This window comes from Apostichopus japonicus, chromosome 3 (genome assembly GCF_037975245.1).
Source record: "Apostichopus japonicus isolate 1M-3 chromosome 3, ASM3797524v1, whole genome shotgun sequence".
Taxonomy (NCBI): Eukaryota; Metazoa; Echinodermata; class Holothuroidea; order Aspidochirotida; family Stichopodidae; genus Apostichopus; species Apostichopus japonicus.
In genome coordinates, this window is record NC_092563.1 from 25,925,171 (window position 1) to 26,409,959 (window position 484,789).

Below are 484,789 nucleotides of genomic sequence, written 5' to 3' on the forward strand. Positions count from 1 at the left end.
ATTAACAAAGCAGTCAAAATAGATATCAGACGATTGATCAATAGTTTGCGAGAAACGAAAATACATGCAGTTTGCAGTTAATATTGTAACGGCATTAACTTTAGCATTAGACCAAATTAATGTCAGTACTTAATGTTGTGTTGAGCAGGGCAATGCTATCATATGATACACCTCAACATCGAATATTTCTTAGATGAGCTACACCTATATTATTTTGCAAATAGGCTATTTACCTACACATGTTTGATCTTAAAAGTACTTCTACCCATTCTCATCAGAATATGGTGAGGACGAACCACGTCAGTTGAGGGCAAACCTCGTCAGTTGAGGGCAAACCTCGTCAGTTGAGGGCAAACCTCGTCAGTTGAGAGCAAACCTCGTCAGTTGAGAGCAAACCTCGTCGGTTGAGTGCAATTGTGCAAACCTCGTCAGTTGAAGGAAAACCTCGTCGGTTGAGGGCAAACCTCGTCGGTTGAGGGCAAACCTCGGCGGTTGAGGGCAAACCTCGGCGGTTGAGGGCTAACCTCGTCTGTTGAGGGCAAACCTCGTCAGTTGAGGGCAAACCTCGTCAGTTGAGAGCAAACCTCGTCGGTTGAGTGCAATTGTGCAAACCTCGTCAGTTGAAGGAAAACCTCGTCGGTTGAGGGCAAACCTCGTCGGTTGAGGGCAAACCTCGGCGGTTGAGGGCAAACCTCGGCGGTTGAGGGCTAACCTCGCCGGTCTGGTAAACTTCGTTAGGCAAGGGTAAATCTTGTACGCGGACTCAGGCTGTAATATTTGCGGTTTATATAACAATTAAAGAATATTAATGTTTCTCAAAAAATAGCAAATGTTGGGACTTATTCCAGATTGAGAAATCCCAGTTTTAATAAAGAAGTACCTTTATAATCATTATTAAACTATGACACACTAATATATTAAAGCATATGCGTTTGTAGCTTAATGTCATCAAATTCCAAAGTTTAACTTGATCCAACCAAGGCACTCTGGTTAGTTGCATCAATATATTAATACGTGGCCAATTAAGGATTTCAATAATTTACAATAAATTGTGCTCCGTGCAGTGAATCAAACGAGGTAGATTTAGGCGTAACGGATTAATAGACAAAGTGACTTACAAAATAGATCGACATTTCAAAATGAAACGAGCTTTCCTGTCACAATCATTTGAATTTCAACTATTTTCTTACATTCTAATAAATGTTTTATTAAATGCTGCTGGTTTAAAAGTCAATCGCAAACGTTATGTTAAGGTTGACATTGTCAGAAATCCATTGAGCTGTTCATATGAGGTCTTCGAATTTGGTTCATTTACCGAAAACAATTCCTTTTTGTGTACTTTTATTATTATTACAAAAGCATTGCAAAATAAAGCCGTCTTTAGCCTGTCGGGGAGAGAGCCTACTCACACCCATTCCCATGTGCAAACTACTTTGCCCACACCATTGGCGCCACTGTGTGCACAAGAACAAGTGTAAAAAGTTACAAGACGAAAACATTGTGTTCCCCATTACGTTATTTTTGAGACCCAACCCCCCCCCCCCACCCCACCCCCGTTCCGCTGCACTATTCGAGACATTAACTTTGATTCACGAGGAGCAATAATCTACGGAAGATCCTAAGTAGATCTCACAACTTTACCATTCTTAAAGTTGCAATATGCTTTTAAGAGTGCTTTTGTCGACAACGAGTAGTGTTAAACATGAAATTTAGATACTTCAGTGAGGAAAAATAGTTTGAGGGAGGTTGTTAAACCATAATTTGTCTGTTTAGCATATTTGGATCCAATTTACTGGTGACCTTTGAGTCCAGTGTATGACATCACTGTGCTCACCACAGAAAGAAGTACGTAGAAGCCACTTTCGGTTTGTCGCATGCAGCAAATTGAATATCAACAGCTCACCCAAAGAGTCAACCTACATCGTTATTTATACGTGGAGTATCAACGTTAGGCAATGAGGTTTACAATTAATTTTTCAGATTGTAAACAATTCTTAAAACAAAGGAAGAAAATAAATACTTCGAAGGGTATATGTATTCGGAATGAAAAGCAAGAAAGGAATCTTTAACATGTGTTTATTAAATGAATGCATCCTTTTTGAGGTTATGAAGTGATCAATAGTAATTCATGACAACTTAAAGTATCCCCTCTCTCACCATTCTTCTCTCGGTGTCGACACTGACACCAATTTTCACCCCGCTCCTTTCTCGTGGTAGGAAAGTGGCTACACGTGGGAAGCGGTACTCACGTCCTTCGGAGGGGACGTTAAATTGCGGTCCCGGGAGCAGGACTACACACCCCTGCCTCGTTACTTCAGGGCACTATTCGAAAAGAGAAGGCGAGATTCGCCGGTGTCTTTCCACGCACAAAAACTTGGAACCTCAATAATTTCCGACTAAGGATTTCCTTAGTCTGCTGAAGCACCTTCGGGTGGAAGCTTAATACGAGGTATATGATATGATATGACCATTCTTCTCCTAGCTCTCGTCCACCTCTTTCTCCACACTTACCTGTGTTTGTCCTTCTAAAGTTTATCTCCTACCTCTCCCCCTTCCCCCGTTGTTTTCTTTTCTTTTCATTCTTCACTCCACCCATTGTCAACCAATCCTCTTACATCTATCTCTTTTGTGTTTTCCTGCTCATTAACCTTTCTGTACTGAGCTTGTATGTTGTCTCTTGTAGTTTCTGTTACTTGTCATTCAACCTCTGAGGAAGAAACGTCAGGCCCACTTACTTTTACACATTCTCTCACACAGGATCGTTAGTGGATAAGCAGTGTGCTAACAGCTTTTGTTTTATTTTCAGCTGCTCGGTTACTGTATCCCTTCGGATGATCCTTTCATCTACTTTATATTTGTACTTGTATTTTTGTGTTCCAAATTTCCAGTTCCTTTTTGTCATTTACTCATTCCGCTGTTTTCACCATGTCTCACCATTTCCTTTTGTTTCAGAAGCTCAAAAAAACTGATGCAGAAACCCCAGCGCTATTCTTTCCATCTTTGCAACTACAGGTTCTACTCTTTTTCTCCCGCATTAGTCCCACAGGTCTACAGGTTACACACCAACCAGTATTAGGAACACTCACTTCAGGACTCCTTGGAGAGTGGAACCAAGTCCTACATAGCACCTCCATACGCCTAATCAACATCCTCACTAAACACTGCCAATCGTCCTTTGATAGTCTCAACGATGAGGCTGACTCGAAGCATGAATTAACAGTCATGCTGCACCAATGACGAATGGACTCAGTACACTAACAAAATTAACTTTTGTTTGTCTCAACAGAACTTTGACCCCAGAGAAAGAAGAAAATGAGTCATTTTCTGAAAAGACGCAAACGTAACACCCGCAACATTTGTAAACTTATCTTTTCTGCTCTTAAAAATGCAGAACTTAGGCTTCTCTCCAAAGGACTCAACGTCTGTCCCACTCCTCCCTCATTAGACCATGGAGCTATAAATCTGTTTATAGCTCCATGATTTGACCAAGTGGAACTGGGCCAAGATCTCACTCATTTTCTTTTCGCAGAATTCGCCTTCGTGAGTATTTCCTAGATGATCCTCCAACTGAACGTGAACTTTTCTGCACGAAAAGTGCTTGGATGCCTCCTAAAAACACTTACTTTAATTTTACACAACTTAAAAGTATGCACATGTGAGTCATCATGCATAACTGAATGCACCTGAGGGTTACAAGATAAATGTACAACATTAAAACAATATCAAATATTATAACTATTATACATAATCTATATTATTGTTCTTATTATTATTATTGTCAACTTGTAAGTAGACTATAATGTACTGTGGGAGACTAGTGAAAATGCTGCAATACACCTTTGTAGCCTACATCTATGATGGTGTCTCATGACGTAAATATTCTTCAATAGAGGTATGCAGATTTTCAAAACTTAGATACAGCATGTCAAATGGAATAAATAGAATATTAGAGAAATACCTATGACTAGTTTCAAGGGGGGGGGGGGGTGAGTTTGATATTGTTAAAGACGTTATCTATTTGTTCCACTTTGAATTTATTTTGCAAATATGTGTTTACCTGTTGCCACTTGGACAATCTGGTACGTCCATTAACAATAGTCAGAAATTACAGAGAAATATATCTCGGGAAGTTTTATCCAAAATCAGATATGATGTGAGTGGGTTTTAATATATTTCCAAGCAACTGCAACATCAACTTACACACAGCAATAACATCTTCTCGGTTGTTTCCCTACTGTAATGTACCTTCAACTTTTTGTAGACTACGTTGCCATAAAAATGTTCCAAGAAAATGCCGTTTTTACCTCAACACAGTGGCGTAGGAAGGTACTTTTGAGTGGGGGGGGGGGGGGGGGCTGAAGACTGATGGCCGGCCTGGGGGAGGGGTCTAAAGGGGGAGGGGTGTCCCCCTCCCCTTTGGAATTTTTTGCATTTCCAGGTAGCCTCAGATGCAATTTGGTGCAATATAGCACACTTCAACACCCACTCCAATTTGTAGACTTAATTTTGTATTTTCACCTGGCCTTAGATGCAATTTGGTGCTCCAAATGAGATTTTTTTTCTCATTTGAAAATGAAAAAGGGGTTTTCTGACTTGCGAACCGGGGGGGGCGGAATGATACTTCCGCCTCTCCACATTTTTCACTGGGGGGGCTGGCGCCCCCCCCAGCCCCCCGGTTCCTACGCCCTTGCCTCAACATAACTTAATCATAACTTATCAGTCTTTGTCATTCACGAAGCATTTGTCTAAGGTGGCTCCATATGAATATAAACCCACTCACAGCAGTCCGGTAGCCAGGCTGGGCCAGGGGTATGCCCCCTCCACTTTCAAACAAATGTTCTCCCACCCCCACCATCATATGACCAAAACGTAACAGCACATGAGTATTGTGCCCTCTTTTAACTATAAGTGCCCCTCAATAACTTGTTGCTGCCCCTACAACTCGGATTACCTGCTCCGCATGATCTTCAACGATTCTGTGAAGCCGTCTCCCCGACCTTTTTGATCTATCAAACTTAGCATGGTGAACGATGCAGACAGCTGGTCTTTTATGCCCTTTGTATCTAACGTTAGATTGCAAAACATTGGAAATATGCTACATTTTCTTCTTCTCAAAAGGTAAGAACAACCGTGAAAGCAGCGGCTAAATAACCGAGATAGTATATCCCCCCCCCCCCCAACAAAACAAGAGCTCATCTGGTGAATCAAGTGTTTCTATATGTATATATGAAACAGGATTTCATCGAAACCTCGGTGCTATAGATAACGAAGGCACCCTTTACGCGGGTCATAGTTTTATGTGTATCAAGATGGCGCGCGTGACCTTCAAATAGCTGCAAAGCGTGTTGTTATCAATAGGTGCGATATGGCTATTGTGTATTAATTTCTGTGCTGCTCACCCAACCTGTTATATATGATGGGTGGGAAAGGAGTGACTAGTTATACGAGCACTTGATTGAGTTCAATGAAAAGTTAGCATTCTGCTCTAGCAGGTACTAACTGTGGCTGTGTTGAACAATTTACAAATGTGTACGGAAGCATTGGAGTGACATGTAAATTGACGTTTTCATGAGATGCAAACAACTCGACAATACGTTGAAAAATGACATCTTGACGATATATTCTAAATCGTCAAAATGTCGAAAATCTTAAATTTGACGTGTCGTGGCGATACATCAACTGGTCGTCATAGTGACAAAATATGAACATTGACGTTTTGACGACATCATACCAATGTCAAAACTTTCAGTGAAAATTGATGTTTTGCCGAGATGAATCAACTCGTCATGATCCCCCCCCCACTCCAAAAAAAAAAAAAAAAAAAATTGCAGTCGATTTTAGTCACTTTGATGACTTGGATATGATGTAGATCAAAATGTCAATTTTCAGTTGTTTGGGGGGCAATTTTGACTAGTTAGTGCATTAGGCCAAAATGTCAATTTTCCGATATTTGTAGTTTTCATGAGTTGGTATTGATTGACAAAATGTCAATTTTCAGATTCTGCTCATCTTGACGATTTTTTGCATCTCACCAAACCGTCAATTTACGTGTCCTTTCTAAGCTTCCGTGGAATATCTGATCTTTATGAGCAGATATATTAGTACACAATATGAATCGCACATCAACCTTCATGCAGGATCATGTGGGCGGATATCCAAGCCATTTCGAACGGACTCTTGATGCTTAATTCGTGATCACAGGATTACTTACTTAATACATCGGGAAACTGGTGGTGAGGGAGATTATGATCTTGGTGAGATAGCAGTGCTCTTAACGATCTACAAAATCATAAATTTAATTTGTTCCCTGAAATCACAATGTTTAATTCGTGACAGTATAAATCAGAAGGCTCAAGTACTAAATTGTATAATACCCGTCCCCTCCTCCGCACCCCCCCCCCTCCCGCCCTAGCAAAATTCCGTCAGATACCGTATGGGATATCCATTTGCTGTGACCTCTACGTCAGCTAGAATAACTGGTAGCCTAAGGCCCCCCAAAAAACTCCAAAAAAACCGACCCCAGCAGCTTGAATAACAGGCATTATTTTGATATTTGTACAATAACATAAACAAGTCAATATAATAATTAAAATGCGTAACTAACACGCCATAATAGTTTAAATAATGGAGCCTCTATATGTCTTCTATAGGTGTGTAACTTCGTACATAGAAACAAGGCCTGTATAGTTCTTTGTGGTATTTGAAAGAAAGCTAATGACGCAGATGAATATCGCTGTAGTAAACTGTAAACTGTATTGCATAAACACAGTTGTCGCTCACTCGATCACGTACAGCTCTCACACGTATAGACCGACGATACACTCAAATTCGTTGAACCTTGCAAGCTAACAAACAACTTTGGCTTCGATAGACCTTCCAATGAAACATGAACCAAAGTTTGAAGGTCGCCTTGTAATCGATGTTGTCAAAGTGAACCAGGAGCCGGTTGCCGTTATAATATTGCTAAAGCACACGACCAGAACTTCGAAGTAATGCCAATGCCTGTATCGTGAATTATTTCATAATATATACTTAATATGTGATCACCTGAATGTTGTGATAAAACGAGTAAATAAATTAAATTAAATGAATAGATTTCGATTCAGGTCCGTACACAGGGAGAGGTGGGTTCGACGGCTACGCCAACAGCCCGCCCCCCCCCCCCACCGAAAAAAAGCCAACCAATTTTCAAAGGGTCTCCAAATATAGCAACATTTGCATCCAAGCAACATTAATTATATAACAACAAAAAAAGACTTCTCTTCCAAATCGGTGATCAGCAAACGCACCATCCCACAGAAAACCATGCGTTGACGGGGAGTGGATACAACCGTTCCTTTATGATCTTGTTCCAAATGTTGTTGTTCTTTTATGGGAGGTGGAACAGAGATGGGGGGAGGGTGTAGAGGCGGAGAAGATACGCACATGCTACTGAAATATCATCAGTATAGCCTACCATTTTTTTGTGCCATAAATTGCTAAAAAAGGTATTTAGATTAGATAGAAAGTTTTGCATAATATAGAGGAATGTTGCCGTCTACGACAAGTCAATATGCCTATATTGTTTTGAGGATGACTGCAAACTGTTGGTCAAGTTTAAACATGGGTGGCAATACTAGTGACCGATAATGGTAGTCTTTATTTACACCAGGTGCCATAGAAACGGTCAGCATTTAGCCTGGAGATAGGGTGGTTCAGATGGGGCTACATCCCAGAGACTCGGGGTCAGTAAGGGGACCCAGGGTCACGTGTGTCAGTATATGCATCATGTCAAAGCGTCCGATCACCACAAAAAAAAAGTATTTTTGATACGCTTATATATAGTTGTCCCCGAGACCCAGCTGATAGCTCTCAACGCCCTTGGTCGGGCCATCTTATCTCACTGAGACGCTCATTAGTAGCGCCTGGGAATAATCAGGAGAAAATGTTTCAGAACATTCAGCGAGGTTTATTACTATATAACGATCATTAAGGACTGATGAGATGCTGTAAAGAAACATTGTCCTTTTGTAATTGCATCGGTATGCATCGGTCTCCTCAGAGTACGTGACCATTAGCAGTGTTTTGGCCCATCTGATATTCAATCCGTCACGGTGTTAGGAATTGTGTACTTTGCCAAATAGATATATATAGATATATATATATATATATATATACATATATATATATATAACCTATGGGTAGTTTTTGTAATACTTGTAAAATAATTTATGGTACAGTCCACGCTTTTCATGTCCGTATTATTTCAAAGAAAGGCCACTGTCTTGTGAAAAGTACAACGCCTTTTAATCCATATAATAAACTGGTGTCGCCTTTAAATAAGATGATCTGACAGTTTAGTTATTTCGTGCTTTTGTAATTTGACTCAATAAATTGCATTGCGGTTTACCACAGAATTAAATTGCTCTGAACTATAACTTTTTCCCAAAAGACGTACGTCTTTCCGTTTATGATTTGTTTTGTCAAAAATGATACGAATTTAATGATGATTTTCCAGATGTGAATGAAGTATTTTATAAAAGGAGGGGATGGTGTCATGGGAAGCCAACTCCCATGAATGGGGAGGGGAATATCGGGGCCTCTCCCCCAAAACAACAAAAGTTTAGAGGTCAATTGGTGCTTCCTGAGGGATATTTAGACTATAAGTGTGCTCAGCCTGATAAAAAATAATTAGAATACGTTCAAAATTTCTCCGACTGATTAAGGTAAGTGCCTGAACCTTTTTTTGGGATGGCCAATGGCGAATGATTTTATAATAGCGTGGGTAACGCCCTGGGGTCATGGCAGCTGTCTCCTATGTAAGTTTTTGGGGGTCCGGAAAATATTTTTAAACTTTAGACGTCAAATGGTGCATTATGAGGCATATTTATATTATAAGTTAGGTTTACAGACCTTGAGTAGCCTTCAAACGCAATTGGGTTTTGCTAATATATACTTTGCATTAGGTTGAAAGCGGGAGTAAGGTTGGGAGGTTGGAAGGGCACACCCGTAGTAGTGGTCCTATGCTTCCCCGACAGAATACACAAAGTCATCTGACAATTTCCCCCGACTGACGATCGGAGGTGCCCATCCCCTCCCCCTTTGCGCACACCCCTGTTTCAAGAACACTTTATTGGATCCTCCATTTCAATTTGTCGGTGAATTACGTACGTGCAGTTCCACCAATGCCGACCGAACCAAGGATACGGGGTTTTGTGAACCAGTATACCACCACTAAATTCCCAACCTCCCCCGCCATTCAGTCCCCAAAATAACAATTATGATTATAGACCTATCTTTATAAACCGTATAGTAGCTGCACAAAAGTAACCATCATAGCGTCTTGAAGCACAGGTAAGTAGGGAAAATGGAAGGCGACCAAAAAAGTAGCCACTTAATGAAATAGTGAAGTCAACTGTGTTGAATATCTGCTCAAATTAACTGCGTTGTAACTGCTCAAGTGTGCGAATAATGAGCGTTTGTTAATGTAATTGGAGCGTGAGAACTTTATCTTTACAAATGTGCGAATACGTTCATACCGAACGTGTGTTAAATGACACTGGAGCTTGAGAACTTAACTGTTATATTCATACGCGAGCTACATAAGAAGGCGCAAAACCATGTGACAAAATCTTCAATTCCTACAATAAGAGCGGAAGGCCTCGATTAAATAGTTAGTTGCGTTGTATCTGTTGATGTGCGAGTACTTTCATTCTGAGCGCATGCGGGCTTTATTGCTTTACTGTTTTATTCATACGCGAGCAACATAAGAGGGCGCAAAACCATGTGACAAAATCTACAATCGAAGCTGATGGCTTCGATTAATCAGGTTATGTTTGCGTTCCTTTGATAACTTTTGAATCATTACCAGTGGCGGCGCCAGGAATTTTTAGTTGGGGAGGCTAAGGGGGGGCTGAGCCAATTTTTTGGGTGGCTTACAAGATTGAGTGATCGCCGTCCTGGGGGAGGCTAAGGGGAGAGGGTACCCCCTCCCCTTTTGAAATTTTTCCCAATCCTGGAAAGGCCTACATGCAAAATGGTGGCATTTAGCGAGGCTTTTGTCACCTGAAAATTTCTCCAAAAATATGCATTTTTTTGTGAGTAACTTTAGTCAAATTAGAATGGAAGATACCAATTCACAGTTTTCGTATCACTAAAATATTACCTGCTGTGAGAGATCCAATTCCTTTGCTCAATTATTATATCGCGCTCTCTGACACAACTCCTGTTTTAGTCTGTATACACGCTGTTTGTGAAACGCACACGACATTGCCGTATGAGAACAAAATTCATCAAAATTTCCATTGACCATATAGCACTGCGTTATGGCTGACAAAATTTGGGTAGGCTATATTGTTTCAATGAGGTTTTTTTTTTTTTTGCCTATTTCAGTTGGGGGGGGGGGGGCTAATGGGGGGCTGACTACTTCAGTGGGGGGCTAAAGCGCCCCCAAGCCCCCCCTTGGCGCCGCCACTGATCATTACACCTACTTTTACAATTAGTCAGGATGGTGTGTGTGTGAAATATCAATATAATCTAATTTTACGAATGAATCTCGTCTATTCCACAAACTCAATAATAATAGCAGTCTAAACAAACGCCTACTGAAACCCCTTGCATGACTTATATAAAAGGTTCTTGTTGACAAACCAAACAAGAATCACCACTGACGTGTGTGTCTGTTACCCTATAACGAAGCGGGCAATTACTGTAGTTGTATAAACTAGGACAGTACTATTGTTAGTACATAAAAGATAGACGTTATAAGCAGCTTGGGGTTCCCCAGATATTTCATAAATAACAGTCATTAAGCACATCTGATGTCCATTCGGCAGAATGTTTTGGGGGTTTTAAGTTTGACAGCCACTACACACCAGCGCCTCTATAAACACTAGTTGAAGTTCTATATACATTAATATTTATTAGGGGTACGTAGGGGTCAGGGTCATCATTTGTACTTTCCTAATGACCCTCCCCTTCACCGTCAATGCTTACTTCTCAATGTCCCCGGGGTACTAAGGTGACCAGACGTCTCCGATTCTCGGGGACCGTGCCCGATTCTCGGGGACCGTGCCCGATTCCAATGTTCGTCCACGATAACAATTCCCTGAACTTTTAAAATACGGCATTCTGTTCACAACAGATTTAGAAATGCTGCAAAATTACCTTCCTGCTCATGCCAATGATACATTCATTACACGTCATTAAAAACTGTAGATTGTACACAGGTGGCTCGCACAGAGATTTAACAAGAACCTTTGTAGGGTAGGCCAAACCTACTATCTACGCGTAGTAATGTACAAGCGTGACTAGGGTTACCTACGACATAGAAGTCGTGTTACGCCTGTGCTGACCTATACAAAATACTTTTCGGTTTCGAGGAAATCGTTACCTTTGTAGTCATGTAGGCGGATGAGTGTGTGTGTATGTATGTATGTGTTTGTGACTCCTTGCTTGTAAACACGACATCTCAAGAAGGAGAGCTTGGTCTAAGCTCGTATTTGATGTGTAGGAGTACCACATTGAGTAGAAGAAGCCTATTGTTTTCTGGGGACGTAAAAGATCATTTGGGGTCACCAGGAGTCAAATTGTGAAAACTTTGTAAACACGATATCTCAATTAGAAGAGCTTGGAACAATCTTACATTTCGTGTGTAGGAGTACCACATTGAGTAGAAAAAGCTTATTGTTTTTTGTGGAGGTCAAAGTTCATTTGGGGTCACTAGTGGTCAAATTGTGAAAACCTTGTATACGCTATATCTCAAGAAAGGAAGCTTGTCGGGACCAATCTCATATTTAGTATGCAGGCTAGTACGTGATACGTTTAGTTCAAGAAGCCTATTCTTTTTGTGGAGGTCAAAGGTCATTTGTAGTGACCAGAGGTCAAATTGTGGAAACCTTGTTTATAATCTACCGTATCTCCGATCGACCAGCCTATTAGATAACATGTACCTTAGGCCTCATAAGAATAGGAGGCTGTTGGCAATTGTTAATTCGCTTATGGGCATCCGTAGCATCGAATGAAAACTCACGCACAACCTTCCATAGGCTTTAGTGTGTTGCTCCGCTGCATGCTTTGTACATACGGCGTTTTTATTGGAACGATATCACTGAGTCATCGGTATTTTATATTTTCTTCCGTTGTTGAAGTTTTCAGTTCTTTTTTTCGCAACTGTTGAGATTCAGTGCCAAAGAAAAACTTCAGGTTTGGATGTAGTTACGTTGGGGAATGGCTAAGCGCCTTTTAGGCACTTAACTGTCGTCTAGTTCGATTTTTACCAATGACCGATTTGGTTCGCTACCTGCACGTGCGTTATGTATGGAAAGTTCTCATGTGTGCATGGGCGGGATTACGGGGGGGGGGCAAGAGGGGGCATTTGCCCCCCCCCACTTTTTCCCAAACCTTAATTTACTTTTTTTGTCGTTTTTGTAGACAAATGTGCACAACCCTAATCGAAATTATTCCCTATCAAATAGGCCTATTTGTTTCGAATCTTAGTCGAATTTGTGTTTAACATCGTAACATGTAGCATGAATAACTGGAGCTGGAGCTAGCACATGGTTCGCAGCACAGGTTCCTGCACGAATCCTGGAGCTAACACACTAGCGATTCAATTCTGCATGTGATGAATCCGCGGCATGTGCTACAGTGCTAGCTTCAGGAATTGATTTTCAACGTTGCTGCTCTACTGAATGCGTTGAATAACTAAATCCAGAGAAACGATTTACAAAAGCCAGAATTGCATATTGGGTATATCAATAATTAAGTTCAATACACTGACACATGACACACCCCACCCCCAGTGGTCTAGCCCTTCATGAACAGTAAGTAACATTCAAGTATTTATTATGAATTTCTATGTTGCCTGATAATATGGCAATAGTTCAAACATAATGCTGGTACTGCCAGGTAATAATTTCATTTTCAAATCTCTGCCAGTACTATGAAATGACCCGTAAATATATTGCTCCATGATACACCTAGTCACATTGTAAAATCCAAACAGTCACCCCGCCTCGACTTCAGTGGCGACGGAACCGGTAGACTTGAGGGGCTTATCCCCCATAAAAAAAGTGTGGGGGGTAAAGGTATGTTCAGCCCCTAATATTTGCCAAGTTCTCCAAGAAGTGGGGACCGCGGGGAGAATTTCGAAGTGGGTGCTGAACATATTCTTGATCGGTCCAATGCACAATATACTAATAATTTTAGGGGGAAAGAACTGTCGAGATGCGATTTATTGTTACCAGAGGTGTCATATTTGCTGATCTAGGATTTCCTTTTTGCTTAAATTTCAACACGCCGCGCCAACTGATGGTGGTGCACCGTCTAAATAGTGACGTATAAGCCTCAGTTGTGCATCACCATATAAGTTCTTCTATCTGTCCTCCCTAACTTTACACACGTTCATTAATTGTTTAGATGCAATTTAAAGCCTATATGGGTGTTAATTTTACCGATCTAAGGGTTCCTTTCATCAAAAATTTCGACGATCCTTGCCAACTGATGATGGCGCTCCGCTTAGATAGTGACGTATAACAAAAGTTGTACATCACCATCTGACCATATGTTCTACTATCAATCCTCTTCAAATTTTTAAACGATAATTAACTATCTAGATACAATTGCAGACATGAGATCCATATTTCAAGGATGGGTACATGCAGCTTAGAGCACTCGGGAAGTGCCATTTCCGGCCATCTGGAGGGTTTGTAAAGCCCAAAAATTTCTTGTACGCTCCGCGCCAACCAATGGTGGCGCTCCGCTTAGATAGTCTTGCTGGCAGGTTTGCCCCCCCACTTTCACAACTCAAATCCCGCCCCTGCATGTGTGGATCGAGATTGTTCACAAACTTCACTGAGCATTTATAAACATACAGCTAAAACATCATTTAAAATCTACCATAATAATTTATTACAGAGAACGGTTTAGGCTTACAAAGTACGTCGTGTATATTAAAGGCATTCATAAACATGTTGGTAATAATGTATCAACCAATTAAAAAAGTTTTGGGTTATGCGCAGTCAACCCCTACACATTAGAGTATAGTACTAGCGGCCCATGTATAGAATAATAACAATAAACATTAAACATATCCATCTGAAGTTTAGATATAAGAGCATTAAATGACTATAGCCTAATAAACAAACTTTAACAAGTAGTTAACATTTTATTCCGAGTTTCGCGATACTAAAATTCCATAACTTAATGACTTAAGACCCCTTTCGAGTTGATCTGCAGAAAACAAATCCACAATACACGAACGGTTGGAGTTTACGAAGTACGTAGTGTGTTTTAAATGCATTCATAAATATGTTGTGTTCATATATTAATTTCTAGACCAATTAAAAAAAATTATCCGTCGATATGACGATAGCTTGGTTATGCGCAGGCAACCCCTGCACAGTAAAGTATATGCAGGTAGACTACTAACAATAAGCATTGTTCAAAATGTTTCGTGTCAGAATACCAATAAATACACTTAGGGTAGCCAAACGTCTCCTAAATGATTTCTTAAGGCATTTCCTACATGCTATCAGTCATAATTCGCAAAATATACAATTTAAGGAGTTTTCAGACAAGTTTGTTGTTATTGCTGCTAGGATTTTTTGCAAAGATGTCACTCCACACTAGTTGCGAGTTGAAGATAGATGCTCTCTCACCCATAGGAAACATTGCGTAAAAGATCGCTTTGATTTAGGCAGTGTAATGGCGATATTTTTCGCGCACCAATGTGCAGCTTAATGACAAGGTAAATAATTGGGGAAATGTACGAAGTCATGCTAATCGACTGAGTAGCGGTTCAAAGTAGCAGTGAGGTACTGTATAGGCAGGCTTAGGACTCGCGCATACCTAGCTACTGTATTGTATATGCCTACTAGTTATTGAGGAGCCCTAATGTAACAGAAGCTAAGCTACCTTCGTAGGTAGTTTATACCACCAAACACAAAACGTTATCATAACATTTTTAAAAGAGCCTCTAAAATATGTGTTTATAACGTTAAATGTGGTGTTATAAAATCGTCGGCATAACGTTTTTATGAGATATTAATGTAATATGAATGTTTTTACGGAAAAATGTTTTGAAATAATATCCTGAAAACGTTTTCGTGACATATTTATTACACCACAAATAACGTTATCAAAACAAAAGACGAAACGTTTTAATGACGTTTAAAAAACGTTTTTGTGTTTGCTTGCAGATGTATTATTTTTAATTGTTTGAGACAATTCAATAGGACTATCTGCTTTTTATATGATTCTGCGACATGGTTTACGTTGTTCAACACTTACTTTTGGTGGAAAAAGTTTAGAGTATATTTCATACTGCACAGAAACATAATTTTCCAATGTGCAATTACGTAGCACCATGTGTCTTCCCAAGTGACTAACCTTTGTTCACAGAAAGTATTGGTGTTGTAGATCCCTACTATGGAGACTTGAACAGCAATCATACTGCCGAGTAAATTTGCGTTTTTGCGAGAATATTTTTGTCACGGTCGCCAAATAACGAGTACTTTTAATAATATTTTTCGAGGCATGAGAAAAAGCCAGTTGTCTTTGGTAGAGATCAATCTGTATGCCGAATACAAGAAAAATGTCCATCTCGCGGGTTATCAGCTGCCGATGTGGATATTGTTTGTTATATCTCAATGCTTTTGCTGGACTTCTTTGAAGTATGTTGTTCATCCTGGCTATACGCTACATCCTAGTGTGTCACATCCATTCAAGAGTATTCATATAGCATCATCGAAACCACACTGCAGTTTTGCTGTTTGGCTATTATGTTACGTCTGTGCTCTATCGATACACAGACTGGCACTTTTGATTGTCTGAATAGCAAACACGGCTCCGGTTCGGCAATTAACAAATAAATAATAATACATAGTCTTGGGTAAAATAATCCAAAATCTAAGAAATGTGAAAAAAACACAAACCCATAAAGTACATGTTTTAAATATTTTGCTTAATTTTATTGCCATAAAATACATATTCTTGAAAAAAAAATCCTGTAAAACTGGCATAAACTATTTACCATATTTTCAGAAGTATAACAATTTCTCCCCGTAGACCTCACCCCACGCCGCACATTCCATCTTCAAAATTTTGTCCCGGAATTTGTATTAAACCATGGAGGTCACCTTACCCCATAAACTAATTACCTTTGCATGATGAAAGAAGTCAAGCAGTGTGGATTAAAGGAGGGGATTTATCCATACCAGTTTGTCCGTTTACGCTCGATGATCACCATTCCGAGATGTTTAAAATATTGCCATAGTAAATACAGTAAACATCCGATGCAATGGACTCGTTGAAGCCACATATGAATGGATTTACTTTTTTTAAAACAAATAACCAATCGGAAACTATGACGGAATACAAACGGCATGAAAAGAAGAAAGGAATTCCCAGACAATAGAAAAACGAAAATTCCATTGCCTATTATACTTCATAATTCACCACGAATGCATTTTATGTACTGTATAACTATATATCCATAGCAACCGGAAACAAGGTGGTACGTGAGACGCTTGGGTGATTCAAATCTACTACACGGCTAGAAATAAGTTCCAAGTCGAATTGAAGAATACGTGCTTGGTAGAACCAGGGAGTTGTTATGTATGGAACGCGAAAACGGACGTTATTCTTTTACTGCAGCAGAATTACTAAAGCAGTTGAAGTGTTGAATTGGAAGTCACCCGACGTTTAAGTTGTAATCCATAAGCCCAAGCGGGTTTCTCCTATATTTGTGGTCGCTTAAGCGTCGTAAAAATAATTGCTGATTATTATTATATTTCCTCTCCACAAGGGCTTCAGATCATTGGATAATGTTAGGCTAACAGAATGATAGTTTCTGTAGGCTTCGCGCCCGGATTCTCATCGGGGTTTTGTGACTGCAAATCGCTGATGTATATTGAATTCCTCTTAGAATTTATATTATTGAGCTTTAAATGCACTTTAAGAGAACGAGAAATATCTGCAAACGCTGCAAATGAATTCCCCGTGATCCCCTCCAGATCTTGGAATGCCTTCTATAATTCCTCTACCTAACATATATTTTAGTAATATAAGTTCGCTACGAGAGATCTAGGATACCTATACGCTGCAGCTTCCGGTGGATTTGCCACCTGGACATCCACTAGGGCTGCGAAATATATTCCTTGAAATTGAATTCATTTCTCTCATACGTGCTTTGGTGTTTTAAACTCGCTACGAGGGAACAATAAATATCTGACAGCTTCGGGGCTTTGCCTACTAGACACCCTTTACGGCTCTCCATAGAATTTTAGAGTAATACTCTTTCTGGCACGTACGGTATACTGTATTTTTGGTTTCGATACTTAATCGTAACCGATGTAGGGCAGTTCCGTAAACTAGTAAACCTTTTCCGACCAAAAATTAAAAAACGTTGAATCATTGCATGTAGGGTATCAGATGAAAGCTAAAACTATGGGGTTTCATAATATGTAGCTAATTTTCATCGAAAACATTGTTTTCAGGCAGATTAAGGTGTGTATTAGTCAACCGAAAAAATCTCAAATTTGCTTCACAAAAATCACCCCAAAACAAATGCCTATTTTGGCCTGTGTATATCCAGAGGAATAAATATTCTTGGATTTGCTAAAGTGATATAATATATAGATTCAATTTACAAACAGATAAAGTTGCAGGGATTTTCAGTTTTCTGAGAATTCAGAAAATCACATTTTTAAAAATTCATACAGAAGGAAGTACCCAGATTTCAAGATATCTACAATTCAATGCACATTTTGAACACTCAATAACTACAAAATGTGCCTTTAATCCCTTGGATTTTATTTTTTTCAGAAAATGCTGTGACAGACGTACATATTTTCGTACGTCCGTCACGTACGTCCGTCACGCGTACGTCCGTCACATTATTTTTGTTCAGATAAACAATGCATTTTAGCATGTTTATCATTACATTACCTCTGAATTTAATAATCAATCCCATTTATTCATTTACACAGAATTTAGGTAGTTTTGTGGTTGTTTCAAACGCTGCATACTACAGTGTCAACTAGCATATATTCGTGTTATTGGTTAGCACTTGGCAAGATATCAAAGAAATGGCATGGTATTGAACCACATGTTCAGTATGCTATTGTCTACATTGATATAACACTTTCATTTAAAAGCCTTGTTCACATTAGAAAACACAGAGGGGATCCGACCGAATCATATCCCCTGCTCGAGATCAACATCCTAGTTTAAATACTATCCTACTCAGGGTCAGACGCGACATGTTGGTCCCCTGTTCTGGGGGATATCAGTTCCAGAGAGTGAACACTCGGGGGACCAAGGTGACCGGAGATCAAGGCAAACGAACTACATAACACCATGCCTGTTCCACGCACAATTAGGCAAATTAACCATGGACATATGGAACAATTAGCTACAAACTATTTGATTGTGTACAACATTGTTTCTTTGTAGTTCTGCCATTTATTCTTCCCTCTGACCATGACGTTCCTTTCGATATCCAACATATTTATTACAAGTGTTCAACCAGTTCTGAGTAAAATAATAAATTGATCAGTTTTGGAAGGAAGATTGTCAGAGAGTCATCGAGAACTGTTATTGCAATTGTTAGTATTTTGTTACTGCTGTAGTATGCATGTTATTGTTTGATGTAATTTGTTCTACATTTGCTTTAGGTTCATTACCTTTGGTGGTGGGTTTCAGGTATCATATATGTGGAAGAATAGTTAATTTTGAAACCACATGTGTTCATAGTTTTATGTGTTGGTGGACAGTTATCAGATGGTTCTTCCTTAACTTCACAGTGTTTGTGTGTATTACATTTATACATGTTTCATAGTTGCTATACTAACCAAGGGTGTGCATCTGTATCTCTGTATCTTGACATTAGATATTTAAGAACTATTGCCAGTAAATGCTCTCACAGCTATTCAGCAGTACTGCTGAATAGCTATTTGTAACATGGACACCCTGGTTAACACTGACTTCTTTCTCCCACTTTGACCTCAATCTTGAATCTATATACATTGCATGCAGAAGTTAGTGACACTCATCTATATTAGAAATTTGTCATACACTTTGTGCATTTGCACTTTTGTGAGAGTCACCCAGTGGCGGAGCGTCCATACAGTCAGAGGGGACGGATGCCCCCCCCCCCCCGACAGACTCAAATGGACTGCTGGCGCCCTTTTCAGCTTCTTACCACTTTTTACTTATTGGCGATTATTAACTTTTTTTTATTGCGCTCTCAAATACCTATTGACATTTGTCACATTTTGTTGGTGTAATTTCCTGACAAAATGGCGATGACACCTATTTATTCTTCGTTTATAGATCTGCAAATTAGCATGGCCCGGAAAGGGTCATTTCCGGCGAACTAGGGAGTATCTTTACTCAAAAAATGTCTGTACGCTCCGCGCCAACCTGTGGTGGCGCTCCGCTTAGATAGTGTTGAAAGCCCCCCTACAGACCATTCTCGTCCCCCTGACCAATACCCCTAGCTCCACCTCTGGAGTCACCCTACGAATATTGCAACTTCCTGTTCATTGACTCAGAGTGGGCAATCAGAGCTGGAGCAAGAGTTCAAGTGTGAACACTATCTATAGGAGATTTTGGTATGACATATTTGCTTTTAAATTGTCAACACAGGACCAAGAACAGGGGATCCAATGTGAAAACAGCCTAAGAGCTCCTGAAGCAATGCAACATACTGTATCACACATCTGACATTCTTGTTTGCTGAAAAGTGCTGTTATATCATCCATACAGAAGCTTGCAGTACGTTTTTTAACTAAACAAAAATTGTCAAGTAATGAAACAGGGTGTCAAGAAAGGTGAAAGAAAAGTGGCTTGGTGCTCATACCATCTTAATGTTAATAAAGACCCATCATTCTGACCAACTAGAGAACTTCAACACCCTAGGGGGCTAACATTTATATTGTTTGAAATGATGCACACAAAATTAAATGAGCTTACCATTATCATTTCAAGTAATGATTTGCATACAACTTAAAGTGAAATATAGATTTCCAATGGAATAGAAATTTGTGAGAGGGTAAACCTTCTTTTCACTATTACTGTTACCTAAGTTGTTCCATTAGCCACAAGTAAATGCTGCATTATTGTGTACATCTGTCAACAATGGAAACTCTGGGTGAAGCTCTGTCAAAACTTGAAATTTTAGGGATACCAAGTAGCGCTTTTGTTTGTGACGGACGTACATTTACTATATAATTTCACACGTGTACGTCCGTCAAATAAAATTGTACGTCCGTCACAGATGAATTTTTGAAAATATTGCAGGGAAGTGATAAAGATTTCAACTGCTGGTTTACTGATATGTGTAGTTAAGAGTCTTCTTCATACCATGTATAGTAGTTTTTAATTGCATCTCATTCCAATTCACAGAAATTTTCAAAAGAAAAATATGTTCTGAAAAAGTCACTTTCTCTGGGTACGTCAGTCACAGGGAGATTTTTTGAGTACTTTTGTAGTTTATATGGATGGACAAGGAATGAAACTCCATACAAGAATAGTACAGGGTAGATGTTCCATAAAACCCAAATGAAAAGTTATCTCCTATATATAGCCATTGAGATATGGATCAACAAACTGTCCGACTTTACGAAATTGCCCTGTAGTCATACAGGCGGATGTGCGTGTAGGTGTAAGTGTGTGACGTCTTGCTTGTAAACACGATATCTTAAGAAGGCAAGTTGGGACCAATCTCACATTTCGTGTGTAGCAGTGGAATTGATGGTATTATATATTTTTTTCCGTTGTTGAAGTTTTCAGTCGTATTTTGCAATTGTCGAGATTCAGTTCCAAAGAAAACTTCAGACCGTTTACGAAACTTAACTGTCGTCTAGGTTAATTTTTTTTTAAATCAAGGAACAATCTCAATGCGAATTAACTGTGTGAAATGGTTCGCTATCTGCACGTGCATTATGTAAGGGAAATTTTCATGTGCGGAGATTGTTCACAAACTTCATGGAGCATTCATAAACATACAGCGATAACAACAATTTATTGCAGGGTTACTGCGCACTAGGGCTAGAGCGCTGAGGGTCCTGTGCTTTTGATATATTAGCTTGGACGACTGTAGCGGCTTTATCAGTCAACCCATGGTGCTGTCCGAAGTGTCACTAAGGACCAATCACATCATGCTTGACACTTTCAAGTATGGAAAACTTCTGTTCAACTTTTGTTGAACAATTCCACCAAATTTGAAAACGGGAGTGGGGAAAGTCTGTCGAAACTTCATCAATCAACTCTTATTGTATATGTTATCCGAAGTGTAATCATGGACCAATCATATTCTGTGCAACTTTTTCGGACCGAAAATATGATCGCATGTATGGAAACTTAACTCACACAAATCTCTCGCGAAATTTCAGGCAAATCGAAGAGAAAATGACGGAACGTCAGTCATTCAAACACGTTGGCATAAAAAGTGTCAGAATTTCTAAAATATCGTACAACAGTTATGCGATAGCTGAAAGCTTTCAGCTGAGCTAAAAATGGTGAATGTACTTCACCGCTGCTTCCAGCCACTGTTCACACGGTTTCCCCGTGAAACCTACAGAAGATACTCTTAACCTGCTCGGGGAATTTGTTTGCATACCGCCTCAAATTGATGAAGTTTTACTTGAATGGTTGGTATATTGCTGCGTGATTGGTCGCAATGCTGTAGCGTAGGGTGTATTTAGCCATACTTGCTTGTGTGTTGGATATATAGCTTGTCTCAATACCTAGGCCTATGTTTAGTGGCCGTTTCCAGGCGCGTAGCCAAGGGGGGGGGGGGCGAAGGGGCAGCCGCCCCCCTTGAGCATATTTTTTTATATATTTTTTAATGTTTTTATGATATCGCTAGTATTTTCAAAAGAGAAAATGCTAAGATGCAACTTACAAGACATGGGAAGTGCCATTTTCAGCGATCTGGGAGGCATTTTCTGCCAAACTTTTCTTGTAATGCTTCGCGCCAATCATAGTGGCGCTACGCTTAGATAGTTTGCAATGCCGAATCTACAGTTTCGCCCCTCCCTTGGCAAATTCCTGGACACGCGCATGGCCCTTTCTGTTGTCTGTTCTTGATGTCCGCTAATTTCAATTTCGCATGTACACATCAAGGGGCATCTACTAAGTATGACATCAATTCAACATGTTGGTCGTGAGATACCGTGTTTACAAGCTTTTTAGTGTGATATAACTCTAACCCTGCCCATTCATGAATATTTTTATGAAAGCGAGTTTATTGATTACATGAACATGCACCTATTATCTACTGACATCACCATACCACGTTATGAAGTCAATCGGAATTTGGTTGCAAATTGTTATTGACATTTTAAGTATTTTAAAATTTTGACCCGCCCACTCAGTAATATTAATGAGATTGAAACCACAAACAACATGGCACATGTACACATCATGGGGGATCTACCTACAAAGTATGACATTGATTCCAATAATGGTTGTTGAGATATTGTGTTTGCACGACTGCAATGGTTACTGAGCCTTTGGCATTATAACCCAAAATACAAACAGCAACAATACAAACAATGCAAGTTCAAACTGGTATATTGAATAGCAAAATGTCAAATAGTAACAATACGAACAGCTACCAAAAAATATAAAAAGCAACAAAACAGACAACAATATAAACATTAACAGTACAAATAGCAACATTATGAACAGTAACAGTACTAACATTAACAATACAAACAGCAACAATGCAAACAATGATAAATTCAAACAATGATAAATTCAAACAGAAACAATATGTAAATATGTAAATAAACATATAACAACTAATAACAATACCTGTTTTAATATTCCTCAAGTACACCCAGAGTTCAAAATAACTGCCATTACCTTTGCTACTAAAACTGGAATCGCAGCAACTATAGTTAGAAATATGAAAAAATACATTATAACATAGATTGTAGTCAAGTTACCTTTCACATTATCACTGAATTTATTTTTAATATGGCAAAAGGCCTACTACACATGAGGTGGGAAATAAATTTTTTATTTACAACTCTCAGGAGATATCTTTAAACATACCAATATGTCAATATTGCAGCCACCAAATATGCTAGAAATATGCTAGAAAATGCTAGAAAGTCAAGGGTCACTGAATGTCTATGCAATTTACAGCTAACACAAGCTACATCACATATCTCCTTGGCTGATACATTTAACAGTATAGTTAGTCCCCAGTCAATTCCATAGAGTATGCCATTTACAGCTAACACAAGCTACAACACATATCTCCTTGGCTAGTGAGATATTTAACAGTATAGTTAGTCCCCAGTCAATTCCATAGAGTATGCCATTTACAGCTAACACAAGCTACAACACATATCTCCTTGGCTAGTGAGATATTTAACAGTATAGTTAGTCCCCAGTCAATTCCATAGAGTATGCCATTTACAGCTAACACAAGCTACATCACATATCTCCTTGGCTAGTGAGATATGTAAACAGTATAGTTAGTCCCCGGTCAATTCCATAGAGTATGCCATTTACAGCTAACACAAGCTACAACACATATCTCCTTGGCTAGTGAGATATTTAACAGTATAGTTAGTCCCCAGTCAATTCCATAGAGTATGCCATTTATAGCTAACACAAGCTACAACACATATCTCTATGGCTAGTGAGATATTTAACAGTATAGTTAGTCCCCAGTCAATTCCATAGAGTATGCCATTTACAGCTAACACAAGCTACAACACATATCTCCTTGGCTAGTGAGATATTTAACAGTATAGTTAGTCCCCAGTCAATTCCATAGAGTATGCCATTTATAGCTAACACAAGCTACATCACATATCTCCTTGGCTAGTGAGGTATTTAAACAGTATAGTTAGTCCCCAGTCAATTCCATAGAGTATGCCATTTATAGCTAACACAAGCTACATCACATATCTCCTTGGATAGTGAGGTATTTAAACAGTATAGTTAGTCCCAAGTCAATTCCATAGAGTATGCCATTTACAGCTAACACAAGCTGCATCACATATTTCTACGGCTAGTGAGATATTTAAACAGTATATTTAGTCCCTAGTCAATTCCACAGAGTGTGCCATTTACAGCTAACACAAGCCACAACACATATCTCCTTGGTTAAGACTATGTAAACAGTATAGTTAGTCCCCGGTCAATTCCATAGAGTAAACTGTCAGAGTGGTATCGTCCAGGAAAGTTCTATTGAAACTCTTAGCGCTAAGATTTGAGAACAAAGGTGGCATGACGTGTTTCTGTGTACAGTATCTTGTAATAATCAATCATGTGTACACAACACAGCATTGACTTTATAGCTAACGGTAAACCTTAACACGTTTATAACACAACAGATTTTTTTCCCCATTGATCTTTTCAAGATTTATGGGAATACCAATTCATTTGGGAGTGTTTTGGAGAAAAGACAATTAGTTTGTAAAACTTGTTAGGGTTGAATAAGCTCTTTGTTTTGAGTTTGATAAAATTACTGACAGGTTTTGATCCAACAATCACATACATTACAGGGGCGGATCCAGGGGGGGGGGGCCGACCCGGCCCCGGCCCCCCTTTTTGGAAATCAGTTGCGTTTTTTTTTTTATGTGGGAGTACTTCAAATTCCTAATAGGCATAACTTGGTGAAAGAAAAGCCTAATATATATCCAGCTGCTCTTCCCTGAAACGCGATCGTTTTTATTCCAAATTTGAAACTAAGGCAATTATCAGGCCTACGCGACATCACGTATTAATTAGATACGGCTCAGTACTATAGTGCTGACTATTACTGTCAGGGAAAATCAATGCACAGTTAGCAAGTTTATCATAATTATCTGAATGAAAGGGGGTGTAGGCGGTTTTTCACTATCTAACGCAGGGTTGTCCAACCTACGGCCCGCGGGCCACAGTCCGGCCCGCCGCAGGGTTGCGTCCGGCCGGCCAGAGATACTCTACAGTGCGAAATTTTAGTGAGCAGATTTATTGATAACAATTTGAAGCTATACAATCAATCATTCGAACCTTCTGGATCCACAAAACTGCATACAGGTCAGTTTGTGTGATACTCTCTAAGCGGAGGGGGGGGGGGGGGCGGCTGGACTTCATTCATCTGTTTTATCAGGAAGAAAAATAAATCAGTGCGCTCCGCGCGCAGTGTTCACATTTTGTTGCCTTGGGCTTCGGGCAAAAAATCGAAAAATCGAGCGTAGGGTTAATGCGGCCCCCTCCTTCATCATAATCATTCCATGTGGACCTCCTCTGCAAAAGGTTGGACAACCCTGATCTAACGCAACGTAGTCGCCAAGAACCTGAAGTATTTTTAAGGGAGGGCCCGAGGAACATGAACTTATAGCATGCTCCTCGTGGTGAAACATAATTGCACCTATTAGGTGAATTGAGTGTATACTGTTAATAGTAGGAGAGACTAGTGTATAGGTTCTTATGACCAACTAGACCGGTTTCTGCTCTCAAACTTTATAGGAGGAGCTTCATCAGTAGTAGCCTTTGAATATTTTATATTCGGCCTGGGCGTCTCGTTCTCAAAATGCATCTATTTTCTGTGCACGAGTTTTTATGGACTCATAGTGCAGCTATAAGAGCATCTAAAAGAGCTTCGTGTGAACCTTGAGAGTCAGCTGATTCTTCGTTAGTATGAAACCTTGAGTTAACAAGTAAATCTTTGAGATTTTGGGCCTTTTGTAGGCTAGAATCGGTTCTTTTGGAAACAGTTTGGATAATTCCGCGTGCAGGGGCGTAGCGAGCGGGGGGGGGGGGTGTGGGGGTGTCACATCCCCCAATAATTTGGTCGCTGTCGGCAAATTTTGGGTCTGTCGGCAAAAGGAGAAAAGGTGAAGAGAGCGTAAGGGGAAGAAAGAAGGAAAGCTGAATAGAGAAAAGGAGAACGGGAGCTTCTTTATCGGTTATTTCGATTTTCCAGTTCTTCATCTGATAAACTCATTCACCAATCCAATCACCCGACGCCTGCAAGTTAAAAACCTCTCGGCAAATAACTGATAATGTCACGGCCGTCAGTATAGCTACTGTAGCCAGGCTCAGCTAAACGAGTGCCAGAATCGCCGGCAACTCAGTGAAAGAAATGGAATTAAAGGCTTCCGTATAGGCCGCACCCCATGAGTCGTGCTATCGTGTGACAACGTGTTGTTATTATCCTCTGTTCAGAATGACGTCATCGCAGATGTCATTCGTTCTCCGTGGAAAACTTAAGGACACGGCTCACGAATTGTACACAATTTTTAACGTTTCTCGCTTGTATATCAATGAATGTTGTTATTTCTCATTACCGGAAAGTTTTCTGAACATTTTCATCACGAAGTTTCACTATTTCAACGATCGGTGAAAGAGAAAACACAGTTCGATAATTGGTCCCAATTAATCCTTCTTCTGCCGACTGCCATAAAAATAATATCGAAATGGAAATTCTACAGTGCCAAATTTGACTTAAAATATGCACCAGATTGCATCTAAGGACGTTTCAAAACTAAAAATTTTCCAAAGGGGAGGGGGACACCCCCTCCCCTTAGACCCCTCCCCCATTTCAGTCACCACTTCCAGATCCGTCGGCAAATCAAATCCTCCACACCCCCAACAACAACAAAAAACCCTTCGCTACGCCCCTGTCCGCGTGTTGCGAGATTAAGTGCCAATGTTTCAAAAGTACATTTTTCAAATGCATGGTTTTGATATTTGTATTTGTATTTGTATTTGTATATTTATTTGTTTCATCACAATTTACAGTGTGACGGGAAGTCTCCTATAAAGCCTGTAGGGCTTAACAAAGTAGGAGACTCCCCAAAAAGAAAAAAGAAAGAAAAACTTAAGAATAGAAAAAGAAAAGTTAATAGTAGCATCTACAATGATGAAATAATCGAATTGACTCTACTTGAAATTAATAATGTTAATAAGCAATCCAAACACACACAAGAATAAATCCATCAATAGTGAGAAATAATTACAGTTTTTAGATTCCTTTTGGATACAGAGTAAGAAGGCTTATTCTTAACATTATCCTGGAGATTATTCCACGTTTTAATATTGGGTGTATAGGTAAGCTTGAACACCAGTGGTGGTTCCTTTTGTTTAGGTTTGGTAGTGAGGTATTGCCCACGGTTTTCAAATTTTATGCCTTTCGTGGCTGAGGCAATTTCCTCTTTCTTATAGTTACGGAGTAACAGTTTCTCTGTGAACGCATTCTTTTTCTGAAGAAATCAGTCTCATTGTTACAGAGACGTGCGTATCGTAAGACTTCCCCTTTAATGAAGCCTTTAAAAGTGGCAAGTGGGTGTGCAGAGTTTCTGTCGAGGTATTGGAAGGTTTCCGTGGGTTTGGTGTAGACTTTGGTGTCTAATAACCCATTGGTTTCAAACCTTGGACCTTTGAAGATTTTCAAATCTAGGTATGTTACCTCGGTGTGTAATATTTCTACCGTAAACTTTAAGAAGCGGTGAATTTCATTCAACTTGTTTACTAGTTGTTCAAGTTCCTGAGGTGAACCGTCGTAAAGCAATAGAATTTCATCTCTATAGCGGAGCCATTTTAAGATTTTATTATCTGTCGGTAAAATTTGGTTTTCCAGTCTATGCATGACGATATCACAGATTTCCGGAGAGGCTTGGCTACCCATGGCGCAACCGATCTTTTGTAGATAGAATTGGTTATTGAACTCGAAACAGTTTCTTGTTAAAAATAAGTTCAATTAGTTTGCGCATGGATATGGAAGATATTTTATTTATTCCATATTCGCTTTTTCCCGCCTTTTCATAGACTTCTTGACATATATCTAATGCCTCCTCTTGGGGAGTATTGGTATACATGGCGACGACATCGAGTGTAGCAAGTACTACTGCTTTTGGTAACGGGGTGGCTTCCACAATTTTCAGAATGTGATTTGTGTCTTTCACATAGGTGCTTTGTTTTAATACAATAGGAAGCAAGAAATAGTCCACAAATTCCGATATTTTTTCGGTCGGTGATCCGTTTCCGCTTATTATCGGGCCCTCCCTTAAAAATACTTCAGGTTCTTGGCGACTACGTTACGTTAGATAGTGTAAAACCGCCTACACCCCCTTTCATTAATAAGTATATCATAATTATCTCATTGAATATATCTTGTTTTATGTTTTTTCTTGGGGTGAATCTGGTGTCATAATTTTCGCGCAAAAGAAAAAAACGAATCGACGCAATAATAGTGTATCCATTGTAGTGCTCTACATGCACTGTTGAGCGTTGTTAAATATGTGTCTATCGAAAAAAATATGTGCACAAAAAAAGCGTGTCTGGTTTCGTTTCTGGTTTTTCTAGTTTTTGGCGAAATGTTTCACCATTTTGCATCTAAGCACTCACAATTAACCAAAAATTTCCAAGGGGGAGGGGGACAACCCCTCCCCCTAGACCCCTCCCCCAGGACGCAGATCACTAACGTGCTACCATCGGGATGTCGGCCCCCCCTTTCTCAAAATCCTGGATCCGCCCCTGCATTATGCAGTTCATTAGCTTGACAGGAAAGATTTGGTTTCAAATAATGAAGAAATGTCACAATTGTTTTTAAATTGTCAATCGGCTTCTGTATGAGTTTAATTTACACCATAAAGTCTCTTATAGTGACAACAGTCCAAGGTTTGTTATCAAGTACTCACTATTACCATGATGTGAAAACCTTAGAAAAAGCTTGTATTAAACAATTACGATCTGAGATGGCAAAATTTTTAGCTTGTTAGGAAAAAAACTTACTGGAGAGTAGAACCGAATGGTTCTTTAAAGAAGCGACTTTATATCTAAAATGTTTTTCTTTATTCTTACACACCATTTGTTGGTAGTAACCTCTTATATAGAAAGTCATACACTGTTTTCAATATTTTTTTTTCATTAGATTAGTTGGTAAAATGTTTGTCTATAGGAATAGTTCAGAACTACTGTTATTTTTAATCTGTAAAAGGTAGACTTAGATAAAGCACCTTGGTGAATCTTGCATTCGATTCCTTCATGCTCTTCTCCATATGTCAGCAGGTATGATTACAACGATAACAATAAGACAATAAAATCTTCCTGTTATTATGTTTTGAAGAAAAATAAATTTGATGTAAACAAACTTTTTTTTATTTTTGCTGCCAGTCCTCAGACATAACACCTTTTTTGATTTCAAGTTCAGTATTATTAGTATCAAGCATTTTTAACTTCAAATTTAATATATCTCACAAAGGGCATCTATGAATTGACTGCAAACTTCACCAGGAAACTTAGAAAATATGTTTGTTTTTATGGATGAAACTTAAATTGACCTATGAACTTTTCCTTTTCATGTTGCTGTCTTGGCGCATGACTTTATTTCCAGTAATTTACGAAGCAAAATAAAACAATGAGCCTTTCAAAGGCTTCAAAGTGATTAATTGACTAAAGCAATGACCAACAATGCCATCAATCTCTTTAATTATGGTTGATTAGGTGCCAATTAGCCAAAAGAAGTAATTTGAGAAGAAGTGAAAATAACAGCATTCACTATCAACTTCAATATGCTTTCTAATTCTTTGCAGGATGATACCCTCTTAAAATCAAACATCACTTTTACACTTGATCCATAACAGTTCCCCAGAAGATCATCTCTCCATGGGGTAAACTTATGCATTGATCCGGATGCATTTACACATGAGTCGTACTCTAATCCTCCCTCGCTTTTTACCAGATATTGATTAAAAAATCAGATTGGAAATGTGTCATACGCAGCCACACAGATCGCGTAGTACGTATACTCCAAAACTTTCATTGTCGTGGTTGCACAGCCTTAGGGTGGCAATACTACGTATGCACAGCCCACACACATTCAATCTTTGTAGAAATTAGCACATACATGATACAGGACTGGAATTTCAGGCGAGAATACATGTGACTTAATGGGGTCACCTGATATCTCGGGTCACTGTTGATGCGGGAGTGTTTACATTGCCAAATTGATCTGGACGTCCGGACCAGATAATTGGTCTCTGCCAGCATCAATATAGGAGGATCAGATCCCGATCTGAACTCTGTTTATACACTACAGCGGTGATCTCGATATGAGGATCACATCCTGACGTCGAGATTTCATCCGGATCTATTGTAAAAGCACCCTTCGATGAACTTATAAATTATCCATTTTACCATAGCAACCGTTTTTGATTAATAACCTTTTGATACATCAACAAATAAATCTGGGTAAAACTATTGACAAAATGAACTTCAAGAAGAGTCAAACGCAGAGAACCGCTAGTAACAGTAATGCATACAATTAGTAAATAAAGTCAAGATTTTGAGAGATTACTGGATAATAGGTTTCTCATCGAGTGATTGTTTCCTCCAGTGCTGACGAGTCTGGTACATCACCATCACCATGACGACTACAAGCAACAACAGGACTGTAAACATGGTCACTTGGTCGTAGATTAGACTGTCCGTTACTACAAAATAAGACATAATAATGTTATGGAATATATGATCATTTTTACCTAAAAAGTGAACCTTGCTTAAGTCTCTGATATTTAATCTAGTTAAGCGACATTTTGAGCAAATTTCAGTTCAATGTTTCATAGTATCATAGTGAATGGTCATTGCAAAACCTTGTGACAACCAAACCTGACATTTTTACCTAAACATATGAATCTAATGACCTCAGTTGCTCAAAGGATCTCCTTTCTTTCACATGTCACTTAAAACAGGTCAACCTCAGTGTGCCAGGCACCTAACTACTATTGTTCCTTTGACACCATCGAGCACCAGTCACCTTCTATCACCTTGAAGTCGTCCTCCAGGAGACCTCGAGATAGTTAGTCTGTAGACATAACCCCATTAAATAACCCCATTAAAACACCAAAGTTCTTCTATATTCTTTGTCGTTAAAGTAGATTTCATCATGTAGTCTTGTCAGATGTTTTAAAGTGATGTCAGTGATTGGGCAAACAAAACTCCACTGGGAGCCAGCTAATTCCTCTTGCTTTATATTTGTGTCTGTTCAATAATGCACACTCCAACAGGATAGCCAATTACACCACAATATCTAGTACTGAGCAATTATTAGCTTAATTTCTTGGATTTTGATGGGGGAAAAAAGGTAGTAGCATGGGAAGGAGAAGAAAAAACAATGGAGTGAAAGAATTCTTAGATAGTGGAGATTAAGAGCAACAAGAGATAATAGATTATCCTTTGATAATATGCGTAATCATTTCTTTAAACTCCAGTGAATCTAGCGATATATTCTGGATTAGCCTATAATAATATGCTTAATCCTTCCTTTAAATTCCAGTGAATCTAGTGATATATTCTGGATTAGCCTATGATAAAATATGCTTAATCCTTCTTTCAAACTCCAGTGAATCTAGTGATAAATTCTGGATTAGCCTATGACAATATGCTTAATCCTTTCTATCAAACTCAAGTGAATCTAGTGATATATTCTGGATAAGCCTTTGATAATATGCATAATCCTTCTATCAAACTCAGCAAATCTAGTGATATATTCTGGATTAGCCTATGTGTAATCCTTCTATCAAACTCAAGTGAATCTAGTGATATATTCTGGATTAGCCTACTTTTAGCTGTACTTGAGGGAGGGGGATGGAGATACAAACTTAGTAAAAGAGGGATTATTAAATCTTCTGAGGGGGTATAGTATCTACAGATTACTCACCAGGTGTTGTACAAACGTCACCTGACCATCCATCAGGGCACTCACATTCTGTGATCAAACTATGTAACTCATAAACCGGACGGCATTGTCCTCCATTCATGCAGGGGTTTGGATCACAAATAGTCAAGTCATCGATAGTTGCTTCTATAATGAAATGACAAGCAGGAATTAGGGATTTAAGGTAGTTATGGCAAGGGGTACAGTAGAAGCAGGAATTAGGGGGTTTAAATAGTTATGGCAAGGGGTAGGAAGCAGAATTGAGGGGCTTTGGGTAGCTATGGAAGGGGTAGAAAGCAGGATTTATGGGCTTAGGAAGTTATGGCAAGGGGCAAGAATTAAGGGTTAATGTACAGTAGTTATGACCAGGGGTAAGAAGCAGGTAGCTATGGCAAGGGTAGAAAGCAGGTATTAGGGGTTTAGGTACTTATGACAAAGGTTTACAAAGCAGGAATTAGGGGTTTAGGTATTTCTGACCAGGGATATGATGCAGAAATTAGGTACTTATGGCAAATTATGGTAGTTAAGGCAAGGGGTAGGAAGCTGGAATCAGGGGCGTAGGTACTTATGACAGGCGGTACAAAGCAGGTATTAGGGGTTGTTGTTTTTACAAACAGGGGTATGTAGCAGGAATAAAGAGCTAAGGTAGTACAGTAAGGGATAGCAAGCAGGAATTGGGGAACAAGCAATACATGGAAGATGTAATAGATATTTAAGTCACCAAACTTGTTACATATATGTAGACAATGTAACCATATAAGTTAATTGAGTTTACATCTGTTGTTAATTCAATACAATCATTTGCACAAGATTGTTACACATGTTCATTATGTTAGCACTGTGTTGATATATTATTATACATGGGTTCTGTATTAACCAATCTGTCATAGCATTATACTGATGCATTTGCTGATTAATGGACACCAATTTCTGATCATTGCAAATTAGTCGTAATATTACAATATTTAGATAATATAGTAACTTAATAGAACCATATCAAATGAATAAATTAACAAATGGCACTCATATGTATTTACTAATAACTGCAAGCATTTGCATGAATAAATAGATTTTCTTGACTTATTTCAAACTCCAATTACTTGTCATACATACCTCCAACTGAACGCTCCCCTCGTGCTAATGGAAGGTCTGTAAAGAAAAATAAAGTGCTTTGTGAAGTAACCAATCTTTGGAAGTCATTATGTCATAACTATTTTTGACTAATAAACTTGTGTTTGACTTGAAACAGTCTCATGATGACAAGCCCAGACAGGTTGCTATGGTGGGTGGAGGGTGGAATGGAGTAGGAAGGGAATGCTCATGTATTCGACTCCAGTTGTATGTGTTTATATTGAACTAAATATGAATAGTCATGAATAGTCATGAATAATCATCTTCACACAGTTTTTTCCCCTGTAAAGAATGAGGTTACAGGCAAAGGGAGTAGTAAAAAATTCAAAACAAGCCTGTTCTAGGCATAATTTACATTTCCTGTTCACAATTAGCTTTTCCATATTTTCTTTTGATTAGAGTAGTTCCTTCATGAAAAAGCAACTACTTAACATGTGAATCCATAAACCATTTATTTGGACGTAAACAGTGATATAACCAGACTTTTTCATCTGGGTGTGGGGGACAAAGAGTTTGAGTGGGGGGGGGGCTAGTTTAGCGTGCGACCAGTTCTGTCATTTTAGGTACTTTTGCATTATGCCCCATTCCCAAACACTTGAAAGTATTGTGACTGTACTGTTCTCAATGTTTCTTCACCCAACTTGAACAGTTTATTCCTGAGTTTCATCTGCTTAACTGTTGAAAGGATAGTCCAACTAAAAAATATGAACTTAATATATTGTAGGGAAAGTGAAGCGTGTAGCAAGGATTTCATCTTTGGGGACTTTAGGCGGATTCAATTTATTGACCTGCCAACGAGAGCGTTTTGCGTTATCTGCGTGGGGTCCAGGGGACCCGCCACAGAGAAAATGGTGGGGCTTTGCCCCAGGAAGCTATATGATATGGTGGACTTTTGAGGCTCCAAGAGCTTTCAAAGTTAATCCAATTGGCCAAGATTTTAGCCAGGTAAAATTATTTACAAACATTCAAAATACTGCATTTATTCCAACTTCCACACTTCTGATAAGCTTAATTGGGATCTCTCTACGTTGTTCTCCAAATTCTCCCCACTCATCTCTCTCTGTTTTTCTGTCTCCCCCCTCTCTCCTACCACCCCCCCCACACCCTTGCTACACACTTGGATACTCTTAGCTGATAACCCTGTGTGTGCTCTCTTCTCATACTGTTTACAGTACATAAATGAATCGTTCACACTTGAATTGTTCACACTTGAATCGAAATGAATCGTTCACACTTGATCACAAATGAATCGTTCACACATGCCTATGTATTTCTTTATAAATGGATGATTAATTTTTTTCAGTAAAATGTGTTATTTGGCAAATCAAAATTTAAAAATTTGGATAAACTTAAAAATGGTATAGGGATGGAATTTCGACAATTGGGTTCAGTTTTTCGTCCATTCCATTGGTTTGTCTGAAGTTCACATTTTGCTCTGGACTATCCTTTCAACAGTTTAAGCTATCTCATTGTCTATGATAACAATTTAAATAAATTTGCATATGAGCCTCAGTTTCATCGACTGAGGCTTCATTCACTCAGCCACTACAAAACTGTCTATCCAGCCCGTGTGAATTCACACCTGCAATGTTAAAATTGTTTGTAATATATCATTCTGAAGCTTCCAAGTAACAATATTGGATTAACTTCCCATGGTCGATATAACGATGGTATATAGTTATAAACATACACATGACATAAAAGCATAGTAGCAGGTTTATCTTGTTGGGTAAAGTGTGTTGCGAAGAATGAAGCCTTCGAGATGTGGCTGTATAGAAAGATGCTGAAAGTGTCCTACAAAGACAGGATGAGCAATGAGGAGGTACTTAACAGGATGAGCGAAGAGAGGAAGCTACTATCAGAGCTGAAAAACAGAAAGATGCAGTATATGGGCCACATCTTGCGATGGAATGGGCTTCAGAAACAACTCCTTGAAGGGAAGGTGGGGAGCAAAAGGAAAAGAGAAAGACCAAGGAACACGTGGTTGGCAGACATCCGGAATTGGACAGGAAAAAGCCTACATGATCTGGCACGAACAGCGGAGGATAGAACGAAGTGGCGAACCATGGCATCCAGAGCCTCGAAGGGACAAGGAACCATATAATAAATAAAAGTGTGTTGCGAGGGGAGAAAGCAACATGATAGGATAAGATTTAACTCGAGATGCAGTTGGCCGGTATTAATTTGAAAACTCCCATCCTTTACAGATTAGTGTCAACCTCGAATTGGTTTAACTGAGCCTTGAAATGCATTTAATAATAGTAGTCCAATATTTTTCTTTGCCCATAAATGTCATTTGGGAAGGGGGGGGGCAAGACATTTGACTGGTGGGTGGCTCCTGCCCCTGCTGGTTACTCCACTGGAAGTAAATGAAAGTCGGTCTTATTACAAAGGAAAACCACCCACCAACAAAGTAAAGTCTGAGTAAAGGCCAATTCTGGACAATATTGTAATAATGATGAGGATGCTTACCAGGACCAATGCTGATTGTATCATCCTCTATTAATTAACCCTGTACAGTAAACTTGGTACAAACCTCCAACTGTAATGGTAAAGTCACAAGTAGCAGTGTTTCCAGCAAGTTCATATCTGAAGATGAATTGGTGTTGACCCTCATCCAAGAAGTACATGGTTCTACTAAGGCTAGTTGCTATACCACCAAAGTCATTAGGTGGAACAACAATACCATTAAATGTGGCAGTTGGAATCACAATTATGACCTCCTGAAATCTTACTGGTGAATCCAGGAAAACAAATCTGTCCTGACAATTGGCACCATCGATGACCAAGCCTTGACCTATGGAGAGAACAGAAAATTCACACTCAATCACTATCCAAATTGCAACTGTGCAGGTGGAAAAAGAAAAGAAAAAAAAACACTTTCAAATTGATTAAGTATTTAAACACAGACATGCAGGGTGGCCCTACCGGTATCCCAGCACACTGTCCCCCAATCTGTAAATGAGAGACTGGCCATGACAACTGGGTGGGGGGAAGAGAATTGTCAACAGAACATCCAATTTAAAGGCATTGAAGACTTGCCCCAAACGACGTGCGGCCATTTGAAAAAGTTAACATTCCGTTGCTTGCAAGGGACGCTTTGTTTGTGTCGCTACAAAATACAGACTGTGCACTAGTGTCTAATTACCGACGGTAGCAAGCTGTGTGCATATTTTCTGGGATCGATGGTGGTGTCTAACACTTCTGTAACACCTCATTCGAAACTAGGTCAGATTATGTAATATGTAACTGGGTTGATTAAACTGGATATGTTAAACTGCGATTGTTAGAAACCTTTGGGTTCAAAGAAATAAAAAGAATTAAAAGGAATGCTTGCTCACCATTTTCACAGCGGCTACCTGTTCTACCCTGAGTGCACAAACAGAGGAAATCACCATTATTACGGACACAGGTACCGCCAGCCTGACAAGGATTCGGTGAACAGGGATCTTGTTGACATGCTCCTGACACATAGGTGAGGATTGGATTCCGACATTGGGCTTCTTGGAAGGTGCAAAGATTAGAGTAAGTCATTCTGTCCGATCCGCAGACTGGCTCAAACTGCAGAGTGCATGCCCTGTCACAGTTATCTGAATGGAAAAGAAACAAAAGTTGACTCTCAACTCATTTCTAAACTTTGAAGAGAAAAGAAACTTTCAAATGTCTGGCAATACTTTCGAGTAGGAAATAAAACTAACTTTAAGCTTTTGATGTCATGCAAAGCTTTTGCTTATTATAGGCCGTCTTTCAGGTCTTGTTTTTCGCTTCTTTCACTCACATTTTCGGGTGACTGGTGTGAATGAAGCTTAAAATGCAGAGAATAATCGTAAGAATCATATTTTACTATGCCAACAAAACAGTTCTTGCACATTAATGCAAAAAATGCAGTAAAACGGTGGTTTTTTAATTGAGTGTGGGACATGCCTGATTTTGGTCAACTGACCAATCACAGGGCTGCTTCTCATGACCTTTTGACCCGGCACAAACTTTGTTTATATCGTATCTGCTGTAAATAGCCTAGATTACGCACTGCCTGCATAGAAAGGTGCCTGGTGATAAACAGCCCATCCATTGCTCTGAATATAAAGTAGATAACAGTCCAAATGACCAGAATAAGGTTTGACAAAGGTAAGAATAGAATAACTTAGCCAAAAAGTGGTTACTTGTGTACACTTGTATGATCTTGTAGGCAACTGCAGTCGAAATTGCTGTTGATTATGTGCGTACGCTGCAAAGCCTAACGCCTGTTGTATTGCGATATTGCGTTACTATATATAGGCCTAGCTGCCTAACCAAAGTCTTCATTGACGTTATACTTATCAACTAATATAGGCTATGCCTAAGCTTGACCTAGTTTACGATGGCCTTATAATAAGGACGATCAAACGTTGATACAGCCGATGAGCCGATGTTGTTAATTCCAAGACTACTAATCCAGGAATTGTTGCATAGGCAGGGTTTTAAAAGAAAAAAAAACTAGGTGAACTATCGTTGACTTTCGTATATTTTTGTATGGGCCTAGACGTACGCCTAACGAGTAACGTACGTTAGTTGTTGCTCCTTTTAATTTTAACGAAACGAAACATAATAAATAATTAAAACCGTGCAAGGCCTAGGATAACTTAACTGATGGGACTTAAGAACTTAGAAGGCATACATGCTCAGACTAACCTAGTCATTACTGGCATAGATGCTAGACTTATCCTTTTGCCAACTTATTTCTTGATTGATGGCCTAACTGTAATTAACTGTACATTAGATGCAATAGGGCTGAACAAATCAATGAGAGATAAAGAAGTTTTGATTAAATAACCAGGCCAGCTCTGCAAGGTTTGTGCAAAGTACCTGCATAACACTAGGATCTGTTCAAGTGGATTTCACTTGGCCTAGCCTCTATCCCAAGGTCCAGGACACTGGGAAAGCAGCCGCTGTGCCTCACTGCACCAATGTCTCTATATCGACTAGCTATGATTATGGATGCGTGAACCAATAAAGTTCCATGCCAAGATCAGCTTTATGTTTTATTTTGCTATTATCTCTGACAGTTTGATGATGACTTCACACAAATGACTTCATAACTGTGTTGGGACTGAAGGATGGGCCATTAAAGAGGTTCACCCTAATCAGTTTATTAAAAGTTATTGCCTGTGCTGAGGAATGGTGCGAATTATCTGGCCCACGGTATGATGTTGCTCACAAAGAACAGCCTGACAGCTTTGAAGGACTAATCTACCACAGTGATTGCTATGTGGCTTTCACCAACAAAACAGATGTTATCAGAGCAAAGAATTGAGAGACAAAATTACCTCAACATAAAGCAGTTGTAGGTATTAGTTAATTGTCAAAATGCATTTTATTGTGGTCGTATTTGTATCTGTTTCATATATTATACGTTATTGTATATATCATTATAGGACTCCACTTCGGTATTGAGACCTCGTTTGGGACCATTTTTGTTTAAGTACATGTTTTTCTATCAATTTTTGAGGGCTTTGTGCCGATGTATTGTCTGTACCATGGCTGATTATAGTAATAGATTGTAAAATCTCAGCGCTCGTTCTTTACTCATTTATCTATGTGCAAGTCTTGTCGTTATTAATACACTGCCATCGAAGCCGCATTTGTTTCCATACCACCACCAGTCCTCAGTAGGGAATATTTAGGCGCCCCCTCAATCTTAGACTGAGCTAACGTTACAATATGCTCTATAATTTATACAGAAACAGCTGACGCCAGTGTATCATCAATTTCTGACCACCAGAAATCTATTTATGCCAAAATTAAACCAAAGAAAAGTTGTAATTACACTGGTCTCAATCAAGAATTACACGTACCTACCAAGTTTCAAGGTCTTAGCTCAAGTAGAAATAGAGACATCACAGCATTGCTTTTGGTCAATTCTCAAAAACAACAACATTTTTGGTAACCATGGCAACAAAAGTCCTGGCTGAAGTCATCATGACAGCAATGAATATTCTATAATACCGTATGTCACGTGAGTATGTATCTTTCAGCTATAAATTATTTCATACAACCTCTGTAATGTTTCTTAAATAGCTCTGTACATATACCTTAAAAAGTCTAAGCAACAAATAAAGGTGGCCCTCTATTTTAGTTTTCTGTTAATTGTTCCCCAGTCAGTATCGGATAAATTTCAAATTTGGTGGGCTTATTGTTCTTGTGAAGACCCTTCATAAGGATTGTTTTATATTACCCTAATCTCCTACCCTGGCTATTAAAAAAAATATTATAAAATAATACAAACTCATCATAGCCATATATGGACATCTAGTCGCCATTTTGGTTCTTGGCACAGCCATATGCACATTTTGACAGTGCCAACAAACAGAAAACCAAACCTAATATCAAATTGTACTCATTTTCACTAAAATTCAGTAATCACCAAAAAGTGAGCAAAATCCAAAAACTTGGCACTTTTTTGGCATATTAGTAGATAAAAAATATTGATGGGCTTGGAGTGTTTCTTTATATATTTTTTTAATTTCTGAAATGATTTAACAAGAAGAGACAGGGTAGCTCATATTGATCCACTGATAGGGAATATATAGTCGAATTAGTCTAAATTTAAAATAATTTTTTTTTTTTTCACCATGAAAGGTTGGTTGCTTTAATACAGACTTTCCACAATTTACACTTTCCAATTTTAATCAAAGTGTTACAGTTGAAAGAATGAAAGCCTTTAGCTGGATACACCTGTAGAGCTGATATGTTAACTGCAGGGTAAGGCTTTTATCATGTTTATATTTGATGAATGGACTAAAAAGCAGTGACATGTTTTATACATAGAATAATGTCACCATGTACTGATGTGAAGTTTTAATACTCATCTGCTAATATAGTTCCAATCAGAGGAAAACAAACTGAACAACGGGGATAGCTAGCAATTGAAGAGAGGGCGCTACCATATAGATCTTAATATGTGTGATATCTACTCTTCACAGATGAGATCTCTGTAAAAACGATTGTGCGAAAGGGTTCAGAAGCATGAGAACACGGTGATGGAAGTACTTGTATGCAGACGCTCTAGGTGATTGACTCAACATTCCACCAAACAAAGAAAAAAATGTTTAATTAAAAACAATTTAAAGGTGACCAAAAACAAATAAGCTTGACTTGACAACTTCAGATATAAGTTTCGAATGGTGTTTTCTTCAATAATAACTATCAACAAACCTATATGTACTTCTAGTACTCGTCAACTCATGGTACCACCACGCTACCGCTGGTAATTCCCGTGTACTTAAACACATAGCAACGACTATAGTCGTATACCTATAGGTATCACCAATGTGACGGTGCCCTCTGTTAAGTTTCTATGTGGTTGGGGAGCCCATTTAATAATAATAAAGGTGTCATTCTCTTGTAACACTAACTCCCATCTCATAAATAGATCAGTTACACATTCTCAATCGAGTACCAGAGAGAACGACAGAAGAAACCAGGCGGTAAAAGATTGTGTGGTTAAAATATGTATCTACATGGTTCCAAGGAAGAGTAAAAGATTGGAGCTATTACTAAATATTACCTTCCTCTTATATTTTCCACAGTATTTATATTTTGTCAAATTTGTTATAATTCTTTAGTATCTCCTGTTGTCTTAACAAAACAAGAAAACATTGCACAGAAAAAAAAAATATTTTCAATCAATAAGATATGAATGGAATAAGGCCATAACTTACCAATTTCACATATATTGCCAGATGTGTCAGCAGGACATCGGCAAAAGAATTCCTGGACTAAATCAATACACGTTCCACCATTCAAGCATGGGTTAGGTGAACATAAGGGTATCACTGTTCAATCCAAAAGAAAGCAAATCACAGTTAAGAAATAAATATAATTAGACAAAAGCAGATACAGAATTGGCAAACACTTAAGATAAAAAAACATTTTTCAGCTTCCGATGTCAATGTTGGTGCAAAGTACCTGTTCCACTACGGTATTCAGTGATTAGGCTTAAGAATGGGAATGCCACTTTGGTACGCCTTTCTTGGTATAAGTGCAAAGCTTAAATACTAAGATTAAACTTGTGAGAAAAGTTAGGCAATGACACAAGCAAGTGGTCCAAATGTCAGTATCTTATTAGTTTGTTGTGTCCTACAATCTTTGCATTGTTATGATATGGACATTAATCAGATCTATAGAAGGCTAACAAAGCTACTTGCAACAGCTGACCCTAGATAATAATAATACTGTATAGGGAATCAGGGACCTAATCATTCCATTACATTTAGAAAAGAATGGCCGTGGGTCTTCATTATCTCAACAACACTTCACCACTTAATATGTAACTGGGTTTGATTAAAATAGATAAAAACTGTGATTGTAACAAAATCTTTGGATTCAAAGAAATAACAAGAGCATCAATGACGCAGTATCTCAATACTGGAAGTTCTAATTTCGATTCCTAGTTTCATATCTTTGCTCTGTCTCTACAATTATCAATATCAATATATTATATATAATATTTTTGGTCATGTTTGACGTCAATGACAACAGTCAAATAAGAAGAGGCGAACAACTCGACCATATTCTTGATGCCCGCCTTGAGAAAGCTTGGCCTATCGACCTACTGTACGTTACTGTAGACTGTAGTGGTGACTACCATCAAAACTGTGTACACTTCCAATTATCAAAACAACCCACGTTTTTCCATCTCAATAATTTTGACATGAAGATTTCGTGGATTTATGACTTGGTAAAAATAATGTACAAGTAGATTACAAGTTTTTAATTGAAAGTGATGGGTGGCCTCCTCCTCCCCTAATAGCCACCCCAGTTCCTCTCCATTTTAGTATTTTCTTTTAATTCTTTGTATATTTGATGTCAAACATCACAGGTTCAAAAGAAAGCTAAACATACTTCTTATAACCTTATAGTTATACATCTTATATCCTTATAAATAAAACATAACCTTATCCAATTTTTATAGTCTTATAAAAGTTGTGATGCTATGGCCGGCTCCTCTTATATACATTCTCCAGTGAAAATAAAATGTGATAGATTATAATTTTTGTTTTTAATCCTTTTTTTTGGGGGGGGGGGGGTTAAAGAAATATACCAAACAAGCTGTTAATTCATAATGATGCTTCATTCTAGAAATGCACAATATACACTCTATTCCAAATTATTATCCCATTAACATTATGTTAAATTTATGGAGTCACAGTTAATATATAAGTTGGAAACTTAACTTAAAATTAAAACACACTGTAAGGCAACCAAACAAACTTACTGTACCCTGGCCCAAAATTGCCTGAACACCACCAGTACAATGCTTATGTGGCTATGACTAAATGAAGGCCTTATATAGGATGCACTAGGCCTAGCCTAAACTTGTAGCCTTCAGCAAACAAACTTATCATGACTCTTGCTCTGAAAAAACTACCTGAACACCAGTACAATCCTTAAATTGATATTACTAAAACCATGGAGCTATAAACAGACGAAGTCCTAATATAAATTAAATGCAGTACAACAATGTGTATATGGAATTAGTGTGCAATACACTACCAGTACCAGCAGCGTATCTCACAACAGTACAGAAAATTGGTCGCGAAAATTGGCCATTTTCGTATGTCTAACATGTAGCTGCCATGAGTTATAGCCAATCTGCTACAAACCAGACTTGGAGGCGGGGCTTGAGTCATAGCCAATCTGCTAAAACCAGACTTGGAGGCGGGGCTTAATCATCAAAAACAAGGAAACAAACAAGTTTTGGACCGTGTGCAAAAAAGGCTTGTTTCAACTGTTTTTCAGAGTGATTTGGCCAAATTTGGACATAAATCGGTGAAAGAGTCATAGAATGAGATACAATTCTGGAATAAAAAATAGTAACTTTTGTTGGCCTATATGATATATGCTTGCTCTGGAAATTCCAGAGAAAAAGAACTTCGTATGAAGATGCTGAAAATTTTTTAAGAGAAGAGAGAGTCCCACTTACTGTTACAATATCTCTATACATGTAATGTATTGAGATAAAAAATTATAAATGCTTTGCTCACCACTTTCACAGCGGCTACCTGTTCTACCTTGAGTGCACAAACAGAGGACAGTTCCAAATGGGTTTAGGACACAGGCACCACCAGCCTGACAAGGATTCGGTGAACAGGGATCTTGTTCACATACTCCTGACACATAGGTGAGGATTGGATTCCGACAGCGTGCTTCTTCGAAGGTGCAAAGATTATAGTATGTGATTCGGTCTGATCCGCAGACTGGCACAAACTGCTGACTGCATACCCTTTCACAGTTATCTGAACAGAAAAAGAAACTAAAGTTGACTCTCAACTCATTTCTCAACTTTGAAGTTAAAAAGAAACTTTCAAATGTCTAGGAATACTTTCACTTTGGAAAAGAAACTAACTATAACTTCTGCTGTCGTGCAAAGCTTTTGCTTATTAGCAGATAAACATCTAGAGATGGTCCTACCTCTTGCATGGAAGCGACTGATTTCTTACGCTCCAAAGAAAAACACTTTGTCAGGTCTAGACAGGTTGTTACTGTACCTAATTGTTTGCGGCATATAAATGGATTATTAAGGTTTCTATTACCAATAATTGTCTGCAATATTAATAGAAGTAATAATAAAGGCATTCATTACCAATTATGAGACTCCAGGCTTAATGAGAATGCCAGCACTATCAATGGAAGATTCAGGCTTTCAAAGCAAATATATTATATATAGGCACCCTTAATTCTGAAGGTTTTCAAATAAACAACTGTAGTGTCTCTCATCTCACCGAAAAATTCTTATTTTCTGAAAAATTTTGAAGTATAAAATAAACTGTTGTTTTTGGCTATAGTTGTGAACAATACAGTAAAAGTACTGATATATTGGATTGTTTGTTGAATGTTACACTTACTAATGAATGAAAAAGTTAAAGAGGTAATGTTAGAAAAGTATAAAACAAATGAACTACAACTCATTTCTCTTCATCACATCTTCATTCTTGGCTGAGGTTGTCCAATACCAATTATGTTAACATAATATTCAGAATTGATATTTCATGCATTTGGAAAGTAATTTTGAGTGGAATTGCATTTGCATTTGAGTGGAATTGCAATTAATGGAATTGCATTTTCCTAAAGAAAACTGAAAACAAGGAATTAAAGCAAAATTTACTGAAGCTTTAGGTTAACTTTTACTGAAAATACTAAATTGCTGTATAACTGACATTTTATTGATGAATTAGTTGTCATAACCCTAAATTGGGAATGATAAAGGACAAGGTGAAGGCCATTATTCATTGACCTGAGTTTACTATGAGAAGCATTTTACAAGTAGTAGTTATTGAAGTCTTTGTTGCAGCATTTGTCAAGGATTGGAGCATAATCGAAGGAGCGGGGGGGGGGGGGGTAAAGGAACACTGGGTTGCCAACATGCCTAGTAGCTATGCATCTATACGTCTGCTGTGAAGCTTTATAATGACATATACCTGAATTAATGACTGTGACCTCAAAGGAACAGGTAGCTCGATTCCCAGAGGTATCAACGAAATTATATACCACTGCTGTTGAGCCTAATGAGAAGCTATTTCCACTTCGATGACTTTGACTGGCTAGGAACACATCGCCCTCTGATGAGCTGCCAGTTGGTGTGCCAAACATGACATTGGCACTAGCAGTATTGGTCCTAACAACGATATCTCCTGGACAATTTGAGATACGTATGAAAGGTGGCAAGCCATCTGAGAAACAAGCAAGAACGACAACAATATCTTTCTGTTTGGTAGAGCAGTACTAGACAGTAACAGTATATCTATATATGTATATAGATATATGTATATGTACATGTATATGTATATGTATATGTATATATATATATATATATATATATATATATAGTAGAGCAGTACTAGACAGTACGGTAGAGCAGTACTAGACAGTAACAGTATATCTATATATGTATATAGATATATGTATATGTATATATACGTTTGGGTTTACAGTGTAATACAGTGTAGGTAACTTCATATACTCACCTTTACCTTCAGACACAGTGAAAGTATTTATGTTTTTGGTGTAATACTGATATAGTGAAGGTCTTACTATATGTTTACAGTGTAATACTTATATAGTGTAGGTAACTTCATGTACTGACCTTTACCTTCAGACACCGTGAAAGTATTTATGTTTTTGGTGTAATACTGATATAGTGAAGGTCTTACTATATGTTTACAGTGTAATACTTATATAGTGTAGGTAACTTCATGTACTGACCTTTACCTTCAGACACAGTGAAAGTATTTATGTTTGTGGTGTAATACTGATACAGTAAAGGTATTACTATATGTTTACAGTGTAATACTTATATAGTGTAGGTAACTATATGCTTTCACAGTCATACAGTGCAAGTAATTAAATGTTCTTACTGTTCTCTATTGATACGACAAAACTGCATTGGTTCTGATTGTTAGCAGCATCAGCAAAGACATAGGAAACAATAGTGGTCCCAGCAGTGAACAGGTCGCCGGGTCTGTGTGACATGAAGACCAGTCTTACATAACCACTGTTATCAGTCGCTTGTGGCGGTGTGAAGAAGATTGGTGAAGGACCGTCTCTGCTGGTGTCATCTGGACAATTTATGATCACAGGTGGCTGGTTGTCGACTGTAAGTAACCCAAGTAAAAATCAATGGAATAAACTAACAAATACAGCCTGAAATGGAGGGCCCACGTTATCTGATGCATGCAACTTGCACACAGGGTTAACAATCTCACCAGACCAACTATTCAGAATTATTATTCATTTTGTCCAAAAAGTTCACTAATGCAAGAGGAGACATTACCAGGACAGTGTTGGGATTCCATGTACTGTCCCGGGGCTTGAATTGTCCCCAGATTTCATCTACTACCTCTCCCAGTAATTGCAATTCTCTCCAGGACTGTCCTGAGTTTGTAAATATTTCTGTACAAACAGCATGCATGAACCAACGCTTATACAACCATATATGGTCATTCACACGCACAGATACTGAAGCCATCCCAGATCATTTAATAACTTCACTGTATGCAAATGTGGGGTTTGAAATCCCTATTAACACTTCACAATCTTAATGCTCAATTACCCTCAGATTTAAACCAGGCTATCCCTCTATTGAATATGTTGAGTGTAGGTACTACTGCCTGATGTCAAGATTGATGTATTCAATCCATATGATATCCCTAAATTTCCTGATCCTTAACAGGTCATGACCATAAAAAAATTCTGTCCTGATATTACATAAATGCAAAATTTTGACTAGGCTAGGTACCTCCACTTCAAACATGTGGTAGGTCTGAGGCTCAGATGGTTCATGGTGGTTACGGAAAATAACAAACTTTCTGGATGTTAAACATCTCTTGGGACAATGTGGCAATAAAGCCACAAGAGGGTTTCTGCTTCAACATATTAGAAAATTAAACTGCAGAAAAAATACAACTGCAGGAGATATCCTTAGCAAAACATTACAAAATGGAACCCTAAATTTATAAATATATTTTATTGTTCTCACATCCGATAATTTGGCAGAAAGTTCCTTGGAATGCAGGGTTGCAGATGCATCTGAATCCCCCATTTTGAGAGACACAAGTACCACTGTTCAAACACGGAGAACTCAAACAGGCATCTGTGACTGTACGGCAGGGGGGGAAAAATGAAAGAGATAAGTGAAAGGGAGGGAGGGGGAGGGGGAGGGGGAGGGATGGATGGATGGATGGATGGAGGAGAAAGGGGAATTGAATATTAATGAACTCATTAGTGTCACTAAAATAAAGGTTATCAATTAATTCCCATATCAATATACTTGTTGTTCCTTAACACTGATGTGCAAATTAACGATCTATGAATTATTCATGTAACTTTTGAATTGATCATACATGTACCACTGATGACAATTATGAGATGATTATCAATGGTCACTATCAAAATATTATTATTGCAAACCATTGACAAGCACCAACCCAATGAACTACATTTTATTCAAACAAACTTAAATAATGCAAACCAGTTGGGTACGTGTAAACCTCCAAGTGGCAAGGCATATGCTGGTACCTGAGATATCCATGCATGCATATACCTCCAAAATATTAATATTGAGATAATTAAAGTGTGGTATGCATGTAAAGTTTATTATATGGAGCTGACAATTGGATCAGTTTATAGAAACCTATATAAATCACACAACTGTGCATTACTAATATTGTATAACACAAGGACATATTTTGTCCTACATCAATATTATTAAACGTCCAAATTATTGGAAATAAATCATTGATGCTGAGTAAAAATCAATGAAAACAGTCTCTGGATAATAATTGTCGGCCACACTCTTACCGCAAACCTCATCAAAAATACAAAATACTTATTACAATCTGACTACTTGAATGCAAACTAGTTTTCAGTTCTACACAACTTGCTACTTTAGAGATTGACACAGAATTATTTCCCAGAATTATTTCACAGAATTATGAAAGTCCAAGAGTGTCTTCCAATAAAAAATGAGTACAAAACTTACCGAAAATCTGACAGTTTTGCCCGTTAGCCAAACCAAGACATTCGCATATGTAGCTCTCTTCTCTGGAGAAACTGTTATATGTATTCACACAGCTGCCGCCATTTTGACAGCTGCCAATTGCAGTGGTAGCGCAAATATTTTGAGATGGGAAAGAAGATACTATGGAACAAAAATAATTATACCGAAATGAAGCCATCTTAAGACATGATACAACTAGTGAAATTTTCATTTTTTTTTTCCAATTTTTTTCCTGATTTTTCACGTAAGAGCCAACTTCCATTGAAGTTACAGCTCCCATCACCACTCGTTACAGTCTGCAGAAGGAGACACTGTCAGTTAACGTATTTAGAAACTAATAAGGAACAGCAGGCAGAGTAGGCCAGTTAGCAGATTGCTCTCCACACTTAAATTTACAATTGTCAAATGTTTGTGATTCCATACACCATGCATTGCTTGCAGATTATATGCAATTATGAACACAAAAGTAGTTATTATTTTTTTTACATTTGAAATACTGTAACAACCACTTACTTGAATGTTTGAGCAAAACAGTACACACAAGTTCAAACAGCCTGGAGCCTATGAATTAACATATACATGACTTTTGCAAAACATTTTGTTCAGCTTATGATATGGCAAAAACCAATGTGTTTTCACTATAAAGAGAAAGCCATTCTAACCATGAGCATCTGCATTAAGCACCTACAGAATCCATAGGAATGATAACCTAGCTTTATAGCTAAACACACGTTTCTCACCAAGATCTTGACAAGTTGGAACCAGGACGTTCCCACTTTTGGCTAATTTAAATCCATAAATTAGTAATACTTGAGAGCTTCTACATGCTTATTTTCTTAGAAATAGAATCTACATTTCACAATTATTTTGTAATTATAGAGGGAAAAAAACACTTTCAGCCTCAAAGCATGTAAACTGCAGAGGAGGTGTCCTTGTGACATATTGGCAATAATAGCATGATGTCATATTATACAAAACCAACATGACAACCGCCTCAACAGCCAGACCTTGACAACGAGAAGACATGTACAGGTGGAATCAAGAAGGTGTCACATATGCTGCCATGGCAACAAGTGATTGAGATCAACAGACATCTTCTCAATGAGCTGCTAATAGCTATCAGAGCAAAATGATCAGAATACTTCACATTAAGTCAGGGCCTAGTATTGAATCCTGTAGTTTAAATTCCTATGGCTTGCTTCAGGATATGAAACCAAATTTCTTGTCTTTTTTTATTCAAAAAGTTCAAACAATGACAATTGCTTACAATCTTGGTTGACTATTTTAGGCATAATATTTAATAATAACTGTTTTGGCTGAAATACATCATTTCAAGAATGTGTTTTATCACGTTCTGGCTACAAGATTTCCTAGGTTTTGGTTAGATACATTGACTCAATGATGGAAGTGCAATGATAATCTGGAAACATTTAGCTGGAATAGATCTGAGGGATATCTGAATAACAAGATATATAAAAAGAAAAGTAAAAGACTATTAAGAACATGATGACATCAAAAACTATTCCATGTGATTTCCTGGCATAATGGCTGAGGTAAAACGTAATCTCTAGAGGTTCGTTGTTTTCCATACAGGAGGCATATTGCCTACCACCGGCATTATTATTTTTCTAACAGGGATGTAAATGAGTGTAACGGTTTGCCTGAGAAAGTTGTACTTGCCAGTAGTGTGAATGGGTTTCAGAATGCTTCGGACAAGCATTTTAAGCATTGTAACTGGGTCTGAGTGTTTGCGTCCTCAGTTTTTTTCTTCTCTCCTATAGGGTCCTTGATTGGGACTTGAGTGTTCCTCCTGATCCTTTTTTTTCTACTAAACTAAATTTAACTACACTTTATCCTTTCAATGTGTATTATAGCACATCTTAAAGTCATAAAAGGCCTGATCTTAATTTTTTTTGTTTTTTTTTAACCTTAATAGAAATTTTAAATTGAAATTTTCTAGACAAGTTTGCTTTCTTAAAAGTTTGGAATAGATATTACAATGTAATAGAAACCTATTAGTATACAACTGTACATCTACTTAAAGAAACAGACAGAATGCTTGATACCTACCCAGAAGTTGGCAATCAGTTCCGGTGAAACCATTAGCACACAGGCAAATGTACTGTGGCGTGTAAAAAACTGATGTACTGCCACTGTGGTAGCTTACAAAGCAAGTTCCTCTATTTCTGCAAGGATTTCCCAAACAGAGATCAGCTCCTGGTACTGTTATATGACAACAACAAAAAAGTAACATATTAAAAGCCAACTCTCAGCAGTGGCCACCAGTTCAGCAGTGGCCACATGTTAGGGTTTTCTTTTTAGACACTCCAGATGATGTCATGGGAACAGATTGTCATTGGAACACATGTTTTCCAGAACCATTGGATACATGATTTGCTTTTTTTTTTGCTACTGTACAGAAAATAAATTTGTTGTTCAAAATATTGTGAGCAGTTTTGAATGCAGTGAACTTTGGCTCTCATAAATACTAAGCTTTCCTGTATTGTAATTTGCTACATTTGCAATTAGCATTCCACTATGTGATACTGCATAAACTATGCCCTGCTATGTAGTCCTACTACAGTTAGGCTGTGAACAAACTACTACCAACACAACAAGAACACTAACAACATCATCAGGTAAACAATGTTAATTTCTGTGATGTTTTCACTCTCCAGCCAAGGTACATAACCATCATTTCATTTAACAGTAACAAGGTTCCCTGCTCAGCAATAGATGCCCCATTAGATCTCTGTAGAGTAAAATGTGGTAATTGACAGACTATACTGACCCACAGTCTTGTTGCAGTGACTGTCTGAGTATCCGCTTGGACAGATACAGGCATAGCTATAATCATCTGAATCCTACACACTAAACTGACCCACAGTCTTGTTGCAGTGAATGTCTGAGTAGCCGCTAGGACAAACACAGGCATAGCTATAATCATCTGAATCCTACACACTATACTGACCCACAGTCTTGTTGCAGTGAATGTCTGAGTAGCCGCTAGGATAAACACAGGCATAGCTATAATCATCTGAATCCTAACCACTATACTGACCCACAGTCTTGTTGCAGTGAATGTCTGAGTAGCCACTAGGACAAACACAGGCATAGCTATAATCATCTGAATCCTACAGACTATACTGATCCACAGTCTTGTTGCAGTGAATGTCTGAGTAGCCGCTAGGATAAACACAGGCATAGCTATAATCATCTGAATCCTACAGACTATACTGACCCACAGTCTTGTTGCAGTGAATGTCTGAGTAGCCGCTAGGACAAACACAGACATAGCTATAATCATCTGAATCCTACAGACTATACTGACCCACAGTCTTGCTGGAGTGAATGTCTGAGTAGCCGCTAGGACAGACACAGGAATATCTATAATCATCTGAATCCTGGCCACTATACTGACCCACATTCTATTTGCAGTGAATGTCTGAGTAGCCGCTTAGACAGATACAGACATAGCTATAATCATCTGAACTCTACAGACTATACTCACCCCCAGTCTATTTGCAGTGAATGTCTGAGTAGCCGCTAGGACAAACACATTCATAGCTATGATCACCTGAATCCTACACACTATACTGACCCACATTCTTGTTGCAGTGAATGTCTGAGTAGCCGATAGGACAGACACAGGAATATCTATAATCATCTGAATCCTACAGACTATACTCACCCACAATCATGTTGCAGTTAATGCCAGAGAAGCCGCTGGGACAAACACAGGTATAGTCAAGGTCAGAGGAATCCTCTGACACACATGTTGCACCATTCCTACAAGGGAAGCTGTTGCAAGGGTTAACCAGTACTACAGACCCTGCAAGCAAGAAAGAGAACAAATAATGAAAGTCCTCTTCAGAAGATTGACATTTTAATTTTCTTCATATTTCATCTTAAAATGATTATAATTACCAAACAATAACAAAAAAAGCTAAGAGCATAGGTCTCTACTCGATAACGATTTGTTGGTAGTTTCTGGTAATATGTGAAATTATTGAAAACAATTTTTTCACAGTGTTTTTATCATTAGTGAAGTAGATGAGTATGAATATGTGACATAAAAGCTTTGATAGCTTTTACAATTCTTTATATGAAGGGAACTTTAAAAATTGGAAATTGCATGAAACGTAATTGCCTACCAGATTGGCAATCATCACCAGAGAATCCAGGGAGACATCTGCAAGTGTACGAGGCACAAAACTGAATATTCCGAGTACAAGTGCCACCATTCCGACAGGGTTGCTGGTTACACGGATTGGGTATTGCTGAGTAAATTAGGAAAACCAAAGCAATAGAACAGACTTTGTAATTTAAAGCTTGTTTCAAATTCAGGTCCATCATACTGTAGTTATAATTGTATCACTTACAAATCCTGACCTTGTCAAAGTTTGTCAAAAGCTGAAGTAAATTAAGGCAGACACATGCCGTAATTGTTAGGACAAGTACATAAACCATATAATAGAGGGATGCCCTGAATGCAGACAGAAATATGCATCATTAACGTGCCAGCTAATATCTTACCTGTTCCACATGCGAATCCACTAAAACATCCCACACAGTCACACCGAAAGGCACCACACTCTATATTCGAGAGATCGGTACAAACGCCACCATTAGCGCATGGGTTGATGGGTGAACAGCCATTGGCTCCTGATGAGACAGAAACAAGGAAAGAAAACTAGTCTGTATTTGATTGATTCTCTTGCAGAAACGTACATCACAGATTCAAGTCTTGATACCACCTCTTCAGAACTCATTTTTCTCTCCGATTTCCTTTTCTCATCTATGAATATTGATGAAGGACAGGTGCAGGTACAACACATTTAGAGGAAGCTGCCAATCTCTACCATCTGCATATTTTCATATCTTTATCAAACACACACAAGTTATGACAATTAAGCTATAAATGCAAAATGGTTACGTCAACAAGATGCAACTTTGTGGTATCTTAACATATCAATTCCTTTCCCCATTAAATGTACACTCAAAATCCTCATATGACTCATAGAGCCTAAATCTGAATTATCTGTGGATCTGTACGGATGGGATGACTGTTTCGATTGTGAAGCGTTAATATCATGAATGAGTCATTATCGTTCGTTCTCGAGTAAAACTGAATTTAAAAAGAAGCACACAAGATTAATATATCTATTACCAATGGGTATTACATATCTGTTTTTGGAACACCATTAATCAATGTTATTACTTAATTTGATGTATATTTTATATACACCACACTAATTAGTGAAAATGGAACCTTCCTTGGACAATTACGCTAAACCCGGAAAGGCCCATGAAACCTTCTTTCTTTGTCTAAAGAAAGATACATATTTATGATCCAGAAAACTAACTACTAATTGAACTACATTTAATGATGCCCTTGGCAAAAGAAACTTAAAGAAACTTTAAGAATTTAAGAGAAAACAATTTTTTTCTGTCAAGTGCCTCTCATTGGACCACACAATGTAAGGAAGAAAAGTGAGCTAATTACATTGTTATGGGACCTTAGTACTAGATAACAAAAAACAATCCAAAATGCTGGTTTATATCAATAAAAAAACAACTGAAAGTACAGTCAAGCAATTAATGGATGGACATCCCAGCATCAATCGAGCTGTGCCAAAATTATTGTTAATGAATCTAAAAAAAACCAGCAATGTTTAAACATCAAACAAGAGAAGGATCAACTCACGGATTTGACAAAACTCTCCTGAGAAGCAAGTTGGACACTGACAAGTGTACCTGGTGCAATCAAAGAGGTCTGGTTGGCATATACCACCATTCTGGCAATCACTCCATGCACAAACATCACCAGCTACAAAAATGAAAGGAAAACACCTGTTTGAATGTATACATCGATACTGCATTATATTGTAGACATTACCCCCAATTGATTAGTGAGGCTACTTAGGAGGGAACGACTTACCTTCTGGACAAATTACTTATGCATTTTCCCGCGCCATCGGTGCTCAACTCACAAAAAAACTACCACCAACTATACCGTAGCCTGCCAAGGGCAGCCGGTCTAGCCAGCTCTGTCTGGCCAGATTCGGTGCCTCGGCCTGGTCATTCTTTTCCTGTGACTTGCTCTGTTCAGTTGCCGATGTAAGTATTCTGGCTTTCACTCTGAATAAGAGTTTTTCTCTGGATTATGTTAAACATCAAATTACAACAGACAACACTGTTGGCAGCTTTTTATGTGTCTGTAAAGATCCTGAGAAAATGAACCCTCTTTGAAGTTCTAGATGGACCAGCAAGAATTAAGATTACAAGTTATCATGCTGGACTTTCTTGATTGAAATCTCTTCAATTTTGTACAGATATTCTACAAAATGTTTTACCTATAGAATATGTTCTACTTTACAATTGTCATTAATGGCTTATATTTAGCTGGATACTTTTAAGGCTATCTCAAAATCTGCTGATCACTAAATTTATGAAACCTAGCCTTTTATAAATGGGTATCCATAGACAGGAGCCCATTATAATGTGCTACTGTCTCATACTTTCCTTCTGATCATGGCAGGGTTGGTTATGCAAGTGAAACAGTTGGAGCAGAAACTTCCAAGACCAAAAAATTTAATATCGACACATCACCTTTCAAAAAAAAAATAGAAAACTCTCCTTCACGTCTAGCTGCGTGTATTTTGGTCCCCTTCACTTGCACACTCTTGTACTGTCTCTTGGTTTTGTGCTACTGACATTCAATTACGTTACCCAATTTCTATTGCTTTTCAATCTTCATAATTTGGCCTCCACCAGAAACTCAGCATCTTTTGTAGTACAAGTAAAGGCAACCAATCCCAAACTGTCCAATAATAAACATTCTTTTTTAAACTCCCATACAGAGACAAGGTCAGATCATTAATAAGGGAGTTACAGTTTCATCATCATGCATCATCATTGCCAATGCCATCCATACATTTATATTAACGCAACAGCAACTTTAATAGTCAGAGAAAATGAATAGAAATTCCCTATTGGCATTTTCCATACTAACCAGTCTAACATGTCTTACATATCAAGAAGTGTTAGCTCAGTGGTTAACGCCGGTGCCTAACAATCATAAGGTCCCGAGTTCAAGTCACTCCAAGATTATTGTATGTCGTCCAGTTACAGAGTTGTTGATGATTGAAAATTCTAAATCATGGACGTTAAATATGAATATAAGAGACTGACTTCGGTCAGCTTGCGGCTTTAATAAGCCAATGATGGCTTCTTCGCGAGTTCCTGCTTGCAGGAGGATCTAAATTACATGTACACACTTCATACATACATACGCACAAGTAATAGAAGCCAAACCCATCCAACCATCGACAAAAATCACAAAACAACGCAGCAAGAAGCAAGAAGCACTTGCTAAACTTATCTAAAGGTTTAGAGAATTTGATAAAGGTTTAGAGATGTTGATACTTACCGATATTACAGAAAGGTCCAGTGAAGCATTCTGAACACTGGCAAGTATACTGCTGACAGGAACCAGGTACAGCCAAACATGTGGATCCAAAGGAACACATATTACCGGTGCAGGCATCAACGGCTGATAGTAAAGAAGGTTAAAAGTGATAATCACAGAGAAGAAGATGGAAGTTTAAACATGTGAGGGCAGAGAGGTTGAGAGACAGAGGTGGAGGGGGGGGGGAGAGGAGGGTGTAAAACATCTCTGAGTTCATTAAGAGTAGTAAACTAACAAACATTTCTGAGTTCAGTTAGAGTAGTTAGGTAACAAACATCTCTGAGTTCATTTAGAGTCGTAAACTACCAAACAACCTTGTGTTCTTTAGAGTAGTTAACTATCAAACATCTCTGTGTTCAGTTAGAGTAGTAAACTAAAAAATATCTCTGAGTTCAGCTTGATTAGTAAGTAAACTACCAAACATCTCTGTGTTCAGTTAGAGTAGTAAACTAACAAACATCTCTGAGTTCAGTTTGATTAGTAAGTAAACTACCAAACATATCTGTGTTCAGTTAGAGTAGTAAACTACCAAACATTTCTGAGTTCATTTAGAGTAGTAAATTAACAAACATCTCTGAGTTCCGTTAGAGTAGTAAACTAACAAACATTTCTGAGTTCATTTAGAGTAGTAAACTACCAAACATCTCTGAGTTCAGTTAGAGTAGTAACTAGCAAACATCTCTGAGTTCAGTTAGAGTAGTAAACTAACAAACATCTCTGAGTTCAGTTAGAGTAGTAAACTAACAAACATCTCTGAGTTCAGTTTGATTAGTAAGTAAACTAACAAACATCTCTGAGTTCAGTTAGAGTAGTAACTAGCAAACATCTCTGAGTTCAGTTAGAGTAGTAAACTAACAAACATTTCTGAGTTCATTTAGAGTAGTAAACTACCAACCATCTCTGAGTTCAGTTAGAGTAGTAAACTAACAAACATTTCTGAGTTCAGTTAGAGTGGTAAACAAATTGACAAACAAGCATACCCCTATGCAAAGGAAAGTTTGAGACAAATTATTCATCCTGCATTCATTCATACATATTTAATTTATAACTTAATGATAGTACTGAACTTGTATGTTTTTTTTTAGCTGCAAATGCAGGAATATAAAACTACTCACGAATCTGACAGAATTCCCCTGTAAAACACCGGGGGCAGATACAGCCTGTAACATCAATTTCAATTGTGACGCATGTACCTCCATTACGACACAGATCAAGTGAACACGGATTCTCTGTAGTGTGAAGGTAAAAACAAATATTATTCACATTGGTCTCTCGATTGAAAATTCTAGTAAATACAGACAAACATGGAATGTTTCGATACACCAATGCATCCAGGATAGACTCGTTGATGGAAAGATGAAAGAATGGAATGAAAGTGTTTCAACAACTAATAATAAAACTGTACACTTCTAGTGCTAGTGTTATTGAAATCAACTTGTAGGGGAAAGGGGGGGGGGGGGAGTGGAGGGTCCTGTGCTAACCATATAGTACACTTTGACAAGTTACCAACATAAAAGCTTGAAAAGGCAAAATGCAGTCACTCTGCATTTGTCTGAGAATAATTATAAATGATAAGATAACAATTAGTCGGTATTACCCTCTATGATTGTAACATCAAAGGAGCAGGTGCCAGTATTAGACCTAGCATCTGAGTAGGCATACTCCACTGTAGTAGTACCAACCAAAAACTCTTCACCAGGGTTATGAGATGCCCTTACTAATGTGACAGGTTGTGAGGGGTCACTGACTATTGGAAACGGCCAATCTACTCTCTCACTCCTTACTCCAATCAGAACAGCGATGACGATATCTCCTGGACAGAGCAGCATGGGTGGATCTGTGTCCACTGCAACAAAAAGATAAACCATATTAAAATCATTATCAAGTAAACTTATCATGATGGAAGTCAAACATTTGCAAGTAACCATGGCAACTATATAGTCTGCATGATATTATCCAACAGAAAAAGAATATGATGTAACAAACACAATTTTATAAAGACTCTTGCATTTCTTATCTTGAAGCTTCCTCGTTTTTCTTCTTGTCTTTCTCTTTGTTTCACAGATAATAAGCTGTGAATGTATAGAGCTGAGTTTGAATCAACTTTTTGCCATTTGGATGTATCCATTTACACAAAGCAAACAGGTCTGTTAACTAGAAAATAAATGTCACTTCTAACCTTTTCATCAGATCAATGAAAAGACAGAAACATTTAAAATTGTTATTAATCGTTAATAGGAAGAATTATCAACCAAGTGAGAGATCTAATACTCACCGACTATTACAGACACGATGAATCTACACGTAGCCGGATTTCTGCTTGGGTCTTGAAAGATGTAAGTCACTAGAGTGTCTCCAACAGTGAAAACTGACCCAGGCACAGGAACTCTGCTTACCAGAGAAACACTGCCTGAGTTATCTGTCGCAGTGGGTTCTGGAAAATTCACAACCGTTCCGGTAGTAACCGTGGTCTCTTGTACGAATAATCCCGGGCAATTGATGACAGGTGGGATTCTATCCACTGAAAGGTAAATGGTATCTTGTAAAAAAAAAATCCTATGGTATGAACAGCAGGCTAACCCATAAATTCGTTTGAAGATTAGCCACATTTACAATACTGATATACTTCTGTCAGCAAATTTTTATCTCCACTCAGTTTAATAAGCAGCGCACATGTTCCAGTGATGAACACAGATGTGCTTTTCATGGTGATAGGATTTCACATGTTTTAACACATCTCCTCCATCAATTCTATCTAATGCTTAAAGTAGCGGGTGCAGTCCTCAACCATCAATACTATCTAATGCTTAAAGTAGCTGGTGCAGTCCTCGACCATCAATACTATCTAATGCTTACATTAGCTGGTGCAGTCCTCAACCATTAATACTATCTAATGCTTACATTAGCTGGTGCAGTCCTCAACCACCAATACTATCTAATGTATAAAGTAGCTGGTGCAGTCCTCAACCATCAATACTGTCTAATGTTTAAGGTAGCTGGTGCAATCCTCGACCATCAATTCTATCTAATGATTAAAGTAGCTGGTGTAGTCCTCAACCATCAACACTATCTCATGCTTAAAGTAGCTGGTGCTTTCGTCAACATTCAATACTATCTAATTCTTAAAGTAGGTTTGTGCAGTCCTTTACCATCAATACTATCTAATGCTTACATTAGCTGGTGCTGTCCTCATGAGGACAGCACCAGCTAATGTAAGCATTGGACAGTATTGATGGCTGCAGCCATCAATGGCTGCAGTCATCAATACTATCTAATGCTTACATTGGCTGGTGCAGTCCTCAACTATCTAATGATTAAAGTAGTTGGTGCAGTCCGTAACCGTCAATACTATCTCATACTGAAAGTAGCTGGTGCAGCCCTAAACCATCACTATCTAATGATTCAAGTAGCTGGTGCAGTCCTCAACCATCAATACTATCTAATGCTGAAGTCTAGCAGCTACTTTCTTTATGAGATCATATTGATGGTTATGGACTGCACCAGCTACTTTCATTACCATCACAACCATCTGGTGTATTCTAGTCCCTATGGCAACTTTCAGCAGATTAAAAGGTTATCAGAATCTGCATAAATGATGGTTTGTATGAAACATTTGATCTCTTTCTAGTCTATTTTTCCAAAAGTCACAATAGGTCAATAGTTAGCCTCAACAGTTCATGAATATAACAACTATAGCCCTGATTCTTATATGAAAAGATAGTTAGGTACCTCTGTTACAAAACATTTAAGGCTTTGGCTAACATTATCCCAATTAAGTGTTCCTTGCTTGAAGGAAATTAATTGTGTTATATATTTCATCACCAAATATTCTAGCATACCAACTTAAGTTAATACAATATGACACTGTCTCTTATGAATATGCATAGTGTCAACTTCACACACAGTCAGGTACCATATCAGTTACTCAATAGTAAAGTACATGCTAACACAACCACTTATCCACGTATCCAAAATTAGGACCGGAAAATGTTGGCAGATTTGGGCCCACAAAAGCCTGGACAAAAATTTTGTTTCCAAACTAGCCCTGACAAACTGGGCCTAAAATATTTAGGTCTATATGTTCCAGCTATTAACCAACAACTGTATTCCAAATTTGGCTACAATCCAACTCAAGGTTGCAGAGTTATTGCAATGTAAATATTTTTACGTTTGACACAATAACCTCATTAATAGTCATAAGGTCCATGCCACGAACAACAGGGTGCATCCTCCCACTTTAACATATCTACATATATAAGTATGACAAATATCCATCACTCTTTTGTGGAGTTATCACGGATCCAAGGTAAGTGTCACAGACCCAGACAAACACCAAACACGCCAACTGGACTGCATAGCTTCCTATGCTTCCAGGAAGGAACCAAAATCTAATGTCTGCCCAGTAGCTAACCCTCAACATTTTAATCACCTGTTAAAACAAACAAAGAGGGAAGAGAGCAGTTCTATTCAAGGTTATGCGACAGCAAGAGAAAATACCAGCTGCTCTAAAATAAGGAGGAAACAGAGAAACCATGCCATATTTTACCTGGGACAATATCGATGGTAAAAGAGCAAGACGCCTGGAAGTTATCTGTGTCCTGCAATGTAATAGTAACTACTGTTTCTCCAACAGGGAACCTCTCTCCAGACTGGCGGCTTCTTGATATTATCTGAACGTCTGGATTTTGGTCGAGGTTACACTGCAGCGGGTACTGGACATTTGCCCCAGTTTGGCCAAATGGTATTTCTTGTGTAATATCATTGGGACAACATTGGACTATAGGTCCTGTAAGAAGGCAAAAGTGACATATTCAATGGTGTATCAAAGTATATATTTTGACTGTTGAAAACAAACTGGAGTCATCCAATCTGTGGGCATATAGCCCTATATGCTATTCCCAATCTACAGTGTCATCAACCTCCAGCAGTCAGTGAGATTGGAACTGTGCCTAACAGAGATGTGGACATATCACATGACATTCTCCCCTAGCATATAATCCTAATATGCCTATCCTGACCTAAGACATTTGATGCAAAGTATCTTTGGTTTAAAATTAGTTCCATGGTGTGCGTGTGCCTGTGAGAGTTCCTGAGATATGAGGGTGCCCACACAGCTCCTTTAATAATGAAGGACATGTTTTTTTTCACCTGTTACAATCACCTTATTTTCTTTAGCTATTCCTTGCATTTGGGAAGTATCATTACAGACAATGAAGTTTTAGGATGCAAACATAATGGCCAGTTTTTGTGGAATGATGCTGTAAGAGGTGTCAGAAAGAGGATTGTTCATCAAGTTGTGCACAGGTGATTCTTGTTTCCATTTCTATAACACTTGTAGGGTATATTTATGAACTATAACAAATTTGGTACATTGCCAAGACTATAGCTTGTCTGAGTATATGTTATAGTTTTCAACTCAGTTGCTCTTTACAAGGTTTTACATCTTCCTATAAACTTAAACATAGTTACTTTGTGATAATAGTTGATACATTGGACTTAAAGAGGTCTTGGAATGGTTTATCTACATTACTACAACACCACCCATGCACAACTTTCCGTAAATACGGCTTCAAACGCCAGAAATTCGCTGTCAAAGTATTCCCTAGAGACCTCTCGAACTGCCACTCGTAAAAAAAATCAAAGCTGCATGCCCACCGCAGTTCATCTGACGTCATCAAAGGAACCATTTCAGCCAAAGCCGACTCCCCGCCGTTTACCGATACGGCGTTGCACAGTTTACTACATGTAACCACAACACTCTTCTCATCAATTGAAAATGTCTTCTCCCGCATCTACCGATTCCGAGGAAATATGACTTCACCTCTCAGGACATTCGTAAGCTTTGACAAAAATTATTTTCTTGAGGAAGAAGAGGAGGCAATAGTTTTTGAGGGTGATGAAGGTATCGGTGTTTTCCTTATCAATTGAGCCCCTTGCAGAAGAATTGTAAAACGATTCCGATGGCCGAGACGCGCAGCTGCCGATCTGGTCGGTTGAGCATAAACAAAACCACCGTTATTAAGACCATCATATGATTTAAATTATCTCGAATGTCGATGATCCTGCTACTTAACTTCGTAGCGAAGCTTCTAGAATTTTGTTACTTACAGTGCAAGGAAAATGTGACATTCTGTACAGTTTTAGTGCAACCCTATAGTACTAGTAGTGGTAACATGGGGTCTAGACCTAACTAATAGACGTTGTATAACAGGCTAGCCCGTGTAATTGTATCATCCAACTGTTACGTAAAATCACAACACAACGCCAGTTTTACCACAAAAGAAAATTGCAGATCTAGTACTGATTGTTCTAAAACCAACTGGCTTTCAGTTTGTGCAAAATATTAGGTAACCAGAAATTTGCTGCATCAAGGAGGCCTAGGCTATGGTCATAACAAGTAATTTGGCAACAGTATAGACCTACAGGCACTCGTAACGTCGTGTATGTGTAGTGTTTTGAACGAGTCGTGTTCAAATTCTTTGATTTCTGTCATCTTTTGGAAAAGCTTGCAGTAGGAATCCGTCTTTACTTGTGGTGGAGCAACCTGATACCACATATCGGCTCGGCATATTTAAGAGTTACGAGATAAATTTACGCAAAAACAAAACTCCAAACACCAAATCTCAATTACTACGGAGCACTGCAACAGTGTAATGTTGTGCGTTCTCAGATGTAAACATAGCGTCTCGGAAGTGAGCTGAGTTCCTCGACTGACGTCACGCCGTATTACCTTAAATACAACAATTTTTAGAAAGTTTTCATTACCCTTGAATTTTTGATCGTTTATTCCTCAAGGATGCAAGCTTCGTTTGACACAAATTGGGTATCATTGGAAAGCTACAAGTGTACAGAATACGATGATAAATAATTTTTTTCCATTTCATCATCTCTTTAATGCAGACATGTTTGAAACTTTACTCACCAACAGTAACCAAGATGGAGAAGATGCAAGGTGGGCTACGGTTACCAGTTGGGTCTCTGTATGTGCATGTTACCACAGTCTGTCCGAACTGGAACAGTTGGCCCGATTGATGTGAACAATCCTCTGTAACTGGATCTCCAGAGTTATCGAATGCTAGAATAGTTGGCCAAGTCACTGACACGGATGCACCAAGGTTCAGACTAGCTTGAATTGGATCGGGACAATTCACAATGAAAGGTGGGTCATTGTCAACTGTTGATATAGAAAAATACAGAACAGGTGGCAGATTGTCGACTGTTAAAATAGTAAAATACACAACATGTGGCAGTGTTGACTGTTGATATAGTAAAAGACAGAAGAGGTGGCAGATTGTCGACTGTTAAAATAGTAAAATACACAACATGTGGCAGTGTTGACTGTTGATATAATAAAATAAAGAACAGGTGGCAGATTGTCGACTGTTACTATAGTAAAATACACAACATGTGGCATAGTATCGTCTGTTGATATAGTAAAAGACAGAAGAGGTGGCAGATTGTCGACTGTTAAAATAGTAAAATACACAACATGTGGCAGTGTTGACTGTTGATATAATAAAATAAAGAACAGGTGGCAGATTGTCGACTGTTACTATAGTAAAATACACAACATGTGGCATAGTGTCGTCTGTTGATATAGTAAAAGACAGAAGAGGTGGCAGATTGTCGACTGTTGATATAATAAGATACAGAACAGGTGGCATAGTGTCGACTGTTGATAACGGGTGGCATAGTGTCGACATTTGATATAGTAAGAAACAGAGCATGTGGCATAGTGTCGAATGTTGATATAATAAGATACAGAACAGGTGGCATAGTGTCGACTGTTGATATAATAAGATACAGAACATGTGGCATAGTGTCGACTGTTGATATAGTAAGAAACAGAACATGTGGAATAGTGTCGACTGTTGATATAGTAAGAAACAGAATGGGTGGCATAGTGTCAACTGTTGATATACAGTAGTTAAATACAACGTTAGCAAAGACTTAAATCATGGTTGCCATCCTCCGCCTCTCACACCAAACTTATTTAGAATGTTCTTGCTTTAATATACAGTGGATAAGAGTGTAATTCATACCTTTCACCCAGAAGCAAAAACTAGTGGATTCCTTCCTCCTCACCCCCACCCCTCCCCCATATCTTCACCCTCCCTATTATTAAAATCCTACAACATCCCTGTTACACACATGGTCAAATGAGGAATGCCTATATATTACAGTTTTGACACTTACTTACATTTAATATGTCATAATATTTGGAATTTAACAATTTGGCTAAACACACCACCAAATACACCACCAGATGATAACGATCAGAAAATATCTGTCTACATACAAACAGTTGCTTACAGTTGTTAAATACAATTTGTTTGGCTACTTCATATATTCAAATCAGAAGTGACAAGATTTTTGCCATATTAAACTGTAGTAAATGTGCAAATGCTAAATTTCATATTTTGGACATATTACACAATTTGTTGTATCATTAAATCAGATTCTGTCCAGATATATGGCATTCTGTCATGATATATGGCATTCTGTCCAGATATATGGCATTCTGTCCAGATATAAGGCCTTCTGTCCAGATATATGGCATTCTGTCATGATATATGGCATTCTGTCAAGATATATGGCATTCTGTCCAGATATATGGCATTCTGTCCAGATATATGGCATTCTGTCAAGATATATGGCATTCTGTCAAGACATATGGCATTCTGTCAAGATATATGGCATTCTGTCAAGATATATGGCATTCTGTCAAGATATATGGCATTCTGTCAAGATATATGGCATTCTGTCAAGATATATGGCATTCTGTCAAGATATATGGCATTCTGTCAAGACATATGGCATTCTGTCAAGATATATGGCATTCTGTCAAGATATATGGCATTCTGTCAAGATATATGGCATTCTGTCAAGATATATGGCATTCTGTCAAGATATATGGCATTCTGTCAAGACATATGGCATTCTTTCATATCAATTACAGGAGGCTCATTGTCAACTGAAAAAAAATAAGAGTGTCTTCTTTTTTAAGAAGATGTTATGACCAACATTGCCAGTTTTCATGTGTCATAACTGGGCCAAAGTTTTGGTGTCCATGTCAGGTGTGAAGACACCAAACATGAATTTGCTTGTTATATGAATAACTCAGAAATGCAGTTCATTGTTAAATCATCTGCAAGGAATTCTTAATCCAAAGAATATATTACAGACACTAAATGATACAAAGTCGGTTATTACATCACTAAATGAATCTTAAATCTCCTTGCATGCTCACCTTCAGTAACGATGATGTTAAATGAACATTGGGCTGTATTTCCTGATGGATCTACAAACACATATGTTACTTTTGACATTTTGACATTTGCAGTCCCAGAGTTATCAGTAGGTTCACATTATTAAACCATGGTGCCAAATCTATTTTTCAGGGGTATGGTCTCTGTTACATCTGGACCTGCATAAGCTATTACTGGTGGTACTTGATCAAGTGCAGTTTGAAAGGTTGAAGTTTTTCATTTCATTGGAAATTCACAAAAAATCTAACATAATTTTTTTCCCTCAATTTCTGCCATCTGTTATTTCTAGTACATAGAGATTAATCAGTTAAATTTCACTCTCAACTAAAAGTAATAGGATTCTTGTACCCTATAAAGTGGATCCACATTTCAAAAATGGTAATGTCATTTACAATTCAGAAGAATGGGTTCATGGATAAAATATGTAGCAAAGGATTAATGTCAACCGTGAGAAGGAATTTCTGATCTAGAAATCTTACAAACAGGTTTGCCAATGTGGTATGAACTGGCATTAAACTTTAGAGGAATGACTTCATTTTCTCTTTCACAGGAGCAAAAGTAGTGGCCAAAAATGACAGATCATATTTATGGTTGTACTTTTTGCTCAACATGATATAGAAAATGTGTTCTCTTAATTTTGAGTCTTTTCTGTCAATTTACAATCAATGACAAGAAAACAACTTCAAACCTGAATGGTATTAGTATGCTTCAAGAAATTTATCTCTGCTGCCTAGCTGCAAATGATCATCAACATAAACATATTAAACACAGCAGGATGATTGAAGTCATCATGGTGAAACTATACACTGACAAAGGGGTTTAACAAAGTTTCCCTTGGACAGCTACAGTAGTAACAGCACTTTCAGATATTGACATCAGTGGCTCCACCTACCTCTAATAACCTCGATATTAAAGGTACAAGACTGCTGGTTATTACTGGGATCCCGATATGTGTACGTTACAGGTCTGGTTCCTACGGTAAAGAAATCTCCCGGTTCGGCAGTTCGGCTGACAAGAAATACTGTTCCAGAGTTGTCCGTAGCAGTTGGTTCAGTAAAGAACACCACTACTCCTGAATTGCTTATGTCAGTGTTAGCAGTTTGATCTCCTGGACAGTTAATGACTGGAGGAGTATTGTCCACTGAAATGATAGTAAAGGTCAGAGTGTTAATGAGGATTCTCATAAGAACATTGGTTACAGACATCACCAACCAGAAATTAGCCAACAGGATTGATTCCTTGCCAAACTAACAGTACCATGAGAATATATAAGGTGGAACCAAATGTACCACATATAAAGACTTTTACCAAGTGTAAATTCATCCAATCCATACTTTTGTTAGAATTATCGTGTTTCCAGGATTTTCAGACTTTAACGTCTGTTGACCAGGAAAGACCTTTGACCTCCGCAGAAAACATCAGGGTTCTTGTAATCAATGTGATTAATACACAAATTACTTATGTATTTGATCCAGGCCTTTACATTTGGAGTTATCAGACTAATGAAGTTATCAGACTGACTTCAAATGACTTTCCACATCTGCAGAAAACATTTAGGTTATGTACTCAATATAATGGTGTATCTGCACACCAAGTACATAGTTCACACTCCATAAAGTTTCTGAGTTATACAACTTATACGAAGCAAAGACCTCACAAGCACAAATATGACGTCACCATTGCAACGATAATTTATAATTACTGTACTGTTTTGTCGAGCAAGGCATCAGTAAGACCAAAGCAAGCAAATACAAATCCCTTTACATCACTCCATAATTTCATAGACTGATACACTTAAAAAGAACACCAAATATTCTTAGAAATGAATATGATTAAAATAAAATGGTAATGTTCTTTACAATTCAGAAGAATGGCTACAGTAAAAACAAAATACTGAAAGGATTAATGTCATACAAGGTATTTCTCACCTAGAAATCTTACACAGAGGTTTGCCAAAGTGGTACTAACTGGCATTAAACTTTCGAGGAATGGGGTCATTTTCTCTTTCACAGGAGCAAAAGTAGTGGCCAAAATGACATCATATTTATGGTTGTACTTTTTGCTCAACAGGATATAGAAAATGTGTTCTCTTAACTTTGAGTCTTTTCTGTAAATTTACAATTAATGACAAGAAAACAACTTCAAACCTGAATGGTATTAGTATGCTTCAAGAAATTTATCTCTGCTGCCTAGCTGCAAATGATCATCAACATACACATATTAAACACAGCAGGATGATTGAAGTCATCATGGTGAAACTATACACTGACAAAGGGGTTTAACAAAGTTTCCCTTGGACAGCTACAGTAGTAACAGCACTTTCAGATATTGATATCAGTGGCTCCACCTACCTCTAATAACCTCGATATTAAAGGTACAAGACTGCTGGTTATTACTGGGATCCCGAAATGTGTACGTTACAGGTCTGGTTCCTACTGTAAAGAAATCTCCCGGTTCGGCAGTTCGGCTGACAAGAAATGCTGTTCCAGAGTTGTCCGTAGCAGTTGGTTCAGTAAAGAACACCACTACTCCTGAATTGCTTATGTCAGTGTTAGCAGTTTGATCTCCTGGACAGTTAATGACTGGAGGAGTATTGTCCACTGAAATGATAGTAAAGGTCAGAGTGTTAATGAGGATTCTCATAAGAACATTGGTTACAGACATCACCAACCAGAAATTAGCCAACAGGATTGATTCCTTGCCAAACTAACAGTACCATGAGAATATATAAGGTGGAACCAAATGTACCACATATAAAGACTTTTACCAAGTGTAAATTCATCCAATCCATACTTTTGTTAGAATTATCGTGTTTCCAGGATTTTCAGACTTTAACGTCTGTTGACCAGGAAAGACCTTTGACCTCCGCAGAAAACATCAGGGTTCTTGTAATCAATGTGATTAATACACAAATTACTTATGTATTTGATCCAGGCCTTTACATTTGGAGTTATCAGACTAATGAAGTTATCAGACTGACTTCAAATGACCTTCCACATCTGCAGAAAACATTTAGGTTATGTACTCAATATAATGGTGTATCTGCACACCAAGTACATAGTTCACACTCCATAAAGTTTCTGAGTTATACAACTTATACGAAGCAAAGACCTCACAAGCACAAATATGACGTCACCATTGCTACGATAATTTATAATTACTGTACTGTTTCGTCGAGCAAGGCATCAGTAAGACCAAAGCAAGCAAATACAAATCCCTTTACATCACTCCATAATTTCATAGACTGATACACTTAAAAAGAACACCAAATATTCTTAGAAATGAATATGATTAAAATAAAATGGTAATGTTCTTTACAATTCAGAAGAATGGCTACAGTAAAAACAAAATACTGAAAGGATTAATGTCATACAAGGTATTTCTCACCTAGAAATCTTACAAAGAGGTTTGCCAAAGTGGTACTAACTGGCATTAAACTTTCGAGGAATGGGGTCATTTTCTCTTTCACAGGAGCAAAAGTAGTGGCCAAAATGACAGATCATATTTATGGTTGTACTTTTTGCTCAACATGATATAGAAAATGTGTTCTCTTAACTTTGAGTCTTTTCTGTAAATTTACAATTAATGACAAGAAAACAACTTCAAACCTGAATGGTATTAGTATGCTTCAAGAAATTTATCTCTGCTGCCTAGCTGCAAATGATCATCAACATAAACATATTAAACACAGCAGGATGATTGAAGTCATCATGGTGAAACTATACACTGACAAAGGGGTTTAACAAAGTTTCCCTTGGACAGCTACAGTAGTAACAGCACTTTCAGATATTGACATCAGTGGCTCCACCTACCTCTAATAACCTCGATATTAAAGGTACAAGACTGCTGGTTATTACTGGGATCCCGATATGTGTACGTTACAGGTGTGGTTCCTACGGTAAAGAAATCTCCCGGTTCGCCAGTTCGGCTGACAAGAAATACTGTTCCAGAGTTGTCCGTAGCAGTTGGTTCAGTAAAGAACACCACTACTCCTGAATTGCTTATGTCAGTGTTAGCAGTTTGATCTCCTGGACAGTTAATGACTGGAGGAGTATTGTCCACTGAAATGATAGTAAAGGTCAGAGTGTTAATGAGGATTCTCATAAGAACATTGGTTACAGACATCACCAACCAGAAATTAGCCAACAGGATTGATTCCTTGCCAAACTAACAGTACCATGAGAATATATAAGGTGGAACCAAATGTACCACATATAAAGAGTTTTAACAAGTGTTAGTTCATCCAATCCATACTTTTGTTGGAGTTATCATATTTCCAGGATTTTCAGACTTTAACGTCTGTTGACCAGGAAAGACCTTTGACCTCTGCAGAAAACATCAGGGATTTTGTAATCCATGTGGTTAACACACAAATTACTTATGTACAGTACCGCTCACGTATAACTGCGCGTAGACGTATACTCTACGGGATTATACAAGATTATACTTTGTTATACGTTTCTGTACGCAACTTTCTATGCGGTGTCTATGTGGCGTCTACGCGGCTTAGGGCTTCGCTTCAGTGCACCTGAATAGGGATTATATGCACGTAAAGACGTACAATCTCGTATAATCTGTAAACGTAGGGTATTCTCAGCCGCTTTATATAGCAGAGCTTCTATAGGTTAGAATAAACTGTGATGCAGAAAAGAGTCGGTAAACTCAACATCAAGTAATGTCTCCTAAGCCTTTCCAAAATATTCAACCACAGAGTAAGCATATACTTAAGCCGTTAAGAATAAGAGTAACAAAGAAAACAGCGCTACTAGAAGCACAAACGATCGATACAATCAGTGCAGGAAAACTTCAGCAAGGAAACTTTATTAATTACAATGTGCACCAGTCTGTTACTATTTATACGAGTTCCTACCGTTGGGCATTAAATTGAATGTTGGTAACAATTAATGAGAACTAGGTAGGCCTTGGCCTATCCTACCTCTTAGCCTTCATCAAAAGTTACGCCGTATACACCTCGCAAGAAAACCACGATAACCGTTTTACGAAAAAAAAAAACATTATTTGAACTTGAAGATCTGACTTCCCCCAAAATGCAATGATATGGTTTCGGTTAGGCCTACTAGTCAAAAGTATTTTCTGAAGAAAACCCTTACGATTTTTTTCCACAAATATTGAGGCTTAGGTATTAGTGCTTCCTCACAATCAACGAGCCTCCCCGAATTTCGCTCCGCTTACGTAAAACTTCTATATATATATATAACACGTGGAAAGACCCGATTTTTTACACACATAATTCCCATTGACATTAGTCACGGAACATAAATTGGTCATCGACATTCGAACTTGCCCAGGTTCACTTCACCATGGGAACGACACAACAAATTGCACATGATTGTAAATTTTCCCGCCATCTGGACGCCGAGGTGTTCAAGCTAAATCAACAGTGTAAATTTCCAGGAAATGTGGGCGGAGTAATGACAGTGTTGACGAAAGAAGTTTTACCAGTCGAAATTTATGATTGGTTGCCTTTTTAATAAAATGTTATCGTAAACACAAACATAAGCGACTGTGGATACTTTTCCTACTGTATATGTAGCGTTTCTATTCTGCACTCCTGGCAAGATGCCAAACAAAATATTTCGAAATGCAGTGTATTGCTTTTTCCACAAGGGCCATTGCTGGTATGTTATATTGAAAGTACATAGGCCTGGCCATTCAGAAAGTGTTGAATAATCGTGTAAGCTGGTGAATTAATGATTTGAACAAAATCAAAGGTGATACAACTTTGAACACAAAATTGCTGCGAAGAAATATATTGAAGTAACGTCATGTTTTGACAAAAGCATTCAATGTACAACAACTATTTACTAACCTTTTGAAACAAAAATTCAAGCAGAAGGAGTGGGGAGCAGTAACACGAAATAAGAGAAATATCGACATATTGATGATAATGGCCATCGGTGTCGGGCGACAACCAACCATTCCCACTATATCTTATCCTGATTCTGAGTGGCTTCCGTTCAACAAAAATATCGTTTTACCTAGGCTCAAAACGTCGCACAAAATATTTTCAAAACAACGGAACACATGAAGTTATCCAATAAATCCCAGACTGAACAACGAATATAAATACACTACAGCATCATTACTTTATTGTTTACCTCCTGCCGACACAACCGAACATTTAACACGGAGATACGTATTGAACTTTTTTTTTAATAATTTCAATGTTTTAACATGTCACTCCCGTAGCTCCTTAAAAGTTGCTAAGCTTTTTATTGATAATGCCGAACGTACTGCGATTACCAGACACACAAGGCGCCACGAAATGTAACACTGTTTAAAAAGTCGGAAACATCTGAAAGTACTAGTAATATGCAAATGTTACGAACGTTTTACCCCTACGTGTGTATTTTTTCTCACCGTTCAATCGTCCGGTTATTTTCCTTTTTTTTATCTTCAATGGTTATCGAAGTTTGTGTTTTGACAATGAGGAAATGTTATTCGCAAATTGGAACATATTGAGAAACAAATCCCAGGGCGTAAAATCTCGCGAACATACTTGTACTTCCAGGAATCCAGGGTAAAGCTAGTTGCTGCAAAGGTTGAGCTCACACACGCTAAGCAAGGTACCTGGGAGACTGCTTGGGCCACCCCTCCTCTCTTACGAGACGGGTTAACATAGTGTTGCACGTTTTTTGGCAGTTTGCCAGGGTTGTAACAACTATTTGTTAGGTCAGAATGGAATGCAAATTAACAGGTGTCAGGCTTGTGAGCAGAAACCAGGACATGACCTAGATTTCCAGGGTAGTCAATATTCCGCGCGCACCTGCAGTTGGGATATTTGGTGATCACGTTTTTGTACGCATGCCATGGGAAAACGAAAACCTCAAATGAAACTTACTGTTGGAATATGTGGATTTTACTCTTCTGATGTTCGATAACAACTGGTTCTTATAATGTCAAGTTGCATGGAGCTGGTAAGCATCTTAGCGCCATTTTAAATTGTGCTCCAACACTTTTGTCATGGCCAATCAGTCTGTGGATCCTAAATGTTTTTTATTGGTGTATCTCCACACCAAGTACATAGTTCACACTCCATAAAGTTTCTGAGTTATACAACTAATACGAAGCAAAGACCTCACAAGCACAAATATGACGTCACCATTGCATCGATAATTTACAATTACTGTACTGTTCCGTCCAGCAAGGCATCAATAAGACCAAAGCAACCAAATACAAATCCCTTTACATCACTCCATAATTTCATAGACTGATACACTTAAAAAGAACACCAAATATTCTTAGAAAATGAATATGATTAAAGTAAAATGGTAATGTTCTTTACAATTCAGAAGAATGGGCTACAGTAAAAACAATAAAACTGAAAGGATTAATGTCATACAAGGAATTTCTCACCTAGAAATCTCACAAAGAGGTTTGCCAAAGTGGTACTAACTGGCATTAAACTTTCGAGGAATGGGGTCATTTTCTCTTTCACAGGAGCAAAAGTAGTGGCCAAATATGACAGATCATATTTATGGTTGTACTTTTTGCTCAACATGATATAGAAAATAGGTTCTCTTAATTTTGAGTCTTTTCTGTAAATTTACAATTAATGACAAGAAAACAACTTCAAACCTGAATGGTATTAGTATGCTTCGAGAAATTTATCTCTGCTGCCTAGCTGCAAATGATCATCAACATAAACATATTAAACACAGCAGGATGATTGAAGTCATCATGGTTAAACTATACACTGACAAAGGGGTTTAACAAAGATTCCCTTGGACAGCTACAGTAGTAACAGCACTTTCAGATATTGACATCAGTGGCTCCACCTACCTCTAATAACCTCGATATTAAAGGTACAAGACTGTTGGTTATTACTGGGATCCCGATATATGTACGTTACAGGTGTGGTTCCTACGGTAAAGAAATCTCCCGGTTCGGCAGTTTGGCTGACAAGAAATGCTGTTCCAGAGTTGTCCAAAGCAGTTGGTTCAGTAAAGAACACTACTACTCCTGAATTGCTTATGTCAGTGTTAGCAGTTTGATCTCCTGGACAGTTAATGACTGGAGGAGTATTGTCCACTGAAATGATAGTAAAGGTCAGAGTGTTAATGAGGATTCTCATAAGAACATTGGTTACAGACATCACCAACCAGAAATTAGCCAACAGGATTGATTCCTTGCCAAAACTAACAGTAACATGAGAATATATAAGGTGGAACCAAATGTACCACATATAAAGGGTTTTAACAAGTGTTAGTTCATCCAATCCATACTTTTGTTGGAGTGATCATGTTTCCAGGATTTTCCGACTTTAACGTCTGTTGACCAGGAAAGACCTTTGACCTCCGCAGAAAACAACAAGGATTTTGTAATCAATGTGGTTAACACACAAATTACTTATGTAGTTGATCCAGGCTTTTACTTTTGGAGTTATCATATTAATGAAGTTATCAGACTGACTTCAAATGACCTTCATCATCTGCAGAAAACATTTAGGTTATGTACTCAATATAATGGTGGATCTGCACACCAACTACATAGTTCACACTCCATAAAGTTTCTGAGTTATACAACTAATACGAAGCAAAGACCTCACAAGCACAAATATGACGTCACCATTGCATCGATAATTTACAATTACTGTACTGTTCCGTCCAGCAAGGCATCAATAAGACCAAAGCAACCAAATACAAATCCCTTTACATCACTCCATAATTTCATAGACTGATACACTTAAAAAGAACACCAAATATTCTTAGAAAATGAATATGATTAAAGTAAAATGGTAATGTTCTTTACAATTCAGAAGAATGGGCTACAGTAAAAACAATAAAACTGAAAGGATTAATGTCATACAAGGAATTTCTCACCTAGAAATCTCACAAAGAGGTTTGCCAAAGTGGTACTAACTGGCATTAAACTTTCGAGGAATGGGGTCATTTTCTCTTTCACAGGAGCAAAAGTAGTGGCCAAATATGACAGATCATATTTATGGTTGTACTTTTTGCTCAACATGATATAGAAAATAGGTTCTCTTAATTTTGAGTCTTTTCTGTAAATTTACAATTAATGACAAGAAAACAACTTCAAACCTGAATGGTATTAGTATGCTTCGAGAAATTTATCTCTGCTGCCTAGCTGCAAATGATCATCAACATAAACATATTAAACACAGCAGGATGATTGAAGTCATCATGGTTAAACTATACACTGACAAAGGGGTTTAACAAAGATTCCCTTGGACAGCTACAGTAGTAACAGCACTTTCAGATATTGACATCAGTGGCTCCACCTACCTCTAATAACCTCGATATTAAAGGTACAAGACTGTTGGTTATTACTGGGATCCCGATATATGTACGTTACAGGTGTGGTTCCTACGGTAAAGAAATCTCCCGGTTCGGCAGTTTGGCTGACAAGAAATGCTGTTCCAGAGTTGTCCAAAGCAGTTGGTTCAGTAAAGAACACTACTACTCCTGAATTGCTTATGTCAGTGTTAGCAGTTTGATCTCCTGGACAGTTAATGACTGGAGGAGTATTGTCCACTGAAATGATAGTAAAGGTCAGAGTGTTAATGAGGATTCTCATAAGAACATTGGTTACAGACATCACCAACCAGAAATTAGCCAACAGGATTGATTCCTTGCCAAAACTAACAGTAACATGAGAATATATAAGGTGGAACCAAATGTACCACATATAAAGGGTTTTAACAAGTGTTAGTTCATCCAATCCATACTTTTGTTGGAGTGATCATGTTTCCAGGATTTTCCGACTTTAACGTCTGTTGACCAGGAAAGACCTTTGACCTCCGCAGAAAACAACAAGGATTTTGTAATCAATGTGGTTAACACACAAATTACTTATGTAGTTGATCCAGGCTTTTACTTTTGGAGTTATCATATTAATGAAGTTATCAGACTGACTTCAAATGACCTTCATCATCTGCAGAAAACATTTAGGTTATGTACTCAATATAATGGTGGATCTGCACACCAACTACATAGTTCACACTCCATAAAGTTTCTGAGTTATACAACTAATACGAAGCAAAGACCTCACAAGCACAAATATGACGTCACCATTGCATCGATAATTTACAATTACTGTACTGTTCCGTCCAGCAAGGCATCAATAAGACCAAAGCAACCAAATACAAATCCCTTTACATCACTCCATAATTTCATAGACTGATACACTTAAAAAGAACACCAAATATTCTTAGAAAATGAATATGATTAAAGTAAAATGGTAATGTTCTTTACAATTCAGAAGAATGGGCTACAGTAAAAACAATAAAACTGAAAGGATTAATGTCATACAAGGAATTTCTCACCTAGAAATCTCACAAAGAGGTTTGCCAAAGTGGTACTAACTGGCATTAAACTTTCGAGGAATGGGGTCATTTTCTCTTTCACAGGAGCAAAAGTAGTGGCCAAAAATGACAGATCATATTTATGGTTGTACTTTTTGCTCAACATGATATAGAAAATAGGTTCTCTTAATTTTGAGTCTTTTCTGTAAATTTACAATTAATGACAAGAAAACAACTTCAAACCTGAATGGTATTAGTATGCTTCGAGAAATTTATCTCTGCTGCCTAGCTGCAAATGATCATCAACATAAACATATTAAACACAGCAGGATGATTGAAGTCATCATGGTTAAACTATACACTGACAAAGGGGTTTAACAAAGATTCCCTTGGACAGCTACAGTAGTAACAGCACTTTCAGATATTGACATCAGTGGCTCCACCTACCTCTAATAACCTCGATATTAAAGGTACAAGACTGTTGGTTATTACTGGGATCCCGATATATGTACGTTACAGGTGTGGTTCCTACGGTAAAGAAATCTCCCGGTTCGGCAGTTTGGCTGACAAGAAATGCTGTTCCAGAGTTGTCCAAAGCAGTTGGTTCAGTAAAGAACACTACTACTCCTGAATTGCTTATGTCAGTGTTAGCAGTTTGATCTCCTGGACAGTTAATGACTGGAGGAGTATTGTCCACTGAAATGATAGTAAAGGTCAGAGTGTTAATGAGGATTCTCATAAGAACATTGGTTACAGACATCACCAACCAGAAATTAGCCAACAGGATTGATTCCTTGCCAAAACTAACAGTAACATGAGAATATATAAGGTGGAACCAAATGTACCACATATAAAGGGTTTTAACAAGTGTTAGTTCATCCAATCCATACTTTTGTTGGAGTGATCATGTTTCCAGGATTTTCCGACTTTAACGTCTGTTGACCAGGAAAGACCTTTGACCTCCGCAGAAAACAACAAGGATTTTGTAATCAATGTGGTTAACACACAAATTACTTATGTAGTTGATCCAGGCTTTTACTTTTGGAGTTATCATATTAATGAAGTTATCAGACTGACTTCAAATGACCTTCATCATCTGCAGAAAACATTTAGGTTATGTACTCAATATAATGGTGGATCTGCACACCAACTACATAGTTCACACTCCATAAAGTTTCTGAGTTATACAACTAATACGAAGCAAAGACCTCACAAGCACAAATATGACGTCACCATTGCATCGATAATTTACAATTACTGTACTGTTCCGTCCAGCAAGGCATCAATAAGACCAAAGCAACCAAATACAAATCCCTTTACATCACTCCATAATTTCATAGACTGATACACTTAAAAAGAACACCAAATATTCTTAGAAAATGAATATGATTAAAGTAAAATGGTAATGTTCTTTACAATTCAGAAGAATGGGCTACAGTAAAAACAATAAAACTGAAAGGATTAATGTCATACAAGGAATTTCTCACCTAGAAATCTCACAAAGAGGTTTGCCAAAGTGGTACTAACTGGCATTAAACTTTCGAGGAATGGGGTCATTTTCTCTTTCACAGGAGCAAAAGTAGTGGCCAAAAATGACAGATCATATTTATGGTTGTACTTTTTGCTCAACATGATATAGAAAATAGGTTCTCTTAATTTTGAGTCTTTTCTGTAAATTTACAATTAATGACAAGAAAACAACTTCAAACCTGAATGGTATTAGTATGCTTCGAGAAATTTATCTCTGCTGCCTAGCTGCAAATGATCATCAACATAAACATATTAAACACAGCAGGATGATTGAAGTCATCATGGTTAAACTATACACTGACAAAGGGGTTTAACAAAGATTCCCTTGGACAGCTACAGTAGTAACAGCACTTTCAGATATTGACATCAGTGGCTCCACCTACCTCTAATAACCTCGATATTAAAGGTACAAGACTGTTGGTTATTACTGGGATCCCGATATATGTACGTTACAGGTGTGGTTCCTACGGTAAAGAAATCTCCCGGTTCGGCAGTTTGGCTGACAAGAAATGCTGTTCCAGAGTTGTCCAAAGCAGTTGGTTCAGTAAAGAACACTACTACTCCTGAATTGCTTATGTCAGTGTTAGCAGTTTGATCTCCTGGACAGTTAATGACTGGAGGAGTATTGTCCACTGAAATGATAGTAAAGGTCAGAGTGTTAATGAGGATTCTCATAAGAACATTGGTTACAGACATCACCAACCAGAAATTAGCCAACAGGATTGATTCCTTGCCAAAACTAACAGTAACATGAGAATATATAAGGTGGAACCAAATGTACCACATATAAAGGGTTTTAACAAGTGTTAGTTCATCCAATCCATACTTTTGTTGGAGTGATCATGTTTCCAGGATTTTCCGACTTTAACGTCTGTTGACCAGGAAAGACCTTTGACCTCCGCAGAAAACAACAAGGATTTTGTAATCAATGTGGTTAACACACAAATTACTTATGTAGTTGATCCAGGCTTTTACTTTTGGAGTTATCATATTAATGAAGTTATCAGACTGACTTCAAATGACCTTCATCATCTGCAGAAAACATTTAGGTTATGTACTCAATATAATGGTGGATCTGCACACCAACTACATAGTTCACACTCCATAAAGTTTCTGAGTTATACAACTAATACGAAGCAAAGACCTCACAAGCACAAATATGACGTCACCATTGCATCGATAATTTACAATTACTGTACTGTTCCGTCCAGCAAGGCATCAATAAGACCAAAGCAACCAAATACAAATCCCTTTACATCACTCCATAATTTCATAGACTGATACACTTAAAAAGAACACCAAATATTCTTAGAAAATGAATATGATTAAAGTAAAATGGTAATGTTCTTTACAATTCAGAAGAATGGGCTACAGTAAAAACAATAAAACTGAAAGGATTAATGTCATACAAGGAATTTCTCACCTAGAAATCTCACAAAGAGGTTTGCCAAAGTGGTACTAACTGGCATTAAACTTTCGAGGAATGGGGTCATTTTCTCTTTCACAGGAGCAAAAGTAGTGGCCAAATATGACAGATCATATTTATGGTTGTACTTTTTGCTCAACATGATATAGAAAATAGGTTCTCTTAATTTTGAGTCTTTTCTGTAAATTTACAATTAATGACAAGAAAACAACTTCAAACCTGAATGGTATTAGTATGCTTCGAGAAATTTATCTCTGCTGCCTAGCTGCAAATGATCATCAACATAAACATATTAAACACAGCAGGATGATTGAAGTCATCATGGTTAAACTATACACTGACAAAGGGGTTTAACAAAGATTCCCTTGGACAGCTACAGTAGTAACAGCACTTTCAGATATTGACATCAGTGGCTCCACCTACCTCTAATAACCTCGATATTAAAGGTACAAGACTGTTGGTTATTACTGGGATCCCGATATATGTACGTTACAGGTGTGGTTCCTACGGTAAAGAAATCTCCCGGTTCGGCAGTTTGGCTGACAAGAAATGCTGTTCCAGAGTTGTCCAAAGCAGTTGGTTCAGTAAAGAACACCACTACTCCTGAATTGCTTATGTCAGTGTTAGCAGTTTGATCTCCTGGACAGTTAATGACTGGAGGAGTATTGTCCACTGAAATGATAGTAAAGGTCAGAGTGTTAATGAGGATTCTCATAAGAACATTGGTTACAGACATCACCAACCAGAAATTAGCCAACAGGATTGATTCCTTGCCAAAACTAACAGTAACATGAGAATATATAAGGTGGAACCAAATGTACCACATATAAAGGGTTTTAACAAGTGTTAGTTCATCCAATCCATACTTTTGTTGGAGTGATCATGTTTCCAGGATTTTCCGACTTTAACGTCTGTTGACCAGGAAAGACCTTTGACCTCCGCAGAAAACAACAAGGATTTTGTAATCAATGTGGTTAACACACAAATTACTTATGTAGTTGATCCAGGCTTTTACTTTTGGAGTTATCATATTAATGAAGTTATCAGACTGACTTCAAATGACTTTCATCATCTGCAGAAAACATTTAGGTTATGTACTCAATATAATGGTGTATCTGCACACCAACTACATAGTTCACACTCCATAAAGTTTCTGAGTTATACAACTAATACGAAGCAAAGACCTCACAAGCACAAATATGACGTCACCATTGCATCGATAATTTATAATTACTGTACTGTTCCGTCCAGCAAGGCATCAATAAGACCAAAGCAACCAAATACAAATCCCTTTACATCACTCCATAATTTCATAGACTGATACACTTAAAAAGAACACCAAATATTCTTAGAAAATGAATATGATTAAAGTAAAATGGTAATGTTCTTTACAATTCAGAAGAATGGGCTACAGTAAAAACAATAAAACTGAAAGGATTAATGTCATACAAGGAATTTCTCACCTAGAAATCTCACAAAGAGGTTTGCCAAAGTGGTACTAACTGGCATTAAACTTTCGAGGAATGGGGTCATTTTCTCTTTCACAGGAGCAAAAGTAGTGGCCAAAAATGACAGATCATATTTATGGTTGTACTTTTTGCTCAACATGATATAGAAAATAGGTTCTCTTAATTTTGAGTCTTTTCTGTAAATTTACAATTAATGACAAGAAAAAAACTTCAAACCTGAATGGTATTAGTATGCTTCGAGAAATTTATCTCTGCTGCCTAGCTGCAAATGATCATCAACATAAACATATTAAACACAGCAGGATGATTGAAGTCATCATGGTTAAACTATACACTGACAAAGGGGTTTAACAAAGTTTCCCTTGGACAGCTACAGTAGTAACAGCACTTTCAGATATTGATATCAGTGGCTCCACCTACCTCTAATAACCTCGATATTAAAGGTACAAGACTGCTGGTTATTACTGGGATCCCGAAATGTGTACGTTACAGGTCTGGGTCCTACTGTAAAGAAATCTCCCGGTTCGGCAGTTCGGCTGACAAGAAATGCTGTTCCAGAGTTGTCCAAAGCAGTTGGTTCAGTAAAGAACACTACTACTCCTGAATTGCTTATGTCAGTGTTAGCAGTTTGATCTCCTGGACAGTTAATGACTGGAGGAGTATTGTCCACTGAAATGATAGTAAAGGTCAGAGTGTTAATGAGGATTCTCATAAGAACATTGGTTACAGACATCACCAACCAGAAATTAGCCAACAGGATTGATTCCTTGCCAAAACTAACAGTAACATGAGAATATATAAGGTGGAACCAAATGTACCACATATAAAGGGTTTTAACAAGTGTTAGTTCATCCAATCCATACTTTTGTTGGAGTGATCATGTTTCCAGGATTTTCCGACTTTAACGTCTGTTGACCAGGAAAGACCTTTGACCTCCGCAGAAAACAACAAGGATTTTGTAATCAATGTGGTTAACACACAAATTACTTATGTAGTTGATCCAGGCTTTTACTTTTGGAGTTATGATATTAATGAAGTTATCAGACTGACTTCAAATGACTTTCATCATCTGCAGAAAACATTTAGGTTATGTACTCAATATAATGGTGTATCTGCACACCAACTACATAGTTCACACTCCATAAAGTTTCTGAGTTATACAACTAATACGAAGCAAAGACCTCACAAGCACAAATATGACGTCACCATTGCATCGATAATTTATAATTACTGTACTGTTCCGTCCAGCAAGGCATCAATAAGACCAAAGCAACCAAATACAAATCCCTTTACATCACTCCATAATTTCATAGACTGATACACTTAAAAAGAACACCAAATATTCTTAGAAAATGAATATGATTAAAGTAAAATGGTAATGTTCTTTACAATTCAGAAGAATGGGCTACAGTAAAAACAATAAAACTGAAAGGATTAATGTCATACAAGGAATTTCTCACCTAGAAATCTCACAAAGAGGTTTGCCAAAGTGGTACTAACTGGCATTAAACTTTCGAGGAATGGGGTCATTTTCTCTTTCACAGGAGCAAAAGTAGTGGCCAAAAATGACAGATCATATTTATGGTTGTACTTTTTGCTCAACATGATATAGAAAATAGGTTCTCTTAATTTTGAGTCTTTTCTGTAAATTTACAATTAATGACAAGAAAAAAACTTCAAACCTGAATGGTATTAGTATGCTTCGAGAAATTTATCTCTGCTGCCTAGCTGCAAATGATCATCAACATAAACATATTAAACACAGCAGGATGATTGAAGTCATCATGGTTAAACTATACACTGACAAAGGGGTTTAACAAAGTTTCCCTTGGACAGCTACAGTAGTAACAGCACTTTCAGATATTGATATCAGTGGCTCCACCTACCTCTAATAACCTCGATATTAAAGGTACAAGACTGCTGGTTATTACTGGGATCCCGAAATGTGTACGTTACAGGTCTGGGTCCTACTGTAAAGAAATCTCCCGGTTCGGCAGTTCGGCTGACAAGAAATGCTGTTCCAGAGTTGTCCAAAGCAGTTGGTTCAGTAAAGAACACCACTACTCCTGAATTGCTTATGTCAGTGTTAGCAGTTTGATCTCCTGGACAGTTAATGACTGGAGGAGTATTGTCCACTGAAATGATAGTAAAGGTCAGAGTGTTAATGAGGATTCTCATAAGAACATTGGTTACAGACATCACCAACCAGAAATTAGCCAACAGGATTGATTCCTTGCCAAAACTAACAGTAACATGAGAATATATAAGGTGGAACCAAATGTACCACATATAAAGGGTTTTAACAAGTGTTAGTTCATCCAATCCATACTTTTGTTGGAGTGATCATGTTTCCAGGATTTTCCGACTTTAACGTCTGTTGACCAGGAAAGACCTTTGACCTCCGCAGAAAACAACAAGGATTTTGTAATCAATGTGGTTAACACACAAATTACTTATGTAGTTGATCCAGGCTTTTACTTTTGGAGTTATCATATTAATGAAGTTATCAGACTGACTTCAAATGACCTTCATCATCTGCAGAAAACATTTAGGTTATGTACTCAATATAATGGTGTATCTGCACACCAACTACATAGTTCACACTCCATAAAGTTTCTGAGTTATACAACTAATACGAAGCAAAGACCTCACAAGCACAAATATGACGTCACCATTGCATCGATAATTTATAATTACTGTACTGTTCCGTCCAGCAAGGCATCAATAAGACCAAAGCAACCAAATACAAATCCCTTTACATCACTCCATAATTTCATAGACTGATACACTTAAAAAGAACACCAAATATTCTTAGAAAATGAATATGATTAAAGTAAAATGGTAATGTTCTTCACAATTCAGAAGAATGGGCTATAGTAAAAACAATAAAACTGAAAGGATTAATGTCATACAAGGAATTTCTCACCTAGAAATCTCACAAAGAGGTTTGCCAAAGTGGTACTAACTGGCATTAAACTTTCGAGGAATGGGGTCATTTTCTCTTTCACAGGAGCAAAAGTAGTGGCCAAATATGACAGATCATATTTATGGTTGTACTTTTTGCTCAACATGATATAGAAAATAGGTTCTCTTAATTTTGAGTCTTTTCTGTAAATTTACAATTAATGACAAGAAAACAACTTCAAACCTGAATGGTATTAGTATGCTTCGAGAAATTTATCTCTGCTGCCTAGCTGCAAATGATCATCAACATAAACATATTAAACACAGCAGGATGATTGAAGTCATCATGGTTAAACTATACACTGACAAAGGGGTTTAACAAAGATTCCCTTGGACAGCTACAGTAGTAACAGCACTTTCAGATATTGACATCAGTGGCTCCACCTACCTCTAATAACCTCGATATTAAAGGTACAAGACTGCTGGTTATTACTGGGATCCCGATATATGTACGTTACAGGTCTGGTTCCTACGGTAAAGAAATCTCCCGGTTCGGCAGTTTGGCTGACAAGAAATGCTGTTCCAGAGTTGTCCAAAGCAGTTGGTTCAGTAAAGAACACTACTACTCCTGAATTGCTTATGTCAGTGTTAGCAGTTTGATCTCCTGGACAGTTAATGACTGGAGGAGTATTGTCCACTGAAATGATAGTAAAGGTCAGAGTGTTAATGAGGATTCTCATAAGAACATTGGTTACAGACATCACCAACCAGAAATTAGCCAACAGGATTGATTCCTTGCCAAAACTAACAGTAACATGAGAATATATAAGGTGGAACCAAATGTACCACATATAAAGGGTTTTAACAAGTGTTAGTTCATCCAATCCATACTTTTGTTGGAGTGATCATGTTTCCAGGATTTTCCGACTTTAACGTCTGTTGACCAGGAAAGACCTTTGACCTCCGCAGAAAACAACAAGGATTTTGTAATCAATGTGGTTAACACACAAATTACTTATGTAGTTGATCCAGGCTTTTACTTTTGGAGTTATCATATTAATGAAGTTATCAGACTGACTTCAAATGACTTTCATCATCTGCAGAAAACATTTAGGTTATGTACTCAATATAATGGTGTATCTGCACACCAACTACATAGTTCACACTCCATAAAGTTTCTGAGTTATACAACTAATACGAAGCAAAGACCTCACAAGCACAAATATGACGTCACCATTGCATCGATAATTTACAATTACTGTACTGTTCCGTCCAGCAAGGCATCAATAAGACCAAAGCAACCAAATACAAATCCCTTTACATCACTCCATAATTTCATAGACTGATACACTTAAAAAGAACACCAAATATTCTTAGAAAATGAATATGATTAAAGTAAAATGGTAATGTTCTTTACAATTCAGAAGAATGGGCTACAGTAAAAACAATAAAACTGAAAGGATTAATGTCATACAAGGAATTTCTCACCTAGAAATCTCACAAAGAGGTTTGCCAAAGTGGTACTAACTGGCATTAAACTTTCGAGGAATGGGGTCATTTTCTCTTTCACAGGAGCAAAAGTAGTGGCCAAAAATGACAGATCATATTTATGGTTGTACTTTTTGCTCAACATGATATAGAAAATAGGTTCTCTTAATTTTGAGTCTTTTCTGTAAATTTACAATTAATGACAAGAAAACAACTTCAAACCTGAATGGTATTAGTATGCTTCGAGAAATTTATCTCTGCTGCCTAGCTGCAAATGATCATCAACATAAACATATTTAACACAGCAGGATGATTGAAGTCATCATGGTTAAACTATACACTGACAAAGGGGTTTAACAAAGATTCCCTTGGACAGCTTCAGTAGTAACAGCACTTTCAGATATTGACATCAGTGGCTCCACCTACCTCTAATAACCTCGATATTAAAGGTACAAGACTGCTGGTTATTACTGGGATCCCGATATATGTACGTTACAGGTCTGGTTCCTACGGTAAAGAAATCTCCCGGTTCGGCAGTTTGGCTGACAAGAAATGCTGTTCCAGAGTTGTCCAAAGCAGTTGGTTCAGTAAAGAACACTACTACTCCTGAATTGCTTATGTCAGTGTTAGCAGTTTGATCTCCTGGACAGTTAATGACTGGAGGAGTATTGTCCACTGAAATGATAGTAAAGGTCAGAGTGTTAATGAGGATTCTCATAAGAACATTGGTTACAGACATCACCAACCAGAAATTAGCCAACAGGATTGATTCCTTGCCAAAACTAACAGTAACATGAGAATATATAAGGTGGAACCAAATGTACCACATATAAAGGGTTTTAACAAGTGTTAGTTCATCCAATCCATACTTTTGTTGGAGTGATCATGTTTCCAGGATTTTCCGACTTTAACGTCTGTTGACCAGGAAAGACCTTTGACCTCCGCAGAAAACAACAAGGATTTTGTAATCAATGTGGTTAACACACAAATTACTTATGTAGTTGATCCAGGCTTTTACTTTTGGAGTTATCATATTAATGAAGTTATCAGACTGACTTCAAATGACCTTCATCATCTGCAGAAAACATTTAGGTTATGTACTCAATATAATGGTGTATCTGCACACCAACTACATAGTTCACACTCCATAAAGTTTCTGAGTTATACAACTAATACGAAGCAAAGACCTCACAAGCACAAATATGACGTCACCATTGCATCGATAATTTATAATTACTGTACTGTTCCGTCCAGCAAGGCATCAATAAGACCAAAGCAACCAAATACAAATCCCTTTACATCACTCCATAATTTCATAGACTGATACACTTAAAAAGAACACCAAATATTCTTAGAAAATGAATATGATTAAAGTAAAATGGTAATGTTCTTTACAATTCAGAAGAATGGGCTACAGTAAAAACAATAAAACTGAAAGGATTAATGTCATACAAGGAATTTCTCACCTAGAAATCTCACAAAGAGGTTTGCCAAAGTGGTACTAACTGGCATTAAACTTTCGAGGAATGGGGTCATTTTCTCTTTCACAGGAGCAAAAGTAGTGGCCAAAAATGACAGATCATATTTATGGTTGTACTTTTTGCTCAACATGATATAGAAAATAGGTTCTCTTAATTTTGAGTCTTTTCTGTAAATTTACAATTAATGACAAGAAAACAACTTCAAACCTGAATGGTATTAGTATGCTTCGAGAAATTTATCTCTGCTGCCTAGCTGCAAATGATCATCAACATAAACATATTAAACACAGCAGGATGATTGAAGTCATCATGGTTAAACTATACACTGACAAAGGGGTTTAACAAAGATTCCCTTGGACAGCTACAGTAGTAACAGCACTTTCAGATATTGACATCAGTGGCTCCACCTACCTCTAATAACCTCGATATTAAAGGTACAAGACTGCTGGTTATTACTGGGATCCCGATATATGTACGTTACAGGTGTGGTTCCTACGGTAAAGAAATCTCCCGGTTCGGCAGTTTGGCTGACAAGAAATGCTGTTCCAGAGTTGTCCAAAGCAGTTGGTTCAGTAAAGAACACTACTACTCCTGAATTGCTTATGTCAGTGTTAGCAGTTTGATCTCCTGGACAGTTAATGACTGGAGGAGTATTGTCCACTGAAATGATAGTAAAGGTCAGAGTGTTAATGAGGATTCTCATAAGAACATTGGTTACAGACATCACAAACCAGAAATTAGCCAACAGGATAGATTCCTTGCCAAAACTAACAGTAACATGAGAATATATAAGGTGGAACCAAATGTACCACATATAAAGGGTTTTAACAAGTGTTAGTTCATCCAATCCATACTTTTGTTGGAGTGATCATGTTTCCAGGATTTTCCGACTTTAACGTCTGTTGACCAGGAAAGACCTTTGACCTCCGCAGAAAACAACAAGGATTTTGTAATCAATGTGGTTAACACACAAATTACTTACGTAGTTGATCCAGGCTTTTACTTTTGGAGTTATCATATTAATGAAGTTATCAGACTGACTTCAAATGACCTTCATCATCTGCAGAAAACATTTAGGTTATGTACTCAATATAATGGTGTATCTGCACACCAACTACATAGTTCACACTCCATAAAGTTTCTGAGTTATACAACTAATACGAAGCAAAGACCTCACAAGCACAAATATGACGTCACCATTGCATCGATAATTTACAATTACTGTACTGTTCCGTCCAGCAAGGCATCAATAAGACCAAAGCAAGCAAATACAAATCCCTTTACATCACTCCATAATTTCATAGACTGATACACTTAAAAAGAACACCAAATATTCTTAGAAAATGAATATGATTAAAGTAAAATGGTAATGTTCTTTACAATTCAGAAGAATGGGCTACAGTAAAAACAATAAAACTGAAAGGATTAATGTCATACAAGGAATTTCTCACCTAGAAATCTCACAAAGAGGTTTGCCAAAGTGGTACTAACTGGCATTAAACTTTCGAGGAATGGGGTCATTTTCTCTTTCACAGGAGCAAAAGTAGTGGCCAAAAATGACAGATCATATTTATGGTTGTACTTTTTGCTCAACATGATATAGAAAATAGGTTCTCTTAATTTTGAGTCTTTTCTGTAAATTTACAATTAATGACAAGAAAACAACTTCAAACCTGAATGGTATTAGTATGCTTCGAGAAATTTATCTCTGCTGCCTAGCTGCAAATGATCATCAACATAAACATATTAAACACAGCAGGATGATTGAAGTCATCATGGTTAAACTATACACTGACAAAGGGGTTTAACAAAGATTCCCTTGGACAGCTACAGTAGTAACAGCACTTTCAGATATTGACATCAGTGGCTCCACCTACCTCTAATAACCTCGATATTAAAGGTACAAGACTGCTGGTTATTACTGGGATCCCGATATATGTACGTTACAGGTGTGGTTCCTACGGTAAAGAAATCTCCCGGTTCGGCAGTTTGGCTGACAAGAAATGCTGTTCCAGAGTTGTCCAAAGCAGTTGGTTCAGTAAAGAACACTACTACTCCTGAATTGCTTATGTCAGTGTTAGCAGTTTGATCTCCTGGACAGTTAATGACTGGAGGAGTATTGTCCACTGAAATGATAGTAAAGGTCAGAGTGTTAATGAGGATTCTCATAAGAACATTGGTTACAGACATCACCAACCAGAAATTAGCCAACAGGATTGATTCCTTGCCAAAACTAACAGTAACATGAGAATATATAAGGTGGAACCAAATGTACCACATATAAAGGGTTTTAACAAGTGTTAGTTCATCCAATCCATACTTTTGTTGGAGTGATCATGTTTCCAGGATTTTCCGACTTTAACGTCTGTTGACCAGGAAAGACCTTTGACCTCCGCAGAAAACAACAAGGATTTTGTAATCAATGTGGTTAACACACAAATTACTTATGTAGTTGATCCAGGCTTTTACTTTTGGAGTTATCATATTAATGAAGTTATCAGACTGACTTCAAATGACCTTCATCATCTGCAGAAAACATTTAGGTTATGTACTCAATATAATGGTGTATCTGCACACCAACTACATAGTTCACACTCCATAAAGTTTCTGAGTTATACAACTAATACGAAGCAAAGACCTCACAAGCACAAATATGACGTCACCATTGCATCGATAATTTATAATTACTGTACTGTTCCGTCCAGCAAGGCATCAATAAGACCAAAGCAACCAAATCCCTTTACATCACTCCATAATTTCATAGACTGATACACTTAAAAAGAACACCAAATATTCTTAGAAAATGAATATGATTAAAGTAAAATGGTAATGTTCTTTACAATTCAGAAGAATGGGCTACAGTAAAAACAATAAAACTGAAAGGATTAATGTCATACAAGGAATTTCTCACCTAGAAATCTCACAAAGAGGTTTGCCAAAGTGGTACTAACTGGCATTAAACTTTCGAGGAATGGGGTCATTTTCTCTTTCACAGGAGCAAAAGTAGTGGCCAAAAATGACAGATCATATTTATGGTTGTACTTTTTGCTCAACATGATATAGAAAATAGGTTCTCTTAATTTTGAGTCTTTTCTGTAAATTTACAATTAATGACAAGAAAACAACTTCAAACCTGAATGGTATTAGTATGCTTCGAGAAATTTATCTCTGCTGCCTAGCTGCAAATGATCATCAACATAAACATATTAAACACAGCAGGATGATTGAAGTCATCATGGTTAAACTATACACTGACAAAGGGGTTTAACAAAGATTCCCTTGGACAGCTACAGTAGTAACAGCACTTTCAGATATTGACATCAGTGGCTCCACCTACCTCTAATAACCTCGATATTAAAGGTACAAGACTGCTGGTTATTACTGGGATCCCGATATATGTACGTTACAGGTGTGGTTCCTACGGTAAAGAAATCTCCCGGTTCGGCAGTTTGGCTGACAAGAAATGCTGTTCCAGAGTTGTCCAAAGCAGTTGGTTCAGTAAAGAACACTACTACTCCTGAATTGCTTATGTCAGTGTTAGCAGTTTGATCTCCTGGACAGTTAATGACTGGAGGAGTATTGTCCACTGAAATGATAGTAAAGGTCAGAGTGTTAATGAGGATTCTCATAAGAACATTGGTTACAGACATCACCAACCAGAAATTAGCCAACAGGATTGATTCCTTGCCAAACCTAACAGTAACATGAGAATATATAAGGTGGAACCAAATGTACCACATATAAAGGGTTTTAACAAGTGTTAGTTCATCCAATCCATACTTTTGGCGTTATCATATTTCCAGGATTTTCAGACTTTAACCTCTGTTGACCGGGAATGACCTTTGACCTCCACAGAAACAAGAGCCCAAGGGCACTGTGGTTCCTTGTGTAGGGGTATATGACAATACACATAATATTATCAAGGAAGATTGGGTTCAAATAGTCAAGTAATTGTGGTCCTACATGTACCCATAAAGTAACCAACACTATAGCCAACACTTTTGTGATCACAAATTGTGATCGGATTATGATCAAAATGCACTTTTGAGATCTGAACATGGCGTCGAAAATGTAAGAGATATAAGGTCACCTACAAGCAGGTCAACAGATATGATAACATTGGTGACCACAGATGACATGACCGTGAAATTTGAAAATGTTCCACCACCCCATTCACAACTTGTCCCAAAATATCAACCGTGGCATTGGGATTTAATTGCATTAAATGTCTAAAAATTAACTTTGAACTTGTTTACATAACTACACACACAAAGGTCACCCGGAGGTCAACCAATTGACCTTTTTGATCGGTGAGACCTAAATAGAGCATCAAAACTGTAAAAATTCAAACATTTTTGCTTTGCCCATATTTCCCCCCAAAATACTAGTTTTTTAACATTAATTAATTTTTAACATTAATAACTTTGCACACGAAGGTCCCACAGGGGTCATCCCATTGACATTAATGATCAGAAGGTACCTTTGACATCTGAAAATAGCATCGAAACTGTAAAAATCCCCAAAACAAGTAAAGGTCACCAGAGGTCAAATTGAGGTCAAAGGTCACCCAGATGCGGGTTGACAATTGGATACCATTGAAGCAATTTCAAACCCTAACGGGCAATTCATTCTCAAGTTATCGCAAAAAACTAGTTTTTTTCATTAATTGACCTTTTGTGACCTCGGATCACATGACCGTTAAGTTTGAAAATATTCCCCTATACCAATTGCAACTTGTCCCAAAATATCAACCGTGACACACCTTGGCACTGGGAGTTATTGCACTAAATGTCTGAAGATTAACTTTGACCTCATATAACTGAACCCACAAAGGTCACCTTGGGTCAACTCATTGACATTTTTGATCGGTGTGACGTGAATATAGCATCAAAGTATAAAAATTCAAACATTTTTGTCTTTGCCCATTTTCTCCCCCCAAAATACTAGTTTAACATTAATTGACCTTTGGTGACCTCGGATCACATGACCGTTAAGTTTGAAAATATTCCCCTACACCATTTGCAACTTGTCCAAAAATATCAACCATGTCACACCTTGGCAATGGGGGTTATTGCATTAAATGTCTGAAATTTAACTTTGACCTTGTATAACTTCGCACTCGAAGGTCACACAGGGGTCAACTCATTGACATTTATGATCAGAAGGTACCTCTGACATCTGAAAATAGCATCGAAACTGTAAAAATCCCCAAAACAAGTAAAGGTCACCAAAGGTCAAATTGAGGTCAAAGGTCACCCAGATGCGGGTTGACAATTGGATTACATTGAAGCAATTTCAAACCCTAACGGACAATTTGTTCTCAAGTTATCGCCAAAAAACTAGTTTTTATCATTAATTGACCTTTGGTGACCTCGGATCACATGACTGTTAAGTTTGAAAATATTCCCCTATACCATTTGCAACTTGTCCCAAAATATCAATCGTGACACACCTTGGCAATGGGGGTTATTGCACTAAATGTCTGAAATTTAACTTTGACCTTGTATAACTTCGCACTCGAAGGTCACACGGGGGTCAACCTATTGACATTTATGATCAGAAGGTACCTTTGACATCTGAAAATAGCATCGAAACTGTAAAAATCCCCAAAACAAGTAAAGGTCACCAGAGGTCAAATTGAGGTCAAAGGTCACCCAGATGCGGGTTGACAATTGGATTACATTGAAGCAATTTCAAACCCTAACGGACAATTTGTTCTCAAGTTATCGCCAAAAAACTAGTTTTTATCATTAATTGACCTTTGGTGACCTCGGATCACATGACCGTTAAGTTTGAAAATATTCCCCTACACCATTTGCAACTTGTCCCAAAATATCAACCGTGACACAACTTGGCACTGGGAGTTATTGCACTAAATGTCTGAAGATTAACTTTGACCTCGTATAACTGAACCCACAAAGGTCACCTTGGGTCAACTTATTGACATTTTTGATTGGTGTGACGTGAATATAGCATCAAACTATAAAAATTCAAACATTTTTGTCTTTGCCCATTTTCTCCCCCCAAAATACTAGTTTGTTAACATTTAGGTTATGTACTCATCAATATAGTGGTGTATCTGCACACCAAATACATAGTTAACACTCCATAAAGTTTCTGAGTTATCCAACTTACGAAGAAAACACCTCACAAGCACAATATGACGTCTCCATTGCAAAGATTCCTGTTCCATCCAGCAATGCATCAATAAGACTAAATCCAGCAAATACAAATCCCTTCACATCACTCCATAATTTCATAGACTGATACGTTTGAAAAGAATACCAAACATTCTTAGAAAATTATTATGATTAAAAAAAAATGGTAATGTTCTTTACAATTCAGAAGAATGGGCTAAAGAAAATATGTACTGAAAGGATTAATGTCAAACAAGGAATTTCTCACCTAGTTATCTTACAACTTAGAGGTGTGCCAAAGTGGCTGGTACTAACGGGCATCAAACTTTGGAGGAATGGGGTCATTCTCTCTTTCACAGGAGCAAAAGTAGTAGCCAAAAAGGAGAGATGATATTTATGGTTGTACTTTTTGCTCAACCTAATAAAGAAAACGGGTTCTCATAACTTTGAGTTATTTCTGTAAATTTACAATTAATGACAATAGAACAACTTCAAATCTGATTGGTATAAGTATTAGTGTTCAAACGATTATGCATAACAGAAAATACCGATAACCGATTATTTTTTTCATAATTGTACCGATTCCGATTCCGATTATTTGAAAATGAGAAAATATCCCGTTTATACGAAATCGGCAATAAAGTTTGTGATAGAAACAATTATTGTTGTGATTTTCCTCTGTTTCCTTTTGCTTCGTTGTAATACAAGGCTCTTAGGTATCCTTTTGTATGTACCAAATTACCTCTGGAGTTTCTCGGAAAGAAAAAAAAAGATTTTTTTTTTAAATTTCCAAAATACAAAACTATGACACCCTACCTAGTCAGCACTGTGCTAAGCGAATGGCCTAACCACCTCGACGTGAATGTCACCTGTTAATGGCTGGAAATGGGCTAAGAATAGTTACTCAAAATATCCATCTCAAAAAGTATCTCAGACAAACCATCCATCTTCAATCTTTACCAAAGTGTAAATTTTAATTACATATTGCCTTCATTCCGACATTATTTTGTACTAATTTTCAGTATTATACCGTTTATGAACAAATAGAAATGTTACAAACTTGGAAGTTAAACATACCTATTCGTTACCTATTTAACTCCATTCAGGTTCAATTAGAAAATGTAAGCTTAGGCCAATCAAACGGAAAGCAAATTATACCATCGTAACTTGTTTAAAATTACTCTTAAATGTTACCAGATTGATGTAAAGAAATAATAACAACTAGAAACTACTCCAATATAAAATATAACATTCCCTCTATAAGACATAGCACATATCTTCCAAACAAATGCCGATTTCCAGCATATTGAAAGTTGTAAACTAAGCTACCCATTTTTTTTTTGGCAAACCGATGGTTAGGCTACATTTCCCATTGACTTAGTGTGGTTGTTAGGCTAACTTGTGGTCGAAGATTGCAGTTTCCATGGATATTTTTATTTTTTATTTGCGACACAACTAGAGCGAATAAACAGATGGCAAGGTTAGATTTCCATGCAGTTGACTTAGTGTGAAGTAAGGCTACCATGTGGTCGGAGATCTGTGGGGATTTTAGGTTATTGTCGCTGGTACTGAAATTGCTTCGTGGAGGTCGTAACTTGCCAGTCACTCTGCGGGAAATTCCCGGTGATTGTGCGCGACCCTCCCGCACTGCTTCAAATTTGATCCGGGATGTGAGAAATGTTTGCGCGATTCGCGCTGCAACTGCAATTCCTAGCTAAAGCAAACGCATGTCACAATTAATTTTACACAGACACCTGATATAACGAGGGCGATTTTCTTATATTTCTTTTTTTCTTTTTTGCACTCGTAATTGTGCTTTAGGAGGGCTTTTTTAGCACTTGCGAGGGCGAATCGCCCATCGCCCCCGCTTATTTCCGACACTGTCCAGCACATTCGTTAATCCGCGAAATTGGTATTGCTGCCATGCTTACTGTGCCGAGAAATATGAAGTCACTAACCACGAGGGAAGCAAAATCGGCAACCCTGGCAGCCTAATTTGATGAAATAACATTGTGAAAGACGTATAGAGGGTGTCTTTATTTTAATATTTCGTAGTAAAAAAACAAACCTAATACTCAGTTGATATTTTCAACTTCCATATGTTTTTGAATAATGATATTTTCACCTTCCATATATTTTTGAATAATCGGTATGACATAACTGGTATTCCACATAATTTTTACCGATTCCGATTATGTTCCGATTATGCAATAATCGTACCGATTCCGATTAGGTTAATCGTTTGAACACTAATAAGTATGCTTCAACAAACTGATCTCTGCTGCCTACCTGCAAATGATCAACATAAACATATTAAACAAAGCAGGATTGTTGAAGTCATGATGGTGAATCTATACACTGACAAAGGGTATAACATAATCTTCCCTTGGAAGGTTACAGTAGTAATAGCACTTTCAGATATTGACATCAATTGCTCCACCTACCTCTAACAACCTCAATATTAAAGGTACAGTAATGCTGGTTATTACTGAAATCCCGATATGTGTACGTTACAGGTGTGGTTCCTACGGTAAAGAAATCTCCCGGTTGGGCAGTTTGGAGGACAAGAAATGCTGTTCCAGAGTTGTCCGAAGCAGTTGGTTCAGTAAAGAACACCACCACTCCTGAATTGCTTATGTCAGTGTTAGCAGTTTGACTTGCTGGAATTTCTCACCTAGAAACCTTACAAAGAGGTTTGCCAAAGTGGTACTAACTGGCATCAAACTTTGGAGGAATGGGGTCATTCTCTCTTTCACAGGAGCAAAATTAGTGGCCAAAAATGAGAGATTATAGTTATGGCTGTACTCTTTGCTCAACATCATATACAAAATGGGTTTAATAACTTTGAGTTCTTTCTGTAAATTTACAATTACTGACAAGAAAACAACTTCAAACATGATTGGTATCACTTCAAGAAATCGATCTCTGCTGCCTACATGCAAATGATCATCAACATAAACATTTTAAACAAAGCTGGGGAAAACTGTTCAACTTTTACCATTAAGCACAGGGTAGCATGCTCCAAAGCCTCAGAACAGCATCAGGAGAACTTCTTTTTTGATAAGTTATCAAACAAAATCCTCTTCCTTTGTGACTTTGATGACGGGGAAATTAAGAGGAAGTATATGTGGTGCAAAAATTGGTGACATTTAGGCAAGTTCAGACCACTTAAAGTGACAAAAAATTCAGGCTCTCATAGCTAAAAATCTTCATGATAATGATACAGAACTATTGAAGATGACATGTATTGCTAACATGTCAGCTATCCAATGAGGACTAGGGTTTATAGCAAGTGGGAACATCTACAAGGACTTAAAGAACACATTATTTTGATGATTTTAGTGTGTACAACAATAGAGCAATTATATGGAGTGTGCAAAGACAAGGGGTCTGTCACATCCCTCCAACTTTGAAATAAGTTTAACATCTTCAGTGACACACGGAACTGATACCCTTCTGAGTTTGGCAATCTTATTAAACTTGGGTGCAGTCCTCAACCATCAATACTATCTCATGCTTAAAGTAGCTGGTGCAGTGATCTTGTCAATTATCAGCACAACGTTACCCATAAAGGTGTGTTTCTCTGCCAACAGCTTTAAATCTTAAGCTATTACATGATTTAACACATACCTCGAATAACTATGACAGTAAAAGTGCAAGGTGCTGTATTTCCACTTGGGTCAGCAAAGATGTATGTCACTTGTGTTGTTCCTGGGCTGAAAAATTCTCCAGGTGCATGACTTCTAGACTGAAGAGAAACAACTCCTGAGTTATCAGTAGCTGTTGGCTCTGTCCAAAACACAGTGGTACCAGTGCTGTCAATTGTCACTATTCTTGTGATGTCTTGTATGCAGGTAACATCAGGTGGTGTATCATCAACTGAAAAGATCAAATGAGGAGTCCAAAAGCTAATCAAATTGGCAATTCAACTTTGAAACTACATTTGCCAAGAGCATATATTTACACAAAGCACCATGTGTAATATTACATCAAGAATTTGATTCAAATTGCTTTGAAAGAGCAAGGAAATTTTTAATTTAATTACAGTTTAAACTTTGCATCCAATATAAATAAACAATCACATCAATTTAGATTTAGCTGATATAGAAATTACAAAGTTTGTATGCTGTTAAACTACTTAAGACAAACTTATGATGCTTTGTTTGTTACTTGTGTGGTTCCACTCTGGAAGAATTGTCTAGGACTATGAGTTTTTGATTGGACATTTGCAGTCTCAGAGTTATCAGTAGGTTCAAGAATTGGACCGTGGTGCCAAATCTATTTTTCAGGGGTATGGTCTCTGTTACATCTAGACCTACACAAGCTATTACTGGTGGTACTTAATCAAGTGCAGATATAAACGTTGAAGTTTTTCATTTCATTGGAAAGGCACAAAAAATCTAAAATAATTGTTTTCCCCTCACTTTCTGCCATCTGTTATTTCTAGTACATAGAGATTACTATCTATCTATACTATCTAATTCTTAAAGTAGAGGTGCAGTCCTAACCATCAATACTATCTATTGATTAAAGTAGCTGGTGCAGTCCTTAGCCATCAATAATATATAGTGCTTACAGTAGCTGGTGCTGTCCTCAACCATCAATATTATCTCATGCTTAAAGTAGCAGGTGCAATCCTCAACCCTCAATACTATCTCATGCTAAAAGTAGCTGGTGTAGTCCTCAACCATTAATATTATCTCATGCTTAAAGTAGCTGGTGCAGTCCTCAACCCTCAATACCATCTCATGCTAAAAGTAGCTGGTGTAGTCCTCAACCATCAATGTTATCTCATGCTTAAAGTAGCTGGTGCAGTCCTCAACCATCAATATTATCTCATCCTTAAAGTAGCAGGTGCAATCCTCAACCCTCAATACTATCTAATGATTAAAGTAACTGGTGTAGTCCTCAACCATCAATATTATCTCATGCTTAAAGTAGCAGGTGCAATCCTCAACCCTCAATACCATCTCATGCTAAAAGTAGCTGGTGTAGTCCTCAACCATCAATGTTATCTCATGCTTAAAGTAGCTGGTGCAGTCCTCAACCATCAATATTATCTCATGCTTAAAGTAGCAGGTGCAATCCTCAACCCTCAATACTATCTAATGATTAAAGTAGCTGGTGCAGTCCTCGACCATCAATACTATCTAATGATTAAAGTAGCTGGTGCAGTCCTAAACCATCAATACTATCTAATGATTAAAGTAGCTGGTGCAGTCCTCGACCATCAATACTATCTAATGATTAAAGTTGCTGGTGCAGTGCTCAACCATCAATATTATCTCATGCTTAAAGTAGCAGGTGCAATCCTCAACCCTCAATACTATCTCATGCTAAAAGTAGCTGGTGTAGTCTTCAACCATTAATATTATCTCATGCTTAAAGTAGCTGGTGCAGTCCTCAACCATCAATATTATCTCATGTTTAAAGTAGCAGGTGCAATCCTCAACCCTCAATACTATCTCATGCTAAAAGTAGCTGGTGTAGTCCTCAACCATCAATATTATCTCATGCTTAAAGTAGCTGGTGCAGTCCTCAACCATCAATATTATCTCATCCTTAAAGTAGCAGGTGCAATCCTCAACCCTCAATACTATCTAATGATTAAAGTAACTGGTGTAGTCCTCAACCATCAATATTATCTCATGCTTAAAGTAGCAGGTGCAATCCTCAACCCTCAATACCATCTCATGCTAAAAGTAGCTGGTGTAGTCCTCAACCATCAATGTTATCTCATGCTTAAAGTAGCTGGTGCAGTCCTCAACCATCAATATTATCTCATGCTTAAAGTAGCAGGTGCAATCCTCAACCCTCAATACTATCTAATGATTAAAGTAGCTGGTGCAGTCCTCGACCATCAATACTATCTAATGATTAAAGTAGCTGGTGCAGTCCTCAACCATCAATACTATCTAATGATTAAAGTAGCTGGTGCAGTCCTCGACCATCAATACTATCTAATGATTAAAGTTGCTGGTGCAGTGCTCAACCATCAATATTATCTCATGCTTAAAGTAGCAGGTGCAATCCTCAACCCTCAATACTATCTCATGCTAAAAGTAGCTGGTGTAGTCTTCAACCATCAATATTATCTCATGCTTAAAGTAGCTGGTGCAGTCCTCAACCATCAATATTATCTCATGTTTAAAGTAGCAGGTGCAATCCTCAACCCTCAATACTATCTCATGCTAAAAGTAGCTGGTGTAGTCCTCAACCATCAATATTATCTCATGCTTAAAGTAGCTGGTGCAGTCCTCAACCATCAATATTATCTCATGCTTAAAGTAGCTGGTGCAGTCCTCAACCATCAATATTATCTAATGCTTAAAGTAGCTGGTGCAGTCCTCAACCATCAATATTATCTCATGCTTAAAGTAGCAGGTGCAATCCTCAACACTATCTAATGATTGAAGTAGCTGGTGCAGTCCTCAACCATCAATACTATATAACACTTGAAGTAGCCGGTGCAGTCCTCAAACATCAATACTCATGCATAAAGGGGTAGGTCTTTTCATTGCATTGGAAAATCACAAAAACTCTAAAATAATTGTTTTCCCTCAAATTCTGCCATCTGTTATTTCTAGTACATAGAGATTAATCAGTTAAATTTCACTCTCAACTAAAAGTAATAGGATTCTTGTACCCTATAAAGTGGATCCACATATCAAAAATGGTATTGTCGTTTACAAATCAGAAGAATGGGTTCAAGGATAAAATATAAAAAATGATATATTACAGACACTAAATGATACAAAGTCGGTTATTACATCACTAAATTAATCTTAAATCTCCTTGCATGCTCACCTTCAATAATGATGATGTTAAATGAACATTCGGCTGTATTTCCTGATGGATCTATAAACACATATGTTACTTGTGTGGTTCCACTCTGGAAGAATTGTCCAGGAGTATGAGTTCTTGATTGGAGATTTACAGTCCCAGAGTTATCAGTAGCAGTAGGTTCACGGAATTGGACCGTGGTGCCAAATCCATTCAGAGGTATGGTCTCTGTTACATCTAGTCCTACACAAGCTATCACTGGTAATACATCGTCAACTGAAGATTTAAAATTTGAGATTTTGAATCAAATTGGCAATTCAACTTTGAAACTACATTTGCCAAGAGCATATATTTACACAAAGCGCCATGTGTAATATTACATCAAGAATTTGATTCAAATTGACTTCAAAAGAGCAAGGAAATTGTCAATTTAATTACAGTATAAACTGAACATACAGTATAATAAATGATGACATCAACTTAGATTTGGCTGATGTAGAAATGACAAAGTTTGCAAGCTGTTAAACTACTTTAGACAAACTGATGATGCTTTGTTTGTTACTTGTGTGGTTCCACTCTGGAAGAATTGTCCAGGACTATGAGTTCTTAATTAAACATTTGCAGTCCCAGAGTTATCAGTAGGTTCACGGAATTGACCATGGTGCCAAATCTATTTTTAAGGGGTATGGTCTCTGTTACATCTGGACCTACACAAGCTATTACTGGTGGTACTTGATCAAGTGCAGCTTGAAACGTTATAGTTTTTCATTTCATTGGAAAATCACAAAAACTCTAAAATAATTGTTTTCCCTCAAATTCTGCCATCTGTTATTTCTAGTACATAGAGATTAATCAGTTAAATTTCACTCTCAACTAAAAGTAATAGGATTCTTGTACCCTATAAAGTGGATCCACATATCAAAAATGGTAATGTCATTTACAATTCAGAAGAAAGGGTTCAAGGATAAAATATGTAGCGAAGGATTAATGTCAACCATGAGAAGTAATTTCTGATCTAGAAATCTTACAAACAGGTTTGCCAATGTGGTATGAACTGGCATTAAACTTTAGAGGAATGGGGTCATTTTCTCTTTTGCAGGAGCAAAAGTAGTGGCCAAAAATGAGAGATGATATTTATTGTTGTACATTTTGCTCAACTTAATATAGAAAATACCCTTCTGAGCTTATTAGTTATGAAAGACAACTTCTCTTGTTGTCAGAAAAAAATCACTTGTAAATGGTAAATTTTGTACAGGAAATACCTCCTACACTGTTAAAGAATAAAAGGCTCATCTATAATGAGGATCAGAATTCTTTGAAGGAAACAGCTTTAAGTCTGCCCAGAAAAAGAGAAAATATTTCATGTTTTAAAGTTTATATATTTTTAACTTTTTAAACGATTTAAAGTTTATATCCTTTTAACAGATTTTGTCACTGCATAAGTTGAATGAACAAAGATAATTTTCATAGGCATTGATTTTGGTAAACTTTCATCAGTATTTTTACCTTAGTTTTCAGTACACAACGCATGCAGTTCATTAACTTGACCAGTCAAGTTTTATTCTACATAAGAAGGTAAGAAATGACCAATCGACCATCAATACTATCTAATGATTAAAGTTGCTGGTGCAGTGCTCAACCATCAATATTATCTCATGCTTAAAGTAGCAGGTGCAATCCTCAACCCTCAATACTATCTCATGCTAAAAGTAGCTGGTGTAGTCTTCAACCATCAATATTATCTCATGCTTAAAGTAGCTGGTGCAGTCCTCAACCATCAATATTATCTCATGCTTAAAGTAGCAGGTGCAATCCTCAACACTATCTAATGATTGAAGTAGCTGGTGCAGTCCTCAACCATCAATACTATATAACACTTGAAGTAGCCGGTGCAGTCCTCAAACATCAATACTCATGCATAAAGGGGTAGGTCTTTTCATTGCATTGGAAAATCACAAAAACTCTAAAATAATTGTTTTCCCTCAAATTCTGCCATCTGTTATTTCTAGTACATAGAGATTAATCAGTTAAATTTCACTCTCAACTAAAAGTAATAGGATTCTTGTACCCTATAAAGTGGATCCACATATCAAAAATGGTATTGTCGTTTACAAATCAGAAGAATGGGTTCAAGGATAAAATATAAAAAATGATATATTACAGACACTAAATGATACAAAGTCGGTTATTACATCACTAAATTAATCTTAAATCTCCTTGCATGCTCACCTTCAATAATGATGATGTTAAATGAACATTCGGCTGTATTTCCTGATGGATCTATAAACACATATGTTACTTGTGTGGTTCCACTCTGGAAGAATTGTCCAGGAGTATGAGTTCTTGATTGGAGATTTACAGTCCCAGAGTTATCAGTAGCAGTAGGTTCACGGAATTGGACCGTGGTGCCAAATCCATTCAGAGGTATGGTCTCTGTTACATCTAGTCCTACACAAGCTATCACTGGTAATACATCGTCAACTGAAGATTTAAAATTTGAGATTTTGAATCAAATTGGCAATTCAACTTTGAAACTACATTTGCCAAGAGCATATATTTACACAAAGCGCCATGTGTAATATTACATCAAGAATTTGATTCAAATTGACTTCAAAAGAGCAAGGAAATTGTCAATTTAATTACAGTATAAACTGAACATACAGTATAATAAATGATGACATCAACTTAGATTTGGCTGATGTAGAAATGACAAAGTTTGCAAGCTGTTAAACTACTTTAGACAAACTGATGATGCTTTGTTTGTTACTTGTGTGGTTCCACTCTGGAAGAATTGTCCAGGACTATGAGTTCTTAATTAAACATTTGCAGTCCCAGAGTTATCAGTAGGTTCACGGAATTGACCATGGTGCCAAATCTATTTTTAAGGGGTATGGTCTCTGTTACATCTGGACCTACACAAGCTATTACTGGTGGTACTTGATCAAGTGCAGCTTGAAACGTTATAGTTTTTCATTTCATTGGAAAATCACAAAAACTCTAAAATAATTGTTTTCCCTCAAATTCTGCCATCTGTTATTTCTAGTACATAGAGATTAATCAGTTAAATTTCACTCTCAACTAAAAGTAATAGGATTCTTGTACCCTATAAAGTGGATCCACATATCAAAAATGGTAATGTCATTTACAATTCAGAAGAAAGGGTTCAAGGATAAAATATGTAGCGAAGGATTAATGTCAACCATGAGAAGTAATTTCTGATCTAGAAATCTTACAAACAGGTTTGCCAATGTGGTATGAACTGGCATTAAACTTTAGAGGAATGGGGTCATTTTCTCTTTTGCAGGAGCAAAAGTAGTGGCCAAAAATGAGAGATGATATTTATTGTTGTACATTTTGCTCAACTTAATATAGAAAATACCCTTCTGAGCTTATTAGTTATGAAAGACAACTTCTCTTGTTGTCAGAAAAAAATCACTTGTAAATGGTAAATTTTGTACAGGAAATACCTCCTACACTGTTAAAGAATAAAAGGCTCATCTATAATGAGGATCAGAATTCTTTGAAGGAAACAGCTTTAAGTCTGCCCAGAAAAAGAGAAAATATTTCATGTTTTAAAGTTTATATATTTTTAACTTTTTAAACGATTTAAAGTTTATATCCTTTTAACAGATTTTGTCACTGCATAAGTTGAATGAACAAAGATAATTTTCATAGGCATTGATTTTGGTAAACTTTCATCAGTATTTTTACCTTAGTTTTCAGTACACAACGCATGCAGTTCATTAACTTGACCAGTCAAGTTTTATTCTACATAAGAAGGTAAGAAATGACCAATCGACCATCAATACTATCTAATGATTAAAGTTGCTGGTGCAGTGCTCAACCATCAATATTATCTCATGCTTAAAGTAGCAGGTGCAATCCTCAACCCTCAATACTATCTCATGCTAAAAGTAGCTGGTGTAGTCTTCAACCATCAATATTATCTCATGCTTAAAGTAGCTGGTGCAGTCCTCAACCATCAATATTATCTCATGTTTAAAGTAGCAGGTGCAATCCTCAACCCTCAATACTATCTCATGCTAAAAGTAGCTGGTGTAGTCCTCAACCATCAATATTATCTCATGCTTAAAGTAGCTGGTGCAGTCCTCAACCATCAATATTATCTCATGCTTAAAGTAGCAGGTGCAATCCTCAACACTATCTAATGATTAAAGTAGCTGGTGCAGTCCTCAACCATCAATACTATATAACACTTGAAGTAGCCGGTGCAGTCCTCAAACATCAATACTCATGCATAAAGGGGTAGGTCTTTTCATTGCATTGGAAAATCACAAAAACTCTAAAATAATTGTTTTCCCTCAAATTCTGCCATCTGTTATTTCTAGTACATAGAGATTAATCAGTTAAATTTCACTCTCAACTAAAAGTAATAGGATTCTTGTACCCTATAAAGTGGATCCACATATCAAAAATGGTATTGTCGTTTACAAATCAGAAGAATGGGTTCAAGGATAAAATATAAAAAATGATATATTACAGACACTAAATGATACAAAGTCGGTTATTACATCACTAAATTAATCTTAAATCTCCTTGCATGCTCACCTTCAATAATGATGATGTTAAATGAACATTCGGCTGTATTTCCTGATGGATCTATAAACACATATGTTACTTGTGTGGTTCCACTCTGGAAGAATTGTCCAGGAGTATGAGTTCTTGATTGGAGATTTACAGTCCCAGAGTTATCAGTAGCAGTAGGTTCACGGAATTGGACCGTGGTGCCAAATCCATTCAGAGGTATGGTCTCTGTTACATCTAGTCCTACACAAGCTATCACTGGTAATACATCGTCAACTGAAGATTTAAAATTTGAGATTTTGAATCAAATTGGCAATTCAACTTTGAAACTACATTTGCCAAGAGCATATATTTACACAAAGCGCCATGTGTAATATTACATCAAGAATTTGATTCAAATTGACTTCAAAAGAGCAAGGAAATTGTCAATTTAATTACAGTATAAACTGAACATACAGTATAATAAATGATGACATCAACTTAGATTTGGCTGATGTAGAAATGACAAAGTTTGCAAGCTGTTAAACTACTTTAGACAAACTGATGATGCTTTGTTTGTTACTTGTGTGGTTCCACTCTGGAAGAATTGTCCAGGACTATGAGTTCTTAATTAAACATTTGCAGTCCCAGAGTTATCAGTAGGTTCACGGAATTGACCATGGTGCCAAATCTATTTTTAAGGGGTATGGTCTCTGTTACATCTGGACCTACACAAGCTATTACTGGTGGTACTTGATCAAGTGCAGCTTGAAACGTTATAGTTTTTCATTTCATTGGAAAATCACAAAAACTCTAAAATAATTGTTTTCCCTCAAATTCTGCCATCTGTTATTTCTAGTACATAGAGATTAATCAGTTAAATTTCACTCTCAACTAAAAGTAATAGGATTCTTGTACCCTATAAAGTGGATCCACATATCAAAAATGGTAATGTCATTTACAATTCAGAAGAAAGGGTTCAAGGATAAAATATGTAGCGAAGGATTAATGTCAACCATGAGAAGTAATTTCTGATCTAGAAATCTTACAAACAGGTTTGCCAATGTGGTATGAACTGGCATTAAACTTTAGAGGAATGGGGTCATTTTCTCTTTTGCAGGAGCAAAAGTAGTGGCCAAAAATGAGAGATGATATTTATTGTTGTACATTTTGCTCAACTTAATATAGAAAATACCCTTCTGAGCTTATTAGTTATGAAAGACAACTTCTCTTGTTGTCAGAAAAAAATCACTTGTAAATGGTAAATTTTGTACAGGAAATACCTCCTACACTGTTAAAGAATAAAAGGCTCATCTATAATGAGGATCAGAATTCTTTGAAGGAAACAGCTTTAAGTCTGCCCAGAAAAAGAGAAAATATTTCATGTTTTAAAGTTTATATATTTTTAACTTTTTAAACGATTTAAAGTTTATATCCTTTTAACAGATTTTGTCACTGCATAAGTTGAATGAACAAAGATAATTTTCATAGGCATTGATTTTGGTAAACTTTCATCAGTATTTTTACCTTAGTTTTCAGTACACAACGCATGCAGTTCATTAACTTGACCAGTCAAGTTTTATTCTACATAAGAAGGTAAGAAATGACCAATCGACCATCAATACTATCTAATGATTAAAGTTGCTGGTGCAGTGCTCAACCATCAATATTATCTCATGCTTAAAGTAGCAGGTGCAATCCTCAACCCTCAATACTATCTCATGCTAAAAGTAGCTGGTGTAGTCTTCAACCATCAATATTATCTCATGCTTAAAGTAGCTGGTGCAGTCCTCAACCATCAATATTATCTCATGCTTAAAGTAGCAGGTGCAATCCTCAACACTATCTAATGATTGAAGTAGCTGGTGCAGTCCTCAACCATCAATACTATATAACACTTGAAGTAGCCGGTGCAGTCCTCAAACATCAATACTCATGCATAAAGGGGTAGGTCTTTTCATTGCATTGGAAAATCACAAAAACTCTAAAATAATTGTTTTCCCTCAAATTCTGCCATCTGTTATTTCTAGTACATAGAGATTAATCAGTTAAATTTCACTCTCAACTAAAAGTAATAGGATTCTTGTACCCTATAAAGTGGATCCACATATCAAAAATGGTATTGTCGTTTACAAATCAGAAGAATGGGTTCAAGGATAAAATATAAAAAATGATATATTACAGACACTAAATGATACAAAGTCGGTTATTACATCACTAAATTAATCTTAAATCTCCTTGCATGCTCACCTTCAATAATGATGATGTTAAATGAACATTCGGCTGTATTTCCTGATGGATCTATAAACACATATGTTACTTGTGTGGTTCCACTCTGGAAGAATTGTCCAGGAGTATGAGTTCTTGATTGGAGATTTACAGTCCCAGAGTTATCAGTAGCAGTAGGTTCACGGAATTGGACCGTGGTGCCAAATCCATTCAGAGGTATGGTCTCTGTTACATCTAGTCCTACACAAGCTATCACTGGTAATACATCGTCAACTGAAGATTTAAAATTTGAGATTTTGAATCAAATTGGCAATTCAACTTTGAAACTACATTTGCCAAGAGCATATATTTACACAAAGCGCCATGTGTAATATTACATCAAGAATTTGATTCAAATTGACTTCAAAAGAGCAAGGAAATTGTCAATTTAATTACAGTATAAACTGAACATACAGTATAATAAATGATGACATCAACTTAGATTTGGCTGATGTAGAAATGACAAAGTTTGCAAGCTGTTAAACTACTTTAGACAAACTGATGATGCTTTGTTTGTTACTTGTGTGGTTCCACTCTGGAAGAATTGTCCAGGACTATGAGTTCTTAATTAAACATTTGCAGTCCCAGAGTTATCAGTAGGTTCACGGAATTGACCATGGTGCCAAATCTATTTTTAAGGGGTATGGTCTCTGTTACATCTGGACCTACACAAGCTATTACTGGTGGTACTTGATCAAGTGCAGCTTGAAACGTTATAGTTTTTCATTTCATTGGAAAATCACAAAAACTCTAAAATAATTGTTTTCCCTCAAATTCTGCCATCTGTTATTTCTAGTACATAGAGATTAATCAGTTAAATTTCACTCTCAACTAAAAGTAATAGGATTCTTGTACCCTATAAAGTGGATCCACATATCAAAAATGGTAATGTCATTTACAATTCAGAAGAAAGGGTTCAAGGATAAAATATGTAGCGAAGGATTAATGTCAACCATGAGAAGTAATTTCTGATCTAGAAATCTTACAAACAGGTTTGCCAATGTGGTATGAACTGGCATTAAACTTTAGAGGAATGGGGTCATTTTCTCTTTTGCAGGAGCAAAAGTAGTGGCCAAAAATGAGAGATGATATTTATTGTTGTACATTTTGCTCAACTTAATATAGAAAATACCCTTCTGAGCTTATTAGTTATGAAAGACAACTTCTCTTGTTGTCAGAAAAAAATCACTTGTAAATGGTAAATTTTGTACAGGAAATACCTCCTACACTGTTAAAGAATAAAAGGCTCATCTATAATGAGGATCAGAATTCTTTGAAGGAAACAGCTTTAAGTCTGCCCAGAAAAAGAGAAAATATTTCATGTTTTAAAGTTTATATATTTTTAACTTTTTAAACGATTTAAAGTTTATATCCTTTTAACAGATTTTGTCACTGCATAAGTTGAATGAACAAAGATAATTTTCATAGGCATTGATTTTGGTAAACTTTCATCAGTATTTTTACCTTAGTTTTCAGTACACAACGCATGCAGTTCATTAACTTGACCAGTCAAGTTTTATTCTACATAAGAAGGTAAGAAATGACCAATCGACCATCAATACTATCTAATGATTAAAGTTGCTGGTGCAGTGCTCAACCATCAATATTATCTCATGCTTAAAGTAGCAGGTGCAATCCTCAACCCTCAATACTATCTCATGCTAAAAGTAGCTGGTGTAGTCTTCAACCATCAATATTATCTCATGCTTAAAGTAGCTGGTGCAGTCCTCAACCATCAATATTATCTCATGTTTAAAGTAGCAGGTGCAATCCTCAACCCTCAATACTATCTCATGCTAAAAGTAGCTGGTGTAGTCCTCAACCATCAATATTATCTCATGCTTAAAGTAGCTGGTGCAGTCCTCAACCATCAATATTATCTCATGCTTAAAGTAGCAGGTGCAATCCTCAACACTATCTAATGATTAAAGTAGCTGGTGCAGTCCTCAACCATCAATACTATATAACACTTGAAGTAGCCGGTGCAGTCCTCAAACATCAATACTCATGCATAAAGGGGTAGGTCTTTTCATTGCATTGGAAAATCACAAAAACTCTAAAATAATTGTTTTCCCTCAAATTCTGCCATCTGTTATTTCTAGTACATAGAGATTAATCAGTTAAATTTCACTCTCAACTAAAAGTAATAGGATTCTTGTACCCTATAAAGTGGATCCACATATCAAAAATGGTATTGTCGTTTACAAATCAGAAGAATGGGTTCAAGGATAAAATATAAAAAATGATATATTACAGACACTAAATGATACAAAGTCGGTTATTACATCACTAAATTAATCTTAAATCTCCTTGCATGCTCACCTTCAATAATGATGATGTTAAATGAACATTCGGCTGTATTTCCTGATGGATCTATAAACACATATGTTACTTGTGTGGTTCCACTCTGGAAGAATTGTCCAGGAGTATGAGTTCTTGATTGGAGATTTACAGTCCCAGAGTTATCAGTAGCAGTAGGTTCACGGAATTGGACCGTGGTGCCAAATCCATTCAGAGGTATGGTCTCTGTTACATCTAGTCCTACACAAGCTATCACTGGTAATACATCGTCAACTGAAGATTTAAAATTTGAGATTTTGAATCAAATTGGCAATTCAACTTTGAAACTACATTTGCCAAGAGCATATATTTACACAAAGCGCTATGTGTAATATTACATCAAGAATTTGATTCAAATTGACTTCAAAAGAGCAAGGAAATTGTCAATTTAATTACAGTATAAACTGAACATACAGTATAATAAATGATGACATCAACTTAGATTTGGCTGATGTAGAAATGACAAAGTTTGCAAGCTGTTAAACTACTTTAGACAAACTGATGATGCTTTGTTTGTTACTTGTGTGGTTCCACTCTGGAAGAATTGTCCAGGACTATGAGTTCTTAATTAAACATTTGCAGTCCCAGAGTTATCAGTAGGTTCACGGAATTGACCATGGTGCCAAATCTATTTTTAAGGGGTATGGTCTCTGTTACATCTGGACCTACACAAGCTATTACTGGTGGTACTTGATCAAGTGCAGCTTGAAACGTTATAGTTTTTCATTTCATTGGAAAATCACAAAAACTCTAAAATAATTGTTTTCCCTCAAATTCTGCCATCTGTTATTTCTAGTACATAGAGATTAATCAGTTAAATTTCACTCTCAACTAAAAGTAATAGGATTCTTGTACCCTATAAAGTGGATCCACATATCAAAAATGGTAATGTCATTTACAATTCAGAAGAAAGGGTTCAAGGATAAAATATGTAGCGAAGGATTAATGTCAACCATGAGAAGTAATTTCTGATCTAGAAATCTTACAAACAGGTTTGCCAATGTGGTATGAACTGGCATTAAACTTTAGAGGAATGGGGTCATTTTCTCTTTTGCAGGAGCAAAAGTAGTGGCCAAAAATGAGAGATGATATTTATTGTTGTACATTTTGCTCAACTTAATATAGAAAATACCCTTCTGAGCTTATTAGTTATGAAAGACAACTTCTCTTGTTGTCAGAAAAAAATCACTTGTAAATGGTAAATTTTGTACAGGAAATACCTCCTACACTGTTAAAGAATAAAAGGCTCATCTATAATGAGGATCAGAATTCTTTGAAGGAAACAGCTTTAAGTCTGCCCAGAAAAAGAGAAAATATTTCATGTTTTAAAGTTTATATATTTTTAACTTTTTAAACGATTTAAAGTTTATATCCTTTTAACAGATTTTGTCACTGCATAAGTTGAATGAACAAAGATAATTTTCATAGGCATTGATTTTGGTAAACTTTCATCAGTATTTTTACCTTAGTTTTCAGTACACAACGCATGCAGTTCATTAACTTGACCAGTCAAGTTTTATTCTACATAAGAAGGTAAGAAATGACCAACGTGCATGTTGAAATTTTCAAATGTGCTGTACATGCGATCTGTAATGGAAAATTGTCCAAGACATAACAGTATTTTCAAGCATCAAATCATAACTTCCCAGTTAATGCTAATGGGGAGACACCTTCAAAAGTGTGTTACTTTGATGAATTGTAATCTCATGTTTGAATTAACCTATTTAGTTGGTTTATTGAGATTGCCAAATATTGGCCCAACAAAATATACAATTTGTCTGCGTTATGGTTCTTGCAATGCTGACTTCAAATGACCTTTGAACCCTACCAAAATTATAGGAACCTTCTACTCATTGTAGGGAAGGCCACATATCAAATACATATTCACAAAATTTCACAAATATTGTGTTTACAATGTTTATCCAGGTTTAAACCTCTGTTGATTACAGATGACTTTTGACCTCCACCAACATTTAAGGTCATATGAACTATGCAAACTTTCAAAGGGATATTCAGATGGCTCAAGTTTGTTATCTAACAAAATTGCTGGAATTGTTTGGAATATTTAAGTCAAAGCTACGCCTGATAACATTTGTGTCATGGATATACAACTGTTAACTTTAAAATAGTGACAACTTTTGATATATATTTTGCACCAACAGGTTGAATGTCAACATGGCAATTAAGCTGAATATGTCTTTGCTTTTCATTTAAAATGTACAAATCATTACCAACTGAAAATAAAGTTCTTACAAACAAGTTTAAACTGACAAAAGTCAACATGAAGAGATCCTTGACAACAAAGCAAATATTCCAAATGTATCACATTTCAATGGTAAATCATGAAAAAATCATATCACAGGAAAGTAAATCTTTAGTGAACATGATGACATCACAGACCACTGGTTGTAATTTGTTTCCTGGAGTTATGGGTTTATCTGTTAAAAACAGTTTATATTCAAGCAACCATACCAAGAGTTGAGAACATAATTGAGATATGGTTTTCAAGTAACAGTGTAAAATTTGTAAAGTTTTGTCTTTAATATTGAAATCACATTGTCCTATAAGAATGTCAGACTGGCCAATTGCTGATCTCGACCTCTGACTCCCAGGAAAGTCAATAGGATCATAACCTCACTATATAGGGAAGGAACATGCCAAGTATTAAATCTGTCAACAATTATCTTTCTTGAAATAGAGTTTCTACAAGGTAGAGCATTACATATGCACACACATGCAGTACAAGAACACATACACTTTACTACATACTAGGTTACTTGCCCATCTCAGGTAATTAAGTCTTGATCGATCGAAAGGGGTACAGCACCTTTCTGAAGTATATATGCCATACAACAGGGCAGCAACAGTCCTTCTTAGGGAGTTGCAGCATGTTTTATTATGAAATGGTAATTAGTTTCCTTATGCATGTGAATTCAGCCATGCACAATTTTCACAAAGTTCTATCAATGTCACAATCAACCCGATAAGTATACACAAAAACTTATACATGTTTATCATAGAAGCAGTCTGCACATTATAAGGAATTTTCTGGCAGGAAGATTAAATGATGACCGTTAACATGTACTTGGTATTTGTACCAGACAGTCACCTCTAGCTTCTCAGGTATCAAGTTTCCTCTACAATCAATGTGTGGTTCTGGGAATATAAGGTTTGAATTAGGGAGCCACATCAGCTGCACTGGCTACTGGTTATATGAAATGCTTGTAACTAAATTCATTCATAACAAGAATCAAATTTATATTTATTTTTTCAAAACTCTTCATTATATCACAAAATCTTTCTCATTAGTTGATAATTTCCACCTTCTTTGACCTCACTGTTAAACTTTAACAGCCATAAAATTAAAGTATAATCATAAACTTCACCAATGTTTAAAACTTTTTATTCCTGTCACTCCAATAAGAAGAATGATGTAGTAAAACAATTTACCTTCAACGACAACAATGTTAAAACTACATGTTGCCATATTTCCGCTGTCATCCCGAAATATATAAGTAACTTCAGTTGATCCCACTAAGAAGAAATCTCCTGATGATGCCGAGCTAGTGACCAAACTAGCAGTTCCAATCGCATCGAAGGCAGTTGGTTCTGAGAACACCACAACCGTTCCCAAACTGCCTAAAATAGCATCTCTGGTTTGGGTGCCTGGGCAGCTGATGATTGGAGGATCATTGTCAACTAGCGCATCATGAAAGAAAAGATAAACACATGGTTACAGGTACTTAGTCACTGGTCTCATTTTTTATTGGTCCATCCTTTAGATTTTTTCATTCAGCTCAATTGAGACATCAAATCACAACAATTATGTATGTAGACTTCATGACTCTGAGATCACCATGATGACAGGTACTTAGTTACTGTTCTAATTTATTTGTCCATCATTTAGATTTGTTGTTTAGCTCAGTTGAGATATCAAATCTAACAATTATGTATGTAGACTTCATCACTCTGAGATCACCATGGTAACTGCTTATACCCACCGTCCTCAACCTTGATTTCAGTAATTCCTAAGGGGTGATTGAAAAAGTTGGTGGGTCTTTAAGGGGTCACAGAAAATTTGAGCCTGTAAAGGCTAAACAGGTCCGAAAATATTGTCAGAATAACAATAAGAGTATCAAGAAAACCAGAATATATACCTTGGATCAAAAGCATTGCCATTTGGAAGACATTATAAGGCATATTTAGGGGGATGGGGTGGGGATGGGGTGGGGATGGGGTGGGGATGGGGGAGGTGGGAGGGAGGCAGCACGGTTACTAGAACACAATGAATGCTTCAAGGTCATGACCATACAGTTATATTTCAAGAGCATTAATACATATTGGGCGTAATTGTTACACCTTCTATTATAAATTTTATAGTGGGCCTGTATGTTCCACTTAAATTTGCTATGCTATGAATGCCTACATTAGAAGGGGAAAAAATCACTCTCAAAGTTTAAATCACTTATCAGGTGAATTTGCTGCTCAAAATTTACGTGTCATAACTGAACGGATAACTGAAGGTTAAAATACCAAGAATTCTTGCTTTTCTGCAAAAGGAACTTCTGCATAATGTTGCTAACTTTAATTGTTGGTCAGAAGTTCTGGTTAATGATTCACTACATGCTTCGGAAGATCCGTCATGCAATTTGCATTTGAGATATCTGTGATATAACTTTGTTCAATCTTACAAGAACCTAATATCTGAAGGCTCCCATAGTGAGATACTATGTTTACAAGAGTATTTCATATCTTGGCCTCTGGTGACCTCAAAATTGACTCCTACAGAAAACAATTGAGATATTGTAGTCCTTGTAAGGAAACCACATGTCAAGCATGACATGAGTGGAAATGAAAAGCTAGTAGTCAAGTATAAGAGGCCAAATCATATACACCACCTATGAGAGTCAACAAAGCTACAGCATACTTGAGTAGTTAACTTGTTTACCAGCTTTTCATAAGCTTCGACCTCATCCCAAACAACAACTGCAATCCCTTCATCAAGGGATCAAACAGGATGAGAAATCTGCAATAAATAATATAAATAAGAATATGTACCCTGAGCCTGCCAAGTTAGCCTGAAACCACTGCCAACTATATTTCTGTCTGTATTGAAGTAAATCCATGCAGAATCTCCAGGGATGGAGAAAGGATCTGGTCTAGAGGGTTGCGCTTGATTGCGTAATCTGTTATCAAAGAAGTATACCAGATTGCCACCACTACCAGAAGGGCCGAGGGTACGAATCTCAATGTCAGTATTGTCAAATTCAAGACCAGCTCCAACAAATAGGTCATCCTTCAATTCTTCTACATCAAAAATGCCGTCAAATGAGAATTGAATCTCTAATGCTCCAGGAATGAAGAGGAGGTAAACATCTCCCCTCCTGTCTTCATAGTTGTTAGGATAGTTTATTGAAGTGAAAAAGTTCTGGCTACAACCATAGCAAGTTTGCAGTGAAGTAACTGTGGAGAATCAAAGAAAACCAAACTTAAAAAAAGACAAAATTTGAAACCTGAGTAGAAAGTGGTAAGGTGTTAAAGCATCATGATGCTTTAACACCTTACCACTTTCTACTCAGGTTTCAGTTCAATCCAGAAAATGTCTTCCACTATCACACTGTCAGAGGGGCCAAATACCTTGATTCACAAAGCAAACACACATTAGGAGTAAAGTGTTTTAGTGGTATATCCATCACTTGCAAATTAATTTACCAAAAATTACAACAATTCTTTTGAAATCTTCTCCAGTCTTTTTTCTCGAAACACTATTGAATTTGGCATGGATCTCTAAAAGTCAGTCTACTTGTTCTTTTAATAATTTCATCAATGTCACAAAACAAAAAGTTACTGAAATGATGACAATTGCTAAATTCAACCAGCTGAATTCAATTAACTTTGTATAACAAACAATAATTTCCCTGTCCCTTCAAATTTCTTAAACAGTGAAGTTGAAGTGAACTAGCAGAGTTGTAATTAATCTGCAAAATTCAAGCTGATGGTTCCACAGCTCCATTAGCATTTAAGGCCGGTGATCCAATCAGTGTTTTGAGGACTGAGAGTGCTTTTACACTAGATACGGATCTGATCTCCTCCTCAGAATCAGATCTTGTGCTCGAGATCAAGGTTGTAGTGTAAATGCAGATCAGATCAGGATCTGATACTCAGATTTTCATCTTGGCAATGGGGGGTCGATCAGACCCCGAGCACGAGATCAAGCTTGTAGTGTGAATGCTCAACAATGAACGTTCCAAGCCTACAAACGTCCATCTTGATGTTGGAGTCGAGATGTAGCATGTTTAGGCTAGGCCTAGCTTTCTTTCTGCAGTCAAGTACAGTACATGTAACATGCTGATTGGATTGTTTACAGTACAATACAACACAAGAGTCTAGATATTAAGATAACACAACCCACATATACAGTACTGTATGTGTTTGTATTAACATTAGTTCAGCATCAGAAAAGTATTATGCATTAAGTGCGCATGCTCGTGAGCTGCTCTCTCGCAATACTTCTGGAAACCACTTCCGCTAAAGCACTCACTGTGCACAGGGATGATTAGAGTACGAGCTAAGTGTAATGTGCCCAGATCAAGGCATGTTATGGTTCACTGATCATGCAACGTAAAAGTATCTTGAAATGACAGCAAGTATTCTAACCCCTTTCTACAGTCAGCAAAAATACATACAAATCACCTTGATAGTTATAAGGTATCAGAGGTACACATGACATAAAATGCTTCATACAGAAATGACACAAATAGTGAAGCCTTGCATCTAATGATAACCATTTTAGTCAACAAACCAGTGTAACTGATTTCCTGCCTATGAATCTTATCTGTCTAAGAAGAATATCTTCACATGATTCAACCTCATGGGCTCATCATTCAGGAAGGACTATCTTTTCTTGTTTCCCCGCCCCCCCCTCCCTTCAACTCCCTTTGTCCCCCTGTCACTCCTCTTCTCGTAGCTCCCCTCCACCCTTTTTTTCTCCACACCTATTTGTCTTTGTCCATCTCTAGTTTATCCCCTACCCACTTCTCTTAACCATCTCTTTGTCCCGCTACAGTCTCCTAGCTCTCCTCTTCCCCTGTTGGTTTCTTTCTTCTCTCCATCCCTTCTTTACTAATCTTCTTACATTTATCTCTTTGTGTTCACCCTGCTCATTAACCTGTCTGTATTCTGTGCATGTACTTGTTCCTTCTGTTACTGTTACTTGTCATTTGGCCTCTGAAGTATAGCCTGCTGTGATCAACATCAGGCCAACTTACTTTTACACAAGATTATCTTTCTTTGGAACAGTATATAATATTTACTGTAAGTACTCCCAAAGAAGCCAACTCTGAGGTCTTTCAAGCATAATAAATAATTCTCGTGCCTTGCCATGTGGTTTGTGATTTATAAGCATCCAGCTCTGTCTACAGCTGAAGGTGTGAACTCCAGTACAAACTTTCTGCTGAAAACCTGACCTGTGGCCCATATATCGGGAATTCAAGATTTTCAGTTTCAGTTCTGTAAGGAGCACTTTCATAGCATGATTACTCTTCAACACTGTAGTAGCATAACAATTCTAGACTAAACTTAATATCAGTAAATGCTGCTTTATCATGCAAAAATGTCTTGTCTACAGCCAACTATTAGCACACATTAACAAACTAGTGACAAACATTGAAATCTATAGAGAATCTATAGATGCATATCAGTTTCTTGTACACAAAATCTTCATAAGCTTTATACTGTATTTGACGAAGAACAACGTCTGCAAATTTCAAATTTGCAAATTTGTAAGTTATCAGCACTCAGTCCCTGATACCTATGAGCTATACAAGCTCAAAACAAAACAACAGTCAAAATATAAAAAGAAAACCAAACTGATCATGTACGCATATGGAACCAACCTGGGAGCCTATTAGAATGCTTGGGTTTAGGGGCTTGGGGATACCGTATAGGCTCTCATTGACAGTTAAACAAAGCCATTATTAATACGCATTCACACTAGTAGAATCAATGGTACCTTGCATGTACCTGTAGGCAATGGCTTGTGACATAAAGGTCCAGGGTTTGGTTGCTACCTTCACCTGATGAGTATCACAACGACATAACCGGTTGTGAAGTGAAGTCTGTCTGGTGACTTGTTCTTTATTTATTCAATATCTGTCATATACCACTAATTATGACACATTCATTATAGATCTATGTTAAATTATATATTTATAACACATCTTTAATGAATGTGTTGTGGTATGACGTATTAAATAATAAACACCAGAAAAATTTCAACTTCACTGATATACAAAATGTATAGGCCTACAGATAACAAACTTTAAAGGGTGTGAAGACTTGCGCAAAAACAAACGTCTAATGCCGGTAATTTGACCTAGTTTCAAATGAGGTGTAACAGAAGTGTTAAACACCACCATCGATCCCAGAAAATACACACACAGCTTGCTACCGTCGGTAATTAGACACTAGCGTACAGTCAGTACGTAAAGCTGCGGTCAATACCCACAGTACAGTATACAAACCATACAGCGATGGACATCTCAGGTCCAGCTAAAGATAACAATTAAGGTATCACGTTTCATTTCTGTCTGCATTTTGTAGCCACACAAACAAAACTTCACTTGCAAGCAACAGAAAGCTAACTTTTTCAGATGGCCGCACCCGGTTTGGGGCGAGTCTTCAATGCCTTTAAGCACATTAATTTAGGCTTAATACATATTGAAAGGTTTGAGGCAGCTATAATTGGTGTTTAATAATATCAACTGATAATCCCATCTCTAGATATTTGATTGACTTTTACCTGAAATCTGTGGAGCAATCGGTGTTGAACACTGCCTGCCAATCTGAAAAAATCCATCTTCAGAAACACCACAGTTGCACACAAAGTCACCTCCCGATGTACTGAAGCAAGGTTGGCCAAAACGCACCAGATATTCGTTGCCACATTGTAATTGCTGACTTGTACTGCAGGGTGCAATACCTGTTAAGTAAAATGATCACACAAAAGTAAACATAGTTAATCTGAGTTTTAGTTTAACTTCAAATGTTTTAAAATATAACCTGCCATTCCTTTTATACCTCTAACTATAATAAATACATTGGTTTGGCAAGCTCTTGAATGTCATGCAACCAGTTAAAGTGTGTTAAGGCCCTGACACATCTCACCGGATTGCACTAACACACAAGAGTACGCACGAAAAAACAGTCATCAGGCTATTTCCGTTGGCAAAAGTTGTCGGGCATGCATCTGGATGTTGCAACGTACCGGAAGTTTAACGGTGAAAACGGATTACAAACGTACAAGGGACGGACAGCAACAAACAAACAACTGATGAACAACAGAATAATAACGAACAGACTAACGAACATCAACGGATAGTAGTAACAAAATTACAACGGACAATTAACGGACAAAGAACATACCAAACGTAGGACTACGAGAAAAGTAACGGACATACCGGACTAGTAACAGAGAAGAAAGGGTATATAACCTGGGCCAACCGAACCGCATATTGCTGCACTGGGACCCTGATGCAAGATGTCTCAGTGTGATGGCTAATTTCCTTCCAGGTTCAATCGGTGCCCTGAAGAACGTGTACTGCTTTGTCATACCTGGGCCCACCCGCTGCAGCATCTCGTCAAGCATTTCAGGGGGCATCCTCATGAAGTTGATGAAAGATTTTTAGTCTTCCATTCGAAACTCCTGCATTTGTTGGTCATGAAGACCAAACTGCCTTCTTCTATGTGGACCTAGCAAGGCCCTAGACCAGCATTTACGCCGAGCACGTCTCTTCCTTCTCTTCTTGATTTGTTCATAGTTCTTGATGTTGGCTTCAATGATAAGCATCTGTGCTTGTAAAACTGACACTGTGGTCTGAAGCTGGAATCTATCTGAAGGGTCCATGATGTAGGTGTTGACGGTAGAGGTTATAGGAGCAAAATGAGGCGTTGGAGTGGACAAGATGGAAGTACGCTGCATCTTTGTTCTATGTCCGTCTGTTATACTTTATCTGGCCTGAGTTCTTCCGTTTCTTCCGTGTAACGTACGTTACCTATCTGTTCATCGTCAGTTCTATTCCTTTACACTTACCGTTATTTCTATGTTAGCGTCCCTCGAATATACGGTATAGGTACTGCATTTCTACGTTTCATCTGTTCTTTGTCTGTTAATGATCCGGAGAGCAATAGCAATAACCAGAGACGAACGGAGAAATACAGTATGACAAACGCATACAGAACGAACAAAACGCATGAGAAACTGATAAAACGGAAGCTTAACGGATTAGTAACAAATAAATAACGGAGACAATTTTCGGTGGATGTCCCTTCCAAGTTTTGTGCATGTTCAAAATCGACGCCAGACAAACCGGACCTTCCCGTTAATGAAACATAGACGGACAAGAGGAGAACCACAGACTAAATGGATACTAACGTACATCAACGGGATGCCATTCTTTGTCTTCGTCCCCTCTCCGTTATTGCAATCCGGTGAGATGTGACAGGGCCTTAAGAATTCACCGTTAGGAAAAGCCAAATCATCTAAATGTTAATAGGCCAAATAACCATGTACTGTAGTTTAGAAGATAAACACAGTTTTTCCATGTGTATGTTCTCATGAAGCTTAATTTGGGTATAGTTACCTCGAGACGCACAAGCTTCACATCTAAAATCATCAAAACTGAGCGGTTTCTTCTTTCTAATGAATGTGCATGCTTTTTCTGATTTGTTTGTTGATAGATAGATAGATAGATAGACAGACAGACAGACAGACAGACAGACAGACAGACAGACAGACAGACAGACAGACAGACAGATAGATAGATATTTATTTCGTCCATAAGATATGGAAATTTGTCGCCCTGCAGCAAAATACATAAAAATTAAAGTTATAAAGATACATACAGAATACAGTAAAATATTAGTATAAACAAAACACAGAGAAGTTGAATGAAAAGGTAAGAATATCAACAACAACAATATCATTGCATGTGGATATAATGGTTTCCAAATTTTTTTTTTTTTTTTTTTTGTCATGGCAAAGATGTTGAAGCTGGTGTCTTAACCTGCCTCAGTTCTGAAGAAAGGGAGGAGTATTCACTGTCATCCATCAGATGGGGCTGTTAAGAGGCAGTTCCAAGAGCAGCAATGAAAGCAACAATGACACATCTATCTCAAGGTAGGGTTTTGAATGAGATATTATTAAATAGGCTATCTAAACCTTGATATTCACTTACCTGAACTATTAAACTCACTTAACAAGTGTTGGACACATTGCATGTGGATATATTTTTCCTATCATTTACTTGGCCCATGTTCAGGAAATTGCTCAGAAATCTTAAAACTATTTTAGAACATTTGTCAAAACTGCCAATACTTGAAAAGCAAGTCACATACCTTGGTTAAAGACCTCCTGACAGGGTCCATCAGCATCGAAAACTACAGAAACTCCTAGACAAATGGCACGTGCCAATTCACAAATGTTTGGATAAGTCACACCATTGGATCCACACACTTGGATTCCAGGAGGACATGTGAAAGTGCAAGCAGAACCTGTGCAAAAAGGAACAATGTCAAATTCTTTTTAGAACCAGAATCAGTAATAGAGATTAGGCTAACCTTCAGCTTGAAAATGATTTAGCATTGGTTGAAACTTCATCCATGTAGTTAAAGAATGAAACTGACTGCTTAGCAATTAACAAGATTAACAGAAGTTACCCAGCTAGCATGAGAATACAACATTTAAGGCAGTTAGCTGGTTTTAGTTGTGTATCAATTTTTTGTAAATGATCATATCCTCATTTTGGGCAACAAAATTAATTGCGTCTCTCACAGTCTCAAGTGAGGTAACATCAAAGAACAATCAAGAGAAAAGGTGTTTTCATGGAATAGGGCTTTTGTTGCTGCAATCTATCTAGAGAGCATGCATTTGAAGCAATTTCAATCACAATATAGGATGTGCATTTTTTGCATGTTAAAGATCGATAACGACTACCTCATGTTACGGTCACATTTTCTTTTAAATTTCAGGGAATTGTGGATACAGTAGCTTATCCATGGAATGTCCTATCAAATACCCAAGTTACATCAACTCTCTTGTTTGAGGGCAAACAGAAAGAATTTTGTTGGTTTTTTAACAGTTTTTGGTAACACCCTAAACATTTTTAAAATGCAAAGTACTAGAATTTCCTCATTCATGCAGATATCCTTATATAAACTTGAAATGAAAATCCAATTGCAGATTGTCTGCCATTTAAACAAACCCAGTAAAAAATTTGTGTCAAACTTCCAAATTGGGAAAATTTAATGGAATGAAATTAAATAATTATATTAAATTATTAATTAAAAACAGGGGAAGTTGAATATCTACCGGAGTTTGTATTAATGCTAGCCACACTGTATGCTCCTCTGCACAAATTCATGAATAAACACACCGTGTACAAGCAAAATTTTTCTTCACAACAGGCAATAATTTTTGATGCAAATATGACTATGACTAAACAAATATCTAGCCTCTGTCAATCAACACATTTCCAGTTAAGAAACATCCGGAGAATAAAGAGATATCTTGATAAAGAAACTCTCCATCATGTCGTCAGGGCTTTAGTCATCTCTCGTCTCGACTATGGAAATCTTCTTCTTTTTGGTGCTACGGAACATGAATTGGACAGAGTTCAGAGATTGCAGAACAATGCTGCCCGGTTGGTATGCTCCATATCCAAGAGAGATCACATTACTCCAACACTTAAAGAACTCCACTGGCTGCCAATAAGGGAAAGGATTCAGTTTAAACTCTGTCTTTTTGTCTTTAAATCCATGAACAATACTGCACCTGTTTATTTATCCAATCTACTGTCACCTTATACTCCTCGAAGAACTCTCCGCTCTACTCATGACATAACCCGCTTGAATGTTCCTAGAACGAACAAGGTCTTGGGTCAGAAATCGTTCAGTGTAGCCGGTCCACAGTCATGGAACAATCTCCCTCGTACTATCAGAGAAACTGACAATATCTCTCAATTCCGTAGTAATCTTAAGACTCACCTATTTCCATGCTAAGTTGTGTCTGTGTCACAAGCGCTATGATCTAGATGGAATAGCGCTATATAAATATTAATTGTTATGTTATGTTAAGTAGTGCTGGCCATTAGAGCACTTGTGTTTACAATCATACGATGGCTGGTCAATTAATTAGGTGCGCTCAAATGATGAATCCAAATGGCAGTACTTGGGGTAGTTTATGCTATCAAGTAAAAATTTATTAATGCTCAAGTGAATTTGAGGAAGTCAGTTTTTCTAAAAGCAGACTTGACCGTCATGAGAGCACTTGGAATGAAAATGTAATTTCTGAGTAATTAAACTTTACTTTATAGGAAAGCAACTATGTACTAGGATCCCCCTCAGAGGCCTAACAATGGGTAGCCAAAGTCATTTTAAGACCATATTTTGCATAAACATGTACTAAATTAAGTTTCCTATTAAAATCAAAGGTGTTCTTAACTTCTTATATTGTAGACTGCCTAACACAGCTCTAAAGCAGAATGGTAGACATATTGAGTATAATAGACTCTAAAAGTAAGATATAGAAGATAAATCCTATTGTCTATAGGTGGTCAGTCCATCGTTGTGATGCCTATACCTTTGCATGGCAGGTAAAGGGAGATGTATGTATCTGTGTAATTCAAGCTAACGTAAGACTAGAACTATGCTGAGTGCTACCCTTTGTATATTAAAGCTTAAGTGTAAACATAATTATATTAATATTGATATCTTTAAGTAGCAACATCCAATGAACCATGTTACCAGAACACATGTATTAAGTAACAACATCCAATGAACCATGTTACCAGAACACATGTACACAATTTTACCTTTCCACCAAAGTTCACAAACCCCCATCTGAGAGTGCCAAATTTATCGGCAGACCTATCATAGATCTTGGGTTATATTGGACTCGCACAACAACCTCAGAGTTCCTTGATTCCCTTCTCGAATCCCCTTGAGTCATCAACAACCAACCTTGCAATGGTGGATGTTATAACTATTCATATCATTCACCTCATAGTAGATGATAATATCAAACCATCTGAAAATATCCTTTGAGCACCATTGGACATTGTTGGAATTGTATTCATACCAATATATCCCATAATGAGGCGTTTCAGCATGCATTTTTAAATGCTTTTTGACATACAGGTAGCAGGGCAAATCCTCTTCTGTAACTCAGCTCCTAGAACTTGTCATTAAACAGAACTGGTATAACATGATGCTTTTTGCCCAAAAACGGTAGTAGTTGCAATGAGATCTGAAGCTTCACCTGAAATTGTTGACATAATTTTCCATGAACTGGAAAAGCAAATCAAATCTCTCGCTGATAATATCCTTACTTGGTTATGATACAGAGATAATTATATCTTAATCTGTTTTTTTATCCTTACTATACCAATGAACTGGATTAATTTGTGAAAGTTATCAGCACTTTTCAACCTACCCTTCAATTTGCAGCTGGATGTACTCTCTTACCCAAGTCTCACACCTAGACATTTCTAATCTATACAAAGGGATATACTCATTTCCCTGAATCAAGATACCTTGATTATAAAACTATATACATTCAAACCCCCCTGTAAGCTGTTTCAAAGGTTTCATCAACTTGAAATGCTACAATTAACACTTACCTCTGTGTAACAAAGTTCTGTAATACAAAAGTTCACTTCATTCCGGAAAATCTCCTCAATCGACATACAGAATCATCTATATCAACGGTGCCACCCAAGTCCATTCTCTGCTGGAACAAGGCACTTAGCCGTGTCGCCACCATTGGTCCTTAAATTCACACGAACATACAACCCACAGTTATCAGACCTGTTCAAAAGCTAACAAGCAGTCAGGTTCTCTTGCCCTTTTCAAAATTTCTACTTTTAGGTGTTGAGCACTCTCTTGTTGATTTGGTGTATATTGCTAATTTGTTTTGCGAATGGTGAAATGGGGTTGGTTCTGTGCTTTCAATGGGTTTGCATGGCTGTACTGTAGTGGTGATGGAAGAGTGCATTCTCCTACCTCAGTATATGAGGATCAAGAACTCATACTAAATTAAACCTCGTTAGCAAAACATTTCAAAGTAATTGTAGCAAGTTTAATTTCACAGAACTTTGAAATGTCTCACAAAATTTGAATACCACTGGCAACACTTGGTACCTAATTACCTTTGCCATCAGAAGTTTGGTCCAAGTAAATCTTTTACTAATTGAACAATATAAAACAATATGAGCTAGGAAATAAGAAATTATGCTAGGTTTAATTTGCCATATGTCATGCATCTATGGAGATACTTCTGAATGGTATATTTGGCGGGATGGATGCATGGTGCCTTGACATGCTTTCAATAGGCACTGACAGTGCTCTACGTATGTACATATACATAGCTGCACAAACATCAGCCAGTGTAGTTGCTGAACACTCTTTCAGAATTACACTAATATTGTCTTCACAGTGTCATTGGAAAAATGGCTGGAATTAATACAGTGGAAGAAGGAAACATCAATTTTGATTCTGATGCGGGGGTTTAACTGTGATATTTCTCAAAAAGGATAGTTTTTAACTGTTTTTTTGAGATCCGTCTTACTGGATGGAGAAATAGGTGCCTCTTGTTTGGCTATGAGATTGTTCCACAGTCGTGGGGCCATCACGGAGAAAGCTCGCCCGCCAAAGTTAGTTGAATGAAATGATGGCTCCGTAAGCAAATATTTATTTTGGGACCTCAGCGATCTTGGTGGAATGTAACGATGGACTAATTCTGCTAAGTACAATGGAGCTTCCCCGTTGAGTGCCATAAAGGTGAGATACAAAATTTTAAAATCTATTCTTGCACGTACAGGTAACCAGTGAAGTTCACGAAGTACAGGTGTTATATGGGCTCGCTTGGGAGTTTTCACAACAAGGCGAGCAGCATTGTTTTGAAGCATTTGTAATTTATTCATCAACTCATTGGTGATCCCGTACAGAAGGCCATTGCCATAATCCAGGCGAGATATTACAAGTGCCTGCGTGATCGATCATGTCGCACTTTTGCTGAGCTGCCTTCGGGCTAAGGCAATATTTCTGAGATGAAAATAGCCCGACTTGACGACAGAGTAGACATACGGCTTCATAGACAGCTGAGGATCAAACAGGACACCGAGGTTACGTACAGGGGCTCCGGAGATTTTAACATCAACCCCAGCTACTGTGATTGAATCAATGTTCACTAGTTTGAGACGTTGGGGCGTACCAAATAGCATTATTTCAGTTTTCGATGGATTTCCTTTCAGGAAGTTGTCAGTGAGCCAATGGGGCCAAAGCCATTAATGGTCATCACTTTACCTGGAATTTGAACATTGCCACTTAGGCTCATTTTACCCATGGTTATGAGAACAACTAACCAAAGTTCTGTAATCATAAAAAAAAATTACGATAACTCGCATAAAAATGGAATGCGGTCATTCCAAAATGCAGGTAGCACACTCCTGATGTGGTGGGACGGAATTTCAGAAAAATGAGGTAATTACATATGGGAACAAAGTTGAATTTTTCTGTTTTGACAGTATAAATGGTCTTTAATGAGGATACTTTATGCACTATAAAATGTATCAATAGTAGTTCTTGAATGAAGAAAAAAATAAAACGAAAGTGTTCAATTCCGTCCCACCACATTTTTGAACATATTTTTTTAATTTCCAAGGGGGGAAAAAATGATAATTTTTTTTAAACACTCCAAACTATCAACTATGTATGTAACTGACACCTCTGAGTGGAGAAAAAATAAATATTTTATCCTGGATAGACAGGGGGGCAGTCCAACATTTTCGTGGTGGGACGGAAACAAGTTGTGGTGGGACGGAATTTTAAATGGAAGGCATCTTCAAACAGCATGTCTGGTCCAAAATTCACCTCTGTCACTTAAGATTACAAACTTATTCAGACTCCTTGAACACCCAACCTTATAACAATGTGATTAATTGATGATACTTCAAAACTTTATGTATCTGGATATTCCATACATACTGTACACATCACATCTGTTTTGAACCTCATGTGTCAAAACAACACATTTTTGGGTAAATTGAGAATGGGTTTTATCATGCATAAAATCCCATCACTATAGATCTAAATAGTCCTAGTTGTTCACCCTAGGTTTCTTTCTTGGCCCTTTTGGCTTTCCTAAACTATCCATTGTAGAACATGTGTTTTTGAATTGATATCATCTGCGCACAATGATCCACGTGCACTAGAAATTGACTTTAAAGTCACATACTGAAGCATACAAGATAGAAGAGCTAGATTGCAAGAATAAAGGTAAGAATTCATTGCTTCTCAATATTAATTACTATATTAATTTACCTCCAGTTCATGGTTATAAGCAATTCAGACAATTTGATAGTGATAATTATGATTTAGCCTAAGCTGCTGCCTAACAGACTATGTTATATTGGAAAGGTTTAAAACAAAACTTATAATATAATGAGAGGTAGAAATGTGTAGCCTACAGTACTAATGCTAGGAAGCAAACCTGTTAAATGAAATATTACATATTTTGCTGGAGTTGTCTAGCCTAGCAAATTTATGTTTTAGCCTAAGCTGTTGCCTAACAGAATATGGTATGATGCCTAAGCTGTTGCTATCTACCATACTAAGTTGGATTTTGAAACTTGTAGCCTACGATGCAAAATAAGTGAACCAAAACACCATGTAGGCTAGTTGAAATATATTGTGCAGGAAGTGTATAGTGTCTATGCCTAGCAATTATTCAGCCTGTTCATAACTGCACATTATGAGGCCAACTCTCATGTCATATTGCATTTGTAATACAATTCACAGGATAGTGAAGCCAACTAATTCTTTCTTTCTATTCACATGTTGGCATATGGGGGAAGACCACTATTGCTTCCTGGTCCCCCAACTTCTTAAATAATTAAGCCAGAAATGTGTGTGGCTATACCCCCCACCCCCAGTCCCCTTTTCATGCATCCTGCTGGTAAGAATGTCCTTTTATCTCTCTTTGCAAAACAGATCAATATGGAAAATCCTGAGCCTCAAAATGTGTCTGCTAACAGATACATACGTTATAGGTAGAAAAAGAAGGAGAGAATGGGGTGCTGACTGCTGAGGTATTTCCAGAATGGGAGTGGAGTAGGAGAAAAGGCAATTAAAGGGCCAACCAGAATGCAAATAATCGAGCAGCGAACAAAGCATCCATTACAAATGTTTCAAATAAGTTTCCAACTGAATAAGTCCAAGATCTCATCGAGCATATTTAATATTTCACTCTGGAGAGCATAAATTTCATTGTTGCTTATGAACTTCTTGTGAGAGAAAACATAATTGTTTATTGTTTTCGTACCTAATCAACAGCCTTTACATTGGAAAAAAATTCCGTCCCACCACATTCCGTCCCACCACATGGACACACTTTCGGTAAAATTAACACAATTCTTATGCGTGAAGTATAATTTCTGCCATTGTTTCCCTAATGATAGAAGAATAGTTCACCTCCATTTCAGTGTTAATAATTACTATGATATTGTACTACTTTTGATAATAATTACAAAAAGGTTACATGTACATGATTTCATGAGATTTATCATTCCGTCCCACCACGTCAATATATTTGTGTTACCATGGCAACATCTTCAAATTTGTGTCTGTTTTTTTTGTGTCTGGTTGCAGTCTGTGACTGACCTGTTTGTGTGGATATCCTGATTCCTTCATATATGCTACATATAAAGTGGTAATATTCAAAAGGTCTATCAAATTCCGTCCCACCACAATTACGGTAATTTTGGCTTTGGCCCAATGCTGAATTTCATTTAAGCAGCATTCCAACTGGAATGATGCATTCTTGATGCACCTGTGCTGGATCTTTGATCTCTCTAATAACCGTATATAATTGAGTGTCATCAGCAAAACTATGGCGGTGTATTGAGTGAGAATCAATCAGTTCGCCAAGAGGAAGCACATAGGTTAAGAACAGCAAAGGCCCGAGTACAGACCCTTGGGGAATGCCATACTTCAGAACGCAATGCTTAAAATGCTTGTCCAAAGCATTCTTAAACCCATTCACAGTACTTGCAAGTACAACTTTCTCAGGCAAACCGTTCCACTCATTCACAACCCTATTAGAAAAAAAAAGTTATGCTGAATATTAACCCTACTTTGTAAGTTCTGGAGTTTAAGACAATGACCTCTGGTACAACAACTATTAGCAAACATGAAAAAGTCGGTAAAGGATAAATTGTCAAAACCATGTACACAATCTTGAAAACCTGAATCAGGTCACCACGTAACCTCCAGTGTGGTGAGATTCAACAGTTGTAACCGCCTATAATAAGGAACACCCTTTAAGGAACTAATCATCCTAGTAGCCCAGCTCCTCTGGACCTTCTTGAGTACTTCCTTATCCTTAGCAAAAGATGGTTTCTGCCAGCCTGAACAGCATACTCCAGGTGAGGCTTAACCAACTAATTATAAAGCCTAACAATTATGCCCTCTTTCAGAAAACTGCAAATTCCTCTTGATCATACTTGAACCCCTATTAATATTACCTCTTCTAGCAGCTTTGAGACAATGTTTAGAAGTTGCAGAGATGGGTCAATGTAGATACCAAGGCCTCTTTCAACAAAGACCTCCTGCAACTTGATCTTCACCATTAAGAGTGTAGGTTTACTTTTGGTTACTAACTACCAATATGTTTCTCCTTGCATTTGTCAATATTAAAAGCATATGCCATCCATTAGTCCAGGGAAAAAACCTTATTGATATCCATTTGAAATTTCTCAGAATCGCTTTTGGAAGAGACCTCAGAATACAGTTTGGTGTCATCAGAAAATTTCTTGGCTGCATGTACACAAAATATATCTTTGTCAATTTCAACAAACAACAAGGGATCCAAAACAGACCCTTGTGGAACCCCACAAGTAACGTTTTGCCAAGAAGAAGCAGTCTTTAATTACCATCCTCTGTTTCCTATTACCAAGACAGTAAATTCCCATTGACACCCATACCCTTCAGCCTAAATAAAAGACGCTGGTTGGTAACTTTATCAAAGGTCATCTGGAAATCCATCTACAGACTTCTGCCTACTGGCTCAGACAATTCACACACACACAAACAAAATTAGATGTTATTTGTTAAGTGTAAACCAAGAAACTGTTCAACACTTACTTCTGACTCAACGATCATGTATGACACATGAAATCCAACCTCAGGTGAACAATTTCTCCGAAAAAAATGAACGGATATATGTGAAACAACATTAATGTTGCATGCAAGCAGTTGTATTCGTGGCCTGCGTTAAGTATACATGCTTTCACATCTTACTTTCAATACATCGAAGGCTACAATTCGCTATCAACGCAGCTGTATTATTATCATAGCAAAGTGAACTGAAATGTTTTCAGACGATTTATTCAATGGCGCAATTTGTTTAGCCGAGGTGGCATGTTTCCATTTCAATCCGCAATCAATCGATAGGAATAGCTCAAGAAATAAGCTGAACCTTTGGCATGTCTTCATTATAATGTAATATGTTATCTTTATAGACGTTTTGTCACTTTGAAGTCACATTATTATCATGTTAATATGCAAATTGGGTCGTCATCGTCGCCGTTGTCACCGTCATCACCGTGCTCACCGTAATCATCGTCATCATCGTCATATCATCGTTATATCATCGTCGTCGTCATCATCACCATCAACATCATCATCATCATCATCATCATCATCATCATCATCATCATCATCATCATCATCATCATCATCATCATCATCATCATCATCATCATCATCATCATCATCATCATCATCATCATCATCATCATCATCATCATCATCATCTGCTACCACCTCCATCACCATCGTCGCCTTCATCATCAACATCCTCCTCATCAACATCATCCTCTTTACCACTTTCACCCTCCTCATCATCATCATCTGCTTCTACCAGCGCCATTTTCTCCAACACCATCACTACCATCATCATCATCATTCTCATCATCACAAGTTTCATCAACATCATCATAATCACCATCCTCATCATCATCTTCGCCTGCCTTCACCACCACCATCATCAACATCCTACTCCTCATCATCATCATCCCCACCATTGTTATATCATCCACATCTTAATCATCTACTCATCATCATCGTCTGCTTTCACCACCACCACCATCATCATTTTTATCATCAACATCCTCCTCTTTATTATCATCAACACCACTATCCTTCTACTCACTGTCACCATCATCATCATTATCCTTTTCTTCATCATCGCCATCTCCTTCACATCATTACCATCGTCATCATCATGATCATTAGCTACCAACTCCACCTCCACCACTATCATTGCCATCACCATCCTCCTCGTCATCATCCTCATTATAACTGCCATCTTCCTCATCACCATAATCATAATGTGCTTTTACCAGAACCATTATCATCAACACCATCATCATCATCCTCATCATCACCATCGGCGTCCTCCCTCATCATCTGCTACCACCGCCATCATCATAATTTTCACCATCTTCCTCATCATCACCATCCTCATCATCATCATCACCGTCCTCAGCCTCATCATCCCCATCATTGTTATCATCCACCTCTTTATCATCATCTGCTACCACCACCATTATCACATCACCATCGCCATCATCACCATCATCATGAACATTCTCCTCATCATCATCATGATTATCACCAGCATCCTTCTACTCATCATCGTCGCCATCATGATCACTATCATCCACCTAATCCTCCTCCTCATCATCATCACCATCTCCTCCTCCTATTCATTATCATAATCATCATCATCTGCTACCACCTTCACGACACATCATCGTCATCACCATCCTCCTGCTCGTTATCATCATCATCCTCAATATTACTATTATTCTTATCTTATCATCGTCACCATCGTCATCACTATCATCCTCAGACTCCTCCTCATCCTCATCTTCACCCTCAATTCCTCCTCATTATCATCAACATCATCATCTGCTACCACCTCCAAAACCATGATCGTCGTCCTCCTCTTCATTACTATCATCATCATCCTCATTATGACCATCATCCTCATCATCATGACCATCATCATCCTACTCCTCCTCATCACCATGCCCATCTCCTCCTCGTTATTATCATCATTATCTGCTACCACCTCCACCACCATCATTATCATGAACACCATCCTCCCGATCATCACCACTATGCTCCTCATCATAATCATCATCCTCATCACCATTAGCATCACCGTTTCACCAACATTATCAGCTGCCTCTACGAGCACCACTATGATCAACACCACCATTACCACCACCATCATCATCCTCATCAAAATTATCATCATAATCATCATCATTATCACCATGCTCCTCATCATCATAACCGTCTGCTTTCACCACCACCATCATCATCTTCCTCATTATCATCATCATCACCATCACCATCCTCGTCCTCTTCATCATCATCTGCTACCACGAACATCTTCATCATTAACACCACCATCACCACCACCATCATCATCCTCATCATCATCATCATCATCATCATCATCATCATCATCATCATCGTCGTCGTCGTCGTCGTCGTCGTCGTCGTCGTCGTCGTCGTCGTCGTCGTCGTCGTCGTCGTCGTCGTCATCATCATCACCTTCTCCTCCTCCTAATTATCATCATCTACATCTGCTACCACCTCCACCACCATCATCATCATCACCCTCCATTCTCATCAACACCATTAATACACTATAGTAAGGTAACAGGCATGCATTCAAATTGTTCATATCATATAGTGTACGGTATAAATCAACAATCAAAACCAAAGTGATAAGGAACGGAATATCATTCAAGTTACTATGGAAACTGTGATGGTATGACAGATCCCCTGTTTGGATCTGTTAGTATATATCTTTAATTATAGATGTAGATCCAGACCCTATTGTAGGGTCTCTAGAAACCCAGGGTCTCTAGATCCAGACAGAGCCAGGATTTAGAAGGTGGATAGCGCCACCACTATTGCTTGCTGAACGATCTCCAAGACGGAATACAATATAGTTGACTGTATTCATAGGCGTAGGAGCCTAATTTGATTTTTTTTTGGGGGGGGGGGGGGGAGCTGTAAGACTGTTCAACATGTTAAAATGCGTATCATATAGACATTCATCGGTTATTACATCACATGCCAATAACATACAATCATTTTCCGTGTTATTACCTTTCCATATTGGTTAGAATTTTGGGGGAAGTCGTTACAATAATAATGATAATAATATAAGTTTAACCATTGAAAAACACATTGCAAATTATTATTCTTTCAGTAGGTGCCCGACAAATTCTCAGCATATTGCCCGAATTTTCACAACAAATTTTGGTTCGGGGGATACAGCCCCCAGCCCCCCCCCCCCCCCCTCCCGCCTCCTACGCCTATGACTGTATTTGATTGGAAATGTATTCCTTGCCTTTGTGTACTTGCTTCCTAATAAATAGACTGGTCAGAACCAATGTATACGTGACAGACAGGCACAGAAATGTTAGATTGTGAATACCGCCCCCTATTTTGTATCAAGTTTAATATGCTGATGGGATTTGGGGAATTTCAACCTCTGGTAAAAGCTGAATCCCATTGTATTCTTACTACTGCGCATGTGCTAAACAAATCGTAAACCTTTATCTTTAACTATCTTGCCGTATCCTGCTCTTCTAGGGGTAGATTTTCATGAAGATGATCACCTGGTAACTTTCTGTGTATTCAGGAAGACTCGATTATCTAGTTTTAAGGAGTTTGAAGAGGGGAGTTTGTTCAGGGAACAAACAGATCCACAATAAGAACACAGCACCACAGATGGCGTATTAGACCATTCTTTGCATTTCACCTGTTACACATACTGTTAATGAAAATATATAGAAGACTATAACAAAAGACATGCTGATAATATTTGGTTACATCAGACGCAGTAGTGGTTTGATCGCCTAAAGAGCAAGCAAAGGCAGACTGGTATAGGTAGTATTATCGTTGGAACAATACAATCTTTCGTCGAGCTCAAAAACACAAAGCAAAGTTAAACAACTAAAAAACCGAAGTAAAGGACATTCTGGTAGCCGAAATTATAACACTTATGTGGAAAAGAGAAATATCCCGTACTGTTTGTTGAAAATCCCATCTCAATATATAGCGTGTCTTTTTTTAATCTCCCATGCACTAATTGACAATTTCCTGGAAACTTGATAATTTGGAGTATTTGGTTCGCCCCCAAGTTCTCTGTTTTTTAGAATACAACTCAAATGCTACTGTGTTGTAGAAATGTTATTATCCTACGTTTGAGTATATGTGATTTAAATATTATACAGTAAAAACAAGCATTTTTCGGACTGCAAATATCATCACTTTGAACATTGAGCTGCGATCACCGCAAGTCACATGTATAGTTTGAGTTATTTGGCACGAACTGCACTCTCCGGTTGTTATACAATCACCTAATAGCCAAATTAATTACCAGCAAGCACCGACAGTCGTCTAGCTGACAAGGAAACACGTATTTGCATACTGCCAAGGACATAGCTCTAAATTTGCAACAATGATATCTTGGTGATTTGGAGGGTAGGTTGTAGGGATTAATACCATCCTCTTTTTCCAACCCTCCACAAAAAAAATGAATTGTAGTGAATATTAAACACAACCTCATGTGTGGGCCCTAATTCACGTCTACTTATTCTTATGGTTGAGGACCCCATGCATGCAACCATCAAGGGATACACCCCTATTTATTTATTTATTTTTTAATTCAGGGTGCACTTCTGCAGGTGACCACTATACATTTTAGCTATTTGTTTTTATAAACATTTTTCGATTAGCTAATTTTCGATACAGAAACTAAATATTGTACATATGTACCAAAAGAAATGTACAATTAGATAACCGACCATTGCAGATGCAATGTCGGTCTAACTGTATACTTTCTGTGATTTTGATTGTAAACATAAAATTATGATTAGTTAGTAGCTTATACAATGGTCAATCATCGTGAAATGCTAGGTTAAAGTCCTACATAACATAGCGACACTGTGAATAATCTCCTATAGTCTATACCCTGCTATGCCTTCGTACAGAAGCACATCGCAACAACATCGTATATATATATATATATATATATATATATATATATATATATATATATATATATATATATATATATATATATATATATATATATATATATATATATATATATATATATATATATATATATATATATATATATATATATATATATATATGCATGTTCATAGATTGAAATTATCTCAAGTACAAATCATAATTTACAGTTTTATGAAAAGTTCCACTTTCAAGTATTCTATGTCATCGTCATCGAGTGATAAAAGAATATTTACCAGTGATTGCACCAACATGAGCATGAAAAAAAGTATACTTGGCTTCTAAGCATTGGTTATTAACAATGCACGAAGCACTTGAGATATACGCGAGTACATCTGATGGGAAATCAAGACTTTTGTGTAATTTTATGTATTGAAGGTAAGTTATAGTTGCTTTCTTAAAATAACTTTACGCAGTAGTTTTACTATTGATAAGATACTATGGAAGTTTTTTTTTAAAACTTTTCCTATTGCATTCTTACGTTAATTTCAATGATGAGTGGACTTAATGTCCTGTGTGTTCGAGACTAGGAAGTCGGCCACTTGCGCTTGATTATCGTCCGAACTACGAGTGAATATAGTATCTCAAAAATGAAAGCGGTATTACCTTATCATAAATATAAAACATATCAAAATAGGTAAAGTTATGCCAAAATTCATCTCTTAGATTAAACTCAAACAATAGTTAAAGAGGCTTCTTGCAGATCTATCCGTCAAATGTAGAGTCTTTTTTAAAAGTAAAGTATTAAACTTACTCACCTTGAGCATTGACTCCGTCGAACTGGAGCATGCAAATTGCTAAAGCACTCACCAATCTCGAAACGGCAGGACATAACTTTGCCATCATGCAGCTGGTCGTATGTTTGCGGTTTCGTGCATAAAGTTGTTCTTATATTGCACAAAAATGTGTTATTTATAAATCTTTGAAAGAAAATGGTTGATTAAAATATGAAAAGGTCAACTGAAAAGGTGAATGCTAGTCACGTGGTCTATGTACATGGAATTCACTGTTAATTTTGTATTATTGCTGAATACCACGATGCATATTCATGAGCTTCAATACTAGCGATGCAATCGAGCGTGACAGCTGCTGTATTTAACTGGTGATCGAATCTTTACGAATTAAGTTGCCGTGGAGACTGAGGCGTGATAGATTATATTCTAAACCATATTTTATATTAAATTTTGCCATTTGTCCCTGTCTTATCACCTTCGCACCGCTACCTCCACCCCTTCCCCACCCAACTCCACCAATACAAAAAGGAACGAGACATTCAGGCTTTCGTTGTTCTGTTGTTCTGTTACATAAACAAAATTTAAAAAGTGGCTATTCTTACGACTAGTCATAAGAATAATTTATAAATACGCATGCGCAGTTGCTTTAACATGGCTATTTTACGACTAGGAGTACTATTTTTACGACTAGGAGTAACAATAATTTCCGGTTAGGGTTAGGGTTAAGGTTAGGGTTAGGTTAGTGTTTAGGGTTAGGTTAAGGGTTACCCCTACTACATGTGCAGTTGCTTTATTTACTTTACTGCGCTTGAATTCGCCGAAGTCGTAAGAATTGTTTATAAATAATTGTTACGACTAGTCATAAGAATAGCCACGGCCAAAAAAAAAAACCCATCTTGATGAATATGGATCTGTAGTTTTGCAGGTTGCAGAGTGCAAGTTTACTTGCTAAACATGAAGGCTGTCTATTAGCAGATTCCACAGTATATGTAATAATAACCAAAAATGTTACATTGTCGAAAGCTAGAGTTGGATTTACTTGAAAATACATACATTTGACTTCCTCAATAGATTCGCTCAATAAACTAATATCATGATTATATGTGTATATTCTCCGTAAATTCGGATTACTCGGCATTGCAAAATAGTTACAATTAGTAACTGTCTATATGCTGTCTACTGTCTATATGATAACTTCTTTCTGTCCCGACTGTGTGCACAGTACGATGATACATGCATATAGAAATATTCATCTTTCATATGAACAGGTTCGAATTCTTTCAAAGAAAAGTCATAACAATAAATGCTACAAACTGTTTATCTCTTGATCTTTATGGTATCTCCGGTCTTCGAGCGAGTGGCGCTCTTTACAAACCACTATATGAACATAAACTTGGAATATATTTTCCATTCAGTGTTTTCACATTGTCTGAAAACCTCGACAAGATATATACAAATGGATGGTTAGGCAAGCATGCGTGACGGTCATAATTATGAGCATATATAGGCCTACGTGTACAAAATGAATGCGCGTTCATTTTCAAAAACAACAAAAAAAATACACTAATTTTTAAGTCTGACAATGATTTTATTAATATTTAGAATATTTTAAATAGTAAAGTAGGCCTATATACCAACTCTGATACCACAATTTTACATTAAGTCGTTTGATTTGGGTCATTATTTACGCATGTATGAATAGACAGTTAGCAGTTTAGCGAATAAGTGTGTTGTTTTCAAGCGACTCAAGCATTTTTTTCTTCAGTAGCAACAAGCATAGATATATACGGAAGCGTGGAAGGGACATGGTGACGACTTGTTGTATCTCGGCAAAACGTCAATTTTCAGAATTTTGTCATTTTGACGACTTGTTGCATCTCGGCAAATTTAATAATTTTGTCGTTCTGACGAGTTGTTAAACTCGGCAAAACGTCATTTTTCTGAATTTTGTCATTTTGACGAGTTTGTTACTCTTTCATCACCATGTCTCTTCTACGCTTCCGTCAAAGAAAAGAGGGTGAAACCGCTGGAAGGATTTTTTTCAATGCGAGACACATTTATGGCTTCTATACTTGCGACAAGTCTTCCAAATTTAGGCAAACACTCACGTCACATCCTAAATGTCACAGAAAATGAAGGCATTCAGTAAAAAGATGGATCAATTCTATCGGGATTTATCTTTCTCTGCCGCTGTGCAGCTAAAACGTTTTACAAAAATGAAAAGATCATACTAAAATGGGCTAACAAGATACATTCCAAACAAATTGCCAGCTATAGCAATGACTACAAGCAACGACTATTCATCTGTATTACATCGCCTATATATAATGAGTTTCCGGTATAATAATGTAATTTGAGAGCCTAGCATTATTGGTGAAATTTCCTATGATCTGTAGGCTTTTTCTGGTCATTTTACATTGTTACAGGCCCCTAAGTAATCTCAATAATTTGTATGATTTTTGCAACAATTAGTTGTATTATAAATCAATATCATAGAATATTATATATTAATCTAAGAATCATAGTATAGAACTGCCTGGTGTGTGTGTGCATATCTGGTGTGTGCAGAATATTTGGAAAAGTTGAGAAGCTTCTAGAAGAGTTAGAACATTTGAGAACAATTTAGATCACCCCAATACAGTACACATTGGAACAAGCTAGAACATTGGAGTGCCGCCAAGGGGACATCCCCTGTGCTATTTTTAGAACACTAGGTGAGGATTTCCTGGAAAGGTGAAGTGACCTTTTGGGTTGGTTGAACTGAGCTGGAGCTACTGTAAGATGCTTCTAGAATGGATGGACATTTCAAGATCTTTCTGGACTTGTGAAAAGGCTATATAAGCACCTGATAATTTGAGATCAAGAGTTTTTAACCATCTTGGCTCCAGGAGTTTAATAACCTCTCGCTCAAGTGAATCCTACAATTCCAGTGTGAGTAAATACTCACTTAGTTTGACAGTAAAGTTATAGCTGTCTTTTTATTAGTGGATTTGCTACAAGTTTACCGGCTTCGAAGTCGCCCATCGTTGTGTAGCCGTCTTCGGTTCTGTGTCAGTCAGCACTAATTATTGTGGCCTCTGAGTTACCCAAGGACAGGAATCCAAGGATAAACAAGCTGCAAGCACAACTTGGACATTCATTAGCAGTCGACCTCCGAAGTGGAAGTCATCAAGTTGGGAGCTGGATTTCTTCAATATTGGACATTCGTCCGTCTACAAGTTTCGCTGGAATATTCGCCAGGACTTTTTGTCACTGCGCTCGCGTCGCGGCACACACCAGGTCGTGAGTAAATTATAGTATAACTTATTAAATCTGTTTTAGTGTAAACTGCTTAGATATTGATAAATGATCTTTATTTGATATTAATTACCTTGAACATACAAATAAATAAATACTTATTGTTATATTTAAAGTTAAATTTTACAGTGTGCTGTTTAGTCATTTGAGTTGTGAACCCAAGGGGAGGTGTATTCTGGCCTTGATCGAGTTGATCGTAACAGAATTGGGGGCCTATCCGGGAAAGTACACTGTAAAAAAAATGAAGTTAATTGTTTTTCAACATTATCTGATTGTGTGTTTACATTGATATTTGTGCTGCATATTGTTGTTTGTAATTTAACTAGTTGTTCACTATGGCATTTGTTGCAGAAGATTTTGTTCAAGATGTATCTTGGGAGGTTTTTGATGAGCTCAAGAAGCCAGATTTAATGGCATTGGCCGTGTATTTGGAAATTGAAGTAAAGCATGCTATGCGTAAACAAGTCATCAAAAATACACTCATTGACCGTTTGGTTGCAGACGATTTGTTAGATGAGGAATGTCTGGAAAACAAAGTAGAAATTCTGGATAGTTCAGATTCTGCAGTAAAATTAAAACAATTAGAGATTCAGAAAGAAGTTGAAATGACCAAATTAAAAATTGAGGAACAAGAAAGAAAGGAAAAACTAGATTTGGAAAAGATACTCAAACAGCAAGAGTTAGATGCAAGGCTTCAGATGGAAGAAAAAGAAAGACAGGATAGATTACAAATGGAGGAACGAATTAAATTGAAAGAAATAGAAGCCAAAGTACAAATGGAAAAAGATAAATTAGAGAAACAAGGCTCATCAAACTTCTCAGACAAATTTGATGCCACAAAGAATATTAGGTTAGTTCCAAAATTTCAAGAAACTGAAGTCGATAAATATTTCTTACACTTTGAGAAGATTGCCGAAAGTTTGAAATGGCCTAAAGAATCTTGGACATTGTTGCTCCAGTCAGTGTTCATCGGGAAAGCTAGAGAAATTTATTCTTCCCTATCAATTTAACAATGTCATAATTATGATGTGGTTAAGAAAGCAGTTCTTAAGGCCTATGAGTTGGTGCCCGAAGCTTACCGGCAAAAGTTCCGAAGTGCAAAGAAAGAAACCAACCAAACTCATGTTGAGTTTGCAAGAGTACAAGAACAAATGTTAGATAGGTGGCTTAGCTCTAAAAATGTGAACAATGAATACAAACAACTTAGGCAATTGGTTTTGGTTGAGCAATTCAAGAGTTGTATCCATGCTGACATCAGGACTCACTTAGATGAGCGTGACATAAATAATTTAGAAGATGCAGCAACAATGGCAGATGATTACGCCCTCACGCATAAGTTGAGTACCAATAATACAGGTGGGCATAATAAGTTTAGTCAGTATCACAAGAATAATTATAATAAGCATAACCAAAATAAATCGTCCCAAAATCAAAATAGCGCTAAAGAAGGAAATAAACAGTCAGGTCCCTCAAATCAGGGAAGTAAAGGTCCTTCTAGTGAAAAACCAACCAAGTCATGGGATGGTTTTAAGAAGTCAGTGACTTGTGACTACTGCAAAGAACCAGGCCACACTAAGTCCAAGTGTTGGAAGTTAATGGGAAAGCAGTTGGCTCTACAACAGCAATCTGCACCCACAGGTTGTGCTGTGGCCATGAGATCTCAAGTTAGTTTTCAGGCTGTTAAACAGAAAGATGTTGAGTCTGAGAAAATTAGGGAAGACTTTGAACCATTTGTTTCGAAGGGTTCTGTATCACTTGAGAGTGATAAAGTTGATCCAAAGCCTATAAAGATCATGCGTGACACTTGTTGTGCACAGTCAATGATTTTGGAAGGGTCATTGCCCTTTAGTGAAGTAAGTGCAACAGATGAAAATGTCTTGATTCAGGGCATTGGTATGGATATTATTAGTGTCCCTCTTCACAAGATGAATTTAGAGTCTGATTTGGTCTCAGGTACAGTCATAGTTGTAGTGAGGCCTGAACTCCCAGTCAAAGGTGTTTCTATGTTGTTAGGTAATGATTTGGCTGGTGGAAAAGTACTTCCTCAACCAATTGTTACCCGTGAACCCTGCATGGAGGCTGGTAATGATGACGAAAGTAGTGTCGTCTTTCCAGCTTGTGCAGTAACAAGAAGTATGACTCAGAAAGCAATGCTTGAAGCAAATAGTAAAGATAAAGGGGATGGCTTGGTCCCTAATCTAGATTTAGATGGGACATTCATGACAGAGTTGGATGAACCAGGTCATCTTCTCTCTTCAGGGGAGAAAAGTTCTCCAAAACATAGCCAAGACTTCAAGCCCATGCTTAATGGGGACAGTGATACTGATCCCTTGAGTCACAATAAGTTAGTCATAGAACAGGAAAATGACCCTGAACTTAAGGACCTTGGTCAAAGGGCATTGACCCTACAGGAAGGTGAAGAAGTTCCTGTCTGTTTTTACAAACGGAATGGTGTTCTGATGAGGAAATGGAGACCACCTGATGCTCCAGCAACTGATGAATGGCAAGTCATTCATCAGATTGTAATTCCCAAAGTATACCACAGGGAGGTCATCAGCATTGCCCATGATAGTCCCATGGCAGGACATCTAGGAATTAGGAAGACACATGATAGGATCTTGAATCATTTTTGGTGGCCTACACTTAGGAAGGATGTTTCTGAGTATTGTAGATCTTGTCACACTTGTCAAGTAGTGGGCAAGCCTAATCAGAAAGTCCCTGCGGCTCCTTTAAAGCCTATACCGGCGTTTGATGAACCATTTAGTCGGGTTATAGTTGATTGTGTAGGACCTCTCCCTAAGACTAAGTCAGGTAATCAGTATCTGTTGACTATCATGTGTGCCTCTACCAGGTTCCCAGAAGCTATACCCTTGAGAAATATTAAGGCTAAGACAATTGTGAAGGCTCTAACCAAGTTTTTCACTCTTGTAGGACTTCCAAAGTCGATACAGTCAGATCAAGGGTCAAATTTCACGTCAGGCTTATTTCAGGAAGTCATGTATGAGTTAGGAATAGAACAATACACCTCTAGTGCATACCATCCGGAGTCCCAAGGAGCTTTAGAGAGATTCCATCAGACTCTAAAGAATATGATTAAGACTTACTGTTTCGATTTTGAAAAGGATTGGGATGACGGTGTTCACCTACTATTGTTTTCTGCAAGAGAAGCAGTTCAGGAAACATTAGGTTTCAGTCCCTTTGAGTTAGTATTTGGGCGTACAGTTCGAGGTCCCTTAAAGCTTCTGAAAGAAAAATGGCTGAATGATGAAATTGATACAAACCTCTTGGATTATGTTTCCAAATTCAAGTATAGGCTTAATAGAGCAAATGAAATTGCTAGGGATAATCTAAAAGAGGCCCAAAGCAAAATGAAAAGGTGGTATGATAAGGATGCCAAAAGTAGAGTATTTAGCCCAGGAGACAAAGTACTGGTCTTGTTTCCAATACCTGGACACCCACTCCAGGCCAGATACCATGGGCCTTATACAGTAGAGTCAAAAGTGGGTGAAGTTGACTACATTGTCAAGACGCCAGATAGGCGCAAAAGTAGGCAATTGTGCCATATAAACATGCTCAAAGAGTATGTTGATAGAAATGATGATGGCAGTGTAAAACCAGTGTGCTCTGTAGGCCCTAGTAATGATAGTAGTCATGACGACACTCCAGAAACGGAAGTTGATCAAAATGACAATAGTGATGATAGGCAGCATGAATATCCTATGAAGTTGCAAAACTCTGACGTGCTTGCAAAGTTGAATGAAAAATTAGGCCATCTTTCAGAAAATGTGCAGTGTGAATTAAAGCAATTAATTCACGAGAGGGAAGATATTTTTCCCGATGTTCCTAGTAGGACTAATGCTGCTGATCATGACGTTGATGTGGGTGACCATGAACCAATCAAACAACACCCCTACAGAGTAAACCCACTGAAGAGAGCACATCTCAATAAAGAAATTGAGTATATGTTAAAAAATAACATAATAGAACCTAGCAAAAGTGAATGGAGTTCCCCATGTATTCTGGTTCCAAAACCAGATGGTTCCTTTAGATTTGTGACAGACTTTAGAAAAGTCAATCAGTGCTCGAAAACGGATTCGTATCCGATTCCGCGTATAGACGATTGCATTGATAAAATTGGCAATGCAAAATTTGTTAGCAAGTTTGACCTTTTGAAGGGGTATTGGCAAGTCCCCCTCACTGATCGCGCCAAAGAAATTTCGGCCTTTTGCACCCCAGATGCCCTTTATCAGTATCGGGTTATGCCGTTTGGTATGAAAAATGCACCGGCAACCTTTCAGAGAATGGTCAATTGTATTGTGGCTGACATTGAAGGCTGTGAAGCCTATGTAGATGATTTGATTGTCTACAGCCAAACTTGGGAACAACACATAGGGCAACTCCGTCACTTGTTTAAGAAATTGTCACAAGCCAAACTAACAGTTAATTTGGTTAAAAGTGAATTTTGTCAAGCAAATGTTGTTTATTTAAGTCATGTAGTAGGCCAAGGCAAGGTCAGGCCTATCAAGGCTAAGGTTGAAGCAATTGAGAAATTCCCCACACCAAAGACTAGGAAAGAGCTTCAGCGATTTCTAGGTATGGCTGGATATTACAGGAAGTTCTGTCAGAATTTTTCTGATGTGGCCAGTCCACTGACAAATTTGTTGGCAAAGAATGTCAAATATGTTTGGTCAGAGGAAATCGAAAATGGTTTCAACAAAATCAAAGCCATACTGATTAGTGAACTAGTTCTGATAGCACCAGACTTTCAGAAACAATTCAAGTTGGCCATAGATGCCAGTGACATAGGGTGTGGTGGAGTTCTCATGCAAGTTGGTGAAGATGGAATAGATCACCCTATTTCATACTTCTCCAAAAAGTTTGACAAGCACCAAAGAAATTACTCCACTATTGAAAAGGAGTGCCTTGCTCTCATTTTGGCATTGGAGCATTTTGATGTATATTTGGGTACCACTGTGCACCCAGTGCTTGTCTTCACAGATCATAACCCCCTGACCTTCATCCACAGGATGAAAAACAAAAATCAGAGACTAGTAAGGTGGAGCTTGACCTTGCAGTAATACAACCTGGACATCAGGCATATCAAAGGCAAAGATAATGTGATGGCTGATGCCTTGTCCAGAGTTGGATAGTTTATCATTAACAAGCAAAGAGTTTTAAAAGAAAAGGTGTCATTGTAAATAAATTCTGTATGTAAACCTTTAAGGTTATGAGTGCCTTAAATAGGCTTAAATGTTCATATGAGATTAAAAGTTAAGAAAGTTTTCTTTTCAATCAAACTTTCTTTCTTTAAGGGGGAGGGTGTTACAGGCCCCTAAGTAATCTCAATAATTTGTATGATTTTTGCAACAATTAGTTGTATTATAAATCAATATCATAGAATATTATATATTAATCTAAGAATCATAGTATAGAACTGCCTGGTGTGTGTGTGCATATCTGGTGTGTGCAGAATATTTGGAAAAGTTGAGAAGCTTCTAGAAGAGTTAGAACATTTGAGAACAATTTAGATCACCCCAATACAGTACACATTGGAACAAGCTAGAACATTGGAGTGCCGCCAAGGGGACATCCCCTGTGCTATTTTTAGAACACTAGGTGAGGATTTCCTGGAAAGGTGAAGTGACCTTTTGGGTTGGTTGAACTGAGCTGGAGCTACTGTAAGATGCTTCTAGAATGGATGGACATTTCAAGATCTTTCTGGACTTGTGAAAAGGCTATATAAGCACCTGATAATTTGAGATCAAGAGTTTTTAACCATCTTGGCTCCAGGAGTTTAATAACCTCTCGCTCAAGTGAATCCTACAATTCCAGTGTGAGTAAATACTCACTTAGTTTGACAGTAAAGTTATAGCTGTCTTTTTATTAGTGGATTTGCTACAAGTTTACCGGCTTCGAAGTCGCCCATCGTTGTGTAGCCGTCTTCGGTTCTGTGCCAGTCAGCACTAATTATTGTGGCCTCTGAGTTACCCAAGGACAGGAATCCAAGGATAAACAAGCTGCAAGCACAACTTGGACATTCATTAGTAGTCGACCTCCGAAGTGGAAGTCATCAAGTTGGGAACTGGATTTCTTCAATATTGGACATTCGTTCGTCTACAAGTTTCGCTGGAATATTCGCCAGGACTTTTTGTCACTGCGCTCGCGTCGCGGCACACACCAGGTCGTGAGTAAATTATAGTATAACTTATTAAATCTGTTTTAGTGTAAACTGCTTAGATATTGATAAATGATCTTTATTTGATATTAATTACCTTGAACATACAAATAAATAAATACTTATTGTTATATTTAAAGTTAAATTTTACAGTGTGCTGTTTAGTCATTTGAGTTGTGAACCCAAGGGGAGGTGTATTCTGGCCTTGATCGAGTTGATCGTAACAACATATTGTAACACTGTTGATACAAACACCTCGTATAAGTCTCTCGATGACGATAATTACTAGGTCGCTTGCCATTATGTAACTCCGGAACATTTAGTGCAATATTAATTGCTCTGGTACTCTGGTATTGCTCCAGATAACTTTAAGAAGGCTGTCATCGCGCCATTCCTCAAAAGGGCCAGTTCAGACCATATAACACGCCAGTGGCGTAGGAAGGTACTTTTGAGTGGGGGGGGGGCTGAAGACTGATGGCCGGCCTGGGGGAGGGGTCTAAGGGGAGGGGGTGTCCCCCTCCCCCTTTGGAATTTTTTTGCATTTCCAGGTGGCCTCAGATGCAATTTGGTGCAATATAGCACATTTCAACCCACCCACTCCATTTTGTATATAATTTTGCATTTTCACCTGGCCTTAGATGCAATTTGGTGCTCCAAATGAGATTTTTTTCTCATTTGGAAATGAAAAAGGGTTTTTTTGACTTGCGAAGCGGGGGGGGGGGGCGGAATGATACTTCCGCCCCTCCATGTTTTTCACTGGGGGGCTGGCGCCCCCCAGCCCCCGGTTCCTACGCCCTTGTAACACGCTAAAGAACTACAAGTCTGTGTGTAACCTTCCCTTCTTATTAACCAAGGTGCTCGAGCGCGTTGTTGCAAAGCAGCTGACCATCTTACCGAGAACGAACTTCAATCTACTTAAAAGCAGTTTCGTTCAACTGAGACTGCCTTAATCTAGGTTCGCAATAACACCTTATGGGCAGTGAAGAGACATGGAGTAATAATCCTTGTCCTATACTTGATTTGAGTAGTGCATTTGAAACTATATATTAACCACGGAGTTCTAATTACATCGCTTGGATCATGATGTATGATGGGTGTAAGCCTACATGGAATTCCACTCGCCTAGCTGGTTCAGACAGAAAAAAAAGGTGAAAAGGAAAACCCAGCCACCATGGATTAATTCTGATGTGATAAAATTGATGAAACTTCGGGATAATGCCAAAAGAAGTCATCCTGACATGTACAGGTACTGGCGAAACAGAGTTGTATCACTCATACGAAAAGCAAATCAAAACCACTTTAAGAATGAAATAGCTAAGAACAGAAAAGACTGTAGAGATATACGGTATGTACTACATAATGTTCAGTCAGTCAACAATAGCACTAAGCAAACAAGCATGTACACTGTGCTGTGTGAATTGACCGCAGCTGTATGTACTGACTGTACACTAGTGTCTAATTACCGATGGTAGCAAGCTGTGTGTGTATATTTTCTGGGATCGATGGTGGTGTCTAACACTTCTGTTACACCTCATTCGAAACTAGGTCAGATTACCGGCATTAGACGTTTCTTTATGCTCGAGTCTTCGCCAGTGGCGGCGGAACCGGGGGGGCTTGGGGGGGCTCAGCCCCCCCAATGAAAAAGTCGAGGGGGCAAATGCATGATAAGCCCCCCCAATATTTACCAAGGCTCCGAAACGTGCATCTGCCCATTTTTCAATGCATACTTGTCGATCTGTCAGATGCACACGTATACTATATAGGTGTAATAATTTTAGTAATTGCTGGAGGACCCTCGGCCCGTCCCCTGGCTATAGACCACATTGTCACCCCAACCGCGTCTTCACGCCCCTTGAAAAGTGGAAGCAGTGAGTGTGAGTACCGGTAAGCGTAACACATCTTCGTCTTAGGCCAATGACTTGCCTTATTTGAACCAGTTCTCCAACATTCCCTTACTTAGTGGCGGAGCCCCCCCCCCGTCCCTGACGGACTCAAATGGACTGCTGGCGCCCTTTTCAGCTTTTCACTACTTTTTACTTATTCGCGATTATTGACTATTTTATTGCGCTCTCATATACCTATTGACATTTGTCATATTCTGTTGTGTAATTTTCCGACAAAATGGCGACGACACCTATTTATTCTCCGTTTATCTGCAAATTAGCAAGGCCCGGAAAGGGTCATTTCCTGCAATCTAGGGAGTATCTTTACTCAGAAATTTTCTGTACGCTCCGCGCCAACCTGTGGTGGCGCTCCGCTTAGATAGTGTCGAAAGCGCCCCTACAGACCATTCTTGCCCCCCCCCCCCCCCCGACCAATACCCCATATTTAAGGGCTAGGTATTCGCAGCATACACTCGGGAAGTGCCGTTTCCGGCCATCTGGGTGTTTGAAAAAACCCAAAATTTTCTTGTACGATCCGCGCCAACCGATGGTGGCGCTCCGCTTAGATAGTCTCCACACATTAGCCCCCCCAATAATTTGTACGTTCCGCCGCGCCTGGTCTTCGCACCCTATATGTTTCAAATTGATTGATATTGTCTCACATGGCCTTCCATACATGTCGGTAAATGGTCTGCTGCGACCATAGAGCCCGCTGAACTGTACACACTTATACATATATCCTGCTCTAGCGCTTTGATATGGTTGCGTATGGCAACGCAACCGCGGTACTACAAGATTATGATAGAATATTTAAGATACCAGATAAGCGAAACGCGAAATTCTCGATCAGATTTGCACTTGTACGCCTCCACACTTTGCAAGCACACGGAGACAGAGAACTGTTGTGCAACATGAATTAGATTTTTCCTTTCATATCGTAGCAACGTGTTTTACCCTTTAAAGTGTATTGGCCAGTAGCCTAACGTTGTTTGAATACAAAGTTAGCCTTTATAAATTCCATGATTTGAAGTAACACCCAAGTTAGGCCTACTGTGATAGTGACTGCTTAACGTAGGCCTAACTTGAGTTACTGTTCATCGTGCAACATGAATAAAACTGTAAAGGTAGGACCTCATTCAGTGTTTCTGTTTGTATTCCACAACAACATAGATTTTTTTTGTAAGCGTAAAAGCCGTACAAAGTTTGCAATTGTCCTATCGAAAACTAATGTTGGGATAGGCCTAGCCTAGGCTAGATTTCTTACGTACTAATATAGTAAAGGCTTCATAATTGACGCACCCCGTAATTGACGCACCTTCAATTATTACTAGCAACGATCAGTGGCGGAGCCAGGGGTATTGGTCAGGAGGGGCGAGAATGGTCTGTAGGGGCGCCATCGACACTATCAGGGCTATATACGGCTCTGGACACTATCTAAGCGGAGCGCCACTACTGGTTGGTGCGTAGCGTACAGAATTTTTTTGAGTAAAGATACTCCCTAGATCGCCGAAAATGACCCTTTCCGGGCCTGGCTAATTTGCAGATAAATGAAGAATAAATAGGTGTCATCGCCAAATTACACCAACAAAATGTGACAAATGTCAATAAGTAGATGAGAGAGCAATAAAAAAGTCAATAATCACGAATAAGTTAAAAGTGGTAAAGAGCTGAAAAGGGCACCAGCAGTCCATTTGAGTCTGTCAGGGGGGGGGGGGCATCCGCCCCCCTGACTGTATGGACGCTCCGCCACTGGCAACGTTACAGCAGGCCCCCTAAACTTTTTACAGTCAAGCAGAATTACATATTTCATGAGTTTGAATCCATTTCAGCTATTTGCTTACTAAATTGTGGTATTTTTTAAGCTTTTAACACCCTCCCCCCACATTTTTTTGGACCAAAGTTTCCCCCCCACCCAAAAAAAAATGTGACCCAAAAATTGCTTGTCACCCGAAATTTGTTTGTACAAATTTTGTGGACAAAAATTCTTTTGACCAAACTTTGGGACCAAAAAAAGAATACTGCAAGCAGCGTGGTGCAATTTTGTTGTTGTATATTTGCATGAGAAAGATATAAACATGAAAATCAAAGGTACATACATACGGTTAGAGAAAAAGCCAGTAAAATGTTTCAGTATATTAAGTTTCACTAAAGGAGCTATGTAAAGGAAAATCAAAAGGTACATACAACAACGATCATGATACAAGACTGTAAACCAAAAACACAGCCCTAAAAATTATGGTCCGAAGCAAATTTGGACCCTAACAATTTTCAGGTTTCCGCCCAGTGGCGTCTGCACGATTTCAATGGTGGTGGGGCCAAGTACCCAATTCCCCCGACTGGCATCCCTTCCCACTCCCCCCACCACTTCCTTAATTTGTTTTCAAATTCCCCCGACTGAACCCGATGTTGGGGGGATGGCTATTTCCCCCATTTGAGCAGGCCACTTCCCCCCCAAAAAAAAAAATTGGTAGGCCTACAACATATTTTGGTCTAGATAAACACATTTTATTCGAAAATTGATTTGGCCAAAAACAATTTTGGGCCAAAAATTTGAGTACCAAAAAATTTCGGGTCACAATCACTGTTTGGGTCATTACAAACTGTGGGTCGCATTTTTTTTTTTCTTTGGTGAAAAAAATTTTGGTCTCAAAAAATTGGTTCGCAAAAATGTTGGTTCAAAACAAATTAAGTCCCAAAACAAATTTGGTCACAAAAATATTGGGGTCACAAAACTACTTTTCTTGGTGTACACAAATAAATTTTTGGATAATAAAAAATTGCTCCAAATTTTTTCTTTTTGTCGAAACATCAACATCGGAACATAGGGATGTCACCAGTATTTCAAGAAGTGATAATATTATTATAGGCCTAGGCTAGGTAGATTTGGCTGAAAATCACTGATTTTGGGAGAATTATCAAACATGGCTTGCATTAGGCTATAGGCCAAATTATGTCTGGCATTTGTGAAGAGATTCATTGCTGTATTCACTAATAAACATAAGCCTACAGTACCTGCCAACTCTCACAGTATCATGAGAAACAAATTCATGCATCTTCTCATGGTGGAAACACCTGAATCTCACTTGCAAAATCTTTTAAAAATAAATAACTTGAGCACAGCAGATTAACATGGAGTGGCGGATAATTTTTTGAACAGGCTCAACTTGAATATTTAGCACAAAAGATACAAAGCTGCCCAAGGAAAACAAATTACTTTAATGAGAATGTTAAAAATGATAAGAGTTTATTTGACTTCAGATGGTTTTGTAAAGTGTCCATGTTTTGGGAAAGAATTTTTCTTCTGGGAAATCTCCAGGTTAGCACTTTATATTGAAGGTTAGTTTCAGAATGGAGCATTTCTGCATAATATATACATTTATTCAAAAAAGGTTCAGTGTGACATTTGTTGGGTTGGGGTTACCCCTGAGACTGTGTGACCTTTATTTTATTGCCATATGTACCTACAGTACTGCTTAAATAGCCCACTATATAAAATATGAGAAAACCTGTATGGAAATACATTCCTTTTTTACCTATTTTATAGGCAGAATAGTGGGTGTCAATTACCAGATGCTCCTAAAAGTTCTTCCCTCTTTAATTCTGTTATAACTATTAAAAGGGACTACCCAGTCTTTGTTACTTAAAATTATTTAATGTGTAAAAGTAAGTTGGCCTGACGTTTCGATCCTAGCAGGATCTTCTTCAAAGGCTAAAGGATAAGTAACAGTAACAGATGGGACAAAACCATGCACAGATCGGAAATGTCAGGCCAACTTACTTTTACACATTCTCCTACACAGGCTCTCTAGTGGATAAGCAGTTTGCTAACAGTTTTATTTTATTTTAAAATTGTTTTTAAATTCAAATTTGCTGTAAATACTGTCACTAATATTCTCCGCGTTTTGTGGCCTATTGTGTTCTCCTTTATAGATCAAACTCAAAAGGTGGCTTAGTTATTTTGAACGATGTATATATATTTTAGTCTTCAGAATGAAAACAATATTTATTCTTTGGGGAAAACAAGTGTTGCTTTTAGTGTGACAAACTTTTTTCAAATTATTATATATTCCTTTTGATCTGGGCTACTGATTGTTGTGCATCATCTTGACACTATTTGAAACTGTTGTTTCCCTTATGGTGTGTCTTACCAGCACTTTAATAATAATAATTAACAGTTCTTATATAGCGCAACTTACAATAAAGTCTCGCCGCGCTGTACTTAACCCTGGTCATTGGTAACTTGTCGCACCTACACACACTGTGCACAATTCAAACAATCTCTCCTGGGGCACCACAGTGCACCACAGCCACGTAAGAGAGGCAATGGAGATAAAGTGCCTTGCCCAAGGACACAATGCAATGATCTGGCAAGGGCTCGAACCTGTAATCCTTAGAGCACAAGTCCACTGCCTCAACCACTTGACCACAAAGCCCTCGTTAACAGAATACTTATTTGTCATACCTTTAATGTTTATGACGTGTATTTTGCCTCTTATCCAACAGTTGAACCCTAACCGTTCTCCCCTGAAGAAGGGATTTGGGTAAGTGAAAGTTCTAAAGTTTATATAGATTGAAGGCATTTGATTTAGTTTTAACCTTTATAGAGCATCCTCCACAATGTCTTCTTAGAAAAATGATTAAAGCAAACTTTATGTTATAAAAATTCAGAAAATGTGACATTGCAAATTTGTTGCATATAAATCTTCAAATATTGCCTTAGAGCCTCACCTGTCCTATACTTTGTTTGATACAGTAGGTAGTGATGAGGAGGTGAGGGCTTACAAAAAGGCTGGATGGAACCAATGTAGAATTTTAAAAAAATCCTGTTTTCATGTTAGACTTTTTTAAGTTTTTTTCTGACAGTAGCATTGCGGTCATTTCTGTCAATTTAGTAAAACTTGTAATTTCATGAGCAAGAAGACATGCTACATAGTTTCACACAGATTGTCATTTTAATTCATTTCATAATGTAAACCAAGTGAGTGGTAGTGTAAGGCTAGTCATGCTGCAAGAACCTATTACCAGATTTTGCTATATTCTACAGGGATAGAGCTGTCCGCTTCAAGTGTTCCATGCAGAACACTATTCTGGAAGTATTAAGAAGCAGAGGATGGGTGGAAGTCAAGGAGTAAGTACATGTGATAGCTGACCTGCTCATTTGCATAAAGGTCATCAGTATTCCTCCCCCTTCCCCTGGCAAAATGCTAGAAAGTATAATAATAGTCTTATATATGCTCAAGCTTAAGTCATCATTCATCAAAGTTGAGTAATTCTAGTGATAATTTGGAGGGGGGGGGGGGGGAGGGGGGAGTATTTCCAGCAAACTGGTTTTGAAGACATTTTGCTTACTTTTAGTACCCAAAAGGGTTTGAGGTAAGAGTGATAATATTAGTAGTTGCCATAATTAGTTGTTAATGTGCGATATTGGTAATTCATTACCCGTTACCTTAGCCAATCAAAATGGATATAAAGTAAAAACATTACTTTCAAATATTTCACTATGGAAAGTTTCTACTTACTAACGGCCAACTGTATTGGCCTATGTTTGCTGTGCAACAAGTCTACAGTTTTTGGTGGTGGAGGTGAAAGGTCATTCAGGAGTAGCCAAAGCCTGAAAAACTTGTCAAGAAGCTGAAATGTTGGCAAAATACCAAACTTTGCAAGCATTCTTGCCAATATGAGGCACAATGTCCCTGTTGCGTTTGGTTTGGGCCAAATGCCAGCTGAGGAAAGCAAGCTCATAATGTGAAAATCTTAGAGACATATCAAGGACCATTTCTTGGAGAAAGCTTGAATATATGTACATTTGAAATTGGCCTCATAAGTGTGCAGTCTTTGGTGGGGGTCATAGGTCATTTGAGCTCAAAACTTTAAAACTTTGTAAACCATGATATCTCAAGATGGGGAATGTCTAACCTAGCATTTCTCCTGCCCATAATCTGTACAAATAAAGGGCCGATTGTACTTTAAGGCCACTTGAATCTGCAGTGTTTCCTTCCACTTGTGTTGGTGTTTCTTGTCGTAATTATACTGTAGAAATAGAATTCATATAGTAAATAACCAAATGCTACTAACAGCATAAAGTATATATATACTTGTGTTAAACCAGGGGCGTATCCAGGATTTTCCAATAGGGGGGGCGTCAGGCATGAATGATCGCCGTCCTGGGGGATGGGTCTAAGGGGAGGGGTGTACAATTTTTGCTTTCGAAGAAGGGCTGAAATGCAAAATGGTGTCATATGCATGGGCGGCGATCCGTACTTCCGAGTGGGGGGGGGATATGACCTTGTTGCAGGGCCGTCTTAACGCATGGGCCCACTGGGCCCTGGCCCAGGGCCCCGCGATGTCAGGGGCCCCGCAATCGTAGTAACCCCATGTCTTAATCTGGGAGGAAAACTTATTGAATAGGCCATTATGCCTGATTGAAATCGATACTTGACAACTTGTGACGAGAGTTGGTGAAACACTTGAGAGTTTGACATTAAATATTCGAATCTGAGTTGGCAACCCTGGAATATACAATGCCCCGAAGGCTTACAACACCTCAAAACACCTCAAAAGATTGACTTTCAGCCAATCATACAACAGTTTACGATCAAGAAATGCCGCAAGTTCTGTTAGTTCCCCCAGTTGAAAGACTCAACACAAGGGTGTTACAAATGGTGAGTCCAGTATTGTTAGGGAAGGGATGGAGGGCAACTGGAAGATTACTCTTCTATAATGTATTTCAGCTTTTAGATATATCACGTATGTTATTCAGCTAAAGTTTTATGCTTTATGCGCGACATAGGTAGGGGTGGTAAATGCAGGCATGTCTATGCTTGAGCGATTGTCAAGGATGTCAATTTTTCACGCAACTTTTTCGAACTCACTTGATTGAGGGGCCCCGCTCCATTGCCGGGCCCAGGGCCCAGTGATCTCTTAAGACGGCCCTGCCTTGTTGACTATCTAAGGGTAGCGCCACCATGAGTTGGCGCGAAGCGTACAAGAAAATTTTGGGATTAGCAAACCCTCTAGATGGCCGGAAACGGCACTTCCCGAGGTTTCCAAGCGGCATGTACCCAAATTTAAAATAGGGATGTCATGTCCGAAATATCTCATAATCAGGATCCAAAATACTTTTTTTTTAATTTCGGGTGTTATTTTGGGAAAATTGCCCCTGTCAATCTTGTTTCAGGCGCAACGTTAGAATGTTCGAGAGCTCTTTTATATTATTCGATGAAGAAAATGGCCTCATGCAGGCTATTATAGGCCTATACACATGCAATACACAATTACACATAGTTACATTCCTAGGTACCGATTGCTAGGGCATCCAGGTGAAACGTATATTAAGCATTACCCTGGTTACATGAGATTCTCAGCTGTTCGAGGGAACATGTACGTGTGTAGGCCTACTATAGGGCCTATATGAATACTATGAGGGTGCATATATGTACTATATCAATACCGTGGGTGCAATAATACATTTTGTTGTTATAGGGCCAATGAAGCCTACAGTCAACTATTTTTGCTTTATAAAGACGCTTTATTTGAAAAGATCGCACTGCGTTTATGGTAGGGGAGAAATGAAGCTAAAAAAGAGCCGTACATTAACGAAGATGCATAAATGTAGGCATGAAAATATTCTTATCCCTGGCATTTGGTGGGGGGGGGGGGATATGGTGCATTACACCCCTCCACCCATTTTCATATATCCCCCCTCCACCCAGGATCGCCGCCCATGGCCATATGTGATCCATTTTTCGACCTTAATAATAAGCAACATTTCCAGTAAATATGGACACAAAATGCACAATTTAGTATGGCTGGCATGTCACTTAGTGTTTATAGTGATAATACAAACACAATTACCATCTATGTTTCTAAAACTATTATGCCGCCGAACTTCGCCAGAACCTTTTTTTGGCAAACAAAAAATAAAGCATACGGGAGGGGGGGGGGGTGAGCGATCACCGACATCTCACATAAAGGTCGTCATCAATTTTTTTTTTTTTTTTTGCTAAACTTTTTTTTTTTTGGTGACGGCCAATAGGGGGGGTGCGCGCCTGTTGCACCCCCCTGGATACGCCCCTGGTTAAACCACAATTGTTTAAGTTTTTGCTAGACTTGCGTATTGTTCCATGATTGAATGGACTCTTAAGTAGGCAATTTTTAATCTGGATCACTGCCAAAATTCTTTGGGTTTTCTCATAGATAGAGAACTATTTATAGCTATACATTTTTTGTTTTTACTGTTAAGTCTTTCAAAGGTTAGTTCTAAAGAAGATTGCCTACTAGTATACAAAAACCAAGCCTTTTGTGTAAGGTATGTGTGTGGGTGTGCATTTTGCCATTAAATTTAAACAATGGTAGTCAAGGATGTATTAACAATAATGTTATTATAATTAGGTTTCAGTATGATGATGATGATGATTTACCAAATATATATAATGCTTTTTTCATGCTTATGAATGTTCAAGAGCACTTTACAATGACAACAAAATGACAAAACCCTTAAACTATGAATATGAAGAATAAAATTGACACAGCTTAAATATTAATATAAAAAATATATGTATATACAAAGGAATAATTTTAAAAATAATATAGATTTACAGTGAAATTCCTAAAAAAAAGAAAAAGTGAGTTTTAAGTAAATTTAAGGAATAATTTTAAAAATAATATAGATTTACAGTGAAATTCCTAATAAAGAAAAAAGTGAGTTTTAAGTAAATTTAAGTAACAAAATGACAAAACCCCTTAAAATATGATCATATCATATATAGTATAATCATATCATATATATTCCTTGTCCAATTTTATGCTTTAATAATATTGTCCTGTGCAACGATAGTTATACACAGTGTAAAAGTCAATCAACAATCAGTGTAATTATTAGATGATGTACTGGTAATGTGAGACTTAACTAGTCAAAACTCTGGTGGTAGTTTTTTTTCAAATTTTACTTTAAGCATTGCAGAAAGAGAGAAAAAAGAAAGTATTGGGATAAATCTACTGAACTGTACAAAAAGGTAATTAAAAAGTATTTTAAAACATGCTGTAATATACTTAGAAACCAAGCAATGATTTTAGTGCGTTCTGTGAAATATTATCAAAACAGATCATTAAAATCATCGTCATTCAGTGTAGACGATCACATTGACATAGCAGATGTATCAGGCAGGCCTAGCCTACTTTGCATATATGCAGATTTGCATATATGCAGATTTGGGATGTAACGTATCACTGTTACTGATGGTAGTAGCCAGTTATGTAAACCTTCTCTGACAAAGAAGTTTCTGTGTGATGTGTTGGGTGAACAATTCATTCTACAAACAAAATAGGCTGACACTAAATAGAACACATTTGACTTTGTAGTTTTAATACATTTTAACAGAAAACATTGGAAAAGAAATTGGTGATTTTTGATGCACATTTGACAAATATGACCAGGAAATCCTGCCACTTTGGAAAGTTCAGTTTTGGTTTTGATGATAATCGTAACATTTGCATTCTTGATGGCGCATGTCTCTGTTTGTGTGTGTGCGTACAGGTGTGTGTGAGTGCATTCCTGATGCCCAGTTTGTAAACACGATACCTCAAGAAGGGAAGGTCAAACCAATTTCATATGAAGCGAACCGCGGATAACGGGGGGGATTTGCTGGATTTTGGGTCCTTCGCTTCGAACTCATAAGTGATAAATGAGGATGCAAGAGTGTTCTTGCGTTGAAACAACGGCTGACATTTTATTACAAACTCTACACAATATGATAATATACAAATGAAGAATAAGTCATGACACATGACGATATAAAATGGCTCTTACACTCTTAACGACCTAATAAACTGGGGGAAAACCTATACTCAATACAATGAAATATGCACAGAACCTATGCTCAATCTAAGTAATATTCATACGACATGAATACAATTAAAGAATCAGTACCTGCAATACGACATAACACTCGTACAATACTGTACAACAATGTATAAAGAACAATGTAAAATGAACATTATGAAATAATCTGCATAAATAATACAAAATGTTTGCCAACAGGCGAGGAATTTTAACACCTTCATAATGGTCAGCCTAGGGCAACACATGCCAGCTGCAACACATTATAGGCCTTTTCACCTAAACTGTTCCTAGACAGCAGGAATTTCCACCTCCTGAACCCACAAACTCTCAAGAGACTTGTCACTCTATAGCTATCCAGAACGGCTAGGATTAAAAGGACAAGCTCTGAGACAACTCTATAAGTAACAAACAGTAACAATATGTTCAAGATACAAAATACAAATACGTATACGCTCTTTACACTGAGAGCAGTACAATACTAAAATAGAGGTACAATAATCATCTTACTCAACTGTCAATACAGTACAATACACGTAACTGTTAATAACTCTCTGTAACTTAAACCCAACCTAACTGGTACTGTCACTCTACAGTATAAAGGTACGCAATACTACACACGTGTTTAACGATACACGCTATAAACCCATAGGACCGAGGTTCAAATACAACCTAACATACGTACTTTGTACAGTGAAGTACAACCTAGCCAAACACTTAAAATCTGATTCTATTAATTAACAATAGGGGTACGTACGGCATTTAATATTAATATGTATTACTTAATCTCTTACTACACTGAAGTCAACTCGCTCGCGATAAAGAAGAAGAAGAGGACTCTACGCTCGCAGTAAAGGAGATCGCGTACATCGAGAATCCATCAAAGCTAGCTCGCTATATACTGTAGTAGGTCCGCCATCTTGAGAAACCAGTGGCTTCGAGCCAGAAGCCGAACCATCCAAAACCTGAGGCATCCTGCCTCTGAAAAGGGGGACATCTCCTTCCTGACTCCAGATAGTAAAGATATGGATAAACTCTGGGCTATTGACGACCCGAGTAATGAAATATGACCAAAATAATAAGGGGTTTACGAGGCGAACCCCGGAGCTCTGCAGGGACGATGTTCGCCATACAACAACGTATACAGAAACTGAACAACAAAACACGTACAAACAACTAACGCTACAAACTGACTGTTACAAACTATTACGTAATACATGTAAATACTCAACGGGTGCATACAACAAAATTTCACTTTACTACACATATTTGGTGTGTAGAAGAACCACATGAAGTACAAAAAAGTTTATTGTTTTTTTGTGGAGGGCAAAGGTCATTTGGGGTCATCAGAGGTCAAGTCGTGAAACATTTGTAAACATGTACACCCTCACTATACATTACGTCAGATTCATGAAGAAAACTGCTCATGTTACATCATCCAAACCACAATGCATTTTTGGGTTCTGGTTGTTGTTGTTGCTTTGCCTTATGTAATCATTGATTGGTATGTTCAATAAAGTATGTTTAAGATTAACAGCAATACACACCAAATCTGATCAATGGTTGGTACCTCTGTCCCCTTCACCCCCCCCCCTCCCATTACATAGACAGTCATGAAATTAAAACAAAATGCCAATGCATCATGGTGACTGTCTGTAACTCTTGTATGTCTTACATCCCACCACCCTCACACCCCACCCCCTCCCATAATCCTCATTTAACATGCCAGTTTAAGTTCTTCAAATCGATATCAAAAAGTCTCCAAAACTTGTGTGGAAGAATTTGTGGGTAGTCTGCTCTACTATGGTACACACATTCTTTTATCGTAAGATTACAAAGGAATTAAAGTCATTTTCCAATTATTTGAGGATGCATTGAGGTAAGGGAATGGTGCATTGTCAGTCAAAAATATTATCATCACCATACAAGATTGCAATGAACAGAAATGAGTCGGAATGCCATTGAAATGCTGAAAATGCTATGAAACTTTTGCCAAATTAGACAGTTAAATTCTTCGTCCAGATGAGATGAAACCAGTGGCCGAGCGTCCATACAGTCAGGGGGGGGCGGATCCCCCCCTGACGGACTCATATGGACTGCTGGAGCCCTTTTCAGCTTTTACCACTTTTTACTTATTCGCGATTATTGACTTTTTTTATTGCGCTCTCATCTACCTATTGACATTTGTCACATTTTGTTGGTGTAATTTTCTGACAAAATGCTCTAACAGCTATTTATTCTTCGTTTATCTGCAAATTAGCAAGGCCCCGGAAAGGGTCATTTCCGGCGATCTAGGGAGTATCTTCTTTACTCAAAAAAAATTCTGTACGTTCCGCGCTCCGCTTAGATAGTGTCAAAAGCGCCTTTACAGACCATTCTTGCCCCCCCCCCTGACCAATACCCCTAGCTCCGCCACTGGATGAAACTGAACATAGTTGCTGTGATTGTATCTTCCTGAATGGACGATATGGCAGGGAATATTTTATATTACAAAGGAAACTTTGCTGTCTTTACAATATCTTTGTATAAATTTTCTCCAAAGGGATGATAATGACTTTGACCTATTTTGGGCGGATCGAGGCTGGATGAGGGAATATTTTGATCAGTGTTTCATGGAGGATCATGTCAGAATTAACCACTTTAGAAACCATTATGAGGTAAGGATGGTAACGTAGGTTCATATTATATATTATATATTATAGTTTCATTTAAAGGTAGTCGGTATAGGCCCCAAATTATGGCATGCTATCATTGCTAGAAGCTTTCAAAAAGTACTTTCCTGGAGGTCTTTACTCTCCAAATTGTTCTTAGACATTTTTAAGAAACACACAAGATGACTGAATGCCTTAGTGAGGAAAATTTCCTCAAATGTAATAAAAACAGCTAAAGAATTTTGACCAAAGGTGACCATATTTGAATATCTAGCATATTTGGGGCCAATACAGCATTCCTTTAAGGTTGACAGAGCTTTCATAATGTGGAAACTTTTGAAACAATTTCTCTCAAGAAACTCAAGATGGAAAGATCTTATAGTTGTCATAAGCCACACTAAAGAGTAAAAAAGAGGGGTTTTTTTTGGGGGGGGGGGAGGATGCGGGGTTTGTAATTTGCAACAGGCAAAGATTATGTGCCAAGATGAACAGTTTGCATAACATCATTTTAATTTTCAAAAAGGTAAAAATCAAAACAATTATGTTGCTTAGGGTGTTTTCAGTGTTGCTTCAGATTCAAAATTTCAAATCAACTTGGACTGCTTTATGAATGTATGAACATTGATCAAATTCATAACAAATAAATGTGTGTCTCATTAATGTAATTTATAGGACTACAAAAAATGAATTTGTGAAGACAAAATGTATTTCTGTGAAAGGCCTCTTGAAGAGGAGTCTTTTTGATTGTAATTTATCTTTTTCTTCCTAAAAGCTGACAAGAAAGAACCTGATGGTCAAGAATTTGAAACGTTACAGAAAGAGTGTTGATAGAGAGTCCGGGAAACTTGAAGCAGCAAAATATGATTTCTTTCCTACTACATTTGAATTACCAGTGAGTTTCACAGACTTCTTATCATTTTGCTTCCAACATGTTGAGTAAGCCAGGTTAGGTCCTTGACTCTTATCCAAACCAGTCCTCATCATTTCAATGCATATGGATGGCACAAGTAACGGGGCACAGCATGATCTTGCAATTTTAAGAAAGACTGCTTTCCCATTCTCTCCTAATCTTCTTTTTCTTGATTTGTTTTCTCTGCAACCAGTTTGCTCCAGGCTACTTTACATCACCTTGTATTTCTAACCTGTGTGTTTCCACTTCAGTACTATGTAATTACCTTAATACCCAGTTAGCAGCTTCACAGGGTATGTCTAATACCCAGGTAACATATCTAGTTCAGAGGGTAAACTCTTGCTTAGGTAATTATATAGTTTAGAAGGTAATTCCTACTTAGGAAACCTATAGTTTAGAGGGTACCTCCTACTCAGCATATAGTTTACAAGGTAACCCTTATGCAGGAACATAGTGTAGAGGGTAACCCTGCCCAGGTAACATATAGGTGAGAGGGTAACTTCTACTCAGGTAACAAAGTTGAGAGGGTAACTCCTACTCAGGTAACATATAGTTTAGAGGGGACCTCCTTCCCAGGTAACATAATTTAGAGTGTACCTCTTACCCAGGAAACATATAGTTTAGAGGATACCTCTTACTGGGTAACATAAAGTTTAGAATGTACCCCTGCTCTGTGACACAGTTTAGAGGGTGTATTTTACCCAGGTTACATATCTTAGAGAGTCTCATACCCAGGTATCATCCAGCACATACTGTAGCTCAATCTACGCATAGAGAGGTATTGATTCTGTCCAGCACTCAACTCCAACCAACTATTTGCTATCAATCATAGAACCGTTGGTTTAGACAATACCTCTTACCCCAGGTAAAATATAAGCTAGAAGGTACCTCTTACTGGGTAACATAAAGTTCGACATTTATCACATTGCCCCACTGGCGGATCCAAGGGGGGGCCAAGGGGGGCCATGGCCCCCCCAAAGGTGAGCCAAAAAGTGTTTCCGAACATCCGCTAAATCATATGATTGGAAATTAAAAAAATCGAGAGGAATAGCAGTGGTAGACTAGTCTTAACCTTTTCGTTTTCTGGTTTAAAATTAAATGCAGAGCTCCCAACTAACCTGCAATTTGCGGGAATTAGACCCGCATTCTAACACCCAAACCCGCTGACCCGCACAAGCGTCCGAAAAAAACGCATTGTAATTGTCAAGTATACATAAAAAAATTGGCATCAAATTTTGACTTAGCAACCATCATTTCTTTAGCATTTAGCATCATAGAGTATAAAACCTCCTTAACAGCATCATTTGAACCTCAAATTAGCCTATAATTCTTTTCATTGGGGCGAGCAGCAAACATTTTCATGCCACGGGAAAGAATGAATTATCACCTACTATTCAATTTATTGATGTTACACACAAAAAAATGCATATTTGTCAGAAAATTTTGGGTGACAAAAGCCTTTCTAAGTGCCACCATTTTTCATGTAGGCATCACCAGGATTCCAAAAAAAATCAATTCCCTCATACCCCTCCCCCAGCAGTGGCGGGGGAACCGGGGGGGGCTTGGGGGCTCAGCTCCCCAATGAAAAAGTTGAGGGGGCAAATGCATGATAAGCCCCCCAATATTTACCAAGGCTCCGAAACGTGCATCTGCCCATTTTTCAATGCATACTTGTCGATCTGTCCGATGCACATGTATACTATATAGGTGTAATAATTTTAGTAATTGCTGGGGGACCCTCGGCCCGTCTCCTGGCGTCTTCACGCCCCGTGAAAAGTGGAAGCAGTGAGTGTGAGTACCGGTAAGCGTAACACAACTTCGTCTTAGGCCAATGACTTGCCTCATTTCAGCCAGTTCTCCAACATCCCCTTACTTAGCGGCGGAGCGTATATAAACACAGTCAGGGGGCGGATGCCCCCCCCCCTGGACGGACTCAAATGGACTGCTGGCGCCCTTTTCAGCTTAATTTTCACTACTTTTTACTTATTCGCGAATATTGACTATTTTATTGCGCTCTCATATACCTATTGATATTTGTCATATTCTGTTGGTGTAATTTTCCGACAAAATGGCGACGACACCTATTTATTCTCCGTTTATCTGCAAATTAGCAAGGCCCGGAAAGGGTCATTTCCTGCAATCTAGGGAGTATCTTTATCCAAAATTTTTCTGTACGCTCCGCGCCAACCTGTGGTGGCGCTCCGCTTAGATAGTGTTGAAAGCGCCCCTACAGACCATTCTTGCCCCCCCCCCTGACCAATACCCCAAGCTCCGCCACTGCCCTTACTACACTCAAAAACGTCTTTGCGAGTACACTACGAGTAATAGCTACTCTCTTAAAGCACCATCGAATATACAAAATTACAATGTTTTTACAGACTTTTACGTGCAATCTGCAGACTTGAGACCCATATTTTAGGGCTAGTTATTCGCAGCATAAAACACTCGGGAAGTGCCGTTTCCGGCCATCTGGGGGTTTGAAAAACCCCAAAATTTTCTTGTACGCTCCGCGCCAACCGATGGTGGCGCTCCGCTTAGATAGTCTCCATACATTAGCCCCCCAATAATTTTTCCGTTCCACCGCGCCTGTCCCCCAGGACGGCGATTCGTGGCATGGACCAGCATTTGCCTTCTCAAGAGTTGGGAGCTATGTAAATGTATGAGCATGAGGATTTACAGTTTAACACAATTTTGCAGTTACAGGCTGGTTGTAAGAAATTTATAACCTATGAGAAATAAAATTTCTTGAGAAAGATGATCCCAACTTTGTTTTATATATATTTTAGAAAATTACACCTGGGAAACATTTTTTTTAGAAGTAAATTAACATCACCATTGTACACTTTTGTCGCACCAAATTGCATCTGAGGGCATTCAGCAAAGAAAATTTTCCAAAGGCGAGGGGGTCCCCCCTCCCCTTACAACCCTCCCCCATATCACTCTAATGCCACTTTGGCCCCTCCCAAACAAAGGCCCTGGATCCGCCAGTGCATTGCCCAGGTTTTGTGGTTATGATGCCAAAGACCCAATAACCTTTGTGATCGTGCTGGCATATGTGTGGGTGCGCGTAAACACAATTTCTCAACAAGCAAAAGTTGAGTCACTGTCATGCTTGGTAGGCAGATGTCCCATGATGAGTAAATGTGCCCTATTTTTGTGGTTCCAATCTCTTGAATATTAATGAGTAGGCCGGCCTTCACATAAAATTCATATAATGGCAATATCTTTCCACCATATGTCCGATGTAGTTTGTACTTGGTATGGTGATGTAACTACATAGAATGTACATGTTCTTTGCAACAACAATTAGGTCTACATTTTGTGGGACCATCTGGGCCCTAACAAATTCCAGGTGCATTTTTTGGGCCGGGTGGGTCCTGATTTAATTCCGCCTCAAATGCATTTGGGACACATTCTTTGGCCCCAATTTAGTGGGACCCATTATTTTTGGGACCATTTGGGCTCCCATTTTTTGGATATCAAATTGTAGGGTAAAATAAATTTTGAAGTCAGCTTTGTTTGGATTGATTTTTTTGGGACTATTTAGGTGCAAATTTTTATTCTGTCCAATTTTTTGGGAGGGCCCAAAATTTTGCAATTGCAATACCTCCAAAACCATCAATCGGATGTATCCAAACTTGGAATACAGTTGTTGGTTAGTACAGTAGTTGGTACATGTGGGCCTAAATATGTTAGGCCCATTTGGGCCCAAGAATTTTTCAAGCTTATTTTGGGGGAACCAAATTTTTGGTTTGGAATTTTTGGGCCCAAATCTTTTGGAGCCAATGTTTTACTGAACCCAATTTTGGATAGTGCCGTTGGGCTCCTGTGATAGCATTTACTTTACTATTGGAATGACTGACATATACAACACATTTATTTTCTTTAAGTAAGGAACCAAGAAGTGCTTGTACCTTCGTTTATATGTTGCCGCATTAGTAATCCTCTTCATTTTGGTGTGCACAAGTTCATGAATATTAACATGTATGGCTTACCCATTATGAATATGTTTAGGCATCTGAACCACTAAATGTTTTTGTTTTTGGTTCAAAGGATCCGTTTTGCCCAGATAGCATGTATCTAGGTTAAAGACCCTGTATCTACTGCCATTTTTCTAGACAAATACTTGTTTCTCATTCTTGAAAGTAACTTTACTCAAGATATTTTGTGTTTGATTAAAAAAATCAGTTCACTAGACAAACAAGTATAGTTACAGGTACATATATAACTATATGTTACCTGTACATTCATAATCTGCCCTTTAAATGACTCATTGACATCAATCTCCACTATTTCATTATGAAAGCATTCAACTCTGCCCTTTTTTGTTGAGAGCTCCCTACCTAAATATAGTCACAAGTTTGTTTCGAAAGGAGAATATTCAGGAATCTCAGATATACATTGAAATGTTTGGTGTTTTGTTCAAAATGAATGAAAATTCAATGTCTTTTTCTTTCTTTGTTTAGTCCGAATACCACATGTTTGTCGACGAGTTCAAAAGAAACCCTGGATCAGTCTGGATCATGAAGCCTGTCGCCAAGTCTCAAGGCAAAGGGATATTTTTGTTTCGCAAATTGAAAGACATTACGGAATGGAAGAAGGTGAGTCGTACTTTTGTAACCGTGGTAACCGGTAATTTTGGTATCAAGATCGGACGTACCGACGGGTCTCCTGAAATGCATCATGCCAACATACGAGCGACTGGCTGTGTTGTCATATGAGGACATATTCTCTTTCAGTATGTCATTGATCTTACATAACATCTTTCTTTTGACATGCTAATTCGATGATTGATGCCTGCGTGGTCTTAGACCGTTTTTAATAATTGTAAAAATATGATAAGTCCTATAACCCTCTACTCTGGCTATTAAAAAGTGGATATCATCAAGAATAAAATGTATCCACTGTTGATGATACACTGTTTTATATCTTAGAAAGCAGAGAAAGCTGTAATAGTTCTGTGGAGGAGGGTGGAGGGGGGGGACGGGGGCATTTTAATATTCTTAAGGGTTTCTCTCCCTTCAGCTCTTTCCACCTGGTTTTTTTTTTACTTTCTCTTCTTAGCATCGTAGTATCATTAACTATAACACAAGTTTTGATATAGAAATTATTTGAAAACCATTGTCACCTACTAAATCTTGTTTTCAAGTCTGAATTTCTATCTGTTTGAGGACAGGTTGTTTTTGTATTGTACTACATTTGGTAATCTTCTATTTTTGGGTGCCTTTATGATTTTGTTTTATACTTTAACAGGTAGAATTAACTTCACATAATGCGTTTTCTTCATCATTTCTGTGTTGTTTTTTTGCATGAACTTCAATGTACCCTGAATAGGTTAATTTTTCTTCTGAAAAGACATTTTTGTGTAGCCCTGCACTGTTATTGATAATAATAGATCCTTTATTCAATTCCAATTCAATTCAGGTGCAAACATGCGTAAAATATTTCTCTATCTGTTGACTCTCAAAATGCAACCTTTTCAATATCATCATAATTTGAACACCCAAGTTTCTAAAAAACAATAAATCTATTGCGTTCAGCAGTAAAAAGATTGCTGTTTTTGTTCGGGGCGGGGGGGCGGCCTATTTTATAATGACCCAGACCTTTAAATTGTCCGATTGCCTTAAAGGATGTATTTAGGCACGAGATTAATTTTGATTTGTTTTAGACCTTTAAAGTACTGCTGCTAACAGTCCAGGTTGTGTTGCTACTTACATGTAGACATTTAATGTTGCAAAATGACCCTTTAAAATGCTGAGGTTTCTCAATGAAAGTGACGGCACACTACATAGTTTAGCTGCATACAGAAGATTTACTCAGTTCCTCAGATTCAATATAAACCTCAATGGGAAACCATCCAAGGATGCTATGTTCTTTAATGTGAAGTTATAAGAACATGTTTTTTATTTATTGAGTTATTATAATTGATAAAACAATGGATTAACATTAAGGTCTGCACTGAGGAGCAGATGTCATTATCAATTAACCTTAAAGGAGCACTGCATGGCGGTTTAATATAATTTTTCAAGGTGAATAATCTTGGAAAACCAGAATAGCAGTAGAATCATACCATTGCTGACATGCTTTTTTTTTGTTTATTTTCTTTCTTGGACTTTAACTTATCAAAATTAAAATGCTGTCTTAAATCATCCTTCAATCGCAGTAAACTGTTGAAGGTCAGTCATAATCAAACATCACCTCTGTAAAACACTGAAGGGATTAATGCGAACATTTTGTCTGCTAATCCTAACTTGCAAAGGTGCACTTACCTGGTAACTTACCCTCAACAGTTAATGACACTTTCAATGTCAATGCAGTATGCATATTAGGCTTGCTGGTCAATCTAAGCTGGGCGTTGGTATTTTATTTTGAAAAGTGGCAAACTTTCCTAAGCTGTCAAAACATCAAGTCATAATGCAACAAACAGACATAATAGTGTTTATAGGAAGTGGAGGAGCTCTTACCATATTTTTCTTTTTTTGTATTTTCTTTTGTTGGGGTGGGACTGGGAGGAGGGGTGGGGGTGCAGACATTTTGTCTAAGCTATAAGAATATAAGTTGATAAAGTTAAAGACTTGCAGTTCCAGGCTATGAGTCCAATAGTACAAGTGTAGCTCAGATACATTCCATTGTGTTTGGAGTTTTTGTAGATGATTAGATTTCTGTGGTCCTACAATAACTATGAGTGTCAAAGAGCTTCATTAAAAGTGGTAATTTCCCTCCATTTTGTGACTGCATTTTTCTCTCTTCCTGATATAGAGTGACATTTATCGACCACGGGAAGACAAAACAGACGATAAAGAGCCCCCAGAGACCTACATAGTGTCCAAGTATATAGAGAGACCATATCTCATCGGAGGAAGAAAATTTGACCTGAGAGTATATGTACTGGTTACATCTGTGAGTACACCCAAACGGACATTTTTTTTTAATACATGAACTACAAGTTTCAACAGATTACATTACAAAAAAAAAGCACTGATTGAGTCTGAGACACTATGGTCAGAGGGAGAGTTACCATTAACAGTGAGCTTTGTCTGGGTCACTCAGGTCATGGTGATATTAAAGATATCATAAAGAGTGAGCTTTTTCTGGGTCACTCAAGTCATAGTGATATTAAAAATATTATTAAGAGTCAGCTTTGTCTGGGTCACTCAAGTCATGGTGATATTACAGGTATCATAAAGAGGGAGCTTTGTCTGGGTCACTCAAGTCATGGTGATATTAAAGATATCATAAACAGTGAGCTTTGTTTGGGTCACTCAAGTCATAGTGATATTAAAAATATTATTAAGAGTCAGCTTTGTCTGGGTCACTCAAGTCATGGTGATATTAAAGATATCATAAACAGTGAGCTTTGTCTGGGTCACTCAAGTCATGGTGACATTAAAGATATCATAAAGAGTGAGCTTTGTCTGGTTCACTCCAGTCATAGTGATATTAAATTGTATCATAAAACAGTGAGCTTTGTCTGGGTCACTCAAGTCATAGTGATAATAAAATGTATCATAAAGATTGAGCTTTGTCTGGTTCACTCAAGTCATGGTGATATTAAATTGTATCATAAAGAGTGAGCTTTGTTTGGTTCACTCAAGTCATAGTGATATTAAAGATATCATAAACAGTGAGCTTTGTCTGGGTCACTCAAGTCATAGTGACATTAAAGATATCATAAAAAGTCTCTGTCTGGGTCACTCAAGTCATGGTGACATTAAAGATATCATAAAGAGTGAGCATTGTCTGGGTCACTCAAGTCATAGTGATATTATAGATATAATAAAGATTCAGCTTTGTCTGGGTCACTCAAGTCATAGTGGTATTAAAGATATCATAAAGAGTGAGCTTTGTCTGGGTCACTCAAGTCATAGTGATATTAAATTGTATCATAAACAGTGAGCTTTGTCTGGGTCACTCAAGTCATGGTGTTATTAAAATGTATCATAAAGAGTGAGCTTTGTCTGGGTCACTCAAGTCATAGTGATATTAAAGATATTATAAAGAGTGAGCTTTGTCTGGGTCACTCAAGTCATGGTGATATTAAATTGTATCATAAACAGTGAGCTTTGTCTGGGTCACTCAAGTCATAGGGATATTAAATTGTATCATAAACAGTGAGCTTTGTCTGGGTCACTCAAGTCATAGTGATATTAAATTGTATCATAAACAGTGAGCTTTGTCTGGGTCACTCAAGTCATGGTGTTATTAAAATGTATCATAAAGAGTGAGCTTTGTCTGGGTCACTCAAGTCATAGTGATATTAAATTGTATCATAAACAGTGAGCTTTGTCTGGGTCACTCAAGTCATGGTGTTATTAAAATGTATCATAAACAGTGAGCTTTGTCAGGTTCACTCAAGTCATAGTGGTATTAAGTTGTATCATAAACAGTGAGTTTGGACTGGGTAACCCATGGGAAAGCTATTAAGAGTATCACTTGCCTGCGGGTTTTTATTTTCCATAGCTTACATATACAATATGTGTATTTTTCACTGTTTCATGAATGCTAATCTCTGTTTTCCTTTTACAGTATGTACCTTTAAGAGCTTGGCTATATCGGGAAGGCTTTGCCAGGTTTTCTAATACCAAGTTTTCCCTGGAGTCTATTGATGATGCATGTATCCTTATCAATTACCTAATGGTTGTAAACATTGACTGTAGTCACTTAAAGTTATAGCTAGCTTACAGCACCCTCCCCCCCCCCTCCCTACCCAACTCCTTGTCCTCGCTATACAGTGTTGGTAATATTAGTTGTGATATCATTTTCAGTTACTTCACAAGTACCAACTTAAATGTAATAGTTGGCAATTACTCCCAATGGCTGTTGTTTGGTATGGTTGGACAGTTTTGTCACTAATTGAATTTAACTGAGTTAACAATGATAACGTGCCTCCTTTGTTGTACACCCTGTACACCCAATGTCACTTGACAAGGACATCTTTCAACTACATTGAAATGCTGCCCGGTTTCTTAACTAAGCCTCTGGCTCAGATGTTCATCTCACCAATGTAGCAGTCCAGAAAACTGCCCCGGACTATGATCCAGACAAAGGCTGCAAATGGTCTCTTCAGCAAGTGAGGCAGTACCTCACAGCCAAACATGGACTTGAACAGGTCAGTGATTTCCTATCGATATTATGTATTCTCTCCAAAAGTGAGGCAGGGCCTCACAGCCAAACATGGACTTGTGATTTCCTATCGATATTATGTATTCCCTCCACAAGTGAGGTAGTACCTCCCAGCCAAACATGGACTTGAACAGGTCAGTGATTTCCTATCGATATTATATATTCCCTCCACAAGTGAGGCAGTACCTCACAACCAAACATGGACTTGAACAGGTCAGTGATTTTCTATCCATATTATATATTCCCTCCACAAGTGAGGCAGTACCTCACAGCCAAACATGGACTTGAACAGGCCAGTGATTTCCTGTCAATATTAATTATTCCCTCAACAAGTGGTAGTATTACCCTGTGATTGGGTCCATCAAAACACCTATGATAGTCAATTAATAAGTCCTTCTGATTCTATTTTATTCTTAAATCAAAATCAATCTGATATATCACAAGATAATTACATGAATTAAATTAAACTCTAATCTAATTTAAATTAACCCTTTATAACAGTATTGGTATATAACTCTGCTGTTGTCTATCGCGTTTCCTCTCTGCACTTCAACTATTTCTATTGTTTTATTGATTTTGAATTGTTCTTTGAACTTCATTGGTCTTGACATAGACATGTTCGTTAATGATTTTTTCTAGTACAATCATATTCATATTCTTAAATTGTTCCTTTCCTTCCTCTCACCTGACTCTGTGCCTTTCTTATATCGATCATCATTTATCTTGCTCTCAAGTAACTTGTTCTAAAGTTCTCTTTTTGCTGTTTACAATGTTTCAGTTTCGTTTGTCATTTCCCGTTCCATTAGTTTCGCATTTTGGTTCATTTCATCATCTTTCACCCAGGCCAATGAATAAAGCAGTATTTTCTGTTGTCTTAGCCTCGTTATCAGCTTATCGCCTTCCTTTTGTACCAATTCACGTTCGTTAGTGAAAAAAAACCTTTTTCTCATAGACTTACTCTTCCAAACCATTCGTGTGTGCCAGTCTCCTTATATTAACATTAAAAATACAATTTGAGTCCCCTAGGAATGGGGGAGGGGGGTGGTCCTTTCATTTAACACCTACATACCAAGATGTTTACTAACATCTAATGCCCATGGTAATAAACTCATAGAATTAATGAACAAAAATACACCAATCAGCTTCATCTTTACATACCAAAATACACCAATCAGCTTCATCTTGATATACCAAAATACACCAATCAGCTTCATCCTGACATACCCCAGTAAATCAAGTAAATCATTTCTGAGGGTTGGGAGGAATGCATTATGTTCCAGCACCACAATTAAAGTTAATAAATAGCTCCATTGTGTTTCACTTTTTCAGGATTTAGGATTTGCACACAATAAGCCAAAAATGCTTTAAATGGTATGCAAAATTGTCTGCATTGATGTCCCAACACAATCCGGTTTTCTTTGTCACATCGTTATCAGATTGATCAGAATTTGGAGCTGAGTTTTGTTTTTTTTCCTTTCATATTTTTTTTACCTGAATGGAATTGTTTCCATGTGCAATAGACTACACAAGTTTTCCTTATCTGGCACTCTTATCTGGCATTATTGTAGTTTCTTGGTAACATATCAAAGCTTTGTGCAGACATGTAGTCTTGATTGTTGCTGATTTGGTCCAATATTTGGAGCTCTTTTGTTGTGACTTTTTTGTGACTTTGTGACTTTATTCAGGTATACAGCACAGAAAGATTTGAACCAGAAGGTTTGGAGGTCATATGTATTTACTGTTTGTGCGACGGTTGATCTTATGGCAACCAGGTGGTTTGGAGGTCATATACTGACTGTTTGTGGGAGGGTTGATGTTAAGGTAACCAGGTGGTTTAGAGGTCATATATTGACTGTTTGCTGGAGGGTTGATCTTATGGGCAACCAGGTGGTGTGGAGGTCATATATTGACTGTTTGTGGGAGGGTTGATCTTATGGGCAACCAGGTGATTTGGAGGTCATATACTGACTGTTTGTGGGAGGGTTGATCTTAAGGTAACCAGGTGATTTGGAGGTCATATATTGACTGTTTGTGCGACGGTTGATCTTATGGCAACCAGGTGGTTTGGAGGTCATATATTGACTGTTTGTGGGAGGGTTGATCTGAAGGTAACCAGGTGGTTTGGAGGTCATATATTGACTGTTTGTGGGAGGGTTGACCTTATGGCAACCAGGTGGTTTGGAGGTCATATATTGACTGTTTGTGGGAGGGTTGATCTTAAGGTAACCAGGTGATTTGGAGGCCATATATTGACTGTTTGTGCGACGGTTGATCTTATGGCAACCAGGTGGTTTGGAGGTCATATATTGACTGTTGTGGGAGGGTTGATCTTATGGCAACCAGATGGTTTGGAGGTCATATATTGACTCATTTGACACCTGTCTGGGGCATTAAATCTTAGGCACAACTTTGAGCTATTGAGGGATGCAAAGTGAAATATTGCTTTAGTGCAGGTTTGAATACTGAGAGCATAGGAAGCAAATCATTCCTATAATAACCAAATTCTACCCACCCTATATGCATTTTAATCATACATAACCAAATATGCATGCCGTTGCTGTGGCCAGGTAGATAAAGGCAGTTGTATTTGAAGCAATGATGCTTAGCAATCGGGAGTTTCAGGGTTCGATACTCGGCCAGGGCCTTAATGAGGTGGATTTTTCATCCAAGAGCAATCTATGGTTTTCCCATGTGAATGACTTTCTAAATTGAAAAGATTTCCAAATTTGAATGTCAATGTTGAATTGGAAACCACCTGAAAATTGTTAGCCCTTGAGCATCGTAAACTTTACTGCCTGATTATTATGATAATCATCATTACAATAAACGTACCAAATGTTCATCTAACCCCAGCAGCTCCATAGCTTACTCATGTTGAACTACAACCCCCCCCCCCTTACCCCTCCCCTTCCGTCACTATCTGGCATGTGTTTCATTAGCCCAACTCCTACTTGGTGAATTGTGAAAATATTTTGCTTAAAGAGATAGTGGAGAATACTTGTAATGGCTTCAGTAGAAAGAGTCCATAGTTTTAATAATAGATTTTGAGGTTTGCACATCTCCAGGAAATCTATTCAAATACAAACACACTGGATATTGTTAGCAAAGGCAGTAACCTTTGTCTGCAAATAGTTTGATTTTTATTAAATGACTGCCTCTCTCTTCATTCCTCATGATAAGGTGGAGGAGCTCGTCCGTGAGATGAATACCATCTTCATCCACAGTCTGCTCAGCGTCCAGAAGATCATGATCAACGACAAACACTGCTTTGAATTGTACGGATATGATATTCTCATCGATACAGACCTCAAGCCGTAAGTGCTAATCCCTCCTCATCGGTCTGTCCTTATTAAACTCAATATTTAACCACTACGGTGTTTTGTGAGTTATGGTTAATACTTTGAAACAATTCTTGCATGGCTGAGTGTGGGTGTTGTTTACACAGGGAACAGCTACACTGGTCGTAGAATATTCTATGCATTGAATCAAGCTGCATAACGGCTTGTTGAAACACTCGATATTCAACCACTACGGTGTTTTGTGAGTTATGGTTAATACTTCGAAACATTTCTTGCATGGTTGAGTGTTGGTGTTATTTACAGAGGGAGCCAGCTACACTGGTCGTAGAATATTCTATGCATTGAATCAAGCTGCATAACAGCTTGTTGAAAGACTCGTTTTAATCTTTCGTTCCTTTTCTGCTTCGTGGTAACAGAGAAGTAACATTTAATGGTTGCATTGCAAAATAAAATAACTTCTGTGCATCATGTAAGCCATCAGCAACAATTACATGTCTAGAATTGTTGTAGTTGTGAAAGCTTGAGTGTGTTGATTTGCATGTGATGACTTTCAATATGGTATATGTGGCGGCTATGTTACTCGTTGCACACGTTGCTTGGAATCATTTGGGGGCATTTGCAAATCCTTCGTGAATGTTCGCTTCATTTAACCCTCTTGACAAAAATCATGATAACATTTCATTTCAGTTTACTATTAAACTTTGTCATATAGAGCAAAGAATATAGGGGCAAGGAGGAAGGGAGGGTGGGGGGGGGTAGGGGGTCACACCCACACCTAATTGAAAGGACATGAATAATCTTGAGGTCACTGGTTTGAGTCCTATTCTAGTCAACCAAATTTCATTTTCTCTGGCAATTTTTTGATAATCGTTTATGATTTTTTTTTAGTATTGATTGATTTAGTAATTGATTGAATCTGCTTGAATTTTCTTACAACAGCTGGCTAATAGAAGTAAATGCTTCCCCTTCACTATCGGCAAGTGGTCCTGAAGATTACACCCTGAAGATTGGGCTTCTGCAAGATGTTCTCCATATTGTTGACATGGAAAATAGGTCTGTGTAAGAGATATTTGAGGTGTGGAGGGAGAGTACACCTATGATAATAATTGATATAATAGGAAGTCCACGAAATACAAAGCAAAGCCCTATATAGGGTGTTCACGAGATACAAAACAAACCCCTATCTAGGGTGTTCACGAGATACAAAACAAAACCCTTTCTAGGGTGCCCACGAGATACAAAGCAAAGCCCTATCTAAATTGTTCACAACATACAAAACAAAACCCTATCTAGGGTGTCCACGAGATACAAAACAACACCCAATCTAGGGTGTTCACGAGATACAAAGCAAAACCCTATCTAGATTGTTCACAAGATACAAAACAAACCCTTTCTAGGGTGTCCACGAGATACAAAGCAAAGCCCTATCTAGATTGTTCACTAGATACAAAACAAAACCCTTTCTAGGGTGTCCAGGAGATACAAAGCAAAGCCCTATCTAGATTTTTCACAAGATACAAAACAAAACCCTATCTAGGGTGTTCACGAGATACAAAGCAAAACCCTATCTAGGGTGTTCACGAGATACAAAACAAAACCCTATCTAGGGTGTTCACGAGATATAAAACAAAGCCCTATCTAGGGTGTTCACTAGATACCAAAGAAAACCCCATCTAGGGTGTTCTCTAGATACAAAACAACACCCTATCTAGGGTGTTCTCTAGATACAAAACAACACCCTATCTAGATTGTTCACGAGATACAAAACAAAACCCTTTCTAGGTTGTCCACGAGATACAAAGCAAAGCCCTATCTAGATTGTTCACAAGATACAAAACAAAGCCCTATCTAGGGTGTTCACGAGATACAAAACAAAACCGTATCTAGGGTGTACACAAGATACAAAAGAAAACCCTATCTAGGGTGTTCACGAGATACAACACAAAGCCCTATCTAGGGTGTTCACTAGATACAAAAGAAAACCCTATCTAGGGTGTTCTCTAGATACAAAACAAGACCCTATCTAGGGTGTTCACTAGATACAAAACAAATCCTATCTAGGGTGTTCACGAGATACAAAACAAAACCGTATCTAGGGTGTTCACAAGATACAAAACAAAACCCTATGACACTTATAATGATGAAAGTAACCTTTCCTGAGTGAACTTTGGTTTGAATGGGAAAAGTGTTCTTCATTGGGATTTGAATAAAACCCAGAACTAATTTCCGCATAATGTAATTAGTGTTAATGAAACTTATGTAGTATGATATGGTTTTCACATATTCTGTTACAGGTTAGAAATATATGGTGATTGGCAGGGTGGGGTAGCAGTGTGTGGAGGGTTATTGTCCCAGTCGTATGGACAATCACTGACACCCAGACAACACAGTTGTGTAATACCTGATTATTTTGCATATTTTTCTTTATAATGAATGATCTCTTTTAACACTATGTAACCTACTGTAACATCTTTTATGAATGGATGGATTGATGGGGCGGACAAATAAGATTATGTAGACAGGTTGAAATGTTTTACATTGTTTGTTTACTCACTTGATGATCATTTTATGGTTTTCATAGCTACTGGTAAGCTAATGTTTATTCATGTAAAGCTAATGTTTTATTCATGTTCCTTTCATGTTTCATTGCCACTAACACACTAATGTCTATTCATGTTTGTACGTTCAGGATGACTGGCAAGGAGAAACGTGTGGGTGGATTTGATCTAATGTGGGACGATGGACCTGTTTTTGCTGAAGAGGCGGGACTAGATTGTGTCAACCCTCCTTCATACTCTACAAATACATTCCTTGGTATGAATTGTTAATACTGTTAATACGTAACAATGGACATTCCTTCCCTCAACTATTTGTCAATTCTGCAACTCTCATTATGGTCCTCTCTCATTACTGTATGTGCATTAACTCTCATTATGTGCATTAACTCTCATTGAGGTCCCCGGTTCGAGTCACTCCAAGATTAATGTATGTCGTCCAGTTACAGAGTTGTAAACTATTGACAATTCATAATGATGGACGTTAAATATGAATGTAAGAGACCGACTTCAGTCAGCTTGCGGCTTTGATAAGCCAATGAGGCTTCTTCGCGAGTTCCTGCTTGCAGGAGGATCTAAAATACATACATACATACATACATTATTAAAAAATAAACAGAATGTTACTAGGCAGCTATTATGAGTGTTGCCAGCCACATTAATAAACGTATAAAATGCAGTAAGCTGCCCCTTCTCATACTAATTTTTGGGGCATTTTATCATTGAAGGGTGCAGCTTTATCTTTTCTTTACTAAAGGAATTTCCTTGTGCCTTTATTGTATGCAGTATATATATTAACAGCAAGCATTGGGTGAGTATATATAGAGCTCCTGCTACCCTACCCTCACCTCTGCTCTGTACCTTTTAACGTCAGTGTGAAATTAAATTTTTTTACGCTTTTTAAAGTAAGCTGTCCTTAAAATGAAAGTTTGTCTTTGCCCTGTTTTCTCAGGCTGCTACAATGACAGGAAGAAACAGCTTAGGAGTCTCTTCAAGCAGATTATGACACAGAAGATCAAAGCTGGCTCTTGACTGGTACTCTGTGCTGATTTCTTTTTGACTTTGTCATGCAAGTCACACACCATTCCTCATCTGAATGCTAAATGGTATTCCCAAGATGCTGTAGAGTTACTACGATATTTTGATCTATCTACAAAAGAGAGCTCTTCAGACAAGATGTTATGACACAGCCCACAAGTTCTATAACACAAATGTATGAGAAGGAGTGGTTGTATGTGGGTTGTATGTGGGTTGGGATGTAATGGGGACGAGGTAACCAGGTTGAGAGGGGGAGGGGGGTGGCAGGTGACCAGTGGTCATGTTGGACCCAAACTGATATTTGAAACCCAATCCCCAAAAGACAGCTGCTGTTTACCTAATTATGTTGGTAATAGCCTTAGTGTGTACTCTTGTATTATGTATTTGGGCAGTATAAATTGCAAGTGGTATAAGCACCACCATCACCACCACCACCACTGTGCTTGTTATTTTGATGTGTGGATATACGCATTGGTGTAATTCTAAACCGCTATGCTTTGTTACCTTTTCTTAAAAGTGACGAAAGGAAAGTTCCTCGAAAACCATTTGTTTTAAGATTTTCTTGTCTGATTATAAATCCCATTGTGATTGTCTGTAAACAGCCAGATTATTTTAATATTTACTATGAGTTATTTTTAACTTAAGTTGCAAGGTAGCTTTATGCTTGGAATTCCTCTATTTCACAAAGGCATATCTTCAAGGCCATCGAAGCTAGCTGTAACAGAAGACAAAGAGACATCCAGTTGATTGATTTGTTTTAGCATTTTGTGTTGGATTCTTAAGTTTGAGGCCTGATTCGTGCAGGGGGGTAGCAATGGAAGGTCTGGGGGTGTGACCGCCAAGATCAGTCGGCACGTCAGTTAGCACATCAACGATGAGAATTTGGGTATTTCATTACTATGTTCATACAATGACATGCATATCCCTGTTGCTCTTCCAACTTTTTGACCAAAGAAAATGGCTGTTCTTTTTCTTCATTGTTTGACATTAGTTTGGTCATAGAAATTTTGCAGGCTGTGCCACCTCCTTTTCTATTGTACACGTTACTCTGGTCACACAAGGGCACAAAAGAATCTACATCCTTGTTCTGAATACTCTTGCTCTTATATAGTTTCATCAAAAAATTATTTCCAGGAATCTTGTGTAGTTTGCTCGCTGTAACCAATTTTTCATATCTATTCTTTTTATGGTTGAATAAACTTACACAAAATAGTGCACTGGTAGGAGAATTTTAGTTGAATGCTTTAATCCTTTCTTTATCCGAAGTGATTTTAGGTTTTCCAGTGCCCCCTCCCCACCCCGACTGATTGATATAGGGGAGCAACATGTGCCTCATCCCCTCCATGACGAAATTTGGTCATGCGCCTAACCTCAGCCAGCCCCCCCATCCCCACTCCCCAATGTTGAAAATCTTCATTAGCCTATGAGAAGAAATATATAATTTTTAATTCTTGGCACATGTGATAGTGTGTGAGTATATAAGTTTGTAAGTGATGGGATGCATTGCAAGTTCCGCTTATAACACTTATAAAATTCGATTGATATTTAGTTTGTTATATCTTGTAATTAGCAAACTGGGACTTGGCACTTCTGACCCAGTTGTAAATCCGACTCAGCTATACATTAAGGAAATACGAACTAATTCAAGATAGATCTTGAACACACACTTCGTATCGTTTGTAATCAAATTTTACCCCAATTTTCTTTCAAATCTATTGATTTGCCAGACCAGATGGACCATACTTGGGCGTTCTGATAAGGAGTCAGACCATGTAATGTAAATGACGCCCTTAACTTAGAAATATTATGATTCGTTAATATCATTGTTCCGTTACTGTGGAAAAAACTCCAGCTAGTGGTAAAGAAGTTTGGTATGTCTGTGGGAGATATTGCATAGTGTCTTAGCAACATACCCATGAAGACGTCCTCCCAAGGAAATAAGGGTGTGGTCAAAGACCGGAAGTACAACTTATACACGAGGTCAGTGGACATGACGTAACCGATGCCAACACAATATGGCGGGTAAATGTCTTCAGAAAAGATACTCCAGGGCACGTAAAATTTCTCCTTCGGATCCCGTAAAACGGGGAATTTTATGGCAGCTTTCCCGCCATAGAAATTTTGTAACGGAGATCGCCGCAAGAAGGCTAGCAGACGATCGATATTCAGTGATACGTCGTCATCAATTTTTAAGACAAATTTACTCCTTGGACAGAATTTGGTTGCCCATTTCAAACCCATCACTGTCTTTATAGTCAAATTTAGATACGAATCAACGAAGTCTTCTTGAATAATATCACCATACTTCTCAGACTCCTTTCCGAGGTTAAACTGTGTCATTTCCTGGGCAGGACCTCGCCCAAGAAGAAAAACCGTTGTTGTCACTGAGCTGGCAAAGTGTGCAGATTGAGCTGCCCATGTTTTCCTTATAATTCGCCTCTTCTTGTAATTTCGAGGCTCCGAGATGACCATAATGAGGAGCGTGAGTCTCTTAAAACTGTTTTCATCGTCGGAACAAATCGATTCCGGATTCAAAATGTACGGATACTCGTGTGGGTCGTCTCTACTTATCCACTTGGTGTAGTTTAAAATACCGCTCATCGGGGGCTTTAGCTGTATTATACTGCCATCAAACTGATCCATAGAACTGTCTTCTTCCTTACTCTGTAAATGATAGGAAGCATTAACTGTTCCAAGATTCTCGTCTGAAATTTCGGATAAGCTTTCATTTTTTATTCGTTTCTCTTCAGCTTGGAGTTCGATGGCAATTTTCCATTTTTGTTTAAGTTCCTCTGCAGCTGAAAGTGCTCTTATACCTTTCTGTTGCCTTATGTTTTTGGTTTCGTCGCCTTTCATGAAAATAAACGTATCAGCATCATTACCAGGATTGTTCTGGCTTATGTTACTGAATAAGGCGGAGGAGATGTCTCTCGTGGAATTGGTACTTGACAACACTTCTGTACGCTTCAGATCTTTTGACTGTATCCAGAGTTGATTGACCTGTCCAAATGTATGTCGAATTTGAATGATAAGCGATGTGCCCCCGATTGTCAAAAGAACAAGCAAACACCGAACTAGGACCTGTTTTCTTAACCGCATTTTGTGCCGCAAATGTAATATGTATGTCGTTGACTTCAGTTGCATCTAGAACGTTAGATTTGGAAACAAAATTAAAATGTGCTTGTTGATCTCAATAAATTCTCAATTGAAAAATTAAATTAATAAATAATCAGTCCAACTCTTGCTGTTGGCATGGGGGCATTTTTACGGTTCACACTTAGCTATTGGTTGAGTGGCTATCAGGCGCGGCGGAACGGAAAAATTATTGGGGGGGCTAATGTGTGGAGACTATCTAAGCGGAGCGCCACCATCGGTTGGCGCGGAGCGTATTAGAAAATTTTGGGTTTTTTCAAACCCCCAGATGTCCGGAAACGGCACTTCCCGAGTGTTTTATGCTGCGAATACCTAGCCCTAAAATATGGGTCTCAAGCCTGCAATTTCTCAGATTGCACGTAAAAGTCTGTAAAAACATTGTAATTTGTATATTCGATGGTGTTTTAAGAGAGTAGCTATTACTCGTAGTGTAGGCCTACTCGCAAAGACGTTTTTGAGTGTAGTAAGGGCAGTGGCGGAGCTAGGGGTATTGGTCAGGGGGGGGCAAGAATGGTCTGTAGGGGCGCTTTCGACACTATCTAAGCGGAGCGCCACCACAGGTTGGCGCGGAGCGTACAGAAAATTTTTGAGTAAAGTCACTCCCTAGATTGCAGGAAATGACCCTTTCCGGGCCTTGCTAATTTGCAGATAAACGGAGAATAAATAGGTGTCGTCGCCATTTTGTCGGAAAATTACACCAACAGAATATGACAAATGTCAATAGGTATATGAGAGCGCAATAAAATAGTCAATAATCGCGAATAAGCTAAAAGTAGTGAAAAGCTGAAAAGGGCGCCGGCAGTCCATTGGAGTCCGTCAGGAGGGGGGGGGGGGATCCGCCCCCTGACTGTATATATGGACGCTCCGCCACTAAGTAAGGGGATGTTGGAGAACTGGCTGAAATGAGGCAAGTCATTGGCCTAAGACGAAGTTGCGTTACGCTTACCGGTACTCACACTAACTGCTTCCACTTTTCACGGCGCGTGAAGACGCGGTTGGGGTGACGATGTGGTCTATAGCCAGGGGACGGGCCGAGGGACCAGGGTCCCCCAGCAATTACTAAAATTATTACACCTATATAGTATACGTGTGCATCGGACAGATCGACAAGTATGCATTGAAAAATGGGCAGATGCACGTTTCGTAGCCTTGGTAAATATTGGGGGGGCTTATCATGCATTTGCCCCCTCAACTTTTTCATTGGGGGGGCTGAGCCCCCCCAAGCCCCCCCGGTTCCGCCGCCACTGGTGGCTATATTAAGGAAACATAAATTACATTAGCCCATAGAAATTGAACTAGGAAGCCTAGAAAAAAGTGAGGGCGTTTTCCGGCAAAAAGCCAGATCATTTGTACGTATTCATACATACATTGTGCATTCGACTTCGAAACTGAATTTGATTTTAACCGCTTTTTTCGAAAGACTAGGTGTACTTTGCACAACAAAGACATGTTATGGCGACCAGAGTGGTAAGTACTATACTGGGCACATGGCAAACCTTTTCCTTCTTTGTATTATTATAGTGCTCCACTCAATAGTGTCATAGTTGTCCGTGAAAAAAGCAGCCCTCCCTCCTCCCCACCCCCTTCCCCACACACACCTACTTTTGTGTAATACTTCCATATAAGTCTGTGCATGCAATTCCCAGTTTAATGTTGCAAAGTGGGTATTGCCCTAGTTTCCTAATATTACATTGTTAGTGATAGGCCCGGGACATCACAACCGCCATCCCATGTTGTTCTGACAAGTGGATATATCGGTACGGATACAGTTTTAAGTAAAATGTGGTGGTGACATTTTTTGTCATTAGGCTTTAGCCATATCGCATCCGAAACAACAGCCGTAACCGGTCAAGGGACCTATGTTAACTATATCCAGGGTCCAGTGTATATCAATACAGCAGCTGAGCAGACGACACTAGTAAAGTAATTAGATACATATGTAATTGCTTACTACTTTATCATCAGACTAAAGCAGAGAAGAAAGATATGACTCATAATTGACAAATAAGGAGTACTGATTTAGAAAATATACATTTGCCGCAGCCAAAGAGGGGGTATGCACAGGGAACAGCTGTTTAAATTTGAAGCTTAGCTTATCAAGGATACAGGGAAAGTCCGTTTATATCCCTTCTCAGCTTGAACTAAATATAGCGTATTGTTCGGAATTACTCACCTTTACTTGTGCAATATCCCTAAGCGTAAATATACTCTCTAAGCTTGCACCCCGTGTAACATATATCTTTATAAACTCAGTAGAGTATTTTACGACTTAATCATTTCAAAACTCAAAGAACACGAAGATTCTATCAAGTAGGGAACTATAGCTATATAACCTTCTTGACTAAACGTAACTAAATGGAAGTCACGAACTCCCATAACTTGTGTGTAGCCTATATGAGTAGCTATCTCAGTATACTGAATGGAATCTACTATAATAACAGAGACATGAAGTTGTCTTCGTTTTAAAAACTGAAATAATCTTTACCAATTAATGAGTGTGTTTCATCTGTCCCTCCTGATTCTTCAGCCTGCCTCCGAAACAGACCCTGGGACTAGAATACCAAACCAGTACCATATATAGATTTCATGCGGTATACGCTGTTACATTTGTAAGTTGTACCAGACTGACTATTACAGACTACTACATTATTTTACAATGGACCTTGATCAAGTGGGTATGTATGGCAAAGAGGCTGTTAGCACAATCGGTGGACACAATACTTTATCCGTATCGATTTTCGATAAAGAAGGTGGCACTTTTATACCTTTGTGTACCGGGACTGACTATTGTATCGTGAAAAACTAAATTTGAATTGAATTTGAATATTGTTAAGTTGCTATAAATGTAGTAACATAAAATGGTACATATCTAAAGTTGTCACACAGTTCGAAGAAAAACTTACAGCACACTTTATAGCATTTCATTCGTTGTGCGTTTTTTTCAAATTTGTTTGCATGGCATTCATAATTTGGTGATCAATGTTTTGCTTGTTTACGCAGTTTCATACAGCCGCGACTGATGTTTAACATGTGGAGTGTTAGCTCAGTGATTATAGCCGGTGCCTTTCGAAGGTCCCGGGTTCGAATCACTTCAAGATTAATATATATAGTCCAGTTACAGAGTTGTTGACAACTGACATTTCATAATCATTGACGTTAAATATGAAATCTAAGAGACTGACTTGGGTCTTTGGTTTCAGGTTCAACACTTTCAACATTCTAAAACAAAAGAAGACAAAGTCAAGCGTCACAGATCCTACAGTGGCACTATGACGTCACAGATTTACAATATGACAACTCCCAAATGAGACTTTTAAACTAGAATACCTCCCGAACGGAACGAGATTTTTCGTAGTTGTTTGTACTTCGCAAGAATCTCAGTCATATATTCCAAAGATCAGTGGCGGCGGAACCGGGGGGCTTGGGGGGGGGCTCAGCCCCCCAATGAAAAAGTTGAGGGGGCAAATGCATGATAAGCCCCCCCCCCCCAATATTTACCAAGGCTCCGAAACGTGCATGTGCCCATTTTTTAATGCATACTTGTCGATCTGTCCGATGCACACGTATACTATATAGGTGTATTAATTAAATATGATAATTGATTGTCTGTATCATGCGTCATCGAATATTAGTGTTTTAAATAAGCTAAACGCTACACTCATCAACATTTGCGTTTACACTACGAGTACACGCAAGGCGTGGAACATGGCTTTATGTTTAAACGCAATCAATTATTAAACGAACAAAAACACAATATTAGCATTTCACCTGTACTGTATAGGGTACATGCATTCATGACATGATGACAGTGCTAGGTCATAGAAATTTGTTGGCAACTGCACATGGTTTTGGAATTACCCATTTGTTGACATTAAGAAATGCTTTCTGTTTTTTCTTATGACATTTATTTCATTCAGGGGCGTCGGACCAATATTCACGACGCAAAAAAAAAAAAAGTAGGACTAAAAAATGGAAAAAAAAAAAATTCTCGGAGGTATATGTTTCAATAATTTTCAATAATGATGACGGCAAGTAGGCTAAATGTGACCACTCTGGCATGGCAGGTGTCTTGTTTTCAAGCACGGCAAGTGCCATTTCCTGCAATCTGGGAGGCATATTTTCAAAATTTTCTCCATTACGCTACGCGCCAACCATGGTGGCGCGTAGCGTTGTTTGACCTACCAAACGTCCCCCCGATAATTATGATAGTTGGCCACACTCTGAACCGCCGTACCAATCAAAAATAGCTTCCGACGCCCTTGTAATTGTTGCTTTTAATTGCAAGTAGTTAATTTACTACACTCAAAAACGTCTTTGCGAGTACACGTCGAGTAATATAGCTACTCTCTTAAAACACCATCGAATATACAAGTTACAATGTTTTTTTACAGATTTTTACGTGCAATCTGAGAAATTGCAGGCTTGAGACCCATGTTTTAGGGCTAGGTATTCGCAGCATAAAACACTCGGGAAGTGCCGTTTCCGGCCATCTGGGGGGTTTGAAAAACCCAAAATTTCTTGTACGCTCCGCGCCAACCGATGGTGGCGCTTCGCTTAGATAGTCTCCACATATTAACCCCCCCAATAATTTTCCCGTTCCGCCGCGCCTGCCAAAGATAATGATGATGATGATGATGATGATGATGATGATGATGATGATGATGATGATGATGATGATGATGATGATGATGATGATGATGATGATGATGATGATGATGATGATGATGATGATGATGATGATGATGATGATGATGATGATGATGATGATGATGATGATGATGATGATGATGATGATGATGATGATGATGATGATGATGATGATGATGATGATGATGATGATGATGATGATGATGATGATGATGATGATGATGATGATGATGATGATGATGATGATGATGATGCGTAAAGTTACTACACATCCAAGTGATTCAACTTAACACGAGAGTCGACACTCTTTTCATCCCACTTTATTGATGTTATTTGAATGTTTGATGTTATAGCGTTATCAAATAAATCAAACATATAAATACTTAGGACATTTGTTGGCATACTCATGCTAGAGTCTATATTGATCCACGTGATTGTTCGCCTTCAGAAAAAGTGCCAAAATGCAGCAGGAGAACATCTTTTTTTTTTATCAATTTTTTTTTTGTGGATTGCATGTTGAAGAGCATGAATTTAAGTACATTTGGTGCAAATTTGGACCCATGCAGGCCTCCCATGAGCAGCGTACGAAAATTGTTTCCTACTGAGTGAAGAGGTTTGTTTACAAGTGACGAATATTTCAGGTTCTCATAGCAAAAAAATCTGCATGGGCATGATACAAAGAATTGATGGTGCCATAAATGGCCAACTTGTCAGCTATCCATGTGATGGTTAGCGTTTAGCTAGTGAGAACTTCTATCTGGACTTAAAGACCACATTACTTTTGTGATTTACTGTGTAGTCAATGAGGCTCTTAATATACGTATATGCTATCATTTGATATAAACCTAATATTGAACGTAGTCTCATTAAATTTAGTACAAAAAATACATACAAAATATTAAACACATACATATGTGTCATATAAAATATCAAGTCTTTAATTAGAGTCATTAATCAGACATGTATGTAGTACTTTATCAACCCACAACTTTATTTCAGTTTGCTGATAATTCTACCGATGTAAAACAAGCACAGTAAACAAGGGGTCACCTTGCATTTTCTCGATAGGGAATTAAAAAAATTAAAATACTAGGCTACCGTTCTTGCATTTTCAATATAAGAATATCTTGAAAAGTGAGCTTGGCTGGAGGTCTTCTCCATAGCTGCCATATTTGAACCATTTCATGCATATTCAGACCATGAAAACTAAAATACGTCCTCAATTTCCCGATAGCATATGACGTGTTGTGCATTGTGTCAGTTTCGTCAAAATACCATCCAACACTACAAAAGTTTGGTATATTTGTGAGTTTAATTGATAACTGTTTTAAGAGAATCCCGACAAAAACATCTTCCCATGGAAACAATGGTGTAACCATGGACCTAAAATACAACTTGTGGACAATATCTATAGACATAAGATACCCTAGTCCTTCGCAGTACGGTGGGTAGTTATCATACGCGTATACACTGCGAGGGGTATAAAATTTATTGCCATAGTCACGTAAAACAGTCGTATCCGCCACTTTCCCGCCAAAAAAGTTTTGCGATGGCGCTCTTTTAATATACGATAATAACTTGTCAGCATTGATTAGCATATCGTCGTCAGTTTTGAAAACAAAATTTGCACGCGGACAAAATTTGGACGCCCACTTTAATCCCATCATAGTCTTGATTGTTAGATTTAAATATTCATCACTAAAGCTCTCTTGAAGGATATCATTGGTTGATTGGGCCTCTTCGTCCACCAACTGTTGAGACGTTTCAATGGTCGTTTCCTTCCCCAGTAGGAAAATGGTTATTGTTTGTATGGAATCGATATAATGTGGTGATTGTTTTGCCCATGTTGTTCGGATGAAATTCCTTTGTATATTATTTCTGGGATGAGATGTAACAATTATTAACAGGATTATTTTTTCAAGGTCTGAAACAGCAACACAAATGTCCTTTGGATTATGAATATACGCATATTCATGCGGGTCGACTCTGTTGCGCCATCTCGTGTAGTTCAGAATTCCATTGCGATAATCAGATAAACTTGTTACCGTGACAACACTCGAATCATCGAGATTATTTGAAAAATCCCCGATTGTTTGCAACAAAAGGTAGATTATTAACGAAAGAAATGAAAAGAAGCAAAATATTGTTGTTCGGTGTTTTGATTTCATGTCGTCTGCATGAGAGCTCCAGCTGGCAAAATCAAGATGATAACAACATGAGTCTTCAAACAGTTATCCGGGAAAAGAACCAGCGAAGCAGACGTATGAAGTTATTTCTCTTTCGCTTTTGTACAACTGTGGCTCGAGCGAGTGTAAACACTATTCGTGGTTACGATATTTAGCGTTCACGAAATGGACCAAGCTAACGATAGGTCATCATTTCAACAATGTCATGCAAGACCGAGTCAGTTTCAAACAGGAACTGATGTTCAACCAGTTGATTCGTCTATAGTGACTTACTGTACACAAACCTTTCGCTTTAATCATTTATTATGAGTTGTCATGTGCATGCTTGTCATGCCTTTCACAATGAAAACGAAGAAATGCAATGAGCTTTTGGTATTTCTCACGCTAAACTATCATTATGTTGCCACCTGACCAGCGTGGACGTTTAGTGGAGAGCAAGCTTCCATTTTCACAAGTCACATCAGTTGAAAACCAAACGCGGGTCCGGATAAAACTATGGGTAGCAACAAAAAAAAAGAAGAAAATGTCCGAAGTTTAAAGTCTTTTGTCTGGGGTACATTTGGGAATGTATTGTTTTATATGGAACGACAATGATACTATCTTGATCAACTGTTTATCTGTTAATAAATGTCATGTATTTTAAAAGGAAATATCCGTTCTTTGTTTAAATTTATCAGTCGATAAAATAATAGTTAAAGTATGGATTAAGTAGGGGCGAAAGGGGAAGGCGGGGGAAGGTACGAGCAATATGAATGTAAGGAACAAATTAAAACAATTTGCGACCTTTGTAGGGATAATTACATAGGTAAAGAACTAAACCTAAAACACTGTCTAAGATAATAGAGTTAACAATCTATTAATAATTGGTCCCTGGATTAATGAGAATTTTACGCTGTTAATGAATCCACGGCGTACGCCAGTCAGCTGGAACAATTTCCTATTGCTAAAACTAATCTGTATTGTACTCTCCTATCATGCTTGAAAGCACCAGCATGGACAACATAAACAGTTCCTAAAAACAGGATAATCACCCTCTCATACTGTCAATACAAACCTGCACTGAAGGAGTGACATGAACGTACATTTTATATGTTCAGTACCTAAAGTACTGGCATGAATCTCTCGATGCATATTCACTAGATCATGTGATCAATCTACCAGCTGACATTTGGATCATGAGAGATGATTTGAAATTTTTCTTTTCATGTCACCAGCTTCGAGAAGATATGAAATTATAGGTCAAGATTACTGTTGACTGTGACAAGAGACTGTGTTGGGTGAAGTAATGAATAAACGGTTACAATTCCAGTTTTTACCGGCACTGTTGAAGGTTTAGATGCAATAGTGTTGTATAACCATAAAATAATAACAACAATACATTAGCACGCGATGAAACTGTTATTACAAATAGATAAATAAATCATTTTGCAAGAAAGGAGTGTTCCAAACCTTTTGTTCGATGCCTTTACCCTCAGCTATCTTTCGCCGTTATGAAGATATGTAAGCACTGTATGTATGATGCCCCACTGTTTTACTTTCGATAGCGAACTGTTAGACAAAAGGTTAACGAGCTATGTGACAGTCTATACAACCTCCTCTATTCACATGAATTCCTTGGTGATTAAGGGAATGTCCATGAGGTAATATCGATAATGTATACACAATGAGTTAACGACTATATCAAACGGTGATAATCTCCTTAAAGGGCTTTTAAGGATCAAAGATACTTGAACTGAACAATTGGAATAATGATAAGCCTTTTTGACTAAATCGATTTCTAGACCGGGGACTGAGCGACGCCAGTCTTAGCTCTCAATATACAAGAAAATACAACAACAAAAACCAAGGTGTGTTTGAGGGGGAGATGGTGTAATAGTAGTACGAAAAAAATGTACACGGGAATAAGGAACTTATTTCTTAGAATCTCTGCCGCAAAAAAATCAACATTGAAACTCAAGTCAATCGCAGCCTAGATCACCTATTGCTTCAGGTAAGGGCAGTGGTGTAACAATAGACAGGTCAGGATTAACGATTGAGCATGGTGGCATATGTACGATGTGTATGCTTTGGTCAATGGGTAAGCAGGGAGGGATAGAGGCTTACTGTTGTTTTTTGTTGTATCTCTTTAATCATTTCATTTGATGGTAATACTTCTTGATGAGCAACTTCTTGTTAAAAGAAACAATTACAAACTTTAATCTACAGTTGGGAAGTATGACAGGGTCAGAGATGTAACAAACCATAGTAAACTACCAGTAAGGATCCAGTATGAAAGGGTCAGAGATGGAAACAAATCATAACAAACTTTTATCTAGGGTTGGGGAGTATGAAAGGGTCGGAGTTGGAGCAAACCATAACAAACTTTAATCTACGGGTGGGAAGTATGAAATGGTCAGAGATTGAAACAAACTTTAATCTACAGTTGGGGAGTGTGAAAGGGACAGGGATGGAAACAAATCATAACAATCATTTATCAACTGTTGGGGTGTATGAAAGGGTCGGAGATGGAGCAAACCATAACAAACTTTAATTTACAGATGTGGAGTATGAAAAGGGTCAGAGATGGAAACAAAAATGATAAAAATATCAAAAATATATATATATATATATATATATATATATATAAATATATATATATATATATATATATATATATATATATATATATATAATATGTGAAAATTTGATCAAACAGAATAGAGAAATGAAATGAGTTTGTAAGATTTATTCAAATTATCTTCACATCACTTCAAGGCATTTTTGACACAAATAGTTCAGATCAGAAAGTTCATATGTAAGAAACTGTAAAGTAAGTTCAGAAAATAAATGCACATATGAAAAAAACAAACCTACTACACTTATTATGCATTTTCATGCATTTGCTTATAAATCAAGGTAAATGTTCATTTGTCTTTATTTTCTACTTCTACTGAACTAAATAAATCATTCAAAATCAAAATAAGAAACTTAACTGAATCTTAAATAAATCTATACAAGAATAGAATTTGTTTTCAAGGTGTTACTTCATTTCTACACACACTCTAACCCCAACACAGGGACAAAAAAAGAATGGTGAAAATAATTAACATAATGAAACATTTGATGAACAAATACAACAAAAAAGTGTTTTGCATGCAAAAACCCTCATTGAAAAGTATGTAAACCTTTTTTGACCTTTATGTTAAAACTTAAATGATAAAATTATGACTGCATATAAAGGCAGCATCTCAATACGAGAGACCAAAGGCAAATATTTGTAACAAAGAAAAATCATTTTAAATATTGTATTAATGGGAGGAAAGGGAAGGGATGGGGGGGGGGGGAGTAAATAATACTTTGGATAAACTAGCTAAGTTTGTCTGATTATGAATCAGATTATTAAATAAAGAAATATTTATCTTAATATTTAATAATACTGACAAATTTTAAATTTTAAAACATTAATCATATCTTAGTTTGATTTATAATCCTTATCATTTTTCAATGCATTTATATTATCAAGGTGGTATATAATGTAACACTGCAACTATAGGAAATAAACATGCTTTAGTTAATGAATACCTTATAAGAACATATGAATGAAAACAGAAATATCAAGGATAAGAATTAATATATGCTACAATAAAAAAGCATTGTGCCAAGCAATACAACAACAATACCTTATTGTCTGATCTTTATATCACTTAAAATTCAGTGTCAAGGTGATAAATGCACCAGTAATATCAGGCTACAGAGATATGCTCCTGGAATGTTTTATCAATAATGTAAAGAATTAACTAAACTAATGCATCTTTAAAGACAATGTAACATTAACAGCCTTTAATCAGCCTTAATCAGCATCTACACCAATATTTTCCATCTTTCTCAAAATCCCTGCTGTTAAGACACTCACTCATTTGTGGGAACAATTTCAAAGGGATAGTTGCACTTTGATATGAGGCACTCAATGACTGAATTTTCACCGTAAAATACACAAATAACCCAATGATATGCCAAATTTCTGGACAAAATCTGTATGTTATTTTAACTAGTTTTTTTTGTTTACTTTTCTAATTTTTACAACAACTATGTTACAACCAATAATGGTTTTTCATCCAGAGGCACATATCAATGTAAACTAAATGTTAAATAACAACTTCTCTTCCACTAGACATCTCAAGGCACTAAAGAACAAAGCTAAGTGTGTATTCAAGGTGTAATCCCTTTCAGGTAAAATGTCCATGAAACATTTGCTGATCCACCAGCAGACCGGGCACAAGTGACCACTAGCTTACCCATCTTAGGAGCCTTGCTGCCATCAAAGTTACCCTCAAAGCCTACAATCATGTTGTGTGTCTTCTTGCCTCTGATGCTCTCCCCTGTTTTACAGGAGAAGGACGGATTATCCATTTGAAAGATGAACGGGGTGGTATGAGAGAAGACGTTGCGGAACGGTATGGAGATGGTCGAGTTGGCCTTGACAGAGAAAGGACCCTGGGGTTTAGGGGGAATGCAGGTACCAAACAGGGGGAACGTATACTCTCCACCCACAGCTGACGAAACGGTGAGGGTGGCCCGGGATTCACCCAGATGGGAAGGTTCAAAGGTTAGGTCAAAGTTGACTTCTGTTCCTCCACTCGACCCTGGTGCTGCTGTTATAGACTTATCACAGTGGAAGTCACTTGAATCAGTCTGAAATAAGAAAAAAGAGTTTCCAGATAGAGGATAGAAAACAAGGTCATGATGAGGGATTAGGAAGGTATTGCATTGCTGGGAGTTAAATACAAGAAGATGCAATGTTTGAAATAAGGGAGGAGAGAGATGGGGTGGGGGAGGATGGGAAGACAATATGTGAAGTGGCTCTGATACACTATATATAACTGCAGGTTATGTGTATGTATCTCTTTGGAAGGAACAAATCCCACTTATAAATTATCCTTAATAAAGAAATCCTTTGTACATATTTCAAATTTAGGATAAAGAGTATACATGGTGAGTGCCAGCCATGGGCTGATTTCAGTTACATATTTGTCTTTGAAGACTGTGGGTTGAATATTGTTGTACTGTACTCATTATTACTATATTTGTCTCAATCATGGATGCTATGTAACCAACAGACAACACTGCATTATTTTGCTGTTTCCATTGTTCTTACTCCTAAGAGTCTTAGGGTAACAGTTAAACTTGTCATCAGGACAAGATGCTATGATGTAAATACCAATAATTATAATAAAATACGTACCTTGCATAAATATTCTGTTTTGACCTTGGCAAAGTTGAGGAACCTTGCCGATTGGGTGTGTGTTCCACCCAAGGGTGCTCTGAAGTAGACAGCCTTCTCTGGTCCAGCAGGTGTTGCTGTGAGTATCAAGTCATACTGATAGAGCCCAAGGTCATTACTGGTCAGCTGGAGCTTACCAGGTACTTCTCCCACCTTCAATGGTAGGTACTCGATACTCAAGGAACCCTACACCAAAGCAAAATACAAACCACACATTCAAAAATAATACCAGGAATTAGAACACTTTCCTACTGGTGTTTTATTTAAAGACAATATCTGTTTAGTTTTAAACTTAAACAGAACCAGCGGTCATGAAGAAGCATGTGCAATATGATGCATGTCTAATATAGCTCTGGTGTTCTAACAACCTTACGTTCTAGCTGTTTAATATTTTAGTTTACATAAACTGCTGCCAAGTGTTGATGAGGGATATTGCTAACATTTGGCCATTTCATTTTGCTAGTAGGTCTTTGATAAGGGTACCACTGAAATATGTTACCAGGACAGGATACCAAAATATTGAACAAAACTAATAAACAAAAACTAATCTGCAATTGGGGAACATTTCTTCTTGTTTAGATCCTTTATATATAATATTAATACACACCTAGCTCCCTCCCTCCCGCCCTCATTCCTGACTAAAAGGTCATAACTTTAGCAATGATACTCACCTCGGATTGTGGCGGAACCATCAACTGTGGAGGTAACATGACATCAGCAATAGAACAGTTGGTTTGGAATGTTGCTGGCATAGATAGAGGATTCTCTACCATGATGGTATGGGACGTGGTGAGACGAACGGGTGTGGTCATCTCTATGGTACCCATCACACCTGGAGGGGTGCTTTTAAATGTCACATAGTAAAACTGAAATTCTCCTGTTTGCTCACTGCGGAATAAAACCTGATAACAGAAGGAGAACTCGTGCAAATACTAAACATCAAAATCATTTGGAAACGACAGAAATGATAAAGGTATCTACTTAGGTGACTGATTTGACTCGAAAATGACACTGGAATTGAGATCGAATAAACAAATGCTGTAAGATTGTATGTAGTTGACTGTTATGAACTTTAGGTTTACATAGATTTCACTTAGTTTGATAGTTGGAAAAGAAACAGAAGAGCACAGTGCAAGAGGAGGAGGAGGAGGAGGAGGGAGGAGGAGGAAGGAGAAGAAGGAGAAAGAGGAGGAGAAGAAGAAGCAGAAGGTAGAAGAGGAAGAAGAGGAGGAGGAGGAGGGGGGAGGAGGAGGAAGGAGGAGAAAGAGGAGAAGAACAAGCAGAAGGACGAAGGGTAAGACGAGGAGAAAGAGGACGAGAAGAAGAAACAGAAGGAAGAAGAGGAAGAGGAAGAGGAATAGGAGGAGGGGGAGAGGAATTATCCACTCATTAGAATAATCAATTTTTGTGGTTAAGTTGTAGTATTTATTACCATTTTTTTGTTACATTGTGCATTTGATAGACATTTAGCCTAGACATTTGCCTAACAATTGTAATAATTCTTGTTATTATTTGAGTTTTGGTTACTTACCCTTGCAGAGTAGGAGGCTTGGTCTTTATGGCAGAAGAAGTGTAGTTTGTAATCTCTCTTACTGAGTCCAGGAACATCAATGTAATCCAGACCTTTGAGGCTTGTTGCTGGGTCAAGCTTATCTGGTTTTAACATCTCAATCACAACTTTGAATCTGAAAAGGTAAGATATTAAAGTAACAACACTAGCTTTGTGAAGCACAAGCAAAAATTAGAATAGTCATGTGACCTTTCTTCAATTTTACTGTGTGCATTTACAGCCATGTAACAAGAACTTAACTTCAAGAATGGTGAGATGTGTGTGCGGGTGTGTTCGGAGGTGGTGGTGGGGCGAGGGAAGTGGGCTGGAATCACTCTGTACATATGGTTTATGACTTTCTAAGTGTCTTCACAGAATGACTGAGTGGGGGTGATGTGGGCACCTGCTCTGGCCCCCCCACCACCAGTTTTGTTTATTGGCTAATGTCACTAACTAACATTAACATGGTATATTGCACATGAGTACCTTCAAATTCATAAGCGCAGTCCCTTACTCGTTTTGTGTGCATGTGATTATCTATATGCATATCTATGTGACTCCACAAGCTCACATCCATTTGTAACATTACTCAAGTAGTATCAACTGTTTGAATCTATTGGTTAGATCATTACCTCTGTGGTCTTTTCAGCCAGTTGGATACAGAGAGGACCTGAGTGTACATGGTCTTACTGGGTACCTCCTGGGTGATGTTACCAGCTGCCTTGGGTGCTTCAGAGACACCTACCATGTTATACATCAAGCCTGTACCATCTGGCAGGGCAAAGAATATGGTACCCTAAGGAGAGAACAAAAGTGAACAAACATGTTGAATGGAATCTGAATAAAGATATGGACAAGCTGCCACCACCTTCAGTATTAGTGTTAACATACCTGATGCTTCTTTCCCTCGGAGGTCATAATCAGAGGTCTATATACTATTTCAAATGGTTTGCTCTGTTGTGGTTCCACGATTACTGCATCTGCACAGCTCCAGTGCTCGCCTTCGATCACTGGCCTCAGATCCCAACGCATGTTTGTGCGGTTGTGTAAGGTCATGTTCCGAGCATCTTTCACCCGCACGTGGGTGTTGAAGTGGATGATTTCCTTCTGTGGTTGACATCCAACACACATGCCCGTCAGGACTAACCTTAGTGGTCGACTACCTTCAATGCTGCACTGTAATTTCTGAAAAAATACAACAAGAAACAGCATCAAACATAAATAGAACGTGAAGAGTCTTTGAATTTTGTCTGAGACAAATTGCTAACATGAAAGCTATGAATATGGAGAAGACAGCCCAGTGACATTTTAAATTGAAGCGTAAAGAAACACCCTCATTACGAAATTGCACTTTTCAACCAAATATGAAAAGATTCAAGATGAAAATTGTATAGATGTCGTATTCTTTGTCTCCATTTTATGTAGTGTATTTTCAATTTCTATCCATTTTGTCTATTTTAATATTCATAGCACCCCATAACAAATATTTAATATGTGCACTATCATATAATATTTATAAAGTATCTTTCATGAAATATTGTACTTGAGTAAAAGTAAGGATACAGGTTCAAATAATCTCTCACATCATATCTAATGTCTTGGTTGATGACTGTAGGATGGAATGCTATCTCCAGCGTGACATTCATACCCGGTGAAATGTAACCCTCGACAGGACTGATGGAAAAGTCTGGACCAAACTTGTCAACATTCCACTTGAATCTGTAAGAAATTTAAATGTAGTTGTAAAGTTCCTCAGCTATCTCTGCTAGGGATAGCTAATGCATTACTGAAGTAATGGTAAACACATGATGTTGCGGCTACTTTAGAGAGTGAACAAATGACACCAACAGTAATTAAAAGTTGAAAACCTGGAAATTGAAATGAAAACTTAAATGGATGGAGGACTATATATGTACATGAAGGAAATACATTAAATTACTAGCACATTGCCAAGTTACCAGTGAAAGAAATAGATTGCACAGTTTGTTGAAAATCTATTGCTTTGATAGACACCTCTTAGCCTAGCAATAGTAGAACTTATTAGTATGATACCTGATTATACTTGTAAAACATATTATTCATATTGTACATATACTGTCCACTTATCATCCATACATTAGACTCTATTTCATAACTATTTTCCAATCCAAAGTAGAGTATTTTTCTCCAAAGATGTTCTATCCAATAGATATGAGGCTTTATTGCCACATAGCAGCAAGCTGCTGGAGTACAATCATCATAGCAATTATTTCATAACAGTATTACATAGTAATGTAATATTACACCTAACTATTTCCAAACAGCAAGACTACAAACATAGAAGTATTATTAAACCATTATCCATTTAGTTGTACAGTCTCATCATCTAAAATGGATCAAGTGTTTATGAGAATTGTAGCAATGGTTAAATTACTGGTACAATGTATGGCGTGTTATTACAGTACCTTGCTCCAACATCTCCCGTATTGTACATTACAAGCTTCCGTGTGGTACTACTTCTGAGTACCACTGCTCCAAAAGGAATGGATTCTTGATCCAAGGTAATTTCAATACCCTGGCAGGACCCAGTCACTACAAACAAGGGTTGTGAGAGGCCAGCACACTCTAACATAACCTGAAATACAATGGGTGCAAATAAAACCAACTTGTCAAATAAATGTCAAATTGAATACCAATTGTGTGTTTCTAATTCCCAAGACATGTCAAAGGTTGGTTTCACTTCTTACCTTGGGATTTCTTGCTTCTGCAAAAACATCCAAAATAGGCAATGCAAGAATATAAGTATTCTTTAAAATATGTCATGTTTTCCTTGGTTTGAAAGAAAAAACACCAATGACAGGTAAATGACATTACAATTTTCCATGTCGTCTGCTATTCTTGTAACAGAGTATTACCAAGTATTATCCAAAAATGATGGAAGGTAACTTTCTATATACTGCAGTGAACCCTATGTAGGTGCATCTCTGCTCGCCAATATTTTGGAGATGATCCAAGGAAACATAAAGCGTTTCTACTGACACCCGTTCTCAACATATTTTAGCTTACTTACCTCTTCAGTAAACTGAGGGATTCTACTTTTAGGTGTGAAAACCATCTCCAGGTTAGCTCTTCCTCCTTTTGGTTTCAGATCAATCTGTTCACTTGGAGCAAGTTTAAGTACTGCCGGTAGCTGCTGCAGGAAGGGACTGAGTGGGGTGATGGCGACATTGAAGGAGAGAGGAGCGGGACTTCTATTGATGATGGGGATGGTACGTTTCACAGTCTGTCCGACCCGCAGGGCACCAAACTTGAGCATTTTGTCTTTAGGATTCTCAACTTCGACTTTCATTTCAGTCCCTTCTCCAAAAACCTCAAGCTATGGGAAAGAAAGAACGATGTTTTTGACCAATCCATTATTTACATTTATTTTGTCAGAATATGAAGAAAATCTAATAAACCAACACATCTAGTAATGCATTTAGTGTTATTTTTTTCTCAAGAAAGCAAACAAATACAAATAAGTTTAGAATACTAATAAACATACAAGGGTAATCTAAGAGCCCATAATTATTTCCTCATAGGAATAGAGCAAATAAAAATCTTCAGTCTTCAAAGCACCCCTACAGCAATACCTCTGCCTGTTGACAGTGCAAGATATCTGCATCCCTCGTCCTCAGTCTTAACAGGACACCCTGTGGCTACACCCCCTGCCCACCGATGGTGAATGGTATGTGCAAGAACCCAAGTAATATTTCTACTCCACACAATACTTAGTCTTGGAAGGACACCAAGACCTTTACAATACGATGTCTTGAGTTTTGAGTACTTCTTAGAAAGAACCAACTAATAAGCACACCTGTGATTTAGATAGTCCATTGACCTCAAACACTATGACTTCTTTGTAGCTTTGAGCTTCTCTGGGATAAAAGGTGATGTTGACATCTTTACTGTCTCCTGGTTTCAACACGACTGCATCAAAACTGACCTCCAAGTATGCAGTGTTGGTATACATGCAGTCAACACTATGAAGAGAATCAAATATTCATATCAGAATATGCATATTCATATATCAAAGAATTATTTAAGGTACTAAGTAGATGAGTTCAGGGTACTTAGTAGTTGAAGTTAGGGTACTAAGTATTTTGAGGTACTAAGCAGATGAAGTTGGGGTACAAAGTAGATGAATTTGGGTTGCTAAGTAGATGAATTTGTGGTACTAAGCAGATGAATTTGTGGTACAAAGTAGATGATTTTGTGGTACTAAATAGATGAATTTTGGTACTAAATAGATGAATTTGTGCTACTAAGTAGATGAATTTGTGGTATTAAGTAGATGAATTTGTGGTATTAAGTAGATGAATTTGTGGTACTCATTAGATGAATTTGGGGTACTAGGTAGATGCCTAAATCCTCCAACTTCCAACAAAAAGGCACTTTCCCTTCTATTATTTCCTTTTCTAGGGATCACAAGAGACAATATACTAACTACCTTACTAGACAAGAGTCTTGATGAGAAACAGAACTCACCTAATGTCCTTAGAATCAGTATTAGAAAGAGTGAGTAATGCATGGTGAGGTGGCATGCCCGCTCTGTGAATGAAACACGGCCCAAAGTCATGCTTGTTGAAGGAGAAATGAAGTCCTGGGGCTACACCTTGGCCTTGAAGCTTCATGGTATAGGAAGGCCCATTAGAAATCTAGGAGATAAAAATGGAAAAGGCACAATGAAAAGAGAAAAAATGAAAACATAAACAGCAGCTAAAAAACCCTCATTCATCAGATCAAGATGTGTTATGTGAGGTACAGAGGATGATTCCTCGAGGATTTAAGTTAATGTTGAATGTCTGTGTCCTCGGATAATTGAAGATGATGTATGGTCTTCAATGATTGCACTCAAATCTTTCATCTCTATCTTCTGTTCATAGCAAACAAAGGGGAGAAAAATCTCACTATACCAAAATTAAGCAACTTATATGGTAGGCCAGTAGGGTGCTGAAGCCTAAGGGCCTGCATACCCGATTATTTCAAGGTAATGTGTGCCAATGTTCTTTAAATGGGGGGTGGGGGAGGGTTAGCCTTGAATAGTAAGAGCATGTGGTTTATGTTGATCCCTACTTACTTTCAGGTTCAGCTCCACCCCTTTCAGTGTGACCTTATTGGGTGGTTTGAATGCAAGGACACATCGTTTGCGGTCATTGTGAGGGACAGCTCCATCCTCCGGGGAGATGCTTAACATCTTCAGGAGACGTGGGCTACTTTCATTGAAACTCCACTCAAAGTCAAAGTTGAATTTACCAGTGTTGACGATGAACAAGGAACGAACAGCCTTTTCATTGACTTCAACCTAAACAGAATATGAAATTAAAGGATCAAATATTCAACAGAGTGTGTTTAAGCTTACAGTAAGTAATAACCCACCAAATATCATCAAATACTGAATAAAGGAGGTGACCCCACCAATCCCTCCCCCTCCCACTGTGTGTTTAAGCTTACAGTAAGTAATAACCCACCAAGTATCATCAAATACTGAATAAAGGAGGTGACCCCACTGGTCTACCCTCCCACTGTGTGTTTAAGCTTACAGTAAGTAATAACCCACCAAGTATTATCAAATACTGAATAAAGGAGGTGACCCCACTGGTCTACCCTCCCACTGTGTGTTTAAGCTTACAGTAAGTAATAACCCACCAAGTATCATCAAATACTGAATAAAGGAGGTGACCCCACCAATCCCTCCCCCTCCCACTGTGTGTTTAAGCTTACAGTAAGTAATAACCCACCAAGTATCATCAAATACTGAATAAAGGAGGTGACCCCACTGGTCTACCCTCCCACTGTGTGTTTAAGCTTACAGTAAGTAATAACCCACCAAATATCATCAAATACTGAATAAAGGAGGTGACCCTACCAATCCCTCCCCCTCCCACTGTGTGTTTAAGCTTACAGTAAGTAATAACCCACCAAGTATCATCAAATACTGAATAAAGGAGGTGACCCCACTGGTCTACCCTCCCACTGTGTGTTTAAGCTTACAGTAAGTAATAACCCACCAAATATAATCAAATACTAAATAAAGGAGGTGACCACCTACTCCTGAAACCCCCACCCACCCCCCCTCCCCTCCTCATCCCAACTTTCCACCCCAATATGTTTTCAGCCTAACTATGTAAGTTTGGGATGTCTCCTGAATGCTGAATGCAACGTCATGACAACCTTACCTCTCCAAATACAATCTCATTGACACCTCGACGAGTCAGTTCGACCTTTTGACCTCTGGAATCCTCGCATACCAGCATAGCATTCATTGAGTAACCTTCTGCTTTAACATTTAGGAAGATAGGTTTCGTCTTTCTTCTGATGTTGATGGCAACATTAAAGTTGACCTCTTTTTCCTCATGGGGCTTGAAGGATACATTCAGGGGGATCCTGAGGAAGGAGTGAAAATATTGCTTTAAAAAAACAACAACAATGAGAATATGAAATATTATACTTGCAAAAGAAATGGTTTAACAGGAAAGTGATGAACCGTAATGTCATGAAATTCCCACTTTAGGAATCATAAATAATATCTTGAAAAATGTCATTTTACTTTTACCTGAGTAGGACAAAGATGGATACCTCAAGGAAGTATACTGAAATAAACTGAATCAATTACGTTCAACTAGGTCTTTCACTTACACTGAAGTCTCACAACCAAATAGTATGTAGTATGTACGTATGTATGTTTTTTAGATCCTCCTGCAAGCTGGAACTCGCGAAGCTTCATTGGCTTATCAAAGCCGCAAGCTGACCGAAGTCAGTCTCTTAGATTCCATGATTATGAATTGTCAATTGTCAACAACTCTGTAACTAGACGACATACATTAACCTTGGACACACAACTAATAGTGGTCAGATAACTATCACAAACATCCATCCTTCAATATTTTCATTATCAAGACTGATGGAGTAACTTTTACACTGATATTGTTCAAGAACCCTAAGCCAGTTTGATAGTAACAAAAAACCACCAACTGTTTTAAACTAAGACTTACTTTCCATGAGGAGGTATGGAACCTTTCATTGGTGTGACCAGCAGATGTGAGGAAAAGGCCTCAGAATGGCAGGAGTTCTCACTGATTTCAAAGTCAAATGGTTTGGTCTCATTGTTGATAAGGTAGACAGATTCTTCAGCAGTATTTCCAAGAAGCAGTGACTTAAAGTTGATGTGAGAGCGATCTGTGGAGACCGCTGGTTCGTGGGTATCGCCGACTAACAGGAAGGGGACAGAGATGTTGTGCTCTGGAATAGTGAACCTCCAGAAAGACTCATGGATGCCAAGCTTAGTTGGAATAAATCGGAATCCAATCTGTGAAGATTTGGGAATGTGTTAAACATCACTATGATGATTCTGTCAGGGCATGGTAGGAGTTTTGACTGAATACAAATATTAACTGCTATAACTTAGAGTGGAGGTAGAAGGGGGGGGGAGGGGAAGGGCTACAACTCACTGGAGAATGTTTGCTCAAATACATTTGAACCTGACCCTAACTACTAATAAATGATAATCTATACTTTTCCAGTTGTTGGAGAGCTCAATCAAACCACAATAATTACCCCTTGTACAGAAAGACATATCTTCTTCAAATGGAAGACTTGCATAGTGCAAATAAAGAATTAAAGAGAGTAGCAAATGTTCCTCCAAAATATTACCTCTGTTTTTTTGCCTGACATGATTTCTCCTTGAGGGGTCAGACAATGGAATGGAGATGGGTCCTTGGGGTCCACCTCATCCTCACATGTCCACATTAAGGTGTAAGGCGAGTTAGTAGGGTTGAACATGAAGAAATGTCTCTGATTGCATACTTCCACTCCAATACTCTGAAACTCGATTACTCTGGTATTAGGGTCCAGGGTAGCACCGGGTGGAGCACCCCCTGGTCCCTTCAATTCAGGGTTACGTCTAGAGCCAGTGATGTAATCCGAGTCTTCCAATTCAAAATGGCAGTATGGCATGACACTCTTAGCCCTCACAGATAAAACAGGACCTTGCTTGCCTTCTTCTAAGTTAGGTATCCTGGGTTAAAAAATAAAAAGCAAAATATTCACTGACATCACTCATGGCAAGATATTTTACTGAGAGATGTGAACTCCACCTGTCTTGAGTGCTAGTCAAGCATGAGTCTGAATTAAAGGCAGCTGTTAACAATGACTGGTACAGCTTTGGTTATATATACATAAATATATATCTATAAATATTTATATATATCCGCATATAAAGCGGCGGCCCAGGTTCAAATCCCGCTGGAGGCTGGAAGTTTTTCACTGTTCTGGATTTTCCAACTCACTACGATTTCTTCTATATATAAACATATATATATACATATATAAATACATATATATATATCTATATATACCATATGTACCCTTGGGATAGTCATGTTTATCAAATACAATACTTTTATTATGATACCTGTGGTACTATCACAGCATAAATGAAGTCATTGCATGAAACTCACATAAAATAATTCATAAATTATGTGATGAATTGAGATACAGATATTATGCTATGAAATGGTGATTATACATTGTGAGGTGGCAGGGTTTTATTGATTTATTGATTGATTTCTAACATTACCAATACATCACTGACATAAGCAGCTATATCTACAAGTATCTGAGACATTACTTTGAGGATTAGGCCCACTCTAGTACCCACCTGCAGATAAGCCTGGCTTCATAATCTCTGACATCCAGGGGAGAGAACTTGATGGTAAAGTTCTGCTTCTTTCCACTAGGGATGGAGCCAACATCAGGTTCGATGGTGAATGGGAATTCCTCGGCCGCAGAGGCAGTGCTTGCTCTTGATGGCAGTCTCATCTGATCACCATCTGCAAAGCTGACAGACTTCCTCTGTCCTGGTCCTTCATCCTCCATCACAACCTGCCAGTTGAATGGTAACTGGAGGCTTCCTTTGTTAGTCAGTTGAAATCTTTACAAAAGTTTAAAAAAAAAAGAATAAAGAGACCTCAAGGGTATATTGTAAATGTATGCATATTAATGTATGCATATTCATTTGCATCTAGTATATTACATGCATATTCATTTGATGTCAATAATGATCATATATACTTATTTACAACAATGAGATTAAGTAATCAATGTTATGCAGTGAACAGCTGATAGCTCAGCAAGAGCATGCAAGAGAGAATTGGTTGTACTCTCACTGCAGTTACACAGATAGTAGGGGACGCTGCCATGTACACTAACATAATTCAAAACACAACCAATCACACCCCTGGAATCTGGAGCTGAAATGTTACTTCGTCCTTAAGTATCACTTGTTCGCAGTGAGCAATTACTGCATCACATTAGCCCCCCATCACCCTCCATCACTTTTGACCTCCATCTCTGATAAATGCCAGCTCTGTGAATTATTACATACTAGCTACTGTATAAAAATCCATACCAGCATGAGATATATCTTATACAACATGGAGTACCGGTATGTAACTGGGATATTGACTAACAAAAGTGAACAGCAACAAAGAGAAATTGTACAAAATCATGCTATGTGTTACTTACACAAACACTCTGGTTTGGAACATGAGGGTATCTCTGAAGTGGACGGACTCAGTTTTACATTTGAATTTACAGTAATCTGCATTTGCACTGACCCTGAGGTCAATTACTCTGCTGGACTCTTCCATTACTGTATGGGGAGGCTCTGGTTCAGTCTCAATCACCTAATAAATAATAGGAGTTATAATAGGAATGTTAATGACACACAGTGAAATTCAACTGTGTTATCACCAAAATTGGCTCTAGACAAAAGTGACTGGACAAATAGAAAATGAAAATTAAAGGTGAAAACATATTTCTGGTACAACTGGAGAAAGCTTTGCACGTATCAGTGCTAATTATTCATTGTTTATGACTTGAACCTGTCCTAATTATTCATTGTTTATGGCTTTAACCTATCATAATTATTCATTGTTTATGACTTTAACCTATTGTAATCGTCCATTGTTTATGACTTAAACCTATTGTACGATAAAAAGACAGAAAGATGAAGGAACTGCTCCCATCTAAGTAGAGAACTAAGTAGGAAACCTAAGTATGCAAGAAGTAGTACATATAGAACATACCATATGATATAAAAAATGAAAACTAAAGAAAATTATAATAAAATACCTTGCCAAGCAATCATCCTCTGAAAATTTCATAACCAAACAAGTAGTAGTCTTTTTGAAGTTTCTATTTAGTTAATTTAGTTTTGACTGAAATAAAACCCTTGTTCATAGATTTTCTGATCAAGTTATGATCTAATATTGATCACATTCTGTACCTTCCAATGCAAGAATCCTGACCTGATCTAGTTCCATCCTACCTTTGTCTTGGCTGGTCTTGGTGTTTCTATCTGTATTTCTTTCTTCTTCTTCATCTCTTCTTCGGCCTTCTCTTTCTCCAGGGCTTCTGCTGCTGCAGCAGCGGCTGCAGCCGCCGCAGCGGCTTGACCGGTGGACGTGCCCTTCTTGTGCTCCCTATCTCTCTTGCCTTCTTTCTCTTTCTCTTTCCCTTCGTTTGATTTTGGACGTCCAGACAGATCTGCCGATGTAGTAGCTCGTTGGACCACCGGGGGTATGTCCACCCAGTTAACGATCCTCAGACGGTCATCCCAATCATTGACCTTAAGAATATCAGACAAGTATTGCAAACGTCAATTGCAGAAGTCTTCTCGGATCTTTGTTACAGATATCTTTGGACTTTTACAGGACAAATAAGACCATCTACTTGAAGTTGTCATAAACCACATAATCATAAACACTCTTGCTATATGAGGAAACAGGAGTGAGAGGGGGAGGGGGGGGGGGGGTGATGAGATTTAAAATGTTATTCAAAATTTGTCAATTGTACTAATAAATAGATAAAACCTTTGAACCAATGAGCCATAAAAACACATGTTTTTTTTCAATTAAGAGTAAACATTCCAGTTAATTTATTGATATTTTTGTATGTCAGATCGAGATGAAACTAAAACTTCAGTAAAGTATAAAATAACAATAATAGTAGGTATTCTGGATAGCTAATTGACGCTGATATAATTAATCACAGCATTGATTGATCGAGGGATATCACATTGCTTATAAATCAAAAGGTCAAAATGCTTACAAAAACACAGCCCGAGGGCCTAATTCTAGCTTGAATTATGCACAAATTCTCCTTACCTGGTCTACTGGCTTATCGAATGAGATCTTGGATACTTTGCAACCAATGGACTCTTGGTTTAAATTCTTAGAAGCGTTGGTTTTAAAGGTCACTGTGATATCTTTAGCACACCCTGCATGCAGATGTCCAACTGCCGGAGAAAACTTTAACTGGTCAAAACTCTCTGGCCACTGGAATCTGATAGCATCGACCTCACTGTGGTTTGTGATCGCAAAGATCAAGCTCTTTTCTTCACCGACATGACAGTCACCGAATTCAATCAGGTTAGAAGGTACGGCTGTGAATATTAGAGAAAGCATTGTTAGTGAAAAAATATCACAAACTGACAAAACCTGTCTACGAGATATTGATATCAAAAATATGTCGTACGGACGGAATTAACAATAATTCAGTATAGTGACCTACTTCAAACAAGTACTTGCTTTAATCGATGCATATGAATAATTCTTGGGCTTTAAGGCAGTCATTGAACAGAAAGAAACAACTGCAAAGGCATATTTTGTGACTTTTAACTTCACTCATTGTGGACAGTTAGTTTCATTATATTAGCTCACATTAAGATTCAACATTTGCACAAAATGATTTGTTTTAGTTGTGTTGGGGAGTCCTTCATTCCAACTATCTCTACCATATTAGGAAAAGTTACACTGTTTGAAAGCTTTGATCTATTTTTCTTCTGGATGTTGGATGTTGCTTTACCTGCTACATCCTCTTCTTCCAATAGCATCTCCATAGTCTCATCTTTAAAGAGCACAGGGATGTTGTCCAGGGTGATGTCGTCTTGGTAACCTTCTCCAATGATCTGGATCATTCTGTCCTCATATTGATTATCAGCTACCGATATCTTGATTGCTGCTTGAGCCTGTTCGGTGGTCTTGGGAGTAAAGACCATCTGGAAATGAGCATCCTCTCCAACGCCTATAATCAGTGAGGCTGTATGTGGATGTCTGTTAGAGTCTGCTTCTTTACACAAGAAAAATAATGCAAGGAAACCTTCAAAATATCAGTAATTAAGACGCAAACAAACAATCAATCAAACTCTCTAGGTGTACAGAAAACATTTGAATTTGAATTTACTGTCCACAATCGGAAATTCGGCTTACACAGGTCGTAAACGAAGAAAAGAAAAGAAAAAAAGAAAAGCAATAGTATAAGTATCAATAGACTGAAATACACATACAGTAATACAAACAAATATAAGAAAATTATCTTCCCATTGTGTAATAGTGGTTGCCATGCATTCAACTATGCCAGTATTAGGTGTATTAAGTTTATACTTTGTACGGTCTACTACAATTAATATTGTGTGTCGTACACTGGCATGTTGAGAAGATCATGCGTACTTACCATTGTTATTACCCACAGATGGGTGGGGGTATATCAGTTTAGTGTTTCCTGTTGACTGGAGCTTAAAGTAACCATGATCATCCATCAAATCAACAGATACCTGAAATAAAACAAAATCTTGTAAGTAATGTCTCAGAGAAACAAAAGGAACACTTGCAGCATGAAATAGCAAATTACTGAAGTATAGAACATCAATCTCACCATAAGAAGTATAAGCCTCACATCATGGTAACAAAATACATTGAAATGAAAGCTAGGCATGTGACACTATCACACTTTGAACTTTGAAGATATGAATACCATGAGGGTGAAATATTACAATAGCTATCAAACAGAATGCTTGGGGTGTGTGTATGAAGGTATCATTGTGATTCTCTTAGTATCGTCATGAAGGTTCGGTGAGGCCCACCCCCATAACTACACACACTGCCTTTGAGAGGGGAAGAAACATACCTTGCTTGGTAAAGTACCATCATTCTTCAGGCACAGGGGTAATGTCTGTGATCTACCAAGTAAGATCCTGCTGAAAAGTAACAGTGGTACTCCCTTCTTGTTTTTCAGAGCCGGCTTGGTGATTGCTACCCTAGGAAGGTTACCTTCTCCTTGGACCTCAAAGCAAAGCATTCTAGATTTAGCTTGGGGCCCTGTCAGTCCTTCCACTTGCACCTCGAAAGAACCCACATAGGTCTGTGAGTCATAAATAATAGGAAATGAACAAGGTAAGAATTAAGAAGTGACAGTTATCTGTATGTGAATAGTACAGTAGCAGGTACTTTAGGAAGTGAAATCAAAGGGCATGACAGTTTCCTTCTCAATCACATACTATTATTTTACTGGTTATTTAAACAAGACAGAAAGTCAGACGACCCAGCTGCAACTCAAACAACACTTGTTATACCTATCGGATGATTCTGACAATGGGGGTATGTTCTTGATTTGAATCCAGTATGTATGTATGTATGTATTTTTAGATCCTCCGGCAGGAACTTGCGAAGAAGCCATCATTGGCTTATCAAAGCCGCAAGCTGACCGAAGTCAGTCTCTTACATTCATATTTAACGTCCATGATTATGAATTGTCAACAACTCTGTAACTGGACGACATACATTAATCTTGGAGTGACTCGAACCGGGGACCTTATGATTGGAAGGCACCGGCGTTAACCACTGAGCTAACACCCCTATTAAGTAGTATTCATTTATCTGCATTGACGACACACCCCTGCCCTCTTTACCCCAACCAAAAAGTAGTCCAGTGATAAGAGTTATGTTTGAAAGCAAACTGCAATTCCCCCTCTGTTTAAAAGGACTTATTATTTGCTTTGCACAACGGCGCATAATTACACACATGTATAAGAGATAAAAGGAAGACTGAATTTTTTTGGCACAGGATTACTCTATTAGGTTACTAGTTAATGACACTTAGAATGTTTACTGCACTGTACCTACCTGCATGGAGGGTGGCGAGAATGTCACTGTAGCATAAACATGACCATGAGCAGGAATGGAGGCTCTGGGTGGATCCACCTCAAATATATCTTGTAGCTTAGAAGATGGTTTAGATGAAGCCATCTTACAGTTTATGACAACATCACACACAACCTGTACATGAGAACAAAATATAAAACGATTTGAAGTTATCTACTTACATAGTTTATCTTTCCATGACTGTTGTCTGCATAAGTAGTACTTATTATTTACTCATCTCTATTATGAACATCACAATCTCTGCTGTTTCTTACTTCGGGGCTTAAGTCCAGTCTTTCATACAACCTCATCTACTCGCAAATTGTTTGAAATGTCACGAGGAAAGGTAAATTTCATCTTTATCGTAGTAACTTAAACCTGCGAATGCGATAGCATGTGATGAACTCAACGTTGGCTTAAATCAGATTACATCTTCTCAAATTAAGTCCCTGCCTCTGATGATAGACAGTCATGATTGGCTTGCAATGAATAAACTGACATCTTAGGAGATCATGCTCACCTTCTGAATGTTAGATATCTTGAACCTTGCCTTAGCTTTCCTCCCGACCAGAACATGACCGAAGATGAAACGGTTCTCATCCTCTCCAAAGACTCCCCCGCCTCCGAGTTCCAGATGATGGCTGTTGAGGAAGACACTGAGGTTCTTGACCACTCTGTGCTCCTCAAAGATGGCTCCGAGGTCAGTCAAGTTGATGCTTGGTATACAAGCCTCAGCAAGGAGCTTGTAAGGGATGCCCTGAGGCTGGTCAGCAGGATCTCTATCTGTGATCTCAATGGCAAGGTCCTAACAGTTCCAACGAAACAAGAAAAGAGTTTTATGTAGAGTGAAGAAGAGCTGCCTCTTTCACTGCTTGAGATGAGCTTCTTAGTATTATATTTGTGAGGGTTCAATTTATTACTGGTGAATCTGTAGCCATATTTAGCCCTAACTCAAGTCTCGTGGTACATACAGTATGGTCAAGAAGCAATTACACCTGATGATTTTAAAGATGTTACAAATGATGTAATATTGCAATAACAGCTTAAATGTCACAACAGTGTTACGTAAAAACGAAGCAAAAGAACCCATGTGAGGAGGGAGTAAGAAGGAAAACAAAGAGGATGCAATATCTTACCTCATCACCCTTGCTGATGGCGTCAGGAAGACAGTCAACCTGTACTACTGCCTGATTCCCAGGAGAAACCACCGCATAGGCAGGATAGACGGTGAACATACCAAGCTGAAGTCTGGTCTGGCTGCCTCCTCCACCACCACCTCCCCCTCCTCCTCCACCTTCTTGTCTATGGTAAGAAATAAACCAAAGGTCAGTATCATCTTTGACTATCATCTTTAATGTATTGTTTCCTACACAGACATTTTATAGGCTTAAAACCTAGCCTTTGTCCATTTTAGAAGATTGAAATCACATGGGAAATTTCTTTTGGAATCTTTGTGCATGTGCTTGCTATTTGAACCCTTTTTGGGTTTATCCAGATGAGAGATAATTGTGGGATTAAAGGATTCCAGATCAGGATGACAAGTTGAAGAGCTATATGTCCTACTCATTCATCATTAGCCAATTAGTAATAAACACAGTCTGTTAGTTGTCCAGTGTTACAATTAACTGGGTGTAATAGTACCAATGAATAACTTCTGAGTAGGTACTGCAACAATCACCAGTAATCACCTCACTTTAGGTACATTAATTTACAGATAAACTTGCCAAAGTTATTCTTACAAGTGAAAAAGAGAAAATTATTACAATTTATTTTTAATTGCTTTCTATACATACAGTGATTATTTGTCCTTGTAGGCTCTTAGAATGCAATAGTGTTTCATTAGATCTATTTCTCAAGTCACCATTGAGCAGACATCACAACTAAACTAACACAGTATCAACTGGCAAATACAACAACACTGTTGTATCAGGAATTAACAATATTAAGAATAGAACCTTAAAGGAACAATTCTATTGCATACAAACATAAATCGATAAGACAGTTACTGCATAAATAGTGATAAAGACTAATGTAATAGTCAAGTTTCACAAGACAATATCATTATTGTATTAAATAACTGCTATACATGCATGGTTTGTGATACGATGTATTCAACTACAGTACACTAGCAGACAAAGCCAAAACAAAACTATAGGTCAAAATGGGAAACAGTTGTTGGTATCCAGTAAGAAAAAATTGTTGAATCTTAAAAGAGTTGGCATGTGCATAGTATAACAGTACAAGGAAATCCACTCCTTCCCCCCCCCCCCACCTGAATCCACTCCTTCCCCTCCCACCTGAAAGGAAATTCAAATCTCTCTATTACCTGACCAGGGTGCAAACCTATGACAGGTTTACCACCATGATAAATGTCCCTACTGTAATAACTCTTTTACGGTCAGATAATAAAGGATATTACAACTGATGAGTTAAAATGAAGTTTAATGAAGAAAACTGGTTTGATTTATAACTTCTCACCTTGTCGATAATCTGTCCACATAAGTGAAAGCAGGGAAAAAGGAGGAGAAAAGAAGGAAATTTTATAATTGCACCTTCAAACAGAGGAATGGTACAGGTATTTAACACCAACAGAGAGGACTTAATTGTGTCAGTTAATTAATAAGATTATAAGATGCAAATGGTTCACTTATTCAATTGGAAGCCAGACTGAATGACAGTCATGGTGGTTCATGCATTTCCTAATAATAAATTATGATCAAGATAGAAACCTTTGGAAAGAGCTAATAAATTTTAAAATTCCTTGGTTACAATTCTGATACCTGGATGTAGTGCTATTGTTTTCTACATTTAAAATTTGGGATGGGGTTAAGTTAGCAGGTATTCTCATCTCTGAAATTCTCTTATCCTATTGTCAAGAGAAAAAAATTTGATCAAAATATTGCAATATTTTAACAAACCTCAGAAAGTTTATTTAATGTCAACTTTGCAAGGAAAGAGCTCATTGTAACTTCACATTTCATTACAATTACATGTACAAACATTTCATTCGCCTGTCATTATGATACTAGACATATCGATAAAACCTTTTAAAGAGTACCTGATGGAATCTGCTCGCTTTGTTTTGGCAATGGATTTTCCTGAACTGGAGCCATCACGAGACTTGGTTCTCTTACCGACACCTGCAGCTTGTCTGAATACAATGTAGAGCAAAAGAAAATGCAAATAATACAAAAATTAGACACTTGTTAAACTCTATTGTCTGCCTCTCCTCAGCTTTACTTTCACATTGTCAATACCAGATTTGAACCTCACCCCCCTTTCTCATCCCCCACCCCCCCAAAAAAAAAACATGCTTCATTTGACCCTATTGGACTTGTTAATCTGATTAATGATGGCATGAACAAACCACAACATTTACTGCTGTTAAATCTGATCAAAATGTTCAAGTTATCACCTGTCACGGACTTGATATTTACAAAAACATTTCCGCAAAGGATTTTTTTTATTTTACATCTACAGTTACAAGATCTATCTGAATAGCTTGTTTCATGGTGGAGAAAGCATTAATGCTTCATTAATTTATTACTGTAGTTGGTAGGTAATGAAAGGATTAGTTAAAGCAGGAGCATGGAAGATCAGTTGTCTTTCTTTATAATTGGTTTTCTTTTCAAATTTGCAGGTTATTTATCCAAATATTTTTGGAAGTTAATTAATATCCATAGAGAAGCTTGATATAAATAACCATTAAATGCGAATTAAACTGCTCAAATAATATGTTTCAGTATCAAATCAGAATCAAACTTTACAAAGGAACCTTTAGCCTTTGGAAAGAAAATAGAAATCATGACCACAATTGGGAGACCTACAGAGTTTAATACATTTTGCAGCAGAAAACCACTTTCTCAACAGATCTTTGAAGAAATTAGAGCAAACAGTGTATACAAAAATGACAATGGATGCAAAGTCATGCCATGTTATTGATTAACGGTTAGGGTATTTAATGTCAGAATCAGTTTCATGGAAGAGAAACTGGGAGAAGTACTCTTAAAGTATTTTAGTCGGGTTTTTTTCAAAGCATTCCGCCCACAAACACAAATAGACAAGAGGTGTTACTGTAAAGTTATTGATTTATTCTGTTATGTAATCACCGGGCATAAATTAACACTGGGAGTGCTTCTTCTTTTTTCCTTTTGAGTTTTCTGTGCAAGTGTTCACAACATATTAATCTGTTAAAAGTTCAGTTATGTCATTGTAGTAATCACAAGAATGCAAAATGTAGAATAATATATCAAACCTTTAGTTGAGTGAAAAGTTATGGTTGGTGATGAATGAATTATGTGATGTGAAATAGAAATAAAGTGTGGAATAGTCCAGTCCCACCACAACTTGAATACAAATCTCCTGCTTTGCAATACAGGATACTTCAACCAACTGGGCCATGAAATGTGGCTGATGTGTTCAAGAGTGATAAATCCTTCTATTATCTATACTCTTGGAAGGCAACATAGAGCTCCTCGGTCTCTAGATATACATTATCCATGAGCAGCTGCAGGGTGGTTAATGTACAGTGGCTTAATAGGGACTAAGAAAGGAAACAATTGGGACAAAGACATAATCTTGACTTTTTAAATCGGAACTTTGAGATGAAAAGTCATAAGTTTGAGATGAAAAGTCAAAATTTGGAGATATAAAGTCAAAATTTGAAGATAAAAAATCTAAATTGGAGATAAGTCAAAATTTGGAGATTTGGAGACACTTAATCCCCCCCCCCCATGTCCCTATTAAGCCACCATATTAATGATATCAATTTGTGCATGTATTAGCTGACATCAGGGTGAAATTAGGGTCAAGGTGCACACATTTCTTTGTTCTTTCTCTGTATAAATGGTCGAATTGAAACTATATACCTCCATATCTGAAACGAGGCTCTAGAGTTACTGTATCCATTCAGCAAACATTATCAGGAGAACAATAGAAATTATGTTTATTACGATGGATAGTAATGATATAATGACAAATAGATCACTGGGAATACCACACAGGGTGAACTACAAAAGGGTAATGAGGGGGGCACAGGTACATCCAATGGATTAACAATACCCTGCTCAGATTCTAACTGGATGATTCATTTTTGTTAACATAGATAAGTTAGAATCTAACTGACTCTTTTTTCTTTCATCAGAAATATCTAAATACCCTTGTTTAGAAACTGAGGTATCTTTTAATAAAGCATGACATTAGTATATCAAATTTATCAAACAAACCTGAAAATTTGAATGAAAAATGTAACAAATGTAACATGACTCATCCTACAGTTTTGCCAGCAAATTACAATATGAAATCACTTCACTTTTGAAATACCCTAATACTTCAAAATGAATATGTGTCAACCTGAATTTTCACATTTCTGAAGTCGATACAATGGAGCTTAATGAATATATTCTGAACTCTTGATAAAGTTGAGTTGTACTACAAACATGATAACCTAATACTTTCAGCATTAAATGAGTTTCTACCATAGGTTAATTATAACATGATAAAAACATGAAGTTATTAGATGCAAAAGTCTCCAGTTAGATAGATGATAGATGAGATGTACCCTCCTCATGAAATATACTTACGCCCTTCCTCTCATCATGGGAGGTTGCACCGGGGCATCCCTCATCATCTGATTGATCACATACTTGAAGTCAAACTCTCCCTTGTTCTCGATGGTGAACGATCTCTGCTTCCTTTGGTTCACCAAGACCGCACCAAAGTTGATGTCGCTGGTAGGGAAGATCTTGTACTTACTGAAAATGGATCGCACACTCAGCTTGACGGGTATGCTGGCGATGGTCTCACCACTGTCAGAAATGTGAGGCTCAATGATCTGCAGATTAGACAATTTAGACAGTTACAATGACTTAGATAGACCCATGAAATATATCTCTAGTTTCTTGAACTATCAAATATATCTCTAGTTTCTTGAACTATCAAATATATCTCTAGTTTCTTGAACTGTCAAATATATCTCTAGCTTCTTGAACTATCAAATATGTCTCTAGTTTTCTTCAACTATCTTATCATTACCAAATATTCTTCTACAAATGTTTGAGGAGGAATTTATCTCATGATATAATTCTCGCTCCTACCTGACATTTCAAGATAGGCTCGTCTTTGATGGTCAATTCTTTCCTAGATCGAAAGATGACTTGTACTTGAGTTGGTCTCTCATTTGGGACTAACACTCCTTTCTGTGGAATTACTGAAAACAGATTGACAATTTCTTGTCCACAGGTTTCTGTTGGCTCAAAGATGAAACTGCAAAAAGAGAGAAAAGAACAAGTGTCAGTATGACAAACGAATCTCAGATTTAGATGCTTAGAGTTTAAAGAATTCATCTTACCCACTAAAGAGAATGAATTTCACTCTCAAAGAAATAGCTGCTGCTGATAAAGAGTGGGAGGATATCAAGGTAGCAAGTCACAAAGATTTTATGTCATCACCAGGAGAACATAAGTCATCAATTGGGGAGCACTGACAATATTAACAAATGTACTACTATTTTAGGAATTGACTGTTTTCATACTGCTATAGAAAACATTCCCATTGGACTTTATGTCTTAAATCTTAATGAAAAGGCTGAGGACTCATCTGTTTTATGTGTTGTCAGAAAATGTCAACCTTGTGGTAATCTTGATTCCTTTATCACAGAAGATCTTCCATTTTATGAAGTAAATGGTATTTAATCATTTTAAATGAAAGAGAAACAATTTAAGATCTCATAGATAGCATAGTACATGTAAAATAACATTGCTTGTTGTTGAGTCGTCATCTGATGTCAGTCTAGAAATCTCTTTACAACACTTGTTTTCAAAGTACTGCACCAGTACGGGATTTTATCTCACACCATACCACCACACCATCTCACAGTACATCAACTCACACAACACATCACAATATACCACACCACATCATACCTGTATGAGATTCATTTCACACCATACCACCTCACACCACAGCATCTCACACTACATCATCTCATACCACACCACATCACAACATACCACACCACATACCTGTATGGGATTTCATCTCACAACATACCACCTAAGACCACACCATCTCACACTACATCACCTCATACCTCACACAACAAGATGCAACACCACATCATACCTGTATGGGATTTCATCTCACACCATACCACCTCACACCACACCATCTCACCTCACACCACATCATAACATACCACACCACATCATACCTCACCTGTATGGGATTTCATCTCACACTATACAACCTCACACCACACATCTCACACTTCATCACCTCATACCACAACACATCACAACAAACCACACCACATCTTACCTGTATGGCATTTCATCTCACACGATACAACCTCACACCACACCATCTCACACTACATCACCTCATCCCACAACACATCACAACATACCACACCACATCTTACCTGTATGGCATTTCATATCACACGACACGACCTCACACCACACCATCTCACACTACATCATCTCAAACAACAACACATCACAACAAACCACACCACATCTTACCTGTATGGCATTTCATATCACACGACACGACCTCACACCACACCATCTCACACTACATCACCTCATACCACAACACATCACAACAAACCACACCACATCTTACCTGTATGAGATTTCATATCTGCCTTTATTTTTAAGGGAACAGGTCTGTTTGGTCTCATCCATGACTCTAATAATTCCAAAGTCCAGGCCACCATCTGCTCCTTTGGGGAAGCTCATGTCCAGAGCTACATCGTAAGCTTCAGCAAGTACCTGGATGTTTTCTGTCTGTAGTAATCCCATTATGTTTTCTACATCAGAGACCTGTAACAGTGCACAAACCATACACATGTTACAGTTTCCACAAAGAGTCCACTCACAGTAATATGTATGCATTTCACCTTCAATGAATCATTAATGCAAACTATTAGCAAAAGTAAATTAATAAAAGAACAAGGGAACATTTTTTAAATTTGGATATCTTATAAACATTATATAACCGACTCAACATACAATGAACAAAGAATTAGACTGAAGTCTTCCTCTAGACAATTAAATGGCTTTGAGATGAATATTTTACCAAATTCTTAAGAAACAATTTCTTTGAGTCTTCTTTGGCAAGTTAAAAGCATCTGCAGACAGACTCCAATCCTACACCATATTAGAGTGACTCAGTGAACAACAGCCAGTTTGTACTTTCCCAATACCATTTCCTTTCCACAGCCTCCAAAGTACTATTTTATTGAAAACAAAATTTAATATGAAAAATTAAAATGTAGCAAGCTGTTTTTCAGAGCCTCTTTGCAAACTGACCTCCAAACGGACCATTTTCTTCATGTTAGTTGGTCTGAAGGCTCTGAAGTTGGCATTTAAAGCAAACTCTGACTTTGGTTCAATGATTCCACTGTCCACTGACACTGAGAACTCGTCTCCCAGGGCTTCTAGACCACTGAGTCGCCAGGCGACAGGAAGAAGTTTACTGTTGCGTAAGTAGATTGTTTTTGTGTCTTTCCTGGGAAAGTTGAAGATAGAAATATTGAGCTTGAAAGTAAGAAGAATCTCAGATAGTTGAGACCACTAAGGTTTAGTAGTACATGTAACTGCAAATTACTGTGTTGTTTTGGATGAGGGATAAAATCCTGGTTATTTCATTGAATAAATTGCTTCTCATAAAAAAGAAAATAAATGTGATTTAGTACAAGCCTTCTCAACACAGGTTTTTCCTCTTTTCTCAATCATTGGTCATTCATTGGTCACTCATCGGTCATTCATTGGTCATTCATTGGTCACCCATTGGTCACTCATTGGTCACTCATTGGCCATTCATTGTTCACTCATTTGTAAACTTACAATAAATGTGACATTAAGCAAACTACCTTTCCTCTGTAAGAGTAGGAAGCTAAGATGTGAACCTACCTGTCACATTCCCTCAAAATACTGCTAATGAAACACAACTACAAGTAATACTCCAGCAAGGCTGTTTCATCATTAATTGATTCAAGGTTCCTACTATCAAGTGTTCTTGAATACTGCCCCCTAACTGCCGCACTGCTATCCCTCTGAGAGGCAAGTAAGTGCTTTCTGATGTCATCTTTGTCATAGTGAACACTTACCTGTGCAAGAGAACCCTTTCAAAGTGTAGCTGTCTCTTGTCTAATTCAAGCTCAGGTCTTACTCCATAGCAGGCTATCTTGAAGAGAACAGGCTCAGGGTTTTCCTTGATACAACAGACTATAGAATCTTCAAAGTACCCTTGATTCTTTGGGTAAGCCCAAACTGTGAGCTCCTGAGAGAACAGAAATGAAAGTTAAAAGAAAGATTCTTTAGATATACCTAAGAGTGAATGAACTTAGGAGGTTATCACCAGTTGTATAGACCAAGGGGCCTTGATCTGCTCTATGTCCATATATAATATATGTGCACTGAACAGTTGTAAGCCATACAGCTCACCCTTATGAAAAAGTAAAACAACTTTAGGAATGAAAATGTAGTACAAAAGTAGCAGAACAAAAGGACAAATTTCAGACAATAGTAGAACAAAAAACAGTCATGTAACCGAACAATTCCTTTCATACCCACACAGGTGGCATGCACACTCTCACACCTTTCTCTGCATTTTGAAGTTTGAATGTCACAGAGCAAAATTTTGAGAAAAAGGTAGATATTTCAATGCAAAGTAGGATGAAGACTAAACAGGTAGGAAAAATATGATTCCTGGACAGCCAGCAGTTACTGCTCTCTTAACATACTACCAGGCAAGGGCCAACAAGTGCATGTCAGTGATGACACACTATTAGACATATGTAAGAAGGATCATAGAACCTCCAGGTTGAGATTTTTGGGATTATTATCCAGGTACTACACTTGACTTGTTTCTATAACACAGTACTTACAGAAACAACCCCAACATAAATGTATAATAACAATAACAACAATGAACCTTGATGACATCACTAAGGTACCTGTGATTCTCCTGGCTTCATGGTCATAGTTGGTGGGTCCAAGAGGAATGTCGTGGCATTACTGTCCTGCTGGAAGCAGAAAGAGATCTCTGCTTCTAAGGGTGATGTATTCTTGATGGTCATCTTTTCCATATTCTCCGGGTATTTCCCTTCCTTGTACCTGTCCCTCGGTTTCCCTGCTAGGAGTGGTCCCATCTGGAGCAACTCGGAGTTCAGAAGGTATTTCTTGTGGACAATTTCATCTGACCTCTGACACTTTTTACGATGAGGAAAGACAATCCTGTCCAATAAAAACCGTACAGGTTAAATTAATATTAGCTAGATGTACAAACATAGTGGAGCTAACAAAACACAAGAAACATTGGGTAGTCCTTCAAAATGGTCTTTTATAGTACTACATCCACGAAAATCAATATGGCTATGGAAACAGAAAATGTCGTCTTTCTGCTATCAGAATCTTTGTTAATACAATCAAGTTTAAAACATACTAATAACTATGGATTTTCAGTATATGTGACATTGAATCTACATCTATTATATAAATATATTATATAAATCAATAAAAAATTCTTCATCCAGACAGATTCTGCACTAATGATTATCAGCAATAAGCAGAAGAAATATAACTCACTGGACTTTGATATAGTCTCCTTCACAAGTTTTAAATGACACTGTTTGGTTATCTACCTACTCACATCACCTGTACTTCTATTCTCTTCCTTTCATCTTAAACTGCAATTACGGTGCACACACTCTTAAGCATTTCTTTAGGTATTCATGAATATTCATATGTTGTGGGAGTGACTATTGATTTGTGTACAGACCCAGGTTATTAATTAAGTTACAGCACAATGACAGCTGTCATGTCATATATCAAGAACACCTATAAAGGTGTGTTTGACACAGTTACTTACATACATACATGCATACATATTAGACACTTAAAAGCGGTGCTACATCGAGATCATAGCGCTTTACAAAAAGAAAGCTAAATCTTAGAATATAGATAAGTTTTCAAAGCTTTCTTGAAAATGGACAAAGAACGAGAACTCCTAATGCTAACAGGTAGGCTATTCCACATGCGTCTGTCCTATCCCCACAGCTAGAATAAACAAAAGATGCTGTAGTTATAAACCTCCAACATTACCTTGGTTCCCTGCTGATGTAAGGGAATGAGCACACCCCACGACAGAACAGCTGGTACCTCCTCCTGGTTCCAACTATTTCAAAGTTTAATGTCTGGTCGAACTGACCGAGGTCATCGGATGCAAAGCAGAGACGAAGGGCCACCTCACCCTGTGGCTCAACTGTCCATCTAAATATAGTTAACCTATAAGTAGAGCACAAAAATGGAGACTTGCATAATTTGTAACAAATCATGCTAGCAATGATGGAACACAAATCAATTAAACAATTCTAATAGTTACATGATTATATTGCTCAGGGTTGTCAACCTCTGCAAACAATACAATGAATAAGCTATCCTAACTTGCTATATTAATTATACTGCACAAAGGAGAAATGTCCCTGCTCTAAATGGCATCTCTGAATCTTTGTTCATTAAACACATGATTGTTACATTATGAGCTCTGAACATACTATGGGACAGTTTTTTCCCTCTCAATATAGCTATGAGCACACTCTCCTAAATAGTAACATGGCAATGAAAGAATACACTGCATGCAATGCTTAACACATTTTCCATGATTCCTCCACATTTCAAGTCTATCATACAACACTGCTGGATTTCATACATGACAATCACAATATAAATGTCTATCTCAAGAGAGTCTGCTCCCTTGGAGTTAAAAGGCTTACTTTGGATTTTTTGGTTCCTGAATGATGGAGAGTTCACCAGTAGTGCTGCTCTGGTTATCATAGTCTGAACCTGGGGTGGTGTGTCCTGGTGGAGGCGAAGTAACACTGAGGGAACTCTTACGACCTCTGTTTCCCTTGGCAGACCTCTTCCTGGAACCGGTACTCTCGGCACCTGTACGTAGCTTGTCCTTCCCTTTCCCCTTTCCAGAGGGGGTGGCACTATCATCCTAATCAGAATAAAATGATTATTAAAAAAACATTTGTGGCGATATATTTTCAACGTCTTCAATTGTCAATTATAAACAAGGACAACCTATTGATAATACAGTAAATGTTCTCGATCAGACCTGATTTTGAACATACATGCTCCTAGATAAAGAACCCTCCCATTTAAACAATTACCCATGAATAACCCAGTTGTCTGTGGAGAAAACCTGCAAAAGTTCAGTAATTGCTCAGGGGTAAAGGACTTACCTTGCCCTTATCAGGTGTGGTAGCTTCCAAATCAGGATCTATCTCCTTGAGTTTCTCATCTTGTCCAATGTTCCTGAAAAGAGGAGGGGAAAAAAGGCTAAAAAATATTGTTTGACACATGAGTAACTACTTTGTTATTCACTTGTCATATGTTTGTCAAGATTTTGACCTCATCCCACTCATTGCCCCTCTGCCACCCTCCCCCACACCAAACCAGCACCTTCCTAAATGGAATAAGTCCACCTGTAAATAATAACAGCTGAACAACAACAACAACCTCTTAAGTTGTACTTTAAGCAAGGCTTTCTAGTGAAGTTGTGTGTGATACTGAGAGTATGTAGTTTGACACATGAGTAACTACTTCGTTATCCACTTGTCATATGTTTGTCAAGATTCTGATATCATCCCCCCTCATGCCCCCTCTGCCCCCCCACCCACACCAAACCAGCACCTTCCTAAATGGAATTAGTCCACCTGTAAATAATAAAAACAGCTGAACAACAACAACAACCTCTTAAGTTGTACTTTAAGCAAGGCTTTCTAGTGAAGTTGTGTGTAATACTGAGAGTACCGGCCATGCATTCATTACTTACGGATCGTCTGCTGAGGAAGCCACAAAGGTATAATGGCTGGTAGACTCTGATCCTATCGGTGGCTTTCTCTTGACAGGGTAAGGAATCACTGAGAAGAGAGCATCTGGTGGTATTGGTGGTCCAGATGGGCCTAAACCAAGACCTGTCAATACCTGAAGTGACAAGAAACACAATAACTGTCAATAAAGTTCAAAATTCACCTATAAAATATACTGACACCTCTGAAATATACAGACAACATTACAACAAAACTACTATCATTGATTTTGAGTAATGAAGTCTGTTATTAGCTATGCCCAATCATTTGGTTTGAATTACACATCTTTCGCTGACCAAAAGTAATAATGGGCACATTGCTACCTAGACTAGTGTCTCAATCCAGTGTAAACTAGACAAATGATTATTATTTTAATTTTTTGGGATGGGGATTGGGAGGGGGAGGGGGAGGGGAGGGGGAAGGGCTGCTTCTTTGTGCTTATTTCATGCTCTATTTGAGCATTAAATTGATCCCATTCTACTTAAACCTCCATGGCATGAGCTATATATCACTGAAAAATGTGGAAACAATTTACCTTTCAACAAAGAAAGGTTTCTTCTAACCATATTTGAAATATTTTGAAAGTAATACTATAATTGTAGACAGTGGAAATTAACTTCAAAGATATTAAAGCACATGAAGAGAGGATTTTGTGCAGTTATATTCACATCAATAGATATCTGACTGTCTGGTGGTCTGTTTGGTCCATACCTACCTCTTCAGATGCAGGCATTATCTCTGTATCCATGATCTTGTCCACCATCTCGGGCTCTACTTCGCTGGCATCCATGATGATGTGAGGGATTCCAACCTCATCTCTCTTCTGCTCTCCTTCCTTCTCTCCATCACCTTCTTTGTCTCCTGATTCAGCAACAGCCTGCACAGGATTAAAAACAACAAACAAAACACTTCAACAGATGTACTGAAGGGCAATATATAACAGCCTTGGCCACTGTACCTTCAGTAATTATGGCCTTGTTGCCTTTCAACGATGCTGATACGTACCAATACACAGTCAGTACAGCTAGTTCTCGATGGCCTTGATGATCTATGCGTGAAATTTATCAAATTTCAGGCCTGTGGTGAAGAGACCACTAATACTACATGACATATTTGCTTACTAGTTTCAATAATAATAATATAATTAAGAGTAAGATACAATTTTTACTTTACAGGTATTTTCAGAAAGACATCAATTAAGGCGCAAATTGTTAATTTGTTGGTTTCTAATATCAAACTGCTAATCCCTACCTTCTCTCTTTCTAGCCGTTCCTTTTCCAGTCTCTCCCTCTCTCTTTCTTTTTCCTTTTCTTTCTCTTTTTCTGCTTTGGTCTTGGCCTTCCTTCCTGATGGGGGGTGGGCTGGAGTGTCATCCAAGTCACCATCCTCACCATTAGGATCAGTCACCATTTGACCTGTGAAAAAGTCAAATCAGTCAGTTAGTTCCATCAGCTTACTGTGATCATTTACAAACTATATTTTTTAGTTGACAAAATTGAGTCTGATGGGAAGAAGACCTTCTTGTAAAATTATTACTTCAATGAAATAATTATTACTTCAATGAAATAATTATTACTTCAATGTAATAATTATTTCAATGTAATAATTATTACTTCAATGTAATAATTATTACTTCAATGTAATAATTATTACTTCAATGTAATAATTATTACTTCAATGTAATAATTATTACTTCAATGTAATAACTTGGAGTGTTAGCTCAGTGGTTAACGCCGGTGCCTTTCAATCATAACGTCCCCGGTTCGAGTCACTCCCAGATTAATGTTTGTCGTCCAGTTACAGAGTTGTTGACAATTAACATTCATAATCATGGACGTTAAATATGAATCTAAGAGACTGACTTTGGTCAGCTTGCGGCTTTGATAAGCCAAAGAGGCTTCTTCGCAAGTTCCTGCTTGCAGGAGGATCTAAAATACATACACACATACATGTAGCAGGACACCTTACAGGCATGATCCATCACATGTCAATAGAGGTGAGAACAGTCTCTTTATTTATCAGAATACCAGATATATCTTTCAATATGAACGATGAACCATATTATTGTAGAGAAATGCCTAACATATACCAGCTAAGGACACTAACAGGTTATACTGCATATTCAGGTATTGAAGTTTGGAACAACAATTCCCTACTGTGGCATTAATATAACAAACAATAAATGATTGATACCATGTGAATTTCCTTCTCACAACACATCTGGTTTAAGACTTGACAAACGGCCCGATGAACAGAATTTGAAATCAGCAATTAATAAGCAGTAACATTTTTTTTTTTTGGTAACTATATGACTCCTGTTAGGAAGATACTTAGTTTTTAGAGTCTAGTAAAACATAAAAACCTAGAGTTTATTAAACTTATAACAAAGAAATAATCTTTCAAAAACATCAACTAATTAATACTAACGAAGCTAAGAGATTCTCATCCACATCTTACCAGTAGTTCTGTTCCATCTCTTCAAGAGCCTGTCAATTTCTTTCATGCAGTGTTCAAAGGATCTGAATCGATTATTCAGCTCTATCTCCTCTTCGGTCAATGGTTCCCTCTCTAACTCTAAGCAAGGAATCATCTCCTGAGAAATTGGTCGACACTTCTCTTTCTTCTTTTTTCTAAAATATAAAGAACAAAAAAAATAAAATAAAAGGGAATATTACTTCAATTCAAGACTACTTAGAAAACATAACACCAAAAGAAAAGCCATTCATGAAAGTTTGACCCATTGATGGCCAAGTTCTACCTAATAAACTGAATTAATCCAAGCAATAAGTGATAACAGAACCAAGGATTTTCTTTGATGAAAGCACTAACTACTGTATACATGAATATGAGACTATGTTCAGAACATATACTATTAACGAAAGTCTTGGAGGTTCAAGCGTACACTATAAACATGAAAATCTTTTTCTAAACTTTTCTTGCATAACCAAAAGACTGATAAGGTTTATTATGCCTTCCACAGTGAATTACTGATTACTACTCAAATATGTTCCCCCCCCCCACCTCCCCATTTTCTGCCTCCTTGCAGCCTCACTAGGTCTATAACCACATTTCACATGCCTTTTTGAACTCATCAACAAGGACATGTACAAATACAGCCCTCGGCTTCCTGGACAGAGATAGTTTACATCGAGGAATATCTACTCACTTTCCTGTGTCCTCTGTATCCTTCTGTTCACTGCCTGCTGTTCCATGAGACTCTGGTCTCTCTGTCATCACAGACTGAGCTACTTTTAGACCCTGATCAGAGGTGGTTGGGGGAGCTTCATGTTTTCCATCTGTAGGAGCCTTCTTGGGTCCTGCTTGGCTAGGACCAGCACCCATACGTCCTCCGTCTTGACTTTTCTTGGCTGGTGCTCCCTTCACAGAGGCCTCTTTGTCACCCTGCTTGCTACCCTTCTTCTTCTTGTTCCTAAATAATATAAAGACAAATACAAGGGTAGCCAGACGCAATCATGACATCATAATATATCTTTCTTTCTATAATAAATAGGTCTGATCAAGACACTATGCCTTTAACACTACACACCCTTTAAACTTAGTACACTATACAACCAACCTGTGGATGCAAATTTTTGCAATTTCTACAATTCTGTGCAATTATCTCTTTTCATAATAGAATCCTTAATACAGACCAGCAGACCAAAAAAACCAAATTGTCCCACATAAATTAAACAATATAGCTGTTGTTCAGTGATGGCTCGGAGATACAAATTTACTACAATGCATGTTATATCACCATAAATTACGAATTGAAAGAAGAATGTTCAAGGAATCCGAGAGTGTGCAAGGTTAGCTGTAGGGAAGTAGAGAGTGGTCAGTCTAGACAATCATTCATATCTACAAACAACTCACTTGTCATCTTCCAGTTTCTTCTCCTCCAGAAGAGCAGCTAGCTCTCTTTCCTTTCTTTCTCTTTCCAGCCTCTCCTCCATCTCCCTGTTGTAACAAAGAGAGAGTACTTTACAATATGAACTTATATTTTGATGCTATTTAACTATATCAAAAGGTTTTTTTTTTAATCATCTCTTATGTTGAAATTGCAGAGCATTCCCCAGTGGTGAATGTCAAATTTCTCACAAGAGAAAGCCAGGGAGATACGTATCTGTAAGTATATCAACAGTACTACTGAATAGCAGCGCATAGAAACATAGGTAAAAGGTATGGAATGAAGCGGGCTTATTTATCCCACTATGAGCAAAATTATGTTCACAGTTAACTTCCAATGTCACCATAATTCAGACAAGGGGGATAACACCCCGCCCCCTCCCTTCTTGGAATTGCAGGTTAACTTTATTCTGTTCATCTGTGTTGTTACAGCCAACACATATAGTTACTTTCATAGCCTGCATGTTGCATGTTTTAGCTACTAACTCTCTGTCAATTTATGTTTTCATGATCTTGCATGGTACCTAAATGTCTGAATATGCAATCCACTACTATCACAGATTAAATGTTGTGGACTTATATTTGTCATGTATTGACACAAGTCTCAGCTGGTCTCAGGTTGAAAAATGTGTCAGGTTCAACCAAGAAGTTCCCTGACACTGTTAATGATATGCTGATGTTTTAGAATCTTACTTTTTCATCATTCTTTCCTTCTTTGTTTTAAGTCGTTTTTGATCCACGGCTGCTTTCTCTCCATCAGTGAGGGCATCGTACTCATCCTCTGACATCTCCTCCAGACGAATTCTCTCTGCCTCTTCAATTTCTTTCCCTATTCGTTCTGTGTGTGGATGCGAGAAATGAGCATGCAAGCCATTACCTCTAGTCAAATTACAACTATTGTTTTTATTACTCATTTTACTGACATAGGGTAAAACTTGATGATAAGTCAAAATAGCTGTTTCACAACAACAAAACTTGTCTTTTAAATTTGAGTATTCCTCAAACTTTGCTAAGGTTATTTGGAATTTGACAACCATAAAGTCAAGACACAACTACAATATCTGTACCTATAAGGTAGACTATTTTCCTATTATGACTAGTGTTCTTAAGTAGAGAGGTACTGATAAAAAGTCCATATCATATTTCAATGTTTGGAGAGCAAACCAAACTTTGCAATAACTGATAGTTTTGTCTCAGGCATTCAACAGTTCCCGAAGACCACCATCATCACCACCACCACCACCACTACCATCACCATCGCCATCGCCATCACCACCATCATCTCCACCATTACACCACCAACATCATGACCACCACCACCATCATCACCATTATTACCATCATCACCTCCATCCTCACCACCACCACAATCACCACCACAATCCTCATCACTACCACCATCATCACCATCACCCTCACCATTGCCACCACCACCATCACCACCATCATCATGTCATGTGACATCCCTTCCTTTTCTTTAGAGGACATTACAGCACACAATCTGCTAACTGATAACAATTTTACCAGAGGTAAACAGTCTTCAGGTGTTCTTCTGTCATAACAGAAATAAGCATCTAACTCAACCAGCTGTTCTAATGAATATTTTAACAATGGTTTGCACAGTTTAATATATTCACCTCTTTCTTCTTGTTGTTTCTGTTCCCTAGCTTGCAGAACACCCTGCTCCAACTTGAGGGTAACAAAGTAAATGTACTTTCTGTTATTTAGAGACTTCAGAATGGCTCTAGCTGTCGTGGACTGGTTTGGGCTAAAGAGCGTCTCCAATCCATCAAACACTACACCTCTGTGACAATCGTTCAGCTGAAGAGACGAAAGGTAAAAAAACTTTAATGCTTTAAGTCAGTTAATGCAGAGACAAGATTTCTCCTTTTGTACAGTGGTTGCATCTTCCCCTGGCATAATTACAAAGTAGACTTCACTATGTAATACATTTACCCATGTAATGAGTGCAATGTAATGTAATGTTTGCTGTTCCACCCTCTCTGCAAAAAAGGTGCAACATATTAGATACTTTAGTCATACCATGTAGTGACAGTTTCCCCTCTATATGTAAAAGAAGGATATGCCAAACCTCTTTACCTTATCAGTTTCTATGTACTTAACAAGAGATAAAGTGTTTGGGAGAAGTCAGTATATGCAAATATAACATTAGTCATCATATAAGTACCCATATATTTTCCTAATCCACCACCAACACAAACTGTAATTATCTGTTATGGTCATATGTCATGGCAGAGACTTACCTGGAGTCTCTCAGCTAGTATTTCAACCAGTAGATCCTCTGGTAGCAAACAACTCATTAGACCCTCATCTCCGGCAACGCTGGCACTGACGCTGAGCCGTCTGGCGATGGGGGCAACAGGAGGAGGACTTCCAGACATCAGGGTCTGGTTATCGCTATCCATCTTCTTATCCTTCCTGTCCTTCTTATCGGATGGTTTGGGAGGTTGCTGGTCGTCTGGTTTGTTGCCAGAGATGGTGCTGGTCTTTCTGTTACTGATCACTGAATGAGCTCCACCTCCTCCACCTGCAACACTGATGGAGCCTTCAGAGGAAAGAAGAAATAATGGTTTGTTTAATTAAAACTAAATACATCAAGGAATTTAAACAACAGAAATCTGCTTGAAGAATATTCAGGGGAACAAGGAACAGTATCTACACAGCTTACTGTGGAGAGAGTCAGTACTGGTTGTGCTTATATAGATGAATAGATGATGAGTCTCGCATATTAACACTGACTGAAGTTGACAGTACAGACGACATATTTACCTGATCCTCCTGCCTGTCCCTGTGAATGAGCAGTAACAGCTTCTACACTCAATCCTCCAGCCCCAGCAGTGTGAGTCTCACTGCCTTCACCTTCTCTAGCAAGCTGGGCTTTAGCAGCCAGAGAACAAAGCTCTCTTGCTCTAAGCCCTGCAGGAGTATTACCGCTGGAGATGGCTTCCAAGATGATGCTGTCTACCGTCAATAGAGCAGCCTCATAGTACTTGGCTAGACCAATGGCTGTACTCGTTTTACCTGTTTGATAACAAATAATGGCAATAATTAAAGGCAAAAAAACCACATCAAGTACACATTTCAGGTAACATTTGGAATAAAGACAATTGCATTCAGAAATAAGGTCTTCAGCAAACATTTTAAAGGGCAGCATGATCATCATCACAGAACACTGTATACAGTTACTGCATAAACAATAACACTGTATACAATAACTTCATATACAGGGTAACTTCACATAACGCAACACTGTATACGGTAACTACACATAAAGCAACACTGTATACGGTAACTACACATAAAGCAACACTGTATACGGTAACTACACATAAAGCAACACTGTATACAATAACTTCATATACAGTAATACTGTATACGGTAACTACACATAAAGCAACACTGTATACGGTAACTACACATAAAGCAACACTGTATATGGTAACTTCATATACACTAACACTGTATACGGTCACTGCATATACATTAACATTGTATATGGTAACTTCACATACAGTAATACTGTATATGGTAACTTCATATACAGTAACACTGTATAGGTAACTTCACATACAGTAATACTGTATACAGTAACTTCATATACCGTAACACTGTATATGGTAACTGCATGTACAGTTGCACTGTATATGGTCACTTCCTGTACAGTAACACTGTATACTGTAACTTCACATACGGTAACACTGTATAAGGTTACTGCATATACACTAACACTGTATACAGTAACTCCCAGCATCAAAACTTCTCAAAGTTCAGATTCTCAAATAGTACAAAAATACAATAGATAAAACAACCAAATCTTTTCCATATCATCTTCTTTAAATGACTGAACCTGTGATGTATCTTCAACGGAAAAAGACAATGGTATCAAAGCCATAAAGTTTTATTTGAACATGTAACTGTGGAGACAGTTACAGGTTATAGCTTTGTTTCTTCTTTACGTTAACTTTTAAGAAGCAATTTTTAATCTCTCCATTCTCAACCTCATCGAAACCTCTCAAATTTCACTACCTTATGTTTGCTCTGATTTTAGTGGGAATAAACTTTCTTACCAGCCAGAGGTGCACCATGAACTACAATTCCTACACCCCGTCTACGCATGGCAGCCTTCCCTTCGGTCGACAAATCAATTCCAAGGTGCCTGGCAATAGCTGCTGACACTGGTGTGATTTCCAGATCACCAACTCCAAGACTGGATGCTGAATCCTTCTTGTCTGCAAGCAATCAAAATATAACTACATTATGCAAACGAATTCATAGTACAGCTTTCATACACATCTTTACATACTTCTTTGCCAATATATCCCTTATAACACAACAGGTTCTGTAAACATCAACCATTACATACAACTGACAAAGAATATTCTAGCAGGGAACAATAAAAAATACCAAATAACTTGCCCTGAGGCTAGATAACACTTCACACAAATGAATTTCCCATTGGATAATGCAAGGAAAAAAGATAAGTAGATTTACAAGAAAAGAAATTCAGGGTAAGGGGATGAGAGGGAAAGAGACAAAGCATTTTCAGATGATGCTATAATAAAAATCATCCATTGTTTGAATTTTTACCATTGTCATCTTTTACATCTTCACTCTTGACTGATGGTGTTTTCTGAATCCTTTCCTTATCTGTTCCCTTGTCTCCTCCTCCTCTCTTTGACTTCTCTGTCTCTGCTTCCTTTGGAGCTGTCACATCACCTCCCGCATCTCCTTCCTCCTTACCTTCACTTTGACCTTCTGATGGAAAAAATGGGAAGAAATTATCCAGTAAATCATTCAAGTATCTAACCAAAGAGAGAAAGATATTAAAACATGGAGACAGCAAAAGCCAGTTAACCAAATGACGACCGATGGTCAATCCAAACTTTTATAACAAGCAACCCAGCAATTAAAAACACCCTTCAACAATGTGTTTTCAGTCTTTCTTGAATAGTGTGCTATACATAATTGTGCATTGTAAGACATAAACATTTCATTTTGAGAATATTGCCATACAGTTTTTGAAATTTTGTTTTTTCTTGCCCATGCTAATCAAACTGATGGTTAATCATTTCAATCAATACAGAAATAAATCAACACACTATTAGAACACCTAAAATAGTTCTTGTATGGACTACTGTCATGGCTAAAAATTTCAAAATGGAATGAGAAACTACCAGGTTTACCTTGTTAACACAATAAGATCACTTTGGGTGTAGCTTTCTAAGGTACTGTTTTCCAAAACTTTGACCAAACGGTTAAATTGAAACACAAAATCATAACGAATCATCAATTCTACTTAAACTGACCTTCGACTTGTTGAGCAGCAAGAGCAGCAGCTGCTTCAGCCTCTGCCTCTAACTTTGCCTTCTCCTCCTCTTCCTCCTCAAGCTTCCTCTTTTGCTCCTCAAAGAAATCAACTATCTCTTTAGGGAGTTTATCGCTAGGGTTACGCGGAGGAAGGAGAAGAGTTCCCTGTTCATCATAGCCTTTCATGAGACGCAACATCTACGTAAGAACGAACAAACAATTTATCCTTTGAATGTGTGTGCGAATCAAATGATTCTACCTAGAGTCAATAAAAGCATAAATAATAGTTGAACTGTGATTAACTGAGCAATGAAGTTGCAACATGAAGAGAAGACAAGACAAAAAAAATTGAAGGAATTCGATATTTTACTTACTTTTTCCTCTTGTAGGTACTGCTTGTCAAACTCTAATGAGTAGAACTCGATAGGGAAAGAGCAGGGATTCTTGACAATGACATCCACCTCATCACCATCACTGTGAGGTAATATGGGTCCAAACTCTAGTAAAGTTTTGGTAAACTCTAACTGTGGCTCCAGGCCTTGGCCTTGTGTCACGATCGTCAAACGCTGACTGCTCTGAGCGATCCTCAGCACTACTCTGTCCTGGTAACATTTCTGAAAAAGCAGATCAAAATTAACGGTTGCAATATTTCAAGAAATATGCAACATGATTATGATGAATGATGACGTATGGACCTGAAAAACAGAAATGCCTACAGAGAGGAAACAGAACTGGTTAGGAGAAATCAAGTAGAAGACGTCATCTAAATAGACTGTGTTAAAATGTAACTGCTCAGAATCTAGGATACAAACCCCACTAACCCTCCCCAATAGGATTCTTAGAACAATTGTGTCTACTTTATAATTATTATCTTTCATTTCATTTGTTTCTTCACAATATAAATACAGAGAAGTTAACTAAGTGACAAAACATATCAACAACAGGGAAAATTGTGAAAGGAAGCACTTCAAAAATCCCAGAGGGCTTGTCTAGTAGAGCGCTCCCATAAGAAAATAGAGAGAACAATACAAGAAAACAGTAACACTTATATCCACCCACACAACAACCCAACACGTATCACCCACCCACCGACCCACCCCACCCCCATAGCAACTATTTTTTTCTTCTGGAGGAAATACTCATACCAACAGCAGCTACTGTATAGATACTGACTGTCTGCAGCAATGCAAAGATTTATATCTCTGAGATACAGGAATGCAGTCATAGCTTGATAAGACTGTACTTGATCAATAAGTCCTTCATATATGATGAACTGAAGGAAAAGAACTCGGCATGAAGTTATTTAATATTTGAAGGTGATCACATGTCTCTTAAGAATACACAACTCTCACATGACCTAGTACCATACAGATTAATCAAGGGGAGGGGGAGGGGAGAGGGGAGTGGGAAGGGGAGGGGAGGGCACAGGGGGAGGGGGAGGGCAGACTTATCTGAGCACACTGAGATTGCCAGGCAATATGTATGCTTCTCCAACACCCACTGCAGATAACACTCGACTGACCTCTTCAGTTGGCATAAACTTGACTTGGACGTTCACTCGTTGTCCTGGTAACAGAGAACCACTGAAGGGTAGCATTTCAAAATTCTTGGGTCGAGGTCTGTCTGGTCTAAGTTTGCGACGGAGATGAAGAGGCATGTGCTTGTCAATCTGTGGAAGTAAAAGAATTTGAAGAAGGGAGAGTGATTTAGCCACTGTGGCTATTTCCTAGGACAGCTAACAACATTCACTAACATTTGTTTAGCAATTCTATCACTGTGTACACATTAACAGATATTTAGTGAAACAGATCGTGAAATGTCAATGCAAAGAGTCTCGTAAAAGTGGTTTCAATCTGAGATGTGACAACGGTTGGATACTTTGAGCTCCACTTCATCTTTGTTATTAAGATTAATATGACGTTTAATTTATAATCCATGAGCCCTTAAGCGTCGTAAAAATAATAGCTGAATATTATTATTATTGTGTAAATCTTTAGATAAAATCCCACGAACACTTGGGATAAATAAGAGTGCGGCATTCTTATTTTCATAATATACTTTTAAGGAACAATGAAGAGTGCACAAAAGGGGGCCTGGAACATGGTTGTCCTTGGATCAGACCTACCTCTCGATCCTTCTAACCAAATTTAATGGCACTCAAGAAAGTACGAAAAACTCTCACATTTAGAACTGTGGATTAATCAAGGTGTCAAAGAATGATCTAAAAATGGAAATGGTGAGTCAAAGGCAGACAAAGATCTGACCGACACTCTTATAATTAAACCTCCTTTCATAAAGGAAACATCGTGGCTGACAAGACAGCAAATGAGGTGAAGTGTATCGTGTCTTAGTTAGCAGTATTAAACTAGGTAAGACAGAGAAAGTGAGAGATGAAAGTAAGGATTGTGTAACTATATCTGAAGCTGTAATCTGGATGTAAAAGCAAACAAACCGACGATGAATAAGAAAAAACAATTCTGTGACAGTGCTAAAATGAAAAGATATAAATGGTGGTTAATTTTGAACTAGAAAAGGCAGGTGATAAGACTGTGATGGGTGGAGAGTCCGTTCAAATATTTACCTTCAGAAGTTTTTCCATCTCCTACACGTAAAAAGTAAAAGCCGACATTTGATTACATCAATATGAAAAATGCTAAGAAAAGAATGTTTGTAAATCTTGTATCATTCTTATACACTCTGCCTGTTTTTAACACAATTTTTAACACTTTAAAGGAAAAATTTATACTGGATAGAGGATATTCAACTATCCTATTGCATCTTAGATATAAAAGAGGGCTGTTTCCAATACTATAAACTAGACATTTAATCCAGGTAGTGGCTAGCTGCTAAACAGTGTAGTTCAGCTAGAAGGCAGCTATCCCATGGTCTGTGTCTTCCTGCTCTTATTCCATCCAATTATTTTAACTATTGCCAGTGATATCAAATTATTTTCAATTGGAGATTTTGATTAGATCGAATTTATTACCTAACTCTTGTGGTGTAATGACTGTCCCTCACCTCTTTCCCTAACACATATAGTTCAATTAATAAGTCACCTTTAACCTCACACACCAGAGCAAACCAAAAATGCAAGTTAAATCTTACCAGTCTTTTTTCCTTTTCCGTGGGCAGGGAGGTCCATTCACATTTGACTTTGTTGTGATTGAACAACTGGATGGTGACTACCTTGCACTGACCGCACTGGACAGGTCCAAACTCTAACAGATCAGTTGAAACTTGCATGTCTGGCATGGTCACATTAGCTCTCAGTCTCAGAAAGACACAAGGTCCGTTTATGATCTAAGAAAAAGATCAGGAAAAGACCACTTACTACATTAATAGAGATGAGAAAAGATCCTCACTAAGCAGCAGAATGATAGCACTATCTGTACTCTGTTATCCTTTCTTATTACTGAAAATGATATATGATCCCTGTGAGTAAAGGATGACTTTAGGAATGGTGTCTCTTTGTTTGTCCAGTTCCATATTAATAACCATAGAATGGAATTCCATATAATCATCTTTGTTATTAATCATATTTAATGTAGTACAGCTTCATGATATATACACATTACAAACAAAATCATATTTTTCTTTCAACCTTTCCAACACTGATAAATCTCATAATAAGAGTGTATTGCTTGGTGAATGCCACCAAAACATGCCCTGGCTCCATTTACCAACAAAATTGGTCTTATTTTATTTTCATCTGCTCCATGACTTATACTTACATTAATGGGTACACGAGCAACAACCTCTCCAAGGCCAACATTTGCACCCCTTGGGTCAAAACTGACCCTAAAGTCAACAGTCTCATGATCGGGGAAGCCAGGTAGTTGTTTCACCCGATCTAATTCGACATGAAATCCGCTTGCAGTGAGGGCCTGTCTATCAGCTGAGAAGGAGACTGGAAAGTAACCAGTATTGGTGGCTCTGACGATGTGAGTTCTCACAGTGCCAAGTACCACGTAGCCAAAGTCCAGACTGTAGTCTGGTAGGCGTGCCCTGATGAATAAGAAATGAAGTAATAGTCATGCCAACCTTACAGCTGAACTAGTTTAATATATCTGTAATAATTATGCTTGGACAAGACTTCAGATGCTTTAGGTATGAGACTACTATGTTGCTTTCAGAAAACAGGGAAGATATAATAATAATGCATAAGAAATAATAATAGCATGCCAACCTTACAGCTAAACTAGTTTAATATGTCTGTAATAATTATGCTTGGACAAGACTTCAGATGCTTTAGGTATGAGACTACTATGTTGCTTTCAGAAAACAGGGAAGATATAATAATAATGCATAAGAAATAATAATAGCATGCCAACCTTACAGCTAAACTAGTTTAATATGTCTGTAATAAGTATACTTGGACAAGACTTCAGATGCTTTAGGTATGAGACTACTATGTTGCTTTCAGAAAACAGGGAAGATATAATAATAATGCATAAGAAATAATAATAGCATGCCAACCTTACAGCTGAACTAGTTTAATATTTCTGTAATAAGTATACTTGGACAAGACTTCAGATGCTTTAGGTTCAGTTGATATGGATATGGATGGTATAACATTAAACCTTTCCTCTCAAAGATTTATATAAATATTTCAATTGTTCATTGTAAATAGGTATACCTTATATTAATACATTTTGACTCTATGGATCTCTTTGATCTAGGTGACTGAGATATTATAGTATCACCCAAGTATCACAATCACAACAAAACACTGATACATTTAAAGCAACTAATAATAATGACAAATCATATCCAGCGCTTGATTATATATGAAAGTTGTAAATGGGTTTCTACTGGTTGGAGACATCCAGTAATCCATACTTACTTCTGTTTGACAAGTTTCTTTTTACCAGAGGTCTGTATATTTGCCATAAGAGCAGATCTGAAGGACGTAGAGAGATCCTGACTGGCTTTAACGTCTCCGGATATTAATCTAAGTTGGTTGGACCTCTGGTGCATCTCAACAGCAAATTCCTTAATGAGCAACCTTTCCACCTCCATTTGTAATCCAAGTTCCGATGGAAATTCATTCTAAAACAAACAAAAATGTATGCAAGTCAAGACTCACACAAAAATGGATGTGAAAACACTGATGTACACCAAATTCAATTCCATTGTAATGTTCTTTGTAACATTCAGGCACAGCACATTGTTTGTGTATTACCTAAAAGTCTACTTTCCAATGGATATCATATACAAAATCTAAACATACAATACTTTGCTTTGCAAGATGAAGAAACATAACATTTTCCACCTTATTTAAAACTACCTGGAACTTCCTTCTACCGACAACAACCTGTTGGGTTAAATTTTTATATTATGACAAATATTTCGATATTTTCTTTGAATTACAAAGCTTCAACGATACATGTGACTGACGTTCTGAGTTCAAATAAAAACAACCTATACTGTGAATAGGTGCTAAGGAATTTAAAATTCTCTACTGACATTAACTGTTCCAATTTATAGCAAATCATTCAATCTATCATGAATATCTTGAGGTATCTTTCCTTTCTCAACTTCCTCTCTCTCTATCTCTCTTACCTGCAGAGAGACCATTGATTTGGCATCTTCATGAGAATGGTCTCTAGGAAGCGGAGTGCCAGCAAGGGTTCCACTCATGGCGACCTGCACATTCTTCTTCTGGGTGTCTCTCTCCAATATTTCTTTCGCCTCTTTCATCAAGGAGTCATACAAGCCTTCATCGTCTCCGTGTCGAGGCAAATCCAGCGAAATTCTAGGGAAGACACCCTCCCCACTGATGCTTATTGAGTCTGGTACAAAATGGGCCACTTGAATCTGTATGGAAGGTAAATCAAGTGAAAATAAGTGAAACATATTCATTTTTTTCATATATTGTAAACAATTTGTGGTGTGATTCAAATGATGAGAAGAAAGACAAAAAGGCAATGTTCATACTGAAGACAGTTAAATTCACTTTATTCAATCATTCACTCAGTTTTGAAATCACTACATATTTTCATATCATTTGTACCGAAAGTTATAAGTTAGCCTCAAAAATGCCTAATCATAACCAAATATGTGTTGACTTACAAATTTGACACAATTCCAATCAAATTGATTAATCAAAATGAAAGTCTCTTTGGATCCAGATATGAAACGAGTTGAGATGCAGTAAGGTGTAATGAACCAATCATACTTGTACCCATTCACTTTCTTTGCTCGTGGGAATAAGGATTACTAATGCAATTGAGATAATCACATAATAAGTAGATAAATATAATAATTATACATATAATAAATAGATAAATTTGGATATCCTACCTCAAAACTCTTGTGAAACTTTTCTGGTACACCAGGCAAGAACTTAATTTGCAACTTCTGCTCTTTACCAGCATCAATGTGTCCAGTGTGTGGGATCACCACAGGTACCCCGGGCGGGAGGTTTCTGCTGGTGCTTGGGTCCATGTTGAGGGTGGTGAAATCAAATCCTACTTTACCAGTGTTGGTGAGAGTAATCTCTGCCTCTGATACACTATCAAACATCTAAGGATGAAGATGGTAGTGGGCTATGACATGTATATAGGCATGAAGCATGCAAATACTGTCACTTGATTAGTAATGAATCTTACAGCAGCAGATCAAAATAGATCATAATAATAATAATTCTCAGTTCTTATATAGCGCAACGTACAATAAATTCTCGCCACGCTGTACTTAACCCTGGTCATTGGTAACTTGTAACACCTACACACCAAAGTGTGCACAATTCAAATCTATCCTGGGGTACCACAGTGCACCACAGCCACGTGTCCCCTGGGTGCAGCCACAAACAGGCGCATGCAACTATATTTACAAGTCACCTCGCATATCCCCATTTATACACTTGGGTGAAGGGAGGCAATGGAGATAAAGTGCCTTGCCAAGGACACAACGCAATGATCTGGCCAGGGCTCGAACCTGTAATCCTTAGATCACAAGTCCACTGCCTTAAAAACTTGACCACAACGCCCTCAGATATACATTCAATCACTGATTCTTAATTTAGCATCCATTTAGTGCTGTATAGAACATGTAGGATGCTAGTTAATTACAAAATGTACCCTACAAATAACTTTTGAAACAACATTAATGTCATGCTGTGCTTTATATTGTCTGCTATGTAGTCATCTACATTACTAGCACTGACGTTTAGATTTTGATATGTTGAAGCTATAAATCTCTTAATATCATCCCCAACCAACAAACCCATTCCATGCTAACCTTTTCCCTTCGTACTTCTCTATTTTACGCCATTTTCTTGCCTACAACGTAAAGTTGTCCATGTATGCTGGTATGTAATCTGACTCACACTGCCATGTACATGGCTTCTTACCACACATATTAATATTATGTAGTGAATTCAATCCGGTTTTATTGTACCACCATTGGGAAAAAGTTAGTGCTGTTAGATATAATAATCATTTAGTCAAATTAACTTTTATTGTACAATAATATGTACAATTAATGCTGATATGATAATTACTGGTGGGCATACATACATACATACATGCCACAAATAACACTGTTCCTCTATATCCTATGTCTTTTCTTATCTTATCATTTCTAGCTTACCTGTTTGCCATAATCGATGAATGTACTGTCAAACTCGTACTGTACCACTGAAGCCTCTCCACTTAGGTGGATCTCATAGCATGGCCCTCCTTCAACATGACACAGAGCTTTAGCCTCTGAGCCAATCTCTGTATGGCCATAGAAAGTGAAGGTCACAGTATCTGATTCTCCAGGCATTAGAGACCCATAGAGTGGAAGTATGTCAAAGACCTAGAGATTTATGTGAGAAATGATTAGAACCAATCAAAAGAGAGGAATCACTGAATGAGAGTTAAACTGTCCAATATAGCCTGTTTGGTTAGGCCAACTATAAGTGTGTGGTAAGTGTAACAGTAATTCATACAATAGTCTTTTATAGTGTGTTATCCATTGTGTCTACACTGCCTGACCGTCTTGATTCTGTCAATATCTTTTGCATTTTTTAAACTTAAAAATTGTGGTAAACACAACAGTCAGGAGAATTTTACACCATTAAAATATCATACAAACTCTTCCACTAACTTCATCTTGTTATTATGGTTTGCTTCCATGGTGATTGCAAACGCTAGTTTTTGGTTAAAAGTTGGCGACTTACCTCTTCAATGCCAACAACCGTAGGCTCAGTTATGGCCTGGATATAGTTGATCTTGGCCTTTTTCCGTCTGGCTGCACTATGAGGACGAAAGAATAATCCACTGGCCATACTCTGATGATCCCCATCCTGACCAATGCCTTGAGATTTGGCAACATCGTCGTCAAGAATCTGCAACATTAAGAGTAACTTGTGAATGTAGAATCATCTTTAACATGTTAAACCACACAAATAATAATAATCAAAACTTATTCATTCGTAAGCATTCATTTAAACGTTCAGCTTGTATCATGACGATGTTAGAGACCATTTCAGATGACAAGGGTTGGCTATGGCATGCATCCGCAACATTCCAGACACAATAATGGAATTGCCTTATCCAATCAACAAAATAGTGTACACAATATATATTTGGAGCCACTACACATTAAACAATTGTAGAAACAGTTCCATGTTTATTGCTGATCATAAAAATACGTGGGCTGAAAAGGGCTTTCAAGATTATACTACAGAACTATAATATTGACAATATTGACATGACATTGACAAAAACAAACAGAAGTCTGTGTGTTAGTGACAAACCTCTTGCAAAAGGAAACAAAAAAACCTGAATATATAATTAACTAATACTCCAAGCCATTTTGAAAGTAATTTTTTTGTATTGTTAATTTGAGTAGATCTCTCAACATATGAAAACCACACACAAGCCACACATTCAAGATGAAATGAAGAGATCAATATTGTCTAACAAACAATGCAGCTCATTCCTTTTCTTTGAAAATCTCAAATCCTAAACATTTGATTATGGCTGACATCAATTGATTGATGCTCCATTTATTTTGCCTAGAATCTATCCCCTTTAATTCTGTCTTGCATGTGAGGAGTAACAATATAAAAAGCACAAGTACCTGATCCACGGTGTTAGTTTCATCTCCCAATTTATTGTCATCACTCTGTCCTTCATCAACCTGAGATTTCCCTTCTGCTTTGCTGCCCGATCGTTTAGAGCTCTTCCCAGAAGACCTTCTGCCACTTTTCTTTGAAGACTTCTTACTCTTGACTTCTGATTTGACCTCTGACCCGGCTGTTAAATCTTCTAGAGTTGGGTCTTCCAGGAGGCTCAGAGGGGGTTCTTTGATGCTTTCAGCAGCTACTTCTCCATGGGTTTCTGATACTGCAGCTGGATCTCTCTGAGATGTCATTTCCAATTGTGTTTCCTGAAAGCAAATAAAACGTGAGTTCTTTGCTATTTCATATCTGCTATTAAACACTTGTCCAAAACTTCAAACAAATGAAACAAACATAAAATATGTTTGGGTGTATACTTGCCAAATATATTAAACATACCCACCACAGTTTAATCTCTGCACAACTTTAATCTATCAAATTTATTACCTATCTGTTTCTGTTCATCCTGTATAACTGAGTAAGCAAGTTATCAACAGTCATAGGGTACATGCATGTCAACAAAATTTTCAGGCTGCATATAACACAAGCCAAAATGAACTTAACAATGCTGTCAAACACTTCAATATGTTTGTTGTTGCCTTACAGACATTTGGAATAAAAATAATGCTGATGAAATCCCTCAAAAAAAAACAATGTGGAAACAACATGTGAATACAACCCAACACTTGTGCATTAGCAGCTTTACAAGATATCATATTCTTGCAATAATATCCAAACTTAGGCCAAGTTTTAGAGGATTAGATTGCTTTGAGAATGAAACAATGGAATCAGACCACTCCCAACAGTATATATTTAGTATATATGTTTACATATGACCAAACTGCTTACTTTAGATTCATCCTGTTTCTCCTGCTGGTCATCATCCTCTGTCTCTAGACTGACAGCTTTCTGCTCCTCAATTTCCTCATCATCCCCTTGCTCCTCTGTCTCCTCAATCATCTGTACCGGTTCCTCAAATGCTACAGTGACAGCGCCATCATCTGGAGGGTAAATGTATCACTTACTTCAAACAAGTCTGTAATAAAATCTGCCATCGGGCTCTTCAACCTACTTACAATGACATGCACATGTTTCTTGTAGTATATACACACTGTCTCTCTCCTCAGCATGAATAGGCCACTTAAAGTGAAACCTGCATAGCTGTCTTACAGATAGTAATATGTTTACATGGTTTGCATTTACCCACACATGTGTTTTGCAGTATACAGGCAGTTTTTTCTCTCTTCAGCATAAATAGGACACATAACAAGAAAATACACAAATCTGTACAGTCGGTAGTTAAGAGAAAACCAAGTATAATTACCATTCCTATAATTGATATTCTTGACAAATATCCCTAAAATACAGCATTTTGGTGAGAACCTCCCTCTTCCCAACACTTCACATATCTGATTCAGATAATTAAGGTTTAACTTACTACAAAACTGTTTAGAGCATAACCTTTGAATAACCTAACATATAGGCTGGGAAAACAATGTGTGGTAACAAAACTAGAACAAAAAACTTTACCATGGTCGAGGAAAAGTTCGTCAGGGATTGGCTGTGGGTAAATGACAATAGGTTCTGATGGTGCCAGGAAAGACCACTTGTACTTGACCGGCATTGGACTGTTATTGGTGATGTTAACATAACGGGTGACCTCTGTGTCATTCAGGATACAGCCAAAGTCAACAATGTTTTTCTCGAATGTCAGGTTAGGGAAATAAACCTCTCCTTTCAAAGAAACGTAGTCCTGCGGAAGGAATATTTATGACAAAAGAAGACCTTTAAATAACAGTTTTCTAATTTTGAACATTGATACACACATATGACCCTCTAATTGAATTTGTTGTTTCTCTTTTTATATAAAAAATATATATCAACCACTTAATGAGATTCCTTCTATAAAATGCACTGACAATAAAATCTGTGAAAAAGACCCTGATTTCATGAAAAGACAATTTTAATCAAATGTGAAAAGATTCCCAATTATCTCCCTTGGTAGTGAAAGATATTGTATTAGAATTATTAAAACCCAAGACAATGACCACAAATCTAACCTTTAGCATGACTTCACAAGCTACAGTATGTTAAGATATATAAATATTAAAAAATATCTCCAAGGCAATGAGATTTGAAAACACCATATATGTAGTAAGTACCCTTAACTTTCTCGTTAATTTACATATATTATTATAACATGTTTAAGGTGCCTGCAGATATTTTTCATAAATTATATTCAAATATCAAACTTGTTAACTGAAAGTCCCTTTTCTCACCAAGTGAGGATGTTCTTTGTACTTCACGCTCAAGAACTTTTCAGTGATTCTAGAATGACAGTCATCCTGGTAGGCTGGGTCAAACTGGATGAGAAGTTCTTGGCTCTGGTTGATTCCAAGAGGAATGTACTGTACAGATGATAACATTTTTTTATAAAAAACAGAAACCATGAAATAAATTAATTTCAACATCTTAAAGAGGATGCTGTGTATTCAAAATCATACATTTCCAGAAATGGCTTATACTTGATCTGGAAAAGTTGTAATGGAAACTTTGAAGTCAATAAAATAGTTTACGATCAAATGGAAGTACCAAACCAAAATTGGAATTCAGCTTTAATCAGGTTTCACGTTTGCAATATTTTGACTATCATCACAAAATGATGGTAACTGATCATCATGGAAGTCTCAATACTTTTGAGATCAGTTATTGAATAATGAATACAGTTAACTATGACAAATTAAGGCATATATCTAATCATAAATAACAATGATAACACAAACTCACCATGCTAGTAGTTTCATCTCCTCGCTCATCGATGATTTTGAAAGGATGTTCCAGCTCTACCCAGCAGTTGAGTGGAAGAGATGACACATTCCTGATGGTCAAATTGTCTTCCTGCTTCTCCAGCACATCATCAGGATACTAGAAAATCACAAAATGTTGGAAGATATTTGGCTTCAATACAAGATTATAATTCCACATTATTTCTATCCTGTAAACTATTGTTGATTACTCATGACTTTTTGCATATCTTTAGGCAACCTTGCCGTCACCCAGCCTGAGCGTACCTCCCTACTTAATGGATTCCAAAGTTAATACATGTTAACACCTATTCTGTAATACCATATCAGGACTGCCTGGATATCCTTGCATGCAAACTATTCTCTCTGCCATGCTAGGTATTACACCAGATCCTTTGATTCATTTTGTTCAATGCTGTTGTCCAGAAGTATTTTGCAAGTAAAAGCAAGGAAAAAGGGATGTGACAAACACCAGTTGAAGAAGCTGGCAAATGAGAAATATTAGAAGCTAGAGGCAATTCAGAGTGAAAATTATAGCTGGTTAAAAATTTAAAATTATCTATAAAAAATTATATTATATAAAAAATTTAAAATAGCTTCAAGTAAGGTTTTAGAAGAAACTACCTTGTCCACCCTAAAGAAGAGAGATCTTGCAGAGAATTCCAACACAGGACTGATGAACTCAATGGTAACATCAGTTTTCATGATCCGTTCCTTGCCACTTGATCTGCCAATAATGGCATGACATAGCATCCTCTCTTTTACCTGCTTAGGCCTGATGATGAAACAAGAGAGAAACTAATGCAGAGAAACTAAGACAATGCAACACGAAACAAGTAGCTATAATTATTATCATTAATTTCCGAAGGTTCCTTCAGTGGAGTGTAAAGTGTCTTAAATGCCTTTATCAGAAAATGTTTAACCCAAAGAATATAAATTATATATATATATTAATTTGATATTAGAAAAATATATTCCACTTCATGTTCTATATTCCCTATGATTCAGGATTTATAAAGGGTAGGGTGTGGCCCTTTGATTGTTGGAAAACCTTCTAGGGGTGTAAATTTGTCAAGGTGAGAAATGGTGCATTCTGAGGTATCTATATTTAGATCTACACACTATGCTGTGCTGTTAACTACTCTCCCACCCCAGGATCTGCACCTGTGACATAACTAGAAACTCAAGGCAAAGACGATTAAAACTCACTCATTCGATTCACCTTCCAGGACCACATCAATACTCTGGCCAGCTTCAAGTTCAAACCTTGATGGAGTGAGGGCAAAAACGGGTCTTGGAGGAGGTTTGGGCGGAGGCATTCTCTGCAAACACAGAAATGGTAACGTTTGAAAATTAAACACATTTCAATAATGACTTTAAAATAAGAACGAAACTCAATCATCCTTTTATTATAATTCATTTCGTGTTAGTACAGTATTCACAAGCAGATGTTTCACTGGAAATTTTTTGCTCTGCTCAGGGTATGTATTTCTACATATTTGCATAGATCTCTGTTTGTGTACTTTTTTCTCATTAAGTGTTATGATTAATGATGCACAAATTCAAAATAATAATTACTTTGAAGATGATTGTTCACTACCTGATACTATTCTAAATTTTCCACTATTATGGATGCAGAGCTTCCTTACTAAAACGCATCAGCTTACATATATACAAAAACATAATTATGAGACTTGAGAAATTAAATATGGAGTACCACAGGGGTCTATTCTTGGCCCACGCTTATTCACGATCTACATCAATGACATATGCCAGGTCTCAGACAGATATAGATATGTACATTATACTGTACGAGACAAATGGTTGTTACCTGATACTTCACATCTAGAGGATTGTATTCAAAGTCTCTGCTTTTGAATTTGATTGGGTTGAAGCCTTCGGTACTCCAGAATAATTGCTGGTGCCTTCTTCCTTTATTTGTGAGAGTGAACATCCTGCGACAAGGGCCATTGCTGTACATAAAGAGTGGCATTGTCAAACGGTTACTTGTTCCAGAGTTAGTTGTAGGATATATGTAAGAATAACTAACATTCAGAATAACAATTAATACTTGAATATTAATTTTAAGGACTGCAGAATCATTACAGGATTCTAACGCCATAATCTTTCATTCCCGATTGCAAAAGGAATGTAAAATTAAAGATGTTTTTTAAATTGTACATTTTTTTAATAATAATAATAATAATTTATTCTTATATAGCGCTTTACATCAAAAGAATGATCTCAAAGCAGCTTCACAGAAACGCATAAAAAAAAAAAAATAAAAAAAAAATATATAAAAAAATACAACTTAAAAAGTATTACAGCTTAAAAATAATACAATCTAAAAATATTGCATCCTAAGAATTACAGAAATAAATAACAAACAATAATTAATAAAAAAAATAAATAAAAAAAATAAATAAAAAAAATCAGAAATTAAAGACAAAAGCAATAAAATATGACAGCATACAATAAAACTAAAATACTAAACTATTACAGCCGAAGAAATAGCAACAATAAGACTATCAAAACAAAAATAGAAAATAAATTTCAATATAAAACAATCAAAACATGGCAAGATGGTAACACAATCAATATGACTGGAGGTTTAAAAAGAATAATACTTTCGAAAAAGGTGAGTTTTAAGGTGTGCCTTAAAAGCATTTAATGATGGAGCTGCCCTGATGTCATTGGGGAGTGCATTCCATAGATCAGGTGCAAAATAGGCAAAGGATCGTGCGCCAAAGCTTTTTTGGGCGAATCTGCCAGGCTCTAGTCGTATCTCCATAGAATGTCTGTTCCTCTGTCGTGTGCGATTTGCAATCTGCATGGGCTCTGGAAGAGCCTGACGACTGATCAGAGAGCCAAGATAGTGAGGGGCAGTGCCATTTATAATATTGAAAGTTATGACTAGAGACTTAAATTCGATCCTTGCGGAGACAGGTAACCAATGAAGGTCAATCAATATGGGTGTGATGTGTTCGTGCCTCCTGCTCCGTGTAACCATGCGTGCTGCCGAGTTTTGAATCAATTGAAGACGTGCCAGTTGCTGTTGCTCAATTCCATATAATAAACTATTACAATAATCAAGGTGCGATGTAACAAATGCATGAATTAATCTTTCTGTGCTTGTGCGATCTAAGAGCTTACGAATTTTCCCAATACGATACAATGAGTATGATGCTGACTGACAAATTTTTGAAACATGACTTGACATAGAACTGAATTCATCAAATTGCACTCCTAAATTTCTGACAACGGAAATGGGTTTAACATGAGTAACACCAACTCTGAAACTAGATATGTCTGCTTGAACTTTTCGGAATTTACTGTGAAAATGAATTACTTCTGTTTTGCTATCATTGAGTACAAGTCGATTTGCTGCCATCCACTCACGAATATCATCTATGCATTTTTCAGGTATGAATTTCCAGTCAGATAGATTTTTACACGAAAAATACAGTTGTGTATCATCGGCAAAAAGCATAAAGTCAATATCATTGGCTAAAATAATGTCTTCAAGTGGGGATGTATACAAGGTAAAAAGAATCGGCCCAAGACCGCTTCCCTGTGGTACACCGCAGAATAATGGTTCATCGTCCGAATAACAATTGTCAATACAGACACGTTGAGTACGTCCTCGAAGATATGAATCGAACCACTTTAAAGCAATACCATTTATGCCAAACCGATGCTCCAAACACTGCAGTAAAATATCGTGGTCAATTGTATCGAATGCGGCGGTAAGATCGAGTAGGACTAAAATGCACTCTTTATGATTGTCCATTGAAACTAGAATGTCATTTCTTACACGAAGCAACGCGGTTTCTGTGCTATGGTTTCTTCGGTATGCAGATTGAAATTTCGAATAAAGAGAGAATTGGTTAAAATATTCATCAGTTTGATTTAAACACATGTTCTCTAAAAATTTATGTTCAAATAAAAGGTTGGAAACGGGACGATAATTTGATAAAACATCAGGATCCAGTCCGGGCTTTTTCAATAATGGTCTGACAAGAGCGCGTTTATGACGTCGCGGAACAGTCCCTGCTTCGAAGGAAGTGTTGGCAATGTTAACGAGATCATCCACTAGTTCTGGTAGGCAAAGTTTAACGAGCTGAGTTGGCATCGGATCGAGCGCTGAAGATTTCGAGTTCATAGCTGAAATACATTTGGTCGCGTCGTCACGGGTAATTGGCTTGAAGTTCGAAAAGCTATGACTAGGTGGGCACGGTGATAAACTTGGCTTTGTAACATCATGGAATGTATCGCGTAATTTCCTGATCTTCCCACAGAAAAAGTCAGAGAAATCTTGCGCCATTTGCTGGGGATCGTTGTGCTTAGGTAGGATGGCACCAGTTGACTTCTTGTCTCCTGTGATCTCATCAACCACGGCAAACAGCTTCCTGGTGTTGGCGGACTTTATGCGAGAACGGTGGTACTGAGTTTTAGCTCTCTCGCATTCGTCATGGTAAGATGTTCGGGCACCATGGAATATTTGCTTGTTAATCTCCAGCGGTGAGCTGAGCCAAGCTCATTCTAAACGGCGAACATTATTCCTCAGAAGTCGGAGTTCATCTGTGTACCACGGAGCTCGAGCTTTGTTCACAATTACCTTCTTTTTCGCAGGAGCAAGCATATCCATAACGTCAGACTGTTTTTTACCGAAGTTGACTGATAACGTGTCAACTGAAATGCCGTACTCACCATCACTGTCAACAGGCTTGTATTTTTTAATCGCCTCTACCAGCTGGTCACTTCGAATAGATCGAATGTTCCGTATAACACGTGTAGTTTTTGTCGCGTGGGGTCGTGAAATGTCCGTGATGAATTTTATCAAGCTATGATCAGAAGGTAGACTGTTGTCATTGGTGACATCACTGATGGTGCAGATTGGTGATTCGATCGAGCGGGTGATTACCAAGTCCAAAGTATGACCGCTAGCATGGGTCGATCCACGAACAAGTGGTACAAGATTCATACTACAGAGTAAATCATGGAATTTCAAGGCGTCACCATTTGTAGCATTGTCGACATGGATGTTGAAATCTCCAAGAATAATGAGGCGACCTGGTGCAATTACTAAAACCTCCAAAAATGATGCAAATTCAACCAGAAAGTCTGCAGTTTTGCAACCATTGGTTCTTGACGGTGGGGGCCGGTAGGTAAGTACGATGCGTGTGGTGACGTCATTAACTGTGACAGTCAGATCAACATGTTCGAAGGATTTGAACAATCCAGAGTTCATCTTCTTCACCTTATAATAGGAGCGAATAACGAGCGCTACTCCACCTCCTTTACGGTTTGCGCGGGGCCGTTGATAAACATTATAACCGCTCAATGACGCTTTAAATTCGCTCACAGCACATTGTCGATGTTCCCCAATCCAGGTTTCTGTTACAGCGAAAATGTCTGTATCATTCTCAACAATGCTACTACACACGGCCGCAATTTTGTTGTTGATGGAGCGGGCATTCCATAGGCTGAAGGAGAGTTTGCGATTGCGGTGAAAAGAGGAAATTCGCTTTACTGTCAATAGATTTTGATTTTCGATACCGCGGTTTTGTTGTTGTTGATATGACCTAGTATGGTCACGGTTTCCCACAACAGTTTGGATGGGTTTAGGGGCTTTTGTACAATCAATAGCAATCAGATTGTCAGTGTTTGATCCAGGTCCACAGGAAAGCTCATAATTAGGTGAAGTAATAATTACCGGTATCCGCCGCCTTTTCACCCCCTTGGTTCCTCTCTTTGTCCGGCGATTTTTAAAGCGATTTGTAGCAGTAATCCCATTTGTAATTATTCGGTCGATAGTCTCAGGGCTCAACGGTATAGACCGCGGTATTGTACGGAGATCGATGAGCTCCTGCCTACTGTAACTGTGTAGGTTAGGCTTAACATTAGGCATAGTGATAGGCCAATCCAACGAAACGTAAACAAATGTTAAAAATATCACAAGCGTAAAATAAACTTTCTTGATAAAATTTGAAAACGACTGCATCTCTGATGCATTGAATAAACCAATCAAAAGTATAGTCCATGAAATCGTGGTGTAAAACGTTGAATTAACCAGGCGAAATTTAATAGTTTGACGAGCATTATAGTCGAGGTGCTACCTGTGCAGGTGCTACCATCCGCTTTTTATGAAACCTTACAGACAATTCTGCTGGTAAAACGGGCTACACCGTAACCGAATTTGACTGGTTTCTAAACTTCTGACATTTTGTTATGTAATTTATCATGGGAATGGTAACAATGAGTTCTGAAGCAGTAACATCAAAGTTATTATTAAATGCATGTTTCAGTTCTAAACTTTTAATTCTAGAATATTGATAAAACTATTCCAAAGATAGTGTTTTTGCTTGCGGATCTTGCTTTTGTTGAACAGGGGGTAAAAGGTCAAAGTGCACAATCTTTTGGTGACAATAACAGCATTGTTTATTTTTTCAATTTTAGAAGAAAGGTTCAGTCTACGGAACACAGAATTTAAGTAATACAATTGAGACTGTTGACAGCACAGATCTTTGACCCAGTAGCATGGGGGGTGTTCCCAGGATAAGATACATCATTGAAAATTATCATTTTTGAGATTTCACCAAGTTTTGTCTTATCTTGGAACCATTGCTAAGATTTGGATTGAATGCTAAGGGGTAATTGAATGACCATTGGTGGCAATTTTGACTAATGTAAATCAATGGGGAGGGACGGGGAGGGGAATAAATGTTCTGGTAGGAGTAATTGGGGAGACAAAGAGGATCAAACATGATCAGCTAAATGATAATGGATAGAAACCATACCTAAAATGATGTCCAAGGTCTATCAAGGGGGTGATCGGTGGGTTAGACACGATTGTACTTCCAAAGCCGTAGGCATGCACCTTGACAAATCTTGTCTGACTGTACTTGAACTCAATGGCTAGTTTATCTTGAAATCTGGAGAAGAGGAAAGAGCGATTGATGGTAAACTTGAATGAAAAGTTGATTTGACTCAAATTCATACTAACCAAGGGGTAAAATTTGTTTAGATATTGAAAGATATATTTTGCATATATCCTCAATGTATAAGGCTTAGCTATATTCCTATACATAGGAAAGATTAAAACGCATCTGAAATACAGTGAAATATTAACAAATTATCTGCACTGCATAATGATTACAGAGGCTTATACACAGTATAAAAAAGGCATATTGCAATATACATTAGGTTATGTTAGTCATAGCCACACTATTCAGGATTTTTTCCTTCCATTTTTGAAAGACATCTGTGTGTCCTTCAATATAATTATATCAGTTAATATTATATGGTATATGGGGAAGAAATAATTAAATTAATGGTTTCAAGAATCAGTGACTGTATAGGTGGAACATCAAAGTCAGCTGTAGATACTGCAGACAGAGCATTAAGACAGCTGGAATTATTTGCACCTGATATTATCATCCAAGTTGACAGTAAGTTTGACTTCAACACATTCCTCTGGTGGTATCACACCTTCAGCTGGTTCCACCTTCCAAAGAGATTTTGGTCTCATCTACAGACAGAAACAAAAACATTGCAAAATGAGAAACTTCCAAACATTTATTAACGATATTTGACAGAATTTGTACATAGTTTGTACAATAGATCAGTTGACAAAGTGCTAAAGTTACTTAGTAGTAGTAGTAAGTTGAGTCTCGTCTATCCGACATGCTCAGTGATTAACCTCCGCCACGTATCACGATCTTGCGCAAGGTTTATTGCTTCCTCGAAATTGTTACTTGGTGAAAAAGTTACTTGGTGAATTAAAACTGCAAAAAATAGTTGCTTGGCTTTGTATATAATGTCCTTGTAGTTTACTGCTATTGGTTTGTATTACACTTGTAATTGAAAAGAAGTATTTCTTTAGAAATCCATTCCTTAAGGATTTTTGACTTCTATAAAATATAATTTGATGTGATAACACAACTTGCAGTCCCTCAGGAAGATATTACATGGTCAATTTTAAATGTCTGCCTACCTTGCACCTGTGAACAGCAAAATAAACCTTACACAACCACCTGGAATTTACAACTTGCTGAAATCATATAACTAGGTGTAGTTTTGATCACCCATTTTTACATTAATATGACATGATGGGCACAAGTCAAACAATTTCCCCTTTTTTAACAGTAGGTGCATGTTAGTCCATTGCTTTAGAAATTTTAATGAATTTACTAAAAAAAATTACTTAAGTTTTAATTTCATAAAAAAAAACCCAACTGATTATCAATGGATGACATCAATAAAACCTATTGTAAACATGTTAATTCTGACAATGTCTCGTTTTTCTGTGTTGAGTTATGATGCTCCAGAGGAGCTGACTTACCAGTCTGTGTGCTAGACTACAAAGTCCAGTCACTTTAATCGATGAGCCAGCGATGTTTAAAAGGTCAGTTTCCAGAAATAAGAAAGTGTTATAGATATACAAAATGTGTACTAATAGCAGTGGTTTTAATGGTCTTCATTACATATCAAAATGTCTTTGTGTCCCACTTGGAGTAGGTCTACTCTTATTGTGAGTGACACTTGGCAGATCAATTAAACTTGATAGATAATTAGTAATCAGACACAAACCACCAGATTCAAGTTAAAATACAAATGGAATGTCAGCAGAATTCACACTCACCATGGCACAGATGAATGGAGCAGGAATCAGAGATTCGTTGGACAAAACCACAGACTTTGAAAGATCTGAGAGCACTGGTGTCTGGCCCCAGTCGAGTTCCACAGGGTCAACATGAACCACTGGTCCTTCACCCACACACATCAGCTGTACTTGCTGAAACAAGAAATGAAACATACATTTCACTCTTACATTTAACTCTTACCAATGCATTTTTGTATAGGTAATCAGAGAGCTACACATGAATAACAAAGTGAAAAAAGGGACAGTAAGAGAATAGACCTATACACATTTCATGTTCCACTTTATTCACATCTTCATACCAGTACCTGTCATACCAGTCCATATAATGCCACTCATCAGTTTCCAATGTTTGCATGAGGCTGGCCAGTAACATATGTATCAATTGAAGAAACTTCCAGGTTAACATATAAGAACTGCACCTTTTTTTTAAGTTACAGCTATACACATCTAATACTGAAAGCATAAATCTTGTTAGTATTGTTGTATGAAACAGTTCACCATAAATAACGAGCCAATCATTCTTTACAGGAGAAATATCAAATTTAATGAGAAATGTGATGTAATCCTGCATATATTAGGTACATACCAATGGTGGCTGAATGGAGCCAAATATGCTAAATTCAGCAAGGGTATCAATCTCCTCCAAGGCTCTTGGAGTGATCACCATGGCAATTTCAGCTGTAGACTGAGCAGGGATTATCCCAGAAGGTTGAGGACTCGAATACAGAAGAGCAGTTGTTTCATCAACTTCCTACAAATTGAAATTCAAAAATGAATTATTTAAACTACATGGCTTTGTTAACTTGTCTATGGCAACTTTAACAATCTTACAAAGACATGTTTCATAAGTTTAGCCCTATCACAGGACTGGATAGTCAGTTGGTTGAAAACTTGGGCTTGGGTAGACTATTCATTTCTTTTCTTTGCTCTTGGCATACAATTTTCTCTAATCATTTTTTGTCAATATTTTATTTTTTGCAATGGCAACCACCCCATCCCCTCCTCCTCAATGTTTGGATCTTGATGCCCTGTATAGGTATTTAGGTAACATATATATATGTTGTGTCACCTGAACCTGATGTCCCTGTAGAGGTACTAGTGTTACATATATATGCTGTGTTACCTGGGCTTGATGCCCTGTTGTGTTACCTGAGCTTGATGAACCCTGTATAGGAACTAGTGCTAAATATATGCTGTTTTACCTGAGCTTGATGCCCCTGTATAGGTACTAGGGCTACATGCTTATGTTGTGTTTCCTGACCTTGATGCCCCTGTATAAGTACTAGTGTTGAACATATGCTATTTTACCTGAGCTTGATGCCCCTTTATAGGTACGAGGGTCACATATTTATGTTATGTTACCTGATCTTGATGACCCTGTGTAGATACTTGGATTACATATTTATTTTGTGTTACCTGACTTTGATGCCCCTGTGTAGGTACTAGGAATACAAACATATGTTGTGATACCTGAGCCTGAGGCCTTGAGTAGGTACTAGGATTACATATATATGTAATGTTACCTGAGTTTGATGCCCCTGCATAGGTACTATGATTACATATGTCATATTACCTGAGTTTGATGCCCCTGTATAGGTACTAGGATTACATATATATGTTATATTACCTGAGTTTGATGCCTCTGTCTAGGTACTAGGGTTACATATTTATGTTGTTTCCTGAGCTTGATGCCCCTGTTTAGGTACTAGGGTTACATGTGAATGTTATATTACCTGAGCTTGATGCCCCTGTATAGGTACTAGGATTACATACATATGTTGTGTTACCTGAGTTTTATGCCCCTTTCTAGGTACTAGGGTTACATCTTTATGTTGTTACCTGAGCTTGATGCCCCTGTATAGGTACTAGGGTTACATACATATGTTGTGTTACCTGAGCTTGATGACCCTTTGTAGGTACTAGGGTTACATATTTATGTTGTGTTACCTGAGGTTGATGCCCCTGTATAGGTTCTAGGATAACAAACATTTGTTATGATACCCGAGCCTGATGCCCTTGTGTAGGTACAAGGATTATATATATATGTAATGTTACCTGAGTTTGATGCTCCTGTATAGGTACTAGGAATACATATACATGTTATATTACCTGAGTTAATGCCCCTTTGTAGGTATTAGTGTTAAGTCTGTATGGTGTGTTACCTGAGTTTGATGCCCTTGTATAGGTAATGGGATTACATATGTATGTTTTGTTACCTGGGTTTGATCCCTTTGTACAGGTACTAGGATTACATATGTATGTTTTGTTACCTGAGTTTGATGCCTTTGTACAGGTACTAGGATTACATATGTATGTTTTTTAACCTGGGCTTGATGCCTCTGTATAGGAAATAGATGTATGATTACATTTATATATATTGTCTTACCTGAGGAATCAGATCATATTTGACTGGCAAGTCTGAGTCATTGATGATTTGAGCATTCTGCTCATATGGGTGATTCAAGAAGCAGCGGGTATAGTCGAGTATTGGTGTTAGAATACCAACAGGTGACACTACACATCTGCAAAATAAACAGAACAATCTCATGATCATCGGAAAAGAGAGACAAACTATATAATCAGCAGGTGTGATATGAAACTCTGACATTGTCTACTACGCAGAACCTACAGAAGTAAGCCTGGTCTGCATGCTTCGCTGCACAACTAACAGCTTTCCACATCTCACAATAATTGTATACATTTGTAAAACTTAAACTGCTTCTCTTTGATACATTTTAATTGAAATTTAATGATAATCTGAGAATAGAATCAACAAAAACCTATGCTCAAGTAGAAATAACATCTGTGGATATGAAACAACTAAAAGTGTGAACATTGCAGCACACATTAACAGATTTTGGTTTATCACCTAGATTTCAATTCAAAGTGGAAATGTAAGCTATGATTTAGAAATGATCACCTCCACCTCCATTCAATTGTTTGTTACACCCCTGGACCAAGCAGATCCACATCCAAGGGTTTTGTGACAGAAATCAGGCAACATTTCAGGTGTTTCTGATGTCCTTATCAAGAGAGTTTTATCAATGGTTCTGTATTCACTTACTTTGCTGTTATAGGAAGATTAAGTATCTCCTCTCCAACACCTTCTACATCTACCACCAGTGATAAGTCATACTTCTTGGTAGTGTTTGATGTCAGAGCAATCTAGCCATGATAAAAAAAAAAAAACTCAGCTTATAAATCATCTTACTTGCAGGAAATTCAAACAATGTTTGGATGAAGATACAGATGCTTGTTGAACGTATGAGATGGCATAACATGCCATAAGACATAATAAAGCCATGCTTTGCTATGTAAAAATGATGATAAAGGTGCTAACTTTCAAGAAACTTCTGTCTCTTGAGTGAAGGTAACGATGATGACTAAGTAAACGCAATACAACACATTAGTTATATAACAATATGATCCAATCTTGTAATAGTGATCCAAGCTAAGTTATATACTCCTGTGTGAATGTGCCAATGTTAATAGCTATTTACAAAGGACTAAACATTATGAACAACAAACACAACAAATATATATATCTGGCTAAGAAAGAGCACCTGAAGAATGGTCGAGGGACAATTAAACAACAAAAACAATGAAATGTATGTTTCAATAGCAAAACCCCAGGAGCTGAGATACCCCTTTTTCTTCTTGAAAGGGTAAACTTATACCATGTTCAAAAAAGCGACCAGTTTCTCTGACATAAGATAAACATACACAGTTGCACTACACAGTTAGTACACTGAGTACAGGAGAAAAATATACTTACAGCTATCTTCATCTCACTCTGTGGTGGGATGGAGCCAGACTCTGGCTCAATTTCAAATTCTTTGGGAGATATATTGACATTGGTTTTGCCCAGAGTCTCATCTCCAGCTGTGACTGAGATGACCTTGCCATGTCCATCACTAGGTACTCGCAGTTTGAATGTCATTGGTACCAATGCAGTGTTAACAAGGGTGGCTATCTTAGTGCACTTGAAACCTATTAAACCAATACAAAACATAGACATAGAATAGCATAACAGCTGAAGGTGGCTAGATAAATTGCCCAGATGGGAGGGACAGGGGAATATGAGGGGAGATTATAACCATTTAAAGTGAGACTGATAAACACAGCATCTGACTGCAGGTTAAATACCTTAATCAGCTTGTAAAACAATGTGCACACTGACACACACTTATGACCGTTAAGATTTGATAATCAAGATTTGAAACTTCCTACAAAAAATATGGAAAATGAAAATGGAGAAGCACAGAACTACAGCCCATTCTCCGAGTAAACAATATTATGATTACACATCTTACCATTGGTTGCCATTGGTAAATACAGTAATCATACAACACCATTCATGTTTATTCATGACATTCATAATTAAACTATCCAATGGATTCTATGCCACTTAAAACTCACCATATGAGACTGTGCCAAATTTCAGCTTTGGTACATCAAAATGGAATGTTGGTCCAATTACGCTTCCTTTGAAATGAATTTGAATTTTCTCTGGCAGGCCGTCAACAGTCCAGTCGAAAATTTCATTAAATTCTCCCAAAAGAGGTGAAGAGAAGACTACCTGAATTGCTTGGTATTCACCAGGAGCAATCCGCCCTTTACTGGGGTAGAAGGTGAACCTTGGACCAAATGTGCTGTTGGAGGGTTCTACTTGAAAATGAGCATCTATGTCTCCCTTGTTGCCCATGACAACCTAAAAATAAATGGAAATGGGAGAAAATGATATAGGTCTACTATATTAAATATAAGATAAACAGGAATTAAGGGTACCATGTCAGAAAGAAAACAATGTGGATAGACTGTCAGAATGTTGTAAAATGGTGATAACTTCATGAGACATTATATGGTACCAAGCAAAAGAGATGCTTTCATTTAAAGCACATTGTCTTGTCTTACAAAGATAGAAAATAGATTGGTAGCTTTGTTGGATTGGTGTTATTACAAAAGATGCGTGGTCAAGTTCTGTCACTTTATTAAGTAAATATCAACATTATGCACAGGCCCAATTTTCATAACCGATTTAACTCAAAAGGTGACTACCAGCTTTTCAACACCTTGTTGTTGGAGGGGTGGTGGAGGGGGGGGGGAATAATTCCTATTGTTTGTATCCAACAATGCACTTGTTACCTATGTGTATCAAGTGAAAAATGGATGATGATTTTGTAATGTCAGTTTTTCCAGTATTGTGAAATCTGATGAGACTAAAGCTATACCTCATAACTATGACTTGATCCAACAAAGATATGACCCATGTCAAGAGTATCCAATGAAAAGGAAACTTTCGGTCCGATGCCGTCGCCCCTCAAACGTAAAGGCAGTCTGGATTCTCGACCTGTGATGTCACAGTAGGCTGTGCAAGTGTACATCCTAGCTTCCTTTGGTTTGAAAATGATGTTCACTTCCATTGTAGAATTAGGCCAGAGTTCCCCTTCTAATGGCATGATGGTGAAAACTTCATCAGAGAAAAGCATTTTGTCTCCTTCTACCAACTGGAGAAGAAATTTCATTCCATGGTTAATGTTCCTTCATCACCAGCTTTTTCCCACAGAATAATTTAATATCAAGACATGCCTCATCAAACAAAAATTGGCTCTGAGATACACATGCACACACACACACAACAAAAGAAGAATCTAATTTCTTACAACTAGATTTAATGTATCATGAAAGCTATGATGAAAAATATGTACAAAGTATTTTATAAAAATACCAACACTTGAATCTATATATGAAATGATGTTTAACTTGTCAACTTTTCCAAGGAGTTCCTCATCAAAGTTCATGATACTAAAATATTATTTGACTTCATCAAATCTTGCAATCAAAAATAAGAAACAAAGGAAACCAAAACCAAACTTCAACAAGGTTTCATAATCCAACCACCTGGCTGTTTCTTTGAAACATAAGCAAATACCTTTTGTTTGTTCTGGAATGTTCTTGACAGAATCGCCATTTCGTCTCTTAATGTTGGATCCAGAATGCACTCTTCTAAAAAGCTGTCATGTTTCATCTGAAATTCACTACTGATACCTTTGGTAAACCTGTTACAATATACAGCAAACCAGAGAAAAAAAGTAATGGAAAACCTTGTTAACTCAAGTATACTTTTCAGTGGCAAAGGTAATAGCATTGTGGTACTTTTTCAAGAGCTTTGTCATGAAATGGTAATAAAGTCCATATGGATGGTATTAGAGTCAAAATGGAATAAAAAATTATATAGCGATTTTGGATAATTTCTATCTTCTTGTGACCATAGTTGTCTACTTTCTGTTAAAAACAACAAATAATTCTTTGTATCAATAGCATAGCCTTCTTTAATATAGGATCAATATTCACATAGACTAATTCTTTAAGGGTATGTTTTAAGCATGTTTTTGATGGTGCCAAAATTCAATGCCTACATTTGATCATTAGACTGCCTTCTTCAACTTCAATCATTGAATGAATTTCATTGTAATTAAAGGTTCTTATATGGCTACAACTATGGTAGAAATAATTTCTTCCAAACTGCAAAAACAAATACAAAATTGCTTAAATTGTATTAGAAATTTTGAGACATGATGGCCATTCTCGCATATCCAATTAGTCTTGGGTTATTATATAGCCCCATTGTTTTACCCTGTTTGTGACATAGCATTAATATTTAACCTTGAGAGACAAGGTATCTATTTCTGTAATTGCATTTTCACCATCATACATTAAATGTTCATGAAAAGATATTGTACAGTAAGACATCAGTCTCCTGTGTTAAAGAAGATTTTCGCTGTCAAATAAGACACTGCACCTTTTGTCCTTAGCTAATTAAATTTTGAGGGTCTTTTCAAACAAAACATTTGTGACTTATGACATGCATTTGACTGAGCGATCATGAATACCTCTGTTTCTCCTGGAGTTCCTCCTCTAACGTTGCAAACGGCTTCCAGCTAAACCTGACGATGACATCACTACGATTGCTGATCGAAATTGTCCTTTGATTTGCCATCGAGATGAAAGTGTTCTCAATTCTCAAAGAGTTTTTGTCCAGACGGACATTTAAGTCCACTGATGCTCCATACAGAGTCACGGATATAGTTTCACCTGTGAATGTTGTAGTGTATGATTAGCTAGGGTTCTGCCTGATAAATTAAAATTGAAGCATATATGCCAGACACAAACTTGGCTATAAGATTTTTAAAAGAGTCACAAGTGAGCCCTATTTGGTTACAACTGGTTTCTTTTGAAATAGTGAAGAAAAGAAATTGTAATATCGGTGCTTCTCATGATTAGAGTTTCCATTTGGAACACCTAGGTATCTTTAAAGTAAAGTCACCCAAGAAAGAGCCTGGGCACAAAAATCAGTGATTTGACTGATCCATTCTCAGTCCCAGTCCACTTAATAATACTAATACATTTCATTATGTTTGCTTTAAAGTGGTATCAAGTGATAACCTTTGATTTGCAACTTTGTCAACTTTCCATTGTGAAATGTTGCTTATCTTTAGGAGTCCATGCTAAATATTGTTGTAACACTGACAGGAGCCAATGCTTTTCATTTTATTTTCAATAATTGCACAATTTCTATAAGGAAATTAGTGAGCACATTCATTCCTTTCACCCCATATGTCACATAGCACAATATACCATCTGGTTCAATGAAATCAAGCCAAGTCTGACTCTATGCAAAAACATGGAATTTTAATATTCAAAATGACATTAAAATACAATTTCACAGACACAGTTTTAACCAGTCAACAAAGTGGTACCTGTCATGACAACCATGGAAGTCAACACTTAACAGTGACATTGAAACAAGTAGTCAACAAGCCATTATCTGTAACCACCTGGCCCCATAGATAGTAAACCTTTAGCACATGCAGTTAATTTAATACGACTCTTGCAGTATTACGATACATAACAACCTGTGACTTTTAAAGCACCTGTATTCAACAAAAAGTGTAATACTTGCTAATATAGTATTTAAAGTAAAGAACATATGGCAAAAACCAATATCACACAGAGTACATGATAAAACCTGTATTCTTCAGCTAATGTACATCTATAATGTACCTACAACTTCATTGACATCAACTTCAGGGTTAGTGGATAGAATTCTACTCTTACACTTCAATGGGGAAAAATGTTATGATGACAGCTGTTGGACTAGGGGCTGGTTTTGTTGATCCTTCAAGGTAATGTGGATGACTATGTTAATACTGGCTTTTTTACAACAACAAAAACAAAATTCTTCAGAAATTGTCTCATTTGGCTGTCAACTTAAGAGTAGTGACTACATTTTGCCCATCTCCATTTTGAAGTAGGTTACATCCTTCCCTGACATTTCTTTACAACTATTCAACCTTACCATGATTTGCTACTGTCAAAACTGGAAGACAATCAACCACTTCATTGCAACTCATGGGTCATTTGCACATGGTAGTTGACAACATGCTCACATAACTAATTTTCTATGAAAGGAATGACTGGGTTAATATTGCAAAAATGTTAATCAGGTAACAATGTATCAAGCTCAATCAAAATAGATAAACTGCCATAGTTAGGACAATAATTGGAAGTTAGTAGAATCACAGGTTTACATTTCAATCATGTTGAAATGATATCAATTCAAGGACATCCATATATAGTCCTAAACATAGCACAGACTAGATACTAAGGCACTGTCCTCTTTCATCAGTTTGTAATAAATATAGCACCCTACTAGATACCAACGCACTGTCCTAATTATCAATTTTTTAAACAGATGAAACGATGGAGTAACTTTAATATTCAAGTATCATTGAACTCACCGGTATCATGGTTGATGGTAAGGTCTTCACTGTGATCTCCAATGGTCATTGGTTGAAAAATGACTTCGACTTGCATACTCTCGCCTACTGACAAAATAGCATTTGCAGGGCTAACACTAAATGGCCTGTTCATACAGAAAACAAAGAAAGGAGGAACAGGGTTGTTAATGGCTAGCACAAGTTCCAATATGGTTCATACATTGGCTGATCTTTGATGGGCTAGTAAAGTAGCAAAAACAGAGAAATACAACAACAGGATTAATGCTTGAGAGGTATTCCATCATTTACTCCTTGTCTATGAAAAGGACATTTAGGTAATTATATCACTTATTAAAGAATATCAATAGGAAGACCTATTAATACAAAAGTTTAAGTTTAATATTTCAACACTAAGTATAGCCATAGGTAGATTATGATCTTGAACCGACTCAAGTGTTCAATTCATGTTACCTGAGGAGCGGCCACCCACCAAAGTCCCAAGCAGAAGTAGTCATCCTATCTGATACCTGATATAATAATACAATAAGAAACTGGAGGGGTAGGTCTAGGACCTAGCCCACGCCCCCCACCCCTCCCCTCCTTTCCTCTCCCCCACACACACAGAACAGAATAAATCAGTAATAATCATACCGTGGAACATCCAAGGAAAACTTTGCCTCTCTGTTTCCAATATTTCTGACCAAAAGCGCCTTGGGAGTCGGATATTTGACAGGGCATGAGGAAAAATTGACCGCATCTGGAAAGTCGAGGATTGCCCGGGCTCCTATTGCCCTGACAGGAACCACAAACTTCTCTCTCTCTGTCATGCATATCAGCTCATGATTGTAATCCTGTATAGATAAAACAAATCATCCATAACATACATCAGAAAATCAGTTTCAAGAATGATACTCAACATTTGATATGTGTAGACAGGAATGTCCATATGTGAGTAGACTATGTTGTATAGTTATTGTGTTCCAGATATCAATGTCACTACGTATCCACACGTTTCAACAACAACAACAAATCTGAATTTTATAAGGATACTAAATATTTAACATCAAATGCTGAAAATTACTGCTTGATGATCTCCTTGGCAAATTAATATTTACCTGCTTGGCCGTGGGTAAAAATTGTATTCTGAACACAGTTGGCATTCCTGGAGCGACCTTGGTTGCTATGTCAGCAGGACTGATAATTTTAAAGTAAGGCGAGTCAGCTTGATAAACCTTCACCAGTCTTGAAACCTAAAAAAGGGACAAAGGTATCAAATATAATCACAACTGTTTCACTGCTTCACTGTTTGTAAAAAGGAAAAATATTATCTCTCTCTTAATGGAATCCAAAAGCCGTAAATTTGTGTTAGACATTGTTTTCACATGAGGCAAAGTGAAAGGAAAGGCCTGCTTTAAAAAGATCACAGGATGCTTTTGAGTGGTTGTTGTGGAGACAAGTTTTGTCAATCTGTCTTGCCAGTGTAAATAGACAATTGGTGAATATTTTGCAATGACAAGATCAAGTATGTAAAGAAACATCACATACATACATTAAATAAAACACCTTGATGAAGATGTTCCTCCAAGTTATTTCAGACAGATGACCTCATTTTTTCAGATGAAAATACATAGGATCCAGAAATCAGAACCCTTTTTTTCTTATTAAAGAAAAGAATTATAATACAACTACTTCTTTTACCTTATCGTTGTTTCGTAAAAGAAGTGGAACTTCATAAATTTCATGAGGCTCAAACTGTTGAAATGTTATTTCTGATGGAAAAGGCTGGAACAATGGTTCATCAATGTCGACAGCAGAAAACTGAAACGAAAAGTAATGAAAGTTAGACTTTCCTGGAAATTCACATAGCAAGAGCAAAATGAATAAATACAAAACAGGAACCATTATTAATGCATGCATGCAATTTTCATTGAACTGTCATGTGTTTTATAATGGACCTAGTATTCAAATTTTATACACCTTTATTATAAGTAGAAAACATATGAAAAAATTATATCTTATGAATTACTCAGTATAACATCATCACAACAAAACAACTGAAGTGTTCCTTGTTAAGAATTTTTCAATTAAATTATTCTGATAAACAACTTTATAAAAGGTTAGTCAGTGAAATGTCTAATATTTAATTGAGTTAAAAAAATCTCACATTATTCATTTGCAAATATTGACATCTGTCCTTCTTTTTCAGGTTTATGAAGTACTGTTCATATTTTTATAAGATCGTAGCCAGTTGAGTGAAATATTTTCTCTTGCCCTACATAATACATACATTAAAAAATGGATGGTCTATACTTGTAATACACGCAAGAAGACAGGCTTTACCTTTTGGTGAGTATTGTCACCCATATCTAAGAGCTCAATGATGTGAGGAACCCTCATGTTGTGAGTATTGGCAAGCTTCTCTTCTGTTGTTTGAGCAACTTCCTTCATGTAGGCAGATGGTGTTAACTGAGAAGAAAGAGATTTTAGAATATATGCATAAGTCGATATACATATACTATACCATCTATGATGTGTATCATGGTAAATGTTTGACCTACAGATACTTCAGAAAAGTTCCAAATTTCCTCAAACTTTGCAAGAAAGGCAGCTATTCACCACAGCCTTCACTAATTTAAAGTTGAGATAACTTTAGCTACTGTAAACCAATGAAACTATTCTAACTGAAGTTACTGCAATTTTCATAAGAATAAATATATTAGAAAAAGGATAATTCCTTCACACCACCTGATTAAATTTTATGTTATACGCTTTATCAGCACAACCTGTATTCATGGCATACCATCTTCGCAATGATATTTCTATTACTACCAACTTTGCAATTAAAATGAACATCCTTATAAATAACAAATATAGAATTAAAGCCACACATAGTGCATTATTTTACCTTCTCTTCTTCAACATATCCTCTTAGTAATTTTGGATTTCTGGGTGCCACCACCTTACTGTCATACTGCGGGGTTTCTCCACAATCTGTGGCTCTCTCTGCGGTCTTGTTTTCAAATCCGGTAGGCATTTTTGGTTCACTGTAGGTAAGAAGTAAAATGGAAATTGCAGGTTTGACCTTGTTTGTAGTAAATTCACGCTTAATGACTATGGATGAGTTAAAATCAGTGGTTACAATTTGACATTCAAACAGTGTGTATTAGTACAGATATGTAACACCGATGTGAAGTTAAGGAACATGCAATGTCAGCTAAACACCAACGGAGACTTGTACAGGATACATCTACAACTTAAACCTAAGGCCTGTCTAGAGAGTCTACAACGAGAAAATAAATTTTGCCACAAAACAATATCACAACTCAATTCAGTTTTCACATTAGTTATAATGATAGTATACGAAAAATTAAAAAAAACTTTTTGGGGTGTGTGGGGGGAGGGATGAAGGGCAGTCATATATTTAGGGGGACCAAGTGTCTTGCATTAACACTAAATACTACTTAAGGTTTACTGGTAAACGGCCTATTCCAACAATAATAATGGGCTGAAGGTGATGGGACACACCATTATACAATAGGGATTGCTAAAAGTTTTTTTTCAGAAAGAAACAACAAATACATGTCCCTTCATTATCTCTTTTCTGTAAACTAAAGATAAATACACTCCAAAATACATACAAAGTACAAAACACATAATCTAACTTGACTGGAGTCTAAACGCGGCAATCATTTTGTCACTAAATATTGGCACAGTTTGCAACATTTCATAAATACTTACTGATCACATACCATTAGAAAGAACAGTCTAAATAAATACAAAGTGTTTTATAATGGCAGTTTGTTTTATTACATGTTAAATTTCTAACCAATCAAAGCAGAAACTCTGAAATGGCACTGATTAAAGTTTGCTTTTTGTTCACTAGGCCTGTCATGCTACTGCAGGCATAGACTAAGCGTGGCCCCAGCCTAAAATAGCTTGATAAGTAGGCCTATATAGCAACCTAAAGATTGATATTGCCAAAAGAATTCTGATGCTCAATGCCAATTGGAATTAATCCTGCAGCTACCCACAAATAAAGCAATGTTTCTGGTTTTTGTCTGAAAGTTATCATCTTGACACTAGTAATAAAATGATTTAAAACAAACTTAATTAAGATTAGAATGAAAGAATAGAATAAATATTCTTTAAAGGATTGCTATTATCAATATCTCTCAGACTTTGCTATGTTTTAATGTGGGCCTAACTTTAGAATCCGTACCATATGAATGGGAAAGCTTACTTCGAATCGGCAGAAAAAGGTAAGGGGTTATGAAGTAGGGTTAGGGAGTAGGGTTAGGAATTAGGGTTGGAAGTAGGGAATAGGGTTAGGGAGTAGGGTTAGGAAGTAGGGAATAGGGTTAGGAAGTAGGGTCGGATGGTATGGATTCTAAATTAGTAGCATGTTGGGCTCATAATTGACGCACTTAAGGATTGGATTGACGATGTCTGTCTACATAAAATCAAAATCACTCAACTGCATGCATTTTTCATATGTGTAGTTCCTCAAATGATCTCAAAAAATTTATTTTTCTGCGCCTACGCAACGTAAAATTGAGAAGAATTTGACCTCAAAATGTCTGCTGTGTCAAGTTCTTTCATACCCCTAAATTGACACATTCGTCGATAAGCTAACTGTAGCGTAGGCATAAGTATACGTCCATTGACTTTGGATGCTGTTTGCTATCCTCTGAACCTCTAAGCTCAGACAGGTCAGGTCCCAGAGAGTAGTTGTATCATATTGAAGTAATTTTGGTTATTTTTTGGGAGTAAGATTTCCAAATGTCAAAAAAATGTGTAAAACTGGGGTGTTAAAAGCTTAATATATACCACAATTTGGTCAGCAAATAGCTGAAATGGATTCAAACTCATGAAAAAAAAGTTTAGGTGGCCTGCTGTATCGTTGCTAGTAATAATTGAAGGTGCGTCAATTACGGGGGTGCGTCAATTATGAAGCCTTTACTATACAAAGTGGCTATTCTTACGACTATTCGTAAGAATAATTTCCGATTACGCATGCGCAGTTGCTATTTTTATGACAGGAGTACTATTTTTTACGACCAGGAGTAACAATAATTTCCGGTAAGGGTAAGTGTTAGGGTTAGGATTGGGGTTTAGGGTTAAAGTTAGGGTTACCCCTACTACATGAGCAGTTGCTTTAGTTACTTTACTGCGCTTGAATTCGCCTTTGTCGTAAGAACAGTTTATAAATAATTGTTATGACTAGTCGTAAGAATAGCCACGGCCTTTACTATACCTTTAATGTGTGACAGGCTACACTGACATCTGGCTAGTTCTATCCTTAATTTACATTATTGCTCAATTGTTTGATCAAATTCTGTCAGAATGTGATCGATTTATTACACCTGATTTAGCCTACATTAAAAAAAAAATTTATTTAGCTGTTGTCTATACCCTACAGAGTTTGTTCAAAATTTCACAAGATGTTGTCATAGCCTAAGCCTTGGTATCATTTTGTTTGTTGGTAAAGATATGTATATTTCTTCCTGATTCACTGAGAATTTGACCAAGAAAAGATAGTGACTAATGGTGTTGTTGTGCTCTTGCGTTACCTATCTTGATACTGTACTGTTGAAGGCTTGGCCTACATTTTACTGGCTTGGGCAAGGCCCCTATGTTATTTTATATTATTCAACCTGGCTGCTGGCTAATATGACAAATAAAGTCTTAGGCTAGACAGGTAAGTAGTATGAACTTATATCCTAAAAATCCTTCACTTTACGAGCAGATTCGAGGCCCATGCTAACATAAGTTTTTGCCAGGCTATGTCTTAGGTTTAATAAGTTTCAGAAGACCTCTAATTTGTCTCATTCGCAAAACTAGGCCTAACAGTTAACCTTGTAGGGTGTTCAGCAGCAAAGGGGTTGAGAACCTCCGTCTGCTTGTTTACCTTACTCTTCCTATGACTCTTCTTCAGTCGAGAACCATTAAGTGAAACAAGAAGTGGATATGTGACAATCAGAATTTAGTTTACATTTTGACTAAAATACTCATAATTTTGTTCTTTCTTCCGTTAGAACAGCTAAATTCCCTAATACGATACCATGTTCGATCTTGTTTTTTAACCGTTGCTATGGCTAGGGATTGCAAATTACTCATTACCGAGCTGGATGGAACGCCCAGATTGCAAATAAGATTGCGTTCGTGGAATGATTTTCCCCTCCAGGAAATTGACACCGTGGCGTCGCCAAAACATAAATGTTTGACATGAATGTCAAAATTGTGGGATAAAATGTTGAAATTTTAAGCCCGCTCGAAAATTGTAACATAAAGCGTCAAAATTGAATTAAAGGGCACCAACGATTTAAAGAAAATTTCGACTTTGTAAAAAAATATAAATTTATTTCATTTTTTCTGTAATTATTCTCGAAAATTCAACCCTAGTACCTGTCCTATCTCAAAATTTAGTTTCAATTGAAATCCGACTTCTGCATCTCTGATCAAACGTCCCACTATTTTGTCCCATAATATCGAACTTTTGCATAAACATAAACAGTCGAATTGTCAACGTTATTTCCGAAAGATCAGAAAATTTCGACTTTGTGTTTCGCCTTTCATAAGTAATCGACAAAAATTAACACATAGGCCTAAACCTGTCGAAAATTCAAGTCGGCATTGTGTTGTCATGTTTGTGTCGAAATGTTTTATTGCATATATAATTATGAATATATGAAACGAACCATTGATCATTATATTGCAACTGCCTGGTACTCTTAATTTAGCAAATGCAAAGGATCCTGCAATGGGGTGCATCCCTGGCAAGAAAAGTGTTGGCCTGAACATACTCCTCCCTTCCTTCCTCTACCTTTCTTCCTCCTGTCCCTTCGTTGTTACGCATATGATATATTACTTCCAGGTTCGACGATAACCGTCGTGACAGGAAACCAGAACACGAAACCCTCAAGATGTGACATGTGTGACAGGTTATGTACGCAGGTGTAAGGGTTGGTTAGTCTTGGGCTCTTCAGTGGCCAAGTCGTTTGTAATACTCTTTTTCTCGCGTGCAAACTGCACATGCCTCGAGCCGTTTCTGCCTACCACGAATTTGCTTGCCTACTTAATTTTTCACGCCCGAGGATCTGTCCGATACAAATAGTATCAATCTAAAGCGTTGTCGCGGGCGTTCTCTGGGCAGAACAGCAAATAGATACGGGAAAATAGCTTTGTGAAAAAGAAAGGCACACCACTAATATGTACATAACAGGGTCTTTAACAAGGCTATGGGCAAGTGCGTACACAGTACAGTTTTAAGGAATGAAAGACCCAACTTCTAGATACGACCCTCGATATGCATCCCTCTATGATTGCGTCACCAATGCTTGCCCAGGTCACATCAGATCGGATCAGAACGAACAATCACTGATGGTGCTCTGTAGACTGTACGCTTCACATCGTCTAACATAAAGCGTTGCCAGGGACAATGGGACTCGTTCGTGTAAATGTTTTCACATTTTTGCATCGTCAGCTCGTTGCAGGTGTTAAGCAGTCTCAGCGATTGTATTCCAGGTACCACCGGAGAACCAAGTTTGATCAAATTGAAACCAATGCCGGTTGTATAGCTTTCATAAATCTCGCGGAACTACTCGATCGTAGTGTAGCTTAGCCTTTAGTCAATATAAGTACTCAAGTCTATGCTATAGCTAGTGGCTAGGAGGTTGAGTTAACTATTGCCATTTGTAAAAGCCAAGTTTACATTTTGGCCAAGCTTCAGTGTGATGTGACTAACTTAGGCTTGGAGTTTGAATGCTTTTACACAGAATTTCTCCAAAAACACACAGTCACAATAAGTTCTTGCAGAAAATCTTGTGATACGATATTGATGTCAAACTTTTAATGCTGCCATAGAACGGGAAAGGGATTGTATCTACACTAGTATCAGTCATTCTGTGTTTGGTGTTCTATGTTTTTGTAAGGATGCATGATGGTCAAACACCCAATTTTCTGCAATATACCCTCCATAATTTTTGTCAAAATTTTAATTTATACAGGTTCTTTTTTTCAAATTTGGGGAAAGTTCCTAGGACACATGCTTAATGATACCTGAACAGTACATGACATTTGGGATAATTCCAGGGACACAGTAATTGTAATGGTAGCTAAGTTCTAGCATTTATCTACTATTTTTAATGTTATATGTCAACTTTTTATTCTTTTGAAGGGTTTTAAATTCTAGGAAATGGCCGGAACTTGGCGAACAATAGTTTGTTAGCCCTAAGATTAAACAGAAATTCTATTAAGTGTTACATGATGATGTGTTTATTCAAGTTGGCATGATGGGTATGAGCCTTTTGAGTGCAAAACGGAGGCTGACACACCGAAAAGGTGGATATAACACAACTAGACATAACTATACATGTAATATCATTAACTTAAAGTCATGTGTGCAGTTGACATAAGAATAACACTACTACTTAAACATAAAAACAATAACAACAGCATTTCTTTTATTACATCTGTACTTAGAAAAATTCATGTAATGCCAAATTAAGATACAAGTCTGCTCTTCAGTTGACTCATGCCTGTGGTCTGTTACTCAGTCATGGAATTAACATACATGTGTATCACTGAGCAAAGCAAATGGCATTCATATTTAAGGTAACTGTTTGAATGTACTCTTTGCTAATATCTAAAGTTATAATAGGAATGAATTTTATTGCCTGTATTTGTTTGTTTTTGTTATTATTAAATGTTTTGTCATTTCTTCAGACAAATATTCCCTCCATTGAAGAGCCTATATTGATTGATGGAAGACCTGACTTGAAAAAAGGATTCTTAGGAGTTAATAATAAGAATAATCATAAATTACATTTATATAGCTCTTAATACAGCGTTTCAAAGTGCTTTACACAGTAGGAAAGAGACAAAGGAATCCAATCAAAAAAAGAAACTAGGAATCAAACAGAAATGTTGTTAATGGTAGTTCATATTGACTGGCAGGGAGTTTTTTGAGTTTCTGCTTAAATTGCTGTAATAATATTAACACATAAATCCCCAATTCAGTCAGTTTGTATCAAGTTTGTAATTAGTACAAAGTGACCATTTATTTCAAGTGCAGTTCTTGACTTTTGTCTCACTTTTCTCTTCAGTGAAGCGGTACCTTATGCTGCAGTGGAAGTTAATGGTGTTAAATTTCACTATCAAGAAACAGGCAAGGGTGACCATGTTGTTCTCTTGATCCCAGGTGCTCTAGGTAAGGCAGTCTCATTAAGTAATAAGCATACTAGCATAGCCTTGTATTGACCCAAGTGCAAGTATTCTTAAATTCAGTTTAAATATGAAAAGTATGAAACAAGTTACTCTCAATTGTTCCATTATTCTGATGTTGATAATAGTTGTAGAAAATGTAAAAAGCTGTCATACTTCATATTCATATTTTCAAAAGCAGTAAACTTATTTTGTTTTGCTTTTCTTTTCTTTTCTTTTTTCTTTTTCTGTTATCAGGTTCCAGTAAATCAGATTATCAGCCGCAATTTGCAAAACTGAACAAGGAAAAATTCCATTTGATTGGAATTGATCCCAGAGGATATGGAAAGACTAGACCCCCCGAAAGAGATTTTCCTCTCGATTTTTTTCAACGAGATGCAGATGATGCTGCAGGCTTGATGAGTGTAAGTGCTTAAACCGTACATGTAGAGCAGTGTGATAAATCAGTATAGATGTCTGTTTGTCCAACTATGTGTCCATCTCTCTGTCAATGACAATGACAACAATTTACCAGCAACGTTGTACCATACATGAATGTTTAACAATGCAAAAAACAATATTTTTGATATACAATACAAACTAGAATGACAGGTACAAAGAAAGAAAAACATTCATCATAATAATTTATAAATATGATGCCGTATGTGCAACACAAAAGAAGAGACAAAACCTATGACTTGTTCTGCTCCAAATTATTGGGGTTATAGCGCCATTACTGGGTATGAAAGCCAGTAAAGTAAATGAAAGCACATAATAGAGGATGTAAAAGAGGACGGTGGTACAACCCACCAGACGGATACGTCAGTCCTGCAAACTTTACAGCTCTCACGTCTCGAAGTCGATTGTTAATAAAAATAATAATGGTTGAGAAGTTCAAGATACAAGTTATTCTTACAGTGGTTAGACGGCATTTGTGCAGAAGCACTGCTAACCATAGCTTAAACTGAAGGGTGCTCCACATCAAAACAATAGGGACCACTGTTTTTTTTTAGTGATTAATATTACAGATAAACAATAGAGTCCACTGTGTATTGCACATAGATACAGGCAAATTGTCGGGTCACAGGTCAGAAAAGTTGTTACTGGGAGATTTCATGAATATGGATTAAACCACCTTCCCTCACATATACAAAACTTAAGCTATACAAGTGCATGGTAAAAGAGGGGGGGAAAAAAGAAGCCCAATGCTTATAGAAGGTTTTGCCCCATTTAAATATAATAAATATATACATATACTGGGAAGAAATTGTTGAACAGAAACAAAACTCCATAACAAAATTAAATAATAAAAAAAAAATTAAAAATGAGTTTGTCTCTAATCAATCAAATTAAAACTGGAAGTAAGAAATTAGTTTTGGCATTGATAAGTTGCCAATAGATTTTTTTTATCTCAATACATTACATGTATAGAGATATTGTAACAGTAAGTGGGACTCTCTCTTCTCTTAAAAATTTTTCAGCGTCTTCATACAAAGTTCTTTTTCTCTGAAATTTCCAGAGCAAGCATATATCATATAGGCCAACAAAAGTTACTATTTTTTATTCCAGAATTGTATCTCATTCCATGACTTTTTCACCGATTTATGTCCAAATTTGGCCAAATCCCTCTGAAAAACCGTTGAACCAAGGCTTTTTTGCACACGCTACAAAACTTGTTTGTTTCCTTGTTTTTGATAATTATCCCCGCCTCCAAGTTTGGTTTGTAGCAGATTGGCAATGACTCAAGCCCCGCCTCCAAGTCTGGTTTGTAGCAGATTGGCAATGACTCAAGCCCCGCCTCCAATTCTGGTTTGTAGCAGATTGGTTAGGACTCATGGCAGCTACATGTTAGATATACGAAAATGGCCACCCTCGCGACCAATTTTCTATACTGTTGTGAGATATGCTGCTACTGGTAGTGTATTGCACACTAATTTCATACACATTGTCGTACTACATTTAATTTATATTAGGACTTCGTCTGTTTATAGCTCCATGGTTTTAGTAATATCAATTTAAGGATTGTACTGTTGTTCAGGTAGTTTTTCAGAGCAAGAGTCATGATAAGTTTGTTTGATTGCCCATCAGTTATTTTTGTATAATTACGTATACACATTGTTGTGTTTACAAGTTTAGGCTAGGCCTACAGTAGTGCATCCTATATTAGACTTTCATTTAGTAATGGCCACATTAGCATTGTACTGGTGGTGTTCAGGCAGTTTTGGGCTAGGGTGCAGTAAGTTTGTTCGATTGCCTTACAGTGTGTTTTAATTTTAACTTAAGTTTCCAACTTATATTTTAACTGTGACTCCATAAATTTAACATAATGTGAATGGTATAATACAACAACTATTAATTTGGAATAGAGTGTATATTGTGCATTTCTAGAATGAAGCATCATTATGAATTAACAGCTTGTTTGGTATATTTCTTTAACCCCCCCCCCCAAAAAAAAAGAATTAAGAACAAAAATTATAATCTATCACATTTTATTTTCACTGGAGTATGTATAAAAGAGGAGCCAGCCATAGCATCACAACTTTTATAAGACTATAAAAATTGGATAAGGTTATGTTTTATTTATAAGGATATAAGATGTATAACTATAAGGTTATAAGAAGTATGTTTAGCTTTCTTTTGAACCTGTGATGTTTGACATCAAATATTCAAAGAATTAAAAGAAAATACTAAAATGGAGAGGAACTGGGGTGGCTATAAGGAGAGGAGGAGGCCACCCATCACTTTCAATTAAAAACTTGTAATCTACTTGTACATTATTTTTGCCAAGTCATAAATCCACGAAATCTTCATGTCAAAATTATTGAGAAGGAAAAACGTGGGTTGTTTTTATACTTGGAAGTGTACACAGTTTTGATGGTAGTCACCACTACAGTCTACAGTAACGTACAGTAGGTCGATAGGCCTAGCTTTCTCAAGGTGGGCATCAAGAATATGGTCGAGTTGTTAGCCTCTTCTTATTGGACTGTTGTCATTGACGTCAAACTATATGACCAAAAATATTATATATATTGATATTAATAATTGTAGAGACAGAGCAAAGATATGAAACTAGGAATCGAAATTAGAACTTCCCAGTATTGAGATACTGCATCATTGATGCTCTTGTTTGGTATCTATTTTTGAAAGAATTCAAGGTTAAGGAGGACTTAATTTTTCTATCTAATGAGTTCCAGAGTTCAAACCCAGATATGGAGAATGGAAAACTGTATTTCCTTGTCCTTGTCCTCGCATTATTTACAAAGAAAATATTTTTAAATCGTTTATTCAAATCTAAGGGAAAATAATTTTGTAGAGTTGAAGGTAAGATCATTTGAAAAATCATGGTCAATCACTTATAAACAAGATACTGCTTCAGACTGCTTTGGTTATTTCTCAGTCCATTTCAAGGTACTCCTGTTGTTTAATACTCACTGCTCAAGTTCAGTTTAAGTGTGTACAACAAGGCACATGACTGCAGACATACTCTAAAAATAATCATATAGTGCCATAATTGCCTTGAAACATGGTCAGTTTATTTATTTTAAAGATCTCCTTAGGAAGAAAACTTTAGATCCTCACACAAGTATTACAAGACTGGCTCCTTTATTGAGTAGAATGCAGTTTATAAGCTGTTTTCTCTCTTTCCTTCAAAAGCTTTTAACATGCAATAATCTGTGACCTTTTCAATAGATGCTATATTGATGATTTTTATCTTTGATTAGAGATGGTTATATTTATCAAGCAGGGCTAATAACTTTTTTCTATCTACTTCTATAGGCGTTAGGTCATAAAAGTTACTCTGTTCTTGGTTGGAGTGACGGAGGCATTGTGGCTACCATCCTTGCTGCTAAGTATCACGACTCCCTTCGAAAATTGGTCGTGTGGGGAAGTAATGCCTACTTTACAAAAAAGGATTCCGATCTGTTTGAGAGTAAGTTAATAACCTGGTATGATTGAGTGCATCCTTCTCTTTATTTCAAAGAGCAATTCCATCATCTGATGTAGGATTCATCCTGTCTTTTGCATTATAATGTTGAGAACACAAATGGAATTGCTTTTGACGCTCTTGGAGCAACTGGTGACAGCAAGGACAGATTGCTGTAATGCGCTTTTCTGAGCTTGTCTCTTCCACACCTCCACCCCATTCATATGTTAATGCACCCTTCACAAAAGTAAAACAACCACTGAGCTAATAGCAGCAGTGTTAATGAAACCTTAATCAATTTGGTGTACATTTAAGTTAATGAACAATGGATATCTGACTCGGAAATTATTAGCAATGGAAAAGTTTAAAAGGCTAGAACAGGATTTGACTGGTCACTCAGGGTAACAAGCCCTGCACTGTACCAATTGAGCTGTCTAGCCGTTAGTGAATAGTGAAATTCCCTATATGGTCATTCCCTTGTCCCCAGTCAGAAGCCACTGTACCTTGCATACTGTGTAAAGCATGTAAAGACACCACAGTTCCATGTAATACAACACCGAAAGTGTCAAAGAGAATGGATTACAAGAGGAATTCAGCTTTTTTATGTATAAATGTATCCAGCACTTATTTGGTGGTGATCCATATAATTTTATTGTAATAATTGAGAAAAGTTTAGTAATGCACATGTGTGCAATTTATGAAATGCGTTTGTCCTTCTGCATATAGTGTATCCTTGACGCTGTTGAATACCAGCACAGTTGGTTACCTTTAATGTGTTGCATGTATCTTTAATTAACTGCAACACCGACCAATATGGCAGGTGCACAGCATAGAAATGTATTGATCTACAGTAGTGTTCTCTTAGAGGGAAAGTGTTCCTCCTCAGTACATTGTTTTTCACAAATTGTCTGACAATTGTCTGACAAACGACTGAGTGGGAAATGATATCCTGAGCTATAAAGAAACCCAGACATGGTACCTTTGGTTTGGTTTTCTCAGGATTTCTTAATCTTTCTTAGTAGTGGAATGTTCAACCTAATCATGACGAGAATTAGTCCATTAACCATAGGTTGCATATTGTTCAGTACAAACGGCGGGTTTTTGGATGCAACCTATAGCTAATGGACACTTTCGCGGCATGTGGACCAATAGAGTAGTTGCGATCAATTCAATATCCACACAAGTAATATATTTATTCTCCTCTTGTTCTGCTTAAAACCAGAGACCAGAAACATCGACAATTGGAGCAAACGGATGAAAGATCCGATGATTGAACAATACGGAGAGGATTACTTCCGGAAGACCTGGTCTGCTTGGATAGATGGCATCATTGAGATTATTGAGGAGATGAAAGGAGATGTCTGCATGGCAGAGTGCAGACAGATTCACAAACCTACGTTGATTCTCCACGGCGACCACGATCCTATGGTACCCCAGGAACATCCAGTTTACTTGCAGAATAATATCAGAGGATCAAGGTAAACTTATCATAGGGCTAATGGATGAATACTTGCCCAGTTCATAATTGGTTCCACTTCGTGTTCAGTAATAGACATGAAGTAATATATATATATATATCTGGAATATGTATGTTAGTTTTTTCATTTCTTATCTTACTTTCTACTTCTAACCAATTCCACTAAAGTATCCCGAAATCAAATTCAGGTTTTAGTGTCTCATATGAAAATAACAAAACACTAGACCTCTGCCAAGTGGAATTGAAGCAAAAATATAAATGTAAAATATCCCTGACAATTGAAAAACAAAAGTGTTTGGTAAAGCTAACGACCATTAAGACAAACTAAAGAAAAACAGAAATTCCTCTATATACAGTATGCTAGTATTAGGCATAGGTGACTGAATTCTAATGTTTATAGTAGGTTAGGGTGTAAGCAGAACTTGTAAGAAAGGTATATATGCCAATGATAAGAGTTTTATATTTAATGCTTTTCTTGCAGTATTTCCCATTTTGTCATAAGTGAAAATACTAAAAGCTGATATTTTTCATGTATGTTCATGACAGGAGAAAAGATGTTGCCAAGACAACCAAATGTCCTGTTGAACAAATATATCTATGCTTTTGATGGTGGCATTACTATTCAGTAAACATCTTCCTCTGAGCACAAAGCTGTTTATAACGTTCAAGTTTCTTTTCTCCCTCTTGTGAACAGGTTGATTCGCTTCCCTGACGGAAAACATAACATTCATTTGCGCTATGCAGATGAGTTCAACAGACACGTGGAAGACTTCTTGTTAAAGGAGGAGTAAGGAAAGGTGACCTTTGACTTCTTCTGCAGCATATGGTAATATTCACATACCTCAAATCCCAAGCCATATTGCATTATCTAATGTGTATTCATTTCTACAAATCTTTTATTGAAATGTTTTGAAAAGTTAAAGAAACATGTCCTTGATGCAACACGAAAGTCTTCCATATGCAAATATGAGTGCGGAGGTAACAGGTAATGAATATTAATGAATGGTATTACATGAATATTAATAAGGCTTATATGATTATCACCCAACTATCCACATATATCCCATAGGAATTGTCCTTGTTAGATAGAAAATAGTTTGAAGGTGTTATAAAGGAGCTTGATGCATTTAGGCAAACCCCAGAGTTGGACAAATGTATGTTAGTATGGTTTAGCTCAGGTTCTAGTTTATACATTCAACAAGTTGACCAGTTGAACTGCTAAATTTTCTGTTGATTGTATATGATTATGTATCTTGAACATGATGTGGTCAAATACCAATTTCTGATATCTAGGCTGTTCTTTGTGATAAAGTTTGCCACCTTTAGATAATGTGTCATCAAGGTTTTACATGTTTGACATTTGAAAGCCTTAAGAGGCTGACTATTAAAGCTAACTCCATTTGCACCATTCTGTGCCTCATGATGGTTACTTTTAATTTTTTAGTTTTAGTTTTAGTTTAGAAACCCAAGAATCAGAAAGCCTTACAGTAGCTTATTTGAGACATTATCGGTGTTAGATCGGTGTTAGATACCTACTTGTAAGTATTGTATTGCAGTTTCATTGGGCAAGTTTTTAAATAGTCAAATGATTCATTTGCATAATGCTTATTAAGGACTACAATGTCACTACATATGCATATGATCAATTGTTGCTAGAGTTACACCAAACATTTGCAAACAATTTCTCTGGATCTACGGACTCACTGAATTCAGTGGGTTTTTCGTTTCTGGCTCGTATACATCTGAAAGTACAAATGGGAAGGTCTGTCGTTGTAGCTTTCAATCAAACTCAAACAAATTTGAAATTAATTAGTAAAGAGAGAAAAAAACTGATTGCGAACTGCTTATAAATCTACTGCAAAATGCCTTTGCAGGTATATGTGTCAAAGTCAGAGAGCCTGATGTTTCAATTCTAGCAGGACTCATTTCAGGAAATTAAAAATTGTGTAAAAAATAAATAACATCTGGAGCCTGCAGCATACAGAGTCAATTTGGCATTTATGAACTCAAATCTACTATGATGTGTCCATCAAAATATTTACTTTTATCGAAGTACAACAAGTGGTCTTCAAAACATGCTTGCATCTGATTAAATCAAGACAACATTATAGTTATGTCCAAGGAAGAATCATTCAACAGTATTTAATCTGTAATTCCATTCCATACTGCAACATTCTGTTGCCCAGACCATTATGTTATGTTAGTATGAATTGCATAGCTGGCAGAACACTGATTACAATACAGATTGCTTCAAACAGTTCATGTTTTAAGCTAAAAACTTTCATGAAGTAATCATTGCTTGACAAAGAACTTCTGATTCAGTGAACAGTGCTTTTCTTTAATGTTTTACAACATGAACAAGAGCCTTTTTTTCGTTTTTGTAGTCATGTTTGTTCTGTTCATTGTTTCATACTTTATTTCAAGTCCTATTGTGGAATACTATGCAAATAGTGTGACATGTTATTCCCCCTTTATGTTAATGCAAATGTATCTAACCAATGTCAAGGGTCAAATAAGTTGATAAATCTTCCATGTGTAATTATAAGTAATGTACTTCATTGATATGAAAATGAAACACTTTTTATCTTGACTATTACTTAGGTCAGAAAATCTTTAGTGAAAGGTTAATGTCCTTCAGGGTGAGGTTATGCCATACACTTACTATGGGTATGGTATATTGGGTAAGGTCGGGCCTGGGGTCAATCATGTCATCTTTTGCCTCCTCGCTTGTAAGGTCTAATTCATGATACATTCATGGGCATGTGAGAATACATTATAATTTATCAAATATTTGAAATGGGTTCTCTTGTTCACCACAAGGCTGTATTCCTACCTGACCACCATTCTTGACAGCCCCGATGTTGGGAGGGTTTCTTTTCTGTTACTGACAAGGTCAGTATTAGGTCATAAAGAATGAAAGGCAAACTTTTATTCTGTAGATAGTAAGACCAGGGAGTTGTTTTGGAACAACTCCCTGGTAAGACACAACATGTAATAAGTTACCAGATATATTGCTTGTTAGGTTTGCTTGATAAATGCATACAATAGGAGAGAAAGAAAATATAAAGTTTTTCTGTAGCCTGTATAATTGTCAGAGAAAGGGGGTAGGGACGGTTATAGGGGAAGGCTAAGGAAAAGCCTGATAATTCTGGAACAAAAAGTTACTTCAAGTTGCAAACCATAGCACCAGATTGCATTTAAAGGACCCTTAATCAATCAAAACTTGTTCTCTCCCTTAGACCCCTTCCTCCAGGATGGCATTCACAAATAAACATTGTGCCCCCCTAATTGAGTGCTTTGCACACCCCCCCCCACCCCAGTGCTCCCCAAGATTTAAATGTCTGGCGACGCCACTGTCCAGAACAGAAAATAGATAGCTTCAAGCTCAAACCCCCCTCCCCTTACCCCACCTCCCCATATCCTTAAAAAGGAACCTGGGTACTATGTTGTCTGAAAAATTGTATTATTTGTCAAATTAACAGCACCATCTTTGCCTAATTCAACAGTAATAGTTCTAATTTCATCTATATGTTATCGATTAGTCTACTAAAAAGGCTATTATCTTTGGTTGATTTTTCTTGTGGGTTACAGAAAGGTGACTACATTGCCAACTACTACCATGGGAACATCAAACCAGGGTTTCCCCAGAAGGGATAAACTTCAACACTTGAGGTTTTCTCAGATACTGAGTGCTTATTCATTGTTGTCTTCCAAAAAAAAATATGATAATGGTTGAGTTTATATCTCATGTAAACTGAATTTTCTATTCAATGATAGTTTAATTGTCTTCTGTAACAGTTTAACTGAACTAAGTAATCTTTCAGGCTTTTATCTCAAAATGTTTTATAAAGTGGTTTACAAGGAAGGAAATGAATTATATTGTAGCATTAATAGATTGTAGTTTTTGAAAGAAATAATGTAAATTTAGATGATGTTGTGTCTTTATTCTTTCTGTCCAGCATATTTATTTGATCTGTTACTAAATTACAAACGTTCTTACACCGATGGCATGTCCACATAATATACCAGCACACATGGTGAAATGATGAGAAACATAATTCATCAAGTTATTCCCGAATCAAGCCTCTCCGGATAAGGCGAGTGTACAAGCTTGATGCTAGCAATAGGTTTGATTTTACATATTGTTTCTGATGTGAATAATTTCAACAATTTAACTGCAATGTGGTATCTAATTGTCCGATCACGAATCATGTATATCCACGACGCGTTCTTGTTTTGTGTACATTTGTATGAAACACCAAAAGTACAACCGATCACTTGAAACGTTGACTATTTGTTCTGTAAAATTCATGCAATGCAGTGATGAGAGTGTCAGCACATGCACGCAGCCTCAACAAAATGCAAGACAAAGGTTATTTGCAAACCCACTAAATATGTGACCTAGTTCTGGACACACCTTTTATACTGTTGTAAGAGAGGGGGGGGGGGGGGTAAGAGGGCTTTTCGTTTTGGGGAGGGTATAAGGGAGGGATGGTTTATTGCAAGGTGTCTAAAATTGTGACTATTAGTTCTGGGCACTCCATATGCCTGGGATGACTTACCATCAGATGGGCACCATGTACGCAGTCTCATCATGAGCAGACCATGCAACACGTAGCCTTGCAACCAGCATTGAAACAAACTACATTCGTACACTTGTAAATTGACTATCTGTTCGATAACATTCTATCCGTTATTGATAGCGAAGTTAACACTATATGAACTACTTAGTTGCAACCTGTCTTGCAATAGTGCAGCTGTTCATCTGTAACCGCGCTGTGATAGTCTGTGTTTATAAACCGGCGGAGTGAGGGCAGTGTTTCTGATCACGTACAAGAGTTCTTTTATAAAATAAAGGAACTCTATCACGTTCCAGAGCCGCACGGCTGTGTTACGCTCGGCGAACCAAACTTACCAGCAAAACGCTGGTCGTTAAATTGCTCCGTGGTTCACGTCACTAACCCTGTTTTCTTGACCAAACAAGCCTTGTTACATACTAAAGATATAACTTGATAAATATATACTGATGGTTTTAGTGGCATCAACAGCAGTTAAACACTACACATGTCGTAGGTCACAGAAAAAGGCATTTCTAATGTATGGATGGGCATAGTTAGCCTGCAAACAACAGCAATTAGCGTACACTTGATGTGCGATAATGGTAAATTTTGGAAAATACTGTTTTGGTATGAAAAGACATAGTATAGATGCAAAATGGTGTTATCATTTCCATCACTTAAACTGCATCATTGAGTTAACCACGTTGCGTCCGTGTGGTATAAAATTTAAGTCATTTGGAAGAAAATTTGGGGAAGAGGAAGGGAGGGGGCACGTGTCCTCATTCTCCCAGTGTTTACGGTCCCTGTATATATTAACGATATCAAAAATTGATATATATATATATAGCGCTAGTTATCATGACTAGTTGAATGTAACCTGGAGTGGGGGTGGAGACGGGGTTGAAGGTGGGCTATCTGGTTGAAGGTGGACCACGAGTGGATAGGAATATGTGGACATAATATGCAATTAATGTAAACTTTTTAATAAAACAAGGTCGGTATGCAAGGGCGGCGGAACCGGGGGGGGGGCACAGGGGGCACGTGCCCCCCCCCCCCCCCCCCACTTTGCCTCAGGTTAAAAATGTGCCCTTTTTCTACATAAAAATTGAGGTGTCTCAAGTTAGCAAGAGGCCAGGGAACCAGAATGAGCACTCGGGAAGGGCCGTTTCCAGCCATCTGAGGGGTTTGTAAAACCAAAAACTTTCTTGTACACTCCGCGCCAACCGATGGTGGCGCTCCGCTCAGATAGTCGTGCATACAACTTTGCAAATCCTGGCTACGCCCCTGACTTTTAATGAATTTCTGTGGGTCAAACTCAAAGCTATTTCAAATGGAAAAAAATTTGTTAAGATTTTGACAAGAATTAAACTCTAATTCGGAAGATTCCTACATTTAGCAACTAGCATGATTTCACCTCATTTTTTCTCAAAGGAAAATTTGTTCCTTGTTTCCCAATTTGCAAATTGGATATTGCAGTGCTATAGTATGCATATTTTCCTTAGGGGGGGGGGGGGGGAGGGCGTTGATGGAGTGATGTAAATACGCAAATAAGATAATACAATAAGAGTTATAAAGGGTACTAAATATAAGGCTGCATCAGTCCAATCGAATTTCTGCAAAGTGCCCTTTGATGTCGGTGCCCCCCCAGATTAAAAGTGCTTCCGCCGCCCTTGTCGGTATGTAGTTGACTTTTATCGTCCCCGAATATGACGTCACGTAGTAGTTTGTTTAAGATAAAAAATTAAAAAATATGGAAGAAGAAAAACTAGAACTCGACTCATTAAAAGATATTAAAATTTATTATATTTCTACTTTGATCCATTTCCCTTTCACCAAAATAAAACAAAAGTTTTTTTTTCATTTACACAAGTATTATAATGTAGAGAAAATTTTATAAGAACCTTTTATGAGCCTTCCCTTTCCCGCTCTGTCCCTCTTGCCCAAAATGTCATTTCATCACAAAGTAATTTTTATGAGCATCCCCCCCCCTCCCCCTCCCTCTCTCTCTCTCTGTCCATCCCACTCGAAAATTTCATTTCATCACAAAGTTGTTTGTCAATGGACAAACCCGATGAGATTCTTCAAGACAACAAATCATATTTCGTGTAGCGTTGAAACTGTGCAAACTGTATCTAGCTAACACAACCACGCTAATACAGAAATAAGGCACTGCGGTGGCCGCCATACTATGTCGCACAACTTTGACAGATATCTGCACTGATGAAGTTCAAATAAACTAAATTATAGATGCCAAAGTTTGCAGCCTCTTAAAATGTGTATAAATATAAATAAATATCTATGTATTTATCATTTACGAAAATAAAAACAAAATAATGCATTTTATACTACAAAATGTGCGAATATTTTTTTCTTCAAATATCATTTCAGGAATTAATGATGTTTATGATTCGTAAAGCGCAGACATATCCACCGATAAACTTTCTCCAGGCGCATCACAATATTACCCTAGTCAACGATAACTTTTCGACAATCCCTCCACATGGCAGTATATAGACAACGCCCAATTGAGAATTTACCTCAGGTCCCCATTTATATACATGGGTAACGAGCGGCAATGGAGATAGAGTGCCTTGCCCAAGGTCGCGACGTAATGATCTGGCCAGGACTCGAACCTACAAACCTTAGATCACAAGTCCACTGCCTTAACCACTTGCCTGCAATGCTCTCACGAATTGAGGAAGTCGGTCTGGTCAAACGGGTACATATATGGGTGGTGGGTGTTTTACTGTTACAATGATTTACTACGTTAAAGGTGGGTCATAACTTAGTCCGTAATTATCGCAAAATATAACCAAGACAGGCAAAAAAAAAGAATCCTTTACATCCGGGAACTGCTAGCAGAATGCTCAGAACACATGTACGATTCAGCATGTGTTGTAAGGCTTCCACGTACATATTGTATAATTTTCACGGTGTTTGCTCTTGGGTCAAGAATAATGAACTTGTGGTATCCGTTTAGTAAAATCGTATACATCCTTTATCACTTAGCTCAAAGGATTGCACAAAATGCCAGAATTACCCAACTTTAAGACGTGGGTCAGGCTAACTTGATGTTATTAATTGTGAACGAAAATGCAAATTTTACTTGTAAAATTGAACCTGATTTTAATTGTAGGCCTATTATCATCAGGTAGAAATTTCATTTCCTTGGTATGTGAAAGTTAAGCAGTGTACGATCACTAATGCGTTTATGTCATTATGTTTGCATTTTGTTGTTACCACCTCCACCCCCGCACCCCCTGCACCCCTCCCCCGCACACACACCCAAACACACATATACCTCTGTACGTACGTGTTTAAGTAGACTTTTTAAATTACTGTATTCAGGTATTTGGCAAAACTTAATAATTAACTGAAAGCTATTACCAGCTCAACTTTATAATAGCTAAAACCACCGTTCTTGAGGTATACCGTTTTACACTCACTACTCGTAGGAATGTCGGTAAGGACTAAATTAACAGCGGCATAGAAAACTATTGCCCTAGTTCCTAGATAGGCCAATCCGCTCATACTTTTGGTGACATTGTTCTGCCTTCTTTTTCAGTACTGAATGCACACTGTCAAACAATGGGTTCTGGTGCCCCATAATTCCTCTATTCTTTGTCAGTATACAGGAACGTAAATGTCTTGGTGTGTTATATATAGGTGAATGACGCATACTGCGTTCTTAGTCCCTAAACAATGAGCATTTCACATCCACTGTCCTTGTGTTTCTGTAGGAGAGACATCCGTGAGAACGTCCTGGCACAATGCTGACAACTGTATCTTTTAACCTGTGAGTGTGTTTGGAGGTGCGCCCTCAAATTGGACCGGTCCGCGAAGGCCCGCTGACAGTGCACACAACTGAAGGGTTTCTCACCAGTATGAGTCCGGATGTGACCTTGAAGAAGCCACGGTCTCGAGAAGGCTTTACCGCAAAAATTGCATTTGCAAGGAAGGGTATGTGTCCTCAAATGCATTTTCAAAGCGCCGAGGGCAGTGTATTCTTTAGGACAGAATTTACACTGAAATTTGCGATCGCTTTGCTTACCCCTACAATGGGTCTGTCTGTGTTTACCTAATCCACCTGTCGTGCAATATAGTTTCCCGCAATCTTCACATGCGAATTTTTCAGCGTTTGTCTTTGGCCTTCTGGATGGTTTTTTCAAAACGAATGTTTTGCATCCTTTCTCGCCATCTGATCCCGGCGAACATGATGGACTATAATTCTCCTCATCGCTCCAGAGAGGAGGAGGGCTGACATACGTTGAAGATGGGCGTAAAGGTGCAGGAGACGCAATGCCATCGAATGGCGTCAGCCTCACCCGTTCGAAGTAGCTTTCTGGTAACATATGTGAGAACGGCTTCACGTCCAAAGGAAGGCAATTATAAGCACCAACTGCAGGTGCAAATGGTACCGATTCGGAACATTTCGTCCAAGTTGGCTTTTCATCAATCTGCGTTAACGGAGATGGTTGGTACGGCGAGAGCAAGGTCGGAATAACCTGTTGAGTATCCCGGTCCGGATCATAAGCTGTCAAGAAGTAAGATGAGAAGAATTATTAAAAACATAAATGAAACGTCTAGAAATAAAGTAAGACTTTTAAGGAAATTATAGTATTCACGTTTGAGTTATTATTTTTTTTTGGCGGGGCTGTCCATTCGGTTGACAGAAGATATCAGGTATATTTTCAGAAGCTTTTTCATGTGGTATAACTCGGGTTCGTTGCTATGCATGGTATTAGTAAATTTGAGTGAATAAAAGTAAAGTGCAAATCAAAAGACTATCATATTCCAACGAAATGTTAACATATTTATATAAATACATGACTGGTATTGTACGTTGTGTTCATGACCGGCCCAAAAGCGTAACCAATGTATGCAACCCCCCCCCCCACCCTCCTCCTTCCGTTTTAGTGTAACGAACTGAATTTTGTTTTGTCGTTTCTTTGGGGGAGGGTTATTTGTGTTTTTTACATAAATTTAGCAAGTTGAAAGCACTTCTATTTCAGACCTTGACTACTTGTGTCCTTTGGCCCAAGGTCGAACTAGATTCTCGACCTTTAAGCTGTGAACTTCAGATCTATCGCCTATTGCCGACAAATCAAGGAATTCTGCTGGCAACCTGCGGTAGTATTTGCGCGAATACCATATTTTCAGTCAATATAACCTGCTATAAGTATATAAAGTACACATGTAAGGTAGAACCAGTGTATGGATATTCGTAAGCTAATCAGGTGCAGTTGACTAGGTGCCGTATAAACACACTAGTACAGAGGATTATATCTCTTGAAGATATCAACGAAGGCTAAAATGAGATTACATTCTATGCCCGTATATACATTATATATATATATATATATATATATATATATATATATATATATATATATATATATATATATATATATATAAATATATATATATATATATATATATATATATATATATATATATATATATTCTTACAGTCTGGACACCGGGTGACCTAACATCAAACGATGATCCAAAAATAAAATTAAACACGCCAAGAAAGCAACAATAAAAGCTTATCAAAGGTGTATCGTGCATGCTTCAAACACGCATGCTTCAAATGTGTTGATTTTTTTTGGGAAAATTTAAATGTTATTAGCAATATCTGGTCACCTTGTACTGAGTGTAATACAAGTGATACAAAACGATAAAGCAATCAGTGTATGAATTCACCTCTCTTTTCATCAATCTATATGTGAAGCAGTTGCCTCTTTCATATCATATCTCAATTGACCCTGCAGCTATAGTCAATCATTCTAATACTTATAGTTTTCAGGAAGTCTTTACTTCTATACATTTGACTCTCTCAATATTTTCTTCTTCTACTTCTTCTCCTTCTTCTTGGTGTGATTTTGAAATCACGGTTACTTGGCATGACCAATTTGTGGTGGGCTATGGTAACACGCTTCTGCTTTAGCGGCGGTTTATAGTCAAACATTGCGGGTACAAAATTTACGCGTTTTGGTTTCCATATGAAGTTGAGTAAGCCTTACGTTACTGTTCGACAGCACAATCAGGTAGTGGGCTTTCCTATTATTGTATAAGATACACAAACAGTGCAGTTGAGAAGCGAAACAAGCCTGTTCAAAGACTCCCGCCATATATTGTATCTTAAATGTATTGTTCTCATAAGCTTCCATTCTCCGCCATGTGGATTGACTCTTACTTCAATATCGTTCTACAATAAATTAACAGGCGGGGCGTGTAACTTCGCCCGAGGGGTATTTCTCCCAGGGTATATGTGATCTAACATAGTACTTAGATTGTCTGCTATGATTCACACTATGATAACAGTAACTATTTCATACTCGAGATATGAAACACAAAGTGTATTTTCAAAGACTTTTATTTATATTATTTCACAAAACTAGTCTTAGGTAATTATAGGTCAGTGTTGCACCTTCAGGGAAAAACCTTTCGTGAAAAGAAAAGATTTTATTTTATGTCTCATTTCCGGGTATCACGTCTCTTTATTCCAATAGATTAAGTACCATGAATAGCGCACTCTACCACAGTCGCCCTCATATTCATTGTTAGGTCAATAGTTGGCACTAAAACTAAAAGCTTTAATCACCCTCGTTTTGGTGGGTGTACCTGTTACACGAAACTGTGATAATTTATTGTATTATGCGATAATTACAGCTCGAGCAGAAGTACCGTTGGGTTTTACAGTGAAAAAAATCATTTGCGCTCAAATGAGCTCGTTGCTATGATGAAACATATTTATTTATTTTTGATTTTAATTAAGTAAAGTGATCTCTGATGGTGATCGAACCTGATTCCATATTGATTATACTTTCATCTCATGTTCTTTTCCTTGTAGTTTTCAATTAGTTTGATGGTTAACCGCATCCATCTTATGATGACATGGGATGGTTTCCTATTAACTAAATGAGTTTCTACAGCATGTGTAGGCTATATAGCCATACCGGTACGGTTCTATATGTTTAATGTTTTATTACATTGAAAGGGTAAGCTGCAGAGCTGTTACGGTGCTTGTATAGGCATATATAGTGAACGCTTTTACACTGATTGCATAGTTAGTTGATATAACGCCAGTGTTAACTCTGTTCTAAAATCCGTGACGTTGGTGCACCAGCAGCGATTTCCATTCGACATGCAACCATCAAACAAGAAAATTCTGCTCCAATTCTTGCCCATGTTACTTTCGTCGTTATGGAATATTATAGGCGTTCACGGAAATCTGAAATGGGAAACCACTCCAGATGTGTATATCCCCTTTTCTCTTTCTCTTTCTAAAGTTACCCTTCAAGTATATGTTGTAACTCTTGAAAGGCTGAACTTTCAGGGCAGGTAGTCTTACACCCCTGGTATTTTACAGTTTGCCATGATTTATGGAACCATACAAAACCCCACAAGTACTCTTCACATGCATAAACTGATCCGCAACAGGTACTGAAACTTGCAACTTAATCACCATATGCGGGGTACTGCACATTTACTAGGCTCGACTGGAATATGAAATTGTTAAGTGGAATCGAAGTTAGTAACTTAATATTTTCGTCCGTAAAGTGAAGACAATAGACAATTTTAAACCGAAAAATTGTATGACCCTTAATCAACAATTCATTTCAATCCATCCTTGGTAACTTTCACAACCAACATGCTATAATTAAACATATTGTTAAAATCCTGACGTATTGGTTTATGAGAGCCAACTATATATGCGGGGTCAGTTTTTCACGAGGGTGAGTCCATTTAATTGTCATGTCGTGGGGTGGGGTGTTTTAGGAAATAAGTAAGTCTATTGCAACGGTATAGATTGTACTGAATGCCATTTTTCGTTCGCTTAGTTTCTGGGGGGGGGGTGGGGGATTGTTTTAATATTCAATAATCACTGGCTCACACAATTTTTCACGTTTTGTGAGCAATTTGACTTGAAAGAACAACACACTGTCGTTGTCGGTAATTGCAAAAGTTGTTCTGTAATTTTTCCGGGCTTACTCAACTTCCGACTTAACCTGACAATAGCAATTTGTTACGAACACGCGTACCAGCCGCAATAACTGTAAAGGACAAGCTAGCCTTTATATTAATTTAGTGCAAACGACTGTCTTTGTTTTGTTCACTGCAAGATTCTAAGAGTAAGGAAGATGCACACCCCTACCCTCCCGCTCGGTACCCAAGCTAAGCAGCTAATTACGGATTATTTCCTTGATGTTGCAACCTTAACAACTACATACCACAAAGCCTCTCATATGTCGCACTACTATATAGTGTCGCACTATAGTACTATATTACGTTACATTGATTTATGTAGTAAACTGAAATACTGTTATTGCCGAACCTTTTATGCAAACTGGGTGTGCTGGATCTGTATTATAGATACATATTAGTTATCTACGATACATGTAGTAAAAATATGAAATACGTTATGTCGTTGCCAGGGAATGCATAAGTTTAAAAAAAAATTGGCTGTGACTGCCAGGTCGGGTCCTAAGGACAATCATGTAACCGGGCCAATTTCTTCATTTTTCCGCAAAACATTTATTATTATTAAAATATGAATGAGAAAATAGGAAAAGAGAATACACTATTTATTTATACCAACTTTCCCGGGCCCATAAATGATCCCGATCCCTCACTGCAGGACTAATGACGTAATAACCATTACACGACCCTGCATCACTTTTAGACTCACCCTCAAGCATGGAACCCTCGTACCATATGCAGAAGCGAACTCATATATACTTCGGCGATATCGCAATAGCAAGCGTTTGAAAATGTGTTGATGTGCGTATAGGTATAAAACACCTACCCCAATTCGACGCAAATTCACGATTTAATACGCAATTGGGAAATCAATAAATTTAGCGCACAAGTCTTATTTCAACAATGTCGTATTACTTGTTTATAAACGTACAAAACCAATCAAATGTGAAAGTAATTAACATATTTAAAAACAAAAATTCAAAATAACGTTAATCGACTTTTCATTACATTCCCATTTTACTTAACAAAACTCCCAGTAATATACTATGCAACATTTTTACGATTAAATGTCCAGACAATTCTCACGAAATGGAATGCCTGTATATCTATGAAAATAAACTCTAATTTTCGTTCATATTGTTGCAAGTGTGTGCTTCTAATTCTGTTTGAACGACTAGCTGTGTGGATAAGCATTGAATCACAAATATACTCTGTTCGCTATATCCTGGCATATTATCTAGTTATCAAGATGTAACCTTTCCTCGACTTCCTCCTTACCTGTTTTTGCTAAGCCGATCTGTAGCTTCCTGTACATCCTTCTCCATTTCACGTTCTTCTTAACAAGAAATGATCTAGGCATGCTGCGTCCAATCACAGAAACAATAATAATACGATAAAAATTGATCCACCACTCTCAAAGAGAACTTAAAATTACTCGCATGAAAATTCGCTCTCTCAAGATTGAATGCATCTGACAAAGTGCTCTAAACGAAGTCAGATACTTTACTGATAAACAGGTTAACCCCTCAAATTTACACCATACCTAACCAACTATTTTGACAATGTAAATTTTTCTATCTATGATTAAAACAAATATTGACTTACATTGTAACGTATACAAGCATCGGCAACCGGCAGACCAATCATCGCACGCCCAGCGTTTGTTTCTTTAACCAATCAAAATAGTCTTTATGTTTGTTTGGCCAATCGGCTCTACGTCATTGTACTGAATATGCATTAGCCGAAACGATTGGCGCGTGGAAGTGTTTTGTTCTGATATACGGGAGAATTGTAAAGAAACAGGTGTTAAGCATCGACCCTGGCCTCACACAACGTTGTAGATAGGACAAAGAAAATTTGAAAAATACCGATACTAAAGGGGGATATTTTCAAGTAATTTTTTCTCGGTTTCACTTTTTCGGTTATCATTGTAAGTAGTTTTTTTCCCCCTCTTACTGAGTTATGATAACATTTCTCGGTAATTAAGCTTAAATTACCTGAGCTCATGTATGTCCATTCGGGTAAAAAAGTGATTTATTAATAGTGGTATCAAACTAACTTACAAACAAGTGGATTTGGTGATAACATATACGGACAAAAGACTGAATTTCCGCCAAAAGTTGCAAGATTTTAGAAGTAAACAACTCATTGGGGAAATGATATATACGGTTGTAATCCTATACGAACTGAAAGTCCTCAATTATCAGGTACATTCTGCTGGGACACTTTAAAGCAATAGTAAGGCAGATGCCCCGTTTAGACGAGTCGTTTCTTTAATCAAAGAAGCGATAATTAGTAAATAATAACAAAATTAGTTACTCCACAAAGGCATGCTAATTATTCCATAATTAATTATTCCCATTAAAAATTTCGTCCTTCGGGCACGTTAAACATTAATATTTAATCAATGCAATACAATATGCAAATGAAACATTTTAATTTTTGGGGGGGTGAATTTTTTCATTTTTTTTAACTAAACGTTAATTGTATAGGCTCGATAAGGATCTGTGTTGATTGTACGATATTAAACCGGACCTGCCAGGTCTTTTTTCTGGAGTTGTTTAATTGCTTGTTCAGATTTGCTTAGATAACTCACCCTTCTGTTGATTTCGCAAGCTTTTATTACACTGAACACTTCTTTTGATTGTTGTAAAACAACTTGTCTGTATCCCTTTGTAAGAGAATGTTTTGTGATTCTTCAACAAAACTTGAATAAATGGAGGGGAAACCTAGACTAATTTCGAATAGTAACCAACTATTAGGCCTACAATTTATTGTATATTTGGTTCGTGGAAGTTTGGCTTCGACACTTTTCTCAAGAAAGTGTTTAGACATAGACGACCAAGATGAGAAATGATGCAACGAAACAGCCTATTACAAAAAAAAAAATCATATTTGGAAAGAAAAATGAATGTTTTATTTATAGGAAGGGAATCGAAGCAAATAACCTCATGGTTGCAAGTTGCTTGTGTTATATATATAGTCTTTCTTCGTTATTTCAACTATGGGATATGTATCAGTTATGTACGTGTGATATATACCAAGGGCGTAGGAACCGGGGGCTGGGGGGGCGCCAGCCCCCCCCAGTGAAAAATATGGGGGCGGAAGTATCATTCCGCCCCCCCCCCCCCCCGCTCAGCAAGTCAGAAAACCCCTTTTTCATTTCCAAATCAGAAAAAAATCTCATTTGGAGCACCAAATTGCATCTAAGGCCAGGCGAAAATGCAAAATTATTTACAAAATGGAGTGGGTGTTGAAGTGTGCTATATTGCACCAAATTGCATCTGAGGCCACCTGGAAATGCCAAAAAAATCCAAAGGGGAGGGGGACACCCCCTCCCCTTAGACCCCTCCCCCAGGCCGGCCATCAGTCTTCAGCCCCCCACTCAAAAGTTCCTTCCTACGCCACTGATATATACTTGGGTTATTTTATTACTTGGGTCTACTTTAACCTGGTCTGGTAAAAAAAATATCTTTTCAATTAACTTTTTTAATTTGACATTTTCTCAGTTCTTTTTACGTTGCTCATTAATTTATATATTACATATTTCGTTATATTATTTCCTTGGTTATTTCAAGTGGGGCTGCATATATCAGCTACAATGCACAAGTCGCGTAAATGATTAATTAAGTACGTGGTTCTACTTTAACTTCGATTCACTGGGATACTTCGTCTTTGTACACCATAAATATATGAACAATACATTACCGTTTAAAGAAGCTTTCAGAAACTAGACTGTAACTAGGGAATAGGAGTATTTAACAGCCAAGATGGCCAACAGTTTCATTTTCGACTGATGCAGCTTTGGGGTTTTCATTTATTCATTTAATCGTTAGTTGTTTTGGGGGATTCTGTTGTTGTTGCTATAACACAAACCACAATACATATATATATATATATCTATATATATATACATATATATATATCTATATATATATATATATATATATATATATATATATATATATATATATATATATACATATATACATATATATATATCTATATATATATATATATATATATATATATATATATATATATATATACATATATACATATATATATATATATATATATATATATATATATATATATAAATTTGATAAATCCAAAAATGCAATCTGACATGATGATAATCCGATTCCTTCTGTGAGTCCTCCAATTATATTGACCGTGACCAAACTGAAGAGTTTAAAAATATGACATCTCTTTCTTTAAATGGGACGGAATTGGGTAACACTGATTTCTTAAAAAGTTACTAATTCTGATTAACATGTAACATTGTATTAGTATATTACTGAATGGCAATATTGACACATCAACTTAAAGATTTCAAAAGGGGTAAAATATCGACTAGTTATCTGGGGTTATTAGATTATTCTTACGATGTCATTATTAGTTAAATTAGGGAGAGGCTGGGGAGCATTTATTGTGTCTTTAGCTTATATAAGCTAAATCTATATAGCCCGAGAAGAAAAGGTGAAGGGATTTTTTTTTTGGGGGGGGGGGGGGGCGTCTAATCACCAATTTGACGTTAACCTACCGACTGTTACTGAAGATGTGACAACAAGTAGTCGAACTGAAACAAACTTCCAAACTTCTAATGCAATACTAAGTAATAGATAAAGGCCAATCAATCTCTCTTCTTATAGCTAAAGTGTAAGTTGGCTAATTATACTACTGAACTGCATTATTTAGTGAATTTACGTTTAGATAATATCGCAAACTTTAAAACAAAGTGAACGCAAATAACTGCATTCAACAAACACACAAACAGTAAATACACAAACTATGTCACCAAGAAAAGACAAGACATGACAACTTGTTCAACTTTGCTCATTTCATTTTACTACATGGATTTTGTTTAATTATTATTTATTTGAGTATTTTATTTTAATTAATTATTATGTTATTAAATAATTAATCACATACAAGAAGTTACGCAATTTTGTAATTATTTTATTTTTGGTGAAAACTAGTTCTGAACCAAACAAATGTCCACTGAATTTAAGATTTCAGACCAAATATAAATGACTCAGTTAAAGTCAATGTATAGAGGAACAATTTTACGACGCATAAGTCATTCCGTTTACCAGTTTTGCTTTCATGTTATACATAAACACTGCCTACTCTATGACTTTCTGATTGCATAAACCATTGCTGTATATTACCTCGCATGATATCAACCTGACTAGAAACATCTTGTATTGAGTTTGAACGTACAAAAATAATTCACTGTACATTGAATTCAATATCAAATTCACCTAATGGTACAAAATGCACGAGTAGTTTTTATAGTCTCTTCGATTCTATAATTGTGCACGAAAGCACAAAAGTTCCCTGGATAGATGCGGGCATGATTTAGAGCTGGAATGCCTGGCTGGGAGAACTGTATTTGCTGGTAGCTGCCAACATATCAGTGCACATAATACTCACCACCTGCGAGTATATGGAAGTAGGAGTCAGACTACTATGATCTAGGTCTCTTAGCTTATACAAATTGTGTATACAGGAACACAGGCTTTGAATCTATCTATCTATCTATCTATCTATCTATCTATCTATCTATCTATCTATCTATCTATCTATCTATCTATCTATCTATCTATCTATCTATCTATCTATCTATCTATCTATCTATCTATCTATCTATCTATCTATCTATCTATCTATCTATCTATCTATCTATCTATCTATCTATCTATCTATCTATCTATCTATCTATCTATCTATCTATCTATCTATCTATCTATCTATCTATCTATCTATCTATCTATCTATCTATCTATCTATCTATCTATCTATCTATCTATCTATCTATCTATCTATCTATCTATCTATCTATCTATCTATCTATCTATCTATCTATCTATCTATCTATCTATCTATCTATCTATCTATCTATCTATCTATCTATCTATCTATCTATCTATCTATCTATCTATCTATCTATCTATCTATCTATCTATCTATCTATCTATCTATCTATCTATCTATCTATCTATCTATCTATCTATCTATCTATCTATCTATCTATCTATCTATCTATCTATCTATCTATCTATCTATCTATCTATCTATCTATCTATCTATCTATCTATCTATCTATCTATCTATCTATCTATCTATCTATCTATCTATCTATCTATCTATCTATCTATCTATCTATCTATCTATCTATCTATCTATCTATCTATCTATCTATCTATCTATCTATCTATCTATCTATCTATCTATCTATCTATCTATCTATCTATCTATCTATCTATCTATCTATCTATCTATCTATCTATCTATCTATCTATCTATCTATCTATCTATCTATCTATCTATCTATCTATCTATCTATCTATCTATCTATCTATCTATCTATCTATCTATCTATCTATCTATCTATCTATCTATCTATCTATCTATCTATCTATCTATCTATCTATCTATCTATCTATCTATCTATCTATCTATCTATCTATCTATCTATCTATCTATCTATCTATCTATCTATCTATCTATCTATCTATCTATCTATCTATCTATCTATCTATCTATCTATCTATCTATCTATCTATCTATCTATCTATCTATCTATCTATCTATCTATCTATCTATCTATCTATCTATCTATCTATCTATCTATCTATCTATCTATCTATCTATCTATCTATCTATCTATCTATCTATCTATCTATCTATCTATCTATCTATCTATCTATCTATCTATCTATCTATCTATCTATCTATCTATCTATCTATCTATCTATCTATCTATCTATCTATCTATCTATCTATCTATCTATCTATCTATCTATCTATCTATCTATCTATCTATCTATCTATCTATCTATCTATCTATCTATCTATCTATCTATCTATCTATCTATCTATCTATCTATCTATCTATCTATCTATCTATCTATCTATCTATCTATCTATCTATCTATCTATCTATCTATCTATCTATCTATCTATCTATCTATCTATCTATCTATCTATCTATCTATCTATCTATCTATCTATCTATCTATCTATCTATCTATCTATCTATCTATCTATCTATCTATCTATCTATCTATCTATCTATCTATCTATCTATCTATCTATCTATCTATCTATCTATCTATCTATCTATCTATCTATCTATCTATCTATCTATCTATCTATCTATCTATCTATCTATCTATCTATCTATCTATCTATCTATCTATCTATCTATCTATCTATCTATCTATCTATCTATCTATCTATCTATCTATCTATCTATCTATCTATCTATCTATCTATCTATCTATCTATCTATCTATCTATCTATCTATCTATCTATCTATCTATCTATCTATCTATCTATCTATCTATCTATCTATATCGCACTTCATTCAGAGAGTCATATCACAAATCAGTTACCAAATTAATTAAAGTAATAGAAACAGATGCAGATGCCAAGAATCTTATCGAAGACAGTCTATACCAGGATGTTCAAAAACAGCCTAAAGACAAAACATTGTCAACAGCCTTGTGTTTAACTATCGGTTACGTTATGGAAGAAAGAAACCACACTGCCTATTTGGGATACGAATATAACAATGTAGTTTCCTTCATTGGTAGGGGTTTCGTGATGTGATGTTTTATGGTGAACATGTGTCAGTTATATATGTAATTAATCAATAATTTAATCGCAAAACTGTAATTATAAGATATGCGAGTAAACAGCAAAGTCATTAAATTTAAGCACGAATATTAATTAAAGTGATAGACCAATTAGCGAGAGGGAAAATTTTACGATGTTTTTTCTTTTTAATGATGATGATGAATATGATGATGTTGGGTAAAAATTTGATTGCATCGGCAGACTGGATGTGTTGCTGGTAGGTATGAAATTATAAAAAAAAAACACTTTGCATTGAAACAAATTGAAAGTGAGAAAAATAAAACGGTAGTTCAAACCTAAACTGTTTTTTATTACTTTTTTAAGTAATAAAATTGTCTAATTGAGATGAAAATGTTCTATTGTTCTTTAAGGAAGCGTAGAAGAAGCATCGCTAAAAAACATTGTGATACGCGGTAAAAATCTGAAAATGATCGTTATTGCACACTTGCTACAACTGTCACCGTATAATATCAAGTCTTGAAAACAGTAATATTCATATTTTTACGCTTTGACGAGAAATACTAAGAATGCAAAACGGCATTCATTATCACATTTTTACCGTTTTTGCACTTCTAAGTACATTCATTGTCAAAACGATAACTTTCATATATTTTTTTACCAATTTGCAATATGTGTAAGTCGTCAATGTGATGTCCTTACTAAGCTTCCGTAGCTCTTGCGTGAAAGTTGATATTATGTTACGTTCATCCAAATGTTAACAATTTCGTAACGGTGAAACTGGCCCCGCCCCCCCCCCTCCCCTACTTTACCGGTTCATTATATCTTCCAAGAAAGCATAAACATACAGAGATACCGTTCAGGTACATAAAAAAGATAAATAAACTGAAAAAACAAGCAATTATTGTACGAACATTTCCTTTCATTGAATTGTTTAGTACCTGCCAATTGAAGCAGATTCAACACAACGTTTTACTCTAATTTAACAAATCACCTTCTCATTGATCGATTTTATTTTTATGCCGTTATCTCTTGGCTAAGATTATTTCAAGCACCATGTTCTTGTCAGAATCTGTGCTGGACTTTATAGAGTAAATTATTGCCTTGATATGACAATCGCTTCCAAGGTAGAGCGTTAACTAGAGTATACTTGTAACTTAATTGTCACCAATCAATTTTAATATTACGGTTCCGATATGCAAATTGAACAAGGTTGTTGGCATGGAATTTGGATGTATGGTTTGGAGTGCATAAATTGGTTAAGACACATCGAAGGTAAATAAACACAGCGTACATTAAATCGTATACATTCCAATGTACCGTGCGCATTAACCAATATATGCGCATGAAAGCGTATATCGTATAAATAAATGTTTCAAACGACAAATGATGCAATATTTACACTACAATGTGTCGATAAAGTACTTTGAACATTTTATGTGAGGTTAAAATTTCGCCGGGAGAGGGAAGGGGGGGGGGTATCTCACACCCCCTGGATCCGCGCCTATAAGGGCGTCCTGGGCCAGGTGGGGTAGACTTATTCTTCCCCGACTGAATGTACAAAAAATGCCGCGATAGAAAGTTTTTTCCCCTCAAGGATAATGGAAGTGCGTCCATGCTTCTTTTCGTTGCGGAAGCATGAGCCATGAATAAGGTGTTAATCAACGGTCTAGCGTGCGTTACTCACAGGATTAATGCACGATCGGGGGATAATGCAAGCGATGCACGAGGGCGGAGCCCGAGTGCATCCAGCGATAGCATTAACAACCGGAGTGCATTAATCCTGTGAGTAACGCACGCTAGACCGTTGATTAACCCTGTTCATTCATACACTACCATTTGTGTGGGGGAAAAATCATAAAACAAAACATTTTTGGTTACATATAACCAAAGATTTATTAAAGTGATGCCCCGTAATTTTACCGTGCGTTACTCACAGGATTAACCACGGTCAGCTGACCTGAATGGACCAATAGGATTTAGGAATCTTTACTAAGTATGAATGAACCGTGCATAAACCGAACCACGATTTGTTTTCTCATCCCGTTGCTATATGATCTTTTATTATCGTTGTCAATTCAGGTAGACTTTCTTTCACTTATAGTGACAAAACATATATATATATATATATATATATATATATATATATATATATATATATATATATATATATATATATATATATATAATAAATATATATAGATAGATATACAAATACCTCACAAGTTTGTGCAATTCTTATCTTTTACTCGCAGGCTCTATACACGGAACAAGGAAGAATACTCAAATAGCGTTTATGGAAACAGGTGCCCCTGACGATAATGTATATCGACAATTTTTATATTTTGGTTCTTTTCTGAAATTAACATGATCGTAAATGGAAACTTTAGACTCCCTTATGTGAGTTATCTCAGTTAACAAGCAAAACAAAACACAATTACTTCACGCAGTGTCTAGGTCACGAAGGTGAAGCAGTTGCGCCGATCGGACGAGCTCGTTGTTATCTCGCCCAACGGCAACTCGCCGCTATGTCTTTGTCGAGAGGCATCGAACACCACCAGCTAGACGACGAGTCAAATCTAAAAGCTGACCTAGGAAATAGAAGAGAAACTTCAATCTATCTTCTTCAAAGTGAAAAGTAACATTCAATACATACTTCTGTTATACTAGGGAGACAAATCAAAGGGTTTCCTGGTGGCTGGGCGCCCGGAGGATGGGTTCGATCTTTGTTCAGTGATCGGTCAGTGTATATAGTCTTGAGAACATACAGAGTTAATTTATCAAGAAATCCGTTAAAGGGAAATTGATGTATAATGGTAAACTTATTCCGCTAATGAGGGGGCTCATACAGAAGGGGTTACGATAGATGGGAGGGGAAGTGTAAAATCAAATGGTATAGGATTATTTTCTACAAGACCTACAAGTTATGGGTAGATGCATATGCAGAACTATGAAGCGATATTCTGAACACCGATTTTAACAATCAGTAATTAGATTTTATCATCAGTTGAATAGGTTGGGAACAAAGTCAAAAGTACACCCGAGTTGACGGTATGTCGATGTGGATGCTATGTCGTACACCAGACTAACGGTTAGACTATAATAGTTACGCTATTCATATGCTGGATAAGAATATAGCACAACTGCTTCATGCAGATGTGCATTTTCATTTATTTAAGATTTGAGTTGGCATTCCGCCTGAATTTCCTGTTGGCTTCCGCAAGGGGGGAAAGGAGGGGCCAAACATCCAAGTATTAAAACGTAGAACTAGAAACTGGGCTCTCTCAGTACTAATCATGGTTAACCGGTTCAATTATGACAGTTAACCGGTTAATCGGTCAATGTTTGTTATTATGCACCGGTTAATCGGATACTTATTTGTATTGTTTGTCGGTTCCTACCCGAAGTTTGCTTGCCGCCTACCACCACCTCTGGATTATTGCTACGTGCGATGGCCCAGGAAAATTTCTACTTAACCTTGAATTCCAGCCGTTTGTTTGTAATTGACATCATTTTTAACATAGGAAAATGAAAACATCCATTATAAACACGGTTTTCAGCCTTTTGGATATAATAGCATGTGTCGTATCTATTCCCTGCTCTCACATTAACAGTCTCGATGCAAACGGACTGCAGATTTGAGAGGCGATCAGTCGTTTGGTTTTCGTGCCCACGTTTTTTGTGACTTTTCTTTTAAATACACATTCTATGAAAGAGCATATAGTTCTCCACCAATCAAAAGTAGCCATAAATTTGTGCCTCTTTAATCTTATTGATTTGAAACACGGTGCATATATGCCTGATAAACAAAGAGAATAAGATTCCATTTTGGTCATATTGGTTCTTAATTTCTGATATTGAATGTCTGTAAGAGAAGGGTAGATGCACTTTATGTTCATTTGGCTTGTTTCGTTGGTAACCACTACACTTTCCGGGTGGCAAAATCCTCGGGCATGCATCAGGGTGTTCATTTATTTCTGAAATATACTCTTCAACTTGTAAGAGCTCCTCCGACGCATAACCTTAGGGCAGACTGTATTTTTACAACTTGATGTCTCCTTTAAAGAGGAGACTTTCCTCCAAAAACCGCAAAATTATCCGACAAAAATATGTCTCTATAAATGTTAAGGTCATATCATATAGTTAGTGCTGAAACCTATCTTTGTCAACCTGCAAGTTGGTGGAGGAATTCCTTACCGGAGGGGATCATTCGTGACTCATCGACGGGACAGTCACCGTTAAACTGTCGTGGCTCATATGCGTCTCAATTTTATTGTTTGCTGTATCATAAAAGTACAGGTGTAGCCCCTCAGTTTATAGCTCCCCCTCGTTCTTTGTCATTCAGTTTTTTTTTTCTAAATCCTGGAAGTGACATTTTGATTATAGTTATATTATCTGGGCAAACCTTCAAACTTATGGCTATATATGAGTAATGATTGGAAGTGGAAAGTGGTTTGCTCACATATATTTGTAAGACTCCAAACTTGAAATGGAGGGTTTCCATAGAGAGACGATAATTACATCTCTGGTTCTTGTGTTTGTTGGTTTGTTTGTAAACATTTCATGAAACGTATACCGGTAAATTGCTATGATAAAAATAAGCTATCCCAGATCGTTATAAGTTTTCAGGAAAAAAGTGGGGGTGGGGAGAGACGGGGTTGGGGAGGGCGTCGGTTGTTACAACAGTAGAACAGGGAAGTTTGTCATGACGTGTGAGATTGTTTCTTTTGAATGACACATCTTGAAAAATACAACATTAAAAAAACAAAAAGGAACAAATATTTCGTGATCAAATGTTCTTTATTGCCCTTTCTTTTGGACTAACGAGGGCGGGCAGAAAAGGTAGGACTGATGCGGGGGGAGGGGGTAGGGTGGTCATGCATGGACCTACACTCTTACTACACTCTTGCTTATAGTTGTTTATTATTATTATTAATATTTTTTTTATTAATAATAATATTATTTTTATTATTATTATTAGGCCTATTATTATTATTATTATTATTATTACAGTGTTTAAAGTGACAGTCGACTAACACCATGAATATATTAAATAATTTGCTTATAACAGCATCACAATTATTATTCTATTATAATCGATCATAATGGCGATCGACTCTTAATTCCTTTTTTATTTTTTATTTTATTTCAACAAACGTTCATGACATGAAAACACCTGCTTGATAAGTCGTGTGCTTGGTAATGAGGGGGTCAAGAGAGGGTTAACCCTCTCATGTTTACCAAGTAGACATTTCACCCTTCAACTATTGGTTTTGTTCCGTCTCTGGCATATGTTTACATTTAAGGACGGTTTTAAGTTCACAGCTCCTTCTTTGATGCTAATAGACGTGGAGTGCAGCTTGCTTGCGAATAACCGTATCCAGAAAGGACGCTATAGCGTGAGAAATATAAAAGCTGGTGCATCGCTGGAATTTTGAGAACTTTGTCAACAATTTGATATTGTCAATGGTGACTATAGTTGGGGAAGAGGTGGTGGTTGGAAGGATTTTATCGTTCTCTCTTTGAAACTCGCCAAATGAAGTAAATGTTGTGGTCATCTGCAAGGTATCTCAGAAGGTTGGAGAGGGGGGGGGGGGGTGCGGGGAGGAATCAGAAAAATGTTCAATGGTGTTGAAATTGCAGATTGGAGTGCATAAAAATTACAATAAATATATGGAATGAAAGATTTATTTGTTTCTTTTACTTTTTCTTTTACCAATGATATTAAGAACCTTACATATCTCATGCACAAGCAGTTGTTTAATCAGGAAATTGTTATAACAAACTCCCTGGTTTAATATATCATCCCAGTTTTACAAACAGCTATATGTATACCTACGTTAATAACACAAAGAAGTGAAGGAATTTTCTTACAAGGCTGAACCGATTTCGCGCCCTTTTTGAAGTGACGGATTCTTTGTGTGACACTTGTTAACATCAATACGCTTGAAATCCTTAAATTATCTTAAAAGCCACCACCGTTGCTTTGTGTTCGTTTATATTGCTGATAACAATAGATTTGAGAACACCTGCTAGGGATGACAATACCTCATAAATGTACACAAAGAAAGGTACGCGTGCTGACACGGTGGCGAAGCAAGCAGTCGTGTGGGACAAGCGTGTGCCTCAACTGTTTGTTTATAAACCGATTTTGAGTTGATGCCAACTTTATAAGACACAGTGGAGTTATTTCTTACAGGAATAAGATCATTTTCTTCTTTCTTCATTTTTTTGGTCAATCAAATTGGTACACAAGTAAAGTCTCATTGTTTTGCGCGGGATTTCTTGACAATGCCTGTCGCCTATCCAGTTTGGCTTTCCATGAAATATGCGCCTTCAAGGCTACAGTATTCTGTTTATCAATAAAGGGAACAGTGGTGTATGTATGCTATAGGTAAGTAAAAGATTATTCGATAGCATACCGATGCATGGATCAATCAATAATTTATACATACATAGCATAACGTTACATATTGCGTGCATATTGAATAAAAAAAGAACAATAAAGAAAAATGTACTTTCAGAATAAAATGTTTACATATATATACTAATTTCATTATTCAGGTTGACGTTCTTTTCATAAATACTTAGTTTTTGTTTATATACCTTCCAAATTTGTCTTTAAACCTGTCTTCTTCGTGTGAATATGCATGTGTACATAAAAGTGACGATTATGATATTTGAAATGTTATGACCTAGAACACGCGTTTCCTTTGCATTTTCGAACACATCGGCGTAACGACTAAATTTTGGGCCCGGGGACAAGGATTAGATGGGCCCTATAAAGCGAGCGAAGAGTGAGAATATTTGAAATGATCTATAGATAATAACCAATTATTTACCTCTGCAACATTTGAATCAATCTTACAATAATCTTCTTATGCTTTTGATCTTCCCTAATAACAGTCAATTCACGTCGGTAAACATCAAAGAGCAATATGCAAAATAGGTGCCCCTAAGACGCAGAGGCCCGGGCCTTCTCCTCCCTGAACTATACCAGTTTATATTTTACCCAATCTTCGTAAAGAGAAGAACACTTTTACTTTTGTAAAGAGTATTACGTCACATGTTTATTTATATACTCGAATCGCTTTTTTTTTGCTGTATGTAAAGGTGAGGGGTGGAGGAGGGGTTGGGACCAATTTTTACTTCACAATTAAGGCTTGACATCCATGACTAGTTTGATAATGAAATGAAATGAGCGAAAAGATATGCAGGGAACTTAGCTATAAGAAGGAGTTGAGTTTAAGCGTATCCCCTTCCAACACCATCCACTTCTACTCCATCCCATCTTCCGGTCCACTTCCGGCCCACAAACACCCAATAAAAGTAAGAATATATTTGTTGAACATATAAATGGTATCTGATACCTGACAACAGCCCAAATTGGGTGCTACTGAGTGCTAGTGAATAGTTCGCGCCCAAATCGCGTGTCGTCTGCTTGATCAGTTTTATATCGGCAGGTGTTAAACAAGACCGAGATTATTCCATCCAAACGACTGATCTTGTAATCCAAGAGTCACGTGAGTACAAAAAAAAACGACAACACGGTAGATTGACAAAGTGTTTTTTCTTTCTTTCTTTAAACACACTTTCCTTTTGAAAACCTATAACCCCATAACAGCTGCTTTTTTTCTAAGTTCTTATGTATTCCTTCTATACACCTACTGAGCATACCTTTCCCGCCACTTCTTGATACAAAAGATTTCATTGCATGAGATTCGGTTGTTAGGTTCCTATAGTGAGAGATCACCTGTCAATATAGTTGGTTTGTTCTTTATACAGTCTGTTTATTTGCTGAATGTAAACATGGGATTTCGATAATGTTCCTCCAACTGTTATAGCTTAATGCTCGACTTGTCTCAGAAAAATTAGAGAAATTAAATTATTTCTAAACTATAATTAATTATACAACTGAGTAAAACAGTAGTGCATTGCCATTGCTTCAAACATCCAGTTCAGTGTACGGAGAATTCCAATCTAAAAAAGATTTGTGAATCTGAATAACCTGTTTTTTATCTTTGTTTTTACACAGTTTTGCAAGAAACTCAATCGAGTAATTTAAAAATCCGATAATCGAAAATAAAATATATCCCAAAAAGAAAATGAAAATCCAAAATAATGTTGCTATTAAAGGATTGACTGTATCAAATACCGTATACAGTTTGTCTAAAACATTAACAGCCATAAATTATTGCAGTCGAAAGCTTTACAAAAGTCAATCAATATTTGTTTGGTAAAATAAAACCTGTATATGATTATTTATAAGATAATGTATAACGAGCAAAGAAAGTTTCTAAAATTCTCATTGAACGGTTAAAAGGAAACATAGATACTGAGCTGCAAGGTGACTTAAATAAAACGGGGAAATGGAGAAACATTTTACAACGAACCACCATACCCATATAGCGATATATTCATATCGGTGGTGACGTCATATACCGATGGCGGGCGGCGTGAGGAAATGTGAAAGAGAAGAAATGACTTTGGTGGGACGGACAACGAAATGAATTTGGCAATTGGTGGTACATATAGACAGAGTTCCCGCCAGAGAGAGTTGGGAGGGGGAGGGTGGGGGTCTCTTCCATCCTCGCCAACACCGCCACCCGTAAGGACCTCCCATTACCTTGATTTTGACAATTGTGTACCTACTTGCAAAAGAAATTATGGTTCGATATAAAATAAACTTTTCACTTCTTGGAAATTAACAGCTCCTTCCATATTTCAATAATCATGGGAGGCGATCTCCATTTCCGCGTCGGACTCGATCACTCATTGCGAACTTTTGTAATAAGTCAAGTTTCCTCAACAGTAAGTAACTGAGGGCCAGAAGTGATTAAAGTACTAACACAAAGCTATAAGATTCTCTTGTCGAGATGTAATCTTTGTATTACTCACTTGAAATAGCATCGTCCTGATCATAATGTTAAAGTGTCGATGGAAGCGGACTGGGGTTAAGGACCAGGTGAATGCCCAGGCTTTATTTTGTGTGACTTTGTTGTTAAAGAAGGATTATTTGGCGTCTATCCAATGGAAGGCGACCCTCCACCTCCCTAGGGTAAACTTCCACCTCCCTAGGGTAAACCTCCACCTCCCTGGGGAATACCTTCGCCTCCGTGTGAATACATATATGCGGGCATGGACGTTGAGGGAATTGTGCTTGTGATGATTATTGAGTGAAGGTGAAGGGGAGATGAGTCGAGCTCACCGCCCATCGGGCATAACAACACGAACCTTTTCCTATACTACTATTATAACATTATTATCAAGAAAAAAGAGCCATCTTGCTAGTCAAGTCCAGACTCCGTGGTAAAAACGAGGCGTGTAGGAAATAAATACCTTGGGCGGGGGTAATTGGGGGGGGGGTATTCATAGACGGATTCTTACGGATTCCGCCTATTGAGTGATTGCGAAATATCGTCTATGTTGTCAGAACCGTTAGCAGGTGTGACACCAAAATATATAGGGGCAAAACGGTTGATATGCATATACATAATAACGAAATGCACTAATGCGATTTACGGCAATGTTATGAAGGCACAGTATTTATTTATTTCCACTGCACATGAACAACTTAGAAGACCCAAATAAATGTGTAATTCCCGAGGTACTCCCCTTACCCCAATATACTAACTAATAACTCCATATACCCTCCCTCCTACTCCTGTCGAAGTCAATGCCTCACCCACACCCCAACCTCTAAAAACAACAGTGGTAGAATAGCACAAATAACTTTTACGGGGAAAAGATAGGCTTCAATGATCTAATAAATATTCTTTAAGGGCTGCTTTGAAGTATGTACCGAGTATGTACCGAGTAGGCCTATGTACCGAGTGTATGTACCGAGTATGTATCGATCACTGCTTTGCATTTTTGTTGTTTTTATTGTCATACATTGTAGTGAGGGTCACTATCGATGTGTGAAGGTCAATTTATCGGTTATATACATAATGCGTTACATAGTGTAAAGCCAACGCAGGGCGATATATTAAGGATATCGAGATTAATGGTTACCGACGGATAGAGGTGGGATGACAATGGTTGAACGGCAGGCCAAGTAGGTTAAAATCCCTCTCCCCAGCCTTCCCTTCTTCGACCTTGAAGCGATGCAATTCTTGCGTTCGTTCAGCGCTGCTCACACCAGCCGGTTTTGTTCAGCTGCGTTAATGTCTGTATACCTTTTCGAAGGAGCTGTAACAACCCCGTCATATATAAATCAGTAGTCAGTGAGTACTGAGATTCTTCGTCTTTACATGGGTAAGGCTGAATAACACTGCGGATCGTATTGTGCGCCTACGTAATGCTCGGCGGAGCCATAAGGTTTCCACTAGAGATATCACCTTAACTTTACGACTTCGATTGGTGTTCAAGAAGCAGAACGGGAGCAATGGTTTTAGTTTTGCGTACGCAAACATCCTCCATTCACCCTAGGTAAATGGACAATCATTCGCTAGTCATGTTGAATAACAAACCTCTTGGCAGATACTAGCCGATGACATAAACTGTAGTATGGTATCGTCAGAAAGATCATAATCTTAATCTATTGCTGGAAAACTTAGTAATCTAAATCGAGCAATGACACGTGGGTGCTAATTCAATGTTTACAAAAGCCACAACAATGAGTGAATCATCTAAGCACGAGTACGGCAGTAGGCAAGGGAGGGGGAGGGGTGGGCGGGATATACGTCTCCTCCAACAAACGGTTCCATGCATAAGGGATGCGGCAATTACATGCCTTGTTCTTCGTCAAGAAATTACATAAGCCACTGTTCATCCACAAAGATCGACTGTGTATAGTGTTTCCATTGAGAGCTACTGTAGGATTGCCCCCGCTTCAATACGCGAAAAATAGGTGGCGCTATGTCTCATTATGTACATTGATTACGTGGCTTTTCATCACCCTATTTGTGTCTCGAAAAAAAGAAAACGTTGCAGTTTGATCAGAAAAACGACAAAGATAAGTTTCGTGGTAACAAAAAAGCATTTGATTACTTCCAAACTAAACTTATTGGAGTGTTTAAGTCTGTGTATAGTGTTTAAGACTGTGTATAGTGTTTCCATTGAGAGCTACTGTAGGATTGCCCCCGCTTCAATACGCGAAAAATAGGTGGCGCTATGTCTCATTATGTACATTGATTACGTGGCTTTTCATCACCCTATTTGTGTCTCGAAAAAAAGAAAACGTTGCAGTTTGATCAGAAAAACGACAAAGATAAGTTTCGTGGTAACAAAAAAGCATTTGATTACTTCCAAACTAAACTTATTGGAGTGTTTAAGTCTTGCCAAAATGACTATTGATGTGCGCCACTAAAGCTTTTGTCCGCCGTCTGCAATGGAAGACCGTCAAATGTGTTTTGTTTCAATGTAATTCCTCTCTTCGTTATACGCTTAGACAATGGAAACTGTATATATTATAATGCAGTTGCATTTGGTTGTAAGACTATGAAAATGTCGGTCAATCTTCAAAACAAATATTAACACCTAACATAGACCTATTAGATTTCCTCAGCAATCATCAGTGCCTACAGTATATACAAACATCGGGACTCAAATTGTTATTGTTATTAGGACTGTCGCTTTGGAACATCGAAGTAGCTTATTTGAGTGAACATTATGAAGAGAGTAAAGTTTGGGCCAGTAACGTATACAAATGAACTTGGTGGCGGTCCGCGGACCGCGGATCAGATAAGGATTATATAGCAAAGCGAGAAATTGCGAGATGGTATTAGATGATATTCGGTTCACCCTAAATCTTCTGGATTATATTGAATTAAACCTGTCACACGTGAACGCAATGTGATACTTTATTATGTGTCTTTTAGGCTCGAGCCCCTAAAGTGGATTGGCTCATTATTAGACCCCAAGCTTATTTTGGAATGAATGATGACTTACTCGTCAAATAACAAAACACAGTTGCCGTAAATGACTGTTATTGATAACAATTTTTAATAATTATTTTAAAAGGCGTTGTTGTGTTTTTCTGCTTTTGAAACGACGTAAAGGACAACCAAAACCAGATCAGTCATCGATACTGGTTTGGATTGTATTAGGACATGTCAGGGATCTATAACAAGGTATATGCCAATACAGTTTTGAAATTCTTAAGCAGTTGATAAGACTTTGACAGAGCCGTAGATATACTGCTCTGAGTTCTTTTGTTTCGTAATACCGCCCTCACTGTAGTGTCATGACCTTCTTCATTACTTGCCAAATCAACTCCCCTACCTTAGTCAAGTAGTAACGGATGTTACCAGTTTGTCTTCTCAGTGCAACTGAATTATAGTTTAAAAGTCCAATATGTCGAAAGGCAGCCAATTATTGGAAATAATTCCTCCAACGGAACTTCATTTTAAGGGTGAGAATTCTTCTTAAGGTCGAAATGTAGCAAATGTTCAATCAGAAAGCGCCTAGTACTATGTTCCATATCTCTCTGTATAGCATTTTGCCATATAGTAGTTCTGCGAAGCTAATTAGACGGACAGGTGGTGAGGTTATTTATTTAGTTAGAATACAAATAAGACACCAGTGTTGGCCATTTCTTATGAAATGTGGATACTTACCAATATGTTAACATAATTTACTAAATCTGTATGCCGCATTTCCCTCTCAGACATCTCGTGATATTAACTTAGCATTCCAACTACTGTACTGACACTAGACCTAGGCTTTGCTATAGAAATGAATTGTTGCATGTGGATTTGCTTCAGGTCTGAATGGCTTTCATGGTCTTACAATTGATGAAATACTGTTAAAGCTGTTCTTAATCGTAAGGACGCCAGAGACTATTGTCTTACATTGTAGCAATGTGGTGGTAGAATAACCGTTTTGATGAATGCCTGAGACAAGTATTTCATGGATAGGATTTTTAACATTTCTGTGTTCAATCATTTCCTTTTCACATGGACCATCATGGAAGCCATTTTACATGCAGATACTTGTCTTTCACTATAGTACAGTAACCATTGCCTAAGCATCTGTTTTGAACTTATGATTAGAAAGAAGATTAACAGTTACTCAAGCCCCTCTGTTAAGAATATAACATTTGACCTTGAACATGCTGTGTCACGTACAGTTATACAATGTACAGTAGACTAGTATCTATATCTTTGGGTTGTATGCCTAGTGAGTGTGATACATAAAAGGCTGAAAGCCTTATTCACAAACATCATTCCAGAGCCAATACCATTGTTCATGAGGTTAAAGGGAAATTGAGTTACTAATGGTTACCTAAGTAATATTTATGGGAGATGTTACTATTCCATAGAGCTGTACTGTAGATGCCATCTTTAAAAAAAATTCCAAACACTTCTTTTAAGGTACACCATTAGTGACTTTCCTTAAGTGACAAAGACTGATGGGTGTAGAATTGTAATACAGTAGGAAATATTCTTGTTGTTATTGGTTGTGCTTTGTCTTGGCAGTAGGTCTGCACATTGGTGTTCCTCAATGCTCAGTCTTAGGTCCATTGTTGTTATAAGTGTAATGGTGAGAACATGAAAGGTCATTGTCTGAAGTTTCCAGAGAGTTTTTACGGAAATATATTATATGTTTGCAATTTGTGGATTCTGTGTTGGTAGAGATCACTCTCACTACCACAAAGATTGGTTTGCTAAAACTAATATATTCTTGTTGTTTTGGATTACAGGGCCATTCACCCAGGTTGTTTCATCGGAGCTGACCTTGAACAATCCATCAGATAAGCATGTATGTTTCAAGATCAAAACCACTGCTCCCAAGAGGTACTGTGTAAGACCAAACAGTGGCATCTTACCACCAAAGTCAAACATAGCAGTTCAAGGTAAATGGTCTCTTATGTACCCAGAGTCTTGTTTCTTCATTACAATGTCCGTCACATCTGCATCACCTTGTATTATACCACTGTCCAGCTTGACAAGGTCTTCAACACTACCATCCCAGTGAATTAATTTGATTCCTCTAAGGTGTTAGTTTAATTGTATTTCAGGTTGAGAGATTAAGCTTTCAGGTCGTTAACTTGAAGAAAACTCATTATTTTTTAACTTAACTCTCTTTCTGGTCTCCATTCAACATAATTGATGTACTCTTCTCTATCATGCATCAGTCTAGCCCTAAAGAAGTTGTTTGTTCTATTTATTTATTTATTTATAAATTTTTACAATGTCCCTAGATCAGTAATTGTTCATATTATAGTCCTGTAGTCCTGTATGAGAAAGGTTGAATCTCCCTTGTCACACTTCTGGTTGTCATTTAATGATCTTCCAAGATCAGTCAGGAATATTTTCTGCCTTCACGATCTTTCCATTAATCTGTAGATCTCCCCATTTGTTATTAGTCCCATCAAACTGCCAGTACTTTTTACCCCTCTCCATCACTTGCCAGTTACATGTAGGAGTAGTTGCATTGTCTCCCTCATTTCTTTAAGAAACTGATTTAACAGCTAAGAAGCTTGCTCAGTTCTTTTGCTTTTATTCACATTTCCTTTGGTCACCTTTTAAAAGGAGTCACATCATTAGTAAATAATGGTAAACAAAAGTAATCAGTAATAACTAATGACTAAACATGTTTATTAGCCAGTACGTTTCGTTAAGGTTCAAATCAAAATATAGTAGACTATGCCACAATAAAATAAATATAATATTGGAAGTTCCAAGTACCACATTAAAGATATTATCCTGTGAAGAGAGTTGCTGTACCCTTTACATTAAGTAGCACATGTATATGTGATTGGGTGATCTTTGTGTCACTCATAGTGTCGGATCCATAAATCTTTCACATTTACAAACTGATTCGCAGCTTCATGTAACTGAGAAATGTGATAATTTCTTCAATGGATAATGTGACACTTACATGACAAGCAAATTATCCTACACTTTTATTTTGAAAATCTCATCTCAATATGATGTTCCTAACTCTACGTAGATATGCTTGTTTGAATATTAACTATTTCATATCGGATATTAGCTCTTGTTTTGCTACTGGAAGTAAATCATAGAAGGAAGGTGGGCTGGGCTGTGATGTAATCATGGTACATGTTCTTCAAGAGGTGATTTTTTCTAAGATTAAAATATTATTGCCGATTTACACCTGAACGGTAACAATGACGTGATACATTGGAATGTGTTTGCTTAGTCGTTTCAATGATAGCTACACTGTTATCTTTGGAAACCCCAAAAAGTACATGATTCCTTTTTCTAGACATTTTTTTTTAAATCAGAGTGATGCACATTTCACTCACTTTTACAAGATCGAGGAGGAACTTTAGGTTATAGCACTGTTCAATTGGAAAAACTTGGTGCTCTGGTGTATAGGATGATATGGAATAGTTCCTGTGGAGTATGTTTTTAGCCTTTTGTTGAACATTTAGTGTTAGAAGAGCTACAGTCCTTTAGGAAACAAGCACGCTCCTCACTTTTCCATAGTTGCTAGAGTTCTTTCCCTTTCAAATGATCAATTTGTCCAAGTTCAAGCTGACAGCAATGTGTCTAATCAGCAATATTGCTTAAATAAAGTGAACACTAAGATGTACTGTATATATACTGTATTACTCAATGACACTTTATCATATGATATGTGGAAATTCCTACAACTGTCTTTATAGTACTTCTTCAACCTCAGTCGTGATCTTATTATGAAATAAAAGGGTTTCTTTTTTTATAAGCTGATTGTTCTGCTGTTTCATTAGTGCAGTGACTCAGTGCAAAACTTTGACAATCCTTTGACCAACGTACTTTGATTTTGTGCTGCCATTTAAAATTTGTCTCTGTTTGCTATCACCATATATTCCCAGTCCAAGGGTTATTTACTTCACCATGTAACTCAAGGTTGTAACAAGTGGCAGTAGTTGAAACCTTCCACGTATACTGACATACATACAGACCGTGAGATCGTAATCGCTGGTTGATATCGTTTGGTCCCGTACCCCAATATGAACCTGTTGAGTCTGTAGGGCCTACTTGATGGGCAATCACAGCTTCATATGGTACCCTGACTACCCTCATGTGACTCTGTTGGGTCTGTACTTTAAATGGGAGTCCGTGTACATTTACTGTTCTAACAAACCTAGTACTGTAGTTAACACTAGTCATAGTCATTAGAACGTTCAACAACCTTGTAAGTTTAACAGCTTTCAAGGCTGTTGATTGTCTTTAATAGCGTTTCTTCTTTTTGTCAATGTTGAACTTTGAAATGCTCCAGTAAGTAATAGCAACTGACACATGTAGTGCATGTGTGACTGCTTGCTTGCAATGCAAATAAGTACTGTACACTGGATCATTCCATAATAGGAGAACAAGTGGCCTAGTAAGGTCACCCTCCTGGATTTAGCCTATTGAAGTCGATGGGCCACAAATGCTAACTCTAAACATTGTATGCCAGGACCTTATTGTGAACACACTATCTTTCTTCCAGTCACATTTTTTGGGTTTATAATTGCTTAATAGTTCAGTTGTAACAAGTATTAGTAGTTTGTGTAATAATGCACTGGCCAGTGACCTCTTTTCCAGTGTTTAATTGATTTAATGACCGACATTGGTTACAACTTACAAGACTGACAATTGAACCCAAATTTAGGGCATTACTCGAGTCAATTCAAGTCACCAAAGGCTAGATACTTGAGTCAATTCAAGTCACCAAAGCTACAGAATTGAGTCAAGTCAAGTCATCAGAGCTAACGACTTTGAGTCGAATTGAGTCACAATGACTTGAGTCCAGTAGAGTCTCTTGACATTTAGCAATCACACTCAGAATCTTTTGCACTCACTTCAAGTCTAGTGTCCCTGAAAGAGGGACATAACAACACTTGTAGTTGGTCTGTCCTAAAACAATCTCTTGATAATACAGTATGTGAGCAGAGCCGCTCTTTGTGGTTTTGTCTTGCACAGTATGTACTCCACCATCAATATAAACTACTGTTATCCTGAGAGTGGTTTGTTAAGGATGTTAAGTTTTTGTGTTCGTAAGGTTGTGTGAACCCGTGTTTAATTCTAAGTGGTCTAATTATTCAGTATTAAGAGGATGTTGTAAGTCTGTAGACTTTTTGGGATTGAGGCAGCAATCGTTGCCTCTTCATTAAGTATTTTATCATATTGACTTCACAGATTTGGAAAACATAATATTTGCTTCTCTGTCCACATCATATCTCATAAAACCTACATGTAATACTGTATATAATACTCCACATTTATAAGTTTATGCTGATTTAATTTTTTTTCTCATGAATTCTAAATTTCCCAACAAACGGAATGCCACCCACCCCTTCCTGATTCCTATCGTGTAAAAATTCTGCTGATGCTAAAACGAAGCTGTGTTCGTACTGAAGTTCCCTTTGCTATTTACTCTACTGCTGTTTGTTAAATTCCAGTACAGTAGTATAGTAGGATAGCAACAGGTCTTCGCCTGTAACTTGATAATTTACTCTAGTCTCAGTACTACCCCCTCATTGTTTATCTGAGACCTCTAAGCAAACATTGCAATGTACACTTGCCCTTTGCAGCCTTTTAATTGCAACACGTTTCCAGAAAGTTCCAAAAGTAGAATCATGTTTTAGTATTAAAGTTGTAGCAGGTAGAAAGTATTACAAAGTGGGCAGGTGCATCATAACTGCATACCTTACTGTACATAGATGTATATTCCACAGAACTTTGTCTTACATCTAGAAGAGAAATTAAAACCTAGGTATTTTCCATAATGGAACTGGAATTGGAAATGGAGTTCAGTGTAATTACCATTAATATAAATTAACAAATAAAATTAACTGCTAGAAAGTTTCAATTATGGTAGCAATTCCTTACATCTCTTTCTTTCTCTATCATGTATTTATAAACTGTTGCTGGAAAGATGCTATTATCAGGGAGAACTCTGTTAAAGTTGAAGTCCAACTCCCAATTCCAACTTATACTGTAAAACTAGTTCAATGTCACACAGAACCTTCCTCCTTCAACCTCTTTGGCAATATCATACAGACCTTCCTTAAAAAAAACATTCCTTTCACACACGTTACCATGGTAACTGCACTCAGTCTAATTAATGTTATTAAACTGGCAAACTATGTTCTGTAGCACTTGGATTTAATTGTCAAACACTTCAGACCTTTCGACAGAAACTTCAGACCTGAAAATGGAGTAATGTTGAAAATACTTAGAACGACTACTTGTGGATGATTTAAGGGTGCGGGACACATGGTGTTATTCGATTGAATTAATTTATGGCTTATCCAGGTTTCATTTGCTGTGGGATGAATTTTTTTGTTGGTGTAAATAGTGTTTCTATTTAAGATGCACAGTTCTAGAGGTTTTGTTGTGTGATTTCCAATTTCATAATATTATCTCAGATTTTACAAAACTTGGGTTTGTTTTTTGGGTTTGGGTTTGTTTTTTTAAGCTTTTAATGTTAATTTGTGTGATTTTCCATTACCCATAATATGATCTCAGATTTTCCAAAACATTGTGTGTTTGAATGTTTACTTTCAGCTTTTATTATTCATTTGTGTAAAACTTTGACTCTGTATCAAATTGTCATGTGATTTGCACAAAGTTTATGTTTTTTAAAAAGATATGAATAATAGAGTTATGAGTCATAATGTTATTTTATTTAGTTAATCATTAGTCAAAGGTTGAGAAGGAAATAGAGGAAACTGGCAATTACAGTTTATATGTGATCATGTAAGTCTAATGGTTTGAATACTTTCCATGTCTCATGTGATACGATGTTACCTTACTTCATGCAGATGTTACAATAATTATCTCTGTTTTCATGTTTACTTCTTGCAGTTATGTTACAGCCATTCGATTATGATCCCAATGAAAAGAACAAGCACAAATTTATGGTTCAGTCCGTTGTCGTAGCAAACTCGCAGACCGATCCTGAAGCTGTGGTAGGTGCCATTTTCTCCTGCTTGCTACCCTGTTTAACCCTGTTTATTGTATTTCGCCCAATAATTCTGCGCATAAGTGAAATTCCAAAGTGAGATGATCAAAGAAAGTGGTAGAACTTGTGTGTGCTTCTTAGGGTTTGATTAAAATAACACCAAAGTACTAGATAGTAGTGCGTAATTCTTGACACACCTCTGGGTCAGATAACAAAGTTATTGGCATTCACTTACACTAACGATCGGGGCAAATTTTTAACGATCATCAGACACGACCGAATTTCTGTTCCAGGGACGACCAGAATCTGCCTTGTATGTAGTCTGGCGTACTACTAGGTTTGTTTACATCAAAAACATATATATTGTAACTAAATAACCCAAAATATGTAAAATGATCAAATTGGTATGATTATCACCCTCCATAACGTGGGAGATGCTGATATAAAACAAAGATGGTGGTAGGTCTGTCCTTAAAGTTTTGCCCTGTCAACTTTATGTATTTTGTGCAGATATATTATATCCTCTGTTGAAGGGGATAATCCTCTCGGCATATATTCTATGTTTGGCAAAGTTGGATGTGTCTCTTGAGCCTCATTGATGTAGTCTCTGAGCTCCGGCCAGGCTACAGGACCTACATACCGTATACTGTCATATATTATCACGATGCATGATGTCCTTCATATTCTATTCTGAAATGCTGCCATCTGTTGATCAAATTAACTAACTACATACATTTTGTTTCTGAATGGGAGTTCATCTCATTGCCCAGAAGATGTCAAAGAAATAGAGTTGTGATTACGAACTCGTCAATTTGTAGATTGAAATGATAAGAACTGTCTCATGTCATACGTTGTTCTTTTACAAGTTCGTGGATAGAATGTGCAGTGTACTTACTCCTTGTCCACGCGGTGCCAGTAGTAGAAATCAGTATGTTTATCATGTATATGGTGTAGAAGTATTAATCCTGAGAATCTGTTCAAATCATTTGAGAGACTCTTGTGTTAATTTACAACTATTTCAAATGGGATGACAGTGATCCAGCATTATGAAACCTTGTCAAAATATTCTAGGTCTTAGTTGCTTCTGTCACATGTATGAATGAGTTGTTTTCATTTTGATAAATTGTTGTTGAAAATTAACCTGAATTCAGTTTGACAGCTCAGTCCTACCTTTTGCACTTGCTTGAACTTAATGTTATTCATGTTTATATTTTGATAGTGGAAAACTGCCAGCCCAGGAGAATTAATGGATACAAAGCTTAAGTGTGTCTTTGACTGGCCCGGAGCAGCGCCCTCACAGGTACGTACAGCAAGATCTATCCCTTTTGATGTACGTGTACGTTGGACGGCCGTACTGTACATTGCATAGCCATAGAGGACAACTGTGTACATCACACATCTGATGCATGTTGCACTTATTGCATATATAACCTGGACTTTTACCTGTGTTTACCTCTCACATACACTCTGGGGTTAGCAAACATGTGTGTACTTATCATAAATACTATGTATGTGAGTTGTACGCTCCATTGAATGTCTGGTATGACAAACACCATTTGGGGATTGTTTAACTGATGATGAAAGTCCTGTTAGGTCAAATGTGTTTTATGTGTAAAATATTGAGTGAAATGGAACAGTTCGTACAGTGTGGCTGTACTTTTAACATAAATCTGTTACTGAACAGTGTTGTAAGGTACCTTCAATGGGCCCAGGAATTAAATCAGTTATTGTCAAGTTGAGCACTGGCATTTAGAAGGCCTTTACTCTACAGTTGGCACTGATTGTTCCATCACCAAGACCGGTGCTGTGGCCGAGTGGATAAAGGCGGTGGCAATTGAAGCAATGAGGCTTAGCAATCAGGAGGTTCCGGGTTTGATACCCGGCCAAGTCATAGTAAGGTGGGTTTTTCATCTAAGAGCAAATCTAGGGTTTTCCCATCTGAAATGACTTTCAAAATTGAAAAGATTCCAAATTTGATTTGAAAAATGTTGAATTGGAAGTCACTTGACGGGTAAGTTGTAATCCATAAACCCTTGCGGGCTTCTCCCACATTTGTGGTCGCTTATGCGTCATAAAATAACTACTGATTATTATTTATCACCCACCCATCCAACCATGAACCCTCCCACCCACCCACCCACCCACCAATTGGCATTACCATACCCTGTTCTACCATCCCTTCTTATGGTTTGAATGTCTTAAAAGTGTTAGATTTCTATACAACACTCTCTGTGTAACAAAGAAACTGTCCCATTAAAGCAGTCTTCATTTATGGATCCTTTTAGAGACTAACCATACTGTATATACAGTATGGTTACATACAGTACAGTACATGTACATACTGTACAAATCAGCATACATATATTCAATAGCATTATCATATGGACAGTATCTATGTTATATGTGTGTAGTACAGTATATGACCCTTGGTAAATTTAATCACCAGTGCAGACCCCTCATACCGATGTGCTGCCTCCAGTTCTGTGCCTTGCAATTATCAATCTAGTACTGATGGAATGAGTGATGTGTGTATTTCAGTTTGTGTGTGTGTGTGTGTGTTTACTTGTGTTTGAATCACTTCAGAGTATAAAGGCAGTGCCTTGCAGTGAACATTTTATGATGGAATTAGATTATCGGTTACCTGGAATTGTGCATCAGCTGTAAGCAAGTGCATAGTACAAACAAATGTCAGTTTTAAACCAAACAGACATATATCCATAACAATCAAAGGTGAAATCTTTACCACTCCTTGTATACGTTGAATAAACATCATTCCCGTATGGTTGCTTACCAAGGTTATCTACCACTTTGCCATGAATGCATTTCCCGGCTACACATTAACATGACTACCACACATGTAGTGCAGTTTAGCCTCCAACTAATGAAGAGTACTGTCAGTCCGTGTGTCTGTCTGTCTGTCTGTCTGTCTGTCTGTCAGCCTGTTTGTATGCATCCTGAGCACTTCTCCTTTTCCATACTATTTTGGAATCATTGTATCCATACATGATACAAAGTACTGTACTGTATCCATGATTCTGGTTGACCTTGTGAAATGCATCTATCGTGATATCAAATGCCATACATCAAATGCCATACATAAAATGCCAACAAATGCCATACATAAAGCGCCATACAAATGCTATGCATCAAATGCCATACAAATGCCTTACATCAAATGCCATACATCAAATGCCATACAAATGCCTTACATCAAATGCCATACATCAAATGCCATACATCAAATGCCATACAAATGCCTTACATCAAATGCCATACAAATGCCTTACATCAAATGCCATACAAATGCCATACATCAAATGCCATACATCAAATGCCATACATAAAATGCCAACAAATGCCATACATAAAGCGCCATACAAATGCTATACATCAAATGCCATACAAATGCCTTACATCAAATGCCATACATCAAATGCCATACATCAAATGCCATACATCAAATGCCATACATCAAATGCCATACATCAAATGCCATACATCAAATGCCATACAAATGCCTTACATCAAATGCCATACAAATGCCTTACATCAAATGCCATACAAATGCCTTACATCAAATGCCATACAAATGCCTTACATCAAATGCCATACATGTCATTACAGTACCACAGGTTCACAAAACCAAACCTAACTCTCTGGTACAGATAATTAAGTGTCAAGCTATTCATACAGAAGAGATTTTTGATAGATTCGTTGGTGAAGAATTGTTGAGTTTTAATTAAATTTTCTTGATAACGATCGATCTGTGTAGTTAAGTCTTTAGTTAAGTGACCAGTGCGAACAAAAGATGTTAAAAATGTGTGTTTGTGTGTGTCACATTGGGAAACTATGTGAAGAGGTAAAATTCATGATACTTGCTCGCTAGTGGAAATGGAGGATGGATGACTGGGATATTTTAGAAGGGGATTATGTAGAATACATTTGGTTCCTCAGCCAGTTTGGTATACATAACCATGTTAGATCCAAAGTTGAATATTATTAAAGCTTTCAGATGGGTTCAGCAGTCTATCCTAATGAGCAGCTGGTCACCACTCCAAAGTCAGGAGACACTCTGTACTTGATAGCAGTTCAACACACTAATATCATTTATTACTTTGAATGAGTTCAGTGGGAAGTAGAGCATGGTATTGGTTAAATGTTATTTTAGTAATAAAGCCCTATCGAGCTACTTTGATATTCTGACAGGTCGAACAGGATGACGAATAACAAACGTGATAGTTACCGTAGAACTTTACCTCTGAAGAGAGCGCATATACTTAGGATTGAGTCGTGTGTTAAATACATGTCTTGAGTGACATCGTTGGGAGACGTCACGTTAGCAATCGATGTCTCACACTTTGTCTTTGTGATGTTCACACGGTCATGCCTCCACAAAGACTCAATGTGTCGATATTAAAATAATGTCTAAAATGAAACTAAATATTATAGAGTCATTCTGCAGTAAAACATACAGAGGCATTGTAATTTGTGAACTACAGAAGAACTGCTCTCAATTGTTCCATAGCTTGTCTGTGCTCTGACACAAAGATTTGTAAGTTTTTACAGATTTTAAGTGAATGGTTTACCAGTATTTTTCACAAAATTTACCAGTATTTAATCAAAATGGCAACAAAAATAAAAAGAGAGGAGGAATTGTTTCTTTCCTTGATGTCGATGAAAACAACATGCTGTATTGTTATGCCCTAAATTTCGTTTTGATTTTCACTTAGTCTTTGATAACCTTCTCATTTGATTAGGTCGTCGTCTACGTTCACTCTTCAAGGTGTGAGTCTTGAAGCTATCTGGAACCCAGAACCATTCTGTTTTAAAAATGATATCTGTAATTGAAATGATTGATAAGACATGTCATATAATGCTTCCAAGCATTCCTCCTGAAAGTTTTTCGAGAGCTAGTTTAGTCACAAGTACTGAATGATCAATTGATAGGCTCGTAGCTTCATTGGATTGTTATTATGTATGAATTCATCATTCCTATGATGTTATTATTTTTATTGTACAAAATGAAAAACAGGGTTTTTGTCAGCTGAATATATCTTGGGAGTTTGATAAACTTGAAAGTGCAAGAGAAAGATCTGTCTCCCTCACCTTGGAGTGAGACTTGTCGAAATTAATTTAATGAAGTTTGGTGTGCCAGGACAACATTTGTTTGACCTAAATATTATAAAGCCTCGCTCTAATGTGATTCAGATGCTTCTATGCTGATTTCTACTTTCCTCTTCTTGTATTACATTTCTGACCAAAAACAATAATTACTAATTAAGGAATGCCTAAATCATATTATTATCATTCACCACAATGTCACTACCCAAACAATAATTTAATATATATAAAGGAGAAATTTAATACGTTGGCTTATGAGATCAATTTATCAGAAAAGATTATTCAATTTTGATTATTTAGACCTGGAATGTGTTAAGTTAAAGCGTGGACTCTTGTTTAAAGTTTAAAAATTCCTACTGTCCATTTTGTTTTGTATATCAGGGAAAGGAATTATTGCTACTCCTTGAAATGCTTTGTGAGCGTACAGGTCTGTCCATTACATGTAATTTTCAGTTGCGTGAATGAGTGGACAGTGCCTCTACAACACATCTAGTGTGCGGATTAAGCCAATATCTGCCTGCAATGTCACTCTTTAATAATCATCAGATCTATCCTTCCAGTTAATGAATTGACATTGCCTCCAAGGACAGGCATTAATATCCTCACATGTGGTGCTTCATCCATGATGAACACATTACACAATATGGTGTACATGTATATATGTATGGTAGTAAACAGATATTCGTGGACAAGGACGTAGAGAATGGGAGAACAGGAGCTTGTGATTTTCTATTGCATGTGTGCGTGTGTTTGTTTATGTTTTGGGTGGTTGTGCGATTACACATTTTAGTAATCGGAGATGAGTTGAAGGACTCAAAGAAGGCATAGCTTACCAGTAAAAGGCTATACATATATGGGTACAACGTTGGCTTTATGGAGGGAATACCAATGTAATATTTATAATTTATTCCATTAAATGGTAATTCTACAAACCACAGGTTAAGTACATACATGTCCCCAGTGGTACAAGTTCATTGTCCAAGCTCTTATGGTTAGGACAATACAAGCCAATTTTTTTTATGAATTATGAATGACCATAGGCCAGTATGTGCATAAACTAAAAACTGTCAGCTGTGTTAATGGTAAGGGTGTGCATTAGCTTAACATTGGATTAACTGTAAATTTCCGGTACAAATAAACAGTAACATTGGCTAAATATCTTTCATCAATATAAATACTTTGGCAGCATGTGCATCTAAAGCTACAGAAGCCTAGTTTAGGTAACTGCAGTCAAATTTGATCATCAACTGCTAGGAGTGATAACCAGCAAATTAACATAATTAAGGGAGATCAGAAACACTTGACAATTCTTTGCATAGAGTTAAAAACTAGTACACACATAGACCAGTGACTCAAAAATGATGCAACAATAAAACTACTACCAGCAGTATTTATTGGCTGTCTGTGAAGGACTGTACTAATTGTATGTAGGTATTCATCACTCACTCGCTACCCTTTTTCTCTCTCATGTAAAGGTAGTTAATTAATATAAATTGTACCAAGTTTATGTAGGTTTTGTAGCTATTTTTGCTGCACTCTCTTATGACCTGTTCTTCTGGGTAACATTTTTTCCAAGCATTCCTTATTCAGAGATGCCAACCAGTACGATTTTATCGTATTTAGTACTATAAATCAAGTGAAATACGATAATACGATATTGCCTCTTGAAAATACGATTTTTCATCTTTCAAAAAAAAAAGAAAAAAAAAGAAATTTTTTATTTTTAAAGGAAGCGAAATCGCATAGAAACAAGTACAAGTTATCCCCCAAACCCTGACAAACACGTTGAACAACGAGCCTACATGGGCGGGAAATACGCGGAATCGGCAGCTTTACAATTTTCTCATTAAATGTTAATGAAAAGCAAACATTTTACTTGCCTGTTCTTACCAGTAAAACATTTTTCTGACATTTTACTAGCCCAACAAGCCAGTGGTAGTGACAAGTTTTCGTGAAAATCTGATTTTTCTCTCCAAAATCTGATTTTTTAGGATATTCAGTCTGTTTTTTTGTGTCAAGAGGTTGGCATCTCTGCTTATTTGCCTCGAGCAAATATTCTATGAGATAGTCTTGTGCATAGGACATAATCTCTTGTGTGATTTCCTGTACAAGCTTCTATTAAAGGTAGTCTGTATAGGCCCCAAATTATAGCATGCTATAATTGCTATTTAGTTTTCAAAAAGTACTTTCCTGGAGGTCTTTAACTCTCCAAATTGTTCTCAGACATTCTACTTGAACACACAAGATGTTTGAATGTCCCAATGAGGTAAATTTCCTCCAGGGTGATAACAAAAATAGTTTCAGAAATTTGACCAAAGGTGACAATATTTGCAAATCTGGCATATTTGGGGCCAATACAGGATACCTTTAAGCACTTCATGTTAGGGTAACACCGTTTTATAATTTTCAGCGCATCGTAGAAAAGAGTTTCCCCCAGGAGGATAGTTTGTCATGTATCTTTAGATGAAATTTGTGTAGTTTAAAAAGAAGCTGTTGATGAGACACACTCTTTTTTCTTTTCATCTAGATACTTGAATTTACGGACATGAATAATATTTTCAAGCAAAAATTTCTCCGTTTTCAAACAAGTTCCTGTCTAGTTCATCCTCAATGCTAAACAAGTATGAAATGTTTTTCTTCTTAAACAGAGAGACTCATCTCCACCACCTAGTGGGAGCCCAGAACCCAAGAAGGACCAGCCATCACAGACAGGCGATGTCGACTCCCTGAACGCTGCTATTACTAAACTAAAGAATGAAAATGAAACACTCAAGGTAAACATTTGTTAAATTAAAATTGGTAAAAATTTAAGTCAAAAAAAATATGGCTTCCAAGCAAAAAAATTAGATATCTTCTGTATAATTTCCATGCGTTCCCCTTACATCCCCCATACTGCTGCTTTCTTACAGATCTATATGCTACAGATCTATATGCTCCTTTGACAGCTGATGTTTCCTCGCCCAACCCCCCCCCCCCCCTCCCATTACATTCCAACACTTCAATGGTCTGCTGAAACAAGTATCCTGGGACTTGTTTCTGTTTTCACAGATGTTTTATTCTGGATATTTTGACCCTTTGTTGTTATTTGAGTTAACCATAGAAATTTAGAAGCTTTGAAGTTTGGACCACTATGTTGATAGGGGTCACGTAAGTTGGCTTTAAATAAAAACGAAAATGGAAAAAATATCTATTATGAAAATATCAGGCACCTGTATGGCAGATGATGTAGAAGATATAAAATTCTCATTTGACTACTGAAAAATGTATATATATTACATGCCAACCTTACACATTACGAGTAGAACCCCTGTGACAAATCTTATGCGGTACAGGTAGGACCCTTGCAATGTCATCTGAGAATTAATCAGGTCACACATCCGGAGTTCTTCAATACCGCCCCACTTACCTATCAGGAAACATTTCTTAGTTTGAGTTTTGATTAAAGGAAAAACATGACTGGTAACACAACTGTTGTGTGACTGTGTATGAGATTTCAACAATTTAAGTAAAGCAACAGGATTGAAATAAATCGCAGATTTTCAAGTTAAATTAATAATATCTACTATTCAGAAGTACTTTTGAAACATATTACTGCTTTAGTCTTACTATATATGTCTCTACTTGGTCTTCTTAATACTTCTGTGCGGTAACCTACTATGCCATTTTAAAGTCAAATTGAACAACCAAACGTCACCAATTTCTAGCACCTTCTAACCATCTGAAAACATATACCAGCTTTGCCACAGAGAATCACTTAACTAGAACAGAACAGAACAGAACTGAACAACACAAAACACAGAGAAGACTTCATTGTCTAATACCTGTTAATGACCAGACAGGTGTGTTGTTATCTACATGATGGTATCACATATAGTGTGCTGTACAGTTAATAAACAGTGGAACACATGGAAACCAACAACTTCGGTTTGTCCTTCTTACTCTCCACATTGATACAAGCTTTTATTACAACCAGACGATTGTGTGTTTTATATACATCAGCAAAATCAGTTGAACATGCAAGATTATCTACAGTAGGAGGACCTTAGATATTTAAATTTAACCATTATCTTTGCAAATATATTAGAAATTCAAACGTTTTTCTGATCTCGTTTTCAGGCTGGCATGTGGAAGCAGCAGCAGGAGCCCTCCTCATCATTTGGCGTCATGACAATTATCTTTATCGTGTTGGCTCTCATTCTGGGTGTCCTTGTTGGTAAAATGGTCCTGTAGTGTTCCCCCCCTCCCCACTAATATCATCCTTTGTACAGTCGACTGGCCTGCCCGGGGCCACCAGAACTCCCCCCCCCCCCAGCCAGCTTTAAATCAAATTCTGTTTGGGTTTCTTCCTAACCTTACCACTGTTTTATTTCACTTTTCTTCCTTTTTTCCCATTTTTGTTTGTAATAAAATAAAAAAGGGACTTCTTCTTCAAGTAAAGTTGTGGAAAAAACGAGCATCAAGCTGCAAAGATTTTCTCTACGAGACTTTTAAGATGTTTCGAAAAGGTTGTTGTATATTCAAAGAAGTTTACAGTAGCATTGACAATGGCATTTAAACAATTTAATTTTGTTTTTTGTCTCTCTCTCTCTTTTTTGATACTGAATCTAATGATGGGTTGGAAATGCTATAAAACAATGGGAAGATTTAACAAAAGGGTCTTTTGTTTACCTTCTTTATTTCTGTAAACAACATAGAATGATGTGTAAATTTAGTAAGTAGCTGGATAGTGTTTAGTTGTATTTAACTGCTGCTATGTGATAACCCTTTACCATTTCACACAAAGTAAAATTCCTCTCAAATTATTATTATTATAATTATTATTATCATTATTATTAGTATGTAGCTGTAGTAGTATTGAATGATGAGATCATCAGTAAAATCACGTTTTTTGAGCTATTTTGTCTTATACTGGGAGGCTATGCAACTAGAAGAACTCAAAAAAAAAATTAAACATCGGAAATGTAATTAATGGTCACCACCTACCTGTGATAACTGGAGGGTACAGTAGTGTGAGGGGAGTATAGGCAATATGATAGGGTTGAGATAGGGGTGTCTATTTTAAGTAATACCCTTAATATCTATATTGATATTCCTTAGTAGAATTATATACATATACAGCAGTATAACCTTTAACCTTAACCAAATTGTTTTTTTTTTGTTTAAAAAAAAAAAAAATCTTTCGCAATAAAAAGGTGGGACAATTCTATTCTGTATGTCGTATATATTTGTACGTGCGTTCTATATCCACTTGTAGGTTCTAAGATGTTGATTATAATCTGTGGCTGATAATGGATAGGAAATATTTGCTTGGTTCTTCATTAGTTGCCTAAAAGCGAGCTATGACTATATTGTTTCAACTTTTAACGAGTAACTGTTTGGGCATGTTGGTTTTCTACAACAGGGTAAGTGTGTATTCATGTCAGAGTTAGGTTTCTAATGACTTAGATAGTTTTTTGCAGGATTTCATAGAAAAAGAAACAAACCAAGGATATATCATATAATTGGTAAAAGTCTGTAGGTTTGCTAAATTGGGTTCTGCTCTGTAGTGGAGAATAGTACTCCTTCGTGTTGGTTACAATGCATTGATTAGAGAGTGCAGACGGCGAGGGGGGCGTGGAGTTGCTGAAAGTGTAAATTGGACTTTCTTGAAATAAACGTGAAGCTTTTTTAACTGTCGGTTGCATCGTTTATGGTACGATCCCACTGATCTGTCCAGGATACTAAATCCACATTGATGAATATTCATAAGAGGTTGTAATGCACAGTAATAAATGTTTCGTAGCGGCTAAATTGTTACTGGAGTTCTTTTAGGTTATCAATGAAATCCAAGCTTGATTCCTGCCTCTGGCCTCCTTGCACATTCATGATGATGTCTCCCTTGATCATATACATGCCCCCTCCCTCCCCCCATCCTTCTCATATGTATAGAGTTCATCCAAGCAAAGCAGGGAAATGAGGTGGGGGGATGTTGTTTGAGGTAGTGTTGGGTTGGGAAAGGGGTTTGTCAAGCCTTGTTGTGTTAAAATGATATACAAATGATATTGACTCATCCTTTTGGTTGACACCACGTTTACCTTATGATGGAGACACCACTAACTCCATGCAGAGTGTGTCTAAGATGCAATGCCTCTCTGAGGGAGAGTAAGAAAACTTTTTGATTTTATCCTTGAGTCCGAGGGTATCTTCCATTGTTTCATGTGGTGCAAATCATTCCTCCTGTAGACGCTCAGCTCTTGTATCTAATCTTCTGGAATCGTCATCTTTCCTCATTTTCTCTTTCCATCCTAGTGTCGTTAGTGAACAGTCGCCTCTATCATTTCTTCACTGTAATTAAAATACTAGATAAATAAATAAAAAGAAAATGCGTGTTTTATTACCCTATGCAATATGTGAATGTTGAATAGATGTAAGGTCTTTATGTGTCTCTGTGAAAACTAAAACAAGTTAATAGTAAGACGTAAAAAATGGAAAAATAACTAGAGTGTGGGACATCTGTCCCGAACAACAAACAAAACATACATATATAGGTAGCACTCACTGTCTCCTTATATAAAGTATGAGGAAAGATGTCATACCAAAGATGACATGATGTAATGAAAGGAAGACTATTAGTAGACTTCCACCTTATTTCTCTCCTAGAGGGAATAAGAAACAGCTAAATCTTGGACAGAGTTGGTTCCAAATTGTCTTAACTCCTTGCCTGTTCTTATTGTTGGAAGGTATTGACACTGAACAACTGAATTTGATAGAACCTGTCTTAATCAGCAGCAATACAAAATGATGGAAAGGGCTCCACAATTGATAACATCTTTTCACCCAGTTTTAAGCTGGTTTCATCCAGTTTAAACTGGTTAAATCCTACAGAATGTTATAGCATACTGCGGCCTGTTTAGTCAGAATGCTCTAAAACCGGTCTTCTTTTGTTTTATTAATTTTTTTATTATTATAATAGTTTTGTCAAATTTATGTTTGTTTTTAATCCTGTAGATATTTGGAAGGGATCAAATCTAACAGCACTGTCATTACTTAAAATGAAATATTTAAAATTAGTACATTTGTTGCTGGTGCATGTTCTCCCTTTTTCTGTGATTGTGTGTTTATTTAAGTGTGTACATTTGTCAGTGTGTACATTTCAAAGCACGCCATTATGTGAAAATAACAGGATTTTCAAGCATATGCAGCCTCTGCCCGGTCAGGTAGACCTAGTCATGTTTGTACCGGTGTGTCATTTCTATGTTATTTTATCCTGTAATTGATACAGCCTCTTATCTGTGGTACGGAGCTTACAGTGCTGCTCTCTGAGTTATGTTGACTAGTATAGTACACCGACCATGCACAAAAATTGTTTTAAGTACAAGAATAATTTAGATCTCCTTGTGTAACGTAATTTGCAAGCTACACACTTGTACTTAGACCTGTGTATGGTATAGAGGTTCTGGACCATATACCAGAAATGTTGTAAGAGGAGGTGTGTCTTAGCTGATATATGTGTTATGTAATATATGTTCAGTGTGGATATTATGTGTCCTCTGCAGTTACAGAACTTTTCCGTACTATGGAAGGAAGTTTGAAAACAGTTCCAGGGGGACTGTGTAAATGTCACCCACGGAAAGGAAAAATTCTAAAATTAATGAGGACTGGCAGCATTAAATAATATTAATTCTTATTGATGTACAATAGCAAAATGCCACGCACAGAATTGGCCATCAGTGTGGGCATAGCCTGGCCGATATGTGGGTAATTTGCAAAATATTGGCATATCCTGTCCAGTGGTCCCTGGCAAGGGTCAAGAAGATTTAGCCGAAGGCTCAAAGGGCATTATACCCAACGTAAAAGTTAAACTACCCAATATTATACATTCTTAAGAATGAGGATATTAAAGGTGCATTGGAAAACCTGCTAACTTTATTTGAGGGCGGTATTGTGATTTTCTTGTTCTAGTGTAGTTTTTTCTCTTTCTATTCCTTTCATCTTTTCTGGCGAGCTCCTGAGTAGCGTAACCCACAATTTTGTGATGGAGATGATTGATTGTATTAAAATACATTAAAGGAAGAAACCACTCTTACTGCGTCTGTTGTATTTTTTTCATGGTATGAGAAGAGTATACCTTTCAACAAATCATCAAACATCTTTGAAATAATCATTGCTCATGTTAAAGAAACTTTAACTGTACCATCTCAGTATTGCAGTCGCGCAGTGCCTATTTAAATATTTAGGGTAGTCCCCATCTCAAGTTGAACCAGCTGTGCTCAACATCGGTACAGGTTTGAGATTCGGGAGTCAGCCGAATGCATTACGGTGGGTGGCGGCGCCATGCTTGCGTAAAATTTATTTTTCCTTCAATATTATAAGAGCATGGGCCCTCGGATACCCCTACCATTCCGGTTTCTGAGCCCTGTCCAACGTACATGGTCCCCCCCCCCACCTCGCCGGCTTACCCCTCCAATGTTTGGACTGGTTACATAACAAAGTCTCACATTGTACTCGTCCCTTAGTTGGTATCATAGTGTTTATTCCATAAGACGTTATTATAATACAGTCACAGCTCTAATAATTGTTAGCCTTTGTTAAGGCGTATCGGCCAATTTCTCTTTGCCAAATGCGCTGGGTCGATAAGTTTAATATATTATCACGCGACGAGCGGTTCGTTCCTGTGATTGCACCGGCCCCAGTGAAGCGTATGTAGAAAGGGGAGGAAAATATAACAGCCGTAACAGTTTCCTATGTTCTTGTAGGGAGACTCATTTGCGTCGCTGGGCAGACTCAGCAGAGTCTAATTAATTGCCTGTGATCATTATCGGTCATCGGTTGCTGTAGCAACTTGACTCTCTTAAGATATTTCAAGAATTTCACAGCTGACCGGGAGGGGGAGGGGTCGAGGTGTATTTTCATTTATTCGTTTTCCTTATCCCCATATACTGCAGTTGTACCATGACGTAAACACGCGATCAAACTTCAACACCAACTACTATAAGGTGACCTCATAACCTTGGTGCTGTTTTTTTTTCATTTGCAATATGATCTTTTGGAGTCTATTTCAAATTTCAGTAAATTGATATTTCTTCTATACATTTAGGTGACGAGCGGAAGTAGATATCTTATTTCATACCTTGTTGAGGGTATATGAGGATATACAAAACCTGGAAGATAAAAGGAAATTCGGTCTCACCATTCTTAATCAATATTGATCATACGGGTCACAGCCTCAATGTGAGAGGAATTTGGTGACAGTGTATCAAATTGTTTGGTGTTCGTACACAGATAAAGCATTCATATTGAAGAGCAAATACCACTAAATTAGATTCTGCAACTTTGAAATCGGGACATCGTATCCTTTAAAAACGTTTATTTAATGTTGATCGTAAACGGGTGAGTATCATTTCATATTTTCTCACCAATTAAATTGACGGCTCAAGTAACGTTTTTTCTTAAGAGTGTTTCATTGCTGTCTAAATTTTGTATTGACACATTTACATTGGTTTACGTCGTTTCCATTATCTGACACAGACGGCCTGCCATGCACTCAAGTGTGTCGATGAACTCAAATTAACGTTGTTAAAACTAGACGTCATCAGAATCTATAGAACATTTTCCCATCACATATTTTTTACTTACAGGAGTTGTAACTATGGCAACGTTAATGTGGAATTTAGTTATTTTGCTGGTATTTACCGGTTTTATTGACGCTATGGGAAATGGTGACACTCGGAAAGGTATGTATGTAACAGGTTCTTCGTGACGTCATTGTGCATGTAAATTTATAACAATAAAGGACGGACGGGTAAGGGGGAGGGGCGGCATTCATTCAAAAAGCAACCGCTCACATTCTTTATCCGTTGCCCACAATACAGACGAAAAATGGAATTTTAGAGACGCACAGGGGATGGTAAATGAAATTAATATAAAACATGCATGTAACTTGCTACATATATGTTATGCATTTGCATCCCTATTACATACTTCAAAACAAGCACATGCTGAATATTGTGACTTAAATAACTATTTTAGCCATACATTGGTCACTGCAAACGACTGAGATTAAGTCTATACAAATTCATATGTTAACTTCACGTTAGCTTTATCATACCAACGGTGAGTCTTAATTTCGGCCTAGAAGACAAGTTCCCAACGGTAATCTTTAACTATTCGTCATTTAATTTGGATACTTACTTGCTATCATTGAATTCCAGAGAAATAAATGAATATTTATATACACCAACAGGACCCTTTCTCCGAAAAGTAAAGAAATTCGTTACTATCTGTGACGTCATAGAACAACCTTTATTTTTTTTGCAAAATATAACTGCCGTATTCCGACATCGAAACCGTCTCTCCTCAAACAGAACTTAAATGGGCAGTTCAGGAAAAAAACAGACATTTAAATGTTCCAGGCAATGTCTATTTCAAACTAATAACTCACATCAATTTTGATTTTACCAAACGACTTTGTAATATATCAAATGAAACCGTCGTCACCGCCAGTTTTGAAGAGCGGCCATTTTGTCTTATTGTTTGACCACTCTTCAAATTGGCGGCGACGACTGTTTCACTTGAAATATATTGGACTCGTTTTGGTAAAAATCCAATATAAGAGGGTATATTAGTTTGGAATAGACATGACCTACATAGAAATGTCTGGTTTTAACGTGAACTTCCCATTTAAAGTCGCTTAAATACAACAACAGAAAACTGGGTGTTGGTCAGTGAAATTTTTATTCTTATACCGTAAAGTCTTGACAAATTTCATGCTAGTTAAAGGGCAACGTGAGACAAATATTACATTCGGTTTATATACACGATTGTTCCTGTAATCGTATACGTAAACACGTCCTCTAGTTCACAGCCTGTAATCATATGCATGTATTCATATTTATTTCTGTTTGAAGGGACTGATTACTACGGAGTCCTTCTTGGGCCACTCGATGGGTACAGATCCCTTAATCCACAATCCTCAGATGCTATAACCGCCGACTCAATCAAGGGAACTTTGTACTCTGTGGACGAGAAAACCATCTTTGTGTACAAGTTTTTCTTGGAAGAATATGCTGATAACAGATGTAAGACTAATATTTCCCATATTCCCGTGAAAGTTTCTTATTCGTTTTTTGAAAGGTATCAAACTAATTTTAAATTCATTCAAAAGGGGAAATGGATGGGCGGGAGCATGTTAGGATAGGGTGGGGGTGGGCATTAGGGGAGGAGCGTGGAGAAGGATGAGTGCAACGACGATTAAACATTACAAGCGTTAACTAACATGCACGTAGATTTATTTTGTGTTACACGTTGGTGTGGTGGAATTACCAACTAATCGATTATGGGGTCTCTTTCATGTCCCTGTATTGTTCTGGTTAATCTGCACCGACTCCGCAGAACTATAAAAAAAAATAGAACGGAATTGCAGAACCGGAAAGGGTGTTTACGCATGGTAGCGCACCAAGGCATCCGTATGGCTTGATTTCACGCTGCCAATGTATATTACGCAATTTATAATAAAAAGGTAAACTGCGTATAAACTGACCGTGGCCTGACCAACTTGTAGGGTTCCAAGTGATGAATTTTTTCACATATATTTTTTTAACGCAGATATTCGCTTCTACGCCGTCCAGCTTAATATCAACGCTTCCGCCTTCCAAGAGGATGCAGTATTCGACAAAAAAGTTGTTCTAACTATCGGACCCGAAAGGTACAGTGATTCATGGCAGATATATTTTATGTCATAAACGGTTCGTATTTTATATATACGCGGGTGCTTAACTGCAGGTCATTTAAAAAAAAAATAGTTCGTTGCCAGAAACTCGGAAAAGGGAAGGAGAATGGAGGAGGGGTGGGGGGGGGGAGAGGGGAGGGTTGGTTCAAGTTAGCGGTATAAGGTTGAGTATTTATATTCTTATTGGTTCATTACAGGAATACATCACTTCTAGAAAGAGGTTATGGAGGAGAAAACTTCCTTCTTAACATTCCTGGCGGTCACAAGATCACCGAGTATGATGGGATAGTAATGCTACGTGTAAGTGACAAATGTTACTAATTATAACGGTATTTTAAGATATAAGGTCGAAATTAAGATACCTATTGTTCAATATTTAAAATTTCGTTCCTTACGAAGTGAAAAAGTATAATGGTTGTTCTTAACGCAAAATAAATTTATTTTATATTGGATGAGATGATATTTTTGAGCTATAACTTTAAGCAGGAAAAATTTAACTTTTTTTCTTCATTATTTCTTCTTTGTTTAAATTACGAAAAAAAAATATGATAATCATGACTCGTCTGTTTTGATGACGTCATTCACGCTATCGTTGCCAGATGCATTCGTAAGAACGCCACAGCTATATTCAGTTTCAGCAAATCAAATCTTCCTTTAAAACTGTCATTTGATCGTGATGTAGAATATATCTACAGTTGATTTTCAACAATATTTCCATCGGACACAGTTACCAGAGTGGACCAGAGAAACAATGCCTTGTTGTTCTTACGTCCCTCCGTTTCCATTGTTCGCAGTTCTCTAGACAATTGACTGAGTTAGTCGACATCCCCCGTAACTTGCTTCCACCTCGACCCTATCCGTTGGGAGAATTTGGATTTGAAAGTGGATATCGTATCCATGGGGTACGCGCAGACGCAGTAGCACTGAATAGTCAACAGATAGGGCTATTTAACTTCAACTACGATGGTAACTCACCAAGTGAGTATTCAAATTATAGCGTCCACCAATCAGAATTCAGCAGACGATAATTAGCATGTTTTTTCTTAATGCTGTTTATTTTTTGTGTAGACTGTGAGCAGATATTACCATCGGGGTTAATTTCCCGTTTTTATTCTTCTTTGCATGAATTGCTAAGCAATCAGAAATGGATTTATATGAAACTTTGTATCATATTTTCAACCGATTTATGGTTCTCTCGTTAATATTATCTTGTATCGTAACAGCAATAACACTAAAGTACCTAATCTCTGGTTAGCCTGATGTTATATACCCAGCAAACACAACGTTATCATAACATTTTAAAAAGAGTCTCTAAAATATGTTTTTATAACGTTAAATTGTGGTGTTATAAAAACGTCGGCATAACGTTGTTATGAGATATTAATGTTATATTAATGTTTTGAAATAATAGCCTGAAAACGTTTTCGTAACATATTTATTACACCACAAATAACGTTATCAAAGCAAAAGACAAAACGTTTTAATAACGTTTTAAAACGTTTTTGTGTTTGCTGTAAGTAAATAAGTTACGAAAACTCACGCAACTTAATTCTGTCGTATTCTGCCACAGCTACTACCTTCTGGATTGGGACTGGACCGCGAGTCACTCAGACTGGTATAAAGGTCGCTGGACCAGACACAGACAAGTAAAAAGAACTCAAGTCTCCTCCCCTATCCCCTCACCTCCCCTCCCCCTCCTCAATCCTTTTTGATTTAGAATGCTTGTAGCTTGGAGAAGAGTGGCGAGGTGGAGCCACTGCTCCTTCTCTTCGTCGGTGGTGGTGGTGGTGGGGGGGGGGGGCATTGTGCATAGCATGATGAAAGCGTATAAAATAAAGCGATGGTATAATGATTTTCTTTGTACAATGTTGCAGAAGCTTGAGCTGATTATCTGGTAAATCATACAATACATCAACAAACTAAGACTTCATAATCACTGCTTCCTCCAAAACTTTTAGAAATTTCCCAAAACTATATACATTTTTCGTAGCCTGTTCTTCCCTCCAAAATATTTCAGAGACGTCGAAGAGCTGGTTTAGGTAAAGACAATTAAATATTCGAGGTTTGGCCTCAAGACGGGAGCATAACCAAATGAACTATAGGATGACAAGTGACCATTTGTGGTAAATCTAGCAAATTGTGTGAACAGTTATGGTTATCTTTTAATTCAAGTTATCCAGACAAGTTAGGTAATATTGAAACTCGAACAACTCGTTTTAACCACAAAAAATGCTCTTTTACAGAAATGGCTGGGTTCCAAGGTATAAGAATGCCAACATCACGATTACCCTACCGGATATCTACAGCGTATTCGATGTCGGTTATTTGGCATTGTGGAATGAACTATTCATCCTCGATCTTGGTCACGTGTTCTTTAATCTCACCGGAAAGAATATCCCACCTTCCTTCGACAATGAAACTTTTGTTGCTGTGAGTAGTAATGAAAAGTTACAATTAGTTTAAAAAGGAGATTGAAGAAGGAAATTTATTTCAAATTCCTCTTCCTGGCATGTATTCTTGAGCTTGGGAATTGCTAGAATAGAACGAGAAATACCAGATAATGCTATTTTGCTGGTGTTTCGTCACCTCGAGCGACTCATACCATGGTTATTCCCTTTGTATGACAAACAGGAGTATCCTAACCGTTAATGTAACATGATCATACCACATATATTTTGGTATGGATATTTCCCATGTCGTTCCCCTTTCCGCCTAGTTACACACAAAAGTTACACACAATAGTTACACACAATAATAAGCACACAATAATAAACACACAATACTTCAAAATACTGTAAATCGTCTTCATCATTTCATTTTATTTTTCATTTCCCTTTATTTATTTTATGCAAAGGTTCCTCCGTTCATCCCCGTTAACGTAATATGGCTTTACAATGGATTTTCATTTGCTAAGGACTATGGCGTAAATGCTAAAGGAGTCGACGCTATAAACACAAAGCAAATACTGATCAAAGAGTTATCTTTTAATGGAGGCTGTACGGGTAAGTAACAATAGCTACACATGCGTACACAACAACCCATACATATTATATATATATATATATATATATATATATATATATATATATATATACTCCACAGTATATATATATATATATATATATATTTATATATATATATATATAGTTATATATATATATATATATATATATATATATATATTATATATATATATATATATATATATATAGTTATAGTTATATATATATATATATATATATATATATATATATATATATATATATAGTTATATATTAAGTTTCCTTTTTTATGCAGATGCTTATTTCTGGGTTGGTGCTCAAGGTTCCACGGTTGAGAATGGACAACTACCGTACGTTGATGTAGTGAATGGTTTTTATCGCGTTCAACGATTACCCTCTCCCAACGGCGATAGGTGAGTAACATTTGTTGTACTTGACTCCACAGTAAAATAAAGATCGTGATCGACTCTGAGAACGAGATCTTGCAAACTGAGCCCGAGTCAAGATTGTCTTCTCCGCAAGCAAGGGTTCCAAGAAATGAATAGGAATACAGTTAATGAATAAACTATTCCAATGTGACCGAATCCGTCTCGTTTCCGGCCCTCTAGCTCCTACTGGTGATGTGGAATTCATGTTGTAAACCATCTCTACATTGTAGTATGACGGGGATTCTCGGTTAGGAGCGGATACATTGTGAGCAGTGATAAACTCGATGCATGGTCTAAGTGTATTACGATTTAACGCCATGAAGTGATATTATATCCCATTTATAAGTAGCTATCAAACCCCTGCATGGTTATTAACCATTTGAACTTTTGACCTTCTAGTTTCCTCTCGTTAATTACCACGGTTCCCGAATTAAGAAATACATTATAAATTATTTGGTCCATTTTCAGACGACTAGTTTAGGAGCCCGTTGATTCAAACAACGAAAAACATAACTAAAATTAGGACCGCGTGTTGTTTTCTTTCTCATTCCTGAAGGGTTTCATTCCGTGCTAGATTTTCATAAATATTAGTTATGTTCAGCATTCGTTAATATTGAACCAATCAGTGGTATAAGGTTCTTTATCACGTGTTAGCCCAAAGCTTGCATTTTGTCGAGCAATTTTTTTTTAGAGGCAAGTGAGTCTGGAAAATTGTTAGTCGCATCAGCCATAACTCACGATCGTTCAGGCGTGTGACGATGACCGGACAGGGGTGGGTTGACAGTGATGATCAAATTAATATCAAAGCAATAACGCATATTTTGTATTTTCATGAACATCTGAAGCCAGGCTTACTAACAATGTTTTCCATCTTAACATTCCTTATACCCGTACAACCTAACGTTATAACCTAACGTTATAAGCTATAACGCTATAGTCACTGGATAATCATAAGTTCACTACATATTCATAATGGAGCATTTCTACCCAGTGACGTAGTAGTTAAGGATTCATGTGCCCCTCTTCAAGAGTGAGTGCTGGTAGGCCTTCACCCTCTCATATAGATCCACTTAACACAAACACATCGTGTGACAGCCACAAAGCTATGTTATTCATGTTTACCTTAGTCATAATCCCATGCGGGCCCCTGTGGTACATTTGGGCCCAGGTTCAATAAACCGTCAGAACTGCCTATTTCTACGTCATTGTGTCTCCTTGTGTTAAATCCGCTTCCATTGTCGTTCCTATTGTTTCTTTTGGCAGAGATACTCCTTTGTTACGATACTACAAAACCAACGTAACTCTCACCGTACAAGGAAACCTCACATTGTATGATTTGGATTATTTTGGCTTGTGGTGTGATTCTTTTGAAACGCCGAAAGCAATAGCAACAACCTCCCTGTTTCGACTTCAAGAAATCAAATACGTCGGATATCTTCAGGTATACACGGGAGAGGAGAGCGGACCATCGAAAGAGGAATTGGAAAAGGAAAGGGTCAACAATTATCTGACTAAAATATGGCGTAATTTCTTTGCCTGTTTTTGGATCTTTTGTCGAGATTAAAGACGAGTTACTTTCTTCGACCATTCGACAAAGAGAACGAAAACGAAGAAAAGTTTAACATATTCATTACTTCAAATGGCGCTCATCTTTGGCGTCTTTATTTGTCTTATAATTTGCATCTGTTTCATTGAAGTACAGTGTATAACTTTTAAGCATCATAGGGTAAAATACTGTATCAGATCAGAGATTGTTACAGCATCTCGGTGCCCCTGAGTTTAACGACGATGCCGACCTCCCAGCCCCTCCCGCTGCTATTACAATTTGACATAGAGGAACCTACCCCAACCCCCCCCCCCCCCTTGTCACGTTATAGAATTAATTATTGAATAATGTTTTTTCATTATTATAAATTTTCTCTGGTTTAATCACTAAGATGTTATTCATTGTATGCTCTCTTTAAACGTGACTATCTTCTCATATCGGTCAATCTATTTAAGTAGTCATTCTATGAATGACAACTCGCTTTCTATTGGAGTTAATATGAAAACGTGCTTTCCTCATAATTATACAAACTTTGTCACATCTTCTTTATTACACTAACACAGATTTGAAAATTATAAAATAAGATCTCATATAAGTAGCTTTAGATCCCGTAAGACACTTTGTCAGCTAGGAATGTTCAGGTGGAAGGTGGGGTGGAGGGGAATTTAATCCTTTGTATTGCGTAACAGGGTAGTGATCGCGACATTTGTTTTGGGCTGCATATTGCGTTTTATAAGACAAGAGTTTTTCAGTATACGTCACATATATAGCTTACATGTTCCGTACACCAGGATATTAGGTAATAATATGTCAGTGGGAGTGCTGATCCCCTCCTTTTACAAGTGGTTGGGCCCCTATCGCGTACAGCTTGTAAGATACAGTTCATCATACTTGCTTTGACTTTCACACATAAGAGGAAAAATTGAAAGTTACAAAAATACTCATGATACGTTGGAGTTATACAATTTATTTTAAGTTTTATTTGGCTAACAAAGTGTTCGATGCAAACTACTCGAAAGTGACCGACATGTTACTGTTGAAATATAACATGGCGCAAAAAAAGTCCAGAAATCATAACTTTGGCTTCCAAGGAAATTGAGAAAAGAAAAAGGAATTTATTTTTCCTTTTCGTAACAATTAATGATTTAAGCTCTATAATTAGAACAGATTAATTAGTGTATACTATAATAAATTTCTGAGCATAAAGGCATATTCATATTCTAAGGATACGAAGTTAACGTTAAGTCTTGCTCACACTGATGTAACAAGTACATTGGTCACTACTAGCGTAGAACATTAAAAACGAAGATATCACTCAACGTAGTTTACAGTGTAAACCTATATTATAACATTACCAAAATAAGATACATTTCAGAACCAAAAACCACTCAGATTCTTACAAATGTAAATCAACACATATTTGAGAATGTTCGTTATCCCCAAACTATGACAACCATGTAACGAAGGTACAAAATTTGCCTGTGTGATTGGTCCACTCGACGACTGCAGTATATATTTCAGAATTTATGTACACGTGCAAAAGTGATAAAAACTTGATACACTGACCATTGTAAACCAGAACATATATGTATGTCTTTTAAGAATGAACTAAAATTGATTTTTCAATATACGCAAGTCATATTTTAAGACTACCGTTTATATGCTTGTAAATATTCCATAAAATTGAACGACATGAATTGCATTGCATTGACACCGATGTCTCAAAAAAAAAAAAATTGTAATAAATCTGGGTATTTTCAAGATATTGTTTTCAATATTACTTATACTATACACACAGCTAATATACAGAAATGAATAGTCAGTTACCAACTTAACAGTGAGAAGGGGGTGTAAAATGCTAGCAAGGTTCCGGCTGTCTCTCTTTCCACCACATCCACATCGATAAAAAAAAAATAAAGAAAAAAAAAAACCCATTTCTATATCGTGAGAAAACGAATGCAGGTCTAGGCCCTTTTATACTCTACATAGGCACAACACCTTCTTATGTGTCCTAGTTGTGAAACATTTATAGTAACGTAATAGTGACGCCATCGGGGTACTCCCTTGACAGCGATGAGTTGTTAAAATTACAGTTCATAGTAGGCCGTATGCTTTCATAACTGTTGGTAGACCATCGATTCCTGGTGTACTCTACCGTTCATCATGTGTACCTGTTCCGCTATTTGAGACCCTGCTCCACGGTGGTTGCCATTGTTCATTTTCGAGTACTGCTGTTGATTTTGATTCAAGTTATAGAAGTACATATTTTGATCCACCATATTGTACGGAGGCGCGTAATAGCCATTACGTAACGTATCATGAGGCACGGGATATCCCTGTGAAGTCGCTAAGTGTACTGGAAAAGGGCGTTGATTATGTTGTACGTAGGCACGCGGTAATTGATATTGATTCTGCGTTTCAAACATCTGTCGAGGCGGGATATTACTGTCCGATGAATATTCAAATTTATCTACACTGAATGCCGTCATCTCTTGCCAATCAGTTAAGTTACCACTGCTTGCTTGTCCATTCGTTGGTACACTGGCGTTCTCAGGACAAGTCGGCTCACGAATTTCTATGGTGTCCATGTACGACTGTGAGAGATCTATCGGTTTTATGACAGCAGACTGTTGGTCAACCTTGGGTTCGGTGCCCACAACCTGAGGGAAACACAAAATTTGAGTAACTGTAAATAATTTCTACGTCAAATAATACTTCCAAGCAAATCTGATCTAATTGCAATGTATAAGTTGTTGCTTGTCTTTATCGGTATTTGTTATTCTGCAGTTGACAAGTCAATGATTTTTTTCGTTCCTAAGAAATATTACCAAGAACTGCTCACAATGTCTTTTCTATGGTTCTGGTAAAATGATATTACTGGGAATTGAATACATTATTTTATTTGTCGCATGTCCGATGCTATGAACTATTTTAGACATTAGCTTTAAAATCGCCTTTACCACCTAACTATGTACATGACGCGCAACACTATTAAATACAACAAAGACATTGCTCAGTACAACGACTGTGTGAATATTATACAAATATAAAGTACAACAAGTTATAAACACCCCTCTCGTAATAGTGGAACATGCCAGCTTGATACGAGAGGTATTTCATTTGCCGAAAATGAAACGTGACGGTCTGTACATGAAATTATGATGAACAATAAATAGACCTCAGAGGGCGGTGGATGTGCTAGTTGATTTTGCAATTGGATTCAGTTCGAATACCCACTTTTAAATGACAGATAAAATAACATAAGTAGAAAATGTTGTAAAAAAACGTCATTAACGATTATTAAAAGGTAATGAATATTTAACGTATAATAATACTTTTCACTAATACACCAAACATCACCTAACACAAGTATAAGTTAGTTAACGTTAGCTACCCCATTCCCTTTTGTCATATACGATATGTTTAACATAAATAAACTAAAGGAAACACCCAGAAAGGAAGGATCATGTTTTTTTTTTAACAATCGAAGATGTCACATTTTGTGACAATTTCACTGACATTGTAATATCAATAATTTAAATTACAGTTTTTTACAAACTTATAATTTGAGGGCGAATCTAAGAAGATTATTTTTCGCCGTAACAACCATGACGGAAAGTAGTGGTGGAACTTATAAGAACCCACCACTCATACGTAGTATAGCTACATTGAAATAAATAAACTACATGCCGTTGATCTTGAAAGAAGTAGCAGTGAAAAGTTATAATAATTATCTTTGGGAAATATCTGCTGCAAAGGTTCGACAAGTTAACTAAATTACATATACATATTAGTTTGCTGTTGGGTCGAACACAGAGTGACAAGGAATATGAAAGATTAACTTCATTTTTTATTTGTAGTTGAAGACACATTAATTTCAGGGGTTCAGATATTTCTTCTTTGAAGCTAATATTTTTATTTTGAACTGCTGAAATACCAATTGAAATTAAAAAAAAACCGACTGCCGTAAAAAAAATAAAGCTAGGGAAGATAAACTCCGGTCAACTGAAGATTATAGTGTAAAGGTATATTATGTAATTATACTTACTTGTTGCAAAACAAACGCCTCCGCTGCATTATTTTCATCCGGCAAGGTGTTATTGTTAGTCTCAAGTTCTTGGCTAGTTCTTTTGAATGCCGTGACGTCATCAAACGTATTCCTTTCTCGAAGAGGTTTCAACGTGGTTGAATTCGACAAACAACTTTTCTCTAGACAATGTTTGCAATTTTCATTCATTGTCCAATAATTATCTTTACCATTTGGCTTGCTGCTATCTCGAAGAACTTTCCGAAAGCATTCGTTAGCTGAAAGGTTATGACGTATGCTGTTCCGCCAACCACGATAGGGTCCACGAAAACACGGGTAGCGATTCTCTAAACAGGACACGATTTGACGGAGAGTGAGGGCCCGTTCCGAGGACGCCATGATTGCCTGACTAATGAGTTCAGTGTAAGTATACGGCGGTCTGATCCTACGGGTATAGGTTTGACGTTGTTTCCCCTTCGCCGAACGCCTCTGGTTATTAGGCGTAGGTACATACCATTGGTAGGCGTCACCGTATCCCAAATTATACTGCATGGTCTATCACAATAAATGCAATGTTCAAGGAAAAAATTCACAGAGAATATTACAAACAAATAAAGAGTTTTTCTCGCAAAGGAACTTAAAATAACAACCGAAGTGTTCTGATGGAAACTATAGAAACTGGTTGGTTCAAAACGAAGCAGGACCTCGATGAAGTTTGAAAGAAGATGAAGTTTGTCAAGAGTTTAAAGTCTGAATGTGATTGAATGATAAATATCTTAACTTGAACAAGAAGAAACCATTTCCTGTTTTCAACTGATACTACGCAGACATAATCCTTTTAATGCATCAACCAATCAGGTTTACCGTGTGATAACAGTTTGGCTTTCTCTTTGACCAATGGGGTAAAGGCTTCTAAAGAGCGAGAATTGTAAGCGAATAAACTCTGGTAATCCGCATTCATAGTCAAAACTTGTTGGCGTCAATAGCGATCATGAAATAAACTAACACTTGAATGTGTAAACTTTGAGATAATATCACAAAATGAAATGCGAAACTAAATAATCAAACCATTACGTTGTAGAACTTATTTTCAAATTAAAATATATTTTGAGTTGACAAACTACCAACTGTTCTATTACTTAACCTAACTCAACGTTGAACCACCGGCGTCAAGAGGGCTTAAGAGTTAAACTTAATTAGGGATGAGAAAGAGGAGGAAGGGTCTGCACTGGGTTCATGGGAGGGTGTACTGCCAAATCTGGGGAAATTCCGCAGTAAAGACGGCATCGAGGGAACACCATGTTTTGCCAGTATTCTAGTCTGCTTCATTTCTTCAGCCTTTGGTGCTCTCTGCTTCCCAAAACTTGTTTTGTCTCCTGCTTGTTAAATTCAGCCTAAGTTTTACCACACCGGACAGAAGGGGATACCACCCATCTCCCCCCCCCCCCACCTCATGTGTACACAAATAGTACTGTGCCTCTCCTTAAACTGTTGGGGCCTTCAAATCAGAATTCCTCGTTACGAGTCTGCATAAAACCCATTTCTGACTAAGGACTATACTCTAACAAACTTTATAGGAAATGGTGACAAACTTAGTTTAGAAGAAAAATACCATTACAACAAATTTGATTATACAATCAGGTATTTTATGCGAAGGAAGCATGCAGGGTAAAGGACTTAGACACGCTTTGTTTAAATCGTATACCCTGTTGATTTGTGGCAAGTAGCGAATGGCACTTTTCTAGGAGGGGTAACACCACATATCAACATTTTCTCCCCCTCCCCTCCCCCATCACCCCTCCCCCACCACCACTTTTGTCTTTCAGATGTCCTTGTGTGTCACCAACTCAGCAATAGCGTCCCCGATAGGTTACGGTCTGTTTGCATGGCACGTACTGACGTCACTATAGCCAGAATACCCCGTTACACTTCACTTGCCAATATTTCGTACGTTCTCGCGGATATAGCAAAAATGTAATAATATATTTGATGAAGTTTAAGCAAACATGGCATGTTCTCATGTTCCTTTTTAAGAGGAAGATTGCATACTCTGAACTTTGCTAACCAGATTACTAATTATTTATTTATTTTATAAAGCAGGGCGGAAAGGTGGCAAAGTGACATGTAAACATTGAATGATGCGATGTTATTCCGTTAATTATTGATAATTCCAAACATGAAATGATCTTAAATTTTAACGTTAAAATGTTAACGTTAAATTTTCTTTGGCATATAGATACAAAAATGATGGCGCATCAGATTGTGTACAGCCTTCTTAGATAATTAAAAAAAAGTGAACGAATTATGAGATGGCAACTTAAGCAACCCGTGTGCATAAATAGAGATATGAAAACCCCGCACAGGTTGGGGGAGGGGTGGGGTTAGTATATTTCAGTGGGTATGAGAGGAATTTCGGGAGGACGGAGGGAGGGGGTAAGCAATGGGAAGTAGATGAATGGATGTACAGGATTCGGTCAAATTGGCGAATCCTTTATTTTATACCAATTACTGCGCTGATTAGCACTTCATTTCTAACAACGGTTCTTCATAAAAATGTTTGATTCTGTATGGATTCACTCCTTAATGAGAAGTACAGTACACGATAATGTGTGTTCAAAAATGGAAGACAAAAAGAGGGCATGGTCTGACTCATTTGCCTCTGGATGACAATAGCGGGGTAGGGTCGGAATGGTAGGGGGACCGTATAGGCTACCGTATATAATGTAACCTATTACTAATAGTCTGCGTTCTTTGGCCACTGCATTCGACCAACGGAAGTGTTCACATAAACTATCGAATTTCTTTTCAAGTGACGTCAGTCACGCGTCAATATAAAGGTGGCATCTTTCTTTTTATAGGGAGCTATTCACAGTGACGGTAACTCCTTTAAGTCTACCGTAGGTAGGCTTTACTTGTAATCCGGCTATTATTTTCTTTGTTAAGGAACGGGAGTCGGTGTCTCTTAGCCAGGAAGCGCTACGCGTCTTAAATCCGTTTTAGTTCAATCTATATTTCATTCTGTTTTTGTAAAGGGTTTGTAAAGGGTTGTAAAGAAACCAACCTCTGATGAAGTTCAAAGTGATAGACCTACAATGGAATGAGCGTTTATTTAATTTGATTGATCAAACCGGCAGTGATTTGATGTTGTTGTATATATGCATGGTAGGCCACATGTAAAAAAAAAAACTGAAAGATGAATAGTCGATTCGAGTCACAATAAACCACATCGTACGAATTATCCAGCTATAATCCATGAAGGAGAGTGAGGACTCAACGAGGAAATTATTTAATAGTGTACTGATACTTCCCGATGAAATATACGAGAGAGGAGGGGGGTTGAAATATTCGTGCCCATTTTTGTCAATAGGTTTCCACACAGACCCACCTACACTAAGCAACGAGAGTAGCAGGCATAATATGGAAACTCGGGTGAAATAACAACAGAAAAAAAAAAATGAAAAAAGTCATTGGATTTGATGTTACAAAATACGCATTCGTCATATCCAACCCGGCGTCGTACTGTCCTCACTGACACTGTATTGGTGCACCAATACAGTGTCAGTGAGGATAGTAAGATGCTGGGTGGGGTGGGGAGGGGGGTGAGGAGAGGGGGGTATGTATTCCTTCCGATTATTATTTTCATGGCATGAAATAGAAATGAATCAGTTTCGTACAAAAATGCCTATATCTTAAAATCCTGGTATGATGTAAAATACATCAATATTGGCAGTACAAGGATTGGATGGAGGAATTGGGGTGCGTGGGGTAAGAAGGGCTCTCGCAATGAAGCTGTTTAATTTAGCCTTACTTTTCCAGCCAATGGTTCTATACATTGAACATATTCAAAACAATAAAGGACAAAAGATTCAGATATCAGTAATTTATAATCATTCTTTCATTCATATTCTTTAAGATCTTGCACTTTTATAATTTTTTTGTAAATTAGTCACTTTTAGTGTATATACTATCAGCCGTGAACGAGTGTGAGCTTGCATGTTATTTTAAATTATGTATTTTAATCATTGTTTCTGCTGAAATTGGTTTTATCTGTGTATACTGCAGTAAGCTATGAATGGGAGTGAGTTTATGTTGACCTGTGTGCATTGATGTGGCGAAGGGGAATCATAAATTCAGAATAATTTCTACTAAATATTAAAATCAACTAGCTGTGGTTGTCATGGTAATGAGAAAGAACTTTGTTCACATTAGGCATGTTCACACAGTTAGGCATTTGTTCACAGTGAGGCATAATTTGTTCACTTTAGGCATTAGTTTCACAATGTATATTTAATATGCTAAGAAAGACTGCTGCATTTCAAAACCAAATTCAAATAGTGTCATGACCCTGCATGATTTAGGCAGAAGAAGCCTCTTTTGAAAGCCTTTCTCACCCATTCTAATACCTATCCCCAATCTTATCCATGAACTTTATCTATGAGCCTTATTCCTGATCCCTTTCCTTGATCCCTATCTTTAGCATTCCCTTATCCGTACCTAAGAGCATATCCCTGATCCCTACATCACTAGACATACTGTATTAAACATCTCTGTTATTCATCATCAGTACACAATAACATAACAATAATGATGATCCCTTCCACTTGTAATGTACATGCAAACTGATCCCTGTCTATGAACCTTATCACTGATCCCTATAACCCTGATCCCTATCTGTGAGCATATCGCTGATCCCTACGTCACTAGTCATGTCATCTATGTTATTCATCATCAGTAGACAATAACATAACAATAATGATGATCCCTTCCACTTGCAATGTACATGCAAACTGATCCGTCTCTGAGCCTTAATACTGATCCCTACCCCTGATCCCTATCTGTGAGCATATCCCTGACCCCTATATCACTAGTCATACTGTATTATTCATCTATGTTATTCATCATCAGTACACAATAACATATCAATAATGATGATCCCTTCCACTTGCAATGTACATGGCAAAGTCTTTTTTTTTTTGGCTACACTAATATTGCACTACAATAATGCTCTGGTGAAAAGCATGAATTTATGAAATATTACTTGCATCTCATATTTTAAATGTAAGTGGTTAATAAAATAAAAAATATTGATGGAGCAGGGGTGGGGAGAGGCAGGGGGGTGGTGAAGTTGGTGTTGACAGAAGGATTCTGCCTTATGTGTACTCAGAGGTGTAGGAGTATATTTCTGAATGGGGAGATAGGGGAAGGGAGGGGAGGGGGAGGGGAGGGGAGGGAGGAGAACACCATCATGTTTTCACATTGATATTTCTTGTTCCATCACAGCAATTTCCAAGCACAAGAATACTTGTCAGATTGTGGTTACTACACCTCTGGTGATGTGAAACACATGTACTAGTATGCATAGAAATCTGTCTGCACACTGTATGCTGATTGCCAGCAAAAACTTGATTCCCCGCCATTCCGCATACTGCATTGCCCTACACTAATGACTATTGAAGTATAATAAAGTACGTATATAAATAAGTTGACATTCAGCTGCTCGGTGATTTAATAACCTCCATTATCTTCCTGGTGCTTCTTGGTTTTAACAAAAAGCCAACCTAGTTGCATCCTTGCCTTCCTGTGTCTAATTTTAGAAGTACAGAATAAAACCTGCAGAAATCCATGCTGGTGCGGCATTCATCAATCATTTCCTTCAACATGGTAAACGTATTACCATGTTTTCCTAACATACATCGCTTGCATCTCTCTGCTGTTTCCCTGAAACCCTCCCTGAATTTCTTCATCTCGAGTATTTCATGGCACTTCTTCGTCTAATTCTAAGGCATCGTTTCCTCCTCTCCTTTCTGTTGGCTCTGGAGGATTTACAGGGTCACTGGTCAAACTCTGGTTTTCTTCTTGTCTAACAGTGTTCGAGTCCCTACCTTGGTCGCTGTCACCCTGGGCATCTGTTAACTTAAGTGTCCTTTCTTGCAGCTCAATGTGTTTAAGGTTGGATCTATCAAACTGCTGAATTGCAAACTGTTCAAAAGAGACAAAGAGGAGGTAAAACGATGTTAACAGTAAACATGAGCAACTCATTAATCTCGGAAACATCTTGTGACTTTATATTCTTAACAGTTTCTTCTGGTTTCTTTGGAATGATATCGTACCACAAGTATAGAGAGTCCCTCCTGCGCCCCTCCTATTTTTCACCCTCCAAAATAGAATTCTGGCTAGGTCAATCACTTGAGAGGACATACAAACGTATATGGGAGACTCAGATGCGTGAAACCACTTACCATATGCTGGGCACGGTTCTTCTGTAAACTGTCCTTTCTCTCGATTGGAATGGTTTTGGGTTTTGAAGCTGGAAGAGGAGAGACAACTATTTCATTTGTAACTCTGGCAAGTATTTGAGATGAAGTGTATGAAATATCCCATATGACTCATTGGTGATGTAACAAATCAACAAATGTAACAATATGCATAGAACCCCCTGTTCATCTTGGCAAATCTGAATATGCATAGAACACTCTTCATCTTGACAAATCTGAATATGCATAGAACCCCCTGTTTATCTTGACATATCTGAATATGCATAGAACCCCCTGTTTATCTTGACAAATTTGAATATGTATAGAACCCCTGTTTATCTTGACAAATCTGAATATGCATAGAACCCCCTGTTTATCTTGACATATCTGAATATGCATAGAACCCCCTGTTTATCTTGACAAATCTGAATATGCATAGAAGCCCTGTTTATCTTGACAAATCTGAATATGCATAGAACCCCTGTTTTTCTTGACATACTGTTGAACAGTGCTGGTAATGAAGTGACTTGCAATGCAATAATGGTATGAAAAAAAAAAAAAAAATTATTTAAAGTATTACATTTTCATACAGTTCAATTCTCTCTTGTGACTCTAAGATATCTATTGTTGATTCTAAGTCAGAGAGCACTAACTAATGAACAGATTGCATCTAAAGCAAGATGCCATGCAGACCTTTAAATTATATCTAACCTACAGAAACAAGACAAACAACACTGAGGATTTTTACTGCTATGTAAAAGTTCTAGTCCTGAGTTAAGGAAATTGCATTGTGTGGTTGTAAACACAGTTAAGATTTTACCTCCTGTTCACAATAAAATCATTTCTCTTTTAGTTGTTCAGAAGCTCCTTTCTTAGCCTGTTGGCTTAAGATCATGTGTAGTATCTGTTCTTTCAGCTCAGATACACAGTGGACAAATTCCTTTTAGAAGGCATTTGTGATAGCTCACTCGACGAAACACCATCATGATCACACCGTTACAGTGTCGATTAAGGGGACTGGGGTTGAGAGAGGATCAAGTTGTTAAGTTTTCCTGCCCTGGCCACCCTATCGTGGGTGACTTTTCTTAAACAGTACGTTTATGTATTTATCATGTGCATTCAGTGTACTGTGTAGTTCTATCATATTCTTTGTGATTTTTGCATCTGTACACGTAAGTTATAATTAATCTACCTAAAGGCAAACTGTCTGTCCAGTCAAAGCCTTGTTAAAGGTCACTACACGTTATGGTCTTGTTGAGTCCTAACCGGTAATTTTCCTGACTCGACTCAAGACATGGACTTGAGTCACTGTATTATATCTACTGGGAAACCTTAACAAACTTGTTTCGGTGTCTGACTTTTGAAATTTGATTGACTAATGTCATGGATAGTTACAATACTGAGTCTAGGAGTCGCTTCTTGACAAAGTGAATGCTCTAAAAGGCACGCCAATCATCCCCGACCAATCATTTTCTACATCTTTCCTACTACATTTTTAACTTACATGTACTCTGAGGGCTTGCCCCAGCCTCGTCTGTTATATCTTTCTCTCGATGAATTGCCAGCCTCTCGTTCGCTAGAGGTGGTGTTGCTCCTGTTACATCTCTGTCCTCATATTGTGAGAGGTTGCTTGATGTGGTCGTCTCTGAATCTTCTTCGTGCATGGTGGACAACAGTGAGGAGATGGCAGATTCTATTATACCAGCGACCACATCATTCTGTAAAATAAACAACGTAGCAAGAAAACTGAAACATTTGGAATATGTATCAAGCAACAGCTAACAGACGTATCCATTAAATAATGTCTCGTGACATTATTGATAAGGAGGAAACTGTTCAAATAACTTTTAATGATCAGTCAACTTTAACAAAGAAATATTCAGAAAGGACAAATAAGGGGCTAGCAGATATTAAAATATTTAAATTAGTGTCATAGTGTACAAAACTTTCTTCCACAAGCTCAAACACTGTATCAAAAGGATACAATGTAAAGCTGAAATTGACGGACAAGCATCATTTGAATCTTATCCACAATGACTAAGGATTGTCAGAGTCTTCACATTGGTACAAAACCAGGAAAGGTTTGTCACTTCTACTCCCCCCCCCACCTACCCCCTGCACCCCAGTTTCAATGATTTGCCTGACATTACCTGAGCTAGTTGTAGGGGTGTAAGCTGGGCCTTGTTTCTGCTCAAGGGGTTCGCTCCACCTTCCTCTATTAAAATCTTGACCAATTTGGCATGGTTACTCCTAGCAGCTTCATGCAATGGTGTGTTACCTCGATAATTAATCTGGTCCACGTTAGCACCTTGCTGAAAATGAGACCAAAAAGAAAATAATATTACAACCGGCCAGTTGGGACAATATCATCATACTAATACCACTCTTTCCTGTCCTGCCATATTATGCTTCAAAGCACTCGTACTGACAGTATGGGCAGTTCCTAATATTCGTCTGATGGAAACATGACATTCATACTGCTCATGCTGTCAGTATGAGTGCTTTGCAGCAAGAGATAAAAGTGCAGTACAGACAAAAATTGTCTCAATTGAGTACCTAACACCAAAGCTTATGTACGAAAGAAAAGGTACTACCATCCCCACCCCACTGATTTAAACAACCATCTTTACCACTATCACTACCACTATCCCTACCACAGCACTATCAGCACCATCTCCATCCCTACTACTATCACCACCAATAGCTGCACCATCTCCACCCCTACTACTATCACCACCAATGTCAGCACCATCTCCACCCCTACTACTATCACCACCAATGTCAGCACCATCTCCACCCCTACTACTATCACCACCAATGTCAGCACCATCTCCACCCCTACTACTATTACCACCAATGTCAGCACCATCTCCACCCCTACTACTATCACCACCAATGTCAGCACCAACTACACCCCTACTACTATCACCACCAATGTCAGCACCATCTCCACCCCTACTACTATCACCACCAATGTCAGCACCATCTCCACCCCTACTACTATGACACCAATGTCAGCCCCATCTCCACCCCTACTACTATCACCAGCAATGTCAGCACCATCTCCACCCCTACTACTATCACCAGCAATGTCAGCATCATCTCCACCCCTACTACTATCACCACCAATGTCAGCACCATCTCTACCCCTACTACTATTAGCACAACCATCCTTACCACTATCACTATCCCTACCACAGCCACTATCAGAACCATCTCCACCCCTACTACTATCACCACCAATGTCAGCACCATATCCACCCTATTTCTATCACCACAACCATCCCTACCACTATCAGAGTCACCACCATTATCAACATCCCTACCTTTACTACTTTTATTAGCACTGCCACTACCACTACCATCAAATCTGATCTACATCTTGGCATGGTCCAAGTTGAGTTCCTTCTCTTCATGAAACTGGCAAACAACCCTATCTTAGAAACTCTTAGATAGATTCTATTCAGGACCTGCAGTTTAACTATGACAGATGAACTTACCGCTATGAGAATAGATGCTGATGTGACATAGCCATTCATACAGCAATAATGGAGGGGTGTATTACCATTGGTATCCCTCATATTGTACTTGGCACCAAACTTCAACAACTTTGAAACAACCTAACAGAAAAAGAAAATGAAAAAAGAAGAGAAAGGTTCTATAGACTTCTGATATATATTGACAGTCTTTGAGATCAGAATCAATTTTAAAGTCCTTGCAATCAAGAACAGAAGGAAAAATAGTGTCACCATTATCTTAAACCATTATATATCTTAGTAATCTTAGGCACCAATTCCAAATAGAAGAAGAGGTACATGTGGTAGACTAATTCTCTTGAATGTATCGACCGCAAACCAATCCGTACCAGCCTTTGTGATGTTACTAGCACTCCTTAACTGAAGTGATGTTCACAGTGTTGTATTTACAGATGCATATACTAAAATGGGATATAGTTTTGTTACCGTACACCCTCGCATACAATTCCTTGCCTGTGATCAATCTGCACCAGTCTGTGACATTATTGGGGTAGGAATGGAGTGTAATGGTGTACTTACCGAGGCATGGTCGTATTGACATGCAAGGTGCAGTGGTGTACCTTGGGTGCTTGTGTTATTCCAGCTGTTAACATCGGCACCCCTCCGCAGAAGTAAATCCACCAATGAAGCATGGCCGTGAAGGCTTGCCATGTGAAGCGACGAGTAGCCTTCTGTGTTACAGGAATTCACATTTAAACCTGAATCCATTATGATTAAAGTTCTCTGTAAAAAAAATGGAAAAACCCCATGCAAATGAAAAGGATGCAAACCAAGACACCAGAGTTACCAGTAGGAAATATGTGATTGTGTTTTAACTGAAAAATCACAAAATATATGAACCTTTTCCAACCACAAACGAAAATGACATATCTAGGGATTGTAAATGTCAGAAACAGTTCTCATGGTTCACACTGATATTCATATGTTTGACTTACTACATGATACCTTTCACACACAACTTGAACATGAAGACCACTTTGGAAAAGATGGAGTTAAGTGGTTTGCTGCCACCAATTACTTATGATGCCAGAGTAAAACCATGATATGTATCATAGAGTACCATGTCTACTTGTAAAATCAAGATGTATCACTGAGTACCATGTCTACCTGTAAAACCAAGATATGTATCATAGAGTACCATGTCTACCTGTAAAACCAAGATATGTATAAAAGAGTACCAAGTCTACTTGTAAAACCAAATTATGTATCATAGAGTACCATGTCTACCTGTTAAACCAAGATATTTATGTGGGAGTACCATGTCAATCTGTAAAACTAAGATATGTATGTGGGAGTACCATGTCTACCTGTAAAACCAAGATATTTAGCAAAGACTACCATGTCTACCTGCAAAACCAAGATATAAATCATAGGGTACCATGTCTACCTGTACAACCAAGATATGTATCACAGAGTACCATGTCTACCTGTAAACCCAAGATTTGAATCATAGAGTACCATGTCTACCTGTAATGCCAAGATATGTATCATAGAGTACCATGTCTACCTGCTAAACCAAGATATGTATCATAGAGTACCATGTCAACCTGTAAAACCATGATATGTATCATAGAGTACCATGTCTACCTGTAATGCCAAGATATGTATCATAGAGTACCATGTCTACCTGTAAACCCAAGATATGTATAATAGAGTACCATGTCTACCTTTAAAACGGAGATATGTATCATAGAGTACCATGTCTACCTGTATCCAAACTAAAGAAACTCCCCCCCCCCCCAACTCTTACCACTTCCTCTTCGACCTTCAATAATTTCTGAACACTTCAATGAAACATTCCCTCTCATGATTTGTCTTAAATGGTAGCTTTGTTTGTAAGAAAAATACACATGCATTGAAGGTTTCATGAGTCAATGTGTAAGCTCATTAAAAGAAGCTGACATTTAACATTTGTCAGAACATACTACTGTAGTAAGCCTACAAATGCTTCTTAGAATGATGCCACAATAAATATTTGGTGTTAAAGAGCAGTACATACAACACACTGAGTTACAGATGATTGAGTGAAAAAGATGAAACACATTGCAATCATAACACATCATAACACCAGCCACATATTTTAAATATTAAAGTGACTCTGCATAAAGTGTGCCTTTCAGGAAAAGGGATAAAAACAAACCTTTTGAAGAACTGAACATTTATTGCACTGACATAGAGGATGGCATAGGTCTGTGTTCGAGGACCAGGTCTCCATCTCTTCCCCATAGTCATCATCTTCATCACTAGACCAGCCTAGCTGATGTCTGACCATGATCATGTCGCCATCGGCAACAGATCTTAATAGCTTCTCGACCTGTGAAAGAGATTCAAAGGATAGCAGGTTACAACTAGCTGTAAACGGCCGAGACAGGTGCACTTAACAAGCGACATCAACCAAGTCTGTACGACGACTAAATTTCACAATAATGGGTGAAGCATGAATTTGACCTGACCAACTAAAACAGGAATGAAAGTAGTTTGTTCTTCTCATCTTTATGAAAGTAAAGCCTTTAGAGAGAATTTTTCAATGATGGACAAGAACATATTGGTAAAGTACATTGAAAAAAATACCAAGGTATCAATTACATGACAAATTAAACCTTTCAAAATAAAACATAGTCAACCAGTGTTTATTTGTTTTGATGATTGTTAGAGTAATTTCAATCGGTATAGAACAGCCCTCGCTGATGTCTTCGTTTCGTTAAATCGGCGACAACCGATAAGATCAAAAGAGTGCTGTAAATACACATATCTCTACCTCTTTAGATTTTTTGTTTGTAAGGGAACTGTTTGATTTGGACCGTCGATGTTTCTTAGCACCAGCAGAACCGGCTGAGCTGCCACTACTTTGGCGAGAGATCAAGGTCTCCAACACTTTACCGGGCTCCTGGAAGAAATATGTGGTAAATAAAATAAAATAAAGAAAAAAATCTGTTAATAATGCTAAGTAAATCTTTGGGACTTTTCTTTCTGGTATACTTCAGATGATGAAAACATTTGGATTGCTTGTTAACTTTCATCATAGTTGCACTGAATGAAGGCAAGTTGCTATTACAATGTAAGTAAAACAACCAGAATGCCAAATAAATTTGAGACTTCATGACTTAATTTTGTAATATATAATTAAAAACCTGTACTGATATGGGATAGAATTTCTCGCTGTGGTTGTACACAATTATGTTCCAAAGACAACAACAATCAAATACTTCTTAAACAGTGAAATAAAAATAATTGCTTCTCTGCCGGTTTCACAATTACTGATATGATTTCTCATGACAAACCTCTAATTCCTTCCTAGTATCTTCGTCTGATGGTGGAACCAGTCTTTTAGCAATATTGAGATTGTGAGAACACATCAATGGAGTCTCCTTCCTCCTGTTCCTAGCCTCCAGTGATGCTCCATGTTCCAGGAGCAACACTACGATATTTTCTGGCAAAGATAGAAAAAAGTGTTCTTGAACACATTTGTGCAAAATATTGTAAGAAAACCAAGGTTTAATGCAACAGTGCACGTTTTTGTAGATTTGTTGTCCTTGTTTATCTTTCTAATATTTCTTCTTGAATTTATACATCTGGAGGGTTTCTTGTTTACTTACCATATCCCCACTTGGCTGCTAAATGGAGGGATGTATCCCCTCTTGTATTGGCGGCGTTAACTTCCACCTTCTGGTTCCCGTAAGCAGAATACAGTAGCGCTTTCACACACTGAAGAAGAAGGAATGAATGTCAATTAAACTTGAGGTACATTAAACCGAGAGGTCATAGGCCATATAATGTTATGCAACCTCCTACACACTGTTTAAGAGAGAATTCATCAACACAATCAAACTTCCAATTTTCCAGTTTAGAAATAGATCCCTATATTGAACATTTCATCCCGATGTGTACAATGTGTGTAATGCTTCCTGCCAACTGACTGAATTACTAAACACATGTAAACCTGTCATATGATTCACAAGTACAATTCGAGATGTATGAATATCTCCAGATGTATGAATATCTCCAGATCAGTGAATATCTCCAGATCTGTGAATATCTCCAGATCTGTGAATATCTCCAGATCTATGAATATCTCCAGATCTATGAATATCTCCAGATCTATGACTATCTCCAAATCTATGAATATCTCCAGATCTATGAATATCTCCAGATCTATGAATATCTCCAGATCTATGAATATCTCCAGATCTATGAATATCTCCAGATCTATGAATATCTCCAGATCAATGAATATCTCCAGATCTATGAATATCTCCAGATCAATGAATATCTCCAGATCTATGAATATCTCCAGATCTATGAACATCTCCAGATCTAGGAACATCTCCAGATCTAGGAACATCTCCAGATCTAGGAACATCTCCAGATCTAGGAACATCTCCAGATCTAGGAACATCTCCAGATCTAGGAACATCTCCAGATCTAGGAACATCTCCAGATCTACGAACATCTCCAGATCTGCGAACATCTCCAGATCTGCGAACATCTCCAGATCTGCGAACATCTCCAGATCTGCGAACATCTCCAGATCTGCGAACATCTCCAGATCTGCGAACATCTCCAGATCTGCGAATATCTCCAGATCTGCGAATATCTCCAGATCTGCGAATATCTCCAGATCTGCGAATATCTCCAGATCTGCGAATATCTCCAGATCTGTGAATATCTCCAGATCTGTGAATATCTCCAGATCTGTGAATATCTCCAGATCTATGACTATCTCCAGATCTATGACTATCTCCAGATCTATGAATATCTCCAAATCTATGAATATCTCCAGATCTATGAATATCTCCAGATCTATAAATATCTCCAGATCTATGACTATCTCCAGATCTATAAATATTTCTAGATCTATGAACATCTCCAGATCAATGAATATCTCCAGATCTATGAACATCTCCAGATCTATAAATATCTCTAGATTTGAAAGAATGTCCTCGACTCAATCACCTCTTCATGTCCGTTAGCACAGCAGAGGTGCAAAGGGGTGTAACCGTCATTGTCCTCCAGGTTAACGAGGGCACCCTTATCCAACAGCCAAATCTGACAAAAGAAAATTAAAGAAAACTTCACAGACAGACTGAGCAAGACAGATATAGTCTGTGTAATTAATATATGATTCGTAATAAAAATATAACAAAACAAAACACAAAGAATATAATTCTAACATGCAGAAGGAAAGTCTTGCTATGTGCCTGACTTCCTGTATGACAGCCATCAGGGTTTATAGTAAGATAGGAAACATAGAAAGGGAGCACAACACTAAAAACTCACCACTACGCCTTGAAAGCCCTTCTGACATGCTAAGTGGAGAGGACTGGACCCGTGGTAATCCGTAGCATTGATGTCACCTTTATATCTCAAGAGAATTTCCATCGATCCTAGACAATCTGTTAAGCGAGAAAATGATACTCACATATAACAGCACAGATCAAAGCATTGATGGAATTATTACTTTTTCTAAGTTTTTGCTAGATTGAACCATGAAATCAACTAAATGAAGTTCTTATTAATATGGCAAGAAGATGCTTAGTGTTTTAAATAATGAATAAGGGGTTAATCAACGGTCTAGCGTGCGTTACTCACAGGATTAATGCACGATCGGGGGATAACGCAAGCGATGTACGAGGGCTCCGCCCTCGTGCATCCAGCGATAGCATTAACACCCGGAGTGCATTAATCATGTGAGTAATGCACGCTAGACCGTTGATTAACCCCGTTCATTCATACACTACCATTTGTGTGGGGAAAAATCATAAAACAAAACATTTTTGGTTACATATAACCAAAGATTTATTAAAGTGATGCCCTGTAATTTTACCGTGCGTTACTCACAGGATTAACCACGGTCAGCTGACCTGAATGGACCAATAGGATTTAGGAATCTTTACTAAGTATGAATGAAGGTAACTTTATTAATATCGTCAGCAAGTGTTAAAGTTAATAATGTATTCTGTTTGATACAAAAAGTCCCCACTGTGTGTAGAACATTACCATTATCAGCAGACTTTCACTTCTGGCATTTGAATGAAAAGTATTTACGCACTATCTAAAAATATTAAAAGTTGCCGAAGAAATATTGGACGGTGTCTTGTATAGTGTGATCAACATCGATGCTCTGAAGCATACTCCTGAAGTGTTAGATAAACAGTCAGAAATTTATGACCAAATGATGAAGCCGATTCAAGAATTACACGATGACACTTACCATTGACAGCAGCAGTGTGCATGGCCGTGTACCCTCTGTCATTACGAGACGATGATGTCAATGCTCTTGGGTCACTTCTCGTACTGAGAGATTCGAGAAAGCAATAACTTCTACTTGTTAATTTTTAACAAATTTGAAAATTGAAAAAAAAAAAAAAAACTTTTGTGAGTTTTGAAAATTGAAAAAAAAAAAAAAAAAAATTACTTTTGTGATTTTTGACCATGGCAATATTTACTGTCCCTGATGCATCGGAACCAGGGACGAAGATAGAAGTTCCATGAATTTAAAAATAAAACAAAAAGATGATTAAAACTGGACATTTTTGTTTACTTAAGATTGGCCACATAAGGTACCAAGAGGAAAGCATACTGCAGTTCCCTGAAGCATTTTGCCAGTATTTTGACGATGCTTGCAGACCTATCACAACAGCGTATAACTGATTTTCTTTACCGTATGAAGGAGCACAGGATACTTGGAAGTTAAACCAAGGTATATCCTTCTCACCTAATCAGCAAGTCTTGGCATTTATCACACAAGCATAGAGGATGACACATCTGGTTCAATATCCATTGATCGTCCGTAAACCCGGACTCTAGCATCGATTCTAACCTCTCTGTATTATTTTCTCTCACACACTGTGAAATGCAAAAACGATAAATCAGAAAAACATAAGTCATATGGCAAACTTAAAACAAGTAGTCTAATATTATTCATACAGTTTCCACCCAAGTAAGATTATTCTGTATGAATGCTACTGTTTTACCTCTATTTTACACCAAGTAGCACAAGCAGACGGTAATTTGACAAATTATTAAATAACAATATAAACTTCTCCTGACTTGTTTAATATCAAACTTAAATTTATAAAGGGATTGTGAAGAGATGAAAAAAAGAAGTATCGCTTGAAAAGACCTGTCTTGCTCAACTAGTGTCACATTTAACCATCAGGAATCAAACTATGAAGGTATGGATAACATGGAAAACAGTTACCACAAAATCAACAATGTGTCTTGTGAGTTTTAAAGCACTGTGACCATTTTAAGCTTAAGCATATTTTGTGGTCAGTTATATAGTCTCTTTAAATTAAGCTTAATCATATGAATGCATATCATGAGACTGTTGTAGGTATGCCTTATGTGTCGATATTAACAAGAACTTTCTTGAGACTTGGAACCATTATCATGTAACTAATGCCAAGAACTAACAATGCTTTTCTACAATCAAGTATTTGTGAAGTTAGAAATCTTCCATTGTACAGCAAATCCACCTCATCAGTCATTGAATAATAATTTAACATCTTAATTAAGGAGGTGGGGGGGGGGGAGAGTGAAAGGCAAGGGGAGTGGAGGGCAAGGAATGGAGGGTAAGGGGAGGGGTGGAGCAGGAACATTTCCCTAAAGCATCTTGTTCAAGTTTAAATGACATCACTACCGTCATCCTTCACAGTGTCTGACATAGCAATATAAGTACACAAAGCACACAGTGTGTATGGTAGCTGTACTACTGCATGTAGACATTTGCATGGTTTGGATTACTTTAGCACTGTATTATATGAGACTATGTGTCTGATCAAATGACTATGGGAAGAGAGACTTGCACAGGTTTTAAGAAGGTATCAGAGGATTAACCTTAAAGAATAGTTCAAGGCTTGGTGTGTATTCTGCGTCATTGCCATCCAATCTCTGCCACAGACTCTCCTGTTGACTGGGCGAGCGAGCAAATATACTCATGCGAGGTCCATCAGGACTCCCCAGGGGCAGGGCACTGAGGGAACCACTCCTTACATGCTCAATGGCTGCCTCAAATGATGCCAGATAAAATCTGAAAGGAACAGAAATGATGAAGATATAATGTTTTTCTTCAGTTTTGAAGGTAGACGTTCCAACTTCAGATAATAGTCAGGTGGGTTTACGTGACGAATCCTACACACAACACTCACAGTACAAATGAGAGCAAACACAAGTTTACTTTAGTCACTAGCACTGTTCAAATCGTAACAATATGAAGCATATCATAGGAAGGTCCCATTGTATGTCTTTTGGTTGCCTACAAATGCTAATATTAAATTAAATATACATTTGAAAGTGAATCTTTGTGTGATCTCAATAAGTCATTGCATGACTTGTAGAATTAAATGTCATTTTTTGTTACTCAGAATATGAATACCATTTTGCTGAGATACACAGTAGTACCGATACTAAATATATATTTAAATAGTACCAAAACAGTCAATATCCTACTTTCTATCACTCAATGGGGGTGCTTTGCGTTACTTGAAATAATTGTGCTTGTAACAACTTCACATACCCAAATTCTCCGTGACCAAAGTTAGCGAATCTAAACTGTTGCATGTATGTTAAGTTAGCCAACCAGTTTGGAATCTCGGATTTAACCACCAGAAAGATGAGAAGTGGAAGAAGATCGTCGGATGACATAGCAGGACCTGCAGATAAATAAATAAAGATGATTCTCAGATTACCGTACCTAGCAAACTAAGAAACACCAAAAGTCACTGGTGACCTTTAATTGATGATATAAATAAAACCTCAGTACGTTTCTCATCAATTTAACTCTGTTTTTAACGTTAGTTGCTAGGATACTGTTTTGAATGAATGACATGAAATATTCCTCCTTAAAGGCATTGTAGACTCGCCCCAAACCGCGAGCCGCCATCTGATAAAGTAAACTTTCCATTGCTTGCAAGTGAAGTTTGTTTCTTGTCGCTACAACATGCAGACAGTAATGAAACGTGATACCTTGTTATCTTTAGCTGGAACTGAGATGTCCATTGCGGTATCGTTTATACTCTGTGTCGTGGGTATTGACCGCAGCTGTATGTACTGACTGTACACTAGTGTCTAATTACCGACGGTAGAAAGCTGTGTGTATATTTTCTGGGATCGATGGTGGTGTCTAACACTTCTGTTACACCTCATTCGAAACTAGGTCAGATTACCGGCATTAGACGTTCCTTTTTGCGCGAGTCTTCACACCCTTTAATCACCCAACACTGTTCCATTAGATGGTTAATTTGCATATATATGTTTTTAATACTAACCTGTACCACCCAGCTGCAGTTTATCCCTATAACCAGGTTGTGTGATAGTTGCTACAGCTTTTCTCAAGCAGTGTAACTTCTCTAGAGGTGTGCTGTATTGATTCAGCATGGAGAGTTCCCGTCTGGCTCTCGGAAGGTTCACTGCAAACTCCTGTCGGACCTGAAGGTCCCTCACTTGGAGATCCGAGAGGTTTCTAGTGGTTTTGTTCAACTTTGAATCCTAATCATAAGGACAAAGAGGTATTATGTTATTATGACAGTATGGATAGAGGATACATAATCATTAGGACACAAAGGTATAAGGTTATGATGAGAGTATAGGTAGAGGATACATAATCATAGGACAAAAAGGTATTAGGTTATGATGACAGTATGGATAGAGGATACATAATCATAAGGACACAAAGGTATTAGGTTATAATGACAGTATGGATACAGGATACATAATCATAAGGACACAAAGGTATTAGGTTATAATGACAGTATGGATAGAGGATACATAATCATAAGGACACAAAGGTATTAGGTTATAATGACAGTATAGATAGAGGATACATAATCATAAGGACACAAAGGTATTAGGTCATGATGACAGTATGAATAGAGGATACATAATCATAAGGACACAAAGGTATTAGGTTATGATGACAGTATGGATACAGGATACATAATCATAAGGACACAAAGGTATTAGGTTATGATGACAGTATGGATAGAGGATACATAATCATAATGACACAAAGGTATAAGGCTATGATGAGAGTATTGATAGAGGATACATAATCATAAGGACACAAAGGTATTAGGTTATGATGACAGTATGGATACAGGATACATAATCATAATGACACAAAGGTATAAGGCTATGATGAGAGTATTGATAGAGGATACATAATTATAAGGACACAAGGTATAAGGTTATGATGACAGTATAGATATAGGATACATAATCATAAGGACACAAAGGTATAAGGTTATGATGACAGTATATGGATAGAGGATCCACAGTTATATACAGCTTTATTTTATCTACCAGAAAATATCAAATTTAAAACACTAAATTATCTCTGAATGTTATGGGTAACTGTTAGCATCACAATCATATTTCTACTCTACAAATTAATTTTAAGTTTTGGCCTTGGATTGAAATTAGGATATCAAATCATTCCTGGACTGTCATGATACTTATTCTACAATTTGCTACAAGGATTATTATTTTATGTAGTTCAGGTAATGCCATCGTACAATTGCAATATCTGTCGTATTTACCCACTGAATAAAAAACCTGCCAAGAAAATGTTAGAATATGATACAAATTTTTTAAACATTCTCCAAATTGACTGAACACCCAAGACAAACACACTTAGAGTAGCCTAAGTCAAACTAAAAGTAGACATGCATTACAACATCCATGTTATGTAAGATCACAATTAATATTTAATGTTAATTTGCATACAAATAGAGAAGCACAAGGAAAAAGAGGAGGGGCTGGTGCAGGTGGGTGGGGGGGGGAGTGGTGCAGGAGGGAATGAGAAAGAGGGATGTGGTATACTGTACCTCACTGGCCATTAGTTGAATTAGCTGTTTAAGAACTTTAGAAGAAACTTCATTCATCACGTATGTTTCCATGGCAACCTTTAAGTTTTCCATATGGCCTTTATTTTGTCTCACCAACTTCCTCTGTAGAAATAAACAAACACGTTTAATAAAACAAATAGGTCTGTTTAATACAAACAGAGTGCACAGGATATTAAAAGCATTGTAAAGCAAAAGTGAAAGTAATGGGTTGGTTTTTAATGGATGCATTGATTGCACTTGACTTTAAGTTGAAAGGTCTTTATCATCATATGAAATGAAACGATAGGCTAATACAAAACAAAATTAGGAAACAACTTGTTTGCGAAGCTCGTGGAAAAAATGTATCCTGTATCCACTAGTATTCCAACAACCAAGGATCTTTTGGCAATATTAGGCACTATTAGGGAGTGTTAGCTCAGTGGTTAACGCTGGTGCCTTTCAATTATAACGTCCGGAGATCGAGTAACTCCAAGATTAATTTATGTCGACCAGTTACAGAGTTGTTGACAATTGACAACTCATAATCATGGACTTTAAAATATGAATCTAAGAGACTGACTTCGGTCAGCTTGCGGCTTTGATGGCTTCTTCGCGAGTTCCTGCTTGTCGGAGGATCTAAATACATACAATACATACATACATACATACATACAATATACCACCATGGCATGATAGCATCTTTCAAGCTCATAAATGCAGCAAAGTAATACAACACGGTGTAACAATGTTTCCTGAAAGGTGAAAAAATTATTTACCTTCCTATCATATTTTCTAAAGTAAGCAAAAATATAACATTCTTGTCTTGTTTTCACCTGAATCAAAATTGTCTTTTTTATTCAGATGATCATTTAAATTATACATACCAAAAGCTAGTTGAAATTATCAAATCAGATTGCAACACTCCCTTTTGTAACCAACGTGATCCTGAGTGCTTCAATAATGCACAATGAAAGTAATTCTTACTTACCAGTACGCTGTCCTTCAACGCAATTTGCATAGTCCGGGTGAAGAGGTCAGAGTTAGCGTCAATAATCGTTCGTGTTGACTGAAACTGCTCATGAGAGTCTAGAAATGCTTGAATCTTGTCATCAACCTGCTGCTGAGAGGCTTTACTATCTGTTAAATAAAAAAAAACCACGACATGATTTCAATTTAATATCATTTGTTCATTCTCTTGCAAGCTAAATCATAATATCTTTTGTAACAAGATAAACCAATGAGTATTTTTGTCTTCCAAAAATAACTGAATTTTGGATGAAAAAGAAATGTTTGTATACAAGTGACAGGCACATATTGAGTTTGGGAATGAAGCAATTGGTAAAAATGCTATCTATTTATCATATTTTGAAGCTCTTGGGTCGTAGAGTACACATGCCAAGAGTTTGAAACTATTTTTCATATATGTATCTAAATACTAAACTAAGGGACTTGGTCTTCAAGTCGTGGTATTCTGCTACGACACGACGGTGAAGGCTTCTGTCACAGAAAAATTTACGTCATTAACAAACGAACAAACATAACTCACGTTTATGTCCCCAGAGAAACTCAGTACAGTCATCAACAGTCTCAAGGCAAGTCTGAACTGGATCTTCAACAATATCTGTGAAGTACCAGGAAAAATGAGGTCAGTCTATAAAGAAGTAGTGATGACTTGTGTAGACAGCAGGGAAATAAGGTAAGTGGCACCTCAGAATGGTGTTAGTGGGAAAATTAGGTTAGTGGCACCTCATGTATGTTACAGCAGGAAAATGAGTTTAGTGATACCTCATGTATTGATGTTTCAGCAGGAAAATTAGTGATATCTCATGTATGTATTTTACAGGTTTTTACAGATTTTACATGTTTAGATGTTACAGCAAAAAAATTAGGTTAGTGTTACCTCATCTATTGATGTTAGAGCAGGAAAAAGTAGGTTGTGTTACCTCATGTATGGATGTTACAGCAGGAAAAGGAGTTTAGTGATACCTCATGTATTGATGTTACAGCAGGAAAATTAGTGATATCTCATGTATGTATTTTACAGCTTTTACATGTTTAGATGTTACAGCAAGAAAATTAGGTTAGTGACATCTCATGTATTGATGTTACAGCAGGAAATTTAGTGATATCTCATGTATGTATTTTACAGCTTTTACATGTTTAGATGTTACAGCAAGAAAATTTGGTTAGTGATACCTCATGTATTGATGTTACAGCAGGAAAATAAGTGATATCTCAGTATGTATTTAACAGCTTTTACAGATTTTACATGTTTAGATGATATAGCAAGAAAATTAGGTTAGTGGTGCCTCATGTATGGATGTTACAGCAGGAAAATGAGTTTAGTGATACCTCATGTATTGATGTTACAGCAGGAAAATTAGTGATATCTCATGTATGTATTTTACAGCTTTTACATGTTTAGATGTTACAGCAAGAAAATTAGGTTAGTGATACCTCATGTATTGATGTTACAGCAGGAAATTTAGTGATATTTCATGTATGTATTTTACAGCTTTTACATGTTTAGATGTTACAGCAAGAAAATTAGGTTAGTGATACCTCATGTATTGATGTTACAGCAGGAAAATAAGTGATATCTCAGTATGTATTTAACAGCTTTTACAGATTTTACATGTTTAGATGATATAGCAAGAAAATTAGGTTAGTGGTGCCTCATGTGTAGATGTTACAGTAAGTAAACAGAACATTGTAGTGGCTTCCATGGGAAATATAAATCCAAAGATACTTAGAACATTGGTTTTATCAACTGTGTCATAATTTGAGAAATATGACCAACTACTGAACAAGTAATCTTGAAAATATACACAATGAAAGATCAAAATTAAATATAGAAGAATTAATTGTAATAATGTCTGTCAAGTTCAACATATTAGACAAAAACAGCATATTACACTATTCATATACTTCATATTCAATAAACAGTGCAGTTGAAATCATACCTGTGCCGCCCTCCAACAGTCTGTCAATGCAAGCCACTTTAAAACTTTCATCGCTGTCATTATAAAATGTTTCCTCAAATAAGACATGGACCTGTGTGAAGGAAAGCAATAAGTTACAAAAACCATAACTTTATTCAACTTTAGGTAAGAAGAAGAAAAAAGCAGAGAAAAATTAACACCAATTCCTTGAAGATATCACAGCGATACAGTATGTACCTGTAGAGGTTTTTAAATAGCACATGTCATTTAACATAATTTTGTTGGCAATCTGGTCAGACATTTTGATCAGTATTTTAATATTCAATATTGATATTTTTAGTATACTTTAAATTTTTTTTCTTCAAATTTGACCTCTTACTAATCACTGTAATTATATGTTTCCTTTATGTACTTCTTATCCTATTTATAAATTTATACTGGAATAAATAAATTGAAAAAAATGAACATTTGTACTAGATTGAACAGGTCTGACATATCACAATCGGTAGATGAGTTGCTAATTGAACTTGTTTTGTACTTCCAAGTTGTTATCAGTTACCTCTAATCTAAAACACAATTGAATTACATTAATAGTAAAAGTTAACAGAAGGCTAAGAATCCAACACTCAAACAATCTTTTTACTGTAATGTGATATTTATTTTAAAGGAAACATTTAGAACCCAAACCTCAATAAGGTGATTGACAGTCACTCGGTATTTACATAAAACATTTAAGATGTTTTTACAGTCATGCAGTATTTATACATAAAACAGAAGCCTTACAATTCTCTCTGTATCAAAGCCTTTCCTGGTAGCTAGACCATCAGCAGTAATCTGTAACTCCTAAAAACACAACAGAGAGAAACAAGAATATATTTCAATCTGTGAATAACGATAGGATCCTAACTAATTATGTAAATGCATGTAATGATGTACGTAACACACTGCTGTACTGTTGTGTTATAGTATAAATTGACATAGCATTGTTTTAAACATACAGAGTTGCATATTGCAGTTATGTTTGAACACTATGTTCAGTGCTTCTATTAACATAACAGTAGCCCAGGCGCGTAGCGAGGAATTTGCCAAGGGAGGGGCGAACCTGTAGGCAAATTATCAGAGCCGTAGATTTGGCGTTGGAATCTATCTAAGCGTAACGCCACCATAACTTGACGCCAAGTGTACTAGAAAATTTTGGCCGAAAATGCCTCCCAGATCGCTGGAAATGGCACTTCCCAGGCCTTGCAAGTTGCATCTAAGCATTTTCTATTTTGAAATTACTAGCGATATCATCAAAACGTACAAAAAAATATGCTCGAGGTCCGTGGGGGGGGCGGTCGCCCCCTTTGCCCCCCCCTTGGCTACGCGCCTGCAGTAGCCCCTCAAAAAGATATTCTCTATATAAGACATCAATTTGACATTTCTCAACTGCTTGTACCTTTGATGAAATTACGGTACAGTAATTAGCATAAGGATTGCTAGAAAGTAAAAGTCCATTTTTACAAGCAATATATTAAGTAAACATTTTGGTGTATTCATCCCTGTAGGCTTTCAACTCAATTTTGGGTTGATGTGTTCTACAGAAGTGTTGGTTGCTCAGAATTTCACAAGATAAGTTCACACACATCTCTTCAATCAATCGAAAGTATTTTTAAGCTATGACATTTGGAAACCAAAACTGGCTTATATGTGTATTCATGTCAGAAGTATTACCCAATTGCATTCTGTATTTGAATCAGTCTACGACAAAAAGACGTTGAGCTACCAATATGTCTGCTGTTATGCATGGTTAGCCTAATTAGTTTAACAGCCATAGAACTGTAAGTAATCTGTTGAGGAGCAATTTCATATACAACACATAACACCAAACAGTACTGTTTTGTATGCAGCCTACATGTATATTATTAAGTGTGTTAATTATATAATGGAACTGTTCTTAGTGTAAGATAGTAAGGCAAAATATCCTCGGCTCTTGTTCAGATTGCTCTAAACATGTGCTCTGTCACCATGTTAGACTAAATGATAATAATAACTCAACAGTTGGCAGGAACCAAACATCTATGTTAGATTTGGTGGGATGAGTGTAAATGTTAAAATGGCTTGATAAGGCTGATCATTTTTAACATGTTTGTGACCAGTTGAAGGGGTACAGATCAAAGAAGAATAACGAAAGATACCTTTCCGTTCAGGGTCGTAAATACACCAGCATGTTCTTCATCAGCTTGCAAGATGTGATTTTCAAAGTCTTTTTGAGTGAGAGAATGACGGACAAACACGCCTGTTCTTGGAACACAAATCTGAAGAGAAACAGAAATTTGTGAACATGAAACAGTAATTCTTTGACCAAAAACCCACCAACAGGAAATACTAGTATAAGTCTATGTGATCCCAAAGAACTGAGTAAAACCAAAGTGTATCCACGGACAATCAAACATACCAACATCATAACAACGGTTACAGGCCATCCCACCTAAGGCCTTCTAGACCAAGGTCCGCGAGTTCGAGAGACCGAAACAAATACTAGGCATGATTTGTGTGTTTGTGCTACAAAATGTACAAATAGGAAGTAAATTAGATGTTTGGTTATTATGAGGAAATTGTGTCAACTGTTACGGGTTAGAGGTTTTCGATTCTAGTACAAGGAGTCAAAATTCTTTAGACTGCTCAAATTTCAAATAATACTTTTGTAACGCAATGTGACAAACTGACAATGTTCAAAAAGTGTTTTAAATTGGTTTAAATCGCCCGTTTTCCTTACCTCTTCAGATGTTAGGGGGAGGGGGGAAGTCCACCAGTGAAAAATTTAGGTCTGGCGGGGCTATCGATGTACCATCCATAAACCATCGGTCTCGCGGACCATTGGTCTCGCGGACCATCTGTTCGCGGAAAATCGGTCTCGCGGACCTTCGGTCTCGTGGAATTCACATAACAACTGTCTCATTAGGTTTCATGTGATGACATTGATAAGTTGCATGTCACCATCAAAGTGACAAACTTATAAAGTTGTCAGGTGCATGGGTGGGGGATACCACGCTTTTCAAAAAATGACTTTCCAGACTTATTCCAGACTAAAACACATCATTTTCTTGACTATGAAGCCTACACAGTACACACTAATCGTGACCTAATGTTAGGCTACCTATAGTGACTCTAATTGTGAAAAGTATGGTAAGCCCTTTGATTAAATTTTTGGTAAGGGGGACAGTCAAAGAGCCATGAATCCATAACTGGTCACCAGTTTGATTTACACTATTAACTTTATCTCACACTTCTTAAAATCTTTGCTTTCGTAAGTCATATCATATAAGAAGTGTTCAAGACTCAAGTGAGGAAAATTTCCTGGCTTTTCCAGATTTAACTTCACAATACAAGTACTTTCAAGACCAAAAAATGAGGTTTCTTTATTTCCCTAGTTTTTCCAGAATCATGTGTGTGTGTGTGGTGTGGGGGGGGGGCAGTAGGGGGAGAATGGTTTACTTGGATGTTCAGTGGTGAATTGGAGAGAGGCACAGGTTCCATCTAAAGATATAAATTTATAAGCTTTTCAACTAAAAAACATAAAGGGATGGCAGTGGAGGCAAGTAGGGAGAAAATGGAAGGTTGGGAGAAATCTTAAAGGGGAAATTGAGGGGCACTTGAAAAGTGTGAGGTATGTTGGAGGGATGGAGAAGGTGGGGGAGGTATCAATCTTTATACTGATATAAGATATTGCTTACCATACATCTGTTGGTTGTTGCTTTTTCATAGATCTGCTTGTGTTTATTCTGAAGAGTTGTAAAGAACCTATTTTCAACGATGTCTTCATCATATGAGGTAGTCATTGTTGTGATCTCAGTGCTCTTTCAGCAAGTCAATAGTCAACACTGAGGGATTTGAAGAGAAGGCATTAAAATGAATCACTTGGTCATCAGTATTGGCCCCTAATTTTAACATGCAAAGATTGCTAAAAGTGTACAAAAGTCCTTTCTGGGATGATCGCGATCATTCAAATTAATCCCAGTCATTGAGGAATATTCAGTTAGACAATTAAATGTCTCACTAAGGATGAACAGATGACAGTGAATGCTTGCTGAAGTCTGAATATGGGTGACCATTACTGTACTTCCTAGCACACTTGGGGGCAATACTGAAGACCTGGATGAATCAAATGTGGAATGCTATGAAACAACTTGAAGGCCTTTAGAGCCTAGTACTGTCAGTCTATAAACCTTCAGCGGGATGATTTATTGTCTGATCTTTTAAGAGAATAGAATGTAAGTCAACATCACTCCATCAAGTAGTATATCAGCCATACAAAACTAAATCAATCCTTTGGTCATAAGGGAAATCATAACGGCATTGTGGTTAAGTGGTTAAGGCAGTGGACTTGTGATCTAAAGATTACAGGTTCGAGTCCTGGCCGCGACATTTTTTTTCCAAGCGCGGTAAAGGCCATCATTTGCATACCTTGCTTCTCATTGGCTGGGTCTTGCACTTTTGGTGCTGAATTGGGAAGTTCTTGCTAAAAGTACGCTATGCGTGTGTGTGTATATGGACATACACGTGCATGCAGTGGATCGTGATTCGCATACATGTTCTGTATGAATTGGCGACTGCAGTCTTGAGACAACTTTGTTAAAAAAATTGTTAAAATGTTTTTTCTTTGCTTTTGCACGGACTTGTTTGTGTACATTTACATCTATAAGTTTGTAAAACAATACTGCGACCATGGACTGTGAGTGTACACATCTCATTGTAGATGACTGTCCTTCTTTGAAGGTAATGATTACTTAGGTTGATGATCCAAACCTGAAAAGCCATTAAATCTAATAAGTTAGTTTTGACAAGGGTGAAGCTTCGAAGTGATGGAGGAACTTGCTGTACAGAGTACTGTGATGGCAATGTACGCAGATTAGTATATACCAGGCGTTTGATTGCTTCAAAACTGCTTCAAAACATTGGTCAGCTACAGTATAAGTTGACCGTTTCTAGTTGACTATTTACTTGAGATGCTTTTACACTTTAAACTGATAGACTCTTAATTTTGAGCATAGACATTGATTTGAATTTCCAATATTATGACCCTTTGAAACGGTTTATTATGACCCTTTGGCACGGTTTTCAGTTAATATGATACGAAAGATATAGGCCAAGTATTTAGTCATACATGTTAGTAGTACCACTGCCACTGTGGATTATAGTTATTGAACACAGAAAATGTCTTACGTTTATAATATATGGTGATTTTTTGTATCATCTTCAAACTGTTTCGGTTTGATTTAACTTCTTTAAATTTTCAGCAACAGATTTGTACATAACCAGAGACCCTCTACACCTGTGGCATAACACACCGACAAATAAGTTAACTCTACGCAAACGTGTACAGTACCATTGTACATTCTGCTGCTAGACTGTGTTCTTCTTTGAGAGTAGCAAAGTGGCCTTGTGAAATGTGGTATGTGATGAGCGTTTCAGTGCATCAGCTGCTAGTTGATATTGTAATGAATCTTATGTATACGAACCCCAGCCAATGAGAAGCGAGGTATGCAAATGATGGCCTTTACCGCGCTGGGAATAATAATCTTGCGTCCTGGCCAGATCATTGCGTTGTGTCCTGTACCAGAATTCATGAACTGCAAGTCATTAATTGAGATTGGAAGACTAACAAAATGCTATAGCACATACTAGTGGTTGGTTAGCACTGGTTATACAGGTCGTATACAGTAGGCTTCCACTTGACACTCCCTCCTAACCCTTCAAGCAACCTCACACCTTGACACTCTTTGAGTTTTGTATCTTATTTTGCGCATTGGGAGCTGATGTATTGTTCGCGTCCACTGCATTGCAACTTTGTAAATAACAGCACTAAATCAAGTGCTGATAACAATAATATAAACGTTAGGCTTGAGGCTTAGCCTAGTCTAAATTGAACTAAGTAATACTGATACGGGGCTGAATGAAAATAGGCTAGACCTAATAGAACTTTACTTAGCGTTTGGTCGTGTTAATGCCAACACATGCTTACTTTATCAACGATACCTCAAATCACTTAAGAAAGTCGATTGGAATAACCGTTCCGGATGTCACATTACTAAGTCCATAGCGCTAAAACACATTGTCACACAGTCGTTGTAGCAGAACTCACGTAGTAAATAGCAAAGTAAATTGTAAACGTAACCCGTACAATACTGCGCTCAGTATCTTGTGACTGTATATCAGGTTGATGAGCTGCCGATTGCGCAATATTTCCTGATGACCTTGCATTGTAAACAAGAGGGCAATCACAGATATTTCCGTCGTGGTGAGGGCAATCCACTGCATTGCATATCTCGTCGCCAACTAACACTAATTTTAAATGAACAAATTTATGCAATTTTCTGGAAATACCGTTTTTAGTTAACATTACCACATTCTTTTGTAAACCCCACACTGAACAAAACTAGACTAGGAGTACTGACTCCAGAAACATACTCATAAAAATATCATTGTGAAAATTTCCTCTTGTTTTGTCCATTTTATACTAATTTTTAACATTAGAAAGACAACCACTCATTGTCAATCAGTGAAAACCAATGTCGCGTGCAGGTAATCACACATAGATATGGTCGACTTCGCCCTCTTGCGCGCCTAGACGCAGGGAATAGACCTAGACTACTTGCCTTGATACAATGCAGTTTATATACCGGGCGTACTCATGCACGCAGAATTTGACCTCCGATCTTTGTTTCTGGGAGTCTGCGAGACAACACGGGTTTACCCTGGGGGTATCTATCCACCAAGTTGAAAGAAAATCGGTTCAGCCGTTTAGGAGGAGTTTTTACACAAAATTGCGATTAAAAATATACTTTTGACCTATTACCATGTGCAATCAAAAGAAACATAAATATGTAGCAACAGATATAAACAATATACTGTAACAAATATATTGTAAAGTGCCCAATGCGCGACCGACCCTGATTTGAACTAGACATAAGCAAATGCATACGCACGAAAAGAACGCAACTGGTTCTTCAATTGATTGTGTCTAATAAATTGTGACGTCACTGATGCCTCATGTAGTTATAACTCGATCTGTTTTTTTGTTATACTGCTTACATAAATTTCAATTAGCTCGTAGGCTGCAATTGTAATCCAAATGGTTTAGGTTCAGAAATGAACGTGTGACGTATATTGTATTAGTTATAGTTAATTTCTTGTAACATGAAATCTCCAGTTGCAGGTCAAACGTTTTCCCAGTCCACCGCTTCTAAACCCAAGGAAGCCAAATCAGAAGAAACGCAGCGAGAGAAACGTTTACGATCTCTTCTCAAAAACAAAGCTGAATTAAAGTTTACGTCGTTCGATGTTAAAACCTACCATCCGAGAAGTACGGAACAATGTTCGCCAAAATCGGGAGATCGCCGTGTCATTAAACTGGATAAACTTTCCGAGAAACTTCGCGAAGCGTCTGATAGTAAATTTACCAAAAAAGAGCAAGATGTACAAAAGACTACAGAGCCACATGGAACGAGGCACTTTAAAGCGATACTGAAGGAACAAGCAAAGACTAAACGTGGAGCCGATGGAGCTGGGAAACAGGTAAATTTGAATCTATCGTTTTTCCCCTTCGAAAATTCAAGTTACGGGTGCAAATACTTCGCCTCCTGTAATGATAATTTCACGGTCCATATTGCCTAGAATATTTAGCCACATCCTTCAATGCATTTCAAGTCGTTATATGTATTTTGCGTGTGTTTTGACCGTTTTAGTGATTTTAATTTTACACGATATCAGGTGGATGGCAAAGGTACATTACGAGGGACTACATTAAAACCTATCAACCGGCAAGCTCAAGGACGATTTACTTTCCTTAAAAACATTCAACCATCCAAACGGGATGAGGCTTTACGGTTTGCCAAGCCATTGGCAGTGTCAGTACCGGGAACTCCATCAGAGATGGTGAAAAATCGACAGTCGCTACCAAATAAGGCATTGGTGGGTATACAATAAATAAGATACTCAACTTGAAAACTGGAATAAAGCATTATGAACTTGTATCATGGTTTAGAGGTGGGTGGGTTGGGCGTAAGGAGGAGGTCGGATTCTTTTCCTTTAATATCATGACGTCCCATTGATAACCATTACCTTTCTAGATCAACCTTTCAATCCTTTTTCAATTCTATAGCACATGAGGCTAGAAACCAAACGGAAGAACAAGGAACATTTAAACCAGTCGTCTGTAAGAGGAGATGCAGTGGACAGCGGAGTCTTGAACATGTAAATATACCAATGTGAATCATGATTGCCCTGCACCTATATATCTTAAAAAGACCCAAGCATGGTCCCATATACAAGCATGCATCTGTTTTCCTATTGGCCTGGTGGCCACAAGTATATATTAGACTTCTAATTGCAAAAACACATTCAAGGGAAAAGAAGTGAAAATGTGACCCGTGTGGAACAATTTCATGGCATATCTTGAAATATACAATTTTGCTAATAAGAGGGTTTATAGCAAATTATACATAAATGGAAAGCTATGAATCAGAACTTAACAACGGCATCCCATAGCGCATGAATGTTGCATCATAGCCTACACACAATTACTGCATATCTGGATTTTCAGGGGCGTAGGAAGGTACTTTTGAGTGGGGGGGGGGCTGAAGAATGATGGCCGGCCTGGGGAGGGGTCTAAGGGGAGGGGGTGTCCTCCTCCCCTTTGGAATTTTTTGCATTTCCAGGTGGCCTCAGATGCAATTTGCTGCAATATAGCACACTTCAACACCCACTCCATTTTGTAAACTTAATTTTGTATTTTCACCAGGCCTTAGATGCAATTTGGTGCTCCAAATGAGATTTTTTTTCTCATTTGGAAATGAAAAAGGGGTTTTCTGACTTGCGAACCGGGGGGGGGGGCGGAATGATACTTCCGCCCCTCCACATTTTTCACTGGGGGGCTGGCGCCCCCAGCCCCTCGGTTCCTACGCCCTTGTGGATTTTTATAGTAAACACAATGCCATATACCTTGATTGCCTCACGGTCGTTAACATTTTTGCCTGGTACAAGTCCTCCAAAACTGTAAATACCGGCCATTCTTGCATCAAACCTCTCTCGCGGTAATATTCAAAGCGTTCTTCCGATCTCAACCGGTCGATTTTTTAAGTTTCTTCACATCTTAAAAATAATCGGGTTTTGTTTTAACCTCTTGGCAGCTTTAAAACAGATATAGCCTAACTCCAATATAATTTATTTTATAAAACATTTGCATTTAAGAGTTTTGGTTTCATCTTGACCAATGAAATAATAAATTCAAACAAAGATGACGAACAAACTGAAACTCAGTACCGGCCAGTATGTAGCAGGAATTATACATTATTATTGAAAAATTCGAGGAAGAAACAATCCTTTGCTGCCCTCTTCTAACTTGAATTTAAATATGGCCGTGGCTGGACTCATAACGTTTTCAGACTTTTTAACGCAACACTTACTGTGTCATATACATGATAATACGCCAGGTAGATCCTGTGAGGTGGGAGGGGAGGTATTTTTACTAATTGGCGACTAACTTCAAATTGACGAACAACAGCGTAAATTGTAATACGGATATAACAGCCACATCTATTTACTTCTCCTACCATCCCACCCTCCCTTCACAGTTGGGATGATATCACAAGGTGAAACATAGGCATGCCCTCACACATACACGGTTACTTCCTATATTACGCTATTAACGCATAGGACCGGTTTGTTATTTGACTTTCATGGTATTCCTGTAGTATTAATGCCTACTTTATTTATTATACCCACTGCAGAGGAAACATTTTGCAGTCTGCGCGCAGAGCAAAGCACCGGGATCCAGTTTGGTTGGTTTCTATGGTGATCACTAGTAGCGTGATTTTTCTGTTCCTGACTCTGGCCATGTGTATGTGCATCGATACAGCATTGATGATATCATTGGTTCCAATAATCGAGAAAATTGTAGAAGTATCGTTGAAGAAAACATTTTGGAAAGGTATGGATTCACTCTTTTGTGATCGGAGGTGAGGGGGGGGGGGGGAGAGGGAGGAGGAGATGTTATGGGCGAAACTCTACCCCATGCAGGTATTCGGATAATATTAAGTCAACTGTCAACAAGAACAATTTGATGAACGTCACCTAAAGCAGAAGGTGTCCCTCTACATCAGCATATGTTGGCAAGCCCCCCCCCCTCCCCAAGTATAACGTTGTCCTTGGTCATTAGACAAAATTCAGCACGTTCTTAAGCCGAGGAAAGGATAGGACGCAACAGTGACGTGCACAGTTTTTCAAAGGTGACGGGGGGGGGGGGGCGGGAGGGTGTCGGTGGAGGGAAGGACCAAATTCTTAATCACCCGACTATTTAAAGAGAGGCATGAACCTTTCTGAAAGGACCAGAGATGGATCCAGGATTTTATGAAGGAGGAGGGGGGTGGCTCTGGGCCCGTTAACGTTGAATGACATGTTTGTAAGAGAGGGTCTGGGGACGTCCTTCTCCTCCAGAAAAGTATTAAAAGCCTAAAGATGTCAAATGGTGCTTCAGAGATATAAAGTAAGTGTATAACTAATTATAAACGCAATGCTATTCTAATAAATACTTTTGGAGTTCAAAGGGGATCTCCACAACTGTGCATCCTGGATCACATCCTCTGGGCTTATGGGCCCGGAGGAGTGATATAATTATTGTTGAGACTGCTGATGTTTCTCTGATTTATCAAATTAATCAATTATCTCATTCCATAGGTCAAGAGACTGAAGACGAATCGGCGAGTCGAGACTTCTTGGAGCAACTAATCTGCGAGGTGGAAGCAAGAACAAAAGTAAACATGGGAAAACGACTGTTCATGGACGTGCCGTGTGGAAAGAGCTAGTTGCCAAGCAACAGTTTATATGTTTGTTGTGTTGTAATAATGTGTTTGTACTGAATAAAAACTCGTGTAAACAGTGATCGAGTGATTAAAAGAGCCTCTAAAATATGTTCAAGTTTATAACGTTAAATGTGGTGTTATAAATACGTCGGCATAACGTTTTTATGAGATATTAATGTTATATTAATGTTTTAACGAAAAACGTTTTGAAATAATAGCCTGAAAACGTTTTCATGACATATTTATTACACCACCAATAACGTTATCATAACAAAAGACGATTTTTTTTAAATAACGTTTCAAATCTGTTTATGCGCGCACCTGCAACCTCAATTTATCTCTCACAAACCAGGTGAGGGCAACAACTCGATCCCTGCATAACCGTAGTCTGAACAACTTAAAGGTGATGATAATACCATTGTTTCTAAGAGACTTATAAACATGTACAAGATTGATCAGCATTTCAGCAAATTTCAAGATGAAATCAGCCTCTATGAAGGGAGGAGCTCGGATAGTTTTCAGGGTGAAATATATATTCTTTTCAATTTATACACGATGCCGACTCGTATTTGTACCTCTGTATATTGAGACATGATTTCCATCTCTGTCAGATGTGTGGGATCCACGGAACTATGCGACATCAGGCGCGGATCCAGAAGGGGGGGTCCAGGGGGTCCGGACCCCCCTGCTCTTGGCCCAAAAAAAAAGAGAAAAAAAAGAGGGAAAAAAAAAAGAGAAAAAAAAAAGAGAGAGGTGCTTTGCATGGCTAAATTGAAGGGGGTTCCCTGTTGTACTTAAATATCCAAGAATTTCACAATGGATAGAGGGAAACCCACTCCCCTTAGACCCTAGGATCACTGGAGGCCAAACCCCTCACCCTTCCAGCATCCTGGATCCGGCCCTGCATCAAACAGTGGTGACGGAACGGGAGGGGGATTGGGGGCTAAAGGCATTATGATTTTTGTATCACCTCAACTCATCTGATATGTATTACCATATTTCATAGATTGTTTTTTTTTTCTCATCAATTGAGTAATTGCAGACATGAGATCCATATTTTCAGGCTAGGTACATGCAGCTTAGAATACTCGGGAAGTGCCGTTTCCGGCCATCTGGGGGGTTTGTAAAGCCAAAAATGTTCTGGTAGATAGTCTTAAGTTCAGGCGCGGCTGGACCAGTCAGACCCCCCCCCCCTGCCACAAATCCTGCATCCGCCCCTGGACATACTGTGGAAAGCCCACACTGGAGCTTCAGAGGTTACGTGGGGACTTGATTCAGGTTTTCAAGATTGTGTATGGTTTTGACAATTTATCCTTTACCGACTTTTTCATGTTTGCTAACAGTAGTAGTACCAGAGATCATTGTCTTAAACTCCAAAAGTCACATAGCAGGATTAATATTCGGCATAACTTTTTTTCTAATAGGGTTGTGAATGAGTGGAACGGTTTGCCTGAGAAAGTTGTACTTGCAAGTAGTGTCAATGGGTTTAAGAATGCTTTGGACAAGCACTTTAAGCATTGTAATCGGGTCTGAGTGTTTGTGTCTTCAGTTTTTGTTTTCTCTCTCTATAGGGTCCTTGATGGGGACTTAATTTAAGTGTCCCTCCTGATCCTTTTTTCTACTAAACTAAACTAAGCCAACGAGAGCCATAACGGTCGTGGGCGTGCTCAACAAACGGATGAGTGTGGCATTTTCACCCATGTGATACATTTGTCAACGCGTCATCAAGTTCTGCAACGCATAACAAACTTCCAGAGAACCCGTTCTTGGAAGTTTGGGAATGAAATGTTAGCTTATTACAGCAACAACAACAACAACAACAATTTGTTTTTGCATAACGTGTCCGCTTGTTTTGTAATTTGAATTTTATGACAAATAAAAACCTTGTCTAGTTCTAATTCTGACCTTACCTGCTCGGGAACATTCTCGTCTATATCTATACCAATTTGGTAATATTAATCTTTTTACAATTGTTTTAATTTCGGCAACGAGTTGTCGACGTATCGTCGAAGCGTTGCCAACGTATTGCGCGAATGGAGTACTGGTAGTTTCGATCATTCATTACATACATTCATTACATACGGCTTGTAATGGAATGATTGCCGGCAATATATGTGGGTTTGGATCGAGGATGTAGATCAGGCGCGTATCCAGGATTTTCTAACCCGGGGGGCGCGAATTACTATCAGAGCCGTATATAGAGATATACGGCTCTGATTACTATCTAAGCGGAGCGCCACCATCGGTTGGCGCGGAGCGTACAAGAAAATTTCTGGTTTTGATACCCCCCAGATCACCGGAAATGGCACTTCTCGGGCTTGAAAATGACCAACCAGATGTACACATTTGCCTGAGAACCAAGTATTTCCCAAAAGTTTTTTTTTCCATCCATAACCTTTTTGAAGATTGTCATCAGTCACACATCATGTTCGACCTGATTGCATGTCCTATGGATCATTGCTTTTGTAGGTGATTCTACGTCACGGCCCACAATATCCGAAGTATATCAAGGTTTTAAGCCCATTATTTGTTGAGAATTTGAAAATTCGCATTTCTCGTGAATAAAAATCACTTGAAAACATACCCATAATGTTGCACAAAATTCTATCTATGGACAACCAATATAGAAAAACCTCCTTGAACCCCTAATAGACAGGTCAAAATTGGACGAGTAGAGGAAAGTATGATGAAGAATGTTGGTGAGGAAATTTTCGAAAATTCCGACACAGTTAATTTATTGGTGTACAAATATTAAAACCTCTTATTAACGGCTATTATAAAACTTGGTTGAAGGAAATGACAAATACCAGATATTTCCGATATCAGGTATATCGAAACCGAACACTACACACATAGGCGTAGGTCCCGTAGATGGCGGGCTGCAGCCCCCCCCCCCTTCCCGCAACCAATTTTTTCCCATTTTTTTCGGGCACCTACTGAAAGAAAAATAAATAGCAATGAATAGCTTAAAAATGATCTCCTTGGTAATTAAAATAAAGTTCTAAGCTTGGCCGACATTACTACTGTAAAAGAGAGTTTTGACATAAATGGATCTGTATGCTTTTTCTCCATCTACATAAGACATTTGGTTGTTTACATTAGCATCCGGCGGTATACTGTGCAACTTTCACGGATCTTAAGGCACACGATGCCATGCAATGTAATGACCGATGCTTGCTTATATGATATTGGCATCGATATGTTGAACGCGCGCTTTGCGCGCGAAAAATTTTGGCTTTTTTTCGGGCAAGTCGTTACAGCCCCAAATCCAATTTGGCTCCTACGCCTTTGCCTACACACATAGACAGTTTTTGAGGCTGTTCATCGTGGAACATGCATTTCAATGCTCACTGATATGATGTTATATCTGCTCTTTGCTTTAAAAATTCGAACAGGCGTGTAGCGAGTAATTGCCAAGGGAGGGGCGAAGCCTGTAGGCAAACTATCTAAGCGAAGCGCCACCATGTGTTGGCGCGAAGCGTACAAGAAAAATTTTGGCCGAAAATGCCTCCCAGATCGCTGGAAATGACACTTCCCATGCCTTGTAAGTTGCATCTAAGCATTGCCTATTTTGAAATTACTAGCGATGTCGTAAAGAAAATTTGCTCGGGGGGGGGGGGCGGTCGCCCCCTTCCCGAAATGCGTCATGTTCCCCGACGACTCGGTCGAGTTCAAGACCAGCCACAGTTGGTTCCATATAGCACAATTGTACAATTGTTAAGGCGTCCATACACACACGCGTTATGATAGACCATATATAGTATTTATATAGATACATTAGTGAGAGAGGAAAAATGGAAACGTCAAAAATGGAGTTGTCGGTGTAAGGGGTAGGGCGAGGCGCACACCCCCTCCGTAATCCTTGATCTGTCACTGGCTACCCTGTGTATATAATTGGGATCAGCGCTTTAACTATCACTGTTCCTTTTTCTCTTCCCGAGGTCTTGGTTATCTTCTACTCCCTCCTTTTCTCCTTTTTCTCTCCTTTTTCTTTTTCTTTTCCCTTCCTTTCTCTCCTTCCTCCTCTTTCCCCCCCCCTCCTTTTCCCTTTTTTCTTCTCTTTTTTTCTCTCCTCTTTTCCTTACCCGGGGGGCGCGCGCCCCCAACGCCCCCCCTGGATACGCACCTGTAGATCAAGAATCTGACCCATATACTAGTCAGTGACACAATAAATTATTTAAATATTGCATGGGTCATGTATTGAAATATCATGGCGTTACTATTACGGATGGAATTTGTGCTAATAGCTCGCTGAGGTGCAAGGTTTGACTTTGAATAGTAGACCATTTCAAGCAAGTAACAGTCAATGTGACCCTTTCCAGCTAATTTCTCATCCTTGGGTGTTTTTTCTTGTGTGCTTTAAAACCGTTACGGGAGACCAAGTTATATCTGAGAAAACTGTCGCTCACCAGTGCTCCACCCAGTCCTTCCTCTTCGCGAACCTCTGCATTCTCAGCCAATCAATTCAGCGAACCGCCCCTCTCCGGCTTGTACGCCTACAGTATGTAGACATACGCCTACAGTATGTAGACATAGTATGTAGACATAGTTTATGGTGCTCCCTTTGCTTTTTTTTGGGCCCACTCTATATAAGTGGTCTTCAGCGCAATATAGACTGCTATGACAATGTCTATAGGTCTAGCCGACTGCTTAGGGTGGGGGGGGGGGGAGGTGGGTAGCCTTAATATAAACGAAAGACTGTTCAACCGACGTTGCAAACCAAATTCAAAATCACAACACAGCACACATTAAAGGCATTGAAGACCAGGGACGTAGCCAGGGGGAGCAGGGAGAGCGACTGCTCCCCCCCTTTCAGTGTCGATTTTTTTTTTAAACTGTCGTTTTTTAGCATTGTATTTTGTCAGTGCTCTTTTGTTCTTGAATACTCGTCAGCACCGTTAACTCGATTGTAATCGTATTAACATTCACGCCTACTGATTCAACTACTTACTTAGTTTGGCAGATGCAATTAGCTAAATTTAGCTTATAGCCAATTACAAGCCTACAGTTGGCCACTGTGTAATAAAATACATATTGCCTACCTAACCGCACTCTATGGAATGTCACGAACTGTATGCACAACAACGTCGACAACGTTCGTTCAATGAGTCGTCCTAAGGTGTTGCACGAACAGCTTGTTATGAAGCTAAGCTAGCAATCGTACGTGATACGCACTTCCTGTAATAATTGTTACACTGCTAATACACTGCGATAACGATATTTGTTTTTAGGCCACTGCATATCTGGCAATATTACAAAATATGAAAGTTTATATTGTCCATCAGTTAAGTTCGTCAAATGCATTTAAGTCCAGACATTGGACAATAAACAAGAATCATCCTACTGGAAAAATTGTAAAAGAGCACTATGTTTGTCTTTCTGATATATTATGTAAAAGAACATGTAAAAGAATTCAAACAGGAAACAAAATCTGCTGATTATGATATCATATGATCAGGGCGTAGCCAGTATGTAGCACTGTAGGCCCGGGCCTTCATTTTTTTGGCCAAGTTATCTTTTTTTTTTAAAAACACCCATAATTCAAATCGATAAGCTTGCTGGGCGAGTTTAAGAGTCTATAGACAGGAAAAACTATTGAAATGAACGTAGCAAGAATATGGCTAAATTAGGTGACCTATTCTTCTGTCATCTAGGCTGTCATTTCTATCGCGTGCCGTTTCATTCAACACTCTACCCGCCGAAAAAGACTAGGATCCGATCTTGTAAGTTTTTTAACATGTAGTTAAGAACCCGTTTACGCAGATAATATTTCAGTTGAGAAAACAGTTGAGAAATTTGCATCAGATTGCAATCGTCGGATACCTCTCGCCTTCTCTTATTAGGCTAACTTAAACATTTAATAGCTACAGTTGTATCAAAGACAATTACTGGCTATAGTTATATCAAAGATATTTCAGGCCTATCTTTGTATCTATAAATATCAGAAGTTGAAACGTAAGACTACTCTGTACGCGTACCTTGCTAATTTTAAATACATTATGTAGTATTGAATTAGACATTTAATAGCTACAGTTGTATCAAAGACAATTACTGGCTATAGTTATATCAAAGATATTTCAGGCCTATCTTTGTATCTATAAGTATCAGAAGTTGAAACGTAAGACTACTCTGTACACGTACCTTGCTAATTTTAAATACATTATGTAGTATTGAATTAGACATTTAATAGCTACAGTTGTATCAAAGACAATTACTGGCTGTATCAAAGACATTTCAGGCCTATCTTTGTATCTATAAGTATCAGAAGTTGAAACGTAAGACTACTCTGTACGTGTTCCTTGCTAATTTTAAATAAATTATGTAGTATTGAATTAGACATTTAATAGCTACATTTGTATCAAAGACAATTACTGGCTGTATCAAAGACATTTCAGGCCTATCTTTGTATCTATAAGTAGAAGTTGAAACGTAAGACTACTCTGTACATGTACCTTGCTAATTTTAAATACATTATGTAGTATTGAATTACGTACTATTTTAACTCATTGTGTCTCAAGTTAGCAAGAGGCCAGGGAACCAGAATGAACACTCGGGAAGGGCCGTTTCCGGCCATCTGGGGGGTTTGTAAAACCAAAAATTTTCTTGTACGCTCCGCGCCAACTGATGGTGGCGCTCCGCTCAGATAGTCGGGCCTACAACTTTGAAAATCCATATCAATCGCAAAAAGGGCTCCCCCCCTTTCAAATTCCTGGCTACGTCTGAAGACTCGCCCCAAACCGCGTGCGGCCATCTGAAAAAGTTAACTTTCTGTTGTTGCAAGTGACGTTTTGTTCGTGTCGCTACAAAATGCAGACAGTAATAAAACGTGGTACCTTGTTATCTTTAGCTGGACCTGAGATGTCCATCGCTGTATCGTTTATACACTGTGCTTATGGCGGCCATCAGTCTCAAATCGTCGGTGTGTAGTGTGTATTGACCGCAGCTGATGTACTGACTGTGCACTACTGTAGCAAGCTGTCTGTGTATTTTCTGGGATCGATGGTGGTGTCTAACACTTCTGTTACACCTCATTCGAAACTAGGTCAGATTTCCGGCATTAGACGTTTCTTTTGCGCGAGTCTTCACACCCTTTTTTTTTAATTACGAGCTGATAAATAAATATCCACACCGAACAACTAAATTTGACGAAGTTAACTTCGAGTGCATCAGCAGTAGCATGTACGCAGGACAAACGAGTCACATGCATAACTTCCAGGCTACGACAATACAATTATTAACAAAAGAACATTTTGGTCAAACAACTCTTAAAGATGTTATGGAAACGTTTTGTGTTTGCTGGGAGGCCGGATGTCGATTGTTGACTTTTATATGTTCGTCATGACAGGCATGTGTTTAAAAGACAAAGAACATAAACAAACAGAATGACAGGTGGCCCTAGTACGATGTTATATAAACTACACTGATTGCAAAATATTTCGAGACCTTAATTGCATGCATGTAAATGTATAGCCTATATGCGTAAAATAATCTCGGCATAATTGATAACTGTCCTTTCTCTTTTGGGAATGGAGGAGTGATCGGGACACCGGGAAGCAGCTTGTAACTCAGTGGATAAGGACCGGTCCGCATATCTACTTAAATATGACGTTTGATACTATCACTAATTCGAATTAGAGATATGTACATAGGCTATCATTAATTCGAATTAGTGATATGTACATATCATTAATTCGAATTACTGATATCATCAAATATGACGTCATATTTACTGATATCACTTATTCAAATTAATGATATGTACATATCACTAATTCGATTAATGATATGTACATATCATTAATTCGAATTAGTGGTATCAGTAAATATGACGTCATATTTGATGATATCACTAATTCGAATTAGTGATATCTACATATCAATAATTCGAATTAGTGATATGTACATATCACAAATACATTTAAAGATATCTTTAAATCATTTCTTGATATCACTAATTCAATTAATGATATCATTAAATGAATTATTGATATCAAGAAATGAATTGAATTAATGATATCATTAATTGATTTAATGATATCAACAATTCGAATTCTTGATATCAACAATTGATTTAATGATATCATCAGATAATTAAAGATATCATTTTAAACATTGAATAAAAAGTAAACGGCTTGCCATACGATCGCCGCCATCTCATGATTGCGGATTCAGTTTATTATGTCTGTCTATTATGTGATTTTCCCAAACTATGTGGACTGTCTCGCACCGAACGGGGGTGGGGGCCCGACCGGCATAAATCCTACTTGACTTTGAAGCCGCCTTGCCTGTCTTTGATTTTAATTTGTGGGGTGGGTGGTGCGATTCGGGGACTATACGGGCTGAGGGAAGGGACTGATATATAAGTTAGTCATTCTCTACGGTTTCTGAGATAAAAAGTGGATTGAGTTTGATATCGAAATGCTTTCGGCAAAATGTGGAACAGACGAAAGTTGTACTTGTAAACCTATTCGAAATTTTTCGATAACCACTGTCGAATGTCGAGCTTTTTAGATTTTTACACTGAAACTTTTTACATGGAGAGTATTCAAGAAATGTTAAGATAAAACCATCGATTTTGTTTTAGATGAAATTGTGAAATCCGGGACAACTTACATCCACAAAGGTAAAAATCTCCTGGGGAAGAAGGCTCAAGATCCCCGCACCTCCACGTACCTCATACCCAACCCCCACAATTTACAGAAAATTGTTGCATTGACGAGATCCGTTATCTCGTCAACGCGTCAATTTTCTGAATTTTGTCATCTTGTCGAGATGGTTGTAAGTGTGCAACTCGTCAATTTGCAGAAAATTGTTGCATTGACGAGATCGGTTATCTCGTCAAAACGACAATTTTCTGTATTTTGTCATCTTGTCGAGATGGTAGTAAGTGTGCAACTCGTCAATTTGCAGAAAATTGTTGCATTGACGAGATCGGTTATCTCGTCAAAACGACAATGTTCTGTATTTTGTCACGTTACCATCTCGTCAACTCGTCAATTTGCAGATAATTGTCGAGTTTTGTCAAGTTGGTAACTCGTCAATGCAATGTCCCTTCTACGCTTCCGTATGAACGACTCAGTTTTCCTGCTCCCATCAGTTCTAGGGCAGAACTCTAGTAATACAAATAAGATAAACGAGTCCACTGGTTCCGCACTTGTGACAGAACAATAACAAAGCACTTTACGTTATGCAATAACCTTGTATATTAAATTGAAGTTCTATGCTGTGTACACCTGGCAAGAATTATATTGAGCTAGAGACACTGCCAAAATGTTGCCCAGATACTCACAGGATTTGGTTTATGCTGTGATTGCCCTCTGCCTGTCATCGGCATACATTTGTGGTATGAACTGGTCTTTATTCTTAATTTTTATGTCGTATTTCTAGCCGGTCACACAGCACTTTAAGCCGAGGAGTATTAAATTTACCAGCTTACGCTATAGCCTAGGTTTTGCAATAGGCCTTCAGTGTGCTAGTCTAGGCCGAAGTTAAAGAAACGTCTGAAGTTGTTATTATCGCGTGAATCATTAACACCAGCGGCAACTTGTAGCCATAACTTACATTATAACATGAACTAATCGCACGATTTGTTTCTACTCCTAGGCAGCATAAAAGAGCAGAAATTTGCATGATTAGAAGGAGTTTTAAATTTTGATTAAGGAAATAAATTATGCACACTTACAGTACACTTGACTTTAAGCAGTTAGGCCTTTGACAATAGGTACTGACATCAAATTTTAAACAACTAAACTAGTATTCACGTTGTAGGGAAGAGGGTGGGGAATTGGGTTGGTACATTGTTGGTTAAGCTAGTAAGTTGCATTCAATGATATAGAGAGTGTTTATTACAATTAATGTTCATGAGTTCTATTGATCTTGGCAAAGAGAGATAAAAAATGTTAACCATGAAAGAACCTATTGTATGTACTTGAAATGGTTATGTGACATTGAGATCTGCATATATAGCTTTTCAATGTCGCGAACCATCTAATATTGTTAGTTATATCAATCAATTTTGAATCTAAGTAATGAGTTGTCAATCAAGATTGCCATGCAAAGAATTTCACTGTGCATATTTACATATGCTTTCATCTGTTTCATAACTTCATTTCTGCAGATGGAGCATCTACAGGCAGCCTCTCTTTGGCCTCTTACTACAGTGATCATATGGTTCTCCAGATGGGCCCCAAATCTGCAATCATATGGGGTTATGCGAATGCTGGACAACAGATAGCTGTGACTTTCAAAGAACAAATTTACAAAGCTGTTGCAACACCAGGTGAATAATCAGTTCATTAGGATTGTATGAATTATTCAACAATAACTTGTGGAAAGTTAACAGTATACTTCTTCACATAAAATGGATTTAGCATTTATTGCGACGCATTGCTTTCAACGTATTCATCTCTCTGCAGTCTATAATATGGCATCTGGAGTTGCCAGTTTCCATTTATTCACTATATGGGGAAAAAACTGTTTATCAAAACCGTTTACTGTTTAACGGTCTTATTCCAGCACAGTCTGTTAGCCATATGTTCTTGCTTTCTAACTGGTCAGGTCTAAGTCTGAATGCTGCTAAAAATTCACTACATGGAAAGTTACGACTTGTTCGTTCTATGTTCTCTTCTTATGTAAAACAATTTTCTCAACCAGTTTCTCCTCACGTGGAGTTAAACAACAAGTCTATCTTTCCCTTCTGAACTGTCATCAATCATCAATCATTTTATTATGTTAGTTCAACTATCATTATGATCTCCAGATGTTATTAGCTTCTTACCAGGGCAACTACAAGCTTGACATTGTGATCTTGTGCTTTTTGTACTACATTTTTGTAGTAAAGTAATTGTGCCTAGATGCATGACTACCTTGCAGTAAATTTTATGTTCATACTGGTACAGTATATATAATGTACTGTGTTAGTGAATTAAATGATTTCAGTTCCAGTATGAGGGACAAGGTCATATTTTAAGATATGAAAAGTAGCCAATTTCAAAAGGAAGGGGAGAGAGTGGATTAAGTTTTTTCCACATATTTTATGCTGGGGGAAGGGATTGAAGTGGGTGGACACTACCACATGGTCTTGTTGTACTCCAAATAGAGGAATGAAAGCAATTTATAAATACATGGTATACTTGTGAATACCACTTCCCCCCCCCAAAAAAAAGCCAATTTTTTTTTTATTAGTATCAACACTCCATGGAGGACCTAATGCACAAAATATTAAAAATAAAGTTGCTGGTAACATTTCGATAGTCTGGTTTTCAAGATATCCATCTTTAAATAGCTTCATCTCTGCCATGCTCCTTTAAGATTTAAGTTGATGATAAATCAGCTCCTTAAGACAGGCTAATGTTAATGTCAATCCATTTTTGCATCACTTTCAATAACCCGAATAATATCTGTTAACTTTTAACACATATCACAATAAGTTTTCTGCCTAAATTAACCCTTTCACTATAGGGCTGGACTTCTCAGGTTATACAAGAGAACGAGGAACTTGTATGAATAAACTTGTTTGAATCCTATTTTAGCCAATATTTCAAAGGATCTGAATTGAATTATTATTATTACTTTATTGTTAATTACTTTCTTCCTTATTTCATCATCTAGATACCTTCTACCCCAGTGCAGTATGGAAGGTGGCTCTTGACCCCACACCTCCCAGTGGTCCTTTTAATATCACCATAACTACCGTCACTGACCACATGTCAGAGGGAGAAGAAATCCTACTGCAAGACGTCCTGTTTGGTGACATCTGGCTATGTAGTGGACAGAGCAACATGGCCTTCCCTGTACCAGCTGTACGTATCAAATAATTAGTTGCTTAGAGGTCACTTCAGAGTAGATGACTATTTAAAGGATATATGTTCTCATTATATATTTTGTTTCATTCTGAATACTGTCCAGATTCTGTAATACTTTCTGTGTGTAGACAGAGAAGTGTCCACCAGTAACATGCAGGAAATGTAATGAACACTTGCAAATAGTTGATGCCAAAAATATTTTCTAATAATTTTCTAATAATGGCTAATAGTGAAATATTTGGATTACTGTAGATTGTTTAGAGGATGCCAAAAATAAGTTTAGGAAACAAAATTCTACATTTTTGTAGTCATGTAGCCGTGGATTTATGAGTTATCAGTGCTGTCTATCTGCTTCACACAATAGCAATGAAAAATGGTAGAAAACACAGGTCGATTCATATTGCAGTAGGGACGAAAGGAATTGTAGAATTTTAGCAAATAACATTTCAAACTAAAATACGTGTCTGTAGTTCTGTCAAAAGATTGTGCCTTAACACACTTCTCGCTGATAATGTATGCATTATGAAAGTCCATGAGCATAGGACTACAGGAGCCCAATTTGATTTGGAGGTGGGGTGGCGGGGGCTGTTAAGATTGCTCGAAAAATTGTAACTAATGTATGGAAGGGCGTACTGGTGAGATCCTCCTCACCATTGAAATTTAAATTCATTATAAGGAGTGCCATCAGTGATCATATCATCGTCTTGGACAGAGAAGGAGAGTATGGAATGTGAATTTGTGTCAAAATTCCACAACATCGATAGTCAGATTAATCTGGCAAGCTTAGAACTTTGGTCTGGTAACCTGTGGCTGAGTTTTTCTCTCATCAAACAAGATTATTGCAGTTTAGTGTTTTTGTTTTGCAGTGCCCAAAACAGTGTCAGTATATTGTCCAAATTTTTATGGATGTATCTTTTCGGGGTGGGGTGGGGGCACAGCCCCCCAGGCCTGCAAAGTACGCCTATGAGAAGTCCCTATAAATGATTTTCTGTAACCAATTACACTCTCAAACAAGAGTTGCAACTCTGATGTTTTAGTCCGCCAAGCCTTATCAAAACCTAGTCTGATTGTAAATAGTAGGTAACTCCATAGAACACTGGGTTATCCTAAGGCTTTAAGTTAAAGACCAAGTCCCCTGTCGTACAGTAGCTTCATTCATAATATGACAGCGGTAGTAAAAATGTGATCACATTTAAATCCTTTTGTCTGACAAATATGTTTTATTGTTAATAAAACAAATTGCAAGATAAAATGGAATGTACTGCACTGCACTGCAATTTCAAAATGATTCAGTTTCGTTGTTAGTTCTGTTCAAAAATATAAATACTTTTAATATCAGTTGTACGAAGGATATTCATTACTGAATCCTGCGTATCACTTTTGCAAAAGGCTCACTTGAGTGCACTTTTCCACTTGCATGGTGCCGTGTTAAAACAGTATCAGTCAAAGTGTTCTTTAGAATGTCAGTGCCACCATAGGTTAATTCACTCACTGAAGGATGTTACATTATCATGAAAGGCTAACACTTCGCAACGTCTTTGCATGTTATAAGGTTGTGTCACTGAATAATTCAGCTAAAATAGATTGTCTTGGCTTTGAGAACTTTCAGCTCTTTAAATTGTAGGTATACTAAAGGTCATTGTCGTAAGGTTGAAGAAAGTTTGTAATGAAGGTTAACATGTTTTGAAGAACTTCTTTTCTCAGAGGGTTTTTTGAAACAGTTCGATGATGGCTGTGACACTTCTAACAAACATCTGTGCAATAACATTCCTGCCAATCCCACACAGCCACACCCTACCACAACCCACCCCTAAGAAATAGTGGGCTATAAAATGTTCCCTTGCAGCTTGGTTTAGAAAGTGGTACGGTAGTGTGTTTTTTTTCACTTCACAAGAACAACACCTTTTCATGTAGACCTAAGAAATTTCAAGTTTTCCATCTAAACTATTAACGTTAGCTAATGAATGATGTATGTTATGTATGTATTTTAGATCCTCCTGCAAGCAGGAACTCGCGAAGAAGCCTCATTGGCTTATCAAAGCCGCATGCTGACCTAAGTCAGTCTCTTACATTCATATTTAACGTCCATGATTATGATATTGTCAATTGTCAACAACTCTGTAACTGGACTACAGTACATACATTAATCTTGGAGTGACTCGAACCAGGGACCTTATGATTGGAATGCACCGGCGTTAAACACTGAGCTAACACTAATGGCCTGTGCATAAACTCAGCGTCTGGTTCTGTGTGTCTGAAGAGCACATATTTTACTTCAATTGTATATTGCAAGAATCAATAAAGTTGATTAATATTGATCAATTTAGAAATTGACTGAGAAGCAAAACTAAGCCGCAAATCAAAGTATTACACCATTTACATGTAGTGGTAACAAAGAGTCTTCATATAAAATACTGTTTCTATGGTAAAAGAAGTATGTGTGTATTTGTATTTTATTCATTTCTTACAGTTCAACAAACGTTTAGGGCAAACACTGTTATATATCAGCAAGAATTAACTCAGTTTTTAGTCTTTTAAGGCACCAGCAAGCTTCAAATATTATTTAGAGACAAACACAGTAATTACAATATCAGACAATAATATTGTATTTGATTCATAAATATGTTGCCATATAAATTGCTTTGTAAAGATCAAACAAGCTGAAGGTAAAATTATATTTTCAAGTCATATGCACAACTAGGATAACACAACGTGAGTGTATTTTCCTCAGTTTGTTTTTCAAGTATACAGCCCAGGAGGTGTTACAAGACATTTATGTTGTTAATTAATGTTAGATCATACAAGAAAAACACAAAATAAAATATAAAAAATCGGAAATCTATTGTCTTTGTAAGTAAGGAATGAAACCCTAAGGGGCATCTAAATAGCATTTAACTGTTATGGCTAGAGACCAACCATACACAGTGGAAAACCTATTTATTGTTGTATGGCCTCCAAACCGCTCTAATGCATCACAAAGAAACAGATTTGTGAAGTTTTAGGTCAAAGTATTGATAGATAATAATTGAGGATGAGATGAACCTATGAATTATGAATTATTGGTACTAATTTTTTATACAATCTTCTGGTTTTACTTTGTATAGGTCTTGTTAACTTTTCATGCATAATTTAACTAATTTCATCTGTTGTATTATTAAATTATTATGAAATTATTATTGAATGAAAAGATAATGAAGAGCATACAAGAGCAAACATGTTCAAAGCGTCGTTGATTTCGTCTATGGTACGTATACGACTTGCTTAGGGTTATTTTGTTATTCCACTATTCTGTAGTCACAATTCAGAGAGGGCTATAAAACTAGACCTAATTGAAAACCTTGACAATGTAATTACACCAACCCAGAAAGTTTTACGGTCGGTTGCCTTTGTCGTCAGTAGATAAAATATACAGTAATAAATAGACTTAAAAAGGAACTCTTTTTTTGAGCAGAAATAGGGAAAAACAATATGGATTTGGTTTGAGAGGTTTTTTTTAAATTTTGGTTTAGATTCAATAGCTACTACTCAAATAATCAGTCAACTACAGCCATAGGCGTAGGAGGCGGGGGGGGGGGGGCTGGGGGGCTGCAGCCCCCAACCAAAAATTTTTGTGAAAATTCGGGCAATATGCTGAGAATTTTTCGGGCACCTACTGAAAGAAAAATAATTTGCATTGTGTTTTTCAATGGTTAAACTGATATTATTATATTCATTATTATTGTAACGACTTCCCCAATAATTGTAACCACTATGGAAGGGTAATAACACGCATAGGTGTACAAGGCGGGGGGAGGGGGGGGGGGGCAGGGGAGAGCGTTTTGTGTTATTTGTTTTGTGATATTAATATAGGCCTAATGATTTTCTTTATTTAGCATCATGATGCCCGAATATTTCCGTGTAACACCACCGATTATCGACATCTTTGGCCACAGAAAAATCCCAGTAAACTGTTTTCTTTTTTCTAACTAGTCAATTGTATACCTGGACATCCCCAACATGAGTGTATATAGGAAACATTTTCTTTTTCATGGATGGTGGGGCGAGTGCCTACAAGCCTAGAAGTACAGGTTTATCATATTCTTTGTTATTTTTTATTCTTTCTTGTGAGACAAATTGCATTCTCACCCGACCGACACAGCGACATTATCCCGCCTACATGTCGTTGAACAATGAATGTTTTTTCTGGAGGTAGCTGAGTACTGTGTTAAAATAATAAATACTTAAACTAAATAAGAGCTTAAAAAATATAGTTTCCTATTTAGAATGTTTAGATGCAACTTGCAAGGCCTCAAAAGTGCCATTTCCGGCAATCTGAGAGGCATTTTTTGCCCAAAAATTTCTTGAACGCTACGCGCCAACTGATGGTGGCGCTCCGCTTAGATAATGTCACGGGAACTTTCGGGCACAAAAGTTTCTGGCCCAAAACTGAAATGGTCCCGTACGCCTATGATAACACGGCAAATGATTGTATGTTATTGGCATGCGGTGCAATAACCGATGCATGCCAATATGATATGAACATTAAGATGTTGAACGCGCGCGGAGCGCGCAAAAAAGTTTGGTTATATTTTTCGGGCAAGTCGTTACAGCCCCCCCCCCCCAATCAAATTGGGCTCCTACGCCTATGACTCCAGCATAAGTTCCAAATATTTTGCATAACGAGACTTATAACAGAATCGTTGCTTTTTCTTCTAATTTCAGGTTTTCAATGCATCACAAGTATTGAATGATTCCTATAATCACCCAAACATTCGATTACTTGCCGTGAAGCAGGTGTTTTCAACGACTCCGTACTATGACCTGAGCTCTTTATATGAACCGTGGTCTCTACCATCTCGCAGTTAGTATCTCTTTGTCCTTTCTGCATCTCATTCTCTTATTATTGCACCCTTTTGCATTTATCAGTTCTTTATTGTTTTTTTGTTGTACAAAACATCATATCATTCATTATCATTTCTTTATTCCAGTATAAATTTACAGAGAAATTTATAAATAGGATAAAAATATAACAATATACAGTACATAAAAAAATAGGTTAAGACATATTAAAGGTTATGAGATTAAGATAATAATGAACGATAAAAAGCGTTACAAAAGTTATCAAAATTAACAAGCTACAACAAAGGATGTAAGAAGCTATCTTTACCAGTTTACAAAGAGGGGCTGCTCTGTAAACAAGAGCCCAAGGGCACTGTGGTTCCTTGCTTGGGGTATATGACAATACACATAATATTATGAAGCAAGATTGGGCTGAAAAAGTCATTGTGGTCCTACATGTTCCCATAAAGTAACCAACACTATAGCCAACACTTTTGTGATCACAAAATGTGATCGGATTTTTTATCAAAAGGCACTTTTGAGATCTAAATATGGCGTCGAAAATGTAAGAAATATAAGAGACCTACAAGCGTGTCAACAGATATGATAACAATGGTGACCTCAGATGACATGACCTTTAAGTTTCAAAATGTTCCACCACCCCATTCACAACTTGTCCCAAAATATCAACCATGTCACACCTTGGCATTGAGATTTAATTGCATTAAATGTCAAAAAATTAACTTTGAACTTGTTTGTAACTTCACACAAAGGTCACCCGGAGGTCAACCAATTGACATTTTTGATCGGTGAGACCTAAATAGAGCATGACTGTAAAATTTCAAACATTTTTTCTTTGCCCATTTTCTCCCCCCATAATACTACTTTTTTAACATTAGCTGACCTTTGGTGACCTTGGATCACATGACCATTAAGTGTGAAAATATTCCCCTATACCATTTGCAACTTGTCCCAAAAAATCAACCTTGTCACACCTTGGCACTGGGAGTTATTGCATTAAATATGTGAAAATTAACTTTGACCTCAAATAACTTCGCACACGAAGGTCAAATGGGGGTCAACCTATTTACATTTATGATCAGAAGGTACCTTTAACATCTGAAAATAGCATCGAAACTGTAAAAATCCACAAAACACGAAAAGGTCACCAGAGGTCAAATTGAGGTCAAGGGTCACCCAGATGCGGGTCGACAATTGGATTACATTGAGGCAACTCCCAACCCTAACGGACATTTCGTTCTCAAGTTATTGCAAAAATACTAGTTTTTTATCATTAATTGACCTTTGGTGACCTCGGATCACATGACCGTTAAGTTTGAAAATGCTCCCCTATACCATTTGCAACTACTCCAAAAATATCAACCTTGTCACACCTTGGAACTGGGAGTTATTGCCGTTTTAATATTTTCGGTTTTTGGACCATCACCGACCTTTGGTGACCTTTGTGGGCACCAGAAACAATAGGGCACACCTTCTCCATATGGCGGATCTATAGTCCAAGTTTGGCCTCAATCCAACATTCCCTTATTGAGATAGAGCGTACCCAAGCAAGTGTCACAGACACACACACACACACACATACGCGCACACATACATACATACATACACACACACGCCAACCTGACTGCATAGGTTCCTTTTGCTAAAGCAAGGAACCAATAAAACGAGTTCTTAAAGAGTACAAATTCTAAAACATTATCAAAAACATTCAATAAAGACTTAAAGGACAAAAAACTACATGGGGAGCATTATGCACATTGGGTTAACAATTTGACCAGACTTGAATCCATCCTCGCACATTATTTCACCAAATGACAGTTGATTAGTTATAGCAGGTAATAAATAATGAGTATTATTGCATTTTTGAAATATCATCACCCAAATAAGTTTTGCATATTGTGTCAGAGACATGCAGGGACGTAGCCAGGGGGAGCAGGGGGTGCGACCGCTCCCCCTTTCAGTGTCGATTTTTTTATTATACTGTCGTTTTTTTTAGCATGGTATTTTGTCAGTGCTCTTTTGATATTGAATACTCGTCAGCTCCGTTAACTCGATTGTAATCGTTGTAACATTCACTCCTACTGATTCAACTACTTACTTAGTTTGGCAGATGCAATTTGCTAAATTTAGCTTATAGCCAATTACAAGCCTACAGTTGGCCACTGCGTAATAAAATACATATTGCTTACCTAACCGCTTTCTATGGAATGTCACGAACTGTATGCACAACAACGTCGACAACGTTCGTTCAATAAGTCGTCCTAAGTTGTTGCACGAACAGCATGTTATGAAGCTAAGCTAGCAATCGTACGTGATACGCACTTCCTATAAATAATTATTACACTGCTAATACACTGCGATAACGATATTTGTTTTTAGGCCACTGCATATCTGGCTGTATTACAAAATATGAAAGTTTATCTTGTCCATCAGTTAAGTTCGTCAAATGTATTAAAGTCCAGACATTGGACAATAAACAAGAATCATCCTACTTGTAAAAGAGCACTATGTTTGTCTTTCTGATATATTATGTAAAAGAACATGAAAAAGAATTTAAACAGGAAACAAAATCTGCTGATATTGATATCATATGATCAGGGCGTAACCAGTATGTAGCACGATAGTTTCATTCAACACTCTTCCCGCCGAAAAAGACTATAGGATCCGATTTTGTCAGATTTTTAACATGTAGTTAAGAACCCGTTTACGCAGATAATATTTCAGTTGAGAAAACACTTAAGAAATTTGCATCAGATGGTAATCGTCGGATAGCTCTCGCCTTCTCTTATTAGGCTAACTTAAACATTTACTAGCTATACAGTTGTATCAAAGACATTTCTGGACTATCTTTGTATCTACAAGTATCAGAAGTTGAAAAGTAAGACTACTCTGTACATGTACCTTCAAGGGCTGCGGAACCGGGGGGCACAGGGGGTAAGTGCCCCCACTTTTTCTCAGGTTAAAATTGTGCCCTTTTTCTAAATAAAACTTGTACTCTTGATCACCTTATTAGGTCAGCGATATTTCAGTAAGAGATCTAATCCTAATTTACAACTATCAGGGGCGTAACCAGTATGTAGCACTGTTGGTCCGGGCCTACAATTTTTTTGGTCAAGTTATCTTTTTTATTAAAACACCCATAATTCAAATCCATAAGCTTGCTGGACGAGTTTAGAGTCTAGACAGGAAAAACTATTGAAATGAACGTAGCAAGATAATGGCTAAATTAGGTGACCTTTTCTTCTGTCATCTAGGCTTTCATTCATATCGCGTGCCGTTTCATTCAATACTCTACCCGCCGAAAAAGACTAGGATACGATCTTGTCAGTTTTTTAACATGTAGTTGAGAACCCGTTTACGCAGATAAAATTTCAGTTGAGAACATTCCACAGTCAAATAAGCCTATCGTTGATTAACAGACTTTATATGTATAGAGCTGCAGCACTTTGTTGCCTGTTGTTGTCGCGATCGGCGTTCCAAGTTCCAAAACAGCCTTTTCGATAAACATTTACTAGCTACAGTTGTATCAAAGACAATTACTGGCTATGGTTGTATCAAAGACATTTCTGGCCTATCTTTGTATCTACAAGTATCAGAAGTTGAAAAGTAAGACCACTAAGACGGGGGGGGGGGGGGCGGGGGACGTTGATTGAGTGATGTGTATACGCAAATAAGATAATACAATAAGATTTATAAAGGGTACTAAATATCAGGCTGCATCAGTCCAATCGAATTTCTGCAAAGTGCCGTTTGACGTCGGTGCCCCCCCCCCCAGATTAAAAGTGTTTCCGCCGCCCTTGTGTACCCTGCTAATTTTAATACATTATGTATTATTGAATTACGTACTATTTTAACTCGTTTGTTTTGGGGGTTTAAAAGTGATATTGAATGAGGTGTCTCAAGTTAGCAAGAGGCCAGGGAACCAGAATGAACATTCGGGAAGGGCCGTTTCCGGCCATCTGGGGGGTTTATAAAACCAAAAATTTTCTTGTACGTTCCGCGCCAACTTATGGTGGCGCTCCGCTCAGATAGTCGTGCCTACAACTTTGAAAATCCATATCAATCGCAAAAAGTGCTCCCCCTTTCAATTTCCTGGCTACGTCGCTGGAGACATGCAACCAAGGCAAATCTACTTTTCGAAACATTTTTTTCCCTTCAAAATACCGAAGTTCCTTCAAAATACCGAATTTCTAATCAGGCATTACATACATGAAATGGACACAAGATGATCGCATGACATCAGTAGAGGGTGTTTCTCTAGGAATATTGTAAAGTGTCGCTTAAGCATATTTGTTTTAGTTGATTTTGGTTGATTGTCAATACTTAATTTCCTTAATAATTCAGTCCATGAGCTAGACCAGTCAAGTCAACAGGCATCCTCAGTTACCATATGTTATTATGGTCACTCTAGGTGGTTGATCTAATCGATCCTGATCAGTGACATTGTGGTCACTCTAGGTGGTTGAGCCAATGGAATCTACTAAGTGACATTGTGGTCACTCTAGGTGGTTGAGCCAATGGGATCTGCTAAGTGACATTATGGTCACTTGAGGTGGTTGAGCTAATGGAATCTGCTAAGTGACATCGTGGTCACTCTAGGTGGTTGATCCAATGGAAAATTATAAGAGACATTGTGGTCACCTAAGGTTGTTGAGCCAATGGAATCTGCTAAGTGACATTTTGTCACTTTAGGTGGTTAATCCAATGGAATACGATAAGTGACATTATGGTAACTTTAGGTGGTTGAGCCATTGAAATATGATAAGTGACATTATGGTCACTTTAGGTGGTTGAGCCAATGGAATCTGATAAGTTACCTTACAGAAATTTCCATTTCATATTCATACCGAGAAAAAGCACAAGAAAGGTTGACGTGTCCATTTTTGTATCGTCATATAGTGATAGGTCCATTGTTGTCCACATGATTGCAATTGAAAGATTTTCCATTGGCTGGGTTTGCACTTTGTGGTACTCTTTGTTTCCTTGACAGAAAGTCTTGACGGTTACAACAGTGAAAAATATCTATACTTCTCAGCTGTGTGTTACCTTTTCGGAGTTGAGTTACAACAGCATCTCGGGTACCCGGTTGGACTCATATCAGACAACTGGGGCGGTACCAACATTGAGTCTTGGTCTTCACCCGATGTTCTCAAGAATTGCACAGCTTCAGTGTAAGATGTCTAAATGTTTGTCGTAAAAAGTGGACCTTTGTGACTCCACATACCCGTGTAGGCTGTAGAGTGTATGTGGTTTACGGAGGCCGTCCCAAATCGAGAGGGAAAATATCACAATACATACATGAACGAATTTTATTGCCAAAATATTGAAAAGTTGAACATGGTTTTGATTTGTTTTCCCATGCAGTCTCTCAGGCTGAAGATAATTATGAAAGTTGCAAAGTTAATCTCTGTGAGAGGATTGAAAAGTTATGAAAGTAAAACATTGACTACCAGCTGAAAGATTTTGCTCCAGACAATTATTGAGTGTGATTCGCAAATAATTTTTGCACTATGATATGCTCTGCTGATAGCTGAAGGAAACTCTGCATTGTCACGACATTCCATTGCCTCCATCTTATCGAGGAATATTATTCGGTATAACAGCAAAATATGAAATCAATGATCATATTCTCATATTTCATATGGAAATTAGAATAGAATACTGACTTAAAATATGGAGAAAAAAAATGGTGGATTTTGTGTGCCAGAACAAAACTGATCTTTATCTCCTTAGTAACAAGCTTTAACAAGAGGCTGGGTAATTCAGTTGGAAGGTGCACAGAACTTGAAATTCTGTGTCAATTACTGGATTTCTTGAGCCTTGCTCTAAGCCAAGGTTTATTTTTGCTCAGTATATGTCATAAACATGAAGTGAAACTTGAAGACCTTTAATCTTAACAATTGTTTTCTGTTTTCCAGGGATGAGAAGCCCAAGAAGGCTGTGAATAAGGTTGAGAAAATGGAAAAGAGAGGTCCGAAAAAAGATAGTGTATTATGGAATGCTATGATTCATCCATTGTTAAATTTCACCATCAAAGGAGTTTTATGGTATCAAGGTATGTCTGTCATTTTTCTACATTTATATATTAGGAACATCAAAGCATATATTCCTGCCTTTGAACTGGATTAGGTCACTTGGGAGCAATAAAAACAATTTGAGCAAATTTGTCGTTTCTTTGGTGGGTATGGTCGGATGGGAAGGGTGTTGTACTATCGTGAGGTATAAAGGGAGTTGTTGTGTGTGTATTTGTGTCTTTTGGGGGAGGATAGAGGGGTGAGGATGTTGAAGATACTGAGAGAAGAGCAGTATTTTCAGTAAGATCTTGAGGCAATGAATAAGGAGATTGTGTTCAAAGGCCCGAAGGTTGATTTGGGTCGTTGGCTAGACCAAGGCTAGTTTCAAGCTGGCACTAAATGTGGAGTATTTTCTTCGTAAAAGTAAGATTTTATTTTATTATTTGTGCTGATATGTAACACGTAAAAACCTCAGAAGTATATATAGTTTTTTTGCAGACTATAAATGATAAACAATTAGAAATCTAACTAACTAATATGAAGTGTCCTTTCCCAAATCGTTTGTTTGACAGTTTTGACTGTAGAATGATTTGAAATGATTTCATCTTCTCTTGCAGGAGAAGCTAACGCCGCTGAATCCGATAGATATGCTCGCTTGTTTCCTGCGATGATTAACGACTGGCGTCGTAAGTGGTATGAAGGGACGGGAGGAAACACCGAAGAAGCCTTCCCATTTGGATTTGTGCAGGTGAGGATGAAACAAACTGTATCTATCCTGGTTACAACCTTATAATTGCCATTGTTTAATGCCCTCAGTTTTGTCTGACCTTCTCTGAAACAATTCTTTCTAGACTAAATTTAAGATAAATAAGAATGATTTAGCCCCAACTGATGATGGAGGTTGGGGTTCTTAACCCCACGTCTCCCACCCCTTACCTTTGGAGGTTGGGGTTCATGGCCCCACTGCTCCCACCCTTTACATTTGGAGGTTGGGGTTCATGGCCCCACTGCTCCCACCCCATACCTCTGGGTCAAGAGTGCATACTGTTTTGTCATCAATTGAAATAATGTGGTATTTCTGTGATAATCTTTCAGCTGTGTACTTCTAACCATCCTTTGAAAAATCCATCATTGGATTATCCATTAATCCGCCGGGCTCAGACTGCGGATTGCGGTTATGTTCCTAATCCTAAGATGCAAAAAGTGTTCATGGCTGTGTCGTTGGACCTGCCTGATCCTGAACCGAACAATCATGGGTAAGTGGACTGTTAGAGTTATTGTTATATCGGTTAATGTGACTTTACATTCTTCATCGTGGATAATCATTCATTTCTAATTATTGTATTCAATCATCTATCCTAATTTCTTTGCATCCTTGCCCTCCTGTTCTCTGGCCAGCCCCCATCCTCACCTCGCCAATCTCAGATACCTAGTTGCCCCCTCCCTGTTGCCATGTTTCCAAATCTGGTCTGTCCTTTCGTTAAGTGGTTCTTTCTAGCAAGTGAAGTTACAATCTGACATGTATCTTCACACATGTCATAACAGTGTTAATCTTAATGGCACATTTCATCACTGGTGCAACAGAAGGCAACAGAATTCAATAATTCATAACTGAGCTGGTGTGTATGTATTATACAAAGTTGGCAACCAGAAATGAATGGTAAAAATAATCTCTATAAAAATATGAAGGCAGTAATAAGGACTACTAGATATAAAATTTTGGGTTTCGATGACAATCGTAACCTTTGCAATCATGCGTGTGTGTGTGCGTTTGTTTTGCTATCTGACCGAGGACTTGAACATTAGGATTTCAGGTCCTCGGTTGTGATTTCTAAAGAATCACCACGTCCTCGGAAGAATTCTATTGTATGGGGTATTGTTAAAGTTAGGGTACGTGGATTTGAACAATGGAAAATACAATGGGGTCCTCGGTCTGAATGAAACACAAACATGTGTGTGTATGTGTGTGCGTTTGTGACGCCCAGCTTGTAAACACGATATCTCAAGAAGGGAAGCTTGTACAGTTCTCATATTTGGTACATAGGAGTACCTTATAGAGTACAAGAAGCCTATTGTTTTTGGTGTAGGTCAGAGGTCATTTAAGGTCACCAGGGGTCAAATAGTGAAAAGCTTGTAAACATGATGTCTCAACAAACAAAGCTTGGACTGATCTCATATGTTGTATGTAAAAGTACCACATTTAGTACATGAAGCCTATTGTTTTTGGTGTAGATCAAAGGTCACTTGGGGTCACCAGGGGTCAAATAGTGAAAAGCTTGTAAACATGATATCTCAAGAAGCAAAGCTTGGATTGATTTCATATTTGGTATATAGGTTGACCACATTAAGTACAAAACGCTTATCGTTTTTGGTGGATGTTGAAGGTCATTTAGGGTCACCAGGGGTCAACTTGTAAAAACCTTTTCATAATATACGGTATCTCCCATCGTCAAGCCTATAAGTAGATGACATGGGAGATTCGCCTCATAAGAATAGGAGAGCCTATTGACAATTCAAAATGATCTTATGGGCATCCGTAGATTTGAATCTGAACTCGCGACAATATCCCCATTGACTGAAGTGTGTCGCTAAAAAAATTTGTTTTTTGGCAATAACTTGTGAAACTACCATTGACAGGGTTCGACATGTTTGATATTTGTGGACTAGCTTTGAATGGGGTAAGGAATTGTTTCAAAACATTACAGTCATGTGATCCAATGTCAACAAAGGTCAATCAGGGGTCAAAAACTAGTATTTTTGCAGTAACTTGAGAACCAAATGTCCATCAAGGTTGGGAGTTACGCTATTGTGATACAATAGTCGACCTGCATTTGGGTGACCTTTGACCTCAGGTTGACCTCAGGTTGACCTCCAGTGACCTGTATTAGCTTCTTTCAAGTTGATTCTTTGAGGTTTCGTGGGCATATTCCAATCTAAATTGTCCATAAGTGGACTCCTCTGCAACCTCAATGTGCGAAGTTATTAGAGATTTGGTTTGGTTTGTAATACTTGGTGTGCGAATTCATAATATTGAGTACAAGAACCAAATTGTTTTTGATGGAGGTGTGTATAACCACGTACAGACTGACCTGTGTTAGCATGCCATAGTGTTATTGTAACAGCTAGTTCTGGTTATACTAACAATCAGAAGTCTAGTGCATTGAAGTCATCGAAACCTCAATGCATTTTGCATTCTGGTTATAATTTTGACCGAAATAGTTGGCTCGCAGTCCATATGTGGTGATAGTTGTATGGAATGTTTGGTGTATTGTGTTGGGCATGGTAGATGCCATTGCAACCGCCCCCTCCCCTCCCTCTGCTCAAACTGTTGTGTAGCCAGTATTTTATTTTGGTTGGCACATGGGGTGGGGGGGGGGGGTGTTAGGTGAAGGGGTATTCTTTATCTTCTCTTTTGGAAATTAGCAGTGGTTGTTGGTGTCAGCTGTATAGAATGGTTTTGAATGGGAAGAGAGTGCAGGAGAGTGGGAAGCAAGGGCAGGAGGAGTTAGGAGCTCTCCCCCTGGTGAGGCTTTTGCTCCCTAGTGTGTATGCTGTCATATAGATTCACATGTAATGCTATTCCAAGTAAATCTCTATTGTAGTATTGAAGCACAGCAATCATATTTTAGCGGAGACGACCCACATGATTCCATTAATTCTCTTGGGATGTTGATTTCATCCGATGTAAGGTCTCACAGAGGTATGTTATTTTCTTATTTTCTTTTAGTTCCAGAATTCATCCACGTGACAAGCAGAATGTGGCCCATCGTTTGGTGCTCGGTGCAAGAGCTATTGGTTACAATGAAGCATACACTGAATTTCAAGGACCGTATCCCAGGAGGGTCTGCGGTATACCCAACAACACAATTGTTGTTGATTATCAGTTTAGCGATGTCAAGCTCATTTCAAAGAAATTATTCGAGGTAAGACTTTCTTGTGTGCATTCCTTCCCCTGGGAACACTCCATAGCATAACTTGCACCGATTTACCAGAATATAAGTATGCACAGAATTGGTCACAACTGAAATGATCTTGCTTGATGATGACTTCACAGATAAGCAGAAAAAAGTTGGCCAACCATTGACAATGGACTCTGCTAGGCATATTAAGTAGGTTTGAATGGTGGTTATCCCATGACCCAGTCAACCCAGGTGAAATCTGTGTTAGTCAGTCCATAGCCTTGCTTTAACCCACTCACAAGGGCTCTTATCGGGTTTCACCCTCTGGGCATCTCAAATGGCACATTTTAATTGGCTAAAAGGATCAACACGTTATCTCAATTCGTGTCAAACTTGGCCATTTTCACAGATGATGATTTTTGCAGTGGCAGTGAGTTACAAAAATATTTCACAGTGTAGAAACAATGTTATGTAATTCTCATTTATTATTAATAACAATTAGTAAAGGGATTGTTGGTAGCAGAACTGATTTGGTAGCTCAAAATCGGTAAAAAGAAAATGTTCTCTTACTATTACATCTATTTGTCTATATTTCACATAGGAAGACTGTTCTTTCCTGATATTGAAATATTTTGGAATAAAAATTCTATATCGTAAAATCCTTTTGAGTGAATGAACTGGCTGATGCCCACAAGGGAGTGTTACAAATAAGAGCTAGAAACCTCCCATCTTTTCTGGTTCTTACTTTAAGTCTTGGACAAATGTAACTTCACTTCCACTACTTAACCATCAGATAGTTATTTTGAAGTTTGAGCAAATTTTAAAGCCCAACTGGCTTTCTGGTTTGTAACATAAATAGTAAATAATAATAATAATAAATACCATATATTAAAGTGCTGTTATCATACAATCAACATGCTCAAGAGCACTGTTCAAAACAACCAATACCTGGAATATAAAATTACCAAACTTAAGAAAACCTCAAAGTAATAACAACAGCAATAAAGTTAAAAAAGGTATATAACAGGGTTATAAACCATAATAAAGAACATAAAAATATAAATATATATAAAAATGGGCACAGTAATGTGAATAAAACAACGAATAAGATTAATGCCCATACTCAAGCTTAAAAAGATAAGTTTTCAAATGCTTCTTAAAAGTGTCAATAGATGTGACATTTCTCAAGTGATGAGGAAGAGAATTCCAGAGTTTAGGACCTGGTGCACTGAAAGAACAATCTCTATATGTGACCTTGTTAGTACGTGGAATGTCTAGAGAAAGATGACTTTGGGACCGTAATGCCCTAGCTGGAGTGTAGCATTTCACCAAATCAGTCATATAACTGTAACATGTGACTAAATTTATTGAACAGTGTAGATGGACTACTTCAATGAGCTGCTATCATTTGATTGTCTCTGCAGGTCTGTTGCTACGAGAAAGACACCGACGATGACAAGGCGCATGCCTGGAAGATGGCACATGTTATTCGCCTGGTGAATTCAACCTCTCTGATGTTGGGCTATCAGTGTGACAAGACTAACTCCGCTACTTACCTCAGGTACCTCTGGAAGGACATGCCATGCGAGTTTAAGAAATGCGCTGTCTATGGGGCCAAGAACGATTTACCTGGTCCTCCCTTTCTCCTGCCTGTCCAGAGTTGCGAGTGACCACTTTGGTCTGTATTGATCCAACGCAGACTATAGTCTTACATAATGCAACAAATACTACAAGTATTTTTTCTCTTTTTTTCTTCTTGCTTAAAAAGTTTTGTGATGATGATGTTTGTTTATAAAGAATTAGGAGATAGTTTTTATCTGTGGTTAAAGTGGTTAATAGTTTGATTTAGTTGGTATAAAAGGAGATTTTCCAAAGAGCAATGCTATAGTCAGAGAGGCAACCATCAAAAGTTTTAAGGAATCAACCCAGTTTTATTTACGCTACACAATTTAATTCTTTGCGTTTTGCCAATTGTAGAGGCAGTGTCAGTTGGGCTAGCAATCATGCATGTAACTCTGCTGTTTGAATAGCTGGCTATACAAGAATAATGCTATAGTCAGAGAGGCAACCATCAAAAGTTTTAAGGAACCAACCCTGGATGGTCATTTACACAATCTTTCAAACCCATGTTAATCTACTGAATATTCAACAGCCCAAATTTTTGATTGAATAAAATGTTTAATAGCAATCTGTGGTGTAGAAATGTATAGATTTCAGTTTTACAACAGCATGCTTTAATTTGCCAAATTTGGCCCTTTTTGTGTCAATAACAGGGAGGTTGGAAATACCAGCATTTAAACTTAACATTTGCTTTAGAGAAACCTTGATAGCATTTGGCATTCTGTTTTTTTCCATTGCATTCTGTGTTTAGTCTGATTTTATGTAAAGGAACTATATCAGTATATTTTTTTTACCCTATCCTTCTTTTGATGACCTCAGAAAATTTTCCAGAAAGTAATTTTAGTGTATTGTGAGCAGATATCAGTTGGTTTACTCATGCATACATTAAGAGGAATGTCAATTATTAATCTGGAAGCACCAGTTCTAGATTTCAATAGGTACTACGAATTAGTCAGTGCTAGTTGTTTCCACGCTTAGTATTCATAGCTGGATCTAAGCTTTCCGGTAATTTTATCAATGTGTTTCATCCACCATCTCTTGTTGTTGTTGTTGTTTACTCTGTACTTTGCCAAACAATAATATTTGTAGTTTTATTGGAGAGATCTTTTCTGCATACATATAGAAACAAATATTGAGCAATCCAACCATCTTGGCAAATTGAGCCAAAACACATGAATCTTATTGTCGGAGAAGTTTTCTGATCCTCGGCGGATCCAATCTTTTTAAGTTTGCTGTCATTGTGCATGTTGGATCTTGCCCTTTGAATATGCGGCTGGTTTTCTATTGACAGCAAAATAATATGCAGGATAGTTTTGACCTGTTCTCACTAGATTTGCAGCTCGATAACAAATCCCTTGTGTAAATGTGGCAATTTGCTTAAACTTTGTAAAAATTGAATGTATGAATGTTCAATTGATCTGGTGCTTAATACTGTTCTGTAACAAGCACCGGTTCATTCGATCTGTAATATAGTGTTAATGTGCGACTGTTCTACTCACAGTGAATGGTCTCACCAATAGCATCAGTTGTCTTTGTGTGGTTGGGGGGGGGGGGGTGCTCAAGGCTGAACCAATAGCTGAAATATTATTTCTAATGACTCTGCATTGTTGCATTGCGTCCCTTATTAATTTTGCCCCATTTTGAGATTCAGTTGACTATTCCTCTTCTTGAGTTTGTCTTTCAACTGCCAATTTTTGGTTCCATGCCGAAGGCTCAGTAACCTTTGCAATTGTGATGGCGTGCGTGTCCGTACGTGTGTATGTACATGTATGCGTGTATGTGTGCGTGTGTGTATGTGTGTATGTGACAGTCAGCTTGTAAACACGATATCTCCAGAAGCACAAGTTAAAGTCAATTTCATGCTTGGTAGGTGGCTTGGTAGGTTCACATATCACAAACTCTTTTATAGTAGATAAAATTGTTCTTATTTTTGACTTTGCATAAACGAAATAAAAAAACAAATCTTATTTGTCATTGTTGTCTTTTTGAAACATGTAATTGTTACATCTGTTTCAAGTTGTTAATTGGAGACCAAATTAGCTACAGTAGTGTATGATTAGCACAGTTAATGCCCCCCCCCCCCCACATCTGCCGCCCACCCTCAGTTTACCGTTTATGTGTGATATACTTCAAAACTTGGCATTGGCTAAATACACAAAGTTGTAAGTATACATGGTTATAGTATACAATATGATAATTATTATCTTGGTCTTGGTCTTGGTGTGGTACTGCACAAATCGCCCCTGATGTGGCTGCTGACGTGCAGTCCTTCAAGTTTTGCTAATGGTGCTGCTGACTTTCCAGCATGAACTTGAAGGAGGAGGTGTTTGGTGCTGATTTCAGTTCAGGTGGGAGTGCGTTCCACTGAGGAATGGTGCGAGGATAAAGCGAATATTTATAACAGTTCTTTTGAGCTTGAGGAATTTTATAATTCAAACTGTGAGATTGACGTGTAGTTGGTTTGTCTTTGTCTTCAAGAAGGTTATTTATGTTGCTTGGAATTAGGCCATGAGTCTCTTTATATATGGTAATAAGTCGTGCTTTGATTCTTCTGTTTTCGAGGGTATGACACTACTAAAGCGACTATGGTCATTTTTGGCGAACCTAGCAGCACGTCGCTGAACTTTTTCCAAGGATTCTTTGTGGATTTGCTGATGAGGGTCCCAGATTATACTGGCGTATTCCAGTTTGGGTCTAACAAGAGCTTTATAAGCTGTTTCTCTTGCCGATGATGCACAATTCCAAAATATTCGTTTGATAAGACCAAGGATTTTATTGGCACTATTTACAGACTGGTTGATGTGTTTGACCAAGTAAGGTCACTTGAAAGTTCGACTCCAAGGTAGGGATGGTGTTTAATCTCTTGAAGGATGGAGTCACCCATTGAGTACTCATGATTTGGAATATTCTTCTTGTGAGTCATCCGCATAATGAAGCATTTTGATTTGTTGAAACTCATCTGCCATGCTGACTCCCAGTTACAGAGTGAATTTATGTCTTTTTGAAGATTGTCACAATCACTAAGGGAATTTATTTGTCGGTACAGACTTAAATCATCTGCAAACATTCTTACATCAGAAGCGACATAGTCGGGTAGGTTGTTTATGTAGACTAGGAACAGCAGAGGACCCAAAACTGTTCCCTGTGGTACTCCAGAAAATACAGGAGAACTTGTTGATGACTTCCCGTCAATAATGACATTTTGAGTTCTGTTGGATAGGAAATCCTCAATCCACCTGTTGGCATCTTGGATGTTCAAGTTTCATCAGGAGTCGTCTGTGAGGAACTACATCAAATGCTTTGCTAAAATCCATAATACAGAGATCTACATGACCTCGATTTTCCAGTATTGAGTTAAATCATCTACAAGTCCGGCTAACTGCGTTTCACATGATCTCCCGCGACGAAACCCATGTTGTTTATCACTAAGTATGGAGTATTTATCAAAATGAGTCATCATATTACTAACAATGATATGTTCAAGCTGTTTACAGATAATACTTGTAAGGGGGACCGGGCGGTAATTTGATGGAGCAGATCTGTCACCCTTTTTTAAATACAAGAAAGACACTGGCCTTCCGCCAGGGAAATGAGCGATTTCAATACCTCAAGTTGTTAAAAGAAAATATGAAGCTCCCAAAAATTTACCAACAATTGTAAAGAAAATGAACGTGATGTGTGTCTTAGCATTACCTAAAATGGCGTAGTTGTTGTGTCCCTGGAAAGCCGCGCCCAGGTTGGAGCAAACAGGCTGTCTTAAAGGTAGACTATATAATGCCAACATTACACTGTTATGTGGAGTAGGCATGACAGCTTATGTACGTTACTATGCTTAGCTTTCCTTTGACCTTGATCGAATAATCTCATTACATTTCCAGGTGGTGATAATGAATGGAGGGGTGTTTTGTAGGCGGGGGAGTGGGGCGGGCGTGTGGAGGGTTCCATATGTAGACACCTTTTTGGCGGCTGCAAAGTACAAGTGTTGCTTTCTATGATGCATAAGCAAGCTTGTATTTGGACGTGTCCTTCGATGAATATTTTTATTGCTTGAATTAGGTCGTCATACCACTCATGAAAACATGTTCGTCTTTATCCAGTGTCTTTTCTCAGTCATCAAAGGGGTGCACAAAGAAGCGTCTCATGCCGGTAATCTGACCTAGTTTCGAATGAGGTGATACAGAAGTGTTAGACACCATCATCGATCCCAGAAAATACACACAGCTTGCTACAGTCGGTAAATTAGACACTAGTGTAAAGTCAGTACATACAGCTGCGGTCAATACCAACAGCACAGTGTACAAATGATACAGCGGTGGACATCTCAGGTCCAGCTAAAGATGACAAGGTATCACGTTTCATTACTGTCTGCATTTTGTAGCGACACGAACAAAACGTCATTTGCAAGCAACGGAAAGTTAACTTTTTCAGAGCGCGGCACGAGGTTAAGGCGAGTCTGAATATCCATGTTCATTAGGAATGGGGGGGCTTTGTCATGGAGGGCAGTTTTGCATAAATTAATGCCCTGATTTCTGTGCCAAGAGGTGAGGGACTTCCATTTGTTATAAAGAGCAGGCTGGTCAACATGTACACATCGGAAACTTGACGAATATTAAATGATTACCACGGTTGTATTCCCCACGCCGTGAAATGAATTGTCCATGGCAGCCTAAAAATAAAGAATTGATCACCTAGCTAGCTCAAGCCATATTTGGTCAAAAGTTCCTTCTTCCAAGCAATCTGTTTCTTGTTAAAATCTGTTCTTTGCACAATGCATATTTAAATATCAACATATCATCTTTTGACTTGCTTGAGTTTGACCAGAATGATAAATAAACATGAAGTTTCTTCTGTAAACAAGACGACATAAACACTGGATAAACAGAAAGTATTAATAGATGAAGAAATACTATTTTATGGTCTTAACCTTTCTTAACCGTTTTAGGCTCCATCAGATATCTCTGACAGCGAAAGAGTTTTAATACAAATCATGCTTTGCATTCCATAATATATAGAGTAGCCTACAGTGACGTAAATGTGTGTATTAGTTGGTAATGTGTTATGGTATAGATTGTAAATTATGAATGGACTCGACTGCACGGTTGATTAAAGGCGGTATTCATTCACAGAATAATGTAAACACGATTTCGTTGGTTTATCAACACCATGCATTATGATAGTATTGTTTACTTTGTCACGCGCTAGGGCGCATGCGCACGATATTGTTCAAAACTCAAGGCCAAACATAGCACGTACCGGTACCCTTACGTATGCGTACAGTTGATACAGCCTGGGTGTTTTGAACAGCGGTAATTTGTGAAAACCGTTTTCTATAACTGAAGAATTTTATATTTAAAATAACTACCGCCTTATTTCAAGCACGGTGTGCAAAGCGTTATGGGTGGAATCCCTTGACTGACAATGGCCCTCAGTAATACTTCATTTTCTTTAATATTCAAGTTATAAACCTTCACCAGTGATACCTACTACACTTTCTTGTCTTATCAGATGAACAAGTAAAAAATGTGCATATCATTGAAATATTCTTAAAAATTCTGGTGGATATATACATTTCTCATTTTGGCACATGGTCGCGGTGTTTGGGTGTGTGATTAACACAATAAGGAAAGTTACGCTTGGTGAGCCAGCTTTTCCAACTTATTGTCATAGTTGTTAACGTATTAGTTTAGTGGTGATTGTTTTTTTTTCAATATTTCTCTATAGTTTGTCATTTTCTTGACGAAGCAGACTAGACCACAGAAGCATGCACTGACTTCATAGCCATAGAGACGAGAAGAGGCCCAAAAGGGAATAAATAAATTATGGTTGTAAAGGCCGCTAATAGGTTCTTTTAAAATGCCTCTTCATCTAGTTAGGAATGGCCGATGTATTAACGTGCGACGTGTCAACATATGCATATGATGCATATGCATGGCATTAACGGTCATTAGTATTGCCCCAGATATCAGCTTGCTAAAAGTATATTAATAGATTAACCTTCGCATTCCAGAGATTAAGCGCATTTAAGAGCTGAATATTTTGAAAACACTGAAACAGCCACAGAAATATTACTAACATTATTCTAACACTTTTCTTTCTTCGTGGACATTGATATAACCTATATGATCAAGACTAACTAATTCTGTCCACAATCATTCTCTTTTAAGTGATTGTTTCCATTTAATAGTTTCATCTAACAGTTTCTTCATTCAATTCCATGCCATGCATTCAATATAGCCCTGCATTGAGTTTAAGTATTTGAATACATTCAACTATTTTCAAAATCAGCTAATACACGTTCCTAAAGGGTCTTTACGTATACTCTGACACCCTTGCAAATGATTCCCCATTGAATAGATAAAGTCATGTCGGCAGTGTATAATGAATGACTCAGTGATTAGGAGAGTGGTGGACGCTGTATAGGCAGAAGACGTTAAATGGTTCTTTCAAGATTGAGATTGAGTGACCTGAAATATTGATAACTAAAGGCTTATTTATGAGCAAATATCGAATAACAAAAATATAATGATATTTTGTTGACTATCGCTTCATGTCTTCGAACACATTTTTTCTTGGAGAATTATAAAAATTGAGAAAATTGCTTTTGAAATTGTCCACATATATAGAGGGAAAATTAGATGCCGTTAAATACCGTCATAGTTATAATTATGACGGTTTAAAAGGGTGCTCTCGAGGCCGAGAATGGCATTAAACAATAGACAGGAAAATTTTCTATTGCTCTTTGTAAGCTTTAATTTTTTAATTCCTTCCTTTCTCAAGATCTCTTTTCTACACTCCTTCCTCTCTGAAGGTATCTTTTCTACACTCTTTCCTCTCTGAAGGTATTTTTTTCTACACTCCTTCCTCTCTGAAGGTATTTTTTCTACTGCTAGACACACCCTAAAATCTAAAAGATTGCCTACTTCTACTGTTCTAACTTACCCAGTAAAACTCATTAAATTTCCAACCTCTAACCCATGGCTGGACGAAACCCTCCTCTCACTTGACCCCCATGACCCCACCTGCCAGGCCTCAGTACACGCCTGTAGCAGTACTCCAGCTATACCCTCAAGATAAGCCCCAAGTGGAACGTATCTATACACCAATTCCCACACACAAAACTGGTTCACTTTTAAAGGTTAAAACTGTATACTGTAAGAGCCCCCTGCCCGGAGGCCTGCAAAGGGGTAACAAAAAAATGATTGTAAGATTGTACATTACTTTATTTACTTTTAAGATTTTAAATAACTCCACCTGTCCAAAGGGCATTTGAATATTTTCCTTATATAAGCAAGAAGTCCAGCGAAAAGTTGAGTTCTGGCGGTCACGAGGCTAATAAAGCCTTATAGGCCTGTAATGATTTTCCATAAACTCTAAAACTTTAAAAATTGAATTATTTATTGTTTGAAAACTAGCATTTAGAAAGGGCCTGAATGGAGCATTGACTTTAGTGCAGCTTTATACTTTAGGCAAGCTCTATATTTCAAAGGATCTAAAATTTCAAGACTAATTTCTGTGAATAAATGAACAATAACTATTGTTTATGTCCATGGAGTATTTACACAAATCACAATAATACTATATATAAGTAGATTTTACAGTTAATACAGTTACCATATAGGCTCCCGACGATCGAGGGACCAACTTTTCAAATTTGAAATATTGCACTGAATAATATGTAAACAAACTGTTTGTCAAATCTTTCAAAAAAGTTCGTGTAATAGTAAAAATGCATTGACAATCATTTGAAAACAGAAATTCTGCTTGACACGCAATGCATTATACCATTGTTACTTCAAGGATAATAACAGACAGAAGGACCTTGGTTTGTTGCGAGTATTGATCATTGGGTCTCGAAAACGGTTGATAATATTAATGTTGTTTGTAAATATAACCGATCACGATATAACCGATGTAACCGATATAACCGATATAACCGATGTAGATATAACCGATCACGACGTAAAGTAACACGTATACTTCACATATGGTCACAACTTTCCGTTTTTTTGCTATTTAAAACATCCAGTTATATAGTTTGGATATAGGAAAGATATTAGGACAACACCAGAGACACTGTAGCCGAGATATACAAAGTCGTGACACTCCTGAGTCCTAAAAGGTTGTTTTTTTTTTTACTAGCCTGACCGACGACGCCTTGCGGCGTACGTTGGTTCTAACCTGGTATGAGTTTTTCGAAATGTGGTAAAATGTCATCATTAAAGGAGTCTAGTGTCAGAATCATTGACAATTCCTACGATTCAAAGGATGTTCTTGATGCTATCATATCTGATAACGGATTGAATAATGTTATGGGATGTGTCAAATCATCAGGGAGCTGGATTGTCACATTGAAGAATAGAAATGACTCTGATTTGTTACAAACTACGGGTGTGATTATTAAAGGAGACCAGTGTAATGTGTCAGGAGTGTCAACATCGCTGTTAACTGTGAGTATATTTGGAGTTCCTTCTTTCATGGACGATGAAGAATTAACGGAGAAATTGGAAGAATATGGATGTACCATAAAGGGATCATGGCATCGGAAGACATATCCAGAATACCCCAACATTGAAAATGGTATACGATATGTTCGTCTGGAGCTCCCATCGTCAGTCCAAAGCCTACCTTATGCCATTGTCATCAACAAAGTCCATATGAGACTGAAGCATAATGGACAGTCTAAAGTTTGCAATTTGTGTCTTGGTAATGACCATATCATGCGAAATTGTCCAAAGTATTTATGCAAAATCTGTAACAGACAAGGACACACGGAATCCCATTGCCCAAACGTAGAATGCTTTAATTGCCACGAAATGGGACACAAAAGCTATATTTGCCCTCAAAATAACGAGAATGCACAGGATGAGAACAATGACATGAACCCGAGTAACACAAAGGACGAAGAGGAAACTCGCCCAAGCGAATCACCAGACACAATAGAGGAACCGATGGACTCCGTAAAAGAACCAGCACCAGAAAAGGAGTATACAGGGACTGCACTATCTAAAGCGACTGAACTGGGACAAAATGCACCAACGGTATCCATGGTTACGAGAAGTAGTACCACTCAATCTCCTAATCCTAAGCCTCTAAAGAGACAAGTGTCAAGTAGTGAAGAGTTTCAAACCGTACGATACAAGAAAAGGACGAACTTATCGAATCAAAGTAAACCTACAAGGAACGTTAATAAACTGAAGAACCCTAAAGAAATTATGTCAAAATGATCAGTGTTGCTGTTTATATAATATTACTTACGATATTTCACACGTATAAAAGAGTGGATAACGCATCATTCAATTGCCTTCAACCTTTCAACATGGCTTCTCTTCTGAATCCAAACGTGAACTATAGTCATGACACTATTACATGTCAAACCAACGTATCATGTAAGTACTATGATATTGATACATTCAATAATTTACCACAACGTAATTCTGTATCCATATTCCACCTCAACAGTCGTAGCCTCAACAAAAATTTTGACGATATATATTCATACATTACAACACTAGACGAACATTTCTCAGTTATTGGGTTTACTGAAACTTGGCTTGGCAAAAATATTTCCCCCCTTATCAACATGGAGGATTATACACTTGAAGAAAGACACAGAGAAACCAGAAGGGGTGGAGGAATCTGCCTATTTATATGTAATGATGTTAGTTATAAATGTAGACCTGATCTATCAATATTTAATGAATCTATTGAGTCATTGTTTATTGAAATTACAAAGCCTTGTAAACGTGAGAATTCCATCATCGGTGTAGTGTATAGACCACCAAATGGCTCATTGGTTGATTTTAACACACACATGGAAAACATTTTGATCACTATAACCAAACACCAGAGTACTACGTATATTATGGGGGATTATAACATTAACTTGTCCAATTTAGTAAGTCTAGAGATTTTTTAAACATTATGCACTCGTACGGTTTTAACCCTACGATAACAAAACCTACTCGTTTTAGTAGTAATGCAGCTACTGTTATTGATAACATTATAACGAATGCTAATACCCCTCTTACTACCGGCATACTCATTACTGATTTAAGTGATCATATGCCTATATTCCTAAAGGTCCTTGACAGGACAAACAAGACAAAAGAACCCTTTCATATACGAAATTTTAACAGACACAACATGTCAGAATTTATCGACGACATTGAGAAGGAAACATGGGAGGAGGTGTTAACTAAAGTTGATGCTAATTCAGCTTACAACTCATTTTTTAACACTTTTTATTTAACTTATAATAAGTGTTTTCCTCATCTATTAATTACTAAAGGAAATAGGCGCAAGAGAAAACATCCATGGATTACTAAGGGTATACTAAAATCTATTAAAAGCAAAAACCATCTCTACAGACTTTACTCAAAAGCTCCTACAAATAGCAATAGAGAAACTTATGTTGCTTACCGAAACAAGTTAAACCACATAATAAGATTTTCTAAAAGGTTATATTTTTATAACAAATTCAAAGATAGTAACAATAATGTAAATGATACCTGGGGCGTAATCAATGAGGTTCTTAAGAGAGACCGTAAGAAATCAGCATACCCATCTGTTTTCAAAGACGGCGATCACGAAACCAGCGACGATCAAGACATTGCAAACGGTTTTAACGATTTCTTCATTAACCTTGGACCCTCACTTGCCAGCAAAATCAGTCATACTGCAAAATCAAACAACCATATGTATAGCAATAATAGTACGCGAAACTCTATTTTCACCTACCCTGTCAGGGAGGAGGAACTCTTACGTGTTGCGAATCATTGCTTAAAGCCAAAGAAGGCAGCTGGGTATGATGATTTCAAGCCAGATATTGTTAAGCAGGTATTACCTTTCATTGTCACCCCTCTTACTCATATCTGTAACATATCGTTCACCACTGGGGTATTCCCAGACAAGCTGAAGATTGCTAAGGTCTTACCCATTTTTAAGAAAGGAGAATCCAATATCTACGAGAACTACCGACCAATCTCTATTCTATCATGCTTTTCCAAAATTCTCGAACGTCTCATGTCCAACAGAATAATAAATTTTCTAGATCCTAATGACATACTTTGCAAGGATCAATATGGATTCCGCCCTGGTCACTCAACTGAGCTTGCCCTGGCAGATGCCATTGATAAATTATACGATAGCCTTGATAAGAAGAAAACATGTATTGGAATATTCTTAGATCTATCAAAAGCATTTGATACCATTGACCATCGTATTCTGCTAAACAAGTTATCATTCTACGGTATTAGAGGACCAACCCTTAACTGGATGGACAGCTACTTATCAAAACGTTTACAGTATACTTCGTATAAGAACACCATGTCTGACTATGCTGAAATCCGCTGTGGTGTTCCTCAAGGTTCAATATTAGGACCACTTCTTTTCATTATATATATCAATGACATCTGTCATATCTCTAATATTGCAAAAACTATTTTATTTGCAGATGACACTAGTATATTTTTCGAATCCAATAATTTGAATACTTTACATGACATAGTATCCATGGAGTTGAATCAATTTAACGACTGGCTTGCAACTAATAAGCTTTCACTTAATCTTGAAAAAACCAGCTACATTGTGTTCAATAAAAGTAAATCTTTTTCTTGGGAAAAAGACATTTTAATGGATGGTAAGCCTATCAAGCATGTACATAGTATTAAGTTTCTCGGAGTTTATATTGATAGTAAACTTACTTGGTGTGAACATATATCAAATATTGAAAACACCGTGGCGAAAAATGTTGGTATCATTTCTAAGTTGAAACACTATTTTCCTCAGAATATTCTTAGAATGCTTTACCAAACATTAGTGTTCCCCCATTTTTCATATTGCTCTATAATTTGGTCTGGCACCCATAATGTTTATCTTCACCCTCTTGAAATCCTGCAAAAGAAAGTCATTCGTCACATAACTCATTCTGAATATCGTGAACACACCAGCTCACTTTTCAAATTGCTCAACTTATTAAAATTTAACGATATTGTTAGGCTGAATGTAGCCACATTCTTTTACAAGGCTTGGAATGGCTTACTTCCTGCAGCCTTTCATGACTTATTTACTATTAACAGCGCCATACATAGTCACCGCACTAGAAGTGCCGGTCAAGCACACCACAACTTATGTAATACAACATTTGGTACGTTAAGTTTAAAGAATCGTGCTATGAGGACATGGAATGATCTAACTGCTACTATGAAATCTAAACCATCTAAAGAAACATTTAGAAAAGCACTAAAAAAAGAAGTAATTTCTCAGTATTGATACATCGTTTATATTGTATGTTATTAATTATTCTTTATTAAGACACTAGTTATATTTTCATTTATGTATATATGCTTTTTGTTTGTTTTTTGTTTTCCCTTTCTTTCTTTCTTTCTTTCTTTCTTTCTTTCCTGGGAGTCCTTTACCTTGTTAAGCCTGAATTGGCTTTTTAAAGGACTTCCCTCCACATGTATATATCCAGTGGAAAATCAAATAAATCAAATCAAATCAAATCAAAATCAAATTGTCACCCAGTCTAAGATCAGTCCACATAAGATAAGAGTATAAGAACACACCATTGATATACAAGACCTTATAGTACATTATGGAGGTATCTTAACCCATTTTAATACAAAAAACACCTTGAATTCCAAAAAGATGGTTACTCATATCATTGATAGCTGCACCATGGAAGCATTTATCATCTGGAAATATTCTTGGAAGTATTTACTTTACCATCATTAAATTATGAAAGTTAGAACAAAATATCATTTTTCCAAAATTTCACCGGGCCCTGACCCCGGATTCCCGGGGCTGTATAGTCACTCATCAGGCCTGATTGTACGCTGTACGCCTTTTCTCTCCAGGCTTACAGTCACAAAATGTGGCGTTTTCTCCGGACTAACATACCATTTTTTGCTTTATGAATCTATATTTGGCATCGCATTCTAGTCCCACGTGCCTATTGACGCAGTTCAGATTTACCCCAATTGTAATATGTCTATAAATATAACTCTATTTTCTTTAACAATAATAATATCCATGTACATGGCACCCCTTTCAGTCCTACCATATTACCATTCGACTTAGTTTAGAGCTCCATTTACCACTTCTACCCGAGGCCATCGTAATCCCCCCCCCCCGGCCCCCAACCATTGGTTTAAGTTCGTGATTAAAATGTTGATCTTATTTTTAAGATGTTTTATTAAATATCACCGATTTTATTCATTCTCATATCTACGCAACCAGCAAGATTATAGTAAGATCAGCTTGAACCTAATGTGACGTGTATAATGTGTACTGTCACGCCCGATCCATTTGTTATTTGATATCTCTGGAAACAAGTGACACTAAAGAATCTAAGGTACCGTAAGACAATTGAAATGTGAAGTAACTGATTAATCCTCTTTTTCGACATGTGAATAACTCCCATATACACGTTTAGTAAACCTAACATAGCGTTATATTCCGCAACTTGGTTGTTTATACATATCGTGTGAAACGCCTTCTTATCGGCTAAGTTGTGTCCAGGTTATTATATATATATATATATATATATATATATATATATATATATATATATATATATATATATATATATATATATTATATATATATATATATATATGTATATATATATATATATATTTATATTTATATATATATATATATATATATATATATATATGTATATATATATGTATATATATATATATATATATATATATATATATATATATATATATATCACATAGAATGTTGGTCAATATTCACAAAGAGTGCTCTATGCCAAGGCAGAGCTAGAATATCACATAATATACTTAACTAAACTATCATCATACTGCTACTCGGAGTTACACGTGAAACTCCGAGTAGCAGTATGATGATAGTTTAGTTAAGTATATTATGTGATATATATATATATATATATATATATATATATATATATATATATATATAATAACTAAGATTCCCTCGACCACAACTGGTGTTTGTCACACACGCTGTCAGATTTAGACCGTGACATCGAACCATTTCGTGAAGACACGTTGGGAGTAAACGGCCATTAATCAACCGACCGAATTGAAGATCTACTCAACACTTATATATATATATATATATACATATCTATATCTATATATATATATATATATATATATTTTACTCTGATTACGCGAATTAGCTAAATATTACGATATGCAGAGATTGGTAGTAACGGGACTTCTCATCTTACTCAACAAAAAGTATTGCTACATTTGGTCCAAATGTAATGGGCGTTTGCTGCTGGCGGAAGTTGCGCCACGGCAAACTAGGTCAGTTGAACTGGTAGCCTATAGTTTTGTTTTTATTTTTTTAACTATTTTTATTTATTTTTTATTTCTCATGACATATACAAACAGACATATACAAGATTAACTTTAATTATTTAAAACGAAAAAGCTATTTCAACCCCATCGGCAAAGTACAAAGTATACTGTGATACTCTTATAATAAAAATAATAATGTCCAAATATAGCCTATAGTTGATAGTTTTGTTAATTTCATTGTCCAGCTGACCTTGTGACCTTGCATTTACTGGTTCTAATTTGACAAATACTGTTTTCTTTGTTTGAATGTGTATATTTAAAGGTCTACGGACACCTATATGAACACCATTGTCCTATAATCACTCTTACATGCATTAGAAATAATGAAAATAGCTGCAACCCCATCAAAATCCATCTTTATTCTAGTTTTATTTATGAATAAGTTTTAGCTTATTATGCACATCGATGATGGGAGAGGGGGTGACTGCCTCATTTGCTGTAATGTTATTTCATGTTATTCCTTCGTTTCAAAGACACTGAAGACAGTATTGTGGCCTAATGCGATTTTTTGAAATATTTTATTGTCTTTTGAAAGAGGAACAGTTATTTCAGATGATAACAGATTATTCAAATGATATGTGGGATTGTAATTAGGGGTTAACTTATTATTGCACCCTAACCATGGGCGTCAATCCAGGGGGAGGGGGCATATTGCCCGAATTTTCATAAAAATATTTGGTTGGCGTGGTGGGAGGGGGGGTGGCTAATAAGTTTGTGAAATGAGTGCCAGTGGGTACAAATGTATCGAAAAAAAAAGTTCAGAACAAAAGTGCAGTCGCAAAAGATGGGTGTGTGACTGACACTGACCGTATCGTTGACGAGTAGCGCGAGGGTGGGGAGGGGGGGATACAAAGCAGCAGTCGGAATTTTCTGGCTTTAAAACCCATCTAGTTGGATTTTCAGCCACTACACCCCCACCCCCACACTCTTCAGGCCTTAGCTACGTCCCTGGGTACACGGTGGTTACATAGTACGCTCCGACCAGAATTAATTCACTCGATAAGCAGATGCAGATCCACCTAGCAACCGAGGTAACTTGCGTGAGGACTCCAACGAACAACCACTGATTTATTTTGATTCCCTTCATCAGTTCAGCCACCACTCACATGGGATCTATTCTAAGCCTGACGATACATGCACATGTGTGAGGTCCTGGAAACATAATTAAAGTGGTTTGTCTTGCCATCCTTGTTTCAAATTCCATAAAAATGTATTCTTGTAGACCTAGCAAAATATTTAAACTGACACAGTCCCATTGGAAGTGTGTCACGGGTGGCGTTAAAAGTCATTGGTGGTTTAACATGCTGGCGTATGACGACTTTTGGCCAAATTTGCCCTAAGCTCAATATACGAACTCGGATCTGGGCTGTGCCTAATTAGTTATTTATTTAAATTATTAATAATGGCGTATGAGGAAATGCACCATTTTGTGGTATGACTCCCAGGACGGCAAGTCGAGAAACTCACATGCAGTCGCGGCAGATAGCTTCCTTCGCCTATATGTCCGGGACATTTAAAAAAAAAAGAAGAAGTATGATGATGATGATAATCTATTTTAGCCAAGAAACCAAGAAAATTTCAGATTTGAATACCTGCCAGATTGCAGGAGATGGCACTTGCCAGGCTGGATAGCAGCCATCTAGTTGCGTGATTTCGGGAGAAAAAATACAAATTCGTCACTCAGGAAATCCGCAATAAAGTTCATGCGACCTTCATTTTTGGTGGATTATTTTTTTTATTAGTGATTCCAATTGATATTAGAACATTAGAACCCAGTGCAAGTTGACAAATGATGTGGCGAAGTGGAACCCCAGCCCCATTTTGCCTATTTTTCAGGATAGAATACCCCTTATTTGTTCGAACCCATGACAACTAACAATCTGTGAATAAATTTACTTCGAAATGGGCACATTATATTGCGCCAAGTCGGTAAAGGAATGACCCCAGGGCCTCAGATATATGCCTATAGCAGGGGTGGGCAACCTTTTTGAATGAATGGGCCAGATTTTAGGAGTGAAAGATTGACAGGGCCGCCCCTAACCAACGACCTACTGTTGATTGAGTATAGGTAAAGACCCTTTAGGAACGTGTATTAGCTGATTTTGAAAATAGTTGAATGTATTCAAATACTTAAACTCAATGCAGGGCTATATTGAATGCATGGCATGGAATTGAATGAAGAAACTGTTAGATGAAACTATTAAATGGAAACAATCACTTAAAAGAGAATGATTGTGGACAGAATTAGTTAGTCTTGATCATATAGGTTATATCAATGTCCACGAAGAAAGAAAAGTGTTAGAATAATGTTAGTAATATTTCTGTGGCTGTTTCAGTGTTTTCAAAATATTCAGCTCTTAAATGCGCTTAATCTCTGGAATGCGAAGGTTAATCTATTAATATACTTTTAGCAAGCTGATATCTGGGGCAATACTAATGACCGTTAATGCCATGCATATGCATCATATGCATATGTTGATACGTCGCACGTTAATATATCGGCCATTCCTAACTGGATGACAAAGCATTTTAAAAGGACCTATTAGCGGCCTTTACAACCATAATTTATTTATTCCCTTTTGGGCCTCTGCTCGTCTCTATGGCTATGAAGTCAGTGCATGATTCTGTGGTCTAGTCTGCTTCGTCAAGAAAATGACAAACTATAGAGAAATATTGAAAAAAAAACAATCACCACTAAACTAATACGTTAACAACTATGACAATAAGTTTGGAAAGCTGGCTCACCAAGCGTAACTTTCCTTATTGTGTAAATCACACACCCAAACACCGCGACCATGTACCAAAATGAGAAATGTATATATCCACCAGAATTTTAAGAATATTTCAATGATATGCACATTGTTTACTTGTTCATCTGATAAGACAAGAAAGTGTAGTAGGTATCACTGGTGAAGGTTAATAACTTGAATATTAAAGAAAATGAAGTATTACTGAGGGCCATTGTCAGTCAAGGGATTCCACCCATAACGCTTTGCACACCGTGCTTGAAATAAGGCTGTAGTTATTTTAAATATAAAATTCTTCAGTTATAGAAAACGGTTTTCACAAATTACCGCTGTTCAACACCCAGGCTGTATCAACTGTACGCATACGTAAGGGTACCGGTACGTGCTTTGTTTGGCCTTACAGACTTGTGCAATTCCTGACAACTTTTGCTGCATGCGCTGAGTTTTGAACACTATCGTGCGCAAGCGCCCCAGCGCGTGACAAAGTAAATATTACTATCATAATGCATGGTGTTGATAAACCAACGAAATCGTGTTTACATTATTATGTGAATGAATACCGCCTTTAATCAACCGTGCAGTCGAGTCCATTCAAAATTTACAATCTATACCATAACACATTACCAACTAATACACACATTTACGTCACTGTAGGCTACTCTATATATTATGGAATGCAAAGCATGATTTGTATTAAAACTCTTTCGCTGTCAGAGATATCTGATGGAGCCTAAAACGGTTAAGAAAGGTTAAGACCATAAAATAGTATTTCTTCATCTATTAATACTTTCTGTTTATCCAGTGTTTGTGTCGTCTTGTTTACAGAAGAAACTGCATGTTTATTTATCATTCTGGTCAAACTCAAGCAAGTCAAAAGATGATATATTGATATTTAAAACTACATTATGCAAAGAACAGATTTTAACAAGAAACAGATTGCTTGGAAGAAGGAACTTTTGACCAAATATGGCTTGAGATAGCTAGGTGATAAATTCTTTATTTTTAGGTTGGACGAGTCCATGAACAATTCATTTCACGGCGTGGGGAATACAACCGTGGTAATCATTTAATATTCGTCAAGTTTCCGATGTGTACATGTTGACCAGCCTGCTCTTTATAACAAATGGAAGTCCCTCACCTCTTGGCACAGAAATCAGGGCATTAATTTATACAAAACTGCCCTCCATGACAAAGCCCCCCGTTCCCCATGAACATGGATGACTCGCCCTAACCGCGTGCCGCGCTCTGAAAAAGTTAACTTTCCGTTGCTTGCAAATGAAGTTTTGTTCGTGTCGCTACAAAATGCAGACAGTAATGAAACGTGATACCTTGTCATCTTTAGCTGGACCTGAGATGTCCATCGCTGTATCATTTGTACACTGTGCTGTTGGTATTGACCGCAGCTGTATGTACTGACTTTACACTAGTGTCTAATTTACCGACTGTAGCAAGCTGTGTGTATTTTCTGGGATCGATGGTGGTGTCTAACACTTCTGTATCACCTCATTCGAAACTAGGTCAGATTACCGGCATGAGACGCTTCTTTGTGCACCCCTTTGATGACTGAGAAAAGACACTGGATAAAGACGAACATGTTTTCATGAGTGGTATGACGACCTAATTCAAGCAATAGAAATATTCATCGAAGGACACGTCCAAATACAAGCTTGCTTATGCATCATAGAAAGCAACACTTGTACTTTGCAGCCGCCAAAAAGGTGTCTACATATGGAACCCTCCACACGCCCGCCCCACTCCCCCGCCTACAAAACACCCCTCCATTCATTATCACCACCTGGAAATGTAATGAGATTATTCGATCAAGGTCAAAGGAAAGCTAAGCATAGTAACGTACATAAGCTGTCATGCCTACTCCACATAACAGTGTAATGTTGGCATTATATAGTCTACCTTTAAGACAGCCTGTTTGCTCCAACCTGGGCGCGGCTTTCCAGGGGCACAACAACTACGCCATTTTAGGTAATGCTAAGACACACATCACGTTCATTTTCTTTACAATTGTTGGTAAATTTTTGGGAGCTTCATGTTTTCTTTTAACAACTTGAGGTATTGAAATCGCTCATTTCCCTTGCGGAAGGCCAGTGTCTTTCCTGCATTTAAAAAAAAGGTGACAGATCTGCTCCATCAAACTACCGCCCGGTCTCCTTTACAAGTATTATCTGTAAACAGCTTGAACATATCATTGTTAGTAATATGATGACTCATTTTGATAAATACTCCATACTTAGTGATAAACAACATGGGTTTCGTCGCGGGAGATCATGTGAAACGCAGTGAGCCGGACTTGTGGATGATTTAACTCAAATACTGGAAAATCGAGATCATGTAGATCTCTGTATTATGGATTTTAGCAAAGCAATTGATGTAGTTCCTCACAGACGCCTCCTGATGAAACTTGAACATCTTGGCATCAGACACAATACCAACAGGTGGATTGAGGATTTTCTATCAAACAGAACTCAAAATGTCATTATTAACGGGGAGTCATCAACAAGTTCTCCTGTATTTTCTGGAGTACTACAGGGAACAGTTTTGGGTCCTCTGCTCTTCCTTGTCTACATAAACAACCTACCCGACTATGTCGCTTCTGATGTAAGAATGTTTGCAGATGATTTAATTCTGTACCGACAAATAAATTCCCTTAGTGATTGGGACAATCTTCAAAAAGACATAAATTCACTCTGTAACTGGGAGTCAGCATGGCAGATGAGATTCAACAAATCAAAATGCTTCATTATGCGGATGACTCACAAGAAGAATATTCCAAATCATGAGTACTCAATGGGTGACTCCATCCTTCAAGAGGTTAAACACCATCCCTACCTTGGAGTCGAACTTTCAAGTGACCTTACTTGGTCTAAACACATCAACCAGTCGGTAAATAGTGCCAATAAGATCCTTGGTCTTATCAAACGAAATTTTTGGAATTGTGCATCATCGGCAAGAGAAACAGCTTATAAAGCTCTTGTTAGACCCAAACTGGAATACGTCAGTGTAATCTGGGACCCTCATCAGCAAATCCACAAAGAATCCTTGGAAAAAGTTCAGCGACGTGCTGCTAGGTTCGTCAAAAATGATCATAGTCGCTTTAGTAGTGTCATACCCTCGAAAACAGAAGAATCAAAGCACGACTTGTTACCATATATAAAGAGACTCATGGCCTAATTCCAAGCAGCATAAATAACCTTCTTGAAGACAAAGACAAACCAACTACACGTCAATCTCACAGTTTGAATTATAAAATTCCTCAAGCTCAAAAGAACTGTTATAAATATTCGCTTTATCCTCGCACCATTCCTCAGTGGAACGCGGTCCCACCTTAACTGAAATCAGCACCAAACACCTCTTCCTTCAAGTTCATGCTGGAAAGTCAGCAGCACCATTAGCAAAACTTGAAGGACTGCACGTCAGCAGCCACATCAGGGGCGATTTGTGCAGAACCACACCAAGACCAAGACCAAGATAATAATTATCACATTGTATACTATAACCATGTATACTTACAACTTTGTGTATTTAGCCAATGCCAAGTTTTGAAGTATATCACACATAAACTGTAAACTGGGGGTGGGCGGCAGGTGGGGGGCATTAACTGTGCTAATCATACACTACTGTAGCTAATTTGGTCTCCAATTAACAACTTGAAACAGATGTAACAATTACATGTTTCAAAAAGACAACAATGACAAATAAGTTTTGTTTTTTTATTTCGTTTATGCAAAGTCAAAAATAAGAACAATTTTATCTACTATAAAAGAGTTTGTGATAGGTGAACCTACCAAGCCACCTACCAAGCATGACATTGACTTTAACTTGTGCTTCTGGAGATATCGTGTTTACAAGCTGACTGTCACATACACACATACATGTACACACCCACGTACGGACACACACGCCATCACAATTGCAAAGGTTACTGAGCCTTCGGCATGGAACCAAAAATTGGCAGTTGAAAGACAAACTCAAGAAGAGGAATAGTCAACTGAATTTCAAAATGGGGCAAAATTACTAAGGGAAGCAATGCAACAATGCAGAGTCATTAGAAATAATATTTCAGCTATTGTTTCAGCCTCAAGCACCCCCCCCCCAAACCACACACAAAGACAACTGATTCTATTGGTGAGACCATTCACTGTGAGTAGAACAGTCGCACATTAAGACTATATTATAGATCGAATGAACCGGTGCTTGTTACAGAACAGTATTAAGCACCAGATCAATTGAACATTCATACATTCAATTTTTACAAAGTTTAAGCAAATTGCCACATTTACACAAGGGATTTGTTATCGAGCTGCAAATCTAGTGAGAACAGGTCATAAAACTATCCTGCATATTATTATTTAGCTGTCAATAGAAAACCAGCCGCATATTCAAAGGGCAAGATCCAACATGCACAATGACAGCAAACTTAAAAAGATTGGATCCGCCGAGGATCAGAGAACTTCTCCGACAATAAGATTCATGCGTTTTGGCTCAATTTGCCAAGATGGTTGGATTGCTCAATATTTGTTTCTATATGTATGCAGAAAAGATCTCTCCAATAAAACTACAAATATTATTGTTTGGCAAGTACAGAGTAAACAACAACAACAACAAGAGATGGTGGATGAAACGCATTGATAAAATTACCGGAAAGCTTAGATCCAGCTATGAATACTAAGCGTGGAAACAACTACGCACTGACTAATTCGTAGTACCTATTGAAATCTAGAACTGGTGCTTCCAGATTAATAATTGACATTCCTCTTAATGTATGCATGGGTAAACCAACTGATATCTGCTCACAATACACTAAAATTACTTTCTGGAAAATATTCTGAGGTCATCAAAAGAAGGATAGGATAAAAAAAAAATACTGATATAGTTCCTTTACATAAAATCAGACTAAACACAGAATGCAATGAAAAAAACAGAATGCCAAATGCTATCAAGGTTTCTCTAAAGCAAATGTTAAGTTTAAATGCTGGTATTTCCAACCTCCCTGTTATTGACACAAAAAGGGCCAAATTTGGCAAATTAAAGCATGCTGTTGTAAAACTGAAATCTATACATTTCTACACCACAGATTGCTAGGAAACATTTTATTCAATCAAAAATTTGGGCTGTTGAATATTCAGTAGGTTAACATGGGTTTGAAAGATTGTGTAAATGACCATCCAGGATTGGTTCCTTATATAAACTTTTGATGGTTGCCTCTCTGACTATAGCATTATTCTTGTATAGCCAGCTATTCAAACAGCAGAGTTACATGCATGATTGCTAGCCCAACTGACACTGCCTCTACAATTGGCAAAACGCAAAGAATTAAATTGTGTGGCGTAAATAAAACTGGGTTGATTCCTTAAAACTTTTAAAGGTTGCCTCTCTAACTATAGCATTGCTCTTTGGAAAATCTCTTTTATACCAACTAAATCAAACTATTAACCACTTTAACCACATATAAAAACTATCTCCTAATTCTTTATAAACAAACATCATCATCACAAAACTTTTTAAGCAAGAAGAAAAAAAGAGAAAAAAATACTCATAGTATTTGTTGCATTATGTAAGGCTTCAGTCGTGAGTGAAAGACTATAGTCTGCGTTGGATCAATACAGACCAAAGTGGTCACTCGCAACTCTGGACAGGCAGGAGAAAGGGAGGACCAGGTAAAAAACGATAGGCTTTTTGTACTTAATGTGGTCAACCTATATACCAAATATGAAATCAATCCAAGCTTTGCTTCTTGAGATATCATGTTTACAAGCTTTTCACTATTTGACCCCTGGTGACCCCAAGTGACCTTTGACCTACACCAAAAACAATAGGCTTCATGTACTAAATGTGGTACTTTTACATACAAAATATGAGATCAGTCCAAGCTTTGTTTGTTGAGATATCATGTTTACAAGCTTTTCACTATTTGACCCCTGGTGACCTTAAATGACCTCTGACCTACACCAAAAACAATAGGCTTCTTGCACTCAATAAGGTACTCCTATGTACCAAATATGAGAACTGTACAAGATTCACTTCTTGAGATATCGTGTTTACAAGCTGGGCGTCACAAACGCACACACATACACACACATGTTTGTGTTTCATTCAGACCGAGGACCCCATTGTATTTTCCATTGTTCAAATTCACGTACCCTAACTTTAACAATACCCCATACAATAGAATTCTTCCGAGGACGTGGTGATTCTTTAGAAATCACAACCGAGGACCTGAAATTCTTTTGTTCAAGTCCTCGGTCAGATAGCAAAACAAACGCACACACGCACGCATGATTGCAAAGGTTACGATTGTCATCGAAACCCAAAATTGCATATCTAGTAGTCCTTATTACTGCCTTCATATTTTTATAGAGATTATTTTTACCATTCATTTCTGGTTGCCAACTTTTTATACTACATACACACCAGCTCAGTTATGAATTATTGAATTCTGTTGCCTTCTGTAGCACCAGTGATGAAATGGGCCATTAAGATTAATACTGTTATGACATGTGTGAAGATACATGTCAGATTGTAACTTCACTTGCTAGAAAGAACCACTTAACGAAAGGACAGACCAGATTTGGAAACATGGCAACAGGGAGGGGGCAAATAGGTATCTGAGATTGGCGAGGTGAGGATGGGGGCTGGCCAGAGAACAGGAGGACAAGGATGCAAAGAAATTAGGATAGATGATTGAATACAATAATTAGAAATGAATGATTATCCACGATGAAGAATGTAAAGTCACATTAACCGATATAACAATAACTCTGACAGTCCACTTACGCATCATCCGGTGATTCAGGATCAGGCAGGTCCAACGACACAGCCATGAACACTTTTTCCATCATAGGATTAGGAACATAACCGTAACTCGCAGTCTGAGCCCGGCGGATTAATGGATAGTTGGTATTGATGCAAGGAACGTTAGAAGTACACAGCTGAAAGATTATCACAGAAATACCACATTATTTCAATTGATGACAAAACAGTATGCACTCTTGACCCAGAGGTATGGGGTGGGAGCAGTGGGGCCATGAACCCCAACATCCAAATGTAAAGGGTGGCAGCAGTGGGGCCATGAACCCCAACCTCCAAAGGTAAGGGGTGGGAGACGTGGGGTTAAGAACCCCAACCTCCATCATCAGTTGGGGCTAAATCATTCTTATTTATCTTAAATTTAGTCTGGAAAGAATTGTTTCAGAGAAGGTCAGACAAAACTGAGGGCATTAAACAATGGCAATGATAAGGTTGTAACCAGGATAGATACAGTTTGTTTCATCCTCACCTGCACAAAACCAAATGGGAAGGCTACTTCGGTGTTTCCTCCCGTCCCTTCATACCACTTACGACGCCAGTCGTTAATCATCGCAGGAAATAAGCAAGCATATCTATCGGATTCAGCGGCGTTAGCTTCTCCTGCAAGAGAAGATGAAATCATTTCAAATCATTCTACAGTCAAAACTGTCAAACAAACGATTTGGGAAAGGATGCTTCAGATTAGTTAGTTAGATTTCTAATTGTTTATCATTTATAGTCTGCCAAAAAAACTATATATACTTCTGAGGTATTTACGTGTTACATATCAGCACAAATAATAAAATAAAATCTTACTTTTACGAAGAAAATACTCCACATTCAGTGCCAGCTTGAAACTACCCTTGGTCTAGCCAACGACCCAAATCAACCTTCGGGCCTTTGAACACAATCTCCTTATTCATTGCCTGTATTGCCTCAAGATCTTACTGAAAATACAGCTCTTCTCTCAGTATCTTCAACATCCTCACTCCTCCATCCTCCCCCAAAAGACGCAAATACACACACAACAACTCCCTTTATACCTCACCATAGTACAACACCCTTCCCATCCGACCATACCCACCAAAGAAATGACAAATTTTGCTCAAATTGTTTTTATTGCTCCCAACTGACCTAATCTAGTTCAAAAGCAGGAATATATGCTTTGATGTTCCTAATATATAAATGTATAAAAATGACAGACATACCTTGATGCCATAAAACTCCTTTGATGGTGAAATTTAACAATGGATGAATCATAGCGTTCCATAATATGCTTTCTCCACTCGGACCTTCCACCCCCATTCTCTCCCAGATATTCATTGGCTTCGACATATACAAAAGTCTACTTGGATTATCTTGTTCCCTGATTTTCTTTCTGCAGACGCCCATGTATTTCTCCAAACTAAATTTCTAAGCCATGAGATCTAAAACTTAAGGAGGTTTAGGAGCATCATTAGGTCTGGGAAGTGTTATTTCCGGCGATCTGGAAGGTATATTTGCCCCAAAAAAATCGTACGCTACGCGCGAACCCATGGTCGTGCTCCGCTTAGATAGTGTCATAGAACAGACACGCGTCCCCACCATTATCCAAGACTGATCTGCGCCCATGCTCAAAACAATGCTGGATCAAACTGCGCCAAAGTTCAATACAGGGGAACTTGAAATGCAGCTATTGGTCAAGACCAATTGGTGGGGACACGGTACAGTATATCGTGTCCCCACTACTGAAAAAGTTGGTGGGGACGCGTCCCGCTGTCCTCACCAGGATCTGCGCCCATGGTTTGGAGGCTGTTTATCGTGGAACGCCATTTTCATGCTCACTGATATGATGTGATATCTGCTGTTTGCTTTACAAATTCGAATAATTTTGTCACTGTTCCTCTTTCTCTTCCCGTTTTCTTGCCGTATTTTCTACTCCATGCTTTTCTCCTGTTCTCTCTTTCTTCTTTTTCTTTTCCTTCCTTCACCTCGTTGAAGTTGGCAAGTGTATACAGTTCCAAAGCTATTTCAACAGCAACAAAAAGTTATTTTGTGTATGTCTGTTGTGGGGTGAAGTTAGCGCTATGAGCTACAAGTTCCAATGCGCAAGGTGGGGGAAAGGGGCTAGAAATAATGTGTGGGTCAATTCTAACTCGGTTTTCGGTCGTTAATTGTTGATGTAGCCTACCAGGTAAAAGGTTTAAAAGACTTTTACAATTTCAAATTTAATAATTTGATTTATTATGCCATTTGGAGCACATAACATAGGCTATAACAGAACATTACTGGCAAAACTAGGGGGGGGGGTTGATTGTGTGGGCCAACCGACCCTCTTCAAAAAGTGGGGGGTTAAAAAAAAAACCCACCCCCCTGTTTCTCCTCCACTGGCTGCTATTGTTATCAAATTAATAAATTATCTCATTCCATAGGTCAAGAGACAGAAGACGAATCGGCGGGTCGAGACTTCTTGGAGCAACTAATCTGCGAGGTGGAAGCAAGAACAAAAGCAAAGATGGGAAAACGACAGTTCATGGACGTGCCGTGTGGAAAGAGCTAGTTGCCAAGGCGACATTGTATATGTTTGTTGTGTTGTAATAATGTGTTTGTACTGAATAATAACTTGTGTAAACATTGATCGAGTGATTAAGAGTTGTTTGACCAAAATGGTGCTTTGTTAATATTTGTATTATCCTAGCCTTGATTATGCATGTGACTCGATTATGCTCTGTACATGCTACAGCTGATGCGCTTTAAGTTAAAATCGTCAACATTGTTGTTCCGTGTGGAGATTTATTTGTCATCTTGTAATCAACGTAGACTGTACTGTGATTTTGAACTTTAGTTTGCAACGTCGGTTCAACAGTCTTTCGTTTATATTAAGGCTACCCCCCCCCCCCCCCCTCTTAGACAGTCGGATAGACATATAGACATTTTCATAGCAGTATTTATTGCGTTGAAGACCACTTAGCCTATATAGAGTGGGCCCCAACAAAAGTCACTGAAGGGAGCACCATAAACTTTATGTCTGCATACTATAGGCGTTCAAGCCGGAGAGGGGCGGGCCACTAAATTGATTGGCTGAGAATGCAGAGGTTCGCGAAAAGGAAGGACTGGGCGGAACACTGGTGAGCGACAGTTTTCTCAGACATATCGTGGTCTCCCGTAACGGTTTTCAAGCACAAATAACACACATGGATAAGAAATTAGCTGGAAAAAGTCACATCGACTGTTACTTGCTTGAAATGGTCTACTATTCAAAGTGAAATTTTGTACCTTAGCAAGCAATAGTACAAATTCCATCGTAACAGTAACGCCATGATATTTCAATTAATGACCCATGCAATATTGAAATAATTAATTGTGTCACTGACTAGTAAATGGGCCAGATTTGTTCGGATCTGGTTCCTCCAAACCACGTATATTGCGGGAAATCATTCTATGGCAAGCCAACACAACGGCTGTATATGTTATGTCGAAACTACCAGTCTCCATTCTCGCAATATGTTGGCAACCCTTCTACGATACTTCGACAACTCTTTGTTCAAAATATTATAATGGATTAAAATATATTACCATAATATGGTATAGCTATAGACGAGAATGTTCCGTGCAGGTAAGGTCAGAATTAGAACTAGACATGGCTCTATATGTTGCTTCACTTTTTAGACAACTCAAACAAAAAGACAAAAGGGAGACCTTACCCGTGTTGCCAGGTTCACAAGATGGACGTGTCTGATGCCGGAAGCACATGATACATTCTTTTTCATTGTAATTTACATTTTAAATTACAAAACAAGCCGTAACGTTATGCAAACAAAGATTTGTGGTTGTTGCTGTTGTAGTAATAAACTCACAATTCACTCCCAAAATTCCAAGAACGGGTTCTCTGGAAGTTTGTTATGCATTGCAGAACTTCGATGACGCGTTGATAAATGTATCACACATGATTAAATATGCCACACTCATTGGTTTATTGAGCACGCCCAAATAGGCAACCATTATGGCTCCCGTTGGCTTTCCATACTATGTCGCATAGTTCCGTGGATTCCACACATCTGACAGAGATGGAAATCATGTCTCAATATACATAGGTACAAATACGAGTCGGCATCGTGTATAAATTTAAAAGAAAATATATTACACCCTGAAAACTATCCGAGCTCTTCCCTTCATAGAGGCTGATTTCATGATCTTGAAATTTGCTGAAATGCTTATTAATCTTGTACATGTTTATAATCTCTTAGAACAATGGTATTATCATCACCTTGAAGTTGTTCAATTTGTTCTGGCTATGTTAATGCAGGGTTGTTGCCCTGGTTTGTGGGAAATAAATTGAGGTTGCAGGTGCGCGCATAAACAGATGGTTAGATTAAGCTTATGATATGTCGATTGTTAACTTTAATGTTCGTCATGACATGCATGTGTTGAAAAGACAAAGAACATATATGCAAGCAGAATAACAGGTGGCCCTATAGTACGATATGTTATATAAACTACACTGGTTGCAAAATATTTCGAGACCTTAATTCACATGCATGTAAATGTATATGATCAATTAACAAAATATGCGTAAAATAATCTCGGCATAGTTAATAACTATCCTTTCTCTTTTGGGAATGGAGGAGTGATCGGGGCACCGGGAAGCAGCTGGTAACTTAGTGGATAAGGACCGGTCGGCTTTATGAAATCAGTGGGGAGCCTGCAGAGGGCGCCTCATATTAAAGGCATTGCATAACGTTAAAAACAAGGCATGTTATACCTCGATCACCGCCTTCCCATATGATTACGGATTCAGTTTATTATGTCTGTCTGGTATGTGATTTCCCCAAACTAACCAGACTGTCCCGCACCGAACGGGGTGGGGGGGGGGGCGGGGAATAAATTGTACTGAATCGGACGTGACTTTGAAGCCTTGTCTGTCTTTGATTTTAATTTGTGGGGTGGGTGGTGCGAGGGGACGATACGGGCTGAGGGAAGGGACTGAAAAAATTAGTTACACATTCTCTACGGTTTCGGAGTTAAAAGATAGATTGAGTTTGATATCGAAATGCTTTCAGAAAAATAGTGGAACAGAAGAAAGTTGTACTCGTAAACCTATTTCAAAATTTCGATACACACTGTCAAAATGTCGACCTTTTTTTATTTTTTACACTGAAACTTTTTACATGGGGAGCATTCAAAAAATGTTGAGATAAAACAATCGATTTTCTTAGATGAAATTGTGAAATCCGGGACAACTTACATCCACAAAGGTAAAAATCTCCTGGGAAAGAAGGCTCAAGATCAGGCGCGTAGCCTGGGGGGGGGGGGGCAGCCGCTCCCCCACTTGAGCATATTTTTAATTTTTTTTAAAATGATTTTATGATATCGCTAGTATTTTCAAAAGAGGAATTATAAGCTGCAACTTACAAGGCCTGGGAAGTGACGACAAAATTCAGAAAATTGACGTTTTGACGAGATAACGGATCTCGTCAATCAAGGGCGTAGGAACCGGGGGGGCAGTGAAAAATGTGAGAGGGCGGAAGTATCATTCCGCCCCCCGGTTCGCAAGTCAGAAAACCCCTTTTTCATTTCCAAATGAGAAAAAAAATCTCATTTGGAGCACCAAATTGCATCTAAGGCCAGGTGAAAATACAAAATTGAGTTTACAAAATGGAGCGGGTGTTGAAGTGTGCTATATTGCACCAAATTGCATCTGAGGCCACCTGGAAATGCAAAGAATTCCAAAGGGGAGGGGGACACCCCCTCCCCTTAGACCCCTCCCCCAGGCTGACCATCAGTCTTCAGCCCCCCCCCCCCCCCCACTCAAAAGTACCTTCCTACGCCACTGTCGTCAATGCAACAATTTTCTGCAAATTGACGGGTTGCACAGTTACTACCATCTCGACAAAACGACAAAATTCAGAAAATTGACGTCAATTTTCTGAATTTTGTCACGTTACCATCTCGACAACTCATCAATTTTCAGAAAACTGTCGTTTTGTCAAGTTGGTAACTCGTCAATGCAATGTCCCTTCTACGCTTCCGTATTACCGACTCAGTTTCCCTGCTCCCATCAGTTCAAGGGCAGAACGCTAGTAATACAAATAAGACAAACGAGTCCACTGGTTCCGCTCTCGTGACAGAGCAACAACAAAGCACTTTACGTCATGCAATATAACCTTGTACCATAAATTGAAGTTGTACACTTTTCACTAGAACTTAGATTGAGCTAAAGACACTGCCAAAATGTCGCTCAGATACTCACAGGATTTGATTTATGCTGTGATTGCCCTCTGCATGTCATCGGCATACATTTGTGGTATGAACTGGTCTTTATTCTTAAGTTTAAAGGCGTATTTCAAGCCGGTCAGACAACACTTTACGCCGAGGAGTATTAAATTTACTAGCTTAGGCTATATGCAATAGGCCCTCATCATGCTAGTCTAGGCCGAGGTTAAGAAACGTCTGAAGTTGTTATTATCGCGTGAATCATTTACACCAGTGGCAATTTGTAGCCATAACCTACATTCACATTAACATGAACTAATCGCACTTGTTTTTACTCCTAGGCAGCATAAAAGAGCACTAATTTGTATGATTACAAGGGACGAAATAGTTTTAGAGAATTGATTAGCAATAATTGCTCGACAATTCTTGGAAATAGCAATTAGCATTAGCAGGTACTGCATCTTTTGCTAATCAAAAGTAATATTGATTAGCAACTGGCAATTCTTGGGTAGCAAATTGCTATGCGAACCCAGTTATTTTGCCCCTTGGATTAGAAGGAGTTTTACATATTGGTTGAGGAAATAAATTATGCACACACACAGTACACTTGACTTTGGCAGTAAGGCCTTTGACAATAGGTACAGACATCAAATTTTAAACAACTAAGCTAGTATATGCTTTGTAGGGGAAGAGGGTGTGGAATTGGGTTGGTACGTTGTTGGTTAAGCTGGTAAGTTGCATTCAATGATATAGAGAGTGTTTATTACAGTCAATGTTCATGAGTTCTCTTGATCTTGGCAAAGAGAGAAAAAAAATGTTAACCATGAAAGAACCTACTGTATGTAGCATGGTGGATTGGTGGGCTCATAATTGACACACTTAAGGATTTGATCAACGATGTCTATCAAGGAAAAAATCCAATCATTCAACTGTATGTGTTTTTCGTATGTGTAGTTCCTCCAAAATGTTATGATCTCAAAATATTTAAGGTTCTGTGCTTATGCACCGTACAATTGATTAGTATTTGACCACAAAATGTCTGCCGTATCAAGTTCTTTCATACCCCTAAATTGACACATGCGTCGATAAACTAACTGTAGTGTAGGCTTCAGTAAACATCCATTGACTTTGGATGCTGTTTGCAATGCTCTGAGCCTCTTAGCTCAGACAGGTCAGGTCCCAGAGAGTAGCGTTATCATATTGAGTTAATGTTGGTTATTTTTAGGGTGTAAGATTTCCAAATGTCCAAAAATTGTGCAAAACTGGGGGGAGGGTGTTAAAAGTTTAAAAAGTACCACAATTTAGTCGGCAAATAGCTGAAATGGATTCAAACTCATGAAATATGTGATTCTGCTTGACTGCAAAAGTTTAGGTTGCCTGCTGTATCATTGCAAGTAATAACTGAAGGTGCGTCAATTACGGGGGTGCGTCAATTATGAAGCCTTTACTATACTTGAAATGGTTATGCGACATTCAGTTCTGTATATATTATAGCTTTTCAATGTTGCGAACCATCTAATATTGTAAGTAATATCAATCAATTTTGAATCGAGGTAATGAATTGTCAATGAAGATTGCCATCCAAAGAATTTCACTGTGCATATTTACAATTGCTTTCATCTGGTTCATAACCTCATTTCTGCAGATGGAGCATCTACAGGCAACCTCTCTTTGGCCTCTTACTACAGTGATCATATGGTTCTCCAGATGGGCCCCAAATCTGCAATCATATGGGGTTATGCAAATGCTGGACAAAAGATAGCTGTGACTTTCAAAGAAAAACTTTACAAAGCTGTTGCAACACCAGGTGAAGAATCAGTTCATTAGGATTGTATGAATTATTCAACAATAGCTTGTGGAATTTTTGCAGTATACTACTTCACATAAAATGGATTGAGCATTTATTCTTGTTGTGACACATTGCTTTCAACGTATTCATCCCTCTGCAGTCACTGAATGTAATATAAATAATATGGCATCTGGAGGCCAGTTTCCATTTATTCACTAAATGGGGAAAAACTGTTTATCAGAACCGTTTAACGGTCTTATTCCAGCACAGTTTGTTAGCCATGTTCTTGCTTTCTTGGGCAAGTTTAAGTCTGAAGGCTTCTAAACATTCACTATACATGGAAATTATGACTTGTTTGTTTCCATTTTCTCTTCTTATGCAAAACAATTTTTCGCAACCAGCTTCTCCTCACATGGAGTTAAACAACAAGTCTTTATCGCTAGTGAACTGTCACCAATTGCCTTGTCCCAAAGACACAGGTCTCTTCTTTGCAAAAAATCTTGGCAAGAGTACAAGACTACCAAGTACACACTCAGTCCTACATATATGCTGTGTTGTATAAATTACTGTAGCAATTCCATTTGTCTTTATGCAACAATAGTACCTGGGAGAAAATTAATAAAAAATCCTACATATATGCTGTGTTGTATAAATAACTGTAGCAATTCCATATTTCTTTATGCATAACAATGGTACCTGGGAGAAAATTAATAAAAAAATTAAACCTGTGACATTTCTTAGTTCAAGTATCATTTTATTATGTTAGTTCAACTATCAGTATCATCTCCAGATGTTATTAGCTTATTACCAGAGCAACTACAAGCTTGACATTGTGATCTTACGTGCTTTTTGTACTACATTTTTGTAGTAAAGTAATTGTGCCTAGATGCATGACTACCTTTCAGTATATATATTAAATGTTCATACTGGTTTATATAATGTACTGTGGTACAATGTGTATCAAATGATTTCAGTTCCAATATGAGGGACAAGGTCATATTTTAAGATATGAAACATAACCAATTTCAAAAGGAAGGGGAGAGAGTGAATAAGTGCTTTGTTTGTAAACATATTTTATATTGGGGAAGGGATTGAAGTGGGTGGACACTACCACATGGTCTTGTTGTACTCCAAATGGAAGAATGAAGCAATATACAAATTTATACAAGGTATACATATGAATACTACTCTTCCAACAAAACAAAAAAAGCCTAAAAATAATTTATCAGTACTCAATGGAGGACTTTGTGCAAAATATATTAGAAATGAAAGTTCCTAGTAATATTTCTATAGCTATTCTGGTTTTCAAAATATTCATCTTTAAAATATGCTACATCTCTGCAATCTCCTTTAAGTTTTAAGTTAATGATAATTCAGCTCCTAAATGCAGGCTAATGTTAATGTCAGTCCATGTTTTGCATCACATTCAACAACCCGAACAATATCTGTTAACTTTTAAGTAAATCACAAATATCACAATTAGTTTTCTTCCTAAAGAAATCCTTTCACTATAGGGCTGGACTGCTCAGGTTATGCAAGAGAACACAACACTTGTATGAATTCACTGGTTTGAATCCTATTTTAGCCAATATTTCAAAGGATCTGAATTGAATTATTAATATTACTTTATTATAATTACTTCCAGGGTTATAGCCACGCCGGCCGGCGGCAGCCGTTGGTAACCGCCACTCACGTCTGCCGGCCGGCATTGGAAGTGAATAAACAGTCCACCGGCCGGCACAAAAAAATAGTAAAATGCTTGTGAAATACAACAAAAGTAACAAATTTATCTTTCCCTTGCCGTAAAACATGATAATAACGTCACCTTTTTATGTTATTTACCAAAATACCCTCGACCCCCACCGGGGCGTTGCCCTGGACCCCACCAGGGGCCCTTAAGCGGGCCCCTGGACCCCCGGCCGTGAGATGCGAGAGCTTCGCTCGCTACGCTTCGCAAATTTATTTAACCAGCGCTCACAATCTCCTAGCTATAACCCTGCTTTCTTCCTTTTTTCATCATCATCTAGATACCTTCTACTCCAGTGCAGTATGGAAGGTGGCTCTTGACCCCACACCTCCCAGTGGTCCTTTTAATATCACCATAACTACTGTCACTGACCACATGTCAGAGGGAGAAGAAATCCTACTGCAAGACGTCCTGTTTGGTGACATCTGGCTATGTAGTGGACAGAGCAACATGGCCTTCCCTGTACCAGCTGTACGTATCAAATAATTAGACTCTTAGAGGTCACTTCAGAGTAGATGACTATTTAAAGGATATATGTTCTCATTATATATTTTGTTTCATTCTGTATACTGTCCAGATTCTGTATAACTTTCTATGTGTGGACAGAGAAGTTACCATCAGTAACATGCAAGAAATGTAATGAACACTTGCAAATAGTTGATGCCAAAAATATGAAAAAAAAACTGTTATAACATTTTCTAATAATGACTAATAGTGAAATAGTTGGATTACTGTAGATGGAATAGAGGATGCCAAAAATAAGTTTAGGAAACAAAGTTCTACAATGTTGTAATCATGGATCTAGGAGTTACCAGTGCTCTCTATCTGCTTCACAATAACAATAGCAATTTTGTAGTCATGTAGTCGTGGATCTAGGAGTGACCAGTGCTGTCTTCTGCTTCATGCAATAACAATAGCAATGTTGTTGTCGTGGATCTAGGAATCACCAGTGTTGTCTATCTGCTTCATACAATATCAATAGCAATTTTGTAGTCATGTAGTCATTGATCTAGGAGTTACCAGTGCTGTCTGTCTGCTTCATACAATAACAATAGCAATTTTGTAGTCATGTAGTCGTGGATCTAGGAGTTACGAGTGCTGTCCAGTCTGTCTGCTTCATACAATAACAATAGCAATGTTGTACAGGTAGTCATGTAGTTGTACTGTAGATCTAGGAGTTACCAGTGCTGTCTATCTGCTTCATACAATAGCAATAGCAATGTTGTAGTCATGTAGTCGTGGATCAAAGAGTTACCAGTGATGTCAGATCTGCTTCATACAATAACAATTGATAGCAATGTTGTAGTCATGTAGTCGTGGATCTAGGAGTTACCAGTAATGTCTATCTGCTTCATACAATAGCAATAGCAATGTTGTAGTCATGTAGTCGTGGATCTAAGAGTTACCAGTGATGTCAGATCTGCTTCATACAATAACAATTGATAGCAATGTTGTAGTCATGTAGTCGTGGATCTAGGAGTTACCAGTAATGTCTATCTGCTTCATACAATAACAATAGCAATGTTGTAGTCATGTAGTCGTGGATCTAAGAGTTACCAGTGATGTCAGATCTGCTTCATACAATAACAATTGATAGCAATGTTGTAGTCATGTAGTCGTGGATCTAGGAGTTACCAGTAATGTCTATCTGCTTCATACAATAGCAATAGCAATGTTGTAGTCATGTAGTCGTGGATCTAAGAGTTACCAGTGATGTCAGATCTGCTTCATACAATAACAATTGATAGCAATGTTGTAGTCATGTAGTCGTGGATCTAGGAGTTACCAGTAATGTCTATCTGCTTCATACAATAACAATAGCAATGTTGTAGTCATGTAGTCGTGGATCTAAGAGTTACCAGTGCTGTCAGATCTGCTTCATACAATAACAATTGATAGCAATGTTGTTGTCATGTAGTCGTGGATCTAGGAGTTACCAGTGATGTCTATCTGCTTCATACAATAACAATTGATAGCAATGTTGTAGTCATGAAGTCGTGGATCTAGGAGTGACCAGTGCTGTCTTCTGCTTCATGCAATAACAATAGCAATGTTGTTGTCGTGGATCTAGGAGTTACCGGTGCTGTCTATCTGCTTCATACAATAGCAATAGCAATGTTGTAGTCATGTAGTCGTGGATCTAAGAGTTACCAGTGATGTCAGATCTGCTTCATACAATAACAATTGATAGCAATGTTGTAGTCATGTAGTCGTGGATCTAGGAGTTACCAGTAATGTCTATCTGCTTCATACAATAACAATAGCAATGTTGTAATCATGTAGTCGTGGATCTAAGAGTTACCAGTGATGTCAGATCTGCTTCATACAATAACAATTGATAGCAATGTTGTAGTCATGTAGTCGTGGATCTAGGAGTTACCAGTAATGTCTATCTGCTTCATACAATAACAATAGCAATGTTGTAGTCATGTAGTCGTGGATCTAAGAGTTACCAGTGATGTCAGATCTGCTTCATACAATAACAATTGCTAGCAATGTTGTAGTCATGTAGTCGTGGATCTAGGAGTTACCAGTGATGTCTATCTGCTTCATACAATAACAATTGATAGCAATGTTGTAGTCATGTAGTCGTGGATCTAGGAGTTACCAGTGCTGTCTATCTGCTTCATACAATAACAATAGCAATGTTGTAGTCATGAAGTCGTGGATCTAGGAGTTACCAGTGCTGTCTATCTGCTTCATACAATAACAATAGCAATGTTGTAGTCATGAAGTCGTGGATCTAGGAGTTACCAGTGATGTCTATCTGCTTCATACAACAACAATTGATAGCAATGTTGTAGTCATGTAGTCGTGGATCTTAGGAGTTACCAGTGCTGTCTATCTGCTTCATACAATAACAATAGCAATGTTGTAGTCATGTAGTCGTGGATCTAGGAGTTACCAGTGCTGTCTATCTGATTAATGTAATAACAATAGTAAAGAAAAATGTTAGAAAACACAGGTCGATTCATATAGCAGTAGGTAAGAAAGGAATTGTAGAATTTTAGCAAATAACATTTCAAACTTAAAACATGTCTGTAGTTCTGTCAAAAGTTTGTTCCTTAACACACTTCTCGCTGATTAGGTATGCGTTATGAAAGTCCATGGGCAAAGGAGCCCAATTTGATTTGGAGAGGTGGGGGTGAGGAGTTGGGGGGGGGCTGTAAAGATTTGCTCGAAAATGTATATAACTGAGATACAGTATGGAAGGGCATACTGCTGAGATCCTCCTCACCAATGAAAATTTGAATTCATTATATTGAGTGCCATCAGTGATCATAACAACATCTTGGACAGAGAAGGAAAGCATGGAGTGTGAACTGTCAGAACTCCACAACATCTATGTCAGAGTAGTAGGGCAAGCTTAGAATGTTAGTCTCATTACCTAAGGCTGAATTTTTCTCTCTCATCAAGAAACATTATTGCAGTTAAGCTTTTTTTTTGCAGTGCCTGACACAATATCAGCATATTTACAAAAGGTACACTGAAATATCTTGTTGGGAGGGGGATGGGGGGGGAGCTACAGCCCCCTGCCTCCTATGCCTATGTGAAAGTCCCCAAATGATTTTCCTGGTTAATTGGTGATTGGTCCTGAACTCCTTGGAACCAATTACACTCTAAAGCATGAGTTGCAACTCTGATGTTTTACTGTATGCTGCCAAGCCTCATCAAAACCTAGTTGGATTGTCAATAGTAGATAACTAGAACAGTGGGTTATCCTAAGGCTTTTAAGTTAAAGATCAAGTCCCCTCTGGTACAGTAGCTTCATTCATAATATGACAGCGTTAGTAGAAATGTGATCACATCTCAATGCTTCTGTCTGACAAATATGTTTTATTTCTCAACAAAAATTTACAAGATGAAATGGAATACTGCAATTTTCAAAATGATTCAGTTTCGTTCTTTGTTCTGTGCAAAAATATAATTACTTGTAATATTAGTTGTACAAAGCATATTCATTATTGAATCCTGCCCTCACTTTTGCAAAAGGCTCACTTGAGTGCACTTTTCCACTTGCATGGTGCTGTGTTAGTGCAGTATCAGTCAAAGGGCTCTTTAGAATGTCAGTGACACCATAGGTTAATTCACTCATTGAAGGATGTTACATATCATGAGAGGCTAACACTTCTCAAAGTCTTTGTATGTAATTAGGTTGTGTAACTGAATGATTCAGCTAAAATAGATTGTCTTGGCTTTGAGAACTTTCAGCTTTCAAATTGTAGGTATTCAAAAGGTCATCGTTGTAAGGTTGGAGAAAGTTTGTAATGAAGGTTGACATGTTTTGCAGAACTTCTTTTCTCAGAGGGTTTTTGAAAGAGTTTGAAGATGGCTGTGGCACTTCCAAAAAACACCTGTGCAATAACATTCCTGCCAACCCCACACAGCCACAACCCACCCCTAAGAAATAGTGGGCTATAAAATGTTCCCTTGCAGCTTGGTTTAGAAAGTGGTACAGTAGTGTGTTAGCACCTCACCAGAACAACACCTTTTCATATAGAAATTTCAAGTTTTTCCATCTAAACTGGTAACATTACCAAAGGCCTGTGCATTAACTCAGCGTCTGGTTCTGTGTCTTAAGAGCACAGCTTTTACTTCAATTGTATATTCCAAGAATCAATAAAATTGATTAATATAGATTGATTGAGAAAATGACTCAGAAGCAAAACTAAGCCACAAATCAAAGTATTACATCATTTTTATCATGAACATGGTAACAAAGAGTCTTCATATAAATACTGTTGCTATGGCAACTGGGTTATGTGTGTTTTTGTATTTTATTCATTTCTTACAGTTAAACAAACATTTAGGGCAAACACCATTATATATCAGCAAAAAATTTACTAGGTTTTTAGTATTTTAAGGCACCAGCAAGCTTCAAATATTATTTCTAGAGACAAACACAGTAATTACAAAATCAGACAATAATATTGTTATTGATTGATAAATATCTTGCCATATAAATTGCTTTGAAAAGATCAAACAAGCTGAAGGTAAGATTATATTTTCAAGTCATATGCACAACTAGGATAACACAAAGTGGGTGCATTTCCTCAGTTTGTTTTTCCAGTATACAGCCCAGGAGGTGTTACAAGACATTTATGTTGTTTATTCATGTTAGATCATACAAGGAAAAAAAAGAAAAAAAAAATCAGAAATCTATTGTCTTTGTAAGTAAGGAATGAAACCCTAAGGGGCATCTAAATAGCATTTAACTGTTATGGCTAGAGACCGACCATACACAGTGGAAAACCTATTTATTGTTGTATGGCCTCCAAACTGCTCTAATGCATCACAAAGAAATAGATTTGTGAAGTTTAAGGTCACAATATTGATAGATAATAATTGAGGATGAGCCCATGGATTTTGAATTATTGGTACTAATTTTTATACAGTCTTCTGGTTTTCACTTTGTATAGGTCCGGTTACCTTTTCATGCAAATTTTAACAAATTTCCATCTGTTTCATTATGAAATTATTATTGAATGAAAGGATAATGAAGAGCATACAAGAGCAAACATGTACAAAGCGTCGTTGATTTCGTCTATGGTACGTGTACGACTTGCTTAGGGTTATTTTGTTATTCCACTATTCTGTAGTCACAATTGAGAGGGCTATAAAACTAGACCAAATTGAAGCCTTGACAATGTAATTACACCAACCCTGAAAGTTTTACGGTCGGTTGCCCTTTATCCTCAGTAGATAAAATATGCAATAATAAATAGACTAAAAAGAACTCTTTGTTGAGGGAAAAACTCTTTGTAGGGAAAAACAATATGGATTTGGTTTGAGAGGTTTTTTTAAAATTTTGTTTTAGATCCAATAGCTACTACTCAAATAATCAGTCAACTCCAGCATAAGTTCCAATTATTTTGCATAACGAGACGTATTTACAGAATCGTTGCTTTTTCTTCTAATTTCAGGTCTTCAATGCATCACAAGTATTGAATGATTCCTATAATCACCCAAACATTCGATTACTCGCAGTGAACGAGGTGTCTTCAACGACTCCGTACTATGACCTGAGCTCTTTATATGAACCGTGGTCTCTACCATCTCCCAGTTAGTATCTCTTTATTAATAATAATAATAATAATAATAAACAGTTCTTATATAGCGCAACTTACAATAAAGTCTCGTCGCGCTGTACTTAACCCTGGTCATTGGTAACTTGTCACACCTACACACCAAAGTGTGCACATTTCAAACAATCTCTCCTGGGGCACCACAGTGCACCACAGCCACGTGTGCCCTGGGGGACTTCCCATAGGGTGCAGGCACAAACCGGCGCACGCAACTATATTTACAAGTCACCTCGCAAGTCCACATTTATACACCTGGGTGAAGAGAGGCAATGGAGATTAAGTGCCTTGCCCAAGGACACAACGCAATGATCTGGCCAGGGCTTGAACCTGTAATGTTTACATCACAAGTCCACTGCCTTAACCACTTGACCACAATGCCCTTTCTGCATCTCCTCATTCTTTATTATTGCGACCTATTGCATTTATTTAACATTTTTGTTGTTTTTTTAGCTCATACCAGCATGCTGGTGTGAGCTATTGTTACAGTGCGGCGTCTATCACTCTATCACTCTATCATTCTATCACTCTATCACTCTATCCGTCAACAATTGGTAAAACCGCTCCCACTCGCACAGTGTTTGATGGAATTTCATGAAATTTCGACACAAGGACCATTGGGTAAAGGGCCATCAGAGATGGTCCAAAATTTGGGGTCAAAGGTCACCTGTGGGCCGTAATGGGCCATTTTGTGGAAATACGCCAAATGCTTCTTCTCCTACAGATTCCATGGTACAATGTTGAGGGTTTGTCACGATAGTACTATGGTAGTTTTACCTTCAGGGTGTTCATGAATTTGAGATCAAAGATCAACTAGGGGTCTTTTGTGGCCCGGACCGCGGCCCTATATTTTCAAATTGCTCCTGTTCGTACAGTGTATGGCCAATTATAATGAAACTTGGTCACAATGTTCCTCGGGATGAGAGTTACGAGGGGTGTTCGGAAAATTGAGGTCAAAGGTCATTTAGGGGGTCATCGGGGGTCATTCTTTGTAATATTTTCAAATATCTCAATCTCCTCAAGATTTTGATGAATCATATTCAAAGTTGAACTGATGATTGTTGGATTGTGTATGAATAAGGTGATGCCTAAAAAATTTTGGTCAAAAGTTAATTAATTACAATTAATCCCCATTGTTTAAAAAAATCTGAGCCTTCACTTTTTGCCAAAGCTCCTTTAATTTGTCTCCCAGTGTCTGCAGTGTTTGTTTACATTTGTGGTTAAGCTCTGCAGAGGCTGTTAGTGGAATTAAAGCAGGACTGGGAGTTGTTATTAACTGTTGAACTGTAAGCATGAGAGCCCTATAGCCAATCAGCACTTGCCGATTCTTAGAAGTCTTTGAGCCTGAGGTATGTAGGCAGCTTGTGAAGTTATAAAGGGAGTGCTTGTGAAGTTATGTCTGCAAAGGTAGAGGGGAGAAGGTTTAATAAGGTACAGTAGGTCAGTGGTATTGTTTGAGAGAGTGGGTAAAATAGGATTTAAAGGGGAAAATAGGAATTACAGCCAGTGGTGTGGCCAGGATTCTGCTAACGGAGGGGGGGGGTATCCCTCACAGGCCCAAAATTGGTTTTGTGGGCCCTACATTTTTCAGCTCGAAAAGGTATGAGCTTCTGCACCATTGGTGCTCTAGTTTGTTGTTGTAAAAAACATTGGGAATATTACGCATGTTAGATTAACAAGTGACCAGACCTTGAATCCATCCTTGTACATTATTTCACCAAATGACAGTTAATTAGTAATAGCAGGTAATCAATAAAAAGTATACTTGTTTCTTGCAAAATTTCAACCCCAAAAAATGTTTGCATATTGTGTCAGAGACATGCAAGCAAGGCAAATTAAATTTTCCAAACATTCTTTATTATACCAAAGTGAAATTTCTAATTGGGCATTACATACATGAATGAATGGACACAAGATGATCGCATATCATCAGTAGAGGCTGTTTCTCCAGGAATAATGTTTGGTGTCGGTTAAGCATATTTTTCTTTCATGAACATTTGAAACACAAAATGAGTCCCAGTCCTTCATTGGAAGGCTAGTTATAGAATGTATAAGCTACATTTCAAAGCAGGTGCACATGTCATACATGTACTCATCACACATTATTTTCTTTTATTTATAATTTGTAACAGTTTTCCAAATTTGAACCAGAGTGAAAAGATTTGTCTGTCGACATGTGATGTGGAAAGTGTATTTGCATGAACAGGCATCCTCAGGTACCATCTGTTATTATTGTCACTTTAGGTGGTTGATCTAATGGGTCCTGATCATCTGTTGTGGTCACTCTAGGTGGTTGAGCTAATGGAATCTGATAAGTGACATTGTGGTCACTTGAGGTGGTTGAGCCAATGGGATCTGCAAAGTGACATTATGGTCACTTTAGGTGGTTGAGCCAATGGAATACGATAAGTGACATGGTCACTTTAGGTGGTTGATCCAATGGAATACGATAATTGACATTGTGGTCACCTTAGGTGGTTGAGCTCATGGAATACGATAAGTGACATTATGGTCACTTGAGGTGGTTGAGCCAATGGAATACGATAAGTGACATTATGGTCACTTTAGGTGGTTGAGCCAATGGAATCTGATAATTAACATGGTCACTTTAGGTGGTTGAGCCAATGGAATCTGATAATTAACATGGTCACTTTAGGTGGTTGAGCCAATGGAATCTGACAAGTGACATAACAGAAATTTCCATTTCATATTCGTACCAAGAAAAAGCACAAGAAAGGTTGACGTGCCCATATTTGTATTGTCATATAGTGATAGGTCCATTGTTGTCCACATGATTGCAATTGAAAGATTTTCCATTGGCTGGGTTTGCACTTTGTGGTACTCTTTGTTTCGTTGACAGAAAGTCTTGGCGGTAACGGCAGTCAAGGATTTCTATACTTCTCGGCTGTGTGTTACCTTTTCGGAGTTGAGTTGCAACAGCATCTTAGGTACCCGATTGGACTGGTATCGGATAATTGGGGTGGTTCCTACATCCAGGCCTGGTCCTCGTCGGACGTTCTCAAGAGCTGTCCATCTCAAATGTAATTATCGTCAGTTCTTTCTCTTAGTCTTCATAATGTCAGGAGCTGTATCATTTCCTTCGACAGAAAGCCTCGGCTACAGCAACAATAACAGCTTTTACTACTTTTCGGCGGTGTGCTATCTGTTTGGACTTAAGTTACATCAGCATCTCGGGTACCCAGTTGGACTCATATCAGACAACTGGGGTGGTACCCACATTCAGGCTTGGTCTTCACCCGATGTTCTCAAGAGTTGTCCAGCTTCAGTGTAAGATGTCTAAATGTTTGTCGTAAAAAGTGGATTTTTTTGTGAATCCACATACCCGTGTAGACTTGTGTACGTGGTTTACCGAGGCCGTCCCAAATCGAGAAGAAAAATATCACAATAAATACATGAACGACTTTTATTGCCTAAATATTGAAAACTTGAACATGGTTTGATTTATTTCCCATGCAGTCTCTCACACTGAGATTATTAAGATTGTTGCAAAGTAAATCTCTCTGAGATGATTGAAAACATATGAGAGTAAAACATTGACTACCAGCTGAAAGAGTTTGCCCCAGACAATGGTTGAATTTGATTCGCAAATGATTTCACTTCACTTTCATATGCTCTGCTGATAGCTCAAGGAGACTCTGCAGTGTCACGACATTCCATTGCTTCCATCTTATCGAGGAATATCATTCCTTATAACAGCAAATTATTGATATCAATGATGATATTCTCATATTTCATATGGAAATTAGAATAGATAACTGACTTAAAAAATGGAAAAAAAAATGGTGGATTTGTGTGCCAGAACAAAACTGATCTTTATCTCCATAGTTACAAGCTTTTACAAGAGGCTGGATAATTTAGTTGGTAGGTGCACAGAACTTGAAATCCTGTGTCAAGTTACTGGATGTCATGAGTCTTGCTCTTAGCCAAGGTTTCATTTTGCTCTATCAAGCTCAATGCATTTCGTAAACATGAAGTGATACTTGCAGACCTTTAATCTTAACAATCGTTTTCTGTTTTCCAGGGATGAGAAGCCCAAGAAGGTCGTGAATATATCGAAGCCAATGAATATCTGGGAGAAAATGGAAGTGGAAGGTCCGAGTGGAGATAGCATATTATGGAACGCTATGATTCATCCAATGTTAAATTTCACCATCAAAGGAGTTTTATGGTATCAAGGTATGTCTGTCCTTTTTCTACATTGAACATCAAAGCATGTATTTCTGCCTTAACTGGATTCGGTCAGTTGGAGCAATAAAAACAATTTGAGCAAACTTTGTCATTTCTTTGGTGGGTGTTGTCGAAAGGTGAGGGAAGGGGGGGGGGGGGGGTACTATTGTGAGGTATAAAGGGAGTTGTTGTGTATTTATTGTGTCTTTATGGGGAAGGATGGAGGGGTGAGGATGTTGATGATCCTGAGAGAAGAGCTGTATTTTCGGTAAGACTGTGAGGCAATATAGGCAATGAATAAGGAGATTCTGTTCAAAAGTCCAAAGGTTGATTTGGGTCGTTGGCTAGACCAAGGCTAGTTTTAAGCTGGCACTAAATGTGGAGTACTTTCTTCGTAAAAGTAAGATGTTATTTTCTTATTTGTGTCAATATCTAACACATAAAAACTTCAAAAATATATTGTATTTTTTTGCATATAGAAACTTAAAATATAAACAATTAGAAATCAGACTAACTAATTATTTATTTGTCAGTTTGACTGTAGAAGGACTTCATTTCATCTTCTCTTGCAGGAGAAGCTAACTCTGCTGAATCCGATAGATATGCGTGCTTATTTCCTGCGATGATTAACGACTGGCGTCGTAAGTGGTATGAAGGGACGGGAGGAAACACCGAAGTAGCCTTCCCATTTGGTTTCGTGCAGGTGAGGATGAAACAATCTGTATCTATCCTGGTTACGACCAAGTTATTGCCAAACTTTTACTGGAATTCAGTTGTCATTTTCAAATGACAGTTTTTGATGGATAAATCATTTCTCGCTAAACCAAGTCCTTGGACTAGAGGAAGATCATGTATTTAACTTTCACGGTGCATGAGTAGTGTTTGATTTAAAGTTTGTACCAAGCTCTTAAAATGTTGAAATTATGCACATCCAAATAATATTTGGGCTTATCTTAAATTGTCTTAATTAGTAACACCTAATCATGTTTGGACTGATCTTAAATTGTCTAAATTAGTTACACCCAATCATGTTTGGACTGATCTTAAATTGTTTAAATTAGTTACATCCAATCATGTTTGGACTGATCTTAAATTGTTTACGTCCAATATTAATATTTCAACTGTCCTAGTTTTGATGTTTACTTAAGTTTCCCCTCATGAGATTAATTTTTCACAATATAATTTTTGAAATAACTGTTATAGTAAAGGCAGAATAAATGAATAGCTATTGTCTGGTATAATTCTTGGTCAATTTTGTACTCTTTCTCATTTCTATTTTGACCTTGTTTTCATATATGTGAAGTTGTTGTTTCTCTAAGGGCTCAATGACCTTGGAAAAAGTTGTTGATAAAGAATTGTTATTAAAGTTCTCTTAAGGTCTTTAACAGGGGACCTACTTTTGACTGAAATATAGAAAGCAGTTGCTAGAGACTGTACAGTCATACTTTCCGTTTTCTCCATTGTTTAATGCCGTCATATTTGTCTGACCTTCTCTGAAACAATTCTTACCAGACTAAATTTACGATAAATTAGAATGATTTAGCCCCAACTGATGATGGAGGTTGGGGTTTATAACCCCACGTCTCCCACCCCTTACCTTTGGAGGTTGGGGTTCATGGCCCCACTGCTCCCACCCCTTACCTTTGGAGGTTGGGGTTCATGGCCCCACTGCTCCCACCCCTTACCTTTGGAGGTTGGGGTTTATAACCCCACGTCTCCCACCCCTTACCTTTGGAGGTTGGGGTTCATAACCCCACGTCTCCCACCTCTTACATTTGGAGGTTGGGGTTCATGGCCCCACTGCTCCCACCCTGTACCTCTGGGTCAAGAGTGCATACTGTTTTGTCATCAATTGAAATAATGTGGTATTTCTGTGATAATCTTTCAGCTGTGTACTTCTAACGTTCCTTTCAACGATACCGACTATCCCTTAATCCGCCGGGCTCAGACTGCGGGTTACGGTTATGTTCCTAATCCAAAGATGGAAAATGTATTCATGTCGGTGTCGTTGGACCTGCCTGATCCCAGTTCACCCTACGATGCGTAAGTGCACTCTCAGAGTTATTGTTATCTGTTAATGTGACTTTACATTCTTCTTTGTGGATTATCATAATTTTCTAATTATTGGATTCATTCGTCTATCCTAATTTCTTAGCATCCTAGTCCTTTGATCTTGAACGCCCACCCCCCCCCCTCCAATCTCCCAGTGATTCGTTCGAGCAAGTGAAGTTAAAATCTTAAATTTATCTTTACACATGTCATAACAGTGTTAATCTTAATGGTCCATTTCATCACTGGTTCCACAGAATTTAATAATTCAAAACTGAGCTGGTGTGTATGTAGTATACAAAGTTGGCAACCAGAAATGAAGGGTAAACAAATTTACTATAAAATATGTAGGAATTAATAAGAACCACTAGACATGTAATTTTATTATTTTGGCCGAAATATTTGGCTCGCAGTCCATATGTGGTGATATTGGTGGGGAATGTTGGGTGTAGTGTGTTGGGAATCGTAGATGCCACTGCAACCCCCGCCCCCCGCTCACCCTCCTCCTGCTCAAATTGTTGTGTAGCCAGTATTTTATTTTGGTTGGCACATGGGGAGGGGTGTAAGGTGAAGGGGTATTCTATATCTTCTCTTTTGGAAATTAGCAGTGGTTGTTGGTGTCATCTGTATAGAATGGTTTTGAATGGGAAGAGAGTGCAGGAGAGTGGGAAGCAAGGGCAGGAGAGGTTAGGAGCTTTCCCCCTGGTGAGGCTTTTGCTCCCTAGTGTGTATGCTCTCATATAGATTCACATGTAATGCTATTCCAAGTAAATCTCTATTGTAGTATTGAAGCAAAGCAAGCATATTTTAGCAGAGAAGACCCACATGACACCGTTAATTCTATTGGGATGTTGATTTCTTCCGATGTAAGGTCTCACAGAGGTATATTATTTTCTTTTTGTTCCAGAATTCATCCACGTGACAAGCAGGATGTGGCCCATCGTTTGGTGCTCGGTGCAAGAGCTATTGGTTACAATGAAGCATACACTGAATTTCAAGGACCGTATCCCAGGAGGGTCTGCGGTATAACCAACAACAAAATTGTTGTTGATTATCAGTTTAGCGATGTCAAGCTCATTTCAGGGAAATTATTCGAGGTAAGACTTTCTTGAGTGCATTCCTTCCCCTGTGAACACTCCATTGCATATCTTGCTTCGATTTATCAGAATATAAATATGCCCAGAATTGGTCACAACTGAAATTCTCTTGCTTGATGATGACTTCACAGAAAAGCAGAAAAAGTTGGCCAACCATTAAAAATGGGCTCTGCTAGGTATATTCAGTAGGTTTGAATGGTGGTTATTCCATTACCCAGTCAACCCAGGTGAATTATCCTCACAGCTGATTAAATTGAATGACAGTGACTGCTTATTAGCTGGTCGTGGAGGCACATAACCGTAAATACCCCCTCTGAACTTTCGATGGGGTGAGTGAGTTAAAATGGTGTGAAGTCATGTGAGAAGGCCTTGCTTTGAAACAAGAATGTAAACCTTCAACATTGTGAAATACCTCAGAATCCAATTCAATACACAGCTCAGGTGTTACTCGATTAATTGTCTGCATTTTGTAAAGTAAAGCTTTCGAAATAATTGCACAGACCTCCAGTGGAACTGTTCAGCCGTGTGTCTAAACTGTCTACAGAAATATCTCAATGAAACGTTCGTTGCAACGCAATGAAAGTCATACAAAACAAAATATAGAGTTTACTCCATATATTTGCTTGGCTAGAGAATTTACGGACACAAAATGATATTTTATCAGAGATTGCTGTAGTCTGTCATGAGATTTTTTAAAAGCAAAACAGTGGATAATCTATGTCTGAATGAACTGAAAAAACATATGTTTGGGGTCAAGTGAGAAAACCGTTACCATGGATACCTTCGATGTGATCCGAAGTTCAAAGTGAACTAAGGTTGTATGATATCAAATTGAATAATGTACTCTAGTTATGATTCCTTGCCGGGGGCAGAAGGAATTTATGAGATGATGATGGCGTGTGTGTTTGTTAGTGTGTGTGGGTTTTTGTATTTGACACTTGCTTATTCAACATGCTTGTTATCATGTTTGGTCAAAATTGGTGTAGTTTTGTGAAGGATCTATATAGGTCTTCAACAGAACAGTCATCCAGGAAATGAAATCTCCGTCAATCAGTCTATAGCCTTGCTTTAACCCACTCACAAGGGCTCTTATCAGGTTTCACCCTCTGGGCATCTCAAATGGCACATTTTAATTAGCTCAAAAGGATCAACAGGTTATCTCAATTCGTGTCAAACTTGGCCATTTTCTCTGTGGTTTCTACTAGATGATATTTGCAGTGGCAGTGAGTTGTGAAAATATTTCTCAGTGTAGAAACCATGTCATGTAATTCTCATTTATTAATAACAATTAGTCAAGGGATTGTTGGTAGCAGAACTGATTTGCTAGCTCAAAATGGGTAAAAAGAAAATGTTCTCTTATCCATAGATCTATGTCTCAATATTTCACCTAGGAAGACTGTTCTTTCTGGATATTGAAATATTTTGGAATAAAAACCCTATATTGTAAAATCCTTGCGAGTGAATGACATGGTTGATGCCCACAAGGGAGTGCTACAAATAATAGCTGGAAACCTCCCATCTTTTCTGGTTCTCGCTTAAACTCTTGGACAAACGTAACTTCACTTGCTCTGCTTTAAAGTCAGATATTTATTTTGAAGTTTGAGCAAATTGTATGACAGGGAATCACAAAGCCCAACCTAGCTTTCTGGTTTTGTAACATGTTACTCAGTTTTAGCGAAAAGTACAGATGGACTACTTCAGTGAGCTGCTATCATTGATTGTCTCTGCAGGTCTGTTGCTACGACGAAGTCACCTGCGATCTAGAACCGGATGCCTGGAAGACGGCAGATGTTGTATACCAGGTGAATTCGACCTCTGTGATGTTGGGCTATCAGTGTGACAAGACTTACTCAGCTACTTACCTCAGGTACCTCTGGAAGGACATGCCATGCGAGTTTAAGAATTGCGCTGTCTATGGGGCCAAGAACGATTTACCTGGTCCTCCCTTTCTCCTGCCTGTCCAGAGTTGCGAGTGACCACTTTGGTCTGTATTGATCCAACGCAGACTATAGTCTTTCACTCACGACTGAGGCCTTACATAATGCAACAAATCCTATAAGTATTTTTTTTCTCTTTTTTTCTCTTTTTTTCTTCTTGCTTAAAAAGTTTTGTTCTGATGATGTTTGTATATAAAGAATTAAGAGATAGTTTTTATATGTGGTTAAAGTGGTTAATAGTTTGATTTAGTTGGTATAAAAGGAGATTTTCCAAAGAGCAATGCTATAGTCAGAGAGGCAACCATCAAAAGTTTTAAGGAATCAACCCAGTTTTATTTACGCAACACAATTAAATTCTTTGCATTTTGCCAATGGTAGAGGCACTTTCAGTTGGGCTTGCAATCATGCCTTTAACTGTGCTGTTTGAATGGCTGGGCCTATACTAGAATAATGCTATAGTCAGAGAGGCAACCATCAAAAGTTTTAAGGAACCAACCCTGGATGGTCATTTACACAATCTTTCAAACCCATGTTAATCTACTGAATATTCAACATCAAAACAATTTGATTGGATAAATAGTTTTCTAGCAATTTGTGGTGTAGAAATGTATAGATTTCAGTTTTACAACAGCATGCTTTAATTTGCCAATTAGGCCCCTTTTGTTTATGTAAGAGGCATTAACAGGGAGGTTGAAAATACCAGCATTCAAACTTAACATTTTCTTTAGAGAAACCTCATATGCATTCTGTGTTTAGTCTGATTTTATCTAAAGGAACTATATCAGTATTTTTTTTTTATCCTATCCTTCTTTTGATGACCTCAGAATATTTTCCAGAAATTTATATCAGTGTATTGTGAGCAGATATCAATTGGTTCACCCATGCATACATTAAGAGGAATGTCAATTATTAATCTTGAAGCACCAGTTCTAGATTTCAAGGTCATAGGAATTAGTCAGTGTGTAGTTGTTTCCACGCTAAGTATTCGTAGTTGGATCTAAGCTTTCCAGTAACTTGGCAATGTGTTTCATTCACCAACGTTGTTGTTGTCGTTTACTCTGTACTTTACCAAACAATAATAATTTCAGTTTTATTGGAGAGATCATTTCTGGATACAAATAGAAACAAATATTGAGCAATCCAACCATCGTGGCAAATTGAGCCAAAACGCATGAATCCTATTGTCGGAGAAGTTTTCTGATCCTCGGCGGATCCAATCTTTTTTAAGTTTGCGGTCATTGTGCATGTTGGATCTTGCCCTTTGAATATGCGGCTGGGTTTCTATTGACAGCGAAATAATATGCAGGATAGTTTTATGACCTGTTCTCACTAGATTTGCAGCTCGATAAAAAATCCCTTGTGTAAATGCGGCAATTTGCTTAAACTTTGTAGAAATTCAATGTATGAATGTTCAATTGATGTGGTGCTTAATACTGTTCTGTAACAAGCACCGGTTCATTCAATCTGTAATATAGTATTCATTCATATTTAGTAAAGATTCCTAAATCCTATTGGTCCATTCAGGTCAGCTGACCGTGGTTAATCCTGTGAGTAACCCACGGTAAAATTACGGGGCATCACTTTAATAAATCTTTGGTTATATGTAACCAAACGTTTTGTTTTATGATTTTTCCCCCACACAAATGGTAGTGTATGAATGAACGGGGTTAATCAACGGTCTAGCGTGCGTTACTCACATGATTAATGCACTCCGGGTGTTAATGCTATCGCTGGATGCACTCGGGCTCCGCCCTCGTGCATCACTTGCATTATACCCCGATCGTGCATTAATCCTGTGAGTAACGCACGCTAGACCGTTGATTAACCCCTTATTAATGTGCGACTGTTCTTCTCACAGTGAATGGTCTCACCAATAGAATCAGTTGTCTTTGTGTGTGCTTTGGGGGGGGGGGGGGTGCTTGAGGCTGAACCAATAGCTGAAATATTATTTCCAATGACTCTGCATTGTTGCATTGCTTCCCTTGTTAATTTTGCCCCATTTTGAGATTAAGTTGACTATTCCTGTTCTTGAGTTTGTCTTTCAACTGCCAATTTTTGGTTCCATGCCGAAGGCTCAGTAACCTTTGCAATCGTGATGGCGTGTGTGTCCGTACGTGTGCGTGTACATGTATGTGTGTATGTGACAGTCAGCTTGTAAGCACGATATCTCCAGAAGCACAAGTTAAAGTCAATGTCATGCTTGGTAGGTGGATGCCCCATACATTTGCCCTATTGTTTGTGGTTCCCATCTCATGCATATTGATATGTGGGAGGGCCTTAACGTAAAGTTTTTATAATGGCAATATCTCTTCAACCGTATGTCGGATTTAGTTCATACTTGGTATGGTGATGTCAGTTGATGATAGATGGTCACATATATCAAGAAATTTACTCTCATTAATATGCATGAATGGGCATGGCTAGAATGTTATCACAGTGAAAAGCTTGTAAACATAATATATCTTCAACAGTACGTCTAATATTGTTCATACGTGGTATGGTGATGTAACTGCATAGTAAGTATATGCTCCTTGCAGCAACAACTTTTACCTCATTAATATTCATGAGTTGGTGGGGCTGAATGGGAAATAGTATGAAATGCTTTTAAGCATGATATCTCATCAACCATGAGATGAGATTGTTCAAATCTTTTTAAGTTTTATAAATCGTTATCTATTGTCTTTATTATTAAATTGATAATTAAACCTTGAAATATGACACATTGTGAAATGTTTTCTCACCAGTAAACAGTGTTTTCTCTGATTTCATGAAATGAAGTCAAAGCTCCAGTTGAAAATAAATCTATGCTCATAATCATAACGCACTTATTGTGTTTAAGATTGGATTCTTATAAAGTAAATGTTTCATATGTCACAAACTCTTTTATAGTAGATTAAATTTACCGTATTTTTGACTTTGCATAAACGAAGTAAAATACAACAACACATAACTTATTTGTCCTTGTTGTCTTTTTGAATCATGTAATTGTTACATATGTTTGTTAATTAAGTCAGTGGCGGCGGAACCGGGGGGGCTTGGGGGGGCTCAGCCCCCCAATGAAAAAGTTGAGGGGGCAAATGCATGATAAGCCCCCCCAATATTTACCAAGGCTCCAAAACGTGCATATGCCCATTTTTCAATGCATACTTGTCGATCTGTCCGACGCACACGTATACTATATAGGTGTAATAATTTTAGTAATTGCTGGGGGACCCTCGGCCCGTCCCCTGGCTATAGACCACATTGTCACCCCAACCGCGTCTTCACGCCCCGTGAAAAGTGGAAGCAGTGAGTGTGAGTACCGGTAAGCGTAACACAACTTCGTCTTAGGCCAATGACTTGCCTCATTTCAGCCAGTTCTCCAACATCCCCTTACTTAGTGGCGGAGCGTCCATATATACAGTCAGGGGGCGGGTGCCCCCCCCCCCCCCTGACGGACTCAAATGGACTGCTGGCGCCCTTTTCAGCTTTTCACTACTTTTTACTTATTCGCAATTATTGACTATTTTATTGCGCTCTCATATACCTATTGACATTTGTCATATTCTGTTGGTGTAATTTTCCGACAAAATGGCTACGACACCTAGTTATTCTCCGTTTATCTGCAAATTAGCAAGGCCCGGAAAGGGTCATTTCCTGCAATCTAGGGAGTATCTTTACTCAAAAATTTTCTGTACGCTCCGCGCCAACCTGTGGTGGCGCTCCGCTTAGATAGTGTCGAAAGCGCCCCTAGAGACCATTCTTGCCCCCCCTGACCAATACCCCTAGCCCCGCCACTGCCCTTACCACACTCAAAAACGTCTTTTCGAGTACACTACGAGCAATAGCTACTCTCTTAAAACACCATCGAATATACAATTTACAATGTTTTTACAGACTTTTACGTGCAATCTGAGAAATTGCAGGCTTGAGACCCACACTTTAGGGCTAGGTATTCGCAGCATAAAACACTCGGGAAGGGCCGTTTCCGGCCATCTGGGGGTTTGAAAAAACCCAAAATTTTCTTGTACGCTCCGCGCCAACCGATGGTGGCGCTCCGCTTAGATAGTCTCCACACATTAGCCCCCCCAATAATTTTTCCGTTCCGCCGCGCCTGAATTAAGTTGTTAATTTGAGACCAAATTAGCTACAGTAGTGTATGATTATAACAGTTAATGCCCCTGCCGCCCCACCCCCAGTTTACAGTTAATGTGTGTTATACTTCAAAATTATAATTATTATTGGCGATTTCAATTCCTCAAGTTGTAAAAAGAAACTGAAGCCAAACATTTACCCACAACAGGCGCGTATCCAGGGGGGGGGGCGTTGGGGGCGCGCGCCCCCGGGTAAGAAAAAGAGGAGAGAAAAAAAGAGAGAAGAAAAAGAAGGGAAAAAGAGGAGAAAGGAAGGGAAAAGAAAGAGAAAAAGGAGGGAACAGAAGATAACTTATAAAAGTGTGCTATGAAAGCAACTGTGGCTGGTCTTGAACTCGACCGAGTCGTCGGGGAACATGACGCATTTTGGTATTAGCCCAGGATCTATATGCGAACTGCGCACTAGACATAATTTATGTCCTTCGATGCAACACTGTCATCCAGAGATAAAATATTTTACAACGCGAACTGAATGCTAATTGTTACCCCACCCCTAGAACCGTAACTCATACAATGAATCTAAAAATAAAAAATTTCGCATGCGATTTGAGAATTGAGCACATTTCCTATGAATATCATGCAGCGGATCCAAATGTGTATCATTGCCGGCGGGGGGGGGGGCGGACGCACACATCACTTCTTAAGATTGTTCCCACCTGCATGAAAACGCGCGCCCCACAACCCTACGCCCACCAGACGCGGCGGAACGGAAAAATTATTGGGGGGGCTAATGTGTGGAGACTATCTAAGCGGAGCGCCACCATCGGTTGGCGCGGAGCGTACAAGAAAATTTTGGGTTTTTTCAAACCCCCAGATGGCCGGAAACGGCCCTCCCGAGTGTTTTATGCTGCGAATACCTAGCCCTAAAGTGTGGGTCTCAAGCCTGCAATTTCTCAGATTGCACGTAAAAGTCTGTAAAAACATTGTAAATTGTATATTCGATGGTGTTTTAAGAGAGTAGCTATTACTCGTAGTGTACTCGAAAAGACGTTTTTGAGTGTGGTAAGGGCAGTGGCGGGGCTAGGGGTATTGGTCAGGGGGGGCAAGAATGGTCTCTAGGGGCGCTTTCGACACTATCTAAGCGGAGCGCCACCACAGGTTGGCGCGGAGCGTACAGAAAATTTTTGAGTAAAGATACTCCCTAGATTGCAGGAAATGACCCTTTCCGGGCCTTGCTAATTTGCAGATAAACGGAGAATAAATAGGTGTCGTAGCCATTTTGTCGGAAAATTACACCAACAGAATATGACAAATGTCAATAGGTATATGAGAGCGCAATAAAATAGTCAATAATTGCGAATAAGTAAAAAGTAGTGAAAAGCTGAAAAGGGCGCCAGCAGTCCATTTGAGTCCGTCAGGGGGGGGGGGGCACCCGCCCCCTGACTGTATATATGGACGCTCCGCCACTAAGTAAGGGGATGTTGGAGAACTGGCTGAAATGAGGCAAGTCATTGGCCTAAGACGAAGTTGTGTTACGCTTACCGGTACTCACACTCACTGCTTCCACTTTTCACGGGGCGTGAAGACGCGGTTGGGGTGACAATGTGGTCTATAGCCAGGGGACGGGCCGAGGGTCCCCCAGCAATTACTAAAATTATTACACCTATATAGTATACGTGTGCGTCGGACAGATCGACAAGTATGCATTGAAAAATGGGCATATGCACGTTTCGGAGCCTTGGTAAATATTGGGGGGGCTTATCATGCATTTGCCCCCTCAACTTTTTCATTGGGGGGCTGAGCCCCCCCAAGCCCCCCCCCCGGTTCCGCCGCCACTGACGCCCACCCCTCTAATCGCTTCCCGATGAGTTACGAAACCAGACCCATCGTATACAAAAGTCTACTTGGATTATTTGTCCCCTGATTTTTTCTGCAGATGCCCATGCATTTCCCCAAACTAAATTTCTAAGCCATGAGATCTTAAACTTAAGGAGGTTTGGGAGCATCACTGGGTCTGGGAAGTGTTATTTCCGGTGATCTGGGAGGTATATTTGCCAAAATTGTCTTGTACGCTACGCGCGAACCTATGGTCGCGCTCCGCTTAGATAGTATCAGAGAACAGACACGCGTCCCCACCATTATCCAAGACTGATATGTGCCCATGCACCAAAAAATTAACTGTGTTTGATTTTTCGAAATTTCCCTGACCAACATTCCTAACACATTCTTCCCTCTTCTCGTGCAATTTTGACCGGTCTGTAGGGGTTGAAGGAGGTTTTTTGTATTGGCTGTCCATAGATGAAATTTTGTGCATTATTGGTATGTTTTGAAGTGAATTTATTTCACGAGAAGTGTGAAGTTTCAAATTCTGAACGAATAATGGGCTTAAAACCTTGAAAAGTAGGGCTGACGGGTATTGTGGGCCGCGACGTAGAATCACCTACAAAAGCAATGATCCACAGGAGATGCGATGAGGTCGAACATGATGTGTGACTGGTGACAATCCTCAAAAAGGTTATGGATGGAAAAATAATATTGGGAAAATACTTGGTCTACTCAGGCAAAAGTGAACATCTAGTTGGTCATTTTCAAGCGCGATATGTGCCATTTCCGGTGATCTGGGGGGTGTCGAAACCAGAAATTTTCTTGTGCGCTGCGCGCCAACCGATGGTGGCGCTCCGCTTAGATAGTCATTCGCGCCCCCCGGGTTAGAAAATCCTGGATACGCCCCTGCACAATTGCAAAGAAAATATACGTGATATGTTTCTTAGCAGTGCCTAAACTGGCGTAGTTGTTGTGCCCTTGGTAAGCAGCGCCCAGGTTGGAGCAAACAGGCTGTCTAAAAGGTAGGCTATATAATGCCAACATTACACTGTTAGGTGGAGTAGGTATGACAGCTTATGTACGTTACTATGCTTAGCTTTCCTTTGAGCTTGGTGGAATAATCTCATTACTTTTCCAGGTGGTGATAATGAATGGAGGGGTGTTTTATAGGCGGGGGAGGGTGAGGGGGCGTGGGGAGGGTTCCATTTGTAAAAACCTTTTGGCGACTGCAATGTACAAGTTTTGCTTTCTATGATGCATAAGCAAGCTTGTATTTGGACATGTCCTTCGATGAATATTTTTATTGCTTGAGTTAGGTCGTCATTCCACTCATGAAAACATGTTCGTCTTTATCCAGTGTCTTTTCTCAGTCATCAGGCGCGTATCCAGGATTTTCAAACCCGGGGGGCGCGAATTACTATCTAAGCGGAGCGCCACCATCGGTTGGCGCGCAGCATACAAGAAAATTTCTTGTTTTGAAACCCCCCCAGATCACCGGAAACGGCACTTCTCGGGCTTGAAAAGACCAACCAGATGTACACTTGTTGCCTGAGAACCAGGTATTTCCTAATAGTTTTTTTTTTGCATCAATAACCTTTTTGAAGTTTGTCAACCCGGCACACATCATGTTCGACCTGATGGCATCTCCTGTGGGTCTATGCTTTTGTAGGTGATTCTACGTCGCGGCCCACAATACCCGTCAGCCCCACTTTTCAAGGTTTTAAGCCCCATATTTGTTCAGAATTTGAAAATTCACATTTCTCGTGAATAAACTCACTTGAAAACATACCCATAATGTTGTACAAAATTTCATCTATGGACAACCAATATAGAAAAACTTCCTTCAACCCCTAACAGACCGGTCAAAATTGCACGAGTAGAGGGAAGTGTGATGCAGAATGTTGGTCAGAAATTTTGGAAAATTCAGACAGTTAATTTATTGGTGTAGAAACATTAAAACCTCTTATAACGGCTATTATAAAACTTGGTTGAAGGAAATGAAGAAATAGCAGATATTTCCGAAACCGAACACTACACACATAGGCGTAGGAGGCGCGGCGGCAGTGGCGGAGCTAGGGGTATTGGTCAGGAGTGGCGAGAATGGTCTGTAGGAGCGCTTTCGACACTATCTAAGCGGAGCGCCACCACTGGTTGGCGCGTAGCGTACAGAAAATTTTTGAATAAAGATACTCCCTAGATCGCCGGAAATGACCCTTTCCGGGTCTGGCTAATTTGCAGATAAACGAAGAATAAGGTGTCATCGCGAAATTACACCAACAAAATGTGACAAATGTCAATAAGTAGATGAGAGCGCAATAAAAAAGTCAATAATCACGAATAAGTAAAAAGTGGTAAAGAGCTGAAAAAGGCGCCAGCAGTCCATTTGAGTCCGTCAGGGGGGCATCCACCCCCCCCCCCCGACCGTATGGACGCCCCGCCACTGCTCGGCGGGGGTGCAGCCCCTAATTCGCCATTACTAATGTAAAAGAGAGTTTTGACATAATTGGACCTCCATGCTTTTTATACATCTACATGAGACATGTCGTTGTTTACACTGGCATCCCGCGAAATACTGCGCAATTTGAACGGACCGTACGGTACATGATGGCATGCGATGTAATAACCGATGCTTGCTTATATGATATTGACATGAACACGTTGAACGCGCGCTTTGCGCGCGAAAATTTTTGGTTATTTTTTCAGGCAAGTCGGACAGTTTTGAAGCTTTTCATCCTGGAACGCCATTTTCATGCTCACTGATATGATGTCATATCTGCTGTTTGCGTTACAAATTCGAACAGGTGCGTAGCGAGGAATTTGCCAAGGGAGGGGCGAAGCCTGTAGGCAAATTATCTAAGCGTAGCGCCACCATAGGTTGGCGCGAAGCGTACAAGAAAATTTTGGCCGAAAATGCCTCCCAGATCGCTGGAAATGGCACTACCCAGGACCATTTGTTAGCGCGAAGCGTACAAGCAAATTTTGGCCGAAAATGTCTCCCAGATCGCTGGAAATGACACTTCCCAGGCCTTGTAAGTTGCCTCTAAGCACTTTCTATTTTGAAATTACTTAGCGATATCATTTAAAAAAAATGCTGAATGGGGGGGGGGGCGGGCGTCGCCCCCATCCCAAAATGCGTCATGTTCCCCGACGACACGGTCGAGTTCGAGACCAGCCACAGTTGGTTTCATAGCACAATTCTACACACGCGTTATGATAGACCATATATAGTACATATATAGATCATTAGTGAGAGAGGAAAATGGAAACGTCAAAAAATGGAGTTGTCGGTGTAAGGGGTAGGGTGAGTCACACTTTTACGAAATCATTGATCCGTCACTGGCTACCCTTCAGCGCTGTAATGATGTCACTGTTCCTCTTTCTCTCCCCGGTGTCTTCGCGTTTTTCTTTTACTCCCTCCTTTTCTCCTTTTTCTCTCTTTCTTCTTTTTCTTTTCCCTTCCTTCCTCTCCTCCTCCTCTTTTTTCCCCTCTTTTCTCCTTTTTTCTTCTCTTTTTTTTTCTCTCCTCTTTTTCTTACCCGGGGGGCGCGCGCCCCCAACGCCCCCCCCCCTGGATACGCACCTGGTCATTAAGTCATTTGACTTGATATTGATAGTCTGAATATCCATGTTCATGGGGCTTTGTCACGGAGGGCAGTTTTGCATAAACTTATGCCTTGATATCTGCGCCAAGAGGTGAGGGACTTCCATTTGTTAGAGCAGGCTAATCAACATGAACGCATCGGAAATTTGACGAATATTAAATGATTACTACGGTTGGGGAAAATCATGACCGAACATGTATTCCCCACGCCGTGAAATGAATTGTTCATGGACTCGTCCAGCCTAAAAATAAAGAATTTATCACCTAGCTAGCTCAAGCAATATTTGGTCAAAAGTTCCTTCTTCCAAGCAATCTGTTTCTTGTTCAAATCTGTTCTTTGCACAATGTATTTTTAAATATCAACATATCATCTTTTGACTTGCTTGAGTTTGACCAGAATGATAAATAAACATGCAGTTTCTTCTGTAAACAAGACGACATAAATACTGGATAAACAGAAAGTATTAATAGATGAAGAAATACTATTTTATGGTCTTAACCTTTTTTAACCGTTTTAGGCTTCATCAGATATCTCTGATAGCGAAAGAGTTTTAATACAAATCATGCTTTGCATTCCATGATATATAGAGTATACAGTGACGTAAATGTGTGTATTAGTTGGTAATGTGTTATGGTATAGATTGTAAATTATGAATGGACTCGACTGTACGGTTGATTAAAGGTGGTATTCATTCACAGAATAATGTAAACACTGTGTCGTTGGTTTATCAACACCATGCATTATAATAGTAATATTTACTTTGTCACGCGCTAGGGCGCTTGCGCACGATAGTGTTCAAACCTCAGCGCATGCACCAATGGTTGTCAGGGATTGCTCAAGTCCGTAAGGCCAAATATAGCACGTACCCTTACGTATATATGCATACAGTTGATACAGCCTGGGTGTTTTGAACAGCGGTAATTTGTGAAAACCGATTTCTATAACTGAAGAATTTTTATATTTAACATAACTACCGCCTTATTTCAAGCTTGTATGGAAATGGTTAAGGGTGGAATCCCTTGACTGACAATGGCCCTCAGTAATACTTCATTTTATTTAATATTCAAGTTATAAACCTTCACCAGTGATACCTACTACACTTTCTTGTCTAATCAGATGAACAAGTGAAAAATGTGCATATCATTGAAATATTCTTAAAAATTCTGGTGGATATAAACATTTCTCATTTTGGTGCATGGTCGGTGTTGGGGGTGTGATTTACACAATATGGAAAGTTACGCTTGGTGAGCAAGCTTTTCCAACTCATTGTCATAGTTGTTAACTTATTAGTTTAGTGGTGATTGTTTTTTTTTTCAATATTTCTCTATAGTTTGTCATTTTGTTGACGAAGAAGACTAGACCACAGAAGCATACACTGACTTCATAGCCATAGAGACGAGCAGAGGCCCCAGAAAGGGGATAAATTAATTCTGGTTGTAAAAGGCTAATAGGTTCTTTTAAAAGGCTTTGTCATCAGGAATGGCCGATATATTAACGTGCGACGTGTCAACATATGCATATGATGCATATGCATGGCATTAACGGTCATTCGTATTGCCCCAGATATCAGCTTGCTTAAATTGTAAACAGTTTTTAAAAGTAAATTCCTGGAGGTTCTGAATTTGCATTTAACCCACAAACCGATTGAAGATACCTTTTAAGAAAAAAGTCCCCCAAGAAAGAACCTGAGCACGAAAACCAAAGTACCGAACGACTGATCCGCTCTCAGCCCCAGTCCCCTTGCATCGGGACTGTGACTGTGTGACCATCGTCGGGTGTGCATCACCATTCCCCTCGAAAGGGAACATATACTACACATGATCTTAGCCAAAAGGCCGAGAAGCCTCAGGCCAAAGGCCGAGAATCCTCAGGCCAAAGGCCGAGAAGCTGGAAGAGTTCTTAGTCAGAGACATTAAAAGGTTTCAACCTGCTTCGACATGCTTTAATTAAGAGTGCCAGTCAAATGCTTGTTTAATTAACTCTGGGCCATCAGTGACCACTAGTTTCATTTTCTAGCATATGTTAGTGCAATACTCTCATGATCTTTAATATGGAATAAACGCAACGTTAAACAATTAAAGGAGGTGGCATTTCATATTGTTAAATTTCTCAGCAATTTCATTGATATATCATCCTTATTATATCAGATGCAAGATGGGACCATTAAACGTCTTCTCAAAGTAGGGTGGCACCTGTTGCCATGGTGATAAGAGTTCATTTAGCCGATTGCATTAACATGTTCGCATACAGTTTTACTGAAGTTATTTACTAGTGTTATTTTCTGTTCAAACTCCCTATAAAACGTGGTTCCTCGTGTTCTAACAAAGTATACGTAACAGTTGAACATTTGGCCACAACACATAACGGCAACATGCAACTTATATACACAAAATAGGCTAGGTTATAGGTCTGTCTATAGATAGGACTATATACAATGCAGTATAAATAACATCATAGAAAGAGATAGTTTCTAGGATCATCGATTAACCGTCGCATTCCAAAGATTAAGCACATTTTAAAGCTGAATATTTTGACAACATTGAAACAGCCACAGAAATATTACTAACATTATTCTAACACTTTTCTTTCTTCGTGGACATTGATATAAATATATATGATCAAGACTAACTAATTCTGTCCACAATCATTCTCTTTTTAAGTGATTGTTTTCATTTAATATTCTAACAGTTTCTTCATAAAATTCCATGCCATGCATTCAATATAGTCTGCATTGAGTTTAAGTATTTGGTGTTGAATACATTCAACTAGGCTATATTCAAAATCAGCTAATACACGTTGCTAAAGGGTCTTTACGTACTCTGACACCCTTGCAAATGATTCACCATTGAATAGACAAAGTCATGTCGGCAGTGTATAATGACTCAGTGATTAGGAGAGTGGTGGACGCTGTATAGGCAGAAGGCATTAAATGGTTCTTTCAAGATTGAGTGACCTGAAATATTGATAAGGCTTATTTATGAGCAAATATCGATTAACAAAAATATAATGACATTTTGTTGACCATCACTTCATGTCTTCGAACACATTTTTCTTGGAGAATTATAATCATTGAGAAAATTACTTTTGAAAGTTTCCCCTTATATAGGGGGAAAATTAGATGCCCTTAAATACCGTCATAGTTATAATTATGACGGTTTTAAAGGGCATTTGAATATTTTCCTTATATAAGCAAAAAGTCTAGCGAAAAGTTGAGTTCTGAGGGTCATGAGGCTATTAAAGCCTAATAGGCCTATAATGATTTTCCATAAATTCTAAAACTTTAAAAATTGACTTATTTATTGTTTGAAAACTATACAAACCACTCCATGCACGACCAAGCACTTCGTAAGGGCGTGAATGGAGCATCGATTTTAGTGCAGCTTTATACTTTAGTCAAGCTCTATACTTCAAAGGATCTAAAATTTCAAGACTAATGTCTGTGAATAAATAAACAATAATTATTGTAGAAGATGTCAATGGAGTATTTACACGAATCACAATAACACTATATATAAGTAGATTTTACAGTTATTATAGTTACCCTAGGCTCCCGACGATCGAGGGACCAACTTTTCAAATTTGAAATAGTGCACTGAATAATATGTAAACAAACTGTTTGTTAAATCTCTCATATATCTTCGTGTAATAGTAAAAATGCATTTACAATCATTTGAAAACAGAAATTCTGCTTGACACGCAATGCATTATACCATTGTTACTATAGGATAATAACAGACAGAAGGACCTTGGTTTGTTGCGAGTTATGATCATTTGGATCTCGAATACGGTTGATTAATGTTAATGTTCTTTGTAAAATGTCACCCGGTCTAAGATCAGTCAAATTAAGATGAGAGTATACGAACACACCATTGATATACAAGACCTTACAGTACATTATGGAGGTATCTTAACCCATTTTAACAAAAAAAAACACCTTGAATTCCAAAAAGACGGTTATTCATATCATTGATATGAGGCACCAGGGAAGCATATGTTACCTGGGAAATATTCTTGAAGTTTTCACTTTACCATCATTAAATTATGAAAGTAAGAATAAAATATACTTTTTTCAAAATTGCACCGGTCCCTGACCCCGGAATTCCGGGGCGGTACAGTCTCTCATTAGGCCTGATTGTACGCTGTACGCCTTTTTTCTCCAGGCATCCAGTCACAAATGTGGCGTTTTCTCCGGACTAACACACCATTTTTTGCTTTATGAATCTATCTTTGGCATCGCATTCTAGTCCCACGTGTCTATTGACGCAGTTCAGATTAACGTCAATTGTAATATGTCTATAACTCTATTTTCTTTAACAATAATAATATCCATGTCACCGCTTTCAGTCCTACCATATAACCATTCGATTTAGTTTTGAGCTCCATTTACCATGTAGATACTACCCGAGACCCTCGTACCCCCCCCCCCCCCCGCCCCCAACAATTGGTTTAAATGTTGATCTTATTATTAAGATGTTCTATTAAATATCACCGAATGTATTTATCATCAGATCTACCCAACCAGTATCAGCTTGAACCTGATGTGACGTGTAATGGGTACTGTCACGCCCGTTGTTATTTGATTTCTTTGAAAACACAAGTGACACTAATGAAAATAACGAACAAAGGCAATTAAAAGGTGAAGTAACTGATTAATCCACTTTTTCGAAATGTGAATACTCCCATATAGACGTTTAGTAAACCTAACATAGCGTTATGTTCCGCAACTTGGTTATTTATACATATCGTGTAAAACGCCTTCTTATCGGCTAAGTTGTGTCCATGTTATTATTATTATTATATATTTTTTTTTTGGGGGGGGGGGGGAATATTTTGATAACATTTTACTGTGATTACGCGAAAAAAGTTGCTAAACATTACGCTATGCAGAGATTGGTAGTAACGGGACTTCTCATTTTACTCAGTGTTGAGTAGATCTTCAATTCGGTCGGTTGATTAATGGCCGTTTACTTCCAACGTGTCTTTACGAAATGGTTCGATGTCATGGTCTAAATCTGACAGCGTGTGTGACAAACACCAGTTGTGGTCGAGGGAATCTTAGTTGGTTCCTGTATTCGGCAAAATCGAATGTGTGTGTGTGTGTGTCTAAGGATCTGAAAAATTAAACAGTATTGCTACATTTGGTCCAAATGTAATGGGCGTTTGCTGCGGGCGGAAGTTGCGCCACGGCAAACTAGGTCAGTTGAACTGGTAGCCTATAGTTGTGTTCTTATTTTTTACTATTTTTATTTTTTTTTTATTTCTCATGACATATACAAACAGACATATACAAGATTAACTTAAATTATTTAAAACGAAAAAGCTATTACAACCCCATCGGCAAAGTACAAAGTATATATACTCTTAATAATAATAATAATAATAATAATAATGTCCAAATATAGCCTATAGACTAAGTTGATAGTTTTGTAATTTCATCACTGTCTCGGACTGACAATAATTGTCAAGTTGACCTTGTGACCTTGCATTTACTGGTTCTAATTTGACAAATACTTGTTTTCTTTGTTTGAATGTGTATATTTAAACAAGGGCGTAGGAACCGGGGGGGCTGGGGGGGGGCGCCAGCCCCCCCAGTGAAAATGTGGAGGGGCGGAAGTATCATTCCGCCCCCCCGCTTCACAAGTCCGAAAACCCCTTTTTCATTTCCAAATGAGAAAAAAATCTCATTTGGAGCACCAAATTGCATCTAAGGCCAGGTGAAAAATACAAAATTAAGTTTACAAAATGGAGTGGGTGTTGAAGTGTGCTATATTGCACCAAATTGCATCTGAGGCCACCTGGAAATGCAAAAAAATCCAAAGGGGAGGGGGACACCCCCTCCCCTTAGACCCCTCCCCCAAGTGGGCCATCAGTCTTCAGCCCCCCCCCCCACTCAAAAGTACCTTCCTACGCCACTGTATTTAAAGGTCTACGGACACCTATATGAACAACATTGTCCTATAATCACTCTTACATGCATTAGAAATAATGAAAATAGCTGCAACCCCATCAAAATCCATCTTTATTCTAGTTTTATTTATGAATAAATATTAGCTAATTATGCACATCGATGATAGAAGAGGGGGTGACTGCCTAATTTGCTGTTATGTCATTTCATGTTATTCCTGTGTTTTTAGAACATTCGTTACAAAGACACTGAAGACAGTATTGTGGCCTCATGCGATTTTTTGAAATATTTTATTGTCTTTTGAAAGAGGAACATCGTATTATTCAAATCATATATGTGGGATTGTAATTAGGGGTTAATTTATTAAGGCCTAAAATAAGACATTTTAATAAGCGCAACAATCCAGGTCATAGTTTGCACACATTAAATGAGTTTCCCAGATTTATCAAAACCTCAAATATGCTTACCTAATTGGAAACGAGAAGAGCTTTTCGAAAATTTTAAATGAGATTATCATACACAACTACTGTAGTAATGAATTTGGTGCAAAATGGCTAGGCGTCGGTAGTACTTTAACTTTTGTGTGCTAAAATAAGATGGCTGACTGGATTGTCGATGCAGGAGTAGCAGCTATATCGGTAATTTTGTTGTCCGTCCGTCCGTTCGCTTCAAGCATAAACCTTGTAGTTTGACAATCGTTAAAGTATTTGTCTATATGTTATTCCTTTACTTGGACCGACGGTTACACTCAATCTGATAACCCTAAGAATTCGCGCAAGGAGTACATTTCCTACAAAAGGGGATGTGTTTTCGTGTGTATGTATTTTATTTGCAGCTTCGGTAAAGTTTGAGTTGAGTATGAATCGACTTGAAGTTAGAGTTGCAGTTCAGGACTGACTTTTACTGGTTTTAGGACGTGGGATGGAGTCCGGTGAGATAGTTTTAATGTCCCACAGTCCTTCGCCATGTAGCCGTGAACCTTTTTATTGTTGCATCGTCGTTAGCAGTTTATAATATATCTTCTTCTGTGGATACCGCTCGTCCTGTGTCTTCGTTTTCTGTTCCGTGTTTAAATTGGGAACCCAGCAATATCACCTCACCCACTTCAATTAGGAGGTTAGGAGTCTCGGGGAGAAATTCTTGCCCGTGCAGGCGTGCACTTCTATTAAGACTAAGATTGCTAAGAAGACTAATTGTAGTCAAATTGTAACAATGTCATGATAAGAACAACAAAAAAATGCTTATTAATTACAAAGATTGCAACAATTTATGCTTTTCAACTACTTTTAACAGTTCCATACATTTTAAGTATAAGCTGCTGCAATTTTATGGTACAATAACAATTTTTGCAAATGACTGGTTCCAAATAACCAAGCTAACTAACTACTAATCGAGTGTATAATTTGTGTCCCTCATAATGTTACGTGATACCACCATCACTTTACAATATATGGCATCCTCTCTTTACTGGTCACTCAGTCCGTATAGTGCCACATATACCGAATGTATCAGGATCTTCAATTGTTATAACGGTAATTTACCTGTTATCGTATTTAATGATTCTTTTCCCCCGTGTAATATAGAAAACAGGGCCGGATTTACCAATGGGCAACGTGGGCAGCTGCCCACGGGCCTCCACAACAAGGGGCCTCCACATACTTCATGAAAAAAATATATATAAGAGGAAATTAGAAGAAAAAAATTAAATGTAGGCTGACAAACAGGCCTACATACCGTAAAGAAAATTCTTCAGAAATCACAAAATTTACTTCAGAAATCACAAAATACTGCACCATTTCGGATCCAAGAACCCTTAGTTATTGGAAAAAATCCAAAACCCCTCCCCTTACAAACCTCCCCCAGGACGGCGATCACTGGAGGGGGGCCTCCACCACTGAAGGTTGCCCACGGGCCTCTACATGTCTAAATCCGGCCCTGATAGAAAAGTTTACAATCCATAAATACATATGCTACATATACGGTCTCTTGTATATATATAGTTCTCCGACTTTATAATAAAGTGCCAACTCACGTAAATGAAAGTGGTTTGCTGTCTGGCTAAAGCTCCAGCGACGCTGACGTGTGAGTCTTTTTGCTCAAACCAGCATTTAAAAGGTGAGACACCCTCACTCTTATACGCGAAGTATCCAGTTGAGAACTATATAGCCACATACTTATTCTATAACCCCTATTATAGAATATAATATAATTAATGGTATTCAACAATTACTGGTTTACTTCAGTAACTCTCTGTTAAGTTAGATATTTACTTACACTACTATATATACTGACGGTTATGAAATTAAAGATGCAGATCTCTAGTGTTCATTTCACCGATAGACATTCTTTAGCTCTGCAAGAAATGAGCTGTAGTCTGCACATGTTTCCAACACTGCTGGATACAAGCTACTTTAGCCAACAAGTGCATAGTAATGCTATACACATTATAAGTACCGTGCTGCGCCCTAACAACAGGTTTGTTTTTTAGGAGCAATTCGCTGAATTCTCAGGACCTTACACCAGCCTAAGTAAGCATATAATGATATCTGAATCAGCCGGGGATTGTAGTACTCATCATTATCACTATTCAACTAAGCACGGCCATCATCAGCTAAAATAGATTATCATCATCATACTTCTTGAACAGTAACTATCTTTAATAGAGATTAGCTATAGAACAACACTTTTTAATACATGGAAGCTAGTTTATACCTGGAAGTCATTTATATTTGTAACCCAGCAAAATGTACAAACTTTAGCAGGGAAACCAGTTGCACAATTCGTCCCCGTTCTGGCGTAGTGACGAATGTTCAAAATGTGAGTTTTGAGAAAACGCGCTCTAAAGATTTTCATATTTTGACTTTAGTATAGCGTAACTAAAAGAGGATCTTTTTACCGAAAGTTGTCAATATTTAAAATATAACAAATAGAACTTTGAGTTCTCATGTTTGTTGCTGATCGAAAAATTTCTTACATAGTAGTAATTTTAGTGTAAACATATTCGTCGTTATATCATGTCATTTTCAGTTAATTTTAGACATTCGTCACACATTCGTCACTATGCTAGAACTAAATTTTGAAGTTTCGTCCTGTCACAGACTTGTATTCGTCACTTTTGTGTGTAGTAGCCATAGGGAACACCGTGAATGTTCACTGTCACATGGGGAGAGGAAGGGGGGGGGGGGGTTAGGTGGAATAACCTTACGATAGAAGAAAATATTCGAAGGGGTGGTACATTGGTCTTATTAATTTTAAAAAGAATGTCCACGGTTTACTTTAATGTATAAAATAGACAAGGAATGGGTTATACGCAGGTATCAACATACGTGTTTTAGTATGTTTTTCTTGAGTGGCATGGATGGAGTCGGATATGACGAGGGGAGGTGGTATATAGGGCAAGGAGAGCCGGCTGTTGAAATGGTGGTATATTGGTCTTATTGATTAAAAAGAACGCCCACGTTTTGTAGCAATGTATAAAATAGACAAGGAATTTGTATGGGTTATGGGCGGATGTAAGTGTTTTAGTATGTGTTTCTTGGGTGAAATGTAGGGTGTCGGATAAAGAGATGTTGAGGTAGGGAGGGCAAGGAGAGCCGGCTGCTGAAAGGGTTATATATTGGTCCTATTTATTTTAAAGAACCCCCACCATTTTCTATAATGTATAAAATAGACAAGGTATATGATGAAATGTGAACACATGCAGTTGCAAAAATAATAGTTCCAGTGGCGTAATCTGTTAAGTCGGAACTCTTATAAAGCACACAGACTACGGAAAATTGTGTGCAATTCTTCATTTTCAAGTTAGTGTATTACGTGAAATGTATCTAACGATAGTTTCTAAGTATCCTTCAAACGCTTTGGGAAGCTATTCCACTATACTATCCCCTTAAACGGAATGTGAAATATTATTACGCTCACAGGCACATTCATAATATCCAACCCAACAACTGTGCCATTGTTCAAGTGTTTCCAAGTTGTACTATAGTATGTTGTTCCTTCTTTTTATTTCCTTCCAGTATACATATAAAAAAAATCTTACGCTCACAGGCACATTCATAATATCCAATCCAATCGTGTGAATCCTCAGATTTAAAGAAGGAAATAACTGTGCCATTGTTCAAATGTTTCCAAGTTGTACTGTAGTATGTTGTTCCTTCTTTTTATTTCCTTCCAGTATACATATAAAATTTATAGAGAGGAGTCATATAATACCTCAACAAGAAGAATAACTCATTTAAAAGTTTTTTTTTAAGATGATAGGATACCAAACAGTCCAAGAATAACTAATATAAAAAGGGAGAAATTGTCAAGATGATAGGATATCATATAAAATACATCTACTAATACAAAAGTTATTACATAAAACAGACTATAACAAACATTTTAAGTGCTCGAATGGAATGTATAAAGCAGCACGGTAAATAAATGAGTTGCTGTAAACTTACGTTCGGTATTTTGTGTGGATTTCTTAGATTTCTGCTCGATTTGTGCAGGAGAGTTTTTAGTAAAGTATACAAAGGGTTATTCTGATCACTGTAAATCTTATTAGCCATTCTTGTAAACTCAGGTCTTGCAGCAGCATTTACTTTTTCTAAAAGTATATTGTATTCTAAATTAATATAGATGATGTGTATTTAAGAAACTTCATTCTTCTTTTCTTTGCTTCTTTTTTTGCAATATAAAATGGTACCAGACAGGCACTGTATAGATCACATGTGCCAGGGTAGAATAATAGTATTGAAAACATTTTCCTTAGCATTTTGGTTAAAGAAAGACACAACGTAAGCCACACTAGATACTATATAATATACTTTCTTAATACCTTAATGCTTTGCAAGAAAAGGTCAAACTGTCGTCACTGTATACTCCCAGTACTCAGTATTGGAGGTTCTAGCCACATCAGATCCCTCAATAATAATAATAATAATACGTTGCGACCTTGATAGAATGAGACCTTCATGTTTTATGGTTTATTTTCAAAAACAAATTTCCCATATTTTTTTGGTTTGGGGGGGGGGGGAGTTACGCAATAAAGTCTTGCGGTCACATGTTGGAACTATGTCATTTACAGAACACTGAAAATTTCATTGGTCAGTTTCAACAGAGCTCTTATGAATTGTGCATGATACAGCAGTTTTTATCGGCATATTTTGTTATAGAAATGTGTGAGTTTGACCTAATTTCATCAGTATATATAGTAAATAATATAGCATATAATGGACCCCCACCCAAAGGCACACCAACCTTTATTTTCAATATTTCCGGTAACCCTTTATCCAACCTTACTTGTCTGGGCCATCCTTGAAGAAATTGTGTCAGCCAATGAATAAGCCATGTTTCTTTGATCCTTCATTAATTGATTTGGCAAGACAGTATTAAAGGTTGCTATACAGATTTTCTAGTAATTCGGTCTAAACGCCCCCCCCCCCCCCTCCTCGTCCTTTGTAGCAAAACGGCAAAACGTCAATTTTCAGAATTTTGTCATTTTGATGACTTGTTGCATCTCGGCAAATTTAATAATTTTGTCGTTTTGACGAGTTGTTAAACTCGGCAAAACGTCATTTTTCTGAATTTTGTCATTTTGACGAGTTTGTTTCTCTTTCATCACCATGTCCCTTCTACGCTTCCGTAGTATATGAATACTGTATTAGTCAATTAAATGACGAGGTAACTAATAAAAATATTACCTTCCCATAATCCTGGGTGTTTTCAAATGGCAGTTAGTTGGTTCTCAAGTCAATATGACATGGTTGTTATGTTCGGCTTGTTCCAAAGGGTAATTTTCGTCGATATGCAAAAATGCATGGACCTTAGACAGATAGTGTTACTGAGTGGTTGTAATGATGACTAAAGTATTCGTCAGTATGTAAAAACGAGAGTGGGTCTTAGGTGGACATTCGTCAAAAATGAGTCAGAAAAAACGGAAAAAAATAGACAGTTTTAAAACTTCTAACCCGGCTCAACCGATTCTTCACCCTCGAAATAGGTAAGAACAATATTTAATTCAATTTCGCCAAAAGTGCACGTTCGCCACTACGCGAAAACGGGGACGAATTATATTAATTTATTCAGCAAGCAAGGACATTTCCTCGAACATCTTGCAGGGCAGGTCCTGTATTCACAGCCTGTCAAGTGGGATGTTAGAAGATCTTCACGAAAACACATGGTTAGCTGGACGCCATTTCGGGCCCTGCTATTAGTTTCATAATTTTTTTTCCTGTACCCTGTAGCCAGGACCCGCTATACAGCTTTACTTTGGATAACTTCCGAGATATTGTGTGGGGGAAAAGAACTACAAAGTTTAGGGTGAGTTAAAGTCATTGATACTTGTTCTCTTCAGTATTCTATTTTCTAAGCTCGATAGATGATAGGACTTCCTTTGCAGTGGTTCAGAAATTACATTAGTACTTTAATTGTTACGATTGATTGAAATTAATTCGAATGAATCGAAACCCCAGTACCCTTGCATCGAGACTGTGACCGTATGATCATGACGATGTTACGTCAAATGTTTATCACAAGTTCCTTGGAAAGGAACATATACTACACATGATCTTAACCAAACGGCCGAGATGGGCATGAATAAACAACGACGTGCTTGTAATAACGTCTTACACTTACAAGAGCAGCGACAACCACACCTTAGGTATTTTCACCCGTACTAAACCCAACTCTAAATTATCGCAGAATTGTTCTAATTTGCTAATTATCCTGTCTTTCAATGTTTCATATGTCATACTGATAACGTAAGGTTGAACTGAAGTTACAGTTTGAAAAATACACAATAACAGATTCAACTGAAAGCAACACTCAGTTTGTTTAACCTATAGTGTTTTTCTGGAGTTCTTAGTCGTATCGAATAATGACAAGGCACACAGATATGTTTTCGAAATCAAACAGTTGACCAATTTGTAAAATCTTATTTAACATGTTACAAACACCGATGTATGTGATTTTTGCTCATGTCCTTTAGGTCTATGTACCTAGTATATAAATAACCAGACATCAAAACTGCAATGTGGTTTCGATGATGCTACATGAATAATCTTATATGAATGTGACACACAATAGTGTATGTCCAGAATGAACAACATACTTCAATCCAAGTAGTACAGCAAAAAGCATTGAGATATGACAAACAATTTTCACTTTGGCAGCTGATGACCGAGATGTTAACATTGATTGTAGTCAGCATACAAAGCCACCTTTTCTTGACATCTCTTTACTTTCAAATGAGCCAAAGTTTACAACTCGAAATTGACCTAAACCCAAACAGGCTCGATGCCAAGTGACGCCATGTGCTTGCTTACATATCCAATTATCCAACTGGGGTGAATAAGTCTTACTTGCAGCCCATATATCAGCTGTGATTTCTGCATATTTCCCCTTTATTTTAATTATGTAAAGACCCCCCACCCCCCCCCCCACAAAAAAAGAGAAAAAATTAACAATGGCCAAAGTTCTGGAACGCATCGCAAACACCCTTAAAAACTGTGTTCATGAAAAACGAAGTATTTGCTTGTTATTTTCGGGGGCGTGTTTTTTCGCGTACTTCATTGAACATGTATAGACGTACAGTTTCAATTTTCGAACTTACAATATCAGTTGCCCTCCAGATATGTTTGTTTTATTCTACACTTGATACTTTTCCAAACGGAGTGCAGGGGTACGGTACCTTCTTACAGATACACAATTGGGTTCTCATGATTTCCATCTATCGTTATTAAACAGATCGACTTTGGTGGTAACATTTCTTATTCTTCTCAAAATAAAAGAAAAAGAGAATGCCTACTGAACAATTAGTGAAGAAATTGAAGTGTAAGCTCCGAGTGAAGAGCGATTTAATACGATGTCTCATGGCCGAATTCATCGGGACTTTTGTGTTGGTTGTAAGTATACTTGACTAAACTTATAGTTATTGTGTGGTTGTAAATACTTGATGCAATACTTAGTAATTGGTTGTAAATACTTGATTATAGCTTTGTATGGTTGGAAATACTGTTTTTCTACTGATAGTTATACTGATAGTTGGTTGTAAGCACTTGGCTCTACCTGTAGTTATTACATGGTTGTAGAAGTAGTTTTTGTATGGCTGTAAATACTTGATTCTACTGATAGTTATTGGGTGTAAGCACTTGGCTCCACTTGCAGTTATTACATGGTTGTAGAAGTAGTTTCTGTATGGTTGTAAATACTTGATTCTACTGATAGTTATTGGTTGTAAGCACTTGGTTCCACGTGTAGTTATTACATGGTTGTAGAAGTAGTTTCTCTATGGTTGTAAATACTTGATTCTACTGATAGTTATTGGTTGTAAGTACTTTGATCCACCTGTAGGTAATACATGGTTGTATAGTTTCTGTATGGTTTTAAATACTTTATTCTACTTCTACTGATAGTTATTGGTTGTAAGCACATGGCTCCACCTATATTAATTACTTGGTTGCATAAGTACTTGGTTATAGATGGACAGGCGGAGTTATTTAAAATCTTAAAAAATTAAATAAAGTAAAGTACAATCTTACAATCAATTTTTGGTACCCCTTTGCAGGCCTCCGGGCAGGGGACTCTTACAGTATACAGTTTTAACCTTTAAAAGTGAACCAGTTTTGTGTGTGGGAATTGGTGTATAGATATATTCCACTTGGGGCTTATCTTGAGGGTATAGCTGGAGTACTGCTACAGGCGTGTACTGAGGCCTGGCAGGTGGGGTCATGGGGGTCAAGTGAGAGGAGGGTTTCGTCCAGCCATGGGTTAGAGGTTGGAATTTTAATGAGTTTTATTGGGGAAGTTAGAACAGTAGAAGTAGGCAATCTTTTAGATTTTAGGGTGTGTCTAGCAGTAGAAAAAATACCTTCAGAGAGGAAGGAGTGTAGAGAAGATACCTTCAGAGAGGAAGGAGTGTAGTAAAGAGATCTTGAGTGAGGAAGGAATTAATAAATTAAAGCTTATAAAGAGCAAGAGAAAATTTTCCTGTCTATTTTTTAATGCCATTCTCGGCCTCGAGAACAATAGTTTTTGTATGGTTGTAAATACTTGATTCTACTGATACTGATAGCTATTGGTTGTATAGTACTTGGGTATAGTTAATTGTAAATACTTGATTATACTTAGTTAAATCCTTAGTCATGACATGTGTGTAAAATACTTGATTAGCTATTGCATTCTTGTAAGTACTTGATTGATATATATAGTTATTACATGATTGTAAGTATACTTGCTTGAAATGACAACAGATTTTGGTTCCAAGTTTATCGTACTCGATTCAACGTAGTTATTGGTTTCGTTAATTATTACTGGTTGTAAGTACATGACCGATCTTGATATTTTATAGGTTGTATATAACTATACCCTTGATTCAACTTTTAGACTATATATAGTTATTGCATGGTTGCACTTTTAGTCGCTATACTTGATTACACTTATTGCTGTTGGATATAGATACTCAATTCAACCTACATGTCTATGGCTATTTTTATTACTGGTAAGTACATAACTGATCGTAATATTTTATCGGTTGTATATAACTGTACCCTTGATTCAACTTTTATACTACTGTATATAGTAGTATAATGGTTGCAGAGTTAGTCGCTATATTTGATTACACTTATTGCTGTTGGATATAAATACTCAATTCAACCTACATGTCTATGGCTATTTTTTTTTTAGTTGTTAGTACTTGATTGAACTTTACATTAATTGGTCGTGAAAAAGTATGTTGTTTGTAAATATTCAGTACTTAATTCAAATTTCCTCAGCTGAAAACTATATATGATACTATTAAATACTAATGCCCCAGTCGCCTATGCCCTAATTTCGCCTATATGCGTCTAGGGATAGGCCTATATGTACATTATCGGTATATTTATTGTTTAGTGTAAAACACGGTGGACACTATGCCACTGCATTGAGTATTCATCAATTTACTTGGTACACAATGCTTCAGTATATATGCTAATGCAAGGCTTTCTCTGAGCTCATCATCGGCCAAGCTGACCTCTTATCAATTAATCAAAATACATATTGAACTTTGGAGTTGTTCTTATTAGTTTAAGTAGTATGTCAATGGAGCACCGGTTTAGAGACGTATTTCTCGTTTTCAACCATGGAAATGTCGTAACCACACCGTAAAAAATCATTCCATTCAGAATTCCAGGACCGCAACATGAATGTAACAGATATACGCTGTCCGTTCTTTATGCTTGCTTTGCTGAGGCAAATATATATACACACTGCTTTGCAAAATCATGAATGAGCAGATTGGTAAGCTTAAAAAAGACTAGATAAGTCGCCGAAATGGTCACCTACTGCAAAACTATTACATCACTTCTCGCCCCGGCAGCATCATATCAATTACCATATTAGGCCTATCTGACAGTAATGGCCAATACATTTATATCACGGAAAACTTTCGCCTAGTTTCTTATATGCAAAATAGGCTGGATTGGGTAGCGTACATAATAGTGTTGTAGGTGAAGGCTTACCCGCCTATGATAATTACATTCAGGTACTGAAGTTACTGAACCTACCAATAAAACAGTTTCTGTACAAAGGTTCGCTATGCATTACGTTACAAACGCAACCCTACCATCTTCAATTTTTTTCATATGTGGAATTTCTCCCTCCAACCCCCTCCCCCTCCCCCCCCCATCCGAATGGAATGCGATCTGTTACCACCATGGATTATAACTCATTTCAATCACTGGTCGCGTTGAGAGCAATTAAAAGAATCAAATAAGACTAGACTGGCGGCTTGATTATTTAGTTGTACTGTATACCTGGTAATCGGCTTATATTTTTGACTGTATATATATAATCATAGTAACAGACTATTTTCAGACACTATTGCCTACCCAGCCATGTTATAATTTGATGAATTGCAGGTTATGCATATACTTATTATGCTTGGTCAATACTTCAAAATAATGGCTTCTTTCAACAACAACAAAAAAAGGGTGTTACTAAAACGAATGACAATTGCGTTTCACATAACGAATGACAATATGTTGTACACACTAAAAAATTGCGTTTACTAAAACGAATGACAGTAATGACAGCACATAATTTTGCTTCAACCGAATATCACAGCCATATATTAAAGCCACGCAAACCAAGTGGACGCGAAGTGCGTGGCATATCTAGTAAAGTACGGACAAGATACAAACGCACCTTATGGTAAGCGAAATTGTAAGTCTGATTTTAAAAAGTAAATTTAACGTCATTTTCCGATATTAATTGTTAGAAACTAACAATGAATACTATAATCTTTAAACGGCTTCAGTTATCTTTCTATATAAATCTACAGAAGTAAATGTCAAAAGCACAGCACTCAAGCGCATTCTCACACAATAACTTTCCATGTGGTTTCTATCCGTAAATTACACCAAAACCCTGCAACCACGTAACATGCGATTTTCCTCAAATCATTTTTGCGCATAAAACCAATAACCGCATTTACTCCACCCACTCATTCTATCTCTTCTCACCACTGTCCTTCGTTTTCATTCGTTGTCATTCGTTGTCATTCGCTGTCATTCGCTGTCATTCGCTGTCATTCGCGAATGATATTTAACCCTGTACAAAGTGAATTGTCATTCGGTCATTCGCTGTCATTCGTTTTAGTTTGTCCCCAAAAAAAGCTTCCAAAATCAGCTTGTTGCTTTCATGTTGACCAACCAAACTGAATGTCAACCCGACAGGAATTAGTCGTATACAAATGAACAATGTTGACACAGTATAGTTTCCATTCTTTTAATGGTTGCACTAGATTCACGGTCCAACTGGTTTTCACGTTAACGGTGATAGGAGCATTTCTTTATGTATCATATCTCCCTGCAAACACATTGCATTTGTAAATTGAAACCTACCTACAGCCGAGGCCCAGTGTCATGCTATATGAATTCAATATTGTAGCTTTATGTATACCGATCATCCCACTGGGTCAAAGGGTCGCGTTCTTTAGACCATGGAGCTATAAAAAGTTTATAGCTCCATGTTTAGACAATAAACAATTTATTGCCTTGTACAGGTGGATATGCTGCTATACTGATGAAAATAATAATTTGGTTGGCCACAGATGCTCAAATAAATCTCCTTGGCTGAAATATACGCCACTGTGGCAGTCATGAGTGTCCGTGCGTCTCACGGACACTCATTACTAGGATATAGTGTCCCCACAATATAATAAATACCTCCGTTAAAGTTTGGTCAAATCGAGGTTTTATTACCGACGAGGGAAACGGCTATACTTTTGAGCGGCATAGGAGCGTTTTTTTTTTTGGGGGGCAGAAAGAAAGTTTCTCACTAGCTCGCTCTAAATATCGGACACAGTGATTAGGGCTAATGTTGGGTTAAACGGATTTTCGTCGCGGAGGCGAGGGGGAGGGGGCGGGGGGGGGGGGGGTGGGAAGCAAGCTCCCTCTATCCGTGTCCAGAGTGAACTATTAATATTTTCAACACTGAAACATTGAAATAACACTATGTATGATCGCAGTGATATGGAAATTAACGTTCAAATGCATTTTATAGAAAACCTCTAAATTAAAATCCTCCGTTGTTTATATGGTAGTATAGAGAAAAGTTGTATTTTATTGCAATTTATATAACTGGAAAACTGAAGTATTTTAATTTATATAAGTCAAAATATAAAATGACCTATCCAAAGTCTCTCTTTTTTTTGATCCTCACTTGTGTATCCATATAGTCCATGGATACCAAGGGTCACCCTTTAAGACTGTCATTTTTTCTCGCCTTGATACCAACAGGCTCTTGTAGATGGCGGCGGGGCAGGGGTGATAACTAGTAGATTAAGTGGTTTGGAGAACTACCTCTGGTTGTCTTTCGGATCTGGATTTGGCGTTGGCTTTGGCATCTGGACTGCGTATGGTATTTCAGGTAAAATGATGTTTTATTAACTTTTGACCTCTGTGTAGATTGTAACTGAAAATAATGTGAGTATCGGTGAACATCGGATAAATTCGGAGATAGACATGCGGATAGCTGTTAACAATGAACACGCTTGTACCCAGTGGCATTGGGTATTTCGTAGGGATCCCATACCAGCCCCATACCCCATGCAAAATAGCTGCACCTTTACACTGAAACAAATATTCCCGAAACTTGCGAGGACTGTACGTTTGGCTGTGGTGAGGTGAACGGGTCAACTGACTGTTTCAAAGTTGGGGACAGATGATCTTCAAAACTGTATTGTAAGCATTATTGATACAAAATCAGCCATTAGTCCTGTGTGGAATTTCTGCCAGAAGTAACATAAACATCTGTCGCGCCCTAACCCTTGCTTCTTTAATGTTCTATTCCACAATGAATACATATATAAACATTAGACTCCACGCTGTAAATTGCGGTGAAAATGGTTGTATATACTAAATGATTTGTCTCATCGGTTTGTAATCAGGTGGTCACGTGAATCCAGCGGTAACTCTTGGTTTGACAATGACAGGAAAGTTTCCATGGCGAAGAGTACCATTTTACTTCCTGGCTCAACTATGTGGCGCTTTCTGCGCATGTGTAGTTTGTTTCCTTGTCTACTTTGGTGAGTTGATCAAGTGCTAAGGTATTAATCTACAGCTTCTTTCCTGTTCGTTATTTTTTTTTATATTACGTCATCACTTGAATCCCATTCTGCAATGGGAATCTTAAATTCATTATGCTATTACCTGTCTCTTCACTACTTCTGCACTATCCTGATGCAACGTTTAGAAATGATGGCTCGTCAGACTGTATTACAGAAAGAATCCAATAATATTTGATTCAGATATATACAACATCAAGAAATAATGGTACTCTTCCATACAGTTTGGGCTTTTCGTTCATAGCTACTAAAAACTTAAAAGGAAATCGGTGCTTTTGGAAAAAGGAAATACCTAAAACTGCTCATTTTCAAAGAATGGAACTTCGTTTAAGCGGCTGATCTGACGAACCACGAAGAGGAAGAAGGATTCACGAAGCTAAAATAGTTTCATTAATTAGGAAATTATTGATCGAAAGTATCCAAAAATATATCCGCTAAAAATAGATTTCATTTATGTATTATGTTACGCCATGCCTGTTGATTTACACAAGCCAATGAGAGAACGCACTTTAATGCATATTCAGTACCAACGAATCTCTCCTTTCTGAACTTATGAGCTGATCGTCGATGCAACTAGCAGACTATAGTGTCAACGATAGTAAATGTACGAAACCTATATGGCCACATATAACACTAACACTTGGTATCACAGACCTTCGATCATCTTCACAATCTCTCTCTGACAAGGCCTAATAGCGTAACTTTCTTAGAATTAGGTCTCTGACTACGCTACTAATATAACACTAAGACCTAGGCTACTTACAGTTAGCTCAAGTTCGGTGAAGTTGATCAAAGGAACACGAAGTAATCAATTTTATTGTATAATCAGCAATAATCTCGCTTCCAAAGTCCTATGATATGATAATAGTTGTCCGGTGATAAACCCTAACGTAAATGAAAAATTAAGGCGAGGAGAAAACAACCGGGATCACTACTACTACAACCTATACTACTTTTTAACAGGATCAGTGTATATTGTACACCTTATCGATCAATGCATTACCATGCTGACGATAGAGCTAAATAAGTAATACAGGCCACGATGCAGTTATTTTTACGACCACTTATGTGGGAGAAGCCTGCAGGGGATTATGGATTACAACTTCACCTCGGGTGGCTTCCAATTCAATTTTGGAATCTAAAACTTAAACTGGGCTATAGTATGCATTTGTCACCTCGGTGACACCGTCTCTATGAAGTGTTGCATATTCATTGTTTAAATCACATCTAGCGTGGTCTATCTCTTAAAAAAAATGCTTTCAAAATGTTACCGTTTTTACGCCGTTTCCGTTAGTTTTAAAAACTATCACTGTCATTTGCAGTCATTAAATGACATCAATGAACAACAGCGGTGGTACTTTTTAAGAAAAAGTCACCCAGGAAAGAGGAAAGAACCTGGGCACAAAAACCAAACTACCAAACGACTGATCCGCTCTCAGCCCCAGTCCCCTTGCATCGGGACTGTGACTGTGTGATCATCGTCGGGTGTGCATCACCATTCCCCTCGAAAGGGAACAGATACTACACATGATCTTAGCCAAAAGGCCGAGAATCGGTGGTACATTGAACTATAAAAGAAAAACATAAGTTCACACATTATCTGAATTTTCCCGCCCTTTTCGGTAGGCACGGAATTACTTTAAGATACTGTTGAAGAAAAGAAAGAAAAAAAAAGCAAGAATGAACAGCACGTTATACACAGAATATATGTGATAATCGTGTATAACAGTATCACCACAATTTTAAATAAAATTCCCAATATAAGTGATCAATGTTTACAGTTTTTATTTAGTCTTGCAAGTAAGGTTTGCGATTATTACAATTTATGTCAATATTTACACAATGTAATTTCTGGTTCAGATGGTATTAACAACATTGATGGAGGTACCAGGATAGCGGTCGACCATCCCAACGCGACTTGTGGTATCTTTACCACGTTCCCTGCTGCATACGTATCTCTCAGTACTGGATTCTTTGAACAGGTATCATAAAATACCATCGCAGTACGACTGACAATCTGCTGAAAAACAAGATCAAAAGTCACGTGGTCAAGTCGATGTTTGATTTAACTTGATAATTGTCGTTTAATGGAATGTAAACTTTTCTTCGAATGATTAAATATATATGAAAGAATGCTCAAGAGAGGCGGGGAGGTGTGATGGGATGGGATGCTATCATGCCCCATTAAACTTCTAGGCCAAAATATTGCGAAATACCAATTGAAGTCAAAAGTCAGTAAGTTGTTGTGAATATGGATTCTGACATGAGAACTTCTAAATCCTTGTTGTTTAACGATGTGAAGCATTCATTATCCACCAAATAAAGTGTTTATATACCTGGTTACTGCTTGTCGAAGTTCTTAACCAAATTGTTCACAGCGCATTAGCTATGTCTATGCGAGTAATACGTTCTTCCTTCATATAGCTTTTTACACAGTTCTCGTATAAAATAGCCTGAGCTCGGAACCAGGACACGAGTGTACATGACTCTTGGCTTAAAGGTTCTTATATTATAGACATGCCACCTTACACGTTATGACGTACATCTTGGAAATATAAATCTTACTTTGTGTTGAAAATTGTGTGTCAAAATAATTCAAAACTGTTAGCAAACAGCTTATCCACTAAACAGCCTGTGTAAGAGAATGTGTAAAAGTAAGTTGGTCTGACGTTTCGATCCTAGCAGGATCTTATGTGTGTCCATTAATTGTGTGTGTCCATTACCCACAGAGCAAGAGCAGAACCGTACTGCAATGCCAGTTTGAATATGTCAACCATTTTAAGTCAACTCTTTCTACTTCACTTCTTGATTTCGTTTTCAACATTACAGCCTTTGGTGAAACCTTAAAATTGACCAAATGCGTGACTACCATTTTTTTAATTTTTTTTAATTATTTCTTAGGGACGTGACTATGGACATTGAAAGGACGAATATACAAAGGAAATTTGTCGAATGGCTGAATAATGTTCATAGTTTGTGGGAAATAACCCAATTTGTTTATTTCATTTCGAGATCGTGAATACTGGTATTATGCTTGGTCTTATCCACGTGATCGGTGACATGCGCAATGCAGGCCCTCCATTCAACCTTGCCCCTCTCTTCTACGGGCTGATTGTCTTCTCCGTTATCCTGTCATATGGTACGAATGCGGGCGCTCCTCTAAACCCCGCCCGCGACTTCGCCGGTAGACTGATGTGCGCTATCGCTGGATATGGACCAAAAGTTTGGGCGTAAGTATAAATTTGACGGTTAAATGCATTCCGAAACTGTTCATCCTTTTCTGCAGGTCTTCATGCTGACTATATGACATCATAAAAGGCCAAAATCTTTGTGGGTTGAGTACGTAGAAAGTCGTCAAAAGCTGCAGCTAATGTTAAATTCTCGCATCACAGTTAGTAATCTAAGCATCAGTTTCTAACCTGCATATGTCTTGCTAGAGTTACTGCAAATAGGGAAAGATTACTTGGGAGGGAGGGGTGAAGGTCAATAAAGAGAGGAACCGTGGTGTAACCAGAAGTTGGGGCTAAAGAGGTGTAGTGGAGTAGGTGGGTAACCTTACTTTTTTAATTGCCTGTATCGCGGTCAGAATTCCCTTAAGACTTAGAATATAGGGGCGGATGGGGGGGGGCGGATGGGGCGGGTGGCGGAGGGGATATCAAGAGCATGTTTCGCTTATTCTTTGATAGACTGACTAACAATAAAAGTATAAAAAGTAATTTTATATATTCTTTAAAAAAATAGACCGTACGGTGTCCAGTGGTGGTGGATACCAACCTTTGGTCCCCTGGTAGGGGCAGCTGTCGGTTCATTGGTCTATCTGTTCCTCATTGAAATTCACCATCCACCGGAAGAGAAATGCCCAAAGGATGACTTTGGAGAGCTCGGTGAGTATCGTACATTGTACTAAGAAAAGATAATGTATTTAGCTTGTCAAAGCGACTGAACGAACTGGGAACCACACATCGACATCTTTCAACATTACAATGCAGCGATGGTGAGGGGGTAGGTCTAATATGTATCTAGTGTGGGTTATCGTGTTTAATGTGGTTTATCGCGTTGTCTATATGACGTCAGGCTTTAACGGATGGTATAGAGCATGTTGTACAAATGAACAAATTTTGCAAACATCGAACGGCTCTAATTGTGATCGGTGAATGTTCTGTAATAGTATGGACATACATACACCAATAAAATGTGTCTTTCTTAAAAATAGCTTGTTACTCTTGAACTTCTAGGAGAAGGGAGGTGGCTGATAGGGCACGAAACGGGACAGGGACAGCGACATGAGGGGGGAGGGGAGGGAGAGGGACGGAACCGGTATACAGGAACCGGTATATACAGGAACCGGTATATAGGAAATAGGAACAAGAGGGGAAGGGGAGGGGAGAGTTACGGAAAAGGTAGAGACAGGGGCAGGAAGTGGATTCGGACCGACCTACCCAACGTCGCTTTCTGTATCGTTGCTAGCTTGTTTCGTTGCAGTAGTGTAACTTATTTGTTGGGCTTTCACCTAATTTGTGTGGATAGAGCAAACTTTTGAGGTGGAAGGTGCCAAAAAAAAAAATAGTAACTTCGTTCACGTGGCTTTATTGTGATGACATTTAAACCTTTTTTTTTTCTTTTTTTTTTTTGTATATTTAGATTGTAGTTTGTCTTGCACATTTCTTCTCAAGTGTATTATTAATAACTATATTATTTGTAATGATTATTGAAAACTGTTGTTTTTTGCTTTCAGTCGAGGATATCACAAATAAAACACAAAACGGAGGAGCTTCTGCTGAGGAAGTTAAAGTTTAGCAACAGATCACTCTGGACATTATATATGACGTCATGGATCTGTTGGAAGGGCAAATTCAGTGGCTTAACCAGTACGGGATATGGGTGGGTGAGGGTTGGGAAGGGGGGGCGAGTTGTGGGAGAAATTAAAAAGCTAAATGGTGACAGGAAAAAAAGAGGGGAGAAAATTCTTATTTGAAAAAAGAGTTATTGTATAGTAACGTCAATGTATCCTTAATGTATCTTTCTAGTATATACCAACATAACATATGTTGATGGTAACTGTTCTTACTGTGTTCCTATGCTATAGCTTCTAAAACTCATTAGTATTGCCTCGACATATTAGCTGCTAGTCACTATTGTGTGCGAAACTTAGATAAGATATCCGAGAGAGGGATTAAGTTCAGAGGTTTGAATTGACAATGAGCGACCACATAGGCTATAGTATGTGGATTTCAATGGAGCTGACCTTTAAATAATATGGCGCTCATCTATCGTGTAACTGATTCATAAAGCACATTTACGTATGTATTCAACGCATCAACCGTAGTCTCGGACTGTGAACATGTCCGCGTGCCGCGGTGCAGAGTCTGCGTATAGTGTCCCTGTCGGAATTGGAAGTTGTGCACGGAGATGGCTTTCGTCATCCATCGTTCCTGAAACTCCCTATCGGTTCATTCAATTACCGAGGAATTCATATCGGGCATATGCTTCATCTGTTGGAGTCCTACTTTTATACCTAGCGGCGTCACCAGAGACAGGAGCGGAGGTGATTACTTTCCTTTGGGGTCACAGAAAGGCTTGTCGCGAATATCTTTCTTCGACTACTTACCTCTGAGTGCGAGGAGGGGGATTATGGGATAGAACCGACCTCCGTCACCTGTTCTTAAAACATAAGCTATAGCGATATTTGTTCTTCGAGAGATGTAACGTACCCAGTGTCACGAGTTGTCATTTTAGTATTTATGTCATTTTCGCGAAATTTCGGCAAATTGGTAGATTTTAGTAAAACTGTTAGCACCATGAGTAGTCAAACCATGTTTATAGGGACGCCCATGATTATTCTTTAATATGTAACTCCTTGTAGGATAGACTGATGACTGATTGTAATATTCCATATAATATACTGCAGGTTCTACTGCTATATAGTACAATGTTCGCATATATAGTTTATTTACTATATAAATACATATATTCTTAAACGACTTATATATATTTTTGATATGTTATCCGCAATGAAACAACACTATATTTACTCGGTTATGAAAACAAAGATTTTGTTATTTTATAAATACAAATATTTTAGTGATCATTGCAAGGATTATCGAGTGAGGTGTGAGCCCCCCCCCCCCCGCCCCCACATAATCTCCTCACCCCCATAACCGTTTTGTCACAAAAACAGCTCATTTTTTGGGCTCTTCCTGTTGTATCATCATTGTCCATGGGTGCAAACAGACAATCCTTGGGGTGGTTAAGTCATTACCAAGAGTTGTATGACTAAAAAGGATTCTGGAAGGTTCATCAAGAGGGCTTAAACTAAAAGGGGTTGACTTATCAAATGCCAATGTCACATACTCCCCTGCTACAGCATTGTCTTCCACGGCAACGTCAAACAACAAAGTAAACAAAACAAATATACTGATATATACTCAAGCAAGCTAATATCATACCATTACATCACCTGTATTGGTCTTACCAAAAACTAACCTGGGTCAACACACGTTGACCTGTAGACATGGTGTCCAAACTTTCACTGAAATATCGTACCTAGGGATTACAACTATTTCAAACCAAACGGATTTGACACAATACTCAAACAAGAACCCGGTTGCTGGACAACGGAATAAGTCACTAATAGGTCTTATTGTTCTAATCACAAATCACTTCAATCTTACAACACAACAATACAGAATAACACGAACTATATTTTACGGCCTATGAGTGGTTCCTTGTGCAAGCATTCTAGCAAGTAGAAGTTGTGTCTCACTGTGGTGTGCCAAAACATGGGGGATCTACAACAATTTCCTGTTTCAAGAATAACCTTGGTTCATCGTGTGGGTTAGGATTTTCCCCAGCCGTGTAACGTGTGCTCCTACGAAGTGTCGGTGTAGTGTGTTATATTGGTGCGTCTGACAATGTAGATAGTCGTCCCTGTGTTTCACGCTACCTGTGCGGCTTGGCGGCTTCTACTGCACCTAACTTTAATGATTTATTTAGGTAGCTCAGAGGGTTATTATCGATGAATACAGTAAAATCTGTACCCTCCAGTAAATCCCTTAACTTCACAGAGATTGCCCAATGCAAATCAAGTAGTTCTAGCTTCATACTGATAAAATTGAGCATGTTTTTTCATCAACATTTAAGCCTCGACTTCCATACCCAATTACCCTCAGCCCATCATCTTGTTCTTGGGATAAAACTGCCCCAATCCCCAGGAGAATTGTGTCAACCTCAAGTATGAAATGTTTACTGCAGTAAACAAAAAATTTGTATTTTAGGATTATTTTTATTAGGTTATTATTTGTTTTCACTGTATTTATTTCCTTGCTATCGTTTTTGCTTTTTGTGAAGCGCGTTGATACTTTTTGTGATTTAGCGCTATATAAATGACGTATTTATTTTATTTTATATTTATGATTATATTAGTCATGATAGCAAAGAACAGGTGCTGAAACTAACCTTTGCTTGAGATCGTGCAAGACGACTTCGTGCTTCACCTCACATACCCCCAACAGTTGGTTAGTCGTTGACTTACCAGAATTCTTTGGGGATCTTTTACAACCCACCAGGGCATAGAGGGATTTTGCAATCTTTGCGAAGTATGGAACAAACCTCCGATGATAACACGCCAATTAACTCCTTATGAACCTCTCAACTCCTTCTGGATCTTCGGTGTAACCCATGCCTGTACTGCCCTAGATTTTTTTTAGGGTCGGGGCAATCCAGTTTGCACCCACCACATGACCCAAGATAGCGCACCTCATTTCAGGAATAACTTGCACTTTTCAGGATTGACCTTCAGGTTGTAATTAGTCAGCCTCCCCAGGATCATGTCCAAGCGGTTCAAAGTGTCTTCATATGTGCTCCCAAATACAATGATATTATCCAAGTATATGAGCACCGACTGAAAATTAATATCTCCGAACAGCTAGTCCATTAACCTCATGAATGTGGCTGGGGAATTGCACAACCCGAAAGGCATCCTAGTGAACTCATAGAGAGCCCCAGTCCCCACCATGAATGCAGTCTCCTTGATTTCCTTTTCAGCCATGGGCACTTGGTAATACCCCTTTGCCAAATCTAAGCTGAAAAATGTATTTTGCACCTTTAAGGACATCTAAGGCCTCATCAATTCGGGGTTGGGGATAGGAATCCCTATGAGTTTTCATGTTAAGCGCCCTATAGTCCACACACATTATCATGCTACCATCATGCTTGCGCACTGAGACAACTGGAGATGCATATGGACTTGACGATTCCCTAATGATTTTCCCATCTCATAGTTTCTGTCAGTGTTGTCTCACTTCATCCCACTGATGAGGCGGTACCCTACGGTGAAATACCTTAACAGGTACATCATCCTTTGTGATAATTCGATGAGACACACTATCACAGAAACCAATATCGTCATTTCCTTTACTGAACACTCTAAATACCTTTTCAATAATGATTTCTGCTGTTCTTCATGCAGGGAAATATAATTATACATTTATTCTACTAAACAATTCTGATGGCAGGTTCTTACCATCAGAAGGAATTTGTGCAATCATGAACTCTGTTTCACCGATAGAGGCTATTTTGACCTGGCGATGCACGAGTCAGACTCCCTATGAGAGTTCTAGGTAGGATATATGCATCTTCAACACATGTACACATGTACAGGTGTAACTCCAGCTTCACTTATATGCACATACCCTGGAGAAAAAATGATTCCCTTGGGAAGGTGATTATAAAAATCACTTTCTGGCTCATATAATGCCCAAAATCCCGTCCCCGTCTCCGCCTGTCTAACTGACCCGGAGATCATGATTGCACTCCTAGATGAGACCAAGATGGGTCTTGTTCCCAATGCTCTTACTTTGCCTAAATTTGGCATTCCTTCATGTATAAGAGTACTCTTTGCCTTATTGACCAAAGCTATAATACTTTGCCTGTCAGACAGAGAACCTGCTACCATCTGATCTGCCTCTTAAATCATTTCTAAGGAGATGAGGCCCCTATAGGTGTTTAAGTATATTGCAACCTATCAAGCCCGGAACCTCACTCTTCCGTTCTTGCATAGGGGTCCCCTTAAGTCCCTTAGTATCAGGAATCCCATATCTGCAAGCTCTTGACCAAACAGACAAACTTTTAGCTCAATATAGCCTATAT

At 37.7% G+C, this 484,789-nt stretch overlaps 16 protein-coding genes and 1 pseudogene across 30 annotated transcripts; 8 read left to right on the forward strand and 9 right to left on the reverse strand.

Moving 5' to 3' along the window:
* Window positions 1–28,547: 28,547 nt before the first annotated feature.
* LOC139965639 (uncharacterized) lies at window positions 28,548–132,790 on the reverse strand. Of its 4 annotated transcripts, XM_071968228.1 has the most exons (48): window positions 132,637–132,790; window positions 118,091–118,246; window positions 115,497–115,676; window positions 111,755–112,159; window positions 110,147–110,395; window positions 106,679–106,930; window positions 104,339–104,590; window positions 102,134–102,385; window positions 99,794–100,045; window positions 97,589–97,840; window positions 94,412–94,660; window positions 87,982–88,230; window positions 86,522–86,770; window positions 85,056–85,304; window positions 83,590–83,838; window positions 82,124–82,372; window positions 80,658–80,906; window positions 79,192–79,440; window positions 77,726–77,974; window positions 76,260–76,508; window positions 74,794–75,042; window positions 73,328–73,576; window positions 71,862–72,110; window positions 67,871–68,119; window positions 66,410–66,658; window positions 64,951–65,199; window positions 61,712–61,963; window positions 59,336–59,575; window positions 57,065–57,310; window positions 56,387–56,635; window positions 55,905–56,018; window positions 54,751–54,873; window positions 53,026–53,148; window positions 51,855–51,983; window positions 51,473–51,598; window positions 51,010–51,150; window positions 49,389–49,541; window positions 47,301–47,459; window positions 46,299–46,418; window positions 45,178–45,414; window positions 44,242–44,493; window positions 42,808–43,059; window positions 40,483–40,596; window positions 36,124–36,372; window positions 35,319–35,579; window positions 32,765–32,800; window positions 31,655–31,798; window positions 28,548–30,428 (listed from the first exon to the last, which is right to left on the reverse strand). In XM_071968228.1, the coding sequence occupies exons 1-48, from the start codon at window positions 132,722–132,724 to the stop codon at window positions 30,289–30,291; spliced, it is 10,182 nt and encodes a 3,393-aa protein (XP_071824329.1). In that variant the 5' UTR covers window positions 132,725–132,790; the 3' UTR covers window positions 28,548–30,288. The 4 variants fall into 4 exon arrangements, with proteins under 4 accessions (XP_071824329.1, XP_071824330.1, XP_071824331.1 ...); XM_071968229.1 differs by lacking the exon at window positions 80,658–80,906; XM_071968230.1 differs by lacking the exon at window positions 77,726–77,974.
* Window positions 132,791–142,068: 9,278 nt separating this feature from the next.
* LOC139965642 (probable tubulin polyglutamylase TTLL9) lies at window positions 142,069–174,615 on the forward strand. 2 transcript variants are annotated; one of them, XM_071968234.1, is made up of 13 exons: window positions 142,069–142,093; window positions 148,471–148,508; window positions 149,012–149,095; window positions 156,348–156,462; window positions 157,229–157,348; window positions 161,833–161,967; window positions 164,126–164,266; window positions 165,893–165,980; window positions 166,354–166,475; window positions 169,670–169,803; window positions 170,728–170,841; window positions 172,478–172,602; window positions 173,296–174,615. In XM_071968234.1, exons 3-13 carry the CDS (start codon window positions 149,040–149,042, stop codon window positions 173,373–173,375), a joined length of 1,230 nt encoding a protein of 409 aa, XP_071824335.1. In that variant the 5' UTR covers window positions 142,069–142,093; window positions 148,471–148,508; window positions 149,012–149,039; the 3' UTR covers window positions 173,376–174,615. The 2 variants fall into 2 exon arrangements, with proteins under 2 accessions (XP_071824335.1, XP_071824334.1); XM_071968233.1 differs by lacking the exon at window positions 142,069–142,093 and adding an exon at window positions 144,689–145,091.
* Window positions 174,058–179,297, reverse strand: LOC139965641 (beta-1,3-galactosyltransferase 1-like). The gene is made up of 2 exons (XM_071968232.1): window positions 179,020–179,297; window positions 174,058–176,525 (listed from the first exon to the last, which is right to left on the reverse strand). Exon 2 carries the CDS (start codon window positions 176,523–176,525, stop codon window positions 175,065–175,067), a length of 1,461 nt encoding a protein of 486 aa, XP_071824333.1. The 5' UTR covers window positions 179,020–179,297; the 3' UTR covers window positions 174,058–175,064.
* A 2,025-nt stretch (window positions 179,298–181,322) lies between these two features.
* LOC139958571 (beta-1,3-galactosyltransferase 5-like) lies at window positions 181,323–185,163 on the reverse strand. Its single transcript, XM_071955718.1, has 2 exons — window positions 184,817–185,163; window positions 181,323–183,860 (listed from the first exon to the last, which is right to left on the reverse strand). Exon 2 carries the CDS (start codon window positions 183,347–183,349, stop codon window positions 182,276–182,278), a length of 1,074 nt encoding a protein of 357 aa, XP_071811819.1. The 5' UTR covers window positions 183,350–183,860; window positions 184,817–185,163; the 3' UTR covers window positions 181,323–182,275.
* Window positions 185,164–186,077: 914 nt separating this feature from the next.
* Window positions 186,078–261,756, reverse strand: LOC139965633 (hydrocephalus-inducing protein homolog). Of its 4 annotated transcripts, none has more exons than XM_071968203.1 (86): window positions 261,566–261,756; window positions 258,563–258,701; window positions 257,998–258,123; window positions 257,356–257,475; window positions 256,773–256,907; window positions 256,309–256,508; window positions 255,679–255,803; window positions 253,771–253,972; window positions 252,810–252,936; window positions 252,109–252,384; window positions 251,297–251,588; window positions 250,653–250,867; window positions 249,942–250,042; window positions 249,264–249,399; window positions 247,464–247,628; window positions 246,857–247,009; window positions 245,640–245,743; window positions 245,013–245,147; window positions 240,044–240,185; window positions 239,422–239,534; window positions 238,837–238,987; window positions 238,196–238,333; window positions 237,688–237,816; window positions 236,939–237,161; window positions 236,258–236,409; window positions 235,369–235,677; window positions 234,464–234,631; window positions 233,890–234,099; window positions 232,600–232,821; window positions 231,859–232,113; window positions 231,140–231,345; window positions 230,028–230,301; window positions 229,402–229,596; window positions 228,878–228,898; window positions 227,819–227,965; window positions 226,671–226,910; window positions 226,296–226,494; window positions 225,577–225,744; window positions 225,057–225,218; window positions 223,759–224,010; window positions 223,233–223,534; window positions 222,606–222,789; window positions 221,662–221,806; window positions 220,936–221,019; window positions 220,229–220,492; window positions 219,520–219,692; window positions 218,314–218,477; window positions 217,778–217,939; window positions 217,026–217,177; window positions 216,433–216,505; window positions 215,959–216,185; window positions 215,288–215,470; window positions 214,141–214,420; window positions 213,292–213,464; window positions 212,492–212,690; window positions 211,803–212,002; window positions 210,272–210,440; window positions 209,759–210,009; window positions 209,045–209,074; window positions 207,235–207,327; window positions 206,655–206,666; window positions 205,313–205,478; window positions 204,697–204,981; window positions 204,159–204,311; window positions 203,164–203,397; window positions 202,711–202,810; window positions 202,063–202,326; window positions 201,363–201,640; window positions 200,525–200,824; window positions 199,720–199,880; window positions 198,854–199,126; window positions 197,848–198,211; window positions 197,190–197,503; window positions 196,374–196,581; window positions 195,275–195,499; window positions 194,683–194,852; window positions 194,012–194,177; window positions 193,226–193,531; window positions 192,621–192,790; window positions 191,760–191,895; window positions 191,068–191,361; window positions 190,809–190,972; window positions 190,159–190,312; window positions 189,299–189,529; window positions 188,589–188,813; window positions 186,078–188,038 (listed from the first exon to the last, which is right to left on the reverse strand). In XM_071968203.1, the coding sequence occupies exons 2-86, from the start codon at window positions 258,689–258,691 to the stop codon at window positions 187,556–187,558; spliced, it is 16,161 nt and encodes a 5,386-aa protein (XP_071824304.1). In that variant the 5' UTR covers window positions 258,692–258,701; window positions 261,566–261,756; the 3' UTR covers window positions 186,078–187,555. The 4 variants fall into 4 exon arrangements, with proteins under 4 accessions (XP_071824304.1, XP_071824305.1, XP_071824306.1 ...); XM_071968204.1 differs by lacking the exon at window positions 261,566–261,756 and adding an exon at window positions 261,513–261,533; XM_071968205.1 differs by lacking the exon at window positions 228,878–228,898.
* A 1,157-nt stretch (window positions 261,757–262,913) lies between these two features.
* Window positions 262,914–274,184, forward strand: LOC139965643 (valacyclovir hydrolase-like). 2 transcript variants are annotated; one of them, XM_071968237.1, is made up of 7 exons: window positions 262,914–263,181; window positions 264,762–264,865; window positions 265,117–265,283; window positions 268,636–268,789; window positions 270,006–270,261; window positions 270,955–271,086; window positions 273,852–274,184. In XM_071968237.1, the coding sequence occupies exons 1-6, from the start codon at window positions 263,096–263,098 to the stop codon at window positions 271,049–271,051; spliced, it is 864 nt and encodes a 287-aa protein (XP_071824338.1). In that variant the 5' UTR covers window positions 262,914–263,095; the 3' UTR covers window positions 271,052–271,086; window positions 273,852–274,184. The 2 variants fall into 2 exon arrangements, with proteins under 2 accessions (XP_071824338.1, XP_071824337.1); XM_071968236.1 differs by having other exon boundaries at window positions 262,916–263,181; window positions 270,955–274,184.
* A 3,917-nt stretch (window positions 274,185–278,101) lies between these two features.
* Window positions 278,102–284,372, reverse strand: LOC139965634 (zinc finger protein SNAI2-like). Its single transcript, XM_071968208.1, has 2 exons — window positions 284,084–284,372; window positions 278,102–279,353 (listed from the first exon to the last, which is right to left on the reverse strand). Exons 1-2 carry the CDS (start codon window positions 284,163–284,165, stop codon window positions 278,515–278,517), a joined length of 921 nt encoding a protein of 306 aa, XP_071824309.1. The 5' UTR covers window positions 284,166–284,372; the 3' UTR covers window positions 278,102–278,514.
* An 18,227-nt stretch (window positions 284,373–302,599) lies between these two features.
* Window positions 302,600–322,434, forward strand: LOC139965644 (vesicle-associated membrane protein-associated protein A-like). The gene is made up of 6 exons (XM_071968238.1): window positions 302,600–302,766; window positions 304,057–304,209; window positions 309,158–309,261; window positions 310,474–310,554; window positions 317,024–317,149; window positions 318,492–322,434. Exons 1-6 carry the CDS (start codon window positions 302,709–302,711, stop codon window positions 318,603–318,605), a joined length of 636 nt encoding a protein of 211 aa, XP_071824339.1. The 5' UTR covers window positions 302,600–302,708; the 3' UTR covers window positions 318,606–322,434.
* Window positions 322,435–323,548: 1,114 nt separating this feature from the next.
* LOC139965646 (protein Skeletor, isoforms B/C-like) lies at window positions 323,549–331,588 on the forward strand. The gene is made up of 11 exons (XM_071968239.1): window positions 323,549–323,744; window positions 323,993–324,088; window positions 325,262–325,432; window positions 325,959–326,058; window positions 326,280–326,382; window positions 326,877–327,060; window positions 327,653–327,728; window positions 328,326–328,512; window positions 328,937–329,084; window positions 329,380–329,497; window positions 330,776–331,588. Exons 2-11 carry the CDS (start codon window positions 324,004–324,006, stop codon window positions 331,074–331,076), a joined length of 1,473 nt encoding a protein of 490 aa, XP_071824340.1. The 5' UTR covers window positions 323,549–323,744; window positions 323,993–324,003; the 3' UTR covers window positions 331,077–331,588.
* Window positions 331,589–332,249: 661 nt separating this feature from the next.
* LOC139965647 (uncharacterized) lies at window positions 332,250–335,882 on the reverse strand. The gene is made up of 2 exons (XM_071968240.1): window positions 335,107–335,882; window positions 332,250–333,718 (listed from the first exon to the last, which is right to left on the reverse strand). Exons 1-2 carry the CDS (start codon window positions 335,635–335,637, stop codon window positions 333,173–333,175), a joined length of 1,077 nt encoding a protein of 358 aa, XP_071824341.1. The 5' UTR covers window positions 335,638–335,882; the 3' UTR covers window positions 332,250–333,172.
* Window positions 335,883–338,950: 3,068 nt separating this feature from the next.
* Window positions 338,951–364,828, reverse strand: LOC139965648 (ankyrin repeat domain-containing protein 27-like). 2 transcript variants are annotated; one of them, XM_071968243.1, is made up of 25 exons: window positions 364,662–364,828; window positions 362,360–362,506; window positions 360,821–360,940; window positions 359,427–359,486; window positions 358,665–358,755; window positions 357,248–357,322; window positions 356,690–356,838; window positions 355,702–355,824; window positions 354,145–354,364; window positions 353,394–353,529; window positions 352,715–352,907; window positions 351,591–351,721; window positions 351,087–351,169; window positions 350,153–350,268; window positions 349,829–349,921; window positions 348,472–348,580; window positions 348,157–348,305; window positions 347,634–347,762; window positions 347,016–347,189; window positions 345,395–345,598; window positions 344,840–344,959; window positions 343,490–343,651; window positions 342,844–343,057; window positions 341,325–341,392; window positions 338,951–341,064 (listed from the first exon to the last, which is right to left on the reverse strand). In XM_071968243.1, the coding sequence occupies exons 2-25, from the start codon at window positions 362,462–362,464 to the stop codon at window positions 340,840–340,842; spliced, it is 3,249 nt and encodes a 1,082-aa protein (XP_071824344.1). In that variant the 5' UTR covers window positions 362,465–362,506; window positions 364,662–364,828; the 3' UTR covers window positions 338,951–340,839. The 2 variants fall into 2 exon arrangements, with proteins under 2 accessions (XP_071824344.1, XP_071824343.1); XM_071968242.1 differs by having other exon boundaries at window positions 364,648–364,828.
* Window positions 364,829–365,696: 868 nt separating this feature from the next.
* LOC139958576 (uncharacterized) lies at window positions 365,697–369,564 on the forward strand. The gene is made up of 5 exons (XM_071955730.1): window positions 365,697–366,200; window positions 366,396–366,596; window positions 366,787–366,878; window positions 368,414–368,613; window positions 369,360–369,564. The coding sequence occupies exons 1-5, from the start codon at window positions 365,823–365,825 to the stop codon at window positions 369,485–369,487; spliced, it is 999 nt and encodes a 332-aa protein (XP_071811831.1). The 5' UTR covers window positions 365,697–365,822; the 3' UTR covers window positions 369,488–369,564.
* Window positions 369,565–378,686: 9,122 nt separating this feature from the next.
* On the forward strand, window positions 378,687–397,748 carry LOC139965652 (sialate O-acetylesterase-like). 2 transcript variants are annotated; one of them, XM_071968248.1, is made up of 10 exons: window positions 378,687–378,827; window positions 379,602–379,763; window positions 381,095–381,285; window positions 385,990–386,128; window positions 391,118–391,298; window positions 392,046–392,182; window positions 392,759–392,889; window positions 393,237–393,397; window positions 395,869–396,064; window positions 397,465–397,748. In XM_071968248.1, exons 1-10 carry the CDS (start codon window positions 378,755–378,757, stop codon window positions 397,708–397,710), a joined length of 1,617 nt encoding a protein of 538 aa, XP_071824349.1. In that variant the 5' UTR covers window positions 378,687–378,754; the 3' UTR covers window positions 397,711–397,748. The 2 variants fall into 2 exon arrangements, with proteins under 2 accessions (XP_071824349.1, XP_071824350.1); XM_071968249.1 differs by having other exon boundaries at window positions 395,875–396,064.
* Window positions 397,749–418,479: 20,731 nt separating this feature from the next.
* LOC139965650 (sialate O-acetylesterase-like) lies at window positions 418,480–423,167 on the reverse strand. The gene is made up of 3 exons (XM_071968245.1): window positions 422,774–423,167; window positions 422,056–422,186; window positions 418,480–421,708 (listed from the first exon to the last, which is right to left on the reverse strand). The coding sequence occupies exons 1-3, from the start codon at window positions 422,955–422,957 to the stop codon at window positions 421,550–421,552; spliced, it is 474 nt and encodes a 157-aa protein (XP_071824346.1). The 5' UTR covers window positions 422,958–423,167; the 3' UTR covers window positions 418,480–421,549.
* Window positions 423,168–427,655: 4,488 nt separating this feature from the next.
* Window positions 427,656–446,795, forward strand: LOC139965651 (sialate O-acetylesterase-like). 2 transcript variants are annotated; one of them, XM_071968247.1, is made up of 10 exons: window positions 427,656–427,848; window positions 429,403–429,564; window positions 431,574–431,764; window positions 437,218–437,356; window positions 440,237–440,417; window positions 441,419–441,573; window positions 442,137–442,267; window positions 443,453–443,607; window positions 444,521–444,710; window positions 446,441–446,795. In XM_071968247.1, the coding sequence occupies exons 1-10, from the start codon at window positions 427,776–427,778 to the stop codon at window positions 446,684–446,686; spliced, it is 1,623 nt and encodes a 540-aa protein (XP_071824348.1). In that variant the 5' UTR covers window positions 427,656–427,775; the 3' UTR covers window positions 446,687–446,795. The 2 variants fall into 2 exon arrangements, with proteins under 2 accessions (XP_071824348.1, XP_071824347.1); XM_071968246.1 differs by lacking the exon at window positions 440,237–440,417 and adding an exon at window positions 440,484–440,664.
* Window positions 446,796–467,756: 20,961 nt separating this feature from the next.
* LOC139965653 (aquaporin-9-like) lies at window positions 467,757–480,700 on the forward strand. Of its 4 annotated transcripts, XM_071968251.1 has the most exons (9): window positions 467,757–468,037; window positions 468,282–468,357; window positions 469,827–469,940; window positions 474,816–474,945; window positions 475,466–475,603; window positions 477,503–477,624; window positions 478,655–478,872; window positions 479,384–479,526; window positions 480,378–480,700. In XM_071968251.1, exons 1-9 carry the CDS (start codon window positions 467,958–467,960, stop codon window positions 480,437–480,439), a joined length of 1,083 nt encoding a protein of 360 aa, XP_071824352.1. In that variant the 5' UTR covers window positions 467,757–467,957; the 3' UTR covers window positions 480,440–480,700. The 4 variants fall into 4 exon arrangements, with proteins under 4 accessions (XP_071824352.1, XP_071824353.1, XP_071824354.1 ...); XM_071968252.1 differs by having other exon boundaries at window positions 467,759–468,357; window positions 469,783–469,940; XM_071968253.1 differs by lacking the exon at window positions 468,282–468,357 and having other exon boundaries at window positions 467,759–468,037; window positions 469,783–469,940.
* LOC139965879 (U2 spliceosomal RNA) lies at window positions 477,123–477,199 on the reverse strand (annotated as a pseudogene).
* Window positions 480,701–484,789: the final 4,089 nt, after the last annotated feature.

What these genes read in the sequence shown, in the direction of transcription:
- LOC139965639 (XM_071968228.1), bottom strand. Translation starts at nt 132,724, where the DNA reads ATGATGGCAAAGTTATGTCCTGCCGTTTCGAGATTGGTGAGTGCTTTA. An exon ending in TAATATCGAGGTTATTAGAG is followed by an intron (nt 86,771 to 87,981) that starts GTAGGTGGAGCC and finishes CTATCATTTCAG; the next exon opens with TGGACAATACTCCTCCAGTC. An exon ending in TAATATCGAGGTTATTAGAG is followed by an intron (nt 83,839 to 85,055) that starts GTAGGTGGAGCC and finishes CTATCATTTCAG; the next exon opens with TGGACAATACTCCTCCAGTC.
- LOC139965642 (XM_071968233.1), top strand. An exon ending in GGATGGGTGGAAGTCAAGGA is followed by an intron (nt 149,096 to 156,347) that starts GTAAGTACATGT and finishes TTTTCTCCAAAG; the next exon opens with GGATGATAATGACTTTGACC. An exon ending in GGAGTCTATTGATGATGCAT is followed by an intron (nt 165,981 to 166,353) that starts GTATCCTTATCA and finishes CCTCTGGCTCAG; the next exon opens with ATGTTCATCTCACCAATGTA.
- LOC139965641 (XM_071968232.1), bottom strand. Translation starts at nt 176,525, where the DNA reads ATGCAACTGAAGTCAACGACATACATATTACATTTGCGGCACAAAATG.
- LOC139958571 (XM_071955718.1), bottom strand. Translation starts at nt 183,349, where the DNA reads ATGAAATCAAAACACCGAACAACAATATTTTGCTTCTTTTCATTTCTT.
- LOC139965633 (XM_071968203.1), bottom strand. Translation starts at nt 258,691, where the DNA reads ATGCCTACCGGATTTGAAAACAAGACCGCAGAGAGAGCCACAGATTGT. An exon ending in GACCTTGGACATCATTTTAG is followed by an intron (nt 240,186 to 245,012) that starts GTATGGTTTCTA and finishes CTTTATGTACAG; the next exon opens with CAATGGCCCTTGTCGCAGGA. An exon ending in ATCTGTGGGTAATAACAATG is followed by an intron (nt 202,327 to 202,710) that starts GTAAGTACGCAT and finishes TCTTGTGTAAAG; the next exon opens with AAGCAGACTCTAACAGACAT.
- LOC139965643 (XM_071968237.1), top strand. Translation starts at nt 263,096, where the DNA reads ATGGGACTCGTTCGTGTAAATGTTTTCACATTTTTGCATCGTCAGCTC. An exon ending in TCTCAGCGATTGTATTCCAG is followed by an intron (nt 263,182 to 264,761) that starts GTACCACCGGAG and finishes TTTTCTCTTCAG; the next exon opens with TGAAGCGGTACCTTATGCTG. An exon ending in ATGCTGCAGGCTTGATGAGT is followed by an intron (nt 265,284 to 268,635) that starts GTAAGTGCTTAA and finishes CTACTTCTATAG; the next exon opens with GCGTTAGGTCATAAAAGTTA.
- LOC139965634 (XM_071968208.1), bottom strand. Translation starts at nt 284,165, where the DNA reads ATGCCTAGATCATTTCTTGTTAAGAAGAACGTGAAATGGAGAAGGATG. An exon ending in GATCGGCTTAGCAAAAACAG is followed by an intron (nt 279,354 to 284,083) that starts GTAAGGAGGAAG and finishes ACTTCTTGACAG; the next exon opens with CTTATGATCCGGACCGGGAT.
- LOC139965644 (XM_071968238.1), top strand. Translation starts at nt 302,709, where the DNA reads ATGTCGAAAGGCAGCCAATTATTGGAAATAATTCCTCCAACGGAACTT. An exon ending in AACGGAACTTCATTTTAAGG is followed by an intron (nt 302,767 to 304,056) that starts GTGAGAATTCTT and finishes TTTGGATTACAG; the next exon opens with GGCCATTCACCCAGGTTGTT. An exon ending in AGACCGATCCTGAAGCTGTG is followed by an intron (nt 309,262 to 310,473) that starts GTAGGTGCCATT and finishes ATATTTTGATAG; the next exon opens with TGGAAAACTGCCAGCCCAGG.
- LOC139965646 (XM_071968239.1), top strand. Translation starts at nt 324,004, where the DNA reads ATGGCAACGTTAATGTGGAATTTAGTTATTTTGCTGGTATTTACCGGT. An exon ending in CTAACTATCGGACCCGAAAG is followed by an intron (nt 326,059 to 326,279) that starts GTACAGTGATTC and finishes GGTTCATTACAG; the next exon opens with GAATACATCACTTCTAGAAA. An exon ending in CCCTCTCCCAACGGCGATAG is followed by an intron (nt 329,498 to 330,775) that starts GTGAGTAACATT and finishes TTCTTTTGGCAG; the next exon opens with AGATACTCCTTTGTTACGAT.
- LOC139965647 (XM_071968240.1), bottom strand. Translation starts at nt 335,637, where the DNA reads ATGCAGTATAATTTGGGATACGGTGACGCCTACCAATGGTATGTACCT. An exon ending in AGGCGTTTGTTTTGCAACAA is followed by an intron (nt 333,719 to 335,106) that starts GTAAGTATAATT and finishes TGTTTCCCTCAG; the next exon opens with GTTGTGGGCACCGAACCCAA.
- LOC139965648 (XM_071968243.1), bottom strand. Translation starts at nt 362,464, where the DNA reads ATGACTACCTCATATGATGAAGACATCGTTGAAAATAGGTTCTTTACA. An exon ending in GTTTCTCTGGGGACATAAAC is followed by an intron (nt 356,839 to 357,247) that starts GTGAGTTATGTT and finishes TTTATTTAACAG; the next exon opens with ATAGTAAAGCCTCTCAGCAG. An exon ending in CAAACAAAAAATCTAAAGAG is followed by an intron (nt 347,190 to 347,633) that starts GTAGAGATATGT and finishes TCTCTTTCACAG; the next exon opens with GTCGAGAAGCTATTAAGATC.
- LOC139958576 (XM_071955730.1), top strand. Translation starts at nt 365,823, where the DNA reads ATGAAATCTCCAGTTGCAGGTCAAACGTTTTCCCAGTCCACCGCTTCT. An exon ending in GACAGCGGAGTCTTGAACAT is followed by an intron (nt 366,879 to 368,413) that starts GTAAATATACCA and finishes TACCCACTGCAG; the next exon opens with AGGAAACATTTTGCAGTCTG. An exon ending in GAAGAAAACATTTTGGAAAG is followed by an intron (nt 368,614 to 369,359) that starts GTATGGATTCAC and finishes CTCATTCCATAG; the next exon opens with GTCAAGAGACTGAAGACGAA.
- LOC139965652 (XM_071968248.1), top strand. Translation starts at nt 378,755, where the DNA reads ATGTTGCCCAGATACTCACAGGATTTGGTTTATGCTGTGATTGCCCTC. An exon ending in GTCATCGGCATACATTTGTG is followed by an intron (nt 378,828 to 379,601) that starts GTATGAACTGGT and finishes TCATTTCTGCAG; the next exon opens with ATGGAGCATCTACAGGCAGC. An exon ending in CCTGAACCGAACAATCATGG is followed by an intron (nt 393,398 to 395,868) that starts GTAAGTGGACTG and finishes ATTTTCTTTTAG; the next exon opens with TTCCAGAATTCATCCACGTG.
- LOC139965650 (XM_071968245.1), bottom strand. Translation starts at nt 422,957, where the DNA reads ATGGGCGTCTGCAGAAAGAAAATCAGGGAACAAGATAATCCAAGTAGA. An exon ending in AGGAGTTTTATGGCATCAAG is followed by an intron (nt 422,187 to 422,773) that starts GTATGTCTGTCA and finishes CTTCTCTTGCAG; the next exon opens with GAGAAGCTAACGCCGCTGAA. An exon ending in TCCCATTTGGTTTTGTGCAG is followed by an intron (nt 421,709 to 422,055) that starts GTGAGGATGAAA and finishes ATAATCTTTCAG; the next exon opens with CTGTGTACTTCTAACGTTCC.
- LOC139965651 (XM_071968247.1), top strand. Translation starts at nt 427,776, where the DNA reads ATGTCGCTCAGATACTCACAGGATTTGATTTATGCTGTGATTGCCCTC. An exon ending in CAAAGCTGTTGCAACACCAG is followed by an intron (nt 429,565 to 431,573) that starts GTGAAGAATCAG and finishes ATCATCATCTAG; the next exon opens with ATACCTTCTACTCCAGTGCA. An exon ending in TTTCAGGGAAATTATTCGAG is followed by an intron (nt 444,711 to 446,440) that starts GTAAGACTTTCT and finishes TTGTCTCTGCAG; the next exon opens with GTCTGTTGCTACGACGAAGT.
- LOC139965653 (XM_071968251.1), top strand. Translation starts at nt 467,958, where the DNA reads ATGAGTCAGAAAAAACGGAAAAAAATAGACAGTTTTAAAACTTCTAAC. An exon ending in TCGGGACTTTTGTGTTGGTT is followed by an intron (nt 469,941 to 474,815) that starts GTAAGTATACTT and finishes TGATACCAACAG; the next exon opens with GCTCTTGTAGATGGCGGCGG. An exon ending in GGATGACTTTGGAGAGCTCG is followed by an intron (nt 479,527 to 480,377) that starts GTGAGTATCGTA and finishes TTTTGCTTTCAG; the next exon opens with TCGAGGATATCACAAATAAA.